General features: G+C 36.9%; 28 protein-coding genes and 1 long non-coding RNA gene across 61 annotated transcripts; 9 read left to right on the forward strand and 20 right to left on the reverse strand.

The window, feature by feature from the left end:
- Positions 1-17,898: 17,898 nt before the first annotated feature.
- On the reverse strand, positions 17,899-22,897 carry zgc:158846 (uncharacterized protein LOC100009654 homolog). The gene is made up of 9 exons (XM_048199319.1): positions 21,846-22,897; positions 20,874-21,082; positions 20,728-20,788; positions 20,517-20,612; positions 20,136-20,300; positions 19,252-19,377; positions 18,786-19,006; positions 18,662-18,705; positions 17,899-18,534 (listed from the first exon to the last, which is right to left on the reverse strand). The coding sequence occupies exons 1-9, from the start codon at positions 22,122-22,124 to the stop codon at positions 18,329-18,331; spliced, it is 1,407 nt and encodes a 468-aa protein (XP_048055276.1). The 5' UTR covers positions 22,125-22,897; the 3' UTR covers positions 17,899-18,328.
- A 10,847-nt stretch (positions 22,898-33,744) lies between these two features.
- Positions 33,745-39,013, forward strand: krt18b (keratin 18b). Of its 2 annotated transcripts, none has more exons than XM_048199321.1 (7): positions 33,745-34,267; positions 35,765-35,847; positions 36,066-36,222; positions 37,713-37,877; positions 37,957-38,082; positions 38,213-38,446; positions 38,525-39,013. In XM_048199321.1, exons 1-6 carry the CDS (start codon positions 33,827-33,829, stop codon positions 38,435-38,437), a joined length of 1,197 nt encoding a protein of 398 aa, XP_048055278.1. In that variant the 5' UTR covers positions 33,745-33,826; the 3' UTR covers positions 38,438-38,446; positions 38,525-39,013. The 2 variants fall into 2 exon arrangements, with proteins under 2 accessions (XP_048055278.1, XP_048055277.1); XM_048199320.1 differs by having other exon boundaries at positions 38,213-38,433.
- Positions 39,014-41,561: 2,548 nt separating this feature from the next.
- On the forward strand, positions 41,562-46,937 carry si:dkey-195m11.8 (fidgetin-like protein 2). Of its 2 annotated transcripts, XM_048199323.1 has the most exons (5): positions 41,562-41,727; positions 42,036-42,136; positions 44,683-45,501; positions 46,029-46,132; positions 46,505-46,937. In XM_048199323.1, the coding sequence occupies exons 3-4, from the start codon at positions 44,691-44,693 to the stop codon at positions 46,097-46,099; spliced, it is 882 nt and encodes a 293-aa protein (XP_048055280.1). In that variant the 5' UTR covers positions 41,562-41,727; positions 42,036-42,136; positions 44,683-44,690; the 3' UTR covers positions 46,100-46,132; positions 46,505-46,937. The 2 variants fall into 2 exon arrangements, with proteins under 2 accessions (XP_048055280.1, XP_048055279.1); XM_048199322.1 differs by having other exon boundaries at positions 46,029-46,937.
- A 5,518-nt stretch (positions 46,938-52,455) lies between these two features.
- Positions 52,456-113,059, reverse strand: scn8ab (sodium channel, voltage gated, type VIII, alpha subunit b). Of its 9 annotated transcripts, none has more exons than XM_048199328.1 (28): positions 112,883-113,059; positions 107,072-107,156; positions 105,814-106,151; positions 100,492-100,610; positions 99,954-100,043; positions 98,465-98,593; positions 94,153-94,244; positions 90,156-90,377; positions 89,861-89,924; positions 89,531-89,672; positions 87,981-88,187; positions 87,577-87,852; positions 83,034-83,360; positions 80,061-80,193; positions 79,536-79,774; positions 78,352-78,525; positions 77,464-77,820; positions 76,653-77,129; positions 72,574-72,691; positions 70,066-70,220; positions 68,476-68,649; positions 66,540-66,662; positions 61,089-61,373; positions 59,722-59,775; positions 59,479-59,616; positions 59,117-59,221; positions 58,067-58,337; positions 52,456-57,980 (listed from the first exon to the last, which is right to left on the reverse strand). In XM_048199328.1, the coding sequence occupies exons 3-28, from the start codon at positions 106,093-106,095 to the stop codon at positions 56,824-56,826; spliced, it is 5,910 nt and encodes a 1,969-aa protein (XP_048055285.1). In that variant the 5' UTR covers positions 106,096-106,151; positions 107,072-107,156; positions 112,883-113,059; the 3' UTR covers positions 52,456-56,823. The 9 variants fall into 9 exon arrangements, with proteins under 9 accessions (XP_048055285.1, XP_048055281.1, XP_048055286.1 ...); XM_048199324.1 differs by lacking the exon at positions 112,883-113,059 and adding an exon at positions 111,899-112,132; XM_048199329.1 differs by lacking the exon at positions 112,883-113,059 and adding an exon at positions 111,899-112,131 and having other exon boundaries at positions 83,067-83,360.
- Positions 113,060-114,061: 1,002 nt separating this feature from the next.
- On the forward strand, positions 114,062-116,001 carry LOC125273718 (putative methyltransferase-like protein 7A). Its single transcript, XM_048199351.1, has 3 exons — positions 114,062-114,609; positions 114,949-115,034; positions 115,507-116,001. The coding sequence occupies exons 1-3, from the start codon at positions 114,115-114,117 to the stop codon at positions 115,652-115,654; spliced, it is 729 nt and encodes a 242-aa protein (XP_048055308.1). The 5' UTR covers positions 114,062-114,114; the 3' UTR covers positions 115,655-116,001.
- Positions 116,002-119,026: 3,025 nt separating this feature from the next.
- Positions 119,027-123,307, forward strand: mettl7a.3 (methyltransferase like 7A, tandem duplicate 3). Its single transcript, XM_048199352.1, has 3 exons — positions 119,027-119,648; positions 121,374-121,459; positions 122,748-123,307. The coding sequence occupies exons 1-3, from the start codon at positions 119,154-119,156 to the stop codon at positions 122,893-122,895; spliced, it is 729 nt and encodes a 242-aa protein (XP_048055309.1). The 5' UTR covers positions 119,027-119,153; the 3' UTR covers positions 122,896-123,307.
- A 495-nt stretch (positions 123,308-123,802) lies between these two features.
- Positions 123,803-130,584, reverse strand: atf1 (activating transcription factor 1). 4 transcript variants are annotated; one of them, XM_048199347.1, is made up of 8 exons: positions 130,414-130,584; positions 127,507-127,610; positions 127,243-127,362; positions 127,036-127,133; positions 125,805-125,938; positions 125,343-125,519; positions 125,094-125,241; positions 123,803-124,936 (listed from the first exon to the last, which is right to left on the reverse strand). In XM_048199347.1, exons 2-8 carry the CDS (start codon positions 127,603-127,605, stop codon positions 124,792-124,794), a joined length of 921 nt encoding a protein of 306 aa, XP_048055304.1. In that variant the 5' UTR covers positions 127,606-127,610; positions 130,414-130,584; the 3' UTR covers positions 123,803-124,791. The 4 variants fall into 4 exon arrangements, with proteins under 4 accessions (XP_048055304.1, XP_048055306.1, XP_048055305.1 ...); XM_048199349.1 differs by lacking the exon at positions 130,414-130,584 and adding an exon at positions 130,187-130,340; XM_048199348.1 differs by lacking the exon at positions 130,414-130,584 and adding an exon at positions 129,872-130,159.
- A 542-nt stretch (positions 130,585-131,126) lies between these two features.
- On the reverse strand, positions 131,127-176,424 carry dip2bb (disco-interacting protein 2 homolog Bb). 7 transcript variants are annotated; one of them, XM_048199334.1, is made up of 42 exons: positions 176,289-176,424; positions 171,762-171,862; positions 171,345-171,660; positions 161,056-161,127; positions 160,483-160,644; positions 159,506-159,631; positions 156,000-156,266; positions 153,703-153,843; positions 153,367-153,384; positions 152,206-152,325; positions 151,917-152,114; positions 151,723-151,814; positions 151,129-151,239; positions 150,929-151,052; positions 150,727-150,836; positions 150,539-150,641; positions 150,347-150,411; positions 150,098-150,191; positions 149,895-150,014; positions 149,663-149,777; positions 149,427-149,566; positions 148,077-148,213; positions 147,902-147,982; positions 145,693-145,820; positions 145,477-145,591; positions 144,412-144,613; positions 144,180-144,292; positions 144,032-144,055; positions 143,828-143,908; positions 143,587-143,710; positions 141,182-141,303; positions 140,933-141,044; positions 140,143-140,252; positions 139,725-139,855; positions 139,399-139,567; positions 138,077-138,247; positions 137,891-137,952; positions 137,537-137,594; positions 137,365-137,439; positions 136,708-136,882; positions 135,055-135,178; positions 131,127-134,977 (listed from the first exon to the last, which is right to left on the reverse strand). In XM_048199334.1, the coding sequence occupies exons 3-42, from the start codon at positions 171,427-171,429 to the stop codon at positions 134,725-134,727; spliced, it is 4,830 nt and encodes a 1,609-aa protein (XP_048055291.1). In that variant the 5' UTR covers positions 171,430-171,660; positions 171,762-171,862; positions 176,289-176,424; the 3' UTR covers positions 131,127-134,724. The 7 variants fall into 7 exon arrangements, with proteins under 7 accessions (XP_048055291.1, XP_048055293.1, XP_048055294.1 ...); XM_048199336.1 differs by lacking the exon at positions 153,367-153,384; XM_048199337.1 differs by lacking the exon at positions 144,032-144,055.
- Positions 176,425-176,435: 11 nt separating this feature from the next.
- On the reverse strand, positions 176,436-186,816 carry atf7b (activating transcription factor 7b). Of its 4 annotated transcripts, none has more exons than XM_048199342.1 (12): positions 186,663-186,816; positions 185,256-185,331; positions 184,715-184,811; positions 183,902-184,032; positions 183,636-183,794; positions 183,378-183,532; positions 181,792-181,885; positions 180,998-181,117; positions 180,718-180,813; positions 180,309-180,497; positions 178,640-178,742; positions 176,436-178,554 (listed from the first exon to the last, which is right to left on the reverse strand). In XM_048199342.1, exons 2-12 carry the CDS (start codon positions 185,301-185,303, stop codon positions 178,367-178,369), a joined length of 1,380 nt encoding a protein of 459 aa, XP_048055299.1. In that variant the 5' UTR covers positions 185,304-185,331; positions 186,663-186,816; the 3' UTR covers positions 176,436-178,366. The 4 variants fall into 4 exon arrangements, with proteins under 4 accessions (XP_048055299.1, XP_048055301.1, XP_048055300.1 ...); XM_048199344.1 differs by lacking the exon at positions 186,663-186,816 and adding an exon at positions 186,624-186,647; XM_048199343.1 differs by lacking the exon at positions 186,663-186,816 and adding an exon at positions 185,681-186,613.
- Positions 186,817-187,435: 619 nt separating this feature from the next.
- larp4ab (La ribonucleoprotein 4Ab) lies at positions 187,436-210,742 on the reverse strand. Of its 3 annotated transcripts, none has more exons than XM_048199359.1 (17): positions 210,277-210,742; positions 205,001-205,142; positions 204,084-204,197; positions 203,906-203,996; positions 201,407-201,543; positions 201,214-201,317; positions 200,719-200,829; positions 199,018-199,071; positions 196,120-196,320; positions 195,112-195,215; positions 194,581-194,622; positions 192,030-192,221; positions 191,616-191,664; positions 191,347-191,523; positions 191,099-191,223; positions 190,734-190,926; positions 187,436-190,631 (listed from the first exon to the last, which is right to left on the reverse strand). In XM_048199359.1, exons 1-17 carry the CDS (start codon positions 210,379-210,381, stop codon positions 190,254-190,256), a joined length of 2,319 nt encoding a protein of 772 aa, XP_048055316.1. In that variant the 5' UTR covers positions 210,382-210,742; the 3' UTR covers positions 187,436-190,253. The 3 variants fall into 3 exon arrangements, with proteins under 3 accessions (XP_048055316.1, XP_048055318.1, XP_048055317.1); XM_048199361.1 differs by lacking the exon at positions 210,277-210,742 and adding an exon at positions 206,951-207,220; XM_048199360.1 differs by lacking the exon at positions 194,581-194,622 and having other exon boundaries at positions 210,277-210,740.
- A 309-nt stretch (positions 210,743-211,051) lies between these two features.
- pfdn5 (prefoldin 5) lies at positions 211,052-213,336 on the reverse strand. Its single transcript, XM_048199362.1, has 6 exons — positions 213,188-213,336; positions 212,578-212,680; positions 212,456-212,487; positions 212,248-212,322; positions 212,053-212,158; positions 211,052-211,694 (listed from the first exon to the last, which is right to left on the reverse strand). Exons 1-6 carry the CDS (start codon positions 213,251-213,253, stop codon positions 211,615-211,617), a joined length of 462 nt encoding a protein of 153 aa, XP_048055319.1. The 5' UTR covers positions 213,254-213,336; the 3' UTR covers positions 211,052-211,614.
- Positions 213,337-213,974: 638 nt separating this feature from the next.
- espl1 (extra spindle pole bodies like 1, separase) lies at positions 213,975-227,725 on the reverse strand. The gene is given in 34 exon segments (XM_048199353.1): positions 213,975-214,587; positions 214,672-214,836; positions 214,927-215,010; positions 215,105-215,220; positions 216,011-216,115; positions 216,235-216,399; positions 216,485-216,628; positions 216,718-216,840; positions 216,997-217,124; positions 217,631-217,824; positions 217,936-218,149; positions 218,483-218,623; positions 218,704-219,103; positions 219,198-219,535; positions 219,538-219,774; positions 219,777-220,415; positions 220,649-220,758; positions 220,892-221,048; positions 221,144-221,272; positions 222,036-222,204; positions 222,338-222,454; positions 222,576-222,710; positions 222,823-222,959; positions 223,113-223,278; positions 223,691-223,835; positions 223,957-224,199; positions 224,285-224,478; positions 224,695-224,822; positions 225,368-225,479; positions 225,569-225,658; positions 225,739-226,467; positions 226,663-226,968; positions 227,107-227,204; positions 227,525-227,725. Coding segments are annotated over 33 exon segments (6,543 nt in total). The 5' UTR covers positions 227,188-227,204; positions 227,525-227,725; the 3' UTR covers positions 213,975-214,385.
- Positions 227,726-227,943: 218 nt separating this feature from the next.
- Positions 227,944-244,753, reverse strand: itgb7 (integrin, beta 7). 5 transcript variants are annotated; one of them, XM_048199355.1, is made up of 16 exons: positions 244,669-244,753; positions 241,657-241,705; positions 241,488-241,567; positions 239,327-239,525; positions 238,873-239,043; positions 236,458-236,699; positions 236,141-236,296; positions 235,908-236,003; positions 235,302-235,391; positions 234,548-234,688; positions 234,241-234,431; positions 231,440-231,666; positions 231,132-231,339; positions 230,138-230,328; positions 229,842-230,002; positions 227,944-228,740 (listed from the first exon to the last, which is right to left on the reverse strand). In XM_048199355.1, the coding sequence occupies exons 1-16, from the start codon at positions 244,672-244,674 to the stop codon at positions 228,642-228,644; spliced, it is 2,307 nt and encodes a 768-aa protein (XP_048055312.1). In that variant the 5' UTR covers positions 244,675-244,753; the 3' UTR covers positions 227,944-228,641. The 5 variants fall into 5 exon arrangements, with proteins under 5 accessions (XP_048055312.1, XP_048055314.1, XP_048055313.1 ...); XM_048199357.1 differs by lacking the exon at positions 244,669-244,753 and adding an exon at positions 243,829-243,979; XM_048199356.1 differs by lacking the exon at positions 244,669-244,753 and adding an exon at positions 243,470-243,786.
- Positions 244,754-247,526: 2,773 nt separating this feature from the next.
- On the forward strand, positions 247,527-249,005 carry LOC125273727. Its single transcript, XR_007186119.1, has 4 exons — positions 247,527-247,726; positions 248,414-248,503; positions 248,608-248,673; positions 248,869-249,005. It is a non-coding gene; the product is annotated as an uncharacterized LOC125273727 (long non-coding RNA).
- Positions 249,006-250,871: 1,866 nt separating this feature from the next.
- On the reverse strand, positions 250,872-263,652 carry LOC125273725 (ATP-dependent 6-phosphofructokinase, muscle type-like). The gene is made up of 22 exons (XM_048199364.1): positions 263,456-263,652; positions 261,361-261,434; positions 261,036-261,113; positions 259,494-259,683; positions 257,913-258,078; positions 257,780-257,824; positions 257,394-257,502; positions 257,212-257,307; positions 257,017-257,109; positions 256,809-256,934; positions 255,011-255,075; positions 254,864-254,927; positions 254,578-254,724; positions 254,423-254,493; positions 254,242-254,329; positions 253,966-254,118; positions 253,711-253,875; positions 253,568-253,629; positions 253,309-253,420; positions 253,081-253,180; positions 251,781-251,886; positions 250,872-251,691 (listed from the first exon to the last, which is right to left on the reverse strand). Exons 1-22 carry the CDS (start codon positions 263,538-263,540, stop codon positions 251,565-251,567), a joined length of 2,322 nt encoding a protein of 773 aa, XP_048055321.1. The 5' UTR covers positions 263,541-263,652; the 3' UTR covers positions 250,872-251,564.
- A 2,839-nt stretch (positions 263,653-266,491) lies between these two features.
- c1ql4b (complement component 1, q subcomponent-like 4b) lies at positions 266,492-310,635 on the forward strand. Of its 2 annotated transcripts, none has more exons than XM_048199366.1 (3): positions 266,492-266,903; positions 301,148-301,794; positions 309,313-310,635. In XM_048199366.1, the coding sequence occupies exons 2-3, from the start codon at positions 301,261-301,263 to the stop codon at positions 309,490-309,492; spliced, it is 714 nt and encodes a 237-aa protein (XP_048055323.1). In that variant the 5' UTR covers positions 266,492-266,903; positions 301,148-301,260; the 3' UTR covers positions 309,493-310,635. The 2 variants fall into 2 exon arrangements, with proteins under 2 accessions (XP_048055323.1, XP_048055322.1); XM_048199365.1 differs by lacking the exon at positions 266,492-266,903 and adding an exon at positions 299,114-299,650 and having other exon boundaries at positions 300,243-301,794.
- Positions 310,636-312,320: 1,685 nt separating this feature from the next.
- Positions 312,321-331,622, forward strand: smarcc2 (SWI/SNF related, matrix associated, actin dependent regulator of chromatin, subfamily c, member 2). Its single transcript, XM_048199367.1, has 26 exons — positions 312,321-312,473; positions 313,806-313,925; positions 314,027-314,112; positions 314,952-315,033; positions 315,187-315,279; positions 317,163-317,232; positions 317,484-317,553; positions 317,671-317,746; positions 317,944-318,188; positions 318,944-319,068; positions 319,150-319,206; positions 319,508-319,545; positions 319,981-320,111; positions 320,255-320,326; positions 321,103-321,216; positions 321,327-321,480; positions 321,704-321,820; positions 321,965-322,027; positions 322,527-322,785; positions 323,008-323,169; positions 323,250-323,317; positions 324,824-324,944; positions 325,216-325,379; positions 325,468-325,602; positions 327,156-327,462; positions 329,349-331,622. The coding sequence occupies exons 1-26, from the start codon at positions 312,363-312,365 to the stop codon at positions 329,411-329,413; spliced, it is 3,105 nt and encodes a 1,034-aa protein (XP_048055324.1). The 5' UTR covers positions 312,321-312,362; the 3' UTR covers positions 329,414-331,622.
- Positions 331,623-334,554: 2,932 nt separating this feature from the next.
- myl6 (myosin, light chain 6, alkali, smooth muscle and non-muscle) lies at positions 334,555-341,471 on the reverse strand. 3 transcript variants are annotated; one of them, XM_048199370.1, is made up of 7 exons: positions 341,327-341,470; positions 341,009-341,036; positions 338,779-338,922; positions 338,144-338,317; positions 336,463-336,540; positions 336,331-336,366; positions 334,555-334,960 (listed from the first exon to the last, which is right to left on the reverse strand). In XM_048199370.1, exons 1-6 carry the CDS (start codon positions 341,327-341,329, stop codon positions 336,338-336,340), a joined length of 456 nt encoding a protein of 151 aa, XP_048055327.1. In that variant the 5' UTR covers positions 341,330-341,470; the 3' UTR covers positions 334,555-334,960; positions 336,331-336,337. The 3 variants fall into 3 exon arrangements, with proteins under 3 accessions (XP_048055327.1, XP_048055328.1, XP_048055326.1); XM_048199371.1 differs by lacking the exon at positions 336,331-336,366 and having other exon boundaries at positions 341,327-341,469; XM_048199369.1 differs by lacking the exons at positions 334,555-334,960; positions 336,331-336,366 and having other exon boundaries at positions 336,410-336,540; positions 341,327-341,471.
- A 2,470-nt stretch (positions 341,472-343,941) lies between these two features.
- tsfm (Ts translation elongation factor, mitochondrial) lies at positions 343,942-348,397 on the reverse strand. Its single transcript, XM_048199368.1, has 6 exons — positions 348,242-348,397; positions 347,860-348,012; positions 347,428-347,556; positions 347,215-347,331; positions 347,044-347,125; positions 343,942-344,668 (listed from the first exon to the last, which is right to left on the reverse strand). The coding sequence occupies exons 1-6, from the start codon at positions 348,287-348,289 to the stop codon at positions 344,277-344,279; spliced, it is 921 nt and encodes a 306-aa protein (XP_048055325.1). The 5' UTR covers positions 348,290-348,397; the 3' UTR covers positions 343,942-344,276.
- Positions 348,398-349,932: 1,535 nt separating this feature from the next.
- Positions 349,933-358,013, forward strand: endou (endonuclease, polyU-specific). The gene is given in 10 exon segments (XM_048199373.1): positions 349,933-350,179; positions 352,892-353,115; positions 353,365-353,379; positions 354,941-355,097; positions 355,170-355,369; positions 357,005-357,054; positions 357,056-357,119; positions 357,199-357,305; positions 357,428-357,570; positions 357,787-358,013. Coding segments are annotated over 9 exon segments (909 nt in total). The 5' UTR covers positions 349,933-350,179; positions 352,892-353,057; the 3' UTR covers positions 357,902-358,013.
- A 231-nt stretch (positions 358,014-358,244) lies between these two features.
- On the reverse strand, positions 358,245-363,423 carry sumf1 (sulfatase modifying factor 1). Its single transcript, XM_048199372.1, has 9 exons — positions 362,936-363,423; positions 361,963-362,136; positions 361,501-361,575; positions 361,111-361,193; positions 360,858-360,980; positions 360,659-360,773; positions 359,124-359,237; positions 358,954-359,013; positions 358,245-358,460 (listed from the first exon to the last, which is right to left on the reverse strand). Exons 1-9 carry the CDS (start codon positions 363,191-363,193, stop codon positions 358,359-358,361), a joined length of 1,104 nt encoding a protein of 367 aa, XP_048055329.1. The 5' UTR covers positions 363,194-363,423; the 3' UTR covers positions 358,245-358,358.
- Positions 363,424-369,030: 5,607 nt separating this feature from the next.
- On the forward strand, positions 369,031-408,080 carry itpr1a (inositol 1,4,5-trisphosphate receptor, type 1a). Of its 2 annotated transcripts, XM_048199375.1 has the most exons (61): positions 369,031-369,184; positions 371,433-371,541; positions 372,411-372,481; positions 374,411-374,526; positions 375,729-375,815; positions 375,970-376,128; positions 376,258-376,356; positions 377,878-377,961; positions 378,070-378,216; positions 378,313-378,408; positions 378,564-378,608; positions 378,806-378,960; positions 379,047-379,146; positions 379,235-379,395; positions 380,311-380,452; positions 380,550-380,708; positions 380,831-381,003; positions 381,314-381,433; positions 382,834-383,028; positions 383,115-383,366; positions 383,457-383,598; positions 384,213-384,360; positions 384,774-384,964; positions 385,114-385,240; positions 385,322-385,376; positions 385,459-385,624; positions 387,772-387,939; positions 388,045-388,122; positions 388,594-388,731; positions 388,830-388,955; positions 389,061-389,261; positions 389,383-389,498; positions 389,845-389,980; positions 390,083-390,208; positions 390,299-390,427; positions 390,518-390,638; positions 391,299-391,483; positions 392,996-393,144; positions 393,325-393,436; positions 394,555-394,590; positions 395,295-395,342; positions 395,581-395,707; positions 395,789-395,961; positions 396,119-396,302; positions 396,514-396,767; positions 397,024-397,224; positions 397,338-397,448; positions 398,221-398,316; positions 398,476-398,604; positions 401,332-401,427; positions 401,530-401,722; positions 402,029-402,151; positions 402,255-402,430; positions 402,565-402,729; positions 403,147-403,336; positions 403,473-403,562; positions 404,027-404,139; positions 404,218-404,383; positions 404,493-404,653; positions 405,035-405,196; positions 406,954-408,080. In XM_048199375.1, exons 2-61 carry the CDS (start codon positions 371,450-371,452, stop codon positions 407,038-407,040), a joined length of 8,148 nt encoding a protein of 2,715 aa, XP_048055332.1. In that variant the 5' UTR covers positions 369,031-369,184; positions 371,433-371,449; the 3' UTR covers positions 407,041-408,080. The 2 variants fall into 2 exon arrangements, with proteins under 2 accessions (XP_048055332.1, XP_048055333.1); XM_048199376.1 differs by lacking the exons at positions 394,555-394,590; positions 395,295-395,342.
- Positions 407,672-418,302, reverse strand: pfkfb4b (6-phosphofructo-2-kinase/fructose-2,6-biphosphatase 4b). Its single transcript, XM_048199378.1, is given in 15 exon segments — positions 407,672-408,864; positions 408,951-409,015; positions 409,412-409,474; positions 409,555-409,684; positions 409,773-409,877; positions 409,955-410,101; positions 410,193-410,400; positions 410,515-410,636; positions 410,828-410,884; positions 410,992-411,066; positions 415,220-415,286; positions 415,403-415,433; positions 415,436-415,498; positions 415,585-415,701; positions 418,055-418,302. Coding segments are annotated over 15 exon segments (1,431 nt in total). The 5' UTR covers positions 418,176-418,302; the 3' UTR covers positions 407,672-408,804.
- A 6,601-nt stretch (positions 418,303-424,903) lies between these two features.
- Positions 424,904-430,634, reverse strand: si:dkey-197j19.6 (proline-rich protein LAS17). The gene is made up of 8 exons (XM_048199379.1): positions 430,417-430,634; positions 429,525-429,665; positions 428,549-428,635; positions 428,179-428,266; positions 427,987-428,086; positions 425,838-426,120; positions 425,699-425,747; positions 424,904-425,610 (listed from the first exon to the last, which is right to left on the reverse strand). The coding sequence occupies exons 1-8, from the start codon at positions 430,492-430,494 to the stop codon at positions 425,570-425,572; spliced, it is 867 nt and encodes a 288-aa protein (XP_048055336.1). The 5' UTR covers positions 430,495-430,634; the 3' UTR covers positions 424,904-425,569.
- Positions 430,635-430,722: 88 nt separating this feature from the next.
- si:dkey-197j19.5 lies at positions 430,723-434,607 on the reverse strand. The gene is made up of 7 exons (XM_048199377.1): positions 433,500-434,607; positions 433,162-433,302; positions 432,906-433,059; positions 432,738-432,805; positions 432,182-432,383; positions 431,902-432,061; positions 430,723-431,277 (listed from the first exon to the last, which is right to left on the reverse strand). The coding sequence occupies exons 1-7, from the start codon at positions 433,995-433,997 to the stop codon at positions 431,058-431,060; spliced, it is 1,443 nt and encodes a 480-aa protein (XP_048055334.1). The 5' UTR covers positions 433,998-434,607; the 3' UTR covers positions 430,723-431,057.
- Positions 434,608-436,384: 1,777 nt separating this feature from the next.
- Positions 436,385-444,572, reverse strand: uroc1 (urocanate hydratase 1). Its single transcript, XM_048199380.1, has 20 exons — positions 444,469-444,572; positions 444,260-444,390; positions 443,167-443,297; positions 442,967-443,060; positions 442,729-442,788; positions 441,395-441,523; positions 441,229-441,290; positions 440,734-440,800; positions 440,509-440,652; positions 439,821-439,909; positions 439,679-439,741; positions 439,417-439,596; positions 439,232-439,329; positions 438,562-438,634; positions 438,293-438,482; positions 437,686-437,784; positions 437,484-437,583; positions 437,075-437,156; positions 436,804-436,903; positions 436,385-436,712 (listed from the first exon to the last, which is right to left on the reverse strand). Exons 2-20 carry the CDS (start codon positions 444,383-444,385, stop codon positions 436,572-436,574), a joined length of 2,028 nt encoding a protein of 675 aa, XP_048055337.1. The 5' UTR covers positions 444,386-444,390; positions 444,469-444,572; the 3' UTR covers positions 436,385-436,571.
- A 592-nt stretch (positions 444,573-445,164) lies between these two features.
- Positions 445,165-447,961, reverse strand: chchd4b (coiled-coil-helix-coiled-coil-helix domain containing 4b). The gene is made up of 3 exons (XM_048199382.1): positions 447,698-447,961; positions 446,088-446,186; positions 445,165-445,979 (listed from the first exon to the last, which is right to left on the reverse strand). Exons 1-3 carry the CDS (start codon positions 447,717-447,719, stop codon positions 445,654-445,656), a joined length of 447 nt encoding a protein of 148 aa, XP_048055339.1. The 5' UTR covers positions 447,720-447,961; the 3' UTR covers positions 445,165-445,653.
- Positions 447,962-448,397: 436 nt separating this feature from the next.
- Positions 448,398-453,705, reverse strand: sec61a1 (SEC61 translocon subunit alpha 1). Its single transcript, XM_048199381.1, has 12 exons — positions 453,553-453,705; positions 452,579-452,646; positions 452,410-452,475; positions 452,205-452,283; positions 451,590-451,721; positions 451,402-451,511; positions 451,100-451,253; positions 450,861-451,021; positions 450,252-450,449; positions 449,883-450,074; positions 449,723-449,799; positions 448,398-449,626 (listed from the first exon to the last, which is right to left on the reverse strand). The coding sequence occupies exons 1-12, from the start codon at positions 453,557-453,559 to the stop codon at positions 449,440-449,442; spliced, it is 1,431 nt and encodes a 476-aa protein (XP_048055338.1). The 5' UTR covers positions 453,560-453,705; the 3' UTR covers positions 448,398-449,439.
- Positions 453,706-460,869: 7,164 nt separating this feature from the next.
- ip6k2b (inositol hexakisphosphate kinase 2b) lies at positions 460,870-466,319 on the reverse strand. The gene is made up of 5 exons (XM_048199383.1): positions 465,801-466,319; positions 463,955-464,171; positions 463,404-463,552; positions 463,087-463,262; positions 460,870-462,316 (listed from the first exon to the last, which is right to left on the reverse strand). The coding sequence occupies exons 1-5, from the start codon at positions 466,021-466,023 to the stop codon at positions 461,789-461,791; spliced, it is 1,293 nt and encodes a 430-aa protein (XP_048055340.1). The 5' UTR covers positions 466,024-466,319; the 3' UTR covers positions 460,870-461,788.
- Between the last annotated feature and the right edge of the window lie 28,269 nt (positions 466,320-494,588).

Raw genomic sequence — 494,588 nt, forward strand, 5'->3', positions numbered from 1 at the left:
GTGAGCAGGGTTTCCGTCAGTATTGGTATTGGAAAATGTGCACACATGCTTCTGCACAGTAGCGCTAGCGGCTAATGCAGCTAATGTATTTTATGGCTCTAAACTCCACCATATGTGTGTACATATGAGTGTGTGTGTTTGAGGTGGAGCGGACTGGTGTGATAGGGCTGGGGAAAAACAACAGCGAGAAAATTTGCCACAAAAGTACAGTACACTCATACTACCGCATCACTCATACTACTAAACGCATAATACGCCCTGCATTGTCAAACCAATTTCTCATTTTCAGTTCAAGTCAACATGATAAGCCAACTTTTATTACACAACTGTCTACAACTATCATGACACTTTGATAGTATAAACCAGGTGTAAAAGGTGTGAGATCATGGTACAGTAATCTTCACTTTGTATGAGTGTTTGTGATGAGTAATAAGCTCTAGCTGTGTCTTTGGCTATGGTGTGCACAAGCTTCTTTAAAGACGTCAGACGGGAAGGAAAGGCAAGAATATGCATGTCCGGGCTGGATCTCCGGTACATTGTGGAGAAAGTTTACTGTAGCAAACCATTACAGTAATCAGATGAGGGTTTGGCCAGGGGTTTGGCTGGAGACTGTATGATATCTGCAGGATTGTGTGCAGACTCATCCATGACTTTATGGAAATTATTCATGTGCACGTATTAGTGTGCAAGCATGTTTGCAAGTTTAGCAGATCTTAAGTTAAGGTGTATAATGCATATTTTCCGATTTGCTTCGGTAAAATAACAGGGCTTGGCACCTTGGAATTATCGCAATGCAGTAAGCACCCACATTTGCATTGCTAGTATTGTGGAAAAAATATATGCAAATATTTCTGTAGCATGGCTGATGACAGTAGATATTTTTATACTAAATAATATGCACATATACACACACATAGGGAAATATATAGAACACAAGTTAGCATTTATCTCTGTATTAAAGTGGCATGTTTGATGAAGACAGATAAAGATCTGAAGCATCTGGCACATTCCTAGTTGAAGAACTAGTGACAAGAAGGGACACACCCTTCATTTGAATCATCAGCTGACTTATTACACTAAAATAAAGCTTTAAAATACTAAAAAAATATATGGATTAACATATGTATATGCATAGATTGGACCCATACTTTTTTTATTCAAAAAGAGCAGTTCAGATGTGTTCATCACACATTCATCATAAAAAGACTGTAAACTATTCATCCAGGCCAGCTGTCAGTCACAAGGGTGGAATCATTTTCATATTTGCTGATCAAACATTGGCAGTACAGAAGAGAATATCTTCTGATATGTATTTTAATGGCACCCAATAGTCTAGATCTGATAAAATGAAGCTGAAATCTTGTTTTTAATCCTATTCAGTCTAGTCGTAGTAGTATCTCTGAAGGAGATTAACAAGAGAAACATACAAAACACCTGCCTGCATTTTAAAAGCGTGCAAAACAAAAGTCAATAGAACACAACTGAACAGCACATTCAGTTATCTGAATTTTTAATAATGCATGTGGGGATGCATGGGGTGTTATTATCTTTTCATTGTCCTATTCATAGATGATACATTCAGTACTTTGAATATCCATTTCAAACCACTCTGAAAGAGTTATTTTAGGTTTTCTTTCACGTTATGCATTTCTGGCTTGTATATCAATAATAGCTACTTTAAAACACCACAGTCAAATCTTTGGAACTGATCACTAAAAAATATCAAGGACAGAAAATTGAGACTGTCTCCTGTTAAATGTTGCACACCAGGAGTTACGGGACTTTTAGAAACATGTTCACTTGCCTAGTTTGCTGTGGTATGCGTAATTTGCATATAAGTCTGCCTTATAGCTACAGGGCCACAATCAGCAGCTGTTTTCTTTCTTTCTTTTCATTTTGTCATCCATGTTCCATTCAGTAAATGGAAAATGTCAAACCTGGGCAAGAGGAGCGTCACTCAGCACTCTATAATATATAGTTTACACAATGTTTTCTAAGTAAATAAAGTTCATGCCAAAACAGCATTGTTTTGTGAAGACTTTTTTTGAAACTTCAAGAGAAACATCATTAAAACTTTTAAAACATTAAAAATTTACTGCCTATAGTGAACCCGCCCAGCTTTGTACCCAATATGCAAAACTACATAAATTTAGATCTCAGGGTTTCTATTCTGAAAGAGTTCAGATAATGAAACCAGTTGGGTCTGTATTTCCAGATTATGGAAGATAGACTGCAACCCACTCCCACGGTTTGCTACTACACTCGTACCAGCATGATTGACCTTTTTAGGAAGCGCTGAATAAAAATGTTTCATTAATCACACACATTCCATCCACCCAAAGCTGCTATTGTCAAACCTATTCTTTTGAAGGTCATCATGATGTGTACCAGATATTTCGTGCACATGTGATAGTTAAAAAAAAAGTTAGACCTAATAATTTAAAGAGCAACACCTACACAAAAGTGCACAGGAAAGCCTTTTCTTGCAACACACACACTGTTAGCGATTTCTGTAAATACCACAGTATTTTACTGTAATATGAACTGTATTTTACTGTAAAACAGATATACAGTATGTTACTGTATTTTAAAGTTGCATCATGGGAAATATCCCATTGGCGCCAATAAAATACAGTATTTTTAATTTACTGTAAACTGAAATACAGTAAAAACAAATGAGCGCGAAAACTGACCAATCACATCATGACTATCAATGTGTTTGCAATCTATCCAGAAAAAAAACCTTAAAACCTTAAAACATAATGAAATCACTTTTATTTTCACACACACACACACACACACACACACACAAAAATAGATGTAGATGTAAATTTTAGTTTGCGGTTGTCATTTAATTTGGTGGGCCTATGTTAGTTTTTTTTTTTTCTTTCCCAGTTATCATGAAGAATTTCATTTATCATGACTATGTGTGCAGCTCTGAGCCAGAATACTTTTGTATCTACTCAGTGTTTATTTTATTTTCTTCCCTATTTGATTTTTTTGTTTGTTTCAAAGGCCAAGGAGTGGAAAAAGGGTATAAACGTCTATGTCTCTACATGCCTTTTTTCTCCTCCCTCTCCCGTATGTCTTCTTATAGTGAATGGGTGTTGGTTTAGAGAACTTAGAGAAACTCATTCTGGAGGATCTCATTACTCACAGTCAGCGAGTTGCCGACTTCTGAAAATGCTGTGAACCAACTTACCTTGAAACAATGAGGGTGATCATATAAACAGCCACAATCATATTAGTCTGCCAGTTCACAGAGCCGCTTTTTATGGGATTCAGGCACACCCATAATCTCAACAGATTTACTACTGAACTCAATAAAGATTAGAAAAAAATATTGCACACACATACAGAAGTTGGGGAGGCCAGGTTCAGATACATTTTGAAGGTGGATTTTAACAAAAACCATGGTTTTGATTAACATAAATATGTTTTATGCTTAAATGTTGCTTAAATGTTGATGAAAATCCAATAATAATATTTGTGAACTTTTTTTTATATTAAAAAAGTATAAAAAAAAGTGGAAATGTTTTTTAGACTTTAGATTTTAAGATATAGCCTAAATCTACCCTTAGAAATGTAAGACTTTTTTGTTTTAAGAGCTTTTCTGACATTTATACACCATTTCAAAAGACCACTGAATTAAAAACAGCTGGAACGGTTAGGCAATGAAATTTGTCCAAAAGACATTACATGACAAGGTTCACTTTTTTCACAATATGTGATTCATTCTATAAAAATGCACAAGACAGACACAGGGAAGAACCGAAATAATAAAAAAGAGAGAGTGGGATGGAGATTTATAAGTGTTTGAATATTATCGCAGCTCCAGGCAGAACATTAAGACTTTATGAATGAATGGATTTGCTTTAATACAGATACATAAGTTCGTTGCCAGTAGCTCATGGCCATTTACTACTCACTTGGATATCATTACTACAGACAGCAATTACCTACTTGTCAAACATTATGTTGAGCAATTATTCATTCATAAAGTTCAAGTTTTCAAATAAAACAGGTTCTGAGCTGCCTATAGACAAGAGACAGTAGACAAGACAAGTTCAAACCTAAAAAGGTGCAGTTACAAATTAATTAATAAAATATAATAATACTTAAACTTATAAGAAGAGAAAAGGCCTTAGACTTGACATCAGGTGTGGTTGGCTGATGTGAAGCAGAGATAAACAGAACACATACAGTAGCTCAAAACAGATGAGATGACCAAAGTTGATTTATATTTTCTCTATCATTTTAATTTGAACCCCCCTGATATTTTAAATAACTTTTCAAGAAACATAATGAATTTCACTATTTTTGGCAATAAATACCTTTTTTTTTTTTTTTTTTTTGTGACCACTGTAAAATTATAATAACATATTTTTGGCCCAATTCATCATGTGCAGATCCTTTTTTTTTTTTTACTTGGTTTTAATAAAAAAAAATCATAAATGTTTCAAAAACCTAATTTTTTATTTAATTTCATTCAGCATTAGCATTTTTATAACAATCTGATTGCAACATTGGGATAAGCTCCAACAGTGAACAAGCAGTTTGGAAAATGGATGGATGGATGGATGAATGTTGCTTGCAAAATAAATAAATAAATGAATAAAATAAAATTGACTTTTCAAAGGCTGTCAATGGAGAAAGAAGCTTTCGGGCCCAGATGGTGTAGATATGGCATACCAGCAGGAGCTATACAGGCTCCCACATGCTACAAGATAATTGGGCCACTTTTAGGCCCAATTCTCCCCTGCCTTTCAAACAATCCTAGGTAAGATCCAGGTCTTGTGTAATATTCAGTTCCTGTGAAAAACTGTTCCAGTGGGTGGAGTATACATGAATATTCATGATATTTCCTCTGTGGTGGGGTGGTCTTGAGACAATGCACAAATGAATGGAACTGATTAATGCACGCTCTCCAATCGCAGCTTGTTTAATGGATTATTTCAAAAGGTAATGAAGTATCAATGTTAAACATTAACTGCAACAGTTCACATTTTCAGACCATTTTCAAAAACTATTTTTTAAAAAACTAAATTTTTCTGTGAAAAGCAGTCCAAACACGCCATCTCCATTTCTTCTTGCTCATCGTCCGCCATGTTTGTTTACGCTAAAGTCATGTTTGATCGCGAGAGATTTTATGGTTCACAGTCGGGACTCTGGATGTTTGTAAATGGAATTTGTTAGTGTGTGTGAGTGCATCCTCACACTATAGAAACAAAACTGTTAAAAATATGATTTTTTTTATCATTATGTTTATGGTCTCTCACTTAAAAACTCTCACAAAAAACTTTTAGTGTGGGCCAGTCTTAACTGGACCATGCTCACCAACTGAACACCGACTGTCTTGGTCTAGGTCGGAGACTCGCTAAACTATTTTGTCTAGTCTTGACAGTCTTTTATGTAGTGATGAAGTCAGAGAGATGAAGTCAGAGAAGGACGGCTGGGTGGTGGACAATTGTTGATTTCTACATCATTAGCGGATACAGTCATATTTTCCCATCATATGGTAATGCTGCTATAATCCAGCAGTTAACACTGACATGACCACAGAATGTTTTTCCCATGGAAGTGCTTCTCTATTCTAAAATTAGTTTTTGATTCCTATTTTGAAGTGTTAGCACAAAGCAGTCAGATCACATTTGTTTACAAAGGATAAAATATCTTAGACTTGACGACTCAACAGTCAGAAGAGGGTATTCCTTTAGCATTTACTATTGTTTTTGTTTTCCGGTGCCTAGCAACCATGGAGTTTATGACGAAGACTTCCCGTCCACAGTAACACAGTGAGCTTTGATTCAGTCCTACTCTCCATTTGGTTCATATCATATGCTCCATTCATAATAAATGCACAGTAATTGTACTGCTGTAGCTTCATTTTACTTTATTAATATGTTTGGCTCTCTTTTGCAATATAGACTCATACTTTTCAAGTGAGTCGTTGTTTTCCTAAGTAATATACACACGGAGATAATGACCACAGCAGACTTCTTATGTAACCCCAGCTTGTGAGTCTTTCTAGCTCCACCTTTTTCTCTTAAAGGAAGTGGGATTCCTGCTACAACTATGCAAAAATCACAAAAGAAAAAAAAAAATCACAGTTTAGCTCACTTGCGGTTTTTTCTGTTAGATATACATTAATGTGGGGGGAAATTATGTGGATTTCTGGATCTAAAACCATTGTTACCAATACTTGTCTGTTTCCATGGCAACATACAACCATAATTCACACACACCCCTGGTAACACATGCCAACCTTAGCCAAGCAGTTTCACCATAGAAACCTCACAGTAGATCATATAAACTCTAGCTTTTCTTTCCCAATGCCACTGAACCATCTGCTGCGTGTTATCTGTTCTACTCCGTCTGATCTGTTGCACTCATATTTGTGCATACACATTGTTCTTATTACTTTTTTGACATTCTCTATCCTTTATTTAAGTCTTTAGTTACCCATTTATTCATAACTCGGCTGAAATCTGATAAGTTGCACAATGGATCTGTCAATCAAAACTAACACAAGAATCCTAAATATGAACTTTTGTCCTTTCATTTTTGTTCATTACTTTTGACTAATAAAGGCTGGTGCAATGACTATATATTAGAATAATGTCATACTAAGATGGATAATTGGGAGCACAAAAATTATTATTTTTTTTTTACAGTACAAGTTATCGGTATGAAAAAAAGAACAATTTTACAGCATTAAAGCTAATTCCTACCTATACTAATACATTATTAACAGACCAAATGATATAAATTAGCTTATATGAAGGAACATGAATAAATGAACAATATTTTTTTAAATCACTGTAATGTTTATTCTGAGAACACTGCAGAATGAGAAGCTTGGATAAGAAACAGTACTTAATGTAATCATTTCGAGCCCATATCAATGAAATTATTGATTTCTTATCCACAAAACAAGCCCTTTAAATGACATAATTACATAATTACAGTGGCAGTAACCTCAAATAGCAACCCACACTAACCAATCACATGCAATTCTTTCAAAATTGATTGTTTGTAGATGTGTATCTAAAAGTGACACGAAGCTTTCTCAAACTTTTTTATCCTGATTGACACAGAGTTTTTACAAAAAGTGACAAGTTAGTGAATGTTCAATCCACAGGGCCTTGAGGGTGTGGATCATACCATGCCGAGGCGTTCCTCAAGCTTATCTCTTTGTGAGTGCAGTCATCCGAACACATAAATGTGGGTGGGGTCGAGGGGGTTACTAGTTTCCCTGTTGTAGTTTGTGGTATTAGAATTTTATGAATCTTTTCGATTAATCACTTTCTCTTATTTTTATTTCTTCAGATATTGTATAGCAAAACAAAAATAATACTATTTATCAAACTCATATGTGCCAATACAATAATCAAAGATTTAACCCCCCTATGACCCCTATGATGAGGGCATGTGTTTGGACAAGTGCACTCTCCCTCCACACACATCTACGCCCATACAGGTTACACTTGCCTTTATGGGACACTGGAAGTTTGATTAGCTGACAGGCCTTGAACAAAGCCACCACTGTCTCAAAGAGAGAAAAGTGAGGATTTACCGCTTCTGACACAGGGAAATGTCACTAAATAAGCTTCTTCAGGTTTCAGTATTGACAACTAAGAAAACTAAGTGAACTTAAGTACACATGTACATACATGCATGAGTGCAAATACTGCATGAAAAAGCCTAGCTGTGACAAGTTGGTGTGTGTATCTTAAAGTGTGACTGCTTAAAAGACCAGGTTGAGATGAGTTATACAAGTCACAGATTAAAGTATTAATTATTTTCTGGGAAACAAAACAAAACAAACAACACATAACGTTACATTCCAAAACTTTATTCTTCCACCCATGAAAAAAAAAAAAGTATAAGGTCATATGACGGTAATATTGAATAGGCGGGGAGTGTCTACATTCTCTGTGTTGTGCACCTTGATCTATACTAATCTGTCAGACTGCACAAGTGCCCACACTATACAATTTAGTATGATTTGTAAAGTTTTCCTCACAGGGACTGCAATTTTCAGCTCACAAGGTCAAAAAAATTCAGGTTTTACTATTCTTGTGGGGACATTTGGTACCTGGACCACACACACATACGTGCATAAAAAGCTCTGGCAGGCTTGCAGCAGCAGTCTTGCGTTGAAAACATACTGACCTCATATACATGTATGTTCAAAGGAATGTTCCATTTACCTTACTATATAGAGTAAACACACACCACTAGCCATAATCATGTTTAATAAACATGATGTTATCTAGAAGTGTTTAAAAAGAGTGACCTTTTGTGCAAAGGAGTTCATATGGCCAATGTCACAAATTTGAATACATTTGATTAATAACCAAAATTAGCACAGAATTGCATCTTCATTGCTTTTTTAACCCTAAAACCTTCTGCTTATTTTATATGCTTAATTTGAATGTTTAAAGTTTTTTTTTATTATTATTAAAAAAGGATCACATTCATGGTTTATTTCAAGGTTTATATGTGATTTGAAACTTTTAGACCCCACTACATGCATTATCTGCCAACAAGTATTCTTAATCACTGCAGTGATTTGCAGTACACCCTTGCAGATTTGTAAATAAATGGGCAGAAGCATTAAATAAAATAAAGCTAATGCAACTGAAACAGCTTTATAACCAAGAAAACTTTGAACCAGTCATTTCAGCTCCTTGTTTGTTGGTTTCTCAAGTTTCTTTCCAGTATCAAGTGGCTCTTAACACCTATAAGGAGCAATTGATTGTGAGAATAGCTGAAATAGCTACTTTCATTGTTTGGCACAGCTTAAGAATGAGACACACCTGTCAGAAATATCCATCAGCTTATGCAAATAAAGAGTATGAGAGTGAGAAAGAAAAAGGGGGTGTGTTTGATGTGCCCCTGCAACCAAAGTAAAAGGAATGCAAGCACAGCAAACCTGTTACTCAAGGCCCTGAAGCAAAACAAGAATCCATAAATTAATCTTCTCAGCTGGGAGAAGCAGAACATTAACAATAGAGGTTTCAAATGTTCATAAAATGTTTTTGTCTATGTGAACTTGCAAGCTACCTGTCCTGCAGACCTCAGTAGTTTTTTCATGAATTCTTCCAAAAGTTTTAAGAATTATGCATTTCCCTTATTAAATCTGTAGACAGAATAGGACAGTAGAGAGTATGTGGCTGAATTCACACCTGCATCAATACAAATATGCTCTGGCCACTGTGCAATGGCTCTAAAAAAATTGCACTGAAAACACTTTCGCATCAAAAAATATTCCCCTGTAATTGCATTCATAATTTTTTATTTAAATATGTACTGTTAAAAGAATGAAGATGTTATCTGTATACATATGGCCAAAGGAGTTAAATACCAGCATGTCACACTGTAAAAAAAATCCCAGTAAAATTTACGGTAAAAAACCGGCAGCTGTGGTTGCCAGAACTTTACTGTAAAAAATACAGTAGCAACGTAAAAAAAAAATCTGTTAAATTTACGGTAAAATAATGTATTTCATTAACTGATATAATGTTAATTTACCAACCTAATGAAGTACTAATATCTGTTTTGTACATTTATAATACACTGACAGTCACCAAACACAGTGGTGATAAGAGTCACATGATGAATCAAAGCTCATCACAAGCAGCTTTTCCACAAGCTGAGGAGGACAATACTAATATATAGAAGGTGCACACAGTGTCATTCACACACACACACTAAACACCATCATGGTAACATGCATGAAATTATAAAAATGCAATAAACATTAATTTAACAACATTAGCTGTAACATAAAACCCTAATGTACATAACTGTTTAGAAAAAAATGAGAAAAACTAAGAAGAAACAGAGTTATTTCAACGAAAATATATAAAATGTGAAGTGTCACGCAGGGAATTGTGGGAATGTCAATTTACGGTTTTTCACTGTAAATTTTACAATGAATTGTTATTTTTCACTTCCAAAAACTGTGAATTTAACGGTATTTTACTGTAAAATTACATTAAATGTACCGTTAGATCTATTACAGTTATTCACCGTATATAGTACAGGAAACTTTCTGTAAACCAATTGACAGTTTTTCACCGCAGCATTTTTCCAGTCTTTTACTGTTAAAATCACGGTCATTTTTTACAGTGCAGTACATTATGCAAATCCATTATGTAAAGAAAATATGTTCGTTTTTTTTTTAAGAATGTTTCGGGGGGAGGTGGAGGTGGGGGGGGTACAATATGTACATTTAACAAAAGGTTCTGTCAAAACTTTGACGAGGGCCCTTCATGCTAAAGAAAACTCCTTGCTCTCTCTCTCAAACACAAACACACACACACACACACACACACAAATGTGTTTACACTGTCAAGCACTCACAGGTCGCACACAATTATGTAACAACAGACAAGATATATAAACATAGTCAAAAAGCAGACTATAAGTGTCCGTTCCTCAGTTTGTTTTCTTTCCACACTGACCTCCTTATTTCGTGTGCATGCTCCAAAAGACACATGTGATGTGTGACCTCAATTAGATGCTGTATCGTGTTTTCTAGGATAGAGAAATGAACAGCTCGACTATATGCAAAAACCTGCAGCATTTGTAAATAAATGTATTTATTTACAAACTGTGAAACTACTACTGTAAAAAGTGATGAGAAAGTATGGCAGATATAGCCAGAACTATGCTGTAAATTAAAGGTGGAAATGCAGTTGTGGAGAGGGATACCGTAAGAATTGTCCAAGGAACGAGGAAAGCCGCTTTCAAATATTGTGATTGGCTGAGATGAAGAGAACATGCTACTATAAAACAGAGATCCAAACAACACACTCCATTTGCGCGTGCTGGTGCAAGTTGCACGTGGATGCATGTCTTTCGCAATTTTATGCAGTTTGTGTGTGTGCATGCAAAAGTGAAGTTAAGGTGTTACTTGAGTTCATTTTGAAAATGTTTTTTTTTTATGTTTTGTAACTCACAAATGTAGGCTACTTGGTATGTGGTATGCATTATGGCCTTTGTTTTTTGCAAACCATTGGAAAAACAAGACTGTTGCGACTGTGGCGACTGTGGCGATATTTCTGCAAACACTATTACCAGGGCAGTCCCGAGCATGGGGTGGGGCCTGTTTCGAGTTAATGGAAGCTACGTTGCTTACGTTACTTCTTGCACATTTAGATACTTGTCCAGTACTGTCCAGTGAGTTATGGAGACATGTTTCCGTCACTGAATATAAAAAATAAAGGTAATTGCAACTTTTTATCTCATAATTCTGCCTTTTTTCACACAATTGCAAGTTTACATCTCACACTTCTTACCTTTTTTCTCAGAATTGCATGATATAAACTTACAATTGCAATGTACAAAGTCAGAATTAAATGCTACATAGTCGCAATTGGGTGTTATAAAGTCAGAATTATGAGATATAAACTCGCAATTCTGACTTTTTTCTCAGAATTCCCAGCAAACATTGGTCCGACAGGTGACGGCAATGTTGTGTCCCTGGCCAAAAATAGTCGTGGTAGGACGGCAAAAATCCGATATGTAACAAAAATATGTAACGCAGTACATTTTCTAAAAATGCGTTCAGATACATTTATACATGTCTACAGTTCTCTGGGGTTGCATGTACAGTTGTTACTTTGACCTTTAGCTGTGTAGTTCAATATATAATTATTGATTGATTGATTGATTGATTGATTGATAAAATAATGTCAAAAGCGGAACTATTTTTCAACCATGACGGGATGTGTCAGATGGACGTCTTTTCAATGGTCATTAAACGTCCAAATGTTTGCTGGGTTGCGAGTTTGTATCTTTCAATTCTGACTTTATAACACGCAATTATGAGTTATAAAGTCAAAATTGTGAGATATAAACTCATAATAGCAAGAAAAAAAGTCAGAATTGTGAAAAAAAAAGTAAGTCTTTTTTCCCTCAGAATTGGACTTTATTACTTGCAAGTTTATATCTCACAATTGTGAGAAAAGAAGTCAGAATTGTGAGATATAAACTCGCAATTGTGAGAAAAAAAGTCAGAATTTCAAGATAAAAAACTAGCAATTGCGAGAAAAGTCAGAATTAAGAGAAAAAGGTCAGAATTGTGAGTTTATATTTCACAGTTCTGACTTTATAACTTAATTGTGAGTTAATATCTGAACTTGCAATTTGAGAATTGTGAGGAAAAAAAAGTCAGAATTGTGAGATATAAAGTCGCTGTTATCTTTTTTTTTTCTATTCTGTGGCAAAAACAAGCTTCCATAGTGAGTGGCACTCAAACTACATTCAGTAATATGAACAATAATCTGGCAACAATTTATTACGTCAGTTGTTTTATCATGGCAGATCGGAAATGAATGTCTGGTGAGTGTCGCTAAATGGTTAAATGGTAATGTTCTGCATTTGCAAATAACTTATCACTTACCCTCCCCTAAACCTATGTTTAAACAAAAGCAAACATGAAATAAAAATGACACCATGCTATTTTAGCTTGTTTTTACAAGTCTTTGAGTTCTTTTATCTTGACTCATTTTTCAAAGGAAACACAAATTAAGTGCTGTACTATGTAAATGACAGAATGAAGTGTTTTTACTATGTCAGAAAAGCTATAGGCTATATGGAGCTGGTATTGTGGTGCAAATATTGGAAACTGCAGTGAATTGTATGTAGATTTTTTTCTTTTTCTTTTCTTTTTTCAAAAATGTAGGTAGAAGAGTATTTTTCCAATGGCCACTAATGATATGTTGCAGCTATTTTTAAATAAACAACCTAGGCCTACTCTGCATGTGTATTCACTGTAAAAAAGAATTGTTGGTTTAACTTAAAAAAGTAAGTTACCTGGTTGCCTCAAAATTTTGAGTTCATTGAATTTAAAAATTTCAGTTAATGCAATGAAGGCAATTGGTTTAATCAACATAAATTATTTAAGATGATTAACCACATACATTATTTAAGATGATTTGACAAAAGAAAAAATGTTCTGATAACAAATCATTATTTAAATCATTTTTTTTTTTTTACAGTGTGCACACATCTTTTGTAAAATGTGCTTACTTACTCAATAGACTGTTGCATAATGTAACTAGAGACCTTGATAACCCCAAAAAATTTAATTAAATTCTTATCCATAAATGGGAAATGAAATTCAGGAGCAATATGTGACAATATGTGCAGATGTATAGGAGGCTTATGGAGAGGCTTGACCAGAGCATCAGCCCTGTAATCCCTTGAGTTTCTGTTGGTATCTGCAAAAAAGTATCAGCCTGTTGAGGCCTGCACAGAAAGAGAGAGAATGTCATAGAGAGAGTGAAAGAAAGAGAGGTTTTTTTAACTCCTTGACAGGAGATTATAGAAAAATACTATGATAAATCAATAAAAGGGAGGAGTGAAAGGTCAAACAAGGAGAAACTTGAACAGATTGCAGTCGTTGATCGCAGAAAGTCAGAGCGAATAAAGGTGTTGCAAGAGGGGGTGGGGGAGGGAAGATATGAATCTTAGGGGACTGGTTTGTTGGGTGTGTTATAGGTGTGGATCAACTCAGGAACAAGGTTAAACACCTGGGGCAAACATGTGTCAACATTTTGTCACCAAAATCACGCATACACTGAGCTGTTGTTATGTGTGGTATTTTCTGCAAGGGTTAAATACATTTTTCTTACCTCACCTTGCAGAAAACAATACCTGCCATAACTGCTTTTAACTCACCGTAGTAATAACTTCTAAATAACTGCACAGCTGGAGTCAATGAGTGCTCATAAAACTGAACATAATAGCTCTGAGCATGTTGCGGCAAGACTTGAGAAATTCCAGTGTACTTACCTATTGTGATTTGTCCCCTCCGCAAGGACCATTTATCACCACAAGGACAGTTTCTATCAATGTCAGTATCTTTAGCTAAATACATGGGTGCATACATAAATACATAATCACTTAATAGATTTGTGGAAGTAATTGGTTATTTGTAAAATAATTACATAGTGCTGAAATGATTGTGAAGGGTTAGGTTAGTCTGGTCTGAGCAGTTTAAGTTTTACACCAGTTCATAGGTGTGGAGTCTAAATTCCCTTACGGCTGCAGCACTTATAGGGCAGTGTTAGCTAAAAAGGAGGAGACGCTGTCATAAATGCAGTTATGACTACTCACAGAGTTGCAGATATCACAAAAAAAGTCAGAATTGTGAGATATAAAGTCGCAGTTATCTTTTCTTTAATTATTATTACTGTGGCGAAAACAAGCTTTCATAGTGAGTGGCACTCAAACTGCGTTCAGTAATATGAACGATAATCTGGCAACAATTTATTACGTCAGTTGTTTTATCATGGCAGATCAGAAATGAATGTCTAGTGAGTGTTGCTAAATGGTTAATGCTCTGCATTTGCAAATAACTTATCACTTAGATATTAAAGCCTGCCCTAAACCTAACCAATAGTTTTAACAAATGCAAACATGAAATAAACATGCAACCATGCTATTTTAGATTGTTTCTACAAGTCTTTGATCTTTTCATCTTGACTCATTTTTCACAGTAATCATAAATTCAGTGTTGTACTTATTATTGCTCACAGTCAGAGTTGCAGATATCACATTCGATTTAAAATAATCACCAACATTAATCTGTGCAAAAGCGTTTTTTTTATTAAAGTTTATGTTAAAAGAGCATTTTCCTGAGATAATCTAAGCATTTTCTCAATCTCTCTCTCTCTCTCTTAAAGGTATTATTAATGTTCTTGTCATTTGAATTTGGGTCTTTTCATTTTTTTTCCCCCCTACTCATTTTTTTTTGTAGCATTATTATTTGTTGCTGCACCAGCCAGGACTCTTGAGTACAAAAATAAAGTTTCTAAATGTACTAAATTTAACAGTAAGAATTTAACAGTATTCTTACTCTAGTTTTTAAGGCTCATCATGGTTTAGCACCTTCCTACCTTTGCGAAATGATTATCCCCTATGTCCCTGCCCATACTCTGAGATCGAGCACTGAAAACTTGCTTGCAGTACCCAAGTTCCGTCTATCTAGTGTGGGTGGTAGGGCTTTCAGCATATCAGCTTCTAAGCTTTGGAACAAGCTAGACCTTCGTGATATCTCTTCTCTTCAGACCTTTAAAACTGCCCTCAAAACACACTTATTCACTTTATGTTTTGTTAATTGATTGTCTGTCTCAATTTTCCAGCACTGTGCTTGTTTTTTGAAAGTAGATTAATGTAGATTAACCTTCTTTGTCTGTTCTATCTGGTTGATTACATGTTGTATACTGACTGTATACTTATATGTATTCATATTATATAGCAACTTACTTACCTGAAAGGCGCTAAATAAATAAAACATTATTATTATTATTACAATTTAAAAGTTAAAAACTCTTGGTTACTTTTTTCTATGAACAACCCCTCCTGTTGGTTTAGAATAGAAGTGCCATCAAGGTTCACCTTCAAACAGGCAAATTCAAAGTAAAATGCTGAACAGCAGAGATGTGAAATGTTTTTTGCATGTTATATATATATATATATATATATATATATATATACAGTACAGTCCAAAAGTTTGGAACCACTAAGATTTTTAATGTTTTTAAAAGAAGTTTTGTCTGCTCACCAAAGCTACATTTATTTAATTAAAAATACAGTAAAAACAGTAATATTGTGAAATATTATTACAATTTAAAATAACTGTTTTCTATTTGAATATATTTCACAAAGTAATTTATTCCTGTGATGGCAAAGCTGAATTTTCAGCATCATTACTCCAGTCTTCAGTGTCACATGATCCTTCAGAAATCATTCTAATATGCTGATCTGCTGCTCAAGAAACATTTAATGTGTACAATTGTACAAAATATTTGTGTACAATATTTTTTTTCAGGATTATTTGATGAATAGAAAGTTCAAAAGAACAGTGTTTATCTGAAATCTAATGTCTTTACTGCCACTTTTGATTGATTTAATGCATCCTTGCTGAATAAAAGTATTAATTTCTTTAATTTCTTTTCAAAAAAATAAAAATAAAAATTCTTACTGACCCCAAACTTTTGAACGGTAGTGTATAATGCTACAGAAGCTTTGTGTTTCAGATAAATGCTGTTCTTTTGAACTTTCTATTCATCAAGGAATCCTGAAAAAAAAAGTACACAACTGTTTTCAACATTGAAAATAATCATAAATGTTTATTGAGCAGCAAATCAGCATATTAGAATGATTTCTGAAGGATCATGTGACACTGAAGACTGGAGTAACGATGCTGAAAATTCAGCTTTGCATCACAGGAATAAATTACTTTGTCAAATATATTTAAGTAGTACACAGTTATTTTAAATTGTAATAATATTTCACAATATTACTGTTTTTTACTGTATTTTTAATTAAATAAATGTACTGAATTGACTGAAGGGATAGATACAATCTAGACCACTTAATTTCACCATAATTTTGCAGAGTAAGACATGTTCCTGGATAAACATATTTTGTTTTTCCTGGAACAACATTACTTTCTGAAAATGTAGTCCTAAACCAATAGAGTGGTGCACGTATATGACGTCAATTTGTAGGCCAATCGGCTGTTAGCATCACACTGGTTCCCTCAATAAAAACCCAATAGGATTTTTTTGTTGTTGTTGTTGTTGTTAATCACAATCACTGTGATTAACAAAAGTTTATGATCCGTACACATTTTGTTCATCAGCATAATTTTCACAGATGTACACAACTTTGATGAATTTTGAAGCCTAAATACATTCGCCAGAAGTAAAAAGCTAAATGTAGGCTATAAATGAACTACACCATGGTTGCTCGACTTCAACGTCACTGTAACTAGGCTTCCGCAAACTTATTCAGTTTTTATTTAAAAACATTTTCCCAGAAAGTTTCAGTCAGAATAGTTTATAAGAACACAATTATAAGCACAACGAGGCTGTAAACGCAGACTGAGTTTACTTGTTCGCCGTGATGATGTTTAATCTGACAGCCTCTGTAATCCCATTTAGCTGCTTGTTATAGCAACACAGACCTTATTTCAGCCAAATTTAACCAAATTGAAATTGAAATCCCATTGAAATGCTAAAATGCTAACTCGTTTCCATGTTTTGGCCTACAAATTGATGTCATACCCGCATCACTCTATTCCTACCCGTAAACATAACTCTACCCATAACTTATCCCTAAAATCAGAGGGAAATGATAGGTGAATAACACTGATGTAGAAGCACCTAACCCTGGTTGTAAGCCTAAATGTGACTAAACTGTAAACTTGTCCCACCAATCAGATTGGTTGATTGGAATGTTGTTCCAGGATCCAGGCATAGATATATAAACACAGATTCCTCAATAGTGTCTGTTCCTGTGGGCCGACATACGTAAGCCGTCCACCATATTGGAACATTCAAAACACCGGTCTGTGAACACTTGAAAGCAAGTTGACTGCATCTGCAACTGACGCATGTATGGATATCTATCTGCAATAGACTTCAGCAGATGATTTTGCTAAACTAACAAGACAAGGAGTCAGCTAACACGACATTAAAAATTTACCATAGTATAAAAACCTGTAATATTGAGTTAATACATATAAAAACACAAACCAACACATTCTCACCTGTGAAATGTTATCCCATTTCTTCGGAAATTTATATCTCGGCAGTTTCACAACCAGAAGCTATGCAATGTTGTCATCATTGATTCTTACTGTGAATAAGATGGCGGGCACGCTAACGCGTCTGGAGCGGTCAAATGTGACATCTACATATACATATCTTTGGATCTAGGAACATGTTTTGCTTGGTAAAATCACGATCACCGTCAAGCAGACCCTATAAAGTCACATATTGCTGATAAATTTTCTTCATATTTGGAACAAAAAGTCTATTTCTGCTGCATCAGTGTTAGGGCTTTCTAGAGCACATAAAACACATAAAAGACTCAAGGTCGAAAAGTATTCATTTATTTTTTGATGCATTCATTTTATTTGAATATAGGCCTTAATAGTAATCAGAAATGTGCACAAAGGATGTTTCTCCTACTTTTTGATTGTGTTCATAGTGATAGACATTAAGTCATTTTTAGTTATAGGGAACAAAATAGAAATAAGAAAATATATGAGTTTGTCGTAGGGCCATAAAAAAATACTACATATTGAATATGATATACTGTATAACTGTAATTCATTTTGATCTGCCACACCTTAGCAACAGATACTAAACTCAACATGCTAATGGAGTTCAGGGAAGGTGGTGGAGGCCAACCTATAAAAGCCTGATCCTGGACCCTGCACAAGACAATCCTTTCATCTGTTCATTCGTCATTCAAAAACATCCTCCTCTAGTTTGCCTGCAGATTTTATTTTATTATCCTATATATCTGCAAGTTTGTTCCCTGTCTCACTGGTGATGATGGTGGTCTTTGTGCTTTTGGTAATGGTGGCAGTGCTGCTGGTGATGCTGCTAGCACTATCACCCTTAGCAATCGTGACTTCCTTCTTAACCAGACCTGTGTTATGAACATCTTTCCCAGCACTTTGGGAGGACAGATGGCTGCTTTCAAGGTCGTAGTTCAACGCTAAGAAAAAAATGACATAAAATTGTCACAAAAGCTGTTCAAATGCAGCATCTTACATATGTGGGTAGCTGATGTGAAATACTTCTAAAAGTATATATGTATATCAAAATTGTCTAAAGAAACTCACAGTTTGGTTTAGAGATGGAGAAAGTCTGGAATGAACTATATAGTCTGTGAAGGAACACACAAAAAGTACATTCCAAGTTTCATAATATTAATAAACAAGCACTGATGTCTCAAGCTGCACCCACCTGCTCTCTTCTCCTTCCAGGAGTTTCCGATAGGTGGCGATCTCAATGTCCAGAGCCAGTTTAATGTTCATCAATGATTGGTATTCGCGCACTTGTCGAGCCATATCTTGTTTAGCTCTCAGAAGAGCTGTTTCCAGCTCCTGCAGACGGAGTTTTGCATCTTTCACAGCTAGTTCACCACGTTCTTCTGCCTCTTTGATCTGCATCTCATGGTTTGAATGCTAAAATAAGTGGAGACAAAAGATTACATCCTTTCCACACCCTAGCATATAAAACTTGAGATCAACTGGGATTAATTGAGATCATATAGGATCAACTCACATATAATACACTTTACCTAGATTTACTAAAAGAATGCTTGCTTTATTCTTGTTAAATGTCACCAAAAATCATGCTGTGAGTTGTTTATTGAAATTTTGAAGTATTATACTTTTTTTTGACAGTTTACTCTGAATAGAGTTCTTACCTGTCCCTTAATAAGTTCCATGTCAGAGTGTATACGTGCAATTCTTCGGTTGTACTCTGCAATTTCAGCCTTTGTGCTTTTCAGGTTATCCCCATGTTTGGTTGCTGTCAACTGCATTTCTTCATACTAACATTTTATAGCACACATGAACATTCATGTACAGACAAAAACACAGAAAAAAAAAAAAATTATAGCATATTTAGAAAAGCTCCTATTTTACAATGCAATAAAATAAGCATGTTTAAAAGTGTGTGATTTCTGACATGCATATACACCATGCAAGAAAGTTAAAGGGGACCTATAATGCCCCTTTTACAATATGTAATATAAGTCTCTGGTGTCCCCAAAATGTGTCTGTGAAGTTTCAGCTCAAAATACCTCACAGATCATTTATGATAGCTTGTCAAATTTGGGGGTGAGGAAATACATTCCGTTTTGTGTGTGTCCCTTTAAATGCAAATGAGCTGCTTTCCAGAAGAGAGCGGAGCTTTAACAGCTCGAGCTTTTGGTGGCTCAACAACAACAACAAAAGGTGGAGAATCTCTCGTAGCCAAAATGACGATTGTCAGTAACGGTGTTCAGCCTTACATTGTTCAATCTGGATTCGGACACTGATGGAGAGACAACTTTTAGATTGCATCTGGACGTTTCTCAATGGTTAGTGTATAAATTTATGTAGTTGTTGTGGAGCTGATTCAGCTCATCGACTAGCATGTGCCCTCATGTTAATCTTTTGTGCAATTCCAGCATTAAAAATATCTCCCTTTGCATTGAACTTTGAGCATCATAACTTTGCAGATGATGTTTATGCTCTAACAGCAACATTACACACTAACTAAAGTAAAAAAAAAGTGAAATTATAATCAACCACCCCTTTAAGTTACCTTCTGTTGGTACCAGCTCTCTGCTTCAGCACGGGTGCGGTTGGCAATGTCCTCGTACTGAGCACGAACTTCAGCCACAATGGCGTCCATGTCCAGATTTCTGCTGTTGTCCATCTCTACAACAACTGACGTGTCCTTGATCTGAGTCTGGAGCTCACGCAATTCCTATACACATGAAACAAGAATTTCTGAAAACACTCATTCTGAATCCTGTTCATGCCTTCATTTATTTATGAATGTTTACATTGCTTATACTCGATAAGAGTTATAAGCTGTAATGAGTTATGTTTTACTATCAGTTAACATAATAAATTCTATCTGCGAAGTGTATTATGTGACTGTGCAAAGATTTATTAGAAATGGGAAGGAAGTGAATTGTACCGCCTCATAAATCTGCCAAAGGAAGTTGATCTCATCTGTTAGGCCATCTAGTTTACTTTCCAGCTCCACTTTATTCAGGTATGCACCATCGGTATCCTAACATAAACATGCACAAAATATATTTCTAATAATAGAATTATGATATTTATAATTAGTTGTCAAAATTTTTGAAAGTATTTGATCTGTGTGCACTTTTACATTATGTGCTGACCTTTTTAAGCAGCACAAATTCATTGTCAGAATCATTGCGTTTGTTGATTTCATCTTCATACCTGAGGAGAAATGTATAAAGTTTGTGTTTAAACGTTTTAACGTACAAACACGCAAGATTCGTGCAAACATTTCCAATGTTCTCACTTGCTTTTGAAGTCTTCTACCAGGCTGCTCATGTCCTGCAGGCCAGACTCCAGACGCAGCTTCTTGTTCCCTAGATCATCCAGCTGTCTACGTAGATTTGCAATGTAAGTCTCAAACATAATATCAATGCTGGATTGGCGGCTGGTTTGTTCCTGTAAGAGACTCCATTTTGTCTCCAGCATCTTGTTCTGCTGTTCTAGGAAGCGCACCTGGGGAAAGATAAGAAGACAGTGGAAAAAAAAGAGCGATTTTACAGTTTTTTATGATAAAATATAATGCATGCATATGGGTAGTTCACAAACAACATGGGCATGAATAAACCTTAGTCAGGGTATGTTGAATTTAACACAAATAAAAACAAGGCTGTGAGTGATAAACTTAGTCATTACAATGGCATGAACCTAGATTAAAATGAAAATGTTCATATCCCATAACTTTAAAAACTGTTTTATGGAGTTTCTATCTGCTATAAGTGGTTTTAGAAAGATGTTTCTTAAGCCGAACAATTGTAATGTTAAACAACAGTAACACACTGTACTTCTCTGTAAACTATGGAATGTAATATGTTTTTAAATGCAGCCTAAGTGCAAATATCTCTCTGTTCTTTACTGAACAGATTATGCGAGTTCAAAGATAGTTGTGTGCACAGGTAAGTGTGTGTGTTTTCAATAAAGGCATGCATGTATAAAGGAGTGGCCGCTGATAGTAAACTGATATTGCCCAAAAAAACGACAAAGGTGTGTTTATGGCAGAGAATGGACATTGCCCCTTCAGGTAAGTCAGTTAAGTGGGGGGGGTCCTGATAAAATATGACACTGATATGACTGGACCTATATTGTTACTGATGCATTATCACATTCACATCACTTCCTCACAACAGGATACAAACCATATGCACATGCATTCGGTTAGATAAATATAAAAGGTCCACACAAAGGTTATAATGAAGACAAGATGAAGAAAGTAACTTACTTTGTCAATGAATGAAGCAAAGCGGTTGTTGAGCGTCTTGATTTGATCTTTCTCCTGAGTCCTAATGGCCTGGATGTTCAGATCAATCTCCAGGTTCAGAGGTGCCAGAAGACTTTTATTGACCTTTACAGCTGTAATTGGAGGGGAGATATCTGGACTGGAGCCCCAACCTTCCCTCGAAACCATCCCTGAACGGGTGAGGGGGTTCCTCCTGTTCCTGCTCACACCTGCTGAGGAGTGGCTGCTGTATGACCTCACGGTTTTCTTCGTGTTCAGCATCTCTGCAGTCAGAATTGGAGAGAACAGAATGTTGAGGGGTTGAATGAGTGGTGGGATGACAGACGTGCCCTCAAACTCTTATATGGAAAGCAGGGAGTGGCTCAAGACCAGCTTATTATTGGTCAAGGAACAATTTTCAAGATATGTTTGGAAAGTTATGGGGTTGAACGTCAAGAGCACAATCACACTGTTATACATTAACTGCTTCACTTCGATCCCTGAGCAAAGGGGAAATGCTTGGAATACTCGAAAACATGAAGCAAATCTACTTTTATTTCGCATTCTTAATTGGCATGAGAGCACAGAAACAGAAGATGCAGAATCAGAGAAAATGAATCAAAGGCCAGCCAAAAATATTATGTCAATAATTAAGAATCAAAAAACATATAATTGCACAAAATAAAGTGTATAATATTTCATGAGTGTGCATAACCACTATATGAGTGTTCATGTATGATATTTGACAACTTTAGTTTTAATTAGGATGAATGATTAATTGATGACTTGAGCTTGTTCCCACTATCTGCAAAAACAATTACCCTTTAAACTCATTACAAGGCCCCTCATAGCCACCTCCACACAAACACTCCTTTGGTTGGTTGTATGTTGTACTTTTCCGGAGACAAAAGCCATCCAACTTGTTGTAAAGATAACAGTCCAAGACTTGTAACTGCTGTATGTATATATCTGTTACAGTCATCCTACTGCAGCCAACCCTTTGAATGTTACCTCCATGCCATAGTATACTACAAAATAAAACACACTTTCTCAATATAGGCTACAAATATACTATATTAGTTTAAAATATTTGAACTACTAACATAACACAATTTAAAGAATTTTTTGTGTTTGTTCCATAAAGATTTGTCATAGAATTTATTTTTAATTGAGTACCTAATGGAATGACATTTTAATTAAGAATGTAATATGTGAAAAATCATTCAGATTTTTTTTTTTTTTTTTTTTTTTTCTAGATGTGTGATCTATAAACTATGAATCAGCAAGAAAGACATGATTAGTCCCTGGATAATAGCACCTATTATAGGATGAATCCACCCAAAAATGAAAAGACTGTCATCATTTACTCATCCTCATGTCATTCTGAATCTTTATGACTATTTTTCTTCTGCTGAACATAAAAGTAGATATTTTGATGAATGTTGGTAACCAAGGAGTTTTGGTTCCTATCAACAATAAACAATATATAATGTAAGTTAACAGAGACCAAAACAGTTTGGCTACCAACGCTCTTTAAAATATCTTCGTGTTCAGCAAATGAAATGAAAGAAATGTATAAACATTTACAATGACATGAGGAATGGATGGACTCTCCCTTTAAATATGACAGCTTGCCCAAGAGGTGCAATAGTGCAAGAAAGACAAGTCTAAATAACGGTAGCCTAGCACTTTATTTTGATGGTCCCCCAACAGACATTCTAATAGCTATAAGTAACTTTACAAGACAAATTTATACAAACCCTAACCCCTTATACTACTAACCCTAAAGTAGTCTTGTGTAGCCAGGCCTTATGACTGACATGTAACACAACCAATCACAGTTTGTTTTGTTCTGCGTCATGTTTAGGGGTGTGAAGTCAATGTCCGTACAATAACAGACCGGCGTGCATCTAAAAAATTATTTATTTAAGAATGTTTACTGCAACAAAGGAGCTGCAAACTTCACATACTTTGAAAATCCAGCATTTAGTTGATCCTGATACACGCTCATTGTCAAAGTTGTAAACATGACGGCGTTCTTCTTCCATGAGGGGGTTTGGCATCACGGCATTTGTTTCCAGGCGGACCGTTAAAGAACACGACACACATGTCTCCCGGACATCCTGTAGAATTCAACCAACTAGATGATGACTTTGAAAATCCTGTAGTGTTTCCAGTTAAGTGTGCCATATTATGCATTAGACGTTCAGCCAACGGTCTGTGGGCGTGACATCTGAGGCTGAGACTAACCCTAACCCTACCCTAACAGTTTACTAATACTCAACTAATACTAATGAGAGAAAGTTGACTATAGGTCAACAGAATGTCTAAAGGGGATCATTAAAATAAAGGGTAATATAAAGGGTATGTAGGTGTATCATGTTAATGTTGTTACCTAGTGAGATTTATAGAGGAGAGATCTATGTACTATTGTCATAAAAATGTTGTGGCATCTTTTGTTCCCCTTTTTCATGAAGGTCATGTGCCACTAAAAACGAATTCCAGTTCTCCTCTACTAATGCTGTTTAATACAGACTAAAGGCAGTTGATTCCTTTTACTTCTTGGTCTTTTCTCTATAGACGAGAGAAATATGACAACGCTGGTATAGTGATTGTGAGTGGCTTGTCATGACATTAGAAAACTATTAAAATCATGCATTTGCGGTGTACCCTAGTGAAAAAAAAGTATACTTTATTGTATTTTAAATATATTCCCTTTTTCTATAGTACACTGCAAATATACTAACAAAAAATTTACTATCATTAAATATATAAAAAGTATATTAGTATCATATTTTCACAATGCAACTTTTAACACACTTTAAAATAATTGTACTTTAGTATATTTTCCAAAAAATATATTTTAGAAAAATATACTTGAAGTGTAAGTTCAGTTTATTTTTTAAAAGTGTATTTATTTGCACTTTATAAAAATATATTGGAGGTATATTTTAACAGTGTGCTGAAAATGATCATTGTAACAATGCACTGAAAGTTTATTTAAAAAATACATGATTTAATATCCTGAAGTTGTAGTGTATCTAATGTTAAATTTGAGTATATTTTTAAGTTTACTTCTTCATCCTTGGAATTCATTATATTACTTGTGCTTATTTATTTCAGTATGAATGCATTACAAGCCCATTTAGTATATGCAGTGTAGCCTATACAATTTCCAAATATGTGTAAATGTTTATTAAGTTTACAGTGGCAGAATCATTTTACAGTCATACACACAAATCTATATTAAACAACACACCAGCAGCACAAGTAATGCGAAAAAATATGTCGAGTGGTTAAACTTATCGGAATTCAAATGTCTCTTCAACTTGGTCTGTGACCAATCAGATTTTGTTGCTCACTGCCTTCAGCCAATCAGAGCTGCTGACGTCACGGTCGTTGTCTGAATCCCCTCGTTCAGTCACTCAGGTGAAGTATAATGTCGCAATGTATAATTTATTTAATAAAACACTGAAAGCGCAATACATCGCTCAATCTTGGGGATTCTGACCAGTTCAATCAAGTGACATCGCAGACTGACCGTGATGGCGACGACAACCGGCTAATCTAATGGCCTACGCGATCCTGAAAGAACCGGAGAAAAGTGCTGCTATTGGGAGGTGAGTTGTAGTCTACCAGTTAACAAACTTTATTTTATTTTCTTTAACAAACGGAGAGCGATATTTCGGCTTGATATCTCCTTTTTGAGTTTGTGTGTGGTGTTTTATGGCACATGTTTGTATGCAGCACCAAAACATTCATATGATTGGTCAAATCGGCCCGTATTCTGTACGATATTAATTCATAAAGTGTTGTATGCTTGACTATGTACCGAAAACAATATCGACATGCCATTCTGATACAGTTCCCTGCTGCTAATCCTCATTTACTGTTCAAAAATAGTATTGGTTCAATGTAGGATTTAGACAGACTATTGTAAACGTGAATAAAGAGTTGAACATGCTGTCTTATATCTTTGGTATATTCTGTCAACAGATGCTGTTCTTCACGAGTCTCTGCGGTCATCATTGTGCCATCAGACACAATGAGAAGCTCATCAGAAAATGGAATATAATGTGTAATTTTTATTTGTGTATAGAGGGTTAGGGTTAGGGTTCTTTAATGAAAAACATGGTAAGTTTTGCTGAATCTAAGTTTAAATAAAAACTATTGGATTTGTCAATGAAATATGTCTCTTCATTAGTGATGTTGTTACATTTTATTTATTTTAATGGCCTTGAAAACAAATGCATTCAACTTTGGGAAAATGTGTTAAACTGTATTTAAATAGTAGCACAACTGTATTGTGTGAGATTATGTAATTCAGAGTATAGTAGTCAACATTTGAAGTGGATCAAAACAGTTAGGACAACTTTGATTAAAGGTTTTGATCTGTTTCAAATGTTGACTATAATATACAAAGTATAAGTAATAACAAAGTGTATTGTTATTGACTGCAAAGTGTGTAATGTTTAATATTTGGAATAAGCCAAAGGTACTGCGCATACAGTATATACTATTACCTGTAAAATAATATATTCATTGTATATTGCTTGTGTTTTCTGAAGACACTCGTAATTATTTTGTAATGTACTTAAATCACAAATAAAGTGTACTTACAACACAAAGTGTACTCATAACAGAAATAAAGTATACTTATAACACAAATAAAAGTATACTTATAACAGAAATAAAGTGTACTTATAACACAAAGTATACTTATAACACAAAGTATTGTTATAACACAAATTAAGTACACTTTAATATCACTAATCAAGCATGTAATTAGTCCCTACACAGACATATACTTAAAGTGTACTAAGTATACTTGAAGTTGTTCCAATTTAGTACACATAAGTATACTAAATATACTTAAAGTTGTATTTTAATACTACTTAATTTCAACTTAAATATACTTAGTACAAAATTAATTGTTTCAAAATAGCACACTTTAAATGAACTAATCATTAACACACTTGAAATATACTAATAATTAGTCTTGCTGCAAGTATACTTAGTATACTTTTTTTTCACTACGGTAGACAGACATTAGTAGACGTGGCGCTCGTTTGTAAGATTAGATATAAAAAGTGCAATGACTGTTACTTCAGTTATTTTGCTAGACAGCAGGATTCAGATAGAATCTGTAGAGGAACTCAAGTTGCAATTCAACAAACAACTTGTATGCATACTGTATGTGATAAGATGTGACAGTCTAGACATATGATACACAAAATGAGAAATTATTTTTAACAAGTTGCATTTTACAGGAATATTGCAAGTTATTGGCATCATTATAATTACTATGCAAGACTATGCATACCAGCAGGGACTAACTGGCAGTTAAACAGACAAATTCTGGCCTCTTTTCTTAGACTACCAAAACCTTCAAATCACCATTAGTACCCGACCTAACATGGGATGAAGAATTTAAAACTGATCTAAGGAGGTGTGCATTGTGACCACATAAATAAATAAATTGCACCCAACATTGTAGGGCCACAACAGTCAACAAAGAAACCTGAAGGGAAAAAATGGAGATAAATCATACTATACGGCTGACTATACATACTATATAGCTATAGCAATATATATATTATTGAACAAAAGTGTTAATGTTTAATGTTTTCAAAGAAAAAAAAGTCTCTTATGCTTACCAAGGCTGCGTTCATTTGATCAAAAATGCAATAAAAACAGTAATGTTGTGTAATATTTTTACAGTTTTCTTTTTGGATATATTTTCAAAATGTAATTCATTCCTGTGATGACAAAGCTGAATATATATGCACATCAAAATTTAAAAAAAGAAGAAATAAATCGAAACTAAAACTCTCTCTGGAATTAATGATTAAACATGATAACACACACACACACACAAAATATCAATAAACGAAGTACAATATAACTTCATATCTGTTCTTGGGAAGACGCCAGTCTAATGAAGTAAATTCTACAGTTCTGACATGTCAGACCCTCAGTCACCTCTCAACAAATACACACAAAGCCTGTAAAACTAATAAATGATTAAAATCATGACATGAATACATGGGTTTAAGTGAGAAGAGTGATTAATTATTTATCAAGAATATATTAATTATTGATGAATAATATAATTATATTAATAACTGTTAGTAAATTCATTCTACTCCTAAATAAACCACATAAAATTAAGTAAAACTGGGATGGACAAGACATGGTGTAATAATAAACACAATTCTCCTTGAAGACTTTCTACCACTTCATGTTGATTCTGACAACTCCTGGAATGCGTGTCATTCACTTTCATTCGAGTTAGAGTGTAACGACCACAAACAAGCCCAAACCAGCAGCTAACCAATGGTGACCTGTTGCTGCTGGCTTAAGACATGAATTTTCAGCAGTATGATTCTGGTAATTCAGCAGTGTACCCTTCATGCACACTGCCTGTATTCCTGTAATATGAAAAAGGGTGTGGTGTCCTGAAGGCAAAAAACAGGTGACTGTCGTTAAAACAGATCTTTAAAAAGGAGAATTGCACCAGAACTGGTTTTCCCTTTTGGGGCATCAGGGGGTTAATCTATGACAACACTAATAAGAAACAATTGGCTCATGAGTGACAGCCATGTCATGGCAGGCACAACATCTGTTTGCTTTTGGATAAATGTTTCACCAAAGGAGAAAGCCTTCTTTGTAATTACAAGGTGCTGAACTGAAGGAGGGAGTTGTTCAGTACTCAGGTAAGAGGGACTGAAAACAGACAATGAGGTGTTGTGCTAATAAACGTAATGGACAAAGACAAATTATAATACAGCCTAGCCTACTACATCCATGTACCTCTATGCCACAGTGGGAACAGTTGCAAAACAGTAATAAAGAGACATTGAGAAATTTCAAGCAATGTAATGTTAGATGACTGCAACATGTTGCATTTCAACCAGCCTTAGCATACTGAAATGCTGAAGTGGAAAAAAGCTGAGTAAAAACATGTGCTAGTGGTAAAATAATGACATTCTGGCAAGTCTGCTTTGTGTTTCCCCAGTTTGTAGCGGATTTTAGCACTCCCTAGTGGCTGAGTTTGGAATTGCATGTTGTCTACAGAACACCAACAGCAGAATGGGTTGAAGGACTTCTGGTTTAGAAAAAGGGGTTAAGGTTTAGCTGGTTAGCAAGGTCTAAATAACCCTTTTAGGTAGATTACGCTATTCTGTGGGCAAAAAGCAACTTCCTACATTGGCAGCCATTCAAATGTAACTGTATAAATAAAAAATATTTTGCAAACAACATAAGAATTCCATGAATTTTAAGAAGCTAGTGAAGGTTTTGGTCTGTGCGCACTCTTGTGGTGGCAATCGTTGTCAGGACGTCATTTTCCTGTAGCTTCACCCTCTTTTGCCTTTTCTCACCAACTGAAGTAGGCCTATTATGAAAATGATTTCTTAATCTGCTGAAAAGATCAATTTAAATGTCACGGGGTGTGTCTGTTCCACTAATCCGTCATAACATCTTACCTCACCCGTACCAATCACACACTTCACAGTCTTCTATCTTTGCTTTAGACACAGACAACTTGATGACTCATGATCTAAAAATCTCAGTGACACATAATTAACATTGCAATGTCTGTATATCAAATGTTGAAATAAAATATTTACTTTTAATTGTGTTTGTGTGTTTTTGAGTGCACATTTATAAACATCATATACTACAGCATCTTTCTTTATGCAAATAGAGATAATGATTAGCCTATAATTAGCATTACCATTGCTCATCATGCCACACATTCCCTCTGCAAAGGGTTGTCATCATATTCAATCCTATTATCATTAAGTATCATTAAGGTGGCCATTGATGTGTATATTTCTGACAGCTTCTGACATGAGAGAACCTTCGTCTTCACTTTCTCATTGTACTCACTTATACAAACTACCGTTAAAAGGTTTGGGGCCGGTGCAATTTTTATTTATTTATTTTTCATTTTTTCTCTTATGCTCTCCAAGACTGCATTTGTCTGATTAAAACTACAGGGGGGGGGAAAAAATCTATTTTAAAGTATTTTTAAAGTGTAATATATTCCTGTGATGGCTGAGCTGAATTTGCAGCAGCCATTTCTGCAGGCTTCAGTGTCACATGATCCTTCAGAAATCATTCTGGAAATCATGATACTTTTTTGCCCTCAGGATTCTTTGGTCAATAGAAAGTTCCAAAGAACAGCATTAATTTGAAATAGATTTTTATTTATATATATGTGTTTATATATACAGTATATGTGTGTATATATATATATATATATATATATATATATATATATATATATATATATATAATTTTGTAATTTTACTGTCACATTTGATCACTTTAATGCATCCTTGGTGAATAAAAGTATCAATTTAAACAATTTTACCGATTTCAGATCTTTGAACAGTGGGTGTACGTACAGCTAAAACACATTCGACAAGCAATGCTGGTTTGGAAGTGAATCAAAAATCTGATTCCAGTTTCCCCTTGCTGAAGGATTCAGCTTTTCCTTTCCTTGTTCTTTCCATTATTCTTTTTTTATTTTCACTTTCCTGAGTACGTCCGAGTTGCAGATAATGAATGGGTAAGCAGAGGGCGACTGCATGGAAACATGAATAAAAAATAAAAAAATACAAACACAAAAGAGTAATAAAAAGTTGAGCTGAATGTGATTGCCAAGGACATTTATTTCATTCCTGCTACATACCGCAGAGCCAATGCAAATGCAAATGCAGTTTCATCTGGAAATGGGTGCAACTAAAAATGTGCTTCCACCCTTTTTGAGTCAGATGAGTTAAAAACGAGACTTTTCGAGTTAAAAAAAAGCTGCAGATTTTCATAAATATAATAAATGTAAATCCAAGCCTATTAAGTAATAAGCCTAAACACTGCATTCATGTAACTGAGAAATAAAACATGCATGTTTGTGCGTGAGAGAGAAAGAAATAAAGGAAAAGAGTTTAGGAGTGGGGGTGGTCACATGTTGTAAAAGGGGGCAGGGTGGTGAAAATTCCTTCACTTGGGAGTGTGACTCACTGTCCCTCTATTTTCCTGCTTTTTGGTGAGTCTTTTCCTCTATAACCCCGTCTGCTCACTATCTGCCAGCTGTGGCTGCCAACTTTTCATTAGACTTTTCATTTGTAAACCATGATGGCTTGTCTGTGCTCTGCAGACGTTATCAACACACGGCAGATCTTTATTCAGACATGTGACATCCACTAAGCTACTGACCGGAAATTATTCAATAATGAAGTGAGGAAAGGCTGTAAACAGAATTTCTTATGATCAGCTTTCTATCCTCCTGATTAAAGTGATGCATCTCAGTATGACTATTGTTGATGTGTACATCGCATTTTTGACGAAGCCACAAAAAGGAACTGAAACTGTTGCTAGGAAACAGATTGGTACAACAAAACACACACATTAGGTTGCCATGTTTATGATTGAAACAAACACTCTTTCAAGCTTTTGAATATGACAATGTACTTCTGTGCATATAGAGAAAAACTCTAGCTAGAGAGCATGCAGGGAACTTAAAGCATAAAGAAGAGAGAAGAAAGAAGAGAGGGTTGAACAAACCATGCACTTTTCCCCTGCAGGGTAGTTTTGTGATTTGTGTTCAGAGCTCTCGGAAATCATGGGATTGATGACTCATCTGGTAACCAAATCTCTCTGGAATCTATGGACATCCCATCCAAACAAAGACACTGCAGATTACACTTTTGACACAGAGAAAGTACTATAGCCACAGAAAAATTCCAGTTAGCATAGATTCTGATCCAACTCAGAGAAACGTTCTATGAGAAATCAATTCAGTCTCATGCTGCCTTTTACATCAGGTATTTTAAACTACGTATTTAATTGAAAAAAGTGAGACAGGTTTTTTTTTTTATGCCCGTTGAAAGTTTGTAATAAGTTTGGATAAGCATGTTAACCTTGCATAAATGCATAAATGTTTCGCCAATCATTATTACATATTCGGGTCTTTCGTGACCCGGATCTATATCAAACACAGATGGATCTCTAACAGCCATGATAGTATAAAACTCTCCTGATACTTTAATATCAATTACAAAAGAATAAAATAAAGCATATTTCATTTCTTTTTGGAAGTAGGAAAGTTTAGATTGGAGCAGATCCCTTTTACCATTATCACTGTCCTTGGCAGAGCTCATTTCTGCAGTACATTCAAAATCTAGCTCATATTTGCGATCTCAACCATATTCTCAAAACTACTGTCAACATCTTCAAAATCAGTATTTTGATTGCTGACAGCTTCTTCTACCAGAACCACCATAAAGTGACCGTGACATTAAATTTGATCGCATACAGTACTTGGCTGTTATATGTTCTTTTGCTTTATGTCTGCAGTAATTATGAGTGAAACATCACATCATCATTGTGTATCAGACATTACCACCTTGAGAAATAAAGATGAACTGCACTTGAGTCATCAGAGATTCAATTACTGTTGCGCAGAAAAAAATACACTATTACAAACCTCGGGTCCCTATTGACCCTATATACTTTTCACAAAAAAAAAAAAATTACAATTTACAATGGTAACTTAATGGTAACTTTAAAAATAAAAGAGGGGGAGGGTAGAAAGAAAGAAAGGAAGAAAGAAAGAAAGAAAGAAAGAAAGAAAGAAAGAAAGAAAGAAAGAAAGAAAGATCACCTTTCAAAAATGCTTTTGTAAACTCCTCAGGTTTCTTTTACCTCCTAGGTGTGTTAGGCATCTGGGTGTCCTTTTCTTTGGATCACAGACATTTCAAAGCAACTTCTTCATCACAACAATTAGCTTTGTGTTATTGTTTTCTTCCATTCTCAGATTTCAAATCCTGTGACACACTGTAGAGTTTTCATTGTCCTTTACATTATTGTCTCCTGTCAGACTGTTCGATATGATCCTAGTGAGATCTTGGGTAAAACCCATGACACACTGCACAGCATCAACAATGTTTTATGTCCACATTGCAACCAAGACTACAGTTTTGCATATTTTCCGAGTTTTGCTGAATTTGGTCTCATATAGCAAAATTGTTACCAAAATAGTAAAGTTTAAACCTGGTAAGTGGAGGTTCACACTGTTTCTCATTCACAGAACTCCAAACATTAAGACATTATCTTGAGCTTTTGCTTTTACCACCATGTTTTTTATACAACTCCCAATTTATTTGGAGTGTTTGGACTTTATCAATGTTTTTTTTTTTTAAACATAGAACATCACATATTTGGACAGTTACGTAATTTTGAGCAGGACCTTAAAAGGCCAAAAGCAAGGCAAACTATTTATAGCACTGCAGTTTGCAGAAACATGAATAAAAATAGTGGTTTTTAGATGTTTTAAAGGGATAGTTCTGCCAAAAAAAGAAAATTCTCATTTTGTTCAATACCTGTATGACTTTATACTGTGAAATATAAAGATGTTTATTGAAATGTGTCAGTGTGTTTTTGTCAATGTCATTGTGGGCCAATGTTGGTTTGAGGGTACATTATAACATTTTGAGGTTATCTACCCCCCAACCCCCACCCTTTCTTCTTCTTTTTTTTTAAACAATTGTTTTCTTTCTCAACCCCTGATTTGTTATTTAAGCTTTCACAAAAGCATTGTGGGACTGAAAGCACAAAATGAGCTGTATCTTGTTGCATCTCATATATGTTCTGGGGCCAGATAAGCTCAGGGATTGGGTTCAGATGGAGGGAGGCAGAGGGGTAAGATTGAGGGAGAAAAGGAGGGAGAGAGGATGTGGGAAGGGCGTTAGAGAACACCAAAAAAAAAAAAAAGTAAGAGAAAAAACGGACCATGTGGGCAGGGTCTTAGCTGGACAGTATGCGTGTGTCTGAGTCAGAGAGAGAAAAGGAGGAACTGAAAGAGTTTAGTGGGGGTATATAAGCTGCACAGTTCTCTTCCTGTGATTCTCAAGGGTTGACATCCCTCAGCGTACACTCATTTTCTCCCGCAGCCAGTACTTCATTCCTCAACCACCATGAGCTTCTACGTACCTCAGGCCTCTCACATGTCCTTCACCCGCTCTGTGCCCGCACACCGTGCTGCCAGTACGTACGGCGGGGCAGGTGGACAAGGCACCAGGATCTCGTCCGTCTCTTCCATGTCTCTACGTTCGGCCCCTAGAAGTGGTGGCATTTCTTCTTCCACAGCCTACAGGGTGAGCTCTGCCGGTATGGGCGCTGGTGCAGGGGGGTCCCTCAGGGCGACTGCTAGCTCCACAGGGCCTGTCATGGGCAATGAGAAAGGCCAGATGCAGAATTTAAATGACCGTTTGGCCGCTTACCTGGACACGGTGCGCCGGCTGGAGCAGGAGAACAGCAAACTGGAGATGCAGATCAGAGAGGCCTTGGAGAAAGGTGGACCAGAAGCACGCGATTACAGCAAGTACAACGCCATCCTGGATGACCTGAGGAGGAAGGTGAGAGACATAGTTGGGTTTATATGCTTTCCATGTGTCTGTCTGTGTTTTCCTTTTGGTGGGGGTGTTCAAGCTGCAAAAGGAAGCATTTGGGAGTTTGAGAAAGAGCAGGCAGTTTATGTTAGGAGGAGGAGAAACCAGAGGTTTTGAACTGAAATGAAAAGCCAAAACTTAGAAGTGATGTAAAAGTTTTTCACAAGCAGAAAAGAGCAATTTTATATATTCATTTCAGCAAAACACCAAGAATTCCTATAGTGTAGTGTACTGTAGACATATTGCAATTTATGTAAAATGCATTGTAAAAAAAATATCTTGAATAAAATCAACAAAGAAATTTTTGAGGTAACTTTTTTCTGTTCCGGAAACTCACAAAAACTATGCCTCTTAAATGTCTTAAGGATATATTAACAAAAAAAAAGTGTTCTTAATTTTTTGTTCATACTGTTCACGAGAAAAAAAGCATGATCAGATTTCTGTTCATCTCAATGGAGGGTGTGGCACACGCCCTGTTCTCTCCCTCTCTTCTTTCTTTTGTGCTTGTTCTGCTTTTCTTTAAATGCATTCTGCTTACTACTGAGGGAATTCCTCAAAACCCTCAAATTTGATTTTAAAATCTGTGCAACCATGACAACGGTCAACACAAATAAAACATTCACAATTGTATCTAAAGCATTAGAAGATTGTTTGACGAACTACAGCCAGCTGAAACTTCCTACAGAGTCTCTAAGTCATAACGCAAAACAGATGTGGGATAAGCAAACGCGCACACACTCATGCATCCACACAGTCACAAAAGCACTCTCTCGCACACAACAAGAATGCAATGAAGAACTGCAGCATTTATAGCACATGTGGCTGAGTCATTACAGAGCATTTTGAGTTCAGAAATGTGTAATCTTTTCCTTAATTGCAGCAATACTGAAAAGCAGAGAACTGAGCTAATACAAAATCCCTAAACTAAGAAGAATCATTGCTATATTCTTCATTTAGGAAAATTAATTTTACTAAAAATACTATGACATTTCAGACAGCCAGGTCTGATAAGCAGAAGCGCGTGATAACGTGTACCAGCTTCCGCTTTCACCAGTGCAGGATGTGGCACATAGACAAACTTAGTCCATTTCAAATGTTCTGCTCTACACACCTAGATAATGCAGTATACATACAGACATACACATCTCTCACATGCACACATTCATAGCAATAAACAAAAAATACCCCGTCAAGTTTGACTGAAAAAAAATTCTGCCTTTTGTCTTGCTCATTCAGACCTTTTCATGCGCCAGAGTTTGATAAAGAAAGATTCAATAAAGCAAAATCTGATTCCAGGTAATCACTTGATTAGATAAGAACTCATTCATCTGAACCTCATTCCAAGAACACTGTAATTAAAACCATCTGACAAATCTCATCTTTCGCTACAGGAAAAAAAAAAAGATGGCTGAATGTCAAAAACAGGTTTTGTTTGGTGAAATATGTGCTTTGTTTTGCCTGTAGGTGTTTGATGCCACTGTGGACAATGCTCGTCTTGTCCTGCAGATTGACAATGCTCGTCTGGCTGTGGATGACTTCAGAGTCAAGTCAGTTTCCATTACTACACCACACCACAAGCATCTTAAAAATGCATCTTGTAATTCGGAATTAAAGGAACATGCTTCTGAGAATGTAGTCATTTTTAGAATCACAAAATAGACAAGCCAGAAATCATCAGCTTGACAGATGCGTGATAGAGGACTGTTGACTTGCACACAGAAACTTTATAGTGCATTACTTGAAAGGCTATGCTTGTGTGTTATAGGTTTGAGAATGAGATGGCCATCAGGCAGTCCGTGGAAGGAGATATTGCAGGTCTGAAGAAGGTCATTGATGACACCAACATTGGACGCCTGAATGTGGAGGGTGAAATTGAGTCTTTGAAAGAAGAGCTTCTCTTCCTCAAGAAAAACCATGAAAATGTAAACAACCATTGCACAAGAGCCACTTAATACACAAAGAAGGAGATTCTCACATCTCTAATTAAGCTTAAAGACCCCATTATATAATTTGATGAGCTCAGTTTTCTTTCCTGTGTTGACGTATTTACTTTTAAAGAAGAAATTTGAGGTGGGACGAATCAAACTAAGCTTTTGCCTATTCATGAATCATGACTTGCAACTTGCAGGGAGCTAATTCTACACTGTAAAAAAGAATTGTTGGTGTAACTTAAAGAAGTTACCTGGTTGCCTTAAAAGAACATTCCACTTTTTTTTTTGAAAATTGGCTCATTTTCCAACTCTCCGAGAGTTAAACAGTTGAGTTTTACCATTTTTGAATCCATTCAGCCGATCTCCGGGTCTGGTGGTACCACTTTTAGCATAGTTCATTGAATCTGATGAGACCATTAGCATCTTGCTAAAAAAAACAAAAACGACCAAAGAGTTTCAATATTTTTCCTATTTAAAACTTGAGTTTTCTGTAGTTACATCGTGTACTAAGACCGACGGAAAATGAAAAGTTGCGTTTTTCTAGGCCAATATACTATAATCTCATTCCGGCGTAATAATCAAGGAACTTTGCTGCCGTACCATGGGTGCAGCAGACGCAATGATATTACGCAGCGCCATGGTACGGCAGCAAAGTTCCTTGATTATTACGCTGGAATGAGAGTATAGTTCCTAGCCAAATTGGCCTAGAAAATTGCAACTTTTCATTTTCCGTCGGTCTTAGTACGCGATGTAACTACAGAAGAGTCAAGTTTTAAATAGGAAATATATTGAAACTCTTTGGTCATTTTTGAGCAAGATGCTAACGGTCTAATCAGACTCAATGATCTATGCTAAGCTATGCTAAAAGTGGCACCGCCAAACCCGGAGATCGGCTGAATGGATTCGAAAACGGTAAAACTCAACTGTTTAACTCTAGGGGAGTTGGAAAATGAGCCTATTTTCCAAAAAAAGTGGAAGTGTTCCTTTAATATTTTGAGTTCATTGAAATTAAAAATTTGAGTTAATAGAAGGAAGGTGATTGGTTTATTCAACAGAAACTCAAAATATTATGTTATCTGAACCACATTAATTATATAATTTGATTTGACAAAAGAAAAATGTTGTGATAAATTATGAAAATAATTGTTTACAGTGTAGAGGGCATTTAACTGTAGAAGAATCTGTGTAGTGCAAAATGAGTCAGATGAATTTTCTCCGAAGGGAAATTCGAAAATTGTAAACAACAACTGTTAAAAGTTCATTTTGTAAGGATTTAGAGGTAAGCCAGCATATAGATAGATTTATAACAAACAGACATAGACTAAAGACACAAAACTTAAAAAAATTTTGGGGCCTTTAAATTGATCACAGTGTGTTTTTACTTCAACGACATATTAACATCATCGAAATGCAGGAAAAACCACCACCATATTGCTGAAAGGCAAAATTTCTCAGATTTCTTTTCTGTTCAAATTTGACAGGAAGTTGGGGAGATGCGGAACCAGATCGCCCAGTCAGGCGTTCAGGTGGATGTTGATGCACCCAAGGGCCAGGATATGTCTCAAGTGATGGAAGAAATGAGGGCTAACTATGAAAAACAAGCTCTCAAAAATGCAGAAGAACTCAAAATGTGGCATGAATCTCAGGTACAGAACCCTTGACCACTACATGACAACAATTTTGCCATGATCTCACCAATCTAACCATCTAACTCTTTCTTCTTAGTTGTCAGAAGTTCAGGTGCAGGTAGCTCAGAACACAGAGGCATTACAAGGTGCTCAGATGGAGATTAATGACCTTCGGCGGCAGATTCAAACACTAGAAATAGAGCTTGCATCCCAACAAAGCCTGGTAACGTGCACATACATGCCACTTTATAAATGTTTTAGATTCCAGATATCATATTTCAGATCTATAAAAGCTGAAGTTTTAATAAAATAAGAAGTTCATGTTAAAAAATATATGATGCCAACCTTTCTAGAAAGCGTCACTCGAGGATACCCTCCGGAACACAGAGATGCGTTCAAACGCAGAGATGGAGAAGTACAATAACATCATAATGCAGTTTGAAGCTGAGCTGGGGCAGCTGAGGTCAAATATCACAGAGCAGGGTCATGAATATGAAGCTCTGCTTAATATGAAGATGAAACTGGAAGCAGAGATCAGCACTTACAAGAAACTTCTGGATGGGGGTGACTTCAAGTAATGAGATAAAGTAAATCTTTATTTATTATATTTTACAGTGTATCATGCACACTTACTTACTTACACTCACTTTTTCTTTGTTGTTTAGACTCCAGGATGCACTAGACGGCCAAGAGTGATATTACAAGCTGCGATGAAGAGCAGACAGAATGTGGGCTTAATGACTCTTCAAAACAAACTTTAGATAGCATTCACATTGAAACCTGTGGCAAATCATTATCATTTGAAAGTCCCTTTCCACTATGTCTAGACAATTTATTCAACAGGACACAACAAAGTTCATCAAGTTGGTTTCTCACCATATTTCATTTCTTCAACATGATATCATTTACAGTGTAATTACTTGCAGTCACCAAAGCCTGTTCCACCCTACAATCTGACTTAACACTGACATGTGAGTTACAGAACAACAGAGGCAGCTTTTTAAACATTAGTTATGTCTTTATAATGCACAATTCCAATGTCACTGCACAATTATACAGCAAACATAACCATTACAATGAAATGTGAAGAGAAATGTAAACTTCTCCACCAAGTCAAAGCAGTAATGAAATAAAAACATGCTTTCTAAGTGAAATTTGGAGTCAAGCAAACATGAACAGACATCTGAATTCTTTTACAATAGTTTCCTATTTGAAGTTTGGACCTTTTGTCCATTTTGGCTCTTAGTGAGCATAAATGGGTGCTATAAGATGGTGTATTTCACACAAAAGTTTAGCTACTGCTCATTATTCAGTCTCCAGTTGTCAGGTGGGTCAAAATGAATGTGTACATACATTCCAAAGTAAACAAACTCTATCAAAAAATGTGACTGGCTCTAAGGCAGGACCTCCATTCCTACTTTTCTGAACATTACAATTTCTCCGGATTTATACAAGTGATCGGTTTAATGTTTGTGGTCTCTGGATATGTTTTCATGTTTTAAGTAAGCTATTGGAATAACACCAAGACAGGATATAAAAAGAAGGCATTTGACAGACAACATTCAAAATCATACAGATGTTTTAGTTGCCAATGCTGTTAACTTCCACTAACAAGATACATAAGCTTGTTATAGCATTTAATGTTAGCCATTTGAAGAGCTGTGAAGGGCCATCTGGTTCCACTCCAAGAAAAACCTCATGCTACAATTCTATTTGAATTCTAGTCTATAAAACATTACATTTTATCAATAAAACATTCATCAGTATTAGTACATGATAGTGTGCCACATGTTAGCTAAGATTAATCAATCTGGAAAAAGCAACTGGGATTTGTTTACTTGACTTTTGCACAATGAGCTAATGCCATGGTAGCTAATTAGCTTGCTAGAGATCCATTGCTTGGGCACTGTAAGCTTCTAACTAAACAGATTAGCTGAAAAGCTTAGGTGGATTGATTTTGTGTGTTCAAAAAAGATTGAGATACTGTGAATAGCACCAAAAGTACCATTTCTAATTCTAATCAATAAGAAATATAATGCAGATGCTTATTCGTTTGTTGCACTGTAGCAGTAAAATTACACGTTGGCTCCACAAAGGAAGTTATTATTGTAATTCTATTTTAATAGAAAGCAATGTAAAATCAGCTGAAATATACAACAACTGTACACAAATAAATGAGAGTAATGCTAACAATGACCTGATGCAATACAGTAAATCATATACTATGTTAATTACAGCAACAACTGAGAGCGTGTTTAAACTTAAAATATATTAATTGATATATTTTGATGGCTAATATGTCATACAGTATTAGAAGTCTACCTGAAGAAAAGTTGTTAGCATTCTCAGGTAGTTCAATGGCAATTGCTTCTACATGTAAGTATACAACCTGGAGGCTGCCATCTTGATACAAGAACATTTGTCATTTGACTGATCACCTGTCAAAGGCAATAGGAAAACATCTTTTAAACTACTTTTGGACAGGAATAATATTGCTGCAAAAACTAATATTGCTATAAATTTACACAGAAAGCAGCAGTGTTAAAAAATACAACAATGATACAGATTTAACAATGAAGTATTTTTTTTTCAAGCTGCCCAATGAAAGTAGCGACATGAAAGACATCCTATTTTTCCAAGTAGTGCTCGCTGCAGAGCATAATGACCTCCAGCTCAAGGGTGGAGCTTAACCTGTTTAATGGGTGGAGAGACAGGGTTATGGGTAGGGTTAGGGTGTGGTTGGGGATGCAGCTCCACCCATCATGCCCACAGTAGGTCAAGAGAGGGGGAGCTGGAGCTCCAGAGAGGGGGAGCTGGAGGTTATGGCTCTGCACTGAGTAGCCTCTCTATTCTTCTGCTTTGGGCAATGATAAAACATCCAAAACATCTATAATACAAGTGTTTCTAATAACAAGAGTATTTCTACCTGTGAAACGTCTTTGTTAATTAAGAGTAATATTCCTTTCATGTTCAATCTTTCTCTGGAGTCAGAGTGACCGTTGGTTATCAAGTCTCCCTTCAGAGACTGACAGCAGCTGTTCAAACATGCACAATGACAAGCACAAGCATATGTTAAGCACACATGTTAAGGTTTTCAGTTTTGTTTCGACTTTTAAATAGTTTGAATAGTTTCTGTGTAATATATTTTCACACAGCAGGGAAACTTTTCCACATAAAATAAATCAATTTTGTAATTAACTATCGCTTTGTGACCAATAATGTGACCAATAACTATCGCGTTGGTTATATGAAAGCTTTAGAACACAGCAGAAAGCTTCTCCGATGCTCATTTATGTGGAAGGATTCCTCTTCGCATTCCAGGGATCTTCAACACCTAAGCAGTAGTATTACAGCCAACAGCACCCTCAGCTGTTAACATGATAGAAGTTTTATTTTGATATCCTGATCATTTTTATGCCCCACAAGAGTTGTTTAACAAAGCCCCCATACAGAAACACACATTTATATTAGACAAATATAAGTTATTACATTGGACTATAATTATATATGTAAAAAAACAAAAACAAATGCCATGTGTGCATGATTTATGTGTGCATATGTGTTGATTTTAAATAAACAGTAACAGTTATTTAACAGTAAAATATCCTGTTGAGATTCCCATTCTCTCTCTCTTTCTGCTTAAATACTTTCAACAAAAAGGGAGGGCAGGGGGAGGGGAGGATTTGTGTGGGGGAGGGGCTGTGCATGTGGGCTGTTGTCACAGGGACAGAGGGAGGTAGTGCAGAGTTGGATAGAAGAAAAAAGAAGAGGCAAGAGACAAAAAAAGAGTGTGAGAGGCATGGCAGCGTAAAGCTTGGAATTTACTTATAACTGCTACAGTGCAATGGAGATTCACAGAGAGAGACTGGTATGTTTCTTAATGCATGTGAAATACAATGACAGCTTTTATCTGTTTACATTTTTAAAACCACTCTGTCTTCATCTCTGCCTCTTATTATCAGCTAATAGCCTTTTGCTTGTAAAGTTAAGGAGAGTGCAAGAGTATTTTTGTTGCACATGCATTCTGTTTATACATTATAAAGTCACATTTTACTGTTTGTTCCTATTGGTTTGTATGGTTAGTGTAGGTATGTGAGATTTTAAAATGGTGCAATTTTAATTTGAGGAAAGTGTGACATGCAAAGTGGAGTAATAATATATCTCTCTTTCTTTCAGGTATCTGTGTTTATGAGCAATGGTGGACAGATTTGTGCACACCGTTAGCATTTACAATCAAAAATAACACGCTGATACTGAATTCTGGTTAAAACAGCATGGTGAGTTTATGCAACAATGCAAAAAATGCATATTTCTTATTTCTATGTGTGTATATGTTGGATAGGATTCTGCTGGAAAGTGTGTGTTCAGCAGTAGCCAGAGAGAGTAATGACTTTACCAGCTGTTTCTTTGCTCTCATCTCATTAGTCTTTTCGCTATCATAGAAAGAATGAGAAGTCTTGAATATTTTTTGTTTTACTGATGAAAAAATGATCTCTGTTTAGATTTAGATTTTGAACTACAGGATGGCCAACATCTAATCAAACTTTATTTGCAGTACATTCTGTAATATAATGACTAATACATTTAGCATCACAGATCTTCAGCCATTTAATTAGTTAAAAAAAACTCAAGATGTCCAACCTAGAGCATGTGTGTATGTGTGTGTGTGTGTAGAGGATGTGCTTTGTAAAAAGATCCCAGGCTGAATTCTTGGCATTCCGGGTGCAGCCATATTTATGGACGGGATCCTGTATCTTCAGTGGAAGCTCGAGGAAGTGTGTGAATTGGAGGGAAGCAACATAAAGAAATAAAGAAACAGGCATTTGACTGTTTTCTGTGTTAAATATTTTTAAATGAACACGAGTATTTGTGTTTAGCAAAGATTTGTTGGGATTAGCGAGGAATCTTAACCCTCTAGAACTCTGGATAATGTGCTAATGTTCATGTATATTTGTTTAAAATGCTCTTAAACTCTTAGTGCGCTGTCAGTCTCCTACCCTCTCTAGAACTTCGCTCTAATCTGTCGATTCTAATCTGCCTTCATCATCCAGAAGGCACACGAAAATAGACACACATGCACAAACGCATACAGTATACAATAACTGGTTGTAAATCCAGCATTCAATCACTCATTTAATTCGTCTTACCCTCATCAAAATGTGTGAGGATGATGTGTGAAAGGTTACTGAGATTACACTCGCACAGATTAAGATGTAAAGAATAGATCTTGTCTAGATTGCTAAGCAGTTCCATATGGTGAATTCTTGTTATAGTCCAGTTGTGAATTTGAAGTGGTTTTGCAAAACCACTACCACATGATTTTCCTGTTATTTTCTATTTCTGGTGAAGAAACATAACACAAGGTAGCTAAAGGAGCTATTTAAAGGGACCGTTTACTCAAAAATGGGTCATCATTTACTCACCCTACAAGTTTGGAATTATGATTTATTTCTCATTGGTAAACTTTACTTTTTCTGTCGTGTGCTTTATTTCTCAGCGATGAATAAAAAAAATTCAGAATTTTTATTTTTGGGTGAAATATCCCTTTAAATGCGTCCTCTAGCTATCGTTTGCAATATTTCTCAACACTGTAAAAAAAATCCCACCTATTTCAACTTAAATTTTTTAAAGGGTTAGTTCACCCAAAATTGAAAATGATGTAATTTATTACTCAGTGAGGCCTCCATTGAGAGCAAAGCCATTCAAACTCTCAAGGTCCATAAAGCTACTAAAAACATATTTGAAACAGTTCATGCAAGTTCAGTGGTTCTATCTTAATATTATAAAGTGACACTTTTGTGCGCCAAAAAAACAAAATAACGACTTTTCAACAATATCTATATGGGCTGATTTCAAAACACTGCTTCGGAGCTTTATGAATCTTTTGTTTCGAATTAGTGATTCGGATCTCCTATCAAACGGCTAATGTGACTTTGGCGCTCCGATTCACTGATTTGATTTGTAAAGCTCTGAATCAGTGTTTTGAAATAGATATTGTTGAAAAATTTTGTTTTTTTGGTGCACAAAAAGTATTCTCGTCACTTACAACATTAAGATAGAACCACTGAACTCACATGATGAACCTTTATGGACCTTGAGAGTTTGAATGGCTTTGCTCTCAATGGAGGCCTCACTGAGCCATCGGATTTCATCAAAAATATCTTAATTTGCTTTCGGAAGATGAATGAAGGTCTTACGGCTGTAGAACGACATGAGGGTGAGTAATAAATGACATTTCATTTTTGGGTGAACTAACCCTTTAAGTATAATCAAATTGGCTTCACAACTCATTTCAACTTAAATTATATTAAACTGACTTTAAAAAATAGAGTTGAATCCTATAAAAAAATGAAATTGCTCAAATTATTAATGTAAAAACATATGCTGCCATGACTTTTTGATCATGTAATTTTTTTTACAGTGAATGCTGAATAAAAATTTAAGTAACATCATGCAGAATTTTCAGAATTTTAATGTTTTTTTGTGAACTATCCATTTAAATACCTCCTCTAGCTATAATGTGCATCATTTCTTAGCAATGAATAAAAAGTAATACCTCCTTCCTCTATCTTTTTCAGTATCTCTCAATGAGGAATAAAAAGTAGATAGTAATACCATACAGAATTTTCTATAAATTTCTAGAATTTTGCATACTATGTAATAGTAACATTGTGTTTTTCGGTGAACTATCCCTTTAACACAGATGCCATCAAATATTCCTTTAGCATGTACAGTATGCAATAATATATATATATATATATATATATATATATATATATAATTTTTTTTTTTTTTCTCCATTATATATTTATCACTTTTCCAGGTGTGGTAATGATGCAGTGGTCATCTGAGTGGGCGGAGCAACACTATGATGTCTCCTCCACCACATCATCTCCAGTTCACCCTAAGCCCCTCCCATTCCCTCAGCCCAGTCGTCCTGCGTTCTCAGGCTACACAGATGACATCAGTGCCCTCAGTGCCTCTAGCTTGCTAAAGCGCTATGCAGAGAGGTATTCCTTCAACTCAGCCTTACCAGAACATGGGAGTTTCCTGAGAAGTGAGCAGCACCAGGAGCCGTGGCCTGGGGGGTACAGCACAGACGGGCCTCCCGGTTTAGACCCACTGAAGGGGAGCGGAAGTGATCTTTCAGAGCAGCAGTACAGCAGCGGTCCCACGTCTCAGGATTACCCTTCATCCTACAGCAGCCAACATCTGCTACCCAAACCATCCTATCTTCCGTCTCCAGCGTTTGCCTTGCCGTCTGCTTACCTGCCCCCCGCACCAGGCTACGCTTATCCCCAGCAATGCGGTCTGACGGCTAGTTACCCTCACAGCACCCCTGCTCTGCTGCCCTCGGGCATACACACCCCCACGCCTCTTCACAGCAGCCACGGTGCTGCTGAACTCCCACGCAACAGGAAGTTTGGCTTCGACCAGTCCAAAACTGCCAGAGTGTCACCTTACACAATCAGGGACAAAAGCGAAAGGCAGAACAGTGACAGTGGTACAAATGTCAATGAAAGCTGTGGGACGGACATCCAGAGCTACAGGCCTGATAGACTTTCCACTCAGTCCGACCTCGAGGCCGATTCTGTGGGCAAGACCAGTCACCTACGACCTCCGGAGACAAGGTCTTATGGAGGTCCGGGACAGTACACATATCCCTGAGTCTGCTTGATGCAGTCAGTCGATACCTTTTTTATACATGATTATAGCAATACTTGAACGTATCAAACATCAGGGCGAATATTATACGGTATGAGACCTGGGGCCAGTTGCATAAACCACTTAGACTAGTGGTAAAAGTTAAGACACTAATGTTTTTCTTGAAGAGTGGTCCTAATTTTTTAAAGTCTGTAACATAAAAAGGTAGATTGGTGTAATTTGCATTGGAAAAATAACATCGATTACCCCTTGGTTAACTGCAAGTTGGTCAAACTAGTTCTTAAGACACAGTCTTAATATAGTGACTAAGTTTATGCAACTGGCCCCAGATTACAGACTGAGAAGATAGATGTCTCTCTTATGCACATTATCATTATTCCTGACTGCAGCTTCAATGTGACCTATAGCACAAACACTCTTTTATATCCCTGAAATCACTCATTCTTTTTTTATACTCTTCCTTTCCTCTTTTACTCTCTCTCTCTCTATAATTATGTTGTGCAGTGAAGCACATTATGGTGGCAAGCACTAATCCACCGCTTCAATCAATGAAATCCAAGCCAAAGAAAGACTGAAAGAGAGGAATGGAAAAGAGAAAGAGAAATATGGTAAATCAAAACACACACCTGAAAGTTTCATATGTCATATGTGTAATATAAGGTTTTCATACATTTTGTTAGTGAGCATGTGAACAATAATTGTCATGGATGTTCTTCAACACTGAAGTCAGTGGGATAAAACACTCTTCTTATTTTAGGAATATTATCCTCTATAAACTTTGAATGTAAATCTAATTTCCCTCAGGAATTGTGAATGAAGCCATACTTAATGTTTAAATTTTGAGTTTGACAGATGTTTTTGTCTTTTATTGTCTAGTTAGTGTAGTTTCTTTGTCATGTCCATCATTAAAGAAAATATTTGTAACCTTACAAACAGTATTTCAATGATTACAGAACACATAATATATCTAGCTTTCGCAGGGCTGCTGCAAAAAAGGCTAAAAGGGTCTTTTCCACTATTCACCTATTGTGACGTTTACTATGGAAACCCACAGAGCTGTCCCAGCCCCCTGAGTTGATCACTGGATGTGTTTTCCTCTGACCCTCTGACCTTTCTCTGTTTTAAATGAGGCGTGTGAAAGAATAGAGAGCTTTTGTTATGGAGAGGCAAACGGGACATCAACTGAAAATGTACAAACCAAAATGAAAATGACAGTGTAGTTAATATTTAAATTAGATTTTTTTTTTTTAACACTCACAAATGCAGTATATGGAACAAAGTCATGTTATTACAATTTTCATCTACCTCACTGTTACATTGCTGTATGTTCAGAGTATGCAATTGTGTATTACATGTCTAAATGTCTACCTCAAGAAAAAAAAAATACACAAAATAAAAACTATTGTACCGATACAGCATTTGCTTTCTTTATTTTTTTGTGCATTTTGCATAAAAACTGAGAAATATCCTATATAGGACTGTAAAGTTGTGAAGGAAAAAAAACTTTCAAAAGTCTGAGGTTCGTAAAATTTTTAAAGGTCCCGTTTTTCGTGTTTTTTTGCAGCTTTGATTGTGTTTATAGTGTGCAATATAACATGTGTTCATGTTTCGCGTGTAAAAAAACACAGTATTTTTCACATAATTTACTTATCTGTATACCGCTGTTTCCACTGTCATAAAAATGGGCTGATGACTTCCTTGTTCTATGAAGTCCCTCCTTCAGAAATACGTAACGAGTTCTGATTGTGTCAGCGGTTCCTGTGTTGTGATTCGACAGCAGCTTAGCGCATCTTGCCCGGAAAGGTCACGCCTCTTACCATAACGTGGAGATGCACGCGCTCAGTGTTATTGTAAACATGTCTTTAATTTTACCCTATCAATTTGAGCCGGAATCAGACCCGGTGATTGGACTGCGGGATGAAAATAACAGCGTTTCGACGACATGGCGACAAACACATAGCCTGGTAATACCAGACTCTGCTACTTCACTTTGCTTCGTAGACAGAGTCTGGAATGGCATAATAGAGAAGTGTTTTCTCTCTCGCTAGGGGACGCTTGTCTGAAGTTTAAAATCATTGGTTACCCGTAAGCCAATCAGATACGTTTAGTTATGACGTATGTTATCTGCCTGTACAGCCGCATCGAAGCACAGACATCATGCATCGAACTCAAATCTATGATTGAACTTCCACTGTAAACCTGTTGTAAACACATGATGATGTGAGCGAAATACCGGAGTGAAAATGGCTGTAAACGACTTTTGCAGATTATGCAAAGTTAATGCATCCCGAAGTTTGCATCCCGTGTCTCGTTTCCCATTTCCGCGGTCGTTTCGGTTTTCGATTTCTCTAACCTACAATGTAAAACTCGGCGCTTAGCATCTACGTCACGGCTCTCAGCCCGCCCTCTGTTCGTTGATTGGCCCGGCTGTTTCCAGACCGGTGGCAAACACAAAGCTCTGACGCTGTATCAGACTGAGTACAGAAGCGAAATGAAATTGAGCGGAAGTAGAAAGTCTGACGTAGTCAGGCTAACAAACACACTCTAGAAACGCAACTCTTGTGTATTCCTGTGGGCGGAGGTTAGTCAAAAAACTGTTTTAGTGATGTCATTAAAGAAGGAAGTAGAGGGATGTAGTCCAAACTGGCCGTTCGATGTAGGCGACTTCTGTTAAATAAAATATCTCGCTTGGCATTGAACTTTGAGCTTTAAAATTTTACAGATTTTTTTTTTTTATTTATACTCTAACAACAACATTACACACTAACTAAAGTTTGAAACATGGGATCACGAAGAATGGGACCTTTAAATGTTATTAAAAGATGTCTAACAAGGTGATTTAAAAGAATTTTAATATATTTGAAAATATACTTTATTACTATAATAGCCAAGCTGATTTTCAGCATCAGTATATATCATATATTCCAGGATTCTTTGATGAATAGAAAGTTCAAAAGAACATAATTTATTTGAAATGACCATTTAAAAGTCATTACTGCACTTTTGAGGAATTTAATGGCTTATTTGCTGAATAAAAGTATTAATTTTTTTTTCAACATAAATGTATCTGATATTGATATAAAAAACAGTAATATATGCAGTCCTTCTCAAATATACAGTGATTTAATTATCCCACAATCTGCAAGTATTAAAGGCATTTACAAGCGTTACAGCAAACAGTATTTATGCTTGAGTATGCTTAAGCACTGTAGTTCCGTAAGAGCCAGATGCACAGCTGGTGCCGTTAGGTCACCTTGTACCGTGTGCAGGTTGACATTCACATGTCATGGTCTTCAACTCCCAACAGAAAATCACAACCTTATGGCTGTGCAGATGTGTCTCTATGTAGCCTTCAATTGCATGATCTTTCAAGGAAAAGGTCAAGGTGATGTTGTGTTCTTTTTTTCTTTTTTAATCAATATTTTTTTTATTGTCCTTTTATGAAAACAGTGTACAGAGGTAATTCAGTGATAAAGTAAAAAATCTTTTCTAAATCACTCTCCCTGCCAACTTGATTCTATAAATGTTTTTTATTAAATTGTATTGTAGTACAATTTTAGGCTCATTTAAATTATTGACATTTTCATACAGTGTATTATTTGCCCTCTAGTGGCCAACCATTTAAATACTCTCACAAACAATTCTGAAAATCATAGAATATTCCTTCTATTATCATTTTTTTCCCCCACACATTCTTCTCATTTTGGATTTCCTCAACACTCTCAAACTAAACACTAAACACAGATGCTGACTTTTGACTCTCCACTTCTCCTTATGGCGACCCCCCACCCAAAACAGCTCCCTGCAGTCACTGTGCAGCAGAGTGTGACAGATGCTCTATTCTCTCCGTCCAACCCCCACCTCCCAGCACACACAGCCCTCAGTGCTTTGTTTTTCAGAAGTTTCAATACTGTTCTCGCTTCACTGTGAGCCATTTAATCTTAGACTGATGAATTGGGTCTTTCATCTTACAGATCAACATCTTTGTGCAGTTTTGAGAATGGTTCTTGGTCTACACATTGATGTGATCCATATATATATATATATATATATATATTTCAAATTCTGATTTAGATCCATCCTTATTGATAACCAACAAATCATTAAAAACATATCTGTGATTAAATCTTTTCCAGCACTGCACTCTCTTTTATACAACATAATGAAAAATATCTAGCATGTATGCATCTACCAGACAATCACTGATAAATGGGACATATGTTAAGGTGAAGATCTAGAGTGACACATTATTTAGTAACTGCAGAAGTTTTGTACATGTTATTGTATTATTTGTCTCCTGAGGATGATATTCCCCCTGCAGCTGCTCTCCTAACACATTTAAAGAGAGAAGTTCACACAGAAACTAAAATTCTGTAACCATTTACTCACCGTCATGTGACCACTTTTCTTTCTTCCGTGGAACACAAAAGGAGATAAACATTTCAAGAGTTCCCATCATCAAATGTTTCCCAACATTTTGGCCTTGTCAGGTTCAAACATCCTTTGATTAAAAGAAATGCTGATCTGCTGATTTTCAGTCACATATTTAAAGTTTAAATATTTACCAGTTAAACACATTTTCCAGTAATTGGGTGTGGCGCTTAGTAAAGTGCACCAGAAACTTGATACAGTGAGTAAAATCTAGACTAGTCCATGTAGTGGTTTGGTATACAGTATATTCGTAATTCAGTCTAACTGAAGACATTTCACCTCAAAGTACCACAAAATTGCACTGCCTGTTCTGTTAGTTAAGCTCTGTCTCACTTTTTTTAACAACCAGTCAGATGTAAGGACATTTGGACTTGTTTTTAGTGATTCTTTGTTTGGCTCAGGGGTGTAGTGGAGGAATGCTCTTCAACAGCCAACACAGAGTTCAATTCATCAAGATAAGAACACAGCAATGGAACATACACAACCCCTTCAATGACAGGAAACAGAAACCTCAGGAAGTGTTTGTCAGCAGTCCTATACAAAGTCAATGTTGCGTGGATCCAGCAACACCATACAACAGTGATTCCCGAACAGAGGATGTATGTGTACTCCAGGGGGTACTTTAATTATTTAGTCACCGTCGCGTCGTTCCAAAACAGCAAGTCCTTCGTTCATTTTCGGAATACAAATCAAGATATTTTTGATTAAAAATCTGTGAGCTTTCTGGTCTCTGATAGACTGCAACATTATTACCACTTTCAAGGCCCAGAAAGGGAGTAAAGACATCCCTAAAATAGCTTCCGGGTTCTGCATCAGAACACCGGCTCAGTATTAGCCGACACTGTAAACGTGAGCACCATAGGGTTGTGACGGTGAGGTTTTCCCATCGGTAAATTGACGTGACAACAACAGTAATACCGGCATCACCGGTTCCCTCTTTTGCACCTTGCTTTTAAATCACTAATTTGAAAGTGAAAGTAAAATGCGCACGACGGGCAGACATAACAGTGCGGAGCAGAGCGAGCGTTTTCAATTCAATTAATCATAGTAATAATGGCCTGAAAATGCTCCGCGCCAGTAGACACGCACTGTTATGAATGTCCGTGCATCGTGCGCATATACTTTCGCTTTCAAATTAGTGGGTTGGTGGGTTCATTATTATTCTTAATGAAAAAATCTTCTGCCATCATCTTGTCAGTCAGCTCCTCACTTGTAATAAATGAAATCTGACTCCTGCTGCTGATCTGTGCTGCGACTCTCGCTTGGTTTACGCTGCATTGAGCAGATGCGTTCAGTTTTTAATTGTAGTGTCTGTTTTCTAACTGAACGAAATGATTTTTATTACTATTAAAGGTGCCATCGAACATTTTTTTACAAGATGTAATATAAGTCTAAGGTGTCCCCTGAATGTGTCTGTGAAGTTTCAGCTCAAAATACCCCATAGATTTTTTTTTATTCATTTTTTTAACGGCCTATTTTGGGGCATAATTAGAAATGCGCCGATTCATGTTGCGGCCCCTTTAAATGCTCACGCTCCCCGCCCACGGAGCTCGCGCTTGACTTAAACAGTGCATAAACAAAGTTTACACAGCTAATATAACCCTCAAAATGGATCTTTACAAAGTGTTCGTCATGCATGCTGCATGCATGCGTCGGATTATGTGAGTATTGCATTTATTTGGATGTTTACATTTGATTCTGAATGAATTTGAGGCTATGCTCCGTGGCTAACGGCTAATGCTACACTGTTGGAGAGATTTATAAAGAATGAAGTTGTGTTTATGAGTTATACAGACTGCAAGTGTTTAAAAATGAAAATGGCAACGGCTCTTGTCTCAGTGAATACAGTAAGAAACGATGGTAACTTTAACCACATTTAACAGTACATTAGCAACATGCTAACGGAGCATTTAGAAAGACAATTTACAAATATCACTAAAAATAACATGATATCATGGATCATGTCAGTTATTATTGCTCCATCTGCCATTTTTCATTATTGTCCTTGCTTGCTTACCTAGTCTGATGATTCAGCTGTGCACAGATCCAGATGTTAATACTGGCTTGTGTAATGTCTTGAATGGCTGGCATATGCAAATATTGGGGGCGTACATATTAATGATCCCGACTGTTACGTAACAGTCGGTGTTATGTTGAGATTCGCCTGTTCTTCAGAGGTCTTTTAAACAAATGAGATTTATATAAGAAGGAGGAAACAACGGTGTTTGAGACTCACTGTATGTCATTTCCATGTACTGAACTCTTGTTATTCAACTATGCCAAGATAAATTCAATTTTTAATTCTAGGGCACCTTTAATGTTATAGTCCAAAATGTCTGTTCGGGAACAGAGAGGAATACAAAAGCCCAACTCAATGTGAGGACCTGGTAATTAAACAGTCTGTGTTCAAACTGCTAATGTTATTGATATGCAAATAAGAATGTTAACTTGAAGTTTTTGAATGTCTAATGTGGAAAGAAAGAAAACAAGCACACGAGCATAACTGGAAGGCTGCTTTATTGTTTGGAAAAGGTTTCGTGCTCAAATGAAGACAATCTTTCACTGATTCTCACTAAGTCAAGTGGTTGTGCAACACACCCTCTCCTCTCCAACATCAGTGGCAAGAGATAAGAACAACTTTATGAACCAAAAACCATTTGAATTATTTTCAGCAAATGAAGGAAATAGCATCTCAGTCATGCTACAAAATAATAGACAGAAATCAGTATTTATAGAAAAATAAAAAGAAGTGGCTGAAAATTAACATAAGCTGAGCACAGAAGGCAAACTGTTTCTCTTTCAACAGACTCAACCTTTAAGAGATTCATCGAGTGACCGACGCACTCCATTTCCCGCCCCATGCTATTTGACAATCTCTGATGATGAAGTCAGGCTGATGCCAGTTAAGTTTTCTTTTTTTTATTTTCTTTTTTTTCCTCTTTTTGTAATTTTTTTGGGGTATTTTGTAATTTTTTTTGTTGTTTATTTTTGTTTATTCTTTTTTTCTTTTTAATAGATGTCACAGACATTCTTTATTTCAGTTCTTTCTCCCAGTGCTCATTTGAAACAAGCTCCACTTGTTTAGGAGAATTTTATGCAACATCATCTACATTTTTGACAAACAAAATTGGCAGCAAAAGGCACCTTAAACAAACATAGAAAGACAAGAAAAGCATAATATAAAGCCTAACCAAACCTAAGACTGCAAATTGCATTGCTGTGTATCTAAGAGATGAAGAACAAGCTAAGCTTAAGTCAAACTGCATCACACACATTTAAAGTGACCAAATCGTCACACACACTTCGTCCCCTCCCCCCTCCCCACCCCACACGCACACAGGCGCGCACACATACTCGCTCTCTCTCAGACTCGGACTGAAAGATCATGGCATTTGCCGATTAAGCCAAGAGATGAAAACGGGGGTTTATGAGGGAAGAACATGTGGCGTCTAGTGCATATGTACGTAGTATGTGAGTTGGAGATGGTAGGATGTATTCACACAGGGTGTAAATGAATTGCTGGTAGTGCATTCCCCTCCCAAAAACGGGCGACATAAGCCATAGCGAGCAGCCAGTACATCGTCGTGCATCGAAAGCTAGACCCGCGCACGCACACAGACATCACTCGCTCAAACCCAAACGTCTCGAACACGCACACAAGCGCACACTGTGTGGGCCAGGTCAGAGTTTTGGTCGTTCACCGAACGTATTGCACGAAAGAAAGAAGAACGCGAGAAAATGACAGCCAGTAGTGCTTCCCCTCAACTCCAAGCAGAGGTCAACACAGAGGAGGACAGTGCTCTCATGTCATATATACATACATATGCATATGTGTGCATATATATACACATATGTACATATACATGTATACATAAATACATATGTTGTATAGCTCTATATATGCCTTGATTTATGTATAGATTTATATATACTTTTTGCATCGAACATATATTGGATTCCCCTCTTTAATGTGAAAAGTGTGTCAAAAAATCTACACCTAACAAATATGTCACAGTCTACCTAGTGAGACCAGGGCAATGAGTGAAGCCATTCTATTAAGGTTATAATTATTTTTCAGTATTAGATTAATAGCAGTAGTTTTTTTAAAGTATTTCTGTATTTACAAAAAACTATGCATGCTGTTAAAATAAAATTATATATTACATTATTTATAGTCTCTTAAAAAGTTCATTCTTAACTTTTCAGCATTTTGTGCTGCTTACAACATAGCCTATACTGTACAATATATTTTTTTAAATTGATTTTTCATTCATTTTTGTTTTTAAATGAATGTATGAACATTTATTTGCTCTTGTTGTTGTTGTTGTTGTTGTTGTTTATACAGTTGAGCCTGCATGGCTGCATAAATGAGAATGGTTGAGCTTTGCTGAGCAGAGGTTTTTTTTGTTTGTTCGTTTGTTTTAGTTCAGGTCAACACCCTCGCATGCAGCAACTGGACCATCGACACCAGATGAAAGGTAAGGGAAAACTGCTGACATCACTAAAAGAAACTGAAAATGTAGTTGCTCTGATGTGTGGAGTTGCCCGGCTCACAGTAAGCTGCTGTGGGACCAGTGCTGAATGGTTATTTGGCATTAGTGTGGTGGACTACTGATGAAAAACAAGGCTGACCAGGGGTCGAATAACTGCACATTTAAAACCAAGTCCCTCTGTAGAGCAGCGGTGAGAACTATCAGCATTCTCAGTCTGGATCTCATCTCATCGTCACTGCCACAGCAACACTTTTATTACGGCCTGAAATCTCTGAAGCTCGGCTCTGTGTCAGATAGCCCTGCTCTTCTCTCTACATGAGAGTTCAATGTGGTGGGAGAGCTCCTGCTTTAGCTCCACCCATAATACAAACATTCTCTGGACCTACTGAAGGCCCTTATTGATCACATCAGAGTTGCATGATACATCTGTGTTGTATCCTGAGAATAATGGGGAAAGTCAACAAGCATCAGTCTGTCTGAAAGCGTTAAGCAAGAGAAGATCGCTCCACTCCTGAGACATTCCAGAAACTTCCAGACACAAAATCGCACACATAATCAGACAAACATCTTTGGCTTCTCCTTAAACAGCTGTGACTGCCCAACCATCCCGCTGTTTTCTCTCTCAAGTCCTGGCTACAATCAAACCATTGCTGAAGATGTGATGGCTTTATACACGGATAAAAACGCCCGGCTGACCCTCGACGGGACCAGCCGGGACGAGACTAGACTTAGACACACTGCAAAACTCTTTAAAGAAACGGCATGTAGAAATCAAATGAAAAAGTATCATAATTCTATTTCTCTAAAGTAAAAAACTGCCACTTTCTCGAAACGGTTATAGCTCATCTCATCTAACCCCTGATGAGGATTAAAAATGCCAACCAACTTGCTACACCCCTAATAATGCCCAAAACTTTGACCCCCACCCTACCCTCTTGCCCCTCCCTGGACCCACCTACCATGTGACCCGCAGCGCGGGCAGTGCCGTAGGTGAGGTAAGCAATATTGCTGCATACAAATAAAATAAGAAGCATTAGGAATTACAGTGTTATTTTTTGTATCATTTTCCTCTCGTCTCCATACACACACACATTCCAACATTTAGTTTTCCCATTCATTATCTCCTGAGCAGCAAAAAAAATGGGATGTCCCTTGTATCCTTCCTCTCCAATAATGTGCCACAATGCTAGTATTTGTTTCAATGTACGTAAGCCACTGATTAGTCACAGGCATTTTGCACCATCTGAAGCCAATCCCAAATGTTTGAGAATCAATTTCATAAAGTTAAGTAGAGGAGAAGGCCCAATTCGGTTTTCTCAGTATCAAATCAAATTAAATTTGATTTCTGGTCATAAATTTAGCCAGTGGACAGCCTAAAACATCGTCAAGCCACTGTGGTGGTCTGTATTAGTGTTTTGTGGACTATGATTACTCATGCAAAATTTCTGATCAAAACATGCCATCATGCAAGTCATTTCTATGCATTGAACAAGCACAATAATTTATTATTCATTTGGAGATGTGTATTGGGGGCCCCTGGTTATTGCCCCCGGTCCTATCGGTGTGAAAGCCCATGTAGAAAAAGCCTTTTGATGCAAGTATAACAAAGTTATCATGACACAGTTACTGAGGGTGACATGGGCAAAATGTTAAATGTTAATTCGTTTTTTTTCCTCCCATTTCTCCTTTTTTGCCGCTCAAATAATGTAAAGACCATGTAAAATATATTCGACGCTAACAAACGCAAAGAGACCGTTGGAATCAGCCAGACTCTTAGTTTTGTTTCACACTCATGTCTATCCTGCTCACTCTCACAGTAACGTTGAGTTCTTACACATATGCAATGAAACGGTGCAGACTCCTTCGCAATCCACCTCGGCAAGCCGATTCTTTCGTGAATGAGTGTTTGTTTTCTGCATGGAAAGTTCGCCGACGCAGTTCAGAAGCATGGGATTCGATCCTAGTTTTCCCTTGGATTATCACATTCCTGCTCGGTGAAGAGTTCCATACTGAAGCGCGATATAGCCCTCTAAAATACACTTGATCAAGTATCTGTCTTTTTGAGTTCGTATTTGATTCTGTTTAAATCAAGTCTTGATGCAACAGTGTCACACAGGAAGCTGATTATGTTTGGTTTAACTTGTAAGAGTTTTCAAGCTTTGAGGAACCCCAACATTTTTCTTCGCCTCGATACACCAGTGACGTTTGTAAACAATTTTTTGTCGTGTTACTTCGGCTTTGTTTTTTCCCCTTAAATGAAATTAATCTGTACATCTGTATAGTTTAATCAGGGTTTCCATTCGCTTGAAATGACAGTTTTTGTTATAATATCGTCATGATCATTATCACTGTCCATGAGTTTTATCGCAGAAGTTTTAACACTTGGATTCCCTGACGTCTTTTTGGTTTCGGCCTTTCTCCTTGCGGCCCTTGCCTTCGTTGTTTTCGTCCTGCTTCTCCTTCTCGGGCTTGGTTACACTGTCATAGGATGGCAGGGATGCAGTGGAAGGTGTGCCCTCTTTCTTCTCCTGATTGGCCCCTCCGTTCTCCAGCTTGTTGTTGGCCGATCTGCGTTTGCAGATGAAGCCTCTGCGCGCCAGGTGGGAACGGTATGCCCTCTGGATCACGACAGCCGACACCTCCTCCTGCTTACGCCGCAGCGTGGTGGTGATGGGCTCGTACGACACCTTGGAGGGATTCGCCGCCACGAAGCGTTCCTCCATTTGCTGTCGCATCATGTCCAGGTCGCCGCTGTCGCCCAGCACGCGCTTAGTAAAGGCAAACAGAATGTCCAAGCAGTGAATGCGGTCGCCACTCACCATGGGCATGTCCATGGCGATCAGCTCGATGATGTTTGGCTTTGGCACACGGAGAGGATGTTCTAATGTATCCGCAAAGTCCGGCAGTTTGGCGAAGGTGATGAACTGCGAAGCGTCGGGGTCGAATTTCTCCCAGATTTCATAGAAGGACTCAAAGTCGTCTTCGCACAGTGGATCAGCACTCTCCTCGGTGGCGACACTGAAGTTCTCCAAGATGATAGCGATGTACATGTTCACCACAATCAGGAAGGACACGATAATGTACATTACAAAGAAGAAGATTCCCACTGAGGGGTTGCCGCAGTCGCCCTTAACAGTGGTTCCTGGGTTCTCCTTCTCTGGGTTGCAATCAGGGGGATAGTTCAAGATAGGAGCCAAGAGGCCATCCCACCCAGCTGATGTGGTGATCATGAATAGACAGATCATGCTGTTGCCAAAGGTTTCAAAGTTATACATGTCATCAATTCCTACTTCTCGTTTCACGTAGGCAAAGTTAGACATGCCAAATATGGAGAAGATGAACATGACAAGGAAAAGCAACAGGCCAATGTTGAACAGTGCAGGAAGTGACATCATCAAAGCAAACAATAATGTCCGGATGCCCTTAGCTCCTTTGATTAGACGGAGGATGCGGCCAATTCGAGCCAGGCGGATGACCCTGAACAAAGTTGGTGACACAAAGTACTTCTCAATAAGGTCAGCCAGGAACATACCTGAAAAACACAGCAAAAACAAATGACAAAATTGTCCATAGCTCTTAAAAAAATATATAAAAATAACATTTGGACACAGCACTCACCCACAATGGACAGAATGACAACAACGCAGTCAAAGATGTTCCAACCATTGGTGAAATAGTAGTGTCGCAGAGCAAAGAGTTTCAGGACAAACTCGCCAGTGAAGGACACAATAAATATGAAGTTTATCCAGTACAAGATGTTCTCTGTCTCATCTGACTGATCATCTGTTTCCACCATCATGGTTACCATGTTAAGACAGATGAGCATCATGATGGAAATGTCAAAGGCCTGCTGAGTGACAAAGTCAAATACCATCCCCTGGATTTGGTTCTGTAAGAAAAGGAAAAGAAGAAGAAATACAGTACAGAAGAGATGGAGATTAGTACGGGGGACTAGGAATGTTACTTAAAATGAAAATGAAAAAGTTAGTTATCAATAACAAATGTAATATGTAAATGTAAAATATTTGAAACTGACAAATAAAAAAAAATATTTTAAACTGGTTATGTTTAAAAAGTGTAGTTAAATGTAACAATAAAACAAATTAATAAAAAATAACAAATAAAAATTAAAAATGTTTAATTTGTATTTTTTATTTATTTTTTTAAAGTTAAATGTAACATTAATTTTAGTTTAGTACATTTTTAAATGCAATGTTTAAACTACATTTTTAAAAACATTTACAAATTGCTTTTCTTTATCCTTTTTCCAAATGCTTTATTTATAGTCTCTCACTGGACAGTTCACATATGGGAGCAGCCAATGAACTTGTTTATTTAAGTTGCACTGACATAGACACAGAGATTCCGGAAAATATGTCCTGAGATTCGTCCCAGATTTTGGTTCTTTCACACTGCCAGTGATTTTGTGGAATCTGTGTGTGCATTCACACATCCCATAAAGATCCCGTAAAGACACGTGACATCAGGATGTGACATGTAATTTCTCTGCAGCGTCTTAAGTTTGCTTATGATCTGCGATTTCCCCATCCCGGGATTGATCCCGGAACATGTTTGCGTTCACACAGAAGGCAATTTTCTGGGATCAACACGCTGTGCGAAAGGGGCTAATGATGGCCAGATAGGCACATCCCAGATCTTAATGCTTACCAGAGGTCTAGGAATAGGTTTCTGTGGCTTCTTTGATCCCAGTTTCTTCATAGCATTGTAGTATTTTTTCTGTTCTTCTGTCATGAAGATATCCTGACCTCCAAAGTATAGGGACAAAAGAAGACTGGTTACAACCTGACAATCTTGCTCAACCATGTTTGCTCAATTGGGGCACATGTCCATACAGACCCACAGCATTACACACTAAGGCTGTTATTCAGGAGTTTTCCCCATTAAGCACTTAACTGAAAGCTCTGACAGAAGAGGAGATAACATGGAATACAGAGAGAAAGAAAGAAAGTGCAAAGAATAGAGAAGAAACAATGCAAAATCTTTGTAGAGGTGAAAAAGAGAACACTTATCTTTTTCTTCTGTTGATTAAAGTTGTCAATGATGACACCAATGAATAGATTTAGAGTGAAGAAGGAGCCGAAGATTATGAAGATGACAAAATAAATATACATGTAGATGTTGTCCTCATAGATGGGCTGGTCCTCAACCTGCAAGAAACAATAAGCAAAAAGTGACTTACTTGAACAAAGCCAGTAGTGTCAAACTATAAAGACAATTAGAGCTGATATAGTGTGTAACTGTATATACTGCACCTTTCTAGAATCCACAGCAGCATACATGATGTCCATCCAGCCTTTGAATGTGGCCTAGGTCATACGGAAAGAAAAAAAAAAAAAAAAAAACTAAAAGCCATGCATAGCAACAGGAATTAATGTTCTATCTGCTTGTTTTATGCTTGGGTACTATGTGTTTATATGGTTACTTGGGTTTATCCTCGTAAGAGTTCATGTACAAGGGTTGGACAATGAAACGGAAACACTAGGTTTTAGACCACAATAATTTATTAGTATAGTGTGAGGCCTCCTTTTGTGGCCAATACAGCATTAATTAGTTTTGGAAATGACGGATACAAGTCCTTCACATTTGCCAAAGGGATTTTGAGCCATTTCATTTTCCAGGACAGTGGCCAGGTCACTACGTAATGCTGATGGAGGAAAATGTTTTCTGACTCGCTCCTCCAAAATACCCAAGAGTGGTTCAAAAATATTTAGATTCGGTGACTGTGCAGACCATGGGAGATGTTCAACTTCACTTTCTTGTTCATCAAACCATTCTCTCACAAGTCTTGCTGTGTGTATTGGTGGATTATCATGCTGACACACGGCACCATCTTTGAACCATTAGGTGCACATGGTCCTCCAGAATGGTTCAGTGGTCCTTGGCAGTGGAAGGGAGTGCCATGATATAGCAGCCCAAACCATCACTGATCCACCCCTGTGCTTCACTCTGGGCAGCAACAGTCCGGGTGTTAAGTTTCTCCACACCGTAACTCCCACAAATGTGGGAAAGACAGTGAAGGTGGACTCATTAGAGAACAATACATGTTTTACATTGTACACAGCCCAAGATCTGCACCGTTGGCATCAGTGAAATGGACATTTAGCATTGGCACGACTAACCAATTGTTTGTCTATAGCAGCCCTGTGGAGCTCCTGACGAACAATTTTATTGGAAACAGGAGAGTCGAGGTGCGCATTTATTTCTGCAGTGAGTTGGGCAGCTGTGGTTTTATGTTTTTTGGATACAATCCAAGTACCCGGACATCCCTTTCAGACAGCTTCCTCTCATGTCGACACTGTTGGATGTGGTTCGTCTTACGTGTGACATTACCCTCAATACCATAGCTCTCTATACACTATTTGTGCATTATGCATTTATGCACAATTATGTCCCATTATGCAATATTTTATGTACAGCTGTGCTATTGCTCTGCTAATTCAACCTTCACACTCTGCTCTTACTGATGTAATGTAAAACCAGTGAAGATTGGCCACCAGGCAAGAAACCTCCAACACTATATTGGCCAGTGTTTCAGTTTCATTGTCTTAAGTTTACTGGGAAAGTACTGGGATCGTTGTATTCAAACAACTGACACACATAAGATGTGAGTGTGACTTACCACTTGCAAGAGTGCCAGGTAACCTGCGCCTACATTATCGAAGTTGATCTTCACGTTCTTCCAGCGAACTTCTGTGTAGTTCGCATTGATGAGAGCAAAGCATTCTGTCCTGTTGTCGACAACGTCGGGTTTAAAATACTCCTCTGAAGTCTCGTTGAAGCAGTAATAGTACTTCCCAGCAAACAGGTTGACACCCATAATACTGAAGATCAGCCAGAAGATCAAACACACCAACAGCACATTCATAATGGAGGGAATGGCACCCACTAAAGCATTCACAACAACCTACAGAGGGGAAAAAATAGATTGGGGGAAGTGGGCAATGAAGGGGGATGGATTTCAGTGTTTGAGAGGGAGAAATTAAAAAAAAGAGAAGGAGAGATAAAGAAAGAGGGTGTTAGAGCAAAACTGAGTTATTCTGATGTTCAGATGTTAAACATAAAATGTGCATATCTCCAAGTTCTTTTTAAAGTAATCCAATTTTCCATCTCAGAAGGCCTCTACACAATTTGTCATCTAATCTCTTTTAGAACAATATCTAGTTTTTGTTGTCAAATGTTTAATAACAACAAATATATAGTAATATATATAGGCATTTGTTTATCAATATTATCAATGCATGTATATACATGCAAATATTAGTATCACTAATATAAGTTTGCAAAAAAGTTGAGGTAGAGGTGATTATACTTAAGATTTACTCTGTTTTTGACCTCTTAATAATGAATTACTCAATAGTCAAATTAATTTTTTGTGCAAGAGCATGGAGATAAATACACTAACATATTGTAAATTAACAAATTCTAAAGATGACAGCACTAAGATGATGTAAAATGGTATGGCTTGATCCCCCAAATATATATATGAATGTGCTTTTTTTAAAGGTTAAAAATGACAGAGGTTAAAAAAAATAACTACAAAGTGATCATTAAAGTGGCAATGGTTATACAGACAAAATGCAATAAAACCATTTCTGTTAATGTTTGATTAAATGTTAAATTTAAGTGAAATTTTAGCAGGGTTTTTTTTTTTTTTTGCAGGATAGCAGCACTGATTTCTCTCAGTCTGCAAGTTGCATGCTGGATATCACATGCTTTGCTTCTATTTGCTTATCAAGACTACCTTATTTGCCAATAAGTCAATATTGTTACCCATTCAGAGATGATTGGATAAAAGTATTATTATAAAATGCTATAAAATCTAAACAATCCAGAATTCTACAATATATGAGTAGTTTGGGTTTTCAAAATTATGAATGGGTAGCAATTTCATGCTTGACAATGGTGTATCAAGTAGTAAGAAACAAGCAGAAGCAAAACAAGGCCGTTATCCAGAGGACATGTGGAATTAAATTTGTAGACCATTGCCACTTCTTATTTATTATTGCTCATATATACATAACAGCCAAACACATTTTTTTTTCTCTTGCCATACCAGTACACTGCTTAGTGTCATTAAGAACCCAGTTATTAAGAGAAAACTACCCATCCCATTTGTGTTTGAAATGAAAAGGTAGACATTGTAGAGCAGTGGTTTTCAGTCCTGGTCCTGTGTCAGATGGGTCAGATAAGAGAGACATACAAAATGTTCAGAGCCCAGGACCAGGACTGAAAACCACTGTTGTAGAGAAAGACTCCCACCCTCCCAATCACCTCTCATTTATGGTACACACAAAAGCTGACATTTATGGTACACACACTATCTGGTTGGGTGATGTCAAAATGGTCAGCCAGTAACAGTGCATGCAGGGCGTCAATACTACCAGCAGCCATGCCCCCCCCCCCCCCCACACCCCTTATACATTTAGAGAGTTAATCATGTCAATGATCTTACTAACTTATTAATTAGTAGGGTTGGGTATCGTTTGAATTTTAGTGATTCCGATTCTGCTTCTGCTTATCGATTCCAACTCTTATCGATTCCCAGTTTCAATTCCAGTAAGGTAAAAACATTTAGTCAAACATTTATATCAAACATATTTAGTCTGTGTCTTTTGGCAAAATGTTTTGTTGCAGTGATTTCCGTGAACAAAAATCAGCAGCCTATAAAAAAATCATCAGCCTAAAGAACACTAACATTTTCCTATGGTTTTGATAAAAAAAATACCACAGCAAAAACAACAGGACTAATATAAATTTCAAACATTATTAAAGACAAGTAAACAGTAATAAAATAAACAAATTAGCAATGGCACAAATAAATACAACTGAACAAAGTTCAGATACAGAAATTGTAATCAAATGTAAAATAACACTGCAAAGTTTTCTTTTTATAAATACAATATAGATTAATCATCATTAAAGTTATTCAGTCAAGATCAGTGAGTGATTTTCTTTTTCTTTGATTAACATTAATGACAAACTGCAGAAGGCTTATTAGCCTGCTGTCACTTTAAGTCCTCATGCAGGATCCAATATACTGTTACACATGCATTTTCTTTCTCAACTACATTCAATTAGGACAAAACCGACTGTTTTTTCGAGGATATTTTGACATGAATTTGTGTGTATTTGAGCGTTCAGGAGCAAAAAGATGAGTACAAGAAATCAATTCAGCATCGCACACTATATGAGAGGCGGGTCTCTGTGCATGAGCTTTGGATGTGTGCACAAAGAAAACAGCGTGCTGCGTGAGTGCAGAATTGAGTTTTCTTTCTAATCTTTCTGCGCTTGAAAATGGTTTGAAATCACATTAAAATGTGCAACCAGGTATCGATAAGCGAATAATCGAAATTTTTATTTCATTACAAGTATCCGATTCCTGACCTTAAGTATCCGATTCTAGAACTGGAATTGATTTTCGATTCCCAAACCTATTAATTAATGATCCTTACACAAATCAGGGTCCTCAAAGTTCAGTTCTGGCCTTCATATATTAGTGCAATTTATATATATTTTTTTCAAAGTGTAGGAAATGTAGCAAAAGGATGCCAATGAGATGGTTATGCAATCTCAGAGATTAGCTACGACAGAACCATGGAGGGGAACATGACTTTCTGCTTACACCTTCAAGAACATGCATTCTACATGATATGCAATGCCAAGGAGATGAAACCAGATTATGAACATTATGAGTGGATAAAAAGACGGTTATTCAGTATCTGAGTAACAAAAAACAAAAAAAATCTAGTTTGAAATCTGATGCAAATTGTAAATTTCACTGATCATGTCTAATTATCTTGCTTTTCTTTGCAAAGTCCTTGCTAAGTTTGACTTGGAGGACTGACAAAATTATTTGACATAAATGAAAAACGGGCCATATTCACAAAACATTTTATCTTACCACTAAGAGTTCTCCTAAATGGCAGTAAAAGTTCTTAGCTAGTCTTAAGCTAAGAGAAAGGGCGGGGCTGAACTCGTTGCTATGGGTGATGCCAACACGCTAACAAACTATGCTCACGGTGATTGGCTGATAGGGGAGGGGTCTCTGCCAGTGATTTATTCATAGAAATATTGTAGAATGAGGTATCATGTTGCCATATTCAAATAAAGATTTTAAAATAAAAATGTTGTCATTTCAAATAAAGATTTTAAAATGTAGGCTAAGTGTCACTAATTAAACAAGTATCTGTTCAGCTAATTGTCAGCCTCTTACATGTCTGCATCTCGAAAGATCACAGACGTGACAAATGATGTTTTATAGACAAAGTTTGGGAGGAGCACGTTCAAATATCTAATCAGCTCGAGAGGAGGCATATACATACACAGCCGACTCACCTTACCTCAACAGTTTTCTGCATCTCTCCGCCACCCCGACTCCTCACTCTCGGCTTGTTCCTATTCCCAGAATATGGGGGAGTAGCTCTAGGTTTGGGCTAAATTCGGAGCTCTGAGCCATTCCTCGGACAGCATGCCAAAATATGCTTATTTTACTCTTTTACTCTATTCGATCATTTGTAACTGTGAACTTGTGAAAACAAATGCCACTAATCTGACTTTATTTTCTTATTTATTGATTTATTTTTGGTGTTTTTGCCTTTTTATTATGATAGGACAGTGAGTAGACAGGAAGAAAAGTGGAGAAGAGAAAAGGTGGGGCGGGATCAGGAAAGGTCCGCGAGCCGGAATTCAAACTCGGGTCACCCGAGCTGCCCACAAGGCTATCGGCGCCAACGATAGGATATTATATTCAACTTGACTGCAATGCTTTATTCTCCATCACTCAACACATTTAGCCTGTACATAAGTGAACCTTTATGTTATGTCATCACAGATTAAAATCTATAAATCACAATATTTATATAATTTATTAAGAAAAGGCTCCGCACTCGAGGCTCTCTTGCCTATTGCCCCAAAGGTGTACAGTGCCTTTGGGTGGACTGCTGAGCCAGACTGCCTGCAACAACCATTTTAGGATGGTTTGTGATTTGGTTGTAGTGACTTAGGAGTCCTCTTGACTACTCCTAACTTTTCACAGATTTAGGACCTAGTTTTAGTGCTAAAATTCTTTGTGAAATACTAAATTTAGGAATGACACGTCCATTATTTTTAAGAGTTTCTCCTCAATTAGCAAGTTAGGAGCTACTTTTAGCCTTAAGATGTTTTGTGAATATGGCCCCAGGTTTGTAACACAAATTGATAAAAACTGATGCATACAAATCCAATAAGATTATTATTAACCATGCTGTCTCACTGTTAAATCAAATTATCTGGCTCACGTTCTTGATATTTAACCCTAAAATATGGTCATCTGAACCTAAAGGCAAAGGTCTTTGCTTAATCAGAATACATTATAAATGACACACCTTAAGAAAAAGGAAAGCTGTGTCTTTTTTCCCCACAGTATTTGCTAATGACTGGAGTAAGGATGCAGGAATTGGTGGATAAGTATTGGGTTGCATAAAAGAGCATGGTGAAGACAGAGCATGGGAACTGGGGTTCAGGCTGGAGGACGACTTGAGCAAATGACAGAGGTACTTTGAGAGAAACAATGAACCATTAAGGCATTTGGATGTTTGAAACATCACAAAAAGGCCTTCGACTAATGTCATTGCATGAATGATAGCGATCTTAACCCAATTAAAAAACAGAACAAAATAAATCAATGGTTGTGATGAGGCAGCTTCATATAATATCCTCTCTCATCTTTATTCTAAAAACCATAAGTTTCCCCAAAAGTTGCTATAAGATTATTTGCGATGTCAGTTGAATGGAAAAGGAATTTCGTTATTCTTCCTGACATCTAACAAATCAATAAAAAGGAAGCTAAATCTTCATATTTCAGCTGCATCATGACGCAATGTTGAAAAGGTTTTCCATGCGGAGAGTTTTCAAATACATGCACTTGAAGGATAGGTTTAGCCAAAACAATGTCATTTGGATTTCCAGAATCCTGATAGGTTTGCTTATTCCTCTGTAGCTGTGGCTTTGCTTTCTGCACAATGGTGGTTTTCGGCATGCAGTCGTGTTCTCACAGAGTGACTGGCATGCATAAGGCAGCCCTGGATCTTACCCTCATGCCCTCAAACCGGGACAAAGCTCTCAGGGGCCTGAGAGCCCTCAAAGTCCTCAGGGACTTTATGGGGCCCAAGTCTGAGTAGCCCAGCGCATTAGCTATAAGGCTGACTATAGACACCTATACAAAGAGAGAAAGAGGAAGGGAGGAAGAGAGAAAGAGACGGGCCAAAGTGTTAGAGTCAAGGAGGACGTCAGGGAGAAAGAGAGAGGACCCTACGTTGACACTGAGCTGGAGAGGCAGTAAACAGATATATACATACATATAGAAGGGTTTGCTCATGTATGTATGCATATATGTGTATTCAACAACAGAGAGAGAAAGAAGGAGAGAGATTCAGGTTAAACATGGGGTTAACCAGTCATAGGTACTGTATATGTTGGGCGACCCAAATGTTTGCACTTTTGATCTTATTGTGCGATTCATTTTTGGTATCGCAGGCAGACGAAGCTTGAAAAGCAGCTTACAGCAAACCTGGAAGGAAACTTGTGGTTGAGAAATACAAAAAACAGAGGTGAAGGGACACATTTAGAGAAGAGATGTGCACAAACTTAGAAGCACATTCACTGTACTTTGTACACACAAAATACACACAATACGAACACACACCAACCGTGTACTGTACACACGAGACCATTCGAGAGTCATTAGGGTAACAGGGCAGTTTGGGAGAGTAAGGAGGCAGAGAGAGAGAGGAACTCCTGTAAAAGAACAAGAGAGTCCTAACAGAGACCTTACCCTGGCCCCTCAATTCCCGGCCCTCTTATGCCCTCTCAGGCCCTCTGTGTCCATCAGCACTATAGAGAGACAAGGTTACAGTGCCTGTCAGGGACAATAACTAGCAATTGGAAATACTTTCGTTAAGGACTTTCATCCACATAGAACACAAATTTGACCCTGCCAAATTGCTGTATACCAAAACAGGCTATGTATATAAACATGGGCAGTCATGTTGATGTCTTCAAGGTTTTGACATCAATACTATGTTGACCATTTACAAATGACCAAGTTTTCCAGCTTTATTTACAAAAATACGACCTTGTATATCTATGTAGTATTTTAAAAATACAAGGAAATTCCTACTTCTGATAAAAATCACCATTTCAAAGTGAAAAGAGCAATGTTTTGCAAGCATTAGTAACCTTCTATGAAGATTATTGATTCATTAAAACATTCATTAAAATTAATTAACAATTGCATGAATTACTAATTATTTAAAACGTCATATTAAATGGTCGTGTGGTTTCAACTAACTGAATTATGTATAACAGATATAAAATGATACATTTAAAAATGTAAAATATTCTTCTATTTACATTTTTCATGATTGCAATTTGCAAGTAGACCAATTCAGGATCAATTAGATCATCTACCTAGAATTTACATTAAGAAGTTTTTTGCTGACGCAAAATAATGTTTATTTTGTGAAAGGGGGAAATAATAATAATACATCATAATATATCTAAAAAATAAATTAAAAGGAGATAACAATGTTACTAATAACAATACTAAGTTTCCGTACCTTTTCTGTTCACCAGTAAACAATTTTTCATAACATTTTTTCAGTACATGTATATCAAGACTACTGCACTACTTCTGCATCACCATATTTTGGAAACATGACCAATAAACAGACTAAAGAGAGTGGCGCAGCACCCGAGCACTCTACCAATAAAGATCAAATCTAATTTTAAGATCAGTCTGAAGATTAAGACTACTGGCCTCAAAGCAGACCACAAGGACCAAAATGAATAGAATAGAATAGAGAAACATATCAATCGCCCAAATGACTAACAATACAACACATAAATAAATCTGCCAAATAATCCATCTGTACTGTGTGAAAATTATGTTCATCGTGAGAGCATCACATGATGAGGCACTGCAAGGGATAACAGCTGTGATTTATGGACATTACTATTAAGTTACTTACATCCACAATGAAGAAGTCCAGCCAGCACCATGCATTGGTGAAGTATTTGACGAATCCATAGGCCACCCATTTCAGCAACATTTCCAGGATGAAGATGTATGTGAAGACTCTGTCTGCATATTCTAGAATGATCTGGATGGTTTTCCTCTGTTCAATGTATACATCCTCAAACGCCTTAGAAACAAAACAGAGAAAAGGATTAGGCCTTTATTTAGGCCATCATTTCTGAATGTTCAATTCATTTCTCTACTTTTAGTAATATTCACTTATTTTAAATTGACATTTGTACAAGAGTCTAATAAAATGATGCATGTTTGTCAAAAAAAAAAAAATCATTTTATTTTTATTTTTTTTAAATAATTGTTTTGTTTGATATATTGATGAAAATTTATAACCTGTGAATTTCACACAATCACTTTCAGTCCCTGATATCACCAAAGTGTGGCACTGCAAGCCCACTTACATTACATCACACTTTCACTTCAGTGGGAGTTTGGCTACAGTCCCTAACAGTAGCTGTGAGAGAGGCATCAGCATCTTCTGCATGTGGGGCCTTTTTTTTTTTTTACAGCATTTGGCTACGCTCCCTAACAGTAGACATGAGATACTGCAGCCCCAAGACAGACTGCTGAGGTGCAGGGGCCGGTTCAGCGCAATATAGTGATAGCCATTAGCTACTTACATAGATCATATACCACACAGTATGCTATGCAGCCTCAATCACAATAAAATCTACCTGAACTAGCGTTCTAGCGCATTCGTTTTGCACATATACATTGTGCAGGGATATTAATATACATTGTGCCCCATGTATCTTCCAAGAGAAACTTTATCTCAGCTTTTGTAAATCTATATCACTGACTTTCGAAAATGCCATAAGCAGTTATGAACTGGCATATTTCTGAGGTCTCCACTGCTTGTTAGACTGGATGAAATGACTCATTTATCTGTAATATGCAAAGTTATTTGCATCACTTTCAATGAATAAGGCCTGGAACTTTTAAGAGCTGAGAGTGCTTTTAAGAGTTTCAGTACCGTTTTTTTTTCTTTTTTCTTTCAACAATGGTAAGTGAAAAAAGGAGCTTAAATTTCAGAAAATGTTGACCTCAGAAGGTCAAACTAAAGATTATATGAATTGTTACCCTGTTATCAAAAGACATCTGAATGCATTTTAAACCCTTATTTATTTGATTTTGTAATTTTATCTAAATATACATTTAACAAACATCAAAAATAATAAAAGTTAAAAATAATTTTAAAAAAAGTAGATAAAGTTCCAAATTTTGCCTAAATTAAGCTGTCACTCAGTAGGGGCTAGCTAGTTTGGGACCAAATGTTGCTTTTTTGCTATCACAAGTATTTGCCAAATATATATATATATATTTTGAGATATTTTTTCAGGTCTTAAAAACATAGGATGTGTGCTTCAAACACTTTACAAAAATGAATGGAACCCCAAAGTGTACAGCAATTATTGGAAATGGTTTACATCTCTGCACTTTTGACAAAATAGTAGCAAATGATATCAGCTTCTACATTAAAAAAATAATAATAATTGTATAGTGTGTGTGTGCATGTGTGTGACCTCACCAGAGCTCCAGAGCTGAGAAGAATCATAAAAATGATGAGTGTCTCAAACCAGTTGTGTTCAACAATGAGGTAGCAAGTTTTCCTCAGAAACCACCAGTACTTCCCCCAGCCCTCAGTAATAGGCACGTCACAACATTTGTACCGTGCAATGCAGGCTGAAAAACATATTACATATATGCTGAATACACATTTAAAACAATGATATATTATATATGTGTATGTATATATATATATATATATATATATATATATATATATATATATATATATATATATATATATATATATATATATATATTTTTTTTTTTTTTTTAGCGATGCACCAATAGGATTTTTTTTTTGGTCGATACCAATACCGATTTTAACAAACAACTATTGGTCCATTCCAGTACCAATATTTGTCACTTGCTCTCTTATTTGAGCTATTCAAATTACGGAACGAACGCGGCGGAATAGGGAAGGTGTTGGACTTACAGTGTAAGCTTTTTGAAGAATACGGAAGGCGGTCTGGCGGTCATTTGTGTTTATAAAGCATATACATTTTTATATTTTTTTAGAAAATGACCAATCGTTTCACTAGATAAGACCCTTATTCCTTGTCTGGTATCATTTAAAGACCTTTGAAGCTGCACTGAAACTGTAATTTTGACCTTAAACCGTTTGGGGTCAATTGAAGTCCACCATAAGGAGAAAAATCCTGGAATTTGGCGCAAATTTTTGCCGCAATGACGTTCTTGAAACGAAACAATAGATTCCTATGGAGCCTTTCACACTGTGCGCGAACATTCGAGGAATTTTTTTCCGACCTGTGTGTCAAATTTTTTCCCCGTCGCTCCGCGATGAAACAGGCCACCTAATTAGATTTGAGTTTTAGATCACGTGCCCGGAGCAGCTGCTGTTGCACAGAAGGGCGAGAGAGGTGGCGCTGTTTCAAAAACTTGTGTAAACAAACACCGAAGAAGAGTATCCAGGAGGAGATTATCATTGGTATCTGAGAACAGATTTATTCTCACATTCTTTATACAGAATATCATTTCTATTAATTTTCCACTGAATTATGTGATCACTGTCCGTTTTCTTCCATGTGTGCAAGTGTTACGATTATGGGAGCGCCGCGCTTTCAATCGGAATTACTTTGTGACATGCGCACTTTAGCTTATGTCCTGTTTGCCTCCTTGTATTCCTGTCAACATGGAGTTCCATCATTTCTTATGCATGCTATTTTTATGTAAAGTGTTGCTCTCAATCAAGCAAAGGCGTTAATTTGTAGTATATTACTGATGGAAGGACTGAGGAAAAGACGGGCACAGGAAGCTGACCTGTTTGGTGGCTGTGCATTTCGGAGCATCTCAATACTACCCCTCCTTCCTCCGAAAAGCAGAAGCGTGTTGATGAAGGTTGTAATGGTAGTAATGACAAACTGAGTTCCTTCAGTGTATTTATTAAATGTGTTGTTTCAGTTTTACTCCAGTTTGATTTTGCCGCCGCAAAATTATGCATTCTGATGACCCCTGGCCTATTGACGTGATGACGTAGATGTAAAGTAATCAGTTTAACGTGTTTACGTGGCAGAGTTTGTATTTTGTTCAGTTTATAGAAAGGTTTATCCCACCCCTCTTAAACCGGTTTGGGCATTTTTATTCCGATTGAGGTGTTTATATGGAGCATTTTCATTCGGATTGGACTTTTAAACCGATTACAATGCTCCATGTAAACGCACCTAGTGTGAAAGGCTTTTAGGCTGCTGTCACTTTAAAGAGCTGGACTGATCCAATATACTGTTACACAAGCATTTTACTTCTCAACTGTTTATGTTTAATTGACATAAATGACAATGTTTACCAAGATACTCGCCGAGACTGGCATTTTAATATAATTTTGTGTGAATTATAAGTAAAAAAAGAACTCAAATCAGTATTTGCACGCTGTCTAAAATGTGACTTTACAGGCACACGCTTTAGATGTGTGCGCACACAAAACTTCTCACACAGTGAGTAGAATTGAGTTCTCTTTCGTGTCTTTTTGCGCTTGAATATTTAAATTCGCAAGCCTTAAAAACACGTGCAAAGGATAAAGTTTCGTGAAGATGCAGCACTGGCCTGATTGTGATTTTGTACAGATTTCATTTTGTTTTAGCGAGTGTTTAATTATTTTACCCAGAGAAAAAATTTGGATTATGCAACAGACATTATACAACTCAATGCCTTCACGGAGTTTATTAATAAATGAAACTGATTAAAAATCAATAAATATTGGCCGCCGATAAATCGGTGCATCTCTAATTATATATATATATATATATATATATATATATATATATATATATATATATATATATATATATATACACATACATACATATATATAATACATTCTATTAATTTATTCATTGTAATTCAAACAATTACTTCAACTGAAAGTCCTACATACTCATACAGACATTGTATATAGTTTTTATCAAAGTCAGAAGTACATTTACTTTCAAACAAACACACATGCATTTCTCACCATCAGTCCAGCAGGCTTCTGGGTCCAAGTATTCCTCTACAACCTCCACTACAGCCATTTCCTCCTCATCAGGCTTTATGTCAATAGTACTTCCCTCGGAAGAGCTGGTGTCATCCAGCTATAGGGAAAAAGGCATGTCAATGTACATTTTGTTCATTTTGATTAATTCTTCCACTTCTATTTTATCTATTTATTTTAACAAGAGCCTTTCCAGATGGTCACAAACAAGGTCAACACAAGGTGCACTCAAATGGAAAAACTTAAAATGTGCTGAATCAACTTAATTCTTTAACTTTTTCGTCACAAATAAATATAATTGTTAAATCCATTTATTATGTTAAATTCACTTTAAAAAGAAAGTTAACAATCATTTTGTGTTGGGACTACATGAATAATTTTTGTTGACATAACTAACTGGACAGTGGATCTACAGTTCCCAGCATGCTTTGATGGGACTGCATTAGGAGAGTAAAATTTTTTAATTAAGTGTTATTTTATGTTTTACAGTAAAGAGAAAGTCATGTTAGTGCTTAATGTTCAGTTATGTTGGAGATTAAGAAGAGATTCTGTTATGTTTTTGAATTTTGAGGTTACCATTGTGCAGAAGAGGGGCACTTGCTTCACTCAATGAACAAAAACTGTGCTAATTGCCAGTAATGAGACCAGTGTCTTCTTATGTGCTCATCCTATATTTTGTGTATAATAATAAGCAAAATTGTCTGTAGAATATTAACATGTGCTATTGCTAGTTAGTATGACACAGGAACTTAAGTTGGTTCAACAATACATTATTTGTTTAAATGAACTTGTTTTATTCTTGTTGTACGGTTGTAATTTAAGTTCATTGAACAAACTATTATTTTATCCTGACCCTGACTAATCAGCTCTCTAATCAATGCTTTCTCTAGTGAAAAACTTCTGCTGTGTTAGTTCACAGAAATCCCTGAAAGCGAGATTCAATATAACTTGATATCAGCACATGAGTAACTGTGAGGCAATAATCTTTCCCACTAGTAAGTTATAAAATGAAGCCAGATGTGTCCTAGCACTGACCTTCACTGTTCTTCTGGGTGTCTAGCTTAATTAGAATTCACTCTACCCAAGACACAATTAACCTTGACTCAACACTAACTGAATTAACAAGGTTAAAAACTATCATCTACATATGCAAATCAGACAGTGATGAATTACTTTTTGCTGTATTTATGCAAATCAGGTGTTGTCTATTGATTTACTTTTTGTTGCATATTATGGTATAGCACATTTGTATTTACGTCTATCTTAAAACAGAAAATAATAATGCTGAGACAAAAAACAACAACAACATATCCTAGTTAATATCTTTATAATATAATATAATATAATATAATATAATATAATATAATATAATATAATATAATATAATATAATATAATATAATATAATATAATATAATATAATATTGCACCGGCTCAAAATTGCATTGTTGAGAAAAAGGAAGGGAAAAAAAAAAAAAAAAAAAGATTAGTTGCATAAATCGGTTCCTCTCTCTCCACAAAAAAATTCTTTAAATTCAATGGCATTCAGAACAGGACAGCAATAAAAAAAGTAAGAATAAAACAAACATAAGTTATAGTGGCATTCATTATAAACAAAATTTATTATAAACACCAAGCCTAAACTAATTTATTTAAAGTCTGAACAAATAGTACATCTAGTAGTAACGTCGCTGTTCTTGAAGCAGTTAAATTTACAGCTTCATTATTTGTAGAGATTAAAAAACGCTGTTGTCGCTGTTGAAAGATCCACAAACTCAGGTAATCCACATGCTTAATCTCTTTCTCTCTCTCTAACTGCTTATCAGTGGCTCAATCTTTCATTACTTGATCTAAAATGACATTTTTGAATTAGTAACAGGCTTGGGATGAGATGCATAAGAAATTAGTCCAACACACAAGAAAAAACCTGACATCTGAACAAATAAAGAATCTTAACAATGTCTTGAGGTGTGGTAACCATAGCGTAAGTGAAATAATTGACTAAAGGCCATTGAATTATTAGAAAAATTATGCACTCCATTTCATGACGTGGCTGCATTACCGCCTCGGGTGTGCATTATTTTTTCTAATTATTCAATGGATTTCAATATATTATATTATAAAAAGGAAGCAACTTAAATGTGTCATATAACTCCATAGCACCTACCATAATTTAATATGAATGCATACACAGGCACATGCATATACCCATACAAACACATTCCAAGACTACTGGAAGAGCCTGACCCTGAGGCCAAGATGACACAGCTGTTTTATAAAACCCTACTAGTTAATACACATACACACAGGCAGTCGGAAACATCAAAAGCATAAAATAACCCTTCCACACTACCACTGCAGTCCTCCCTGACCCAGCCTGGCCAATCAAAAATGAAGACCCACCCAGCACTGCTCTGACTGGCTAACAAAAATGATCTACTGTAATGCCACTGGCTAGATGTTCAGCACATGTAGTTCAGCAGTACTGGATCTGTTACGTCTAAACTGGGTCAAGGTGACCCAGTCTTTGCACAGAGACCAGGACAATGACAGGAGAGTCAGTATAAATGTATGTGCTACATATGTTGAACTACATTTGATTTTGGATGACAAGTGACTGCTGACATTATTGTTTTTGGTTCAATCTGCTCCCTGGTAGAATGCTAATATATACATAGAACAGAAAACTACTGAATACCTTTTAGGGGCTAGCTATGCACTGTGCTCTTGTTTTGAGGGGTATACCACATCTTTAATAACCCAATTTTTATCTAAACATGCACGTGTGCAAGCGCACACACACATACAAAGGAAAAACATTACATCATCTGGTGGACTGCATCTATTCTTTGGCTGAGTGGCTCAGCACTCAGCAGAAGCAGCAAGGCAATAAATCACAGGAATAGCACAACTCAACATTCTTATACTGCCTGCAAAGCCTTAATCCACCCATACTGCTGTAATCTACAGCCCGTAATCAACTACTGAGACTGACTTCATCTAGTCAGGCTCCACAAACACATACTGTCATAATCTGATCACACTCCCTTTAATTAAAGTTTTTCGTCATTTGATTAATTAAAATATACACATTTAAACATAATGCATTTAGCTCCCAAAGGATCAAATGCAAAATAAAAATGACTAGTTTGCTGTACAATTCAATGCAGTCCTGATAGAAGTCATCCTCTACTGACTCAAGCAGCCTTCTTTTGTCATTTTATTATTAAATAAGTCATCTTTAATCAAATAGCCCTATTATGGCCCCAGGAAATATATAAAGTGATGCGAGTGAATGTTACACAGTCATTTTGTACCAGAAAGAGAAAGTCTGACTCTGCCAGCAAACACAAACCAACTGTTTCTGAAGTAAAATGATGCAAAAAGCAACATGGACTCAAAATGATGATTCTTGTGAATTCTGTACAGTAAGCAGTAGTAAGCCATTTTCAATTCCTCAAAGAATACTGTATGGGCTACATACAATTTTCCACTGCTTTACTTCAGCCTAATACTTTTTTTTACAATAACCTCAGCACCTGCTTTAGATTTAATATATGAATCACAAGTCATCAAAGAAGAATCATTTTCTTTTTTTAATTTTTTTTTTAGAATAAGGATATTTACCTCAAAATAATACAGTTTTATTCTGAGATTGTAGAATATTTTAAAGTTGAACAGTTTCCCTTACATTAAATGAAAAATAAGTAATAATTGTATGTCTTTTCATCAGTCTAAAATCTAAAGGAAAGGTAAACTTCGTGATTAAACTGGACTGCATCCATATCCTCTATAGATTCAATACCGCATTAAAAGTTGAATTAAATATGCTAGTATCTGAGGTGCTTCTGATGCTGCTTTGGTGTTATAGAGCTGCCTTAAATGTTGCTATTGTCATAACAAACGTTCGTCATTCACTTTAACCTGTGCTTAATACCAAAGACTGAATATATACCAAAAAGATAGGAGTTGATCTTGCAAACCCAAAATAGCTACCAAGAGGCATTGTAAATATGGCAAAGTGAATTGACTTTCATTGAAAGGAACTTTATTAATACTCACATCTTTGCTATTTTCCACATCCGACTCACTGCTGAAGTCCTCTGTGTTGAGGTTCTCAAAGTCCGACTCTCCCACAGCAATGGGAACCCGTACCGTTAGGTTGGGGTTGTGTATGAAGGACATGGGCTCCTCATCAATCATGTACTTTCCTACGCTGCTACCAATGCCGCTTGTGGTGCCATTACCATTCTTGGGGTAAATCAGATCACCACATTTGATGTCCACACCAGTGTGGTTACCCATGAGGTTGAGTTTTTTGTCATACATGTCATCAAGAGGTTTGTCTTCGTCTTCCAAAGGTTTCTTCTTCAGGATGTGGGCCACCAGGAGACGTACATGAATTTTGAACCAAGCGATACCCTTCTTAATGCGGATCACTGAAATTTGAAGGTTGTTCATCTCACCGTCATCATCTGTGGCTGCCAGATTATCAGCACTGAAAGAGCTGAGCAGCAAGGCCAAGAACAGGTTCAGCACCTGATCGAGAGAAAGATAGCTTTTTCATATGCTGCACTTGATGTAGACCTGAAGTCCACAAGACCATAGGCTGCCCCATTTGTCATTTTTTGGTTCAACCATGCTCAAGACATCACCTTATGTGGCCACAATGCATCCTAAATGCACCCATTTTTTGAAGACTTTAAAATCCACGTGCCATTATTTCAACAATGTGCAAATGCCAATAAGGCCCTTCTGAACCACAAAATGACATAGGATACCCTAGTTGCTTGCAGGATATTTCTTACAATCAAGAAGGAAATACTGACAAAGAAGCAGGAAGAACTGCAACATGGGAAACTTTAAAACTCACCACCAAGTTTCCAATGACCATCACCATCATGAATACAGTGAGACACATTGTTTGTCCAGCCACCTCCATACAGTCCCACATGGTCTCGATCCATTCTCCACAAAGCACCCGGAACACAATAAGAAATGAGTGGAAAAAGTCGTTCATGTGCCAGCGGGGCAGCTCACAGCTTTCTGCGATCTTACACACACAGTCTTTATAGCTCTTCCCAAACAGCTGCATGCCCACCACAGCAAAGATGAAGACGATGATGGCCAGCACCAAGGTCAGGTTTCCCAAAGCTCCCACAGAGTTACCAATGATCTTTATCAGCATGTTCAGAGTGGGCCATGATTTAGCCAGCTTAAACACCCTCAGCTGTATGAGAGAAAAGTTTGGGCTTTGAATTGATTGGAATCAGAAAAATGAGATATTGTACACTACCCAAAAATTTGGGGTTGGAAAGAGTAAAAAAATTTTTTGAAAGTAGTCTCTTATGCTCAACCAAGGCTCAATTTATTTAATAATTGATCAGTTTAATGTGCCCTTGCTGAATAAAAGTATTAATTTCTTGAAAAATTGAAAAAAATCTTACTGACCCCAAACTTTTGAATGGTAGAGTATATACAACTATGGATGGCATACCAAAATGTCAGTAGCTGATACTTACATTACCAGTAAAATATCACTATTGATGATACCAAATCTGATACCACATTTAAAAACTGATATGCTAATGTACAATTAAATATTTACATAAATATTAACAAACAGTACTGTAGTACTGGTACTTTTGACATCCCTGCCTATAACAATAGAGACGGATGAATGCAAAAGGCACTAGTGATGCTTGCGAATCTAATACAACTTGGAAATATCTATCATACAAAAACATGTGCATGGACGCACCAATCTGAAGGATCTGAGGACAGACAATCCCTCTACATCGGCCAGCCCCAGCTCCACCAAACTCAGGCTCACAATGAAGCCATCAAAGATATTCCAGCCCTCCTGGAAGTAGTAGTATGGATCCATGGCTATCAGCTTTGCAAACATTTCAGCTGTGAAGATACCTGTGAACACCTGAGAGAAAAAAGGAGACAAAGAAAAATGTCATTAGGATGACCTCAACAACAATATTGATGGAAAATTTGAGGTTACATTATAGATAAATAGTACCTTGTCCACAGAAACAAGTAAGTTAGATAATACTGGGGTTTATTTTGTGGTAATTACCAGCTAGCATATACTGGAATGCTCTATTGCAAACACCAGATTTGAACTTTCCTTTAATATTTTTCAATAAATATATGCTAAACTGTCAAATAGGACTGTTTCCTAAAAAATGTGAAAATTTCTACCACTGGATATCTTCACCATACCTTTACAGTTTATCACTGTACTAATCCACAGAGCTGCCTGAAATATTAATGTTTTGCTTCCTGTACAAGTGCCCACACATATCTCTCTCAATTCCTCAGTATTGTAAGCAAGAATACTGTGAGACCACTGAATCGGATATGAGAAGGAGGGGTTGGGTTGTGGAAAATACTAGAGAGTGGAGTGATGGCGGAAGTTTGGTTTAATGCAGGCAGCATTTTCAATGTAGGTCCATCATATACTGAGGAGTAGACATGAGTGCTGCACTGCCAGAGACATAACTTAAAATGGAAATGTGGGACAGGGTCCAGTGTTGCAACTCATTACAGAAATGAGAAGATGGTTAGGACTGAGAAAGAACACCACTGAATTTAGGGCTGTCAATTGATTAAAAAATGCAATCAAATTAATTAAATGATATGTCAATCAGTTAAACTTTTATGAGATAAAAGTCCTCATATAAAGACAAACTAAAAAATTAAAATATAATTCAAAAAAAAAAAAAAAAACCTGCATGTGTCCTGTATAAATGCCCCCTTTGGGTTTTTGTGGTTAAAACACAAAACACAGAGCAGTAGGAAAAAAAGGCCTGCATTTTTTTTTTTTTTAAATACAACCTTCTGATAGTGCCATGTTTTTTAGAATGTCATGTCATGCTCAAGGTGTTTCAAAAGACGTAAAACAAACAAAGACATCCGTCTCCATCTTCTTACCAGGTTTCCAACAGAAAGCACCTCCTCGAAGTGTGGTGTCATGGGATAATGCTCCATGGCCATGAAGACTGTGTTCAGCACAATGCATATAGTAATAGCCAGGTCTACAAATGGATCCATCACTATGAGGTTGACAATTTCTTTTAATTTTATCCAGAACGGACAGCAATCCCATATCAAGAATGTGTTGGCAAACTTATACCAGCAGGTCGGACATTTTCTCTGAGACTCCTCCAGCTCTGTGGTGACAAAAGAATAAGGAGAAGAGAGGAAGATAAAAGTATTGACAGACAGACAGACACATAGATAGATAGACAGACAGACAGACAGACAGATAGATAGACAGACAGACAGACAGACAGACAGACAGACAGACAGACAGACAGACAGACAGACAGACAGACAGATAGATAGATAGATAGATAGATAGATAGATAGATAGATAGATAGATAGATAGATAGATAGATAGATAGATAGATAGATAGATAGATAGATAGATAGATAGATAGATAATTACACTATACCTTCCACCAGCGTGTTAGTTACAACAGTCATTGCACTATTGGCTCGCTCTTTCCGGCTAAAGGAAGTATTGAGCTGGTCCACTGACACCATAAGAGAACCTGAGTGTTTTCTCTTCCTCTCCACCTCTGTGGTCTGAGGACAGGAGTGACATGAGGTGAAGAAAGACAAAGATCAATCAGAGATGGGATTTTTATTAAGAACCATGTAACCCATATCAACACACATGCACATGCTGACAAAACACAAGCCCAAACTCATACTCAACTGTACTGTTCCATTTAGCCAGTGCTGAATTGTCTGACATATTCCTAAAGTGGATTCTCTCTCTAAATCACTTACAGTAAATACTTCTCAAATTCAGTTCAAACAAATGACTGGCTTTAATAGAATACAGTTTGATTCTTGCAAGACAACAGCTTATGGACCTACCATAGCTTCCCTTACAGACACCCAACAGTAAGAAGCTACATAATCTACAAAGTCATACATAACCCTCAATTTAAAATAAAGATTTCCATCCTTGACTTTTATACTCTAGAGCAGTGGTTCTCAACCAGGAGGCTGGGGCCCTCTAAGGAAGCCTCAAGGTTTCTTAAATGATTTAAAATAAGACAAAACAAGTAGAAAAATATGCTTTTTTTCTTCCTTTGAAGAACCAGGGTTCCCACTATACGAACTAGTCCACTAGTCTAAGTGTAAAAGTGTGATTTCTTTTGAATACTGTTGTGGAGAGTGGGGGCCTGGAGGTCAAAAATCGAGAACCACTGTCTTAGAGGAATAATTCACCCAAAAAAGGCAATTCAGTCATTGTTACTTTTGTGTAGTTCCATAACTCTTTTTTGGGTGAACTATTCATTTAACTATATGATATCTAAGATTGTGAATGAAAGATACCTAGTTTTTTTTTTTTTTTTACTTAAGTTACAAGACCATTCATTCATCACTGCCAGCTGCTCAAAAGGTTGCCTACTTGTCCTCCAGAGAATATCATCATGCAAGAAGACAGTTTACACAATGTTTAAGGCCCTGTTTTCACTGCCATTAGAAAAATCTCTTGAATATCAATTCACTTTGTTTTATGGGTGTTGGTCAAGACATTAGCCCCTTTCACTCATACAGTCTTTACTGGTAAATTACCAGTAAATTACCATTAAGAGATCATGTGTGAACAGGGCCTTTTCAAAAATACCTGTAAATCAGTTTTGGCAATTTTCCACTATGAGAAGTTATAAAATTACCAGTAAATTACTGGTATGGTACTGTGTGTGAACAAAGAATGAAGAATATCAGTATGAGCATGTACAAGTTCAGAATGCGCCGTGAGAAATTTGCTTTGGGCCAATCACAAATAATAGAAAATCATAATAATAGAAGTGGTCTAAATATGCGGAGCAGTAGACAGACAGTCACAGAGTGCCACAAACAAACAGCAGCCGCTTTTTACTGTTCCTCCTGAACCTAAACACTGCGTTCAAGCCATAACTACCGTAATTAAGAGATGGCAACATGTGACGTTCTACTCGGATTTATGCGTTTTTATGGCAAAACTATCAAATTAATCTGCAACAGTCAGGTGGTACAAGTCAGTGCTCTTTACATTCTTTTCGCTCATTATTACTGGCCATATTCTGGTAATTTAAGACTCTGCGCATTCACGTGTTTTGGAGGAGGCGTGGCTTTGCAGAGTGCTCTGAAGGGAGGGTGGGATCTTATGATTTCAAAGCTAGCTTGCTATTGCTAGCCTATCCGAAATTACCCTACCTTTAATTGTTTTTCTATGCAAACATGCGCTAGACGACCCCTGATCACTGTGCCGTGTTGCGTGCTCGAGAGATCATGCCTTTTATTCATTCATCAGTGCTGTGGTTCTGCAGTTTTTGCATACTATAGTAACGGCAGCACTATAGTAACTATAATGCGTCTTATGTTTTTAAGAGCAAAACAGCGTTCTGTGTCACTCAGAAGAAACATTTTTTTTTTAACTAAAATGAAACTAGGTAGATGAAGAAAACAGCTCGGTGTTTACAGGTCATTTTATGTCATTATTGACATCACAGAGTTTCCTGATATTTTGGTACTGATGTGTGAATGGTATCTTACTGGGCTCGTGTGAACAGCACATTTGTTTATTTACCGGAAAAGTAATTTTGGTAATTTTACAGAATTGCCATGTGAAAGGGGCTAGTGTTTATCAGTTTATCTTTACTGTTCCTTTCAATTTCAAAGCAATTTCATCTAGTTTTACATTGCAATTACTTGGTGAAGGCTGCATGTTCGGTTCAATGTCTGAAACAACATGCTGTACAGCTGGGTGAAAACTGGGCCCGAGATCATGCTTTCCCACACAGGAGGAGAAGGCAAAGAGAGTATAAGGATGTCAATCCACCATGCTAACTAAAATGAGGCAGAATGCAGTTATTGGAAAGGTAAGGATAGGTTTTTCTTGCATTTTTTTTTTTTTTGGAAGGGGACAGAGTGAAATTCTGAGAAATCGAGGTTGAAAAACATGTAGAAAACAATAAAATGACATATTTGAAGTTGTGGCTGACATGAAGGTATGGGTTAAGTGTGACTAGAAAAATATTGTTGGTACCTTATTTAATGTGGTAATGTAATTAGTATATAAATTAGGTTGAGAGGGGAGGGGTTTCATGATAAGTTATTTTAAAGACGGCCATTAATATGCACAAAGGGACCCCTCGAAAACTCTCCCAATTGTTTTTTTGATTGGCCATGCCATTCACAGAGGGAGAGCACTGGCAGGGAGTGTTAGTCAAGACTTGCATAAAATAAGGAAAAAAGAGACAAGAAAGGGAGGAAAAAGGAATCATTTTGAAAGAATAGACAGACTAGAAACTGTCAAAATGCGGTAAACGAAAAGGGAAAGAGAGAGGAAAAATTTGAACTGGAATCATAATCGGCCACTTTTGTCATGCCTATACTCTGAACCTGCCCCCTGTGGACGTCCTTACACTGTCATCAGAAGCTGCCTTATCTATTTTCACCTCAGGCAGTAGCCGGCCGGGCCCAGGCCCGATCAGAGAGACCACGCCATTGCAGTCCACCGTGCTGTTTCTCTTGCAGCCTGGGTGGGGTGCCAGTGGGTTAATGCGTGAGGAACCCTGGCTGTAGCCGCTGTAGCTGCTGCGCCTATATGGGACAAAGAGAGAGCCACGGCGGTCTTCGCTCTCCTCGACCGTGCTGTGCTCATCGTCCGCAAACTCGTTCTCCGAGCCCTTGAAACTGAATATACTGCTGCGGCGGGACATGAAGGGCGAGCCAGGGATACTCAACAGGGACTGTAAAAAAAAAAAGGAGAACGGCACACATTAGAATGAGGAATCTTCAGTGAGTGCAAGAAAACAGTGCAACATATAAACATGAGAAGAAAAAGACATTTGCCTTTTGCTGATTTCCCATTCTTTTTTCTGAGTGGTCTGCCAACTAGTGACTCTCAGAGACTTGAAGAACAATAACTGCTGACCAAAGTCATTAAATTAATTATTTAACAGCTAACCTCAGGTCACTTCTGGCATTCAGAGAACCACTGTTCTCTATTCTTTCATAACTCAGAACCCAGTAAAGCTTACCAATGCAAGTCAGCATGAAATCAAAACAGACCCTGTTTACAGTCTTATATATACTGTATATATGTATATATTTCTTTTATTTTATGCTTTCCCCTTGAAAGACTTAATATCAGTGTTGTTATTGTTAACTAAGGCTGGGCATATACACTATGCGAGTTTAGACGCTCGTGAGCTCTTGCACACATTACAAGTCAGTAATCCTGATAATCGTGTCAAAGCAGTTGGTACACGGCACGACTTACTACATGGTGAGCTGGCAGCAATCACGTGAGCTTTGGCACTAAACACAGAGATTGGGAGTTTTCAATATTGCTGGTTTAGCTTCAGATAGAAAAATAAAGAAAAAGAAAAATAACTAGAGAGTGTATTTGTGCTTGTCAGTGTATGTGCATGCTATGATAGCCCGTACATGTGAACGTGATTTCACCAAATGCAACATGTTCCTGGATCAACATTCCAATCAGATTTGAAAATTTAAACTATTAAAATTTATTTTCATTAATTGAAAAAAGAAAGCTGAAATAAAATATAAATATTAGATGAAAAACTGAGAAATACAGCTATGGCAATTAATAAAATAAATTAACTTCAGGTTGAAGTACTCATAAAAATAAATTAAAACTAAAAAAAAAAAAAAAATGACAAAAGCACACATATAAAAATAAAACCTAATTCAAAACATTAATAAACATTATAAATGTATATGAATAATACCAAAATAACACTGTTTGAAATTACTTAATATAAACAAATAAGTGTTAGTCAGATATTTAGCAATTGCTTTTTTAGCAAACTTGCATTCGGTGACTTCATTCTGAAATACTGTAACACCCAAAACTTCACAATCCAATTATTTCATTCTTTCCACATAGAATATTCTGTTTCACTGGGAAATATGTAATATTACGGTAGCTTAGCATGTTCCCATAAGCACACTCTTGCTCATATACCAAAAAGGAGAAGATATCCTACTGCAGAACACTCGCTTCTTGGCTAAAAATGTCCCATCTTAAATTCACAGATGATCCAAGATGCTAGTTGAGGCCACTAATATTGCAGAGTTCTAACCGTTTGCTGAAATTCACTGATAATGCAGAATGCTAGTTGCTAGCGCAGGCGTTTTCTCTGCGGTGCGGCTGAGAGCCTTCTCCCTAATGGAGCGGTTGACCACTGCAGACTATGTACAGCAGAATGAGGCCCAAATCTCTCAGCAGGGACTATTTTTCTCAGATCACTCACTGAGGAGAAGTGGGTTGATCTGGTAAAGGGTTGAGACCACAGTGCTGCAATGGAAAAGTCCGAAGGAGATCGCATCGTTTTATTTCAATATCCATAACAATCTCTAACAGTGGCTTTCCATTCTAAATCCAGGGGGGGAAACACTACCAGGGGTAAAATGTTGGGTCACGCGTTTATAATTAAAGTCATGTAACCAGGCAGCGATTGCCTAATAAGGTGCTTTTATCCATTATCACAGTGAGGCTGATATGAGTAGAATTTGCAGGGTGGGGCACAGGAGTATAACTTCCTGCCTAAGCACACTATATTACTGCTCTCATCAAATGAAAGATTTATAGCGGGTGGTTAAATAATTCACAGGGCCAGTGAAAGTATGGCGCTCCCGTGCCATTCCTCGCATCTCTCAACAACAAAATACAGATCCCGGCGTTTATCTGAAACAGGTGTTCTTACTGCCCTCGGAATGGCTAAATGTTCTTTGTTAAACCAGCGAGAGGTGACAAAATTAACATATGGAAGAGAGATCAAATAAAAGATCTTAAGAGCACTAGGTTTGACATGGTTTTGAGTTATTTAACAGAGCTTTTAGACATAAAGAAAAGTGTACAATCATAAATCCATAAGCTGCTGCCCAAAGCAAGACAATGAATGAGATGGAAAGAATTACAGCGATAGATAGATGGGCACTGAGCAAGAGCACTTCCTCTTCTTCTGATCTTTGAGTGTAAGGCTGAAGCACTTTGTCTAATCACCCTGGTGATATGGACGATGACTCAGCTGAAAGTGGTAGCGACTGCACAGAGCGGAGAACAGTAGTATCAAGGGCTGGGCTGGGCTCAACTGGGTTGTGATAGCCAATACCAGACGTTATAGCGGCTTGCTATTGCAACGTAACAGATTGTAAAAGAGGTGCATCAGTACAATCAGAAAGCACAGTTGTAGAGATTAGCTTTGATCACTAACGCTACTGATAAAATACCGAACTCTATTGCTAGCTGATGGCATGTGGTATTTATGATTAAGATGGAGGAGATCTTATTCTAGAAGGCATTTTATTGAATAAAACATGCAAAAGCCCTAGTGTGCAAGATGAGTCATTTTTGATGAATATTTTTGGTCCATTTTCCCAGAAGATGCATAACATGTCTATGTAATTAGGTTATTAAGTAAGTAAGTAAAATAAATAAATAAATGTTGTGCATTGTAAATTGTTGTGCATTTAAAAAAATATATGAATTTATATCTTTAAATAGTCAAAATGTTTTACTGATTTGTTTGTTTGATTTAGTTTTTAAATGGTCCTGTGGTGACAATTTTTTTTTAAATGAATATTTCATATTTCAAGTTAATATAAGGTCATAAACGATGCATGCATAATAATAATAATAATAATAATAGTTATAATAAAGAAAAATTTTGTTTAAAATCATTTTAGATGTTCCACCACTGGGCATGTCAACTACCTGTATATCTACTAAAAATTAACTTTTAGGGGTACACTACTGAAAAATCCTCTTAACTATCAGACATGGAATGAAAGCCACAGAAAAATGAATGAGGTCTTAAAGCACTACTTCAATCTTGATATAGTCACACAGATGAAATGGTCTACTTAAAAATGACAAAAAAGATTTCAACAAATAACAACACCTCTTATATCCATTTGCACCTTAGTAAAGTCTGAATGAACATAATAATAATGATTTCCTCTTCAAGAAATTTACTGTACCTATCATTGCCTAGCCAGACATATCATATAACACTTCACGTGAGACATGAAATCATGCGGAATGTGTGTTTATGTAGGCTTTAGGGATGCACCGAAATTTCGGCCGCCGAACATTATCGGCGGAAAATAGATTTTTGGGGTTTTTTTGGCAGAAAGAGAAAAAAGGCAGAAAATATGAGCTGAATATATATGCAGCCCCGCCCCTCAGTGTTCAGCACTGAGGTTTCATTTTCGCACAGAATTTTTTGTAACTTTGCAAGCAGCACAGCTTCCGAAGATGCACAACTTTAGACACTGTCCAAGCAGGTAAGTCTGTACCGGCACCCATTTTGCTCTGCTCAATGTTCCGCTCACGGCCCAAGCAAACGCTCCACTCATGTACCGCTCACACTCAAGGGACTGCTCAAATAACGTGTCAACATGAAATTTCTCTGTAGTAAACTTGTTTCTGTTTGCAATAGCCCTATACTGTGCCGTAACATGGTGTGGTATAGCCGTGCTGGGCAACGATGGTAAAATGACGCTACCCTCTTCTTCACTGATCTGCTCCCCCGTGCTCTGCTCACATGCTCTGATAATAATAGCTTTGTAGGACTACACATTATTTGGATAATTGGTCAAAAAAATAAATCTGTTAAATCTGATTCTATTGCATAGAATATTATTTTAATATATTTTCTGTCCAATTTTGGTGAGTTACTTTAAATAAAATTGTGGTTATTTTATTTTATTGGCTTGTATTTTTTAAATTCAGATTCAATAAAATTATTGAATTTAATTAAAAAGTCTAATATTAATAATTAATTTAAAATAAGAAATTAATAATTATTTTAAAAAGTCATTTTTGGTTTCTGTTTTTGGCCAAGTGCATCTAGAATTTTCGGTTTCTGTTTCGGCCCCGAATTTTCTTTTCAGTGCATCCCTGATGGGCTTCTGTGGAAATAACCCCACTCTCACCTGGTTCATGATTGAGGCCTTCCGCCCAAGCCTGTTGTCTCTAAAACGGAAGCGGCTCCTCTTGCTGCCGTCATCGGATTCTGACTTGACCACCTTCTCGCTGTCACCCTTCTCCTCCTGTTCTTTCCTCCACTTTTTCTTTCTGTTCCTTCGCTCCTTGGCGCTCTTAGAGCTCAGCTTGGACACCTCAGAGGAACTGCGGGACAGATGCCCTCCCCCATCGTCCTCTACTGCATCTTCAGATACTGTACCTGCCGAGGTTGCCATAGCATTGGCCTAGTGATGAGGGACAAATGGACAAGAATGAGAATGAAAATTGAGAAATGGAAGAAAAAAAAAAGCACAGGGAAGACATCACGAAATTGACTAATTCAGCTTGTTATATGTATGTTTTTGTGTACTACCTGTGCCTCCTCCTGTTGTTTCTTCAGCTGTTCCAGCATGGCTTTGAACTCAGCCTCCTTCTGTTCTGCCTCCTCCATTGTGGCTTGGTTTTGTTCTTCATAAGCCATGGCCACCACAGCCAGGATCAGATTCACCAGGTAGAACGATCCAACAAAGATCACAAGTACGAAAAAGATCATGTACGTCTTCCCCGCGGCTCTCAGAGTCTAAGAGAAAGAAGGGCATTGCTCCCATAACTGTGTTTGAGTATGGTAGCATAATACCATACTACTTTTACTGTGTGCGATATCAGAGGTGTATAGGGGGTATGCACATGACGTCACAGTGACTGCGATTATGCCCACTGAATGGCAAAAAGACTGAGTGGCGCAAAACACATCTAAAACGGGAAAGAGCTTTGTGATTGAAGCAGATTTGACAAGAAATGTGAGGTATATTTTTACAGACTGCCTAAAGCTACAGAAAAGAAAAGCACATGGATCGCTGCATTTCACAGAAACAACTGGACCAGGCAGCGAAACGTGGATTTGCAGTTATCATTTTATGTCAATATGTTGAATTTTGGGGTGAAATCATTCACTCTATATTGTATTGTTATATACTGTATTGACAACTCATCTTATATCCTGCATAATTGGGTGTTTTTAAATAAACGCTGACAAAAACTATACAAGTTTTAGGGCTGAACGATGTGTATAACATTGATGGAACACTATTGAGACAAATTTCCTTTAGATTAAACATAATTGTTTGTTTTATTTGCGTTTTCCCAGTTTCCCTTATTAAAGGGATAGTTCACCCAAAAATGAAAATTTACTCACCCTCAAAATGTTCCAAACCTGTATGAATTTCTTCCTTCTGCTGAACACAAAAAACACTAAACAGGGCCAGGGCCCCACTGACTTCCATAGTAATTTTTTTTTCCATACTATGGAAGTCAATGGGGCCCATCAACTGTTTGGTTACCGACATTCTTCAAAATATCTTCTTTTGTGTTCAGCAGAGGAAAGAAATTTATACAGGTTTGGAACAACTTGAGGGTGAGTAAATGATGACAGAATTTTCATTTTTTGGTGTACTCTCTCTTTAAATCCTGTCATGCAGCAGGCTCTTTTGCCACTCAGTCTGGCTGAGGGAGCGTGTTCTGGCGGGAAAGTGAAGTCAATGCATACCCTCTATACAGATGGTGGTCTGATCCACCCCTAAAATCTAATGGGCCACCCCAAACTTCTAAACTATGATTGGTCATCTACCTCAGAGGGCAGACCTTCAATAAAACCTGACATAACTATCTTGGTTTAAATAGAAGTGGGACAGTTATTCGAGTCAATTCAACTAACTTGACTTGAGCAGCTGTTTCTAAATAAATATTAAATTTGTTATACATTTGTTAGCATCTAACTAGCTACCTAATAATTTCAATATTAATCATGCAACACAGTAAAGAAAAATGATCAAGTTCATCATAATAGACTGGTGTGATATGGAACAGAAGTAGTAAATTGAAAAGAAAAAAAAAACAGCAAGAGTGAGAGGAATGAATGCGCACCAGTTGGTACAAATTCTCCCAGAAGTCTTGTGTCATGAGTCGGAAGAGAGCAAGAAAAGCCCAACCAAAGGAGTCAAAGCTAGTGTAGCCATAGTTTGGGTTGCGTCCAGCCTTCATGCAAGTATAGCCCTCCGGACACCGCCTACACAAACACACAAACACAAACACACAAACACACATACTATACTACAAATATTTCTGTGTTTTTTTCTTTAACGGATCATACCTTACAGTGCATCAAGCGTGCTATTATTCATTAATTTTGATTCAAATAACATTAGACCATTTTTGCTAATTTAGTAATGTGTATGTTGTGTGTTTGCTCTTCACCCTGAATCTGAGCTGTTTCCACATAGCAGCGCATCCAGCATGCCTGGCAGGAAGTAGAAGTTTGCTGAAACAAGAAGAGATACTTGTAAAACATGAAAAACATGCTTAAAAATCACCAGAAATTCTTCCACTAATTTTTAGTGGGGTTTTTTAACACAGTTTGCTTGTTTTTTTGTCTCTTATGAAAAGAATGTAAAAACGTGTTTGTAGAAACTGTACTATAGAGACAATCAAACTTATTGCAAAAATATAAAAAAGGCTGAGAGCAGCACTGATATGTAGTTTGCCTACTTACTGTCATTCATGATGTATTCATTGAAGTCAAAGCCCTTGCTCCCATTGGACAGGTAGGTTTCAGTACTGTTGACTGGCCAGATGACACACTTTTGCCGAAGATTACCCATAAACAGCTGTAGACCGATGAGGGCAAATACACTCAGACAGAACACAGTCAGAATCATCACATCTGACAGCTTCTTCACTGACTGGATCAGAGCACCCACAATGGTTTTCAGCCCTGTGAGAAGATGAGGAAACAAACGCAACAAGGAATATACAGTCTGCTACAAATGCTTTTATGTGATAATGCTCATACCTGCACAAAAACACACACACTATGTTAATCTTTAAAAAAAATCTTATGAGAGCACACACACACAGAATATTTACATGTATAATACACATTCTACACTTATATACTGTTACTGAAACAAACAAAAACAGAACAAAATACAAAAAATTCTTGATTCACACACTTGTGATACAAGTCCCACAATATAAATTCATATTTTATGCTGTTTTCACTAATAAAATCACTTATCTAACATACACTTCCGTTCAAAAGTTTGGGGTCTGAAAGATTTTTTGAAAGAATTCTCTTATGTCACCAAGGCTGCATCTATTTACTGAAAAATACAGTAAAACACTAAAATGGTGAAATAACTGTTTTCTATTTTAATGTATTCTAAAAAGTTTTTATTCCTGTGATGCAAAGCTGAATTTTCAGCATCATTACTCCAGTCTTTAGTGTCACATGATTCTTCAGAAATCATTCTAATATGCTGATTTGGTGCTCAAGAAACATTTCTTATTATAATCAATGTTAAAAACAGTTGTGCTGATTAATATTTTTGTGGAAACCGTGATTCATTTTATTTTTCAGGATTCTTTGATGAATAGAAAATTCAAAAGAACAGCATTTATTTAAAAAAGAAAATGTTTGCATAAAAGTCTTTATAGTCACTTTTGATAATTTAATGCATCCTTGCTGAATAAACTCTTTCCTTTCTTGTTTCATTTCTTTCAATAAATAAATAAATAAATAAATCTTACTGTCCCCAAATTTTTGAATGGCAGTGGTGTATGTTAACATATATGAATCAACAAAAAACAATTACTTCAGCTTCACATAATCAGATATCCAAGCAAAAACACTATAACCTACTTGGTTTCCTTAACTTTCTTTCACACATACACACACACACACACATATCGTGAGAAATAATTGTGTGATTTATTCATATAAAACCATGATTTACACTGAACAGGCAGTTTAAAGAGTCTCCCGTCTGCTCAGGGTAGATGCACACAAACTGTGTCTATCTCCATGAATAGAAGTACGTACATTTTGCTATCAGTTAACCATTTTAATTTATGTATAAGACACTGATTTGGTGTACTTTAATACAAGGTAATTATGTCAACTGAAAAAAATAAAATGTTCCTCAAATAAAACATTCCTCATTTTGGTCTGGCAAGAGAAGTCTGATAAGTTGTGGCTGAGATAAGTATTAGTACTTATCCTTAATAAGTCACATTACTCACATGACACATAATGTATCATTCATGTTTCAAAAACCGTGTGAGAAGATTTGTGAACTCTTGAGCACAAAAAGAAAGTTCTAGGAGGTTACCAGTGCATTGCTAGGGGGTTCTGGGTAGTTGTTGCCAGTCTTTACGATACTCGGGTTCATGCTGCAGATATGGCTCAGCCATTCCTTCAGGGTGGGTCTATGGGATATTTTACTCAAATCTCACTGAAAAAAGGCTTGCAAAAATTTGGTGCACACATTGATATGCTCTTTAATGCTTCTTATGTATAGAAGGCCTTTCATCAAATAAAGTGGTAGCCAATATAATGAACAGGATTGCTGTAGATGCTAATGCTAAAAAAGATTTCCAAAAAGTGCACATTTACAGTTTTCCCATAAGCACTTTACTAAGAACAGGCTGTGTAGGGACCTTGAAGAGACACAAGGAATACTCTTTAAACACACATACAATATTCAACACATATCAGCAAAATGGACACTGCTTGAAGAGAGCGGCGCCATACAAACAGTATGCAGAGAGCCAACACAGAGAGAAGAAGAGGAGAGGACAGGCAAGGGGAGGAAGGGCATGCAGGTCATTTAAACGCCAAGGCTGAAGGCAGCAACATCATCATCTTTGCTTTATCATCATGGTGTCAATGTCTGTTTAACCAATCGTTCTTTCCAGAGAATGTGTAACCCTGTCTTCATTTCTCAGCTAATCTCTTAGCTGAGAGAAACCAGGTTAATAAAGAAGTCATTCTCTAATCTAAATACTCACGTGTGGGGTCTACAACAATGTGAGTGTGTTTACCGTAGCTGAGTGTGATTGTGTGTGTCTTTCACAAAATCTGCAAATGAAAACTAGTAGGTTAATCCTGATCTTTCGCCTTCCTGCAACAATACGTGCATACAAACAATCCTTCTTACATCTTCTGATGTCTCTGTTTTACTTTCCACTCCGAGTTCTTCAAAATAAGAATAGGGAGGGAGTTACAAAACAGTAATTTTACCAAAAAAAAAAATTAGGTAAAAAATATATAAATCTACATGTGTGTAAAGGATGCAGAAATTTGAGGAAAGCCACTCGTTTAAAAAAAAATACAAAAACAGAATAAAAGAAAGACAAACTACAAAAGCAGGTGTCTTCGAAAGCATCATGCAGCAGAAATGTGTCAAACTAGGCTTGGCAGTCTCAGTGAGTGCACTACCCATAAACCTATGCTTCATGACACATCACATCAGCTTTTTTTGAGCAAACTCTGATGAGATGTTCATCAAAAGACAGACTAGGATGAAATGCACATATAAATGTTGCTATGCCTTTAAGATGTCATTATGTTGAGTTTTACATTGTCTGCTAAGGGTCCTTTAACTAAAACTCAACACAACAAAGAAAAGACATCTGGCCTATGCTGTGTTAAACTCCGAGGCTGTACATTTTGAATATACAACAAAGGGCAGCAATCTTAAGTTTTTTTTTTTTTCTTTTACATAGTTAATTACCATTTTTAACATGGGTTGGGTGAGTAATAAGAACTGCATTCTGTGTCTGCATGTACCATACTAGAGGCACTCTTAAAAATAAAGGGAGTTTTCACAGTTATACCATAGAAGAACCATTTTGGGTTCCCCAAAGAACCTTTTAGTGTGCATTTTCTTCTTAGTGTGAATAACATTTTAATGATCTAAATAACCCTTTACCACTAGGAAGAATAGAAATGTGCAATAGAAACGTTAAAGGTTCTTCATGGAACCACAGATGCCGATAAAGAACCTTTATTTTTAAGAGTTTAAACTGCAAAACAGGAAATGTGATCTCCCAACTGGAAAATCCAGTTAAATCTTAAAGTGGTTTGAAACATGGTACCTGGCTTCCAAACTGGCCATTAACTGGTCCAAGTTTCTTAAACTGCTCTGGTCGGCCATCTTGGACCAGCAACAAACCAGCCTGACCACCTTTAACCAGCAGGGCCCTTGAAGAAAGGTATACCAAGCCAGTTAGGTCCCCACCATCTGTTAGTCCACCTAAACCAGTTACCATATTACAAACCACAGCTAGGTCCTTAAAATGGATTTTCCAGCAGGGCAAGATGCATATTTCAGGTTTTCCCGCTACTTTTCATCATAACAGCTGACATTTATAACATGTCACTGTTGACATAAATGCAGTTTTTGATAAATAAAGACCTTTTAATCCAAGATTACTGGATGGTCGTGATTTTTCCGCCATCACTGATTTGACTGCAGACTGCAAAGCCTATCAAAAATGTATCGCTACCATTTTTGATCGTTTGGGTATTAAAACATAAATTGAACATAAATGAAAGAATTCTTCCTGCAGCATCCTCTAGAAAAAGTACAGCAAGTCAAGAAAAAAAAACTAAGAAAAATAATAACAGTAATAGTAATACTGGTAATAATAATAGTTTGCATCGGCGTGGGAAGCAGCTCAGCCTTCGTGTTTAAACGCGTTCTCACCTGGTATGACAGAAATAGTTTTGAGAGCTCGTAGAACCCTGAAGGTTCTCAGGGCTGACACATTCCCGAGGTCCACAAACTCTGTTACATATCTGCAACAAGGGAGGATCACACACAGAACAAACACCATGACACAACACACACACAACACCACAACACGTACGGCACACCACTACCACCAGCACCACCACTGAACTGGGAGGAAGACATCACGCAAAGCCTGTCTAACGGGAGAAGAGAGAGAAACGAGCGGAGGAGGAAGGAAGAGACAGGAGTGTGAAAAGAGAGACAGCGAGCGGCGCCCTCTGTTGGCCCTGATTGATGCTGGACTTACCTGGGATCACAGCAACAGTTTTCAAAGCCCTCAGCACCCTGAATGTGCGCAGAGCTGACACATTGCCTAGGTTTACAAACTCTGTAATATACCTGCAGAATGGATCGCAACAAAGTTACCAGAGAGAGAGAAGAGATTGAGAGGATGGAGAGGAGCAGAGGTGATACAGAATGAAAAAGCAGTGAGGGAATATGATGATTCACAAGATAAATTAAGTATAGTAAAAAAAATATATATATATATATATCACATAAAATCAATGTTCCAGGTTCCATGTTTCATCTCAGAATTAGTTTCAGACTAGACACTAACCCTAACCCTAAACATTCACATTTTCGTTGAACTTGCAATTGCAGGTCGGAAACCCTGAAAGATCTCTCACTTGAATTGTCATGCAAAAATAAAATGAAAAATTAAGATTTATTAACATTTTTGAAAGAAGCCTCTTATGCTCACCAAGGCTGCATTTATTTTAGGAAAAATATTGTAAAACAGTAATATTGTGAAATATTGTTACAAAATTGTTAAAATAACATTTCTATTTTAATATATTTTAAGATGTGATATTCATGTGATGGCAAAGCTGAATTTTAAGCAGTTATTACTCCAGTCTTTAGTGTCACATGATCCTTCAGAAATCATTCAAATATGCTGATTTCGTGCTCAAAAAGAAAAAAAAAATTATTTATCAGTGTTGGGGTAAGAAATGTGACAGTAAAAAGTTTTTCTATTGTTCACTGAACTCAAAAAAAAAAATCATGGTTTTCACAAAAATGTTAAGCAGCAAAAACTCTAAATCTAGCACAAAATCAGCATATTAGAATGATTTCTGAAGGATCATGTGACAATCAAGACTGGAGTAATGGCTGCTAAAAATTCAGCTTTGCCTTCACAGGAATAAATGAAATATTTTAAAATATATTGACATAGAAAATGGTTATTTTAAGCTGCAATAATATTTCAAAATATTACTGTTTTTACTGTATTTTGTCAACAACAACAACAAAAAAAAAACTCAACCTTGTTCGGCACAAGAGACTTCTTTTAAAACAGAAAAAAACGTAATTATTACATATAGAGATGGATTAGTGAAACGATTAAATTATTTGCAATGCCACATATGGTTCCATGGCATTATGAGCATTGCCTTAGAAACCAATTATTTCTAAAGTCAAGGACTTGAACGGCTCCAATTACAATCTTAGAGTTGCTATCTCGTAATTACAGTAATTTAGACACGATGTGATCCCAGCCTAACGATTTAAATCTTGTGGCATTTATTCCAGTGTAATGCCTTGCTCCATAGACTTGTAATAGCATTACTGTATACACAGTTTTTCTTTGGTTTTTTACATATTTAACTTGAAATTATTTTCTGTAGTAACTGACAGCATGTCACAGATACTGTCTATAGAGCTTAACTTCTATTGAACCCAGAACATTTCTTTACTGTCAAAGTAAAAGCAATCAAATATGAACAATATTATAAGCAAACAGATTCTCACAACATGTCATATGGAATTCATGACATACATTTTATACCTGGAAAACACATTCTCATTCTCTATTCCATGGGGAAAGAGCTTGTTCACATGTAGTTATTTTACCACATTCTCAATTTAAGAATTTAACTTTTTGGGGGGCAAGGGTTGTCTTTATAAGATGAAAATGACTGCCCTCCAGAGAAATGGATGAATGCAGATAGGGAGAGAAAAGGAGTGATGGACAGACGAATTAAAGTTCAGAAAGAGAGAGAGTTATGATACAGTATATATGTACACACATACACAGAGGTATGAGCACAGACATTGTCATATTTGAGCACTGAACTCCCAAACACCACCTATGAGAGGCAGGACACAAGAGCCTCTGTCTCTCTCACGTACGACCACACACGCACACACACACACTCTTTTGTGCAAGCATGACATCAAGGCTCAAAAGTCATCCTATGACCTAAATGAAGGTCATGGTATTGATTAATCATTCAATTTCAAACTGTTCTCAGACCTCTACTGTGCAAAACTACCATTGCCAGACTCTGTCAGAATGTTCACGCTTCTTAAGCCTGGTTTATACTCGAGAGCGAAGGGAGACCCCATTTTATGTGGCTGTGTGCACGGTATTATTACTTCAGAAGACGCACAACTTTGAGGCAATTCTGGCCGAGCAGGTATGTCTGTACCGCCATCATACCGGATTACCCAGTTTTCGCTCTTCTAAATTAATTGCTTACATTTCCAAAACGAGATTACAATAGTAGAAATAAGCCTTTTTAATGAAAATAAAGGTCCGTGTTTATTAAAAATGTTCATGAAATTTAATTAAAATGTTTAATGAAATTAGAAAATATTTAAGAGATTAATGTTTAATTTCGTTTTATACATATTTTCTCAAATCCATATATATTGTTATAATGTCACAAGTAACAATCTCAAGTTTTACTGGGTTTTACTGGGTTTTACACGATTCTTTGGTTCTTTTGTAGCATTGGTTTGGTGAATTGTAATAAAAACAAACATAGTCACGTGTGTACCTTACTTCTTCTCACCGCTGCTTCCTGATGGTTTAGAGGACAATTACTCCAAGTCGCTCCCTGTCATTTTAAAGAATAGTACAACGTCGAGAGCATGTCAAGTATAAACGTTTGAAGAGGAGCGTGCGCAGTCAGCAGAGGCTCACGGTGCGGAGCGAGGCAAAAGTACAAACAAGGTTTAAATGCTCAAAGAAACAAGTTAACAGTTTACTAAAATAAATCATTTTAATGTTATTGAAAACTTTTAGGGCCCTATTTTAACGATCTAAACGCAAAGTGTAAAGCGCACGGTGCAGGTGCACTCAGGGCGTGTCCAAATCCACTATTGATATTTTAACGACGGAAAAACGGTCCGTGCGCCGGGGCGCATTTTTGAAATGGGTTGTCCCTATTCTCTTAATGAGTAATGGGCGTAACGTTCAATAAACCAATCAGAGTGTCATCTCCCATTCCCTTTAAGAGCGAGATGCGCTCGCGCCATGGCGGATTGCTATTTACATGGCGGAATTTGTTGGCGATGAGTCAGTTAATATATATGTGTGTGTATTGGCACAATTGTTCAATTAATTAGCCAATTTCGTTCATCATTATAAGTAGTAATAGGCTGAATTGAAAATAGGGAGCCTAATTCTAATACACGCAATGACTATTCATCATTACATTTTTATATTTATGTAGCCTACACAATAATATTCTTTTACACTGTAATCCTTTTGTTTTTAATATTTGGCATGTTTGTGTGACACGCATCCCTGTGTGTAATAAGCAAAGTCAACGCGCACTGTGGATGCGCCCAGAGGCGCAGTTTCTACCAACACGCTCTAAAAAAAAAATATCGCGCCATTGACTTTAGACTTTAGACCAGTTTTGAGTTGGTCTATGGCGCAGTCTATTTTCAGCTCCTTAAAATAGCAATGCGCCTGAACACACCTCTTTTTTAGACCAGCACGCCCATGGGCGCACTAACTGGCGCAAATGCATTTACTAATTTAAGGACGTGGCGCTGAATGGGAAAACGCGAACGGTGCCGGACGCAAACTAGCAAACACACTTGCGCTGCGCCTTGCGTCGCATTGCGCCGGGTGTATTATAGGGCCCTTAGACTTTTAAATCGGTCTAAAACTGCCCTATACAATCGGTGGAGAAGCTTGCATTTTTTGGACATGGATGCAAGTGAGAAAGCTCCAAAAATTGCAGGGCCCATTTTAAATAGCTGCAAAGAGTAAAAGGATGGAATGCTAAAGCTGTTATGTTTTTTATTTTTTAATAATTTTACAAATTAATATCACCATATATTCCTTGAATGCAACCAAACGAAGCTCCGCTACAGCCTTAAAGTCAATGCTGCACACAAGAGTGTTATGCACCTGTAATCACTGCATGTAAAAAAGGATTTTAAGTGCATTACAGAAATGTTTCATTAATGTTTGAATTATACTTACGCCATAGAGATGACCATGAAATCCAGCCAGTTCCATGGGTCTCTGAGGAAGGTGAAGTCATCTATACAGAAACCTCGAGCCACAATTTTTGTGAGTGACTCAAAAGTGTAGATTCCTGTGAAGGTGTATCTGACAGAGTGCAAAAAAAATGAATGCATATAAATTAACTGCATGCTTACAATTTAAAGTCTAACTGATAATTTTCATTATTAAATGAAATATAGTTTTGTTTATAATTACTATTTCTCTCACTCTCACAGACAATTTTTTACTGCACATGATGCAATGCATTATGGTATCGGCTACAGCACAAAAGGCACATGCTGATTTCTGGAATTTAACATTTTAGTGTCTTAGGAGGCAGTATAATTAAGAAGGCAGCTCACTAGGTTTTGGAACCGAGCTTACCAATGGTTAAGAACTCCCACAAAACTCCATCACCCCCAGTTACCCCAAAAATAGACCCAGCAATTTTTAGGACTGGCCAAATTTTCAAGTGGAGCTCACACTGTCTTCAGTATTTTCTCCCTCCTAGCCAGTCATTAGCCTGTCACTCGGCTAACAATATAAGCCCTGCTTTTCAAGTACTCACTTTGAAGTAGTTGCTGGTTTGGAGTTTAAATTTATGATCTTTGAACTTCGAACCGTTTTTGCTATAACGCTGTTATTATTAAATCTCTCCACATGAATCACAAATAATATTACAGTTACATTTGATAAAAAACATTTGCATAGAATAGAATAGAATAGAATAGAATAGAATAGAATAGAATAGGGATGTGCACGAGTATTCCAGATGTGACAATGACAGTGACAATCGAGCATGAAAACGATGACTGTGACTTTAAAAAATATATTTCTTTTTTTCTGATTGGGGCATTTTGGGCAGGACCTGAGGTCTGATTGGTTAGTGTTAGGACAGCATGCAGTCCAGACTGGCTATGGATCTGAAAGTGTGCAGTGATGCCTGGAATCACTTTGATCATGAAAATACAGTAAAATGCAAGATGTGCAGTGCCAATTTGCCATATCCATAACATTATAATGAGAACACTGTTGTAATAGAATGTTGTATATTCTTTGTGCTTTAGTTGCCGGCGTTTCAGCATTGTTTTTATGGGAAGAGTGCATCCACAACTGGAGTTACACATTCAGACAAGCATGGTCAAGTTCATGTGTGTATTCGCATCCTTTTGTGCAGATGTAAGCTGTAATATTATTTTTAATGTTGTATATATCTCTCATATAGGATGCGTTAGGTTGAGTTTATTAACCTGCTAGCAAAGCGCTTCAGTTTACCAGTGTTCATTAACTGTTCAGTGTCAGCTCAAACAGCAATGCCCAACATTATTGATTATGATTGGGATATTAGAGACGAGTACTAGTTTTTGAGATCTATCAGTACTCAAAATAAAAACAAAAATGACAAAAATGCCCATCCCTAGAATAGAATAGAATAGAATAGAATAGAATAGAATAGAATACTTACTCTACTTGTTTGGACCATTCTGGAGGATTGCTGAATGTCATGAAGACACAATTTGTCAAAATCGTACACATGATGATCATGCTGAAAACTGTAAGAAGTAGTTAAGGAAATCCTGAGGTGATGTCATAAATATTGATTATATATCAAAACTATGATGGAAAAGAGACATCAATACAAAATCTGAATAATATCATGATATTATGTAGCAAACTCTGGGGTCAGAGGTCAATTGTTGGTTGAAGAGATAGGCAATAACTACTTTCCATGAGGAAGTAGTATGTTGTTAGCCTCCATATGATTAATGGCCTTTAAAATCACTGTCTGTATCACAGCACAATGAGTTTCCATTTGGGACTCTTTTTCTAAGTAACATTTAAGTGAAATAGTTAAACCATGTACTGTGATCCAGAATATAGGGTGTAAATGATGAAACCTATACATCCAATAAAAGCATGGTATGCAGATCTTAGACAGACTAAGCACAGATTAGAAAGCACAATCGTAACATGGACAATGTTTGGAGCACTGAAAAGGATATGAGTGTATCAAAATTTTAATTGCTATTCGCCTGAATAGGTTAAAAGGACTAATGATATATAACGAGGGCGTGGCACTGAAACGGAAGATAGTTTTTCCTTTGTTAAGCACTATAAAGGTCTGGGGAGAAAAAGAGGAAGGGGAGAAAAAGAGAGGAAGAGACATTAGCTACATATGTCAGTCTTTATGGTGAGAGAGCACAATAATTCACAAAAAGAAAGATGCCCAAGATGAGAAATTGCAATAAGCAACATATATGACAGGTTAACATGACAAGAACTTTGACTTTATCCAGCTGCATTTAAAATAACCTTGCAAAATGTATAAAATATCTTAATACACTCACATAACATTTTTACAAAATAAACTAAAAAAAAAAAAAAAAAAAAAAAAAAAAATCACATTAATTCTGAATTACATTCAGGTTTAATGCCATTTCTAAATCAAGCCTATTAAAACCCAACTAGAGATTTGTTTACACGAATGGAGCTAAGACAACCGCAGTGAGCTCTGGCAAAGAGATGGACCTCTTACAGGAACTCAGACTGTAATACTAACGCTAATGCTAACCGCTAACACTGCGATCCATCAGAAGCAGAAGTGCTGACTCCAGATAGTGTGTGTGGGACACGGAAAAGCGAGAAGGAGGGGGGAGGGAGGGAGGGAGGGAAGGAAGGAAGGTGGGTCAAAAGCCCTGCAAAGCTCCTTTGATCCTACATAATGTAAGAAAAAAAAGAGACTGAGAACCTTCATCCAAATCCTCATCACTGAAACCACATGAATCCATGTCATTCCAAGTGTACACAAACACACATACACACACATATACAGACTTCGTGTCAATTAAGTAAATTTGTGTTTTTACATAATTTTAGATTTACAAATAAAATATCTTTTATTATTTATATTTAATTATTTATTAGATGTTTTCTTGTTTTAAGCATGAACCTCAATATAGATTTAGTTATTATTATGATGTTTTTTATTTTATTTTATAAAAATAAAGTTAATGAGATATATTATTGGAAAAGTCTTAATATCCTATGCAATTTTTCTTCAAATAAATTTATCTTGTTTTAAGGATGTTTTGTAAAACAAGACAATATTTCTTTAACCCTGCGATAAACACATAAAATAGTCTTTTTATGTCACACAAAACACAACTACAGTCACAGACACGTTGGGTTTCCATGTTTTATGGGGACATTCCATAAACATAATGATTTTTATACTGTACAAACTGTATATTATGTCCCCTAACCCTAAACCTACCATCACAGAAAACATTCTGCATTTTTAAATTTTCAAAAAACATCACTTAATATAATTTAAGCTGTTTTCCTCATGGGGACCAAAAAATGTTGGATATTGCCATCTTTGTCGGGACCTTAGTTTTGTCCCCATAACATAGGGTATACCTGAACCACACACACACACACACACACACACACTAGGAAACACCACAGAGACGAGTGGATGAGAATCTTCCTGAAATCTAATTAGATTAAAAATAGACAGTTGTGTGAAGGAGGACAAAATGAGCACCCTCAACTCAGAGTATCCCTATCTCTCTCTATTTCTCATCTCCTTTTATTCACTGGATTTGTCTGTGTCTGTCTGAGCATTTAATCATGTCAAATACTACTTAACAAAAGTACTGCTTAACAAAATCATCATTTAAACGATAACGTATGTCAGACAGAAAACGCTGTGTCGTCCTTCTGAAGACAGCTGTCATTTTGAGGCACAGGATCCCAAAGACTGTCACACTAGCAAAAACTGTGAACCGCCCAGAAGACTCCATGTGTTACTGAATACTGAGCACTGGTTTCCCCAGAGTCTCTCTCTCTCTCTCTCACACACACATACACACACACTGCGACAGACTGTGGGCTTCCTCCGCTGGCGGGAGCTCCCACTCATACAATGCTGCACTCTTCGCTGAGGACATAGCAGCAACTCTCAGTATCATGGCCTAAAAATCCAACAGCCTTTTTCTAATCTTTTCTAAATCTTCATATTTATGAGCATCATATTTATCACAATGCTAAAATGAGTGTGACAAGCACATGATTTCCATTTTATTTTCACAGTAAGTGTCTAACAATCAAGCAACACATATAACCTCAACAGTTCTATCCAAATAACCCATGATCATAACACTAGTATAGCGCCAACTGTGACTTCAACCCTTTGCCCTTGTGTCTATAAAAGGCCTTTTGCAGATGATAATGTGGATGCAATATAACCAAAACCAAAACATGCTATGAAAATATGAAGCTCAAAGGTCACATACATGTGATCACACCCTTATGTTAAGACCTGCACACACACAATGCAGCCTATTGGTCTTTTCTTCTGACAGCCTAAGTGATATGCTGCAAAGCTACTGAAAATTTCATCATCTATAGAGAAGAGACATGAAGATGTGGACAAGAGCTGAGGGAACTGCTGCGGGGGAGGAGGATGAAGGAGGGAGGGAGAGAGGGAAAAGGGGGGGGGGTAATAGTGGAAAAACTGGATATAGCATCACTGTTGCACTTAACTCCAAGTACATCCGATCTACTCGACATCACTGAATGCACTTACTGTAAGGACTCAAATGACCAACACCCCCATCCAAACGCTAACCGACACTTCTCAATCTTTATTTACAACTTTCAAGATGCATCAAGATCTATCAATCTATCCAGAGAGTGAATAAAGTTGTAATGGTATAACTGATAACATGCAGTATTGCCAAATAAGGATAAAGATTAATAAAGAATAAAGAAATATAAAGATATAAAAGAAAATAAAGAAATACAAGAAATCGATCGAATCGAAAAATAAAGAAACAAGGTAAAGATAAAAGTAATAAAAAAAAAATGGGGTAATAATATAGATGCAAAATATGGTATAAACAAAATATAATCATCGTAATCAATATTAAACCATCCATTAAACTCTTTACTTATCTAAAATAAAATAAAATATGGTATAAACAAAATATAATCATTCATCTTTCTAATAATAAAAGTAACTCATCTGTAAAATAAAATAAAAAAAATAGTGGAAGAATGTAGATACAAAACGTGATATAATTGCTTATCAAAGTCATAAACCATCCATTAAAGTATCTATCTATTAAGACATATCTCTTTTTTACTTCTGTTTCCAAAGGTCAAATCCTCACACACAGCTGGTGAAAAACTGCCGTCAGAAAACTGCATCCCATTTCCCTCAATCACATACATACAAACAAACACATGTGACTACAGGGCTTCCAGTAGGTTTATATGCCCATGACATTTCTGAATGGCTCTTTCACCCCACTTCTCAAGGGACCAGTAGAACTGCAACTCTGCACTTCTTCCTTGCATTCCTCTCGTCTCTTTATTCACTTTAACCCTTCCCCATAATGCATGAGTGTACCACAGCTGCTGCAGTTATAACCCCCTCACACAAAAACATACCACTGCCAACGGGGACGTAATATGTTGGATAGAACATGCTGGCAACAATTCACAAGATCCCTGTTAATGGAAGGTGGATATAGGTAAAGTGTGCAAAAGATAATGAAAAGGCAGACACGACCAGTTCTGTTTCCTCTACTAATTTTTGCTCTTAAAAAAATCTCCTCAACTCCCACTGTATAACACATGCTACACTGTGCTCAGTTATGTAACACACACCTCTAGTGTGCCAACAAGGAGGTGCTGATGTGGTTGCACCACTTCTTTACCCATGAACATACACAGACTATACTAAGGTTGAGGGTTTAAGAAGTCACTGAAAAAATTCTTACTAAATAAACATATTTAATTTTTTCAAATTATTTGTTAAAGCATTCACACATGTATTCATATAGTCCACATATTGCCCAGATATAAAAAAATATATATATAGGAATGTGTGTAAATGCTTTACAAATAATTAAAAAATTAATTAAAAAATAATTAGTTCAAACTGCCTGTTTAAATTAACTGATTTAAAAATTAAACATAAAATTTGTTTCCATAACCTGTCAAAAATGTGGAATTTTGCATGTTACATTTTTAGTAAAAAATATACCATATGTAAATATTGCTATTTATTACCTTGCATTTTTAAATTGGTGCATATAAAAATTATTTAGTGAAAAATTATCTGATTATTTTTGACAATTTACTGTCTTTTATTTTGACTTTTGACATTTTGAATTTTGACTGTCACCTACAGTAAAAAAACAACAACAACAACTATAAAATAAACACTCAATTCCAGCTCTGTCTGATGATTTGGAATAATATGAAAAAATGTATACATACAAATAATATTTGTACACATCAAAAGTATCATTGCCTTAAATTCAAGATTTATATTGTACATTCTGACACTGGAAGATCATAATTTACCAAACTTTGTTAAAGCCACACACCCTACTGACATGTGTTAATTGCATTTTTATTGCCAATGTGTGAACAGCTTAAAACTAAGCTTAAAAAAAGAGACAGACTTCCTAGGTTGTCTATGAAAGAATGTGAAGGTCTATATTTTTATGTGAAGGACTTGGGAAAGAAAAGGGATTAAGGGACATGTTGCCGGTGAATTGCAGACCTGGTGCAAACATATCCACATAGCTCTGATCAGATGCTTTCTTAACTGCTGTTTTCTCACTTCTGTCATTTTTGTTGTGTGTTTATTTTGTTATTGAGAGAAAAGAGCACAGCACATATTTTATATATTCATCTAAACATCGTTCTCAGCAGCGTGGATGGCGTCAGGATGTTCGTTCACAACTTTTTTTTTACTTCTAAGCAAAAAATGAAAAAGAACTTTGCTGTGAGTATATTGAATCACACTGAATCACGTTCGGTCTCTTGTATGTTATGTGTGCATGAGCACAAGCAATAAGTTGCTGTCTGCAGTTCATTCTGCATATAGCCCCTTTAACTTCTTGCATTTTATCCTAAAATACAGAAAAGAAAATGATATTGTGAACTGTTAGCTGTGAATCACCTTTGCTAAGAAATCTGAATTTCAACAAATCAATCTCAACAAATATCTTTACTAACCACATTTTTAGTGTTTCGTTTTGTTTTTCAGAAATTTGTAAATCAATATTCTTATTTGTTACTATCTCATCTCATCTGTTAATTCATCCAAATATACAAAGTATAAAACATTAGTTTCATTCATTCATCTCCAAACATTTCCACCACCAACCAATCTGGTTCTTTCAGATGCCGGAGAGCGAAGCGTTCTGAACACTTCTTAATTCACCATAATGAACTGTAACTATATTCCACCTGCATGGAGGATGAGTTTTAACAGGGATGATATGGGCTCAAAGTTCACTCACTTTCTTGTTCATATAGAAGGGGTCCAAGTCCTCCAGAGGCACCGCCAGCATTTGGGAGGGGACGTCCCCGTAAATAAAGGGCACGCTCTTCCCCGCTTCCAGGTCAGTGTTGGGCTTCGGTTTGTTGTCGTCATCGTCATCACGGTGACTGCTGTCAGATCTGGGCTTAACAGGTTTCTTTTTCTTTTCCTCAGCGATGCGCTTCTCAATGTTGGCCAAAGACTCTGGGGTGAACTTCTTGAAGCTATCGGGGCCTGGAGGTGCAAGCAGCTGCGCAGCCATATTGTCATCCTGCAGCAGAGTCCTCTTTATTTAGAAGCCATTCAGGACAGCCAGGTCTAGGAAAAGGAGGGGAGAGGGAGGCACCCAGACAGATGCAGAAAGGGAACGAGAAAGAAAAATAGCAGTTCAAAAGTCATAAAAGTTAAACAAGGCAAATAATCACACACAAACAAAACAAACGTAAAACATTTCTATTATGTTTGTGTGTGTGCGAATAATCCATTGATTTCAGTGGCCTGTGTTATTGGTCATCCTCTTTTGCAGCTCTCCCTCTTCTCTTTTTCTCACTCTTATACTCACACACACAAACACACACACATTCATTACATCCATTAAGAAGTAGATGACCAAGCAGAATAATACCAAATGCGCTGCAGCACTGGAGGCTCAACCTGAATGTGTGTGTGTGTGTGTGTGCACACAAGAGAGAGAGAGAGAGACAAGAGACTGTACATTAGAGGCTAAGGTCATAACTGCATTACTGCCCTTATCAACCCTCTGTGATGACCTGGATTATCTAACTAATATTCCAGTCCATGATGTCATCAAGTCTGTTCCAAACAACACCATATTAAATATTCAATCAATTCAGACATATTTAATCTGCCCCTTCCGGATTTATTATGTAATGTCCTTGTTCAGATAGAAATCTCCACAGTTAATCAGGTGTTTGTGGATCACATATCACAAGCTCCCCACTTATTTAATACTAAGGTTAAACGTTAGACACACTATGCAGATTAAACACTTTCTGGCTGTTGTGGTTTTTCTTCTCAGATAATATAAAACTGAGAATTCTGTGCAAGAGTTTCTCTCATCATGCAAACATTTGCTTTAGTCCTTAATCTCATTTGCAGGATGTTTTGCAGTCTTAACAAATTCAAAGATAACATTAATGTCAAGTCATACTTGTCATGTCACATTTGTGATGTATTATGTTCTAACAGGAACTATTTCACCTGATAGTGTATCTTACTTGATTTCTATTGCAAAGATGCATTTGACTGTTAGTGACTTGACTATGAATCTCCAGCACAGGATCCAGTTTCTGACTGAACTTCCTAAAGAATGCAAAAAAACAACAACAACAACACTGTAAGGTTTTGTCAATAAAGACTGTCATAAAAACACTTTAGGACTGAGAATGCTGATGATAAATACAACAAAATTAACTGTGCCCCTTTGCCATTTATGTTTGGAGTAGTGTCAGAACTAATATATTGACCAGACTAATTAATCAGCCGATATTTTGAGATTAACTGTGTCCAAAGTGGTACCTCCATTTGTCTCAATTTCAAAATGTAATTATCAATAGATAAACAATTTCCTTTTACATTGTTTTAAGTTTAAGTATGTTTGTGTAAACGTATATAGCAGTGTATAAAATCTATCTATCTATCTATCTATCTATCTATCTATCTATCTATCTACATGCACACACACATATATATTTTAATGTTTTTGAAAGAAGTTCAAAAAATGTCATTTTATTTTAATATATTTTAAAATGTAACTTAAACTTGCATTTTAATTTTAGCATCTATTTCTCCAGTCTTCCATGTTACATGATCTTTCAGAAATCATTCTAATATGCTGATTTGGCGCAAGTAACATTCGAGTAATCAGTCGTTTGTTTTTAAACACAGTTGCAACAAAAACAACATTGCACATCAAACTCTTTACTCCAATCAACCAGAATTAGTCACAGTTGCACTCATGACATGCTGAGGAATTTGCCCACTAAACTTGCTTCAGCAGTTCTATTGCAGGTTAACAAATTTTCTTCCACCGTAGAGCTTTGTCGGAGAATCCAATTCAAAGAGATTTATCACAAATGTGCAGGAAAAACTCTAAATGACATAAGTAGTACTTAATCACATTCTCCTGTGTTCCAGGTGTGTTGCAGAGTCAGTCCCAGCCTAGTCCCTCAGGATCCACAAAACTGGGCTATTCCTTTTCCAGAATGTCCCTTTACATGCATTGTGTACTGCAAAGCTGACTTGCGTTTACGGTCCTTTCTAGTACATTTAACCTTTTCTAGAAAATTAATTAGACAAGCAAATATAAGAAAACAATTATGAGAGACTCTTTGTATAAACGCACATAACCACTGTTGCCATAATGCCCTCTTCAATTGATTAATGAAGCTGCATGTTTGCAGACCATCACCTCCACACATCCGCATATCTTAACTAATGTAAGTGCTGTATGATGCGATAACAGCTTCTGCCATTCTTTCACATTCACTTTCAAATATATTAAACCCAACAGCCTACACCGACCATTGTCTAATCACTTGTCTTTTCGTGGGATTGTTTATGTCCAATGCTGAATCCCTGTTTTCTATATCCTTAATGACACAGACTGTTAATTATTTATACACCAAAAACTGATTCAGTTAAGTCAGCACCGGCCAAATCAATAGTGAAGTGCCCACGGTCACGTGACATTGCTCTTTATGATGGGTGACTTTATCATCATTAAAACACATGGCTTCCTGATCAACAACAGACCTATGGCAAGTCATTTTAACATTTATTCATTTAAACTAGCATCATTTATTTTAAATTACTATTAAGCAATACAACTTTGAGTAGCATTTAATTTTGTCATTATTCAGTATTCATTAGATACTAGTACTTGTTCGTTAATAGACAATACATACTAGTACTAATTTCTTTGCTACTTCTTGGTTCAGAAATCAAGTATTCACTTCCATCTATGCATTCTTATTATTGCTGGTACCAGTTTTACTATTCATTAGGAAGTAGAAATTATTTCTTAGTTACAAGAAACAATAGAATAACTTAATGAATAGTTAATATCAAAATTCTATTGTACCACTCACTCTTAATGTACTAAGTAAATGTACTAAGGCTACGTTCAGACTATCAGTCGAAATCCGATTTTTATGCATATCCGATTGAAATCCGATTAGATTTAGCAAGTGTGAACAGCAAAAAAAAAAAAAATCATCAAATCCGATGTTTAGTTAATTAGCAATTTTGTTTTTTCTAATCTGTTTCAAGCTTCATTCATATGTGGTTTCAAATCCATTCCAGTCTGACTGTTCTGATTGGATTTTGCGTGGTTTATGTGACTTTCTTATGCCACGTAAAACGTAAACGTCAGACGTTGTTAAAGGAAACATGCTGAAAGTCACTGCAGAAACAAGGTTGTGTTGTTACAAAGTGCCAGATGAGCAGAAAATTACAATATAACGGAGACATGTTTTGAAACCGGTGGAGACGACAGCACAGAATGAAGCCACACATAGCAGTCTCCTACATTTCTGCCGCTGCTACAGAAGACGCAGTAGTCCAGCGTGGCAGCTACACGCTGTCATGTTGTAAAAAAGACAACATCTGTATTGCAAACTTTGCAATACAAAATGCAATCCCCTCCATTTTGCGGTTGTTGTTTTTGGCATATACCCACCAATGCAACGTCACTGCCATAGAAACCAATGCAGATATCCCGGAAAACAAAAGAGCGGCATGGACACACAAATCGGATCTGAACAATTGCGATACACAATGTGGACAGTCAATCATTTTAGATCAGATTCCATTCGGATACACATATAATCGTATTTGGACTGACAGTGTGAACGTAGCTCAAGTATTACAAAAATAGTATTAGAAACACAAAAATAGATAAAAGTTAATGAATAATTGTTAAAACAGCTTGCCATAGATGCATTAGGCACAGCAACAAAGTAGTTTTTTTTTTTTTTTAATGGACTGTTTAGACAAATGAAATGATGTGCGTTTTAAGTTACAAGCGGACTGTGTCCAACCTCCAAGTCTCCTTCCTGGGATAGTGTAGAGACGCCTCAGCTCAAGGTGATACATCAGATAGACAGGCCCTGACAATACACACAATGACCTTAACAAAACTCCTGCATTCTCTTCCATATAGATTACGGTGTTTTGCAGGCACTGGCTACAGAAAAATGATGCTGTTTAATGGTACGCCCTCCACTTTCCGATTGCCCCAAGTTAAACACCTACACGTTAAACCCAAAATAACCGATGCCATTCGACAGGTTATAGGCTACTTACGTGCCTTCAAGCCAAGTCATTGCCTACTCTCATATCTGGTAAAATGTACGTTCCGGTACCATCGCAAAAGGTATTCCTTATCAGGCAAGAATGAGTGTCGTTTTTATTTAGAAAGCAGACACAAATCCACTGCCTTCTGGATGCCCGTCGAATGCAGGTTCTTAGCGGTGCTGTCCGTTCAGCACCGTTCAGCGCGAGCTCACGATTGTCCTCTAGGTTAGATGATGGGGGAAATGATCACATCTGCTGCCTCAAGCCATGATGAAACATCCCGACTAAAGCGACTTTTCCGTATTTGATGTCTTCAACTAAATGATATGGAAAGTGAATGTTCGGCCTCTGGCACTGTACATCGAGGGGAGGGGAGCAGCACAGCTGTCACGAGGACGAACCTCGCCGGCCTATCCCGCGTGGGGAATAAAAGCCTTAAAATCTGACTATAACTCGCTCTTTTATATTTCAACACACATACACACAGATATTTCCTTGCTTGACTAGATTTATCTCATTTTTACCTTTGTCACATTTGTTTGGTTACGCCAACAGTAGCTAACAAACAGCTTATTCAGGGGAACGGTCCTCGTCATTTCAAAGCAAAATATCATTTCCAAAGCATTTGCGTTCGCAAAAAACAATTCAGTTGATTCATAGTTCCGCCCCTGTTGGCCCCTCACACATGTATTATGCAATTTCTCCTCCAAACAAGCTTTGCGCGTCTGAATGCGCTACATGTTATGGGATTTACAGTTTAGTATGCCCAAGTTTGTTTGCGGTAATTATGGTATCTGGACATACACGCGTGGGCCCCACTCTCTCGACTGAAATACTGCAGTGGAGCTGAAGGGAGCTCGTGCGAAGGCACGAGCCAGCGAATCAATCTGTAAAACATCTAAATCTCAACGCCACTGACGTCTCAGACAGTCGTGCCTGCAATGTTTTACACGTCTCGAGTTTCTATCTCAATAGGTTCCGATTTCATTCTCGTCTGAACACTTCAAGAACATTTGGGACTCCTGTCCGCTCCAGCACCACACCCGTGCAGTCAGACCGTCCTATCTGTGATTTAACCCGCAACCGCGCAAACGGCACATCAAGCCGCTAACGCTTTAGGGAGGAGTGAGTGAGAAAACGAGGGTGGTAGTCGCTGTTTTTAATGGCAAAACCGTAAACCCACCGATTCTAGAGAGTCCAGCCCAATGAAGTATGGCGAGGGTGACTCGAAGGGAGGGGGGATGCAGGCGCAGGGGGACTAAAAACTGCCACATTAGTGATTTTGACATGTTACGTTGCAAAATGCTGTCATAAATGTCATCTGAATGCTGAATACTGCGTCTTGCGTCAGTCTGTCCGCACAATATTCCCATGCAATAAAGTTTGCGGCGGTCTTACTTGCCTGTCCCATGGTATGCGTATGTTCTACATTTCGACACAGACACACAGACTAATGTTATGTTTCCAGCGCCAGGCCAACACCCTCATTTACCTCAGTCAGACTTTTTCCCTTTGCACAGCCTCTGTTTGACCAGCACTACAGCTGTTAAGCAGTGCCTGGCGTGTTAATTGGCGTTTCCCTGCGTTTCCTGCAGCAAGCCTATTCACATCTGTGAGCAGAAAAGATGCTGAGCGCGAGAGACCGCTCTGCGGCAGATGAGTCCAGGTATGAGACACGCTCAGAACGGGCTATAAACACCTGAAAAAAACACGACACTTGCGCTGTAGACAAGAGAAAGTCTACTTACTTTTTCCGCATTAAGAGCGATCCATGTAGATCTTGCGTGCCTAAGGATGTTTAAAAGACCCAGGAGAAACTGCGGATGTCGCCATATTGTTGCCGCTATCTTCCTTCCCAGTGCGTACGGCTAGCCTGCATAATTGATGACTCTCAGCAAATTGTTAGGGAGCGTCTACAAGTACCCTACTTCCGACTTCCGTACTGACGGAGGGAACGCTGCAACGTAAGCGAAACAGCGCTAAAAGGGGATATCAATCACAGTGATGCGAGTCTAATTATATTTACCACTTCTCTGTAAAATTCATCTAATCTCCTAGTTTCTGTCTCAACAATTGTCGAATTGCCTCAAATGGAATTGCTAAAATGGAAGTCACAGAGTTAAATAAAATGATTAATTTTATTTTAAAGAACACAAGAATTTAATGGCCTACATATTTTCCTACCAAATGCACAGTATGTACCATTTTAATTATTAATATTATTTTTTTTCAAAATTAGAAAAGTTCAGTTCTATAGAGCATTAAACAATACACACAATATGCATTTATCATCATATGGAACTGATGAATCAGAATGAATTAATGAATCAACTAAATAGTGATATATACTTTGGCACAGTTACATTTCAGTATCTTCACAATGGTTACCTGGAACAATTCTGATTAACACAACATATAAAAGTGTTCCAACAAAAATTTGCTTGGGGTTTTGTATGTTTTTAAAGCAAAAAGTTCCTTACAATCTCTGCATTCTGATTAAATGTGAGGACAAACACAGAGATTCCAATGACAACTCCTGGGAAACGTCAAAATAGTATTTGTTAGGAAAACTAGTCTTTGGTGTTTTGAGAATGTGGCATTGTTTGTATTTGTGGGGTTGGTTCAAGCCCTATGGCAGTGTGGTTGTGGTCAAGAGTTGCAAGCAATAGTTAATCTTCCTCTAATCCTGTTAGGAAGTGAAAGGAAACAACAGCTTAAGACTTTCAGCCTACCTCCAACTCCCCCTTCTGGGCCACCTGAGCATCTTTTCTAGTTCTCACTGATGAGCCCCAAGTGGATGAAGCTTTGCTGTGCAATGCGCCACCAGCCAAGACTGTTCGGTCACTGTCCTTGGTGCTGAAGCCCCACTTCTTTATGTGAGCCGAATGGGACATAAAGACATCTTGACATTACACTGTCTGCAGAACAGATTAATAGAACACATTTTAATGTGGTTGTGATGTAAATATTTTGGGACTGTAGTCCTGCAAGTGTTACATGAGGTTTAAGATGGTGTCTTAAGACAGTGTCTTAAGATATTACTGTAAACCTAATCTTAAGTAAGAAATCCCTAAATCCTAATCTCAGTCACCATGGAGGATCTTAGGGATAAGTGCATTTGACAGGAGGATAGATAGATAGATAGATAGATAGATAGATAGATAGATAGATAGATAGATAGATAGATAGATAGATAGATAGATAGATAGATAGATAGATAGATAGATAGATAGATAGATAGATAGATAGATAGATAGATAGATAGATTCTTGTCATATGGATATTTGAGTAATAGTGGTGAGTAATCAAAGATTTTTATTTAGTAGCTAAGTTTGCTTAAAGGTGCACTCAGTATTATTTTTTTCTTATGACAGATATGATCCGTTTTAGTGTTCTGGCTGATATAGCACTTGCACGTACAAAGTGATGTGGATGGAGCATCTTCTAATACCGAGTGAAAGTGTCCAATAATTGGGTAGTTACCAAGATAAACTGAGCAGTGATCATACTGGCCCTAATGAGATGACCAATCCACGTAGAATAAGCTTTTATTAGGTATAAGCCTTTGATTGAGTCTTCATCTCTTATTTGTGTGTATTGTGTCTTATTTGTGTACATGCTTTTAAACATACAGTATTTCTCAAAATTACTATTCATTTCTTTTATACATATTATTATACATTGCTTTTTAAACGTATTTCGCAAAATTACTATTCATTTAATTGAGTGTTAAAACTTTTAGTGAGGAAAAAAAAAAAATACTAAAACCACTACACTACGTGAAAAAAAAAGAGAGGATCCACTACGATTATTTATACACGGACGCCATCTGCCGACAGGCTGGAGTACTGCTCTGACTGGAGTCTATTACATGCGTCGAACATGCTGATTGGTCAGTTGTCACAAGGTACGCGCAGCTACTCCCTTCTTGTCTATCAAATGTAGGTTAGGTTTGTTGGTAAAAATGACGCTGTTTATGAACGCTTGCGCTTTTTTATTTAAAGTCCTCATTTTACCGCTGCATGTTGCAGAGCTGGTTGGACTTTTGTCTTTCTACAAACGCGTGTTTCCTCTAATAGTCTATAAAGTAACGTTTTCATACAATGACAAAATGAACGAGAAGAAACGGGAACTGTTTCGAAACCTGGCCAAATTCTACCCCCCGAAAGGCTCTCTGCGTATCTTGGAGGTGGGCTGCGGATCCGGGGCGAACTTCGAGCACTATCCGACGGGCTGCAAGATCACATGCATCGACCCCAACCCGCATTTCAAAAACTACCTGGAGAAAAGCATGGCGAAGAACGACCACCTCGTATATGACAGCTTCGTAGTGGCGTCGGGGGAGAATCTACAGGCGGTGGAGGACAACTCAGTGGATGTTGTGGTGTGCACACTGGTTCTGTGTTCAGTCAAAGATACCCCGAAAGTTCTGCAAGAAGCAAAGAGAGTTCTTAGGCCTGTAAGTTTATGACAGTCAGCGCTCAGGTGGAACTTTGTCACATTTCATAAATTGAACTCTTATCACTACCAATCCATCAAAGAGTGCATAAAGATTTCAATAATTACATCTGAGATGAAAGGTAACAACATTAATTGACCATGTAGATGTAGATCGTCGTTTGCTGTGATAATCCCATTAGAAACAACTGTTTGTTTTAGGTCAAATGTCACTATACAGATTAGTAGGATACTATTTCAAGACCTTTTAAATACTAGATCCTTTTAAACTAAACAGCTTGTCTTCAAATACACAATCTTGGCTTGAGTAATATAAATATTGTACTTTTTTGTTCTTCAGGGAGGAGCATTTTTCTTCATTGAACATGTGGTGTCTGACCCCTCAACCTGGACTTATTTTTTTCAACATGTTCTTCAGCCATTCTGGTAATATAACTACACTATTTATAAAATCACCATATTATATTACTTACAGTCTCCAATGAATTTTAATAACTTTTGAAAGTAAAGTCATTAATCTCAAGCTAGAGTACATGAGTAAATGAAGTCCCCTACATTTGTAAAGTGGAAAAATGTATGCATTATAATTGAAATTGACATTGTAATTGGAGGCTTTTGTAAATGTAAAAGCTAAAAGACTATGTTGGAGCTTTGAAAAACACAGGGTTGTTTAAATTCCTGCATAAATATATCAAACATTTTTATTTACTCTCCCACTTCTTATCACCCACATGTAAGTGGAGGTCATTGGTTTATTTGGACAGAGAGAGAGGGAGGAATGGTTTAATTATAAAACCAGAATTTATCCATTTACCATAACAATGGTGGAACACTGGTAACAAAGCATATAACCACAATAGAATAAGAAAGTCTATAACTGTACTTGTATGTTTGTCAGGTACTATTTTGGCGATGGCTGCGAGACAACCCGAGCTACTTGGAAGCACATCGAGGCAGCTGGCTTCTCTGACCTGCAGCTGCGCCACATCCAAGCTCCTCTGTTTTTTATGATCAAACCACACATTGTTGGTTATGCCGTCAAATAATGAGTATAAATTTGGCCCAAACAAACAAAACAAAAAAATCTAAAGGCTTTATCAAGCATGTTTCTTTCAGTAAGCTGATTAATTTCACCATTTACTTTTAAATGTGTTTTTATGAAAGAGCAATTTGTATTAACATGCAAATACTTAATCTCAATTTTTTATATTACTGCACCTTGTTGCATGGGTATACTTACATGTCTGTAAAACACATCACTATCAAGATGGTACAAAAATAGAAGCAGGTAAAACAACACAATACTTTCATCTATATAAAACAGACTTTAGGATATTAATGCAGGCCAGCTTTTGTGAGGTTGTGGTTAATGAATAAAAGCGCCATACTGCCATCTAATGGTCAGGAGGAATGCGTGTCATACAAAGTATGGTTGTCTGGTTTCACAGAAAGGGTTTAGATTGAGCCAGGATTAGGCTTGAGTTCAACTGGACATTTAGCTTTTCTAAACGTGCCCTATATATAAAAAAATAAAATAAATAAATAAAAAACATTAATGGTGGGCATCTTGAAACAAACAAATATTTTAAGATATGTAAGTGCAAGTTGAAACAGCTCAAACAAGCATTTTAGTCTAGGATTAGGCTTAATTCCCGTCTCTGTGAAACCAGGGGTTGATATAATAGGCCTACCATGGGATTACCTAGAAGTAGCCTACATAAATACTTACAAAATCAGCCTACATTCTCCACCTTTCAATTTTGACAGACTGCTTCACGTCATGGTCGCATTACCACCTTGCGCATACATTATTTTTTCTATTAATTCAACTGCCCGTCGTCAATTATTCCTTAATTATATACACCCTTTTCCTAACAAACCTACTGCGTTTTAGATTGTGGGAGACACACTTCCGGTTTGGGGAAGTTCCAATCAAAAACACTGAAACAAATCATTTCAAATCACAAGGTTGCGCTACAAATAATCCTTATCCTTCTGTTTGACTGGGCTGTAAAATGTCCTTCGTGTTCTATTTTCAGACGTTAGGAGAATAATTTTAATGTGATATGGAATAACAAGAACACCTAGGCTATAGCAAGAGCTCTTCAGTCACTTAATTATTTTCCTCCCTTACCCATCCCCCCGTATTGTATTGCGCTGTAACAATATGAAAAAACAACACAGCTACTGAGCATTTGTGGTCAGCCCTCCCGATTTAATTTACGATATAGGCTATATGAATAATTCAATGGAATGCATATATGAACTCGTTTTCTTCCCAAATCCTCACGTCTCTTTCCAGGTTTGTTTTTAAATGGATGCTTTAAAATGTAATTGTCTCTTTCACTTAATCTCTATTAGCAGTGTTTACTGGAATGTTTCTAAAGCAAACATGAAAATGTATGAAAACACTTTTATCACTCAGTGTTCCAGTCAATGAACATTTTTTATTAAGGCAACGTACAATACAGACATAGTGATATTTAACACGTTTGTATTATTGCTGCGTAAATAATCGATCTTTTGGAATTATTCATGTAGGCTATGTTGTAATTTGTTTATACACTTTCATTTCCTTTTAATGTTCGATGGTTAAAGGGTGAATAATGTCATCTCATTTTACCCAGTTTTTTTTTTTTTTTTTTGAAAAATTATTGCCTTCATAGAGCGATCCTGTTTACATTTTACTTCAACGGCAGACTGGAGTAACCTACTGCCCAGGGGTGTGTTTCCCAAGTTCCGTCGTTATCAATAGAGTTCAATGGGACTTAAGACCATAGTTGACTATAACAATGCTTTCGGGAAACGCACCCCTGACTGACATGCGTCCAAGATATTGATTGGTCAGTTGTTAGCAGCTACTTATCAAATGTAGTTAAGCCGCGGTCACGCTAAACTTTGAGCGCGTGAAATTCCCCAAGTGGTGCTCACTGTAGAGCCAAATAAGATCCAGCTCCACCTCTGTGGATCTTCAACCCTGCTCCTGGGGACCCACTATCCTGGAGAGTTTAGCTCCAACCCTAATCAAACACACCTGACGCAGCTAATCAAGCTCTTCAGGATGGCTTGAAACTACACATGCAGGTGTGCTGAAGCAGGTTGGAAATAAACTCTCCAGGACAGTAGGTCCCCAGGAGCAGGGTTGAGTTAGAGTGTTTTTGGACCTTCTAGCTCCACCCATTATGCCCAAATTACACCCAGAGAGGTGGAGCGTGAAGTCAGTCTCTCTGGACGTCCAGCTCCCCCTCTCTGGGTGTAATTTGGGCATAATGGGTGGAGCTAGAAGGTCCAAAAACACTCTAACTCAACCCTGCTCCTGGGGACCTACTGTCCTGGAGAGTTTATTTCCAACCTGCTGGCTCTGAAATCAGCAGCCTCTCAAAATTTCTGCGGACACTAACGGTTGAAGTACTCATCATACTGCTGCGTCCTTTTAAAAAACTAAATTCAACATATAATACATCCAAAATGTAAAACTATGCAATCTACCTCACTTTACTGTAAAGCTGCAATCCTACAGTGCAGATTTAAAGCTTGCGTTAAAAACGTTAAAAGAAGAAGAGGTTACGCCGTGACGTATCACTGTCTTCTGGTCACGTGTCTTCACTTGACACGAATAGGCAGTCATAGGGTGCGTCTCAATCAGCTCCCTAGTTCAGAAGTCAGGGCACTGATCAGGGAATCAGCCACATTCATTTATGATTTACTGTTTCACGACCTAGGGAGCTGATGGAGACGCAGGGATAGACGTAATAAATGGGCGGAGTGACCAAACTTGAACTTCAGAATGAGCTTGCGTTTCCTATGAATGGATTGAAGTCAGTGGAAGGAAAAGTGTACCTAGTAGCGTTTCAGGTAGTAATGGGAAACCGAGGCTTTCTGAAGCATTTGAGGCTTTCATCAAATTGTGCCGAAAAACGGTTTATTACTCGAAGCTTTTAACACAGTGCGCATTAGCGACATCTGGTGGTCAGACCTGTTTTCTCCACCATATCATTGCGGAGCAGATCTACGGTTTGAAAAAGCACGTGACCAAAGCTTCGAAAGTCCGTGACATACGGAATCACTCTTGTCTTGAATCAATTCTATCTAATGTCATCTAAATTAATTTGTGACTATGAGACCACCACTCGTGTCATGTATAACCTGCAACGGATTCACATACTGATCAATAATATAAAATATACAATGATGTGATCATAACTGACATGAGTAGGCTAGTTGAAATATTTTGGATGAGCTGGTTAACCCTTATATTATGTTCAGGGTCTCTTAGACCTATCATAAAACCGATATCATAAAACATGATTAAATACATTTTCCTTTTATGCATCAGGCGAAGCGCCAATTTTTTCAAACTAGCTGTCTCGACTTTCCAAAACTGCATGACGTTCGAAGCTTCAAACGTCATCAATCACGTGGTATTGTCAATTCTATACAACCTTCGGTACAATGTGTGATACAATAGTGCTTTGAAAACTGCGTCGGAGCACCGGAGCCCCGGTATCAACCGTCCCATCACTAGTTTCAGGTGTGTTGATAAAAATGACGCTGATAATGAACGCTTGCGTTTTTTTATTCAAAGTCCTCACTTTACCGCTGCACGTTGCAGAGCTGGTTGGACTTTTGTCTTTATACAAACGCGTTTTTCCTCGAGTCGTGTATAACTTTACGTTAGCGTACAATGAATTAATGAACGATAAGAAAAGCGAACTGTTTCGAAACTTGGCCAAATTCTACCCCCCGAAAGGCTCTCTACGCATCTTAGAGGTGGGCTGCGGATCCGGGGCGAACTTCGAGCACTACCCGACGGGCTGCAAGATCACATGCATCGACCCCAACCCGCATTTCAAAAACTACCTGGAGAAAAGCATGGCGAAGAACGACCACCTCGTATATGACAGCTTCGTAGTGGCGTCGGGGGAGAATCTACAGGCGGTGGAGGACAACTCAGTGGATGTTGTGGTGTGCACACTGGTTCTGTGTTCAGTCAAAGATACCCCGAAAGTTCTGCAAGAAGCAAAGAGAGTTCTTAGGCCTGTAAGTTTATGACAGTCAGCGCTCAGGTGGAACTATTATTACATTTGGTATTATCACATTTCATAATACAGTTGGACTGTTTCCAAGTGCTTTTAAATACAAAAATGATTATATTATATTCACAATTTTGGGTTGAGAAATGTGTATATATATATATATATATATATATATATATATATATATATATATATATATATATATATATATACAGCATAAATGAGTACACCCCATCTGAAACTTCTGAAAGTCAGCAATTACTCACTTACTTAGAAGACATTAGGGTTCTTTAGAGATATGTCTGCTTAATCATTTACCAAAGAAGCATGTCAAAATTATTCAGGAAAATAAGATTTTCTTATCAAGGTGATAAAATGCTGTGTAGCAAAAATGAGTACACCCTCCTAAAAGTTACTAATTAAAACATTTTCTGGTGTAAGTTTAAGGCAATGTTTGATCAACAGGTATGTTGAACCAAAACATTAAAAGAGAAGTAATTTCTTGAAAATTAAAAGTGTTATATAGCCCACTGAATCATTCTCAGACTTAATGCTGACAACAATGAAACCACTTGTGAGAGAACTGTCAGGAGACTTATTTCTGAGCACAAAAGAGGACAGTGGTACAAGAAGATTACCTAATCATTGTTTTAAGTGTGAAAATATAGCAAAGGTAACACGGAAATTCAAAAACAATGGACTTGTGACAAGGCCCCTGAAATAATCAGGCCTTCATTTTAAGCTTTCATTTAGTGATGAGGGATTTTTTTTTTGCTACACAAAGAGCAGGAGAAATACCAAGCGAGTGTCTCAGAGCCAGCAAAAGCTATGAAAAGAGTGACTGTTTATCTCACAGAGCCTGCAGAAATGACATGCGTGGTTGTTGTTCTCACTGGAACTACCTACTGTACCCAAAGCACAATAAAGTCAGTTAGCCATTTCCAAAGCCCATATTCACAAAATATAGACATCCAAAACGTTATGGTGTTGCTAGAGGAGGAGTACAGTGAGAAGTGCCTGGTTCCCACAGTAAAGTTCAGTGGTAGTAAAGCTCTTATATAGGGATGTATGAGTGCTGAAGGTGTGAGGGAGTTGTGCTTTATCAATGCTGTCATGAATTCCCACACCACTGTGTAATTTAATACACAAACTTGAAACAGAAGATGTTACCCTTTCTTCATTCCCTGCATTGTTGGGCATTTTTTCAACATAACGTTGAGGATATGAGGATAATTTTCTGTGGACATGTATTGCACTCAATCTTAACACTCTTAAGCGCCTGTGGGGGATTCTGTAGAGACGAATTGAGCAACACTCCCCATTAAAGATCAGGGCATTTAAGGAGCTCATCATCCAGGAGTTAAACAGGACAGATGTGACAATTTATCATGAACTTGTACATTCCGTGCCAAGAAGGATCAGAGCAGTATATTCAAAATTATGGAGGGCATACTAAGTACTAGAATATTATACATTTGTTGAATTAAATCTAGGGTGTACTCATTTCTGCAATCCTTAATTTAAATTTTATCCTAATTTACTTACTTTATGGCTATTAATGACATATACTTCTCAGTTTTTATTATGTATCTGTTAATACATTTTAGTTTTGCCATCTTTCTATGAATTGTATTAGTGATCATAAAGAAAATACATCTTTTGTATTTGTTCAGAGGGGGTGTACTCCTTTATGCTGTGCACTGTAAATATTGTACTTTGTTTTTTGCAGGGAGGAGCACTTTTCTTCCTTGAACATGTGGTGTCTGACCCCTCAACCTGGACTTACTTTTTTCAACATGTTCTTCAGCCATTCTGGTATTATAAAAACACATTTTCACCATTATATTTTACTTATGGTCTTCATTGAACTTTAATAAGCCTTATAAAGTTATTTATCTGAAGCTAGAGTAAATAAGAACAATTAGGGTAATTTATATAGCAAAATGTAAATATTCTTATTGAAATTACAGCTTTTGTAAATGCAAAAGCTAAAAAGACTTTGATGGAGCTTTGAAAAACATGGGTTTGGTTGTGCCTGCATAAATATATAAAAATATAATTAGCCCCCCACTGCTTATCACCCACCCATAAGGTCATGGGTTATTTTTGACAGAGAAAGAGGAGTAGTATGGAGCCCCTAAAGGGACATGGTGAAAGAAAAAAATATGAGATGGATATGAGATGCGATTGCGAGGAACGCAAAGCTTCTTGGGGAACGCCAAACATTTGTGAGAGAACACAAAAGCATTGACTTATTTTTCCTACAATTTTTTTTCCAACACCATGTCCCTTTGGGGGCTCTGTAGTATGGTTTGATTGTAAAGATTTTTTTTTTTTTGCTATAAAACCAGAATGTATCCATTTAAAGGCACAATACGTAAGATTTCTGGATTAAAATATCCCAAAACCATTAGAAGTGTTATATATTTTGTTGACTTGTGTACTTACTTTATCCCAGATGTTTCCATGAATGTTTAAATCTAGAGAAATAAGCAATTTGAACCAGGACACAGACCATGTCTGTGCGTTGCCTATCAATGACATTTGATGTCGAGGCGTTACCCTCAATTTCCGGTTTTATTTTGTATAAACCATGGAAACACCAAAGATGCTTTAATATTTTCTATCTTTTATTATACAAAGGGAACTACTGTTTGGCTACATTTATAGACAAACTAATCATTGATATATAGTTATATAGGAAGTGGTCGTCTGCGTAATGATAAAAGCTCTGCTGCTCTTGAGCCGTGTGTTGCGCTCATCTCTCATTAGCAATCGCTCCAGCAGCCTCGTTCAGCTCCCACAGCACTCGGCCCTGCTTTGCTTCATACTACAGTAATGTTACTAATCTCATCCATGAACATGATTTCTGTCCAAGTCCCATCCGGATTCTTTTCCACCTGCTGTGAGGTGAAGACGACATCTCCCATGATTCCGCTCTCAATCTTGGCATCATCAAGCTATGCCTTTGTTTTGAATAGGCGACCTATAGTGGCGAAAAATTATATACCGTGCCTTTAACACATCAGTGTTGGAATACTGGTGAAAAAATCATATGACCACATTTGAATAGGAGTCTAACTTTACTTTGTATGTTTGTCAGGTACTATTTAAATGATGGTTGTGATACAACCCGAGCTACTTGGAAGCACATTGAGGCAGCTAGCTTCTCCGACCTGCAGCTACGCCACATCCAAGCTCCTCTGTTTTTTATGCTGAAACCACACATTGTTGGTTATGCCGTCAAATAATGAGTATGAACTTTGCCACACACAAAGGGTGTGTTCACACTTGTAGTAAAGATTTTCTGAAGCATGTTTTTTTTCCCCCAGTAAGCTTATTCACTACACTGTCCACTTTTAAATGTATCTGCATGGATGAGCAATTGGTATTATATCATAAAATAAGTTTGTTTAACATGCAAAGACTCTCATTATATATATCACTGTATCTTGTTTTATGAATATCCTGTCTGTAAAGTACATCACTACCAAGATTATACAAAAATACAAGCAGGTAAATCAAAATTCTTTTATCTATATAAAACAGGCTTTTGAAAATGAATGCATAAAAGAGCCATAAAGCCATCTAGTGGTTGGAAGGAATGAGTGTCATATAAAGTGTGTAACACTTTTAAAATAAATTCAGGAAGCATAAACTTAATTTTGCCTTCATACTTCTATACTTGTAATACCATGGGATTAGCTAAAAGTGTATATATATATATATATATATATATATATATATATATATATATATATATATATATATACATTGTACTCACAAGTCATTTCTAGCTGATGAAACTAAAATATAATGACGTGTTGTCAAAACAGAAATTTCTTTGACTTAAGATTTTGTTCATTTTTATGACTTTTCCTAAACCCTGAAAATAATCTGATATTATGTCCGTGATGGTGTTCTTTATAAATGGTATGAAAAAAAAAATCTGTAATTTTTAAAATGTTAAATGGTTTTCTGGCTATCTTTTTTAATACAACAACCAAGACATTGTTTCCTCAAATACAGACCAACATCATTCGATAAGCTAACCTTGCGTCTCCTATCTGACCATCTGAGTGGAGTTTATCAAGGGCCTTCTTGAGCCACAAAGCAGTCAAGCGAAACAACATTGAAACTGAAAGGGAGGAAAAACAGTCAAAGGGTGGAAAAATATTTATTTAGCTTTTTCACTTTACCAAAAACAAGTGACATCGTTTTTATTTTTTTTCATCGTATGCTCCCTGATTCGATTGTCTTGTAACAGCTTGGCTTATAAACAGTGGTAAGCCTCGGGCCAATTAACTCTGTTAAAACCAACAACGGTCCCAACCCAAGTGTGTATATGGCTTTAAGATCAGTCAGACATATTACAAAGGCTTGGACTAAAAAGGACACAGTTTAAATTCTACATTATTAGTCTATCAATCCAGAATAAGGCTTAAATGAACTTACCACTGTTTCATGTTACTTATAATAATAAAGCTGAAAGTCCTCACCGTAAATTCTGCTGTCTCTGTAGAAAACGTCACACTAAAACTCAGTAAAATAAAATATGGAATGGGGGTAGGAATACCAGAGCTTCCTATAAAGGGGAAAATAGCAAAAATGCAAAGAACACAGCTGCATGACTTCATGAAACACAATCGCGTCACAATTTTCATACATACAAGCGCTTTTGAGAAAGGAGTAAAAATATCACTGTCACTTCTGTACTTCTACCATGGAAAAAAAAAAAAAAAAAAAAAAACAGAATTCAGCTAGCGCTTCAATAAAATTAACATTCAAAATTCCCTGGAAACCAAATGGGTCAAGAATAAAGCAAGATCTCCCAGTGTAGATGTGCCAATGCTTGCACAAGATACATATACAAATATAAACATCTGTTGACTGCAAAGAAAAAATGTTAATGGAAAAATGTATCCCTCTTTCCATCTATTCTTAAAAGCATAATTGATGCTGTTGTTTCTGGTCAATCGTTCTTAGGCTATTAGTTAAAAATGAGTTGTATAAAAACAAGCATTTGACAGGAGGATTAAATGTATTCCCCGTGCCAAAAAAAAGTCCCTGTGTCTGTTTTTGTGTAAGCACATAGGCAGACGGGTCTGCCAGTAAAGTCCCATTAGCATGATTGGAGAGATGTCCCACTAGCCGGTTTTAACGCAGTACAGGTCCTTTAACGTCTTGAGCTCCTCGATAAGAGTCTTGTTCTGATTCTCCAGGACAGCCACACGGTTCTCCAAACACTTCACGTACTCCTTTTTCTTTCTGCGACACTCTCTGGCTGCCTCCCTGGATGCAGAGATTCAGATTAAATGAAAAGCAAAGTTAGGCTAACAATGGCAACAAAAAAAAGTTCCTACGTGAAAATAACCGTAGCATAGTATACATTACCAACAAACTTCATCTGGCTAAACAAATTAATTCTCCTTCGCTCAAATATACCCACCTGTTCTTCGCCAGGCGTATCTCTCGCTTCATTTGCGGGTCATCGCTCTTGCCCTGAGAGCTGATAACGGGTGATGTCATGACAACGGTCTGAGGCATCGAAGAGGAAGAAGAGCGGATCTGATAAGCTTGCATTTCTCCCCCTGCACCTACAACACAGTATCACAGCCAGAGTGTGTTCCATGTGTACTAAAACAACAATATGAGCTGATTGCCACTTGAAAAGGTCATTTTGCCTTTGCTTGCCAACCTTGGAGCACCACCTGGTTACTAGGCAGCAGAATCTGTTGTCCGTCGGCAGTCTGAGCATATTGCAGTATAGTTGGCTGGTTTGGGTTCGAGTTGGTCATGGTGAGAGTCTGCAGGCTTTGCACACCCTCTGAACCAGCACTGGTGAGCTGCAGAGAGCCATTGGATGAAATCGCAACTGCAAAGGAGCAAAAGGAGTGGACGGACGGTTTACAGCATATTATGAATTGCGCATGAAGATAAATGTGATTTTATGCAATTGTGCTCTACTGTATACACTATGAAAATCAAGTTTGTATGGGTAAATTCAAAAACTGCATGGCTTTTGTCTCATTTGTGTCGTTAACCACTTACACAACCATTTGCTTCATTTCTGTTGCAAAATATGTGGGAAATTACCACATGATGTATTCAATACCTCACAAAACCCTTTGTGTTAAAATAGCATGCTGGTGTGGCTTACTATATTGGCCAGTGCTTGTCTGGTAGATTGGGGTGGGGAGCGAGACACTTGTTATGGCAGAGGAGGTTGAGCTTTCCTCTTCTCCCTCGTTCTGAGTTGCCACTTCCTCAGCTGATAGATCATTTAGAATCTTCCTGAAACACAAAAAGGAACAGAAAGTTCACGTAGTGCCTAAACTCTTGGTTTTGTGCCAGAGATGTGTCTGGAATTTAGAGATTGGCAATTTTGTTTTTAACTCTCCTATGTATGTGTTTAAAAACATGTCTGATCCAGAAAGATGATTTTATTTGATTACAACAAAGTACTAAATATGCTCCATATCATCAGAAGAAGCTTCTGAATCTGTGTAAATGAAAAGAAAATCCATGCTCATCCTGCTTTCTGCATGAGAGTCAAAAAATTAACTTCAAGTATGTGATTAAATGTAAATAAATACATTTATGCTTCATTAACAAGATTGCCACCTTCTTTTGTTTTATATCTGTCACACTCCTATTATGAATGATAACATAAATGTCATTTCTCTGTGATACTGACACAAACCTTTCCAAAATAAGAATACAAATTTCACACAAACATAAACAACTGTATAAACTGATTTAAAATGCCCTTAATCAAAGTTTTGTGAACGCTACGAATGTTTGTGATTGGGTATATTGTATGTATTTGGTGCTTGCTGGAGAAAGTGCTTCATCAATGAGAAAAACATTCACATTAATGTCACAATGAAATCAAAATCATTATTGCAGTGTTTATTATAAATTATTTATTATTTATTTATTTAATTAATTATTATTTCTAATAATTAATGTAATGTAATATTTAACTTCCTTTAATTTCCATAACAGGCAGACTTTAACTAAAAATGTCTTTTTACTTTATTAGTCATTAAAGTGCAGGAGAACCATGCTTGGGAGAAAATACTTGGCTACACAATCACCATGAAAAAGAATGGATTTTTGTGAACTGTGCATTTACTGAGGGAATATTTTGGAACAGATCCAGTTCCTCAGTGTAAGAAGCTTGCTGGTCACTGCCTAGGCTGTGAGCGTCCACCCAATCGAATGGCTCTGATCAAGACACTGTCTCATGGTTCAATTCTGCACCAACTCCCTTGATTCTCCAACAACGAAATGAAGGCTAGTAGGATGTCGGCTTTGAAAGTATTAAAAGAATCTGTAATTTTGGGGTGGTATTCATCAGCCATACATTTTTCCCCAAGGCTCTATACCTGTAGGATGGGCGGCGAGCCAAAATCTCTCTTGACTTCTGGTTAGATGCCCCACTGTCGCTTGATTCCTGAGAATCATCACTGTCAGATCCTTGACCCTAATAGGAAACAGTGTTTAAGTTGAGGGAAAACATGTCACTGATTCCAACCTGATATAAAAACAAGGATCAGGAAGTTTAAGATCACACTGCAGTGTGTAATTGTTACCTGCGCATGTGCTGGTGGAGACTGGATAACTGATGACTGTGCTGACTGAATCACACCTTGAACTTGGAACTGACCGCTGGGCAGCTGAACCACAGCCACTGGATTCCCACCCAGAGACATCTTTCCACAATATGATGATGATGATGATGATGAATGAATGACATGAAACAAGCATATTTATTGCTGTTTAACAAATGTTTATCAAACAACATATATATATACACTAATAAAATGTGTGTACATAAGCACATACATTAACAGTACCTGTGCTATCTGTGATATGTGAGAGGCAGTTATAGTTGTGGGGATGGCAACAGTTTGAGACTCAGAGCCATTACTGTTGTTCTGCTGGACCTCCTCCATTGCCACTGCAAATGAACATTCAGACAGATTTTGGTCAATACTTAATGTAGATGTGATGTTTTCCATGGCCAGTACCCATATAAAGGTCTTCCACGATTTTTGAATTTCCAATGTTGTGTCCGAAATCGAATATTTTCCTACTATATATAGTATGCGAAAAACAGTACACCAAAGGAGTGGTATGTCCGAATACATAGTATGGGATTATGAATGGATGTGAAGCGACGCAACTGACACTGATAGGTCACATGACAATAACAACATGGCGGATGTACTAGGTCTGAATTTCATACCCATATTCATACTACATGGAGAATACTTTTTTTAACAGTCATGAAGTAAATTGAAATTCAATTTTTAAAAAAATGCAAATTAGTAGTTATAGAAATATACATATATATAAAAAGAAATGGGGAAAGTGGAGGGTTTCTGAAAGCGTGCTACACTGCTAAGGCAAATGCTACTCATGTATTTGAAGACTGAGCATGCAAGCTCATTGGCTACTAATACAGCAGGAACCAATCATCTGTGTCCTATAGATATAATGATGTGATTACGAGCAGTTGAGTTAAGGACCCATTAGCCTGCCCATTTAGAGTTTCATGACAGAACTTTGTATTTTTCTTTCATTGCATTGCTTTTGTGTCGTTATTTTGGTGGTCGAAAAAATATCAGTTTGATTTGCATTTTTGACCTGTTTTTTAAAGTCAATTTGATCAGTCAAAAAAAAATCAAAAAGTCAAAAACTTGACGTCAATTTGATGTCAAAAACTTGACTTCAGTTTGATGTATAAAAAAAAAAAAAAAAAAAAAATGTCAATTGATGTCAAAATATTGATGTCAATTTGATGTCAAAAACTTGACGTCAGTTTCATGTCAAAAACTTGACGTCAGTTTGATGTAAAAAAAAAAATTATGTCAATTGATGTCAAAATATTGACATCAATTTGATGTCAAAAAATAGATAATTATCTAATTATCTAGATAGATAATTATGTGATTATGAGCAGTTGAGTTAAGGACCTATTAGCCTGCCCATTTAGAGTTTCATGACAGAACTTTGTATTTTTCTTTCATTGCATTGCTTTTGTGTCATTATTTTGGTGGTCGAAAGAATATCAGTTTGATTTGCATTTTTGACCTGTTTTTGGACATCAGTGTGTGGACGTCAAATGGATGTAAAGTTTTTCAAATCAATTTGATGTTTTTTTCTTTCGACATCAATTGGACCAGTGTGTGGCCGTCAAATTGATGTAAAAAAACTGACGCCAATTTGATGTAAAAAAACTGACGTCAATTTGATGTCAAAAAACTGACGCCAATTTGATGTCAAAAAACTGACGTCAACTTGATGTCACAACATCCTTTTATTAATTTCCTCTTAATGTTTTTTTTTTTTTTTTTTTACATTTTTGACCATTTTAAGCCTTGCAAACAACTGTGAATGAAATGTTTAGTAATAAATATTATTTAATAGAATTAAATGAAAAATATTTTTTTTTCCATTTAAAAATATTTAAAAGAAAATGTACATTTAAAATGATATACTTAAAATATAGAAATTTGTAATTAAAAAGTTACATTTAAAATTATAAATGTAAATTAAAATAAATGTATACATATAGACGGGAACTTTCTTTTTCCCAGGACAAATAGAAATCTAAACTACAGGATGAAAAACTGCTGAGCCCCATTACTTTTTGGATGTATTATTTTACAGACTGACAGCAAACATGATAATGCTGAAGAACACAGGCGTGTATCTGTTCTAATATATGTAAACGGATGGCCTGTGTGTGTGTGTGCTCTGTGGTCAACCCAGACTAACAGCAAAAAGCCTTGATTTAGTCAGTGTTTCCATTTTACCCCAGCCCTGAGTCAGTCCCTCTCAAACCTTTAGCTCCACCACATACACTTACACTGTCCCTGTGGGTTGCTCTCTACACATCATTGCTGCAACCATGCTGCAAATGTCCTCATTTATAATTTGGTTCAAGTAAAATCATGTAAGCAGTACAACAAATGAGAAATAAAATAACTAAATTTACAATGTAAGAAGGAGCTACTTAACATGAAAGACACTAACGTTACCGCTTATGTAGCAGTAAATCAGATGGAGCTGCTTTGTGTTGTTATTAACAGCACTCCATGCAGAACCGGATGCTAAATAACGCCCATCAAATACTCACAATCCTCCAAAAAACTAGCAATATCGAATTAGTTTCTATTTTAATTAAGCTAAAATAGCAGTGTAAGATATACTGACCTGTTGATTCAATATTTTCGGTAATATTATCTGTTAAAAGTCCGCATTTAAAACAAACAATCTAAGGCTACAGCAGCTAACAGGCTAAATAAAACTAGACAGATGTCTATGATTTAATTTCATAACTTATCTGTCAAAATACAGAAGATTCCCCCGGTATTTATAAGCGGGTTTGTTTCTACCACAAAAAAGCTCCATCACAAGAGATTGGTAGATTTTTAAGTGATGTTGCAAATATTTAACGAGTGTCAGAGTCTATAAGTCTTATTCCCTCGTGAGATCCTGATCAAAAGCACATCTCTAAATAAAACAAACCGCTGCGGTGTGTTATGAAGCCTGTGGGCGACTTTATGCCGCGCTCTGCAGAAACTTCCAAGCTAGTCACTGGCACGCAAGTGCCCGCGTCAACAGACGTCAGCGATACGGGGAGCCATTAAAACACCTTCCCGTAAGACGAGTGCTACAACCGAGCGGACGGGCGCCATGACTGCAGCGACAGGTCGGCAGAACAGAAAGAGTACAAAACAAAAGCAACGCTTTACCTTTTATCCGTTTGAACCGCTCCTGGAAACAACGACGCCGTCTATATAAATGCTAATATTAGAAATATAATTTGAAAAGTAATTATTTAATAATGCATAGAATAAAGCTGGGCGGTTTCCATTGAAAAATCTAGATGGCTTGAGGGTTTTTTTTTCTAAAGGCCGCAATAAGCGCCGCCCCCTAGAAGGACGTGTTACGTAAATCTGTATTAAGCTCTGTGATTGGCCAATATCACTGAAACGCAAACGCGGTCTGGGGACATGAATGAAACCAATGCAGTTATTTGCAGTATGTTGTGAATTTCTATATTATGCATGGCAAAAACTATATTCAAAAACAAAAAAAATTCAAAGCGTATTCCAAAATGTAACTTATTTTTACTAGAAATGGAGTCACTGCAAGCTTATTATCTCGTAAAAATAAGTTACATTTGGAATAAGCTTTGAACATTTTTGTTTGTGAATAAGCTACATTTTGGAATATGCTTTAAAAATGTATGTTTGTGATTATAGTATCTGCCATGCAGAATATAGAAATACACAACATGACAAATGAAACCAAATTCAATTTTATGGTGAAATTCTTTACAATATAATGATAGATAGATAGATAGATAGATAGATAGATAGATAGATAGATAGATAGATAGATAGATAGATAGATAGATAGATAGATAGATAGATAGAGTTATAAAGAACAAACTTCAAAGATGCAAAATAAAAGCCTTTTATTATTTTTTCATTATTTTTTCATTGGAGTATAAAAGTTACAGTAACCATTGTACAAAAAGAAAGATGTGAACCAACAGGGAAATGCTTGCTTGCATAATCATGACTTTCATTTATATCCATAAATGTGAAATATCACATTCTTATTCATAATATTATGAGAACTGAACAGAATGTTTTTATCAACACAGAAGAGTAAAATGCATTGTCTAAACAAAAAATGTTGCATGTTGCTGTTTTGTTCCACAATTAGCAAGCAAATAATATGGGTGTTTTTTTTTTTTCTTGTATAGTGGTTAAGTGTATATGCTGGATGTGTACTTTAAAATGTAACTGCAGCTGGTTGCATAGTGTGTAAAACATTTCTTCTGGTTCCAGCACTTTGCTGACATGTCAGAGACATTTTCAATGAACTGAACCGATTATGTCTAATTTTCTGTTTTGTTTTTGTATATATATTAAGACGTGGTTAACGCAAATGAGAAATAAATTCTTTTTATTTAAAGAACAAAAATCATTGCAAACATGAAAGTGAATATTTACAAATGAATATCCTCTCCATCCTGGAAAGCACTATTTCCCTGAATGCCCCGTGTAAAAAGCTCATTCACTCGCTTGTGCTTTCATCACATAACTCAGCTCTGGTGCCATTACCGACAGTGAGAATGAGAGAATACATTTCATGACAGTGTCTCTGATTTGGGAAAGGGTATTGTGGAACTTATCAACAAACGAATGACCTTTCAATGCTGTGACCATACATACGCACACATACTCAACCCCGTCGTACAGAATGAGGTTAGGCTAGCATACTGTAGTGATCAGTTGTGTAAGGACTCTTTCAAGCCCCCACAGTGCTTGACTTTATCATGCTTAAGACTTGTACACACTGTAAGATTTCTGAATTCTAAATAGAAATGCATGACAGAAAATCTGAACAGAGACTTCAACCCATTACATTTCTGATCAACCAGAAAAAAAACAAACAGAAACAGAGCAAGCTATTTACAACCAGACTTTAACTTCAGACCCCCGCTTAGCTACGAAGGGATGTCAGTGACAGTAGTTAATATTCATATTAATCCAAAAATTTGACAGAATACAGCAACTAACTTACAGTACAGTAGAATTTCTCATCTGTACACAAGCAATTATTTACAATTATTTGTGGTTTACAAGAAGTTAGTCATTCCTGGTAAAAATGGCTATAGTACAGAAGACAGCAACTGTCCTTTAAAGATCCTTTGCCAAACATGTAAAATCTATGCCTTTGTACAATTAGGTGTTCACGAGGGGTTTGCTTGTACAGAGAGTTGTGTTATTTTACATTTGTTTTATTTTATTGTACAGATGCCTGAATTCTTTTTTTTTTTTTTTTCTCTCTTGCCATTTAGAGGTTTAAATGGCTAGTCCTGATGTGTATAAGCACCTTTAGATGAGAGCAAAAATAGAGCTATACGTATCTCAGTTTGTGTTTGGTTTGGGCTCTGTGTGTTATGAGGTTTGCAGTTGAATGTTCCTTAATGAATCCATACTAAGTGTATATGAGTGTTTCTTACTGTTATATGTGGAGAAGTAAACTGAGAACAGTTTGTAAATGCAAGTATTGAGGTTAGACTGGGCATTTAGTCCCAAAAATGTGTTTTTATGTGCCTGAACGTTCATATGCTACTCAATAATGTAAGTAATCATATAATAAAAACCACACATATGCCCTTATTGAAGGATATTAATAGTCCATGTTACAGAATATATCTGTAATTATCTAATAAAGTGCATAAAGGATAATGAAAAACAATAGGGATGATTATCCTCATGCTAAACTTGAGGGGGCTGAGGGAATAAAGTTTTCACTTTGAGTAATTAATTGAACAAATGTTTGCCTTTGTAGTGTCATGCTGTCTATATATCTATATATCTATATATATATATATAGAGAGAGAGATAGATAGATAGATAGATAGATAGATAGATAGATAGATAGATAGATAGATAGATAGATAGATAGATAGATAGATAGATAGATAGATAGATAGAAGTCCTCTTTTTGAAACATTTTTCATATTTCCATTGAGTAATAAAAAAATAATAAATAAAAGGGTCCGTATCAGATGTATGAAGCATTTAAATAGTCCATGGTTTAAAACATATCTCAATTCAGTTATTCAAGTGATAATAAGAAATTGATTATTAAAATAATGTTTGTGGACAATCCTAAATAACAACCTGTTGAACATGGGTAAAAGAAAAGAAAAGAAAAGAAAAGAAAAGAAAAGAAAAGAAAAGAAAAGAAAAGAAAAGAAAAGAAAAATGTTTTGGGTATTATGTTTCAGTTTTTTCTAGTACAAGTAAAACTGTATATTGTATTTAAATATTGTAGAATTAAAACAAATTAAAAGATGCAGGTTCATCACCTGAATAGCTGCATATCTGAAATAAACTTTGTTAAAGCCCCAGTGGTAAGATTTAAAACACTAAATGGTTTGCTGACAGAAGCAGTCTCAGTAATACATTTGTGTGTTAATCTAAATGATGGTGGATGAAGGTGTGAGTTTTAACCTGGGTAAGGGCATTCTATGAACTGGAGCGTTACAGAAATGTCCTATCATCAATACTGCCCTTAAGAAAGGCACTTAAGCCCAGGTTGCTCAACAGGGACTGTCCCTGTATTAAATATAATGTAATCTGCTCAGGACACAAGCATCTGATGAATGACAAATGGCCCCAATTACCCCAATGCTGTCCAATAAATATTACATTTTAAAGCCCTGTAACACACAGCACCATAGATAAGCTGGGTTTCAGATCAATCCTGACACATTTTAAGCTTTTGGGATTCAGAGTCGTGACATCCTAGTCTGTTAAGACTGTGTTCATTACCTTGGTTACCACACTACTACACAATCCAAAAGAGTCTTAACAACATTAATTCATAATACAGAATTTATATTGCTAAGCCTTCTTAATTACTCCACTGATGTTTTGTAATCAATCCATCCATTATAAGCTCCTCTCATTCATTCTATGAATCATTATAGTTTATATTGCACAGTTTATTTTACAATTTCACTTTGTCTCCCTTTTTTTACTTAGTTAGTCTAAGAATTGACTCCTGGAATCGATTCCATTGATTCCAAAAACTTGGAATCAGAATAAAAAAAACTGAAATCGAACAACCCAGGTGAAAACTTACGAACTGAGGCTTTAAGCTCATTTTAATAAAATAATTTAAAAAAAGTACAAGCCAGCCAGTGCCAGAATAGGAGTGTGTTTGAGTAGAAAAAAAAGAGCTATGTAATTCAAGTAAATTTAAATCATGACCAAGAATTGGACAGACATTATGTGGCATTTTTTTCTGAGAGAGTGGGATTCTGGTGGAGAAGGAAATGAGCAAAAAGGGAAATTCTATTACAGCATCCCTTCTCCAAAACAGTCATCTCACAAATTTGTATTTCGGAAAATAACACCTTATCCCTGAAAAAAATCAGGGCCAAGTCTTTCTGTATATGAACTCAATCCAAGTTCTGAGGCCAGGCTCCATAGCACCGCTCTGGCAGGCCTTTGGCTCGCCCATATCCCAGCTCACATGTTGTACGCTACATATATGGGGTCCAACTGATCTGCCAGGAAGGAGTCTCTCAAGTGCATTCGCTGCTTTTCTCCTCTGGAGTTTATAGGAATGACCCCTGGGTCAACAATAACCACCACACCCACAATCAGATGGTGCTCCTCTAATACAACATTGGTTACCAGCGGAACCAGGTCTAAAGCGTCCTGCTCTGATCCGCAGAGTTCAGCCACCACCACCAGCAGATTTGTCCAGGTGAACACGGCACTGCAGTGGGAGAAAAAAGAGCATGTAAGAGTTAAAGGGTAAAAAATTTAGCAAAGAGCGTGTCTCTGAGATGTTACCTTTCACCGATGCTGCGGTGGGCACGTGATACGCTGGTTTCGATGTCAATTGGATGATATCGCAAACCTCTCAATTCTAAAGTCTCATCCAGAGAGCCCACCACAAACAGGGCGTCGTGGCGATCTAAACATACAAGCAGAGACATTTTTACAAGAACATTTACTTAGTGTGGCGTGACAATGCATCGCATAGTCTGATAATTTAATGTATCTCATGTAGAAGAGTCCAAAAGTCTGAGTTATTTAATAAAATAAAAACATTCCTTAAATTTGATTAGAATCTTAACATACATTAATTAATTTTACATCATCATTTTTGGTTTTAAAGGGGTCCTTGATTTACATAATTTAAAATTTGCATAAACCCTTCCCCCAGGAACATGCAACAAAGGGGGAGAGGTCATGTTGGGCTGCTTTAGAGAAGAGGAAGAGTTGTTGCAGTAGAGTGTTGTTGCCATGCCATCACTTTACGCCAGACTACTTCGCAAAAGAGGGTCAATTCAACACTGGATTTGAACAAAAGATTAACATGGCAGCACATGCTAGTTGATGAGTTGAATCAACTCCACAGCAACTACATAAATATATTAACCAGTGTTGGGGAAAGTTACTTTTAAAAGCAATGCATTACAATATTGCGTTACTCCCTAAAAAAGTAACTAATTGCGTTACTTCGTTACTTTTTATGAAAAGTAATGCGTTACATTACTTTTGCGTTACTTTTTCTCACTGGGGCTGGGCTTGTTTGTTTTTTAATAACAACAAAAAAGTTCTATTTTTGTCAAAAAGGCCCTTTCACACCAAAAGTGAAATGAATAAGCCTCAAGCTGAAGGAAAAGCATATTTACACCTGTACAGTAGAGGGCGCAGCTCAAACAAACCTTTCTAATCTAAAGTATTTTTTGCTTATTAGTATGGTTGAATTAGGTATATTGAAGATCAGCAGCAAAGACATTGGTTAATAATTGAGATTAAATACATAAAGTATATTTGTGTAATTTAATATAGTTAATTATTACAGGTTTGCAAAAATTCTGAGATTGCATTTCACTGTTTTTATTCATTTTGAGGAATACTGAATGTTTTCGTGCAAGTGAGATAAGTAAATGCATGTTCACATTTAGTCTAAAACTACAATAACCCTCATGTTCACACAGCGCACACAACACCTCTGCATTTTATTTCTCTCAACATGGGGACAGGAGAGCTGTCAGTCAATAAATGTGAAAAAGTAACTTGCGTTACTTATTTGAAAAAGTAACTCAGATATTTTGTTGTAAATTGAAAAAGTAATGCGTTACTTTACTAGTTACTTGAAAAAGTAATCTGATTACGTAACTCAAGTTACTTGTAATGCGTTACCCCCAACACTGATATTAACTATTCAGAAACTATTCAGATACAAAGTTGTAACTTCTCTACAGTAAAGTCTCTACATCAGTGTCAGAATCTGATTTGAACAATGTAAGGCTGAACACCGTTACTGACAATCGTCATATTTTTTCTGGGTTTGCATGAAGGGAAAAAAAAAAAAAAACGATTTTCAATGTGGTCTCAGACGTTTGCATCCCACGGTACATTGCCCCCACCAGTATTTCATGAAGCACTGCATCCTTAATTCTTAATTCATTCAATTTTATTTCTCTCTCTCACCTCCACTGGAGTCTGTGAGTTCAGTTCTCTTGACAAAGCCTAGGTATCCAGTTCTGGCCCAGAGTGTCTGAGGATCTCCAAAGCTCAGTTTAGTGTTGAAGTGGTCAGCCTGCAGGTTTTCCTCTCCATATATTGTGTAGTATCCTGTTGCATTGTGGGGACTGTTCACCCAAATCTGGGAAAGAGCGAAGTGTATTATTGGAGAAGCATAGGAATCTATTTTGCCCCTAATAAAGTTCTATCACTTGTTTATCATCATGGAGACAACAGTGTCTGAAAGATGAAATATTAGACAAGGTATCACTTATCTTGTGTAATTTCCAATCAAGCTGTAATTTTGTCAAGTTACGCAAAAAGTGTAAAAATATTATTTAATTGTGTATATTTGAGATACATAATGCTAGCTTTGAAATTTGTCTAAAAATGTTTAAAGCTAATTTTCATCACAAAATTCAATTAAACACAATTCATAATTTGAAATATGTTCAGAAAACATTACAATAATAATAAAAAAATGACAAAAATTACTCTCCTGTGATTGTTAGTATACAAAGAAAATAACTTATTAAGAGTGTTTGAAAGTGTGTTTTAAGATAGTTTCGATGCACAAAGCTGAAGAAACACCCAATTATTATTTACATATATATGTAAACGCACCTCTCCCAGATGAGAGTCCCCTAGCGGTCCTCTAGTTTCTGGATTGACTATGATCACCCTCACACCAGGAAGAATCTGAAAGAGAGAAAAAGAAGAATTAAAGCATTAATAAAATTTTCAAACTCCCTATTTTTTTACATTGATTCTAGATCCAACAGTGGAATGCGCTTACTGTTCCAGACTCCATGAGAGGAAGAGACTGTGGCGCTCCTCGCTCTACTAACCTCACCCTGCAACACAGAAACACCATTATCTATGTTATACAAGAAGAAAGAGTGTTTATGACACCATATAATCACTCAGAGTTGAGAGAAACCAGCAGCTCTGGAGTTTTTTCATAATTGACAAAGCCCAGGATCATAATGGATATAATTCTACATTATTTAAAAACCATGCGATTTCAGCTCTACTAATGGCACCAAATGCAATTACAATTGGTTGAGCCAGAAACTGACACTTTCACACACAAAAAAAAATGTAAGCCTTATTTGTTTTGTGTGTTTATATATGTTTGTCTTTCTCTTACCGGTCATGTCGGAGGGACTTCATGTCCACATACACAGTTGAGGGGTCTGGTCCAGTTGTACCCTGTGAAAAACACAAACCCACACACATACAGATCAGTTGCACATCAAATAACTGAAACAGAAGGACTGACACACATATTGCAAAGGAAAATCAATTTGCAAAGTTCAAACTTCAGATAAAGTACCTGTAGGCAGATGGCTAGGTTAACTCTTGACCCAAAAGCGGTGCTGACAGCCCGCATGGAGAGTCCAAGGTCTTTGAACAGTTTGGAGAAAGAGTGCGTGAGAGCCAAGCGTGGACGCTCCTCAGCAATCACCACACAGCTCCTCACACACGACAGGTTCACACCACGTGCCTGAAGAACATTAGAGGAACATGTGAAGATTTAAAAAAAGACAAGCTATGTTGTATTTTTGTTAGTGGGGAAAATTAGCAGAGTATGTTTTGTGCTTCACATGCAAACTTTTCACAGAGGCACTTTGTTGCATTGATCTTGATGTGAAAAAGCTTAGTTTACCAAAAACAAAAAATGTATGTCCTTTAAAACCTTTATGAATATTTTCTTCTGTGGAACACAAAAGAAGATATTTTGAAAAAAGTCTTGGTGTTTTTCGTCTATACAATGAAACAGTGGGGTCCAGTGACTTTCACTGTATGGACAAAAAAATATTGTCTTTTGTGTTTTGCAGAAGAAAGAATGTCATACAGGTATGGAATGACATGAGGGTGAGAAAATGATGACCATTGTCATTTTTGTGTGAATTAACAATGAAATCAAAATTGATCATTCTTATTTTTTGATGGATTATTGCAGTATTTATTCTAAAATATTTATCCGTGCACATCACTTATTTTCTTTCATGTACCCTCATAATCTTTAATCAAAATAACTTCCTCTCCCTCTTGCCGCAACATCTCTTCTCTGATGACATTTACTGATGCAAATGCGGGACAAACTGTCAGTCACATGAGATCACAGCAATAGCAAACCACAACAATCCATGAATTGATACTGTGGCGACCAGGGCGGGCGAGAGCCGTGAGGGAACGGCGCGAGGCCGGTGGCGCGAGTGTTAATGAGCTTCACCTGGGAGGCGCACCGGCCTTGAGTCTCTCACGGAGGAGCTCCGGGAGCATAAAAGGAGGAGCGACGACAGTGAAGGACGAGAGAGGACCAAGCCTGGACTTTATTTTATGTTTTATTATGTTTGTGTGGCCGGCAGACGTCCGCGAGGGTCTGCCGGCATTACTTTCGTTTTGTTCTTTGTTTATTTTATTAAAGATTATTGTTTGAACGTTCGCTGGTTCCTGCCTCCTTCTTCCCACATTTACGAACCACGTTACAGATACCATCAATTCCCAATAGACAAAATCAATTCCCATCCAACATTTTTTCTGAACGAGAAACCATCACAATATATATACGTCACAGTAGAGAAGAAAAGACTATTGCAACTTACCTTTTATGGCGACTTTAAGTGTGCTAATATGTGCATGTGAGCATACCTTCAGCATCTCCGTTTGTCCGCCTAGGCCCTTGGTGCAGAGCTCCATGACAGAATAGGAGCAGAAGGTGTCTCTGATGCGGTACTGACTGAGCGTGCCCAGCCACAGGGTCAGTGAGCTCTCCAGCTCCATAGGAGGTATCAGGATGGACTGATGGCCTGAGTATACACTGCAGAACATGGGCACATATTAGGTTTATAACCCTTCAAAACACATTCATATCTACTGTGAAGCCATACTAGCGTGAGATGACACAAAGCTGTGAGTCATTTCGATGTTAGTATGAGTCATTTGTATGTGACTGTTTGTGTGTATCCATCTGTTACCTCGCAAGGCACCAGAGCACAAAACCAAGTCCACAGTAGGGGTCGAGGCAGATGGCGATCTGACGGGAGGAGTACAGCTCACACTGTAGCTTTATAGAGCGGCACAGAGCGCTCACCGCCGCGTGAGAGATCTGATAGACAGCCAATCAGAGAGGGGAGTCTCAAATATACAGTTCAACTAACATTTGTTTTAAGTTAGAGGGTAATATTTGCTACAATTAGGTCCATGGCAAGATTGAAAATTGAAAAATAAAAGCATTTTCACAGGTTGTCTCAGACTTTTGGACAGCACTTTATATGAACAAAATCCAATTTGAGTAAAACACCTCTGATTGGTCAGTTATTCATTGACCCTAGAATTAAATTTCACCAAAACTGCCTAAAACAGTGATGAAACACATCCATTGAGATCTCTCACCTTCACTCCTGTCAGCATGCCTGTGGTTGAGACACTGAAGTCCAGATAGGCAATCATCTCAGCATTGGGCGGTTTGTAGATTGTGGGAGGTCGTTTGCGAGGCAAGTCATCTGGGGAAAAATAAGACAAATGAATGTTAAACTTGTACTTATGAATTTATTTCTAAGCTCGCCACCCATTAGAAGTCTGAAGAATTTAAAAAATAGTTTTTTGTTCCTTTTCCTGCTGTTGCAGTTTCTGAAGTCTCATGCAGACACTGTAAATTTCTAAGAGTAACTCATATTTTAATATTCATTTGCCTGTATAATAACTGTGTTTTATTGGTTGTTGACTCCCCTCTTCCCACCCCCTACACAGCCACTTTTATACAGGTTTACACGTCCATTTCAAATCTGAGGTGTGAATGACAAATGCTAAAACGGGGGTTTCATGATACTTTAATTTAAAATTTATCCATTTCATTAAACTAAACTTGTTGCAAGTAGACTTCAATTAGATTTTCACTCAATGAAATTCCATTAAACTGACTAAGCAAAGTATTACTGAGGTTGAGCAAGATATTTTCCTTGCATGCTTTGCGTGTGCTGGATAAGATGTTTATGTTATGTCGAGACTTGTTAGTGCTTAAAGTGACTTTATTGTGGTGATGAGTCTGTTGTAAGACTGTTACACAAAACTAAAAGTTGATCCAATATATATGCTACACTATCATACCATATCAGATGACTTGAACCGATTATTACATGAACAAAGTACAGTATGTTCTGACTGGTTGACTGGTGTGTGTTACCTGTGTCTATTATGATAGGCCATGTTTTTATGTTGACTGTAGCTGCTGCTTCTTTAGATCTGAGAATCTTTGTTAAAACCTGAGTAGTGAGAATGCAAGCAGCCTTGCTGACCTGAGGACACCAGGAGAGAGATACAAGAAAATTGAACAATGTTAGAATTTGGCTGCTGAAAAGCCTTCACTACCAAGCAGTTAAAGGAAAACACACCCAAATAAAGGTGTTTAACAGATGCAAACACAGAGACTTACATCGATAATCATGCGGACAGTGGGCAGAGTGGCTGAGAGGTTCTGCGGGTGTGGAGGCCTCACGGTGACAGGAATACAACCAGCATACAAACAGCCATAAAATGCTGCGATCAGATCTATACCTGCACACAAAGAGAATTTGATTTATTTATTGCATTTGATTATGCAAAAAATTATTTAAATAATGTTTTTATTATTTTATAACAGTCATGAATTAGTTTTTCTTTTTTCTCCTGCATTGACTTTTTAGAATGAAAGTGTAATATATACAGTATATATATGCTGGTCATATAATTAGAATATTGTGAAAAGGTTCATTTTTTTATTGTAAATTATTTTAAAAAATGAAACTTTCATTTATACTAGATTCCCTACATGTAATGTAAAACATTTCAAAAGTTTTATTTTTAAAATTTGTTGATTAGAACGTACAGCTAATTAAAGTCCAAAATCCAGTATCTCAAAATATTAGAATATTTACATTTGAGTTTCATTAAATGACCATCCCTACAGTATAAATTCCGGGTATCTCTTGTTCTTGAAACCACACTAATGGGGAAGACTGCTGACTTGGCAATGGTCCAGGAGACAATCATTGACACCCTCCACAAAGAGAGTAAGTTACAGATGGTCATTACTGAATGTGGTGGCTGTTTACAGAGTGATGTATCAAAGCATATTAAAAGCAAAGTTGACTAGAAGGAAGAAATTGGGTAGGCAAAGGTGCACAAGCAACAGGGATGACCACAAGCTTGAGAATACTGTCAAGTAAAGCCGATTCAAACACTTGGGAGAGCTTCACAATGAGTAGAATGAAGCCGGAGTCAGCGCATCAAGAGTCACCACACTCAGACATCTTTCAGGAAAAGGACTACCAAGCCACTTCTGAAACAGAAACAACGTCAGAAGCATCTTACCTGGGCTAAGGAGAAAAAGAACTGAACAGTGAACAGTGGTCGAAAGTCCTCTTTTCAGATAAAAGTAAATTTTGCATTTCATGTTGAAATCATGGTCCCAGAGTCTGAAGGAAGACTGGAGAGGCACAGAATCCAAGCTGCTTGAAGTCTAGTGGGAAGTTTCTGAAGTCAGTAATGATTTGGGGGCTGTGACATCTGCTGGTGTTGGTCCATTGTGTTTTATCAAGTGCAAAGTCAATGCAGCCATCTTCCAGGAGATTTGAGCACTTTATGCTTCCATCTGCTGACAAGCTTTATGGAGATGCTGATTTCCTTTTCCAGCAGGACTTTAACACCTGCCCACAGTGCAAAAACCACTTCCAAGTGGTTTGCTGACCATGATATTACTGTGCTTTATTGGCCAGCCAACATGCCTGACCCCTGAATCTATGGGATATTTTCAAGAGAAAGATGAGAAACAGTCGATCCAACAATATACAGATGATCTGAAGGCTCAATAGTGCCTCAGCAGTGCCACAGGCTGATCACTTCCATGCCACACTTCACTGATGCTGTAATTTGTGCTAGAGCAAGTCATTTGCTGTAATATGTGCTGCCGACCAAGTATTGAGTGTACAAATGAACATACTTTAAAGAACTTGAACTTTACTGTTTTGAAAATCCATTTTTTGATTGATCTTAGGAAATATTCTAATATTTTGAGATACTGGATTTTGGACTTTCATGAGCTGTACGCTCTAATCATCAAAATTAAAAAAAAAAACTTTTGAAATGTTTTACTTTACATGTAGGGAATCTAGAATATATGAAAGTTTCATTTTTAAAAATAATTTACAATAAAAAAACTTTTTGATGACATTCTAATTATATGACCAGCACCTGTATATATATATAATATTTAAATTTGAGTAATTTTGTCATGTGCTTTTGTAATTTTTAATAGTTTTATTTTTTTATATATATATATATATATATATATATATATATATATATATATATATATATATATATATATATATATATATATATATATATATATATATATATATACATATATATATATATATATATATATATATAAAAAAATTTAATGTATTATTTAATGAAAATCCTTAGCCATTGGCATTCTGTGGACGACTACATGTTCATGAGACTCTATTAGCGCAACAGTTCACTTCGACTTGCCCATAAAGAGCACACAAGAGAAATCAAGATTAATAAAAACACATTAAAGGAACATTCTTTTGTGGTCTGAAAAAGACACAATGGCATACTGCATTAGCACAACACTAGGTTGAGTAAATGATGACTTAATTTTCATTCTAGGGTGAACTAACTCTCTAACCCTCTTATGTTAATACCCTCTTCACATGTGAAATGAAAAAAGCACTTTTCTGTAAATACCCATGACTTTGCTGTTTTTAACTGTCCAGTCCTTAATATCCTTAATAACAGGTCTTAACAGAGGACAAAGTATGTGTGATTTACCTGGTGGATACAAAAGCACCACATTCTCTCCAATGTTAATACCACTTCTCTCCATGAGAGCAGCAGCAATCTTCTCTGCTCTTTTATGAAGCTGAACACATGTAGCTGTACACACTGCCACTCCCTAGATAGAAAGAGAGAGAATGCAATATAGGCCAGCAAATCAGAAATGTTCAATGAGGATTTGATCAAGTTTATTCCTTCCACTATTTGTTTTGGTGTGTATGAGTATTTTTTTTACCTTTGCATTTAAAAGTACATAAAGCGTATGGTCAGGATCGGTTTGTGCTCTCCACTGTAAAGCCTCTGTAAGGAACTGATGCTAAAAAAGACAAGACAGACAGTTCATCATCAATAATGTCAAACATATAACATCAATAAACGCATTAAATGTTTATGGCATGCCTGTGGCATGTGATTGTGCCATAATGATCTCAGTGCTTACCATCATTGTAGGCCACATGCACAGCTGCATCCACACGAAAGCATTAAAATATTACAATGCATTTCAAATGAAAAACTTAAAATAATCTGTCTGCATTATTTACTTCCTGCTCTATGTGCTCACAATACAATGCAAAATCTGAGTTTACCTTCCTGACCAGGTCTTGGTCCTCTATCAGTCCCAGATCTCTGCCTGCAGCCTGTGCAATTCTTTTCCCAGCAACCAAATTACCCACCATGATGGATGCAGGGCCGACACCGACTATGAAAGACATAAAAACAGGAAAGAACATTGTGAGAAAAATATTACACAACATCAGTTTTTTTTTACCTTCAGGCTGCCTCATCTCCAAGATCTCCATTTAATCCCTGCATACACACCTGGTTGTTTTTGACGTGGTTTGGGCATGTTGGTAACGCAGGTGTGAGGACACATGAGGATGTTGCAGGGGTGCAGCGCCCCCTCCAGGAAGAGTTGCTTGGTATCTGAGATGTGAATGCCCCCCAGGGGAGTTTTGGGCAGGGTGTTGGCAGGAACCAGTGCAAGACAATACAATCCCACCTGATGAATACTGTCAATTGCCTGGAGTCAAGAAACAATACACAAATAAATATATAAACAAACAAATAAATAAATAAATAAATAAATAAAGCATACATAAAGAATTATCAAACTTTTAATTATTATATTAAATTATTAAACTAAACAATGAAATAACTGCTGTATATAAACAATAAGCCACTCAATGCTGTGCATTACTGTGATATTACCTTAACCATGGTAAATCACTGACTGCTTTAACATGTACATAAATATCCTGATATTAATGAGAATTTGGTCATATTCAATGTAAATGCTTTAATCTGACTGCCATAACCAGATACAGCCAATTAGACCAGTGTAATTTTAGTATTTTTAATATACTATTATAGTATTTATTAATATTTACTTTAATAAATAATATTATATTATATAATAATCTTTTATTTTTATATTTTCAGTTTTCATTAGTTTAAGTAATTTTGTTATGTGCATTTGGAATTTTTAGTTTTTATTTTATTTATTTATTTTTACTTCAGTTTTAGTTTTAGTAATTTAGTAACAAACTTATTTCTTATTATGTTACTAAAGGTTACATTTTAAATTTGATTTTTATTAGTTTTAGTTAACAATAATAACACTGTTTTAGACAACATATAATTAGCTTTATATAATCCATAAACATTAAATAATCAATAAATATTAAAATAAAAATATTTAATAATAATCCCTACAAACAACTTTTCCACCATGTGATAAAGTCCATAGCACATACTGGCAGTACAATCACAGATGTGTATATATTGGCTAATGTACCAGAGCTTTAAGATGGTACATTCGATCAGATTTTAAAGTATAAAAATCAATTTTATAATTACTCATTACTGCTATAAATATGTCTGTACCTGCAAAACCCGACTCATCCACTGGAAGCTGTCTTCTTCACTGGCATCAGGCCTCTGCTCTGCTACGATTACTATCCTCTCATCATAGAACACAGTCACTGAGAACACAGCAATTCTACAAAACACATACACATCCACATATCAGATTAATATCTATTCTCATTAAAAATGATTAAGACTCAATTTTGCTCTGTATATTCAAAGGGGAACCCTCACCTGCCTCTGTACACAGTTTTGACTGGTTCCACCGCTAGTGCTGTTGCTACTAGATCATCAGCATTGTGACGACGACCACTAACCATTAGCAAGCCCTCATTCTTACCCACCACGAATATCAGACTACCCTGTGGAAGGAGGAGAGATGAAAAAATAGATTTTAACAAGGCTGTCAATAGATTAAATTTTTTAATTGCAATTAATCTTTTATCGTGAAATTAAGCATACACCATTTATCTTGTTTAACACATTCATTTTGTCATAATTTGCTATATCCAGCAAAGTAAACCATCAGACTGAAGGGTGATTCTCACAAAACTGTATTTTCTGCAAGCTTTTTTCAAGGTAAATTTAGGTGTCTTTCCAAAAAAAGTTATAAAAGGTGTCAATTTAATTCATAGATTTATGCACAACAAAGCACATATGAATTCACAAATTTTCAGAATTCACAGTGTATAGTATGTATATAATGCAACAGCATAGATATTGTTTACATTTTAGACAAGTCAAACTGCAATACCGAACAGGACCACGTTTGTGCATCAATATAACGGACTCGTGCATGCTTACTGTAAGACTCCTGTATATCACCGCAATAGTCTTTACATTGATTGCAATCCTCATCCATCAAAACTTTACTAGCAAGATGCTGGTTTGCTTTATCCAACTGAGAAACATAGTTTGCGTATCATCTGGCCATACTGCAATGGGATGTTCTGACGTCCCATTCAGTCTGTATTTCACACAGCGTGAGGGCACACGCTCTTCAGAAACAATCACAGAATATGATAGAGCTCTTGTTTTAAAGGTGCCATCGAACATTTTTTTACAAGATGTAATATAAGTCTAAAGTGTCCCCTGAATGTGTCTGTGAAGTTGCAGCTCAAAATACCCCCTAGATTTTTTTTAATTCATTTTTTTAACTGCCTATTTTGAGGCATAATTAGAAATGCGCCGATTCATGCTGCGGCCCCTTTAATTGCTTGCGCTCTTCGCCCCCTCCCGAGCTCTCGACTCTATCATTGCATAAATAAAGTTCACACAGCTAATATAAACCTCAAAATTGTTCTTTACAAAGTGTTCGTCATGCAGCATGTCTAATCACATAAGTATGGTATTTATTTGGATGTTTACATTTGATTCTGAATGAGTTTGATAGTGCTCTGTGGCTAACAGCTAATGCTACACTGTTGGAGAGATTTATAAAGAATGAAGATGTGTTTATGAATTATACAGACTGCAAGTGTTTAATAATGAAAATAGCGACGGCTCATCTCCGTGAATACAGTAAGAAACGATGGTAACTTTAACCACATTTAACAGTACATTAGCAACATGCTAACGAGACAGTTTACAAATATCACTAAAAATATCATGATATCATGGATCATGTCACTTATTATTGCTCCATCTGCCATTTTTCGCTATTGTTCTTGCTTGCTTACCTAGTCTGATGATTCAGCTGTGCACAGATCCAGCCGTTAATACTGACTGCCCTTGTGTAATGCCTTGAACATGGGCTGGCAAATGCAAATATTGGGGGCGTACACCCCGACTGTTACGTAACAGTCAGTGTTATGTTGGTAATTCGCCTGTTCCTCGGAGGTCTTTTAAACAAATGAGATTTATATAAGAAGGAGGAAACAATGGAGTTTGAGACTCACTGTATGTCATTTCCATGTACTGAACTCTTGTTATTCAACTATGCCGAGGTAAATTCAATTTTCAATTCGATGGCACCTTTAAAGTGAAACACACACCGGAATGAAAATTTCACTGAAAATGCAACATGAGTCTCTATTCTCTCTGCCATTTCTGATGTAATCAGCCTGGCTTTCTTTACATTAGCACAGTTTTGGACTGACTGTTTGAATGAATTCACTTATTGGATTATTGGACTGAAAACTTTCCCGGAGTTCAGTGGCTTAGAATGATCTGACTGCAAACAGAGAAGCAAAATTGGGTTAAAGCGTTTGAATAGAAATTTCCGCCTACCAGGGTTACAGGTGCTTGCGTCATTGTAGACTGTTGATTATGATAAACTTCCGAGTCCTAAGATCATCTAACTGCGTGATGTAAATGACATTAATGATGCAATTTCGTGTGCTTCAGTAATTTATTTGCATTAAATTATTTTAACACGTTAACATTGACAGCCCTAATTTTAACACATGAAAAATGGCACTGTCCCTCTCTTTCACACTCTTACCGGTCCAACAAAACCCAGTAATCCCGACCGCACGAATGGGATTTCACCAATAGGAGCACCACTAGCATTGACTGGGATCACCTGTGAGATTCCATAAAAATATGTTAATGGTGTGCAATTCAGTACAAAGTTTTATCATCGTCTGTGTATGAGAGCGTTAAGTTGATCGCCATACCTCAAAGGTGTTTTTAGTGACTCCAGACAGGCCGTAGTACATGGTTCCACCAGCACGAGAATTCACGACGATCTCTCCGATCTCATCCGTCTTACACAGCATGGGCGGCCCATCCGGTTTCACAATGCACATCAATGCTAAAGCGCACATAAACACACATGCTGACTCCAGGCATGCACATATGACAAACATATTTTAAAGGTGCCCAAGAACGTTCTTTCACAAGATGTAATATAAGTCTAAGGTGTCTCCTGAATATGTCTGTGAAGTTTCAGCTCAAAATACCCCATAGATTTTTTTAAATAAATTTTTTTAACTGCCTATTTTGGGGCATCATTAACAATGCACTGATTTATACTCGGCGCCGCCCCCTTAAATCGCGTGCTCCCTGCCACACCAGCTGTCGACTATAGTACAGCGCATTTACAAAGTTCACACAGCTAATATAACCCACAAATGGATCTTTACAAGATGTTCGTCATGCATGCTGCATGCATGCTTCGAATTATGTGAGTAAAGTATTTATTTGGATGTTAAAGTTTTATTCTGAGTGAATTTGAGGCTGGGCTCCGTGGCTAACGGCTATTGCTACACTGTTGGAGAGATTTATAAAGAATGAAGTTGTGTTTATGCATTATACAGACTGCAAGTGTTTAAAAAATGAAAATAGCGACGGCTCTTGTCTCCGTGAATACAGTAAGAAACGATGGTAACTTTAACCACATTTAACAGTACATTAGCAACATGCTAACGAAACTTTTAGAAAGACAATTTACAAATATCAGTAAAAATATCATGCTATCATGGATTATGTCAGTTATTATTCCTCCATCTGCCATTTTTCGCTGTTGTTCTTGCTTACCTAGTCTGATGATTCGACTGTGTGCAGCTCCAGACGTTAACTGGCTGCCCTTGTCTAATGCCTTTTATAATGCTGGGAACATCGTGGGCTGGCATTATGCAAATATTGGGGCGTACACCCCGACTGTTACGTAACAGTCGGTGTTATGTTGAGATTCGCCTGTTCTTCGGAGGTCGTTTGAGATTTATATAAGAAGGAGGAAACAATGGGGTTTGAGACTCACTGTATGTCTTTTCCATGTACTGAACTCTTGTTATTTAACTATGCCAAGATAAATTCAATTTTTGAATCAAGGGCACCTTTAAATTTTGATAGCATGGTATTATGAACTGGTTTTTTCTCTGAAGAAAATTTGAGTGACAATACCATAGTATTACCATGGTCTATAGACCCACGGTAATACCATGATTCTTTTTTTGTAAGTGTAGACATGTGAATCACATAAGATTCAATTACAAAAAATTGGCATTAGTAGCAGACACACACACCTCCTGGCATGACATGTCCCACATCCTGGACAGTGAGAGCAGAGTTCTTGTCTTCAGTGTTGACCCTGATGACCCCATGACTCAGCCCAGTCATGGACAGGATGGCTCTCGCTGGAAGAGGAGCACCGGGAACCCCAGGCCTGGAGAAAGATCACACAATCAAGAAACAATTACTAATGCAATAAAAAATGGGATCCCTGCATTTTTATTTTTTTTTTTGTCTAAAAACGTTATACCTGCGTATGGCAACCGTCATGGCCTCAGGTGATGTAGCACACGGGCAGATGACCTCTGGCTTCAAACCGTAAGCCTGGAATACGTTCAAAAATGCATCACATGATGAAACCGACCCTAAACCAGAAAAAGATGGAGATACAGAGACAAAAAGAGTTTAATAGTTAAATATAAATATTAAATGAACATCATCTCCTATGAAGTTTCTGCAGGAGGCCTGTTAGCGTAACTCACAAGGGTTGGCTCCGTCAGCAACAATTAGCATGCGCAAGGAGGCCAGACTGGTGTCTCTCTGATCTCTGTGAGCCATCATTGCCCAATGCAGATCACGACACTTCACCAAGGCCACCCGTGCTGTAGAAACACAGACGTTCATCATTTCCAAACAAATGTGTGTAGATGACAGACAGACATTTGGTCTTGTGTGTGTTTTGTACCTTTGTGTATGTGAACTCTCTGAACCCAAGACAGTGGACAGGCCTTCATTACTGCATATGGAACACTGATGGTGTGGATTCGGTTCATCACACTCTGAAACACACACACAGGTGTTATTGGGGGCGAATGCTTCGAAAAGTGCCCAATTCAAATTTCACCCCAAAATTAAAATTGGGGGGGAATAAGCCTATTTTAGGACCATACAATAAGTGTGTGTGTGTGTGTGTGTGTGTGTGCGCGTCACTCACCGTAAGAACTCCATGCCACAAACCCATGTCCTTCTTAAAGTCCAAAACATTCACCAGTGTCTCACCTGCATGTAGACGTATTCCATTACATCTCCAAACAAGCAGTGCAAAAAGCTGCATAGCTAGTTCATAGCTTTTTTTATTGTAGCTGCAACAAAAGGATGGTGCTTCCATAGCAACATCATCACTCACCCTCACAATAGTTACAGGCCTGAGTTAGTGCCTGGCAATGTGTTAACATGGCAACTTTTGAAACCGCAACACCCATCACTGTGCCCTCCTTACTGGCCTTATACTGCATGAGAAAAGGAGAAAGAAGGAGATTTATATGCATTCAACAAACATACACACACAGAATCACATGAAGCACATGGTCTTACCTCTATGTATGCCGTGTCTGTGTTGGCTGTTGGGATATGAGGCTGCCAGTCTTTCGAAGGCTTCGTGAGGTATTTGGAGTCTGTCACAACCCACTTTAACCTGGGCCAGCCTATCAGAAACCCAACAAGTATTAGATCCATCATAAAATTGGCATCATTTAGAAAAGACATGGATGTAATTTGCATATGTGAAGACTCTGACCTTTAAACTGTAATATTTCTCCAGTGGGGGTCTTGGGTAAACCCTTTAAACAGATCTCACTGGTCAAAGCCAGACCCACTCCACAGCTACCTAACAAAAAACCAACTTGGCTGCTACCCGCATCCTGTAAACACATGGAAAACATTTTGACCACAATACCAATATGAATGGTTAGCACTTCATTTAGTTAAGGTGGCTACCTTTCGGGATAATGGAACCTCTATGGGCACAGGAATGACTTCTGCCAACAAACAGCCATAAAAAGCAACCCAGAACATACCAGGGTCACTGTTAGGATACACCAGCGCCACCTGGATCAATAACAAAACATTACTTGCAAGTAATTAAAGAGAAACAGCAGCATTTTTCTAAAATGAAAGTTGCTTCTAACAATATATACTACTTGTAGCAATGTGAAGTAAATGAGTGTTTACATCAGTTGTTGTTATCTAAAATGAAAACTATTCAAAATCATTTTTCTAATTGAAATAAAGCAGAAATAAAATATAAATATTAGATGAAAAACTTAAACTTACTTAATAGAAATGTTAATTAGAAATGTTGCTTTGGCAACTGAAATAAAATAAGTTTAAGCTGAAGAACTAAAATGACATTTTTAAAATTTTAAAATTTAAGCTAAAATTAAAATGAAAACTGAAAATATAAAAAATTAAATAAAAACAGGACATAAATAATAAAATAATACTAAAATAACACTGGTTTATGTATCATGTAAACACCTAAAACAGAGTTATATCATCAGGAAACGATCTTAAATGACTTTTTTTTTTTACCCGGTCTCCTGGTTTGAGGATCTGCTCATTTTTGGTTCCCAGCTTGTTGAGGAGAGTGTAGGCCAGCTTTACACTACGACTCCACAGTTTCCCTGTCAATCACACACCAATCAGCCCATAGACCTTTCCTGCCAATCCCAGCATCTGCTTTCAATCAAGATAAGTGCTTTGCAGGTGACCTAACTCAGTCTTACCATACGTAAGTGTATAGAGTGGTTTTCCTGTGATATCCAGAGCTGTGAGGGCGGGGCTTTTGCCCTGTGTGGCACCCCATCGAGTTAATGCTGCCTGAAGAGCAGGAGGCCAGTTACTGACCACACCCAACGGCTCCCCCTTCACTGGGATTATCTGCCGGCCTTCTGGCCTAGGGGTGTTAGGATCTGCCTGAGGAACTGAGGAGGAATAAACACATTGATTTACATTATTGCACCATTCTTTTAGAGCGTGTCTGAGAAATGGCGAGAACTGAATTTATCCGAATACCTTCCACAATCTCCTCTTGGTCATCCATGAAGAACTCACTGAGTGGTGGGCGTTTGGGTCGTTTTAGCGTGTTTAGCAGCTGCTGGATCTTTGTGGACACACGACTGGACACCGGAACACCTACGCCAGGATTGGGGTCAGGCAGGGTGGGATGAGACAGACGAACAAAGACACACTCGCGCACACTTTCAACTGACCTAGGAATTCGTAAATCATGACTAGAGCATATGTGTAAATGTATAAACATGTATTACACTCTCCTACAGTGGTATTTATCAGTCCTGGTCCAAAGATATACAATGGCTTATATAACAAATTAAACGCAAAATCAGTAAAATTATATATACATTACTATTCAAAAGTTTGGGATAATCAATAGTTTTATTCAGCAGGGATGCATTAAATTGTGGCAGTAAAGACTTTTACAGTGATAAAAAAAAATCTATTTCAAATAAATGAAATAGAAACTGTTTTCAACATTTCAGCATATTAGGATAATGTCTGAAAGGATCATGTGACACTGAAGACTGGAATAATGACTGCTGAAAATGCAGCTTTTCCATCATAGGAATTAATTACAATTTAAAAATATATTAAAATAGAAAACAGTTATTTTAAATTGGAAAAATACCTTAAAAAATTACTGTTTTACTGTATTTTAATCAGATAAATCTTAACGATCACAAACTTTTTAATTGTAGTGTATTTTTACATCTTCGTACTGATATATTATTGTATTTTTTGATATAAATAAATACTAAAAGACTTTGGAATATAGTGCATAAGTCATATTGACTTTTTTATCATAGATTTATGGTGCTTTTGCATCCTTTTTGAATCTTCAGTCCTCATTTATTGTACTGCATAGAAGAGAGTGACATGAAGGTGAGTAAATGATGGAAGAATCTTCAATATCCTTTAAATATCACTAGCTCACCTGTAAAGCAGCCCTGATGTTTTATGAAGGATCAGGACTGAGTAAAAACCACATGTAAGCAGAGATGGAGGGATGAGTGATCTACTATTATTTATTTATTCTCCTAAAGAAGTGCAGGGTTTCACTCTGGTACACACTCTCTCTGTGTAACACATATACAATACACAACACAAACACACAGTTTTAAAGTCGACCTACAGGACATGTCTAAGACCAATCATTACCTCTGCCTACTCTTCTCACTGACAGAGAAAAGCAACATGACACAAGTGGATAAAAGGTGGAAAAGAAAAAAGAAACGGGATGCGATTAATGAGGCAATCAATCACAGCATTCATAAAGACTTACTGAAATGTCCCTACTGAGATGTTAACACAAAGTTCTGAGAGACATGAGAAGAAAGTTATGAAAAGGCGCTTAAAGATTGACATACATTTTCAGAGTATGTATGTCTAATGTAGCACACAACAAATACATGTTTCTCTTTTTATCTCTTTCTTTTACTCTTTTTTTTCCTCTACGCACACACACACACACACACACACACACACACTCAGTACCGTCTGCTGTCTCCATCATGCTGGACCGGCTCTGTCCTCGACTCATGCCTCGCACCACAGCGTTGGCAGGCAGATCCACACGAGAGCCTCTGGCCTGAGCTTGCGATGGCACATCAGGAGGCCCGACTCCTCCTCCTGGATCTGGTCAAAAATAACACATATTACTCACTCACAACCAACCCTCAAAGTTTTAAACTTATTTTACCCTCACTCATAAAGGAATAGCTCATCCAAAAGTGAAAATTCACAATCTTTCTTATATGGAAAACAAAAGGAGAAATATTGTAGAATAGTGTTTGTGGTGCTTTTTTCAATCCAATAGTGAACTATTCCTTTAAGAGTCCATTCAGTACTGTTCAGTATATGCTTCCTTTAATTGCTTAAACTAGTGATAAGCCCAATGATATTTTAAAGATAACATGAAATCAAACTATTTACTTTGTTATTATTATACGGATTTCTAAAATACTTGATTCTGATTGATTAATCATTCTGTGATCAAATAATTCTAAACAATATCATCTAAACTGTATAACTGATTTCCTACATACACTCCCGTTTAAAAGTTTGAGAATGATTTAATAAATTAATAGAATGATTTCTGAAGGATCATGTGACACTGAAGGCTGGAGTAATGATGCTGAAAATTCAGCTTTGCCATCACAGGAATACATTATATTTTATAATATATTAAAATAGAAAACAGATATTTTAAGTTTTAATAATATTTCACAATATTACTATTGTTACTGCATTTTTGATTAAATAAATCCATCCTTGGTGAGCATAAGATACTTCGGTAACACTTTACAATAAGGTTCATTAGTTAACATTAGTTAGCATGAACTAATAATGAACTGCACTTATACAGCATTTATTAATCTTTATTAATGTTAATTTCAACATTTACTAATACATTATTAAAATCTTGTTAACATTAGTTATTGCACTGTGAACTAACATGAACAAACAATGAACAACTGTATTTTCATTAATGTTAACGAAGATTAGTAAATACAGTAACAAATGTATTGCTCATGGTTAGTTCATGTTAGTTAATACATTAACTAATGTTTAACTAATGAACCTTACTGTAAAGCGTTTCAAAAACATTAAAAATCCTACTGACCCCAAACGGTTTTATAGTTTCATGTCTTTCATATCACTCTGCAGTATATTTCTTCTCACATTATAAAGTAACTTGATCTTAAATTAATATTTAATGTTATTTTATTTATTTATTCGCTAAGTAGCTGTGTAATACGTGACATGCAGTCACTCGCTCATTATCCCAAAATAAACCTTTTTAGGGTGATACAATATTGATCAACCTTTCAAGGTGTATTTTGCCTTAATGACTGACTGATTTTTGTTATCTCTTACATAACTGTCTCTGGTTTTATTGTGTCTCATCATCATCGTACATCACTGTTTTCGTCTCATCATCATCGTACATCACTGTTTTCTTAATCTTTCATCAAAATGGAATAACTTTCTCTGCCTCTGTAGACCAAGGCTGTGGGGGCAGAGAAAAATATCATTAACCAAAAATATAATATCATAGCCTACAGAATATTCTGTTTCAAGTCTGATGCAAATAAACAAGGGTTTTTGCAATGGTTCATATGCCATTTCATGTTGTCTTTACATTCACAATCGCTTATTGGAAGTTCCTCTAGGCTAACCCCAGTCTACATGCTGTCAACAGCTATTGTCTACATCTCTTGACATTTCACACACACACACACACACACACACACACACACACACACACACTCAGGGTATGTCATGTGCAGGAAAAGCACACTCTCTGAATAAGTACAATCTGGGATCAAGTGTGTATTAAGTTATGGATGATCAGTCCTGAACCATATAACAAGCTGAACCAGATCTCTGAGAACCTTTATTATTTTTTCATCAGCTCCTATGGACAGACCAATCATTCATGGGCTTTAAACACACAGGCGGGGCAGAGGCTTAAGGGTGGAGTGTGTGGAGGGGTTAGATAATATTCACAACAAATCTTCAACACACAGGGCAAGGTGAAAGATGGCTAACACTTGATTTTACCTCTTCCTATTCTTCTCACTGACAGTCACAAAAGATATAAATGAACAGAAAATAAACATTTGGCAGAAGAAAACATAAAAGACAAACAATTTAGAAATAATGAAAACACTTGCAAAAAATGCCTGGTTAAGCTGCTAAAATTAATACTTAAACCAACTGGTAAAAAAATCGAGGAAAAAAAAAAATCTTTACAATGACAAAAATTGTGTGGGGTAATCGTGACTCACCGATGCGTGTCTGAGCGTAGGCCTCAGCCAGGGCGGAAGGCTGGGAGTGGGAGTGGGGCGGGTGGGCAGGTGCGGGTGGAGGTGGGACCTGCTGAGACTGAGGCTGAGGGGCCTGGGTGGGCCGAGACTCCCCATGTGAGAGAGTGGAGGAGGCAGAGGAGGAGGTGGAGGAGCCATGCACAGAGCTATTAATCCAGGTGTCCGGAGACTGCTGAGGCCCTGTACTTTCACTTGACACGGCCTCATCATCAGAAGAAGATGAGGAGTCTGACAGAGAGATAGAGAGAGAGGGAAGAGTACAAAAAGAAAGAAGAAAGAGAAATTAAAAGACAAAAGAACGATAGAGTAAGTACAAGAAGAATAAAGGTTAGAACAATTGAAGCATTTTTACAATTTTTATAAATGCAGTTGTCACAATACCAAAATGACAATAGTTGATACCAATACCAGTAAAATTTAATGATTTTTGCTACTAATTTTAACACCACACCATAAAAAACAACATCAATTCTAAATACACACACACACATATATATATATATATATATATATATATATATATATATACACACACACACACACACACACACACGCACACACACACACACACACATACATACATAATAAAATGTATATATATATATATATATATATATATATATATATATATATATATATATATATATATATATATATATATATATATATGCTGTATACTTTTTTGTTAATATTTATTTTATATTTTATATTGATATTTATTAAATACAATACATATATAATAAATATATATGAATATTAACACATTAAATTAAAATTACATGTTAAAAATTATTTTATTATTAATTATTAAATTATTAATTATTAAAATCTTATAAATTAGATATAACAATTAGATATAAACTTATTTACAAGATATAAATAATTATATTTAAATGTAGATAAATAAATGTTGAGAAACTGAAAAATACAAAACAAAATAAACATAAAAGATTTTTTTTATTTTATTTAAAACTTAAATAATGTGTGTAATCTTTACTGCATGATTACTATATAAAATACAAAAGGATAAGGATTTGATGCTGTCAGAGTTTCCGTGAGAAGCATTTTGCCATTTTAAACAGGAAAAGTGTAAGATCTAGTTTAAAGGTGCTAAAGAGGATGTTTTGTTTTATAAATTTTTTGCAATATTACTTCAAACTGTCTCTACTAACTGATAAAAGACTATTTATTAGGTGCACTGAAAGGAATAATATTAAAGGTGCTAAAGAGGATGTTTTGTTTTATACATTTTTGCAATATTACTTGAAACTGTCTTTACTAACTGATAAAAGACTATTTATTAGGTGCACTGAAAGTAATAATATTAATATACATCATCTGTGCACGAGGTAGGGCCTTAAAAACATCAGCCAATCGTTTACGCGATCATCGCGTAAACGATTGGCCCTCTGGCTTGTCAATCACTGCCATGACGTTCCTTGTGAGAGACGCGCGGCTGCGCGCTCCAGTAACTTTCCACACTCCACAGGCGCCGCATGCAATGTTTTTGTCAGGAGACAGGAGTAACAACTGCAGATTATGAGTCACCTGCGGTGAGTCCGACATAATGAATCCACGGCTTTAGGTCGCGCACACACTTAACGATTGTAAGGCCGCTTATGAATGTAAATTGATACTTATGACTGATCGCACTCAAACGCGTCCAGTCAGAGCCAGTTGCGTTCAGTCTGCGATTACAGTCGGTGTTCAAATTCCATGTGAAAGTATATAAATCTGCTTCAGGAGCAGGAAACAATCGCTGTATGTTGAGTATAGTCAGAATGTTTTAGCTAGTGTTAAATGTGTGCCCGGCTTAATAACACAGCGAATGCCGGTGGTAAACACTCGTGTTCCGATACTCGTGCACGAGTTTTGGGAGGCGTTCCCTCTAAATGAGCTGTGAAGGATGGGGGTTGTTCTTACCCATGCGCTCATTTCAAAAACTCAGTCGACAAAAAGAACCTCTTTAGCACCTTTAATATACATCATCTGTGCACGAGGTAGGGCCTTAAAAACATCAGCCAATCGTTTACACGATCATCGCATAAACGATTGGCCCTCTGGCTTGTCAATCACTGCCATTACGTTCCTTGTGAGAGACGTGCGCGGATTGGCCCTCTGGCTTGTCAATCACTGCCATGACGTTCCTTGTGAGAGAGGAGCGCGGCTGCGCACTCCAGTAACTTTCCACACTCTACAGGCGCCACATGCGATGTTTTTGTCAAGAGACAGGAGTAACAACTGCAGATTATGAGTTACCTGCGGTGAGTCCAACATAATGAATCCACTAACACAACACAGCGAATGCCGGTGGTAAACACTCGTGTTTCAATACTCGTGCACGAGTTTTGGAAGGCATTCCCTCGAAAGGAGGGGGGGTTGTTCTTACGCATGCACTCATTTCAAAAACTCAGTAACAGTCTTTGGTTTCTCAGTCGACAAAAAGATCCTCTTTATCACCTTTAACTATATTACATATTAAATATAAGATAATATATTTCTTTACTATACAGTACTGTGCAAAAGTTTTAGGCATGTCAGTATTTTCACCCTCCCAAAAATGGTTTTAAGCCAGTTATTTATATCTTTTGTTGTAGTGTCTAAGTAGGAAATATCAGTTCACATTTCCAAACATTCATTTTGCCATTAATTGTAATAATCCAGTGAGATTTTTGAATACACAAGGAGTCTGACAACAGCCGGCGCTCCACACAGTGATCTGATCTCACCATCATCAAATCCGTCTGTGATTACATGAAGAAACAGATGAAACTGAGACAAACTAAATCCAGGAGAACTGTGGCCATGTTTCTAAGATGCTTGAAGAAACCTGCCTGCAAAGATACAGTACTGGGAAGAGTTTTAGGCACTTGTGTAAAAATGCTGTAAAGTGAGGATGTTTTTAAAAAATACTGTTATATATAGATTTTATTTATCAATTAACTTATATTAACTAAATCAAAACAATATTTTGTGTGACCACCCTTTGCATTTAAAACAGCTCTTGTCCAGGTACACTTGGGCATCATTTTTCAGGTAGCTTTGGAGGCAGGTTTCTTAAAATCTCTTGGAGACACGGCCACAGCTCTTCTGAATTTGGTTTGTCTCAGCTTCATCTGTTTCTTCATGTAATCACAGACGGATTTGATGATGGTGAGATCAGATCACTGTGTGGAGCACCGGCTGTTATCAGTCTTATTGTGTATTCAAAAATCTCACTGGATTATTACAATTAATGGCAAAATGAATGTTTGGAAATGTGAACGGATATTTCCTATTGACACACTACAGCAAAAGATATAAATAACTGGCCTAAAACCTTTTTTGGGGGGTGAAAATACTGACATGCCTAAGACTTTTGCACAGTACTGTATGTTGTGTGGTTTTCTACATTTACATGGGACATTTATCTTTAGCTGTCTAGTATGTTAGTGTAATGGTTAATATTTGGTGCTTGAATACATTACCTGGTGGGGTGCAGTTGTCAATTGGTGACTGTACATATGTGGACCGACGTTTGGTCGGCATGGGCAGCGCCATCTTTTCCTCTTTATGCTTGGCCAGTGCTGCCTGAACTGCCTCAGTGTGGATGTCTGAGACAAAAAAAAAGAAAGAAAAAACTTATAACAGGCAGTTTTGTTCCTAGGACCTCTGCACTTAGTGCGATGTTAGCAGATGCCTCGGTAGATGGTTTTATCCAAAGTGACAGATAAAGTCAACCTTGAACATCCTGGGGCTAAATGCTTTGCTCCAGAGAACAAGACTGATTTGTATCTCATTAACTGTCTGCCTTTATCTCGATTCATATCAGTAACTTTTGTATTTTCAGCAAAGCTTCCAACAGGCAGTCACCCTTCAGAGTTGTGGTTATAATTACACAACAAGGTCATGAGCATGCTCTATGACAACAGTAGAATAGTAAAATATATATGGCGAGCAACTGAACAAACAACCTATAATCAAATAAGCAAGGTACTATCTTTCTATTGCAACAAAGCATCAGAAATCCACAGTGACACATTTCATCTAGGCAACCATTTTGTCCAAGTACGACTGCCATGGCAGATGACTAAACAGTTCTTACAGGGATGTGGTCAGAGAACAGGCAAATATTACCATCTGCAGACACTCTGTAAACCTCACACCCCATAAATCTCAAGTAAAGACTAGTCTATATAAAGCTAAATGGAATTCTATGACATTTTATACTCTCTCCCTATCCCAGTTTAATGTGCAGAGACCACTATATGTAAGTAACCCATATAAATATGTTTATAAGTAAGCCTTGGGCTGTATATCATTATTTTTGCTATTTTGTTTAGTGCCACCAGTGGCAAAAAGTCACCTTTGACTTTACATGAGTCAAACTCTGGCTTGGACTATAATGACAGATAAAGAAAATGTAACAGAAAAAAAGTTTTGTATGTTGTCAAGCTGTTCTAACCTGATCTGTAGCGTTCATCTCTAGTCCCGCTGCTTCGGTGTGGTCGCCGTGTGCGCCGGTGGCGAGAAGAGGAGGAGGATGAGTTTGACGGGCCAGGTTCAGGTGCAGAGGCGGAGCTTGGACCAGGGGACTGTGCATCATATGCCGGAGGCGGAGCCAAATCTGTAGAAATAATAAGAGTGAACTTCATTCAAACTGGCAGATGCAGTCAATGACAACAGAACATGGAAGATATGAATGGCAAAGAGATGTGAAGATCTGTGGTTTTCATCTCAAATCTCTCCAGAATAGAAAAAATAAATCAGTCCAACAATTTCTCTCACAATAGCAACTAACAATATAGTAATAATGTTTCATGCTGCAGTCCTATATTTGAGCAGTAGAAGGCAGTGCAGAGGGACTTTGGTTGGAAACCCTTCAACCTCAAGAGGAATAGCCTGAGAAGATGTTTCATAACCACATTATCATATGAGTCAGTGGACAACTGAGTAAAACAGGGAGAGAGAGATAACATGGCAGAAAAGAAGATGGAGGGAGGTGGGTTAATAAGCAGGGATATTTCTGTAGTCTTACTTTGTGTTTGTGTCAAGTAGGGTGCTAAAACTTTGGCCCTCTTCTTCTCGTATCCTTTTTGTGTGATGTCACCTAAAAAAGAGAGATAATGTGATTACCAGTTAAAAAACATGAACAGAATGAATTTCGTTTTGGGGTACATTTTTTGGTCAAATGTCTTTGAACAGCCAGATTTTCAACATACAGAGGCCCCCAAAATGTCAAATTTGAATTACACTGCATTAGATCACAAAACATCCAACCAAGCACATCATGGGGGTACATGGAAATATTTCGATTTTGCATTGTTATAGGAAATTATGACTTAAAATAAAATTATAAATGATTGTGAATATATTAAAATAATTTTGATTCTGTGCACTACAGTTTTTTTAAGAACGTAATACTTTTATTCAGCAAGGACACATTAAATTGATAAAAAGTGACAGTAAAGGCATTTATAATGTTACAAAAGATTTCCATTTTAAATAAATGCTGTTCTTTTGAGATTTCTATTAATCAAAGAACCCCAAAGAAATGTATCACGTTTTCCACATATTAAGCAGCACAACTGTTTTCAACACTGATAATAGAAATGTTTCTTGAGCAGCAAATCAGCATATTAGAATGATTTCTGAAGGATCATGTGACACTGAAGACTGGAGTGATGGATGCTGAAATTTCATCTTAGCCATCATAGGGATAAATTACATTTTAATATATACTCAAATACAATATAATTATTCACAATATTTCAGATTTTACAGTCTAAGCATGAGAAAACATGCTCCGACCCCAAACCAATCTCAAAAAATGATCTCAAACTTACTAATGGTAATGCTAAATAATATCAAGTATAATATGAGTTGAAAGGAACGCATTATTGAAGTTGATGAAGGAGGTTCGGGAACAGCTGTTTAGAAAAACCCAAACACTTAAATCCTAAAAGATCATCACATTCTTACATTCTGACAGCCAAGTTGATTTGTGTGAGTTAATGTTGGATTCATGTGTGTGCTTGTGAGTGTGAAAGAGAGCAGAATGTGTAATCTAGTGGGATTATGCAGGATGGAGAGAGCTTTGGTTATGATACGTGAGCAGCTCAAGCTCATTTCAACACATCCCCTGAAGGGGAAAGATTTCAAAAGAGATAACACGAATATATTTATTATAATCCCATAGAAATCAGATTGGCCCTTACGCTTAATCGTTGACAGCAAACCGCACAGATTCATAAGAAAGGCCACTAAACAAACCGTTCTTTCAAGAGCATTTTCAAAGCATTTTCCACATTAAAAAAGAGGGAAAATATCTAAAGAAGAGTCAACTCCCATAAGTAATGCATGAGGACCAAACCCAGCTGCACCATGGGATATTTTTAGCTTCAACAGACTCTTCTATCACATGTAGCTATGAAGGGGGTTGTGTATATGTGTTCATTTTGTATATGATTCTCTGAGTGTTATTCAGAAAGAATGGTTTTGGACTGCAATAAATGGCACAGTCTCCAAATTTGCTGCAAACTGGAAGGTTTTATTGGTGGCCTAATGTGGTCCAGTCCACACTGAGGCTCAGATGGATTGTGATTGGTTGATGGGAGAGTGATGATAATGTGAAGTGAGTGACAACAGACTAAGGCAGAAATCTACTTTTATCCTTGATCACTCACTCATACACATGGCATGGCCTAAAGTTAGTCGACATCACACACTCTCAGTCCATGCAACAGTAACCTGTAACATTTATGCTATAATATACCCCCTCAAAATCTTACTTCCACAAATCATAATTCTAAATTTGGAATTTTATAACTTTTCCTTTTGAAGTAATATAGACAAATTACCCATTCTAAACCATATAACCTGCATGTACTCTTCACAATAATCTAGACATTATGCCTTAATTCTGAATTTAATTTGCAAACCCTTGTCTTGCAAAACTGTCCTGAAAAAATAAATTATTCCAGGACTACAACCCAAACTGTACTGGCCTGTGATGCAATTCTTATTTTAACTAGAACCAATGCCATAAATCCACTCTGTAATCCAACCTTTATCATAAAGATCTAATCCAAACACTTATTTTACATCTTTTACCCATATTTAGTTTTTTAATAACAGACCCTAAAGGCTGGAATACACTACACGAACAGATCTGTACAAATCTGAACAGATTTTAAAACATTAGGCATCACTGGTGCAGACTTTTGGACACTTATTTTGGACTCATTCAGACTGCAAATCGTAACAGCTCTGTAATCTTGTATTTGCAAGGCATTATGGGCAAAAGTCCTGTGACAAGTGACCTTTTTCAGTAAAGTAGTTTTTTCCTGTCCCTGGCATTTTTTATTTAGTTTATGCATACATAAACAACTACTGGCATGCATGCACACAGACAGAAACATGGGCATTTTTTGGGACCTGAGAGAAAGGAGGTGAAGAAGGATGTCACTCTTTTAAGAGATAAAGCTACATGAGTGTTATTGTTTGACTGTGTGATTATCAAGATCAGTAACCTACAAGTAACCAGTGTAAATGAAAACAACTTTTTTGTCATTCTTGTATAATTATTTTACATGCATTTAATGACCGAATATTAATTGAGAAACTAAATGGAATAATTGTACTTTAAAAAAAAAAAAAAAGTTTTTATATTATCTCTTAAAAGAGTGACGTCCTTCTTCACCTCCTTTCCATTATATATATATATATATATATTCCTGATATTAATGGTTTCACATTATGCATTTGCTGTAAAAAATAAATACAATAGAGACTAGGGATGTAACGATACCCTCATGTCACGATTCGATACATATCACGATACTGAACTCACGATACGGTATTATTGCCATACTTCGAGACATATGGTAAAAGGTTAACAAAAAATTAACTGTTGATTAAAATGCTAAATTTGGTATTACATTGGGGGTGGAAATGAATAGGCATGGACATGGTGCTGGTAACCCAATGCACAGGACAATGTTGATACCAGAATAAAAATATTCATGATTCTGAAGCTGAAAATAGAGAAAAATGCAAATATGCTTGCACTCTGTCATTGACTAGATATATTTAAAATAATGTAGGCCACTTTTTACTGGTAACACAAGACATTTGGCATTATCAGGACCCACAAATATTCCCCCATTGCATTACTATACATTATATTCAACACTACATATAGAAGTTCAATGTAGAACTGACACTAAAACTCTAAAAAAAAAAAGGTAATTTTGGGTGAACTACACCCAATACATATTGTTGCATTTTTTGTATTGCGATATATTGTGACACGATATATTTTTATTACACCCCTAATAGAGACTGAACCTTCTACTCTCTCAGTGACTTTCTGTACAACAGACATGCCCACCAGCTGCTCGGACTGTGGGAAAGTTGGATCTTGGATCTGTGTCTGAGTAGAGCAAAAGAGAGAGATAGAGATTTTTCTTTTTTAATTTATTGACTCAGAGAACTTGTCTTGTTCCTTTGAAAAGCATTAACTACCCATATCCACCCTCCCTCTTGTGTGCTGCATCACTGGCCCTGAAACACTATGACACAACAGAGCTCACACAATGACTTTCACTCAAGACACAATACAGCTATCTCTCCATTGTGTCTATTAACACACACACACAGCCTTGGTTACCCACCACCAGATGGTGACTCACCATTCAGCAACTGCCAACACTGTATCACACTGTACTGAAGTTGAATTTCATTGCCCTTCTTCACTGTTCTTTTGTCCACATCCAACATTCTGTCTCCACACACACACACACACACACACACACACACACACACACACACACACACACACACATTTCCTTTCCCTCTGGATGATGTCATGTTCTCCAGTGCTAAATCTTCTACCCTATGACATGGTTTCCTGTTCTGCTGAGAACATAAAAACAGACTGTGAGAGACAGAGAAAAACACAGACAGACAGAGAGTGACAAAAAAAAAAGACACAACAGGGTGTTCAGTTCATTCTTATCTGTTCATGCTTCTTTCTACATTATACAACCAGATCCACAAACCGGCTTTGAAAACTTGCTCAAGGAAACAGTAAAGTCAGGGTTACCAGGGTGTGTGCATGCAGGTGACAACAAGACTCAAATTACCACTTCACACGCCTGGGAACATGCCTTTTCAGGTGTATCCTTCCTAATTCACTTAGTAGAATGATCTGACCTGTGTTTACAGTGTGGTTTACCGTGTTCAAGGTTAAATAAGGAAAACAAAGTATACTTTTAGGACCCTTATAATTTTTTCACATAATGACATTATTTTTAGGGACAATTAAGCTCATTATAGTAATGTGAAATTCAGATATATCATAACGACTCGACTTGGGCCAATAAGCAACCACCTAGCCACCGCCCAGAACAACCACCTAACAACATGACAAAAAACATTCAACACCTTTTTGCAACCACATAGTAACAACACTCAAAGCAAACAATCACAACCCTTTAGCAAACTGCAGCAAGATTTGTACAGGAAAGCACTATTTCCATTGTCTTCAGCTATTTTTACAATTATGTTGCGACACAAAAATTACACAATTTACCTTTCAGCAGCCCCCTAATAAAGGTCATACTGTGTGGTATGTAATATATTTAAAAGATTTTATGTCATGCTGTTGGGTTTTAGCTATTCTTGTGGCATATGTGCTTCTTTATTCGTTATGAATGAGAATAGCTTAAGGCAAACTCTACTGTTACCATAGCAACTATGACTCTAAATACAACCCACCAAAATACACACATATACATACCAAATCAACACAAAAGCCTACTCAGATAAGAAATTATTTATGCATATTTGGAGAAATCATTTTAACCACAATAAAAGCACAGGAATGCTTAAAATTGCTGTGTTAATGTAAGACCAGAAACAGTTTATGCAAACACACAATGTATGTTCCTGCGTTGCACTTGTGCTAACAAACTTTAGTACTCATGGGGGAAATAGAGTTACCTTAAAAATGTCTGTGCCATTAAACTGTATTTGTCATTACTCAGACAGCTTGCTACCAACATCTTGTTATTAACATCCACTTTACATTTACGTTTAGTCTTTTAGTAGATGCAATGTACAAATCAGATCTTTGATATGCACATGAATGAATACTATATTCATATGTGACCCTGGACCACAAAACCAGTCATAAGGGTCAATTTTTTAAAATTTAGATTTATACATCATCTGAAAGCTGAATAAATATGCTTACCATTGATGTAATGGTTTGTTAGGATAGGACAATATTTGGCCGAGATACAACTATTATATCTGAGGGTGCAAAAAATCTAAATATTGAGAAAATCGTCTTTAAAGTTGTCCAAATGAAGACCTTAGCAATGCATATCCACTCACAAAAATTAATTTTTGATATATTTAGGGTAGAAGATTTACAAAATATCTTCATGGAACATGATCTTTACTTAATATCATAATGATTTTTGGCATAAAAGAAAAATCGATAATTTTGACCCATACAATGTATTGTTACTATTGCTACAAATATACCCATGGCACTTATGATTGGTTTTGTGGTCCAGGGTCACATATATGGTATTTACATACGCACTTCAAAAAATCTAATGGTAAATGTCCAAAAATATGGTACTTTTTGTTACTTAAGACCAGTTTTTGGGGTAACGCATTGCAAGTGACACAAGTTACTTAATCAGGTTACTTTTTCCAAGTAACTAGTAAAGTAATGCATTACTTTTATATTACTTTTTTGAGTTACTTTTTCAAATAAGTAACACAAGTTACTTTGTTTTCCCATTTACTGACTGATACCTCTCCTTTCCCCATGTTGAGAGAAATCAGGAGTAAGTTCAGAGGCGTTGTGTGCGCTCTGTGAACATTATGGTTATTGCAGTTCTGGACTAAATGTGAGCAGGAATTTACTCATCTCACTTGCACAAAAACAGTCAGTATTTTTTTAGGAGTCATTCCACAAAATGAATAAAAACAGCGAAATACACTCTCAGAATACTGCACAAACCTTGTGTGCGCTCTGTAAACATGATAGTTATTCTAGATTAGTTCTAGACTAAATGGGAGCATACATATACTTATCTCACTTGCACTTCAATTCTGAAACTTTCAAACATAATACATTAACATAGCTGAGAATAGGAGAATTATAATATACAAATGAATTATTCATACCTTTTTCAGTCACATGAGCTCTAGTTAAGTGTTACCTGAGTGGCAAGTGTTATAAAAGAGATATTTAAGCTCCAACTGGCAGTTTGGAAAAGCTCTGCTCAGTGACTGAATGTGTCTACTAGTGCGTGTCTACCAAATATAAAGTGTGCATCTCTTCTTTTTCGAGCCTGATGTCCATCACAGACCGGTAAATAATTCAGTTACTGAGGAACCCATATCGCAAGCATTGCAAAAGTTATTAACTATTAACATGTACTGTGTGGTGTGCACTTGAGAGTGAGCTAGCTAGGCAAACCAGGGGAAAAAATAAGCAATAACATGGTGGGAAAGAGGAAAAAAGAGAGAGTAGATAGTGGGAGAGACAGCGCAACATGTTAGAAAGCTTGCTGTGAATCATGGGTAAATGAGTGTATTTGCTTCCCGATGCTCTGTGACCTAGATTAAAGTAATCGCTCTCTTTCTGTTTTGTCCCTAGGTCTCTCTCTCCCACTCTGTCTCTCTCTCTTTTTCTTTACAACTCAGAAAACCTGCCTGTCCTCCTACAGTCACAGTGGGTGCTTAAGCTACTGAGGTTACCTGAACAGATGCACACAATCAGACATTATACAGTCGGTCCAAGCCTCTTTTAAGTATATGCTGACCAGCTATGGAAGAGGATTTCCACACACACAGCTCATTTGATCAGCTTAAGTGCATAAAAGCGTCTGAGTATGTGCTGGGAATTCAAGCAGAGATCACGACTGCTCAGCCCTGATGCTTTCAATGGTGCTCATTGTGTGTGAGTGTGTCACAACCTCCTATCTCCACCCCTCTTCCTCTGTCATGAAGACACACACACAGAGAGAGAGAGAGAGAGAGAGAGAGATAAACTCTTTCATTCACAACACACGTTCATCACAAGTAACTAATATGTGCTGATGGTGCAGTCTCTGTAGAACTCTGTAAATCTTGTTACTGTAAACAATTACATGCATGAAATTTATTGGTTTAATATTTAAACAAATGTATACTTAAGTAGAGTATATGATTTAATTTTGTATTATTTACAGAGCTCTGCTGGCTCAGTAATAAAAATGTAAGGATATTTTTATTAAATATTAAAGCTATTTAAACATTCGAAATTCTTTACTTTACATTTTTTTAATTAAATAATATTTTTACTGCAATTTGTCGTTGAATATCCTATATCTCACTTTGAAATATGACACTTGACAGAAGTAAAATGGGCAGTAAATGCACTTTCCCAGAAAGGGAGAATTATACAGTAAAATTAAATTAATTATTCATAATATTCATAGTCAATTTTGTGGTAAATGGCCAAAAAAGTGTTATTTTAGTTTCATTTATGTACTATTTTAGTTTCTATTAATATTTTAGATTAGACTTTATAATATTTTCCATTTTTTATTTTCATTTTAGTTAAAGTTTTAGTAATTTTGTTGTGTATTTTGTCATTTTTATTAGTTATTATGTCCATGTAGGCCTAGTTCTTATTCATTTTTACTTTAGTTTGTTATTTTAGTACTTCAAGTTAATCTAAAAGAAATTGTCTTAGCGACTAGCTGTAATAAAATAACATTAAAAAAATTATATATATTTTTATATTTTATATCTTATTTCTTCTGTTCACATTTATTTTATTTCAAGTAACGTAAAAAAAAAAAAAAAAAAAAAAAAAATCATTGTTTTAGCTAAAGTTTTAATTAATTATAACCCTGATCCAAAAAGCAATTGCATGGTAACATATCCAATACCATCATATTTTACAGTACAGTAAAACCTGTTACTATTTATGCAAACGTGTTAATATTGTCATAACACATTATTCTGCTATTAAAACAATAAAAAAACCTATGCTATCTCAGCAGGCTAGAAATAACAGCAGCTCTATAAACTATTGTCTATAGCCATAAATACACTTCTACTATGTCTGAACACAAACAAAAAATCATCAGCAGAAGAGAGCTGGAGGCAGCCATTACTAAAGAGCTTTACTACTCCCACTGGTCCTTCAAAGACTGAAATAAAGAGTCTTTCATTGTGACATTTTCTTTGTGTTGTCACCTATACTGTCTTTAGTGCAAAGGACATAAGATATGGGTGTGATGCTAAACAAATGCTCATATACATGACAGACATTTCTCTAAAGCAAACCTCGCTACTTACTGAACAAGTGGGTTTTAACTATATTCTAAGGGCTGCAGCAAGCTTCTCCTGTCTAAGAGCCAAAAAGTGAGGACTGAAGGTGGGGATTGTGAATTGTGCCAGGACTGCATTGTGGGCTTTGAGAAACAGATACGCAGTCTTAGTATAAGCATATATATAATGCGTACGAAACGGTTCAGGCGTGCCAAACCTTTGGGAATATAAAAAACACATAAAAGAAAACCACAGCAAGAAGGAAAAAGGTGGGTGTGTGTTTGCAAAATTGCACCAACAAGGACACAAGATGATGTTCACAACTGCCATGAAATCCAAAAACACACCAATAATAGTAAGTGAAGCCAAAAGCAACTATAGTCCATCATTTGTAATCTGCCTCCAGGTGCTGTCTTGATTTGCTGTGTGGGAGACATACTGAGAATGAATCCGGGCTGCACTGATGGCAGATCAGCTGTTGTACCAAACAATTCTCTGGTGCAGAGATTAATGAGAATCTCTTTTTATATTTGGGTAATGCTGTTTAAGATATTGTTTTGCTCTTCTGAATCTTTCACACACCACTGCTGAAATGCTTATATAACACATAAGGATGACTAAACACACACACACACAAACCGAGCCCCTTCTGCAGTGAATCACAATGACAATAACGGCACACTAAAATGTAAACAACCACACACACATATCTGCGTTATGATTCTTCAATGTATTTCAGATTAGCAGAGGTTTAGAGACACCTTTTATGCTGGAGATCATTTAAAATGCTAAATAAAGAATAATATTTTATTTATATCAATTTTATACTCATGCATATATACTGCATTACATTGATACTATTTATTATATAAGGCCTAAAAAAAGTTTTGCAACACCAGGCCACTCAATGCCAAGTTGCATTGTTTGAGTGAGCGATTTACATGTCCTATGGCAAGCTGTTTAAACATTTATTCCTCAGAACTAGTTTCTATTTTTATGATACTATTAAACTTTAACCTTTTTATGATACTTTACAAGTAATTCAGTAGTGATTAGCATCTTTGTCAAATTTGCAACTGCCTATTCTTAAGACACTAGTACTTACTGGACATAAATTGCAAATTTTTGTTAGTGATTTCGATGGGGGTCTGTGGTTAGGATATTGACAGTCCACTTCTGTTTTACCTGAATAAATATTCATTTATAAATAACATTCTTAACTACATAACCCAATACCATGGAAAAGAACTAATACCTTGTAAGTAAATGTTAAAACTGCTTGCCATACATGACCTCTCATTGAATCATATAGCCTATGGATGTTTTTTGTTTATAGAGGAAAAATGGATTTCGGTTTATTAATAGCACTGTCAGTGTATCAAGCAGTACACTCGTTAATAAAGCATCGACCATTAAAATAAATGTTATTTACCTATAAACCATGTCCATTATAATAACAGCAATATATAGTGTAACTATTACTGAAGCTATTTTTAAATGATTTTACATATTTTGTATATTTTTCCATTGACAGTAAACATCAACTATACAACTAACACCGAATACAACTAGTTGATGAAGTCTGTAAATATGAAGAGGACATATGCCGAATAACCATGGCCTGTAAATAATCACATAAATACGTCCAGCGCTTCACAGACTCGGTGTTTTCGTTTTGCACAGCATAACAGCAAATAAGGAAACATATAAGACCAATGTCAGGACATTTAAAGAGGAAAATAAAGCTGAATAGACGTTTAAACTGCAAATAAATGCGATGTTGAACAAGTGAGATGAAGAAAAGGAGGTCAGTATGTTTCCGCGAGCGGCGGCGACATTGAAGCATCATCAGCACGGAACCTGTGTGTGGATGCTGTTATTGAGGATGCACGACTGAGCCTGTCAAATCAACACATAATATCTATCCAAACGCACGCATTCAAACAAGAAAGGAAGAGCCCTTGTTGTTTAAAGGCTTACCCTCCGACAGCTCCAGGTCCAGCTCAGCGAGCTGCTCCCGGACCTCTTGGGGGAGAGCGGACACATCCACACCGCGCTCCGCCATTATGTCCAGCAACCGGGGGGAAAGAACGGCGTAGAACGGTTAACCGACAACAAAAACACCCGTGTCCTCCTCACAGTGAATAACAAATGGTATTAAACAGCAGACCAAGCTCCATCATCTCCGCCATGCCGAGAGAGAAATCCCAGCCGATGGGAAGAGTCACATGACCAGGGCTCGGGATGAGGAGTCTGAGCCTGTGGTCAGAAAGCCGTGGCGATTTTGCTCCCTCTGCTGTGGTGAGAGAGAATCTTTATCTCATGTAATATCTTGAACAGCAATGGTTAAAAGGAATAATTCTCACTAAAATGAAAATTCTGTCGTTATTTACTCACTTTTGTGTCTTTCTAAATCCGTAGGTTGCATTTTCTTTTGTGAAACAGAAAACATTTGGCTTCACGCAGTTATTTTCCATATGAGTGCATAGCAACCATTTCTATAAAAAAAAAATTATATAGAGTATAAACGACATAGGCTACAGTTGAATAAATAATAGCTCCATTTGATTTCTGGGTTAACTATTCCTTTAACGTGATTTACATAGCCTATTACTGGATCTTTTTATTTACTTTTACTCATTTAACATAGACTGTAAGAAAAATCTGTGAAATTTATGGTAAAAACTTTACCTTAAAAATACAGTAGCAACATTTTAAGTTCTACGGATTGAAATTTAGAGTACAAAATAAGGATTTCTTTAACTGGTATAATGTTAACATACCAAAGTAGTACTAAAATCGGTTTTGTATCTTTATAACAGTGACAACCACCATAAAAAAAAAAAAACACTACTGGTAAAAAGAAAGCCATATGATGAATTAAAGTTCATCACAAGAATCTTTTCCACAAGCAGAGGAAAATAATAATATATAGAAGAAGGTGCACAGTGTTGTACACACAAATAATAATAAAAAAAAAAATACATCATACACGCAACACTAATATAATAAATAAACAATCATTTAACAACATAAGATGTAAAATAAAACCCCAAAGGTCCGTGTACGTTTTGATAGTTTGTTTTCCAATTTGAAATGAAATACGCAGAAACGAGAAAACAGTCGTTTCCCGTTTTTTTCGTTTGTTAAAAAAACGGAAAAACAAGATTTTGACTCGATTTTCGTTTTTTCGGGTCATGGATAGAATACGGAAACACGACTTCAAAACTCGTTTTCCACATGTGGGCGGTCATTACACGCCCCTTTCAGCCGATTGGTCAATCAAATCTGAGCCAGTGACGTCATCTTCAGTTCGTTCAACAAAATAACAGTCTCTCCTGCTATATCAGTAGATGTCATAAATCGGCTTTCTTCTGTGCAACCTAACGGGTATTTCACAGAAATATTTATTTCAGAAATGTTAATCAGCACACAGACTGTTGTAATGCGGTTTGTAGTTTAATATGCATGCTGAAACTGCGCTACCCACACAGAGGAGCGGGTAAAGCACAGATTTAAAAAAAACAAACAAACAAACAAAAAAACTAGTTTTTATTTTATTCTATTTTGAATAAATAGAATAAATCACAATAAATAAGTAGTGTAAGCAGTTTTGAAAAACGAACAATAGCTCATCTCTCTATTTATTTTATATAGCCTAACATTGCCTGCTGAATATATAGGCTAATGTTAATAACCCTTTGGTTAAAAGATTGAGGGAATATGTAAAGATCAAACATTAAAGATTAAAATTACAGCTACATAGCTATTTTAGTTATTACAAAAATAATATATATAAAACGAATTAATTTAAAGCTGAACTGAAACAGAAACCGGCGTTATAACTACCTCTCTAATTTGACACAAATCCAAATGTTTCAATATTCACGATTTGGAGGCTAAACTATATTTATTATTTGAACGCTTTTATTGTATAGCCTACAGACTACTTAAAATGAGCTATGAGCAGTATAACTTTTTATATATTTGGTTGAATAGGCTATGTTATTTTGACAGTTAACAGGCTGTGATGTCAAGTTACTAAAACTGATGTGTGTGCGCGTTAGGCGCCGACGCGTTCACTTGAATTTTCTTATAAAAGCGGAAACAACTTAAAATACTCAGACATTTATGGTCAAATATATGTAACACCATTCGAATCTGCGAAGGGTTAAATAGGCCTATTATTTTTGTACACTCACAATAAAAACAAAACATTGCTCGTAAAATAAACAAAGAAATTTTCTGCCGTCTCGGTTTCCTTTCTGTGAATGTCTCAAAAATGAACCGACACTCATATTGTCGCATTTTTTCCCCCTTTCATTTTGGTAATATGTTAATTATTTAAGTGAAATAAATTTCGCGCATAGGCTATTTATTCGTTTTATATAATTGAATCCTTTTTTTCTCCGTTCACAGAAGCGCGGCAGGTGCGTGATGATGATGAATCCTCATGTTCTGTTGTTTATTCTGCTATTTGTTCATGTAGGCTAAAACTAACCCCCTGGGATTTTTTTAATGATTCACAGACATTTATCATATATGCATACAGTAAATTTTCCCGCTGTTTAAGCCACGAATATTTACAAAATAAAATAATTACAAAGATAATAAAAGATAATAAAATAATTACAAAGATAATAAAAGTTCTATGTTCAATATTCAAGAGTTTTTGTTTTGCTGTTGTCCACTAAAGCAGCTGACGCAGAATCGCCAATTGCCGTTAAATCGAAATTGAAAGTAAAATGTTCAGGGCCATTTAATTCATTCAAAAGCGAAGGAAAGACAGAAAAAGTGAGGATAGCAAGTAAACTGTGACGTATAATAATGTTCACTGTGTTCATAAAAGTGTTTAATTTAAGAGATAAAATCTGCATGGCCATTTATAAGTAAGGAAAACTAAAAAGGCCCCCGATGGTGTTACCGTTATTAGGTGTTGCCACACAGTGGATAGCCTATTTTCTAATATGACTTCATAGTCTACTATATAGCCATGCAAGGAATGCGTCTGCTAAATGATTGAATTTAAATGTATAAAATGTAAACAAAACATTAAAATAAGAAAAAAAAATGAGTCCAGTAGCCACTGATCTATAGAGAATCTATCATTATGTACTATAGCCTATTGATCGGTGGTAGTATCCCAAAGGATGTCATGCGCTTGGTAACAGATGTAGAGGCATTTACATTTTACATTTAAAAAAAAACAATGACAGCTTAAAAACAGACTAGGTTTTTTAAACTTTTTTATCTGTGCAAACATATTTCTGTGAAATACGCGTTAGGTTGCACAGAAGAAAGCCGATTTATGACATCTGATATAGCGGCAGAGGACTATTATTTTGTTGAACGAACTGAAGATGACGTCACTGGCTCAGATTTGATTGACCAATCGGCTGAAAGGGGCGTGTAATGACCGCCCACATGTGGAAAACGAGTTTTGAAGTCGTGTTCCCGTTTTCTATCCGTGACCCGAAAAAAACGAAAATCGAGTCAAAATCTCCTTTTTCCGTTTTTTTTAACAAACGAAAAAACGGGAAACGACCGTTTTCTCGTTTCTGCGTATTTCATTTCAAATTGGAAAACAAACTATCAAAACGTACACGGACCGTAGACTGTCTCGAGCGATTTTCGACATATATTCATGACATAAAGCTCATTTAATCCAATCACTGCGTTGTAGTATGCATAAGATTATAATTGCGGTATTATGAATGAGGAAGTATCACTTCTCTCGCTTCAGTCTGTTGTCATTCAGAGACATATCGTTGGTGTTCGTATCCTCAGTGCTACAACACAATGTGTTTTCCTGCGATGCGACCAGAGCAGAGGCTTGTGTGCATGTGGATTGTTTTGCTGTAATCTACCAGCACAAATGGAAAATATGTTCGCATGAGATCGCATTACAGCGGAGAATTCAAATGTCACAAAAGTGCGGCTCATTCACCTCTGCCTGCTCTAGCTGCGTTCAAACACGCGAGCCATGGGCTATGTTTCCTTCAGCACAGCAGCATGTGTGGTGTTTGTATTTTGCCTGCGATGCGGTCAGAACTGGAGTTTGAATACGAACACATGAAAAATACAATTGTACACGCGGAGCGTGCATATGATCGGTTTCAGCGCGGAGCTCCGCGATGAGTTTAATAACACTAGCCACGTGGCTCATAGCTCATACAGAGTAAAGTATCCGTGTTTAAAGTTTTTATTTCACACATTCTCCTGCACCAAACATTAACCAGCACGGTGTAGTTATGCACACATATTTCATCAAGTCTTCTTCAAATGAATTATATGTGCAAACTGGACACTGATACAGTGGTGTAGCCTATCTGAACGCGACGACACGAAATAGACAAAAGACTGCAGTTCTCGTAAACGTAATCAAAGTAGCCTATTATTAGCCCTATTAAATATTCTTTTGCATTTCTCCCTTGTACTTGAGAGTTTGTTGTCATTTTCTCTGTGCTCATATATTAATATTCATTATTCTGTATAATGAGTGTGTTTTATGTCTGTGCTTCATTGGTTGTTCTCTTCCCTCTTCCCCCCTCTACACTCCCACTTTTCCAGAGCTTTACACGCCCATTTTAACAGAGTTTTTGCAGCTCAGAGGTGTGAACGACCAGGCTAAAACAGGGGGGGTTTCATGACCCTTTAAAATTACATTTAATGTTTTTATACGGTTTTCTGGAAAAACAATCCAGTTGACCAACCAGTGTCCTCTAATTTTATAGTTTAAGGTAGATTTTGATGAAAGAGGTAAGGGTGGGGTTAGGATAGGGATGTACTGAAGGGGTGATGGACAAAATGTTAATTCAAAAACATGTCCTACATGAAATGTCACATCATTTAGACATTTCAACTTAAAGGCATTACACACAGTTTATAATACACTGCTCACACTGATAAACAATGCATACACACCTCATCCAAGCTATTCCATGTACACAGAGAAGTCACGCACACAAGTCCCATCGTACCACTTCTATATACACAGAGGAATATAACGCCTTGAAAACAAGATAATAAAAATCAGCACAAAACCAGCATCTCATTAAATGTACAAGAGGCTAGAGTTCTATCAATGTTTAATTATAACATATCTTAAGGACCGTATCAGTTAGTCAATATCATACAGTAAGCAATGTTTGTATGCTGACACTAATTTCATATTTACAGCTCTTGTTTAAGGGCTTCACCGACACATTACACAATTTGGGATCAGCGAGTAATACACACTGTGGAAAGCAGTACGTTCTACATCCAAATATGATAAATCCAGATGCAAAAAAAATGTCAATGACAGAAACTGATATGGCTGGTTGGATCATTAAAATAATATGTAAATAGTCTACATACCATCTAATCAAAACACATTATGAGAGGAAAACATATGCATTTGTCCAAAACCTATCGAAGCCCGATTCCTCAACATAAGAAAAAAAGTCATGCTTCAGTAAATCATAATTATAAGATTAAAAAGTCAAAATTATGAGATAAAGTCATTTATGACAGGTTTTTTGTCAATTTTAATTGTGTCATAATTTAGAATTATGAGTTAAGTAATATTTAAGTAATACTTTTTATCTCAAAATTATGACTTTGTATATCATAATTTCAACTTTTATGTCATAATTGTCACAATAATGATAGCAATTTATGATTTTTTTCTTATGTACATAAATGAGCTTCCATATTTTTTTTTTAAAAATCTAAAAAAAAAAAAAAAAAAAAAAAAGTTATTCCAAGTTGGTTTAAAAAAAATAAAAATTGCAATGGTTTTGATTTAAAAAAAAAAGCCATGTTTAAACTAATGCAGATTCTCCTACTGAAAAAGTGATCAGGCGTGAACGGTTCAATAAAATACAACTTAAGATACATGTTAGTTATGCGCACCAGATGAAATTCATTCAGGGTGGCTTTCAGTCTTTCAGGCCCCAAAAAAGAAATAATGTTTTATTTCTATAACACCTTTCTAAAACTCAACTTTGCTCAAAAGCATTTCAACCATTTTGAAACAAGACTTCACATTCATAGCTGGGTTAGTTAACTACTGTACATTCACAAAAGGCAAGCACAAGAGTCACTACGTGTGAGTTTTTGTGTGCGCGTGTTCCCTGTTATGAGACCAGATGCACTTAAACTTTGGGGTCTAACCTCTAATGTAAAAGGATTTATGCATTTTGGTTAAAGATACCTATAATTCAGCAGAGCATATCATAATCGCACTGATCTAAAACATGTCCACGTGGTTACGCTACCCGTTACATCCATATTATATTGCAAAATGCAGACAAACCGATAATCATGATATTCAAATATAAAAATATATTTTCTCTCCATTCTTAAGCTTTTGCGAGTCCATTCTGCGGTGCCAGGTTACGCTAATGTGAGACACGATCTTCACCAAAACAGCCACAGAAGCACAGACCTGAGAGAAATTACTTTAGATACGACAATAAATTTAAGACAGAGTGGAAGAGAGAGAAAAGGAAATGGTGAGAGTGAGTAAGTGTGAGAAAGCGTCACCAAGAGAGACTGAGAAAGAAGGTGTTAAACTTATCTGCATAGTGTAATAATCATCTTTCTAATGTGGCCAGAATCATGCAACGAATCATTATATTAGAAAAACCATTGAATAAAATGCAAAATAATTAGAAATATCTGCAAACGAGACAAATATCAATTGAATGCATTAGTGAGAATATCTATACAAGTTCAGGTAAAGGTGTATTTTATAGAGATGACAGAAGAGAATTCATTTCCACTGCGGTGCTTCCTAGTCTGTGCAGTCTGACAGGGGCGTTCTATGATGTCGCCACGATCGCCCGGGGAGAGTCTGTGATAGGCTACGGGTGAGCAGGATAACATTGGTTCCCATTTGTCACATGAGAGAATTTACAAACACACCGTGACTGAGAGTTTTGAAGGGGAAAATGGGGATTCGCTCCTTTGAAAGCCTCAAAGTATATTTAGTTCTTATTGGCTGATAGACATGCTCATCATCTGGATGTGGGCTGTGATTGGGAGGAAGCATCTCCAGACGTGCTACTCCACTGACCCGAGCCCATTCCCGCTAAAACAGCAACTGCCTCCGCCGCACGCACGCTTAGACCGTTAACAGACACCGGAGCCGGGACTGACACGGGCATCACCAACGCCGACACCGAACTCTCATCTACTCCTGCAGCTAAAGAGAGAGAAATGGAGGAAGGATGAATGCTACGGATGAAGGATTTATGACATGTAAAGAAAATTATGTGGGCGGATCTTACCGAGATATGCTTTTTTCTGCATGGCAGTAACAGGGCAGTCCTTATGGGCCAACAGCAGCTCCTTCAGGCGGGTCACCTCAGTCCTCAAATGGGACACTTCACCCTGTCGAGTACATGTATACAACAGCAACATTGGCTCAACCAATGGCATGATCAAAAATATAACTATACCATTCAAAAAAAAGTTAATGTTTCTTTAAAAGAGATCTTTCTTATGCTCTCCAAGTCTGCAAAAAACAGTGATGTTGTGAAATATTATCAGTGTTGGGGAAAGTTACTTTTAAAAGTAATGCATTGCAATATTGCGTTACTCCCTAAAAAAGTAATTAATTGCGTTACTTAGTTACTTTTTATGAAAAGTAATGTTTTACATTACTTTTGCGTTACTTTTTCTCACCTAGGCTGGGCTTGCTTGCAAATGTTACGGCCCTTTCACTCCAAAAGTGAAATAAATAAGCTTCAGGCTGAAGGAAATGCAAATGTTATGGCTATACAGAAGAGGGTGCAGCTCAAACAAACCTTTCAGCTGTGCTGCCATTCTGGATTAAAGAAGAATAGGATACAGGAGAAGGAAGTTCAACACTCTTATATGGTTGAATTGGATAACTGAAGGTCAGCAGCAAAGACATTGTATTTAATCTCACTTTATTAACCAAAGTATATTTGTGTAATTTAATATAGTTAATTATTACAGGTTTGCATAAAATTCTGAGATTACACTTCTCTGTTTTTATTCCTTTTGAGGAATACTGAATGCTTTCGTGCAAGTGAGATGAGTAAATGCATGTTCACATTTAGTCTAGAACTACAATAATCATGTTTACACAGCACACACACAACACCTCTGCACTTTATTTCTCTCAACATGCAGACAGGAGAGGTGTCAGTCAATAAATGCGAAAAAGTAACTCAAATATTTTGTTGTAAATTGAAAAAGTAATGCGCTACTTTACTAGTTACTTGGAAAAGTAATCTGATTACATAACTCAAGTTACTTGTAATGCGTTACCCCCAACACTGAAAATTATATTATTAAAAAGTTTAATTTTAATTTATTTGAAAATGTAATGTATTCCTGTGATGGCAAAGCTGAATTTTTAGCATCATAACTCCAGTCTTCAGTGTCACATGACCCTTCAGAAATCATTCTAATATGCTGATTTGCTGCTCAAGAAACATTTCATAATATTATCACAGTTGAAATTTGTTGTTTAATATCTTTGTGGAAACTGTGCAACATTTTTGTCAGGATTCTTTTCAAGAACAGCATTTATTTGGAATAGAAATTTTGTTAACAGTACAAAATTAGGTTATACTTTATTTTAAGGTGATGTAGTTACATTGTAATTACTCTGATAAGTACTGAGTAATACTAACTAACTACATGTACTTACTATAGAGTGATGGTTAGGTTTAAGATTAGTTACTGGTAATTATGCATAATTTACTGCTATTAATATATTATGTACAAGTAGTAACATGTAACTACGTCACCTTAAAATAAAGTGTTACCCAAAAGTCTTTGTCGCTTTTGATCAATATAACATATCCTTTTCTAGATAAAAGTATTGCTTTTTCAACTATAGTGTACATTTCAACAACATCATTCATAATGAATCAAAAATCATCTTATTTCCTATATCTTTTTCACTCTGTCTGTATGACTCACAGTGAGCGTGACGTTAGCAGTAGCTAACTCCTCGGCGCGTTTCTCCAGGGCACTAACCCACACTTTCCGTTTTTGCCGGCAACGGGAAGCAGCGGCTCTGTTCCGTTCAAGAAAACGGCGCCTGCGCTCGTCCGGTTCAATATCTGCCCCCCGTCGTCTACGGCCACCTTTTGGGGGAGCAGGGGATACCTACAAAATATTGCTTGGGCTGTCAGATACATTCAGAACTTAAGCATATGTCAGCTGTTATAGTGTATACTGACATAATGCTTTAGTTGAGCTTATTTACTATAATATATCCCATTTTAACCCATTAATTGAACTATTTTTATACGTCACAAACGCTACTCAATAAGAACAGGCAAATACTAGCATATATGTAACACAGGTATGAGGTGTCTGTGAGCACCTGTGGTTGAGCAGGTGATGGTGTCTCAGTGTGATCTGTTTTTTGTATTGGTGCTGGTCCACTAGGACTCTGCTGAGATAGTGCTGCTTTTAGCCTCTAGATGGAGACAGATCCCATACACAAACACAAGGAAACACCACAGCGTGTAAATTAACGCTCAAAACCTGTGTGTTACATTTGTGTAGTAAGTTAATCGTTACATAATAAGCCCGTTGTTAAGCACTTATACCTATGTAAACACTACATGTGCTAGCGTAGGTGTACATGTGCTCATTCTCACCGTCTTGGCATCAGAGTGTGTACTGTATCCAGACGGAGAGGAGGAGCCACTGCTGCTTCCACCAATAGGAGGGCCTGGAATCCCTGGGATATTGGGCACTGTGTTTGATGATCTGGCAAGCTATATATACACACACACACATAGCAACACAAGTTTACAAAAAAGATACGTACTTGTTTTGAGGGTCATATTGCTGAAAATGTTCTCATATACAGTCAAATCAATTATTATTTTCACAAGTAGATATGTATATATTTTCATAATTGACAAGTCAGTGGTATAAAAAAGATTGTATAATTAAAATGACTGATTTAGGGTCAACAAAATGACTGATTTAATTCACATGGGATGTATTCTTGCATTCAAAAACAGCTGGACAGAGTGCAACAGAATGCATAAATGTTGAACTTATTTTTAACATGCTGATGGTGCAAGAAGCTGCTAAAAAAATAGCGCAGAGTGCAAGAACATACATTCCTTCACAAGAGTAACATATTCCACAAATATTAGCTAAATAACTACAACTTTATTGAAAAAAGAAGACAAAAAATATATAAAAATTGTATTTTATATTTCATATTTTTATATTTCACACAAAACACAGAACTACAGGTTATGTAAAAAACATGAACATTGCTTACAGAAGGTAGTATTTGAAGGCAATTATCTTGAAGTAGTTGTCTTGAAATTTATCGAAGGTTATATTTATTGAAGATATTGAAACAAAGTGCATAATAACTAGCTGACTAATTCAATAACGGATTAATAATCATACGTATGTGAGATGGCCATACCGATATGACTGAAGTCTGCCCTGGACTGGGCAGCAGAGGAACAGTCTGACCATTTGGAAGCTGCATCAGCATAGGAAAAGAACCAGACGGTGAGCTGAAAAGAGAGTTATAGAGGTACTATTTTAGGACATTTTTCCCCACACACAGGGTGAGGAATCAGAGGTGTGAACAACACTGAAATGACTCATGCAAATTAAAAAAAAAAAGTTTCAGCTCAAAGAAGTAAATCTGCTCCACTGCTGAGGACCAACACAACCTATCAAAAACTCAGGCTTGCTATTTATTTGAGTGGATGAACACCCAAAATACATGAAAAGAAGACACAACCAGTGCAGCCATAAACGATTATTTTGGTAAACCAGTAATCAGTTGATTATTTTGATGATCAATCGAGTAACTGGATTTTTTTTTTTTTTTTTTGCAGTAATAAAAATAGACCTAAGTGAACAATAACCATTAAAATTACTTAAAATACATAGGTATGATAACAATGAGGCAATAATAATTGGTTCAAATAAAGTATCAAAAGCAAATAATCATACAGTTTTATTGAACAACACTGTTCAATAACACTATTTTGTTTATCTGCATAAATTACATTGTGAAATTAAAATTTCACCAGATGACTTAAATAGCTCTATTTGGACAGAATTAATCATTCTAGAATGATTGGTATGATTTTGTAGGGGAGTGAATCTGTACAAGCATAGATAAATATAAAAGAACAAAGATACAAATTAAATAAACAGTGCTTTATGTTTTAGTAAGTCCAACAGTATTCAAGTACAGAAATTGAATCAAATGTAACACTGAATAGTCTTCACTGTATATATTAAATATAATTAATCTTTGCTAAAGATTATTTTTGTTATTTGATTAACATTAAATGACAGACAGCAGCAGGAATATTAGGCTGCTGTCACTTTAAGCATCACTATAAGTAACTGTGTTAATAAGAATACTCACAGAGACGGCATTTTTACATAATTTTGCGTGTATGTGTTCGTTCAAGCACAAATAGATGTGAAAGAGAACGGAATTCGGTGTTTGCACGCTGCTCTGTGTGTGCGTGTCTTCTTTCACTCAAACCATGGTGCTTGGTCCATACAGATCAAACGATCCCTATACTTGATTTGCACATCATGATATCGATGCTAAAACAATATATCATGCAGCCCTACGGTCGCTTCATAAAATTAAAGTTGAACCACTGTAGTCACATAGACTATTTTAATGATGTCTTTACTACCTTTCTGGGCCTTAAAAGTTGTAATTAAATTGCTGTCTTTGGAGGGGTCAGAGAGCTCTTGGATTTAATCAAAAATATCTTAATTTGTGTTCCAAAGATGAACAAAGGTCTTACAGGTTTGGAATGACATGAGGGTGAGCAATTAATGACAGAATTTTCATTTTTGGGTGAACGAACCCTTTATTGGATTCTCGTCCATGGAATTCACCACTTCCGGTATTTTGCCATTAATCGACACGGGCAAATTGCAATCGAGGATTTTTTAAAATTGAGTACTCAAATTTAATCAGGGAATCTTGACAGCAACCTTTTAAACATGAGGTGAACTAGTATGTACCTGAGTCTGTTTGACGGAGGGGTCCTGGTGATAACAGAGGTGGGAGAAGGCTGAGTTGGGTTCATGGAGTCGAATCCTTGGTGAAGTGGGAGCGAGCCTGGGCGCACTATGGTTGGTGTAGGGGTGGAACTTGCTGCAGTTCGTGGAGGAACATCCTGTAAAAGTGAGTTACATGACAATATTATATGCTGCACTAGAAAAAACCCAAACCTTGCACTGTAAATACTATAATCCGTCTTGTCGCAAATTCAAATTCACCTTAGCTTTCCTCAAGGCAATAGGCTCCTTTGCCATGGCAACTGCATCTTTGCTGTTTGTCATGCTGGAGGTGGAGTCAGGGCTGTCTGGAGGGGAGGAGTCAATTTCAAGAGGCCCCTCCCTCTCTTTAACCTCTGTAGGCGTCTGTAGAGCTGGAAGCTTTGAGAGCAAGATTCAAGATATCAAGCTCATTCAGAAAATTGTCATACAAAGCATATAAGTTGATAACCTTTAATACTTAAAACATTCCTTATTTGAAATCTTACCGTGCCCTTAATTCTTCTCTCCTCCTCCTCCTGTGTTTTGCGAAGATCTTGCTCAAAGGAGCCAGCCAGCTCACTAAACAAACCCACCTCCTCACAATTCTTAAGAAATCGGGTGGGAGTGGGTGTCTGATCTGCACACACACACACACACACACACACACACACACACACACACACACACACACACAGTATTAGCACCAAATACTAACAATGCCAACAAATGCTAATTGCTGTGTTGTTGGCGGAGAAGAAATATACATCAAATTTTGTTGGAAACGCAAGTTTCTTTAAAATTTAACAACCAAATCACAACCAGACTCAAATTTAGTACAACAGCATGATTGATTGTGCGATACTGCTTAATTACTATTATTTTGTAATCAAAATCAAGTGTATTACGTTATATACAAAAGCATATACACAGCTTAACAAGCGAATAATGATTTATAGAAAAAATAAGGCCCATTGTTTAGCTATGTTTCCATCCACCAATTTTTATGTGAATTTTGGGATATCTCATAGAAAAAATGCTGGATTGAAACATCAAGATGCCAGTAAATTCTAAAAAAGGACACAATTGGAATCACTTTCATAATGTTTTCCAGTGGATTAATGATTAAAACCATTGACAGCCAATCAGAATCCACCTGAATAATAATATAATAAACACAATGTTATTGTGCGTTGGTGTGGGCACACTTATCTTTATAGTTATCATTCTTGGTGTGAACAGGCCTTAACACAACTTACTCTAACCACAACACACACTGAACAAACAGAATGACAGAAATTCATATTTGTGGGGACACAAACCTGCTATAATAACTGTATCTGTTCTGGCTTGTCCAAACTTCAGCGTCATCTCATGCTTATGTTTGTGCACTGCCAAATGGTCCTCATTGGTGAACCTCTGACGTGAAAGAAACATTGACAAAGACACATGCATAAACCCACAGCAATTTTTTCAGTCAATTTGTATCTCATTCAAGGTCCTAATTCAAATCAGATTGACGCTAGAGACAGAGAAGCAGAGGATGATAACAGGCCATCTGTTGTTTTGATGACGGCTTATGTTATCCAGTTATGCAGTGCTATGGGAGCCTCTTACAGTTGCCCAGTGGAAGCAGGGATTAAAACAGCTGGTGTGATTTCAGAATAAAAGTTTTGGGCAACAATCTGCTTCTGTCACCAAGATTAGTGGGCGTAAAAGAAACTGAAGAACCCTTCATATTTGGGCTCCCAAAATCTTAAACGCTTGAACTAAAGGATCCGGACTGCACATATGCTGTACACAGTGGGACAAGAAAGACATGAAAATGAGAATTTAAGAGTATCAAAGGAAAATAGCTCTTACCTGTCCACAGCCTGGGGCAGTGCAGACAAAAGGTCGATCGTCTCCCATTTTAGATCAACTACTTCCTGTGTTACTTCTAAAGACCATCCAGAGAGAACAGATATGATTTTTCTATGAGATCCAGACTTTATAAAAGAGTAATTTCTATTAATTTCATCTCAATTTGCAGATAAAACCCCTTTTTAAAATATGAATTCCTCCTAAACTTTCGATTTGAAATGTTGTACAGTCTTGACAGATGACAGGAATCCATACTTCATTGCTGCACAGAGGCCTGCTGGGTTCAACTGATTGCATAATGTGCATGATGATTACATGATAAGACGCTTTCATTTGACTATTGTCTGAGATCATCTCTGTTTAAAGAACATTTCCGCTAAATTAACCCAGCATCAACACAGTATCTTTGTAACACTCACACATACCGCTAGCTAGCATGCGTTTCCTCTCTAAGCATTTTCAGAAAGGTCTCCACAGTAAAATTAATCCCCATTAGTATTTAATAAAGCCACAACAACCATGTTAACCACTCGATAACATGTCGGAGGGTTTGTCGCAACTCCTAGCGCGCCTTGTGTTTCGTTTAAATGGTTCTTAGCGATGTTCAATTTGTGAACGAATCGTTCTTTTGAATCGGATCTTTTCAATACACAAATACAAAAAAAAAAAAACAGACCGAGCGATTCATCCACAAATCGGACTGAATCAGTCAGCCGATGAGTGAGCTGACATTAAGAGCAATGTCAATTACTTTAATAGCTGAATAGCAGAAATGTCACGATTAAAATGTACTGCAAATATGTTTATGACTTGACAGCTTAAAAAGAAGGTTTTTTTTACTGCAGTAGCAAATTAAAGTTATAAATGGCTTTGTTTTTAAACACCAACTGAAATAAGACACATTACATAACAATAAACTTATTAATAATTATTAATATGATCAAAATTGACAAAATTAGTGACTACGGGATGACGCAATTACATGATGGCGAACAGAATAGCTGAATCCCTTTAATCGGTTCTTTGAAACGAACTGTTCAAAAGAACCGATTCGCAAAAACCAGTCGGACTTCCCATCACTAAAGCTAACTGGCTAATGCTAATCACACATGAGCCAACAGGCTGTAACACCCCATTTACACTGCAAGCGATCGACGCGAAGGGACAAAACAAGAACACTCATTATATTAAACGAAGCTACAATGCGAGCGCGCGAAGATGTCGTTGATTCTAATGGGAGTGTTCTAATTGTGTCGCGTCTCGTGCACACGGTGCTCATGACACCTCCACCATTCGCGAGACCAGCGCCGCTACACTTGAAATCACTAATTGTAATGCATAAGGTAATCCGAATGTGTTGCGTGTCACCTGTTCCTCAGCCAAGGATTTCAGTGTTTACAAACTTACCCTGCTCCTCCCTCTCTCGCTCGTTCCCTCTCTCTCCGCGTTCCCACCTTTGGAACTCCTTCATCCAGCTAGCTCACAAGATGTAAATCTCGCGATATGTTGAGGTAATACTCAAACCAGATTAAAGTCGTTACGTAACAGATTTGGAGCGGTGATGAAAAATCCAGTGCTCTAGTTTACGCATGTCTGTGCTGCACAACCAGCACGTCAAATGACGCAATAAATAAATAAAAACAGGGCATTACCGATGTAATAAAGCTCTTAATATAGCTCTTTTTAAGCAGATCATGGAATGATAACCATTACTTGTAGATTTATATTTAAATCATTTCCCCAAAGAATTGCAATCAAATGTTCACTCACATATTCTAAACCCAATTCAATACCGTCAATTTATGTACGGCGATTTATTATTATAAAATGAACCAGTGTAAATACACCAAAATGAATGTGTAGATGATTTCTATTCGGTTATCATAATTTGGAACCAAATCAAACAAAATCCTACTGGAAATGCTACAAGAGTTTCTTTTCTTAGAGTTCTGTTGGCTATTACTTAATGATCTTAATATTTGTATTTAATTAAAACACTTTGCAACAGGACAAATATAGAGTGTTTAATACAAACGGTTTTAAATGACTCTTTATATATTTTTATGTTCTATAAAGTCTACTTTGTGTGTGATGTGGCAATACTTTAATATATGAGAATTTGAGAACCATTAAAAATTATAAAAGAAATACTAGGGTGCTCAAAAATAGCCAAACACAGATTAAAATCATTTTTTCATTTATTTTTTTCTTCCATTTCCTTAAGCATATTCATTGAACATCTACAATATCATCCAAAACACTTCACTCAACAGTTGCTATGCCTCTCTCCTGGGACAGAGCCTATCCCCCCTATAAAATTAAAAAGAAAGAATGAATACTTTTTTTTCCTCTTTTGTTTTTTCAGGCTAAAGACTTGCTACTTGTAACCGCGCCATTTCATGGTGTCTAAAAAGCTTACAGCCTACACAGGATATAAGATTAGAAACAAAATCCATTTCATTTCACCAACCAGTTATGAATCAAATCCATTAATTCAGTTAAAAGAATAAAAAAAATAAAACCAGGTCCACTGATTTTACTCATTTTAGTGGCACAGTCTCTACATAAGATAATATTGCCAAACATGGAAAATAAAAATCTAAAACTAATAACACATATGTTTGGGCAAGAAAGCCACTCTAGTGAAAGTTGAACAGAGAAACAGACAAATTTAAAACAAAATAAATTAAAACTAAACTGATGCATGAAATTTCCCTCCAATGTTTCTTCTAAAATTATCAAATAAAAAGTAGGGGATTTTGCAATATTATTCATTAGAACTCCTTTATAAAGGTTCCACACGCACACAATTTTCATAAAACTAAAACATACATAGTTCAACTCACTAATCAACAATCATGATTATAAGCACGCACTCAAACAGTGGCAGAATAAGAGAGGAGTGAGGGAGGAGCTACTGCATTTAAACAGCACTTCCTGAGATTGTCTCTCTGCTGATTTGACTTTGGTCTGGATCTGTGCACAACCCATCCACACGTGTGAACGAGACAAAGGGAGGGAAAACGAATTGAGGAGAGAATCATGCATTACAGTGTCATTGATAAAACAATTTTTTTAACATTCAAATATACATTATTAACTGAAACTTAAGACCCCTAAAAAGTTCAATGTGATTACTGAATTCAAAAGGCTACAATAATAATAATAATAATAATAATAAAAAAATCCTGCAATAAGTATTGGACAAAAATTAGCAGTCATACACATCACCAATTTCCTCTGAGGTCCTGAGTTCCCTCTTTTACCAAAGTCGACATGAGACTGGTTGACGCAGGTAAATTGAGCACTGTAGCAGGTATATTTTATGTAATCGCACCTGAAATGTACAGGCATAAACACAAACGTCACATACAGATTATCATCATCATTAAACAAACGAACAGAAAGAAAACACACAGACTGACTCAATATCACAGACTAGGACATGAACAGCAATTCTGAAGCAGCACACTAACTCAGAGCATATAAAATCCAACCTGATTATTGTCACCAGCATCTACAGCAGACAAACAAAAGACAGAAATTCAGTCAAAGGCTGATAGTTTGCTAAAATACTAATAATTTCACTCCAAAAGGAAAAGGAAGACAAACAGTGGCTTTGCTCATTTACACAAATGATTTCCATTCATCCTTTCAGCATCAAAGCAGCTTGATCTTCCCGTTACTGACAGACCCAGCATTCAAAAACACCGTACATCACAGATGACACCGTACGACATTATACAGCACGACACACCAACTCAAAAATCACCTTAAATATACACCGCAATTATATTTGTCTGGATCTTTTTTTCTATGGATGTCTAGTACTATTCCATCCATTCGTCATTCTTGTTCAGTCTCACTGCCGTGTCCTACATATTTTCTTCTTTCTTGGTCTGAACAACATACACACAAACACTTGTCTTCCAGTTTTAGACCAGGGGTGGGAATCAATAAGCACCTCATGATTCAATTTTAAATTCAGTCACCAAGTGCTTTGAGCTTTCTGAATCGGGCCAAACCCTTAATACCTGCTTGAGAGTTCTGTTTGAAACCGCACGGCGGATCTTGTGCACTGCATGCCACATATCGACAGGGTTCCCACCTTGATTTTCCAGACATTTTAAATGTCTACATAAGGATTTTTTTTTAGAAATCATCTTAAAGAGAGATTGGACTCATATTAGTCATTTCTAGCTGTAGAAATAACTGATATTAATTACATTAGTCATTTTATGACTTTTCCAAAGCCTGGAAATCCCACTTTTGAAATTCCATTTTTCAGGACAGTGGGAACCTTGTATCGATATATGTAATGTTTAATCTTGTGCATGTTTCCAATAAATTAAAGAACAAACAACTATGAATCGCAAATAATTCTGTCGATTAGAATTATTTGGGAGAGCATCACATCTGAATCAAATTTTTCCCCAGCCCCTTTTAGGACTGATGCAAACATAGGAAGTAGTGCACAAACACACAAAGGTGACTTATGGACCGGTGGGGGCGTTGTCATTCTTTTTTGTGTGATCTGTTGCATACAAACAACATGTGCTGGCTTGATTTCTCACCAACAGTACTGTCATTTATAGATAATTATAAAAATATGTTTTTTTAAATTACAACATTGTACACTAGTGCCAGGACCTTAAACACTCCAAATAAAATCAAAACTCATTCACGAGCTAATTAATCGCTGTAAATCAGACAACACGGGAAGCATGGCCTCCATTTCTCCTTTCAAGTGTAAGAGGTTTTTCATCTTCCTTAAATTCCTTGTTTTCTTCTGTATTTTTAAGAATCAACTTCCCAGTCATCAAGTCATTTGGGAGGCAGAGGATTCTTCAACACCACAGTGCGACAGTCCAGTTTTCATATGTAGATTTATATAGATATATATAGATATATATATAGATTTATATACTCTTGCTTTATGTATAAGATGTGTATTTAAGTACACACGCAAGTGCGTATGTGTCGTGGGCATACGAGGCATTACTTTGGCGATCTGGGTGGGATGTTTTGTTCTTTTCCACTGCGTCTGTTGTACCCCGACTGTGGAGAGGAGCGTCGACCCTGTGGAGGCCGTCTCTGTTGCTCTCTGAGCTTAAAACCTGACCCTCTGGGGCCGTTACCACGTTGGTAGCCAGTCTGCTCTCTGGACGTCCGACTCTCACTTCCTTTCTCCATTTTCTCACCGGGGCTGCAGCGGGATGCAGCTGGGCCTTCTGCTTTGTTGACCCGAAGTTCACGTAGTGGTTGGTTTGTGGTGGGAGAAGGGGTGGGACTGGGGCTGGGTGGGGCTACTGGTGCAGGGGGCGGGTCTTTGGGTGGCCTCTGACACACCTCCGCATAGCTCAGCTTCCGAGGCTCCTGAGGGGAGTCAATAAAACCTTAACAGTTAATGTAAATCTTTTTAACTTTCGTATGCAAATAAGCACCAGGAGCATTAATTTAGCAAATGAAGGCTTTTACCTGTACAGTTGTGCTTGATGGGAGAGGTGGAGTAGATGCAGATGCAGAAGATGCAGTGCTTGAAGTTGATTGGCTGCGCAAAGGTTTGGGGGCGGAAATGGGCTGGACGTGGTTTGTGGTCACTGATGCAGGCTCTGGAGGCGTGTCAGAGGTCTGAACATCTTTCTCTGGTTTCTTCACTTGATGTGACGTACTGTACAGATAAATGTCCAGATTTTAATCAACCTGCTTGTTTTTGAACAACCTTAATAATAATAATAATAATAATAATAAATAATAATGTTCACTAGTAGTTTATTTATGATGCCTAATCCATTAACAAATTCTTCAGAGCATAGGATGCTATTGCACATGCATGTGTATACCTAGTGGTAGGTGTGTCCTGTTTTGTGGTGGGAAGCTTTGGCGCTGGAGCAGAGGGTCTGGTCAACTGGGATTCCGCTTGACATGTTCTGGGATCTTGACTGACATCTTGCTTATTTGTTTCAGGCTAAAGCACACAGAAAAAGTGCAACTTTACTTAAGTGATATATATATATATATGAGATTCTTGGTAAACAAGCAAAACAAATGTAACTGAGAATTCACTGCTACAGGAAGTAGTTCTTAATACCTTGTCTCTGCTGATGCCCTTAACTACATCTGCCATGCGATTCTCCAACACAGACTCCGTTTGCATGGTCACACAAGGCAGACAACTCGGCACACCTCCTGGCAATGGCGGGAAGTTAGTGGTCGCAAGGTCAAACTTTGGAGGTGGAGCTTTCACCTCTGATTCAGGATTCTGCCTCTGTGTAAAATTTAAAAATTGTAATGAAACAACAGACAAAAAAAAGTATTTGACCATTTCAGAGAACCATGCAATAAATTTTTAGGACTTACCGTCCTTTCATCTTCTCTTCTCCTCCTCATGCCACGATAGCTTCCTCTCCTGGACACATCACACAAGTCGTTAAACACACTCCTATCATCAAACCTGTCACCATTCAGAGAACGCATTTGACAGATGACCCTCAGATCTCATAATCTTACCGCTCACTGGGACAGGAGTGACAGAGACTTTAAGGAGGATGACAGAGAGAGATAAAGGAAGAAACGAAAGTAGAAGATTAGAAAAAAGTGATCAGAGAGAAAAAGAGCTCCTGAAGTCTTCCCATCACTCCCTGCTTCCCTCTATGCGCTTAGTTGATCATCACTGGGTCAAAACAATCAAATCTGCTGCTTATACAGTTAAATTATTTATATTATACATGTAAAAGAAAAATGCCGCTACACATCCTATCTGTGTGTACTGACCTGGCACGGCTGCTAACGCCGAGTTCTAAGTGGTTGTTCTCTCTGGGGGAAACTGGCGGTTCAGAGAGCGGGGTGAAGGTGGAGGCAGTGGTGTCTGAAGTAGGGGTGCATGGGGGCTGAGGACTACCGGCACCAGACGAAGTCTCTGTCAGCTGACTCGCATCAGCACGAGGCTGTGGCTTTACATGATTCCTGCACAGAACACAGAAAAATCAGACATTTCTCAGAAGTGATAGCATGTAACTATAACCGATGCTCAAAAGCCAGAGCAAAGCTGAGTAAACATCTGTAGAACAGATAGTTTATCCAGCTGGGCTTTAAGGGTGGTCTCTCTCACTGTGAAGAACAAGCATCACAAATGGAGATGTTATGCATGAGAGATGTAGTGAGAAAAAAAAAAGTGTTTTGCTGAGAAATTCCTGAAGTGACACCATTTTCATTTCTTTTGTAGCAGGCTTGCTGCAGTAGTCAGTTACCTGTGCTACACAGTGTTCGATTATATTAATTGGCTGCCACAGCACCACTCACACTTTTTTTTTTTTTTATAGAAATAAAAACCATTTAGTTCAGTTGGACAATGGACACTACAATTATAATCTGAAAGCATCTGCTCCATACAACACGAGATGCAAAGTCAGATTTCACTTATCACGTGAAGGAGAGATAACTGACAAGACGATGGCGGAGGATTTGGTGCGCAACAGATCCTGAGCATCACTGACATGTATTATCTTGTAAGATATGTGATATCAGTACCACCATTCCCTATACACAATACACGATCAAAATTGGAAAGAAAGCGAGTGCGTGTTCAAAAGCGATTTCAGTACCAAGCGTATAGATAGCAGCTCCCTGATGCCCCAAATAATAGGCCTATATAATTGATTTGTTCTTGAAATCATGATAACGAGTACTATACGTGCAAACATTTAAAACATTTAATACGATGCACTTGTGTACATACATGTTTTTACATTGTACTTATCTTTAAAAAATACTAAATAAATCTATAATTACACTGTTGACCCTTCCCTTAAACCTTCACAGTGGTTCAAGAGATGACAAAACTCGAACACAATAGAACACAAAATCACTCACACTTGTAATTTTTTTTTTTGTTCCTCTTTATTTTTTTTACTACTTGTGTTTCGAAGCTATATTAGTTTACATTCAAATTCTTAACATACAATTTAATTCGTCATTATCTTAAAAAGTACTTATAATTACATGTAATTAAATAAAAATATATATATTTTAAGATTTAAATAAGAAAAACAAGTAGATAAAGAATCGTTTTGGAATTGGACCACGACTCCCACAACCGTGAGGCGCCTAAAGATTCCCACCCTTACTAACTAATAAAGTTCAAACATTAAAGACAAGTGAAACGTCAGTAACAAATTACACGCATAGATGAATACTATAAACAAAGATACAATTAATATACGGTCTAACTGTATTATTCAGGTACAGAAATTTAATGAGGACTAAATGTAAAATAACACTATATTGTTCACTGTATAAATAAAATAGATAAGTTTTGTTGTTTGATGAATATTAATGACAGGTATTAATAGGCTGCTGTCATTTCAAGAGAGAATGCACAGATCCAATTTAATGATATGTATCCAATTTCTTTCTCAATTGTTTGCATTCACTTAATGCATAACCGACTGCGCTTACGAGAATACTTGCCGAGACGATTATTTTGACAATTTTGTGTATGTGTCCTTTCAAACATAAGGAGATTCGAAAAAGAAATCAATTCAATGTTCGCATGTCTGAAATGTGCACCTGTGTATGTGTGCGGCTGTGAACAGATAACGCGAGTACTGAATCAAGTTATCTTTTGCCTCTTTTTGTGCTGGAATGGTTTAAAATCACTTAAATATGTAAATTGGCAAGACAAAACACGTGCAAATGATAAACCACGAATCAACTATGATCCATTTAACCCCTAAACCTTAATTCACCCTTGAACCTAATCATATTTCTAAACCCGTTTATAACCTTACACACATCCCACCTCAATCGCTGCAAAAGTGTTTTGCAATACAACATGAACAAAAATACATTGTACGTAACAATTACTTTTTTTCAACGCAAGTACATAGTAGTTAAAGACAACTAATAGAAAGTGACCAAATATTGTTTGTCCTTTCAGTCAATATCACAGATCTCATTTGCCATTAAATTGTATTAAGCAATATTGGCAATATATAGGCCATTGGTTAACCTGTCCTCATTTAACACCTACGCAGATTTTATTTATAATGCATGTACTTCAAGACACCATCAGGAAATTCTCGTACACGCAGAGCAAAGATGATACATGCAGGACAGGACAAGGTTACATGACAGATCTAATAACAATGCACTGACAATTCATTCACTGTGAAAGCCAACATGCATCAAGATGCATCTTTTAGCTGAGTCATGATGATCATTCACTATGGAGCGCTTACTCTTGGTTAAATAGCACTATGATGAACGTGCATAAAATTATGATTCAAGATGAAGAAATGCTCCAGTAAAAGCAGTCCAAATTTACCTGAAGGCATTGATTACATTCTTTCTGGAATAAAGAGGAAGTCTATAAAGTAAAAGTAACAAAAAAAAAAAACAGTCTGACTCCAGTGCCTCAAACACAGAGCTCTGCCTCACTTTCTGCACATGACAAGGAAATCAACGTAGTTAAACTTCAACAATATTTTCACACAGACAAAAACTACAGCCACTTTAATTGGAACTGATGCATAGTAACTGAGGGATAATTGTAAGTTTAGTATAAATCATTCATACAATATCAAATTTCTGATTTTGATAGATAAACATCTGCCAAGTGAATAAATGTAATAACCTTTATAAAAAAAAATATTTGAAAAGTAGTAAGGCAAGGTAAAGTCTACAAGATGGTCTTAATGTGACCTTCATAAAACAAGTCAGTTTTTATTAAAAACCAACCCCTGGGATATAAAGTTCCCACGGTAGACGAAACAACCTATTATGTTTTTGGCAAAGAGGGAAAGGGATAGGCTAAGAAAGAGGTTCTTAAAACAACAAGCAGATTTCGGGATCTTACCGGTTGCGGGGGTAGTTGCGTGTAAGGCTGATTGGAGACGAGCCAGTTTTGTAGTTTCCTGCTGTGCCAAAGCCATTAACAAATGTGCTGTTGGGAAATGGAGCCTGCAAGATGAAACAACAGCTGAGATTAACCCCACACATCCTCAAACCGCTACAAATTAACATTTTTGTGACGCATGCCCAAGCACCTCTTTACATTAATGTGATACGCTAAATGAACCAAACAACTGTTGGCATGGTAACCATTTAGAAAGCAGTCAACTGCCCTGACTCTTCATACTGCACTTCACTCCAGTAACTCCCCTGGAGCTCGGCCTACAATCACAAACCTGATTACAAACTCAGAGACCCACTGAGACTCCATCAGCTTATACCTTCAGCCTTCATGACTGCAATACGAATTTAACAAAACGAAAGGCTAACAAAAAGGGTAGCTCATTGGATGAGTCATGTTCAAATCTGCTGAAAAATGACTTGCTACAATGCTTGGCCATAGAAAAGTAATTTGGTCATCATTCTACAAGTGACCCTCAGATCTCATAATCTTTACGCTCACTGGGACAGGAGTGACACAGACTTTAAGGAGAGAGAGAGTGAGCGAGAGAGAGTGAGTGAGTGAGTGAGTGAGAGAGACTGAGAGAGAGAGATAGGAGATGAAACAAAGCAAGGAAAGGAAAAGAAAAACTCCCCAAAACTTCTGATCACTCCCTGCTTCCCTCTATGCGCTTAGTTGATCATCACTGGGTCAAAACAACCAAATCTGCTGAGATCATCCTTCATATACAGCTACATTTGTGTTTCTGAACATGCAGCACCATGGCAGAATAAATCAATTATTCAATTCAATTATTTGTGAAAATGACAAGAACCAACTGACAAGATAAATGTAAAATAATCTAAAAGTATTATTTCAATAAATAAAATCACTTAAAAAAAAAAAAAAAAAAAAAAAAAAAATCTCTTAATTTATCTGTAAAACACTTCACAATATATTTCAAGTTCTCACCAGTGGCGTTTCAAAATAAGGGGTGGGTGAGGGGGTCCACGTCTGTGGCAGAAGGCTGTAGAGAGGGTACTGCTGTGGAGGCTGGTACACCTGCTGAAGGTAAACTGGAGACGAGTACTGTGATGGAGCGGAGTACACCCCAGAGTCAACGGCCCCATAACCGTTCTTAGCAAAGAACGTGTTAATGGCCTTGATGCGAGCCTACCATGAAGAAAAATAAATAAATAAATAAAAACAAGACCTGTATTAAAATTAGGGCCAAGTTGTTCAAAAGTAATCTGATTGAGTTCAGCTATCAGATTGGATCAAATCTTGAAAATGGGTTGATCAAAAGAAAAGAGTGAAATTGGATTAGATCACAAAATCCAATCTTGGTATTGATCTGGTTCAAATCATCAGTTTCTGTTCAAAACTTTTCAGCAAGTTGGGATACATTTGCTCTTTAAAAAAAAAAAGAAAGAAAGAAAAAAAAGATTATCCTGAAGGGTGGATTTCAGGAACAAAAATGTAATAAAATGTTAAAACTGGTAAAAAAAAAAAAAAAAAAAAAATACAACATTTGTTTCACGTAAAATATATGCACTTCTTTTATTTTGCTCTTGATTGGTTTAACTGTTAAAGTAGTAAATTAAAAGAAAACATTAGGCAACCTATTAAGCCTTTCAGTACAGTTAAGTAAAAAAAAAAAAAAAAAAAAAGATTTTGGCACTATAAAATAATCCCTCAAACAGCTGTCAGTATCAAACAAAAATAATATTTAATTTCAAGTGATTTTTAATCACTGTATATAAACTACAATTGCCTCCCTTATTGCATGTTTGTTTATTTTCATTGTTGGTTACATGAGAAGCTATGGAAACCCTAAAGGAGCATGGCAATGGGAGGAAATGTTTTAATTTTAATGTTTTAGTAGGGCTGGACGATTAATCAAAAAGTAATCGAAACCGAAATTCAGAACCTCTAACCGACGTAATTTTCCCATTTCGGTTATTTCGTTTTTTTAATCCTGTTAATACCCCTTAAAAACTACTGCGTGACTCCGCCCCGTCCAGTCAGTGGCATAAAAGCAAAACAACGGAGCCTCCGTGACGGAGGTGAACGCTGGTTCAACACATAGTGATGGCGCGCGAGTGGTGAGCTTTGCGTCTTCACTAAACTTTGTCAGTTGTGTTTGTTTTATGGTTTGGACAATAAAGCAATTAGACGATCGGATGTGTATTATTATATCGAGCTACCACACTCACGCAGCTGCAGTGTGGCACGAACACTCATACAAGCTGCGCAAAACGTGAAGATCGTGCTCACTGAGAGGAACACAGAAACTAGTTGTCAGCGCTGTCCTGTGATTTATCACTAAAGTAGCTTAGAAACTCAAAACTTATTATAGCATATATTTTTCTACATTTGAAGGAACTATTTACAACCCACAGCTTCACAATAAATAGAGACTGTATGACTAATTCACACATGCAATCACTCGTACTGGTATACTAATGTATCTTTATCTGATTTACAACGAGCAGAAATATGTAAGAAATGTTACGAACCATAGATAAAATAACTGCTCTGATGTCAGATCGCTCTTTCAATAGAAAAAAATATCCCACCTTTAATAGTCAATCATATTTACAGTACAAACCTTGTCAGTGAGCTATGAGGGCAAAAAAAGAAAAAGAAACAAACAAACAAAAAAAAAATCATTCATTAATTGTAATCGAGGTAAAATGTTAAATTAATCGAGGTTTTGATTTTAGGCCATAATCGTTCAGCCCTATGTTTTAGTGTTCTCACAAATGTTCTGCATTCACCCAAGAAACTTTGTTCATACTCTCAAAACTGTTGAGTTCTTTGCGAAGCAACGCAAAGTTTCTTGGGGGAAAGCAAAAGCATTAAAATACATAATTTTTCTCCCATTTCATTTTTTTCCCCCCCATCACCATGTCTCTTTAGTGCCTCCATAGGGGTTTGATTGTTTAAAGGAAATTGAAAATGGAAGGGGATGTTTATGTTGTGTTCTCTCATTAAATAAAAGCACTTGACTATTCTACGTGTTTTTCTTAGCTTCTAGCCATTGTGAAAAGTATAACCCAATTTGGAGCAACAAACCATGATTAAACTTTTTGAACAACTGGGCCCAGAACATCCAAGATCATCATTATATGTGATGCACTCAATTTTGAAACTAGATAGAAACCACAAATGACAAATCAGTATCTACACATCAATCTGCCCTCAGATCTTAAAGTAGGCATGAGGGCAGAACTTTGTGAACAGTGCTGAGAGGAAGAGAGAGACAGAAGAATCTCATAAACACTAAACATAGAAGATAGTACATGCAACATCCAGAAATTACTTATAAATGTGAACCAGTGTCTCAGCAGGGCACTTCAGAGCAGATTCCCTTCAAGCAGCACAGACACATCTCGTGCATTACTCATAAGGATGCCTTTAGTTTGACTATTTAAGGATGTGGGCTGCACAAGATAAAATGTATTTTGTTGTACAAGTTAATGCAGATAGACTTTGAACAGAACGAAAATAGTATGGATTGTGGATTACATAATCCCATACACTGTCTACAGGGGTCTTTCCTATTGGTTGCATGATAGTATCACTGATTGGTTGACAACAAGGGTCAAAGTTGAGTACTTCAAAGAGTCCTGTTAATTATCACAGCATTCTTGAAAACAATGCAGCCATACTTATAGAACAGAAAATGAGTGCATTCACACATCAATTCACTAACACACAAGCATGTGCACATGAATCATCAGTCTGGTCAAACTATAAGACACAGAACAAATGATCAAGGTGACACTGGTTGTATTTGAAGTGTCAGCCAGGTACGCACACATCCAGGGTGCTTACAACAAAGATGGCAACACAATGTACACTCACCATAATTGGTTTGCCCTGAAAGGTTTTGACTTCCTCACGCAAGTATCTGTAAGCCTGTGAAACAATGTGACCAGATAAATATCGTTTGCATTTATTAAATCAGCAGACAAAATGCAAAAACACTTTAAGCCTTATCCATGCAACAGCAGAGCAAAAGTGCATATTTGTTATCATATAATCTAATTACTGTGGCTGTTAAAATAACTTTTCAGTTTTAAGGAGGGGTGGGCAATATGGCAAAAATACATCACGATTTTTTTTTCCAGGAAAATCTTTATGCTCGCATGGCAGATACAAGCTTTGTTTCTAATTGGCCTAAGTAAAGATATGCTGTCAATTTTATAAACTTTTGTAAATCCAGCCAGTATAATCTCAATGAAAGCATTCAAACTGCAATATTTAACATAAGTAACAACTGCAAAGAGTGCAACGTGTAAACGATATGATTTGCGCACAGAACCTGCATATTTTTATTCATTGTGTCAATCCCACAATGCAGCTTCACTTAAGCCATAACCGACTGTGTTTATGTAGAAACCTTGTATTTTTACAGTTTAAGCACAATAAGACGCAAATGATAAATTAGTTTAGTACTCTCACGCCATTTGACAGGCTTTTAGTGCGCTTTGAGGTTCTACGACAGAACGCTCAGTATTGGCCGACGCTGTTCACATGAGCAGCACGACGCATGCATGATGCTGACACAGGAGCCGGCCAATAATGACTGACGTAGAACCCAAAAGTGCTGAACATAAACAACGTAGGAGGATGACAGGGAAGAGAAGATATTGTTGAATAAAGTTATTTTTGTTTTTTGCGCACAAATGTATTCGTCGCTTTATAAAATTAAGGTAAAATTAAGGTTGAACCACTGCAGTCACATGGACTATTTTAACGATGTCTTTAGTACCAATTTGGACCTTGAAAGTGGTAATTAATTTGCTGTCTATGGAGGAGTGAGAGAGCTTTCATCAAAAATATCTTAATTTGTGTTCTGAAAATGAGGTCTTACAGGTTTGGATGGACATGAGGATGAGTAATTAATGACAGAAATTTCATTTTTGGGTGAACTAACCCTTTAAAACACAAGCAAATAATAAACTTATGTGATTGTGAATAACAGCAATGACACGCGAGCATAACCCTACTTCTGTGTTAACGTGATGTAAATGCATGTTGCGTTGTACAGCATGTTGGGACGGAGGCGCCAGAACTGCAACTGATAGAATGCACTGTTGCATGATACTACAATACTTCTGCAGATCATGGAGACATTTTAATTATTAACAATCAATTTGTAATATCACACCCCCCAAGTTTTAATCCTTTCAAAAGGGAGCAGCTAGTTGATCAGCAGCTAACGTATAATATATGTATACAAAACCTGATGCAGTTAGGAGTTTAGACCAAGCCTTTACTGCTTTTTAGATCTCATTATGGCCATTTCATGAATTACAATAACAGAAAATTACACACAATACAGATTAAATAGTCATGAACCATATCACAGGAAAATGGCATCATACCATTTCTGAGAGAAAAAAAAAATAAATAAATTTACTTAACATGATTAAATTAAAATGAGCTTAAACTCAATATGGTGGCACAGATCTTGATACACATGTAAAAATTATTTTACCAATTATCAATAGACATTTTTTTCTACGAGTAAGCCCATTTGTGAATGCGTGTCAAAAATACCTGTTGAGCATCCGTGTCAGACTGGAATGTGATGTACCAGTTGTTATTGTGCGCAAACTCCACGCTGATGACCTGCGGACACTTCTCGCTTTTAAAAAGTGCCTCCACCTCCTGACAGAGAGACAAAAGCATTAGTCAGCAAATCAAAAGAATGAGTGAAAACTACTGAGAAACAGAATGACAGATATCCCTCAGATCTCATAATCTCACGGTCATTAGGGCAAAATCCACTGTACTGAGAGAGAGAGAGAGAGAGAGAGAGAGAGAGAGAGAGAGAGAGAGAGAGAGAGAGAGAGAGAGAGAGAGAGAGAGAGAGAGAGAGAGAATAAGGACAGAGTTAAGAGGAGTTAGAAAGAGGTAGGCAATGAAATCTCAACAGCAGCAATGGTTCTGGATCCTTCCAAGCGCGATACTGATCATCATTGGGGTAACCACAGTAATAACCAATCTCTACAATATACAGCCTCAAGAGATGAACATACAGCATGATCTCACCTCGACAGGCGTGGTCTCAGGGACTTCTCTAAGGATGATAATGCATCTCTTGTGGTTTGGCCGTACCTTCTCACCCTTCTCATCCACCTGCACCATCGGAGAGGCTGAGAAGGACAGAAAAGCACAGTTAAGAATGAACAACAAACTCTGAAACTGTGGCCAGGGTTTTTTTTGTTTTGTTTTGTTTTTTTACCTCGTAGCACCTCAAGTATCAGGTCCATATCAGTAGTCAGCAGTTTGACCCCCTCCATGCTTGCAATGGTCCAAATAGGGACAAACTGATCACTGTCCATCTGAGATATCAGGTAAAGGTCCTTGGAGAGATTCTCCCTGTAGAAAAAAAAAGATGTAATGAACAGATGAACACTTGAAATGATATTAATAGCACTCAAAATGTAAGAGTTTAAACTTGATAAAACCTTTGAATACAGATTAAGCGTATATAGTGGATAATTTAAATGTCTGCTTTGCTAACTACAAGCTTCCACTGCATGATTTACATATTTCATTGATTGAAACCCATTATTCTGAACAGTGCTGTTTTATCATACCACTGGACTTGTTTGCTTAAGTTTACACATGCAAATGAAAATCAGACCAGATAACTTTTTTTCCCCACATAAGTGTAGAAGTACTTCTATATACTATTTTACTTCAATACACCATATGTCCAAAACTACATTTTCAAACTAGACAAGTCAGTAGGTTTCCTTAACTAGTCAACTAATTGGTCCTAAAGAAGCCGTTTAATTAAGCTGGTTTCAGTTCATCTGAAGGTTATTACTGGACATCCATGGCACACTTCAATGCACTTTCGGTCTTGTGTACTTACAATGGCTGCCGCGTATGCACGTTCATTAAGTCCACGAGACCGTAGGGTGTCCCATTCATCATTTTAGGTTTCAGAAGGGTGCCTGCGAGCACCCCCTTTGCGGCCGCTATGCGCCCTCGGTGCACACTTCAGCTGAGCCCTTAAAGGGATAGTTCACCCAAAAATGAAAATTTTATGTTTATCTGCTTACCCCCAGAGCATCCAAGATGTAGGTGTCTTGGTTTCTTCAGTAGAACACAAATGATGATTTTTAACTCCAACCGTTGCTGTCTGTCAGTCAAATAATGCTAGTGAATGGGAGCTTCTACAATAACAGTAAATAAAACTTGCTTAGACAAGTCCAAATTAAACCCTGCAGCTCGTGACGACACATTGATGTCCTAAGACAAGAAACGATCGGTTTGTGCGAGAAACCGAACAGTATTTATATCATTTTTTACCTCTAATACACCACTATGTCCAACGGCATTCATCACTCGATTCGTTTGGTCTGATCGCGCTCTGACAGCGGCAGTGATGTCTCGCGCATTTACTTCAATGAGAGCGAGACATCACTGCCGTTGTCAGAGCACGATCAGACCAAACGAATCGAGTGATGAATGCCGTTGGACATAGTGGTGTATTAGAGGTAAAAAATTATATAAATACTGTTCGGTTTCTCGCACAAACCGATCGTTTCGTGTCTTAAGACATCAATGGGTTGTCACGAGCCGCAGGGTTTAATTTGGATTTGTCTGTCGTGTTTTATTTACTCTTATAGTCCAAGTTCCCGCTGACTTGCATTATACCATTGACAGACGGCAGCGGTTGCAGTTAAAAATCATCATTTGTGTTCTACTGAAGAAACAAAGACACCTACATCTTGGATGCGCTGGGGGTAAGCAGATAAACATCAAATTTTCATTTTTGGGTGAACTATCCCTTTAAGTTTGCGAGCTACGCATATGACTTTACCTGGCAGTCAAAGCGGCATTACGTCACGAAGGTGCGGACTCAGATGAAGACCGTGAGGCTTTAGGTTGCCATTTGGGATCCAGCCAAAGTGGGGCGAGAAATGTGTCTTGAAACATTTTGAAAAGCTGGACTTTTTTTTTTTTTTAAATGCAACACTTAAAGCAGAATGCATAAAACAGTGTAAGGCATTACGCAACGGCCAAAGACGCATGTCTGAATGCACATGGATGTAACTGTTTTAAAGGGCATAATTAAAAAAAAATAATAATAATAATTCTTTCAATACTCAAAACCACTGCTGTTAAAAATACCAAAACTAGTGGTGGATCAAAATATGTAAATGGCCAATGTGTGTCAGCAGCGCCCAAGCGCAGACTCACAGAAGTCTTTAAATATCAAATTATAAATCAGCCATAAAAAAAATAAATAAATCCATATGGTGGACTATTAACCAAAACTAAAAAAAAAAATTAAGAAAATCTAGATAAACTAGTCAAACTAGTCAAAAGAACACAAAAACTAAACTTTTGGCATCCAATAGCCATACTGCATTGGAATGGCATCAGGGTGATTAAAAGATGGTCATTTTAATAACTGGGTGATCCATTCTTTTCATTTCTAATTAAATAATAAAAAGATTGCAACTGTGCATACTTGGCAACCAGAAAAATTACAACACTGCTGAATCAGAGCATTTACAAAATCACTTCATAAATCATTGGTCCATTACGACATTGCATTTAATTACCGAATGAGATTTTTTTCAAGCAGGAGTAGAATAAGCATTGCTTTATTGTTCAGGTGATTATGAATTTCCATTCATCCCTGAAGGTATTATGTAAAAAATATAATTACGTAATATGGGGGAGCAGGTATGAGCATGTCTGGGAGTAGAGTGGGTGTTACCTTGAGAAGCAAAATTCTAGCTGTTTCTTCAATGATTCCTTCAGACTCTCTTCGGACAGTGGAGGCTGCTCCTCGACGGTCTCACCCTCCACTGAGTGACAAAACATACAGTCCTCAATGACAATCAGCCATTAAGCATCACTGATGGAATTAAAGTGTGACAGTGGGTGTGACAGACCTGGTTCATAGAGTGGGTAAGCCAGTTCTGCTGACTCCATGCCATTCAACATGCTGCTCTCCATAGGAGGGGCTGACTCAGAGTCACTGTAGCCAACAACATACTCCTTGATACCTTTAGAAGAGGAACAACAGTTGTAGTTAATGAGTTTGGAAGCTTACTGTACCGTAAAACAGTAGCAATAGGCCATGCAACCCTCAGATCTCATAATCTCACGGTCATTAGGGCAGACCCAATCCACTGTGAGAAAGGGCAAGAAATTTAGTTTGAGAATTAGAGAAAGAAATGAGAAAGAACAGAATGCAGGGAGTGAGAGGAGAAATGAGGGTGAAAGATCTCTACAGTGAGAATGGTTCTGGGTCCTTCCAAGCGCGATACTGATCATCACTGGGTTTTAGGAAACTTTAACATGATGTCTGAAACGATCTTAGTTGCTATTGTATATGGATCCCCCGCAGAGTAATTTCATTAATTCCAAAACACCTCCTGCCAAGAATCTAGCCACGTCCAACCAGACAAACTGCATCAACATACCCATAAAGCAGGTTCTCTCAAACACCTGGGGGTTTGTGTGGGAACTTCAGGGTGTTCATGAGTTGATGAAAAGTTAAATCATAAAAATGTTAAATAAACCAACGTTCTAATAAACAAATCAAAATAAAACACTAACAAAAGAAAAGATATTTTATTAATTTACCTGCATGTCCTTAACCAAACATGTTAAATTTATAATGGCTTAATGAGGTGTGTAGAAATGCACAAAGAAAGTTTCGTTTCACACATAAAACACAGAATATGGGTTTTTATGAGAGTAAATATTTGACAATTTTCTTTCCAAGTGAACAATTCTAGAGAAGATAAAGTCCATTTTTACTCATTACTTACAGCACTAAACAACTTCCAATAAATATACGTACCCTCTGACTCCTCAGTAGAGACAGCTTCTGCTTGTGGCCAATGGCACGTCTCTGTGGCCGCCTCTGGAGCCTGGGTGGTTGGTGCAGACACTTCCTGCCACACTTTAGCATTGGGATTCAGACCGGCCCCCTTGGTGGTCACCTTGAAGACAAGGTTAAAAAAACTGAGTTAATGAGCTTCACAAACAACAAAATTCAGATTAAGATTTCAGATCAAAGTAGAATAAAACCAGGAGAAATCTGACAACGTTTTCCAACTGTAGCTTCAGTTAACAGAATCGAGACTTAACTACAACATTACTGGTCATTTAACTACCCATTATCGTAGTCTAAAACTGACAGCCATCTATCATGGCACAACCTTATCAGAGTTAATGTGGAGTAACTGTACAATAACATTTAAGGCATCCAGGATATCTGTAAAATAAGCATTAGAATTAGTCATTTTACAAGCACCGGACTGTATTTCTAAATTCCCAACATGTTAAGTGAATAAAAAATGACTACATACAATATCAACTTGCATAAGAGAGACATTTTCTAAGTGCAAAAAAAAAGAAAAGTGGGCTAGAAAGGTCAATATGTCATTCTAAATGCTTTTTGGCAGCTTTATGAAACTTACAGTGCCAGACAAACAAACTGAAATTTCAGCATTCTAGCTTACTGGGTAGGCTTTAATTCAAAAGGTCAAAGCAACTTTATTTTAGGCCTCTAAATATGCATCTGCATGTACTTTACAGGTGGTCAGTAAGATGTAGAAATAACCCAGATCTTGAAACTTTAACAGTGTAAGAGATTTGATCTGAACCACAAATCAAAAGCCTCCTAACACCATTTTTTCAAGGCTTCAAGAAAGTATTTGCATGCCTCATTATAAAAGGGATGAACTTTTGCAGCCCTGAAATCAAAGCATTGCAATTTTGCAAAGTTTTTTCCAAACATTCATCCAAAATATGATTAGCAAAGACTTTTCATATCACTTTCAATGGAGAGAAAAGAAAATATCAATGTCAGTGCTTGGGTCTTTTAATGGTTAGCTAACAGATACGACGCTATCAAAGTTTCACATGACACGCAGAGGAACAAATTACAACACTGCTTCAACCTTGCAGTAAAGTCTCAATTTGAATTCAATTGAATATAACTTGTATCTGCCATCTCAAATGAAATTGTGCGTAACAGCCACAACCTTGGTGAAGGACGTCTGAAGAGCACGGTGAAGGAACACAAACACCACAGGACAAGCAATGACCCCAACTATTAACACAATCCACGAGTTTGAAAACCACAACTGTGCACAACTTCTCTATAATTTATTCTACTGGGCCCGATCATGGATGAGTCTCATTCATAAGATCTATTACTAGCCCGACGCAACACAGGCAGGAGGTTTTAAATAGTCGGCCTTTCACCCATTTAATCTGATTAGCCACTCCGATAAACCAGAGCGGGAGTTGAGGGCAAAGAGCTACAAACCTGCACTTGAAACGCAGCCTGGTTAACCTGACTAGCGCTTTATCGGATTTGAACGGGCTAAAGTTATTTTTAAACGAGGAGTTAAACTAAAAGCTGATGCAATTTGTAGATACTGGCAGTATTTATTGTGGTTATTACTTTAGTTGTGAATTTCACCAATAAAAGTTACGCGTCTTACGCGAATAAAAGGGGGCTGGCTAAATAGCTAGCATTTGTTGCACGCACGTGGATCTTTCGCAATCGACGGTCAGTTCGCGTCCACATAAACAAGGTATTACTCAGCTACTCAACTAATCTTGCTCATCTTTAGCTACTCATTTTTAATCTAGAAAACACATAATAGCAGTGACAGCACTACAAAACCACGACAATGTCTCCTCCTTGTTGAACTCATGGCAGGCGCCATCGAGCTGAATGCATGCCGCAGCTGTGAAGAGAACCTTCGCGGTCGCCAAAATGACCTCATTAACTCACCTCCACAAACAACAGCATGGTCTTCTCCCCCGACAACGTTATCACTCGCTAGATACCTTGTAGGCGAATTAATCTAGCTCACAATAACGCAGCAACAGATTCCACGTATTTCCGTTTAAAGCAAAAGTGCAAGTTCACTGCCAAAGAGTTTCGCGGCCACTCATCATCTGCATCAATCCCTTTGCTCTGCGTAAGCGTCGACACGGCGCTTGACGAGTCTGATTGGCCGTGCGCTCGTCTTCCCTTCGCCTCCTTTGTGATCACATGCAGCAGCACATTTTGAAAAGCTCCCGCCCACCGTTGCCGGATTGGTTCGTGCTGGAATACGTCATAAGGAATCTCGCTATGATTGGAGCGGGCTTACGTCTGTCGAATTTATGTTCAAGTTACCGGAACTGTAACCTCTGCCACCAAGATCACTGCTGAGCACGTGGCGACAGATGAGACAAATGCTGTAAAGGCCTGACAAAAAAAATGAATGAATGTATTTAAAATATAAGGAATTTACCAATAACACTACATTTGGAAGCAATAAAACGGCATTTAAGGACGAAATGGTGTATTGCGTGTTACTATATAACACAGTGTCTAATATGGTAATGTCACGAGGCATCGAATAGTACTAGGAACGCCCAATCATAGACAATCTGGTGGCTGGATCTCACCACTCTGGAGACACTAATGCAGAATATCAAGACTTGACAAAAGTTGAGATCCCCATAAAAAGAATTCCAGAACTGTCTAATAAAAATGTGGTTTGACACAAAATTAAATCTATGCCGTTTTACTCAAAACAATATTAAACATACAATACTTAATGTTTATTCATTTATTATTTAGTAAAGTCCTTAGTTTGCCTAAAATTATATTTTCTACTGCTGGAACTGTAATTTCAGAAATCTTAATCTATACTAGCTTGTCAGAAACCAAGTAAATTGTATTTTATCCTGTATACATTCAGAGAAAAAATAAAAAACACTGGTTCTTAACCAGAGGGCTGAGACCTCAGCAGACATCCAAGGGGGCCTCAAATTTTTTTAAATATTTAAAATAAGACAAAACTAGCATTTAAAATAATCTAAAACAACTAAAAACCAAGTTATTTCTTACTTTAATTCACCCCCACAACAACTGGCTTTAAAAATCTCAAATATGTAAATTAATAAATAAATGTATACTAATACATTCTTAAAACTCCATGAGCATTTTTCTAATGAATATACATTTTTTTAGTTATGCAAATTTGAAATATTTTATGAGGTAGAAATGTTGAGTACACACACACACACACACACAAAAATCCTTATTCTTAATCCTTTACCCATTACCTCATGAACAACTGGAAATGTCATTGTGTTCATTTTTTTGTTTAATTTATTGGGTTAAAAGATGAGATTAACATGATGTTAATAATAATGTTCAAAAAACACATTATTTTTCACATAATGTACATTATTGCAGCTTCACTATTCACAGTCTGTCTGAAACATGCATTTCTACAATGCCCCTCCTTCCGAAAAGCTCAAAATGCTCTGATTAGCCAGCAGACCCAGTGTATTGTGATTGGCCAAACACCTTAAGCACATGTTGGAAATGTGCAATAAATGCTCAAGAACAGCTGTATAAATAAATCATAATTCCTTGCTGCATCCAAATGTGCCTACTTATACTATGCCCTAAAAGTGTGTACTGTTTTTGTAAAGAAAAAAGTACTTACTTTTGAGTATGTAGCAGAAGAGTAGGCAAGCTTTGGGACTTACTACTTAGTCAATTGCAACTTTAACAGACAGCTCTGTCACTTAGTTATGTGCATCCTGTCACCACTTAAACTGCCCTGCCAATCATCTCGTCACTTAAAATTCTCCAGATTCAATTTAATTTAATTTCCTACCACATCGGAGAGCAATGTATGTTTTATTCGGATTCTAACTGGAAAATGTAGACCATCCGGGTATCTTTGGAATACTCATTTCAACATACTATGATTTGAGACACACTAATTCTAATTTCAGGACGGATAGTACGCGAATTGGGATGCAGAACCTGATTCCTAATTTCATGTATTTTCAAAGTGATTTTGCTTTCGCATTCAAACACACAGTGTCTCCGCAACATGACGACAACACTACAATTCACTGAAGCCTAGTTTTCTCTCCTTGCGTATGCCTTTGGTGGGAATTATGCTAATTTTTCTCAATGTGATGTACACATTTGAGGAAGTAATGTCTAGACTTTGATCGATGTGTTTTAGGCAGGTCTGGATTAGTGTTCTCTGTTTGAAATGAAAAAATCCCTTTGTGGGAGACTATGAGCTTTGCAAATCGTATACAACATGTACAAACAGATACATTACACACTAAAGGAAAAAAAACATTAAAAAGCATCATATGACCCCTTTGAAGTTGACCTTCCTCACCATGTTAAAAATTCATTACAGTGACCAAGCATCTCAAGCCTCTTTAAAATTCAACTCAATCAAAAAAAAAAAAAAAAACATCAATATGTGCCTGATAAATGTATAATGTACCTGTTATCCAAACTAGAAATTAAACCATAGTTACTAAGTGGACAATGTCATGTATCTTTATTTGTTAGACTAGAATATCATCGACATTGGTTGTATGAGAAAAACCATTTATTTAGTTTTAATAATTAAGTTTCAATAATTTCAATATATTAAAATGAAGTGTTTTTGACAATTGCACTCAGTAATATTACTTTGAATTATTCTCAAACTAGAAAAATATCTCGAAAACTAGTTAATTGTAACCTAATGTAAGCGATCAGGTGGTCGTGAGGTATTTTCATTTCCAAACGACCTTAACCCGCTTGTAATAGAAAACTTATAAAACCTTAGCTTGTGTCACGCGTCCTAGAGTCAAGAAAACATTGCTCAATTACAGTGGAGAGCTTCGCTGAACAAGATACAAACACGTGCTATGTAATTTATGCGCAGACGAAGCCTTGGTGTCAATATATTTAGTTTATGTTGCCTAGTAATGTCGTCTTACCGGTGTCCGACTTAAAGCCGCCTAGCCAGGCGTTGCTAATACTCAACTAAGCGGTTATTAAGCTCAACAATTTCAGTGGATCGATAAAAGGGAACGAACTGACAATCTGGGTAGCGCGCAAAGACACAGGTCAGCATATTGCAAGTACATACTGGTGTTTCACAGTTCGATAAACAGTCCCTATGTGGTCTAAACACGTTTGTTCTCAATATGGAAGTGCTACACTCTAAACGAAAAGTTAACACACAGTAACGCCGTGTTTAGGGGGAGGGTTAAGTGGGTTGTGCAGATTCAGCACCACAGGCCTGAGCTCACCATGCCGTCGTGGTCCTCGCCGGTTTTCTGCTCTTGATCTGGGGCGACTGATCCCGACTCGACCTCCTCCTTCTGTTGCGCTTGGCTGCTACTCTCCGAAGTCATCGGCCGCCTTTGCCTCTGCACCGGCCGGCCACTCTCGACCCCGATCCGCGATCAAGCGCCGTGCGCCTCCTCGCCCGATCCGCCACTCCTCACCTCCTCACCGGCTGAATGCAACAAGCACTTGCTCTAGCTAGTTAGGGTCGGTTTGTCTTACCGTTTCAGAAGCTAAACGAAGAAAGAAAAAGGAGCTGCGCTAACACTAACGCTTGCGAATCTATCTCCAGTAGGGGTGTACTTCATACCCTAATAATAAGCTTTAATGGGGACCAGCGAGCGTTTCTGACAGACGGCAGAAATTCTCACACCGCCACCGTCCCGACAGACAATGCGACCACCCCCTCCATCTCGCTCGCTCTTCCCTGGCAACAGAGCGCAACACGCTCTGCGCCGCATAGCAACCAGCAGGCGCTCTCGCCGCATAACGACAGACGCTCAGCGAAACTGCAGCCGGGCAACTGCGAACCATGACACAGCGAATAATACACATATAATTACCGCAGTCTTCGCACACAAACTAATGATAGATAGATAGATAGATAGATAGATAGATAGATAGATAGATAGATAGATAGATAGATAGATAGATAGATAGATAGATAGATAGATAGATAGATAGATAGATAGATAGATAGGATTTTTTACGAATGTAACAAGATGTAAGAAGATATAGTCAGATTTTAAATGTCAATTTTTATTATTTGTTTCAGCATGGGTGGAAAATTGTACATAAACATTTTACAGTAGTCATAAAGTTGCTGCTCTCTGTAACATGGACCAGTAACTGGCTGGGACAATAAATCAAGTCCTGGTTTTTGACATTGTTTTGCTTGTAAATTTCCATAAATTCACTTTTAGCCAAGCAAGAAGATTTTCTTTAGCCGATTTAAGATGTAAATATTTGCTGTATTAAAAAATCCATGCCAAGTGTTTGCTACAGTAAATCTCCTCCAAAGACATTAATCCCAATCGAGGGAGGCTTTGCGGATACAGCCGCAGGCCGTGCCCGATGCTTCATTTGTTCGCTAAACATGACAATGAAAACAGAACAGAAAAAAATGAATAGTTGTTTAATACAGGCAAAGTGCTGGACTTCATTCTCCCCTAAGGAGATGTGAACGACATGTTGACATCAGAGCAGTGGTTCTCCGTTTCCAGGGTTCAGAATGGATCCATCTGACAGGTGAATGCTCAGGATCTGCCCTAAATTTTCTGCCATGCTTCTTGTGACCGTTTTTAGGCTTTGGTGGTGCCAGACTGTGATGCCTGTTGGCTGTGCAGTTGCTGAAGCTTCATATTCATGACTTCCACCACAGCTGTTAGGAGGCAGATGAAACGTATTTAATGCATTTACCATTTTGTGCAGGTTTTCCTATCATTATTGGAAAAAGTGAAAGCATGCAACAGTCGATCAGGGGTCTTGTATGATTCTGAAGGCGTTTCTTTTGAGATAATGATAAAGACTGTATATTATCCTGCTTATTACATGACTAATTGCCAAATAAATAGACATGAAATACTGATATGAGCTGAAAGTAACCAAAACTAATAACCCATTACCAGAAGTACAGAATAACAGTTACCGGTATTCTAGATAACCAAGTGATTAGTAATAGTAATAGTGAAAAAAACAATATATACATATGTAAAAAAATAAAATAAAATAAAAATCACCTTGTTTCATAGCATGTTTTTCTTGAAGGGCAGGCTGAATTTTCTCAATTTGTTTTGTAAGGAAGTCAATTTTGCGCTTAAAGAACTCTTTGCCATCTTCTACATTCTGAAAAGATAGAAAAGCAGTGAGACTTATTTTGACTTATTTACTTGTAAGTTCAAACTATTAAACAGATCCGCAAAATCCTGGCTCACCTTCTCCACGAAATAACCTGTTCCGACATCCACTAAGACATGATCCACATCATGAAGCTTTCCAGGCACATACATCTGCAATACAGTAGTTAAGGCAAACAACTTATCTGAGATTGATGCAAATTATTTAATAAACATCAGACTGCCCATGTGTCTTTGTTGAGGGTCAAAGAAACACTAATTTATCACTCAGCTGTTGAGAGGATACAGAACTGGTGAGAGGGACAAGTAGTTCTTTTCCTAAAAGAAAAAATTGCAAAAAGAAGCCAGTGAACAGAATAACCATTTATATTAAAGAAGCATCATATAAAGTTTAGCAGTAATACTCACCTTCATTGTTTTTGTTAAGGACATTCAAACTGTCTTTGGCCTCCACATATTTTGTTTGGACGACTTTTAACTGACCTATGGATGATGACAGGAACTCTGTTTCCTAGAAAACAAATTTGATTTGTTATAACATTGCTCTGCTAAACTGCTGCTTACTAAAAAATAAATAAAATACAAAAACTCGTTTTCCTCATTATATACTCGTTAAAATAATTCTTAAAAAAAAAAAAAAATAATAATAATCCGAAAATTAAATGTCATAATTTATGTTTTGAGAACTGAATTACTCCCCCTTCACTTTATTTCTATACAATGAAAGTGAATGGTGAGTGAGGCTGTCATTCTGCATCGCCTTTTGTGTTTCAACATGACACAAATGATTTTAAAGAACAAGAAGGTTGGTAAATAATTACAGAATATTCAAGTGCGGCTTAAGTAACCGTTTAATGGTGAATTAAAGATGGTTACTCTCAGCACTACCAGCAGCACGCGCACAGACATGACAACCGCTGCGTGCATGTCTGTAAACCACTGATTGAAAAATAACAGCGTTTGTTGCAATTTAGGGATCTGAAATAAAAAGTATTCTTATATTTACTGCACAAATTACCTGATCAAGCTGAGTTTTCAAGCCTTCTAATTGTGGAAGAGACAATTCAGTCAGATTCACCGCCATGTTGACAATTGAATAGGGTGAGGAAAGCTTCCGGGTCAACCGGACTCAACTGGAAGGACTTTTAGCAATGATTTTGTATTTCGATATTAACTATATAGAGATACAAATGAATAGAGAAGCATACTACAAAAACAGTACATAAATAAATTAAATACTTCGTAAGGCTCACAAATATTCCTTGGTGACTTTAATAATGTCAATTCAATTAGATTTAATCTGTAATACCGTACAATGCAACAAGTATTTTACTTTCATGCATATAGTATTTTTCAAAGTATATTTTCCAACATAAGTAAAGTGGGTCTCAAACTTTTGATTTATGGAAGCCCAAAATGTTTTGAGAAACCAAAAAGGACCAGTTTAAAAAAATGGAAAGGACCAGTTTAAAAAAATAAATAAAATTTATTGTTAGGTTAAATTTGAATAATTTAACTTTTGTCAGGTCCATCATTGAGCCTGTCCTTGCACACATATCAGATACATATCAGAAATTAAATCCCCCCCTGTCCTCGGCCACTGCCCTTGACATTCTTAAGACTTATGGGGACACGGTCTTCTGTTTATGGTCCTTGCCGCTGGAACAGCCCATCAGTTTATCCATCACAGTTTGACACATGGCCTAGTCATGTTTTTCTACCATCTGAACTCTTTAATTCTCATATGCATTTCCCTCATTCCCACTACACAGTATGAAGTTGAAATAACCATCATTATCAAGGAGTACATTATAAAAATCATTTTATTTTAAAGTGGTTTGGCATTTGATATAATTTAAAAAACAGGAAATAAAATGTGATACAAAAAATGTACAAGAAAGGACTTATACATCAAAATTGACAAAGGCTTTAGTAAAACATCTTGAGGTATGAGCAAACTAAATCAGCAATTACAACCACAAAACACGGCAAATCATTATGGGAGGACTTTAAAATGGCAAAACACTTCAAGCTCCTAAGCACAGGTTAGATTTAGTCCTAGATTTCCTAGATTCGTTTTCATAAAGGTAGATCTTATTCTTTGCATTGTAAACAAGCCCTGAGAATTATATTTGACCTTTAAGAGATATCTGCATTTTTACATTTAAAAAAAACACTATATTAGCTGTGAATAATAAAAGTTTAAAAAATCTGGGCTAGTGAATATGCACAGGCAAGCCATATGCAATGGGCGCAGCACCAATTATATGTTTTAAATGTGTGGCATTACGTGATTGGGCTAAATGCTGAAGAAGGGAGGAGCCAGACCCAGAAGAGAGCCAGGACTGGAGCAGAGCTGACGTGAAGCGATCTAAATCACGATCGGTGACATCCCACAGGTTACCGAGCACTAACGGGCTGGTGAAGAGACAAAGAAACATTTAATAAAGCAGTTCATATGTATATACGCTATATATTTTTGTACATGGATATGTACATTACCATCCTGCAGTCAGATAGCTGAGGATGATCCCTGTTCCCTCCTGATGGCCAAGAACACTGAGAGCAGCACTACTGCAGCCAAACAGAAGAGCTGCTGCCCGCACAGGCCCTTTCAAAACCCTCTGAGCATCCAGAAAACGGGCACCTGCACCATGTCCTATGTAACTACAAAGGTACACATACATACTGTCAAGCACAATTTGCCACATCTTTATATTTCACCCATTCTTAATAAATAACAGCAGTTTCACTCACATGTAGAGGTCTTTGGTGGTCACAGCCTCATGTAGTTTATCTGGATCAGGAGCAGTTCCACAAACCCCCTGCCATCCTCGCTCACTGGCCAATCACAGACAGAAATGCAAGATTGGAAACAGGACCAGTTAACACAACTGTGGCTGCCAGTGTGTTAATGCATATTTTGTGAACTTACCCAGTAAACCAGTCTTTAAAGCGATTCTCAGTGTCAGGTAGGTTTCCATCTGGGTTTAGCACATAGTAAACTTTCTTAGGGTTCACACCAGAGGACAGAACACAACTCGAATCCATCTGAGAAAAGAAAAACAGAATTCTCAGGAAAACAGTTCACCCTAAAATGACGAAAATCAATAATAAAGGTTCAGAATGACACACGAGTGAATAAATTAGGACCAAATGCAATTAATTTTCCTTTCAGTTGAACTGAATGGAGACATGCTGTTGAGCTTCAAAAATAATAAAAAAAGATCATCAAAAGTGATCCATAGTGCTTTATTCCACGTCTTTTGCGGCCATATACACGAGTGTTACAGGGATGATGTAAATAGGCCAATCAGGAAGTTAATATCACCCTAGATTCACTTAATTAAAAGTCAATAAGGTTTTTCCATTGGCTTTTAGATTACTGCCGTAATTTTTTTCACCAAGATCATTTTTTTAAATAACTTATGAATTTAGAAGAATTTTTTTTTTGTTGTAGAATAAAATGTGAAAATACCTTGAGTCTGTATTTGTGTGGTGACCTTATTTCAGGCATTTAACCAAAAACCCATGCAAAATAAATTTCTTTCAGGACAAAAATGCCAACTCGTTTTCAGGTTTTAGCACTCATTCCTGAGCACCGTTTAGAAATAGACCAAAATTTGAATGGTAATTTGATGTAAATATCGACTTTTGCCATAGCTCTTAATTGTGTCCAGCCATGTTTTCGACAAACGTCATTGGTTCTTACCAACAGAAAAGAACAGCCAGGACATTTTGCCATTGAAAAGGTGAATGATGGATGAACTAACTTTAAGCTAGAGCTTTACTGTGTGTAGTAAACACTGCACGTGTTTTGCTTGCAATAAGTAGCATATACCTCTTTCAGATGACCGTGTCCAAGTACTGCATGTAATGAGGGCATACGAGTGACAGAACGAGTCTTCAGACAAGCAATGTTCTCCCACGGCAACCTTTGCATGTACTGTAAAAAGACAAAACTTTTAGTAAGATCAAAACATGCATATGGAATCGGCTCAAAATTCAAATGGTCTAGAAAATAGTTGTGTCTGTATTTCACACCAGTGGATATTATGAGTGTACCTTGTCTAAGATCAGAACTGTATGTCCCTGTGGTTCCTCCCTTCCTCTCAGTTTAGTAATACCGCACTGCAGAAGCCTCAGGAAGTCTTTGTCCTGCTGACCCATCCCCTCCACAAGACACTGCAGGTCTGGCAGGGACAGGAGTGGAGATGCTGAGAGAACCACCTTCAGGGAGAAAGAAGAATAGAGAAAGTGCTACAGGTGGGAACATGTGATCAAACTAATGAAGGTGCAAATATATGCCACATACCCTGAGAATGTCCTGTGTGATCTTTGTTCCTTTTAGTGCCTTTTGGAAGCACTTCACCTGAACTTCAAGCTCAGGGTCAGAGGATAAAGGTAGGAGTAAAGCTCGCCACACCCCTAAAGCCTCTTCCATCTCCTCGAGCATTTTCTGATGGAAAAAGAAAGAGCATTCAGTATAACCAATATCCTCCCTTTCTTATGAATCATTTTCTAACTGTTGTAGATCTTGTGTCTCACCTCCACGCGGGCATCCAATGCCTTTCTTCCTTCCCACCACTGTGATTTCTCAGCCACCATGCTCACTTCTTTTTGTCCCTTCAAGACTCCATCCATTTCTTCCAGCAGCATGGCAACAGAGCGCTAAATAAAGGTCAAATAAAAACCAGATCTGTGCAAACATCTCTCCATTTCCTTTTCATTGTGAAAAGATTATTTTAAAGTTTAAAAACTCTTAGCTGTATTGCATTAAGTTATATACAGTACTTAGTACTAAGTACATCAGCACACAATGTGTACCTCTCCGTTTGCAGTAGGGATTCGAACAGTGATTGGGGTAGAGCCGCGCTCCAGTCGTGTCAGAAGAATAGTGCTGCCAATTTCATCAGGATACACCCCCGCAAGTGACAGCATGCACACTGTTATTCCTAGAGCAAATATACATCACATTTATACAAATATACATCATTCTGTATTATTCTCATAATACATACCAACAAGGCCCAACATGATGTTACATTTTCTTACCACCAAGAAACTTTTTTCATATTTCATTAAAATGTTTTATTGTCTCTATGACGTTACGCTTGCATACTTTCAGCAAACAGTGCCAGTCATTAGGTCACTTTCAGCACCATAGACAATTCACTATTCTAATGATTTGGGTTAGGGTATTACATCTTACTCAAAGGGAAAGTCCACCCAAAAATGAAAATTGTCATTTACTCCCCTTCAAGTCATTCCAAACTTGCATGACTGACTTTTTTGCAGAACACGAAAGATGATATTTTGAAGAATGTTGATAAATTCGATTCCCACTGATTTCCATTGTATTGATAAAAGATTACAATGGAAGTCAATGGGAACTGAAACGATGTCTTCCTTTGTGTTCTTTTGGGAGGACTATCCCTTTAATTTCAGATGAAGTAATTACCTGCTGGCAGATCTTTCATCTGCTGTGTGAACTGCTGACAGTGTGTCTGTGGGAACTGTGTTGGGTGTGATGAGGCGAAGGAAAAGATCTGCTCCAGCGCAGAGAGTTTCTGAGACTGCGTCGCCCCGGACGTTTCCTCCAGACTCAGAGCGCCAAGACCTTCCGCTACATCATTACAAGATTTCTTTAGCTTCCTACAGAGAGAGACAGGAAGAGGTTCTGTTCCTTATCCAAATATTTTAGAATAAAGGTTCACTTTTTGATTTTTCTGCTAAAAAGTTTGCATTTCAAACTAACTGACATACCTGAACTGACTAACCACATGACGGGTCATATGGTGGCGAGTGGACACACCCAGCGACTGTGCATGTAGCATTGCTGTGGTGATGGGATCAGTCTGGCCGAGTGACTGAGCAAGAAGTGAGCAGATGTGGGGATAAAGTGAGGGAGGTGGGAAGTGATGGAGAAGAAGCCAAGAGGAACGCAGGTACGACTGGACCACCTCTATGGACAGGTCAGCTAAATATGAAATAAATACACTGATTATATTCATGACATTCAACAATTTCAACAAAGTCAAATTACAAAAAAAAAAAAAAAAAACTAGGATCCTGTAAGAATTTTTTTTTGCAAGTCTTATACTATACCATGGCTACATTATCAAAAATTCTATAAAAACCTAAATATTGTGAAATTTGATTAATTATTTCTATACATTTTTTTAATTATTAGCAATGTTGAAAACTTACTGTTAAACATACTGAATAAAAGTATTCATTTCTTTAAAACAAACAAAATAAAATTTCTGACCCAAAACTTTTGAATGGTAGTGTACATGCCACACAGTATTACCTAGAGGTGTAGATGCATGTTGTAGAGTTGTGTGAGATCCAGAGCCATTTTGTCCAGTTCTTCTGAGCTCACTGAAACACTCTCGCCCAACATCTGCAGCCAGATCTCTCCTCAAGACCTCACAATCAGCATCTGGGCTGCCTAGAACCACACACATAAAATGAATTTAGTCCAACAAGATATAAGCAATAAAACATCAGTTTTGTTCCACACACACACACCTGTGTCATTTATCTCTGAGTCGGACCCTCTGAGCTCCTCCAAACTGACATCCAAAAGAACCTCATCTTCATCCTCTTTAATCATCCTCATCTTCTCTGGCTCTTCTGTGACCTCTGAACTTTGACTCTTTTTTGATCGTCCTCTGCGTGTGCGTGTCTGGGACGATACAGCAGTTTCTTCCTCAGAAGAGAGACAGCTGGTAGAGGGGAGTGCTGTGCTTTGCTTAGCGGTCCGTGACCGTCGGGGAGGTTCTGGTTCTACAGTGGGGTTCACAACTTTGGCGTCACTTGGTTTCAGGGTGCGAGATGTTTTAGAGTTGCAGGCGTTTCGCTTTTTCTCAGACTTTTCCACTACAGGAGGAGGTGCGGCTTCAGCGTCACTTTCATCACTGAACTCGACCTGAGACAGAACAGATGTATTTTTATTAACTGATGATTTATGAAGATCTCTTACCATAATCTCAAGTAGTCTGAAACCAATCAATGGGCCAAACCTTAAAGCGAGAACGCATGTTTCGTTTAGGCGCAGCTGGCACGACCACGTGTTTCTCTTCTGCAGGAGAAGAATCTTTGTAAACTTCGAATGATCCCTTTGAAGCAACTTTTGACTTTGTAATCCCACGATGGCTGGCAGATGTGTTTAGTGACGGGGTGAAGTTGACAGAAATTTCAGGCACCTCATTAGTGAAGTCAAACGCTCTTAAGTCACTAACACCAGTGCTTGTGGAGACAGATTTGGACCGGGATGTCCTTGTTGCTTTGGGAGTTTTGAAAATCATGGAGGATTTTGTGATAGTAATTTTGGGTGCCAAGTCTTTAGCTTTCTTTGAACCACAGAGGTATCTTTGGTTTTCCTGCTTTCATGGTCTGCAGATCCACTCTTAATGTCAGGGTGGTGTTTAACACCTGCCTCTGGAGGAGTTATTACAGAAACTGGGCTCTTGGATCGATGCTTTGATTCAGATTTAAGTTTTAATTGTGGTTTACTTTTCGGTGGATTCCAGTCCCATACAGAATAAAATAGTTCTTCAGGTGTACACTGTTTCTTCATGGCTAATGCCAAGCAGCAGCCACCGCTTTAGCCCCCAGTAGAGCAGCTCTGATGGGCCCAAGCTCTGGTTTCAGTGCCACTTTGTTCGTCACTGCCTCCAATCCTGCCTCTATTTCCTCCCAAAGGACTGTATCTTTCCCTTTGTTTCCTGTTCTGAGGAGCTGAAGTACAGCACCCAAATGCATTTTGCCCCGTTCCACCTGGAGCTGCGACAGACATAGTCCAGCTGCCTTTTTAGAGCACACAAGAGCTGCCAAACTGCTTTGGAGCTTAGCTGTGACACTGCGGCAGCGTTTTCTGGCAGATTGGCGTAGTCGGCGGGAGTGCTCAGGGTCTGTCTGGAGCTCGGCCTGTAATAGCGCCCAGTGGATGCTGACTCGAGCCACACTAAGCTCACTGCAGCAGGGACAGGAGCAGCTCTCTGCGTGGGTCAGGCAGGAAAGCCCACGCTGGCGTTTGGGCTTCAGAGGGGGAGATGCTCCTTGGCTTCCTAATCTAGACATGGCCTCCACAGGTTCCTTAAGAAGGGCACGAGAGCTAAGAATTCCACTCAGATCATCATCTTCCTCAAGGGTTTGTCCAGAGGAAGAAGGGGCAGCTGGCCGACCTTTGCGTGGTTTAATTTTCACGTCAGACTTCTGCTGTTGCCCCTGGCCAAAATCTACATGCAAGTGAGATAAAACCAAAATATATACCTTGTTTTTAAACAATAAATACATTGTTTCTGTTTATCTAGCTTGCGCTGAGCAGTAGTAAAATAATACCAAAAAAAAAGCTCCTAAATACCTTTTGGGCACCTTCACCTGTACATATAACTCACAAATAATGGCTAAAGAGGGTTCATGTTGTCTTGACTTAGTAATTCTGGGAGAATCAGAGTGATTACATCTTTACCTGTACAGAGATCAAGTAAGTTTCTAACTTGCTCCAGGTCCAAACTGCTAGCTTCAGTTGCGCCCTTCATCAACTCCAGTTCTGCTTTCAACACCAACAACTCAGCACAGCTACAAAAAAAAAAAAAACATGCAAAGCATTAGTTTGTCATGTCGCCTCTCAATGTCAGAAACACACGCTTGGACCTGAACTGTCACACACATTCTGAACTCTCACACTCAAAGATATGGAGCATCCACTCACTGGCTGAGTGTCTGCAGTTTGGTGGCCAGTTTGAGAGCCTCTAGACATTGAGCTTTAGCTTCATGAATGGCTCCACTGCTGCTCCTCACGATCACCATTCTCTCTGAGGACACCAGCACCTCACTCAGCAACAGCCATTTAAAAACAACACTGTCTCCTACAGCGAGAAAACACACCAAGTTGAAAATAACAAATAAAGAAGATTCCTTTAAGTAGCAAAGACTGTTCAGAAATGGTAATAGCTTGTTGTACCTTGGTCTACAAAGCGAGTGTCTGTGTTTTGTCCAGGGGCTCCGTAAAACCCATTGCCCAGCAACATCATCACCAGGCTGCACAACAGCTTCAACGCTTCATATTGAGCCGTGTCAGGAGTCTTCAGACCTACAACATGCACAATTCACATTAAATCACACATAATATATGGGGAAGTGATGTCACTAATTTTCTGTTCATTTTTCCATTAAGTTAGTAAAAAATACATTCAATACCATTCAAAAGTTTTGGGTCAGTAAGATTTTTTTTTTAAATAATACTTTTATTCAGCATTATAAAAGATTCCCATTTCAAATAAATGCTGTTGTTTTGAAAATTTTATTCAAAGAATCCTGCAAAAAAAAAAAAATTCCACAAAAAGATTAAGCACAACTGTTTTCAACAATGATAAGAAATGTCACCTGAGCACTAAATCAGCATATTAGAATGATTTTTGAAGGATCATGTGACCCTAAAGGCTGGAGGAATGGCTGCTGAAAATTCAGCTTTGCCACCACTGCAATAAGTTAATTTTAATATATAACAAAATAGAAAAAAGTTATTTGAAATTGAAATAGTATAATATTACTATTTTACTGATAATTATAATTTTTGAAAAAATACATGTATGATAAAAAAAAAAATAGATGGCAAACAATGTTTTTACCATATTCTTCTGATTTGTAATTAATTCTAAAAACAATTTAAGGCTTTACATCATAAAAAGGCTGAAAATTCTATATTCTTGAAGCAACTTTTTCCCCCTAGCTCTAATGAAAGTCCCACATGACAAATGCCTTCATCTGTACATTTATCTGAGCTTATGCATAGGATATAACTGTTCTGTTTGTGGTACCTAAATGTGTAATGTGTGTATTGGATGAGAGCTGACCATGCTGAGTGATGCTCTGACGTAACTGTGAGTCCAAAGCCTGTGTGTCCAGACTCAAGTATTCACTGGCTGTCTGCAGTGCTCGTGCCCTGAGCAGGTACCAGCTCTTAGAATGATGCTGAGCGGACTCCTTAATCACCTCCATCAGACAGCACACACCACGCTCCAGCTGAGAAGGAGAGCAGGGACAGATCAGTGGTTTTGTCAGCAAGTATACAGTTACAATTTAATGAACAGTTCCCAGGAGTCTAGTGCTGGACAAACTTCACTGGTCCACAAACAGTTATATGAACAAGTATTACCTGTCCTAAAGCATAGTGTATCTGTGCTTTCTGCAGCATAGCCAGCATGGATATAACAGATGAGCCCTCAGAGCTCAGGACAGAAGTCAAACTCTGTTCTGCTTTTTGTAATTCCACCTGAAACATGCAAACAATGTTCTGGTGTAAACAACTTGCTTGAGTTTAATGTAATGTACAGTATAATATAAGGCTATTAATTCAGTCAAATGAAAGCTTGTCCTGGTTAAAATTAATTCACCTGTGCAAGCTGAGGGGAGCCCAGATACAGCAAGATCCTGGTAGAGTGGCAGAAGGCATTCGCACTATTCTGGGCATCACCGAGGCTACGGAAAAGGGCCGCAGCGAGCTGATATGCCTCCAGAGCTTGCAGGTGCTAACAGAGACATATTCATTTTTCAACATAAGTACAAATCTCAAATGGCAATGAGTTTCAGGAGACTTGTGTTACACAGAACACAGTGAGTGATGTGGGTGCGTGGTCTTACTTTGCCCATAAGTGTGTAGAGGGCAGCCATCAGTGTCATGGAATAAGCAGTGTGTTTAGGGTCTCTAACTGCAGGCACAGACCCCCTGAGCAGACTCCGCCATAAAGACAAACCTCTATCCAAAGGCTCACTTAACTCTGACACACACATGAATCAACAGTATTAGTAGATTATCCTAAAATCCAGTGCTTCTCAAACCTGTTCTGGAGCCCCACCACTGCACATTCTGCATGTAATACATTTTAATGCAATATGCAAGTATGTATTTTGTGTTTGAGTGTGTGGCTTACTGCTGTGAGCAAGTAGATTGAAGCGTAGTCCATCATAGACTAACTGGCTCTCTTGTGATTTCTGTTTGTCCTCATACTCTAAATCATTAGTGGGAACGGGGTCCATATTCAGCTCTGTTTTATTCTCTTCCTGCACTGCACGCAATCGCTTCTCTGTGTCCACAGCCTGTTACACACACAAAGGAAAATAAAGTGAAGCACAAGTGTATAATGTTTTTTGGGGAAATGTTTTCTGACGTTTTTTTTAATGTTAGTGAAAAGTCTCTTATGCTCAGAACAGCTGCATTAATTTGATTAAAAAAAATAAATAAATAAAATAAAACAGTAATACTGTGAAAAAGTATTCATTTCTTTCTTTCTTTCAAACAAAAAAAATCTTACCGACCCAAAACTTTTGAACAGCAATGTATACTAGTAACCAAATGTTTGGACACACCTAGTCATTCTTCATTAGTATCATTTTCAAATTTTAGAACAAAAGTAAAGTGTCTTTATAATTTATATCGAATAATTTCAGGCAGATTAGAATGTTAAGATCGTGAGAAATACAGTCAAATGTCAGTGTGAAAGGCACGGACCTCCTGCAGGTTGGACTCAAGAGTGCAGATGTAGAGCCACAAGCAGGCATGTGCCTTCTCATCCTTCAACCTATCAGCATTCTCTGCTGTCTCTGGCTCTGCCTCCAGCAAACGCAAAGCCTCATGGGTAAAGTCAACTGCTGAGCTGTTTACCAAGAACAAAAAAAGATTTTAAGTCCTCCATATTTTCAATCTTCTATCTCTCATTCAAATGAGTCAAAAGCAGAAAAAGTATATAAAATGAATATGGTCCTATGTTCACCCACCAGTCAGTCTGTTGGCTGAAGTCCTGGTAGCACACAACCTGTGCCATCTCACACAGATAAGTAGCCCGTCTCAGTGTGTGTGGTGTTTCTTCATGGCAGATATCCAAGAGGTCACAGAGTGTGTTGTAGCGCTCCTGCGCTGTGTCTCCAGTCTGCTCCTTATACACGCGCAACTCCTCTTCTAACAAACACATCAGCACCTCCTCATCCTTAAATGCTTCTCCCAACCCATCCCTCAGAGTCCTGACAAAGAAAAGAAAAGAAAGATTTATATCACATTCACTCCTAAGTGGCAAACAACAGAACCCTTTTCAAAAGTGCAGCTTACCTCAGGCGTGTGTCATCCTCTCCTGCTCGGGCAGCATCACACTTTGTTTTGACCCACAGCGACACAGGTTCTGCAAGATGATCAAAAATCTGCGTGCCCAAAATCCGAATCCAGCGCACTATCCAGTCTAGAGCTCGCTCCAGCTGACCTCCACGCCGGCTACACTGCACCGTCAGCATGAAACAGCGATTTACCTGAAACATTCACATAACAAACAGTCATGCTTTGAATGTACAGCTTGAAAGAGTCATATATTATTCAAAACAAATAGAGCAGACAATACAAACACAAGGTACTTGACTTGACCACAAAACACCACAATTTTATGTTGCTCCATTTTATTCTCTTTTAATGTCAACAAAAGCTAAAAAAAAAAAAAAAAAAAAAAATTAAAAATCTGCAGTTCTTACCCTATCCAGAGGAAGAGAGGGTGGGCAGTCCTTACACAGCTCCTGACACACAATCACAGCCAAACCAAAGGCTCCCTCATACAGCTTCCTGTTAAACAGCTCATACACCACATTATTCACCGCACACACTAGAAGGAAAAACAAAGATAAATTAATATAGAATTCAATTTATGTGCACTCACTGGTAAAGTATACTACAGTTCAGTACAGTTTTTATTTTCTCTAAGAAATGTATTTTATGCAGTAAGGACACATTAAATCGATCAAAAGTGACAGACTTTTTACATCATAACAATAAATTTACACATGCAGTTCTTTTGAACTTTCTATTCATCAAATAACCTGAAAAAATGTTAAGCAGCATTTTAACAACTGTTTTCAACATTGATTAAAAAAAATTAATGTTTCTAAATCAGCATACTAGAATGATTTCTAATAACATTTGACACTGAATGGCTGCTGAAATGCTTGAATTCAGCTTTGCCATCACAGAAATAAATTACATTTAATATTTCATAATATTACTTTTTTTTTTACTTTCTGATCATTTAGCCTTAGTGAGCATGATACATCTTTCAAAAACATTAAACTTTTGACTGGTAGCATATATCTATTCTACAATGGATTCAAATATCCAATCAGATTTCAGCAAGCAGAGTTCAAGATGATGTACCTCCTTTAAGTAAGAAATTGTCATTGTTGAGTGTTCGCAGTTCAGCAAGCATGCGTCCCACAGTCGCCTGGCAGTACAACAGCACCCTGTCCAGACAATCGCCCACTGACACCTTTGGACATAAACGTTAAATGAAGGATATAAATGTGAAACACCTAGACAATCACTTTATCATGGTCTAAAGAGGGTTTAGTATATTACCTGGGATGCGTGAAGACTATCGTATGTGCTAATAAAGCCCTGGTAAAAGCTGAAACAAAGGGAGTACTGCACCTGCTGCGAAAACGAGTCCTGGAACAAACAAAAGCTTTTACAAATTCACATTCCAAATATAAATCAATGAGTACCAATGAATTATTATACAATCTTACCTTTTGCTGGGCAAGCAGAAGTTCCTGATATTCTTCCAAAAAGGAAAAGCAAGCCAACAATGTGGTTAAATCCATCCCTTTACACTGACCAGCTTCCAACGACCAAACCACTAGCTGACAAGCCTCTAATAGGGCATGAAATTCTGGAGCCGACACGGCACGGGGCAGCACCCTGAGTGCACGTGCACATTCGGTGAAAGCCTTACTGCATTCGCCTCCTGAGCTTAACGCACACTGCAGCTGCACTGTGCAATCTGCAAGACTCAGAGCCGAACGCAAACCCACATGATCATCAACCCCTTCCAGGGTGCCACGCAACAGTCCAACAGCCTCGGCTGAAAATCGACTCTTACAGAGCAGTTTACACACTTTAAACACCACCTCACACCGCACAGCCAGCGAGTTACAGGTCAGCGCAGAGTCTTGTGGATTGATGAAAGGGCCAAAGAACAGTTCTCGTAATTCAGAGGTCAGAAAACTCACATCGTCATAAGTAAAACACCCACACGATCGTTCAAACTCCACTACTGCTTCCTCTACAAACAGAGGGACTTTGGATGGGAAACAGGCTGAGCTGGACCCTTGTTCTAGGAGTTTGAAGGTTAAAGCTTGCAGTTGACAGTGAAGTCTGTCCCGTGGAGGGAGGGTGGACCCACTCGCTCTGTTAGACAGGAGACTGTTCCACAGCACTGCAAAGCAATTCCGCACCAGAACATGGAAGTCATCAGTCTGTTGACAAAAAACAAAAACATGAGGTCTACATTGAAATATTGATACTTATATTACAATAATAAAAAATAAAAAAACACTTTTTATGTCCACGTTTTTTCCCAGATTAGTGGATATTTAAAAAATGAAAGGATACTCATTTTACTGAGATAGCTATTTTTATGATTTTTTTTCCAAGGCTCAAGCATACTGTACCTCTGCAGACAAACGCTTCAGTCTTCTATACATGAGTTGGCCTAATCGACAAGCAGGGCCATGAGCTCCAAGGCTAGAGACCTTCTGTAGGATGTGGAAGACTATTTTCTCGAGATAAAATGGGTTGCTCTGCATTCCGGACTCTTCGAGCAATTCAAACCCTAGAATGGCCAGTTCCACCAACTCCACTATCCGCTCTTGATGGGCAGGGTCCAGATTCCCACTGGCCAGACGTTGGTTGCATGCCCGAATGATACGATCGCACATTGTGCGACCATAAGGACCAAGCCCATCATCCACTTGTTTCTGCAGCAAAAGAAAAAAGAACTTCAGCAGTGTGCATCAAATATTAAATAATCGTTATAACTCAGTGGAAAGATGTTACCACTCACACATGTACACATACAAAACAAATCTTTTTTTTTTTTTTTCTTTTTTTTTTACCTTAAGCTCGTTGTGAAGGACTACAGTGTCTTTCACACAAGATAACTGCTGGACATAGTCCTCTGTTCTCAGGCACTTCATTGTTATCACTGTTGTGTCTGCAATGTAAAACAAACTGCTTTTTAGGGACAAGAATTTTTGATACTGAGATGACTTACTAAAATATTTAGTATACGTGTGTGTGTATAAAAACAAATATAAGTTTATCGCTATTGCAGAGTGATCTGGGCTGAATGACAACTACATTTATCTACAATGAGCTAAAGTTACTGCATTAAAAAGTATGTTTTATGATCATCTGCTATGCTTTCTTGTACTCTTTGATATACAACGGCAAACTAGCATGTTAGTTAGCTGGCTAACTAGCGTTAATCCACAAACCGTGTAACGTAAACAAACCTGTTAGCCTGTTACTTACCATGCTCGGTTAAAACGTCAAATATGGAGGAATAGCGACACTATTTGAGTGTTGGGAAATGTGACATTCATATGAATCTTCAATAAATATATATGTACAACCATTTGTTATGTCCAGTCGCGCGTTGCCGTTATCAGAATGACAGCAGCGGAAAGTCGCCCTGCTCGCGCACTTGTTTAAAATACCGCAAAGCTTATCGGGAAACTGCAGACACGAAGTGACGCTAATGAACTATGGGTATTGTAGTTTTTAGAAATCTTACCTCTCAACCTGCTATCAACCAAGTCTTTACTGATTTCCTTAGTTAGTAGTAGTAATATACTTAAGTATTAAACTTTCGGAAACGGACAATGGAAGGTGATCTATTTATTCAATTGATTTAAATTAACTGAAATTAAAAGATGAAAGACAACATACAATTTGTTTTACTCTTTTTTAATGGTATCTTTATTATTATTATTATTACCCATATCAAGTAAAATACAAAAAACAACACTATTAAACGTTTTGCAGTAAAGCTAATCAGACATGAATTGTATGACATGAATTGCCGACATGTATGACTAATTCATCATCATCATATTCCCTCTAGAATTTCCTATGGGAATTCTATTCTATATACTGAAAAGTTATTTTGGATTCGTGAGTAAAATAAACTCTGGTTAACTTTCATGTTTTCTTCAACAACATAAATAACACAAAGTCATACCTCAAACATAAATTTTGAAGCCATCATTTAAAAAAAGAAAAGTAAACTATAATGTAAACTGTAAAGTTGCTTTAGTTGCTTTATATGGACTACGGATTTCCCAGCTTAAAAATCCAAGTTCTCTTAGATAGAGTTGTTCAGTTTCACAACAAGCTGAACAGCTCAATTTAACCATAAGAGAAAGAGAAAATCAAGGCTTCGTGGTCAACATACATATTAATATGCATAAAATACATCACCATATTTATAACAGTCCTGTTCTCCTATATTGCAATGTTTTTATTGCTAGCTTAGAATATACATTTAAAGAGGTTTAAATTTGCACAGTGTGATGTACAATCGAAAACATGGGGAAAAATAAAACAAGATATTACAATAGCAAAGTTTGAGAGATCCTCTCTCAGAATGTTAAATAATCTCAGAACGTTGCTTTACATTCTCGTCGTTTTGCATATGCAAAGGGTTAACCACCGTTGTTGTGGCACCTTTGAAAAGAGGATTCTGGACCTGCATTGAACAGAGAAACATTGGATTGTTAGATCATCAATCTGTAAATTCTTTCATTTCACACTGAAGCACTTAAACATCATTTTGTATATGGGTCAATGACGTGACGGGTCTTTTTTTTTTTTTTTTTGTCCAAAGGGCTTAATAATAATAAAAAACAAAGGTATGACATCCAAAGTATGTAAGGTAGTACAAACTAGATCCTTTTTATTGAATCCAAAAGGTTTTAATTATATTTTGGTACATATAAAGGTGTTTCAAAGATTTTGAAGTGTCAAAAGGACATTCGGTTTGATCGTCCAAAGGCCAATACAGCCATTTCATTTGGGATTAAAATATCTTAAAATGTAATAAATGTATATATTTTTTATTCTGGCATGATTTTATAACATTGTATATCAACATAGTGCAAAATGATATTAAAAATATGTGTAGAAGTCGTTGCTTTGTTATGAGAAAGAATATCCGAAAAAATGAATTTCATTGATGTCATTCGGAGTAACCAATATAAAGGGACCATTTTGGATCAAGTCATGCGGTAAATATCATGTGACATCATTCAGACACCTGCAAAGGACCACATGGTCATGAAGCAAAGTAACTAACTCTCTTTTAACTATTTGAAAAATGTATGTTTTCACTTGCTCATACATATGTCCTGAAACAACAGGTCATTCGGTACAACCGCTATAAAACATGGAAAATGTTGTAATATTTATAAAAAATAATAATAAATAAATAAAAAAAACTTGTACTAAACATAAAATGTTTGGTTGTTCTTTTGCTAGATATTAGCCTGTTAGCATTGTTTGAAAATATCGTCATTCGGTATAACTAAAAGTGTCATTCGTTAAAACTTTTTTGGTGATAAATTTTGTCCATCTTGTAAAAAATGACAAAAGCAGTGTTAATTAATTAAGAAAACAACATAATCTCATTGTTAACACTTAATAAAGCTTCAAAATTAATTATATCTCCATTATGTTTTTTAACACTTTTAAAAACCTTATTCGTCAATGACCCATACACGTTATAATTTGCAAGATATATATAGCCTAAACTTTTAAATGTGTGTAAGAAGAGTGTGTGCGTGCACGTCACCTCGTTCCATTCGGTCTGTTTCTGTGCTTTGACAAAGTTCTGATATTCTCTAATGTCATACAGTTCCAGCAAGACACGGTATATAATGATTATTATAATGCCAATTAAAATGATGCCTGACACAGAGCTGCCAATTATAACTGTAGTCTTATCAATGTAACCTTGAGAAAAAAGAAAAAAAAACATTTTAACTTTTAACATTCACAGTTAAAACAATTCTGTGTCATACAGGTATATGTGTGGTCTAATCAAAGGAATGATTTTTAATACATAAAAAATTTGATTTTAATTCTTACGAGGCAGGTCTGCATATTGAAGTATAATTTTTCCATTAGCACCAAGGTCCACTTTGTATGAAACGGTATCTTGATATGTGCAATTCAGCTCATGAGTGCCATCAAGACGAGATATTTTAGCATCCGAACAACTCGCAGCACAATTAGTGGCATCAGGAGTACCAGCTTCCACATGACATGCCACACAATCCCTACAGACAAATTAAAACAGAGAAAGGCATTTGTCGGACACTTTTATCCAGTGACTTTACATTTGCAGTACATTGGATTCAAGGTATTTGATCAGTTCATGCAGTCTCTGGGAATCAAACCCATGTTGCTAGTACTATACGCTCTACTTGGCTGGAGTTACACAGTTTCAGAGCCTAAAGCAATTAGGTTTTTTTTTTTTTTATTATTATTCCACCTGGAAAATGTTTTATCATTTTATCATGGTACTGGTTTTATACAATGAGCATTGCCAACGTTTGCAATATTCCATATTTTATTTGAGGCACTTAGTAGCAAGTACATATCAAAAGCAAAACTGCATATTTAGCTTTTTTGTTTTACATAATCATCATAATTTACTACTTTTGAATAGCAAGAGTACACATTTTCTGATATTTTTTCTTTGTTCTTTTTTTTTTTTGTACATCCTTTCACAGAGACTGCCATACTACTATCTGAATTCATTTTTTCTCACGCTAGTATATTATTCTGGTGTAATCTATTTCAGATCAATGTGACCCTAAAAAGCACCGACTGTGGTTGGGTCTCTTCCAGTCTAAGCGGGTGGCCAGAATAAGCTTTAATGAGGACAGGCATTGTGTCATACTTCAAATGTCTTGCTATGCAACACTATGATCATTACGTTTATGACAAATAGAACAAACAGGCAGAGGAAACCGAAATTGTGGTCTAAAGAAGAAACAAACCCACACACAATGGCACATCTCACTAAAAATAATCTTGAAAAACAGATATCAGATCACAAGAAGAGACAGATACTCACTTAAACACCATGCAAGCGTTGATTAATGTAGAGCAGTGATCTCCCATGAAGCCTGGGTTACACTCACAACGGTTGCAAGTGCATTTGCCTTGACCGCTGCAAAGCCCCATGGCATTCGTACACTTGTCCTCGCTAGGCGAGCACTCGCATGCAGACCCTGTGTAGTCTTCTTTACATTTACATTGTCCACAGTCGCATATTCCTTTCCCTATGATAATCACACAGAGGAGTAGATAGTGAGTTTTGAAGACAAAACTTAGAAACAAACATATTAAGGCCGAATCTTTGTGCCACTCCACTGTACTTACCATTACAGGGCTTGCCATTATGGTGTTCACAACTATTGGCATCACACTGGCAGTAATCACCACTGTATTGGCCTTGACACACACACTTGCCACACTCACAGGTGCCATGCCCACTGCACACCAGCGAACTGTTGTCAGGCCGACAGGAGGCCAGCATTTTGAAGGTAGAGTCCACATCACTCTGTTGCACACACTCGCACTGCTGACCCAAATACCCTTCGTCACAGCTACAGTAATACACACATTGAAATTTAGTGAAATTCCAGTGAGACACATAAACAATTGTACATAGAACATTTACATTTGTTTAAAAAAAATCAGTTATTCAATTAAAATATGATTTAAATATTTCGATGTGTATGGTGGCATGATGTCACTTGTCACTCTAGCCCTGTATTATTTTCTTTCTTCTGTGAAAAGCAAAAGGAGATGCTGATTTCACTGAAAAAACAATGATTTCTCTCTTTCAAGTTTTTGCACACGTTTTAAGTAAATTTCACATGTACAGAATTAAGTAAAATCTATTGAACTAAGTTAAGAAAAATTAACAAAGGGAACAGGTTCATTTAACTTGGCCACTGGCCAATTAGATTTTTGTTGAGTAATTTCTTACTTTGCAATACTCTGTTAAAGGATTAGTTCACTTTCAAAGGAAAATTAGCCCAAGCTTTACTCACCCTCAAGCCTAGGTGTATATGACTCTCTGATTTCTGATGAAAACAATCGGAGAAATATTAATAAATATCCTGACGCATCCAAGCTTTATAATGGCAGTGAATGGGGGTCACTAGTATGAGCTGAAGAAAGTGCCTCCATCCACATCCATCCATCATAAATATGTGCTCCACATGGCTCCGGGGGGTTAATAAAGGCCTTCTGAAGCAAAACGATGCATAAAAAAAATATCCATATTTAAACAAGTTATGAAGTCAAATATCGAGCTTCCGCCAGACCGCCTTTCGTATTCAAGTTACAAAGACTGTGTAAACCGGTGTAAATAGGGAAGGCATAGGACGTAGCGTCAGGTTTGAGAACTGAAGAGTTTTACACTTTTTTTGTACATTGAATACGGAAGGTGGCTTGTGCGGAAGCTCGATATTTGACTTCATCACTTGTTTAAATATGGATTTTTTTTAACACAAACACATCATTTTGCTTCAGAAGGCCTTTATTAACCCCCCGGAGCCGTGTGGAGCACATATTTATGATTGATGGATGTGGATGGATGCACTTTCTTCAGCTCATTCTAGTGACCCCCATTCACTGCCATTATAAAGCTCGGATGCGTCATGATATTTATTAATATTTCTCCAAATGTTTTCATCAGAAAGAAGAGTGTCATATACACTTAGGATGGCTTGAGGGTGAGTAAAGCTTGGGCTAATTTTCATTTGAAAGTTAACTAATCCTTTAAAGGGATAGTTCACACAAAAATGAAAATTTGATGTTTATCTGCTTACCCCCAGCGCATCCAAGATGTAGGTGACTTTGTTTCTTCAGTAGAACATAAATGATGATTTTTAACTCCAACCGTTGCCGTCTGTCAGTCAAATAATGCTAGTGGATGGGAACTTCTACTATAAGAGTAAATAAACTTGCATAGACAAGTCCAAATTAAACCCTGCGGATCACGAAACAATCGGTTTGTGCGAGAAACCGAACAGTATTTATATCATTTTTTAACTCCAATACACCACTATGTCCAACCGCGTTCAGCATTCGTTAGTAAGGTCTGATCGTGCTCTGACAGCGGCAGTGATGTCTCGCTCTCATTGAAGTATATGCGCGAGACATCACTGCCGCTGTCAGAGCGCGATCAGACCTCACTAAACGAATGCTGAACGCGGTTGGACATAGTGGTGTATTAGAGTTAAAAAATGATATAAATACTGTTCGGTTTATCGCACAAACCGATCGTTTCGTGTCTTAGGACATCAATGTGTCGTCACGATCCGCAGGGTTTAATTTGGACTTGTTTATGCAAGTTTTATTTACTCTTATAGTAGAAGTTCCCATCCACTAGCATTATTTGACTGACAGACGGCAACGGTTGGAGTTAAAAATCATCATTTGTGTTCTACTGAAGAAACAAAGTCACCTACATCTTGGATGCCCTGGGGGTAAGCAGATAAACATCAAATTTTCATTTTTGGGTAAACTATCCCTTTAAGTACATTTTACTCACTCTTGTTTGTAAATTTTACTCAAAAAAAATAGCACTGAATTAAGCCATGCATATGATTTACTTAAAAACATTTAAGTAAACAACACAGCAGATTTCTTGTCACACAAGACAATTTACATTTAAAAAAAAAAAAATAATCTTACCTGAATTAACTTATTCAATGTGGAAATTACATTTGTTTTTTCTATAGTATTTACTTAACCACAGAATCGTTTTTTATCATGCAATCGCTTTAATTTAGAGGATTAGACTGTAATTGAAGTTGTTACTTAATAAAAAATTTCCATTCACACTCATATTCAAACCCCATTATTTCTTCTATGTTATTAATTTACTGACAGCAAATTAGATTTGTGAGCTGACACTTCTGGTGCTTCTTTTTTTGGAGCTTGGTAGAATAAATCACTATCCAACTTTTGTTGTATGGAAAACACCTTGGACAACCTGTCTAAAATCTCCTTGTGTTTCATGGAAGAATAGAATACAGAAAGAATAATTCAGAATTGGGTCCATTTTTAGGTTTAGGCAATTTAAATCGCCTTTAATCATGGTATCTTCACATATGATATATCTGTCAGCTGATGTAGTTCTCTGCTGAAACGCTAGGGGGCTCTACCTGCACATGCCGCATGAGAGCGTTCCTGTACCATTACAGTGATTGGAAGCCTTCTCTGGAGCACCACAGTCACAGTCACACTCTGTATGCACTGTGATCTTCACTTCCTCACTGATACCTTGCATTTTGATCCGAAATGTCTGAGGCTCCTTCAGACACGCAGATGCATTCAAACGTACTTGGAACGTAATCTATACAAATAATAAATCACAAGAAAAAACAAAACATCCTCATTCTTATCAGGCACAACAACAAATGTTTCCTGGTTTCTGATAATTATGAGGAAAGCACTGATGGTGGCGCTCACCATCTCATGCTTGATGCCTTGACATTCTCCTTTCTCCTTCCATTCAGTATCGATCTGATTCCCTTTACATGCAGACCTGTAGGACACATCCAGTTCTTTTGGAGCTCCCTCCTGCTCTAACACCAGCGTGGACGACAAATTCTGGCCCACAAAAAACATGTATATTCAATATGTATATAATAATGTACAGTAATATGTGAATTAAATAAGGTAAAACCATAAATATTTATGTCTTTGCCTGTTATATGTAGACGTGCTTTCATAGTTATGTTTTTTTAATTATAGTTAAAGAGTTTAAAGTGTTAAAATGGCAAAATTCTGATTCTGAGCGATTAATTCTTTCATTCTGTGGTCAAAAATATTTGCATAATGACCACTACTGTATAATTAACCGTTATCCTTTGCAAGCAGCTTCTTACGCTGTGCTACTTTAATGTCTCTCATGTGACTCTGTCTCATATGACATAATGTCTCTTTCTTATCACGTAATAAATCACTTAAACTTAAATCATTCAGTTTATGGCAATTTATGTATTGATTTGGAAAGTAGGCCGTGTGATCGGCACAAACACACCCACACAGTTCATTTAGCAAATGATTTAACCATTAAGCAGAAGTAGAAAACAGCAGAGAAATGATGACTATTTTGTTTTTACAACCACTTGTAAATACTGTTAGTTCAAGTGGGAAGTAGGGCCAGTGCACAAGCCACTAAATATAGTCAAAACATAGGATAGCAAATGATAAAACTCACCCTATAGGCTTCAGAGATGAGATCAACGACATTACTAGAGTCATTCTTTAATACACCAACCACTGACTGAGGAATCAATGCACTCAATGCCTGTGAATATATATATGTGTGTGTGTGTGTGAGAAAGATGGAAAAAGAGAGATTAATTATATTTTAATAATACATTTAAATTATTAGTAGTAATATATGACTTTAAATATCTAAATGCATATACAATGCTGTCCAAAAGTTTGGGGTCGGTAAGATTTTTTATGATTTTGAAAGAAGTCTCTTATGCTCACCGAGGCTGAGTTTGATCATAAATACAGTAAAACAGTAATACTATAATGGTGAAGCTCAATTTTCAACATCATTACTCCAGTCTTCACATGATCCTTCAAAAATCATCCTATTATGCTGATTTGGTGCTCAATAAATATTTCTTTTTATTATCAATGTTGAAAACAGTTGTGCCGCTTAAGATTTGTGTGAAAACCATAATTCTTTACTGTCACTTATGTTCAATTTAATGCATCCTTGCTGAATAAAAGTATTCATTTCTTTAAAAAAAATCTTACCCCAAACCTTTGAACAGTATTATACAGTATATATATATTTCCCTCAAACCTTATATGCTGGATAGATGTCCTCAGTCACGGCAAATATGAGCTGTATATTGTTATCCTGCAGAACTTTAGATACATGGCCCACTGATGGGTAATCCTGTAGGACAAATTAATTCATTCATATGCAAACTATCCCACTTATATTCCTCTTAAAGTTCAAATTTTATTCTTTTGTCATCCATCTACAACAGGAAACGCATGAAGAATGTTCATTATTAAATGTGAAATACTCACAAAGGCTCTTCCATTATAGGAACCGTTATCATTAAGATGACACTGTCCATTATGTGGCTGAAAGACACCACCTAATCGTCCATCTCCTGCCATGTGGAAAGTATCATCAGATGTGTAAACCAGAATCCGTGTCACATCGTGCCATCGGATTTTCTCCTGTGGTGAGAAATAGAAAAATAAGCCTTTTTATGTACAGTAGCTATTATTTTTTAGCTTTTCACAAACACTGATACATCTTTTACACAAAAACAGCAAGATGTAGCTGAAATCTTTACATGTATAGTACATTCCTTCATTCATGGCAACTCAGCTCTCACCTTACAAACTGCTGCCTGCATTATGGCATCCAGACCAGCCTCAGGAGAGTCCAGGTTACCAGAGATTTTCTGTTTGCTAACTTCTCGTTCAAACTCCTTAGCATCGCTAGTCAGTGGCAGGACATTCTGAAAACTGAAAGCAGGTTGGCAGGTATCTATACGATTGGGGCAGGGGTTCTGACGTCTTGCCTTCACCAGACTGACATATGGTAACATCTCCTTATCAACAAAAGACCCAAAACCTGAAAGATGCAGAAAAGGCTTAGGATAAATTACAGAAATAAAGCTCTAATTAAACCACTGCCTATTTTTTAATTTGCAGTCAATTTTAATTGCAAAATACATTTTTCATTACAGTTTTTTTTTTTTTTTTTAATTAAGCAATAAGATAACTCAGAACAGCATTACATTTTTGGGGTCAGTAAGATTTTTTTAATGCTTTTGAAAGAAGTATACTCACCAATGCTACATTCACTTATCTGATCAAAAATACAGTAAAAATAGTAATATTGTAAAATATTATTACCATTTAAAATACCTGATTTCTATTTTAATATCTTTTAAAATGTAATTTATTCATATGATGGCAAAGCTGAATACTCCAGTCTTCAGTGTCACATGATCCTTCAGAAATCATTCTAATATACTATTGGTGCTCAAGAAACATTTCTTATTATTATCAATGTTGAAAACAATGCAGAACATTTTTGTGGAATCCATGACACATTTTTTTAGGATTCTTTAATTAATAGAAAGTTCAAAAAGGTTATTTACTTTTATTTGAAATAGAAATCTTTTATAAAATGTATTTACTGTCACTTTTGATTAATTTAATGCATACTTCCTAAATAAAAGAATAAAATAAAAAAAAACTTGTACTGACCCCAAACTTTTGAACAGTAGTGCACTTCATAAAATAAAATATTAACACAAATTTTTATTTTAAAGAAAGTTTGATAACTAGTGAATTTTTTTTCATGCAGAGTATAACTAGAAATAAATACAAAGTTCTGTCATGAAACTCTAGATGGCACAGGCTAATAGGTCCTTTATGCTGCGTTCACGCCTCCTCGTATTTACCGGAATCTTGAGATGACAATACGTGACGTTAAATATTATGCGTTTCTATGGCACCAGATGATTGGTTCCTGGAGTATCAGTAGCCAATGAGCTTGCATGCTCAACCTTCAAATACATGGGTAGCATTTGCCTTAGCAGTGCAGCGTGCTTCCAGAAACCCTACCCCAGGGGTCAGCAAGTAAGACTGCCATCGGGCCAGAACATTTTTTCGCCACTAGATAGTGGGCCAGAACATAGTCAAAGAATAATTTAAGAAATTAATTGATGAAAAATGCCACTAGAATTGCCTGTGACAGACTCTTACAGTGTCTTTTGTAACTGGTACTCAGTGCACTGTTACTCTGTGTTAAATCTTTTAGTAGAACAGTCATTTACAAAAAGACACATTTGTGTGGCAGCGTCCAGGTTTTACACTGGATAAATTAATAAAGCAGAGTAGTGACACGTAACCTGGCAAGTATCTTCATTCACCAACTTGCAAGAGTCTAAAGAGGAAAGTTGACAGCGAAAATAGGGTATACAAAGAAGAATGGAAAGACAACTATGCGTTCACCTACCTAGTTTTGTGAATGCAAAGCCGGTGTGTCTTATCAGTTGTCACGGTTTTCAAAGAATATAACACTGTGTCTACACCGGTCGCGAGCGGTGCGATGCAGCACAATACACTCCAGACAGTAAACAGATTCCCCATTCTAATTCTGACGTAGGTCCAAGTGCTTTGCAATGGTCGGTTTGTTGCGTTCAGTGTAGACAGCTTTTAGCTGTTGCGTGTCGCGTGTAGTGCTAATATTAGACGGCACTACGAGACGAATATATGTTTCAGAACCAGCCACTATCAAAATAATCTGGCTGCGGGCGCGGGCCAGATTTTATTCTTGGCGAGCCGACCACTGCCATACACCTTCCCCAGCTTCACTTGTATAGACCTGCTATGGGTAATTCATGTATGCTATATTGTACAGCAGCATGTCTTATTTGCTCACAGCAGCGTATTGTGTATGTATTGACAGTAGCAAGTCCCTTACTTGCACTGCAGAAGCAGCAATAGCCTACAGCAGCAGCAGTAATAAAAGCAGCAGCAGCGTAGCAGATTTATTCCGCCAAGACCAAAAGTATCAACATTGTCATACCCATTACCATGCCAAACACTCTGAGAATTGTCATGACAGAAATATATTTATATAGAAATTTCTTCTTCAGTCCTGGAATTGCTAATAATGTGCAGCAATTTTTAGAATTAACTGTCTGTAATCCAGAAGTACACATTATTTTACACTTTCAAAAAATTGTGATTTGTGTTAAAATGATGTTAGTATTTCAGTTAGTGAGTCTCACCGATCCGGACGGTCTTTGTGATGTCCTTCAGCTTCTTGAGGATTTTCTGCCCCAGAGTTTTAATTTGCTCCAGATCATCTTTCATGGAAAAGCTCAGATCCATCAGGTAGTACAGATCTATAGGGTAACCCTCAGCCCTCTTAAAATCAATTGTGAATTCAAATGGAACTCCTGTGCAAAAAAAAAAAAAAAGTGATTTAGGGAGTGCATTCCCAATATACTATTGACTAACAATGGTAAGGAGCGTCAGAAAATATGGTTGTTTTTGTACCACTTGTTATATATGGCGAATTGTATGTGTAAGATACATAAGTCTGTATATCTTTGCTGCATAAATATTACATCTACATACTAAATCGAACAACTACTCTGAAGTGTAAATACTCTGTATACGGCTTCAAGCTTATGTTTCAACATGTTACAGCACGGCTGCTGTATGTCTGAGTAAACTCACCAACTCGGAGTGTAATGTTGATATTCTGAGGTTTCAGCTGGACCACATTTTCAGGGTCATTGCTGAGCTCACTTCTCTTCACATCGATCAAGGGATGTTTTACAGGATTGATCACATGATCCTCTTTACAACTCCTGGCCTTCAGAGACTCGGGAGAATCACAGCGTCGTTCATTAGACTCACCTGATTTCAAAAAGTCCTGAATCACAAGGAAATTTGCATTACAAGTACAATTAGTTATTTTGCATTACAAGTACAATTAGTTATGAAATGTACAATTATTAAAATAATAATAATAAAAATATACAAAATAAAAAAAACTTTTGTTCTTTAAAAATGTGCTTCATATGGTAACATCTAAATTAACTGTTTTTTATTAAGTGAAAAACAATATTTTAAATATTATTATAGCATTTATTTTAAGTGAAATCAACCTACACCAGATCATGTTAAGGGTCAAATCAGGGTAGAAATAACAATTTAATCTGAGAATTTTTTTCTCAATTTGTTTTGATAAAGCTGAATCATTTTTAAAATAATGGTTCTTTATCCCATTGTACACATTTACAAATTGTATAAATGTTTATTTAATTGATTTACTGACTTATTGGTTTTAAAAATGCACAAATGATTATGGTAAATATATGCAATATAAACTATACATAATATAATTGCAAAATTGTTTAACAATCCATTTTCTTCTGATGACTTGAATGAACTATAGAAATGAACTATATTAACTTTAAGCATACTCTACTTTAAATATAATTTAGAGTTAAAGGGTTAAAGGGTTAGTTCACCCAAAACATTAAAGTTCTGTCATTAATTACTCCCCCCTCATGTCATTCCAAATGCATCTTCAGAAGACAAAGATCTTTTTTAATGAAATCTGAGATCCTGTCATTGACACCCAATGCATTGTCTCATGCATGTTAGAGATTAATATTTTGTAAATAAAGCGGCATGTTATGTTTTTGTGCAAACAAAGCACTCACGTCGCTTCGTAAAATTAAGGTTAAACCACTGAAGTCACATGGATTACTTTTATGATGTCTTAACTACCCTTCTGTGGCTCGAAAAAGGTAGTTGCGTAGGCTGTCAATATAGGGACAGAATGCTCTCAAGATTTTATCAAAAAGATCTTTGAGTTCCGAAGATGAATGAATGTCTTACGGGTTTGGAATGACATGAGGGTGAGTAAAGTGACAGAATGTTCATATTTTGGGGAACTAACCTTTTAAAAAGCAGGAAATAATAGGTCATACTTTCACAAGCAAAAGATAAGCTACAAAAGATTGCATATAGTGTTGTGACACTGCTGCTTAGGTTAGGAAATAGGCAACTCCAAGTGTAAAATGTATCATGGTATGAGCATGAATCGCTGAAAAACACTAAAACCAAACAGTTTAAATTAATGAAATGAAATGAGTTTATTTCACTCAAATATTACTGAAATTTCATTGTACTTCATGGAAAAAAGTTACGTGAACTCAATAACTGATTGTATAAGGCTGTTATGTTGAAATTTACAGGGGTTTCTGTTATGTTGAAGTTCTATAGGGTTACCATTGTGGTGAAAAGTTGAGTCTGCGGTTAGGTCGAGTCTGGGCTGCATAACTTTAAGGCTATATATTTGTTGCTTATGTACATGTAAGTAGATAGTCTCTAATAGTTACATTAGCATATGCTAGCGTGCTGTTATTAACTAGGACTTAACCATAAAGAGTTGATGTAATATTTATGCAAACAAACTGTATGAATTTATTTAATATTTCAATTAAATTGTAATTAACATACTTATGTACAAAAAGTAGTAAAAAAAAAAAGGCTCTACTAACTTAATCTGAGTTAGTTAACTTTAAAATAATAATAGTTTACTTAAATGTTTTGAGGTAATCGTTTTCCACACATGTTGAGTATTCTGAGTTTAACAGGTTTTACAGTGAAGCAGCTGTTTAGTTTACACAGAAAAACATGCTAAACCACAGGTACCACAGCAGGAAAAGAGCCTCCGAAAGGGCACAAAAAGTTAAATGTGAATGCTTTGTTTCTCAGCAATCTCTTCTCTCAGTTCTCCCCAGCTCTGACAAAGGCTGACATCTTCTCCATTCTGATCATTGGAACCTGTGACTCTTGTGGCAGGTTCAATTACACTACATACCGTCTGTGTGCACCACGCACATCCAGGACTCCTTATGCATTCGGAACATGAAGGCTGAGATTGACAAAGTGGTTCCTGCCCTAAAATGCACATACACTTTAATAAAATCAAATACCAAAAACATATTGTTTTACTTTTCTAAAAAGGCATGGATGACGATGTGCATTACCTTGTATACAGTGAAAGAGAACTGTCACAGCTATCACAACAGACTTCATCTGCAGAGAAGGAGATACTTGTGAGTTTACAATGACAAAAAGTTCATTTTGAGCTCATATATTCTAATATAACATATACATTACTAATACTCTATTTCAAAGATATATATTTCAGAATAATAGAGAATAAAAGTTCTTACTAAACACAGATGTTTTCATATTTACCTGATTTTTAATCAAAACAAACTGCCTTTTAAACTTTCTTTTTCTTTTTACACAACTAAATATATATATAAATATTGAAGTGTCTGTATTTTGGGACCAGAAAAACAAATCACGTCTGATGTGCTCTTTTTACACTATGCAATTGCTCTTTTGTTATAAAAAAAAAACAAGATTTCTACACTTACGTGACATACTACACCATATGACATGCAGGCACATGAAAAACGAAAAACAGAACTAAATGCTAAACATATTAAAAAACATAACTGCACTTCCACCAGGCTGTATAGCTTACTTCTCATTCATGAGAACATACTCAACATCAGACATCTGACTATGAGTCAGGCGTTACAAGATGTCGTGTACAAGCATCCGATAATCAAGGCGGCAGACATACAAAACCACAGCATGTCACTGTTCCTTTTTTTTCTATTGCTCAGAATTAACTAGCACAGGGACATAGACTGGGTGAGAAACATATCATCAAGGGTGAAAATACACCTTCTTGCATCTTTCTTCCTAAGTAATGAACTGAAATGATTGTGTGTGCAACTGTCAGCTGCTCTTTCTTTTTTTTTTTTTGTAAAAAGAACACTCTCACATTTTTAGGTGTGGGTTGGCCCTGCTTCAGTAACGGAAACATCCAGAGAAACAGAGAGTAAGAGTTTTTTAAGCACCCTTTTTTCTCCATTTTATACTTTAGTAAATCAAGCAGTATATATTCTAATCTAACAGACACTGGGCTAAAAAAATTAGTTTTTTTATATACATTCCATATTGTAGTAGACAACACACATAGCTAAAATAATTAAGAAACTAAGAAGGCAAATATTCTAGAACAAAATAAAGTTTGTTACAATAACCTAATAATCCATAAATAAATACAGAAAGAATAGTTTAGGTAAAAGTTTCAGAAACTTCAATCAATGTAGGAAACAGGAAGAAAGATGACCCAGATATCTACAGACAATATAAAAATGAGAAACAGAAGCTACAAAATATGTAGCACCTTTTTAACAATATGATAGTTTGTATGTATTTTGTTGTGTTTTTCTAATCAGAACACCTTTAAACTGTTTGGAGTGCAAGTGTGAGGAAAATAAAAGTTCAATCCACTTTTATTCACATTTATTTTCGACGTATTGCTTATTGGTAGTATAATTAATTAGACTAATGTGGAGTTACAAGAACACTCAAGTAATGGCAATTTAGTTCATGTAAATATTGGGTTCATATATTACATGGTAGAGTTAATATGTCATTACTTGTCGTGTAAACACAAACTATTTTTAACCCTTTGAAAAATCGAACATGCCAAATTTCATATTAACTATATAGGCTAAAATGTGTATAGATTATTTATTTAGGTCTACCACTTATTTATTGGCTACCATTATCCTATTTATTGTGTTACTTCATTTCTTTCAGGAAAAAAGTGGGACACCAAAAAGTGTTTTTCTCCAAATTCAAATGGTACTTCACAAACTGTTATAAACTAAAAATGTTAAGTCTTAACAAAACCAAGACATTTGTATGGAGTTAAAATCCAACACAATAAAATCTATTAAAATTTGAAATCATTTTAATAAAATCTCTTACCGTAAATGTGAGATGTCGTGCGGAGCGTGTGAATGCGAATTCAAAGCGTCACTAAAGGCGTCATCATCATTCTCATCAGCATGTATGGTTGTGTCTCAAGATCTAGTGAACTTCCTACAGCCTACTTTGCTACCTTTGGCCGTTACAGACAGGTGCAGCTTGCAGCAGGGAACGCGACTATGATGCTCAAAAAATTCTGCGCGTGTATGTGATTCTTAAAAATGTCACGCGCGCCTATGATGTTTAAACATGCTGTCTAGATAGGCAGCTCACTAGGATTTGGGACACAACAGCATATCGATCACATCACAGAGGTACCATGCAAGAGCTACAAGAATAATGTGGTCACTTTAGTTTACCTCTTCCTCTTCCTGTGTAGATTTTGGTTGTCTGCTGCGTATATACTTCTGTAACTTTTTCCCCACAAGCCAAATTCAACAGGCTTCAAAATATTCAAATAAGACGAGGATAGTATTCGCTCTATACAGTTTTATAAGATTTGAGTATTGATATTTGCAAAGCAAATGTTAATAACGTTATGACAAACATTTTAACGAACATTGACTCGAGACACCTGTTTAGTTTTACAAGATTATCACTGTTACAAGGGCATTGTCACCACATGGCGGTGCTCTTCAGCCAGTGAACTATACCGTGGACTTTGGGGGAGCCCACTTTTTTTATAACGGGGGTGGTGGGGGCCTTGCTTGCGCAGTAAGTTACAAAAATACATAACAGCTACGACTGTTGTAGCATGGAAACTGTGCCATTATGCTCATTGTTTCTCTTTGGTTCAATGAATAAAAAAACTGACTAAATTGACCAAAATATTCTTCTTTAAAATCTTTTATTTATTGGAAAATTTGTTAAGTTGTTTACAAAAAAAAGTCACCAAAATACGATGAATACACTTTGAGCAAAACCCAACACGCAACAGTATATCTTAGCCTTATTACAGTTCACACTTATGCTATCACAATGTTAGTTGTTGTTGGTGTGGGTGAACGTTAGTATCCAACAAGCTTTCATAAACAAGCTAGCAAACAATCTAGGTAACATTATAATCGCATAGCGGAATCATGGAAAAAATCTGTTATTTGACTAACTTAGTTACTCAGTATCGTCAGTATTAAAGAGAAAATAATCACTTCATCCTAAGTTTTTTTTTTTTAATAAAATAGCCTTGACAGCCTACTTACTTGCATTCTCAAGTGAAACTAGTCAAGGCTTGGACCCGGAAACGGCGTTCCTTACGTCATGACTTAACAAGCGGGTAGAACTGGTACAGGATCCGTTCCACCTGCACGATCCGTTCTACGCATGCGTAGTAGACTCTTTAGAAAACGCACATGCGCAAATGATAATTCTGTTAGTAGGGGGGAGAATGTATAATTGGATACTAGATTTCCTGTTTGAACGCACTTTTCAAGTAAGAATAGGGGAAGAAATGTCTACATCTTATGATATTTTGAATGGGACCCCACAAGGAAGTGTAATCAGTCCAATTTTGTTTAATTTAATGATTAATGATATATTTGGAAAAATAAATCCTAACATTGGAAAGGCATTGTATGCAGATGATGGAGCAGTATGGAAAAGAGGTAGGAATCTAAGGAGTATAGTAAAAGGAATACAGGAAGCAATACATGAAGTTGAAAGATGGTCAGTAGACTGGGGATTAAAGTTTTCAGTATCAAAGACTCAATATATGATTTTTACAAAGAAGAAGAAGATAGAACAAATTACACTGAAATTATATGATCAACCATTAGAAAGAGTTTCAGAATTCAAATATCTTGGACTAATCTTTGATGAAAAATTAACATGGAAGAGACATATTAAGAAAATTGAAAATAAATGTAAAGGTATAATAAATTGCATGGTAGCAATATCCAAGTATGAATGGGGAGCAAGCAAGAGATCATTATTGCATGTATATCAAGCATTAATTCGCTCTAGTATAGATTATGGATGTATAGTGTATGGGGCTGGATCTAAATTAGAGATGAAGAAATTGGAAAATATTCAATCTAAAGCACTTAGAATCTGTTGTGGGGCAATAAGATCAACCCCTTTAGATGCCATCAGGGTCGAAATGGGGGAGATGCCATTAGATTTGAGAAGAGAGAAAATTTCTTTGATGTATTGGGTTAATCTACAGGGAAGTGAAAGAAATCACCATACACGAACAGTTTTAAAAGATTGCTGGGAATATAAAAAAAATGGAGGAAATAGTTTTGGATGGAAATATGAGCAATGGGTCAAGGAGTGTGACCTGAAGGGTGAAGTTATCTGTCCTAATATACCACTACATGGTGTAGCAGTATGGAATATTACTGAACCTGTTGTTGAAATGAGATTATTAGATGCCCGGGAAAAAGAAGAAGGGTATAGTAATAGTTTTGAAATCAGTGGTTTTATGAGAGAAACATTTTATTCTTTTATACAGATTTATACAGATGGATCTAAGGACCCAGTGAGTCAGAAAGTGGGTATAGGAGTGTATATTCCCAGATTTAAGTCACAAATAATCTTAAGATTAAGTGATAAATTATCTGTATATTCCACAAAATTAAGTGCTATAATAGTAGGATTGCAGTGGGTTGAACAGGTTAAGCCAAATAGGGTTGTAATTTGCTCAGATTCTTCATCAGCTCTCAAAAGTATAATGTCAACAAGAACTGATAGAGAAGACCTGTTGGTGGAAATTTATACATTATTATACAGACTGAAAGCAGAGGGTATAGTAGTATATTTCTGTTGGGTACCAGCACACATAGGGATAGTAGGGAATGAAAAGGCTGATCAATTAGCAAAAGAAGCATTAAAGAAAAACTTGGTGGATATTAAGGTACCCCTGGGAAGAAGTGAGGTAAAATCAGTGATAAATAAGGAAATAATAAAACTGTGGCAACAAAGGTGGGAAAATAGTAGTACAGGCAGATGGTATTATAATATTGAAAAATCAGTAAGAAAAAATGGACAGTTTTATGGAAGACATAGAAAGGAAGAAGTTATGATATCAAGATTAAGGTTTGGACATACAGGATTAAAGTCAACACTTGCAATAATGGGGAAGCATGAAAGTGGTATGTGTGATGTATTAGAAACAATAGAGCATGTGTTTTTTAAGTGTAATAAATATCATGATGAGCGTAATAGTCTTTTCAGTAACATAAAGAATAAACCAGTGAGTGTAGCTGACCTATTGGGAAAGGGTTTGAGAGATAATCAGGTATATATGGCGGTTGTAATCTTTTTAAAGTGTACAGGATTAGAGCATAGGATATAGATGTAGTAATGCTCTCACCCATCTCAGAGAGTGAGGAGCCTACTGTGGAAGCTGGAGGAGCTGAACACGCAGCGCCAGTTAAAGCATGGGATCTGATCCTTTGGGGGTGGGTGGGGCAATTAAATAAAAATTATACAGATACATCACCCATGCAAGTAAATAAGTTATACAGTAGGTGGCGGTAATACTCCAAAGGAGTGAATGGCCATATAACAAGAAGAAGAAGAAGAAGAAGAAGAAGATAATTCTGTTTTGCATGACCTGCACGATCCGTTCTGTGTGTGTGTGTGTGTGTGTGTGTGTGTGTGTGTGTGTGTGTGTGTGTGTGTGTGTGAGAGTTAGAGAGAGAGAGAGAGAGAGAGAGAGAGATCATTTTTAGTCTTAAATAAAACTTCTGTGTGCACACATGCTTCTTTCAAGTCATTTCCATTGTCAGTTTGAAATACTCTATAACGTTTCTCCACACTTGTTTGTAGGGCTGGGCGATATATCGCATGCGATTCTCACGCGCATTTCGTCAGTAAAGCCGGTTCCCTGATTACCGCTAAATCGCCATCACCTGCTTTCAAATGAAGCGCCATTTAACAGACAGAGCCGTAGTTCACTGATAAGCCACGCAAATATCGCGTTCATTATCGAAGGCGATTCATCTGCGATATGAACGTGATATTGCGTGGCTTATCAGTGAACTACGGCTCTGTCTGTTAAATGGCGCTTCATTTGAAAGCAGGTGATGGCGATTTAGCGGTAATCAGGGAACCGGCTTTACTGACGAAATGCGCGTGAGAATCGCATGCGATATATCGCCCAGCCCGAGAAGGGTATTCCTGCACAACCGGAGGCTGCAGTTTCAGGACCGCAGTTCTAGGACCGCAGTTCCAGGACCCTAGTTTTTCGTGACAGCGCCACCTACCGTACTGGATCAACACTAATTAAAGATGGACAACGTGGACAGCAATCAGACGGTGAGTACCGATATTTAATTAAGTTTTATTTTATAACGTTTAAACGGTGCGAAGCTTACATATTGAGAACTGCTAACTATGAATTAATAATTAATTCCCACCAAATTAAGAATTTGTGAGCTAGTTTTATTAATTACTACGATGTTAATTCGTGGCCATGATTTCATAAATCCTTGTTGAGTTTTAATGACGAAGTATTATAAGTGAATCTAGCCAGCACATTAATTAAACTTATCAGATGACAAGAGCATGGTTGATGTAAGGTTTGTAAGATTTACCTGCAGCTTAATGTATTAGTGTGAATAGTGGCTTAATATTCGTTGTTTTACCATATTTAAGTATAAAATATCTTTCATAATTAAACTGCCTAGTTGCACTGTGTTTTAGCCTGTTGTTTTGGCATTGTTTTGCAATGATGAATGAGGCGTTTGGCCTAATCTGCAGGCCTACTCCACATACAGTCCATTGTTATCATGTGTTAGTTTCTGTCATGTTCTGCATGGCCAATATGAAGTGATTTTATGGATTTGGTTAGGCTCATTGTAGGACAGATGATTAAAAAAGGCACTAGGGATATTTTCATGATCTTAAAATATTCTAACAAGTAGGCTCTCTCTTTTTCAAGATGCATATAACAATCCAAAAAGGGAGATCCCTGTCCCATATTTATATTAATGTTTTTCATAGGCCATCATATATGCCCTGGGCTGCCCTCCGGAATTTGTCCTTGCAGGAGGCTGAGGAGGTCTTCCTTTCTGGTCCAGATTATCATTTCAGGTCAGAGTACAATATGAATTATTTTTGCACAATGCCTAGTGCACCATTTTGCTACTGATATTTCTGTTATCACAAAAGTGATTGTTTTCTGATAACTATTTCAGTGAAGTGGAAGAATTTAATAGAAAGATTGACAAACAATTGAGGAAAGAAGGGAGACCATTCAATTGGTGGGTATTGCTCTTATGTACTTAGACATTTGAAGTTTGTAATTTGATGTCAGTAACGTGAATATTCTGTTTGGCTCTCTCTCTAAAACTCCAACAGTGCATAAGTGTTAAATCATATATATTCCAGTTGAATATGTTAAACAAACGTTTCTTATTTATCTCTCTCTCTCTGTCTCTCGCTCTATCTTTCTCTAGAGTTGAAGCCTACAGCCATTCTATCCATGCAGCAACTGATGGAAAAAGGGTTCGCTTTGGTGCTGTTGTCGCAAAAATGACATTATATATATATATATATATATATATATATATATATATATATATATATATATATATATATATATATATATAATACAAACAAACATTCTTGAATCATTCTTGTGTCTTGTCTTGCCTCTCAACAACCTTTAAAATATCGGCTGTAATTTAGTGACTGCATACGCTGATTCCAACTTTAACTTACCTGATAATGAGCTAATTCACTTTAAGGAGGTTAATCAATATACTTTATAATTCAAGAGACTAAGACTTTTAAAGTTCTCAATTTTTTACAATTGTTTTAAAATTGATATACAATTTTCATTTATATTTTGTGTAAATTCATGTTTAAATTTAAAATTGTGACTCAAAGCACACTTAGTAATTAACCTCTGCTGCATTTTGAATCAAAAATCACATTTAAAAACAAATACTACTGAGATTAATATATTGATGATATATACAAACATGACTACAAACAACCAACAGGGCCCTAGAACTGCGGTCCTGAAACTGCAGCCATCGCTATATCATCCAGTACGGTAGGTGGCGCTGTCACGAAAAACTAGGGTCCTAGAACTGCGGTCCTAGATCTGCGGTCCTCCGGTTGTGCAGGAACATACTATTGGGGGGGGGCCCAGCCCTACTTGTTTGTAGTTCTTTTTTCATGTAAGTGCAGATAGTCTTGGCAGAAATGCATATTATGTTCCTTATTGTCTTCTGTAAACAACATTGAAGGGGTTATTTTCCTCATTTAGATGATATAGATATATATTAGCCTATATAGACCCATACTAATACAAATTAGTCAACTTAAAAGTTAACTATTAGCAGCTTTTAATAAAAAAACGACACAAACCGACTTTGTCAATACTACTGACCTCAGACCAAAACACGGCAAATTAAGTAAGTTAGGCCTTATACCAGCAATGAATCGCAAAGGAGAGTATGGAGGAAACTGATCATGTATGTTCATGTAACGACTCACAACTCCTTTATTATTTTGGATTGGCAACCACGTAAACACATCGTTATGCACAGTCTAAGCTACATTTAAAAGCATCAAAATAGACCCGCTGTTAAATGTTAAACACAATACAACTAACGTAACACAAATGTGCCGCCTTACCGTCAAGTGTTTCATTAGTAGGTACCAATAGTGTAGGAAAACCGTGACGTTTTCTACTACGTAATTACGCGCATGCGTGAAACGGATCGTGCAGGTGGCACGGATCGTGTACCCACCTTACAGTCTATGGTACCCACACTGTGCTCTCCCGCCGGCGCCGCCGGACACACAAGTGTGACGTGCGCGGTGGACCAAACCACTGTGAGGCAAGGGAGGAGTGACTCAAAATGTTTCTAAACTTAAAACGCCCGTTTGCGTTTGTATTCCTTTACTACTTACACAATTATTTTAAGTATATATAATTTATTTACAATACTTAGCGTGATTTTTAATTATATGTCACTGTCACTGTCTTTGAGTTCACGTTTCCTTTGCTGTTCGAGTTAACGTACTAAACATGAGTGGAATTTGCACCGCAGCGCCCCCACACCTTGATGCTCATGACAAGAATAGCATGTATAGTTGTCTTTATTGAAGTGAATTAGGTTTAAATCGCCGTCATGCACGAAAGAATGATATTTTTACAATTTTACACATAATAATCCACGATGATCACACTACACAAAACTGGATTTGCACGTCAAAATAACACATTGTCAATATTTTTTGAGACGCCCCAAAATTTCACAAATCACGTTTCCAGGGGAGCCTATGTCTTATTAAGGGGAGCCGAGCTCCCCCTAGCTCCCCCGTAGTTCGCGCACCCTGTCTTCAGCATCAAGTTTTCAGCTATTGGACATGTTGAGTAACTCCTGAAGTATTTGAATCAAACATTTGTTCGTAATATGAAAATTATGATACAACAAAAAAACAGTTTTGGACAAGCATCTTTATTTTGCCACCACATAAATGTGATGATGCATTAGATTAGACATATCTCTCTTCAGGATGGAAGGTTTTGGAAAATATTGGGTGGTAAGATAAGAGTACTTGATTTTATTTTAATTTTGATATTTAAATATTATACAGATTTTTTGGGGGGGTGGGGGATATACACAAGAAAAATTGGGCACTCGATGTCTCACAATTTATAAAATGAAGCTGAATAATATATTGGCCTTTCAGAAAAAAAAAAAAAAAAAAAAAAAAAATCAACAAAGCACTGAAAATATGCAATGCCATAAATTGGATTTCTCTGGCAATGTTATTGATATTTATGTGACTGTTCAAATAGTACTTTTCTGTGTTCAGTGAATGCATCTAAACAGGTTTCATTTAGTCTGACAGTTTAATTTATTGTGGGCCAGATATGATCCAAAATTGAGAAATCTAGTGGTGAAATGGTAAAAATACATCTGAGAGTGAAAATTTGTGGGTTTTGTACTTAGTTCCCCCCCAAAATGTAAATTCTGTTATTATTTAGTCACTCATGTAACCCGTATTTCCTTTTGTGTTCACGTGGTTTTGGAAGAACATTAGGGTGATTATTCTTGTGAACATTAGGGTTATTCTTTTATACTAAGATATTTTTTTCATCCCATTGTAATTCAGTGTGTGTCTAGAATGCTCATCTCTTCTTAATAACATGCTCCATCGTAGCTGTTTCTGAGGTGTCCAAATTGATCTTGTATTTGGCCAGAATCTTGAGAATGGGCCTAAGCTTCAGCCACCACTGTGTCTTCGGTATACGATGTCTGGAACAGAAACGGGTGGGATTCACTCAGTGAATGACAATGTGTACGATGCACTGAAACAACGGTAAAATGAAACAGGGATCACTTACTCAAAGTCAGTGTCCTCTTTGAGATCAGCGAGTGGCTGGAAGATCATGGCTCTCTTCCTCATTCCCAGAACACAGGCAGAGTCTGGTGTGTTAGCAAAGATACGGCCTGCTCATACGAGAGTGAAAGATGTTTATGGAAAGACAGAAAGAGAACATTATTCACACACAGTTACAGTCAGGTTTTATGTAAGGCACTTTCAATGAATGTAGTACATTTTGGTGTTTCATTGTTTTTTTTATGCATTAGATAATCTCAAGATTGTGAAAATTATTAGATATATTAAATCAACTAATATCTAAGATAAAATCAACCTAGCATTAAAGGATTAGTTCACTTTCAAATTAAAAATTTCCTGATAATTTACTCACCCCCATGTCATCCAAGATGTCCATGTCCTTCTTTCTTTAGTCGAAAAGAAATTAAGGTTTTTGATGAAAACATTCCAGGATTTTTCTCCATATAGTGGACTTCAGTGGACTTCAGTTTCATTGCAGCTTCAAAGGGCTTTAAACGATACCAGACGAGGAATAAGGGTCTTATCTAGAGAAACGATCGCTCATTTTCCTAAAAAATTCTATACGTTTTAACCATAAATGCTCATCTTGAACTAGCTCTCTTCTTCTTCTCTATTAGAATTCGTAGACACTGCTAAGTGTATTACTGCCCTCCTCAGATCAAAGTTTGAACTAATTGTTATATACTTACACTAGCATATTGTATATGACAATTTAGTTCAAACTTTGACCTGAGGAGGGCAGTAATACACTTAGCAGTGTCTACACTGCTGGAATTCAAATAGAGAAGAAGAAGAGAGCTAAATTTTTATTTTATTTTATTATTTTTTTTGAAAATGAACAATGGTTTCTCTAGATAAGGCCCTTATTTCTCGTGTGGGATCACGTAGTAGGCATTGAAGCTGCACTGAAACTAATTTTGACCTTCAACCATTTAGGCTCCATTGAAGTCCACTATATGGAGAAAAATCCTGGAATGTTTTCATCAAAAACCTTAATTTCTTTTTGACATCTTGGATGACATGGGTTTGAGTAAATTATCAGGAAATTTTTATTTGAAAGTGAACTAATCCTTTAAAGTATACTGATATTCAATTTATTGCAGTAAAATATGTTGTGTAATTATTCTTATTATTTATTAAATAATATTTAAATATTTAATATTATTACACACACACACGTGTGTAAAACTTCAGTCACTATTTTGTAACCCATTCATGGAAAGTGCTGTAAATTTAAACAATTCAAACCTATTTCTCAGTCATTTAAATTATTGTTCACTCACCATGTCTGTAACACTCCTTCAGTTTATCAGTCAACCACAACACCGCTTTAGCACCCATCTTTGTGCCAAAGTTCCTGTCAAACGGCGTAGGCGTTCCACCCTGAAAACACCATGAGAAAAGTTAGCAATTGAGCCCAGAGACGATAACAAGGGAAATCCCAGCTCAGCAATAATGTTCAAAAACACAGGCCAAAAACACAGAATAATATGATTATTGTACACACAGACCTGTTGCATGTGCCCAAGCACATTCTTACGGCAGTCAAAAACTCCTTTGCCCTCTTCTGAGTACAAGCTGAAGAGAAAATCTGTAGTGTAGTTTGCATTACATTTCTCATTCCTAAGGGAAAACAGTGATTTTATTAGAGTGCTGGCACAAGAATCACATAAGACTTGAGTCATTTGTCTAGATTACCACAGAAGTTGACTGAATGAGAAAGAAAGAGCGAAAAGATTCAGTAACAGATAGTGTGACAAATTGACCAACCTGAGGATGAGGCCTCTTTTCACTGTGGTCTTCATCTTTTCCAATAAGTGCTCCACATTTGTCTATTTCCCAACCAAAAATTTAAGTTAAAAACAAACAAAATGACACATATCCTAGCATCAACCCAACCAAACATTCCTCACCTCCAGGTCGTGAATGCCAAATGGATCTTCATAGATATAAGCAGCATCAGCCCCCGCAGCCAGTCCTGCCATGGTTGCCAGATATCCACAAAATCCCCCCATTGTTTCAATGATGAAAACCCTGCGCTTTGTTCCAGCGGCGGATTGCTTGATCCTATCGCATGTCTTAAAAGACACAAAACAGATGATTAAACATATAGTTGGGGACACGTCTGTGAATTGTATATTACAATTTTATAGTGTGTTGTTTCTCACAGTCGTTATAGTATTTAGCGCAGTATCAGCACCGATGCTGAAGTCTGATCCAGGAACGTTATTAGACACAGTAGCTGGAATAACAACCAGGGGAATACACAACTCCTCATATTTTTCTCTGGCAGTCACTAATTCCAAACCTCCAACAAAGGCCTAAACAAGCGAGAGAGAGTGTGTGTAAGAAGGAAACGGCAAGGTGAGGTAGTAGCCAGTGGACAAATAAAAGGATTTCAAATATTTTATTTCATTTGGCAGTAGTATTTGAGATTTTCTCACCTCAAAACCTCCGATGATAACCAGGGCATGAATGTTAAACTTGGCTATATTCAGACTGATGTCTTCAATCATACTAGCCGGCAGTGACCTCCAGGGAGAGAGGGAGAAAGAAAGAGATACAAAAATAACAACTAAATGCTGTCGCACACACTACATACACAAGTTTGGGGTAGTTTTATACCTTTTGGTTCCTAAAATAGAACCGCCTTTGCCTGTCCAGCCTCCCACATAGCCCCAATCTATTGGTTCAATCTGCAGGAGATAAGAGTTTAAAATAAAGAGAAGCCATTTCTTCATATGGGCTCATGGATTCCTCATGTATGTTAAATACTTTACAGTTCCATGTGCAAGTCCATCGAAGCCGTCATGTACAGCTAGCATGCTGTGTCCTTGAAGGATACCGATTCTGACTGTTGAACGAACTGCTGCGTTCATTCCTGCACACGGAGCTCCCACGTTCAGTATAGCTATGTTTATATTACTCTAAAGGAAAGATGGAAAGAAGAAGATGATGACATCAAAAATAAATCAATACATAGAAGAGAAATTCATACATATCAGGAGTAAAGGCTAACAAATAGGATAAACTGAATGATTAAATTATTCATATGTTGTTACGCACCTTCACGGCTGGGGCAGACACATGGGCCAAGAGTTTATATGTGTTCCAATTGTTTTCAAAACTCCTGCAGAAGAGAAACAGCAAATCAGTCACAAGTTTAATTAGCAAAAAGAAAGAAAGAAAGTAAAACAAGGATAAAGAACTCACTTTCCCCTGAGCTTAACAGCTTCCTCAAACCTGCCCTCTGCCATAGCTTTGGTCACTTCTTTTGTCTAAAAAAAAGAGAGAACAAGAAGTATTACAAATTAAATCGCTTAATGAGTGTACAAATGAATAAACCAAACATCTGCATCAAATTGAGTCAGAAAATAAAATAAAATATAAAATAATATATTAAATGTTATATAAAATTACACTACCATTCAAAAGTTTAGGGTCAGTAAGATTCTTTTTTTTAATAAAATAATGCTTTTATTCAGCAAAGATTCATTAAATTAGATTAAAAAGAAACCGTAAATAATTTTATATTGTATCAAAATGTTCTATTTTAAATAAATGCTGTTCTTTTCAACTTTCTATTCATCAAAGAATCCTGAAAAAAAAGGGTATCATGATTTCCACAAGAATATTAAACAGCACAACTTAAAGAGTTAGTTCACCCAAAAATGAAAATTCTGTCATTTATTACTTACCCTCATGCCATTCCACACCCGTAAGACCTTCGTTAATCTTTGGAACACAAATTAAGATATTTTAGTTGAAATCCGATGGCTCAGTGAGGCCTCCATAGCCAGCAATGACATTTCCTCTCTCAAGATCCATAAAGGTACTAAAAACATATTTAAATCGGTTCATGTGAGTACAGTGGTTCAATATTAATATTATAAAGCGACGAGAATATTTTTGGTGCGCCAAAAAAAACAAAATAACGACTTATAAAGTGATGGTCGATTTCAAAACAATGCTTCAGGAAGCTTAGGAGCACAGATTCATGATTCAGATCGTGTGTCAAACTGCCAACGGCTGAAATCACGTGACTTTGGTGCTCCGAACAGCAGATTCGATACACTGATTCATTTGTGCTCCGATGCTTCCTGAAGCAGTGTTTTGAAATCGGCCATCACTAAATAAGTCGTTATTTTGTTTTTTTGGCGCGCCAAAAATATTCTCGTCGCTTTATAATATTAATATTGAACCACTGTACTCACATGAACTGATTTAAATATGTTTTTAGTACCTTTATGGATCTTGAGAGAGGAAATGTCATTGCTCCCTATGAAGGCCTCACGGAGCCATCGGATTTCAACTAAAATATCTTAATTTGTGTTCCGAAGATTAACGAAGGTCTTGCGGGTGTGGAACGGCATGAGGGTAAATAATAAATGACAGAATTTTCATTTTTGGGTTAATATTAATAAATGTTTCTTGAGCACCAAATCAGCATATTAGAATGATTTCTGTAGAATCAGGAATCTTAATGAAAGATGTGACACTAAAGACTGTTACTAAATAACTGTTCTCTTTTTTAGTATATTGTGAAATTACATTTTAAAATATACTTAAATAGAGTACAGTTATTTTAAATTGAAAAAAGACTTTTTACAATATTACCGTTTTTACTGTATTTTTGAACAAAGCAACGTAAAGCAACATAATTACCATCATTTAAGGTCCAGAAAAGTAGTAAATACATAATAAAAATAGTCCATGTGACTACAGTGGTTCAACCTTAATGTTATGAAGAGACATGAATACTTTTTGTGCACATAAACAAAACAAAAATAACAACTTTATTGAACAATTTCTTCTTTACCCTGTCAGTCTCCTCCTATGACACGAGAGTGAGTACTTAATGACAGAAATTTCATTTTTGGGTGAACTAACCCTTTAATAACTGGTTTGGGAAAACAGTTATTTGTATTTGATTTGGACTACCGCATCTAAATACATCAAACATAAAATAACTATGCAGCCAGGAAGTCAGGATGTGTCTATGGCTGCTTACCACTTGAACACACTCCATGAGGGGCAGTCGAACAGCCATGTTTCCAGACAGACTGACCACACATGCAGGGGTGTCAGGAGTGGCCTCCAGCAATGCCATCACAGCCTCCACCCCCATTCTACTGCCCTGAGAACAAGAAAGAAATGCGTGTTACATATGCATCAAATAAAAAAATGCTATCAGAACATAATCTGAATTCTGATCATACCAAGATTCTGTCAAAGGCTGAAGGTGTTCCTCCTCTCTGCACATGACCCAGAATAGTGGCCCGTGTGTCAAAGCCAAGTTTCTTAGTGACCAGCTAAACAAACACAAACATACATGAAGAATTAGTCCTGTCAAGTACCAGCTGATAAAAAAAAAATCACTATGATCATATTTTATGAGGCAGTGTGCAGCTTACGTTCTTGATAATGTCACAGGTGATGGGTTTGCCGTGACGATCCAAAGCCCCTTCTGCCACAATGATGACATTCAAACGATGGCCAATGCTTCTTTGCTGCACAATTAAGACAGATAATCGCAATTAATGATTATGATGCTGACTATGATGATAAGTAAGGCAGTTATGTTTATAGATGTTACATAAGTAAGTCTTCTGCACAGGTGGTCCTCCCATCCTTCATCTGGAGGCATCTCAGGGATAAAAACCCAGTCAGCACCACAAGACAGGGCAGTGACTAATGCCAAATACCTATATTTACACATAAACATGAACATATACTCTTGGTTAGAGGAAGAACATTAGAGAAACACTGCATTATGGTAACCAGGGCTATTATAGTTAGCTATGTTCATTATAGCTAAAACTATTTTTGTTTTGCTAAATTTTCATTACTTGAAACAAAATAAATAACTGAAATAAAATAAAATATAAAAATATATATTATTTATATTATATACGCCCAGTTATTTTAGAACAAATAATATGGGAACAGAATGATATATCATGCATCCATACTGCAACATACCCACAATGCCTCCCCATCACTTCCAGAATAAAGGTTCTTTGATGACTGCAAATGAGAGACAAACCAATGTGTTGTCAGGCTCAGAATGCAACTGTGTAGTACCATATGTACACACACGTATGTTTGGATATACCTCTGAGCTGTTGTTGTGATGGCATCTACTACTTCCATGATTCTGTGAAGAGCTGAATCTGTGCCAATGGTCATGTCTGTACCACAGAAATCATTATCTATGGATCCAACCATCCCAACGATGTTCAGATAAGAAGAACGTTTAGCCTCCTCTGCTGTGATCTTGCCTTTGAGCACAAACAGACAGACGTGTGGTTCTCTCTGAAATCTTTCTAATAACTGACACATTGAATCTTCTCAGCAGTCTCTCTATTTATATAAAGTTACAGTGTCTTACATTGTGCAAAATATTATATACATATTTAATATATTTACAAAGCCAAAACATGTTATGAAAGATTACCATACACTACTGTTCAAATGTTTGCGGTCTGTAAAATTTTTTAACTGAAAGAAGTCTCTTAGGCAGCATTTATGTGATCAAAAATACAGTAAAAACTGTAATATTGTGAAATATTATTACAATTTAAATTTAAACTGTTTTCTATTGAATACATTTTAATATGTAATTTATTCCTGTGATGGCAAAGCTGAATGTTTTCAGCCATTACTCCAGTCTACAGATCCTTAAAGGGTTAGTTCACCCAAAAATGAAAATAATGTCATTTATTACTCACCCTCATGTCATTCCACACCCGTAAGGACTTCATTCATCTTCGGAACACAAATATAAGATATTTTTGATTAAACCCGATGGCTCTGTGAGGCCTGCATTCAAAGCAATGACATTTCCTCTCTCAAGATCCATAAAGGTACTAAGAACATATTTAAAACAGTTCATGCGAGTTCAGTAATTCTACGTTAATATTATAAAGCAATGAGAACACTTTTTGAGCACCAAAAAAACTAAATAATGACTTTTTAACAATATAGTGATGGGCTGATATCAGAACACTGCTTCGGAGCTTTACGAATCGAATCAGTGACTTGGATCTCCAATCAAACTTCTAAACTGCTGAAATCACTTCGTAAAGCTCCGAAGCAGTGTTTTAAAATCGGCCCATCACTATATTGTTGAAAAGTCGTTATTTTGTTTTTTTGCTGCACAATATATGTCCCGTTATAATATTAAGGTAGAACTACTTAACAAGCACAAACTGTTTAAAATATGTTTTTAGTACCTTTATGGATCTTGAGAGAGGAAATGTCATTACTGTCTATAGAGGCCTCGCTGAGCTATCGGATTTAGTCAAAAAATATCTTAATTTGTGTTCCGAAGATGAATGAAGGCCTTACAGGTGTAGAATGACATGAGGGTGAGTAATAAATGATATTCTATTCATTTTTGGGTGAACTAACCCTTTAAGAAATCATTGTAATATGCTGATTTGGTGCTCATGAAACATTTCTTGTTATTATAAATGTTGAAAACTGCTGCCTAATGTTTTTTATGTAAATTGTGATACATTTTTTCAGGAATCATTGATGAATAGAAAGTTTAAGAGAACGGCATTTATTTGAAGTAAAACAAAATGTGTTATGGCCTTGCAGAGTAAAAGTGAATGAATTAATGAATGAATGATGGGGGACATAAAGTTTGAAAACATCAGATGTAATAGATTACTGTGTGGTGTAGTCCTACCAGCTTTCAGCAAGATTTGGAGCAGTTCACTCCACTCATTGCGGAATTCATTGGCACCTGTCAGGCTGCCATCTCCACCAATTACACACAGATTAGTGATGCCCAACTTCACCAGGTTGCATGCTGCTTTAGCTCTACCCTCCTTAGTGCGGAAGTCCTGACAGCGGGCACTGCCAATGACTGTGCCCCCCTGACAAAATAGACAGATAAATAATCAGAAATCAGACACTTCAGCAAAAATGGCAAATATTTAACATGACTTGAGATGTGGGCAGAGGAAGATACTAAAGTGCAGTGGATGGTTATTGACTACATAAAATGCAGGGTGCCAAGGTGTTAAGGTTTGGCTTGATACCAAGGCTTTGAAACTGTCTGCGATTTTGTGGTGCCATCAGCCAATCAGCATTATTACTCACATGGTAATGTGTGGTGTGGGCATTAGTGTGTGTATAATATTACCCTAAGTCTCAAAAGCAGAAATCTCTGGGTGAACTCTGGCATTTTGTTCTAGACCACAGTGGTTATAGCCTACCATGCAATATGATCTCTTACACACATACAAAAATAACTTGATGCACTCATCCTTTAGTTTCTTTTATGGTTTGATTGTGTTGAAGTGTGCACAAGACAAGAGTAAATGCAATGAGAACATATGTTGAAGGCAAGAGCATTTGTAGCATTTCATAAGTACTAGGGCACAGGAACCCATCAAAAAGCATCCCCATATTTTAATACTCTTTTTTTGATACTGTTTTGGATATATGGATAGTACAAAGTGTGCTGCTTGTTTACAATAAAAAGCAGCTTCATTGCTGACACACATATCAATAGAAGAGATATGCGATTTTGTGTCATACAATGGACTAGGTAAATATCACTTCATCCAGTGCTGTTTTTGTTTTCCGTCTTATAAAATATCCCTTTAAACCACTTCAAACAATTCAGTGTGTAAGTGAACTGTTTGAATTTACATTTACAGGTACACTTTTATCCAAAGCAACATATATTGCATTGAAGATATCCACCTTATTTTTAACATAAAAGTGGGAGCAGCCATTTGTAAATTGAATATGTCTGGCTTCCGGTGTCATCCGCTTCCAGTTATTTTTAGCTGTACAAAACAGCTTGTTATGCTGCTTGATGTTGCAAACTGTTTTTTTTTTACCATATCATTTTAATGTATCGTCTACTGGTTTGTATCACAAATAATTTTACCATTTACTGCACTTTGTTATTCTTCTAGTTATTTATCTATAGCGGCTAATGAACTGGAAGTCTCGCACCTTTACTTCCGTGTTGCAAAATAAGATGGACCATGACCTTGGCATTACTAGCTCCATGCTCTACTGTCTGAGCTACAGAACACAACTTTAATGAATCAAACTGAATCGCAAACTATTTCAGACCTTTCAGGAAACCCATTTGACCAATTAGATAAATAGTGATTCATTCACAGATCATTAGTTTGGATTCTAAACAGCTGATAGGAAACACACATGATATGATTACCAAAATATTACAGTGAAAAGATTATCAGATTACCAGCTGCAGCATCATTGACACGCTCTCCCAAGTTGCTTGTCGAATGTTATCTCCTCCATCGACTAGGCCCTGATAACCCTAGACGCACACAGAAATTGGAGGATGCATAATTTAATGCACACATACACATTACATAATGCATAGACTTTAAAAAGATTGAGTGGACTTAGAATTGAGCAAGAGCTGAGTGAATTAGGAAGTGAATTTCTCCTGCATAAATGAATAACAGTGAATTAGAATTACAAATTCTCAATTTTTGTGTGCAGTGAACGTCAGTCTTTCACTTTTAATTCTTTATTTCTTATGTGTGTTTAGATGTACAAACCTCATGCACAAAATAGACTTTCGCACCAGTGTAGATCCCAACTCTCACTGTGGCTCGGACAGCAGCATTCATGCCTGAGATATAATAATTAGTGAGTCATAATTATTGCACATATTTTATAGTATTTTGACTTGCTAGACATTGATATGCAGAAGTATAGGTCTAAGGTTTTCTTTAATCTGTCATAAGCATTGCATTTAATAAGTTTTGGTGACTGCTCGTGAAACATATCCTACCCACTAATTAACTGGAAAGTGTGTGATTGGAAACTGCTTTTGGTTTTATTCCAAACCTGTTATCTTGTCATCTGGTCACACAAACACACATGGTGGTTAGGTCCCATTGAAAAGGGCAATCTAAGTGGCTCAAGTTTCATTTAAGATTGAACCAGAGAGGACAACAGGCAAGCTTCATTGCCCAGCTCTCCAAAGCAACCACATTTCCCCAAAGGTCACCGGCTAAATATAACACCCCCCAAACAGAGAGAGAGACAGAGAGATCATGGGGAGGAATTGAGTAAGAGGGAGAGAGAAGGATGGGACGGCCATAGTTAAGGTTCTTCTAGGACTAGTTGACATTACACAGTTATTTGACTTATTCTACAGCTGGTACCAGATAAGGTTAAAGGTCGGTTCTTTTTCCTACTGCTAAAGGTTGGATAAAAGGTCAGTGTGAAAGCTTTAGCACCTTTCATGACCTCTCTGATATATGATTCCTGTTGCTCATTCAACAAGGCTGCTATAGTAAATGAGGAGGTGGTAGTTCAATCAGGTAATCAAGGATCCAACACAACCACTTTAAATTACCATCTATCAAGTTATGCCCAAATTCAATACCACACACATTTGACTTTATACCTTGCATTTTAATGCAAAATAGGAAACTGCAAATTGATTTTGCAGTTGAAAAACCTTCCTACATTCCTAGTTTTCCCAAAACTGGAAATGATGTCATCATTTGCTCACTCTCATGTCATTCCAAACTGCTATTCATGTAGTTCATGAAACACAAGAGACGTTTAGCAGAATATCCTTGCTGCTCTTTTCCCATATAACAAAAGGATTGTGATTTATATGGTCAAAATCTACGCAACGACAAAAAGGAGGAGAACAAATTGCACACAATTTGAATGCACAGAAGCATGAACAAAGTTTGTACCATGAACACTGAAGAAAAATACATAGGTTTTGAATGACAAGATGGTGAAAAATGATAAAGGATTTTCATTTTAAACTTAACTGATACTAGCTGAAGTTAAAATAAATATTTTTCCTTATGCATTCATATAAATTTTAACCTAAAATCTTGATGTATTTTGAATATACTAATAATAAAGGTAGTGGTTATGCTCAACTACCCAAAAACATCTACACTCATGTTCAAAAGTTTGGGGTCTGTAAGTTTTTTCGTAAAAAGAAATTAATATTTTAATTCAGCAGGGACACATTAAATTTTTCAAAAGTGACAGTAAAGACATTTATAATGTCATAAAAATTCTAGTTCAAACAAATGCTGCTTTTGAATTTTATATTCATCACAAAAAATACTGTGATAATAATAAGAAATGTTTTTTTGTGAGCACCAAATCAGCATATTAGAATAATATCTGAAGGGTCATGTGACACTGAAGGCTGAAGTAATGGCTGCTGAAAATTCAGCTTTCATTACAGGAATAAATTTAAACAATTATTTTAAATTGTAATAACATTTCACAATATTACTGTTTTTCTATCAAATAAATACAGCCTTGGTAGCATAAGAGAATTTATAAAAAAAAAATATAAATAAATAAATAAAATAAAAAACACACCGACCCCAGAGTTTTAGTAGTACACAGAAACTTAATGAGCAAATCATCTATTAACTACAAGAACAATGGCATATTAAGTGTTTTGTTGTATGAAGTTGTCACAGAATAAAATGAGGAGAGGTTATATTTTAAAGCACTCATTTGCTAGATTCAGTATGTGAGAACTTAAAGAAGTTTAAGTTGGACCCCAAAACTGTTTAAAGGAATCAGCAAAATTTTTCTGTACCCACATCCACAGAGTTAGTCTCCATAAATGCCTGTACACACAAATACACACTTCCTCACCCTGTGCATCTCCTCCAGAGGTGAGGACAGCAATGGCCCTTCCAACACCCATCTTTGTGGGGTCCACAGGTGCTGAACGCTGCATATTGACGAGATGGCCTGAGGACGACAAGAGAAATTGTGAAGTGAATTGTCAACCTTTCTCTCGCTATCAGACCACTCTCTTCCCGACTGAATGAGTGGGAGCGTGACAGCAGTATAAACACCCCCTACACTGGTATGCAGTGTCACACACAGTATCCACCCACGTCATAACTAAATTTAAAATTATCTGCAGTTGCACCACGTGCTTCTAGTGTTCTGTTTAAAACACATACAGTTTACAGTCACTTTAATCCCATGCCATGTGAACTTTATGCAGAAACACAATCAGATACAAACACAAAACACTTACACAGACAAACAAAAGTGCACACACATGGTTGGACAAGCACCAACATACAGCAACGTGACCTTTATGCTATCTTTTCCCATAGGTCATACTGTGAATATGCAGTGCAAAAATACTCTCTCTCACACACACACACACACACACACACAGACTTACAGCCATTGTGTATGGAGGTAGAACAGCTGAGATCTCCCAGGGTTCTATCATAATACTCTGTAGAAATGGTCTTTCCATCTGTAACACAAGGGCATTGAAAAAAAAAAATCATTTCTTTTTTTTTATCCTAGAATAATGAACAAATTTCTGTCATGGCTAAATTATTAATAGCACATTAATCTGATATTTCTGAGAAAACACTCAATGTTATGAACACAATATCATGACTATATGTTGAGGAGGTGTGTGTGTGTCTTTGTATGTTTGCTGTAACTATCACATATGATCATTATTATAAAGAGCACGAGGAGAGACTCATCTATGGCTTTTCACACTGTGCTTAACCCCGGGTTATCGTCGTTCTGAACGCCGCTTTTAACCCCGGGTAAAGGAACTTGTAATTTAGACACACTTGTTTCACAATTGTAATTTAGAAGCAGGGTTAGCACTGTGTTGGACAACATTGGTGTTTGATGCAGCGTCCAGACTCCAGTATGTTGCTGTACACTGATCGTATGCTGTTGTGGATCAGGGTCAGGCAGACTAATCAGTTTTGCTGGTGTTTTTGCTTACACCCAGCCAGTCATGTCTCAATTAGTTGTTACGAGTTAGAGAAGCAGACCGCTATGAACTTGCCAATCCTGTTTTGCGATTTAAACAAGTTATTTACAGTGCTGAGTTAAACCTCTTTAATGCCAGATAATTCTCTTCAGCAACATCGACCAGGGGCCAGTTGCATAAACTTAACCTCTATGTACTGAGTCTTAATAACTAGTTTGACCAACTAGCAGTTAAGAGGTTATCACTCTTACTTTCAGATTAGACAAAACTAAATTTTTATGTAACTCACTTCAAAAAGTTAGGACCAATCTTGATGAAAAAAAACGAGATTACTAACTTTTAAAACTAGTCTAGGATGTTTATGCAACCGGCAACTGTTCTATATAGTCCTGGAAAGTTGTTCTGGAAACAAATTCCTGTGAAAATAATCAGATTTAAACCCACTATATGCTGTAAGATTTTTTTGAATCCTTTAAGATAATGTAATGATACATTTGTACAGTCTGTCTGCCTTTGAGATAAATGTGATCGCACAAAGCATTGTACAAAGTGTACAGTGTTTCATGCCAACAGAAATCCTTTATGATCCCAGAAATTTGTCTCGGATGGCAAAGATTGTGGTCAAATCCGAACAGTGTGTGCTGGCCTTCAGTCAGAATAATAATTTGCTTCATATTTTTACAGAAATAAATAAATAAATAATATTGACATTTAATATTAGTTTTTAATACTAAAACTGTACTAATGGGGTCATGACATTAGAAATCAAACGTGCCTTTATCTTTTGACATACAGTACAGTCCAAAAGTTTGGAACCACTAAGATTTTTAATGTTTTTAAAAGAAGTTTCGTCTGCTCACCAAGGCTACATTTATTTAATTAAAAATACAGTAAAAACAGTAATATTGTGAAATATTATTACAATTTAAAATAACTGTTTTCTATTTGAATATATTTCACAAAGTAATTTATTCCTGTGATGGCAAAGCTGAATTTTCACCATCATTACTCCAGTCTTCAGTATCACATGATCCTTCAGAAATCATTCTAATATGCTGATCTGCTGCTCAAGAAACATTTAATGTGTACAATTGTACAAAATATTTGTGTACAATTTTTTTTTTTTCAGGATTATTTGATGAATAGAAAGTTCAAAAGAACAGTGTTTATCTGAAATCTAATCTTTTGTAACATTATAAATGTCTTTACTGCCACTTTTGATTGATTTAATGCATCCTTGCTGAATAAAAGTATTCATTTCTTTAATTTCTTTTCAAAAAAATTTTAAAAAAAATTCTTACTGACCTCAAACTTTTGAACGGTAGTGTATAATGCTACAGAAGCTTTGTATTTCAGATAAATGCTGTTCTTTTGAACTTTCTATTCATCAAGGAATAATGAAAAAAAAAGTACACAACTGTTTTCAACATTGAAAATAATCATACATGTTTATTGAGCAGCAAATCAGCATATTAGAATGATTTCTGAAGGATCATGTGACACTGAAGACTGGAGTAACGATGCTGAAAATTCAGCTTTGCATCACAGGAATAAATTACTTTGTCAAATATATTTAAATAGTACACAGTTATTTTAAATTGTAATAATATTTCACAATATTACTGTTTTTTACTGTATTTTTAATTAAATAAATGTAGCCTTGGTGAGCAGACGAAACTTCTTTTAAAAACATTAAAAATCTTAGTGGTTCCAAACTTTTGGACTGTACTGTATCTTTAAGAGGTCTTTGTACCATTAAAACATTCTGCAAGTTTCATAGCTTACAATGTCCTCCTCATTATAAACAAAACATTTATTTAATAAAGCTCCAGAAACGACTTTGATTTCGCAGGATCTGTGGCATCACACAGGCATAGATATTGCATAGCAACATAGGCCACGCCCACTGGCATTCAGTCAGCTGACTTTTGCCTACACTGGATGTGAGCATTGCATCAAAACCAAAAAGACCCCATTATAATTATTGACGCTGTCTACACTGGATTAAGTATACAGATGCGTGTTCAGTTTCTGACATACTCCACACATTTGAATCTGTCAACAACAGGACAAATAAGAGAGAGGAAGAACGTTGGCTTTGACGCGTTCAGTTTAAACGGCTCGTTTGCGTCAGAAGGATCCCAGCATCAGGAACAAGTGGATGGTTTACTTTTAATGGCCACCAAGATTGCGTCGGAGGATTATATGTTTGTTAGGAGCATTTGACTGCAGATTGATTTGTAAACCAAGCACAGTGTAATGGAGAGTTCACAAAGAAACTTTTGTTGAATGATGAAGCACCCAACTGTATTGGATCCGACAGTAGCTGCATCACAAACCGTAAGTAAATGATTCCATAATGATTTGTCTGTAAATGAGATTTTATACAAGTGTGGGTATCTGCAGGGGCGAGTAATGGACATGCTGAAAGATCATTGCAATTGGTCACAAAATCTGCCTGTGTGGGGTTAGAGATTAGAGATAGTTTACATTGTAGCATTTCTCCTTTCGGCATGCTCATTACTCCATTACTCCGACATGTATTTGTGTGTGTGTGTGTGTGTGTGTGTGTTTGTAAAAAAACTTTATTAACATTGTAAGTAAACCTCAAGGAACCTATTAAAATGATTATAAAAAAAAACATGTCATGACCTCTTTAACTACAGTATGTTAAAGGGTTAGTTCACCCAAAAATTTTGTCATTTATTACTCACGCTCATGCGGTTCCACACCCATAAGACCTTTGTTAATCTTCGGAACGCAAATTGAGAGATTTTTGTTGAAATCCGATGGCTCCGTGAGGCCTGCATAGGGGGCAATGACATTTCCTCCCTCAAGATCCATAAAGGTACTAAAAACATATTTAAATCAGTTCATGTGAGTATAACGAATTATATAGTGATAGCCGATTTCAAAACACACATCTTCAGGAAGCTTAGGAGCATAAATCAGTGTGTCGAATCTGCAGTTCGGAGCGCCAAAGTCACGTGATTTCAGCAGTTTGGCGGTTTGACAGGCGATCCGAATCATGATTCGATACGCTGATTCATAACGCTCCAAATCTTCCTGAAGCAGTGTTTTGAAATCGGCCATCACTATATAAGTCGTTATTTTTTTAATTTTTTTTGGCGCACCAAAAATATTCTTGTCGCTATATAATATTAATATTGAACCACTGTACTCACATGAACCGATTTAAATATGTTTTTAGTACCTTTATGGATCTTGAGAGAGGAAATGTCATTGCTGGCTAAGGAGGCCTCACTGAGCCATCGGATTTCAACCAAAATATCTTAATTCGTGTTCCGAAGATTAACGGATGGGTAAGGACTTACGGGTGTAAAACGGCACGAAGGTGAGTAATTAATGACAGATTTTTCATTTTTGGCTGAACTAACCCTTTAATTAACTTGATTGCGAAACTACTTCTACTTCAGTTTTCAGAAGAGCCTTACCAGCACATAGTTTGGAGTTTGATTCATCGCAGCAATTCAAATCTTTTGATCCTGTTTACAAAAAAGAAATAAAAAAAGTCTCTGTGTTACATCATTAGACCAGTAGGTGGCAACAATTCTTTTTTAGTATTATGAGTTAGTTTTTTGAATAATTTTTACTAGGGGTGTAATGGTACAAAAGCATGACAGTTCGGTACCTTACCTCAGTTTTGAAGTCACGGTTCAGTACGGGTTCGGTACAGCAAGGGGGAGAAAACTAAACTTTTTTTTTTTTTTTTTCATTATATTTTTTATATATTTTTTTAATTTTAATTATATATATATATATATATATATATATATATATGATGTAAACTATATAGGGAGCCCTTACTTACACATTACTATAATAAAGGTTACAATTAACAACAAAATTATTAAATTATTAATTTAATAATAATTATTAAATTAATTTGCTATTTATTTTTAGATATAGTAATCAACGCTCAAATAAAAAAAAAACAAATTGCACATAAAACATAAGGTTTTGCATTAACTTCTAAAAAATAATGATAAAGTTAATTTTCATTTGAAATATAATCATTTACACAGTGGCTGTCATAACTTGTTTTCATGACAAAGTTATTTAAACATCCATTAAATAATCAAGTCATTACTAACAAGTTATGTAATGAATAGGCTAATATAGTGAATACATAGGAAATGCTCCTCTCTAGAGTTCATTTCTCTAGCGAACTAACAGGCTGTACATTAAAAAGCCAGGGGTAAATGTAATGCTTCATTAGATATTATTCTCAAGCTGTTTATCTTTCTGCAGTTGACACACTGACTGAGAGATTACATGTAAACATACCGGTCGAGCGTCTCTTGTTATACTGCGCTTTTTACTAGTAGCAAACAGTGTTGCATTACCGTGCGCACCCCCTTCTGGATCGTGACTGTTCAGGACAAATACATGTACCGTTACACCCCTAATTTTTTCTCAACAGATTCGTTCATTTCAGCAGGCAAACGATAGAATCATTAAATGCAATAAAAGAGGTAAAGACAGGTTTATTCTTTTCAAATTGACTGTAAATGCTTTAATACAGAGGCTTCCAACTCAGGCAGTCTTTTCAGATTTAGTTAAGCTAAGCTACAGTGTGTTTACAAAGAATATGCTTATTTAATTTTAATAGGAAATGTCAAGATATTGTGCCATTTACACTATCAATCATGTTAGTCAATATACTAGCCTGAATACATCAGACAGTTTATTGTAAGAACTCACTTTCCATCTCCACTTTTTTAAAGAAACAAGTAAATACAGTAGGGTACTTCTGGAACTGATTTATGGAATTCTAGAATTAAAAAGCCAATGAAAAAAGTTTAATAAGGCCACTCGTGTTTTATAAATATCAAGCCCCATATGAGGATCATGACATCGGAATATTAAAGTGCTGTGTCATTTGGTCATCTGCCTGCTTGACCGCTGAAACATGCCATCTCGTAGGCTACTCAACACACAGATACGCAATCAAACACACACATGCACAAACACATGAGTATTTTCTGATGTATGTAATATTAATAAACTTGACTACATAAACCCACAACAATGTATAGATATAAAAGATGCACAGCTTTTTTATTTTTACAAACACACACACACACACTATGCGTACCGTAAACATGATTAGCATCAAAATGAATCTTCCTGTGCTTGTACTGCCAGATCAGCACCACCAGTCCAATATGAGGGATCCAGTGGAACAGGAGAAAAGACAGTTGCAGAAAGCACACAAACAACTCTAACAAACAAACACTAATCTGACACACGCATACAAACACATTCCAAAGGCATACACACACCTGGCAAACACACACACAGTTGTCCCACACTGCCTCCATTCTTCCCAGTAGAATGAGATGGTGTGGTGGCCATGACAAGGTCTTATCAGTATTATTAGAACTGACCTCACGTTCCTACTCACGTTTTTTTCGCTCCTTACCTTGCTTTCTCTCCTTCTATACGCTATCCTCATTTCTTTGCCATTTTCCAGCAAATATCTCTAACTCTCTGGTGTTTTTAAATAGGCATTTGTTTGTTGGTCTGTTTTCACTGGATTTTTCTTAAATGAATGAATAGTATTTTAGTTCTGCCTCAATACTTCAAAATCTGCTGGACTAACAGCAGTAGAGGCAGTCTAATACTGTAATAGGATTGCACGCAACTCAGTTCACGTGTAGATTTTACTGGATCAAAGCAGGAGTTAATACAGGTAATGTTAGTGTATACTAAGGTAAAACACACACACAGATACACTTTTCACAAACTGTGTTTTTCTTACAAGGCTCAGCATTATGGTGGCCTGATGGCCCAGGGCCAGTTTGAGAGAGTTTCGTGCCAGTTTACTGTCACTTGACAAATCAGGCCAGTGCTGCATTGTCACTAAGTCTTGTTAGTAGCATCATGTGCATGTTTTATGCCTTGCAAACTTAGTTATTTTTTTGTGATGTATTGAACATTAACATTCATCATAAGGAAGGTAACAAGAGTGGATACAAGCTGTACTTTATCCCTTTTAACATATGTATACAGGGAGTGCAGAATTATTAGGCAAGTTGATTTTCTGATCATATTTTTTTTCCAAGCACATTTTACCATTTCCAATCCACATCAATCTTAATAACTCCTATTAATATTGTTTTTAATCATTTATAAGTGATATTTAATTGTTCATGAAGGCTGGAAATGAAAAATGCCTTATATTCAGGTGTGCAGAATTATTAGGCAAGTTTTCTTTTACAGGCAAAATGAGCCAAAAAAGAGATTTAACTCAGACTGAAAAGTCAAAAATTATTAAATACTCATGAGAAGGACACAATACTAATGCAATACTAGAAATTGCAAAGTTAAAGCATGACCAAAGGACAGCAAAATGCTCATTGGGTCAGCGGGGTCATACAAAAACAGGTGGAAAAGAAAAGACACGTTAACAGCAAAATAATTAAGAATTAAGGTGAAGAATTAAGTGTGAAACCATCAGGAACCCTTTAGTCTCCAGTGACACCATTTTCCAGAACTGCAACCTACCTGGAGTCTCCAGAAGTGCAAGGTGTCAGGATCTCAGAGACTTAGGTTAGCTAAAGAATCCTAAAAAATGACCCGCTCTTAATAAGAATCACAAGCTGAAGTGTTATAAAATACATGAAGACTGGGTTTTTATAGGCCTTATAGACACACAGATTGAGAGTGACTCCTGAAGGACCAGCACCACATCCTCTTGTACCACTGTTTGAAGAATTTATCTTCCAGAATCTGGCAGTAAGGTGTGGGAGTTCACCTTTAGTCCATCTCTTATCCTGAAATGTCCATCTTGCAGAGATGGACTAAAAATGATCTTCCAAAACTTACTGCCAGATTCTGGAAGATAAATTCTTCAAACAGTGGTATAAGAGGATGTGGTGCTGGTCCTTCAGGAGTCACTCTCAATCTGTGTGTCTATAAGGCCTATAAAAACCCAGTCTTCATGTATTTTATAACACTTCAGCTTGTGATTCTTATTAAGAGCGGGTCATTTTTTAGGATTCTTTAGCTAACCTAAGTCTCTGAGATCCTGACACCTTGCACTTCTGGAGACTCCAGGTAGGTTGCAGTTCTGGAAAATGGTGTCACTGGAGACTAAAGGGTTCCTGATGGTTTCACACTTAATTCTTCACCTTAATTCTTAATTATTTTGCTGTTAACGTGTCTTTTCTTTTCCACCTGTTTTTGTATGACCCCGCTGACCCAATGAGCATTTTGCTGACCCTTGGTCATGCTTTAACTTTGCAATTTCTAGTATTGCATTAGTATTGCGTCCTTCTCAAGAGTATTTAATAATTTTGTACTTTTCAGTCTGAGTTAAATCTCTTTTTTGGCTCATTTTGCCTGTAAAAGAAAACCTGCCTAATAATTCTGCACACCTGAATATAAGGCATTTTTCATTTCCAGCCTTCATGAACAATTAAATATCACTTATAAATGATTACAAACAATATTAATAGGAGTTATTAAGATTGATGTGGATTGGAATTGGTAAAATGTGCTTGGAAAAAAAATATGATCAGAAAATAAACTTGCCTAATAATACTGCACTCCCTGTACATAAATATTGAATATTCACTCTATTAAATTGTATTAAATAATAATAAATGTAATAAATATGAATATTTGAACAAACATTAACATTTAGATGAATAATTAATTAATTTATTTATTTATTTATTTATTTTTAGAGGGAAAAACATAATAAATCTCTCATAAAATATATCTCTTACTGACACACAAAAATATGCTGCCAATCATCAAATAATCTGTTAATGGGGCCTGTGAAAAGTACAAATCTTAGCTAATGGCTCAACAGGTCCAGCAAAAACTATCCTTTATTGAGCCATACCTTTATGTTAAAAACTTATTTCTGATTTTCATTTATTTATTACAGTTTTTGGACATTTATACTCATATTTTTATTATTAATTTCAGTTTTGACCTGGAAATATAAAAATACTTTACTACAGGCAGGATCACCATCTCATATATAGAATAGTAACAGATTATGCTAATTTGTTTCTGATTAATCTAATTAATATTCATGAGTTATGGCTCAATTTTGTGACGTCACAACCATATTATATCAAGGACATAATAAAAACAAAAATTCCAGTTTCTTTCTCTTTTTCTGTCTGTCTTCATTCAATAAACTGCAATACCATTTCTTACCAGTGGGTGGAAATATATATTCACCTGCTACTTCCCACCAAAAATAAAAAGACAGCTACACTGTAATAATGGACTGCAGTAAGTTTTATAGGAATATCTGAGAATCTTTAAATCCATTTTTTATTTTCCAGTCTTTCTCTCTCTCTTTCTCTCTGAGGTGTATACGTCATATTTCTATTTTCTCTTCCAGCCACTATTTATTCATCGTGTCTGGTATTCTCACTTGATTCATTCCCCCATATTTAATTTCTCTTTAGCCTTTTCACCATCTCTCCTTTTCTCCATTTATCTTCTCAATAAATATTTCTGATTGTCCTCCTCCACCACCACCCACCTTTATTTTAGTAAACTGCCCTCTCCTAACTTCCCTTCTTTCGTGATCTTTCTCTCTTTACCCCCTCTTCCTATTTTTAATTGTATGCTAAATGAAATGCTAAACCTACACACCCTTGACATTTAAAGCACACACGCTTGAGAATGATCACGCATAAACACGCACTCACACTTTGTGTTGCATATCAAATGAATGTGTGTGTGTGGCCATGTAGGAAATGGAATGGAGAGAATTTATGTAGTGGGGCTGTGTACACAATTTTTTAAACACTGAAACATGTGAACATAAGTTATACAATACAAACAAAGAAACATTTTATTGTTGTTTATACTTGAGGTTCAGGGTTAGCTATTATTTTCAAATGATCCGACTAGTGATTTTTTTTTAGATGATGAAACGGGCAAAAAAATAGCTGGAAAAATAAACCTGAAGGACCTGATTAATATTAAAGGCACAATATGTAAGAATTTTGCAGTACAATATCCAAAAACCACTAGGCCAGTGCTATATATTTTGTTCACTTGAGTACTTATCCCAAATGTTTCCAACTGGACGTGGGACATGTGAGGAGTTGCCTGTCAATTGCGTCATACCCACGTTACCTTCGGTTTTCTACTTTTATTTTGTAGAAACCATGGAAACACCAAAGACGCTTTAATATATAGTGCCCTCCACAAATATTGGCACCCTTAGTAAATATGAGCAAGGGTGGCTGTGAAAATAAATCTGCATTGTTTATCCTTTTGGTCTTTCATTCAAAAAATTCACAAAATTCTAACCTTTCATTTAAGTAAAACAATTGAAAGTGGGGGGAAACTCACATTATGAAATAAATGTTTTTCTCTAGTTCACATTGGTCACTATTATTGGCACCCAATTAATGCAACATCCCTTTCCCAAGATAACAGCTCTGAGTCTTCCTCTATAATGCCTGATGAGTTTGGAGAACACCTGACAAGAGATTAGAGACCATTCATTCAAGCAGAATCTCTCCAGATCCTTCGGATTCCAGCTCCATGCTGGTGCTTCTCTTCAGTTCACTCCACTCATTTTCTTTAGGGTTCAGGTCAGGGGACTGGGATGGCAATGGCAGAAGCTTCATTTTGTGCTCAGTGACACATTTTTGTGTTGATTTTGATGTTTGTTTTGGATCATTGTCTTAATGGAAGATCCAACCACAGCCCATTATAGGATTTCTAGCAGAAGCAATCAGGTTTAGTTTTTTTATCTGTTGGTATTTGCTAGAATCCATAATGCCATGTATCTGAACAAGATGTCCAGGACCTCTGGCAGAAAAACAGGCCCACAACATTAAAGATCCAGCAGTAGATTTAACCGTGGGCATGGGGTACTTTTTATCCATGTGTGCACCAAACCCATCTGGTGGGTTTGCTGCCAAAAAGCTTTTTTTTTTAGTTTCACCTGACCATAGAAGCCAATCTCATTTGAAGTTCCAGTCGTGTCTGATAACTGAATATGCTGGAGATTGTTTCTGGATGAGAGCAGAGAATTTTTCTTGAAGCCCTCCCGAACAACTTGTTGGGATGTAGGTGCTGTTTGATAATTTTTTTAGGCTTTCTGAGACTCAAGACTCAACTAATCTCTGCAGTTCTCCAGCTGTGATCCTTGGAGAGTCTTTGGCCACTCAAACTTTCCTCCTCACCGTACATTAGGATGATTTAGACACAAGTCCTCTTCCAGGCAGATTTGTAACATCTTTATGTGATTGGAACTTCTAAAGCTTAGCTTTTTTCTTAGCCACTTTCTATTTTGTGAAGCTCAACAATCTCTTGCTGCACATCAGAACTATATTCTTTGGTTTTTCTCATTGTGATGAATGATTAAGGGAATTTGGCCTTTGTGTTTCCTCATGTTTATACTCCTGTGGAACAGGAAGTCATGGCTGGACAATTTCATGCTCCTAGTCACCCTGGTGTGCTAAAAAATGTAAATATGAATGGGAATATACTTCAGATATATTTTACCAATAATTGTGGCCAACATGTATTGGAGAAAAACATTTATTTCATAATATGAGTTTCCCCCCACTTTCAATTGAATTACTTCGATGAAAGGTTAGATTTTTGTGAATTTTTTTGAATGAAAGATCAAAAGGATAAACAATGCAGATTAATTTTCACAGCCGCCTTTGCTCATATTTACTAAGGGTGCCAATATTTGTGGAGGGCACTGTATTACATGTTTTAATAGACAAGGGAACAACTGTTTGATTACATTTATAGACAGAAAACTAATTGTTGCTATATAGCTCAACACGTTTAGTCTTATTGTTTAAATCTAATTTTCTTGATTTTTTTTTTTGTGAGTACCATGCTTTTCCATGCCTCAGAGAAAAACACTATTTTGTCAAGTAGCTAACATAGCATAATCAGATGCAGCTTTATTTTTAGTAACAGTAATACAGAATTTTCTCCATCATACAGTGTTTTAAAATTAATTGCATGCCATTTATCAACACAAGCCATCCAGCATTTAATATATTTTAAAATCAATCTAGTTTACTGCAGTGTGCAACAAGTGTCTCACAGCAGCCGCCGAACGAACAGAGTAACGTTATAACATCATTTTCAACACACTCAAATGTATCTAATATGATAAACAGAGCTGCGTTAACTCATACTCGCGGCGCCGGCGACTGTGGCATAATAAAAGTTCTGCTGCTGTTGAGGAGTGTGTTGCACAATCGCTCCAGTGGCCTCATTCAGCTCCCACAACACTCGGTCCTGCTCTGCTTCATACTACAGTAACGTTAATAATCGCATCCATAAACATGATTTCTTCCTGAGTCCTATCCCGATTATTTCCACCGGCTGATGTGAAGACCACATGTCCCAAGATTCAGCACTCAAACTTGGCATCATCAAGTTATGCTTTTGTTTTGAATATCCCTCTAGCGACCTCTAGCGGACATAAAATTTTACATATTGCACCTTTATTGTCTAATAGCTGTCCAAACACAGCCCTGACGTCTAGGCTTAAACGAGCTCTCGACTATAAAACAGTGCATAAACAAAGTTCACAGAGCTAATATAACCCTCAAATGGACCTTTACAAGATGCTGCATGCATGCTTCGGATCATGCGAGTATAGTATTTATTTGGATGTTTACATTTGATTCTGAATGAGTTTGATGGTGCTCCGTGGCTAAAGCTAACATTACACACTGTTGGAGAGATTTATAAAGAATGAAGTTGTGTTTATGAATTATACAGACTGCAAGTGTTTAAAAATGAAAATAGCGACGGCTCTCGTCTCCATGAATACAGTAAGAAACGATGGTAACTTTAACCTCATTTAACAGTACATTAGCAACATGCTAACGAAACATTTAGAAAGACAATTTACAAATATCATTAAAAATATCATGTTATCATGGATCATGTCAGTTATTATTGCTCCATCTGCCATTTTTCGCTAATGTTCTTGCTTGCTTACCTAGTCTGTTGATTCAGCTGTGCACATCCAGACATTAATACTGGCTGCTCTTGTGTAATGCCTTGAACATGGGCTGACATATTTAAATATTGGGTTCATACATATTAATGATCCCAACTGTTACGTAACAGTCGGTGTTATGTTGAGATTCGCCTGTTTTCCGGAGGTCTTTTAAACAAATGAGATTTACATAAGAAGGAGGAAGCAATGGAGTTTGAAACTCAATGTATGTCTTTTCCATGTACTGAACTCTTGTTATTCAACTATGCCAAGATAAATTCAATTTTTGATTCTAGGGCACCTTTAAAAGAAAATGCCCTGACAAAGAGAGTATAACAGTTTTTTTTTAAAGGAACATGGTAAAGGTGACATGATTCATTACATCATTTTCCTCCAACTTGATTGGTTCTATTTATGTATAATTCTTTGTTACTACGTAGGAGAAAATCTGGATATCTCAATCATAAGGTTGGACACACATAACAAAACTGGATTTCTCCTTTTGTTATTTTCAGACACACAGTAACTCTGGCCCAAGTGTTAGAGACATTCAGTTTTCAAAAGCATATAAATGTTATCCATGTAAGTAAAAGTAATGTTAGTTATGATTAGTTAATTTTAGAAATTCAAAATTAAAGTTAAAATAAAATTTCTTCCACAGTACTAAAAAGACAGTCAATGGTAACGCTCATGAGTCATCTCAATTACATCACATTGATCAGGTCTGGTGGAAATGTGTACAATAAATACCTCAGTGTAGTTCACCTTCAACCTTTTTCTTTTTGGAAAAACATAACCTATTAATGATACTTGCTGAGAAGGACGCACTGTATGGTCAGAACAGGGAAAAAAAATAATAATCAGCATGAGCTTTTTCAGGTTCCCATTCATAGAGACAGTGCGCACACACACACACCTACAAACACACACACACACACACACACACACACACACACACACACACACACACACACACACACACAAACATTCATGCCACTTTATCCATAAGAATATGTGCCGAACCTTTATGCTAACACACACAAACACACACACACAATGTTTCTCAGTTTGACACCTAACAACAGTGTGGTAACAAACCAAATCTATTCAATTACAGCAACAAATTCCCTCACTCCTCCATTTTTTTCCCCCCATCTTTCCATTCTTTTTATCTTGCCACTAACAAGCATGCATTTAGCCTACACCCAATTCAGTTCTGGGGTTTCAGTGTGGTGCTAGCTGTTACATTTTGTAAAACTTTGTTTGTACTTCTTTTTTTTATATATACATGTCTTTTGTTTTTTAGTGTCAAACTCAGATGACCCAACGTACAAGTATGTTTTTCTGTCTTTCAGAAGGCTCATAAGTATTGCTAATATTCCATAAAACAGCAACTATATAGTTTTGAAAAGGTAAAGAACATTATTATACTCTGCAAAATATATAAGCATCATTTACGGTGGATATATCTCCACCCCTTTATGCCATAAAGTGGTCCTTGGTTTGTCAATGGAAAAGAAATTATAGTATTACCTAATTAATATTCATGAGCTAAGCCTTCATCATGTCATGACATTCCCCCTAAAACTTGTTCAGTCCAGGCAAAATGTGATGCCAATGCATGTGAACATGTTCTCAGCATCAAAGATTTCAAAATGTAATCCGAAGGAGCAAATAAACTTGGTAAGAGTAATATACCTTAGCTAATAAAGAGTATCGGGTTATCTGTCCTGGCTTGAACTGGCTGCTAGCATTATGCTTTCAACTCCCCATGTCTCAATCCACCCCAGTGGGTATTGACTGCAACTTGACAGACAAACATTCAAGAGCATATTTCAAATACCATAGCCTGCATGGTTCCGGAGTGTAAAGAGATTCAGTTGTGCTGCTCTATTTTTTAATAAAACACAGAATATTTCAGTGATGATATTGATTGTTAACAGCAAAGGAGTAATTAATTGACAACATATCTCTTAAAGGCAAAAAAGCTTGGTTTAAAACATGAAGATCTAACAGTATCTGAAGATCTTGTTGTATCCCTAATCCCCATAACAATTCTAAGGCTCAGTGCTGTACTGTAAAAGCGTAACTGTTCACCAAACTGCTGCTATTTCATGATGGAAAGCAAACTTTTTAATGGCCATCATTTCTTCTCATAAACAAGCGGTGCGTGCGGATGCAAGTGCGTGAGATGCAGTTTATTCTGGTATTTGGTGTTGTCATTGATAAAAGATGAGCAAGATTATGTGCAAGAGAGTTATGGAAAGCGATTAACTTTTGAATTATCTGATCGTGAGTTCATCTACTGAACCATAAATCCTAACCATCCCTTGAGTCTCTTTGGCGCTCCTCTTCTCCCTCGCTTTATTTTTTCTCTCTCCCTGGTAGACTATTTGTTTTCTTCTTACACTCAATTTATGTTTCAGACTAAAGAGAGAAGGACAGTTTTGCAGTTGCTTTAAGTTTACCTGTGACAGATCAATTTGGTATGACTGTGATGAACATATATTCATTATGTGTTTTTAAATGTAATAGTTAAATATATGTCGATTAACCTGTGCATTACCTCTCTCCATACTGTACTCACTTGTGCCTTTATTCTCAAATATAAGTTGATTGGTTTATTCTCTGCATCAAACTATGATCAATTGCTTGTTTGCATTTATGCCTTTAAAACTTTCCTCTGCATTTCTTTTTAATTCCAAATCTTTGGTCATTTTTACATCAACTTTAATTCTACGCTATTAAAAAGTTTAATTTTCATCAATCCATCCATCCAAGAAAGAGTCTGTATGCCCGCAGACGTTCAGGAGAATCGCTTGTGTCTCCTATAAGCCAATTACAGAAGTGCTGAAGTGTGTATTTGTCTGTTTGTCTACTCAGGAGCAATTGGTAAAAGAGAAATACGGCTAAATAATACATGCAGCTGTGTGTGTGAGTGTGAGTGTGTGTTTGTGTGTCTGGCCCTGGGTCTGCTTTAGTCAGCTAAGCTATGAATGATTAAGTATGTGTTATTAAAATTTGAGTCTTAATTATCCCCGAGTCTTTATCATATCACTATGATTACAGTCTCTATAATGTCTGAGATCAGCCTATTCCTTATACTGTAGGTCTATAGTAGTAATAATAGTACAGAATTAACAGTTTTCTTCAGTACATTTTCACACAATAAACACTGATTTATTGTGATTAAATGATGTTCACTAAATTCTAATGTTAATTAGTACCAAAATAACACCACTTAACACACATTAGTCTAATATCATGTAAAGTCTAATTAGTCACATTAGTCTAATATCAAATGTAAAGGCCCTTTCGCACCAAACGTTAAATGAATAAGCCTCAGGCTAAAGGAAATGCAAATTCAGATATTTTGTTGTAAATTTAAATGTAATGCATTACTAGTTACTTGAAAAAAAGTAATCTGATTACATAACTCGCATTACTTGTAATGCGTTACCCCCAACAGGTGTGACGTATAACCGAGTGAAACGTCTTTACGAATAAGAAAAAAAAAAGTAGAGTGGGACTTGATTTTGTCCAGTGGGAATTGATTGGGTCATTGTCTTTTGCTACTGCTGTGATCTCATGTGCACTGTAAAAAATGACCGTGATTTTATCAGTAAAAGACTGTAAAAATGCTGTGGTGAAAAACTGTCAATTGGTTTACAGAAAGTTTCCGTACTATATATGGTGAATAACTGTAATAGATCTAATGGTACATTTAATGTAATTTTACGGTAAAATACCGTTATGTTAGTGTTGTCCTTCTCAGCTTGTGGAAAATCTGCTTGTGATGAACTTTGATTCATCATGTGACTCTTATCACCACCGTGTTTGGTGACTGTCAATGTATTATAAAGGTATAAAACAGATATTAGTACTTCATTAGATTGGTAAATTAACATTATATCAGTTAATGAAATATGTTATTTTACCGTAAATGTAAAAACAATTTTTTACGTTGCTACTGTATTTTTTACAGTAAAGTTCTGGCAACCACAGCTGCCATTTTTTTACCGTAAATTTTACTGGGAATTTTTTTACAGTGTGAGTGACAGGTCCCGCTCTCGCGCCAGTAAACACGTCATCAAAGAAGAGAAGAGATGTCACTGCATGTGGGAGAGTAAGTCATTTTGATTAAAGCACAAGGACACACTGATTTAAAAAAAAAAATATGTACAAATAAATATTTTACAATGAATACTGCAATATTACATTAAAAAGAAAAAGAAACAATAATTGTCAATTTTGATTTCATGGTGACTTTAAAGACAGTCACTTGTTGCGTCCTGCTGGTGAAAAGATGTAATCTGCGGAAAGATTCAAACTGTTCAACATTATCAGCCTAATGTCAAACAAATTCAAGAACCAGAACTAATTATAATAATTTTATAATAGACTTCAACCAACCCCAAAACCAAATCTTAAATTAAATTTTTTTCTGTAACATTTGAATTGATTTTGTTTTGATGAAGAAAAAACCTTAAAAGTCCTTGCATCAACAGGTTTAAAGACTTAAAAGAATCAATGAGTGTGGGTCAAAAGAGCAAACATTCAGATGTTGCATTTTATGAAACTGACAGCATCAGTTATGAACCAGAAATTACCTACTCCTGTAGCCGACCAATCCCGGTCTCCCTGACAGCCTATATCCTTATTCAGTGCTTGATTTAAATCTACTGTGACGGCGATGTTAATGATATTGCATCTACACACCTTACTACATAATATGCAGGCCTTCATTTGGGCAGGGTGTACATGTAGGGCGCTGGGAATACGTGTATTAGTGTCAATGTAAACACTGTGTGCATGTGAGTGTTTGTGTGTGTGTGTAATTGCCGTGACGGGACAAGATGTTGGAAGTTCGTTAGTGCGTGGCGGTGGACCGCTTGAACGCACCACAGCAGGTCCAGGGAGAGGGATCACACAGAGACAGACGGAGAGAAAAGAATAAAAAAAATAGTAAAAGTATCAAACAATAGAAAAACTAATAAAGAAAGCTGAGAGATGCCTGATGTGCATTGAAAATGAAATTCTTTACTCAGTATAGTAAGCTAAAAAAAAAAACACATCAACTTTTAAAAGGGAAGAGAAAACCTTTTTTCCATAGTATTTTGGTTCAAACTGACAGCATTTTGGCGTAAAATCATGTCACTGTTCATCTGACGCTGCCAAATAAGGCAGACGGCAATATGAACAGGTTGCACGACAAGCATTCCACCTCAAAAACCAGAAACAAAATTACACAAGGTAAAATAAAATATGACCCAGATTATGGATTTAAACATGGTTTGTGCCAACCACATTGGGTTTTGTGCTATGAATTACTGGCTACTTAGAAAATGAAACCATCAAGAGGCATTTTCAAAAATGAAAATTCTGTCATTAATTCACCCTCATGTCGTTCCACACCCGTAAGACTTTCATTCATATTCAGATCGAAAGCTAATCCATATGAATTGAGCGGTTTAGTCCAAATTTTCTGAAGAGAATCAATCGCTTGTTATGATGAACAGATTTAATTTAGGCTTTTACTCGCATGTAAACATCGATCAGCGAACATAAACGGAACATTATGGTCTGTTATTTGGATTCTGCTTAAGTATTTTGGATATTGTTTAAATCAATGAACATCAGGGAAGTTCTGTGTCAAAAATTTGAGGTAAAAGTCTCTTTGACATGAGAAACTGGAGCAATGCATAGATCACAGAGAGACCACAGACTGAGAACAACCTTTATAATTCATACAGAATTATTTTAATGCATGGCTGCAGTTTAGCTGTTGGCACTCTTATATGACACACAAAATGACACACACAGACAAACGTACATTTACTCAAGCATGATGTTGTATGGACTGATGTGACAGGAATTCTGACTGAATGATGGTAAATATTGTGACGTTTCTGTCATTGTTCCCTTTCTTCTGTCTGATTCTATTCCTTCTCTTTTTTCCCTTTACTCAGTCTTTCTTTTTTCTCTTTCTTTCAAAGGCGTTTTTGAAATGGCTGACAGAGGGCCAGAGAGAGATGGGGGAGGGTAGAGGTGGAAAGAGAAACAGTGAGAAAGAAAGAGAGAAATGGAGTGACAGTCAGTGACGGTGGGTACAAACCGTGACCTTAAGAGCAGAAGCAAGGGAGCATGACAGAGTAGGAGAGAGAGAGACTCTATAGCTCTTCTTAAAACAAACATTTTCCCTTGTGTTGCCAGAAAAGGCCACTTCCTTCCATGAAATCAGCATCAGTGGAAGACTTTAAGCAGCTGCTGCCAAATTAACTGATGAAGATAAAGGGCACACCAAGTCTTACTGACTTTGCAAATGCAAGTAAATACTTGCCTTTTCACAAGTCCTTTTTGCAACAATGTCTAACGCTACTCAAAAAATAGTTTTGTTGCATGTTCACTTTATTCATTTAAAATGAACTAGTACAAAACAATTTTTTGCCACAGCTGCATTTAACTGTGTTCAGCTCACCTACATTTGTAATAGAAGTTTATTTAAAGTTAACCCAAAAATGAAATTTCTATCATTAAAGGTGTTCTAAGCGATGTCATGCGTTTTTAGGCCAAAACATTTTTTGTCACATACAGCAAACATCTCCTCACTATCCGCTAGCTGCCTGTCCCCTGAACACACTGTAAAAAAACGCGGTCTCTGTAGTCGCCACAAGCTCCAAAAACGGCAACAAAAACTACCTGGTGCAGCCTGGACCACGAAACATAATAAACATGCTCCAGCCAATAACCGACAAGAGTGATTTTAAATGCGCGTTCATGACTGTTTCAGGAAGCATGGAGGGAAGGGGGAGGAGGAGGGAGGGTCTAGCTAGCCTCTGTTTTGTTTGACAACACGTCGAATGTCAACAGGAAGTTACTCCACCCAGGATCACTTCGAGCACCTTTAAGTACATGCGTCGTGGTGCTCACATGAAGTCGAAATCACATGAGTCGACCAATACTGAGCCAGCGTTCGGACATAAACACGGAAGCGCTGCACTGCGTTCACTGTGTCAACAGGGTAGGAGACTGACATTGAAGAGGAAATTTGTTGAATAAAGTCGCTATTTTTGTTTTGTTTTTGCACACAAAATGTATTCTCGTCGCTTCATAACATTAAGGTTGAACCACTGTAGTCACGTTCACTATTTTAACGATGTCTTTACTACTTCTCTGGACCTCGGATGTGGTAATTTCTTTGCTTTCTATGAGAGATAAAAAACCTCTCGGATTTCATCAAAAATATCTTAATTTGTGTACCGAAGATGAACAAAGGTCTTTCAGGTTTGGAACGACATGAGGGTGAGTAATTAATGACAGAAATTTCATTTTTGGGTGAACTAACACTTTAAAGGTGCCCTAGAATTAAAAATAGAATTAAAAAAAGTTCAGTACATGGAAATGACATACAGTGAGTCTCAAACACCATTGTTTCCTCCTTCATATATAAATCTCATTTGTTTAAAAGATCTCCGACGAACAGGCGAATCTCAACATAACACAGACTGTTACAGAACAGTTGGGGTGTACGCCCCCAATATTTGCATATGCCAGCCCATGTTCAAGGCATTAGACAAGGGCAGCCAGTATTAACGTCTGGATGTGCACAGCTGAATCAACAGACTAGGTAAGCAAGCAAGGACAACAGTGAAAAATGGCAGATGGAGCAATAATAACTGACATGATCCATGATATCATGATATTTTTAGTGATATTTTTAAATTGTCTTTCTAAATGTTCCGTTAGCATGTTGCTAATGTACTGTTAAATGTGGTTAAAGTTACCATCGTTTATTACTGTATTCACGGAGACAAGAGCCGTCGCTATTTTCATTTTTAAACACTTGCAGTCTGTATAATTCATAAACACAACTTCATTCTTTATAAATCTCTCCAACAGTTTGTAATGTTAGCTTTAGCCACAGAGCACTATCAAACTCATTCAGAATCAAATGTAAACATCCAAATAAATACAATACTTACGCGATTAGACATGCTGCATTACGAACACTTTGTAAAGATCCATTTTGAGATTTATATTAGCTGTGTGAACTTTGTTTATGCTGTTTAAGGCAAGCGCAAGCTCCGTGGGCGGGTAGCGTGAGCATTTAAAGGGGCTGCGGCCTAAATTGGCTCATATTTAATGATGCCCCAAAAATTCATAAAAAAAAAAATCTATGGGGTATTTTGAGCTGAAACTTCACAGACACATTCAGGGGACACCTTAGACTTATATTACATCTTTTAAAAAGACGTTCTACGGCACCTTTAACCATTTGTTTCCAATAGTTTTTGTTGCATTAACTGAAACAGTGCAGAGGATCTCTAGTGTTTCTGCAGGGGGTTCATGTGAAGTTTATAAAAATTTCCAAAATACACATACAGTATATGAAATTTAAAATATTTTTTCCCCCTAATAACTAAATAAAATAACTAAAATTCCTTTGATGGCAAGCTGAATTTTCAGCATCATTACTCCAGTCTTCAGTGTCACATGATCCTTCAGAAATCATTTAATATGCTGATTTAGTGCTCAGAAAAACATTTCTTCTCATTATCAATGTTGAAAACTCAGTTGTGCTGCATTTTTGTGGAAACCATGGTATACTTTAAGATTCTTGATGAATAGAAAGAACTGCATTTATTTGAAACAGAAAACTTTTGCAACATAATAAATGTCTTTACTGTCGCTTCTTAATATATGTAATGCAATGCTAGACATTACAAATGATAAAATCATCTATAAAATCAAACCTTGGCTTTTTTTTTTTAAATGCTGTAAATATCAGCAACAGAAAAAAACCTTGACTCATGTCGTCTTGAGTGTGATTAGTGTGAATCTAGGTCTTATTAATTAATCTGAATGTCTGATGTTCCTGCTACTTATAATTAAAGCACCACATGTTGTCAAGTTAAGAGAACTGTCATGCTTACACACACACACACACGCACACAATAGTACAATCCTCAGTGATATTTCATCTTGTCATTGTGGACAAGGGCAGACCCATGTGTTGAAATGTCCGCTGTATTACTTTTAGGCAGTGATTTCTGTCAATACCATCAGGCTTTGTAAGATACCCTGTCAACAGTGTCTGATTCTCACATGCATGCAAACGCGCCACAAACGCAGTATGACAGATCCTCCTGTTAAGTGAAGGCTCCTGCATGCATTCACATTCAAGGGGTAAAGCTCCTGACACAATCTGCTCCTTTCTTCCTCACTATCTTTCTCTTTTTACTCCTTTCATCCTGATCCTTCTTCCCAGTCTGCAGAGACTGTCTATCCAACAGAGCGTTTCACTTCTTTCTTTCTCTTGCACGGTCAGTCTTTCCATTCCCAACCAGTACTTTCTATACTTTACTATTAAAGGAAGACGAAAAAAGGGAAAATCATAAAGACAGACTTTGATTTTGGCTTAACAAAGCCTTACCTTTTGTGTGTGTGTGTGTGTGTGTGTGTGTGTGTGTGTGTGTGTGTGTGTGTGTGTGTGTGTGTGTGTGTTGCAAAAGTTCTCTGGTTATTTATTGTATTTACAAAGATGCTGCTCTGGCAGATGCAAAAGGTGATTTCAAAGTCTGGTGGATTCTAGATGGTAGCTTCGGTGTTCATTTTAACAGTTGATATGCCAGTATCAGCTCTATTTGTAACTCTGAGCATTCTTTCTTTATGGGATTATTTGGGATGATCATTTAAGAAAAAAATAAACCTTGTATGGAGTTTTATGAACATAACCTGAATGCTCTAAGATGAGTTAGTCAGAAGTAGAAGTCTATGGGAATTTTGATTTTATACACTCTGGGGAAAATATCTGTAATATATAACAGTTAGAAAAAAAAATGTAGCAGCCCAAAGCAGACAGAACATGTTGACTACTTTTGCACTACGTTTATTGGATCTAGTCTATAGGAGGAATTACGGTCACCCTCTTCATTGTAAGTTTATGAGTTTTGGGAAATACACGACTTTTAAAATCTGAACAGAAACACAAGGCATCGTACACTTGCCGACTTTGTAAACAGTTACAGAAAACTGAACATCATACAATAAACATTTGAGGATCACACACTACCAGACTTTCAGCTTGAACTCACTCATAAAAACATTGCCTGTGCCCATCATACACTATGCAATTTTCTTTTAAATCCATCAACTCAAATCTGCAGACAGGCTCTGACTTTTGGCAACTAGAATTGACTCTTTCAGACTGTGAATCGGGGGGAAAAAAATGGGCAAAAGCTGTAGTGTATTCCAGCCTTAATGGAAAACCAATCAGTAAGAAAACTTCTAGCACAAAAGAAGCTTAAGAACTGTGCAGAATTTGGTGGCTGTATCTTTAAGGTGCCCTAGAACCAGTTTTTACAAAATGTAATATAAGTCTAAGGTGTCCCCTGAATGTGTCTGTGAAGTTTCAGCTCAAAATACCCCATAGATTTTTTTTTTTAATTAATTTTTTTTAACTGCCTATTTTGGGGCATCATTAACTATGCACCGATTCAGGCTGCGGCCCCTTTAAATCGCACGCTCCCTGCCCCCCCGAACTCTTGACTATAATACAATGTATTAACAAAGTTCACACAGCTAATTTAACCCTCAAATGGATCTTTACAAGATGTTCGTCATGCATACTGCATGTATGCGTCGGATCATGTGAGTATAGTATTTATTTGGATGTTTACATTTGATTCTGAATGAGTTTGAGTTTGATGGTGCTCCGTGGCTAAAGCTAACATTACACACTGTTGGAGAGATTTATAAAGAATGAAGTTGTGTTTGTGCATTATACAGACTGCAAGTGTTTAAAAATGAAAATAGCGACCGCTCTCTTGTCTCCGTGAATATAAGAAACGGTGGTAACTTTAACCACATTTAACAGTACATTAGCAACATGCTAACGAAACATTTAGAAAGACAATTCACAAATGTCATTAAAAATATCATGTAATCATGGATCATGTCAGTTATTATTGCTCCATCTGCCATTTTTCGCTATTGTTCTTGCTTGCTTACCTAGTCTGATGATTCAGCTGTGCACATCCAGATGTTGATACTGGCTGCCCTTGTGTAATGCCTCAATCATAGGCTGGCATATGCAAATATTGGGGGCGTACATATTAATGATCCCGACTGATACGTAACAGTCGGTGTTATGTTGAGATTCGCCTGTTTTTCGGAGGTCTTTTAAACAAATGAGTGTAACACAGTTCGTAAATATGGGAAGAAGGAGGCGGGAACCGGCGAACATTCAACGTAACTTTAATTCAAAATAAACAAAGAACAAAACGAAAGTAATGCCGGCAGACCCTCGCGGACATCTGCCGGCCACACAAACATAATAAAACGTAAAATAAAGTCCAGGCCTGGTCCTCTATCGTCCTCCACGGTCGTCGCTCCTCCTTTTATGCTCCCGGAGCTCCTCCGTGAGAGACTCAAGGCCGGTGCGCCTCCCAGGTGTAGCTCATTAACTCTCGCGCCACCGGCCTCGCGCCGTTCCCTCACGGCTCTCGCCCGCCCTGGTCGCCACAATGAGATTTACAGAAGGAGGAAGCAATGGAGTTTGAAACTCAATGTCTTTTCCATGTACTGAACTCTTGTTATTCAACTATGCCAAGGTAAATTCAATTTTTGATTCTAGGGCACCTTTAAAAGCCCTAGTAGAAGTTTCATTTAGAAATGTTTGTCTTGGGTTAGGGATTATTTTTAAAACAACATGATGACTTCAACTACAGTACAGTAGTACTACTACAATAGTTCTACAGTCTTTCCTAACCACAGAGATGTTCATATGATGGATTTTCAAATCTAACATTATTATAGTAGTATGTTAGATTTGAAAAGCCACCATAACTATGAACATCTCTGTGTTAGGAAAGACTGTTAAGAGGAAATGGGACAGGAACTGGAAATGCATGAAGCCAGAGAGTGAAAGAGAGAGACATGAGTAAGGATTAATTGGCTCTGAAAGATGTTCCTTAACAACACACGGAAGACTGTGTAGAATTTCAATGAGAGTCAGCGGGAGGGAAATGCGTGTTTGCGAGAGAACGGTTTCCTGTAGGACCCAGGAGCTGTTTGCCCTTTTACATTTATTTTCTATTTACCAAGGCAGTATCATTGCAAAAGAGGGCAATTATCTCAACAGCCAGAGTCCTCAACCACACTTGTTTAACTAGCTCACAAACAGCACCCTTAGCTATCGGGAGCCTGCACACTTACAGAGGAGATACCCTCTTTTATTTTTTTATTTTATTTTTTTTTTTCATTTTTTACTTAATTATTGGTTTCTTCATTTATTTGCATTGTTACTCTTTACTCTGTCAAATGAAATACTTGCATCTGGGAGATGCCAAAAAACGTGTTTTTGAATAAAAGTAATTAATAATAAAAATTACAATAAAATACATAAATAAATGCATACAAAAACAACATTTAACAGTACAGTGATATAACGATTTTCTCATTATATCACTGTACAGTTAAATGTTTTTGTATGCATTTAAAAAATTGTAATAATAAACTAACTTAAAAATATTATATATTTTCCATTTTTTACTTATTTTTTTAAAATAATAATAATCATATATTATTAATTAAATTGTATTATAATAATAATAATTTTTCACAGTATAAATTGGGTCTTTATACCAGAAACTATATATGTCTTGTAATGATCACAGGATGATCACATACAAGGATGATCATATTTGGATCATATCCTTGGCATTTAAAAGATTGACAAGTCCTGCTGGACTAGTCAGTCTTCTTTTAGTTTTTAAGTGCAGATGTAACAAACTAAAGTCTACAGCGTTCTAAGACAACGTCGTCATCAACTTCCAAAAATGCTGCATATAAACACATTACTTTCGCATATTCAAACCAATAGCACCACTATGAGTATTTGTATATTTTGTGTGTGTGTAATTGCTTTTATACAACGGTTCAATAAACAAGAAGTTAATATTGAGTAACTTACATTTTAGGCTCAACATTGACAGCTACTTTGTCTCATTTTCCTCCACCAACGAAAATAGTTCCAAACAAAGCCATAATAGAAATGTTCCGCATCTCCTACACAGCAGTTGGAGTTGAACGAATCAGATGAGTGCAGTGAATTATTTAATGACTCGCTTGTTTTGTTCCTGAATGAATCATTGCGTTTGAACGAATCGAATGAATTATTCAATTACTAATTTATACAGTAAGTTGTCGCCACCTACTGGCGTATGCATGTAGCCTAACCTTTAGAAAGCGACACTGAAAATCCCCACTACTAATACACAGACTGACAGGCTATTAAAGTAATTAGCTTAGACATGCTATTAAAGTAATTAGCTTAGCAACATACTCGTGTCAGACTCTATTGTAATCAATTCTGAATCCAAACAAGAGTCAAAACTTGCCTCTGCCAAGCGGGGCGCTATTTCTGTGGCACACGGAGTTGCAGCCCATTAATTATTGGATGGATACATACGCATGCTGGGGTAAGAAACAGGCAAGTTATGATCACTGTAGTTGGTTAACAATGAAAGCTGAAGTGCAGGTGTCAGCAGAACAATGGAGAGAAAGAGAATGGGGGAATGCAGAAAGAAAGAGAAAGACGGCAATTATCTGAGGTTAGCCTGGTGCGTCTGGTTTTGTTTCGTGTTTACAGTGCTGTGTTCTGAACACTAACGAGACAGACAACACTCGTTAATAATAAATTGGGCAGGAGGTGACAGAGAGGGACAGAAAGAGAGTGGAAGAACAGAAAGTGAAGGTGGGAGATTTTTGAATGACCTCGTAAATTAGATGCATTAATTAAAACACCTTAGACACCCACATACATCAACCAGGACCAGAGAGTTCAGAAGATGATAACTAAATTATCATATTTAGATCAAATGCATCCTAACAGTGCTGATCCGGTTTAGATTATGATGGTCATACCAGTAATTGCATCTGCTTGACATGACCCTTTCAGACATGCATTTTGATTAACCACCATAAACAATCTAAAACTACACATCAATTTTTACAAACTTTTGACTTCCATTAAAAAACGCTTTATGGTTTACTCAAAAACATTCTCTTCCTTCAAAATCAATATAAGGCTTCAAATGAAACACAAAACCCAGCAAATGCACAGACTATTGCACTGCCCATTACACACCGGTGAGATCACTGATAGACACAATCATAAAACAGCTCAGATTTGGCTGGACTCTCTGCCTGGCTTTCCTCATTGTCATTTATCTTGAAATTCTGGATGTTTTGCTGCTGCTTAGTGTTTGTGCATGGCAAGAAATGTTATCACGAGGACATTTTTGTGTAGAACTTTTGAACATTTGACTAGTTGGAATGTATGAAAACAGGCTAATAATATTTAAAAATACTGTCTCTTTTTCAAAATGGAAAAAAAAAACCTATTGTCTAATGCCTATAATCTAAATTGTTTACATAAGATATGTGTGTGTGTGTGTGTGTGTGTGTGTGTGTGTGAGAGAGAGAGAGAGAGAGAGAGAGTTTACAAGTGAAGAAATTTAAGGGCAAAGAATCATTGTTTAGTCTCTCTTATTCTTGTCAGTCCTGCTGAATGTTCCCTCATTTTCTCTTCTCTCCTGCTGTCTTTCTATCCCTTGTCATGCTTTGGAGATTCCTCTTTTATCTTTTTACTTCTGCAGCAATGATATTTTTTGTCTTTTTTTCTCAAAAAGTTCAGTGTCATCATTTTTGTGTGCATTTTGTATTTTGTACAAGGTCTTTACCTCTTTGACAATCACATATTGTCATAAGAATTAGACAATCAATAATTAGACAGACAGATGATGGATGGATGGATGGATGGATGGATAGATAGATAGATAGATAGATAGATAGATAGATAGATAGATAGATAGATAGATAGATAGATAGATAGATAGATAGATAGATACTTCAACTGAGGAGGTGGGTGTGTGTGTGTGTGTGTGTGTGTGTGTGTGTCCTATGGGGCAATTATAATTCTGGGTTCAGAGAGTGGGATGAAAGTCACTTTCTGCACATACACATTAAAGTCTTGTCCTCAAAAAAAAATCTTCTAAACATTTCCACCATTATTGTCAGGCAGGAAAAAAGATACAATTCATTGAACACGTTGACCTTTTGTGACAACACAGTGGGAGATATCGTCTCACTATTTTTTAGTTGTAAAATGTAAAATTACAAATTATAATGTAAATTATAAACAATAATGTACAACAATATCAAACCATTGTTTTTGACATTTAACAGGTTGACCTATTGTAATTAAATTGTCTAAACATAAAAAAACATGACATTCATGAAATATCCTTGTCTGAATGTATGATAATGTGATTTTACTGTGTTTACTTCTTTTCCACAAGAAACAGCTAAAGCAAACATATTATGGTATTGGAATGTAGAGTTTTGCGGTCAAATTTAATTAAAAAGAGTTTTGAACTGTCTTAAACCAAGACCACACATTATAGTTGCAAACTAATTTAATTTGCTCATTATTTTCATAATGTTAATTTTTGTAGTTAAAGTGGTGAAAATCAAGTTTTTAATGTTGTATATGTGGTGTTTTTAATATAGGCCTACTTTCAATAAAATCAGTCAATAAATAAGTCAACACCATTGCTTTAGTATTTTCTCCTTAAAACTGCAGTATAGCTACCAAAGACAGTCTAAAAAGCGTGGTTTGAAACCACCCGTTTCCTACATCACAAACGGGACGGGACGGGGCGGGGCATTTCCACAGTGAGCACAAGAACACAGAAGAGAGTGGGACAGGAAAAGTCAGGTACATGTAACAATATAGCAAGTGAATTACATGTATATGATTTATATGGTTTCCGGTTCAAACAGATATGGCTAAATTATACCAATATTTCTACTGCCATTGTGTAGCGTTTACTAGTTGACCGAGTGGATCAGGTAGTCCAAGCTAGTGCCACTGAGTGGAGGCGGAGACCAATTTGCATATCCAATGATATTCCTTCATGTAAGCTTCAATTTATGAAGAACTAAACAAATGAATAAATATGAACTAATAGACCTGCTTCAAAAGTAAAAGTCTGCAATATGATTATTTACCTATCCTGCTTTCATCACATATTCAAAGTAACATTTGTAGATTAAAATCTGATGCGTTTCTGACTGTGATGTCGTCTTCTTTAAGATGCCTCTTTGGTGTGTGACTCTAACTTGCAGTGCTATAAGTAATAAATACTAGCACGAATGGAAGGCGTACAATAGCAGTTCGTCCCTGCCCATTAAAAAGAAGAAATAAAAAACATTTTCACGTAAACAGCAAGGATGAATTTCAATAAATGGAGTTCTAAATGTAATGCAAGTGTTGTGTGGTCTTTATCTCCCTCAAGATCATATGAAAATGTGAACTTATGAAATTTTATAACAGGTATTTTTTGACGCATGCTTCTGACTGAGCATTTGAATTGGATAATTTAATAATTTCCAAGTATGAATGCCAGTTCTGTTTACTGAAGTGCAACAGTTTATCTAACCTTCATATTTCAATAGAATTAGGATGTGGGAATGCTGGCCTTCTCAATCTTAATGCTGACAAGGACACGAGAGGCAGGTGGAATGGACAGATTTGGAATAGGAGAGGAGGCCGGTGAATCGGACGTGATGCAGAAGATGATGGGAGAAAGAGAGAGAGAGGGGTGGGCAGAGGTGTTTAGGGGGAGAAATACTGAAAGAGAAGGGGAGAGAGAGAGAGAGAGAGGGGGGGAGAGAGAGCAGATGACAAATTGAGATGAATAGATGTAGTCCGGTGCAACAGTGGGAAGCTGCGGCTTATTAATAGAGAGAATTAGAAAAGCAGGCTGAGTCAATCTGCACCATGTCACCCTGTATCAGCAAGCAATCAGAGACACACACACACACACACACACACTACAAATTCAGTCTCTTTTGCCCTACCTCTTCCTTATTCTCTCTCAAACACCCATACACTGCCAACATGCATGCTTGTATACATACATACAAAAATGCATCAATATTTACATTACCTTAACATTATACATTATAGAATACATACAGTCCAGCTTCATTGATCTAATGTGGTCTTTATGTTTCTGCAATAACAGACTGAAATGTGAGTTTATATTCATTCATCACTATGACAATATAAATATCAACATCATCCAAACTTGAATTGTTCTTAAATTAACACAATAATTAGGACTGTCAAACAACTACGAATTTTGATTGAATTAATTAATTTATATTTGCTAAGTAAAGCACCTATACAATTTAAAGACATTACAATATTGTGACAAACGAAAGCACCAAATAGAAATTACAAAAGTTGTTTTAGAAGTAATTGTTTGTTTTAAACCAATTTAATCCATAGTTTACATAATCCAATTTTTATAGTTATACAATCGCCTTTGGCTGTTGTTTTTCGGATAGTGTATATAATATTTAATGATTTATGTACAGCAAGTTGAGTTGCTCTAAAAGTTTTCACGAGTTTGTTATGCTAATGTGACCTCAGACACATCAAGCAGTTGCCAATGTGAGAAGTTGACAAGGTGCATCATGGGAGGTGCTCTATTGATCAAGAGGCAAAATGGCGAAAAGTCCTCCTTGGACCTGCCCCAATGAGCTTTAAGCAGGAGGAAACATGGACAGGCATTCACAGAAACAGGCAGACACACACAATTGTAAATAGGTCTTACAATAGTAGCACTCAATAGATTCACCAAAATCAATTATTTGAGACTAAAACACAGAAGCAGCCTTATCAAACCTAAAGAGATGGTGTAGAAAAGCTACAACGTTACTCAATAACACTCACATAGGGTGACACACTCAGCAGAGGGAGGATGGAGGGAGTCTTTTCTTTTCCAAGGCTTTAGGTTGGCCTTCTTCCTCTGTACTCCAGATAACTATCAATAGAAATAAAATGAGTGCCATTTTTCTGTCAAGATTTGAAGGGTAGTTTCTTTTAATTGCAAGGATGCAACTAGAACTCTATATTCTGTCCCTCAAACTAAATCTGCAATAGTAACATATTCCGTTTTGACATGACTCATGCTATTTTCCAATTGTTTTGAAGCCATTATAGATTTTTGGAATTACTTTACTGACTTTAAAGGGATAGTTTACCCAAAAAATTCTGTCATCAATTAATATAATTAAATATGAACTCTGATCAGTGCACATAGCAAGCACATCAAATTGTCACATTTTGAGTTTGCTTTTGATCTGTTTCCCTGTTCTGTTCATGTATGAGTTTTCTTTGGTCACATGTTCTCCTTTGTTCTCAGTTTCCCACCACTTGTTTGTATCCTTGGTTACTCATTTGATTAGTGTTTGAGTTCAGCTGTTTCTTGTTAATTAGTCTGGTTCAGTCCTTTGTTCACCTTGTATATAAGCTCTCAGTTTCTGTCTAGTCCTTGTTTAGCTTTGTTTATGTTAACTGGTGTTTGTAGTTTAAGTTCCTGGTGATTTTCCCTTGTTCAGATTTCTCCATTAAATGTTCTTGAAGATATCTCCTTTGTTGTGCTTTTGAATACTGCAACACCAACCGTGACACAAATATGGTAAAGGGAAGCTCAACCGTTAATTGCTTGATGCGTGTCCAAACCTCATTGGTTCTTGCACATCAAGCAGCATGTGTAAACTTCTTTTTACCATATTTGATGTACTCTTGATGCGTGTTGATTCATGTGAAAAAGCCTAAATTAAATCTGTTCTACATATAAAGCAACTTGAATTAACAGCTTGATTCATATGGGTTTCTTTTCTACTATTGCTTTACAAACTTTTTGAACTATTATAGTTTTGGTAGAATGGACTTTCAATAGGTGTATTTATCAAAAATATCTTGATTTGTGTTTTGAAGATGAACGAAAGTCATGTATTTGGAACACGAGGGTGAGTAATTCGACAAAAATGACATTTTTGGGTGAACTAACCCTTAGTTAACCCACCCTTAGGTTGTTTTTCATTGAAAATTATTTTCCACTGACATCTCATTTGCGCTTCTTCAAACTTCTATCTATCTATCTATCTATCTGAAAACAACAACTTACGCTGTATGTCCTACGCCTTCCCTATTCTACTTACGGAACGAATGCAGCGGCAGTTAAATTTTTTCCATAAGTAAAATAGGGAAGGCGTAGGACATACAGCTAAGTTTTCAGGCGATCATTTGTTTATATGAAGCATAAACATTTACATTTTTAAAAAAAATGACCAATCGTTTCGCTAGATAAGACCCTTATTCCTCGTCTGGTATCGTTTAAAGCCCTTTGAAGCTGCACTGAAACTGTAATTTTGACCTTCAACCGTTTGGAGACCATTGAAGTCCATTATAAGGAGAATAATCCTGGAATGTTTTCATCAAAAACCTTCATTTCTTTTCGACTGAAGAAAGAAAGACATGAACATTTTGGATGACATGGGGGTGAGTAAATTATCAGGAAAATTTTATTTGAAAGTGGACTAATCCTTTAAGGATGGTACAATCATCAGTAATCAGCACACATTAAACTGACAATGACAAAAACACAGAACTTAAATGGTAATCAATGATCAAGCATTCAAGACCCTTTAACCACCTATTCCTAATAATTAAAAACAATTCCACTTTTGACAAAGACCTTACATTATCAAGGATGTACATAACAGTAGAGGAAACACAACCATGACTGATTCTCCAGCAGTGTGAGAGATAAAACTAAAAAAGTATGATGAAAGAGAGGAGAAGTGCTTTAGTAAAATAGATAATAGCGACTGGCACACGGAGATGGTGATGGAGATATAAATGATGGTGAAAGTGGGATGATAGGGAAAGAGTAAGGTGAGAGCTATAAAGTGTGTGGGGGAGGTTGTCAGTAGCAATGTGTCTATCGTTGCTAATGAGCTCTGAAGGCTAAAGAAACAGAGACACTGACAACAGACACAGCTAAACTGTCTTTCACCCTACACACTGTTATTCTCTCCCTCTGTCAGGCTTTCTCATCCTTTTCTCCTCCCTCTCCCCCTTTTAACATCACCACAGATAAATGCAAAGAGGATTTCCAAATTTTTTTTTACCAGCCGTATAATGAACACATCTCATGCTACTTTAATTATGTAAGTGTACAGATGCCTAAGCAAGCAGCCATTATTAGGTAAGGTGATATACTGTAGAAGGGTGTACGCTATGGCAAGTGTGTTCTGTACTCAGGGCAGTCGATTCCTGAAGGACATGCAGTGACGTGAGAGAGGGCTTAAAGGTCCCGTTTTTCGTGTTTTTTTGAAGCTTTGATTGTGTTTATAGTGTGCAATATAACATGTGTTCATGTTTTGCGTGTAAAAAAACAGTATTTTTCACATAATTTACTTATGTGCATACCGCTGTTTCCACTGTCATAAAAACGGGCTGATGACTTCCTTGTTCTATGAAGTCCCTCCTTCAGAAATACGTAACGAGTTCTGATTGTGCCAGCGGTTCCTGTGTTGTGATTCGACAGCAGCTTAGCGAACCTTGCCCGGAAAGGTCACGCCTCTTACCATAACGTGTTATTGTAAACATGTCTTTAATTTTACTCTATCGATTTGAGCCGGAATCAGACCCGGTGATTGGACTGCGGGATGAAAATAACAGCGTTTCAACGACATGGTGACAAACACACTCTACAAACGCAACTCTTGTGTATTCCTGTGGGCGGAGGTTAGTCCAAACTGGCCGTTCGATGTAGGCAACTTCTGTTAAATAAAATATCTCACTTGGCATTGAACTTTGAGCTTTAAAATTTTACAGATTTTATTTATACTCTAACAACAACATTACACACTAACTAAAGTTTGAAACATGGGATCACGAAGAACGGGACCTTTAAAATGGGATTGAAATTTACAGTTTTTCATAGTCAGATCACAACAACATTCTCAAAACTACTTTGGTTCAACCTCCACATCATCTAGTCACTTGTGCACATCATGAAAGTAATTTCTCGTTCTTTTGAATTGCAATTGATTATGTTCAGTTGTCTGCTGTTACATTAACATCTCTAGGCCTTAGTTAAATGTGTCCTGAATTGATGAATAGTACAAGTGAATCTTGAATTTCACAAATGAAGGGGAATGTAAATCATTAGATCAACCAATAATCAACTAGTTCTCTAAAACAGCTCAGAGATGCGTGTCATGAATCTTTAACTGGAAAGCATATATACAGGGTTACAATTTCTTATAATGAAAGAACAACAAGAAAACAAACAGGGTCAGCAGCTGGGAAGAAGAGGAATAAGGTTGTGTGGTGGAAGGGTGGAGGCAAAACAGATGAAGAGGTAGATAAGGCAAAGGATGTAGGCACGTTTCTGATTAAATAAGGACCACTATTGTCAAATGTTCTCAATCATGACCTTACAATGGCTGAGGCGGGTCGAAAGGTGCAGCCAAATGTTGGGAGAACAACCGTTTCTTCAATCATTCAAGCATTTTGTAGACAGAACAGTTATGTATTTCAACAATGTGCACTGTCTAATACTCTATACTTGGTGTAATGCTTCATATTACAGTAGTATTTATATACTTATTCTACTTGAATTTTACAATAAATACACTTTATACATATCACACAAACACATACATGTGTATACATAAATACAGTGTATCTATATAGTTTTGTCTTTTTCTTTTAAATATCACAATGACATTATACTTTAATTTGTTGACACACCAGTCCGATATATAGTATTTTGTATTTATGCCATACAGAAAAAGTGCAGTCTTGTGCATTTTCAATCATTGTCATCAAAATCATAGCCATCTGAAAATACTGACAGAGTACACGGTTATATTGACAACATGGCTAAACATTTTGACTGTCTTGTTTATGAAAAATGACACAAGGACTTGTCATTTGATGGCACTGATATCTTAATTGATATAAATATTTTTGAGAGATGAACTAAGGGTTTGAGCAAGTTACAGCCTTTTGCAGGTAGTCAGTTGTGTGGTGCTGTTTGTACGAACTGTTTTGAGAAATTAACTTACTGGTTTGTAAATGTTAAGGCCATTTGAGAAATATACCAAAGCGGAAAAAAAAAGTGTAGGCCTACAAGTAGGCGATTATGACACAACGTGCTATATCTGTTTATCTCTTATAAACTTTACATTTGTGTATAATATTTAGCCTGCTTAAATTAGAATGAAAATGTAAAGCATGTAAACTATGTATTTATTTGTACATATAGCCTAGGCTACATATTATTGCTCTCAATTAGGCTACCACGCGTTTAACATTTGCTGCTACAAATGATGTTTAAGATTTGTGTTGGGTAAGATTACACATTGGGTAAGGTCACTCTTGCAAAACTTTTGGATGATACATCATCCTGCTAAACTAATTTCTAAATATGTTACAATTTAGCAGCAAATAATATACATTTTACATTGGGCATTTGATTTCCTCCATCCCCGGCCCCTATGGGCTAGTTGCCTAGTTAAACAGCTAATTTACAGTGGGTCCTATATGACTAGCTGCGATCACCTCTCAGTTCTCCTACTGCTAGTGACAGCATACCAGTACAACCTGGCTTATTTTATAAGTACTAATTGGGTAGACAGCAACCCTATTAGGATGCACATCTCCTCGGGAAATCGATTTCTTGATCTGCGGAGACTGGTGCGAGTGAGCGCGAGCGCGTAATTGTATGGAGGGCGGGGGGAGCGCGAGACAGACATCCCGCGGGTGGAAGCGCCTTTTCCTCACAGAAATCGAACAAGTGAGAAACTGTTGCTTCTTGATGATATCTTAACAAAGAAATTGCCATTTTCGACTTTTAAATAATAATTTGGCTACTAAATAATATATTACAAGTAACAGTAGTAGTTTAATGATTCCCAAAGATACAGAAGTAGGCGTGTTTAAAGTGAACTGACTTGAAGACGCAGAAAAGGCTGCAAAGAAGCAGCAAAAGGAGAAGACAAGAGATATTGCAAGCTGACAACAGTCAGAGCAGAGTGACCGATAAAGAAAAACCCGAAGGCGCGAGATTCTCTGACATATTCTGAGCTGTTCGCTCACGCGAGAGGAGCTGCTCTGTCGTGCGGAGTTACTCATCAATTTTCATATTCTCTGGGAACTTATAAGGTAGGCAGAATTGTTTTACCGTTGACATTTGTTCTTCAGAAATATTTTACAAACTTTTAGTGTACTATTCTATAGAATTCTCAGTTATTTGTCTTTTAATTGACAAAAAATTATTGATTTCATCATTAAATATTTGATAGTGGTTTAATTAGCAGCCTACATAGTACCATACAGAATTTTAAAGTGACATTTAAGTGTAAATGGGCAAAACCTGGAAACAAGTAGCTGACACAACATTGGTTTTGTTATCTGATTATTTAACTTAAGAAATCTGATATTATTGATAGGCTAAGGTTTGTAGTTTTGGAGAGATAATGTGTCTGTGATGTAATAATGTCTCTTCAAACTCTATGGCATGATTCAGTTAAATTCAATTACATGGTAATGACTATTAAAATTATTCATGTAAGTCGCCAGGAGGTCTTATGCACAAATTGTGCCTGTTTTTACTGCAAAATGCTCAGTATTGAACAGAAATAAATAACCTTATTGGACAATCGTAATAAGCATCAGGGGACCTTCTGGGAGCTCTTAAATTATTTCATAGGTTTTCTAGTTCATCTAATTTAGCTCTTTTTATGTTTCAACTCAGTGAGAAACATGTCAAGATGCCAGAGGAGGTTGATCTTGGGACCTGAATGTTACTCAGCTGAAGTTTGATGAAGACCAGCAGGAATTGAAAATCAACACGAGTGCTGTGAGCCTGATTTAAAATTGTATCTCACAATCCATTTACCCTCAGGCTTACAAGACGTTTGCAAGCGAAGCACTTAAACCTAAGCATTTGAAGGTTTAAGATTGTCACAAAAAGACAAAGTAATATATAACGTGGATTGTTTTTGATAAATTTGAATCACAGCTTTCTTCTATGAGAGGAGGGGCAGAGTTTGTTTATATGCTGCAGTGGATATGGACTTTACTGGGAATTCCTCAGAACGCTTCTTGAACTTCTCATGGAAAAATGAGCCACACCGCTGTCACTCCACCAATCTATAAGAAGACGTAACCGCCACACAGCAACCCCTGAGAAATACACATCCACATCACCTGATAGAATCTCCATCCACGGACAAAAATTCAGAGACACCAAATCCCTCATGCTGCTTATATCAGACAAGCAATATACATTTATATGACAGTATAAACCCACTGGATCATCCAGAATTGCTGTTCATCGTGATAACTGGATCCAGTGTGTTTCACTCAAAAGAGCGGGTACTGGTTAGAGGGCTGGCTGTTATGATTTTAATGTTGTAGATACAAGCAGAAAGGTAAAACGGCAGAAACTGAAACTTGAGGGGAAAAAAGGAATGAACACAAACATCCTTTAAGACATTGTTCCATATAGGACATTTGATTTGTTTGTTGCTGGAGGTGGATTTTTCATATCGAAAAAACTGTTTCTTTTCATTTATTTCTGAGACACAAGCCACGTTTCATCGTATCTGACTCCCTCGTTAACTTTTCTATCTTACCTTAGTCCTTTTTCCTTCCCAGAGTTCATTCTGGCCGGGCCTGTTTCTTCTAAAGGGGAGGAGGACTTCCTCTCTATTGCTGCCTCACGCCTCAGCCGCAGGAAGCGCGTTATTGGCGCGGCAGTGGGCGTGGCCATGGTACTGGTGCTACTGGTCGCTATTCCGCTATTGGTCCACAGCACCAAACTGGGTGGGTCTGGAGGTGGAGGTACGCATTATGAGATGCTTGGAAGCTGTAAGATGGTTTGTGACTCTCTAACGCCCACCAATGAACTAACACCTGTTTCGCCTCCTCCTCACGATATCCCTGGACGCAGAGGGGGAGGCAAGTCAGGTTTTCGCGGAAACCAAGGCCCACCAGGCCCACGTGGGCCACCTGGAGAACCAGGAAAACCAGGTCCACCTGGACCTCCAGGTCCAGGCCCAGGGGGATACATCCCATCGTTCTACAGCCCCAAAATAGCCTTCTATGCTGGTCTGCGTAAGCAGCATGAGGGGAGCGAAGTACTCAAGTTTGATGATGTGGTGACAAATGTAGGGAATTACTATGAGCCTACCACAGGCAAGTTCACCTGCCCTCTTCCTGGAATCTACTTCTTCACCTATCACGTGCTCATGAGGGGCGGAGATGGAACTAGCATGTGGGCCGACCTCAAGAAGAATGGACAGGTAGGAGATGTGCGCAAATGACTTTGTTTGAGCTAAATGTTTAACTAGAAAAGCAAAGTTTGTCAAAACAAACTTTGGTTCGACAAATCCATGTTTCAAAGTTTTTTTTTAAAAAAAATGTCTACAGAGAGATAGAATGATAGATAGTTATAATGATAGATAGAATGACAGAATTATATACTGACAGATGTATTCCCATAAACAGAAATAGATAGATGCAACTTATAGATTTTTTTTTTTTTTTTTTAGATTTTACATTTAATATATCTGCTTATCTTTATATTAGTTAGTTCACCCAAAAATTTCTGTCATTAATTACTCATACTCATGTCGGTCCAGACCCGTAAGACCTTCGTTCATCTTCGGAACACAAATTAAGATATCGAGAGCTCTCTGACCCCTCCATAGACAGCAATTTAATTACCACTTTCAAGGCCTAGAAAGGTAGAAAAGACATCATTAAAATAGTCCATGTGACTACAGTGGTTCAACATTAATTTTATGAAGCGTCAAGACGTTTTGTTGCGCAAAAACAAAACAAAAATAACGACTTTATTCAACAATTTCTTCTCTTCCCTGTCATTCTCCTATGCTGTTTACATTGTAGACACAGTGCAGTGAAGAAATTGTTGAATAACAAGAAGAAACTGTTGAATAAATTGTGGTAATTAAATTGCTGTCCATGGAGGGGTCAGAGAGCTCTCGAATTTCATCAAAAATATCTTAATTTGTGTTCTGAAGATTAACAAAGATCTTACGGGTTTGGCACAACATGAGGGTGAGTAATTAATGACAGAATTTTCATTTTTGGGTGAAATAATCTATTAGGTTTTGTGTACCAGTGTAAATTAAACAAGTCTTCCTTTCCCAGAATCCCTGTGTTGAATTACAATCCATTAGATTCCTCTTCCTGTCATTCCAATTTAAGTTTCTGTGGGCCGTGACCAATTCAATTCAAGTTCCAACTCATGTATTGAAAGAAAGCAAATTCTTCAATTCTTAGTTTTGCATATCCCTGGTGAAAACAGCCTTTGGATTGACTCTCCACAAAAGGTAGAGTTTGCTAACTAAGTTTTTAGAGGTACTTTAACTAGACAAAAGGTCAGACGTGAATGAACTGTATTAAAAACAAGAGTCTGATTTGACTGAAATATCAAACAAATATTAGATTCACAGAGGTAGGATTAAGGAATACGTTTAACATTCAAATAGGATCCAGTAAGGCATGCTGCTCAATTATTCAGCAGTCATTTTGTCTGCCTATCACTCGAAGCCTTACTGAAGATACCTACAGTGGGAAAAAGGACAATGGGAACATATATCAAATAATTAAAATGAATGTGCAGATTTAGAAGAAAATGAAGACTTACAACAACCATATAACATATCAAAGCATATCAAAGGGCTTCAAATGTGATTTGAAATGTGCCTTGTTTTGACCAATCCATTTGGGTCTGGTGACAGGTGACATTTGTTGTTTTCAGAATAAACTTTGCCGAGTCAAAAACAGCAATAGGTTAACAGTTTTCAATGAAAAAAAGGACATTCGTAACACACAAACAAGCAAAAGCTGTCTCTTTGTCTCTCTCTGGAGTGGAACGAAATGCAACAGCTGGAGACAGTCCTCCCAGGACCCGTGGATTTAGAATAAATGAAAAAGTAAGGAGAGAAAAAACCTCTCCATCTGGTGAAACATGACACGGATCTGGGATTCAGGCGCTCTCAACTCAACCGCTCAGTTTTGATTTTTAGTAGTGGAACAAAAAGCGGGGATTATCCAAAGAGATATAAAAATTCCCCTGGCAACATATGTTTACATACACACTGTGTCTCTGTCTTTTTCTCGCACACACACACATGGTTTCCTAGAGCTTTTAGCTCTTTGTGACAGATATATCTGACAGGAAGTGATGAAAACCCTTTAATGAGTCTGTAGCAACCTGTCAGCTTCTCTTCATCACACTGCCATTAACATGACATAACACCTGCCATTAATGCCCCATGTCTGTTCATCATACCTGACCCAGCACAAAAGAAAATGAATCCACAGCTTTGTGATCCAAAGAGAGTATCTGTGAAATAGGTGGAACTGGTTATTTTCAAAAGCATATGAACCATCTCAGCTAAAATTATTGATTCAAATACACAAACTCTGCATGCAAAACCAATCTCAGTAGATTCACATTTTAAGCCAGTGCATGCATCTTTGAAAAAAAACAAGTCAATTTTACATTGGTCACATATCATAGAATCAACAGTAAAAAAGAAAAAACACCTCTGCACTAAACATCAGATTAGTGTTTGTCATACTGTAAAAATGTTTTGTTAGATAACCTTAAAAATGCATTCCAGGTAACATCTAAATTAACTGGTTTTATTTACATCTAAAATATTACATTAGAATTATAATACGATTAAGTTAACCAATGAAAATATTTTTTAAAGTTCTGTTCAGACATTCTGTTCTCATTGGAGAAACTGATGTAACTTGTTGCATTTAGTTTATGGTAAATTGGGACACTTTTTGACTGTTATAGCAGATCAAGTACCTGAATTGACTTTACTGAACAATAACAACATTAATAACAATATTGAATTTGTTCATTCTGTTATGGACTGATAAAACAGTGTATCTATTACTTAACTTGTCTCAGAAGAGCAGATTGTCTCTGCTACTCACTTACTAAAAACATTTTATTGCTAAATGTACAATAGCTGATGCGCTGTGGTCCATAACCAGGCTTGGGGATTCAACACAGCCTCCATTAAGTGAAGGACAAGATGCAGAAAGTGAGAAGATGAGGAGAGTAAGCTTAGGCAGTGTATGGCATGCATGTTGTATCGCATATATTGTCATTCCAGTGATCTCCTCTTGTGTTAAATCATTCATGTCTTTAAGATGAGATTCCCTCTTTTCCACCTGGGCCACACACACACACACAAACAACCACACACACACACAGAGCCACACTCTGCCACTCAGCCAATCTCTGCCCTGTGATTAATTATCTCTCCCCTTAGCTAAATTATTTAACCCATCTCAAGGTCCTCTTAAAGCATTCTCACAAACATAACCGAGTTTGGGTTGCTCTTAAAGGGATAGTTTACTCAAAAATGAATTTTATAGTTGTAAATTAGCTAGAATAGTATTTTAAATATTGTTTCTCACCTAAAACAACATTGACATGGGCAAGTTTTTTAACACTTCCGCTTCAAAATTAATATAGTGTCATCATTTAGTAACCCTTATGTCATTACTAACTTACTTCCTCCTGTGGAACACCAAAGAAGATATAAGTGTTTTTTGTCCACACAATTGACAATCAGTGGGGTTCAGTGTTGTTTTGGACCCCACTGACTTTGACAAAAACAGATCTTGAATATATGTTCCACAGAGGAAAGAAAGCCATATAGGTTTTTTTGAATGACATAAGGGTGAGTATAAAGGATGACAGAATTTTTAGAGTGGTAACTGTTGGAAAACCTGCCCATGTCACTGTTGTTTTAGGTGAAAAGCAATATTTACACTATTATAACCATTTTAAATTGAAATAGCAAAGGAGAAATCTAAAAGTGTGAGCCCACCCAGATGAGGAGGGCATGCGATGGGAGGCAGTAAGATGGTGTGGGATGATAGAGAGATGAACGGAGGAGAGGAAGATGGATGGCTAATCAGAGGAGAGCCGACAGAGAGGTCGGGAGAAAGTGTTACTGCGAGGCCAGAGACACAGACAGCATCAGATCAGTGTAAGTAAGATAGATGAGCAAAACGACATAAAGTGTGAGCGCATGTGAGAGAGAGAATGAGAAAGGACTACTGACCTCATTGCAGGTCATAGACTTGCACAAGCTGTTTCTACAAACATAGTCTATGATCTTCTATCTAATAGATTCCAACACACTTTGAGACAAGCAAAAATCTGCAGCCTGTAAATGCTACAAGATCATGGCAGTCAGTTTTATTTTTAGAGAACTCTGAATATTAATGTATTTATGAAATGACACTTATTAGTTGAAGTTTGGCTCCTCGTGGCAGGAATAGATTACATGGGGCTGAATAAGAAACAAAAACAGCATCATGAGGGGTGCAGCAGCGAGCTCAACATCCACAAATTAATGTCACTCAAGCAGAATACCCAGCCAATTTGCTTCTCATTACAAATCCAATTAATTAATTCAGTAATTGATTCTTGGCTATGTAAACATGTCTCTTCTCATCCCTCTGTATGACTATCCTTTTACTTTAGGTTCATCTTTAGCACTTCACCTCCCTGCTTCTTTCAAAAATCTCTCCCTCTCTGTGGTCTCGTCAGAGTAGCACAGCACTAATTACAGTGTGATGCAGAGAAATTGTTAGAAAAGCCTCAAACATCCTGTCAATTACACAGCAGCTAATGAGTTTACATCCTCCAATTAATTAATTAATATAGTTAATGAGGTAATCCCACAGTACCTTGACAGGCTTTTGCAGCTGTTGCAATAGACACGTACACCGCTTTTCCCTGTATATTTGCGCTTTCTCCCCTGTTTTCTTCTTTCATATCTCTATCTCTCATTCCCTGTGCTTTCACTGCCCTTTGAATGGCCAAAAGGTCGATCTAAAACAAACTCTGAGATTACCATCAGTGTGTGTTTGTAAGAGGCCCATTCATGAGAGGACATACGGTACAAAACACACATATACGTGAACCTGCTGCTGCAAGGCATTATTCTCAAGCACAGCCCTTTTTACCAGTTAAAGGATATGCTGAGAAACACACCTGAAACCTTTAACCTTGAAGCAGGACGGGAAAAAGGAATGCTGCTTGGAAATGGTTGTAAATTTGTTTGGACTGTTTAGGAATAAAAATTCTATACTAGATTTGGCACATTAAATTCATTCTTTTCATTCACTCTTGGTTTATCTCATGGATAGCAGTGTCACCCATTGCTTTCATTGCCCACCTTTGCTCACACTGCAATCCAACAAAGATTGTTTGCACAAACACATGGTATGGATGTATGTATATATATGTGTGTATATATATATATATATATATATATATATATATATATGTGTGTGTGTGTGTGTGTGTATATATATATATAGGCTATGTATAGTTTGAAAAACTTGAAAGAGAGAAAGGAATAAAAAAGATAGAAAAGAAGAAAGACCGTTAAATTCTTCATATCCACTTTTGATTACGTCACAAAACTCTTTCTCAGTTCCCATTTCTTTCTTTCCAGTCTTGTTTCTGACCTAGACAAATTTGTAAAGTGAAAAACACTTGCATCAGATAGGCCTAAGTGAAGCGCAACTTCAAGCTGAATCAGTCATAGGGAGCCCTGCAGTCATATAACCAATTAGCCTATTAAATGTTACTCAGAAACGGGGGATTTGTATGAATACAAAATTACAGGAGATAAATGGTTCATTCATGAATTCATAAATCACAATGTTAACCTTTAGCAATAGAGAACATGATGTATTCTGAGGTTACACACTGTTAAGCTACATGCCCTCTATTTGTGAGGACTGACATTCTAAAATATTTATTATTATTGTAATTATTATCATTATCATTATTACTTGATGATAAAAATTACTTAAGCACGAAACTTTATGAATATTATACAGCACAGCAGGGGTTTTTTTTAGATTTTTTTTGCTTTTATGAATTGCCAAACAAAATCCAAAATAACATTATTTTAAAACAAATAGACTTGAAAAAGGAAAATAAATTTAAAAGCTGTAGCCGTCATGTTTATTTTATTTTATTGGCTTTCATAAAAGTCAAATAAAATAAATTATGTTCACAACCAAACAAACTAAATTAAGTTCACAGTCAATAATTTGTGTTTATTTCTGTGTATTACTTTCACTTCATGCAGTTGGGTGTTTTATTTGGCTCTTGAATTTATTTAACGAATATGTTTACATTATCATCACGCTTTTCTGTCAGAAACTGTCTGTATAGTTTAAACCGAAGACCTCCAATTTAATCTGATAACGGGTCGTTGAAATCACTGGGGGAAAACAACACAATGCACATTCAATAAAACACAACGTCCATATCGTTTAGACAGCTTGCTATATCTTTGTATTTCACACACACACACACACACTAGTGCGCGCGCACACTCAGTTAATACATGGTGACTCCATTTGACCGGTGGTCGGTGCGAAGCTCCGTTTATTGTGATACAGTGGAGTTATTGAGGAGTGGGCCCCATTAGGAGGAACAGCCGAGCCACAGCGCTGGGCAATTACCGAGCTAGCGAGGCCCCGACGCAGCCCCCGGCCTCCCGCGGGAGCTGCCACCTCGCGCCGTTAATCAATCCGATTTAGACTGGACAGGGACACGCGCCAACACGAGACGCGCAGTGGAGACACGCGCGTGACCTGCATTTTATTACGATTCCCGCAGAAAAAGATGGATAGATGGTGCAAGGAATGAACAGATACGGGGGAAGAGGTGGTGGGAAAAGAAAGATGAGGGGAAGACAGGGATAATTAATGAGTAGATGTGAGAAGAATTAAGCACAACTCAAGAAAATGTCGATCATTTGAAGACGCGCCTGAAATACATTTGAAAAACAATTTTTCAAAAGTACAAGATAAAGTGTATCATGAATAATCTACAATTAAAATGATTCATATTTTACAGATTCTTTTATGGTAGCAGACTTTGATGGTAAGCAGTGAGAAGTAGGCTAAATTAATGTGAATTACTACTCATTAATTATACATATGACTGGAAACATTAATTAAGCTCTGGTTCTTGTACTAAGATCATGCATTAATTAGCAGTGCAAAAATTAGGCTTTTGGTTGAAGCTTCATAGTGTTTTGACCTGAATGGTTCAAGACAGATGTGTTGATTTTAATGCTGATGTTCAAAAAATAATTACCTGTTAGTGTTTTTTTTACTCCTCCCTGCTTTCCCTTCAACCACTTGTGTTTTTTTCTCTTATGTAGGGGAAAAATAAATTCAAATTTACTGTTAATGATTTATTATTGCCAAAGCACAAAAAATATTATTACATGAGTTTAACAAATGTGTACATCTGTGAAGACCCCGAGTGTTTAACAGCCTTTCCAATAAATTACACACCACATACATGCAACACACAGATCAATAAGCCTTATTCCCTTGGACCTTGGTCTGTCTTGGTCTTTTGTTCTCTCTGTCTGTCCTGTATCCCACAGGATACATAGGGAGGAGACGAGAAATCATAAGACAGGAGGGAAAAACTGTTATTATGAGAGAGAGAGAGAGACATGTTTCCAGTGAGATTAAAGGATTTAAAGGCAACTGCATACTGGGAAGCTGTAGACTGTTGTGATAGGCTATTATAAAGTCAAAGCTTTCAAACTTTAATGCAAAAGTTACATAAATGCAACATATGTAACATATGACTCGTGTATTGCAAGTATTTTAAAGCCGTATACAATAGGTGTGTATGATGAAAAGACGAAATTCTTGTATGCACTTTATCTTCCTGATTAAAAAAAATTCTTTCTCTCTTTCTCTCTAAGGTGAGGGCCAGTGCGATCGCTCAGGACGCAGATCAGAATTATGACTACGCCTCTAACAGTGTGATCCTGCATTTAGATGTGGGAGATGAGGTCTGTGTGCAGCTGGATGGCGGAAAAGTGCATGGAGGAAACACCAACAAATACAGCACATTCAGCGGATTTCTCATCTACCCTGACTAACAAATACAGAAACACATATACAGTATCACATATTTAACACCATCACACCAGACTGATTGATAAACAACAACATTTGATTCAAGTGATACAACACTTGATAAAACATCAAGAGGAAACATTGTAAAATTAACTTTAAAATGAAAGTATACTTTCCGATTATAGCTATAAAGTCAGCATTGACAACCTATTTTACTCTTAAAATATGATTTAATTCTAAGGAAAACAGTATTTTAAGTGAGAAAAAAGTAGGTGCCCAATCTAAACTTGATTAATAAATTGAATTTAAAGCAGAAAAAACTGCCAATGAATTATGACAACATGCAAAAAAATGGTCCTGGTAAGAAAAGATGACTTTTCTCACTTCGCAAGCAGAGTAAGATGTTTCCTGTTCAGTGTTGTATTTAACACTTTTTAAGGCATTAACTTGAAATATAGACTGGAGCCCACCAGTGGTGAACAGTATGTTTATTATTATTAAGTTTATTATTTTTATTTCAAATTGCCTAAAATCAAAATGTCAAGCTACAATATGCCTTTTAAATCTTATGTGCAATGCTCATCCAGATCCATATATCATTAGGCTAAAAAAAAGAAAACTATCTTTAAGGATTACCTAATTATTTTGTTGCATTTTACTTGATCTCCATCCTCTGCATCATGTGTATGTGTGTGCAAAACTTGGAAAAGGATGTATGCATTCCATGGCATGGAAACTGTATGTTTTTAACCTCTATGTCTACTAAGTATGTACACAGTGTTTATACTGGAGAAATTTTGAGAATATTGTGAAATTATAGATTATAATTATAAATTATTCACTCTCTGTATAATGGCACAAAACATCAGTTAGTAGACTAAACATTTAAAAGTGACCTGATCCATCTGTAATCGGAAAACATCCAGTTTCTCTCTCTCTCTCTCTGTGTGTGTGTGTGTGTATATATGTGTGTGTGCATGTATCAGAAATTTAAGTTTTTAAGTGTGTGTCCATATCAATAAAAAGTGTTTGAAATTTGCTTCTAAATATTTGACTTGTATATTGATTGCTGTTGTAAAGTCTTGCTGTTGTGTAATTAATCATTATTAGAGACTTTTATTCTGGCATGTTAAAGAGTACATGCTGTAAATAAAAAATGAACACTTTTGCGTCAATCTTTCTTTCTGAGTATAACACATATTAAATTGCCAACTAATTGCCTTCATTTTTAATTAAATCTGGACATTTGATGACCGAGGTGGTTTATTTCAGTTCAATGTATGTGTTTGTTCTGAATGCCGGGAAAGCCACTTAACTAACCAACAACAAATAATCAATAAACGCCTCCCCCAATTTGAAACTGAGCTCCTACAAAAAGAACATGTAAGGTAGAAATACAGTTAAAACTGATTTAAACAAAATTAGCTGTTAAAAACACTTTCTCTTTCCATCTCTCACACACAAACACACCACTAATTAGTGAGGAAGCCATTGACAGTGTTGATTACTGCCTCACATAAACACCCAGACACTTTTCCTTGGTAATGAGGGGAGATAGATGGCTGGGCATCCTTTGAAGGACAATAGTAAAAAGGTCAAAGAGATGTTGGCTAGACAGCAGCACCAACACTCTCTGAAATTATGATGACTTGGACAGAAACATGGTTAGAAAGGAGAAAATTTCACTATTTGTCAATCTACACTGACAATCTACACGATCTTCTTGTGTACGCAAAGCCTCACAATCACAGTTTAAGATATCATTTGAAAAAGCACCGACGGACAAACTCACAAACTCATCCCCTATAGACATGAAAACTTATCTATATTTGCACATAGACAGAGAGAGAGGATGGATGGATGGATGGATGGATAGATAGATAGATAGATAGATAGATAGATAGATAGATAGATAGATAGATAGATAGATAGATAGATAGATAGATAGATAGATAGATAGATAGATAGATAGATAGATAGATAGATAGATAGATAGTCTAATTCCACATTTCCACATTGAAATGAAACACTGTCCTTCTTTCTGACAATCTTCACATACATATGGCCATCAGAAATGCCCACAATAATTTGCTGTCACTTTCTGACTAAATAAAAAAACACCTATGAACACTTTTTTAATCCGTTTTATCATAAAGTAGACACTTTTCATAAAGGTGGTGCAGTAGGAAAAGTCACTTAAATGGGCAGAACATGAGAGTAAACTATGTTGCCACATGTTTATTAGTGAGTCTACTTAACGAACAACCAGACTAAGCAGACGCAAAATGGACAACTTTACTTTAGACAACAGCAACACCTATTGGATATTTTAGGTATAGCTATTTGCTGCGAAGACTGGACTTGAACTTGAAAAGTTCGAGATGGTCAAGAGCATCCAGTTCAACAACACATTGAGTTATACATTTATGGGGTGTTGACAGACACATTTGGTTCCTGCTCATAATCACTAGCCATTCAAATTACTTACCGTTTGCTGGTGCGTGGTAAACAGCCTTTTATTAAGCGTTCAAAGATCAAGTGATTTGGATAAACTGTCTTTACATTTATACAGCTTGAGGCTATTTTAAACGAGGTGCTAGATAGCCATTTAAGGTACTAAAATATGAGGACTACAACAATCTATTGTGCAAAGCTCAGTGTGGAGATGTGATTTGACTATTTGGGGAGGGGGATGGGATACCGGGAAGTCACTGGCCCCCCTTGTCCGCCATTTTGGCTCAAGTTTTCATAAGGCTCCAAGAGAAGCGCAAGCCTAGCATTTGAGCCAGAATGGGGGTCGTTTCATAGGCATCGACTATTACTTTCGACTTTTCGAGCAAAAACAAATGAACGCCAGGGGGCGGTGGGTGGCAAAACTTTCGAGCAGACAAAGATGGCGGTACGGAAGAAAGACGGCGGCCCGAATGTAAAATATTTCGAAGCGTCTGATACCGTCTCGCAGTTCGACAATGTCCGGGTTTGGCTGGGCAAGAATTATAAAAAGGTACCATTCGTTTATTTGTAACCAGCACGAACGGTCATTGAGTTATGTGTGCAGGAAAGGACAGACTCGATGCGGGTAGGCAGAAAGGAGAGGGGAGGGCAGGAAAGGAGATGGAGAGAAATCCAGCTGTTTAAAATCCACAGTCTGATGCGTCTCAGACAATAGAAGATGCTGCATGCGCGTCTTGAGAAAAGTCTTAAGACGTACCCAAGAATCGGCTTCATCTTCACTATCTGATGTCGTTTCTAAATCTCTGAATGGTCATTAGACCTTATCTAATAGGTTTTTATGAATGGCCTTTCTCTTTTATTCAAGAAAAGGCCAGCTCATGTAACGAGTCTGCGGTATTGGCAGCGCAAGTGCGTGAATCCAGATGTGTAGCCAAACCTCGCGCGCTGTGCATATAAAAAGCAGCAATGTGATATAGACAATGGGGAATTCACACTCGGATGTGAAGAGTATTTTTTCTCTATACAATTTACACTTGGAAATTACTTGATACAATAAAACAATGTGTGGATTTCGACTATAGTATGCAACGAAATCTAATTTCCTGTTAATAAACACCTCAGTTGCATGAAATTGTCAAATTGTGATTTCATATATGAGGTAAAGAAAGGAATTCCTTGCATATAAAACGTCTTTTCATATAATCCAGTTCAAAGCTAACCTAATTTATATGCATTTACACCGGAATTAGCATTGCATAAATAATATTGTCAAATTAAGGTTACAATATAGAAACATTAAATGAATGAAACACTGAAATTGCAAATAGAAATATGAAACTTATTTATAAAAGATGTGCACTGTCATGACAGCGTTTGAGGATGCATTGATGTTCTGTTATAGTACTTATGACTATTATATTGCTCAGAGCATCCTTCACTTTTATGTCATTTAAAGGTACTGATTTTAACTTTTAAATAGTCATGTAATGCAGATTATGTAGATGTTCCATTTATGTATAAGGAAAGCTGACAGACCAAGCATGTCCATATGCTTTAGATCAATGACTTGGTGAAGTCTAAGAGAAAGTGTATTTATTTTTCATGTTTCTAATTTAATATTTTCATTTCATGAATTATATAATCAACATCAATTTCTAGTGAAAGTTTGAATTAACATGAATTCGAACCCCACAGTATATGTAATAAAGTATAATGATTTTGCAATTGTCTCAACATGTACACAGTATAATTCTAATATATCGGAATGGCCAAATATTGAAGATTAATCTGCCTCGTTGATGTATTTCTCTGTGACTAATCAACATATATGTTCCTCTTATTATATTGTCTAGATCATAAAACGTTGTGTGGTTCTTTCTAGTATATTCAAGCAGAGCCCCCCACCAATAAATCTTTATCGAGTCTGGTGGTTCAGCTGCTTCAGTTTCAGGAGGAAGTGTTTGGCCGACATGTCAGCAACCCTCCCCTCACTAAACTACCGGTACTCACACAAGCCTTCTTTCATAATAGTATTGAATTGAATGCATTACAGTAATCATTGCACCATGTAGAGTGCTGATGATGCTCTCCTCTCACCCTTAGATGAAGTGTTTTTTGGATTTCAAATCTGGAGGATCTCTGTGTCATATTCTGGCTGCTGCCTACAAGTTCAAGAGTGATCAAGGATGGTAATGGTCTTTCATTCACTTCTCTTTATTTAATTGACGCTATAATCACGGCAATTAAATGTAAATTAATAATGAGAATTAAAAATAACAATATTTTTGGTTTATATGTATATATACGTAGTAGGCTATAATTACAACAAAATATATGTATATAGACAGGGTGTCATGTAAAATATATACATCATGTGGACTACTTAAAAGTGCTCTAAGCGATGTCACACGTTTTTAGGCCAAAACATTTTTTGTCACATACAGCAAACATCTCCTCACTATCCACTAGCTGCCTGTCCCCTGAACACACTGTAAAAAAACGTGGTCTCTGTAGTCGCCACAAGCTCCAAAAACGGCAACAAAAACTACCTGGTGCAGCCTGGACCACGAATCATAATAAACATGCTCCAGCCAATAACCGACAAGAATGATTTTAAATGCGCGTTCATGACTAGCCTCTGTTTTGTTTGACAACACTTCGAACGTCAACAGGAAGTTACTCCACCCAGGATCGCTTAGAGCACCTTTAAGTATCTATTCATTTAACATGTATGTTTGCCACTTATTTGAGTGGCTTAATCAGTTGTTGTATAATTTCTCTGACACTTAACCTTATGACACACTCACCAAGAGAGTCGTGATTCACCTCCCTCGTGGTGTGAATTGGTCCTTATGCTCCTGAATAGATTCTGAATGACATTTTTATGTTGCTGCCTTTGAACTTTCTATTAGTGTAATAGTCCTGTTGTGTTAAAGTACTTACCAGTGATACATGAAGTGGCACTTCAATGATTATGGATCAAAAACCTAATTAATACTCATTAGCTGTTCACTTTTGTATCCATCAGGAGGAGATTTGACTTTCAGAACCCTTCTAGAATGGACCGCAATGTTGAAATGTTCATGACTATAGAAAAGTCTTTGGTACAGGTGTGTATCAAACGCACAATTTCACACACACAGTCATCCAGTCAAATGAACGTTTATTTAAGACATCACTTGCAGCCATCATATGGTTTGATGTATTAGTATATGCATATATGAGATGAAGTGTTGAATAATGATGTGTTTTTTCCTTTGTAGAATAACTGTTTGTCCCGACCTGTGATTTACCTGAGCTCAGAGATAGAGCCTAAGCTACTGGGAAAACTGAAGGACATTATCAAACGACACCAGGTACTTGCAAAAAACAATAGTTTTAGTTGTTTCAAAGGTCATCATGGCTGGATAATGTATTTTTATTTTAAAAAGTTTTTTTTTTAGTATTTTTATTTATTTAGTAAATTTAGTTGTTGTTTTTTTTTAGCTATTTATAATATTGTTTATGTATCTCATATCAATAAGTTACATATTGATATCACATCAGAGAGAGAGAGAGATGTGCGATTACCTGCGTCTGCGTCTGTCTCTCTACTAACATAGAAACTGTGAGTTTAATTACTTCAAAAACAGTGACGATACATCCTCCTTGTTGAGTAATAAAATGTAGCAATTCAGTTAATTTATTAATAAAAGTTGCAGGGCAGAGTTGACAACAAGTTTCTGTGCTCCTGTTTTCATGTGCGCGCTTCACTGAGAGCAGCTTTAATGAGAACAGCGCATTACCTGTGCATTAAACGGTTTTATTGCACATGTTCCAGCCAATCAGAATCAAGTATATTTAGAGAGACCATAATATATATATATATATATATATATATATATATACACTACCGTTCAAAAGTTTGGGGTCAGTAAGATTTTTTAATGTTTTAAAAGAAGTATCTTCTGCTCACCAAGCCTGCATTTATTTGACAGTAATATTGTGAAATATTATTCCAATTTAAAACAGCTGTTTTCTATGTCAATATACAGTAAAGTGTAATTTATTCCTGTGATCAAAGCTGAATTTTCAGCATCATTACTTCAGTCTTCAGTGTCACATGATCCTTCAGAAATCAATTTAATATGATGATTTGATGCTCAAGAAACATTTATGATTATTATCAATGTTGAAAACAGTTATTTACATTTTTATTTCATGATGCTATGATGAATAGAAAGTTCAAAAGAACAGCATTTGTCTGAAATCTAAATCTTTTGTAACATTAAACACTAACGTTCAAAAGTTTGGGGTCAGTAAGAATTTTAATTTTATTTTTGGGGGATAGAAATCAAATTAATCAATACTTTTATTCATCAAGGATCAGTTAAACTGATCAAAAGTTACAGTAAAGACAATTATAATGTTAGAAAATATTCTATTTTAAATAAATGCTGTTCTTTTGAACTTTCTATTCATCGAAGAATTTTGAAAAAAAATTGTACACAACTGTTTTCAACATTGATAATAATAATGAATGTTTCTTGAGCATCAAATCATCATATTAGATTGATTTCTGAAAGATCATGTGACACTGAAGACTGAAGTAATGATGCTGAAAATTCAGCTTTGATCACAGGAATAAATTACACTTTACTGTATATTGACATAGAAAACAGCTGTTTTAAATTGGAATAATATTTCACAATATTACTGTTTTTGTTTGTATTTTTATCAAATAAATGCAGGCTTGGTGAGCAGAAGATACTTCTTTTAAAGCATTAAAAAATCTTACTGACCCCAAACTTTTGAACGGTAATGTGTGTGTGTGTGTGTGTGTATATATATATATATATATATATATATATATATATATATATATATATATATAATATGCCCTGAAACACCTTAAAAGTTAAGGTATAAAACTAACCTACTTTCCTAGTTTTTTTACAATGTTGCTTAATTTTAATTAATAAAAATCATTGTACTTGATTTTCTCACAAAGGTAATATTTCAAGCACGCAGAGTACATTAAAAGTTTTGCATTTTTGGAGCCTTGGTGTGGTGACTTTTTTCTGTTTTTTATTGTTTCCTTTGTCAAGCACCCAACTTGAGCATTTTTGTGCATGCTTTGTTCCCGTTTTTGCTTATTTTATATATCACCCAGTCCATATTTCAGTACCATATTTCTTTGAAGTCAATCAGGATCAAGAAATGACCCCGTCTTATTAGATATGTATGTGTGTGTTTGTAGGGGTCTGTGACTGAAGATAAGCTTTCTAGCTCTCATGTAGTGGTGCCTATTCCTGCTAGTCTGGAGGATGGTATGTTCTGCTGTGTGTTGTTTATTGTGTAAAAATATATATTCACACACATGTGTAGGGTACAACGGGGCTAAACACCCCCCCACGGTAAAATGCTCTTCTTATTTTCTCCCAAAATGAATTAAAAAGGCTTGTTTGTCAAGGCTTTTAGCCCCTTTGTACCCCTCCATTAATTTTTTTAAAGAAAAAATTAAAAAGAAGAATGTTTCTCTGTAGTAATATTGTAATTGGTATGTGTGTGTGGTTTTCAGAAGAGTGGGTCCGTCCTGTAATGAAGAGGGACAAGCAGATGCTGCTACACTGGGGCTACTGGCCTGATAGGTGAACACTCACACACACACAACACACAGACACACACACACACACACACACACACACATATACATAGTTCAGGTGTGTATGTGAATGCAGGATTAATGTGCTGTGTTCATGATGCAGTTATGACACATGGATCTCAGCCAGTGAGGTGGAGGCTGCTGTGGAGGATCCGCCCACTGCTGAGAAACCCAGGAAGGTTAGAAACCCCCCCTTACCTCTCTCCATCTGTCTCCAATCCTTTACCTCTCTTTTTCTTTGTCTCTTTTGTCCTGCACATGTTCTCTCTGTCTTTCATGTTTTTATAATACCATTGATTAGCTGATGGTCATCTGAGAAATCCATCCATTTGCCATCTGACTGCAAGTTTATGTGTGTGTGTGTGTGTGTGTGTAGGTCCATGCCAAGTGGATTCTGGACCTGGATCAGTTTAATGAGTGGATGAATGAGGAAGACTATGAGGTGGGAGAGGGCGGACCGAGGAGGAAGAGGATTTCAGCGAAGACTCTCACAGATGAAGTGAGCACTCCAGATGAAAGGAGGGATAAAAAACCCAGCAGTGCCAAAAAGAGGAAACGCTCCCCGTCTCCATCTCCTACACCTCCACCACAGGAGAGCAAGAAGAAAAACACCAAGAAAGGGTATTTTTATTACTGAATCTTAAACTATTGCTTCTCAGGAAGCAGTGATATTTGTTTCAGACAATTTCTGAAATGTATTTAAAATGTATTATTTATTTCCTTTATTTATTACAGCCCACGGTACCAGGGCCATATCCACCATAGCAGGAAGTGTCACCCCCAAAATTCAGATAGTGGCTAACAAATATGGGGATTTCAATGAATTCCTTAAAGGGATAGTTCACCCAAAAATGAAAATGCTGTCAACATTTACTCACCCTCAAGATGTTCCAAACCTGTATGAATTTCTTTCTTCTGTTGAACACAAAAGAAGATATTCTATGGAAGTCAATGGGGTCCATCGACTGTTTGGTTACAGACATTCTTTAAAATATCTTCTTTTGTGTTCGATACATACAGTATACAGGTTTGAAACAACTTGAGGGTGAGTAATTGATGACAGAATTTTCATTTTTGGGTATCCCTTTAACTCTTACCCCTAATCTTAAATATGTAGTTATTGCCTTGCAAAGTATTTAACATATTATTATTGTTAAAATTATACTTTGCATTTGAATAGATAACTGATCATTCTGGTAGTCATTCTGATTCAATGTGGAAAAAAAAAAATTGGCATTACACACAAAACTGATTTAAATCTATCAAAAATGTATATAAGATTTGGCTTATTATTTCTTGAAATCAATGTATGCATTGGAAATGTATAGATGACACTCTCTCTGGGTCTTTGTACGGACCTGTGTGTGTGTTTTCAGGCCCACTACTCCCTACACTAAGTCCAAAAGAGGACAGAGAGAGGAAGAACAGGAAGATCTTACTAAAGATTTAGATGAACCCTCACCTGTGCCTGCAGTGGAGGAAGCTACACTACCTAAAACAGGTAAATTCACACATCTAATGTTTTTTTTTTACCTAACAATTTAGTCTATATTGTGTGTAATCTTGATATTTGTGTGTGTAGTGACTAAGAAGGACTCAGATTCGACTCCAGTGAAAGGAGGCACTATGACTGACCTGGGTATGTCTCTACACTCCTGCCACTCAAACTAACCGAAAGGTGAAGTGTGTCTTTTCTGTGCCAATAATGGCACCATGTGGAATTGCAAAAATTAAGGATGCCGCCCAACAGAGTTCTGCTTAAAGTTTTCTTCACAGATTGAGCTGGGATTGCAGGAGGCATTTTAACATGAAAAGCACACAATTAAGCTTTCTGTGCTAATTAACAGGGTTTTTTTGTACCATAAAGTAAAAGTGTATGTGCAAAATTAATTCAACTCTTGAGTTTTTTTCCTTCTGCTGTCACACCTGCTATCACACAGATGAGCAAGAGGATGAATCAATGGAGACTGTAGGAAAGGTATAGCAGGAATTATATGAACCACATTTAACATTTCACAGTTTCAGTTCAGTTTCACAAACCTGCGTTAATTTTTATATATACTGATGGATCTGAGACCAAATAATAAACATGCTTCTATTTTGCAGTTTTTTGTGTTCATTAATTATTAATTTACATTTTTATATTTAAATTAAAGTATCATAACAATTTGAGAGAAAATATGAAATTAAAAATGAAGAATTTCTTAGTATTTCAAGTTGTATGAACTCCACAAGTTAATAAAACAGGATTTGTAAATAGTACAGAATTTGAAATATATAAATTTATCAAAATCTTAACACTTTGCTAATTCCCAGATTTAAACTAGACTAGTTTATCAATATGGTGTCAGATGTTTAAATCCCACTGTATTTCATGAGCAGCATTCATGGTTAGCTTACTTTGTGTTTCTAGGAGGAAGAAGAAGGTTCCCCGAGTGTGAAAGGAGAACCAGTGAAGGGATCAGATCTTCATGAGGATAATGTCACTGAACAGACCCATCATATCATTATCCCTAGCTATGCTGCTTGGTTTGACTACAACAGGTACTGTGACTACACACAACATTTGAAACATATTCTCATCAAGAATCACCTGTTTAGATAGGAAGTATTCTGTTTTGTCATGATAGAGAAATCAAGAGTCACAACAAAGTTCGAATGTAACAGTCTATTTTTGTCTCTTTTAGTGTCCATGCCATAGAGCGCAGAGCACTGCCTGAGTTTTTCAATGGGAAGAACAAGTCGAAGACTCCTGAAATGTAAGAATATGTGTTTGTGAACATATACACAAAGATTGATTTGAACTTGAATAAAGTGCCTTTATTAAAGTCTCCTACAAAAGGTTAACATGCATCCAAGATCAAAATATACTTAAATTTTCTTATAATATACATTGCACATCACCTCTTTTCTCACATTACCTGAAATGGCTCGATAAAGGACTCTCTAAAACACTTCTTTCCGAGAGCTTCCTCTGCTCTGATTGGTCAGATGGCGTTGTGTCTGTTGTGATTGGTCTACCGCTTACAGTGTGTGTCGGAAATGAAACAGCCATTACCATATCTTCAGCTCCAGTGGCTTCCTCAGCAGTAGTATACATGAACATTAACAATGGCGTAGGTTTTACAGTATCAATTCCAGCTCGAGTTCTCATTCTTTGGAAGTTGGAAGCTCTGCAAACAGCGTCTTCTTGACATATCGACAACACGACATGTTGCTACAACTATGGTGTTTGAGGGAGGGTCAGAGTACTAAGAAGACATTGTTCATGGGCAGCCAATGAAGACCATAGGCAGGCATTATGCAAATATGTAGATATGTTACAGAAGCGAGACTGGAATTGTTGACAACTCGTATCAGCTGTTCAGAATAGATTTTTTTCATTTAGGAGAAAATAACTTTATTTGTTGTGTACTTTGATCTTTAAAACTTTTCAGACCTTTTGCATTCATAAACATATTACATAAAGTATAATAGGGGCACTTTAATTAGCTTTATCCACCCCATTTCATCTTCACACTTTGCTGTGTTACAGTTATCTGGCATACCGTAACTTCATGATCGACACGTACAGGCTGAACCCACAGGAGTATTTGACCTCCACAGCTTGCCGTAGAAACCTGGCTGGAGATGTTTGTGCCATTATGAGGTCTGGGAAAAGAATTACACCTCTAAAATTCCTATATGTTTATATTGTATATGCATGGTTCTTTTTGACTTTGATTAATTTTAACTGTAAGTGTGTGTGTGTGTAAACAGAGTCCATGCGTTTCTGGAACAGTGGGGCTTGATTAACTATCAGGTGGATTCAGAAAGTCGGCCCACTCCCATGGGGCCTCCACCCACCTCACACTTTCACGTACTGGCAGATACTCCATCAAGTCTGGTACCACTACAGCCTAAAGCATCCCAGGTAAAATAAAGTACACATGCATACTCACTAGAGGTGTCATCCACACAAATTTTTGAATTATTATTTCTTTGATCACTTATTTTTCTTTTCTTTAAAAGGAACTAAAAACATTAACATATCTAGAATTTTCTTTATGTTTTATTTGATCGAAACACACTTTCAATGTAAATTGCTATCAATATTCATTTTATGTAAGGTCTTTTTTTCTCTTTGTTTCCTTTAGACTTCATCTTCTCAACAGATGCTCTCATTCCCAGACAAAGTGAAGGACAAACCTGCCGACTTACAGAACTTTGGGTTGAGGACAGATGTGTACAGTAAGAAGAGCGGCCCAGTTAAAGTAAGAGCCGCCCATCAAATATCACACATGGTGCAGAGAGAGTGTGAGAATGTGTGAGGTTGAAAAGAGTTTTCCAATATGAAATATGGAATTGATTCTGATCACTGTGAGAAAGATAAAGGACCTTCTTTTGTCGTTGCACAGAATAAAAATGCTGCTAGTGCCACTCGGGAATGGACGGACCAGGAGACGTTGCTACTTCTGGAGGTACTGTATATACATATTAAAAACTCTGAGGCCACTATAGTCAAAATGCTTGAGTTTTGCTTTTTTCTTATTTAATATGATTTTTTTTTCATTACAAATTACACTACCGTTCAAAGGTCTCTTATGCTCATCAAGGCTGCATTTAATTGTTCAAAAATACAGTAAATACAGACATATTGTGAAATATTATTACAATTTTAAATAACTGATTTCTATGTTATTATATTTTAACATATTTTTTTCCTTTGATTGCAAAGCTGAATTTTTAGCAGCCATTACTCTAGTCTTCGGTGTCACATGATCCTTCAGAAATCATTCTAATATGATGATTTGGTGCTCAAGAAACATTTATTATTATTATCATTTGAATTAAAATGATTTGAAATAGATTTACTGCCACTTTTGACCAATTTAATGCAAATCTTATTGACCCCAAACTTTTGTGTGATGTTGACTTCTGCTCTTTTACACACACATAACAATTCCTGTTTGTTCTCAGGGTCTAGAGATGTATAAAGATGACTGGAATAAAGTATCGGAACACGTGGGCAGCCGCACACAGGATGAGTGCATTCTCCACTTCCTGCGTCTACCGATTGAAGACCCCTACCTGGAGGATAGCTCCTCCTCCCTGGGCCCATTAGCCTATCAGCCGATTCCATTCAGTCAAGCAGGGAACCCTGTCATGAGCACTGTGGCATTCCTAGCCTCTGTGGTCGACCCTCGAGTGGCTTCAGCTGCAGCTAAATCTGCACTTGGTGAGAAGTTAAACTATTTAAGTGATTGTTCAAACAAAAATGAAAACCGTCATATACTTACCCTTGAAATGACTGTTTGATTTTATTTATTTTTCTTTTCTTGTTTTTGTATACAACAATAGTAATATGAACTGAGCTCAAGCTCCAAATATGGCGAAATGTATTATAAAAGTAGTCTTGTATTTTTCTACATGAACATCATGTTTCTATTCTCTTTCTTAGAGGAGTTCTCTCGAATGAAAGAGGAGGTACCAGCTGCGTTGGTGGAGGCTCATGTGCGTCGAGTGGAGGAGGCGGCCAGAGCAAGTGGAAGGCCAGACCCTCTCTACGGCCTGGAGGGCAGCGGCATCGCAGGAACTGGTCTTGAAGATGCTGATAAACCCGGTAAGTGAACAAACACATTTTCACTTGTTTTCCCTAAAGTAAATAGTGAGAGAAATTAACTGTGTATGTTTAATTTTCAGCTGAGGATGGAAATGAGGAGAATAAAAGCAGTGATGGTCAATCCAGCCAAGATAAGAGAGACAATAAGGTGTGTACATGCAAAATATGTACAGTGGAGTCCAAAAGTCTGAGACTGCATTGAAAATGTTGGATTAAAAATCGAGAAGTAAAAAAAAAAAACTTTAGGATTTTGGAATATATATATATTTTTTTTAAGATCCCGTTCTTCGTGATCCCATGTTTCAAACTTTAGTTAGTGTGTAATGTTGTTGTTAGAGTATAAATAAAATCTGTAAAATTTTAAAGCTCAAAGTTCAATGCCAAGCGAGATATTTTATTTAACAGAAGTCGCCTACATCGAACGACCAGTTTGGACTACATCCCTCTATTTCCTTCTTTAATGACGTCACTAAAACAGTTTTTTGACTAACCTCCGCCCACAGGAATACACAAGAGTTGCGTTTGTAGAGTGTGTTTGTCGCCATGTCGTCGAAACGCTGTTATTTTCATCCCGCAGTCCAATCACCGGGTCTGATTCCGGCTCAAATTGATAGGGTAAAATTAAAGACATGTTTACAATAACACTGAGCGCGTGCATCTCCACGTTATGGTAAGAGGCGTGACTTTTCCGGGCACGGTGCGCTCAGAGCTGTCGAATCACAACACAGGAACCGCTGGCACAATCAGAACTCGTTACGTATTTCTGAAGGAGGGACTTCATAGAACAAGGAAGTCATCAGCCCGTTTTTATGACAGTGGAAACAGCGGTATACAGATAAGTAAATTATGTGAAAAATACTGTTTTTTTTTTACACGTGAAACATGAACACATGTTATATTGCACACTATAAACACAATCAAAGCTTCAAAAAAACCACGAAAAACGGGACCTTTAAAAATATATTGTAAAATTTTGAAATGTTTTCGAAAGTTTGTTATTCTTACCAAGGGTGCATCTATTTGTTAACAAAAAAACAGTAATATAGAAATATTTTGAAATATTGTTAGAATTTAAATAACTACTTTTTAATGTGTTTTAAAAAGTAATTATTATTAGTAGAAACAACTCAAGTTAAATTAAGTTCATGTAGTTACATGAGTTTTTAAGTAATGTGAACAAGGATGGTTTGAGTGAAACTAACAACAGTGAAAGTTCTTTTTTTGTGTGTAATTATTACATTATTCAAGTAATGGCAATACAGATTTTTCAGCTGCCTTTACTCCAGTCTTCAGTGTCACATGATCCTTCAGAAATCATTCTAATATGCTGATTTGGTGATCAAGAAACCCTTGTGTTTCTTAATATTTTTGTGGAAACAGTGATGAATATTTCTCTCAGGATTCTTTGATTAATAGAAAGTTCATTAGAACAGCATTTATTTGAAATAGAAATCCTTTGTAAATGATAGATATCTGTCACTTTTGATCAGCTTACTGCATCCTTGTAATAATGAGTATAATTTATAATGAAAAATATCTGGATTAAATTAGACAAATGAAATAGCGTTCTCAGATTTGTCAGCTTTTAGTTCATATGAGATTTATCATATTTTCTTAATGTTAACACATTCATCTTGTGTCTGTTACATTTTAGGAGAGCAAAGATGGACCCAGTGAGGAGGAAGAGAAACAAGGAGAGAACGGCAAAAAAGAGGAAGAGAGAGTGAGAGAAGGGGAGACAGAGAGAGAGACGGAGAAAACAGACTCAGAAATGGGTGTGTTTACAGCAATAAAATATATTTGTAAAATAAAAGTCCAGTACTAGAATAAAAAAAAAAAACAGGAGTAAAGTACAGAAGTAAACATAAAAGGTTGAGATATGCAGATGTGTAGTGTGATGCAGATACACTAATGCATTATTTGCCTGTCTAGCAAGATGTAAATGCACTAGAATGAAAAACTAATCAGTTGCAGAAGGCATGTACAAAACTGCCACTGTATGAAGTTGATGAAGTTACTTACCTGAACTCTTTTGGATCCCTGCAGCGGATGGAGAGAAGGAGAAAGAACGGAAGGAGGGATCAGAAGAGGGTCAGAGGGATGGAGAGAGTGAGGGAGAGAAGAAGGCAAAGGTGGAGAGAGATGTAGGAGAGGGAAACCTGGCCACTGCTGCTGCTTCCGCGCTTGCTGCTGCTGCCGTGAAAGCTAAGGTGCGTGAAAAAGTGACATCATAGTGAGAAAACAAACAGCTTTCCTGCAAATTAAACACTTAATGCTCTTTGATTCCTTTCCTTTCAGCACTTGGCTGCAGTGGAGGAGAGGAAGATCAAGTCTCTGGTGGCTCTGCTGGTGGAGACCCAGATGAAGAAACTGGAGATCAAACTCAGACACTTTGAAGAGTTGGAAACCATCATGGACAGAGAGAGAGAGGCGGTAAGGCCACTTGGGTAATGTAGTTTTTGTTTAATAATGAAGTATATTTTTATTTTCAGTGGTTTGTCAGGTTCATTAAATCATAGCAAATGTTTTGTAGATTTCTTGCCTGAAAGAACAATCACAGTCATTTTTATAAAACCTGTATGATTTTATTTCTTCCATGCACTTTTTTAAACAAGTATAAGAATTTTAATAACTATTATAATTTAATAATTGTTAATTACATTTATTTTTATTTTAAATTTTCTATTAGGGTTTTTGTTAACACTTCATTTAAAGCCTTTATGTATAATGCATTATAAATGCATTCATAATGTACATTATAATGCATTATATCTTTTCATAAATAATTATAACCAAAGTTAAAATGCATTATAATATTTGCAAACTCCTTGTTACATCTAAAATTGGTTGTTTGTCATGTGTTGTAATGGATTATACTTTCTAAAGGCTTGAAATGCTCAAAGGTTAGACATATTTAGGAAAAATAAATGGAACAAATTATCTGAAGAAAAAAAAAGTTTAATTTAATTTAATTGTAATTTTTAAATGAAATGTGTCTTCTTTTAATTATGATTTTGCTGCCCGAAAATAAGAAAAATTGTGATAAGGGAAATTATTTGTATGCATTGTGTAGCACAAAATGCAGAAATGTTCAGGTTGATCTTGCAAAAAAAAAACATACAAAATAAATAATACAGTGACTAGGGGCTGTCAAGCTCCAGTTCAAATTATTTTTGCACTATATTACAAGTTTTCAAAAAAACTTTATGTGAGGAACAGACAGAAATCAAAGTCTTTTTTATCAGATTACTTTTTTTCAAGTAACTAGTAAAGTAACGCATTACTTTTACATTTACAAAAAAGTATCTGAGTTACTTTTTCCCATTATTGACTGACTCCTCTCCTGTCCTCATGTTGAGAGAAATAGAGGGTAAGTGGTTATTGTAGTTCAAGACTAAATTTGAACATGCATTTACTCATCTCACTTGCACAAAATTGATTCAGTATTCCTCAAATTGAATAAAAACAGTGAAATGCAAACACAGAATATTACGCAAACCTTCAATAATTATGTTAAATTACACAAATATACTTTATCCAATTCAAACAGAATAATAAGCAAAAATGACTTTAGATAAACATTTTTTTTTTCTTAAGTAAGAGTGTTGAACTTTCTTTTCCTGCATCCTATTCTTCTGTAATTCAGCATAGCAGCACAGTTGAAAGGTTTGATTGAGCTGCACCCTCTACTGTACATGCATGATTTTGCATTTTCTTGAGCCTGAGGCTTATTTGTTTTATTGTTATTAAAAGCAAACAAGCAAGCCCAGCCCAGATGAGAAAAAGTAATGCAAAAGTAATGCATTACTTTCCATAAAAAGTATCTAAGTAACGCAATTAGTTTCTTTTTTAAGGAGTAATGCAATATTTAATGCATTACTTTTAAAAGTAACTTTCCCCAACACTAATCATTATTCTTCATATTTTTAGGAAAACTGTTCCTTTAATTAGAAATGAATATGCATATATGTATATTATGTTTTTAGTTGGAGTATCAGAGGCAGCAGCTTCTTGCTGATCGTCAGTCGTTTCATATGGAACAGTTGAAGTATGCAGAGATGAGAGCTCGACAGCAACACTTCCAGCAGATCCAACACCAGCACCATAGCAACCAGCCTGGCAATCAGTCTGGCAGTACTCCAGCTGTACCCCACCAACCTGTCGCTAACGCCTCTGCCACGCCCCCAACACCAAGCCCCGCCCCTGTGGTTGCCTCTAATGTCCACAATGAAGCTCCTCCACCTGCCTCTCACAGTTCTCCTCCGACCAATGCACAGGCTGGAGCAGCGCACGGTAATGACATAGATACATACACATGTACACACTTTATGAAGGTGATATACTGTTTATTTATACAGTACCTGTCCAGTAATGGTGTACATACACCACCCTTCAAAAGTCTGGGGTCGATATGATTTTTTTAAAGGTTTTTGAAAAAAGTCTCTTATGCTCACCAAGGCTGCATTTGTTTGAACAAAAATACAATAAAAACAGTAGTATTGTGAAATATTATTACAATTTAAAATAACTGTTTTCTATTTTAATATAATTTAAAATACATATTATTCCTGTGGTTGCAAAGCTGAATTTTCAGCATATAATGGTGTTTACTGCAGTTTTCAGTGTCTCATGATCCTTCTAATATGAAATCATTCTAATATGCTGATTTGCTGCACAAAAAACATTTCTTATTTTTATCAATGTTGAAAACAGCTCCTTAATATTTTGTGGAAACCGTGATGTTTTTAGGTATTCTTTAATGAATATAAATAGAACTGCATTTATTCGATTTAGAACTTTTTTTGTAACAATGTAAAACTCTTTGCTGTCACTTTTGATCAATTTAATGTGTTCTTGCTGAATTAAAGCATTATTTTCTTAAAAAAAAAAAAAAACAACTCCAAACTTTTGAACAGTAGTGTATTTGCTCTTACAATGATTTGATTCAAATATTTACTGAATGATCGTCATGCAATCTGAAATTTGGTCACAATTCAGTTTGATTAGATTATTTTGACATGATTCGTAATTTTACTGTTTTACAATTGAAATATTTTCCATTTTTGTCAGGCTTAAATGTACTTTTTAATATTTATATTTTTATTTTATTTTTATATATTTTATATTTATATTATTATTTATTATAATGCTTATTATATGTCCATTTAATATAATTCAATAAAAATAATAATACTTATAAGGGGCCAAGCACCAAAGTTCTGTAGGCACCTATTGTATACGTTAGTGTCTTCTTCCTTTTCTTCTTCTTCTTCTTCTTCTTCCGCTCTTGAAGTTTATGGCAGCCCATAGAACTGTATTGTAAAAAGTTGTGAAATTTGGCACACAGATAGAGGACAGTCCCAACATTAACCACAGCAAATGTAGAGTCTCTAACTCAATCCTTCTAGTGCCACCAACTGTTCAAAGTTGCACTTACGTCTGTGCTAATAACTTTTGAACCGTAAGGCCTAGAAAGAAAATTCCTTTTCCTCCGATTCCTTGGCTCAAGTCTTTTCCATCATGAAAAATTTTCCACCATTTAGAATTTTCTGAAAAACCTACATTTTCGAACTCATCCTTGATGATTCGTCTGATTTTCACCAAAATTAGCTCAGATCATCTTTAGACCATGCTGACAAAATATTTTTAAAAGCTTTTTGATAAACCAAATCATTCTCGAATAACGTGTGAACGACTTTGACGAAGAGCATGTCAAAGTGGATATAAGGCTGTAAATCTCTACAACAGTTTAGAATATATTCAGACCAAACTTGGTACATCACAAGCATGACCCGAGGCTACAAAATGTATTATTAAAAGGTTTTTGACTGACCAAACTGTTCTTGCATAATGCATCAACAAATTTGATTGCATGGTGCCAAGCTGATTCTGAGGCTGTAACTCCTGAATGCTTTTGCATATTGACACTAAACTCCGTATGTGTCACAACCTCACACTGACCACACCATTATTATTTGATAACAGTGCCACTATTAGTCAAAACTGATAAGCAATTAAATATATTACTAGTGATTGTATTAATTATTTTTCAGTAATTTTTGTGCTTTTTTTGTGCTTAGCCCTGATAATTGCTGCTTGCAGCCATATTTATAATTATATTTATGCTAATTGTTGCATAATTGTCTAATAGCTTATTTTGTTTTTTGTTTTTCCTCCAGATTCCAGCACTCCACTACCAGGGGATTCTCTCTATCCAAACGCCCCTGTGCCTCCACCACAGTAAAAGAGAGGGTGAGATTTAAAGGGGATCAGTGATTCCAGAGAAGAAAATGAAGGAGATGAGATAGAAAGCAAAAGATATAGAGATAAAGGGAGCGATATCTTCTTTTTTGTCACTTTCATCATTTTTGGGAGAAAATGATATAAATGAATTCTTGCCAGCATCTTGAACATGACATGATTCAAAATAAATAGCTAAATCTAAACAAAGATAACCTTGAAAAAGACTGACAAAACCCCCCAGAAAAAAAAAAAAAAAAAACCTTTGTTTGGACTTTTGGAAAGGTCTTAAACCCAACAAAAGCACTCCTGACCCTAACAGCCTGCATCTAAGTACCAGACACAGGCTTAATATTTCCTTGTCTGTCCTCCATTTTGAGTAACATCACTTAACTGTGAGTCGAACTACAGGATCCAAGGTACCTGTGATCTGCACTCCAGAAGCATCTCAATGTACATTAGGTACTCACATGGAAACAAAACAAAAGAAAAACCAAGAACAAATTGCACTTTCAGAATGTTTCCCAAATCGTACTTTTTGGAGGGATGAAGCATAAAGTCAAAATTAGTCCTGACTTAATGTTTTCTTTTATCAATGTTCTTTTTATCACTTTGTATTTGTTCAATAGAAGCACTCGATTTGGAGTAAGTCCGAAGAGAAACTTGACTTTGTAATTGTTACTTTGTATGTGTGCGCGTGAATGTCGGTTTTGCTTTTGGGACAATGTGAAAGCTTCAGTGGTTTGGCCTGGTTTTTTTTTTTTTTTTTTTTTTTTTTTTTTAATGTACAATTCGATTTTAGCATGTGATGAAAAAAGAGATGACAAATTAGTATTAAATCTGTTTACTTTATATGAAGCACCTCTTGACAACATGTACTGTAAACCTGGAAGTCATGTCATCAATAATTGATGTTTGCATGTTATTTTTTGTGTATCTGCCACAAAATATCATAAGTTACTCTGCCTTTCTAACAGGTGAAGGTATTCTTGGTTCATTCACATCTCATTGCCATGCTTATGAGAATACTTAATTATGGGAGTGTATGATTAATCGACAATGAAAAAATAATGGGAAACACAGCAGGGAATCACACTGGTTTCTTTCCAGGACAACAATACGCTGATTATGTGTGTTGTATTTTTGAAGAATACAAATGGAGTTGAATTAATCTTTTTAGTGAGATCACATCACACATTTTAGTATCCAGTGTTCATGCCAGAACTGATATTTCAGTTCAGAATGTGTTATGTGTGTGTGTATGGGTATTTTAGTATCAGGCCAAACCCACAGAAAGTATTTACGACATGAAGGAAAACCGTTTTGTTTTGTTACAAATTAGTGGCAACTACCTGATGAGTAGAGACAAGGGATTTTAAAGTTACGTTTGCAGCTGTGGTCTGTGTATCTCATATCTTCATATTGTAACCGTCCTATTTTTGTATTTTTATATGTTTCTTTACACTATTACGAATGACGTTATCATATACATGTCTGTAATTTTTCCTTCTCTTTCTGATTGTGGATGTTGTTGTATTATTGACATGTTCATGTGAAAGTGTCAGTCGTTTTATACGATGAAGCTGGACTGTGTGTGTGTGTGTGTGTGTGTGTGTGTGTGTGTGTGTGTGTGCATGCACTCTATTATTTGCCACACATATTGTTGTTTGTATGTATGTATGTTTTTTTTTTTCTTTTACATTCATCTGCCATGTTTCCAGACTACAAATGCAAATGGTGATGGACATCAATTCTACCAATATCAGAATCAGCAAACACATACACTCCCGCTGTAATCGTATCTGCAGTTTACATCCTCACACATGTATGTGAATGCACATGTATGCAGTTGTCCAACATGCAGTATTACTGACCGAACAGATTCACATCAACCTCACAGTTTTGCACGCCTCAACCAGTGTTGAATATCTCATTTGATCAATTAGCTCAGCTCTTTGGTCTTTGTCTTTTACATTTGTAGTGGTAAAAGTAGTTGTCGGTTTTTTTAATTTTTACATTTTGTTTATACTTTTTTAATGGTGAAAGCTGGTAACCATTGAATTGAGATGTGTGTGAATGTTTGGCGACGTTCAGTTTGTCCTTTGAGGAGATGTAGCTGGAGCTGTCTAGCACCTGTTTGACTAAGAATGGATTAATTTTGGTATCATAAATACTGAACGGTTCTGCACAATAAAAGGCGTCATCAGTGATAATAGCTGTGTGAAGTGTAATTGTGTACTTGTGTGCAAACTATAAGGGCTTTAAGGGCATTACCACCAACACTGCTATTACAATAACTATTCAGTTTTAATAATTGTTCAAATTCTATGAGAATAGGGAAATCCACACCACAAATATACCGATAATCGTCACACTTTAGTTTAGGGTCCAATTCTCACTATTAACTATGACTAAATACTGCTTATTAATAGTTCTTAAAGGTGCCCTCGAATGAAAAATTGAATTTATCTTGGCATAGTCAAATAACAAGAGTTCAGTACATGGAAAAGACATACAGTGAGTCTCAAACTCCATTGTTTCCTCCTTCTTATATAAATCTCATTTGTTTAAAAGACCTCCGAAGAACAGGCGAATCTCAACATAACACCGACTGTTACGTAACAGTCGGGGTGTACGCCCCCAATATTTGCATATGCCAACCCATGTTCAGAACATTATGAAAGGCATTAGACAAGGGCAGGCAGTAACGTCTGGATCTGCACAGGTGAATCAACAGACTAGGTAAGCAAGCAAGAACAATAGTGAAAAATGGCAGATGGAGCAATAATTACTGACATGATCCATGATATGATATTTTTAGTGATATTTGTAAACTGTCTTTCTAAATGTTTCGTTAGCATGTTGCTAATGTACTGTTAAATGTGGTTAAAGTTACCATCGTTTCTTACTGTATTCACGGAGACAAGAGCCGTCGCTATTTTCATTTTTAAACACTTGCAGTCTGTATAATTCATAAACACAACTTCATTCTTTATAAATCTCTCCAAAAGTGTAGCATTAGCCGTTAGCCACGGAGCACAGCCTCAAATTTATTCAGAATCAAATGTAAACAACAGTATACAATACTCACATAATCCGACGCATACATGCCGCATGCATGACGAACACTTTGTAAAGATCCATTTGAGGGTTATATTAGCTGTGTAAACTTTGTTTATGCACTGTTAAAGGCAAGCGCGAGCTCCGTGGGCGTGGAGCACGAGAATTAAAGGGCCAGTAGCCCTGAATCGGCTCATTTATAATGATGCCCCAAAATAGGCAGTTACAAAAAATGAATTAAAAAAAATCTATGGGGTATTTTGAGCTGAAACTTCACAGACACATTCAGGGGACACCTTAGACTTATATTACATCTTTTTAAAAAAAGTTCTAGGGCACCTTAAGTTTAGGTATTGGGTAGGATTAAGGGATGTAAAACATGGTCATGCAGAATAAGGCATTAATATGTGCTTTATAAGTACTAATAAACAGCCAATATCCTAGTAATATGCATGCTAATAAGCATCTAGTTCATAGTGAGACCTAAAGTGTTACCACGATAACAACTCAGGATATAACAACAATATCACTGGAATCACTCAGAATGTTTTTTTCCTGCTGACAAGTGTTAAAAAACACTGACAGCCAATCAGAATCCACACAAGTATTTAAAGGATTAGCCCATTTTCAAATACAATTTTCCTGATAATTTACTCACCCCCATGTCATCCAAGATGTTCATGTCTTTCATTCTTCAGTTGAAAAGAAATGAAGGTTTTTGATGAAAACATTCCAGGATTATTCTCCTTATAGTGGACTTCAATGGCCTCCAAACAGTTGAAGGTCAAAATTACAGTTTCAGTGCAGCTTCAAAGAGCTTTAAACGATACCAGACGAGGAATAAAAATCTTATCTAGCAAAACGATCGGTCATTTAAAAAAAAAAAACAACTGTATGCTTTAGAAACACAAATGTTCGCCTTGCACGTGCATCCGCTTTCTGTATTCTTCAAAAAGTTTACGCTGTATGTCCTACGCTTCCCTATTCTACTTACGAAAAAAACGGAACTTGTGCCGTGTTCGTTCCGTAAATTGAATAGGGAAAACATAGGACATACAGCATAAGCTTTTTGACCTGGCGCAAGGCGAACATTTGTGTTTATAAAGCATATAGTACATTGTATTTTTTTCAAAAATGAGCGATCGTTTCTCTAGATAAGACTCTTATTCCTCGTCTGGTATCGTTTAAAGCTCTTTGAAGCTGCACTGAAACTGTAATTTTGACCTTCATCCGTTTGGAAGCCATTGAAGTCCACTATAAGGAGAATAATCCTGGAATGTTTTCATCAAAAACCTTCATTTCTTTTCGACTGAAGAAAGACATGAACATCTAAGATGACATGGGGGTGAGTAAATTATCAGGAAGATTTTATTTGAAAGTGGACTAATCCTTTAAAACAGCAGATGACATAACTGAATAGTTTATTTTCTCATAGAATTAGAACAATTATTAACTTCATATAATTATAATTATCGTCCATGGTGTGAACAGGCATTATAATGATAACGACATAGAAAAAAACTATCATTACATTCTTGGCGATGGGCATATGACTTTAAAAAATAATATGCACAGATAAATTATTTATGATAAACACTGCAATAGTCCATAAAAAATAAGAACCGATTTCATGTTGACTAGTGATCCATAGTGACGCAACACTATGGATCACACAACAGCCAATCAGAACATTCTTTTTTCCGTTTGCGCGTTCCCTCACACTCACAACACACTGCAGCTGAACAACGCAGAGTGTTTAAGTGTTATTATACGTGCCATAAAAGTCTAAACAGTCCTTTTCTTTAGGTTTTGTTTAGTAAGTCAAATTATCTCTTAAGGTAAACACAGCACCACTAAAACACGTAGGCATTTATATGTTCCCAGCGAGCACATTCAAGCACCCTCACATACTCCTAATTTGGTATTGTCTTGTATCATGTTTATTGGGAGAGAGAAGTCAGTGCTACTTTAGTTAATATCTATACTAAAATGGAGTGGTTGGTGCAACAATGCCTTACAAGGCAACCCACACATACACCCCCACTCACAACTCTGACATGAAGAGAAATTCAACAAAACCAAAGATGATTCTGAATATTTATTATGATGAACATCAGACAATAAAGAGGGATTTTAAATTACTTACAAACATTTAGATAACAGGTTCATTAAAAAAAAAAATGCAATAAGAGCCAATCAAAATGTCCCTCACAGTTTAAGACAAACAGATGCTGAATACACTGACCAGTGGTAAGAACGCAATGGATGAATGGAAGGTATTCAAGCAAACCAATGAACATCAATGGAAGTTTTTGGAATGAAATGAGCCATAATTTTCCAGAAACATGATAAAAGGCACTTAAGGAACAAAATAAAGAACAAATAATTAAAAAGCTAATATGGAAATGAAGAATCACATAAATTGGGGGCCTGACTGACAAAAATAAACGTGTTTGTATTCTTCAACCGCTCATGACCATCCTTACGAGTTCTGTAGAAGAGAGAAAAAAAGAAGAAGAAGAAATATGAAGCAGTGATCCAACAATATTCAACCCACTAGTTCAGCAAATGTTGCCATGGACATCACACATGAGGTTCAATTTACTTCTAGACCCATATACAGTCAAAGGTCGCACAGTATGTGTAGTTCAGTGACTGGCAGTCAAACTACATTTCCCTGCAACAACTATGGGTGAAATGCAGAAGCCCCAGGATGATTTGACAGAAAGGAGAGGAAGAGAGATTGTCCAGGCCTAAAAGAAATTAAAATGAGTTAGCATACCTTACAAAGGCATGAGGAGAATAGATAAATACACAAGTAGAGAAGAGAGAGAAAGCAGGAACAGTAATGTGACAGGACTGAATGCTAGAATCAACAATACATGTCCTTGCAAAGCCTCCTACGGTAACATCAGATATTCATACCAGAATGTAGGAGATTCTATAAAGGACCCATCCGAATCCACTACCCGGGCACCGTTTTAGCCTTTAAATAAGATGCTGATAAGAATTTTTTTTCTTTCACAATTACCATCAGCTTCTATATACACTGTATGCCTGCGTACTCACTGCAGAGATTTAGAAGTGACAATCACATTTAAAAACAGTTCACAAAAGTTTGGAATAATAAATACTTTAATTGTTTTTCAAATAAGTTTCTTATGCTCACCAAGGCTGCATTTATTTGATTAAAAATACAGTAAAAAAAATTTAAAATGCAATTTATTCCTGTGATGGCAAAACTGAATTTTAATCACTCCAGTCTTCAGTGTCACATGATTCTTCAGAAATCCTTCTAATATGCTGATTTGGTGCTCAAGAAACAGTTTTTGCTGCTTCATATTTTTATGGAAACTGTAACTACTATTCAAAAAAAAATTTTTTTCATTATTCATTTTGCATTTCACAATATTATTTTTGTTTTTACTGTAGTTTTGATCAAGTAAATGCAGCCTTGGTGAGCATTCTTGCAAATACAATAAGAATTATTCAACATTTTTGACCGGCACTGAAAATAACCAACCTCAGCAGTGCGCTCAGAAATTGAAATTACATCTGTATTTAGCTGCAGTGTGTATGTGACCTATTAGAAGTAGTGCAAGCAAAAGAGATTTTAATAGGCTATACATTTAAGAATAAAGAATAAAGGGGAATGACTGGTTTGGAGGAGATGGGCATAAAGGTGACCAGCAAACTCTGTTAGCGCCGGCACAGCATCACCATGGCAACAGTGGGAGTCAGGAGACGCCTACAGTATGCACATGCAGAAATGCTACATGCTAGGCTACAGCCAAGGTACACAGTAGAGAGGGAGCTGCAGGAGAGAAGAATGAGTAAAAACAAACAGAGGACAATCCGTACCCTCTCCTCAACCAGCCATAATGTGGCGCACAAGTGCTGTCGGAAGGAAAAGCAAATGGATTAAACATTGACACTTACACTATAGTCTTGATGTTCAGAGAACCAATAAAGAGCCATATGTGATTGTTGTACCTTCATAATTGATGCAGCCATTAGCATCCTCATGTCCTGCCAAGAGCGTCTCCACTTCCTCTTCTGTCATCTTCTCACCTATCATAAAACACGGGCAAGAAGATGCATCAAATTCTCCTCAAAAATATATTTCAACTTATGTTTTGCAGAATGTCATTCTGTACAGCTGCAAGGTGCTTCTAGTGCTTTGTTGGCAGTCAGTCTCTTTGATTGGAAGGACTGATATTATATCCAACAAAAAGTACAATTTTATTTTTCAAAATATCTATGTATTTTATTTCAAAATATTTTACTCTTGTGAAAAGGAGTGTGCTTAATTGTATTGAATGTGCCCTTGAAATGTATATCTTAAAAGTATATATATTTTTTAAAATAAATTAATGTAATTAAAGGTGCCCTAGATTATGTTTTTAAAAGATGTAATATAAGTCTAAGGTGTCCCCTGAATGTGTCTGTGAAGTTTCAGATCAAAATACCCCATAGATTTTTTTTTATTAATTTTTTTAACTGCCTATTTTGGGGCATCATTATAAACGCGCCGATTTTATGCTGCGGCCCCTTTAAATCCCGTGGTCCACGCCCACAGAGCTCGCGCTTGCCTTGAACAGTGCCTTAACAAAGTTTACACAGCTAATATAACCCTCAAAATGGAACTTTACAAAGTCTTCGTCATGCATGCGGCATGCATGCGTCGGATTATGTGAGTATTGTATACTGTTATATTGTTTACTTCTGATTTTGAATGAGTTTGATAGTGCTCCGTGGCTAACGGCTAATGCTACACTGTTGGAGAGATTTATAAAGAATGAAGTTGTGTTTATGAATTATACAGACTGCAAGTGTTTAAAAATGAAAATAGCGACGGCTCTCTTGTCTCCGTGAATACAGTAATAACCGATGGTAACTTTAACCACATTTAACAGTACATTAGCAACATGCAAACGAAATATTTAGAAAGACAGTTTACAAATATCACTAAAAATATCATGTTATCATGGATCATGTCAGTTATTATTGCTCCATCTGCCATTTTTCGCTATTGTTCTTGCTTGCTTACATAGTCTGATGATTTGGTTGTGCACATCCAGACGTTAATACTGGCTGCCCTTGTCTAATGCCTTTTATAATTTTGGAAACGTGGGCTGGCATATGCAAATATTGGGAGCGTACACCCCGACTGTTACGTAACAGTCGGTGTTATGTTGAGATTCGCCTGTTCTTCGGAGGTCTTTTAAACAAATGAGATTTATATAAAAACGAGGAAACAATGGAGTTTGACACTCACTGTATGTCATTTCCATGTACTGAACTCTTGTTATTTAAGAATGCCAAGATAAATTCAATTTTTCATTTGAGGGCACCTTTAAATAAGGCCACTAAGTCTACTTAAAGTCAATGAAAGACCTCTATTCCTGAATGATCGCTACCAATATCTCTTAATCATTGGATCCCAACCTGAACTCTCTCTCTATACAATGCACACAGTTCTTATCAAACCTTCTTAAGTACTATATTTTAGTTCTGGTTTTCAAAATAAATATCAATAGAAATCTCAGTGAATTGTTGAAAGGAGCAGAGAAAAACACCCTAAGATGTTTCCTAAGAGAAAGAAACCTTGTGAGTAATCAAAGAAAGATTGTAATATTGAAATATAATTCTAAAAGAGGCCGCAAATCTTTACCCAGTGTTGTGAGGACATGTCGCAGCTCAGCGCCCATCACCGTTCCATTTCCCTCTTTGTCAAACACCCGCAGCCCCTCCACAAAGTCCTCAAATGAACCCTGATCCTTGTTCTTAGCGATGGCCTGCAGCATGGGCAGGAACTGCTCAAAGTCCAGCATTTTCATGTTCATATCTGAGAAAAAACGCATTACAATCACTCATATTTTTATTCAAACGAACATTATTCAAACTAACACACTGAGAATTAGGCCAGAAAATCATCACTTTATAATTTTATTATAATAACAGAGGATAAAGACACAACTAGATTAATTCAGTGGGATTGTTTGAAGTTGTCCTGATTGCATTTTAGACTGATTAAAGGAGATGAATTGCTTTTGTCTGACAGAATAAGGAAAAGTATAGCTTATTGATCAGGGGAAGTGAAAGAGTCATCTGGGTTTGGAACAACATGAGGGTGAGTAAATGATGAGTGAACTATCCCTTTAAATGGGTTTTTAAACATTGTTTAGCCAATAAAATTGACATGATTCAACCTTGCTTATACCAACATCCTTTAACATAATTTCCTGTACTAAAAGAAATGCACTTTAACAAATAACACAGGACAATGCAGCAAAAGAAGGGTCTGACCTTCATTACTGGGGTTGCCCAGGACTTTGAGGACCTCAGCATTGACAGGGTTCTGCCCCAGAGCACGCATCACATCCCCACACTGATTGTACATGATCTTCCCATCTCCTGTTCGGTCAAACAGGAGGAAGGCCTCCTTAAACTCTTTTAGCGAGAGAAAGAGAGCAAGAAAATGCATTAGTCAGGTGATGCAGACAATTATGTGTAGTTATGTGGACTGAAAAAAAGAAAACGACAATGACCCCCAGTTTCACAGACAAGGTTTAAAGGGATAGTTCACCCAAAAAATGAAAATTTTGTCATCACTTACTCACCCTCTCAAGTGGTTCCAAACCTGTATGAGTTTCTTTCTTCTGTTGAACACAAAAGAAGATAATTTGACGAATGTTGGTAATTAAACAGCTGAAAGTAGCCATCGACTTCCATAGTAGGAAAAAAAAATACTATGGATGTCAATGCTACCATCAACTGTCTGGTTACCTACATTCTTCAAAACATCTTCTTTTGTGTTCAACAGAAGTAAGAAACTTATACAGGTTTGGAACAACATAACAGTCAGTAAATTATGGCAAAATCTATCCCTTTAAGCCTAGTCCCAGATGAAATGCATGTTTAAGCGGTCTTAACTGAAAGCAACTTGCACTGACATATCCTAAAATGATGCACACCAGTAATATTTTTTCTAAGGCATGTTTATAAAAGCTACTTAAATGTCCTAATTGAACTAAGGCCTAATCCTGATTTAATCTAAACCCTGTCTGTGAAACCAGGCCTACGTGATTTATTCTAATCTAAAGCAACAAGCAAATTCTGATCTAAAATGTTTAGGCTTCTTGTTCTTGCTTGAGGCTTTGAGATCACTATCATAGCGCTCGGCAGAGCAGCTTACAGGAATGCGACACTTCCCGGGCCGGCCTGAGTCAAACTTCACACACACTCACTGTGATTATCCATATATGGACATAAGAGAGATCACAGCACTACATCAACAGGAATATTAGTTTTGTCTCAAATGACACTGACACTATGTACTCTACCATCTAATGTGTGAGGATTTTTCATAAACAAGGTAACATACAACATGATAGACCAACACTAACTGTGTTAAAATGACTAAAGATTGACATAAGAATGTTATTAAATCTCTTCATTTATTTAGGCTATTGCTGTAATTTTTCAATAGCTTGATAAAATTCATGCACATCAGTTTATAATGAAGTCAGCATAAAATGTAATTTTATCCTATTTTTTAAATGTTAGTGATCTTATTGTGAACGATGCATGCATGTTTTTTTTTTACCTAGCAATCAAAATATCATAACTCTGTTTTTTTTTTTAATTGAACGCTAAACACACACCATAACCTTTACAGATATAACAAGACATCCAAGTCCCCGCCCTACATTTTTTTTTAATTTTTCGATAATCTTTTACATTTGGATGCACGTCACATTACAGAATAAAAAGTTCGTTCACCATTTCATCTTAATCGCGATTTACGAATCGTTGGGTTAATGATTAAATGACTCATTCATAACACAAAAGACACTTGTCGACCTACCAAAGATAACATAATGTAACATATCTCTTTTTTATGTAACATATCTACGGGCGTAACGATGTAACCTGCAAACGGGTCACTGAACGAGTCAGTGGATGAATCTTTTCATTGACCTGATTCAAATGATTCGAGTCACTGAGATGAATCAAATCCGCAGCACTCGCCCGTGATCACTAAACGTTTAAACTGGAGCTTTGTGCTGCAGCTACGACCTAATAATAATAACAACAATAAAAACAGCTCACGATATCACGCCACCTCAGCTCGACGAAATTCAGCAATCACATGACTATTATTTTCTTGAATTCACAACTAATCCATTGTGATGTTGTTCATACGTAGCGTCTCCAGCTACACATTCCACAGCAGCAGCTTCCGGTACTTCAAAAGCGCCGCATCTGAAAACTGTCTGCACTGTAACCTCAGCAATTTAGCACCAGAAATTGATTTTAAAAAGAAGCCTCCTGTCGATGTTTCTGTTACACTGGACATTAGGTACTGCACAACAGTTTGTACATCATATAATGTGTCCAAGTGCTAAGCATTGACTGCACATCTGTATGCTGATGTGCAGGCCTACGTTTATTTTGCATTATTCGGCAACACAAACGCAACTATATAACCTCGAAAAATTACAATATATTCAAATAGCCAACATTTATTACTCACCACAAATCTGGTCCTCTGTGAACTCAGACTGTCCATGACAGGATGAGGAGGGCAATAGAGAAGATCAGCATTAAAACAGAAGATACATTGATTTGATCTTATAATAAAAGATAATGAGATTCTCCCTCAAAATACAACATTCAGAGCAAACCAAGACACATGTGAGTATTAAATGCGTGTGATATTGGTCTGACAGGTGGCTTTAAAAACCTTATGAGATGAACATTGTTTAACGGTCACCTACCGACTGTGTGACTAACAGGCGTTACCTGCATTATAGTGAAAATGAGAGATGGCTGGCTAAGATAATGGACTTACCATGACTGCAGTGCTTGAGGATGGAGAGGAGGGAGCGTCAGTATGAACGCTGTGTGAATTACAGTATGGGCGCACACACTGTGTGACACCGCTATATTCACGATGATGTCATGTCAACTCGATTCAAGCTGAATCGGCCAATCAAATAGTGCGGGCGCTGGTTCTCTACTCTCATTACCGGCATGTCAGTATTATATGCGCAGCAGAAAAGCATTGAGTAGGCTACCGTAATGCTGTTTGCGTTTCCCAAAAGGGGGTTCGCGAGGGAACTACAGGAGTTGATGGAAAAGCTAATTTAATTTTATTAAATCGAATGTAAAGTAAAAACACACAAATAAATAAATGGGTCTGCACAATGAATTGAAATAAAACTGAAATCGCGATATAGGTTAGTCATTGTGATTATCAAACCATATACGAGTTTAAAATGGGCATTTGTGAACACAATATGCGCTAGGTTCGCTTTATTCACACATTTGGATTATTTCCAACGTATTTGGACACAAGTTAACAGTATTTCGCAAAAAGCTCTAGTTTGAAAATTACTAATTCAAAGTCACCATGAAAATTGACAATTCTTATTTTTTTATGGAACACTGACATATTACAAATGATTTCTCTGTGCACATCTTGTTTTTTAATTAATGTATCCTTTGAATCTTTATTCAAAATAAATTCCCCTCCTTTTTTTAAATTATTATTATTATGCATCAAACAATGGACAGATACAAAGATAAAAAAAACAGAACCTCTACAGGAATTAAATTACATAAAATCTTCATGTAAAGTTCCACAAACAAATAAGAGAAAGGAAAAATAATAATAATAATAATAAAAATAACATCCTAAATACAGAGGAAGCATTATGCATCAGAGGCATTACCAAACAAATCATCATAAGATTTCAAAAATCTGTCACTTTTCTTGTTTTTAATCAATCTAAGAGATTTGAGAAATGCACCAATTTCAATTAAGAAATGTGAAAAGGTAGGCTGTGAGTTAGAGAATTTTTGCTTATGGATAAAAAATTTCCAAACCAAAACAAAAATTAACAATATTATTTATTGGAGTATTAGTTGTACCTTTATAGTAACAAATTATATCTTTTAATTGAAAGGATTTGGAAGAATCAAGATGCTTACCTATATGAAGATATAAACTATTCCAAAAGTTTTGAGTTTTTTCACATTGGAAAAATAAATGGATCAGTGTTTCCTCATTATTCCCACAAAAAAGAGCAAGAATTGTTAATCTCCATACATTTTGCCACAGTTTCATTCACAGGATATATTTTATGTAATATCTTAAAATGAACTTATTTGGGATGCAGTATTTATGCGATAACAGCCAGGTTTCCTTCCAGTCTATAGAATCAATAAGAGATGCAATAAAATTTGCATAAAAGGAATGTGGAGCTTTGAAAATTCCAATAAAATTTTCCTTTAGGAATGTTACATGTTTTATTTTGAAGGATTTGTCAAATATGCTTCTTATTACATTTTTTGTTAAATATACTTATTCCATCTAAGATCAAATCAGGTTCTTTTGTGTCACTCTTACTAAAAGTTAGATGACATTTAACATGTTGAGTTAGACCGGAAGGAACCGCTTTAAGCACTGAAATATATTCTTTAAACGGTAAGGGGAAATTATAAATTCCCCTCCTTGCATCGACATCTCTGATGATGACATTTACTGGGGCAAGGGCAGGACAAACTGTCATTCACATGAGATCACAGCAATAGCAACCACAACGAGCCAATCAATTCCTGATGGATAAAATCAAGTCCCTCCCAACATTTTTTCTTGTTTGAGAAGTCATTTCACTTGGATTTACATCATAATAGGGAGAAAAAAAAACTATGGCAACTTCAGTTTCATGCTGACTTTAAGACAATAAATATTAGTTTTGTAACTTTTAATGTAAAATAAATCATCAAATATTCATTTGCGTACAATTGCGTAGAAGTTCACAATAATAAAAATATTATCATTCTGCCTATTATAATATATTTAATTCGATTTGGCTCCTGAAACACCAGTGTGACCATAAACCAACATCAAAGAACTGAGAAAATGTGTTTGTGTCATTAAATCACTGAAATATTCACTCAAAATCTCAGTGGGTACTTCAAGTAAATATTTTAAATCTAAGGGGTTCTACTGACACAAGTTGGGAACCTCTGCCATGATGTTATGTCAGCTTTCTCTCAGACAATGACATTGTGTGGAAATCATTTACATGCACAGCTCTACTATGAAGAAGGCTCAGCACATATAGAAATGTTTTCTTCCACATTTTCTTTAGACCTACCACACTATATATTTCATTTATACTTTAAATTTTTAATCAGTGCATTCACATGCACATTCTAAAACATAACAAATATGAAATATTCAAATTCTTCTTGCACTCCGTTAGATGGCACTAAAGATTCAGTCAGGGTGGACAATAGCACATAAGGATGTTTAATTATCCTAGCGAAATAAACTCAGAAGGTGGCAGTAAAGCATTTGATCAACCACACAGATGCTGCCCAAGTCAACTGCTTAACTATAGGTGCTCATACTAAAAAATGTTGTATATAATTAAATTAAAATCTATGACATCAGTATTTCAGATTGTAAAATGTTTATTTTTTTGTGGTGTCACAGTTGCTTAGATTAACTCATCTGAGTCAGAGTTCTTACCAGTAACATATCAGTGTCAAAACAGCAATGTCTATTAGACCACTTTGCATTTCATATTTTTTCCATTCATGAATAAACTAAAATTGTTGTAGGGACTAACGCAGCAGTTATATCATGAATAGGGCATGGAAAAAAGAATGAGTTTTTTGATACATTTTGCTGAAAATATGGCTTTTCGACATACATTGAAGTTTATCCTTCAAGGAAATATAATTCATATTTTTACAAGCCTTTTATTTTCTCATTCAAATGGCTCTGTTCACTCCTCTTGACTGGTGCTCTCTCCACACTTGTAACGTATGAAGTCTAGCACACGTGCATCCTGTGAAATCAGGTACTGTCCCACGGTGTATTTGGGATCTGGGAGGAAGGTCTGGGGCAAAAGTCTCGTCTCAGATTCACCGCATGGTATATCGTCCATGTTGCCTAGAGAAACAGGTGCTTCACCCACTACATGTTGCCCCAGCTTCCTTCCCAGAGTGTCTGTCCCTTCCTTAGGTCCACCTTGAAAAACAACTAGCGATCCATAGCGCCCCATATCAATGCCAACCTGCCCAGGAACCATCCCATGAACGTATGAGCCAATATGCCAATCAGAGGGCACGACAAGTGATATGGCTCGCCGCATGCCAATGTTCTCACCCAATCGCCCTGAAGGAGGAAAAAAAAGATCATTATTATTTTAATTATTGTATTGTATTTAATTATTATAAGGTGTTGAAAATGTTAACATGTTGTCTAAATCATGTTGTGAAGATAACACCATGTAAATACAGAATTTCTTGTACTGTACAGATAAATATACTATCATTTAAAAGTTTGGAATCAGTAAGATTTTTAAAAATGTTATTTGAAAGAAGTTTCTTATGCACACCAACTGCTGCATTTATTTGATCAAAAATACATTAAAAACAGTACTATTGTGAAATAATATTGCATTAAAAAAAAAACTTCTCTGTCTTAAAGGTCCCGTTTTTCATGGTTTTTTGAAGCTTTGATTGTGTTTATAGTGTGCAATATAACATGTGTTCATGTTTCGCGTGTAAAAAAACACAGTATTTTTCACATAATTTACTTATCTGTATACCGCTGTTTCCACTGTCATAAAAACGGGCTGATGACTTCCTTGTTCTATGAAGTCCCTCCTTCAGAAATACGTAATGAGTTCTGATTGTGCCAGCGGTTCCTGTGTTGTGATTCGACAGCAGTTTAGCGCTCCTTGCCCGGAAAAGTCATGCCTCTTACCATAACGTGGAGATGCATGCGCTCAGTGTTATTGTAAACATGTCTTTAATTTTACCCTATCAATTTGAGCCGGAATCAGACCCGGTGATTGGACTGCGGGATGAAAATAACAGCGTTTCGACGACATGGCGACAAACACACTCTACAAACTAGGGCTGCACGATTAATCGCATGCGATTGTCATGCGTGTCTCGTCAGTAAAGCCAGTTCTGTGATTAGCGGTAAATGTCCATCACCTGCTTTCAAATGGAGCGGCACTTAATATACAGAGCCGTAGTTCGCGGACAAGCTACGCAATATCGCGTTCATAATCGAAGGCGATTCATCTGCGATATGAACGCGATATTGCGTAGCTTGTCCGCGAACTACGGCTCTGTATATTAAGTGCCACTCCATTTGAAAGCAGGTGATGGACATTTACCGCTAATCACAGAACTGGCTTTACTGACGAGACACGCATGACAATCGCATGCGATTAATCGTGCAGCCCTACTACAAACGCAACTCTTGTGTATTCCTGTGGGCGGAGGTTAGTCAAAAAACTGTTTTAGTGACGTCATTAAAGAAGGAAGTAGAGGGATGTAGTCCAAACTGGCCGTTCGATGTAGGCAACTTCTGTTAAATAAAATATCTCGCTTGGCATTGAACTTTGAGCTTTAAAATTTTACAGATTTTATTTATACTCTAACAACAACATTACACACTAACTAAAGTTTGAAACATGGGATCACGAAGAACGGGACCTTTAACATTTTAAAATGTAATTTATTCCTATGATGGCAAAGATGAATTTTCAGCAGCCATTAATCCTGTCTTCAGTGTCACATGATCAGAAATCATTCTAATATGCTGATTTGGTGCTCAATATTTTTTTTTATTATTATCACAGCTGAAAACAGCTGTTTAATATTTAAGGACTTTTTCAGGATTCTTTGAACATAAAGAACAGCATTTATTTTAAACAGATTTTTTTGTAATATATTAAATGTCTTTATGGTAACTTTGATTAATTTAGTTCACCCCAAAATAAAAATTCTGTCATTAATTACTCACCCTCATGTCGTTCCACAACCGTAAGACTTTCGTTCTTCTTTGGAAGACACATTAAGATATTTTTGATGACAGAATGCTGTCAGATTTCCTTCCATAGATTGCCTTTACAGCTGACACGTTTACACTTCAAAAAGTTCATAAAGAGATAGGAAAACGAATCCATATGAATCAAGGGGTTTTATTCAAATTTTCTGAAGCGAATTGATCACTTTTTATTATGAACAGATTTAATTTAGGCTTTTACTCACATGTAAAAATTGATCAGCGAACAAAAAAAGAAGCTCAACCTAATCTGAATAACGCACAAGAACAAACCCCTGGAAGCTCGAATGTGCAGCGTAATCAATGAGGTTCATCTCGTGTGTTACACAGTATGTTTGTGTTTGAGCTTCCGGAAAAGGTTTGTTCTTGTGCGTTATTCAGGTTCAGTCGAGCTTCTGCTCATGTTTGATGAACAAAAGTCTTACAGGTTTGGAACGACATGAGGGTGAATAATTAATGAAAGAATTTTCATTTTGGGGTGAACTAACCCTTTATTGCATCCTTGCTGAATAAAAGCAAAAAACTTACTGACCGTTAAAACTTTAAAAACAGTAGTGTACATTTATACATTTTTAACTGTGGCTTAAGTGTCTGAATATTTTAAAGGGTCACTCTAAGGAATCACAGATAAACCTGGTTTTCGAAGGTTATGCTAAAGGTAATGTAATGTAAAAAATTATTCTCACCTATAGTCAAGGCTACCTGATCTGCCAGTGAGGGTCCGTCAGGAATGTGGAGCTTTGAAATGTCCTCAGAAGACAGCTCACTCTGAATGAGAGAATAGATCATCATTCGTAGATTACAAAAGGTGTGGAAGAAATGCACATTTTCTGAAAACATGAATGAAGGGCTTGTACCTTAAAATACCCTGTCTGCTTTTTGCTGCAGTGATGAGCCATTATTGACAAAGCAACATCCTTCACCAACTGCTGAAATTTCTCATTCCTTGCCACAAAATCTGTCTCACAGTTCACCTAAACATAAAAACATAGATTAGTTCATTCATACACCACATAGTTTTGGGAACCAAATTATACATTGTGTGGCAAGATTGGCATGTTAATGTCTACCTCAACCATGACAGCTGCATTGCCACCCTTAATGAGACCAATCAGCCCCTCCTTGGCTTTCCGACCTTCCAGTTTGTTTGCTTTACTCCAGCCCTCCTTTTGTGCATGTTCATGCAGCCAGCTTTCTGCCTGAAAACATCAAATTTTACAAGTCATAATTAGCTTGCCATGTACTTGTGGCTGCATGCCCTATGAAACAGTATAGGGCAGACCCTTATGTCACACACATTTAAATCATTTACAGTATACATATAAACAAGGATGTGAGTTTATGTGCTTGACACATCAGATGACTGTTGCATTTCATATTTAGCAACTTAAGTTCAAATACAATACAGAGAATTTAAAATTAAAACTGGATTTGATGGAATCATCCTCCTTTCTATTCACAGCCAGCTTTGCTTATAGGCCTTTATGACCGTTCTGTCGCACCTGTGTAATGTCATTGTTGAATTTCTCCAGTGCCTTTTTGCAGTTGATGAAGGTGTAGCCCGTAGATTTGCGTAATTTCAAGAGAAGTGCTTTATCCGCTGCTAAACTCGGGCAGCTGGTGTAGAGAGACTGAACATGCTGCGTGAGGCATCCCTATGAACAACATATTAATATGGCACGTGATTTAATGATGCTACAGGACATTACAGAGACGAATGGAAACCGTTTTACAAATACTGTCAAGTAAAAGATAAAAAAAACCAAGACAAATATGTCATATTATACTAGACTGTCATGCAAAGATCATCATAACTTCTAAAGCATCAAGTCAGAGGCATTAAAAGTTTAGAATGCTGAATATGGGAAATGAGTCGAAGCCCACCTTGACTACTTCAGACCTGACAGATCGAAATAAAGAATATAAAGCCATTTCTATATCTTCCTCAGAACCAACACAAACCCCCTTACATCAGTAACTGGAATGTCATTGAAGCACGCTTTCTACAGAGAGAGAGAAAGGTCATATTGAAGAGAAGTCAGGCACACGTGTGGCGCCATCTACTGCACAGGAGTTCAAAATGCATCTACAACTGAATAAAACTAAACTGGAATACTAAATAAATGTGATTGTTTTGTGATTGTATACAAAATTGATTTGTATAACTGTACATTTATGTGTAATTTCTGTTATATACAGTATACACACACACACACAGGCTATAGGACCAGCACTTGACCAGCATAAACCAGCTCAAACCAGCATGCCAGCTTCAAAACCTACCTTTTTCAACAGGGAAATGTGTTCCAAATGACACTTATTTTCGAGCACCGCACTTTTTTGTGCTCCAGAGCTCTAACATTGGATAGTTTGGACAAAAAGAATTAAATGCAACTCTTGAGTTCTTATATCGAACAATTAGTGGTTCAGGCTTTGTTAGCTGTGTCTTGAATGGAAGGTTCATGCAGTTTTAAACTGAACAGAGCCCATAGTTTTTTATTAAATAAAATAAATAAACACACATACATGAAGCTAACATAGCCTATATGCATGTGTGCATTATCACCTCGGTGATGACATTCACTGTCAATAATTCACCTTTACAATGATCCCTTAGGGCAACAATACTGCATGTTCGTTATTCGTTCTAATGTGTCAGGGGAATGTTCTTAAAACGCTAATCAAAGTATTATCATACCTTCTTTTTAAAGAACATCAAAAGATTCTAATATATATATAATAGGCTCATTCTCACACTTCCCGATGGCTTTGTGGACAGTTTGCTGACCTCTGGTGCAGTCGTGTACAAAGAATCCTAGGTTTGAGTCCAGGCTTGAGGAATTTTCTGGATCCTCAAAAAGAATCACTACATTTTTCAAAAATATTAGCTACTTTCATAAAAAGATGAACTACTTTCATAAAAAGATTTGCTACTTTCATAAAAAGAATCGCTACTTTCTTAAAAAAGAATTGCTACATTTTTAATAAGAATTGTTACTTTTCCCAAAAAAGAATCGCTACTTTTGTAAAAAAGAATCACTACATTTCCAAAAAGAATTGCTACATTTAAAAAAAAAAAATTGCTTTCTCCCAAAAGAATCACTACTTTTTCAAAAAAGAATCACTACTTTTGTAAAACAGAATCGCTACATTTCCAAAAAGAATCACTACATTTTCAAAAGAATCACTACATTTCCAAAACGAATCGCTACATTTTCAAAAAAAAAAAATGCTACTTTCTCCCAAAAGAATTGCTACTTTTCCCAAAAAGAATCACTACTTTTGTAAAAAAAGAATCGCTACATTTCCAAAAAGAATCACTAAATTTTCAAAAGAATCGCTACATTTTCAAAAAGAAGCATGAAAGGCAAAAAAAATAAGATTTAAACTGATGCTGGTTAAAGTCCAGCCACACACAGGATAGAATCAGCATCTTTTAAGTCAGTGCATTAACATCTCTCATTATATGAGCGGCAGCTCCCCCTGCCATGCAAAGATTTTAGTCCCTCTCTAAATTCTACTAAATGTGGTCTTCATGATCTTAAAAAGCTTGCAGGATGATGTTTTCCCCTCTTTTCATCAGACATTTTAATGGCTGTTTTAGGTCATGTTCAACTTTCTCTGTAGCGTTTTACAATTCTCAATTAGGGCTGCAACAACTATTCGATAAAATCGATCATGAAATTCATCGACAACGATTCTCATGATCGATTAGTTGGCTCCGCCCACCGTCGTGTCAAATTACAGCACTGAATAACGCATTTCTATGGACCAAAATGCATCTAAAAATAGTGGAGGAAACAGTGAGCTGCTGCGGGAAAGGTACGAGATCAAAACATGAGAATTATTTATGTTAAGATTCAAGCTAATATATTAGCGTAATGGCTTGCCCTGTCAGGCGCTTTGATAGATGCATGTGCGTCCTCATTCTACGGCTATATCCGTTATCTGTAAATGTTTCACGCGAGCATTTACATTTTGCATAAAGGCTCGAGAGCGGCGCGGCACGAGAGCGTCGAGGAGAGTTGAAGTCAGGTCAACTATTATGGTAATGAGCTATGACGCGGTTCGGCGGCAACCAATCGGAATGTAGAGGTCCTCGCTTGATAGGATTCCGATTGGTTACCACGACTTGTCATTTACTTTGACCCAGAGATATGTGGCTATTTGGCTCTGCTTTGACCCAGAGCCGTTGAAATACCATTTTTAGTTTCAAACAAGTTTTTGATAGATTCCTAAAATATTTGTGTCTCTCTTTATTATGACAGGTGGTCTAATAAATGACTGTATGTTTTCATAGCATTCAGTTTTGTTTTTTTTTTTTTGTCAATAAAATAAAAATGAATAAAATTTTAAAATGAATAAAAGGGTTTTTATCCGATTAATCGGAAAAATAATCAGCCAACTAATCGATTACCAAAATGAATCGTTATTAGTTGCAGCCCTGTTCTCAATAGAATTCAACTGGGTCGCACATTTTATCATCAGCGTCACATAGGAACGGCTCGTGCAAATATTAACAATTTTGGAGTGCGCTGGTGAGCACTCTTACAGTGATTCGTGCCCCACTCATACAAAATTAAACAACTGGGCTTCAGTTGTTTAGTAATATTGTGCAGACAATTGATCCGTTCAGTTCGTAAAGCTTATAAAAGCTCCAAATGCGCAATGTACAATTAATTAATAGTCTGATGATTCTATGTTTTGGTGCGGGTGTTCAGAGGAGAGTACCGGCAACATGTGACAAGTGTTACTACTAATAAAACTCTGGGGGCCCCCAAAAGTGCATGGGCCCTTAGAATCGTCCTAACTTTCCCCCCCTTAGTGGCGCCCCTGCATGTATACCCTTTTCTGGGGTTTTTTCTTTCTTTCTCTTTAATTTGTGAAAATATTTTCTTTGATATAAATGTTTTCCTTTATGTTCATCATATAATACCTAGGGTTAAAAATGTTATTAATGTTTCATGATGCTATTAAAAACTAGTATTAGTATTATTTGTGAAACATTTATATCTGTTGAATATTTTTATGAATAATTGTATAATTTTGGAAATAAATAAAAAACAAAAAAAGCTGCTATAGATCAACTAACCCGGATGTCTCCGTAACTGGCAGCCTGCCAGTGACAGATTTACAGAAAATTACCATTGTTTGGCAAATAAATAAATTACAGACAGTTACATACGGATTACCAACATTTTATCATGTAGGCTTTATGGTACACCTCAAACAAGGAATTTAATAGTAATTTATAGTGTTAATATTAATTGCATAGTCCACGAATAGCTTGGGTATGCATTGCAGAGCATTCGCAGCTTATATGGACCGCATGCCACTGATATATACACCATATTGCCAAAAGTATTGGGACACCCCTCCAAATCATTGAATTCAGGTGTTCCATTCACTTCCATGAGCAGCTACATCCAAGCCTTATATCACCAAGTGCGATGCAAAGCGTCGGATGCAGTGGTGTAAAGCACACCGCCACAGGACTCTAGAGTAGTGGAGACGTGTTCTCTGGAGTGACGCTTCTCTGTCTGGCAATCCGATGGATGAGTCTGGGTTTGGTGGTTGCCAGGAGAACGGTACTAGATTGACTGCATTGTGCCAAGTGTAAAGTTTATTATGGTGTGGGGTTGTTTTTCAGGGGTTGGGCTTGGCCCCTTAGTTCCAGTGAAAGGAACTCTTAATGCTTCAGCATACCAAGACATTTTGGACAATTTCACACTCCCAACTTTGTGGGAACAGTTTAGGGATGGCCCCTTCCTGTTCCAACACGACTGCGCACCAGTGCACAAAGCAAGGTCCATAAAGACGTGGATGAGCGAGTTTGGTGTGGAGGAACTTGACTGGCCTGCACAGAGTCCTGACCTCAACCCGATAGAACACCTTTGGGATGAATTAGAGCGGAGACTGCGAGCCAGGCCTTCTTGTCCAACATCAGTGCTTGACCTCACAAATGCGCGGTCAAAAATTCCCATAAACACACTCCTAAACCTTGTGGAAAGCCTTTCCAGAATAGTTGAAGCTGTTATAGCTGCAAAGGGTGGGCCAACTCCATATTAAACCCTAGGGATTAAGAATGGGATGTCAATAAAGTTCATGTGCACATAAAGGCAGGCGTCCCAAAACTTTTGGCAATATAGTGTATAAGAAAGAAAGCAAGATCTTGATTCTAGTGGGAATGGAACCACCTGGTCTTTCTGGCTGTTTGCCCACTCATCAGTTCATGGAAACATATTATGGAACACATTCTTGTCAAGAACACTTTCTTGCCAAATGGAGGTAGACCATGATTTCAAGAAAGTTTAGCAAAATTTGTGTTAATTGCTATAGTACCGTATATTTTATATAAATATATTTATCATTTTCACTAGATGTCTGCAGTTCCTTGAACCTGACAACTAACATTTCTGTTGTTCTCATTGATTTTGAACCAACTGAAAAAAGAGGAACGGAGATTCGTTCAGTTATTTATTTATTTTCTTTTTTATCATCTCACTACTCCCAATATTACCTTTTTGCTCATAGGAAATTTTTGGAACTGAGTCATCTGGTCCTATCGTAGTGATTATTATCACAACGAGTATTTTGGTGCATGGGAGGAGTTCCTACGGATTTATTTATCTGAGATGGTATAAAAACCAAATTGGGTCTTAATCTTCAGTTCGTGCATCTGGATCGTCTAACATCTATCATGAAGGTCATCCTCATCCTCTTTCTCACCATCACCCTGACCTCTCAGGGCTACAGTGGTAAGTCGCAATGCCTACAATTTCCATCCTGATTGTACATTCATATTAAACTAAACATGTTCATGTGTCTTTTGTTTGTTCTTTAATAGCATAGCAATTATCCCAATGAAAATGCACTTCCATCTCTCTCTGTCTCTCTCTTTCTCTCTCAGATGTTTTTGAGGAATGTTTTAAAATTTTTGTAATTTGTAAAAAAGAGTTTGTAATCAAATAAGTCTCTCTCTCTCTCTCTCTCTCTCTCTCTCTCAGATTCTCTGGAATTCTGTAAGTGTGATACTGAATTTTACACAGACTTTTTCTATTTTATTTTTTTCTCCTAATGATTCATGCCCAAATCTCCTTAATCAAATGATGTGCCTTATGTCTAATTGTATTTTACACTGTTCTAATACCTACTAGTACAAATAATAGGTTTAGAAAAATGCCTCCGAGTGGTATCTATTCCTTCACATAAAATTTAACTCAATAAAAGTCAGATTAAACATTTTAATAATACAGTCAGCATGTGAAATATATCTCACCTCCTTCAAGGCTCACTTTCCTGTAAAGTCGTTTAAGCCATCGTAGGGTGAGATATATTTAACATGCTAACATGCTGCGATGACTTTAAAAAGCAGCGTGGTCGTCGAGGTGAGCTTTAACATTTGTAATTCTGTAAAACATTGGTAACACTTTACAATAAGGTTCATTAGTTAACATGAACTAATAATGAATGCACTTTACAGCATTTATTGATCTTAATGTTAATTTCAACATTTACTAAAGCATTATTAAAAACAAAAGTTGTGTTTGATAGCATTAGTTAATGCACTGTGAACTAACAATGAACAGTTGGATTTGTATACTAACATTTACAAAGATTAATAAATACTGCAACAAATGTATTGCTCATTGTTAGTAATGAAACCTTATTGTAAGTGTTACCAAAACATACAGTACATATTTGTAGTGCCAAATAGTTTTGATATAGGATGAAAAAAAGCTATTCGAAAGTACAGAAAAAGGTTGTTAGTAGCTGGCATTTTATGTTGTAAAGCTAAATAATCCTTGTCTATGTTCAATTAGACAAAAGGCACAACTAAATCACAAATCAGACGAATCACGCACACTCAAAGTAATTCTAAACAAACACAGACAGCTTTTATTCATCTCTTATATTACAATGCTCAAAGTCTGTTGAGTCACATGCATGGGCAAATCAGCTTTTTTAACAGGCACAAAAATAAGAGTTTAGTTCTAAATATTAGGGGTTTATCTGTGATAAGATACTCAGTGTGACCCTGAGTCCTGTTTATTTTGGATCCCAAAAGTGGCATAAAACTCAGCTGTGTCTACTGCTATATTTCACACACTTAGTTCATCTCAGAATTCATTCTAAAGTACTAAACACCACAGCCGTAAAAGCCAAAATATATTTCCTACTGTGTAATGATTCATAGTTTCAGTTTGGTTATTTGTAACGAAGAGCAGTTACAATTACATTCAGACAAAAGGAATTTGTTTATTCATTTTCATAAAACAAGTCTAGTTTTAGAAGTTACATTTGAATTCACAAATCTACACCACACCCAGCATTGTGTGATATGGAAGTATAATAACAAAAAAAAACCCCAAAAAACATATAATAAACTCAAATCCAGTTTGATTTAAAGTGATGAACACTAAACATGTTTTTGAGTGATGATTAACTGATTAACACTGTCACATGACAAAACATTTTTTTTTAATTTCAGTAATTATGTTAATTCTTCCCTTAATTCTATCAGTTTGCTCAGGGTTTGTCAGGCACTAATGCTTTCTTTATGTATCCATTTCACATCCCAAGCATTAGCCAGTGTCACTGATGCTGAGATCAAGTCTCTATCTGAGACGCTGTACAAGTTAGACTATAACAGGGCCACAGCCTCAGAGCTGGTTATTGATCCTCAGACACTGATCTCTTCTTCTGAGACCGGCTCCAAGAATGACCTCTCATCACGCCCGTAAGACACACATAAGCACATATATACCCATGCATGTTATATTATGTATTATAATGCTCTCTTTCTCTCTAGATTGTTCAAGCAAGTTAGTAGTACCTTGCTCTCCAAACCCACATATAAAGCTCTGCTGAATCTACTGGACAACTATAAAAGGATGACAGGAGAAGTGGAGGATGTGCCGTCGCAAGAAGTGCAGGAACAGGACACTTTCCTCCAGCAGACCATGAACACTGACCTGGGCAAGGAGCTCTACAAATTCCTCAACTCTAAAGGTATGTTACACCAAAATGCTTTTTGTTTTGGACCTTGTGAATTTTTTGTGTTCTCAATGTGATAAAATGTTGCAATCACAATAATGGTGAATAAATATTTTTGCATATATTCATATTTATTAAATAATTTACATTATCATTTAAAAGTTTGGGGTCAGTAAAATTAAAGAAAAGAAGAAGAAAGTAATACTTTTATTCAGCAAGGATGCAGTAATTTTATCAAGAGTATAGTAAAGTCAAAAGACAGTGACAGTAAAGACATTTTAATAACAAAAGATTTCTACTTCATTGATGTTCTTTTGAACTTTCTATTCACCATAGTTTTCACAGGAATATTAAGCAGCACAACTGTTTTCAACATTGATAATAATAAGAAATGTTTCCTGAACACTTAATCAGCATATTAGAATGATTTCTGAAGGATCATGTGACACTGAAGACTGGAGTAATGATGCTGAAAATTCAGCTTTGCCATCACAGTAATAAATTATACTTTAAAATATATTAAAATAGAAAACAGCTTTGTGTCAAAAGCATCATACAGCTCAGATAATCATGTTATATGTCATTTAAAAGGTCTCATGGAGTAGATTACAACAAGCATAATTGTTTTGGGCTTTGACTAAACTTGAGCGAGTTTTTGTACATAAAGCCCCGCAAGACCCATAAATAATAAACCGATGCAGCATTGATGTCACGTTTTCGCTTGTAACATCAAGAAACATGCTCTGATTGTGGAAAATTGGATTGTGTAATATCAGATTGTGTAAATATCATTATTTACAGCAGATTCTCATGATTAAAATGAATCCAACATCAGCATAATCCAATAAGCCGATCACGAGTTGCTCAAGCAATTACAACACATAAAACCCCACAGGCACACAGATGTTAACTAAAACTAAAATGTAGCTATCACTTGGCATTTCTGCTCATAACTTCATGAAACATGCATATATTTAAAAAAAAAAAAAAAAAAAAAAAAAACATTACTTACAGTGGATTCTCCCGACTGAAATGAGTCCAACATCAACATAAACTAATAAGCCAATCACGAGTTACTCCAGGTGAAAAACGATTTTAGAAATGCCCATCAGGGGGCGCCAATGGATAAACAAACCTTGGTTACCTTGGTTCCAAATGCTGTAACTTATTTCTTTATGGAATCACCAAGAAATTTGAACCAGATACAGCAAACAAACAAACAAAATAAATAAATAAATAAATAAATGAATTGTCCTCCTACCTTATTTCCACTCTGAGTTATTGCATGTCAAATATGAATTATATTTAAAAATGTTCCTTGAGCAAACGTTTATTTTTTTTGTCTTTATCAGCAGTTTCTCAGGGGTTAAACTGTAGTAATATTTCAGACAATATTACAATTTTTACTGTATTTTTGGTGAGCATAAGATGCTGATATAAACTTTTGAACAGTAGTATAAAATTTTTAGATTTATATATAGTATTATTATTTTACTTCTTTACTAGAAGAAATAGCAATAAACTGTGGTGCAAAATGTGAAATTATGGTAGTCATCAAATGTAATGTAAATAGATTATGCAAAATATTTTAATACTGCCGATTTTGATTGTCAAATGACTGTACACATACATTATTGTGTTATGGACCAGGTGCATACTCATCACAGAGCGAGTTTATCCAGGATCTGAAGATGATGTGGTTTCGGCCTTTACTCTCGATCTAGTGGAAAGCTGGACTCCAGCGGGTTTGAGCACATCTTTGTGGGTCAGTCTGTGTGTGACCACGTGATTAGCTACCAAACTGCATTTTGTATATCTTTGGCTGATATGTTGTGCATCAACAGGAGAAATTAAGAGTGGTAAGGTGTCTGGTTTCCACAACTGGCTGCAGTTTTATCAGTTGGAGAAACAGGGACTCCTGAATTACTACAGCCATAGTTTTGATGGCCCTGTGAGTATTTCTTCCTAACGTGAATCAAAACAAACCAGTGCTACAACATTTATTTTAAAAGTGTGGATGTCTACTTGTAGCTATTAGAAGTTTTGATCAAGTAAGTTTCTTCTCTCTCTCAGTGGACCACATATCCTGACGTATTGGGAATGCAGTTTAATTGGGATGGCTATTTCAAAGAGGTTGGTTCTGCCTTTATTGGCTGTAGTCCTGAATTTGATCTGGCTATCTACAGTCTCTGCTACATTACCCGCCCTGGCAAAAGGTGAATTGTTGTTCTCTCTCTATTCACTTTTATTCGTCCACACAGCCAGCTATTCATCAAATAAAACTAATTTTTGTTTATATTATCCATTCCATATAGCCTATGACATATCCATCAAACCATAATGATAACTAGGCCTATATTTGAACGGGCCTTTATTCTAAAATTATAATGTGTTATTAATGCTTGAATTATAAATGCTTGACTGCTTCTCAGGTGTTATGTGAGTTTAGGAGGACAGACTCTGGGCATTCAGACCTACACATGGGACAATAGCAGCTACGGGGATGGAAAGAAGTACATTGCCTCTGCTTACCCTGCCACACCTTGATCAGTATCAACAAACACACAACCAACACAACTCATCTGCAATCTTAATTCTTAACTTAATTATTTGAAGTTGATGTTGGATCAAATAAAATAACATGAACAGAAAAACCTTACTTTTACTTGTCTAATACATTCTTCTTACACATGCACTAGCTGCAACTGTTAAAACTGTACACATCTTTTAGCCTGTTAAGAAATGATTGTGGGTCACATAGTTTTTTTTCTATTTGATATCGAAACAGGAATTCCAATTGATAATTTATGATAATGTAAGCATATCTTTACATTTCCATACCTTCTGTAATTACACAAAGAAAAAAGAACAGAAATAAATAACACAAAACTCTTACAAATGGTTTTATTTACATAAAATACAGTATCTCTTTTCAAGATACTGTATCTCTTCAAAATACAGTATCTCTTTCAAGTGTATGACATTGAGAGAACTGATGATGAGGTTATGGATCAGCATCAGAGACGCAGCGGAAGCCCAGGTTAGACGCAGAACTATCCGGGGTATTCTGACTACGGGCTGCACACCTGTATCTGTAACAGTAAGACTACAGAGAGAGAAAATGTGTTTACATGCATGTAAGCAAATTGTATAAAAGGTTGTTTTTACAGATGAAGGTTGTGTTTTCCACTTAGGTGCATATATGTGCAGACTAAATATATAGAGACCAGCTTTACAACACTGTTCAAAATTTTGGGGTCAGTAAAAGGAGTCTCTTACGCACACCAAGGCTGATTTTATTTGATTAAAAATACAGTAATATTTAATCTTAATGTAATTTATTTGTGATGTCAAAGCTGAATGAACAAAGCTGAAAAGAGCAGCATTTATTTGAAATAAATGTCTTTACTGTCACTTTTAAACAACCAAATCTGTCAAAAGTATTAAATTCTTTAATAAAAAATAAATAATTTTTACTGACCCCAAACATTTGAATGGTAGCGTACTTTCAGTAGTATTTTAGCTGTCATAAAATAACCCAGCGGCTCAAAAACCTTTATGTATATGTATGTCAGTCATACATTTTATGTCCATTTTACCTTGTGGCACATGTAGGACCCTCCTTTCTTGACTCTGTCTGTCCCTGATTCTGGTCCTTTCTGTGGGAAAAAAGAAGGCATTAGTATAAGGGGTTACCATTCCCTTTTTAGTATAAAGAAAAACCTTTTAAGTGTGGATGTGTGTGCATCTTCTTGCAAATGAGCCTTACAGGATTATATCTGTCTTCTATAGTGTGATGTACACTCCACCAGTCTGCCGTCCACTCCCACGCATTCCCCACCATGTCATACAGACCAAAGCCATTAGCAGGAAATGACATCACCTGCCCAAGACATCACTTAAAATGTATTCTCAGTGGATGTAAAATGTCTACACAACCCCTGTTAAAGGTGCCCTAGATTCAAAAATTGAATTTACCTCGGCATAGTTGAATAACAAGAGTTCAGTACATGGAAATGACATACAGTGAGTCTCAAACTCCATTGTTTCCTCCTCCTTATATAAATCTCATTTGTTTAAAAGACCTCCGAAGAACAGGCGAATCTCAACATAACACCGACTGTTACGTAACAGTCGGGGTGTACGCCCCCAATATTTGCATATGCCAACCCACGTTCCCAACATTATCATTATGAAAGGCATTAGACAAGGGCAGGATGGAACTGCGCAGAGCTGAATCAACATAAGCAAGCAAGGACAATAGCAAAAAATGGCAGATGGAGCAATAATAACTAAAATGATTCATGATAACATGATATTTTTAGTGATATTTGTAAATTGTCTTTCTAAATGTTTCGTTAGCATGTTGCTAATGTATTGTTAAATGTGGTTAAAGTTACCATCGTTTCTTACTGTATTCACAGAGACAAGAGAGCCGTCGCTATTTTCATTTTTAAACACTTGCAGTCTGTATAATGCATAAACACAACTTCATTCTTTATAAATCTCTCCAACAGTGTGTAATGTTAGATTTAGCCATGCAGCATAGCCTCAAACTCATTCAGAATCAAATGTAAACATCAAAATAAACACTGTACTTAAGCGATTAGACATGCTGCATGACGAACACTTTGTAAAGATCCATTTTGAGGGTTATATTAGCTGTGTGAACTTTTTTTTATGTTGTTTAAGGCAAGCGCGAGCTCTTGGGGTGTGGAGCACGAGAATTAAAGGGCCACACACCCTGAATCGGCTCATTTCTAATTATGCCCCAAAATAGGCAGTTAAAAAATTAATTAAAAAAAATCTATGGGGTATTTTGAGCTGAAACTTCACAGACACATTCAGGGGACACCTTAGACTTATATTACATCTTTTAAAAAAAGTTCTAGGGCACCTTTAAAACAGCTGTTTTTTGTGTTGATTTTTTTTTTTTACATTTAATGTAAAATATCAGCATATGGAATGCCACTGAAAACTTGTAAGTGTAAGTAGATTGTAGAACCATTGCCACCTATGGTCCACAATGCTTTCGAGAATCGCAGCTTTAGACCGTTTTTGCAAAGAAGAGTGGGAAAATATTCCCAAGGAAAGATGAGTTAAGCTGATAGACTCCTATCCAAACAGACTCAGTGTTGTCACTTTAGTTTTCAGTGGCATTGCATAGGTTGTAATTTTTACATAAAAGCTGCAACATTTCTGATATCGTTTATCTTTGTTTTATGTTTTACATCACAAAAAACAGCTGTATAAGTATCAAAAGTACAATAATACAAAATATAAAATATTCATGCTTTGTGTTACCGGTGATGTGTTAGCATAGCCGTCCTCTGCTGTGTTGTGATTAGGGAAATCTCCCTGCCACAGGTTAGCATAGTGCTGCCCTTTAGGCATTAGTTTATTTCCCCATGGGTACAGCCTAACAAGAGCGATAGAGAGAGAATGTTAAAAAATACATTAAAAATGGACAAAAAATATGAACAAAACACAGACAGAATTGCACCTATTCTGAAGTCCTCCCCTACAGGCCAACTCCCACTCAGCTTCAGTAGGAAGTCTGCGTTTGGCCCAGTGACAGTATGCCTGTGCATCAGCCCATGACACATGCAGAACAGGGTGATTCATCCTAGATAGAAACACAGAGATTTTTTTTAATGACTTATACACAGGTTTACGCTAAGCATATTATCTGTTTATACCGTATAATTGGTGTTGTATTGCAATCATTTACTGCTTGTTCATATGATATTGCTTACCTGTGCTCTATGGTTGAATCTGGTCCTTCTGGGTGTCTCCAGTCTGCACCTTTCACTGGTGACCACCAAGGAGCAGCAGCCACCTACTGACCATGAATATACATATACAAACTATAGTGCACCCAGTCATCTATAAATGCACATACTGTGTATTCTTGGCTATATTTGGAGATCTTTTGTTGCTGTTCAAACACATTCAACCACATGAGCATCTACACTACAAAAGCAATCTGGATGAATGCATTTTCGACTACCTCTGGAAGTGGTTTAAAGCTCAAACCATTTCGTTTACACCTGTATTTAGCATCTCCCACTTGTGATCTGATCTACCAAAGCGCATCTTAATACCCGGTGCCAACAGGGCCAAAGAATCAAGTGTAAGTTTCTCACCGCATGTGACAGAGTGCTCTTCACCTCCTCACTCAGCAGGCCCTCAAAAACAAAAGAGTCTCCAAAACGCTCAGCCTGTAAATACAGATAGTCAATTGAGCGAGCATGTGTATTGATTATTTGTCTTATGTCCCTTGTAAATGATTGTTACTTACAACCAAATTTATAGAAAAGTTGGGACATTTTTTAAAATGCTATAAATTCAAGAATCTGTGATTTGTTAATTTTCTTGAACTTTAATTTAACTGACAAAAGTACAAAAAAAATCCAACTTAACTGTATTTTGTAAATATAAACAAATTTTGATTTTGATGACTGCATTACACTCCAAAAAAAATTGGGACAGAGGCAAAATAAAACTGAAAGGATTATAGAATATCCACAATAAGTAAGTGAATTGGTAATAGGTGAGAGTATTGTATTGTGGGTAAAAAAGGAGCATTTCTGCAATTGGGGTTGTACCTCTGTGATGTATCCTGTCTGGTTGGCGAAGCGTTGGAACTGCTGGTTTGTGACTTCATGCTCTTCAATGTAAAAAGGGTCCAGCTTCACTCTTCTCTGTGGCCCTTCTCCATCCTGTGGTATTCCTGGGTCATCCGTTCCCATCATAAACCAACCTCCCTGCAGAAGCACCATCTACACACACATACACACAACATTCAGTTCGTTCTGCGGCTGTTTTGTTTAATGCAATAGTTTATGAAAATACTTTTGAAAAGTGAATGGTAACCATAGCTGTTATATGTTATATGGCTTTAGAAGATTTTTGCCCGGGTTCACAGAAAAGGCTTGAACTGTCCCAGACTACAATGCATGTTTGAGCTGTATTCACTGAAAGCAACTTGGAATGACACTTCTTAAAATATGTTAGTGCCATTGTTTTGTCTCAAGATGCACACTAGTGAAAATATATTTATGGCCAGGGCTTAGATTAAGCCAGGACTAGGCCTTGCTTCAATTAGGACATTTATGGTGGTTTTATAAACATGCCTTAGAAAAAAACATTACTGGTGTGCATCTTGAGACAACAATGGCACTGACATGTTTTAAGATATGTAAGTGCAAGTTGCTTTCAGTTAAAACAGCTCAAACATGCACTTTAGTCTAGGACTAGGCTTAAGCCTTGACTGTGAAACCGGGGGTAAATGTCCTAATTTAAGTAAGGTCTACTCCTATCTTAATCTAAGCCCTATCTGGGAAACCGGACCTTAGATTATTGCATTCAAATATAAAGGACTACTTTTATAATACTTTTATTGTATAATTTTGTATTGTATTGTATACTTTTTGGAGATTGACAGCCACTGGTCCCTCCCCACCCACTTTCAATTTATCCAAAAATAAAATCTTTTGTTTTTCACACATGAAAGACAGCCAATGAACTAAACAATACTTTACTTGTCTAGACTATGATAAATGATGATAACAAACCTACCTTAGTACGTACATCAGGCTCTGTCGTGTGTGGACTTTCGTTTGCTGTTTTGGAGTATATATTTGTATCATCTTGATGTTCCAGTTTGTTTTCATCACTTACATCAACAGCAATCTCCCTTTTCAGTCCCTGACAACCACAATCCGTATCCTGCGACTCTAAAGACTGTGTCCTCTGTTCGAGCACGATGTCGCCTATATCACAATGCGCTGCCAAAATTAATAGAAATAAAACAGAGCTGTTCAATAGTGATGCCATAGCCAGTTTAATGCTGCCTTCACGTGCTCTCGGAATTATCGTAAATACGAGTTTCCTAGGTAAAAACTGTACATGAAAGCCCTTCCATTTCGAAACTTGAAAACGACTTCAGAACTAGGAATTAACAAACTTCCGATATCAATTGAAAGCGGCATTAACTCTGCTCATGTTGAACTGCACGTCCGGCTATGGTCATGTGATCAGTCAGCTGACATGTGTCTGTCTGAAATGCTTGAGTTCACTAACCTGAGCTTATCTAACACTTCTAAAGTTGTCTGTTCACGTTCCCATTCATCTCAATGGCAATGTAACATAACATTTGCTTTAGTCACCCAGTTCCACTGCTGTACTGAAATCGGTAACTACAGATATCTGTGACTAGAGGTCGCTGTTCATTCATGTTCGCGCAAGAACCATAGGCAAGAACGTGCCAGGCGTCATTGATGTTTAACGCGCATGCGCTGAATCATGTGCGCTGCCATTGAATGTATTAAGAATGTAATGTTGACTGTAACGCCGAGTTAAAGATAGAAATAAAGAGCCTAGATAAAAACTGTTGTTTCATTAGACAAATTCTTTATTTTAAATGATTTTAAATCAGTAGCTATAGCATATTTAAACTTTATTTAAGCAACGAGGGCGTTTTGATTAGCCTATGTATTATTTATTATTATTATTATTACAACCAGGCCATAGCAATGCTACATGTCAGCCAAGAGCAAAGAAATAAACCAGAACTGGACCTTATCTGAGCCACAAAATCCTTATATATATTATTTATAGAGTCATCTTAGCATAACAAGCCTGTTAACAAGCAGAATCACTGAAGGAAAGAAGAAAAGACAAAGAGAAACACAAGAGCTACAACTTACTTCAGCCACAACCTTAGACGAAATCAACTGAAATTAAAAGACATTAAATCTCTTTAGAGATTTAGCAGAGAAGAATTAAACGACTCCACAAACAGCATTACAGCTTCGCATATTACTAACCAGATTGACTTTATTTCTGTCACTCATCTACAAAAGTTCTTATTGAGAATTAACAGAAGTTTAATGCTCATGTTTGTTTCATTTGAAGTCACCATAATGGTGATTGGTGTTTCCATTAGTTGGGCTCTTTACTCTTATATATTTGGCTTCTTTGGCTGCCGTGACGGTGTGTTTGTCAAACACATTTAATCTTCTGATAGGTTCTTTTCCATTATAAGATTTCAGTGACGGTTGGTTTGTTCCTTTGCAAGATTTCAAAGATGGTCGGTTTTGTTCCTTTTTGAGATCTCAATGACTGTCAGTTTTGTTTCAATACAAGATTTCAATGACGGTCGGTTTTGTTCCTTTGCGAGATTTCATTCACAGTCTGTTTTGTTCCATTACGACAATTTGACGTCCACACACTGATGTAGAAAAAAAACCCCATCAAATTGACGTCCACACACTGATGTCCAATTGATGTTGAAAAAAAACGTCAAATTGACGTTAAAAACTTGACATCCATTTCACATCCACACACTGATGTCCAACTGATGTTGAAAAAAAAATCTAATTGACATCAAAAAACAGGTCAAAAATGCAAATCAAACTGACGTCAAAAATTTGACATCCATTTGACATCCACACACATATATTCTTTTGACCACCAAAATAACGACACAAAAGCAATCCAATGAAAGAAAAATACAAATTTCTGTCATGAAACTCTAAATGCGCAGGCTCATAGGTCCTTAACTCAACTGCTCATAATCACATCATTATCTATAGGACACAGATGATTGGTTCCTGCTGTATTAGTAGCCAATGAGCTTGCATGCTCAGTCTTCAAATACATGAGTAGCATTTGACTTAGCAGTGCAGCGTGCTTTCAGAAACCCTCCACCCACCCCAGCTCCACCTGTATAGATCTGTTCCGGGTAATTCATGTACGTTATATTGTACAGCAGCAGCATGTCTTACTTACTCACAGCAGCGTGTCGTGTATGTATTGGCAGTAGCAAATCCCATACTTGCTCTGCAGAAGCAGCAGCAATAAAAGCAGCAGCTGCAAAACAGATGTATTCTGCCAAGACCAAACATATCAACATTGTCATACCCATTACCATGCCAAACACTCAGAGAGTTGTCATGACAGAACTTTTATTCAGCAAACTTCAAATCAATAATACAAATGTAAATAAAAACAAAATTGCACCTATTCTGATTGAGAACAAATATCAATGGCTGTCTTCATACCCCCATATCTGTCGGGAGGTGATCGGAGATAGTTCTTTATGTATTTGATGATGTCAGCCTCAGAAGATCTTGGATTTGACTGTTGTATGAAGATGGAACAACTTGTATCACTCATTTTAAGACATTATAAACTACAGCATTAATTACAAGATTTTCAGCCCCCATCACTCATACTAACATACTGTAGCAATCTCTAAACAAGCTTCTCTAAACAAGCATGGATAACCACGTAGATCAGTAATCTCACTATTTCATCCAAGTAAGCTACACCAGCAGGATAAAGTCAACAACCAAGTCTCCACAATAAAAAACACACACAGAAATACACATCTGCCTACAATATGCAATGCATTTAGCCACTGCTATTCTAATAATACAAAACTGTTAAGGTGTACAAGTTGCTTTAAAGGTGGGGTGAGTAGATTTTCAAAATCGCTGTTGGACATTGTTGGTTCCATTCACTGATGTCCAATTGACGTTGAAAAAACATCAAATTGAAAATGGCAGAAAAGAGATCGGAAAACTAATCCTTATGACTCAAGCGATTTAGTCCAAATTTTCTGAAGAGAATCGATCGCTTGTTATGATGAACAGATTTAATTTAGAACAGAAGCTCAACCTAACCTGAATAGAGACAGAGCACATTTAGGCCACGCCCACAGGGGGGGGGGGGGGGGGCGGGTACAGGCAATAAGACATGAAGCATCAGCAGGAAGAATGGGTAAATTGTGGGATCCTGACACTCAGTATGGCTCAGTATGCAGTAAACATGATGTCACTGGTAAGTCAAATATCCAAATGTCAGTTTTATATTAAATTTCCTGTGGCCGATTACATTCCCTCCCATGGTGTAGTTCTCAGAGTAATATGACACGTTGCGCTCTGTCTCAATTACCTGTATCCACTTTTCTCTGGCCCAAACAAACTTATACATAAACAAATGCACTTTGCATTGAGACCCCACTAGAAATTTTACGTTCCCAGAACATTCTCAGAACGTCCCCACTGCTGTTAAGGACATTGCCTAGTAATGTTCCCAGTATGTTCAGAGATGGTCATGCTGTAGAGTTCTTTTAAGGGTTGGGGGACGTTATTTGGCGGAACTTCAGAACATTCAGGACGTTCTCTGAACATTTACAGAACCATAATTTATTTGTGATGTTTCCAGAGCGTTCCTGCTGCCCTTGTCAAAATTTTTTATTGAAAATTAGAGCTAAATTGATTAACAAAAGTGGCTGTTCATCATTGTTTCTGGCTCATCACTGACTGAAGCATAGGCGCTACTCTTCAGCACAATGGTAATCTCACAAAACTCAGATAACAGAAACAGAACATTAAACACTAACAGATCTCTCTAGATCTCAGCATCTTCACTTATTACAAACCACTCTGGCTTTATTTCTTTCATTCAAAACTTCTTAATGAGGTGTTGATGTTTCATTGAAAGTAATAAAGTTTGAAGTCGCCATTAATTTTTCTCCAATTGTTGTGACTGTGTGTTTTTAAAGCACATTTGTTACAACAAACTTGTGAAAAAAAAATTCTGATCAGATGAACTTGGTTGCCTATTTTTGAGGATTTCATCATCGTGAAACAGTGTATTTATTCACTGATCTTTAAATGCTGTGTTCCTTTCATGTTACTGTAGCCCTATAATACTGCATAAAATCCTGTCCTGCATTAATATTTTATATTTAATATTTTACTCCTGGTAATGTTCTCTGAACGTTCAGAGACGGTCACGATGTGGAGTTCTTTTAAGCTTTGGGGGACGTTATTTGGTGGACCTTCAGGAAACATTCAGGATGTTCTGGGAATGTTTAGGGGACTATTACTATAGTACGGTCTGTTAACTTTCCAAATGTCTTCCTTGTAATGTTCTCGCATGACCATAAAATAACCAAAATAGAACCCCCCGCCCCCCCCCCAAACTAATATCGGGAACGTTATTAAATGACCAACAGAGTTCTGTGTGGGAATGTTCTGTTAATTTCCCAAATATCCTCTTTTTAACGTTCTTATGTGACCATAAAATAACCAAAATGGAATGTCCCCCTAAAGTCATATAAGGAACCTTGAACTGCAGCACTTTCATTACTAAAAGAGGACGTTTTAAGAACGTCCCTAATGTTCTGTAAAGGTTCGGAATTTTCGTCACCTTTAGAGAACTTTTAGGGAACATTGCGCAAGGTCACGAGAACGTCGCCTTCTACGTGGGTTATTATCTAGTCTGTGATATTAGAGAAGGTTTCCTTCAACGATAAAGGATGAAGCAAGAAGGAGTCTTTATCAGGTTGCAATTTTCCATGGGGGCCATTGTGGCCTAATGGTTAGTGAGTCTGATTGGTCACCCAGAGGTTTGTGAGGTGCCCTAATCACTGCAGCATAATGGCTTGCTCTCCACTGCTGTGTGTTTGTGTGTGTGTGTGTTCACTACTCACAATGTGTGTTCACTAATTTGGATGGGTTAAATGCAGAGTATGGGTTACCATACTTGCCTTCACATGTCGCTTTCCCCTTTTAGTTTCAGTGTTATGTTCTTTGAATATCTCTGAACCGAATGGGAAAAAAGGGTACAGTGAAGCATCAAGCAGCAGTTCAGACCATGAAGGAGGTCCAAGACTTTTGTGAAAAGGCCCACATTCGCATAAGGCCTTTACAGCATGACGTGAAGAAGCTTGAAGACCTTGTAGGAAAATGGGAGGACGTGAAGAAGAACAAGAGAAGGAGTGAAGCACAACAGAAGAACGAAGAAGAATGTTGGATCGTCATAAATATCTAGATCAGATCTCAATTTTGTTAACTTTAGTTCACCAATACAGTAATTTCACTTTTTAACATATCGCTTTTATATCTGCAAGAACATAAGGATGGATATGTCGGACTGTCATGATCTAGATCAGATTACAATTTTTCAAAGATCAGTTCTCATCAGCAGCGTTGTAATTTAACATTTTAAGACTAGCAACACTGCTCTGTGTTCTCATTTTTAACCTAATTCACCTTGTACTAATGGTCTTGTTTAATTATTAATTACGTGCTGTTATGGTCATTAAGATGGAATTTAAATTTTGTTGAGCACACCCTAAATGTAGCTAAATTTGGTTTGTTTCCAATTCTCTTGAAGGGGAGTTTATTGGGCTGGTGAGAGCAGAAGATTTCCAAAGTCCAAAAAAAAAGAAGAAAAAAAAGGGCCATCCTATTGTACATTGGACTATTATGAACATTTAAATTATATTGTACTTATATTTAATAAATATCACATTTACCTCTAAATAATTACACTAGGTAAATTTGATTACCACAAATAAATTAATGCATAATTTTAAAATGCCAGTGGGGCAAGTTGTAACAACAGCATTAGGAAACAAATATATCAAAATTTGTCACTTTTTTTTTTTTTTTTTTTTGCATTATTTGGCTAAAAATAAATGCAGTTTCTCTTTATGGTAGCTATAGACTGTTTTCAACAAGAACGAAATTATTTTAGACAAATGAAAGTAAATTTCTGGGTCTTGTAGTTCACAAATGCCGCATATTATTGAAATAACCGTGGCGTGGCACCCTTGAAACACAATTTCCCAGAAACCCATCGTTCTCCATTGGTTACATAGTCACTCGGAAAACCGAAAAGACACGAACATCGGGGCGATGGACCGCTGCTGGACTCTATGAAGAGTCGGGATAATAACTTTCTCAAACAGAGGACGAAACGTTTGAGAAAATACAGCGGACAAGTTTGCTCTAACTTCGTCGGAGAGAGGTGAGATCTAGGCTACACAAGAATAAATGGACTACTAAGAGTTTTGTTCAGGAATGATGCTTTATTAAATATTTATCTTTTCTGCGGGAGAGCATCGCGCGCCCAACTGAACCCGCCCCTAGGTTAGAAAAACTGCCATGAGAAACTCACGTATAGAAAGATGAAGAAGCAGAAAAAAAAGATACAAACTCAGCGAGGAAGACACAAATGTGTCAGTTGAGTCGGCGTTGATGTTTTGTTTATAATGTTTAACGCTAAACACTCTAAAACAATGTTATGAAGAGGTCAAGAAAAGGTCTGGTGCCGTTAAGCGCATTTCGGGCACGCATTTCATAAAATAACTGCATTTCATAAGTGCGTTTGCTGGATATAGTTAGTGTATCAATGCTTAGTCTAAATTTCTGTCCTTTTTTTCGTTTGATAGTGTTGACATTGGTAGAAAATTGAGTTAGTTTCTGTTTTCAAGACATACGATCTGACGATGTTCAACAGAACAGAATCTGCATAACGTTTTCAACAGCACCAGATGAAGGTGCAATTAGCCCAATAAGTACTACATAGTTTTATTGAAAAACAAGAAACGGTTTTTGCTTTGCAGTTAGAGCGAAAATTATACATATGCAAATCCTTCCTCCGCACTTCTCTCTCTCTCTCATTCTCTCTGCATATTCACGGTTTGGTTGGCTAATCATTTGCTAATCAAATCTAGTAGTAACAGGAAGAATCTGGTGATGATACAGGCGTCAAATGAGTTACATGGAACTGTTAGTATGCTCACAAACCCAGTTTTTCATTGCCATACAGTAGATTCATTTCTTATCAAATGAGTTATTTCTGTTATGCAGTACATTTCCATGTCCCCATATCTTAATATGTTGGATAAACCACAATTTTTAAACTGAGTATAGGGATGATAGGATAGTATAGTATTTAAAGTCACCATGAAATCAAAATTGACCGTTCTTGTTTTTTAATGGAATATTGCAGTATTTATTACCATGTGCCCTCGTAATCTTTAATCAAAATAAGGTCTCCTCCTTCTTGCATCGACATCTCTGATGATCATTCTCTGATGACGTGTTTAGTGGCGTGAGGGCGGAACAACCTGTCATTCACATGAGATCGCAACAATAGCAAACCACAATCCAATCAATTCCTGATGGACAAAATCAAGTCTTGTCCTACATTTTTTCTTGCTCAAGACGCTGATTCACTCACAAATATGTCACAATAAGGAAAAAAAGATGATCACAACATATGTTTCATGCTTACTTTAATTCTGAAAGTCTGCAGTATCCTTTCAAGAAATGCTTTCTTAAATTAGTATTTGGTGCACTGTGTAACAGGAATGACCCCAGAGTACTGTGAAGAGACCTGCTTGAAGCAAATCAAAGAATGGTCAAAAAAAAAAAAAGTTTATTTTTTTATTCTGGCCACTATTTGTGAAGTATTATTTTATAAAAACAAAAAACAAAAGTACTTTTAGACAATAATTTCAGCTAATTTTTATTTTAATGTAGTCTCTTTATTTATGTCTTCCTATTCATTCCTATTCAAATTTAACTTGCCATGTTTTGTCAGTTGTAAATTTGACACTGAATGTGTGTTTTTAGTATTCCAGTGCACTGGACTTGGGATAGATGTCCAGTCAGTTAAGTTAATAAATAACTTGCCAACTTGAAATTTTCCAGCTTCTTGTTATCGAAACTCAGTGGAGGAATGAGATTTTGTGATTAACTGAATTTTGTACTGAGAATGTGAAAAGGCCCATGCATTATGTAATAATATATATTTATTATGGATTCAGCTTAAAACGTTATTACAAATGAATAAAAGTCCAGCAATCAGTTTTAGAGTCCTCAGCTTTTTTACCTTTCTTCATATCATGGGTTACCAATGAATGAATATTTGATATTTTCAATCACATGTTGTTATTTAGTTCATGCAGTGGGACACTTGTGGTTTTAAGCCAATTATGTTGTCTTTGAAGACATCAGATTGGTTTAGACATCGTTTTTGTGGAAACATTCTGTTTAAAGAGCTCTGCAGAGCTATAAGTGTTCTATTTGAAACTGTTTTGTTTTTGTATTATGTGCTGTTGGGAATGACACTTCTAACCACACATCATATATGCGTTGAATCTACAGTAGATGTCTTTTTATGGTTAGAGCCCCTGTTAGGCTTGTTTGATTAATGATAAACCTGCTAACAGACCCAGTCATGACTCTTTGACCTCTGACCTCTGCAGGTGGTGGAGTGGTTGCCATGGTGGATAAAATGTCAAGTTTTCTACACATTGGGGACGTGTGCTCCCTTTATGCTGAAGGCTCTACCAGTGGCTTCATAAGCACTCTGGGGTGAGTTGATTGACACGGCACATTATGATATAATGGAATGCTTTAAAATCACGTTCATTAAATTTAATGAAAGCACTTTAGCGGATATTATGAGCAGGACATTTTAAATGCATTTGTTCCAAGAGTGATTATTACAGCAAATAAATGATTAACAAGCTGAAGCAGCTGATTTGTTAGAGACCTTTTTCCATTTCCGTTTTTTCCATTAATTCTTCAACATTAAACTCTCTCTGTTTTCCACTGAAAAAAAATCTTAATTTACTGTGGAAGACAAAAGATGTTTAGCCTATTGTACAAGCTTTTCAAAGCATTGTTTTTTTTAGTGAAAAACTACTTAAGGTCATAAGACTTCTAATATAGTCACATGGACCACTTTTATGATACCTTAAAACTTGTTTTTGCATTCTTTTTTTTAAAGCATCTGTTAATTGTAATTGCATGGAAAAACCAATTAATACTAAAATTCCTCCTTTTGTGTTCCTCTGAAGAAACAAACGTAAAACAGGTTTGAAATAACAAGAGGATGAGTTAAAGATGACAGATTTTTCATATTTGGGTGATCTAACCTTTTGAAGATCAAGACGGCGTGAAGTTTGCTGTAGTTGAATGCTAATCTTTGATGTGTAGATAAGAATAACCAGCTGTCAGCAGTTTAACCCTGTTTATGTATGTGTGTGTGTCTGTGTTTTTGGCTGACTGGTCTTGGAATTTGGATTATGTCCAGTAAGCCGCTGCTTTGGGCCAAAAAAGGCTAAATACAGACGGACACTTACAAATGCACACCGTTATTTACTCACTCAAATGCACACAGATGTTCAGACTTATCAAAAGTAAAAACTTCTACAGAATAACACTCTCGTTCGTTTCAGGTTGGTTGATGACCGATGTGTTGTTCAACCAGATGCAGGGGACTTGAACAACCCACCCAAGAAGTTCCGGGGTGAGTTTGTGCGTGCGTGTGTGTGTGGATGTTACGCTGGTTTATTTTCAGCTGAGACAGGAAGTTCAGTTACTTAAGCTTGACTTTGAAATCAAAGGTCACATGATGTACCCTAGAGAAAAGTTTCATGAAAACCACTTAATTTAGCATGTCATTCTGAGGAATAATTATGTATTCCAAAACTTTATTATTGTCAATCAAATCTTTGACCACATAAATCAGTGTAGAACAGTCTGATCTAATTTCCATCGACTTTACTTTGCTGTGGAAATTGTTACCAATACAGAAAGCACAGATCTACTTAGTTAAAGGACTTTATAAATGATTGTACTTCAAAGGCTGCACACAAGATTGTGTGGTTGAGGCTGACTGCCCTTTAAACTCACTCACTCTAAACTCTAATCGCTCAAAATGCATCTGCTGGTGACACTGAGAAGCTACGTCAAGAGTAGGGGTGTGTGTATGTTGAGTACATTTTAACATCGGTGTGTGTACTGGTTTCCATCACTAGTTGGCCACTTAATGTTAAAGGAATAGTTTGTCCTAAAATGTAATTCCTGTCATGATTTACTCATCTTTATGTTTATCAAAAGCCATATGATTTTACATTTTATGTGAAACCTTTGCTTTAAAGGAAGTTCACACAACTCTTCCATACAACAACACCATAATTACTATAAAAATGACATATATATTGCATTAATAAAAATCTTCTGTAACATTTTTTTATTTTTTTTACTGTCACTTATTGACCGCATACTTTTGAACAGCAGTATATTTATAACATGAGGAACTATCCCTATTTATCTACTTCTCTATCAAGCACATGTCTCAATATCACAACCCTGCTGATAAATAATCCGTGCACAGTGTGCTTGAGTCTGTGATGAAGGGAGGAAGAGAAGGAGAGATAATTGTCTGATGGTCAGTGGGCCCCAGTAGAGAGGAATGCGTACTATTTCCTTCAAATATAAACACACACTAAAGCATAATGGAAGCATGTGAAGAGTTCATTTTCTATTGCTATTATTTTTTCATTAATATGTTTGTTTTGTTTGGGTATGCATTGATTTCAAAATTATTAAACTTATGATTTTTCTTCTAGCAGATGATAAATAAGCAAAATAGTATAATTGACTGGGACTGTAGGATGGATCCGAGCAATATCATAGAGGATTTGGTGTATGGAATCTTTAAGCTTAGGACCAGTAAGCAACACCCTGGCAACCACCCATAATACCTTATCATAGTAGCATCAACTTTTCTCTCAGGAAAAATCTAGAAATCTAGAAATCTCCTTTTTTGTAATGGGACACTCTTAAACAACTTGTTTTTATATGAGTGTATGTTCTACATTCCTCAAATGACCCTAGAGCTTTTTGGTGTTTTATCAGCCCAATCTCCAGAAACTAGAAACAGAGACCAGATTCTCTCTCTCTTTCTCTCTCTGTCAGTCTGTCTCTCTCTATCTCTGACTCCCCCTCTCTCCTTATTTGGTAAGACTGGAGTTCTGCTGAAAAAAGAAGTGCATTTTCACTTTTATGTTTAGCACTTTTCTTATCACATTTGAAAGGCAGTCTGTTTTCTGTCTTATTAGGTGCTTCTGAATTTACCCTTATTATTTAATCAAGTCCTGTTAAAAATATTAAAAGGTTTTATGCATCTGATATGATGGACTAGTCCTGTTTTAGCAGTTATGCACATATAAACCACACAGACACTCCATTTACATAATGATTTTCATACTGATTTTCTTCCTTACCATTTATGATCACCTTGTCATCCTCATCAGCAGGTTTTGAAAGCTTTGTGTGCGTCTAAACACAATGTGTTTGTCTGTGTATGTGCTTACAGAAGTAATGAGTGATGCTTGTGTTCTGTTTGTCTGTGCTGGGATGAAATGTGCGTTCCCTCTTTCTCTCTTTGTAGACTGTCTGTTCAGACTGTGTCCCATGAACAGATACTCGGCACAGAAACAGTTCTGGAAAGCTGCCAAACCTGGAGGAAACAGTACCACAGATACTGTTCTGCTCAACAAACTCCATGTGAGTGTGAAGCTTGGCCACGGACATGATCTGTTTGTTTATATCAATTTAGGGAATTCCAATCGCTGCTTTGGAATAACGCTGTTCGTAATTGCTGGTCTAGAATTAGTATCCACACCTCAAATGATTGGCTGATGGCACCACAAGAACTTAAACAATTGCAAACCCTTCAATAATCCTGAGCAGTGGTGTTACAGTCACGATTTTGATTGGATGGAGGCAAATCATCTGAATGCAAGTTTGCAGTCGATTGTAAGAAAGGGGAGGGATTTAAGCAGGCAAAATGATTGGAGAAGCCTGGCATACGTCACCAGAGAGAAATAAAGGGCTGGGGAAAAGTCAATTCCAAAAATGGTAAACTGGTAAACATCTGCTAAAATATCATTAAATTATAAACTAAAATTTGAGCTCTAATCCTTATTAAGAAATAAAAAAACTGATTAAAGATCAGTGGCAACTTCATCATTGTTTGCTATGAGGATGCTCAAAGACAATGTATTAATTTCATTAATGATTTTACATTTTTAAACCAAATTTATCGGATTAATTCATTTTTCGTAGATTACGGTAGCATTAGAAACAAGTTTATCCAAGAATGTAAAACATTCCTTTACAAATAATTTCAAAATCTAATTTGAATTAATGTGCAACCTTCCAGTAGTATTAGGTATATTACTTGCCTATGATACAGATAAAAATAAATCATGCATTTATACTTGCTCTTGAATAACTTAATTGTCAAAATGCTGTGAGCAGTGGAATGTGATTGCATGTGTGAATAAATAACACATAAAATATGTTTTTTATTAAAAGAAAAGAAGGCCTGGAGGGACACACCTCAACCTCCTAGACATCATAGCTTCAGCCTGCAGTTAGTTCATACTCTGCTTATGACCTTATGTAGAAAAGTTGCTAACGAAAGATGTGCTTGTAAATGAAACAGATTGTGAAGAATGCTCTGTGGGCCATCTGAACAATGTTACAAGACATGCCATTAAAAAGTGCACAGTTTGTTTACTACCCAGCAGCTTTTTTTTTGGAGGACAGCTCAGCATGATCACTATATATTTATCAACTTCTCTGAAGCTCCCTCAAATGTTCTGAAGAGCAGTAGAAACTGAATGTGCTCTTGTCACATGGTCCTTTGCAGTTCATGTGTATATTCCTTCTCATTCTTTTTTCTCTCTCACTGTTTTGTTTAGCATGCTGCTGATTTAGAGAAGAAACAAAATGAATCAGAGAACAAAAAGCTTCTAGGAACTGTCATTCAGTATGGCAATGTCATTCAGGTAAATCTCTTACAAACACATGAGTGCAAATATTACTTCAGGTAATATTTAAATTATATATATTATACAGAACATTTATAAGCACTTTAATGTTGCTGTATGCTGAATATTTAGCTGTCAAGTTAATTGTGTATCTGTTCACATATATTTGCAGCTTCTCCATCTGAAGAGTAATAAGTATCTGACGGTAAATAAGCGCTTACCGGCTCTTCTTGAGAAGAATGCCATGCGTGTGACACTGGACGCTGCAGGGAATGAAGGCTCATGGTTCTATATCCAGCCCTTCTATAAGCTCCGCTCTATAGGAGACAATGTATGTCATCAACCTCTGATTTTTTGATTTGTTGTGTAATTTGTTGTGTAATTCCTAATTCTCGCACTTACATAAACACACATTAGAGTTCCACTTATTATGTTTTGTGTGTGTTAATGTGTGATATAGGTGGTCATTGGAGATAAGGTTGTGTTAAACCCTGTCAACGCCGGACAGCCCCTGCATGCCAGTAGCCATCAGCTTGTGGATAATCCAGGATGCAATGAAGTAAAATACACACACACACACACGTTGATGCACCTGTCATTATAACATTCCATAGGGGTAATGATTTTTATACTGTACAAACTGTATATTCTATCCCCTTACACTAAAACCTACCCATCACAGAAAAGTTTCTGCATTTTTACATTTTTAATAAAACATTGTTTAGTATGTTTTTGAACCTTTTTAATTACAAGGACTCAGGAAATGTCCCCATAAACCACTTTTACATTGTAATACCAGTGTAATACCCGTGTCATTATACAAATGTGTGTCCTCATAATCAAAATTGTATCATCATATAAACAAGCACATGCACTCACACAAATTGACAAATGTGGTTAACTGGGACTCTCCATAGGCGTAATGGTTTTTATACAGCACAAACTGTATATTCTATCCCCCTACACTAACCCTACACCTACCAATCACAAAAAACTTTCTGCACTTTATGAATAAAAAAGCACAGTTTAGTATGTTTTTAAGCCATTTGGTTTATGAGGACACAGGAAGTGTCCTCATAAACATTGTAATACCTATGTCATCATTATACACATGTGTGACTTTACATTTGTAAAGTCTTTACATTGTAATACCCTTTACATTGTAATACCTATGTCATCATTATACACATGTGTGACCTCATAATCCACATATGACAGATCTCTCTCTCACACACACAGACTTCAGATATTACTGAATTTGCCATATCTTTTGTTTCTTTTTTTCTCTCTGGCTATTTTAAGAATGGAATACCAGTGTACTGCGTACTGCCTACAGTTTTCTAAAAGTAGTATGCAAATGATAAACATTTCAAACAGTATTTAGACAGCATCACATAAACAGTTGTCACATGACCTCATTCGGTTTCAGGTTTGTGTTTAATTCAGTCAGTGACATCAGGTCATCTAAAAAATAAAACAAATATTTCATAACTTTTGATAGTTTGGGTTAAGATTTTTTTTTAATTGTGGCTGGTATTCTGCACAGTATACTTAGTGCATACTACAGAAATTGTACGTACTGTAGTTGTATCATAGCATGTTATTCCAAACATAACCTCTCTTCCAGGGTTATTATAGTTAACTATATAGACATATAGTAAAAAAAACTAATAAAATTTACAAATACAAATAAAATCTAACTATATAACTATAATATAATAGTAACTATAATAGTATCTCAATTATACTAAAATAACACTGCTCTATTCCAGTGGTTCTCAACCTTTTCAACTCCAAGGCACCAACAACAATATCCAGAAATAACACTTTCAAAATTAGGCTACTCATATAAGACATTGGGAACCCTGGTTCTTCAAAGAAAAAAACAGTTGATGAGGGGGTGAATTAAAATAAAAATATCTTGAGTTTTAGTTGTTTTAGTTTATTTTGATGCTTTATTGTTTTATATACATTTTTTTAAAGTTATTCTTAGGCCTCTTTGGAAGTTGAGGCTCCATAGTGGGCCCCAGTTACCAGGTTGAGAACCACTACTCTATTCCATTATCTTTTTCTCTCTCAGGTGAATTCAGTAAACTGCACCACCAGTTGGAAAATCGTTCTCTTCATGAAATGGAGTGACAACCAGGAGGTTGTCTTGAAAGGAGTATGTTTTATACACATAACTGTAACCTTCACATTTACATACTTTTTTAGGACCTATAATTTACTTTCTTGTCTTTTAATGGCCTTTTAATGAAGTACATGTTATCAGGGTGACGTGGTGAGGCTTTTTCATGCGGAGCAGGAGAAGTTTCTGACGTGCGATGAACACAGAAAAAAGCAGTATGTCTTTTTGCGTACCACTGGACGCCAGTCTGCAACTTCTGCCACTAGTAGCAAAGCACTCTGGGAGGTAGAGGTAAGTTTAGGACTTAGCTTTGTGAATTTGACCAGTTGTTTTTGTGAGTGTTATTGTTGGTTTGGGAACCTGAACAGATGTTTGCATACTTTTCAGGTGGTTCAGCATGATCCCTGTAGAGGCGGAGCCGGTTACTGGAACAGCCTCTTTAGGTTCAAACACTTGGCCACCGGCCATTACCTTGCTGCAGAGGTTAGTCAGAAATATTTCCCAGAATATAAGTTCACACACATACACACATGCAAATAAATCAAACTAGAGTGTCTAGTTAGAAAGCTTGATGTAAGAAAGAGAAGAGAATGTGATTTGCGACATTTATCTAATTGATCTCACCTTATTGTGATCAGGTAAACCCAGACTATGAAGAAGAATGCCTGGAGTCCCGTTCCTCTGTGAGTGTGTGCTTGAGAGTGTGTGTGACTGTGTGTGTCTGTGTTTTTCCCCTTTCATCTTCTGAGCTTCTTCTGAATTGATAGTATGAGCAATTTGAGGGTCTCTTTACCGTATTTCACTCATTTCAACACACATTAGTTGAGCCAAAGCAGTCATCTTGAATGCAGTCACAGTTGATCGATTGTTTCTTTCGCAGCTGGATTCGGAGCAGGAAATGATGCGGGCACGTGCACGTAACCCTCAGGATAAAGTAATATACACACTGGTGTCCGTTCCTGATGGAAATGACATTTCGTCAATCTTTGAGCTTGACCCCACCACTCTGAGAGGCGGAGACTCGCTTGTGCCGAGGTACAGCGAGATTGTGACTTATTGTGACATCTTCTGATTAAGAGCACTTATATTAAACATGTTGTATTTTGGATTGTGTCTGTCAGAAACTCGTATGTAAGGCTCAGGCATCTATGCACCAACACGTGGGTCCACAGCACCAACCAACCAATAGATAAAGAGGAAGAGAAACCAGTCATGCTCAGAGTGAGTGAGCTTCTTTCTATGTATGACTGTAGCATTGGTTTATGGATTCTCTGAAGTGTGTTTCCTCCACTCTATATTTGTGTTTCAGATAGGAACGTCTCCTCTGAAAGAAGATAAAGAGGCTTTTGCTATAGTGCCAGTGTCTCCGGCTGAGGTTCGGGATCTGGATTTTGCTAATGATGCTAGTAAAGTGTTAGCTTCCATCGCAGCCAAACTGGAGAAGGGCACCATCACCCAAAATGAGAGGAGGTAGAGGTTACATTCATCTATTCATCCGTGCATCCAAATCCATCTTCAACCATTTATTCATCTTTTCATTCATTCATCCATCCATCTGTCCATTTGCCCTTATTCTACCCACCCATCCATTTGCCCTTTTTTTGTTCTTTCTTCCTTCATCCATCCGTCTGTCTGTCTGTCTGTCCTTCCTTCCTTCAACCATCCAGTCATCCATACATTCATTCATCCATCTGTCTTTCTCTGTCCTTCCATCATTTCTTCAACCATTTCTTCATCTTTTCATTCATCCTTTTATCCATGTGATGTTTCCATCCATCAGTTCCCATCTTTTTGTTCTTTCTTCCTTCATCCATTCATCCGCCGTCTGTTTGTCCATTAATTTATTCATTCATCCATCTGTTTGTCCATCTGTCCTTCCTTCCTTCGACTATTTTATTTTTCAATCATCCATCCATCCGTCCATCCCATTTGTCTGTCTGTCCATCTGTCTGTCCTTCATTCCTTCAACCATGCAGTCATCCAATAGGTCATCCATTCATTCATCCATCCATCTGTGCTCTTTTCCATCCATCCATCCATCCATCCATCCATCCATCCACCTTTCTTTAGTTTTCTTTTTCATTTGTTTTTTCTTTCTTCCTCTATCCATGTATCCATTAGTCCATCCATCAATCAGTCCATCCACCCATCCATCCATCCATCCATCCATCCATCCATCCATCCATCCATCTCACCTTTCTTTCCATTTCATTCCTTCCTTCTTTTCTTCATTCATCTATCAATACCTTCACCCACCTACCCATCTGAGCATCTTTCTGACCATCTTATGTTTTTTTTTTTTATCCAATTCATTTTTATGCTCTTTTTTTAACCTGGTCACACATACAAAAACACATTGTCTGCCAATCACTCTCTCACACACAGGTCAGTGACAAAGCTACTTGAGGATCTGGTGTATTTTGTGGTGGACATTCCCAGTTGTGCTCAGGATGTGCTGGAGATCACAGTCAACAAACCCAATAGAGAGCGGCAGAAACTCATGAGAGAGCAGAACATACTCAAACAGGTACATACTGTCTCACTTGTAGGGTTTAGTTTTAAAACATCTCACTAACATTCCTTTTTAATGACCTTTCAATTCATCTTGTGCTGTGATTGGCCAGATATTCAAGCTGCTGCAGGCCCCATTCACTGACAGTGGGGATGGCCCTATGCTGCGACTTGAGGAGCTTGCAGACCAACGGCACGCACCCTTTCGTCACATATGTCGGCTCTGCTACAGGGTCCTACGTCACTCACAGCAGGACTATCGCAAAAATCAGGTAAAACTGCTGTGAAACAAAATAAATGCAAACTAAATTACACTAATATAGCTAAAATTCACTCACAACCCCTTGTACTATATATTGTACTATGTATTCTCTCTCTCACTATTTGTCTTTAGGAGTACATAGCAAAGCAGTTCCGCTTCATGCAGAAGCAGATAGGATATGATGTGCTTGCTGAAGACACTATCACAGCCCTGCTGCACAACAATAGGAAGCTTCTAGAGAAACACATCACTGCAGCTGAGATAGACACCTTCGTCAGCCTGGTCCGCAAGAACAGAGAGCCCAGGTGTGCAAAAATAGATCTGCATAAATGTTCTTGGTCATTTACATGTATTCATTTAGCAGACCCTTTCATCTATAGCTACAAACAAATGAGAAATGTTATGATGTAAGTGATTCATCTTAATACAATCCAGTACGGAGATGTTGGCGAGACTAAGTGAAAGTGAAATAGATGTTTTAAAGTAGGTTTAGGAGTAGAGTAGAAGTGTAGTGAGTTGTGTCTTCAGATGTTTCTTAATGAATGATTTGAACTACATTTGTAATAGTTTTGTGTCTTATCCTGAATCACTGAGTTGTGTCCCTTGTGTCTCTAGATTTCTGGACTACTTGTCAGATCTATGTGTGTCGATGAATAAATCCATCCCTGTCACTCAAGAACTCATCTGTAATGCTGTGCTGGACCCAGCCAATGCAGACATCCTTATCGAAACCAAGTACAACACCTACACTGACTATTATTCTATGTGCATGTTTAGGACAAAATACACTGTTGTTTAAATGTTTGGGGTCAGTAAGATTTTTTTTAAAATCAGAAATGAAGACTTTTATTATTATTATTATTATTATTATTATTATTGATTGTTACGAAAACATTCTATTTCAAATAAATAGTGTGGTTACACTTTGTTTGAAGGTGACATAGTTACATTGTAATTACTCAAATAAGTACTAAGTAATATTAATTAACTATATGTACTTACTATTGAGTTATAGTTAGGGTTATGGTTTGGTTTAGGGTAAGTTACTTGTTATTACTATAGTAAGTACATGTAGTAACGTGTAACTACATCACTTTAAAATAAAGTGTTACCAATACTGTTCTTTTGAATTTTCTATTTATCAAAGAATTATGAAAAAATATATCACAGTTTCCACAAAAATATTAAGCAGTGCAATGTTTTCAACATTGATAAAAATAAGAAACATTTTTGAGCACCGATTCAGAATATTAGATTGATTTCTGAAGGATCATGTGACACTTAAAGGTGCCCTAGAACTTTTTTTTAAAAGAATTATATGTCTAAGGTGTCCCCTGAATGTGTCTGTGAAGTTTCAGCTCAAAATACCCCATAGATTTTTTTAATTCATTTTTTTAACTGCCTATTTTTGGGCATCATTATAAATGAGCCGATTCAGGGCTAACGGCTAATGCTACACTGCTGGAGAGATTTATAAAGAAAGTTGTGTTTATGCATTATACAGACTGCAAGTGTTTAATAATGAAAATAGCGACGACTCTTTTGTCTCCGTGAATACAGTAAGAAACGATGGTAACTTTAACCACATTTAACAGTACATTAGCAACATGCTAACGAAACATTTAGAAAGACAATTTACAAATATCACTACAAATAGCATGGATCATGTCAGTTATTATTGTTCCATCTGCCATTTTTCGCTGTTGTTCTTGCTTGCTTACCTAGTCTGTTGATTCACCTGTGCAGATCCAGACGTTACTGGCTGCCCTTGTCTAATGCCTTTCATAATGTTGGGAACATGGGCTGGCATATGCAAATATTGGGGCGTACACCCTGACTGTTATGTAACTGAACTCTTGTTATTTGACTATGCCAAGATAAATTGAATTTTTCATTCGAGGGCACCTTTAAAAAAGACTTGAACAGTAGTGTAGAAGAACAGTTAAAAGACTGGTAAAATTTAGCAAGCGCTTTATCAAACAGGCAGTTCTATTATTGAGTGCAAATAAAAACATCTAGACTGAATCAAACCAGAAAATGTAATGAAATTTATGAGGAGAAAAAATAGTTAATGTGGTCAATAAGTATGACGATCTGTGGGTGTGATATTGAATGAATGTGTGTTTGTGTGTCAGGCTTGTGTTATCACGGTTTGAGGTGGCAGGAACAGTGCTCGGTGAGAGCACAGAAGAGGAAGAGGAGGATGAAGAAGAGGTATGGTTGTTCTGGAAGGACAGTAGAGGAGAGGTGAAGAGTAAGAGCATCAGAGAGCTTGCACAGGACGCCAAAGAGGGACATACAGAGGACCAGGAAGTTATCAATTATTACAGGCATGCACACAAACACCTACATTTACATGAACATTTGATGAAAGAAAAAAATACATAGAAATAAAATGATAGCATCTCTCTTTCAGGTATCAGCTGAATTTGTTTGCACGGATGTGTCTGGATCGGCAGTACCTGGCCATTAACAAGATATCAGCACAACTGGATGTGGATCTGATTCTGCGTTGTATGTCAGACGAAGACTTGCCCTTTGACCTCAGAGCCTCATTCTGCCGCATGATGCTGCACATGCATGTAGACCGTGACCCTCAGGAGCAGGTCACCCCTGTCAAATATGCTCGACTGTGGTCGGAAATCCCTTCACAAATTGCCATTGATGAGTAAGTGGTTCACTTTAGAAACAGTAAACGGTGAAGCCCTTTTGGTTAGTGGTTTGTTTATTAGCCAGTCGTTTTCCTGTTTATGACCAGTTATGATAATGATGGGACATCACGTGATGAGGTGAAGGAGCGCTTCTCTCAGACAATGGAGTTTGTGGAGAATTACCTGCGGGATGTTGTGTGCCAGAGTTTCCCATTCTCAGACAAGGAGAAAAACAAGCTCACTTTTGAGGTGTGCCATTTATCAAACAGTTACACCACTGTATCTTATTCACTATGCACTCACAATCTAGATGCCAAATAACGCAGTACTGTGAGAATTTGAATTAAAATGAAAATTCTGTCACCATTTACTCACCCTCAAGTAGTTCCAAACCTGTATGAATTTTTTTGTTCTGCTGAACACAAACCAAACAGATCTCACCCCCCCCATTGACTACCATAGTATTTATTTTTCCTACTATGGTAGTCAATGGGGGGGCGAGATCTGTTTGGTTACTGACATTCTTCCAAATATCTTCCTTTGTGTTCAGCAGAACAAAGAATTTCATACAGGTTTGGAACTACTTGAGGGTGTGGTAAATGATGACAGAATTTTCATTTTTGAATGAACTATCCCTTTAAATAAATGCCATTGTTTTAGGCTCATTATAGCTTGCACCATAAAACGTTTTCCTGGTACAATTAACATTGTTTCTAGCTGCAGAACGCAGCATTTAAAAAAAAAAAAGAGATGTTATACAATAAAAATAAAATAAAAAAAGTTTTATATTTATAAAAATCAGTTCTTAGTAGAAGTTTTGCTTAAGGACACTTATTTTCTGACATACATTTCACTTTCTATAGGTGGTGAACCTGGCGAGAAACCTGATCTATTTTGGTTTCTATAACTTCAGTGATCTGCTGAGGTTGACCAAAATCCTGTTGGCAATCCTGGACTGTGTCCATATCAGCACCCCCTTCCCCATGAAGCTTGATAGAGATCCCGGTAAAGGTTAGAAACACCACAAGCTATGGGCTCTAAAGAAAATGCCTATAAATTAGCCTATAAATGTGCTTCACATGGTAACATCTCAATTAATTGATTTATTCAAGTCAAATATATTATTTATAATATTAAAATATTATTTAAAATATGTATTTATAATAATAATAATAATAATATAATAATACATATTTATCACTGAATCAACCTAAATACATTCAATTACACCAACAAAAATATCAAGGAGAAATAGCTCCTTAAGGTAACATTTACAGGTTACTTATTTTTAAAGTGTAGTTCAGAAAATAGCTTTCACTTCACGCAAAAACTAATGGAATAAAAACTAAAAACTCATGTTAAAATGGACAAAAATGTCAGTAACAGAAGCTCTAGTGTGAAAGTTGTCCTGTTTGTGTCTGTAGGAAGTAATGTGATGAGGTCCATCCATGGGGTGGGGGAGCTGATGACACAGGTGGTGTTGAGGGGTGGGGGATTTCTGCCAGTCACCCCCCACAACCCTCCCGACAGAGATGATGTTAAAGCCCAAAGTGAACCTCAGAAACAGGACATACTGGTGATGGACACCAAACTCAAGATCATTGAGATCCTGCAGGTATTAAAACACATCCTAGCGAATAAATGGATTGTAATGTTCCATATCATTTAATATTTGAGAAGTTCATGTCCTAAATGCCTAGGTAATGCAAAATTAGTTTTGTACAAGTACAAATACATGTTTTCAGTCTCTCATCTTCTGTGTAGTTCATTCTGAATGTGCGGTTGGACTACCGGATCTCCTGCCTGCTTTGTATCTTTAAGACAGAGTTTGATGAGAGCAACTCTCAAACAGAGCCGTCTGTAAGCCAGGACTCTACTGCCAGTGTTCAAGGTGAGATGAGCAAGTGTGTGTTTGTGTCAGTATCAGCTGGTATTGATAATATGGTGTGTGAATAACTCCTGTCTTTGTTAGGTGCGCTGGACTTTGAGCACATTGAAGAGCAGGCGGAGGGTATTTTTGGAGGGAGGTAAGAAGGCTGTGCTCATTGATAGTCTGTCTTATGTTTGTGTTATGTATGTGTGTAAATCTGTGTGTGTTTGTGTATGTAGTGAAGAGAACACCCCACTGGATCTTGATGATCATGGTGGCCGGACATTTCTGAGGGTCCTACTGCACCTGACCATGCATGACTATCCTCCACTGGTGTCACGAGCCCTTCACCTCCTCTTCCGACACTTTAGCCAACGCCAGGAGGTTTTACAAGCCTTTAAGCAGGTATTCATTCATTCATTCAATTATCCTTATAAAATGTGTATTTATACATTTTTAAATAAAGTTAAAAGGCCATCTTTTTATGTTATTCATATCGTATCTTTAGTCTTCTTCCCATTAATGGCAATAAACATGAATTTATTAGATAAATGTACAAACCCGATTCCAAAAAAGTTGGGACACTATACAAATTGTGAATAAAAACAGAATGCAATGATGTGGAAGTTTCAAATTTCAATATTTTATTCAGAATACAACATAGATGACATATCAAATGTTTAAACTGAGAAAATATATCATTTTAAGGGAAAAATAAGTTGATTTTAAATTTCATGGCATCAACACATCTCAAAAAAGTTGGGACAAGGCCATGTTTACCACTGTGTGGCATCCCCTCTTCTTTTTATAACAGTCTGCAAACATCTGGGGACTGAGGAGACAAGTTGCTCAAGTTTAGGAATAGGAATGTTGTCCCATTCTTGTCTAATACAGGCTTCTAGTTGCTCAACTGTCTTAGGTCTTCTTTGTCGCATCTTCCTCTTTATGATGCGCCAAATGTTTTCTATGGGTGAAAAATCTGGACTGGAGGCTGGCCATTTCAGTACCCGGATCCTTCTTCTACGCAGCCATGATGTTGTAATTGATGCAGTATGTGGTCTGGCATTGTCATGTTGGAAAATGCAAGGTCTTCCCTGAAAGAGCCGACGTCTGGATGGGAGCATATGTTGTTCTAGAACTTGGATATACCTTTCAGCATTGATGGTGCCTTTCCAGATGTGTAAGCTGCCCATGCCACACGCACTCAAGCAACCCCATACCATCAGATATGCAGGCTTCTGAACTGAGCGCTGATAACAACTTGTCTGTCCGGATGACATGACGTCCCAGTTTTCCAAAAAGAACTTCAAATTTTGATTCGTCTGACCACAGAACAGTTTTCCACTTTGCCACAGTCCATTTTAAATGAGCCTTGGCCCAGAGAAAACGCCTGCGCTTCTGGATCATGTTTTGATATGGCTTCTTTTTTGACCTATAGAGTTTTAGCCGGCAACGGCGAATGGTACGGTGGATTGTGTTCACCGGCAGTGTTTTCTGGAAGTATTCCTGAGCCCATGTTGTGATTTCCATTACAGTAGCATTCCTGTATGTCAGGGATGGGCAACTCCGGTCCTGGAGGGCCAGTGTCCTGCAGAGTTTAGCTCCAACCCTAATCAAACATACCTGAACCAGCTAATCAAGGTCTTCAGGATTAGTAGAAAGCTATAGGCAAGTGAGTTTTTATCAGGGATGGAGATAAACTCTGCAGGACACTGGCCCTCCAGGACCGGAGTTGCCCATCCCTGCTGTATGTGATGCAGTGCCGTCTAAGGGCCCGAAGATCACGGGCATCCAGTATGGTTTTCTGGCCTTGACCCTTACGCACAGAGATTGTTCCAGATTCTCTGAATCTTTGGATGATATTATGCACTGTAGATCATGATAACTTCAAACTCTTTGCAATTTTTCTCTGAGAAACTCCTTTCTGATATTGCTCCACTATTTTTCGCCGCAGCATTGGGGAAATTGGTAATCCTCTGCCCATCTTGACTTCTGAGAGACACTGCCACTCTGAGAGGCTCTTTTTATACCCAATCATGTTGCCAACTGACCTAATAAGTTGCAAATTGGTCCTCCTGCTGTTCCTTATATGTACATTTAACTTTTCTGGCCTCTTATTGCTACCTGTCCCAACTTTTTTGGAATGTATAGCTCTCATGAAATCCAAAATGAGCCAATATTTGGCATGACATTTCAAAATGTCTCACTTTCAACATTTGATATGTTATCTATATTCTATTGTGAATAAAATATTTAAGTTTATGAGATTTGTAAATTATTGCATTCCTTTTTTATTCACTATTTGTACAGTGTCCCAACTATTTTGGAATTGGGTTTGTACTATTTTTGTTCAGTTTAATAAATATTATAAATATTAATGGTTATTTCACTCTTTGATTATTCATATTTGTTAAAAAAATAACTTAAAAATATTTTATTTTTATAGAAAAATAAACCCTTGGATATAGTGCCCAAAGCTGAAGAAAGCACCCAGTAATTCACATGAATAATACCATTATAATAGATGAACATTTTCTATTGTATCTGTCCAGGTTCAGCTTCTGGTGACCAGTCAGGATGTGGACAATTACAAACAGATCAAGTCAGATCTGGACCAGCTGAGGTCTATAGTAGAGAAATCAGAGCTGTGGGTGTATAAGAGACAGGGATCAGACTCAGGACTGGACCCTGGAGAGGTCAACACTGAAGCTCACCACAAGGTTAGGACTTGCTCCCGATATGATCTGTCGGAAGAAAATGAAGAAGCAACATAATGTATCTTTTTCAAAGCCTACTGAATTATATGATGAATTCTGCTCCAACAGGGGGTCATCAACTCAAGTAGATCAGAGAAACCCAAAGTGGAGAGTACAAGCAGCTCAAACTACAGAGTCGTAAAAGAGGTGCACTTTGTTTTTCTTTTAATGGAGTTTGTAGGTTTTGACAAGAAAGCAGGATGTTTGGCAAAGTAGGGTTGTCAAAAGTACAAATTTTCGATACCAAGTCGGTACTGAAATTTAAAAAATGTGACAATACCAGCATTTCCCCCTAGCATTTTGAGCACTGTTGAGCAGGTTCTGAAACATCTCTAATTGGCCATTGTGTTCATGTGCTCAACAGATATGTCTGTTATCAGTTATCAACGCACTGTTGTAAATAGACATTGTTTGAAAGCAGGCGTTTATCAGCGGATCCGTCTATCAGCAGATATATTAGGGATCCTAATGTAAGCGCTTGATGAAGAGAGTCAAAGATGTCTATCGTCACATTTTTAAAAAATTTTTTACCGACTTGGTACCGAAATCGATACTTTTGACAATCCTACTGTGAAGTAATTCTTATGTTTGAAAGTATTGTTATGTTTGTGTGTGTAGATCCTGCTGAGGCTGAGCAAATTGTGTGTCTTGGAGGGCATCTCTGGCAAGAAGAATAAGAAACAACAGCAGCGGCTCCTCAGGAACATGGGAGCTCACAGTGTGGTCCTGGAACTCTTGCAGATCCCTTACGAGAAGGTGCGTGACAGCCTTTGTGTTAGTGAATGGGTTAGCATTCACCATTAAGCACTTGATAGAGATTTAAATGTTTTCATGTGTGTTTGTTGAAATTTTAGGGAGAGGATATTCAGATGCAGGAGATTATGACTTTAGCCCATCAGTTCCTTCAGAACTTCTGTGCTGGAAATCAACAGAATCAGGCACTTCTACACAAACACATTAATCTGTTCCTCAACCCTGGGGTGAGAGCAATCACAAATAAACACATTTTTATATGTGCATTTCAGCTGTTCTTCGTTTAATTCTCTGTCCCTCTCCTTATCTTTCTTTCTCTTTCCGTTTTCTAGATTCTTGAGGCAGTGACCATGCAACATATCTTCATGAATAATTTCCAGTTGTGTAGTGAGATTAACGAGCGGGTGGTGCAGCACTTTGTGCACTGCATCGAAACACATGGCCGCAGTGTCCACTACCTCAAGTTCCTGCAAACCATCGTCAAGGCTGAGAACAAGTTCATCAAGAAATGTCAAGACATTGTCATGGCTGAGGTCTGTGGGCCAGTCACATTTTTGAGATTACAAGCCCCATTTTACCACTTTTCTGCACTGTTTTTCTCAAAATAGCGAAGACTGTTCTTACTGAAATAATTTGTGTGTAATTTTTGTGTAGTTGGTGACAGCAGGTGAGGATGTGCTGGTGTTTTATAATGACCGGGCATCTTTTCAATCATTGGTCCAAATGATGCGTCTTGAGAGGGAACGACTTGACGAGAGCAGTGCACTCAGGTACGGAGGTGCTTTTTTTATGTCCCTGTCTCCACTCTAATAATACTTCTAAATGTAAACACTATATAAAAAATGGAAATGCTGTACAAATATACAAATGTTAGTATGCTAATATAATGTAATATGATATAATATAATTTGTACTTTAACTAGTATTTTTTTTACAATCTCTCTCTCTATATATATATGTAATTATATGTTATGTATCTATATGTTATTTATCTCTGCACTGGGGAGCAGAAAGCATGTCATTTATGTTTTACAAAATCATACAAAGTTTGTAAGCTTTTTCCTGCTAAATATTTGCCATCATAGGTATCAGATTTGTTTTCACTGGCTCTTGCAGGTATCATATTCACTTAGTGGAGTTGCTGGCTGTGTGCACTGAAGGGAAGAACGTCTACACTGAGATCAAATGCAACTCCCTGCTCCCCCTCGATGATATTGTACGTGTGGTCACACATGAGGACTGCATCCCTGAGGTGTGTGTGGCAGGGCTAGAAGTGTTCTTTTATTGCATTATAACAGAATTCATTTGTAGATCTGTGTGACTATAAGATGTGAATATATTACTTTATATGTAGGTGAAGATGGCCTATGTGAACTTCCTGAATCACTGCTATGTTGATACAGAGGTTGAGATGAAGGAGATCTACACCAGCAATCACATGTGGAAACTTTTTGATGATTTCCTGGTGGACATCTGCAGAGTAAGTCTAAACACTCACTGATATAATATATACTTATATAGACTTATAATGTGGTCTTGATGATCACACATTCAACAATACTTCTTGTAGGTGTGCAATAACACGAGTGACCGTAAGCACGCCGACACAGTTCTAGAGCGCTACGTTACTGAGACCATCATGAGCATCGTCACCACCTTTTTCAGCTCACCGTTCTCAGACCAGAGCACAAGTTTGCAGGTAACACACAGTGTCTTCCAGCAGCCCAGTACATCTCAGCATCATTTAGACCATCTGTAAGAGTGACATCAATCTCTGTTTGTGTCTCAGACCCGACAGCCAGTGTTTGTGCAGCTACTGCAGGGAGTTTTCCGTGTGTATCACTGCAACTGGCTGCTCCCAGGTCAGAAGGGGAATGTGGAAGCCTGCATCAAAGTGCTGAGTGACGTGGGTAAGAGCATCAGATCCACCAGCTTTTTGTAACTTTCTTAATATTAACTTCAATTGTATTATTGTGTCGTATCATAAGATTATAATCTTAAAAGTAGTGCCAAAAACATTTGTAGAACTGTGAATCTCAACCTTTTTGACCTTGTTTCCTATTTCTATTGTAATTATGACAAAGCTGCTTGTTTTAAAAAAAAACTTGGAATATTAATATATATAATTAATTAACCACAGCTGTTTTTCAATTTAAATGTTACATTTTTACATTCATATTTTATTTTTTTATTGAATTTCAGTTTACATCTTTTAATCTTTTTAATCTTTAATTTTTTTTATTGTTTAGCATTTTAATTTAGATTACATTTTGATTATTTTAACATATTAATAATAATTTATTAATTTTAATACCTTTTTAATCATCTTGAGGCCTCCTTGGAAGTTTGCTGAGGCCCCTAGTGGGCCCTGGCCCCCTGATTGAGTACCACTGTTCTAGAAAGTTGTATGGTGCCGAACTAGTGGCACCAAACAGAATAGCCAAAAAAAGAAAAAAAAAATTAGATACAAATATATTTGTGTTGGAGCTCCTTCTTGTTTGTTTTCCATGCATTTTGCATAAATGTATGTCCCTTAATGTGCGTGTCTTTTACTGTTTTGAACTGTGTAGCCAAAGGCAGAGCCATAGCCATTCCTGTGGATCTGGACTGTCAGGTGAATAATCTGTTCATGAAGTCCAACAACATAGTGCAGAAAACAGCCCTCAGCTGGAGACTCTCCGTCCGCAATGCTACACGAAGAGATTCCGTTCTGACCACCTCCCGAGACTATCGCAACATCATTGAAAGACTCCAGGTAAATGAGTGATATTGCAGATGTTTTCAACACCTAGTTAGCTGCCTGTGAAGACAGCTTAATTTTAGTCAAATTCTAAGGTAGTGTCACATGTATTCTTTTAGTCCCAGAATGCATTCCAATGAGGTACAGAGATAATAAATTATTAAAGCTGCAGTCCGTAACTTTTTTTGGTTAAAATGATCCAAAATCAATTTTGAGCAAGTACATAACCAGCCAGTGTTCAAAACTATCTCATGATCTTATCTTGACTCACAACGGTAAGCTTGTAATAATATTTTATAATAAGAGCGACATGGTGGATTTCCGCGGGAAATTCGAGCATGCAGCAGTTCGTCTGTGCATCATGTCACGTCCGTAAACAGAAAGGAAGGAGTCCAGGCTAGTCGGTTTTATCACGTGAGGATGCTGCTTGTAGCGGAGCATTTATAGCCTATTCTCATAGCACCTGAAATAATTAAACATCATTTTGATGGCGGATTGTAATCCAGAAAGATCCAAATGACAATCATCAGTGACAACTGGAGATTCACCCGTAGTCATAAAGCAAAAGACTTTGAACTGTTGAGTGGCTACAGAAATTGAAATCTACAGGTAATGCTAATACACACTAAATACACAGTCACGCACTGCTGATGTTGTTAACATTAACGATTTGAGAACAAAGTATAACAGTAATAATAATTTGCACGGTTTGACGTAATCCGAGCTAAGCGATCGTTAGATTTAATAATCATTGGCAGCGTGATTTACTGTAGGCCTAATACTTTTTTCCTCAGTTGGTCAGAACAAAAGTGGCAGAAATGTTACTTACTTGTTCAGTTGATATTTTCCAGTGAAAATTCTTATATTGGTCATACTTTCAAGATGTAGAATCTGTGATTCTGAAGTACAGTATCCACCGGTGACTGACAGCAAGCATAAGATTCATCCGCGCTGACGAGCTGTGCCGTTGCACAATGCACGTACAGATTGTACGTGTATGTGCAGTATGACTGCAATTGCAGGTTTCAAACAGAGATGGCGACAAAGAGGAAAAATGGCGGACTGCAGCTTTAATAAACATATATTTTATTCAATACTAAAATTAATTGATAATCCATTAAACATAGATTTTTTTTAATATATGTGTGCTATGTATTTTATGCTTATTAGAATATTGTGCAGCTATCTTAAATACATGTTTAGTTTAGTCTCCCATAGGCAAGTGCTATTTGTGTGGAGTTATTATCTTTGTAAGACATTCCAAATTGTTTACTTGTGAGTTTCAGTGATGGTTACGATGCTCCATCAGAAAAATGCTGCCTAGGTAGACAGTGACGCAGCTTATTATGTTTCAGAACAGAGCTATGATGTCTGTTTGTCTTGTCAATGATCACCTGTGTCTCTCGTTTAATTCCTATTAAACCTGCATTCCATTGTTTTGCCTCAGTGCCTTACTTTGGTAGTGTGTGTGGTGAATGTGTGCTTTTGTGTGTGTTTGTGTATTTGTGTGTGCATGTGTGTCTCTAGGATATTGTGTCTGCCTTGGAGGAGCGGTTGAGGCCTCTGGTTCAGGCTGAGTTGTCTGTATTGGTGGATGTTCTCCATCGTCCAGAACTACTGTTCCCAGAGCACACTGAAGCCCACCGCAAGTGTGAGAGTGGAGGCTTTATTTGCAAGTATGATAAGTTCTTGTTGCCTAAAAAATAATGTGATACTTCATATAACATAAATAATAAAATACTATATTATATTATAGGTTAATATACGGATTAATTGTAAATTATATTACTATTTTATTATACGTCATTGCTTATGTTTTAATTACATTGGCAAACTTTTATCTCCTTTTTGTATAGATTGATAAAACATACCAAGCAACTTCTAGAGGAAAATGAGGAGAGGCTTTGTATCAAAGTTCTGCAGACACTCAGAGAGATGATGACCAAAGACAGAGGATATGGAGAGAAGGTATTTAACACAACAAACAGTAATAAAAGGACTAAGAGAAGAGTTTAAAAAAACTATGATCTTAAGGTATAATACAGATGTGATAGCAAAACATCTTAAAGGATTAGTTCGCTTTCAAATGAAAATTACCCCAAGTTTTACTCACCCTCAAGCCGTCCTAGGTGTATATGACTTTCTTCTTTCTGATGAACACAATCAGAAAGAAATATTAATAAATATCCTGATGCATCTGAGCTTCATAATGGCAGTGAGCGATACCAATGAGCTGAAGAAAGTGCCTCCATCCACATCCATCCATCCATCATAAACGTGTACTCCACATGGCTCCGGGTGGTTAATAAAGGCCTTCTGAAGTGAAGCGATGCGTTTGTGTAAAAAAAAAAATTTAACGAGTTATGAAGTAAAATATTTAGACCGCCTTCTGTATTCAAGTTACGAAGAAAGTGTAAACTGGCGTCATGTCGATTTTTACACTTTTTTTGAGTTTTACAGAGTTTTACACTTTCTTTGTAAGTAGAATATGGAAGGCGGTCTGGCGGAAGCTAGATATTTTACTTCATAACTTGTTAAATATAGATTTTTTTTTTTTTTTTACACAAACGTATCACTTTGCTTCAGACGGCCTTTATTAACCCCCCGGAGCCGTGTGAAGTACGTTAATGATGGATAGATGTGGATGGAGACACTTTCTTCAGTTTATACTCATTGGTATCACTCACTTCCATTATAAAGCTCGGATGCGTCAGGATATTTATTAATATATCTCCGATTATGTTCATGAGAAAGAAAAAAGTCATATACAACTAGGATGGCTTGAGGATGAGTAAAGCTTGGGGTAATTTTCATTTGAAAGTGAACTAATCCTTTAAGTGTTGTGATAAGTTGATGGTATTGTCCTCTACACGTACTGTCTTCATTTGTAGTGTCTGCATGTGTGATCTTAATCACAAATGCAAGTCCTGTAAGAGCATGTTTACTTAACTTAGAGTTGATGATCACATCTCCTCTGTTATGTCTTTCTGTTGCCACTCGCTGTTGTCACTAATACAGTAGTTACTGGCTTAATTTGAAGAATGTCCACTCTTTCATTAACCCCGTCCTTCACTCCTCTTTTTCAGCTACTGGGATTTGATGATGAGATGGATGTCACTGAGGTTGTCCTCTTTTTGTCATTCATCCCATCTTCCCCTTGTTTATTTATCATCTGTTTATCTTCATTCTTTTTCCATCCTTGAGAGTATACACATATTTTGTTAGATGGTGTGTCCCCTAAAACCCTTTGTTACCAATAAACAAAAGCAAATCATGATTTTGCCAAGACATTGTGTGAAAGAAAGAGTATTTATAAGAAGAGCAAGCCCTTTAATGTGCATAACTTCCTTTTTCAATAAAAAAAAAAAAAAAATGTTTTTCAAACCATTTTGTGGTGCTTTAATAGTGCTGCTTATACAGTATGGTTATAATAAAATTAGTATTCGTTCTTAAATATTTAAAAAAATCTTTGTGAGCTTACCTTAATATTTACAAACTATTTGGTTAATAACTGAATATTTGGACAGTTGGGATATTAAGTGTTATGTAACAGACATTTTATTCTGACCGTAACATTCACATCTTGTACTTAAACTCTCCACTGACATTTCTGCTCTACTCTTCTATATCCCATTCTATATTATCCTAATGTTATTTATAAATCTCTTGCACATCACTAGCTAGATCACTATGAGCTGACCATATAATTTTGGTCATTATTATAACACACAAGCATGCTGCTAGGATAGATTTGGAGATTGCTGCATGATGATACTCTACTAACTCTGTGTTAGTGTTCTGTTGTCCACTCTGCTCACTCACTCAGGTGGTGGATGTCAGTCTGCCACCCAAACAGCTGGAGGATCGGAGGAGGGTAGGTCACTAACATCACCTAACCCTGCTCTTTAACTACACACCTGTACCTCTCAGCTGCCCCGGTTCAACAACTATTATTCCTTTAATATTAATCCTATTTATTTGTATAGCGCTTATAATACATATTGTTCTAAGAAATAATGTTTTACAGCCTTGCGGGGAGCAAGCTAAAGCTACAATGGCAAAGAAAAAAATCCCCCAAAAATCTGAAACACACACTCTCACACTCATCACAGGGGGAGGCCCTTCGGCAGCTGCTCGTCAATCGTTACTATGGCTTCAGGAGTGGTGGGAGGAGAGAGAGTCTGACCTCCTTCAGTAACTCTGCCCTAACACCAGTCGGACCAATCAAGAGCCAGTCAGGTGAGTTAATTTTTCATTGTACCTTCTGGGAACATTTGTGATATGTTTGTGATATGTTTTTGTGTGTTTGTATGACTTCAGGGGGTTTGAGTAGGGCTGAGATGTCACTGATGGAGGTGCAGTGCCATCTGGACCGCGAAGGCGCTTCTGACCTTGTCATTGATCTCATCATGAATACTACCAGTGACCGTGTCTTCCACGAAAGCATCCTATTGGCCATCGCACTGTTGGAGGGTGGGAACACCATCATACAGGTCAGATAAGCCTGTCAGTAAAGTGAGAAAGTGATATAATCGAATGTTATGGTATTATGCTATGTTAGGTCAGTTCTGAAATACATTTAAGTTTTCCATAGAACATTACATATTAATATAATGATGGATTTATGTTTGTATTTTTATCTCGTTGCAGCATTCCTTCTTCAAACGGTTAACAGACGACAAGAATTCCGAAAAGTTTTTCAGGGTGTTTTATGACAGAATGAAAGCGGCTCAGCTTGAGATAAAAGCCACGGTTACTGTCAACACCAGTGACCTGGGCAACAAGCGCCGTGATGACAACACTCCAGACAAAGATACCCCACAACGCCGGAGAGGTCTGGCCTGTCAATACTTTTTTATACAAGTTCATATGCTATCTGTCTTTAAAATAATTGCCATTTGGTTTCATATTTTGTTTTCTAAAGCAATGATATTTATCGTTTAGTGTCCAAATACTTAAGTATGTTGCTATTAAATTTGATATAGCACTTAATGAAAAGATCTGTCATTATGATGAGATTCAAAGCCTCTTTTTTTTCTCTCCAGGAAAAGATTCAGGTGTTGTGGTGACTGATGATGCTCGTGAGCAGTTGCTGGAGGCATCTGCTGTGACTAAGAAGGCCTTCGGTTCGTATCGACGAGATGCTGATCCTGAGGAGGTTTATGGCGCTGCTGATGGAGACAAAGGGGGCGGAGATAAAGGAACGGAGCAGGGAGAGATGAGCCCTGTCATTCTCATCATGCAACCAATCCTACGCTTCCTACAGCTGCTGTGCGAGAATCACAATCGAGACCTGCAGGTATGTGTGTGATTGTCTGCTTCTCCTTCTGTCACATTTATATCTCTTTTTATTGTTCTGGGCTGATTAGAGGTCCACTACCTGACCTGAGCCTGAATTAATTCAACACACTGTTTTTGGGTTCAAACTTTCTACCAATATTGTGTTGGGTCATAGGGTCTTGTTTATGGACTGTGTGCTGTTTTTCGATATATTGGTTTGGTCTGGTTCTGTACATCATATATGTTTAAAACTTCTTATATCTTTTTTCCTGCAGAATTTTCTGCGCTGTCAGAACAACAAGAACAATTATAACCTGGTGTGTGAGACCCTGCAATTCCTCGACTGTATCTGTGGAAGCACCACAGGAGGCCTGGGGCTGTTAGGACTCTATATCAACCAGCATAATGTGGCTCTCATTAATCAGACTGTAGAGAGCCTCACTGAATACTGTCAAGGGCCCTGCCATGATAACCAGGCATGTACACAAACATTAACACAATCATAATTTTTTGCATTTATTACCTTTCCATCACTCATAAACATACTTCCCATATTGAATGTGTCCTGTTATATGCATTTTTTTTGCAGAATTGCATCGCCACCCATGAATCTAATGGCATAGACATAATTATTGCGTTGATTCTGAATGATATTAATCCACTGGGCAGAAAGAGGATGGATCTGGTTCTAGAATTAAAGGTACATCACTTGAATCTTAAAGGGTTAGTTCACCCAAAAATGAAAATTCCAAACCCGTACGACCTTTGTTCATCTTCGGAACACAAATCAAGATATTTTTGATGAAATTCGAGAGTTCTCTGACCCCTGCATAGACAGCAATTTAATTACCACTTTCAAGGCCCAGAAAAGTACTAAATACATCGTTAAAAAGTACACACAAAAGTATTCTTGTCGCTTCATAAAATTAAGGTTGAACCACTGTAGTCACATGGACTATTAATTGACAAAATAACAACATTCTCATCTCTTGGTAACATCAAATTTAACAATGCAAATTGGTCAGGCCTCAAGTCCTATAAAGCAGTTCTTCTCAACCCTTCAAAAGACAATTTTTGAAGGCCCCCAAGATATTTTTGGTACTTCTTCTGTGAGTACTCTTAATTGCTTTTTATTTACAAAAAACTAGGAGTGGTAATATATTAAAGGTGCTCTAAGCGATCCTGGGTCGAGTAACTTCCTGTTGACGTTCGAAGTGTTGTCAAACAAAACAGAGGCTAGCTAGACCCTCCCTCCTCCTCCTCCTCCCCCTGCCCTCCGTGCTTCCTGAAACAAAAATCATTCTTGTCGGTTATTGGCTGGAGACCGCGTTTTTTACAGTGTGTTCAGGGGACAGTCAGCTATCGGATAGTGAGGAGATGTTTGCTGTATGTGACAAAAAATGTTTAATCTTTTAAAAAAAGGTTTAATCTTTTTATTACCAATACATTTACATTATTGTACTTTTTCTTAGAATAATGCATCTAAGCTACTGCTGGCCATCATGGAGAGCCGTCACGACAGCGAGAACGCAGAAAGAATCCTGTACAACATGAGACCAAAAGAACTAGTGAGTATGTTAGTTATTATGCCAGAATATCCTGCTTCACTCATTGCTTTAACTATACCTTGGAGTCATTCTATGTAGACAGATAGTAAACCATCAACATTAACATTCTTTGGATACAACATTTGCACAACCCTAGCTGTGTGTGTGTTCCTGTTCAAGGTGGAGGTGATGAAAATGGCCTACCAGCAGGGGGAGACAGAATATGAGGATGAGGAACAGGAGAATGGAGAGGACCATGCTGCTTCGCCACGCAATGTTGGACACAACATCTATATCCTTGCACATCAGGTACACCCACACACTCCAGCACATATGATCAAACTTAACTTTTGTCACATCTGCAAGTGTAGGATATAAGGAAAACATTTGCCGGCTATAAATATTTCCAGCTGTGAAACTGTATTTTGCAATATATGATAAATTTTAAACTATGGCAAAAGATGCAAATAGATTTCCTGATTTACAAATGTGCATTGTAAGACATTTAAAGGCCAACAAATGGATAACAATAGCTTTAAAATCATGTCAGTGGGCAAAAGCATGAAATATTTGTTAAGCTAATGGATTTTTAAACATGAGAATCAGGTTAAATGTTGGAATGAAAGATCAACGCTACAAACTGGAAAAATATTAGAGGCTAGTTTATGTTTATTGTTGACAATGCACATAGTCCAAACAGGAATGGCCTTAAATAAGAAAAGTTTCAATACCTGCTCTTCCTCTCTCATCTCTATCACCTTCTCTTTCTTTTTCTCTCAGTCTCCTTATCCTGTGCTGTATTTCTTCCCCTCCCAAAACTGAGCTACAGTCTTTTTATTTTCGTCTGTGTCAGTGAAAAAAATAAACATAGTGTCAACTGATATTTATGTTTTATGAATCATTTTCTTAGACAAGTGAATTTACTGAAGGATGCCAGGAAAGCTAGGTAACTTAAATTAATTCACAAGATGTGCATATTCTTTCATTATTAATCTTATGTCTATAATAAAAATGGCTTTGTTAATGTTTATTTTTTCATAACATTGACAGTTACAAATTATATTAAATGAATCATGTAAATTGAAATTCAAAATGGCGAAATTAGACAAAAGTTTTAGTTTGCATATCTTATTATTTCTGTCGGTCGTTTAACATTTCTATTGTTAAACAGCTGCCAAATATTAAATGTTTAGTTTAGGGCTGCAACAACGAATCGATAAAATCGATAAAATTCGATTATTAAAAGAGTTGGCAACGAATTTCATTATCGATTCGTTGTGTCGCGCGACTATTACGCCTCTCAATAAGACGCGGAGATGTTTGAGTATAAAAAAGCGCGGTTGAGCGCGAAGCAGAGAGGAGCAAAAATAATTAAATAAACAGCAGAGCGGAGGTAGAGGAAAGACCATCGGAGAGTAAGCAAGTTTGTGAATATTTTTAATAAACAAGGAAAAACAAAATAATAGCGATCCATCTGTCATTCAGTGTTATTGTGGCTGCGTTCACATGCAAGACGCGTCGCTATGGAAACATTAAAGGCAAACGTTCTAAAATAACGGTCGCCTTAAAACTCACTCTGGGGGGACAGTTAGAATATTTTAAACTCACGCTCGAAAGGGTTAATATTAATCAAACAACAAAAGACAGAGAAAATCACTCACTGCTCTTTAGCTTTAATAAGGATTTATTATATATTAATTATATTTAATCCATAAGGAATGTTGTATGCAAGTTGTTATAAAGAATGCATATATCATTCATTGAAAAGAAGACATTGTGTTCTTCTTTAGAAGGAGTGGTTTTATTTAATTATAAGATAATATTTTTTTTATGTCCCAGCAGTTAAATCTGTGTCTGTATTGCATGTTCAAATTTTAATATTATTCATATTAATAGGTTAATACAGTAGATGTTTTCTCCAGGAGTATATATAATGGGTTTGGAAATTTTAGAGAAATTCTTAATGCATTACAATTTAACTAAACCCATTAGATTTAGTCAACTAAAATCTTGTGATATTTAGTCAACTACTAAAACAATTCAAATGACTAAAACATGATTAAAACTGAATGGCATTTTAGTCAAAAGACTATGAATAAAACTAAATAAAAATTTGCTGTCATAATTAACACTGATCTGTTGTCATGTATTTATTCTGTGCTTTATCCCATATCAGTTATTGTTGACAAATATATTTGGGAGTGAGTGAGTGTAGTGTAGAGAAGAAGTTCTACCGTTCAAAAAAATCCTGTTAAGTTTACTGATTTTTATTTTTATTTATTTAAAAAAAAAAAAGATGTATTGTTCTGACAGCTCAGGTCCCTTTAAACAAAAATATACATCTTTTTGTGCACTTTATTTTTTTTTAAAAAAAAAAAAAAAACTATATATTTGGCAGATGTAAAGCATACATGTGTATGTTTTTTTGTGTTAGTTCATTTGTTTTTTGTTTTTTATTACTTTAACAGCTCAGGGATGTTAAAAGAGCAATCTGTTTTTGCACGTTCTGAGGATTTTTTGCACTGTCAGTTCTGTTTTTGAATAAAAGGTTGGAAATTAATGTTTTTTCCCCGATTCATCGATTAATCGTAAAAATAATCGACAGATTAATCGATTATTTAAATAATCGTTAGTTGCAGCCCTAGTTTAGTTTAGCTACTTACTTACATCTTATCTCCCACTTTATGACCGTTAACTGAAATGTTGTTGCTGGAATTCGTCCTCAGCATCATCTGTGAACATAAAGCCTGCCTACTTTGATTTGATTGGTCATCTCAAACATTTTGACATTGATGATCTTATGCATCTCAGACGAGAAATCAGTAATCTTGGCATTGTGCAATATCCTTACACCACCAATGCAGAGTTAATATTAGGCAATTATCTCACAACCTTTATTATATACACCTCAAAAAATACTGATGTCTGGACCCCAATGGTGGGTACTGCCCTGACCATAATGCCAAACGGCATATCTCTTTATCTAAGAGCACTTCATTAGATCATTGTTGTGATCTGATTAACCTGCCATTTCAGCTGTCGCGTCACAATAAGGAGTTACAAATACTGCTAAAACCAGGCGGGGAGGACCAGGCCCTGGAGTATTACACAAAACACACCGCACAGATAGAGGTAAAACACTCAAATGCTTTTAACATCAAATCTTGATATACATGTTGTTTGTTTTTAAAATCTCATCTTTGCATGTGCTCTTTTATGTGTTTATATACACAGATAGTCCGCCAGGATCGCACTATGGAACAGATTGTGTTTCCTGTACCGAATATCTGCTCTTTTCTGACAAATGAATCCAAGCTGCGTGTCTACTATGGTACAGAGAGAGACGAACAGGGCAGTAAAATAAATGACTTCTTCCTGCACGCAGACGACCTCTTCAATGAAATGAGGTGGCAGAAAAAACTAAGAGGTAAATGTGTGTTTGCTTGGTTTTGTTTGCATGTTCATTCTCTAGTGTTTCATTTTAGTGTTTGAAAATGGTTTAATTCAGCCCCTTCTTCTCTATTTATATGTTAGATGTACATTCACTTTAACCATTCTTATTAGTTGCAAAATTGGTACTACTAATGTTTTTTCAATGTTTTATATTGTCTTTTTTATTGTAAAAATGATATGCTATACACTGAGCCATTCTAAGCAACTAGTTGTTTAATTGTACATGAGGAGCTTTCTATATCATAATTTCTGAAATATATCCCTTTCATTTTGTTTTTAGCACAGCCAGTACTGTACTGGTGTAGCCGGAACATGTCGTTCTGGAGTAATGTGTCTTTTAACCTGGCTGTTCTCATTAATCTTTTGGTGGCGTTCTTCTACCCTCTGGATGGAATGAGCGAAAGTGAGCTCCCTCTATAGTGTCCTCACGATTCAGCCTTTCTTTCCACAATATCCCTGACCTGTGTTTGAACATTTACACTGTACATGTGGTGTGCATGTTTCAGGTTCACTGGATCCTTCTCTTTCTCTGTTGCTGTGGGTGTGTTTGTTGGGGTCATTGAGTTTTGTGTTAATGTCACCGAGGCCGAACGCAGTGCGAGTCCTGGTCATCTCCACTGTTCTGCAGCTGGGGTTTTCAGTGGGGCTGCAGCATATGTTGACACTCCTGGGAGCTTTTAATGTAAGATCACAAACACACATGGGAGAGCTTTATTTTGAGTGCATATAAGTTCTTACACTGTACACACAGTGTAAGAACTTCTTACATGGTGTCAGTCTTTATTGACGCTCTGACCTCATTTGGTGTCTGCACAGGTTTGTAATAAGATAGTGTTCATGCTGAGCTTTGTGGGTAACCGTGGGACGTTTACCCGTGGTTACCGGGTGATGGTGATGGATAAAGAGTTCCTGTTTCATCTGTTGTACCTTCTCATCTGCACTCTCGGCCTTTTTGGACACGTCTTCTTTTACAGTCTACTGGTCTGTCTGAAAACCTTATTACATTGTTTACTATTAACAAAATGTTTGGTCCCACTTTATATTAAGTGTCTTTAACTACTATGTTTACGTTTATCTTAATTTCTAACCTTACCCAAAAGTGATTTTCAATACAACATACATCATGCAAGTACACAGTAGTTAAAGACACCTAATATAAAATAAGGTGATAAAATAAAATAAGATAACGAATGAATAAATACATAATAATATTATGTTTTTTAATAATATGTTTTTTAGTAATAAATAATTAATAACTTAATTTTTTAAACAAAATAATTATTATATATATATATATAACCAAATAGTGACATATTTTTATGATGCATTTAATAATTTAGTATAGAATTAAATAATTGTCAGAGCAAATGTTAATTTATTGTACTTCTGTGTGTGTAGTTGTTTGACCTGGTGAACAGGGAAGAGACTCTTTTGAACGTAATCAAGAGTGTGACACGAAACGGCCGATCTATTGTCCTGACAGCTGTTCTGGGTCTGATCCTGGTCTACCTCTTCTCCATTGTTGGATATATGTTCTTTAAGGATGACTTCATCCTGGAGGTGAACCGCATCCCCAACGGCACTCTGGGTAACACATTCTCACACACACACACACACACACACACACACACACACACACACACACACAAAGCAAATCACAAAGTAATGTTCATATTGGTGGTTTTGAAAATCTTTTCTGTGGTGTATGAATGTGTGTGTGTCAGAGGAGGGAGTAAATTTGGCTGCTGGTTTCCTGTCTGAGGGGGTCTGTAATGTAAAAAATGGGTCCTGTCTCCCTGCGGATGTGGAGGAAGGTGAGCAATGAAATTCATTCTAACTAGGGCTGTCAATTGGTTAAAATTCAATTGTCAATTGGTTATTTGCATGGTATGCTTATTAATTAATCAAATTAATTACATATATCAATATTTTCCTGCAAATTTAAATATGAGCATAATTTGAAGACATTATCATTTTAGACATGTAAAATATGTTTTTAGTAAAAAAAAATGTTTGTAATAGCATTCAGATCAGGGGTATGATTATAATAATATATAATAATGATTATAATTTATAATAATAATATTTATTATTTACTAAAATAACAGTAATTATTATTAATGTATTAAAATTACACTTAAAATTGACAGCTCTATTGCAGTTATTTCAAATATGTTATCCAATCATTTAAATATTAAATTATCCTTTTTAGGCAATATTTTGTGGATCAGTCGTACACTGACAGTGAGTGGAAACATTGAGTATTTTGTGTTTATAGATGATGTAGAGCGAGCGTGTGATTCTCTGTGGATGTGTATGATCACTGTACTGAGTCACGGCCTCAGGAGTGGTGGTGGAGTTGGAGATGTTCTGCGCAAGCCATCCAAAGAGGTATGCACAAATATATATTTACAATAATAGTTGTTTTTCTTAATAACAACCTCAATCGAAACCTGTGTGTGCTTCCAGGAGCGTCTGTTCGCTGCACGTGTCGTGTATGATCTTCTGTTCTTTTTCTTGGTGATCATCATTGTGTTGAATCTCATCTTTGGTGTCATCATTGACACATTTGCCGACCTGAGAAGTGAGAAGCAGAGAAAAGAGGAGATCCTCAAGACCACATGTTTCATCTGCGGTGAGATGAGATGCACATCCTCTCAACAATCAGTTATCCTTAACCATATATGTGCCTTGACATGCGATTGGGTTTTTATTTTTTGGGTAATTTTCTTGTTCACCCACAGGTTTGGAGAGAGATAAGTTTGATAATAAAACAGTGACGTTTGAGGAGCACATCAAGGAAGAGCATAACCTATGGCATTACCTGTTCTTCATTGTGCTGGTGCGGGTCAAGGACTCCACTGAATACACAGGCCCTGAGAGCTACGTAGCTCAGATGATCAAGGTGAGAGCATCCATGGTGAACGACTGTCTACTTTTAAATTATCATGAGGCTTTTACGAGAAAAAATATATTTTTGTGTGTGATCTGATACTAATCAAGCTCATTGACCTTAGAAGGTCAGTAGTTTTTTTTTGTTTTGTTTTTTGAGGGAAATATTTATTTTCACATTATAGAAATAGGGGCAGGAAGATGAAGCAAGTTTATAGAATCATCAAAATTTTTTGTAATAAAAATTATAATAACTTAAAATCTAATATAATGTATATTTTTTGCATTTTAATTTTTTTGTTTGTATAAAACAAAACATTTAAAATGCGAAAGCAGCTTAATAAAACCATAAATTGTTTTATCGTTTAGCATGACCTCTTTAACCTTTATCCAGGAACACAATTTGGACTGGTTTCCTCGTATGAGGGCCATGTCACTGGTCAGCAGTGATGGAGAGGGTGAACAGAATGAACTACGCAGTCTGCAGGAGAAACTAGAGTCCACAATGAGGTTGGTCTCCAACCTGACCAATCAGCTCACAGAGCTCAAAGAGCAGGTGCGTGTGCAACTTGTTTATTAAAAGTGTGTGAGTACACTATAAATTCTTCCAAAGTTTAAAAAAAAAAAAAAAAAAAAAGCCTGTTCTACACTAAAATTGCATAAGCTGTCAAATTGTGGTATGAGGTGTGTATATCTAACTTAAAAGTGCCCTAGAACCCTTTTTCAAAAGATGTAATATAAGTCTAAGGTGTCCCCTGAATGTGTCTGTGAAGTTTCAGCTCAAAATACCCCATAGATTTTTTATTCTTCAATTTTTTAACTGCCTATTTTGGGGCATAATTAGAAATGCACCCATTCAGCGCACGTCCCATTTAAATGCTTGCGATCCCCGCCCCCAAGCTCGCAACTCTATAATACATTGCATAAACAAAGTTCACACAGCTAATATAACCCTCAAAATGGATCTTTACAAAGTGTTCATCATGCAGCATATCAGATCATGTAAGTAATGTATTTATTTGGATGTTTACATGTGATTCTGAATGAGTTTGATAGTAGCCTGTGGTGGGGCTAACAGGGCTAAAGCTAACATTACACACTGTTGGAGAGATTTATAAAGAATGAAGTTGTGTTTATGAATAATACAGACTGCAAGTGTTTAATAATGATATGACTCTGATCTCAGTGAATACAGTAAGAAACAATGGTAACTTTAACCACATTTAACAGTACATTAGCAACATGCTAACGAAACATTTGAAAGACAGTTTACAAATATCACTAAAAATACCATGATATCATGGATCATGTCAGTTATTATTGCTCCATCTGCCATTTTTCGCTATTGTTCTTGCTTGCTTACCTGCATAAAGTCTGTTGATTCGGCCGTGCAGCTCCAGATGTTAATACTGGCTTGTCTAATGCCTTGAACATGGGCTGGCATATGCAAATATTGGGGTCATACATATTAATGATCCCGACTGTTGCGTCACAGTCGGTGTTATTTTGAGATTCGCCTGTTCTTCAGAGGTCTTTTGCAAGAATCAAATTTACATAAGAAGGAGGAAACAATGGTGTTTGAGACTCACTGTATGTCATTTCCATGTACTGAACTGTAATTATTTAAAGGTGCAGTAAGCTATTTCTGGTAAACACTGTTGATATTTTAAATCACCAAAACAAACACGCCCCTACCCAAAAGGATCATACCCCTATCTCGATGCCCCTCCCCCACATTCACGTACACGCTATACAACACAGGCAACGACTATGGCGGAATCCGCTGTGCCTGCCGCCCGAGGGTATGATGTCATCAATAAGTGAAAGCAATTTGTGTTACTATGATAATTCAGGTTGAATGTTTAATTGTTATTTAGCTCCTCTACTCATTCATTGGCAAATTCATCCCTTCAATCCCAAAAAACAAACATAATTTTCATGAACAGCTCCCTAGCTACATAACATAAATTACAAATGTGACAACATTAAGAAGTTACAGTGATCACTAAAGGGGAACCAAAAGAAAAAACATGTATTAAAGAGTATGTTCTCACTTTTCGGACACACTTTGGGAGATGCTGTTTGAAATGAGCAGTGGAGGAGGTTTAGATGTTCCACACATCTCTCTTTTTCTGTAGTCATTCTGCTAATGTCTTCACTGAGCTCTCTCTCCTCCCCCATCCTGAATGTATACGCCCCTTACTGTTGATTGGATATTAGTGTGCAGCACTATTATCAGCAGCATTTTTCAAAAATCGTTTACTACACCTTTAATTGTTTTCTTTGAACTCATCCTTGTGTGTCAATCTTCAGATGACTGAGCAGAGGAAACACAAGCAGCGGATTGGTCTGCTGGGAAACCCCGCCCACCTTAATATCAACCCGCAGCAGCCGGCATGAAAGGCGGGGCCTGAGGTCTGACTGACATCATGGGAGCACCAGGCAAGCATATATGTGCTCATACTGTTGCAGCCTTAAAAGCATGTTGTTGTCTTATTATGGACTCTAACATGGTCATGTGTAGCCACTTGGATCTGTACGCTCACTCGAAAGGCCTTGAATCATGATATTTTGACCCTCATTGCTGTATGAGGTGCTATATTCATTTTTTTAAGCACTGACATGATCACAAGAATCTTTGCACTGTGTATGAGTATAGTATTATAGGATGCTTTCACAGAGTGGTTCTCAGAATTGTGTCCCTCTGGTTTTCTTTGCACCTTTTTATCAAAATGGATTCAGTTTGAGATTAATATAATGTGTGAAATTTTTGTATATTTTTTTCTGTTTATTTATTTTGATATTTCTCTCTTTTAGAATTTCTGTTACTGTGATTGACAACCATATGGAAGGTTTAATAAACATCTACACTGACTTTATAAAAAAATGTTTATAGATCATTTTCTAGTAAGTATCAGCTAACAATGAATGAGACTAAATTGGCTTTAAAATTTGGGTTCGCTTCATAGAAAAATGTCTGCTATAAAGATGCAAAAATGTGTAAATATTTCATCAGAACTTGGAGACAATATTACATGGCAGATTGATTTAATGAGAAAATGTGACATTGTGCGTCAAATTTGAGAACCATGAGCTTCAAACACATTAGCATTCAGCCCTACCGATCACAGCGACCTGCAGGACAGATTAAATAACAGATTCACAGAGCTCTTCACATTCGGTTCTCAGAAATTCTCTTTAAACAATAGAAAGAAAAAAAACAGTACTGGTTATAAGCATGACAATAATTGAGATGAAAACATTTCAATCACCTTATCTCCATAAACACTATAGACTGTAGAGTAAAAAAAAAATTAAGCACAAATCAATTTCAAATATATATAGCTGAGATTTAAGAAATTGTTTTTAGTCAAAATAGTTATTAAAGAAAATAAGTATGCTTAATGTGCAAAAAAAAAAGAAAAAAAGAAAAGAAAAGAGCCTATATTGTACCAAGGCTTTAAAAATGTAAACATTATATTTTGCAGGAAACATAACAGAGGTAATATTTGAAAATTCCTTGCTACATTTTGAGCATTTTTAAAACGCTCAGGTGTCACAAGTCTGATAGGAGCTGCAACATCCCGGTGGTTTCAACACTGTACAAAGTAAAGTTTATGTGCGCTTATAAATCTGGAGTCATTTTTTAAAACCAAGTTGTGTACTCTGTTTTTATGAATATCATTTAGTGTTAAACTCCACTGTGTGAATGACTGAGATGTAAATTATTGCCTAAAGAAATGTGAAGCCAGAAAGCAAATCAAACATTAAACAGTCATTATGTGAAGACACACACCTGCACCAATTATTTAGTCCCACATACAAAACATAACGTTAATAATTCCAGCAAAAATCTTAAGAATACTTGCATCTCATTCAAACCTGTTCTGAGCCAGTCTCAAATGCAAGCACAGACCTACACGGGTGAACGCACACTCGCACCCCAACACTAGGGTTATTAAATCAATAACTGGATTCCAGTCACCTATGTGGCAATTGAGAAGAGAGAAAATACAAATCTGAGGCCTAAAATTGCTCAATCTTCAGGACTCATAACTGACTTTCCGCCTAATGTTTTCAAAACACGTAGAAACCAATTAGAGGAGTCACATAAAAGGATGGAACAGCCTGATGGAGTGTTGCTGATGAACAGGATGTCACAGGTCAATAGTGGGCCGGAACAGTGAGAAGAGCCTCTTCTGCCAGACGGGAGATGTCCACATTCTGTCAAAGAACGGATTTTTAATTTAAGTTCAAAAACCAACAGAATTACTATTTATATATGTAAAATGACTATCTGGTTTTCTTACCTCAGGTTTGTCTCTGTGAGTGTTCACTGCTTCTACATTAAGATAGATTGACTCCACTTTACATCCTAGTACAGGAGAGAATCTAGGTTACATTAAAGTACAGTTCAAGAGGTCATGTTTCCAGGTAATTAAATGAGCTCTTCAACATATAAAACGCCAGGGAGAAATGCTCCCTCAAGGATTCTGCTAATTTCTCAGTTTGTCTTTGAAGTGCTTTCATAAATCACTGCAGTAACAGAGTAAAATAATTTCCAATTCATTTTTGGCTACATCAAACTACTTAATTGAGTCGGCTTTCCTCGTTCTGTTCGTAGTGTTAAAATGCTCAATAGTTTCTGCTGTTCATATGAGATATTGAGATCATAACTGATCCCAAATTTCATTTTTGGGTGAAGTTACAAGAATGATGTGCACTTGCACAGCAAATGTCTACGTGTATGAGAGAGAGATTAGTTTCTTACCATAAGCCACAGGAGTAAGCTTCAGAACTGTGTGTAGAGGACATTTCAAATACGGAAGCTCTTCTGGAGGGCAAAAAAAAGGTTAAAGATCATAACAATTATGTAAATATTTCATTTACCATGACATGTTCCCATCTACACACCTGCACTCTTGTCCAGGAAGTAAGCAAGCAGACAACGCATAACAGCCTGGTGACAAATAACCAAAACATTCTCCTGACGTTCAAGCTCCATAATGACGGGCTCCAACCGCTGGACCAGATCCTCATAAGACTGTAAAGAGAGAGAGAATGATACATTTTCTCAGATTTAATGAGAATTTTTTCTAACTGATTGTAAATAATCTAGCTTTTCAACACACCTCTCCTTTAGGGTAGCGGTACCGATATTTATCCTGGTCTCTGAGTGCAAACTCCAGAGGAAAATGTTCCTGGATCTCCTCATACATCATCTCCTCACACACACCCTACACACACACTGAAAGTCACTGACTTGGTACTGTTAAATGCAATTAGAAAGAAAACCTCATTGTATAACACTTACAGCATCAATCTCATTGAGCGCTTTCCATTGTTCATACGGTACACCTAACGCCTCAGCGGTCTGAATGGTCCGCTTCATCTGACTCGTCCATACCTTGAGATCCTTTATATTCTGATCCTGAATAAATCTCCCAAGACCCTGAGCAAACTGACACACACACAAGAAACAGAAAGAGAGATTGTGAATCCAACTGACCAATTCTGTAGACAGTCTTTCACAGACATATACCATAACGCACCTCTTTACCACGGGGCGACAGGCCTGAATCCCCTCCGATGCGACCTCTGACGTTAAGGTCGCTCTCTCCGTGACGACAGAGGTAGATGGAGCGTGGTGTGATGTGGATGTTCATTAGGTAATAAACGATTCTGCTCTGAATATGGTCGAGGACGCGGTTCACCAAATACCGCTGACCAACGTCCATTATCTTAATGTATGACAACTCTCTGTAAGAAAATACACAACATTAAGAAACTAAATACAAAGTGCATAAATAATATGAAGTGGTATTTACTCTCAGGTGGAACACATTGGGGAACAAATGAAATTGGATTTCTAACCTGTCTAGGTTTTCATCCAGTGGCTGGTAACTGTTCTCATAGCATTTGATCCTCTTCATAAAGTCCTGGATGGCTTCTTCAGTGTTACAGTCAGTGTAGTCAGGACTTCCCAACTTCACCTGCTGCTCTCCAACACACAAAAAGATAAATAAATGCTGGGATAATTTAATAAAAACTACTAATGTATTGAGGATAAATGCTGGAGATTCATCATTCAATCACTGGTTAGAATCACCGATTAAAACTAAGAAATTAGAAATCACTGAAATATTACAACTTTGAATCATTTGTGGGTATTTATTCACTGCCTTACCACAATGTTCTCTGCAATAACTTTGGGGTCTTCACACAAAGACTCCACAAAAAACACCTAAGACAAAAATAGAAACATGAAGATAAAAATAGAGTAAAAGCGTGAAGAAACTACAATGCTAAAAGTTTATGAATGTCACATGACTGCATAACATGGTGTTTTACCTTATAGCCATTTTGTTCTGCAAATCTCATGATGGTGGCCCTCCGTTCTCTGGTTGTGTTTGTGGCATCAAACACCTGAAAAATCAGCACACTTATATAAAAGATTTGTTTTAATGTTCTTGAAAAATGCTTATCTTATGCTCACCATGGCTGCAAAAACCATAATACCATAACACTTTGAAATAGAATTACAATTCAAAATAACTGTTCTATTTTAATATATTTTAGAAGATCATTTATTCCTTTGTTGGAAAAGCTGAATTTTCAGCAGTTATTACTCCAGTATTCTAGCCTGACGTGGTCATACTCAATTCTAGTTCGAATATGAGTCTGATACTGCTCCATTGGGCTTTGATTATGGGGGCGTATTTCAACCGATCCAGGAAAGACCTCAATTGGATAGACCTACAACCAATCAGAGCTACAGAGTAAGTGACGTATGTTGAGCGACGCATAGTTGTCAACAGAACTCTTCTTAGCGACCATCGGGGCCAGCTGATAAATCAAACTTTTGCCGAGTCCCGTAGGAAGGACGGCAAAGACATCTTTCCCATCGACAAATGCCTTGATCGCGGTCCTCTGTTCCTTTTTTAAAATTAATGCGCTGTCGATATCTTCTATAACGGACGCGATGGCGGAATCTACACATCTCAGTTCTTCAACAGCCATCATTGTTGTAAACTAATTGACCTTTCGCAAAGACCCGCCCCCCTTAGTTACTGTTGCTTTGTCCGAAAAGCAGTGGCGCTGTCACGCCACACAGAGTGGAAAATACATCGCGGAGCAAAGAGGAAACTGACAACACATCGACAGATGAGACAGAGCAGGTTACTTATGATATTAAACAAAGTCCCAGCTTTCAAACTGTGTAGTTATTTAAAAAATTCAAACAATAAAACCGTTTTGTGGCTCTTTAATGGGTTGTGACCATGACCGTGACAGATTGCTGTAGCGCCTCAGCCCAAGAGGCTCGTGGACCGATCATCTCTTCCTACTAGTCCATTTATAGCATCAAATAAACATGAATGAACATGAGAATGAATGTTGTTTCAAACGCGGAAAGACGTCAATATGCACAATTTTTCAAGTTTAACTCCACCGAGGTTAATCTTCTAACTCCTGACTGCTTTGTCGGACAAAATGGCGGATGCGGCGTTCTGATTGGTTAGATCAATCAAACTCCCCAAGCGCTCTTTGATGACGTGGCTAATTACGTTTCTGGTGATAATAGGCTTTTTTGAGATGAGCAAATTCTGCGCAGAACCGATCACCGGTGATGACCGCAAGATGCATGCCGGTTAGAAATGTGTCCGAGGGTGGGCCGCCTTGCTCTGATGTCATGCCGACGTGTGTCAAAAACCTCTCGCGAGGGTGAGGCGGACGTGTCGGATTCTGCAGTCGAGCGCAGTTGCTCTCATAGACAGTAAAAGAAATGGACACAGCGACCCCATTGGAACTCAATTGAGACAAGTGAAGCCCATTTTTAGCGATTTTTAGCACTTCCGTTTCTGACGCGCAGACTCAAACTAAGCTTGATGACGTCAGCAACCTGTCTGACAGATGTAAATCTTCTAGTAGCTGTGCGTGCAAACTGCCATCGTTAATCTTGCAGAGACGGCGAGCTTGAGCGGGGAGTTCTTTGGCGTGAGTGAGCAGGAGTAAGTATTCTGATTAATTATTTTGTATAGTATTTTAAAATGTAACGCCAGTACGCCATATTAAGTTAATGCATACTATTGCCTGCGAGCTTCTCCTCCTGTCTGTACGGTAATTTCTCTACTGTGCGACAGAGAGTCGAGTGGTTATGACGCAATCGTTAGCCTATTTTTACAAAAACTGTTTCTACGGGGCCATAATGTAACATAGAAGGTAATGGAGCCCTTTATACATTGTCGTGTATCTTTAGAAATAAATAATGGACAAATGGAGTCTTTAAACGCCTCAGATGTAAAGTTATCGCTGTCAAAGTGACGCCAAAATGAATGGGAGTCAATGGGATGCTAACGCAAGTGAAGTTCTGCTACAAGATGGCGGCACGCGGCCGACTTCAACTTCCGGTCGACTTCCTTGGGCACTGTTGCTCTCCACCGACTGCGCTGACCAAAAGCACGATGGGAAACGACTTGCTGACGACACATCTTTATGCTTATTGGTTTAAACAACAGTGATGTATTGATCTGATTTAAAATGTTTGATTTTAAAACTCTAATATCATGTTTTTGTGTGTAAAAGTAATGTGTAAATATTCCCAAACTCTCTGACACTGCGATCTCTCTATGGGTTATGATTGTTGTCATTTATAAAAAAAAAAAAAAAAAAAAAAAAAATATATATATATATATATATATATATATATATATATATATATATATATATATATAAAAATGTCTATAATTAAAGTTAAAATGAGTGATACACACATCTTTTGAATGGAAATAAATAACAAGTACTTTGGGTATCTTGTTCATTAGGTTTATTTTCATATAAAAGCAACAGAATTTAAATTACATCCAGTTTATCAGCAACACAGCGCACGAGTATGAATCCCGCGATATCCGCCTTTGATCTCGTAGGATCTGATCCACTACGAGAACGGAGAACTGTCCGTCTTGCCTGCACTTTTTTTCAATCCTCCCCTCACTGCAGCCGCCTACTCTCGGCTGAACTTCAGGCGAGGCTAGGCGCATCTCAAACAAGCCTAATCTGTCAATCATCGCCCTGACAATGTGATTGGTCCGAACAGTTTCTGTTCGGGCATAATTACTCCTCTACGGATCGAGTCCAGACAAAGCGGCAACCTCCCCCTGTTTCTCGTGAAGCCAATACGGAAGTGAATTAAACTGCAATTCATCGACTGGCCGCTAGGGACAAGGCTGCAGAAGTGAGCAGAATCTCATTGACCATCATGTTAAATTAGCCAAGTTTACAGCAGAAAAAAACATGTTTACAGTCTGGTTCATATTGTGGTTTTGGTCTATACTGCGAATTTTTGCCCTTCATGACAACTCTGAGGGGGGTGAATTTTTTTTATAGCTCATCTGTTTAAATTATATTAAGCCTTCAAGTTCTGCATAATTAAGGGTGTGGTCACTTGAGTGACAGGTATGCCGCTGCTGTCTGTGAGCCGTCATGTTACCTCAGCAGCTCATTTCAGCCGCTGAATTTGGCATCTCAGTCGTATTTGTGCTTTTTTCTGTATTATTTTATACAATATATGGCTTGCTGCATACTCGAGACAGATGTCAGTCTGTGTACATGTGCTCGCATGCGGAACACACGTTGTTGGATCGTCGTGGCATTGGCTAAAAGTTTTGTTCCTGAGATTTACTACAATGACAATACCAGGAGGATATACAACTCCGACAGCACTGCTTGGATATAACTAAAACTGCTGCACTATTTTGAAAATTATACTTTGGATACGTGCTCATTAGTTTGAGAGAACATTTGAGAGATATACATCTTGTACATATATTTTACCCAAGTGCCACAGATTGGATTCATCTCGCGATCTCTATTTCTTTATAAAGGTATGATATCCCATTTGATTTGTGTTATTTGCACACCCCACACAAATTAATTAGCCTACTGGTGTTGGAGCATCTATAACGTTATCATAAAAAAAATTACTGTAGATTGACAGTAATCCTTTAGTACTTTCTAATGATATTGCTATCTTTATTAATATTTTAGATAGTATCTAAGATAGATGGCTAGGGCGGGCGTGGTTTCAGCAACAAGTCGCATGGGCTTAAACTTCGTCACGCCTCTTTGCCCATTTTCAGTTATCCGTGAGTGACGTGCGGTCACGTGCAGCTAAGATGGCCGCGGCCTCATTTACGCGTCAAAACTGCTGTTCAGAACTCTATGGGTGACGTCACGGACACTACGTCCATATTTTTTTACAGTCTATGGTCCAGACCGAACTCCCCGACCTCAAAATGTTGTGGGCGGGGCTAAGTTCAGCTGGCATCCAGGCTACCAGTATTCAGTGACCCTTCAGAAATCATACTAATATGCTGATTTGGTGCACAAGTAACATTTCTAATTATTATCAATGTTGTGATACATATTATTTGATTAATAAGAAAACTCAAAATAACAGCATTTATTTGAAATGGAAATCTTAAAACATTATAAATGTTTTATGGTCACTTTTGATCAAATTGAATATGTCCTTGCTGAATAAATGTATTAATTTCTTTAAAAAAAAAAAAAAAATACTCACAGCAACCTGGCCGCCCTCAACACTGAGGTACTGTCTGACATCATTAAGTGCTGCCAAAGCACAGTGCCTGAAAACCAACCCCCCAAAAAAACAAAAATCATATGATAACCCAAAATGCACATCAACAGCAAAAAAAAAAAAAGCATCCACAAACAAAACATACTAAAACATGCTGAATCTTACTTTCTTATCTTCAGCCCTTCCTCATTATCAGACGAAAGAATTCAAAGCTCTTGTAGATTTTCACACACTCCCTCCTATACTGTCCCACATTGAATTCTGCAAAAAACAAAACAGATTTACTGGCTGCAGAATTAATCTTTAATTGTTCATATGTATGTGAGCATTATGCATCATTTCCATACCTTTTGTTGGTACACCAATCCAGTTGAGGTAGCGTGTGAGTTTTTTAGAGATGTAGGTTTTTCCTCTCGCTGGCAAGCCCACCGTCACAATGAGAGTGGGACAGTTGGTCATGCAAACTGCCAAGAGACAGAGAGACAGAGAATAAAAATGCATCTGTAAATATCAATTGTTCTTTGTACAGCAGAAAGGACAGTGAATACGGTCTTTGTTTCATTTTCAGTTAGTATAAGTCCACATGGTTAGCTCTGTCAGATTTTCTTATACTAACGGTGGTCTGGGTAATGGACGTGCAGCGTCTGAGGCTTCTGAAAGAATTTATTTGTTTATGGTTTGATGTTAATAAATGTATTCTGTTTATTGTGAAATATTATGAAATAGCCTTTGGAAACATTGGTTCAATTCCCTTAATACTCTTTACATTAACCAAAGTCAACCAAAAACACTGACATAAGAAATGATTTCTGCAGAATTATATCAATTTATGGCTGAGACTAATCTTTTGATATATATACACACAATGTAACAAACTCAGATTATACCTCTTTTTAATACATTCAGTCCTTCTGATACTTATATTTACTGCACTAAACAAAAATTAATTTCTCATGGTTATCAAGCTCTTCTCAATTTCTGCTGATTCCTCAGATACTGAGAGATCATGTGCAAGGTGTACTTTATTATTATCTGCTGACTAGTTAAATAGGAACCCTACTGAGACAGTTCAGCATCAGATTGTGTTGCAAGTACAGCTCATTCGACTTTAAGTTCATGGAGTTCAAAACAAATCTGCCAATTAGATGAAAATCAGCATATAATTAAGTGAATCCATACAAGTGTAAAGCATCTTTGATGAACGGCATCGCTCAGCAAACCTGCTCTTTAAAAGGCTATAAACCTCCTCTTAAAACCCTGTATGGCAGCAGTTTTGGAGCTTACAGTGAGCTGGAAAAACACTCAACTGTTGCACGCTTACTTTTTGCCCATTTAAACGCAACAGGCCCCAAGGAATTTATAGGACATCCCTAAAGTTAAACCACAATCCTTATATCCCACCCACAGCCACACTTTGCTTCACAAAGTCAATGCAACCACAAAGATAAACCACTTTCACCAAAATAGAAAAGGAAAGCACAGGATGGTATTTTTTAACCCCCTCCAGAACATTAAATCAGCTTTCATTCTAGACAGCTGCAAACCAGACTGCACAATTTCCACTAAGGAATCATTTCAAAAATACTTCCAAAAAGATGATTATCAATGTCACAAGCTTATTTGTTTCGAGACTTGGAAACAGTGTAGAACCTTAAATATTACAAAATATACAATTGCATCCCAGATTTTTAGTGTGGAATTTTCTGTAGCCAATAAAACTAACCAGAATGTAGCTAATGAATTGTTTCATTCTGTATATCAAAACATGAAGCAAACGACAAACACTAGATCATGTTCTCTCGTGTTGTTTATCATCAGAGAGGACAATGAGCTGATCAGCATGAGCTTTAGAGCATCCGAGATCCTGCAGTTCAGTGTTCACACGCTGAGCACATGGGCCGCGAATGTTGATGCGCCATTGACCAATCAGAGGCCGTCTACAGTTAGGGTTCAGCCAATAGAAGACCAGCGACGCAACACAATGCACACAACTACTGTACAGTACCGGTGCTGAAAAAAAAAAAAAAAAAAAAAAAAAAAAAAGTAAAACATGCTCGCGTTGTGCTTGCCTTATCTCAGATTACAGGATGTTCAGATGATATGCTCGTGATGCTGAGTTGATAATGATAGTAAATACGCAGAGGGCGGGCTGCGGAGATAATAGTGATACAGCACTTTAGACCTGTGACGCTTTGGACATATGCTATTCCCAAACACTCAGTGTTTACTTTTGTCTTGTCAGACATTGGGAGGAAATTACTGTTGCTAATACTATAGAGCGAGCTTCAATGTAGCTTACTGTACTTTATCTACCCGGCAGGTTGATGCATGCGGTCCTGGTTGCATCATTCCCGTCTTACTATGCGGCGCCTATTTGGGTTCACTAGGTTTACTTACAGTATAGTGCCTTATCTTTAAATGCAAGGCTACAAAGTGCACTCGGAATATTATCCGAAGAAATTACATAATTAAATCAATGATAACAAACAGACACATATGGTGAGAATTTTCCTAAAAACAGAGCATACACCATTACTTCCGCACCCGGGAGCATTTTATTACTCAACTCCAGATGCTAACTTTAACATACTCCCCCTCAAACCTAAAAGATACAACACACTAACACTGATACATTTGTACCTAAACCGAAGGTAAAAATGTAACAGATGCGCGTTTAAGCATGCAAATTACGCGGGGATTTGTAATAAAAAAAAATAAGGGCGTTTGGGATAATAACACATAAAGCGAACACATACACATAAGCACATTGTCTCTGATCGTTTAGTCGTGAAACGCTGGTATTTGCCGAAAGCATACCTCTCTTTTGAGAAATGTGTTTTTCCGGTAGTCCGTTCTTGCATGGCATCCATATTTTCCGCAGTGGGTTTTGTGTGAGCTCTCTGGGAATCGCCATGATAATATCTTCGGTTGAACTCATCCTGGCTGTATTATCATGACCCAGTTCTTCGGAGTTCTACGCCTGACCTCTGTTACCGAGCAAACTGACTGAGCTGCTCACGGTGGGATGTATGTCATATCGGCTGAGCGTTATCAATGACCGACTTTACCGTAATACCAACAAAAAACGCGCACATGCTACAAAAAAAAAAAAAAAAAAAAAAAAAGTTATCTGACTTTTAAAGAGATATTAAAAAATTAGATGACTTGCAAGAATAGTCTACGCAGTTTATGCAACTGGCCACTAATATATGAATAAAACGGATTATTTTGATTACTGAATAATCAGTTTTTTTTGAGACGACAACGTCTAATATTATTTTTTAATTACTTTTTTTCGCATGCAAAAAAAAAAAAAAAAAATGTAATAACTCGCTGAATATTTTAAACTCGTTTACAAGAGACGTTGGTTATAATATTAGTACTGGGTTAGAGAGCACACATGCGCTGAAAATGACAGTAATACCAAACACTCGTATGTTAGAATATACCGTAAATCTACTTAATGATGTGGCCAAACAAACAAAAAACTGACCAGGAAGGCAAAGAAGAAGTTACGAAGCGATGGGATAAGTTTGAGGGGGAAAAAAACAGCTCTGCTGCTGTTCACATGAATTGCACATGGGTCGTGAATGTTGATGTGTCTTTGTCCAATCAAAGCCCCTCGACAGAAATGAGTCGACCAATAGAATACCAAAAACACTGCACGAGGAGGCGTGCGCTGAGAGGGGCGCATGGTAAATATCTTACAGGACTTGAACATTCTGTTCTTTTTCGTCACCAAACCCGTAAATAACATTACTAAGAACTTTGCCCTACAAATATATAAACAGAATGTATAGGTTCATCATTGGAAGCAGAAATGTTTTGGTTTCAACAACAATAACGCTTTGCATGGTCTTCCCTGCTGAAAGAAACAACAGCTGAAGCCAAGTGTTTCAGCCTGGTCATAGCTGGTTCAGCAGCTGGTTTTAGAGAGGTTTTCACCACTTCTTTGCTGGTCTGGCTGGTCAGACACCAGTTAAGCAACCAGGCTGGGAGACCATTTTAAACCAGCTAAGACCAGGCAACCAGCATAGGCTGGTTTTAGCTGTTTTTTTTTTTTTTTTTTTTTGCAGGGTTAAAACTCAACAATGGTTTAACCATTATAGTTTGAGGTGTCTGCACATCTGAATTTCCGAACATCTGTTTATTTTTTGATATTTGAATATAAGAGCACTTTCCTCTCTTTAAAAGCTTTTTTTTTTTTCATAGTTTTGAGAAATATTGTAGTTTCAAGTACGGAAACTGATCTTAGACCATCGTAAGCAATATTTCTGGCTGTACATTAGCTAAATCAGTTTACTAGAAATAATAATACATATAGGCCTATACATACTGAAATATTAGCTAATATGCATGAGAATTTATGATACAATGAAATTAGCAAATGTACACTACCAGTCAAAGTCAAAATTCAAAAAATAGTCTAGTAGGCCTAAGTCATCAAAATAATGCAGAAACATTAATGAAAGTATTTAGTGACCAAAAATGTTAAACAAATCAAAACTTTCTTAGTTTAGCCAGCCAATCAACCAGCTTTTGCTTTTTATACGTTTCGTGTGTGCTGGTCACTTGTTGGCTGCTTTTCCTATATTATCCAGTCCAATCCTTTAAAAAATTGTTTCAGCCATTATAAGCATGTACATCAAAATGTAAGATAGCAGTGTATTTATTTTAAGTGGGTTTGTTTTGCAGATGCTACAGAGGGATTTCCCGCAGATATACTCAACAGAAAATGGTTCAACAAAACAGCAGGATAATAGAGCCATCTTGTGGTTCAATGGTGAATCACACTTCTGTAAAAGATGCATGTGAATAATTCAAGATTTTTCTAAAATATATACAGGCTATAATTTGTCTTAATTATTCTTAAAACATTTTCCACAGTTCAGACACAAAATAGATGATGATGAGGGAGGGGAAAAAAGGTGAGTGTCCAGTCAGCGGGTCAGGAGGACTAATCTCCTTAGACAGGTGGGACAACAGCAAGCTGCTCAGGTACTCAACCACTTATATATTTTCCACCTGAGATCTGTGTGGTTATCAAAGACTATTCTTTAGAATTAGTAGGAATCAGGTCTACAGTCAAATAATAGATGAACAAGATAAAGAAATACAGACAAAGAGTTTTTAAAATAATATTTTAATTATTATAGAATAATGATATGTATGAAAGTATTTCCACCTTTATAGACCTACTTGGTAATGATAACTTTGATTAGTAAACTAAAACATAATTACATTGTATAAGTATACTATATACATTACTTGAACGAGTTGTATTCAACCAAGTATCATCTTTATTTTCTCAGAGTAACCAGTTGGACAAAAAAACAATCAGGATTTAAAAGCATCCATTCAATGTCCAAAGCATATCATTTGGTCACAGGAGTTCCTCAGGGATCAGTCCCTTGGACCTCTCCTCATCTCCATATACACTACATCGCTGGGACACATTATACAGCCACATGGTTTGTCCTACCATTTCAATGCTGATGACAAACAACTCTACTTTTCATTTCAACCAGATGATAGCTGCACAGATCTTAGACAGCTTGGCGGAAATCTTGGCATGGATGAAAGAACATCACCAGCTCAACCTGGCAAAGAAGACAGAGCTTCTCATCTTCCCTGTCCTTCCCTTCACCATCCAGCTAGGTTCATCAACAATAATCCCATCAAGTTCGGTCAGAAATCTTGGGGTAATCTTTGATAATCAGCTAACCTTCAAAGACCACATTGCAAGGACAGCATGATTATGCAGGTTTGCACTGCACAACATCAGGAAGATCATGCCCTTTCGAACTGAGCATGCAAATAATCCAGAATGCAGCTGCACGACTGGTCTTCAATGAGGCCAAGAGAGCCCACATCACACCTCTGCTGATCTCTCTGCACCTGCACTGGCTACCAGTTACAGCTCGCATCAAGTTCAAGGTATTGATGCTTGCATATAAGATCAGCCACGGGCTTTACACCCTCCCACCTCCGCCCGCTCTTGCGAGTCTACATTCCCTCCAGAGATCGGTGAGTGAGCGACGCCTTGTGGTACCTTTGCTGAGAGGCACAAAATCACTTTCCAGAACATTTACGTTCCCTGTTCCTTGTTGGTGGAATGATTCTTTTGGAGGGAAAAATCTGTCTTTGTTCAGTCTTCATTTAGCATGATATCAGCAGATATCATTATCAAGTTCAGAAGGAGCAAGTATATCTTTTAACAGAACATCTTTTAATTAAATAGAATCATTAATAATCTACAGGAAAATAAGCAGTGCTGTTATTAAATATTATGATCTGATGGTTTTGAAAAAAAGAGACATCACTATTCTCTAGTTTGAGAAAATGTTTTGTTTCCTTAAAATTTTAAAACAACATATAATATCACAGTGCCTGGCGGTTAAAGGATTAGTCCACTTTTAAATAAACTTTTCCTGATAATTTACTCACCCCCATGTCATCCAAGATGTCCTTGTCTTTTTATTACTGCCCTCCACAGGCCAAAGTTTGAACTAATTTTTATATGCAATACGCTAGTTCAATAGTATTTTAGTATTTCCAATTAGTTCAAACTTTGACCTGTGGAGGGCAGTAATACGCTTAGCAGTGTCTACACTGCTGGAATTCAAATAGAGAAGAAGAAGAGAGCTAGTTCAAGATGAGCATTTCTGGTTAAAACATATATAATTTTCAATTTTTTTCAGAAAATGAGCGATGGTTACACTAGATAAGACCCTTATTTCTCATCTGGGATCGTGTTGAACAATTTGAAGCTGCAGTGAAACTAACAGAGTGCCTCAGGGATGACGCATTTTTGTAGGCAAAACCCGGAAGCTAGTTAGCATTTTAGGACTTCCGGTTCCAACGCCGTAAAGTCTATGGGTTTTTTGAATGGGTTTTTGCTAAATCGCCTGAAATAAGGTCTGTGGTTAACAAAGCCTCTAAATACTTTAACGTTTTGATCTATGACATAAAACACACCAGTTATAACCCACTTGTGATTTTTTAAACTTTTACTGTGTCTTAAAATCGGCGGTTGCTAACAAATTGCTAAAAGGGACTACTTCCTTTGGCGGGGACTTTAAACTGGACATTTGGACAGCATTTCTCATGAAAAAGTGGATAAGTATTCATAACAGCACAGATCGTAATCAGCGAGCATGTTTATAAATAAAGTTATTTTTTAAATACAGTTTGAGGAAGCTTGGCGGTGACGACGTTGATCCGCGACCATGGTGTGCTGTAGTCCGTTTATAGCCTACTGTTAGCCTTTTATATCTGACGACTTTATTTAGGCTTCAAAATCTATAAATGTTGTGTTAACTTGTAAAGATTATCTTGATAGACAAAATGTGTAAGTGTCATAACCCTTTGTTAAACACAGAGCTTATTTTCTGCGATTTTCCAAAAGTCTATGGGAAAAATGCATAGGCTTTCAATCGAGGGAACTTCTGGGTTGGCCTACAAAAACACGTCATCCCTGGGGTACTCTATTATGACCTTCAACTGTTTGGTGCCCATTGAAGTCTACTATAAGGAGAATAATCCTGGAATGTTTTCATCAAAAACTTTAATTTCTTTTCGACTGAAGAAAGAAAGACATGGACATCTTGGATGACATGGGAGTGAGTAAATTATCAGGAAAAGTTTATTTAAAAGTGGACTAATCCTTTAATGAACTTGAGTTTATTAACTGAGCATTATTTGTTTTTCAAAAATAGATGTCTTTTCCTTTCCCTTTTCCTCAACCGCCCACATAGCAGCCTGTGACATCAGAGCCTTTTAAACTCACAAACAGATGAGAGCATGAGAGCGTTCTGTGTATCTGAGTGGGCTGAAACTGCATTAGGTACGTATACAGTCAGTGATTCAGCAAACCTTGCACATATACCATACAAATTCAATAGACATGGAAAAAAGACATATACACAAACGCAGACACAAAACGCAGACACAGAGTTAGGCCTGAATCCTTAAATAGGATTGGAGGAATAGAGTTGAACTTTCACACAGATAACCAGAAAGGGAGAGGGAGCAAGACAAAGATGGAAAGTGTGCCACACATGCGCAAGAAATAAACAACATAAGGAGGAAGAATGGGAAAGCACAGAAGGAAGAACTCTCTCTGGATGTAGAGGACAAAAAAGATATAGAAGGAAAAAGAGAACTGATTGGAGGAAGTAGATATCTCAGGAAAGAAAAGATAAACAAAGAAAGAGATAAATTTTAACATGGGTCACGGACACAGAAAGATTTATTAGCTCTTACACAAAGGCCTGAAATATTTTGCCAGGGTGTGTTACTATAATAATCCACCCACCAATAGGGCTCGCTGATGACACACCCTAATAAGATCTGCTCTGAAAACCCCTGTCCACCTCTTTATCTCAATCCAGCACACTAACACATTATATTGGACAGTACAATTGCACAGTACAAAGTAACATCTGTATCATGGTTCAGTTTTATTTTGGATGATATCTTGGATGATAGTGCAGCTCTAAGTCAGAATTGAGGCATATGCAATTTGATTTAAGTACACACACACAAAAAGCCCCCAAAATTAGGCTCTAACATCCATCACTCTGACCGAATCTTGAATGCATGCCAGCCGTCTTATAGTAACACTAGGAGTGTCTGCCTTTCATCATTACAAATTCTTATTTAACCCATGCTGCCATACAAAATCTTATATAAACAATCTATAAAAAAAAAAAAACCGCAAACATAACACAATATATAGAGATAAAAACCCATTTTCACATAATATCTACCTGCATACTATTACCATTTCAAGATAGATAGATAGATGTCGTAGGAAAGCTAGAAGTAGGCTACTTCTTTCGTCCATATAATAAGCATTAGTTCACTTAACACATTCACTGCGAGCTCACAGTTCCAAGAGTTTTATATGGTCCTGATGCCAAACACAAATGACCCGCAAACACGGTTGCTGAAGATTTCGTGTCTTACCTGTCCCGTCACGGTTTTGTCCGTCTCGAATGCGGCTAGAATTCCTCATCATCCAGGTTATAATAAAGAGCAGCGAGCGGCAAACGTGTTCAGGCAAGGGCTTTGGTGGAAGAGCTTGAGCTTGTCCCCATTGGTTCGCGGAATCATTGTTTAGAAGCGCACCGCAACACGGTGCTTTTAAATACAGGATTTGTGTGCGCGTTTAGATTACAGACGCGCGTCTAAAAACAGCCACATGGGAGTCCCAGACTTCAGAGAAACAGATTGAGGCCAGAGTAACGCCTATAACACTCACACTCATTATGTAATGCCAGATGAGTTGCTTTTCAAGGGTAGATTAATTAAAATGAGATGTAGATAATGGATAAATACAGTGACAACATGTCTCTCTCTTTTTCTACACCCTCCTATTCTAATCCACTTAGAGAAATTGTACTGTACATACTGTTCACCTTTTAAATACACATTCATTAGCAGTACTGCACACATGCAGTGGGTCAACTTAAAATCAAGAACCCAAGAATGAGATGATATTGCTGTGCTTTATCTATCTATCACTGAGGGAAGTGATCTGAAAGCTGTTAATTTATCAGTTATTAGAACATTGTACATTTTGTCCTGTCATTAATTAATGCTGTCATCATAGCTCTAACAAAACACTTAATTGACTGTGTTTACGTAAATGAAGTACAGTCATGATAAAATAGTATCCAAAAAGTATTTAGATGGTTAAGCTACACCTAAAAATGTATGAATGTCATAAACTAAACCCCAAAATTAAAATTCTGTCATCATTTATTCCTCCTCATGTCACTCCAAACCTGCATGACTCTCTTCAGTGAAACACACACAAAAAATATTTCGAAGAACATTGGGAACCAGACAACTTTAGAGCACACTGAATGGACAAAAACACTGAGACATTTCCTAAATTATCGTTTTAATGTTTACAGACAAAAGTAAGTCATGGTTTTGGAACGACACCATAAATGGTGACAGAATTTTAATTTTTTGGGTGGAGTAGGCCTATCCCTTTACAACATATATAACACACAAGTACACTTTTCAATAAAAATGAATTTATTTTGGTTTTAAATTCTAAAACAATAGACAAACTTAAGACAAAGTATTTAGACACTTTATAGTTGTCTTTAGTCCAGAAACTGTTTGCCACTTTTGTTTTCATTAGATTTGATTACTTCATTGCATCATTGTTATAAAAAAACACAGTTGTGCTGCAGAGAATATATTAATAAAGATATATATTCAATGTGTAAGTGTTTGTAGGGAATAGTGGGATAACATGACCAGATCCTAATTTTTGCTGTCATAAAGTCCCATATGATGGAGAGGGTGGTGGTTTTAAAGGTAATCATCATAGCCAGATTCATCCTCGATGCCAACTGCAAATATAGAAACATGTCTGTCATATTTAGTTGTTCTTAAGGAGAAAACTGAGTTGAACAAATTAGATTTAGACAGAGGAGTTACCATTATAATGTAAAGTTTTCTTCATTCCAGCTGAGGAGCGATCTTTAATCTACAACAAACACGTTTTGATATAAAAATGATATGAAACGGATATTTACAAACATTCTGGTATTTCAAAGCAATATGAGCACACACTTACAGCTGATTTTAGAGGGGTTGTGGGGGCACGGTAAGATGGAGGGGGTGGAACATGCATGGTGGAGTTTTGCATGCTAGCACTGCGATTCAACTTCAGCATGGCTGCCCTGGCATGAAGGGGAAGAGGTGGGAGAGGCCCTTTCCTCTGGGCGAGCGAGATAGACTCTTCATTAACGCTGGAGAGAGTCTGAGATGAGTCATTTCTTTCACTGGACTTACTCGCTGGAAATGTTTCATCTGAATCAAGATGGTGTGGAACTCTGGATGCACTTCTAAAAGAAAGCCTATACAACCAGGATTAAACCCATATTGGAAAAACACAAATAATTAGAACCCAAATATTTTACACTTAAAATAATTAATTCTCAGAAATTGCTAATACGTTTCACAATTACAAATAAACAGCAAGTAATGTATTGAATTAAACATGAACTTTTGAAGTAGAAAGACAGATATAGTATTTTCTTGCAAAAAGTATTCCAATAATCTTTTTTTATGACATCAGGAAAATAATTTTTTACAGTGTATATGATGTACAAACCCAATTTCAAAAAAGTTGGGACACTGTACAAATTGCGAATAAAAAAGGAATGCAATAATTTACAAATCTCATAAACTTTTATTTTATTCACAATAGAATATAGATAACATATCAAATGTTGAAAGTGAGACCTTTTGAAATGTCATGCCAAATATTGGCTCATTTTGGATTTCATGAGAGCTACACATTCCAAAAAAGTTGGGACAGGTAACAATAAGAGGCCGGAAAAGTTAAATGTACATATAAGGAACAGCTGGAGGACCAATTTGCAACTTATTAGGTCAATTAGCAACATGATTGGGTATAAAAAGAGCCTCTCAGAGTGGCAGTGTCTCTCAGAAGTCAAGATGGGCAGAGGATCACCAATTCCCCCAATGCTGCGGTGAAAAGTTTCTCAGAGAAAAATTGCAAAGAGTTTGAAGTTATCATCATCTACAGTGCATAATATCATCCAAAGATTCAGAGAATCTGGAACAATCTCTGTGTGTAAGGGTCAAGCCCGGAAAACCATACTGGATGCCCGTGATCCTTAGACGGCACTGCATCACATACAGGAATGCTACTGTAATGGAAATCACAACATGGGCTCAGGAATACTTCCAGAAAACATTGTCGGTGAACACAATCCACCGTGCCATTCGCCGTTGCCGGCTAAAACTCTATAGGTCAAAAAAGAAGCCATATCGAAACATGATCCAGAAGCGCAGGCGTTTTCTCTGGGCCAAGGCTCATTTAAAATGGACTGTGGCAAAGTGGAAAACTGTTCTGTGGTCAGACGAATCAAAATTTGAAGTTCTTTTTGGAAAACTGGGACGCCATGTCATCCGGACTAGGAGGACAAGGACAGCCCAAGTTGTTATCAGCACTCAGTTCAGAAGCCTGCATCTCTGATGGTATGGGGTTGCATGAGTGCGTGTGGCATGGGCAGCTTACACATCTGGAAAGGCACCATCAATGCTGAAAGGTATATCCAAGTTCTAGAACAACATATGCTCCCATCCAGACGTCGGCTCTTTCAGGGAAGACCTTGCATTTTCCAACATGACAATGCCAGACCACATACTGCATCAATTACAATATCATGGCTGCGTAGAAGAAGGATCTGGGTACTGAAATGGCCAGCCTGCAGTCCAGATCTTTCACCCATAGAAAACATTTGGCGCATCATAAAGAGGAAGATGCGACAAAGAAGACCTAAGACAGTTGAGCAACTAGAAGCCTGGATTAGACAAGAATGGGGCAACATTCCTATTCCTAAACTTGAGCAACTTGTCTCCTCAGTCCCCAGACATTTGCAGACTGTTATAAAAATAAGAGGGGATGCCACACAGTGGTAAACATGGCCTTGTCCCAACTTTTTTGAGATGTGTTGATGCCATGAAATTTAAAAACAACTTATTTTTCCATTAAAATGATACATTTTCTCAGTTTAAACATTTGATATGTCATCTATGTTGTATTCTGAATAAAATATTGAAATTTGAAACACATCATTGCATTCTGTTTTTAATCACAATTTGTACAGTGTCCTAACTTTTTTGGAATCGGGTTTGTAGATTTCAGCACAGACTGTCCCAGGTTGCCTGTCTGTGTTTGTTTTGTTCCTCACCTCTTTTGCAGTTCATGTCCTCTAAGACAATTGTCAAGCTTGTCTTTCCAATCAGAAACAGCCCCCACACTGTATCTGCGTGTAAGCCCTGAGTGAAATGCTGGAGAAGAGAGAAACAGCTGGTGTAATGGGACTCGGATACACACTGTTCTTATTTTATGTGATTTGTGAGGAGTGTTCCGAGTGTCAGACCTTTGTTGTCAGTGATCTGCTTCTGCACAGCAGTGTAGAACTGCTTGGCCTCATCTTCGTCTGCAAAGTTTATTCCTGTCTGACACTCCTGCATTAACACACATTTTCCATCATAGTAAAGACTTTCCATTGACTCCTATTGCTTTTCTATTGGTGATTTAATGATATTTTAAAATCTAAAATCTAAAATCTGAATCGTACTCAAAATCACTTTTTATTGTCATTAAGACATTTAGTTTGCTTGGTTGGTCTTGTCAACCTGATCCAAACACACACACAAACACACATATTGATGCATGGATGCATATAAACACGCTACTGTATATACAGAGATACTCTGAACAGTCTTAGAATTAGAATTGTCACTCACATCACCAGGAAAGGTGTGGAAATAAGGACAAGTTTCTGAGTACTCAAATGGTGTATACAGTTCCTGTTCCCATTGCACCTTGGCCTTCTGCAGAGAGAAAGAGAAAAACCACAGACAGACGGAACCTGAGAGACAAGGTACCAAAATACTAGTAACATCCCAATAAGATATGGGCTAAACATCTAATGTAGAACCATTCTCAAAAAAAGTGCAGAATGAATAAATAAATAAATAATGAAAGCAAGCAAGCCTGTAGAGCAGAATCAGTATAAGCCTATTCCATAAAAATTTCTTTATAGTGGAGTTCCTCTTCCCTGTCAGTCTCCTACGCAGTTGACTCAGTGCAGCGCTTCCGTTTTCTACATCAGAACACTGACTCGGTATTGGCCAGCTCCTGCGTCAGCATCACACGCATGCATCGTGGTGCCGTACGTGAACAGCGTCAGCCAATACTTAGCCGACGTTCGGACATAAACAAAGTAGCTCTGCACTGCGTTCACTGCATCAACTGTGTAGGAAACTGACAGGGAAGAGGAAAAATAGTTGAATAAAGTAGTTTTTTTTTTTGCACACAAAAAGTATTCCCGTCACTTCATAACATTAAGGTTGAACTACTGTAGTCACGTTCACTATTTTAACAATGTCTTAACTACTTCTCTGGACCTTGAATGTGGTCATTTCTTTGCTTTCTTTGGAAGATAAAAAAACCCTCTCGGATTTTATCAAAAAATATCAGAATTTGTGTTCCTTTTTTTTAAATAATTTGAGGGTAATGACATTTGTGAGAATGATGTGATGCAACATATTCAGTGTGCAATTTATAAAAACATTCTGTGGCATTTGTAAAAAATATACAGAAAAATTTACACAAAATAATTTTTAATGCCATAATTTTCTTTAGAAGGAAATATTTTACTGTTTGAGATAAACACATTGAGTGTGTGAACGCTCTCTCTGTAATATCTGTTAGCCTCACCTTAAGACAGTAGAGTCTCATGAATGTTGAATGCATGGATTTATCTTGCACCAGACATAAAACTCCAAAACTGTGACTTTTCCACTCCCTTTTCTTCGGAGGGGCTGCAATTACCAGCTGTACAATACCACATGCTAAAACCTGTAATGTACACAAAGAAACACACATATACATAAATAAATATAGAGCGTGCCTCTGAATGTGCACGTTGAGTGTATATTCACATAATATCATGTTTTTAAAAATACACATTCAACCACAAATATCCAGAAAGATTCAGTGCCACCACAGACAGTGTAGTCAGCGGTGTAGTTGTACCATGTCTTTTTGTCTGTACAAATACGCAGTTTTGTCAAGATATGCTGTTTGCATAAGTTTGCATAGTTGAAAAACAATAGTACGTATGTCCTGGCTTCTATGGCTAAACTTGTGAATCATTAAAGTAACCACCATATGTTCTGTCTACAAACCAGAAAAACCAGTGGTTAGGATCAGGTTGTGTAAGGACAGCAGTAAAACATTATGAGCATTGCATTAAAAAGTTCCACATTAAGTGAAACAAATGCATGAAAAGAGCATGAAACACCAGCCAAGTGTTTGGATGTCCCAGTGGGTACTGTGGAGTTGGAATTAGACTCTTTAGATTAAGAAACACTCTCTAGAAAACATGGGAAGGGACATATAGAACCATTTCTTATATATTCTGAATTATTTGTCATGACTTACATTTCAAACAACATACACTATAACAGTGAATTATGGGAATGCAATGACAGCAATTCCTGTACACGGTATGGTTTCTTTTAGAAATATACTATGGTATTTTGATCAATTGATTTATAACAAAATTACTATGCAAAAAATGGATGAGGAAACAAAAAAGTGAACTCACACTGCAGTCATGACTTAGTAAACTGTAGAGAAGGCCATTCTCACGAGGCGTCAGGAGCGGACTCAAAATTCGTGACATCTCTTCGTCCTCTGTCTTTGACGTCTGTCTTCTACAGTGTGCTGTTTCTGTATTCTAAATTCACAGGTGTCCTGATCGATATCATCAAACAAATCACTCTGCTTTATACTTCCTAATGCAAATATCCTAGCATCAGGAAAAACAACAGAGCTCTATTCACACAACACACACACAAGTTATTTTTATGTTCATAATCCATACTGTACATGAAAAAAAAAAAAAACAGTATGAAGAGAAAATTTTACATTTTAGTATTTATTAAATCAAACATAATGCTTGAGCTCACTTTTCATCACATATGAGAATATGTTGAGTGACAAAAAGAACTGTGTAGCTAAAAAGAGCAGCACATTTACATATTTGAGCTTTTGCGTGCCGCCATCTAATGATAGAAATTAGCATTTTAGAAAGTCAAAACAACAATGTCTGTTTTTAAGTCACCGTGAAATCAAAATTGACAATTCTTATGCAATATTGCAGTATTTATTATAAATGATTTATCCTGTCGTAACTTCCGTTTCATGCCGACTTTAATATAGACGTTTGATAGAGTCAGAAATGTTCTAGAGAGTGTACATCTTGCGAGCTTCTATATCTCCAGAGGTTGAGTATCCTAAATGATTTACAGGCCAGTGTCCAGGACTTGGCGCAACAGTACGATCAATATGCTGAAATAAAACCATCGCAGGAGAGCTTGTCATTACAGGCAGAAACAAGCGCACATGATCTTCCTTTCCAGGCCAGAAAGCATTAGGGTCCGCCCAGCGAATTGACTGCTTCTTCCTACAACACATATACAGACATTACTAAATACAAACACTCCATTTTAAAACATACACTACTGTTCAAAAGTTTGGGGTCTGTAAGATTTTTTAATGTTTTTAAAAGTAGTTTCTTATGCTCAACAAGGGCTGCATTTATTCAATAAAAAACTGTAAAAACAGTAATAAATGTGAAATATTTTAACAATTTAAAATACCTGTTTTCTATTTTAATATCTTATAAAATGTATTCCTGTGAATTTTCAGAATCATTACTCCAGTCTTCAGTATCACATTATTATTATTATCAATGTTTGAAAATAGTGCTGCTTAAAATTTTTATGGAATATGTTTTCAGGTTCCTTTGATGAATATCAAAAGAACATCATTTATATGAAATAGAAATATTTGTAATAATGCAAAAGTCTTTACTATCACTTTTGATCAATTTAATGCATCTTTTTTGAAAAAAAGTACTAATTTTGTTTAAAAAAAAAAAAAAAAAACTAATTGACCCCAAAATTTTGAATGGTAGTTTATATCACAAAGGAGCAAACTGAAAAATTAAACCAATCATAACATATAAACATCATCATCCTTTTCCCGATTAGTATATATATTTTTTTTCTCACATAGAGTGACTTACATCGCTTTGTGGCCCTTATTTGCACCACTTTCAACTCTGTGTGTTTTGGATGTCCTGAGGGATGTCAGGCCTTGTTCTCGTCCACCACAGCCTGACAAGTGACCTTTCCCTCCAAATTTGGAGCTGCTGAATATACTCATGTCACCAGGATGCAACAGGACTTAGAGAAAGAGACACTGTCAGGTTGCATTTGCAAGCTTTTTACAATGCTTTAATATGCCATCTCTATATGTGCTTGAGTGTATGTGCAATATCTATATATTATATTAAAAAAACATACCTTTCTGTAGAGTGGTCTGGCTCACATTAAGCCCCTGTCGTTGACACTGCTCCGTAGATTTTAGGTATTCTCTGAAACAACGTATCCTGAAACGATCCACTTCTCTGCCCATTGTGCCACTCAGAGAAGAAGGGCAAGAGATCTTGGTGGCTGCCAAAACTTTCCTCATGATCGCTAGCACCTCCATGTCCTCCATGCTCATCTAGAAACATTAACATTCAAAGAGCACTATTGCAGACGTAACATAAACTGACATAATTCAATAATAATGTTGTAATTAATATTCATTTGAATACAAAAACTATTAGTAACTATAAATTTGTGATCATAATTATAGTTTTAATTGCTTTGGTGGGAACATGGTACTTGATATTTACCATAGTATTACATAATTACCACATAGTCATACATTTACCTTATCTTTTGCATGTACTCCAAAAAAAAAAAGGGTGTCAAAAAAAATACTTAGAAATTATCATCTTTTTGTTATATGATAAAAACTTTTTTTCAGTCATAATCTTAACTGTTTTTGTTTTATATAGTTGTGTTGCTGTACCTCTTTTTTCTCCTCTAGTGGAAGGTGTCTTGTCCCAATCACTTTATCACGGTCTACGTTCCAATAACCTAAACATAAATACACAATACCTTATGCTGCTAAACACTGAAAGAAATAATATTCATAGACCCATTTTGTTCCTCCCTTTTCCCCTAGACCAAGATATACCAGCGTTTGATTTTTGTTCTTCCCTTTCCTGATGCTTTCCGCTCCAGGCCTGGATACCTGCAGTCAGGTCTTCCACAGTTACCGAGTTTCCATCTTTGCTATTTAAATAGGACATCAGCACGTTCATCCGCTCAGGCTGTATACGGAAGCCTTCCTACAAACCAAAACACACACCTTTTTTACTACTATGTTCTTAAATTTGAGCAAAAGAAAAAAGAAAAATAATAAATGTATTGCCAATGCTTTATACGCACACCTTCTTAAAGAGAGCACAGAGGTCTACACGATTTAATTTACCACTCCCATACCAGTCCAAGAATTTGGAGAGACTGCAGGCTTCGCAAGAGCTCAGAAAGCTCTTCACTTCTTCAACTTCACCTCTGAGCGCGCGCGGAGACTGTGATGTAAACACAAATTAAACACTACAGTGAAATCCTGGGGTGTTGTTCTTCAAATAAACAGTGCCCACAAACACATTTAGACAAAATATTTACTCATTTGTTTCTAATGAAATTAAAATTAAACTTTTTATTTAAAAAAAAAGCGTGGCCTTTCACTATTCTAGTTTGTATCAGTGTCAAATTGTGTTCCTACAGTTGTAACATCTGGTGGTGGTGGTGGTGGGAAAATGCTTGTTTTTGAAGGGGGTGATGACATCCGCTTATCTTTTCTGTCTCGTTCCGTGACGAGAACCTCCAGGTCGGTGAGAATCGGTTTATTATGGAGCCATCTGCGCAGATCTCCCATACCGTCAAGCGCGTCTCTGAACGCTTTCCTGTCCATGATCCAGTCCGGGTGTTCCGCGGGCTTGTCTCCAGGGAAACGCGTGTAGAACTCAGCAGCGCCTCTGAGGTCTGATTTTGGTATAGCAGGTCGAACGTCAAGGTGTTTCGGCTGTGGACGAGTTGCGGGAAAGGTTTTTACCTTATCCATCATATGCTTCCTAAAGGCACTACCACTGCATTTTTGAGGTGTAAACGAACCACATGCCATTTTAAATAGGTACGTCTCTGTCAAATCACGTTTTTTTAACCGCCTGAATTCCTCTTCCAGCGTCGGATCACCCAGTAAACACTCCGTCCCCAGGGCCATTATTGGAGTTTTGGCACCGTTTAAAAAAATCCTAAAACTATTAAAATAAAGAGGAAGCTAAATTGTAACATGTCATGATTTTTATTCAACGCCGCTCATTCCTGTAGGTAAATGTAGCTGTGAAGCAACTGAAGTCTATTGGTGGCATGTTTACATTTGTATCCTTGACTCCCATTCTTCTTACTCAAAGGTCAAACCTTCTCTTCTTTTTGACCCAAGACAGCCAAAGACTTTACTGAAGCATCTTTTAGTTTCATTATATTATATTTAATAATTACACAGAGAAAATTTGTCAGTTTTGCATCTGAAATTCTTTTACCGTTTGTAGCATGATAGTGCCATTTAACTAGCTGACATATGTACTAGCTATTGCAACACTGGTGCAAAAAATTAAATTAAAATATATGGCCCCTTGAGATTGATTTTCAAGAGCCTTTATGAGAGCTTATTATTTTATAACTGCAGTAAATACACATCAGGTACCTCATGCTTAAAGGTGCTAAAGAGGATCTTTTCGTCGACTGAGAAACCAAAGACAGTTAGTGAGTTTTTGAAATGAGATGAGTAAGAACAACCCCCCTCCTTCACAGCTCATTTCGAGGGAACGCCTCCTAAAACTCGTGCACGAGTATTGGAACATGAGTGTTTACCACCGGCATTCGCTGTGTCGTGTTAGTGGATTCATTACAGACATCCCAAGTCTCCCGGAAGTTCCGGGAGTCTCCCGCATATTGATAGCGGCTCCCTGATGCCCGCAAATTAGTTAAAATCTCCCGGAATCTAGAGCGAGCAAGCAAGAGCGCGCATAGAGACTGTGTTTCAAACCAGCGCGCGCACGGCAGAGAGGGAGAGGGAGCGAGAGAGAGACCTTGCGTGTGTGTGCGAAGCGCATGTATGACAGAGAGCATCCCGAATGGCCTTTTTCTGCAAATCAACCAATCAATTATCAGTGAGGTGAGTTGACAAGTTTCATTTCATGTGCATATTATTCAGGCAAGTTGCCAAGGCTACATGAAAACAGCAAACTCCTTAGACCTGTTTAAAGTTGCAATGGAAAATAAATAAAAGCAGTTTACATAAATAGTATAAGCAGCTTATATAAATAGTAAAAGTAATCTACATATTTAAACAATTAACAAATAATTGCATATGCCTATAGCTTATAGCTCCTTCCTCTTTTTTTTTTTTTTTTTTTTGGGGGGGGGTACCTCCCTGAAATGACTTTTTGCAGGTTGGGATGTCTGTCATTATGTCGGACTCACCGCAGGTAACTGATATTCTGCAGTTGTTACTCCTGTCTCCTGACAAAAACATTGCATGCGACGCCTGTAGAATGTGGAAAGTTACTGGAGCGCGCAACCGCGCACGTCTCGCACAAGGAACGTCATGGCAGTGATTGACAAGCCAGAGGGCCAATCGTTTACGCGATGATCGCGTAAACGATTGGCTGATGTTTTTAAGGCCCTACCTCGTGCACAGATGATGTATATTAATATTATTCCTTTCAGTGCACCTAATAAATAGTCTTTTATCAGTTAGTAAAGACATTCTATTGCAAAAATTTAAAACAAAACATTCTCTTTAGCACCTTTAAAGGTCCCGTTCTTCGTGATCCCATGTTTCAAACTTTAGTTAGTGTGTAATGTTGTTGTTAGAGTATAAATAAAATCTGTAAAATTTTAAAGCTCAAGTTCAATGCCAAGCGAGATATTTTATTTAACAGAAGTCGCCTACATCGAACGGCCAGTTTGGACTACATCCCTCTACTTCCTTCTTTAATGACGTCACTAAAACAGTTTTTTGACTAACCTTCGCCCACAGCAATACACAAGAGTTGCGTTTGTAGAGTGTGTTTGTCGCCATGTCGTCGAAACGCTGTTATTTTCATCCCCCAGTCCAATCACCGGGTCTGATTCTGGCTCAAATTGATAGGGTAAAATTAAAGACATGTTTACAATAACACTGAGCGTGTGCATCTCCACGTTATGGTAAGAGGCGTGACCTTTCCGGGCAAGATGCGCTAAACTGCTGTCGAATCACAACACAGGAACCGCTGGCACAATCAGAACTCGTTACGTATTTCTGAAGGAGGGACTTCATAGAACAAGGAAGTCATCAGCCCGTTTTAATGACAGTGGAAACAGCGGTATACAGATAAGTAAATTATGTGAAAAATATTGTGTTTTTTTACACGCGAAACATGAACACATGTTATATTGCACACTATAAACACAATCAAAGCTTCAAAAAACCACGAAAAACGGGACCTTTAATTTAAAATCAATTAACTGAAATAGATTTTCAAAACTGAACAATTATGGCTTTTGATTGTTTTCATTTATGACATCAAATACAAAAGTAGCTGTAAATAATGGACTAGTTCAGGGTAATCTTCACTGTGTAGGATTTTAATGTTACAGTCTATATAAGCATCCCATTGTCCCTTTTTCCTGAGTGAATAGAACAGTACTTGTGAACTGATTTTTTTCTTGTAAGACAGGACAAAAGCATATAGACATTCTGTTGCACATTAATGCATAATTTAGTGCATAATGCATAATTGTAGAGTTTAGTCTATCCCTGCAATGCATGGTCCAGAATGTGTTCTTCCTGTACTGGGTTGGGCATTGTGACTCTCAGCTGACGCTGATTTTCCATGGTACGTTGAATCGTCTCATAAGCATTAGTATTGCCTGACCAGCATCTCCGTGCCACCTAGTGATATAAACATTAGTATTTATATATAACAGTATAATCAGTATGCATCATATATATATATATATTAGATAGATAGATAGATACTCACCCCATTAGAGACATCCCAGTTCAACATTAGTCTAGCTCTCTGCCCTGCCTCTTCAGAACCATCCAGAACCAATCCAAAACCACCATTTATCACTTCACCCCTAAAAAAATCAATACTGAGTCAATAATTAAAAACTAATATCTTTTAATGATCCATTTTTATTTTTGCTCAATCAATAATATGAAATAGCAAGCAATTAGTAACACTTTTAAACTAGAACTAGAATTAATGAAATAAATTTTCATCAATAAATAGTCAAATCCCTCCTTACCATCCAACTCCGCCTCCATTGTGCAAAGCAACCCATGTGGCTCCACGGAATGCATCACCAACAAAATTCTGCACTGCCATGTCTATAATAAATGCATAGACATAAATCTATTAAATAGGCTTTCTGGAAAACTTGATTCTGATTGGTCAATCACAGCATTCTATAGTCAGATATTTTGTATAATGACAGCTATAAATAGATATTTCAACTTAAATCTTGGTCATTTTTTCCCTCTAAGTAGCCATGCAATAAGCAAGATGATATATATTCAGCAATTCATTATCGCCCAATAAACCCCTCTCAGGATGACACAACACCCCTTCTGATAACCTGTACATTATCCCTTACTTATATTATAGTTAGTATAGGGAGTATGAGTTCACTTGCATGTGTAGATGTGTCTGTGTACCTGCGCAGAAGGCAGAGCCATCATAAACATTCGAGGTCTCCCTGAAGGGACTGTCTGTCCCACTGACATCATGATGGTCTCTACTGATGATTACTGGAGCCTGAGGGGGGGAAAGGAGACAGTTGCACTGATATGTTGCAAAGTGTGTATTAATGAACCATAATTAAATGAGTTCAGGTTGAGTTCACTTAAATAGCTTTACCGAGACTTTGCCTTTAGCAATTGCTTGGTTTATTGCCAAGGCAATGGCTACTCTTCCTTTCTGGTCTGAATAGAGAATACGGGCCTGTGAACCCACAACCTAAACACAAAAGAGAGCAGATCAAGCACAAATTGCAAACTGAACACAAAAAAAAACATTATTTTAAAACACAACCTTAAAGATACACTAATTTTTTAAAGTTTAGTACTTTTGAAACATATGTTTACAATGATCCTAATAAACACTGTTTTATTTTACATGGAGCAGGTTACCTCATGGCAGTGTTAGTTTAGGGTTTCGGTTTTAGTTAACTATAATAACCCTGCCTCATGGTGGCCGATATGTTGAGATCACATGGCCAGTTGAATAATACTTGCTGTATAGCCTGCCTATTATTGGACACTTTTGTGGACTGAATAAATGAATTTTGGCTGAATAGCATTCTACAATGGCATTAGTAAATGTTTGCTTTTGTGTTATGCTGCATCCACACCACTAGCTGTCAGTATAAGTTCAAAATCGATGCGTAATTAAATTAATATTATAAACATTTTTTTATTTATTTAGAGTTGTAAACTTTACATAAATGGGTGTCTGTGAGCTATACCATATTATGTTTCCCAGCTTCACGGATCCAGCGGATGTTGTCACTGTATTGCTGTCGGACACGTTCAGTTACTGTGGAACTTATCTCTTCTAGTACAGCAGTGGCGATTGCATCAGTCTCAGCCAGGTCAGCAGGGTCACCAGAGGTACAGACCCAACGAAATGGCCCAAAACCCAGTGAAAAAATATCCCTAAATAAATTGGCAAAGATTAAAACTAGTTTGTGAGTGAGTGTACTTTTATATGTTTGGCCTGCAGATGGTCACTTACCCCATTATGTGTTGGACATATGAGGGATATTTAAACTCAGTAGCCCCTCCCCCTTTCTTCTCTACCTCCGCACCTTGAAGAGACAGAAAAACACTTGTTAATACTTTATTTTAGTGTCCTTCTAACACGTTACATGTAGTTACTATAGTAAAAACAATAAAGTATGCATAATTACATGCAACTAACACTAAACTAAATCCTAACACTATAGTAAGTAAGTGAATTAATATTACTATTAATTCATTATTAGTAACAATATTATTATTAATAATAATAATTAATTAGTAACAACAGTGTAACCGAACACTTTTATTATGTATACTTTGATGTTAGTCTCACTGCATTGCATTCTTTGGAATACTTGATTCTGGCTGGCTAATCTTGGCATTTTGTGGTCAAATTTCTTTGTATTATGACATTTAAAATTTAATTGACCTTTTTTTCCTTTTGCTACATAGCTATAGTTTCACATCTCTCAAATCACTTGGTGATATCTTTCTTCTCACTGAACAAAATAATTCATTATTTAATGCTCTTTCATTTATTTATTTGGTATGTATTTGGAAAATATACAGTCTGATGGTTTTATCTAAAAAAAATATAAACCCAGTCAGAGTAACAGCTGATCGCTGTGTCATGCTTTATTTTTTGATAATGACTCTTTACTTGCCTGCTCTCTGGGCCTCTAAGAGAAAAGCGTTGCCATAGTCCCAGAAGAACATCCCTGCATATGACAGTTTATTGATGGCCTCCACCTGCCTGCAAAGACTTCACAAGGGAGTTTGGTGCTTATGTAGTTTTAAATTACTTTTATTTATTTGTGGAATTAATATTTTTGTGCATTTTTGTGTATACCTCTCATGTACTAGGGTTTTGAAGCGCTGGGGGTCAGTTTTCATGAGCTGATTGGCTTGTCTGAAGCTAAGCTGCACTGGATAATATCCTCCACTGAATGGATTGTGAAGTGATGTCTGATCAGAACCCAAATCAACCAACAACTCTCCTGTCTTCTTATATTCCTGGTACAGGCACTCCCTGAAACATACTGCACTTATAATTTACAAAAAAAAACTAGCAAACAACAGCAAATAGAACATGTACGAAGTACACAACTTACCAGAGATCCACAATGTTGCCATGGTAGCCTAAACTCAAGGCCAATTTTGCTTTTCTGGCCTCCCTATAAGATTAAGTATGAGAAGTTTAAGATATGTCTGTATGTCTCAATGTGCTTCTGTAGGTTTTCTTGCATACTTTACCTGATGCGTTGGATGCAGTGGCTCAAATCACTAGTGACCTCCATCAGCCAGCCCTGCTCATGCCTTTTCTTTAGAGGAGTTTCATCAACCTGCAGAGGTCAGTTATGGGTGTGAGGGTGGTTTGCAATTTGGATTTAAATGTGAAGATTTTTTATTAAGTAATTTATTACAACTAATGTGGATCTGTGCTCACTTCTATGGCCAGGAAAAGTGTGAATGCAAAAACTACTGGACTCACATTTTGATCCATTGAGTTCTTAAAAATACTGAAAACACCCTTAAACGTATTGTTCGACCAAAAAGGAAAATTTTGTCATCATTTACTCTCATGTCGTACCAAATCTGTATGACATTCTTTCTACAGTGGAACACAAAAGAAGATATTTTGAAGAAACCAAACAAACAGATGGTAACCTGCTTGGTTACCAACATTCTTCAGAATATCTTCTTTTGTATTCCACAGAAGATAGAAATTCATACAGGTTTGAAATAAAATGAGTTAAACGGGTTTGAAATAAATGGTAAACTATCCCTTCAAATTAAGAGTATTTTCTCTTTGAATCTAAGCTGTAACATTTTTTTGGTGAGGAAATTGGCTTTTAACTATAAACTGAATGTAATGATTGGCTAGAGGTATTCAATGAGATGGTTAGGTAATAGTAAGCATAAACTTCAACCATCATCTAACCTCAGCAATGACCCCAACACAGCCAGCAATGACCGCTGCCTTTGCTTGTGCTCCACTCATGCCACCCAGACCAGATGTCACAAACACACGACCCCTCAGGTCACCTGAGCCCAAGTATCTCCTGCCTGCATTAAGCACTGTTAACTAAGAAGAAAGAGGGGATTACTCTTTTAGATCATCTTTGAAAAGCATTGCATTTTTATTAGTTCTGTATGTTTTTCTTACCATGGTGCCATGAACGATGCCCTGAGGGCCAATGTAACAGTAACTTCCAGCGGTCATCTGTCCATACCTGACCATACACACACAGAAACATACACTCTTATCCTATCGCCCTTTTCTACAATGCTAAATGTGGACTGTAAGGTTATTTAAATGATGGTAAAATCACAACCACATTTATTTTTATCAACTTTACACTACCACTCAAAAGATAAGTGAGATAAGTAAGATTTTGTCATGTATCATGGTTTCCACAAAAATATTAAGCAGCACAACTGTTTTCAACTGTGATAATACTAAGAATCTCGAGCACCAAATCAGCACAAATGATTTCTGAAGGATCATGTGACACTGAAGACTGGAGTAATGGCTGCTGTAAATTCAACTCTTTCAAAAATCTTACTGACCCCAAACATTTGAATGGTAATGTACATATTTTATATGCATTTTTGTACAAAAGCCTAGTTAGATTGTTATTAGGTGTTGGTGAAATCTCACATGGTAATGCCCAGAGCAAACATCTTCTCATATTCCTCTCTGGAAGAATAGTTTGGAATGACCTGAAACCACACATGAAGAAAAAGGGAAGAAAAAGTTATTTCCCTTCCCTTACTTAAATAAGGGACATATTCAATGAATGCAGAATGGCCTGTGTGTATCTTACCATGCCATTCGTGATAACACAGCGTGGAGAAGAGGGGAGGCTGGGAAAGAGACCTAATGGATGACCACTGTACATCACAAGGGTCTGCTCTTCAGTCATGGTGCTCAGATAGTGAAATACCAACCAGAACTACGTATACAAACACACACATAAACACAATGGACATAAATTGCCAATTGAATTGACGATCCTAACACTTTCACTTGGTTTTCTCTGTTAAAAAAGAAACTAAATGTATTTAATACATATCAGCTACAATATATTACAAGTCCCAAGGCATAGGACGTGAGGACAGATTAAAAGTCCTGAATAAACAGGAGAAACGGAGACTTGACACATGTTAGTGGTTTCTTTAGCGTCACTTGTCAGCATCTGATAGCTGAGAGCTCACACTCTATTAATACCCTTAGGGTTTGTTCACCCAAAAATGAAAATAATGTCATTTATTACTCACCCTCATGCCGTTCCACACCCGTGAGACCTACGTTCAACTTCGGAACACAAATAAAGATATTTTTGTTGAAATCCTATGGTGAGGCCTGCATAGCCAGCAATGACACTTCCTCTCTCAATATCCATAAAGGTACTAAAAACATATTTAAATCAGTTCATGTGAGTACAGTGGTTCAATATTAATATTATAAAGCGACGAGAATATTTTTGGTGTGTCAAAAAAAAACCAAAATAACGACTTATATAGTGATGGCCGATTTCAAAACACTGCTTCAGGAAGCTTCGGAGCGTTATGAATCTTTTGTGTCATATCAGCGGTTCAGAGCGCCAAAGTCACATGATTTCAGCAGTTTGCTGGTTTGACACACGAATCATGATTTGACACAAAAGATTCATAACGCTCCGAATCTTCCTGAAGCAGTGTTTTGAAATCAGCCATCACTAAATAAGTCGTTATTTTGTTTTTTGTTTTGACGCACCAAAAATATTCTTGTCGCTTTATAATATTAATATTGAACCACTGTACTCACATGAACTGATTTAAATATGTTTTTAGTACATGAATGGATATTGAGAGAGGAAATGTCATTGCTGGCTATGCAGGCCTCACCGAGCCATCGGATTTCAACAAAAATATCTTAATTTGTGTTCCGAAGATGAACGAAGGTCTTAAGGGTGTGGAATGGCATGAGGGTGAGTAATAATAAATGACATTATTTTCATTTTTGGGTGAACTAACACTTTAAAAACAAACCTTACATCAACTTAATAACAATTAAGCTTAATTTGATATACTTTAATACAACACAAAAGGTTATAACTGATATAACTGTAACATTAAGGAATATATAAATACATATAAAAAAAATCTCACACTTTACCTGCGCCCAGTTGCTGAACACCTGTCCGTTTCCTCCATATGTTACAAGCTCTTGAGGGAACTGAGAGTATTAAAATGAGTATTAAAATGAGAGCATAATGCAAATATTTATATGCAAAATATTACCTTGAAGTCAACATAAAGGAATAGACCCCCTTGCCGATACTGCATTGAACCTGCAGCAATTTCTTGACTATTATATATTACATAAAAACCTATTACAAAATGTGAAATTGTACCTGGGCTACAGCGGGATCCAGATTGTTCATAATCATAAGCATGATGGAAGCAGCTTGTCTTGTTCTGCATGGGTACTGATCAATAGGATAGGCTCTATAACACACATGTAGTCATGGATATGGTGTGAACTGCCAGTGTCAAGACATATACCATATTAATACAATTGTCTAATTATGCTGTGCAATTGCATATGTTGTACCTCATACGCAGTGCAGGACAGAAGCGGTACATGTATATGTGTCCGTACTGCCTGAGCTCCTGCGCAAACTCTGCAGCCAGAGTCGCATGCAGATTAGGAGGAAAGTATCTCAAAGCATTCCTCAAAGCCAGCTATAGAGAGACAGAGACCCACAACAGGTGAGTTCAGTAAAGATTAACTGAAGAGAGAGAATGAGTGATCATGATGCAATCAATTTACAAAATGTTTTGGTCTCTGTCCCTCACCCCCTCTTTTACCGAGCATTCTTCCCTTTCTCTGTTCAAAATTCAGACTCTTATCTTTAATGATTGACAGAACTCACAGTGTGGAAAGATATGGGAGATTCTGTTTTTATTTTTTTTTTAACTGTTGCTGACCACTGAATGGACCTGAAGCATTTAAAACATCCTAATTCAATTAAATTCATCAACAGTTCAAAAATTCGGGGTTGGCAAGTCTCTTTTGCTCACCAAAGCTGCATTTATTTAATTTAAATTACAGTAAAAATTGTAATATTGTTATAAATTAAAATAACTGTTTACTATTTTTATATTGCAAAATGTAATTTATTCCTGAGGTGAATTTTCAGCATCATTACTCCAGGCTACAGTGTCACATGATCCTCCAGAAATCATTCTAATATATTGATTTGGGGCTCAAAAAAAAAAAAAAAAAAAACATTTATTATTATTATGTTGAAAACAGTTGTGCTGATTAATATTGTTTTGAAACTGTAAAATGTTTTCTGAATTCTTTAAGTAATTATATAGAACTGTTTTGTAACAACATAATGTTTACTGTCACTTTTGATCAATTTAAAGACTCCATACTGTAAGTATTAATTTTTAAAAAGTATTAATAACCCCAAACTTCTGAACTTTTGTACTGTATATTACAACTATGTAAAATTATAAAGAAACTTTGAAAAAAAAAATACTGTAGTTATAATAGTAATGTGTTATATGCACTATATATTTATGATGCTTTACGATTTTTGTCCTTTTGCTCATTTTTATTTATTTATTTATTATAAATGTTCATTTATAATGAATGACCAAATAACCAAGCATAGGTGTGAGATATGTTGACCCACCCGTTCTTCTGCTGGGGTGAGGTTTGGAGTTCGGACAGGTGCATGAGGTACATTGGGGTCTCTGCCACGGTTTGGGGGAAGAGGATCAAGAGGCAGTCCCGCACAGATCTCCTTTAGACTGGACATCACTCCTGCATTCAGAGAGGAGATATAGAAAACAGCAGAAATACATTTAAAAGATATCTCTGTAAGCTGAGGCTTATACTTACACGTTCTCACTGGATTAGACTGAAATTCTTAGAAGAATTAGAGATGGTTCATATGAACACTGCCCTGCTGACCCTCTAACCTCCTCCCCATCACGCCATTGGTCAGTTTACTAGGTTTTCTATCTAGTCATATCCAATAAGAAACTTCAGATATCTCTTTCAGGTAATCATTGAACAAGCCAGACATGATGTGGCACTCTCCCAAAAACATAAAAACAAACCCAAGCTGAGAAACATGACGAATTTCATTTTACTAACCTTGGATGACTGATTTAAGGTCGTTGAAAAATTTAAAACCTTTCTTCTACCATATACAATGCTGAAGTCAAAATATATATTTCAAGAAGTCTCATTCTTGTTTATTCTTCATTCCTCTTTTTTTTTTAACTATCATTCAAATATGTCAGTAGGCTGACAGAATTTGCTAGAACCCTTAAAGGGTTCATTCATGCAAAAAAGGCAATTCTGTTATCATTTCTCACCCTCGCGTCATTCCAAACCTGTATGGCTCTCCTTACTCTGTCATGTGGAACACAAAACATGTTAGGCAATGTGTTTTGAGTCTCATCTTTTTTATATAATCTCAAACTTTTGGTCCCTCTATGAATGTTGTCTAACTTTTCTTGATATTACTTTGATACCATTTGACTAAAGCACAGTTACATACATATATTCTTAAATGGACAAACCATATAATTGATGTGTCTATAATCTTTAATCAAAATATGATTTCACATTTTACACGCAAATGCTTGTAATCATTCAAGCACCATGTTTGACACACCGTCTCAGTAGATTTAAAATCACACACGTAATACATGTCAATATGTAACAAAGTTACACTTTAAGATGTTTGTTTGAACAAAATAGAAAAAAATGAAAAAGAATAAAAAATAAAAGAAATAACACAGAATTCAAACCATGATGGGTTTATAAAAATCATATCTCCCAGAAGACAAAGTTTTTCAAACATACTTTACATGCTTTATTTCTCACCATTTTTTTAATATCAGGATATTATTTAACCTGATCTAAAATATATTGTCCATGTAATGTTACTTTCTACATTTATGTAAACATTGTCCCCTTCTCCCTTTTAATGTCTCATCTTAAAAATAGATATAAATAAATTTTTTGTAAAAATAATATGTGGAATAAGTGATGGAGTTTGGTTGCTCTACAGTTTTAAGTAGTTATTGGCAACTGTGAAGGCAGAGGATCTGACTCTTCACTTGTGCTGAAGTCAGAGATAGAAGGGGAATCTTTCTGCTCTGAATCTGGCCCAGGATTTGCAGTTTGTAGATCATCTTCCTGAGGGAACAGTTCAGGATGTTGACGAAAACACTCCTGCATGCTTCTAAACTCCTCCAGACAGTCTGAGCCCTTCAACTCTTCTTGACTTAAGTGGAAGCAGGTGAACGCTGACTTAAACTGCTCTCCACATACTCCACTTGCCATCCCTCCTAAACACGGACAGTCCCAGTTTATCTCACCACTCGGCAAGATGAGACCTGAATACAAAGAGATAGTGAGGTAGATATAAAGTTAATACATTTTTAAACTGAATCTAAAGAAGAATTTCTTTCGATCCAATATAATTTACAGATTAGCTAACTAACCTTTTTCTGCATGATCCTCATCTGCATCCTCATCAACTAGTTTTACAGTGCTAGGAATTTCATGCTCTTCCTTGGTAACAAATATAACTTGGTCCTTCCCTGTAAAGAGTTAATGAAGACAATTAATATTTAGTTATTGTGTAAATAGGTAATAAATAATAATTTAATAAAAATAAAAAATAAAATAAGTAATAAGTAATATACAGTACAGTCCAAAAGTTTGGAACCACTAAGATTTTTAATGTTTTTAAAAGAAGTTTCATCTGCTCACCAAGGCTACATTTATTTAATTAAAAATACAGTAAAAAACAGTAATATTGTGAAATATTATTACAATTTAAAATAACTGTTTTCTATTTGAATATATTTCACAAAGTAATTTATTCCTGTGATGGCAAAGCTGAATTTCCAGCATCATTACTCCAGTCTTCAGTGTCACATGATCCTTCAGAAATCATTCTAATATGCTGATCTGCTGCTCAAGAAACATTTAATGTGTACAATTGTACAAAATATTTGTGTACAATATTTTTTTTCAGGATTATTTGATGAATAGAAAGTTCAAAAGAACAGTGTTTATCTGAAATCTAATCTTTTGTAACATTATAAATGTCTTTACTGCCACTTTTGATTGATTTAATGCATCCTTGCTGAAGAAAAGTATTCATTTCTTTAATTTCTTTTCAAAAAAATAAAAATAAAAATTCTTACTGACCTCAAACTTTTGAACGGTAGTCTATAATGCTACAGAAGCTTTGTATTTCAGATAAATGCTGTTATTTTGAACTTTCTATTCATCTTAGGAATCCTGAAAAAAAAAAGAACACAACTGTTTTCAACATTGAAAATAATCATAAATGTTTATTGAGCAGCAAATCAGCATATTAGAATGATTTCTGAAGGATCATGTGACACTGAAGACTGGAGTAATGATGCTGAAAATTCAGCTTTGCATCACAGGAATAAATTACTTTGTCAAATATATTTAAATAGTACACAGTTATTTTAAATTGTAATAATATTTCACAATATTACTGTTTTTTACTGTATTTTTAATTAAATAAATTTAGCCTTGGTGAGCAGACGAAACTTCTTTTAAAAACATTAAAAATCTTAGTGGTTCCAAACTTTTGGACTGTACTGTATATTTCATATCGCTGGTTAATAATAATGTTTAAAACACTTTTTTAAATAAATAAGTTGTGGTAAACTACTTCCAAGGTGAATATTCAGATGTACACATGGTGATTTCCCCATCACGCAATTTTTTTTTTTTTTTTTTTACATTTAATTGTTAAATTTATTTTGGTGTGGTCAATAATGTGTGTTGTGAGCTGCTATTACTAGCATAGATGCCCTTTTAGAAAATCTTTCAATTTATATATTATATTCTTGAAATAAAAATAAAACAATAATAAAACATTTTTTAGTGTAGCACCAGTAGGTAAAAATAAAATAATCGAGAAGGTCATTGCTATCACTTTCGTCTTATAGCTAGATTTATGTTTCACAGATATTACTTAAACTAAATGAACAAAGAGACAATCATGTAGATAAACAGTTTTGCTCCGCGTGAAAATGTAAAAATATTAAAAATTACTCTGTATTACCTTCCCCGTTGATTGCAGTCATTTTTTTACATATAAATTGTAAAGTAAATTTAGTAGAAAAATGCAGCACTTGCGCTGATTTTACGGCGCTTTGTTATCAATATTTTGCAGTATCAAAGTGCCCGGTTCACCAGCATCGATCAACCGCTATCTATTCTAAAGACTTGAAGGAACTTTGATCTGTCCTATCCTTCCTCCTGTCAATCTTATCCCACATGCCGCTTTCAACCAACCCAGGTCATCGAATCAAATATCATGACGTCATAAACAGTAGACGAGGGCCCCAAATGTTTGCCTCTCAGAATGCCTGCAAAAAAAATAAACCCTTTTTCTTTCTTTTTTAAAAACAAAAAAACATTTTACTGTAATTGTTGTGAAACTTACAGGGAGCCTATGAAATGAACAGTACTCTTAAATATGAATAAACAACAAAGTCATTAACACTTAAACTCTGAAAACCCATCAGCTCTTGGCCTAACTTCAGAAAAGGAAAAAGCCATAAACAATATTGTACTTGAGTTTCCTGAAATATGGCATTTCTCTTTCAGTTAAATATAGCGAACACAATCCAGAGGGTGTATGAGGTACTTTAAAAAATTTTACAGAAACCTGCTTATTTTAATATGTCAAATGCCAAAAGTCATGTTTAATCATTAAAGGTCTATTTAGACATTCTCATAGTTACAAAGGAAACACAATCTTATCTCCCAAAAATGAGTTTTTATTGAGAATGATCAGTCTTTGCTGAATATATTTGTTCGGAACATTTCTTTTTACATAGTCCAAAAAGAAAAAAACAAAACAGAAAATGGGTCTATTTTACATTGTTGCACACTGCATTAAATGTCATATATACAGACACCCAATGATACAGTAAAAAGGGCTTAATTGTGAAAGTAAACAGACTTTAGGTGTAACCAGTTGTTTGCCAATGAAGCTCTCAGTGATGTATTCTGAACAAAAGGATTCCAGCGTTGATGAGTACACACACAAAACAAACAAAACACCATTGGTGCCACAATGTGTATTGCATTTCCTCGGTTGCGATGCTGCCTTGTTTAGAATTGACAAACTATTCTGCTGACTGGAAACCAAGTACCTCTGTTTGGTTCTCAGATCTCTAGTCATAACTAACCATCACAATTTATGATTAATTATGGTATGAAGAGTTATAAAGATCTTTACACTAAACAATAGCTATTATGGACGAAAAAATGCCTGTTAGCTTTGCATACAAGACCGATATGACTGACAAACAGACGTAACAGAGATAGTTTGTGTGTGGAGACAAAATTGGCAGTGTTGAGTAAATCACTCACCCAACATTAGCAATACTTTCTGAAAAATCCTTTTACCAGGCATAACTTGGATCAGACAGGAAATAAAGAAAAGGGCGAATGAAGGGATACATGGAGACGGAGGAAGGACAGACTGAGGAGAAGGGAACATTTCTGATTATTCCTAGTCAGAGCTCACAGAGTCCATCTTTACTGTCCCATCCATGAAGTTCAGTTTCGTCACTGAATTTTAGAAACGCGTTGCCACTCCTGACAAATAGGAGAACACACTCGGCCTGAACTAAAGCCTAAGAACACATTCTCCCAAAACAGCACTCGTGACAGACCATTTTGAATGCTCAAATCACACCAAAATAAAAATAAAATGACAACAACAATCATAAAATAATAAAAGTGTTTTGTAAGATGTCAGCAAGTATGTGTGTGATTTGTGAGTGTCATTGTTTAGAATAGTAGCGCTCCCATGCTGCCGACTTCACTCTGTTCCTTAACAAATATCTCAAAGTACTGATAGATGATGGTAACGGCCAATAGGATTCCTGTTCCAGAGCCGATGGCACCCAGGAAGTCAGCCATTACCGAAAGGCCTCCGATACATAGTCCACCAAATGCAGCGGCTGTGGGGATGTACCTGAATAACAGAAAGAAAAAGCGTGAGGTTAATGAAGGTCCTGATAATCAAGTATTTACAAGCTGAGCTTACAGAGCAAGTGTGTTTACAGCTCACCTGTTGAGTTCATGAACCATGGAGGTCTCTCTGTGTCCCCTCATTACCATCTGCTGTTCTTTCAGCTGCTTGGCCACCTAAAACACACATACACACATTACAACTTCATATCAAATGATCAAATACAGTGTTGATAAATAAACAAGAGCTAATGTCTCACATCTTTGGCAGATGATCCAGAAACTTCAATCCAGGTCTTAGAAAAGAAGGCACAGGATCCCAGCATGAATACAATGTAGATCACTGCATGGACTGGGTCATCAAGCACAGAACCAAACGACTCCGGAGGAGACAGATAGTAACACAGACCGCCTACAGGGTAAGCACGAGCCGGACCACCAGATGATGTATCCTACAAAAAAAAAAAAAAAAAAAAAAAAAAAAAAAAGATTATAGGAAGGTTCTCTCTTCTATATCTGTTTCTGGACTGTATCCTATAAAACATGCCCTGAATTAGCAATATACATTTAGTCTCAAGTGCAATACATGGTACACTACAAAAAAAAAAAAAAGCATTGGTGACACTTACAGACCAAGTTCCCAGGAGGTTGACCAGGAAGTTGCCGCTAAAGCGGGTGGAGAGCATCTGAGAGATGACGTAAAGGTTAGAAACCAGAGCAGACTGCAGGATGATGGGAATATTGGAGGTGTAGAACAGCTTGATGGGATATGTGTTGTACTGGCCACGGTAACGTGCAGACTTGATGGGCAGGTCGACTCTGAAGCCCTGTACAAAACAATTTGAATAAATTTTAAAGTACTTCATGGGCATGACTGTGTTTATGTACAATTTTGCCAAAGCATTATACAAAACAAGTAATGACAAGAAATATACAATATTAAAGTAACATAATATTGTTAAAATAAGGAGCTAAAATAAGGTTAAGATAATATACAAACACATACACACAAGTACTTAAACATTTATCAAGATATTATGAAAAAAAAAAAAAGAGACATATGTATAGTCATATTTATCAAGAAATTGATTCTAAGAGTGTGCAGCTAAAAACAAATTTTACTGCAATTAAATATAAACTCACTTCATTATTAAATAAAAAGTCTTACATGTTTTGGATCTAATCACTTTGCAACAAAAAAATAAATAAATAAATAAAATCATAATAAAAAACCTTACCTGGAAGTATATGACAACAGCAAAGACGAAGACTGTTGCAATGAGGTTCATGAGGTTGGGCAGGTTCTGTCTGTAGAAGGCCTCTCTCAGGGCTCGTACTTTATCAGTACGAGTGGCCAACAGGTGGAACAGCGCAATAATGGCTCCTTCAAACTCAGTACCTGAATATGCACAAATGAAAATCAGTCTACATCACCAAAGAATGATTTAAAACATGATGCTGTGTCCTGAACTCATACCTCTGCCTGTGTTGACTGTGGTTGGGCTGAATGCCTTCCACACGATTGTCTCACAGATGTTTGTGGCGATGAAGAGTGAGATACCAGAGCCCAAACCGTAACCTTTCTGCAGCAACTCATCCAGCAGCAACACGATCAGACCGGCCACAAACAACTACAGGAACGATACACAGATTTAATCAAGTCTCTTATTCATTTACAAACTCTCCAATTACAAATCACATAGATAAATGACTCAAGAAAAGCCTCTCCATTTGACATAAAATACACATTTTTCATGCTTTTTTATTTTTTATTTTTACCTGAATGATGATCAGCAGACAGATGCCAGCACCCATCTCTGAAGGGTCTCCATACATTCCAGTCATGACGTACACAATAGCCTGGCCAATGGTGATGATCATACCAAACACTGAAAAAACATTTTAAAAAATGTCATTACTGTCATTATAATCATAATGATAACTGTAATCCTTAAAACAAATCTTACATTTCTGAGCTCCATTGAAAAGCGCTCTGTCTTTAGGTGTGTCTCCAACTTCAATGATTTTAGCTCCAGCCAGCAGCTGCATGATCAGACCAGAGGTCACAATGGGAGAGATACCCAACTCCATCAAAGTACCTGAAAGGCACAGTCATTAATAAAATGTACAATCCCCAATACCTTACATCATGAGGACACCACAGAACCTACAAAACATTGTTGAGCATTGATGAAAATAGACAAAACTGCTTTTACTCAAGCTTGGTAAAAGTTACACTACAGTCAATGTTTGGGCACATTTTAAATGAATTTGAAAGAATTCTCTTCTATTCCCATGATGGCAAAGCTAAATTTTCAGCAGCCATTACCCCAGTCTTCAGTGTCACATTCTAATTTGCCGATTTTCCACTCAAGAAACATTTCTTTCAATTTAATGCATCCTTGCTTAATTTAAAAAGTATTAATTTCTCTCTTGACCCCAAACTTTTGAACAGCAGTATATATTACATGCTTTAATAAACTAGCTATAAATATGGTTATTGTATAGCAATAATATCAACTGTGAACTGAACACTGCAAACTACAATACAATCATAATCATAAGTACAGAAACAGACTTACCTCTGTTGGAGGCCAAGATGACTCTCATCCAGTAGAATGGATCTGCAGAGTCTGAAGACATGATCCCAAAGAGCGGGATCTGAGAGAGGGAGAACAACAGTACATTTCATGAGCTCTAAACCTTTTGTACACTTAACATATCTCATCACTAAAGCATGAGCAAGTGCTTATGTGGATTTTTCATACCTTGACAAATCCAACTTACCTGGCAGCAAACAAGAAAGATGAACAATGTGATGGCAGTCCATAGCACCTTTTCTCTGAACTGGATCTGATAGACAAGCATAAGAATAGGTTTAAAATGCAGATTTTTAACATGTATTATCTAATAAAAACATAACACCACATGATATATGTTGTGTACAATGTTATACCTTTCTTTCTGGTTTCTGGATTTCCGGTAAAACCGCACAAAATGGTTTTATTACCTCCAAGAACTTAACTAGAAATGGAAGAACATGAGAAATGTTACACAATAAAACATGTATTTGGTACCACACAATTAAATTTCACTAAATGCAACATAACTTCTAGACCATATTCCTGCCTTTCATTTCAACACCTCAATATGAGGCAAGAATTGTTGAAATGTTTAGAGGCTGTAATATGAGCTATGTAATGTATGTAATCTATGTAATGTTAAGCTACATAGAACAACATAGGGAGATGCTGTCTAATCTAAAGCGTCGTCATCGTTACACTGTAAAGCTAAAACTCACATTTTCGACCTTTTATACAATATAATACTTAAAGTACATCTCTCACAGGAGATAAGACTTAATAACACAACGATTTCTTTGAATTTGTGTAATGCGTATTTATGAAGTGACGTTTAATTATCAAATTAAACACAATTAGATTCATGACTGTTAGCTAGCCTAGGTAATATCTGACCGCTTCCCTCTGGTTTGGCAATCCAACAAAACTCTAAACAAGTTGTTGTGCCAATATTTGCCATTAAATATCTTCTAATAGATATTTGATGGAGTCCTTTACAATTTTGTTGCAATACAAAACCACGGAGATGTGTAAAGAAAGTAGCTAACAGGCTAACGCTAGCTGTCCGCAACCATTCAATCACCAGAATAGCAATTTGAATGATAATTTACATACGAATCACAACCAAACAAAGATGATCGAGAAGCATTTTACTTGCAGTAAAAGACAGATACAAATAAATATAAAAAAAGTAAACGAATGGGATACCAATCTCTCAGGTCCCAATCAAAGGAAGCGGTCTGGCTAGCATGCTAATGATGCTAACAGAACTAGAGTGTGATATAACAGCAGAATTACATTAATTAACTCTATTAAACATACGAGAAACGCTTCAAAACCCTTTACTTACTCGCCATGGTGACGGTGCCCTGAAATCACGGTCACTATCTTAAGTCCCAGTGAGCTGTAAACGGATAGTCCAGCGCTGCCGGTGCGCTTCGCCGCCCGGTTAAGAGAGAAAGACAGAAGCGAGAGAACTGAAGGGAGGAGTGCGCGTTAGAGACACGTCAACACTACACAGACGCTACTACACGTCAGATAAACAGCGAGACGCGGTTGATCTTCTGTTTCACATCTTGTGATTTGATCAAGTGGCCGCTGTGTGTGTGTGTGTGTCTTTGTAGAAGAATTTCACTTCTATTTTTCACTTCTATGTTATGTTCCCCTACAAAGTAAAGAAAATATAATAATGTTCAAAGTTAACTTAACTAACTGTTAAAGTGGTTAAATTAGCATTTAAAGTGTTTGTTTTTTATTTAATGTTAATTAATTTAAATAAAATGAGTTTAGTTTAAATAGAATAGCAGTATTTAAATCATTATTATCTCATTAAGAATTTACATTATTGTGACAAAAAAGGACTGTATTTTTTATGAAGAAGAAAGTTGAAAAGGAGGAACGCTAAACAATAAATTAAACTACCATAAACTTCCGGGTAAAAAGGCTTGAGCCTCAATGTATCCAAAGCAAATGAATTGCCACTTGGAATATGTTAATTATTTGTATTTTTATAGATACACGAGTTTCCACTTTAGTATTTGTAAAATCAAATTCTGCTCTTATACAATTGATTATATTGAAGCTGCGAGGCCAAATCGAGAGGCTGTCATTAACGTTATTCACTGTTTTAGGTCTTGTTTTCAGCTTACTTTGTGACATGATATAGTGGAAGCTATGAATAAATTAAATTTAGTCAAATCCAATAAAATTAGAGGAGCAGTTTTCGCTTTCGATCAGTGGGTGTCATAGAACCATTAGTTTAAAGTTAAAATAAATTAATAATTCTCTGTTCCACAGTTTATTTCTCTAACCACCAGAGGGCTCCATGTACTCAGCAAAATAGATGCTTGTCTATGGCTAGTATTTTCTGACATTTTTTCAGGCGTATATACACTCACTGAGCATCACATTGCAAGAGATGAGTATGTTTTAGTAAGAGGTAATATCTGCCGCTTGGAATTCATTTCAGATGCATTTTTACTCTTATATCACTGATTATACAGCTACAGTCTACCATCAAAGTAGTTAATGTCTACAGAGGAGCTAAACTCATGCTAAATGTGCAGTTATTATTAATTGAATATTACAAATATATTTCTATAAAATATTACATAATATAAAACAGGAATTCACTATGGTACTTTTCTGCCACCACATTTTAAAATTCTCCAGTATTTTTTGTCCATTCTGTGGCATATTTGGTCAATTCTGACCATGGTTATTTCAAAAATATTACCTGTTGTGGATATTTTTGCCTTTACTGTGCTTGTGTGTGAATGGTGATGGTGTTTTGATGTTGAAGTGATCCTAATACAATACAAATACATGCTACATAGTACTTTAGCGCAGATATTTTACCCTCTCAAACAGATGCACAGGGTTTTGTCTATTTTTAGAAACAGCCATGAGGATTTCATCCACTGCAATTCTGCTCTGCTTTGGCTGCATTTTGCAAGTAACGCAGAGCTGTTGCTGTCCGAACACACACACAATGAATGCTGAACAGTGGACAGTTTTGTCCATTGCTGTTACGTAACAAAATTTGCCCTTAGAGGACAACATCACAAGGTATCTCTGTCATTTCTGTATGCCTTTTCTCTCTGTTTCTTCTTTCATACAGACTCAGACTATCACATTCCAGATATTGACACATTAAATCACGATTTAATTAACCTGCCAGACAATATCAAACTTTATTTGGTCAGAGACCTACTGTCTTAAAATGTCAAAGGTCACTGACTGATGTTGTCAACAGTATAGTCTCAGTCTTAACATCTCCATGGCAGACAGCCATTTGTGGTTTCTATAACCTGTTTACGTGTTACATGCATTTGTGAATATGAGTGTCATTTTCAATAGGAGAGACTACAGATGATAAAATGTTATAAGAAACAAACTTGGAGAGACAGTCTGAGTACTGAGAAGTGTTAATATCAGGTCACTCTCAGCCTTTGCAACAATAGCGAGAATTCTTATGATAAGAGGTTATCTCTTAACCTGTAACTGACTTTCTTATCCATAATACATTACAATAAGAGCATGGCATGTGTGAGACACAATAAACTGTCAAAACTTATGTAAGACGTTGATTTGGATCCAGACAGGATGAATACTTTGAGTTTTATTATTATCATTTTATTCCAGTCATAATTCAGTTTTGATATCTGATATTTTTCTGTCAGTGTAAGTCATTCTTATGAATAGGACAATTTCCAAATGAATCATGGATTTATGAATGATTTTACATACGATTTACACAAATTTCCATATACAAGTCTCACTTTCTCCTTAAGGAATGTGTGGCGTGTGGTGGTCACACCCTTTCCTTTTCCACGGTGTGTGTGTTTTACAGAGGGGGAAAGGGTGTAACTGCCGCACGCCGCATGCTAACACAGCCATGCTATTCTCAGAAGGATTTCCAGTATGGATTTCATCATACTCCATGTCTCCTCTGATAAGTGGGAAGGTTGTGATGTCACGGGGGTTTTGATGTCATCTGATGTCATGTGTGTCACATCAGTGTCATGTGAGAGGCAGTTGGGTAATAGGATCCTGTAAACACCTACACACCTATACATACATTCATGTATAAACACAAAAGTGGTCAATACAATCTGTCAGTTTCTTCGAAAGCCTCTACAGTTCTGTTTTAAAGTGAAAAACATATCAGATAAAAATTCAGAAGTAATGCGGAGACCCTAATTGTCTTTCGCCACCAGTTCTACTGGGAAAATCAGTAGTAAACCGTTTTGGATTATACCAGATTATTCCAGATTATAGGCCGCCATAGCCTCTGTTGTTTTACATGACACACACACAGCAGTCAGCTCTCTGTGGGACTTGCTGTGTGTGATGATTCACTAGTGAAACATTTGGACGTCATTTAGCCTTTGTCAATTGTGTTAGTCATAAAACAAAACTATAAGTCACTGTTTCATGTAAATAGTGAGGAACCTTAGTTATGGAAAAAAGGAAGAGAATCAGTTCTGGACATTATGAAAGTTATCATACACAGCACTAATAACCTCAATCTCAGACTAATTGGGGTCATTAGATTAAATTAAATTAAATTAAATTAAATTTGCTATAGTCATCTGAAACATCAGGGATCAGCCCAACAACAATAACAAAACATACTAATATATATGAATGTGTGTTCTCTGCTCTGTTGGTGATGTTGTATACTTTGCCCATAATGTTTGTCAGCAGTTTAATGAACTTTGCCCTGTAGAACTGAATGTTCTTCATCACAGTTAGATTAAATAACTCTCTCTTCTGCTCTATTCTCCCATTCTCTTTACCCCAAATAATATACATCTATGTCTCCCTCCCATTTTTATGTCACTCTCATGCTATCATTCTGTCTTTATGCATCTTTATTATTTTATTCACATTAGTGGAACGGGTATAGGCAATAAACACCTGTCTGCTGTTCTGTGTTCTGTTTAATCATTATCTCAGAGTGTCCAGCTAAATGTACTATGAATAAAGGGCTTACATACATTCTTAAAGTCTTAGTACGAAAGTACATAAAAGGAACAAGTTAAAAATACAACCTTATCTGGGACACAGATAATGGGAGTATGTAGGAAAGAAGTCTAGCTTAAAGTTAAAGTGCTTCACTATTCCTGTGGCCTTTGTTGATAAGGATGGACAAGCCAATTAATTAGATAATCAGATAATGAACATGTTATGTAAGTGTCGTGATAGCACATAACATAGCCCCAAAAGAATGAGAGGAAACGACTGCATGTCTGACTCCACGTACATCTCATCATTCAGCCTAATGAGGTTTCATTATGTAACTTAAAGGAATAGTACACCCAAAATTAATGTCATTATTTACTTATTCCAGACCTGTGGTATGTGATTTTTATTCTATGACATACAAGTCTTATAGACTTGCCTTTATGGTGTTTATACATATACACTAGAAGATAGAGGCCATATCTTCCGTTATGTAATACTAATACACACACACACACACACACACACACACACATATATATATATATATATATATATATATATATATATATATATATATATATATATATATATATGTATGTATGTATGTGTGTGTGTGGGTGTGTGTGTGTGTATACAGTATCTCACAGAAGTGAGTACACCCCTCACATTTTTGTAAATATTTTATTATATCTTTTCATGTGACAACACTGAAGAAATGAAATTTTGCTACAATGTAAAATAGTGTGTGTACAGCTTGTATAACAGTGTAAAATTGCTGTCCCCTCAAAATAAACACACAGCCATTAATGTCTAAACCGCTGGCCACAAAAGTGAGTACACCCCTAAGTAAAAATGTCAAAATTGGGCCCAATTAGCCATTTTCTCTCCCCGGTGTCATGCGACTCATTAGTGTTACAAGGTCTCAGGTGTGAATGGGGAGCAGGTGTGTTAAATTTGGTGTTGTCCCTCTCACTCTCTCATACTGGTCACTGGAAGTTCAACATGGCACCTCATGGCAAAGAACTCTCTGAGGATCTGAAAAAAAGAATTGTTGCTCTTCATAAAGATGGTGTAGGCTATAAGAAGATTGCCAAGACCCTGAAACTGAGCTGCAGTACGGTGGCCAACACCTAACAGCGGTTTAACAGGACAGGTTCCACTCAGAACAGGCCTCGCCATGGTCGAACAAAGAAGTTGAGTGCACATGCTCAGCGTCATATCCAGCGGTTGTGTTTGGGAAATAGACGTATGAGTGCTGCCTTCCAGCATTGCTGCAGAGGTTGAAGGGGTGGGGGGTCAGCCTGTCAGTGCTAAGACCATACACCGCACACTGCATCAAATTGGTCTGTCCTCAAAGTCCTCTTCTAAAGATGGTGCACAAGAAAGCCCGCAAACAGTTTGCTGAAGACGAGCAGACTAAGGACATGGATTACTGGAACCATGTCTTGTGGTCTGATGAGACCAAGATAGACTTATTTGGTTTAGATGGTGTCAAACAGGCGGAAACCAGGTGAGGAGTACAAAGACAAATGTGTCTTGCCTACAGTCAGGCATGGTGGTAGGAGTGTCATGGTCTGGGGCTGCATGAGTGCTGCCGGCACTGGGGAGCTACAGTTCATTGAGGGAACCATGAATGAGCAGAGCATGATCCCCTCCCTTCGGAGACTGGGCCACAGGGCAGTATTCCAACATGATAACGACCCCAAACACACCTCCAAGACGACCACTGCCTTGCTAAAGAAGCTGAGGGTAAAGATGATGGACTGGCCAAGCATGTCTCCAGACCTAAACCCTATTGAGCATCTGTGGGGCATCCTCAAATGGAAGGTGGAGGAGCGCAAGGTCTCTAACATCTGCCGGCTCCGTGATGTCATCATGGAGGAGTGGAAGAGGACTGCACTGGCAACCTGTGAAGCTCTGGTGAACTCCATGCCCAAGAGGGTTAAGGCAGTGCTGGAAAATAATGGTGGTCACACAAAATATTGACACTTTGGACATTTTCACTTAGGGGTATACTCACTTTTGTGGCCAGCAGTTTAGACATTAATGGCTGTGTGTTGAGTTATTTTGAGGGGACAGCAAATTTACACTGTTATACAAGCTGTACACTCACTATTTTACATTATAGCAAAAAGTTATTTCTTCAGTGTCGTCACATGAAAAGATATAATAAAATATTTACAAAAATGTGAGGGGTGTACTCACTTCTGTGAGATACTGTATATATACTGTATACACACACACACAGTATTACATAACAGGGAAGATATGGCCTCTATCTTCTAGTCTGTTTGTGCTCATTTTCAGCTTATGCCCCAAAACCTTTCTGGGTTTTTGGGCCAAATACAATCACATTATGCATCTAGCTAAAAATACAGAGATGGTTGCCATAGTAATCCATCATTATTACAAAAACCCATGCTCAAAGCAACAGATGAGGAGAAGGGATGTCACTGGAGCTGTAAAAAGATAATATTCATGCAGAAAGCACACAAATGTTCAAAAAAAATCCAACCACTTTAGTCACAGCCAACATAACATTACACTCTAATGTCAGCAATTACAACTAGACTAAATTATACTGAAAGTACTTAATTCCCGTAACTCAAGACTTTAAAGACATCTAGAAGTTTTCAATTACATTTCTGTGGAGAATGTATATATAAATGTGAAGAAAAGTGGATAGTACTATTTAAGGCATTCAAAGTAATTTGAGTAATCAGACGTTTCCTGTTTCGAGGGAAAATGTAGCAATCATATGACGTTCTGCTATTTGGCATTTTCCGTCTACACTCTCTTTGGGTGACTCTTGTACAGCGTTCCATGTATATTTTCCACTTAGTGTTTATTACCTGGCAATATTTTTACGTTTCAAACCAACCGCTCTCTTTCAGACGGCATTCACATAATGACCTGATTCGAAACGTGGCAATAGTGTTTCCCATTTACAAGTACTTTTCCGTCATTTAGAATGTAATCCAGAGCTTTACTCAGGAATGTGAGAGCTAGAACAGCTGAGACAGTCACAGACTGCGCCAAGGCCACTAGAGGACAAACATATATGGTGAATGACCCACAAAACATGACATCTACTAACATATTCCATGGCCTTACTCAAGAGAGGTTACATAAGTGTTACTGTTTGTAACACACAAACAGTCTTCATGTACGTAGTTCTAACATACAATCCAGCCCAAATCCCCCCACACTCCTGCGCAAATACATCCACAAATAACAGGCTTAGAGAGTGCTTGCAGAAAGCTTTTAGTGAAAGGTTTAGCAAATCGGTAATATGCCTATAAAGCAACAGCGAGTTGTACATCTGGTGACTGAATCCAGTCAGATGAAAGCGATGCTGCTTATTTATAATTTAGAAAGCCTTTCACTGTGCTATATCTCATATCAAGACCTGCATTTGAACCATGTTCTCTGACCAGGGTCTGAACCTACTGCACAAGTACATTGTTGTTTACACATTAGTAGCCACAGTCTTCGACCAAATTTAATCTGCCTTTGGAGGACTTGCTGCTTGGCTATTTGTATCAAGTAAACAAACATTTGCGCTAACCAGAGAGCTAATATTATTTGGCTTTTGGTACTTTGTAGTTGTTTAATTGAGTCTAATGTCAAAGAGGACATGCTGTAATCTTATTTTGTACAAAAACAAACACACAGACAAATAACAGACTTCAAAATATACCACAACAAAACAGATTTCTCTTTATTTTGTTTCATCATGTCAAAAACAGAGAAAACCATGACATAAAAATCATTTCTCTACCTATATCACTTACAACATACGGTAGAACTAAAGGATGGAATGTCACATTTCCATTCACGCCTGATAGAAATATTCTTATAAATAAATAGGGTTCTCTTTAAAGTCTCTGGAGTGAGGATGCTAATCTTCAACACATGGCTATGGAATGAAGAGGATCCAAGACACTGAAATATATTTAAATGTCCAAGAGAAAAAGTCTTTTATGATAAGGAATGTGAAAAGGACTATGCAAATTCCCTTTTCCACAAACCCATCATTCCCTACAAGTACAGAGTAAGTCTCTTCCCTTGAGTCCTGCAGGGTCCTGCTTAGTATTTCTAAAGCACCTTTGTGTATGTTGCTAAGTTGCTTGTCATATCAGTTTATGATTGTGCTACGGTTGCTACAAATCCACCTCTCTTCAAAGGTGTGTAGAACATCAGTTTTTGCTAACGTCTTTGTATAAAATGTCTCTTTTAATGCAAGCGACAGCTTATTTCTTTTATCTTTTATAGATGATGGAACAAAAGATACAGGAGCAGATGAGATGTCACAGAAACTCATCTACTGCCGCCCATCTGCGATTCAGGGCAAGCAGAAACAACAGGCGTGGAGAAGGACCGCACTCCATCACCTCAGCGAGAAATTACAAAACAGTTCAGTCCATTCAGCTCCTGAAGGATTCTAGGAATTCAGGATTTTCCTTTGACCCTTGCCTACATAACTGCTCCCCGCTAGGGCTTTGAAAAAGCAGAGCGGGGCGAGCTAAGCGTGAACTTTAACCCCTGATGGCATGTTCAGGGTGCCCACGGTAAGCCTGGCACGGCAGATGCGCGGTAAGATGTCGCACAAGCGTTTAGTCGTTGCTGTGCTCCTCAAGCTGAGACAGAATGCTGATGAGATTCTGTAGGCCGAAGATGTAGCCGCTGTCTCCACCCTCGTGAACGATGCCATCCTCTCCGTAATCGCGGCACGTTGTGTGGGCGAAATCGATCATTCGAACATCCACCATCGGCGAAACGCTGCTGGAGTGATCGTGACGCCCTCCGTAGGCTCCCTCTTCGTCATCGTCCTCATCTTCATCGTCATCCTCCTCATCTTCCTCCTCTCCTCCACGTGAGGGCCGCGATCGAGATGGGGCAGGGGGTGGAGCCCCGTCGTAGATGACGAGAAGAGAGGAAGAGAAGAAACGATAGCTCTCGCAGGCCTCCAGCACCGCTCTCATTTCTCTTAGTCTTTGCAGTACTGGGGTCAGAAGTTCCCTGCGCAGAACTCGGCCGTCGCTGAAGAACTGGCACAGAGCCTCTTTGAACCCGGCCAGACTCAGCTTACGCCCGTGATACTTATTCATGAATATCAGCTGCCCGGTAGCGTTGTGATACACCTATGAGGAGAAATACAGATCGGAATCAGAATTAGGGTTGTGCTAATCACTAAAATATTAAAAAGAACACATTGAATAAATAAGATAGACTTTTTTATATATATAATTTAGGTTTTGTATAAACCTGAAAATGTTTACTTGGTGATAATGACATTTTCATTCTCATTACACAGCTGACTTAAATCATTTTATTATGTGGGGAAAAAGAGAAAACAGAGTGATACTATAAACTAGGGATGCAACAATATATAAATAATAGAAAATGTAATAGAAAAAAAATAGAATAAAAATTATTTACAATTTTCGGAAGATATGAAAATTTTGGACTGTTTTGTATAATTAAAAAACAAAAAACATTATCAGTCATTTTAAAAGCTAAAAATAATGAATTTAGGCACAACATTATAATGTACAGTACTAATAAATAAATATCAATATTCATTTTGAGATTTAATAAAGATTTAATTTACCAGTGTTAAATTATTAGTTTTATTATTTATTTATTTTTAACTTTAAATGAGCATTAGATAACGTCAAAGGTAATGTAAAAATATGGGAAATGAGTATTTTACAATTCAAAATCTGACAAGATACTGTATATCCAATGTAGGCCAAAAATCAATAAGGTATTTCAATAATTTGCATCCCTACTACAACCATTAAACCAGCATGGCTATATACAAAATCAGTTGCCTGAACAACAGTGAACAATATTTTGTGTATACCGCAAAACATTTTTGGTGTGCACATGTATGTAGATGCGTAATTACCTGCATGCCACAGAGGCGTACACCAATAGAAGAGGAAGTGCTTTGTTGGCATTTACGAATCTGATTTGCTTTCTTCTCTTCAGAGGCATCGTCCCCATGCTGACGTGTTCCCATTTTCAGATCGAGAACGCACGGAACCCGGTACCGCCACGTTAGATTCTCCAGCAGAATAAATTCTAAGAGGGGTCTTGAGTCAAGGAGGAAATACTACAGGGTTGAATATGTTTGCATGTCGTATAATAAGATTTTGTGCTGGTATTCTTATCTAATCATTATACAGTGGTTATTTGCATGCGTCCACTCGTTAAAAAGGATACTGTGCTGGTTTCTGTGTTTGGAGTTCTCCTTCATCCTCTGTAGGTGTTGCTGGTGACACTGCAGACTCCAAGGGTTGTGTTTGATCTGAGGAACCACATTTCCTTTTTCCAGGCTGTAGTACAAAACCTCGGCCTTATCATCCCGATTACTGCAGAGATCAGAGGAGAAAGGGTTAACATCATGTGTGTATTTGTGTGTGCTAAACATTGAATTACATGATAAGGATCACAAACACAATTGTTTAGAAGTCTCTTTTGTTCACCAAGGTTGTATTTATTTAATCAAAAACTTTAAAACAGTAATATTGTGAAACAGTATTACAATTTAAAATAACTGTTTTCTATTTCAATATATGTTAAAATGTCATTTATTTCTGTGATGGATGATCGTTCAGTGTCACATGATCCTAATATGCTAATATTTGGTACTTAAGAAACATTTCTTATTATGAATGTTGAAAACATTTGTACTGCTTAATTATTTTTTTTTTGAATAAGTGATACATTTTTTCTTTAAAGAATAGAAAATTCAATCATGTGCCCTCCCTCACCTTTTGCCCTTCTCCTCTTTGCGGCTCTGTCTGGCTCTTTCGTTTTCCGGAAGCAGGCCTGATGGCTTCTTCTTCCCCCACTTAACAAGCTTATTCTTGGGCTCGCCGTCAACAGAGGGCTCCTTGTTTTCCAAATCAGCTGGATCACTGAGAATCGGGTATGCTATCAAACACAGATTCCCCTCCTCATCTTCCTCAAAACTCACCGACACCACACCTGAAGAAAGCACGAGGGAAAGAAAGAGATAAACAGAGACGATGAGTACACTGGACTTTGTGCTGACGCATAAACAACATATGATTCAAATACGATGAATCATATGATGATTAAAAAATGTAGCTCTTACCCAATCCGGCTTAAACTGTACTTTAATATGCATAAAACAAAATAAAAGCAGGGGTTTGAGAAGGGAATGTAATTGTGTACATAGTGAATATTCAGCACTGTCATGAAAATGTAAGAGTGTGGGAGAGTGTTTTGCATGCCTTCTAGTGCTAAGCAGAAAAAGACACACGAAAAACACAGGAGGCGAGAAGGTACAATTCAATGAGCTCTTTTATTACTACTCATTGGACAAACCATCTGCAAGATTCCCACATACAGATAAGAAGCATATGACAACTTCAGATTCTGAGTTTTACAGAAAATGTATCAAATGTATGAAATTTACAAACAGCAACAAATTGGAAAACTGCTTCGATACATTTGGAATACAGAGCAATACATAAAATACAAAGCAAAAAGATACATATACACAAGTAGCATGTGGCCCAATACATGATATATGCTAGTATCTCATTATAACCATAGATGGAACTAAGCATCACAGGGGGATTATGGGTAATTGAGTGGGGTAGGGGGTACAGACAGAAAAAGAAAGAGAACAGCAAAACCCTTTTCAACATTGAAGGGCATGATAAGCATTAAAACAAATACTTTTAATCACAAAACACAAGCTTTAACTACTGAAAGCTGTCTGTGGTGTTTGTGTGCAAGTATATGTGAAGGAGACCGCCAGGCACTAGGACCCTGCAGCCGCTCAACCTCTGCAGTCATGAAAGAAGGATGACATCAGTAGCACTGATGTCACGTCTCTGCACCAACGCTCATACACACTTTGCCTTACACTTGCTGAGTCAGAGGACATGTGTGGTTAGTCTCTCTTTGTGAGTTAGGCTTTATGGTAAGAAGTCAATATTTGTGCCCACGAGATGAGCATGTTAGAATGTAAGTATTGTAAGTATGCTCAAGCATGTGAGTGTGTGTGCGCACATTCTTTCCTATATGTCATCTTCTCTCTGCCTGACAGCTTTTTTTAGTCCTACACTGCTGCCCAGTCAAAGACACCGCCAAATACACTGTGAGAGATGCCAGAGTGTCTGTGCGTGAGTATGTTTAAATATATCAGACTAAAAGAACTGAACATGATATTCTATCTGATGCCATGAGCATAAATCCGAGTGTCAAAAAGTGTTATGAGAGTGTTCTTGTGTCATATCTCAATCCATCAATCCATTTTGTACCAATTAGTACATGTTTTTAAATCTATCAACATGTCTGACTATCTATGGCCACTTAAATGTCATTTTAAAAAAACTCAAGGGCCATCCAATCAGTTACCGCATATGAAAGTCTGTGTGGCCTTGTTATAGGAGTCACGCCGCACTGTTGGAAGTAAGTCAGTGTAACTTATTCATTCAAATTCATTAAAATGATGATTTAAAGCCCGTGTCAGAGTGAAAAAGAAAGCAAGATAGAGGAAGGAAGACTATGGCACACAATAGCACATAAACAAGATGTGCCTGATTGGTTGTAATGATCATATTCTGTTAAGTGTCCACTTACCTTTGTACTGTGGCGTGAATTTGCGGATCTCTGGTGGCAGGCTCTTGTAAAATTGGTGTTCTCTAGGTATTAGTGGTTTACAGATGGTCTGTTCCCCAAATCGCAGTACACAAGAGTGACCGCCGACTTGATGGACAAACGGTTCCAACATTACTCCTCCCTTCATCGCTCCTTTCCCTGGGTATCTACACCCCTCCATCAGCGCTTCTAAAGCCGGACTCATCTTCCGTACACATCCGTCTCTCTCAGGCTGATCTATCGCTGTCTATCTGTTTTGCTTTCTTTCTTCTCCGTCGTTCCCGTTTCCCTGGTGGCAGTTCAGGCACAAAAGGCTGAGAAAACCAAAAGAAGACAGAGAAAAAGAAAAATATTCCTGTTTTTTCTTCCTGTTAAAGGAATATGAAAATGGTAATCCAGAAGGAGATACGTTACAATAATGTTTTTTAATAAGCGTAGCAGTGTTGTTTGACACTGAGGACAGAATGTGAGAGTGCGTCTGTCCCTGTCTCTTCTGTAACTGAGCGATCTGTTCTAAGCAGGCAGGAAAATATCACAACAAGTCACATGGTTCCACCCCCCTCCTGAAACTCAGCCAATCAGAGCACAGCAGCTGTTGTCGGGTGGGAAGTGAGAAAGGGGAAACTGAACAAACAAAGGGAAAGGAAAGAGAGAGTGTGTGTGTGAGAGAGATATAGGTGGGGGGTTGTTGGTGTTAAAGACCAAAACAAAGAGATGAGAAACAAGGAAAGGAAAGGGAAAGCAATTTTATCCAGCTTGGCCAGGAAGCTGAGAAACTGTAGAAACTTGGAAAATGAAAATATAACCAGAAACTCCCAGTCTGTATTTACAACGGACATTGATGAGGATGCATTCCACTAGTCTTCAGAATAGTGGTTAATCAATACAGTTTTCTCAATGAATGATTCATAAAATTTTACATTTAGTCACCTTAGTATTTTGGTTACATCCTTGGAATTCACAATGTTTTAAAGCTTAAAGCCCACAGCATACTTCAGCTTTTTAAGAGTGCAGTAAGGTCTGCTTACAGGGTGTGTGAAAAATATTGATAAATATTGTCAAATATAGTGTATATAAATATAAATAATATATAAATTATTATGGAGAAAAACAGGAAAATTATTAATCTCCTTTTTACTGCATGTGTTCTTTTACACTATCAAATGGAGTATATTTTGAAAGGCTAGTTCATATGTATGCATATGCAAAGTGACTGAAGTAGACAAAAAAAACTGAAGTATACTTAGGGCATAAGTGCACAAAAATAGAGACTTTTTCAAAAATTCCCTGAATACCGCTTCTAGATAGTTCCGCCCCAAACTCACATTGGTTGATTCAACGAATATGTTAACGCGCAGTTAAAAAACTTGAGCTACAGAATAGACAAATTGCAATACGCAGGTTGAGTCTTCATTTCTATGTCCAGGTATACGTGACACAACACAAAATCAAACATTTGAAAGATAAAATACATGTTGCGCATGTCTTTTATCTCTCGGGTCAAGCGCACAAAGCTGAGGCCAACTGTAGTGTAATTAACGTATACTGCTGGACAAAGCTGCATTATTCTCATATAACCTAGTTCTGTTAGTCTGGCTTCGCAAAAACAAACTGGTACGAATTCAGTAAGACATTACAAATGAATGTTTTAGTCTGACTGAAATTTTTAGTGAAATACACTTAATGTTGCTGTTGGTTTCATGTAATGTTTTGATAGCACCACAGTGTTTAATGTACATCTCGTTCAGTGGCGTGTTTAGGTTATTGGGGGCCCTAAGCAAATCTCCGGGAGGGGACCCCAGTGAGCGTGTTCCGGGACAAATCCAAATGAAAACCTGCGGCTCGTGACGGCACATTGATGTTCTTAGACACGAAACGATCGGTTTGTGCGAGAAAACGAACAGTATTTATATCACAACGGCAGTGATGTCTCACGCATATACTTCAATGAGTGCTAGACATCACTTCCGCTGTCAGACCTCACTAAGCGAATGCTGAACGCAGTTGGACATAGTGGTGTATTAGAGGTAAAAAATGATATAAATACTGTTCGTTTTCTCGCACAAACCTATCGTTTCGTGTCTTAGGACATCAATGTGCCGTCACGAGCCGCAGGGTTTCATTTGGATTTGTCTGTGCAAGTTTATTGACTCTTATAAATTGTGTTACCATTGACTCGCATTATAAGACTGACAGACGGCAACGGTTGGAGTTAAAAATCATCATTTGTGTTCTACTGAAGAAACAAAGTCACCTACATCTTGGATGCCCTGGGGGTAAGCAGATAAACATCAAATTTTCATTTTTGGGTGAACTATCCCTTTAAAGAGCGCCAAATCAGTATTCTCACGCATTTTTAAGTGGAAATACGGAAATCCTTGACCTTTCCTAGTGGGTATAAGGCATATACCTGCGTATCATGTAGACTACAGCACTAAGGGAGAACTCGCGGGGGACCCCCAGGGCTCCGCCCAATTGCGTGCTTTGCGTGGTGGGTAAACGCTACTGATCTCATTGCCTCACTGCATTTTAAACTGAAAAAAGTATTGTAACTTTGAAAAACTACTGGGTACACACACACACACACACACTCAATACAATTCTCAATAAAGTCGCTCGATAATAAATCTAAGCCTAGCAGTGAGCAATACTGTAATTCAGTTTAAAAAGGAGACAGCAGGCAAGGCTGACGCACATGGTTACATAAACACGCACACATACCAACACATTAAATCATCCCTGAGGCCCTGGGACAACGAGATGACCAGACAACAAGACAACCATGCCTTTGCACACAAACCTCTGTGTACACAAATAAAGTAATTTTCCCTGTGCTACTTCCCCAGACTGGGATTAGTGTGTGTGATCAATGAGCACTGGGTGAGGACTCAATCCTAATCCAGAGCCATAAACACAGATTATAATGTTCATCTAGAAGCAATTGTTGGGTGATACACAATCATAAATGTAGCAGATCTAGACTTTTAGAGAAAATCATTTTTAATTGCATGCTTCACTTTAGTTTCACAAACTTTAAACCCTGACCCAAAAAGCCCTCACATAATCTGGGGCATATATTAAAACATAGAGATTATATATTGTTATTTTTCTATATATAACCTCAATGCATTAAAAATACATAACTGCCATCAATGATTACTTAAAATAATCCTCTTTGATTCACAAAGTTCGTCCAGTGTCTTTCAATGTAATGAGCTACTAGTGGTCTGTTGCCAGACCTGAACCCAACAGGATTGGACAAACTACTGGGTTTCGTTCGAGGCTTGATTTGGTTTTCTTCTTATAATGAATTAAAAACAAATACTAAAAATGACCATTCCGAAAATTACGAGCATCAAGCTTTGCATTTTGACAAGCACTTCTTACACAGCAACCTGTTTGAGTTGAGCGACAAGACCACCATTTCCCCACTCCACTAAAAATGCTTTGTAATCACTATGGTACTTCCAGCTCCACTCCATATTTTCCTTTTTCCATTCCCATTTAGCTGTTGAGAGAAACCTCCCTTGGAGCGATCCTGAAGCGAGAGAAAACACAGATGCGCGCCTATCTCTGTTACGGTCACGCCTGTCCCGGACTCCGTTCCTCCCTGTTCCACACCTGATCTCACTTCCCTCATCATCTCTCCCGCTCTCCCTGGATTCCCTGCACCTGTTCCTTGTCATCAGCACACCCTTTATGTTGGACTCATGCCCTGCACTCCTTGTCCGTTCTTGTTGTTCTATATGGTTTTGTCTAATGTGTTCTGCTCCTTCGTTGAATAAACCCGTGATCTGTAGAAGTCTGATTCCGACTCATCCCTGCTGCAGCTAGCTACACAATTGTAACAATCTCCAGGCAAAATTCACAAAGCTCATATACTTCTGGACTTCTGGTCTGGAAAGCCGTGAGCACAGGCGACTAGAGTGATACAAACTGTGAAATGTCCCAGAAAATATCAGCACTTTTGGAACGCGGCTTGAGATTAGACTACACATGCAGACCTCTATGAGCTGCAGGAATGGCAACCATTCAACCAGTGGATGGAGGGAGACTGTTTAATTGTGTGGTTGATGTTAAATATGGCGATTATAATCTTGGATCCAAATATAAGAATGTGACGCATCTGATAATGATGCATTCGAATAATTATGATTATGTGAGCGAGCTGCTATATCTAAAAGTGATTATGAAATATGTTGACACAAGGTCTTTGGTGTTCTTTACTTCGGCCAAACTATAATCCACAGACAATGAGAAACTAGGCCATTGAGCATGAGCCAGTGGGCATGGGGCTTTTTGGTAGAGGTCATGGTGTATGTGTGTAATGTTACTGGATATTAGCCTGGCACCCACAGAGGGTTCACACACTATTGTGGGTCCAGACAATACAAGCTGGCGCTTATGGAAACCAGCTTATGCAACCAGGAAAGGTCAACATGGACAAAGCCTCCAGATCTTCTTACGCCACCTATTCCTGCACTCCATTCATCCATGAATCTGTCTGAAACATTAAAGTAAAATGATAAATAAGTCACTCAGTCTTGATGACTAGGTTTGTGCATTTGAACGATAAAGAGACACCTTATGTAACATCGACAGACTGTTATAGAAAACCTGAGATCATTGAGAGAAGACACCCACATACAAATAAAGCAGCTCATTATAAACAGTCATTCTCATAATTTGCAGTTACAAAGGAAGAAGATTATGAAGAAAATATGAGTGGTACATGCCCCAAGCAAATTATGTCATCATGATGTTGTGGTTAGTTGCCAGGTCATTAAAATGAAATTGCTTCTGATGTTCAGAGTTTCTAGCTCATTGCTATGTGGTTGCTAAGGTGTTTGGGTTTTTACTAGGTAACTGTTGTTTTACCACATACTATGGTAATATGAAAATTTTAAGTACCATGGTCATTTGATACCATTAGTGTACCATGGTACTTCAAAAGTACTTTTTGTATAGTAACAGTCAAAAAAAAAAGTGATTGACATTTCTTTAAAACTATCTAACTCTCTAATTTAATTAAGTTATTTCATGAAATTAAAAAAAAAGGTAAAAAAAAAAAATGAAAACATACATCATGTTTGAAAAAAAAAAACATACTGATGCTGCTGTTCTAATAAGCCTATAATTATTTTAATGTTATGGCTGATATTTGATAAACGGCTTATATAAACAGCATTTTAAAATGAAAACGATCCTCGTCTATACTGGCGTTTCCACAGTATTTCATGAAACGATCTCCATCTACACTACATGACCGAAAACGTCACATTCATGCACACTGGGCATGCGCGTACAAGTGTAAACAGTTGCCTTTTGAGTTGCTTTTTGCACGTGTAGTATTAAAAAAGTATTAAAAAAAAAGTTTAACTGCACAATGGCAGCTAAAAATGACAACTAAGCTAGCAAAGATTGTAGTTTAGTCATTACACAGTCATCAATGATATGCACAGCGAACGTGGGCAGCCACGCCATCATTTTCAAAAGTCTCAGTTTTGGTCCGTTTACGCTGAAAGGCAACACAGACGTTTTCAAACTTAAACGGGCTTTGCAGCGTTTTTGAAAATCTCCATTTTCGAGGGTCGAAAATGCTGGAGTAGTGTAAACGACAGGCATAACGTAGCAAAAGTTATGCGTTTTATAAAGAAAACGCACTAGTGTATATACATATTTCTAGTTATGCAAGCTCTAAAATATTTGTTGAGTAGAAATTGTGAGTAAAACTATTTAAAAAAAATCCTTATTCAGTAAATCATGAACTGGACAAATCATGGGACCTTCAAATATTGTGGAGAATTGGGGGGTGGGGGCTTAGAATCAAAATGTAAAAATTGGAAAAAATGAGTATGCATAATTAAATATCCAACATCGACAGACACTAATAACCAAATATGATGCTGATACATCATGCATCCCTAGTTGCAATATCAAATTAGGTATGAGAAACTGCTGTTCTCTCACCGCAAGCTTGTAATACTGAGATTGGCCAAGCGTGACAGTGAGCGACACAAACACCTATCATTGTGTGTGTGTATGTGCCAGATTGTATGACCCAGTTGGTGCTAAAATTATTAATGTGGATGATGGCCTACATTTCCTGCCAAAGGTATTTGCAATAAATGTTAGTGTCAATATGAGAGAAAGAAGGATGTGAGATTCACACCTCTTCTGTGGTAAAATATAGACATGTTGATTGTGAGATGAAATGAGAGGAGGGTACTGATGTTACCCACATGCTCTCACATTGACACAGACCTCTTTCCCAAGCCACTGCAACCAGTGTTTACTTCCTCTTTCTTTACACTCAGACACCTTTAAGAGCCAAAGTTCTCTTTTTATTTACGGTTAGAGCCTCATTCATCCTAAAAGTAACTTGTGGTTAATGTAGATAAACATTTTACATCAAACAACTTAAAATGTTTTACACCAAAAGTAATGAATAGTACTTTTGACATGTTTGACAAGCTAAATGCTTTTTTCTTTTTGGTAACTCCCTATTATGGGACACTTTTGATTGTGATACAAGACATGTGGTATCTCTACAAAGTATTCACTGGTATTTATACAAAGGTATTTCAGTTTAAAGGTGACTAATGCAAACAAGAAAAATGACTGACAGGTGCACTTTTAATCCAGACCAGATAAAAAAAATCTGCCTTTAAGATTAAGTCCAAACCTAACAGAAAATACAAGACAAGCAAAATTCACTATCCATAGACACCTGCACACACAGACTGATATTTGAAAATTTGAAGTAAACATAAGCAGAAAAAAAGTTGTCAAAATACAGACAATTTACGTCATGGAAACAGATTTCAATGATAAAAGAAATGCGTCATACACATTTATTGAGTTACACACTGCAATGAATTGCTGTAAAAACACACAACGACACGTTACGGTTAGGTTTTGACAAAAACATCAATATTTTCCATAGAAAGTCATCTTTCTTTGTAATGCAATATTTCTTGCTTCTGTTCCTGAAAGGCATATGAGCACAAAAACGTTTGAATGCTGTTTGTTGCTTTTGCAATGGACTGTAAAACACCTTATTTACACTCATCATGTCCAGTATTTACATACAACACAGCGTACAAGCATGTGCTTCTTTTGGACAAAAACAAAGTATCCTATTTCAACATAAAAGGTAGGAAAGAGTGTAAGGGAGAAACACAGAGATAGTGAAACACAGACAGACAAACATAAGGGTTATTTTGTGTCAAATCAACCAAATTTCAGAAAACTCCCCAGATATTCCTCTTTAAAAGAAAAAAGTATCAGCTGTATGCAAAGTGACCCACATTTGGTTTTTGACCACTGCAAATGTGTACAATTTACCAATTTACTCATGGAGCCACAATAAGATCTCCATATCTCTGGGATTGAACCATAAAGGGCCTTTAAAATGAAGATATCAAAAGGAAAGTTTTTTTAGAACCAGAATCTAAAAGGATATTAAGATATCTTCTTGGGTTAGAGGCATGCAAACTTGAGGCAAAAAACACAATAAGTGCTTTTTGCCATTTTTGAACTGTCACCGTTGGCATAATGAAACAAATATTACTAAAGTCAACTGACTTTACTAATAGACCTACCAATCTCTGTGGAAAAATAAAATAATGATGCTGCCATCTTTCTAAAGTCATTTTTACACCCCTATAAATTGGCTTCAAATCTTGGGTGAAAATTGTCATTTTGATCCCCCTCTACAAAATAGTGGATTACTCAGTAAATATACATCAGTAAGATTTAATATTTTGGCTTTCGCTATTTATGTTTGTCTTTCTACAGAAAAAAATGTAACAAAATCAAAAAATTGAGCCAGGGACCTCTGGTTGAGTTGACATGGAATGACCCAGAAAAATTTTGTTTTCAAATTCATTATGAGGATTTGAGACAATATGGGATTTAAGAACTGGACACAGAGGTGGACAGATTATAATGGACTTTACAATAAAAAGGTCAAGTCAGGCTGGATCAGACACACACATCTGCCAAACATATAAACATTCAGTGAACATAAGTACTTTTTAAGCACAAAATTTCAATGCATTCATGACATTAAACCCAGAAGCCTGAGCACTGTGTGTGTGGCCTACTTTTAAACATTATTAAGGAAGAATCATAACTAGTGCATAGTTTAATCATTGAACTTTGTTCCTAACTTTGTGATTTAAAAAAAAAAAAAAAAAAACAGGGAGTGGCATCATAGTTTCTATTTCTGTTTATCACACACATATCCTTCACTCACTCTGCTACAGCTCTAAGAAAAAGAACCATTATATTACCATTAGTTTGTACATGTATCAAGGTATTCCTTGAAGTAATAGTTTCCTCTTGAAATTTGGTATCGCGGCACTGCTAGTGTTACTGATCAATTTTTACATTGTGGATAAGAAAACATCTGCCAACTGAAAAAAAAATGTTACCTTAGAGTACCATGGTATATGAATAAGGTAATTATTCATTGCCATCATAAATATGAGTAATATCAGGTACATACACTGAATACACAAAATACTTTTTAGTAAGAGAGAGAAATCTCAAATAGTCCCTTGTGAAACTGTTATATAGTATTATAAATAAGCAGTAACATGTGATGAAATATAACTGATTTAACAGTTCACACTATGGACACAAAGCCATGGACTGCATATGTATTGCACAGAACCAAGTTGCCCAAATCAGAATAAAAAACAAACAAATAAAAACAAATGTATAACACAGTGAATTTGATTTTTCCACCAAGTGTGCACATACAGCAGCTCATCTCCTGAGTTACATGCTGTTTTCGATCTGTGTTGATGCACAACAAAGCAATGTGCGTGTGTTATTGTGTCTGGGCTCTGACCCATTTTCAAGTCCTTTTGCATCAATAGCTTTAGCTCTATCCTTAAAAATTACTGCAGAGACACCAATGATAGAGTTGGAGGCAGATTTTGACCTGTTTCACAGTGACGTGTGTCTGCAGGGAAACTGTGTTCATGTGTTCCAATGCTTGTGAACTGTGCGCAGTGCTGTGGGTAGATGGTGCAAAGTCAATGCTCTGCGGTGACATTTCTGACAAGGTTCTATAAATACACCCCCAACCCATTTATCCCCCAGACACTGTTGACATACTTTCCCACACACATACACAAACAAACCCATCAACTTGCTCTGCACAATGTCAGACTTTCTCTTGTTCACACACACACACACACACACTTTTGTTTTTCTATCATAGAGATTACCATTGACTTCTATTGTTCTAAAACTAAGCTAATGATATTTTCTATCCCTTAACCCTAACTTTAAACATAACCCATTAATATAATTATATTAATTATTTTTAAGGCATTATCTGTATGGGGACTGTTGGCTGGGCTCCACAATAGCTGGTACCCAAGGAATTGCTTGATAAACTTAAATTCTGCTTTGAAGTTCAGACCTTTTTAAGGTCTGGAAAAGGTTCAGTACTGTCCAAAATGAGATCCCTGATACTTTTAATCCTGGACTTCATCCATCAGCACCCTTAAACACACCCCTGCATTCCTGCCCCACTTCCAGTGAAGTTGCAGGTTACGACCATAGTTTCAGTTACAGCGGAGATTTCACACAGACCCCCCTGTGACCCCCTGCCTCCGTGTATGTAATGTGCTCTGACGTATCGTAGTACTGACGTGTATATGTGTATGTGAATGACACTGGCCCTTCAATTCACTAGAAACTTGTAGAACTCTTTTCACTCTGTCTCCCGGGAGACTTTTCAGCCGTAGCTCTACAGTGCATATAGTGTGTATTCGGATTTTAGTAAACAAGAGCTGTTTTAGAGACCTTGATGGTATATGGTATATGCTTAAACTGATGGACCTTTATTCCATTGAGTATAAGCTACTGGTTCGAGACTGGAGCTTGACTATTGTGCTTAGGTTTTGTGGTAATTATTGTAGTTCTAGTTAAACTAGTTAAACTAGTTAAACTAAACTAGTTAAATACTTAAGATAATAAATCCACAGTTTCCACAAATCCTTAGTAGTATAATACAATGAATTTTTAAAAAACTATTATAAAACTAATATATATGGAGCCCCGCACATAAATTGTGTGCGCGATTTACTAATTTGTTCCCTCGATTTACTAAATCATGCACATGATTTAGCCTACAATTTTTTTCCTGCATGTCATGTCTGGGGCTCCATAAATATAATATAATATAATATAATATAATATAATATAATATAACCTTTAAAAAAAAAATAGTAAATGGAAACTAAAAAGTGAAAAAAAATGTGGTAAATGGTAAATTGAATGAACTACATGAAAACAATCACTGTAAAACTTTATAATTTAGTAAATTTAATGGGACTTTTAGTATGTGTCAGCTTATAATTTACAATTATTTAGAAATTTGATTTCTCAATTTAATAGTACACTGTAAAAAATTACCGTGATTTTAACAGTAAAAGACTGTAAAAATGCTGCGGTGAAAAACTGTCAATTGGTTTACAGAAAGTTTCCGTACTATATACAGTGAATAACTGTAATAGATCTAACGGTACATTTAATGTAATTTTACGGTAAAATACTGTTAAATTCACAGTTTTTGGAAGTGAAAAATAACAATTCATTGTAAAATTTACAGTGAAAAACTGTAAATTGACATTCCCACAATTCCCTGCGTGACACTTCACATTTGATATATTTTCGTTGAAATAACTTCTTTGTTTCTTCTTAGTTTTTCTCATTTTTTTCTAATCAGTTATGTACATTAGGGTTTTATGTTACATCTAATGTTGTTAAATTAATGTTTATTGCATTTTTAAAATTTCATGCATGTTACCATGATGGTGTTTAGTGTGTGTGTGAAAGACACTGTGTGCACCTTCTATATATTAGCATTGTCCTCCTCAGCTTGTGGAAAAGCTACTTGTGATGAACTTTGATTCATCATGTGACTCTTATCACCACTGTGTTTGGTGACTGTCAGTGTATTATAAAGGTACAAAACAGATATTAGTACTTCATTAGGTTGGTAAATTAACATTATATCAGTTAATGAAATACATTATTTTACCGTAAATTTAAAAGATTTTTTTTTACGTTGCTACTGTATTTTTTACGGTAAAGTTCTGGCAACCACAGCTGCTGGTTTTTTACCGTAAATTTTACTGGGATTTTTTTTACAGTGTACCATTAAAACTGTACTTCAGTTTTAAAATTGAGTAATCTACTTTTGCTACTGTCAACAAAATATGACCTCTAAAATATGAATATTGAATAATTGAATAAATCAGTCATAAAATATTTGAAAAAAATTATCACAAGAATTATCACATAGCGAAAGAAATTTTCCAGAAGTTAGTTGAAGTGTACTGTGCCACAGAGTTCAAGTTTTATAGACATATTGCAAAGAGTAAAGGCTTTTCACATTAATATAAAACAACAAAATTCAAAAGCTTGATGTTTACAGAAAAAAAACAGGTAATAGCAAAACTATGGTTACAGTAAAAGAAACTGTGCAGAATAAAAGCTAATTGCATTGTACCATATTATGCATCATTAAACACAAACACTAATATAGACCAAAGTCCATTTCAGATTAGGGGTTATGAAGGACAAATCACTCTGCCTTCATTTTCTATCTGCATCTCTACAATGAGGAGACTCTCTGTTCATGCACTCTGTCTTAAAGTTCAAGTTCACAAACTGTTTTCTGGCATTTACTCTGTAACATTTTCAGGCTTACTGTATCCAATTCATTTCTCTCGGACTCAAAAACTCTCCCTCTGGCCATACCACCCTCCCACTCTCTCTATGGAACTGTACTTTAATTGAATCCATACGGCCTGAAGGTACCAAAGCAAAATAAGCACGTGGATCAGAAGGGCTCACGTGGACCCTCTACAGAGGATCCAGCCTGCCAAAAAAACAGATCACATTCGCAGACACTAACACACACATACTATATACACTGACGCACACAATCACACACCAATAATAACAGATAGAGACATATAACCAAAGCACCCAAAAGAATAAGAGGTTTATTCTTTACTTAAAGGCTTTACTTAATGCCTTCATGAATAATGCATTATAAAGGTATTCATATGTTATAAAGCATTATATCTTTTCATAAATAATTGAAACTAAAGTGATTATATTTATAATATTTGCAGATTCCTTGTTACATCTGAATTCTAAAGTTTGTTATTTGCCATGTGTTTAAATGCATTATACTTTATAATATATTATAATTGTGGTTACAGTTATTCATGAGATCATGCAATGCAGGTGCATTTCAAGACATAATTAATTCATTAAAATACTTTTATAATAATTTACATATGGCCTTACTTTAAGTAAAGTGTTACAGAATATGATTTAACCTTTAGGAAATGGCCCATGATACAGGGATTTATCCTAGACATCACAAAAGAAACAGAAAATATAACAATTTTATAAAGTTATATTGTATATATATATATATATATATATATATATATATATATATATCTTTGTGTCGGAAGGAGGAGTAAGGAGAAGCACCAGACCAAGAGAAACAGCAAGGCCCTTCTCCCCCAACCAGGAATGGAATATGAGAGTCGACCTGGAAAGGCAGCTCCGGTTCCCAACGGAGATAACCATCACCACATCTCTCAGGCCAGATATAGTGGTGTGGTCAATTAAGACAAGGTCTATACACCTCATTGAGCTTACTGTACCGATGGAGGAGGGAATCGAGGCCGCCTTCGAACGGAAGAAGGCTAGGTACTCAGAACTCGCTGCCGAGTGCCGGGAGGCTGGCTGGAAGACGAACATCTACCCAGTGGAGGTCGGATGCCGAGGCTTCATTGGGTTGTCAACCATACGCCTCTTGAGGGAAGTAGGAGTGACTGGAGGGAGGTTAAGGAGGGCAACAAAGGATCTGGCAGAGGAGGCAGAGAAAGGTAGCTTTTGGCTCTGGCTGAGGAGGAATGATATGTGTTGGGGGAAGAACACCTAACCCCAGACAACAGCTGCAGGGAGAACAGCGACCAGCTGCAGGGGGTGACAGGGAGACGTCCCTGTCACTGCTCCGCCACCAGGAGACGTTCCAGAATTAAAGGAGCGAAACGTTGGTGAATGGTGGTTTCTGGCTGATGACCCTGCAGCTGACCCATGGGCACTGGAGGAGGTGCGACAGGCAGCAATGCCCAGCAGGTGGTAACATCTTCCTGTGCAATTACTGAAGTTCTGGCGAACCCAGTGACTACTGTGAATAGGGCAGTTGGAGTCCAGGGAAGACTGGAGGACAGCCAGGAAAGACTGGATGGCAGCAGGGAAAGACCGCACCGGGAGTGGGTGGTTAGTTACCTAACCCACTAGTCTTCTGCGAGAGAGACACCCAACGCTAACTACAAAGGGACATAATGAGAAACAACCCGCGGGCCCTCCGAGAGGTGGGATGAAAGATGGGCCCAACAGGACAGACTACACGGTGACGACGGCAACGAATACGGATAACGAGAATACCAGAACTCCAGTAAATGAGGAGAAGATCCTCCGAAAGTGTGCATGCGGATGGGAGAAAGTGACCACGTTTAGAGGCTTACGGATCCACCAGGGGAAAGCAAAGTGTGGACAGAAAGGCCAACAGCAACCTTGCACTGCTTCGGCAGGTGAGACAAGAAGGACCAAAAGCCAGGGAAAAAACCACAGAGCCGAAGGACCTAACGTTGCTGAAGGCACAAGAATCACAGAGGAAGGTCCCCTGGTGGAGGCTGAGCCCCTACGTGAGCACGAAGTCCCAGTCCTCAACACGTCAGACAGAACAGAGCCCAATAAAGAGACCAAAGAACCAACCAGAAGGAGTAAGCTGAAGTGGCCAAAGTCAAATGAAGCAGAGGCATGGCGCAATTTGGACTTGGACCTGACCAAGACCCTAGAGGGATCACTGCGTGGAGGGGCCGAGACAAAGCTCAACCTGATTGGAGACATAATATACCAGACCTGTAAAGACAGGTTCGGCGAAATTGTCCCCAAACAGAGGACAGCCAGGAGAGAGAATGGAAGGAGGGAAAGGGAAATCCTCCAACTCGTGCAAAGGCGTCGGCAACTCCGGAAGAACTGGAGGAAGGCAACCCACGCAGAGAGAGAGGGTCTGAAAGTCCTGTGGGAGGAGGTCCGGAAAAGGCTAGCCGGGCTTCGCAGAGCAGAACGCATCCGCAAGCGCAGCCAGAGGAAGCAGAAAGAGCGTGCCAATTTCTTCAAGGATCCCTTCAAGCATGCCAGACAGCTACTGGAGGAAAAGAAGAGCGGCAAGCTAGAAACTACCAGGGAGGAATTGGAACAGTATGTCAAAGAGCAGTACAGCGATCCACAAAGGAGCGTCCCTTTAGGAACTCCAGGATACGTACCCCAGCCGGCAAAGCCGACAGTTGAGTTCAACATCATGCCCCTCAAGCTCAGCGAAGTCAGGCAAGTCGTGAAAAAGGCAAGGTCCTCTTCTGCACCTGGGCCCAATGGGGTTCCCTACAAGCTCTATAAGAACTGCCCCAAGGTACTAGAGCTGCTATGGTATCTGATGAGAACTGCCTGGAAAAAGCAAATCATTCCATTGGAGTGGCAAAGAGCGGTAGCAGTCTTCATCCCTAAGGAAGCGAACTCCAAAGACATTAGCCAATTCCGAAACATTGCACTACTGAACGTAGAAGGAAAGATCTTCTTCTCAGTGCTAGCCAGGAGGATGACCAACTATCTGATCGAGAATGGCTATGTTGACACCAACTGCCAGAAGGCAGGAGTTCCAGGTTTCCCAGGATGTGTAGAGCACTCCACTATGATCTGGGACCAAATCCAGAAGGCTAAGCGGGAAAGAACTGACCTGCATGTCATCTGGCTCGACCTTGCCAATGCGTACGGGTCAGTCCCGCATCAGCTGGTCAACTATGCCATGGAATTTTTCCATATGCCCACCTGCGTTAAGAACTTGGTAGCTCAGTACTTTAGCAACTTGCAGATGTGTTTCTCCCTCCAGGACTTTACCACCGGGTGGCAGCAGCTCGAAGTAGGAATCGCGATGGGGTGTTCCATATCTCCAATACTGTTTGTAGCAGCATTTGAGATAATCCTCATCGGGGCAAGGCAAATGGTTGGGGGGATCAAACTTCCAACTGGTAAGAGGCTTCCTCCACTGAGGAGTTACATGGATGATGTCACCAGCCTCCTTCAAACTGCAGCATGTACATCAAGACTGCTGAAGAGGATGGACGAATTGATATCATGGGCAAGAATGAAGATCAAGCCCTCCAAGTCCCGGAGCTTGTCCCTCAGAAGAGGAGTCAGAAATGACAATACCACCTTCGTCGTTGGAGGGGAAAAAATTCCACTCCTATCAGAGCAACCCATCAAAAGCCTGGGGAGGCAGTACACCGCAGACCTATCTGACAAACAGATGGGGAAAATCGTCATGAAGCAGCTCTCTGACGGATTGGCAAGGATCGATCAAAGCCAACTCCCTGGGAAGTATAAGGTCTGGTGCTACCAGTTTACACTCTACAGGAGGGTAATGTGGCCCCTGAAAATGAGTGAGATTCCCTCATCAACCGTAAGTAAGATGGATGGAAAAGCCAACTCATTCATCCGAAAGTGGTTGGGGTTGCCACGGTGCCTATCCGAAACCGGTCTCTTTGGGAAAAATATGCTGCAGCTGCCACTACAGTCCATACAGTTGGGCTACATGCAGGAAAAGACCAGGTTGGTCCTCGAGCTGAGGGAGTCCACAGACGAGTCAGTGAGGAATGCAAATGTCAAGGTTCCCACCGGCCGCAAGTGGAATGCCCAAACTGAGGTCGATCAAGCTGTCGGTCGGCTACAACACCGGGAGATCATGGGCAGAGTTCAGGCAGGAAGAGCAGGGATAGGATGGGGAGAGACGCCATGCTTTTGGTCCAAGGCCAACCGCAAGCAAAGGAAGGAGATGGTGGTAGCAGAGGTGACGAAGATGGAGGAAGATCGCTACAAAATCAAGGCCGTGTCGCAAGGTCGACAAGGAAGCTGGACAACCTGGGAGGGAATAATGAACCGGAACATCAGTTGGTCAGACATGTGGAAGATCCCACAGGCAAGGCTTAGCTTCCTTATCCGTTCAACCTACGACACGCTTCCCTGCCCTCGGAACCTCCAACAGTGGTTTGGGAATGAAGAATCCTGTGTACTCTGCAATGCCCCCAACGCAAGTCTCCAGCACATTTTGTCAGGCTGTAAGATCGCTCTCTCACAGGGACGCTACAGATGGCGCCACGATCAGGTCCTGAGAAAGCTTGCCGAAGTACTGGAGGAGTGTCGACAGGGTAGTAAACAACCACCACCAGCAGAGGACCCCACCATCTTTGTGTCGGAAGGAGGAGTAAGGAGAAGCACCAGACCAAGAGAAACAGCAAGGCCCTTCTCCCCAACCAGGAATGGAATATGAGAGTCGACCTGGAAAGGCAGCTCCGGTTCCCAACGGAGATAACCATCACCACATCTCTCAGGCCAGATATAGTGGTGTGGTCAATTAAGACAAGGTCTATACACCTCATTGAGCTTACTGTACCGATGGAGGAGGGAATCGAGGCCGCCTTCGAACGGAAGAAGGCTAGGTACTCAGAACTCGCTGCCGAGTGCCGGGAGGCTGGCTGGAAGACGAACATCTACCCAGTGGAGGTCGGATGCCGAGGCTTCATTGGGTTGTCAACCATACGCCTCTTGAGGGAAGTAGGAGTGACTGGAGGGAGGTTAAGGAGGGCAACAAAGGATCTGGCAGAGGAGGCAGAGAAAGGTAGCTTTTGGCTCTGGCTGAGGAGGAATGATATGTGTTGGGGGAAGAACACCTAACCCCAGACAACAGCTGCAGGGAGAACAGCGACCAGCTGCAGGGGGTGACAGGGAGACGTCCCTGTCACTGCTCCGCCACCAGGAGACGTTCCAGAATTAAAGGAGCGAAACGTTGGTGAATGGTGGTTTCTGGCTGATGACCCTGCAGCTGACCCATGGGCACTGGAGGAGGTGCGACAGGCAGCAATGCCCAGCAGGTGGTAACATCTTCCTGTGCAATTACTATATATATATAATTTTTTTGTTTTTGTTTATTTTTTTCCCCCTGTATTTGAGAACTCAAATAGTTTTGCTTAGTGCACATGCTCTTACATCAGATTTATCATAGGTGCCACATGGAAAATAATTGAATTATAAACTTTATTTAGAAAAATTAAGTTTAAATGCCAAAAATGCCATGTATAAAAATATGCACTTATATAAACATATGCAAGTTTGTTTAGTTAATAAACAAAGAGATACATTTATGAAACGGACAAACTCAAACAAACAACAAAGCACACAATGATCTTGAACAAATTCAACTACATACAGAAACCAAGCAAGATTTTCTTGAAAAAGGGAAAAGAAAAAAGAAAAAAAAACTGTCAAATACAATATATCAGTTCTAGAGAACATAATGAAGTGAGCCAAAGTTTACAAACACACACTCACACATAGACACCCTCTATTTGGCTGCAAGTTCAGCAAGTATATTTTCAGCAGATGTTTGAAGTTCATAATGTTCCTGGATTTCTAGGAGTTCCCAAGATAAAGGCATGTCTACACTTGTGGCTTTGCTTGTACATATGTTTGTGTTATCATGCAGCTGTGAATGCCAAAAGCAAGACATTATTTATGTGAGTGTTCCCATGCTATGCAAGTTTTCTTGTTCACATTCAACCACAAGGGTTCAGGGAGTACAAAACATTTGGGCCAAAGGTCAGTGGCCACATTCAAAACATACAAATTTGCAGAGATCAGCAAACAACAGAAATGCAGGACAAATACAGGCCATCTTAACAGACATTTACAAGAAAAATAAATTAAAAAATCAGCACATTTATGCTGATAAATAAATAAATCTTCAACATTTGAAGTAAAAGGTAAAAATATTAAACATTTTAATTTTGAACAACTTGAGCATCGGATTTCATAATCAAAACGGTTTTGCCTATCCGCTTGTTAAGTCGTGATGTAAGGAACGCCGTTACTGTGTCCAAGCCTCGACTCGTTTCACTTGAGAATGCCATCTCCACAGACGTTTATGAGCGCTATTTATTCATAATAAATGTTTAACATTTTAAAGTTAAAAAGCGTCATAGACATTAAAGGTGCCCTCGAATGAAAAATTTAATTTATCTTGGCATAGTTAAATAACAAGAGTTCAGTACATGGAAATGACATACAGTGAGTCTCAAACTCCATTGTTTCCTCCTTCTTATATAAATCTCATTTGTTTAAAAGACCTCCGGTAAACAGGCGAATCTCAACATAACACCGACTGTTACGTAACAGCCGGGGTGTACGCCCCCAATATTTGCATATGCCAGCCCATGTTCCCAACATTATCATTATGAAAGGCATTAGACAAGGGCAGAACGTCTGGATGTGCACAGCTGAATCAACAAACTAGGTAAGCAAGCAAGAACAACAGCGAAAAATGGCACATGGAGCGATAATAACTGACATGATCCATGATATCATGATATTTTTAGTGATATTTGTAAATTGTCTTTCTAAATGTTTCGTTAGCATGTTGCTAATGTACTGTTAAATGTGGTTAAAGTTACCATCGTTTATTACTGTATTCACGGAGACAAGAGCCGTCGCTATTTTCATTTTTAAACACTTGCAGTCTGTATAATTCATAAACACAACTTCATTCTTTATAAATCTCTCCAACAGTGTGTAATGTTAGCTTTAGCCACACAGCATAGCCTCAAACTCATTCAGAATCAATGTAAACAATATAACAGTACAATACTCACATAATCCGACGCATGCATGCCGCATGCATGAGGAACACTTTGTAAAGATCCATTTTGAGGGTTATATTAGCTGTGTAAACTTTGTTACGGCACTGTTTAAGGCAAGCGCGAGCTCTGTGGGTGGAGAGCACGGGATTTAAAGGGGCCACAGCATAAATCGGCACGTTTATAATGATGCCCCAAAATAGGCAGTTAAAAAATTAATAAAAAAAAATCTATGGGGTATTTTGAGCTGAAACTTTACAGACACATTCAGGGGACACCTTAGACTTATATTACATCTTTTAAAAACATAATCTAGGGCGCCTTTAATATTTTAACAATTTATAAAAGATTAATCACTGTCTGGCCATCTGGGATTTTGGTATGGACGTAAAGATTATGATTATAATTTTTTCGAAGTATTACACCACATCATGTGTGTGTATTAGCACCATTTGTTGTTTTCTTGTGGTATGAGATTTCTTGTCGTTTGGACCCGGAAGCGCTGCAGCGTGACGTCAGACTTAACAACCGAATAATTATATTTATCATTATAATGACTTTAATTATTTAGCTGCAGATGTAGCTTTATTATTTTTGTTTGCAGCATATTTGAGACAACCAATAAAAATAAAAAATGTATAATGCATATAGTACATTTTGAACTTTTTATGAAAAATGGAATACACTAACATGGTCATAACCACATGGGCCAAACTACTGCCGAGTCATTTAGCAGCACTCACACTCTTGGCATTTCAGATCACCTAATACATTTAAAGACCTGAAGTTATATGCCATATTATTATTACTCATTAGTGTCATATATAAGTTGTAAACTATATAGAGCACGTTTTTAACCAGAAGCCAGTTATATGAGAAGCAGTCATGGCCATATTTGGAGAGTCCGGTTTGAGCCCACTGGAGCAAAGATAGCATGACTGACTGGGGCTTTGGATTACAGTCCAAAGAAAGTTCAAATCAGGAGAGTCTTCAACTACAGAGAGCTGCTTTCCAAGTAACCAAAGCGAACACAAGAGTCTTAGATCTCAAGAGATTTACAAATTGCAGCAACCTCAATGTAAGAGGAAAGAGTGTGCGATAGGATCTCATGATCCAAACAAACAGTTGCCATACATTGTAACTTATGAATGAGCAGCAAGTACAACAAAGCTCTGTGACTAAGCACATCTCCTGTACCAATGAGGAGCTTAGGAAAACAGGAGACAACACTCTTATTGTGGGCTTTGTTGATTGTAATTGATTGAAAGAAACATCTTTCATTATACATATCATTCACATTATACATATCTTTTGTATAACCATCTTTCAGGTATGGATACTAAAATGCTGTTTTTTTTTTGTTTGTTGAAAATTAACAAAATTCATCAATATATCATCAATCCTTGTTATAAAATGTGTTTTTGTCTTATCGTGATTCACTATGGCAAGCCTTTTCTAAGAGTTTATATTTTAGACCTATCGAGATGTTTCGGGGGAATCACCAATTTAAAAAAAAAAATGCAGAACAGAGGAGAGTCTGCGTGCAAAAAGAGAATGCAACAAAACTTGTAATAAAACAAGAATCAACATTGGCTTGCCTTTTTGGAGATGCCTTTTATATTACTCAACAGGTGAGTATGCTATTTTATTGAACAGACAATTTGCAATAGCTCTCTAAGGGAGTTCACTGTAAAGCATTATCTATTGTGAAGGGTTATGTTCATCCGCACAGTCACGCAGAGTCGAAGCACGACCAAAAAAATTTTCTTCCACTAAATGTCTACAGTTTTATTTAACAGCTGCTAGAGGGCCAAAAGTTACACAGTGTACCTTTAAGCAATATTATATTCACACTTGTGCTGTTGTATTGAATATCAGCATGGATGTGATTCAGCTGCAGTTCTACAAAAGTTTAATATTGCATAACTTATGTTTTAGACAAAATTTGGCCACTTAGTTCATGAATTTTATGAATTTTTTAATAAGCCAATTCATCAGACTTTGCGTGTCACCAACAAACGCACAGGATAAAAGCTGTTTGAAACAGCGTACACTACCGTTCAAAGGTTTGGCTTTGGAAATACTTTTTCAATGTTTTTTAAAAACCAATTTGATAAAAAATAAAGTAAAACTGTAACACTTTGCAATAAGACCACATTGGTTAACTTTAGTTAATGCATTAAATAACATTATGAGCAATACATTTGTTACAGAATTTATTGATCATACAAATTCTATTTAAAAACTATATTTAACCTTTGACAAAATCACAGCAGAACATTCAAATCTACATTTGCACTGCCTTTTCAAAGTAACCTGGCATGTCAAATAACATTTGTATCATTATAGTATTTAATTTTTTTCTCCATTCTTAATTAAATTTAAAGTATTTGGAGTGAGGGGAAGTAAAATGCATGATGTTTTATAATAATGTTTATTAATGTTTTAAACGGGGTCCTTGGAAAATTTTCTCCTGTGTAAGGGGTCCCTGGCTCCAAAAAGTTTGAAAACCCCGGTTTAAATCACATAGCAATGATTTTTAAGGAAATAATACTTTTAAAGATAGACTATTAGGAAAGCTGAGAGCCTCTGACACCCAACAGAAGTTCAGACCATTTGAGCCAGAAGTTTTCTTAGCACATGCCATTTCCATCACATTCTACTGATTCCACTACTCAGAACCACCCAATCACAGCAGTAATGTCAAGGAGAAAGCAGGGATGATGACTCAGCAAACACATGCTCAGGCGTGAGCACACACACAAGTGCTCGGATGGTAAATAGGGAGCCAAAAATAACTTCAGTAAACTTCAGTCACCCCACAGCTTTACAGCTCGCTCAGTAAATATATCTTTCACCCCTTCTTGGTTTTTTGGTCTTTCCACCTCCACTGTCTCTCACATACAAACTATCAGACATCCTTTTGGCCACCAACTGATGAATTGTGTTCATCAACATGTCCAAGAAAACTACAAGCTTGGAGCTAAAACACTGGAGCCACAGTAAGCTTATGTTTTTATTTTTTAACAGTTAAAGTATATTGCAGCAACAATAACTACAAACTAGGAAATTTTTATCCCCCATCCAATAATCACAGAGCTTTGTGCTTTGTTATTTGTGATAAGAAACAAAGTCTCAGCTTTCAAATTCTGTCCATTTTATCATGAACTTCAAACAATAAATGGCATTTTGATGCTCTTAAATGTGACATGATCTCTTCCACTTTAATACAAGTTATAGCACAAAAAAACATGAATGAACATCAGAAGGTATGTTGAAAGATACAGTACAACTTACCAAAATAAATCATGTCTCATTTAATCGCTTAATCAGTGTTTTAACTGCGAAAAGATGTCAACAAATCAGCTTGTGAAAAATGTGTCACTTAATGTTGCATTTAACTCAGGAAAGTTATCCAAAGTTCAACGTTTGTTAGTTAGCTATAAAAATACACTAGGAGTTTATTTACTATTAATTATACATGTATGCTTGAATAAATTATCATGAAGACAAGAGTTTATGAAAAGTACCTTATGTGCAACCGAGTTGCATACAAACATGGTAAAATAAAGAAAACATGTTTACAAAGGCACTAATGCCAGAAAACAGAAATAAATAATCAGTGAGTACATAAGAAGCCCACCAAAGAATACAAAAGAATGCTTACATAAACAGTAAAATAACAGGACATAACAGGAAATGACAGCATAACAGGGGGAAAAAGCAAATACAAAAACTGTAACCATCGATTTCGCCATAATTATTAACATCTGTTTGTGGACAGTCCTAAATACAGGTGTAAATGTGGCCCATAACATTATGCGACAAAATAACATCTATTTACGTACATGTAAAATCTCCTATCTAATGGAAAAACAGAAATCTATGTAACATATTTAAAATTATAATGGTATCATATATTGTGCTACTAAAAAGCTAATTAAGATAAAATGATGGCAGAGCCAGCTAATGCACATGCACATTCTACAGTAAGCAAACACACAATTGGTTCTTTTAATTGTAAGGTAGGACTATAGCCATCATTTAAAGCATTACAATTTCTCCCTTATTTCTGGCACACGTTAGTAAATATGGAAGGAACTGTGTGAGACACTGTAGAGTCCCTGCAGTTGCTGGTAATAAGTGTAAGACAAAAACATGCGAGTAAGACTGTGAGTAATAGTATCTGCAGACGTTTCTAGAAGTGTCCAGTCTCACGGTTGGCTAGTTTGCCCTCACTTACATTCTCTCTCACTTTCATTTAATTTCTGAGTAACACTATCCGGTTGTTAAGTCTGACGTCACGCGGCAGCGCTTCCGGGTCCAAACGCTCTATCTCATTCCACAAGAAAACAACAAATGGTGCTAATATACACACACGATGTGGTGTAATAGTACAAAAAATATATAATTATAACCTTTATCTCCATACCAAAATCCCAGATGGCCAGACAATGATTCATCTTTTATAAATCGTTAAAATATTAATGTCTGTGACGCTGTGAGCACGGAGACTGTTGTGTAGACTGTAAGTATTTAAAATGTTTAACTTTTTAAAATGATTGATGTTTAATATGAATAAATAGCGCTCATAAACGGCCGTCGATGGCATTCTCAAGTGAAATGAGTCGAGGCTTGGACCCGGAAACGGCGTTCCTTACGTCATGACTTAACAAGCGGATACAATAAATTCCCATTAATCAAGGGTAGTTAATGCATTAACATTGACTAATACTTAATACATTTGCTACAGTTCTTATTAATTTGCAAGTTAATAAAAATACAGCTGTTCAATGTTAGTTCATGTTAGCTTAGGTCCATATATAATAATAACAGATACAACTTTTGTTTTTAATAATGTATTAGTAAATGTTGAAATTAACATTACCAAAAATTAACAAATGCTTTAAAAGCATTTTTTGTTGATATTTCATGTTAACATGTACTTAAATAAGAGTTAACAAATGGAATCTTATTGTAAAGTGTTACCAATTTCTGTCTCTCTCACTTTATAATTCCTTAAAGCCTATCTTGCTGTGTATAGAAAAAGAGAAGATAGCAATGATGAACTATTTTTCAGTACAGTTGCTGCCTTTGGCATGTGTTTCTCCTGCACATGGACACCCACATCCACCCAAAAAACTGCAATGTATTGGAACAGTGTAAAAATACGCACAAGTGCTGTGATGGGTTGATCAATTTCATTTTCTAATTAACAGCATCCATGGCAGTGTGAGGGGGGAGTACCAGGTGTGTATGTGCGGAGCACTACAGTTTTGTGTGTGCAGCTGTTTTAAAGTAATTGCCAGGTTGTGTGTCTTTATGTGTGTGTTTCACAGTGTTCTAATATCTACCACTATGCCAGTCTCTCTGCTCCACAAATTGGCCACTTTGTTAAATGAGTGTAATGTAGGTCTGCCGGGCTCTTATGTGGGTCACTGGAGGCTAGGAATGAAGGATATGAAGTTCCTCTCAGATACTGATTGGGCAAAAGCTGCAACATGCCAGATCACATCAACAAAATGAAAAGTCCATTTTTTTTAATCCTTCTAAAATTAGTTAAAAGTAGATACACTCTTTATAATACATTCTTTATTCCATTAGGCTGTCGTGGCATAATGGTTAGAGAGTCAGACTTGGGTTTGATTCTCAATACCGGCAGGAAAATGTAGGTGGGGGAGTGAATGAACAGTGCTCTCTTCCACCGTCAATACTGAGGTGCCCTTCAGCAAGGTACCAAACCCCCAATCACTCCACAGGTGCCGCAGTAAATGGCTGCTCTGGGTGTGTATCCACGGTTTTCAAGTGTGTGTTCACTACTCCTAATGTGTGTGCACTAACTTGGATGGGTTAAATGCAGAGGACAAATTCAGAGTATGGGTTCTGAATGATTCCGCATTTTGAACGAACCAATTGGGTGAACCAAAGAATCAATGGCCCATTCATAAAGAGAGCCATTTACTTAATTCCTGAATGAATCAGCTGTTTGAATTAATCGAATGACTGAATGACTCAAGGACTTACTCATTAAGACATTTACCACCATCTACTTGCAGTTTTATTTTCTTATTTAGAGTATCAATTCATTTAAAAAATAATTTCATATTTCCATATTAATAAAAAACCCATTAAAGGTATAGTTCCCCCAAATCAAAAATTCTGTCATCATTTACTCATGGCTTCATGGTTGTTGTGGCCTAAAAGTTTATGTAATAAATTATATGCTGAATCAAATAAAACATTTCTTTCTAAAGCTACTTTTTGTAATGTCTATTTAATGCTTTTCTCATTTAACACAATAATGACTTTAAATTATCTTTTGGGGATGTGCAATTAATTTGCGATTAATTAGATTAATTAATGGCTAAATTGTGTAATTAATTACATTAAAAAAAAAAAAATTCTTGACAGCCCTAGTAATTTGTGTCATAATGTTTAAGTTAAATTTAATGCAAAAATTAGGTCAAAAACAATCAACAAAAATGCCTGGTAAACATAGTTAACATAGCTGCAATACAAACATTTTTGGTAAAATGAACAAAAATCCAATGAGCGAAATGTCAGCACTCTTTCTTACTCCAATTCACGACAGTACGCCTGAAAAAAATTCTTTATCTATTTTAAGTGTTTGAGTCAGATTTGACAGGAAATTTCAAGTTTCGATACTAACTCTACAATTTTGTGTTTCAACCACAGATGGCGATAAGGAGGCCAAACTTAGGGAGTGTAGCTTTTTGCAGTCAAGTGGAGGTGCAAATGCACACTGGTAAATGACCCAGTTCTGATAAAACCTATTAGGATATCATTTTTATTCATTCTATTTTAGGGCAGCTCCAGCTGCTTCCAACCAAAAACTCTATATTTCTGTCCATTTTTTTGTCCTCCACCCAAACACTTAACAATCAGACATTAGTGATTGGCAGCAAAAAAATATCCATGAAGCATGCGCCTCATCTTTTACGCATGTTGATGACACGACAGATAACTAGTTATTGACTGTAGTTCCATTCATATAGCACACATCAATCAAAGTCACTCTCAAAATTCAATTTTGAGTCCTCTTCGCTTATAAAATAAGATAGAATGTCAATCTCTTTCAAAACTGATCTTTGTATGAACAAACCACACGAGTGCTCCAAACGTGACTGACAACAGCGCTCTGTCCCTGTGTGACGGCTCATTAGAAAAATTCTCTGGAGAAATGCTGATAAAACGGCACAGAAAATTACAATCCTGCAGGCTCTCAGTGTGTCTTCTTCAAGAATACAGTTTGATATGGGTTGGTACCAGAGGGATGAGTGAGTCAAGATTGATATTAGAGGGGTACTGCAGAATTTTTGTAATCACTGCTGCATGTGAGCAGAGCAGCACGTGTTTCTGCAGAGACCACACACACATTTACTTCTGGTAAAAAAAGTAGCAGTTCCCCTCTATCCTCTTATTATGTACTCTATCCGCCTCTCTCCATCCTGTAACTACCTCTCTCTTTGGGGCCAAACACATCCATCTCCTTAACATGTTCAATTTTGTTCCCTCTCTGCATCCACTTCTATACAATAAATGACATCTCCAATGACCAAACTGTAAAATGTTCACTGAAATTGGTTTTTGATATTAGTTCCAATATCTAGACAACATATTGCCCACTGGCTTATACATAATGCATTTCCATTATGAGACTTTTGCAAAAGTGCTGAAATTAAATGCACTAATTTTACACAATATTTACTCAAAATTCACAAAATAGATGATATTTTACTAGTATATGAACTGACATGTGGGGAGGTACAATTTAATCAACCACGCAGACACAGATAGGCTCAAAATTGACAAAATTGACACTAACCCAAATAAAATGTTCTCAAATAATCCTCCATTAATTGGTGGTAAAATCGAAAACATCTGAATCAGAATTTTAATGCCAACCAATTTTTTCAATATTACATGGTAAAATAAACATCAGCTACATTTTTTATCAACAAAATGATCAAGAACAAAAATATACTGAAGCATACTAAATGCAATAATTGTGAATTTAAAATCCAAACCATCTTTGCTATTTAATGATTAGTTAAATAGATTCACCTGGTTGATTTTATGGGGTGAGAAGAGAAAAAAAAAAGCCTGGATCTAATCTTTGGACAGTAAATCAAAGAGCAAACATGGTGTTCAACCTGGCACAGATATAGATTACTCAGACTACCAATGAAAGTTACAAAAGCCAACAATGGGCCAAAATGTTTCAACAGATTTTTACTGAGAATGCTGTAGGAACAGATGAGAATCTATGGCGACCAGAACCTCATAAATATATTCTTAATCGACCTTAAAATGTTTTTTATTGGTTTGGCTGTTACTGCATGGATGTTTAACAAATTATCTTTGGCTGCTCTGGCAAAGCAGCACACTGCAAATGAACTAAAAAGCTGTTAAGCAATGTGAAGAGATTCTGCAGAATTTGACAAGAAATTTGACAAGGGTCAAGTTATGAAGATGAAGGGAAACTTGAAAATTAATCTTTTAACTTCTTTAGGTAACTTTTTTACATTTGATCTAATTGGACCATTGTAACAACATACAAGAGGAAGGCAGATAACATAACAAATGTAAAAAATTAAAAATGTTAATCTTTAATTTGCAAAAATTATCATAGGTTACAAAAACCTGTGAATAACATTTTCATACAACAAGCAACTTTCCCAGTAATTCATGATTACGGAGTAAGGACTTTCATCATCATTTTATAGAGACAGAATACAATCCCATAAGATTTTTCTGACTTTTCTATGGGGGAAAAAAAATCCATTCTAAATCCATTCCCTGATACTTCCAGCTCTCCCATGCCTGTTGGAACACTGTTCTATAGGCCTACAGCAAAGGGGAAAATGCTTTTAAGGCAATTTAAAGCTCTGCTAACGAATGGTTTGAAGAGACACTTTCCCTGTGACATTCATTCTCTGTGTGGTTGCTCTTGTTTCCAGAGCTTTCCGTTCACATTATGTTCAATAGATTAGATATACGGGTCGATATGGTCCTCTTCACACCAAAGCATGATCTAATCTCATCTCATTACACTCCTCCTGTCCTTCTCACACTTTTTCTCGAACACTCTCTCCATCCTGTCCACTCATCTCTCATTTTCACTCTCCCAGCCTACTGCTCTCTCTCCTCTTCAAGGATGCAGCATGGAATTTTCCAAGCAGAAAGCAGCAATATATGTGATCGGTTACCTGATAAAAGAGCTCAGGACACAAAGAGGACACAGGAGTGGAAAAATACCGGCTGACACAGAGGCACACACACACAAACTTCAACACCTGCATTGTCAATAGAACAAGAGGCACGTTTCACACAGACAACACGTAACCGTTTGCCCGTATTTACTGTCAAGTCGTTTCGTTTCATACACAGTCCTCCTTTATATCACAACATGTTTATTCAAAGCAGACTCACACAACCATGACACAACAATAACGTAGAGCACATAAAATCTGACCCCATCTGCCCCTAATGTGAAATCAGATGCTTGGTGTTTTTGTTGAGATGAAAGTCTCCTATGTCAGTTTATTATGCAGAAACAACTAAGGTGTTCATTCATTTTATATAAATTAGATGCTTACAATTTAAATTCACTCATTTGTAAGCTTTACTGATCATTCTATTCAAAATGTTATCAGCGGAGCATCTATATTCTCCTCAAGTTCCACATGGTCTCTGTTGGCTACATTTGGTATGGAAGTAAGAGTCACGACTCTGTCAGCATCAGTCAGAGTGTGAGAATGTTTAGAGGTCAAAGTAGGTTTGAATGAGTGAATGATTCAAAATATGCTCACATATACACACACCTACAGTACATACATTATATAGGTATATCTAAATAGACATACAGTCATGTGAAAAAGAAAGGACACACTATTGAATTCTATAGTTTTAGGTATCAGGACATAATAAAAAAAACATCTGGTCT

Source organism: Megalobrama amblycephala, linkage group LG8 (genome assembly GCF_018812025.1).
Source record: "Megalobrama amblycephala isolate DHTTF-2021 linkage group LG8, ASM1881202v1, whole genome shotgun sequence".
Lineage (NCBI taxonomy): Eukaryota > Metazoa > Chordata > Actinopteri > Cypriniformes > Xenocyprididae > Megalobrama > Megalobrama amblycephala.

Excerpts from the sequence above, each read along its gene's own strand:
- zgc:158846 (XM_048199319.1), bottom strand. The coding sequence starts at position 22,124 with ATGCTGAACACGAAGAAAACCGTGAGGTCATACAGCAGCCACTCCTCA. Across the intron at positions 19,007-19,251 it reads TGGAACTTATTAAGGGACAG|CATTCAAACCATGAGATGCA; the intron begins GTAAGAACTCTA and ends CACTTATTTTAG. Across the intron at positions 18,535-18,661 it reads CTCCATCTCTAAACCAAACT|CGTTGAACTACGACCTTGAA; the intron begins GTGAGTTTCTTT and ends TTTTTTTCTTAG.
- krt18b (XM_048199320.1), top strand. The coding sequence starts at position 33,827 with ATGAGCTTCTACGTACCTCAGGCCTCTCACATGTCCTTCACCCGCTCT. Across the intron at positions 34,268-35,764 it reads TGGATGACCTGAGGAGGAAG|GTGTTTGATGCCACTGTGGA; the intron begins GTGAGAGACATA and ends TTTTGCCTGTAG. Across the intron at positions 38,434-38,524 it reads CTGGATGGGGGTGACTTCAA|ACTCCAGGATGCACTAGACG; the intron begins GTAATGAGATAA and ends TTTGTTGTTTAG.
- si:dkey-195m11.8 (XM_048199322.1), top strand. The coding sequence starts at position 44,691 with ATGATGCAGTGGTCATCTGAGTGGGCGGAGCAACACTATGATGTCTCC. Across the intron at positions 45,502-46,028 it reads GGAGACAAGGTCTTATGGAG|TGAAGCACATTATGGTGGCA; the intron begins GTCCGGGACAGT and ends TATGTTGTGCAG.
- scn8ab (XM_048199328.1), bottom strand. The coding sequence starts at position 106,095 with ATGGCTGCGCAGCTGCTTGCACCTCCAGGCCCCGATAGCTTCAAGAAG. Across the intron at positions 89,925-90,155 it reads TGAATACATCATGAATGACA|CAAACTTCTACTTCCTGCCA; the intron begins GTAAGTAGGCAA and ends TTCTTGTTTCAG. Across the intron at positions 89,673-89,860 it reads GGAAACAGCTCAGATTCAGG|GCGGTGTCCGGAGGGCTATA; the intron begins GTGAAGAGCAAA and ends GTGTTTGTGTAG.
- LOC125273718 (XM_048199351.1), top strand. The coding sequence starts at position 114,115 with ATGACGCTGTTTATGAACGCTTGCGCTTTTTTATTTAAAGTCCTCATT. Across the intron at positions 114,610-114,948 it reads CAAAGAGAGTTCTTAGGCCT|GGAGGAGCATTTTTCTTCAT; the intron begins GTAAGTTTATGA and ends TTTGTTCTTCAG. Across the intron at positions 115,035-115,506 it reads CATGTTCTTCAGCCATTCTG|GTACTATTTTGGCGATGGCT; the intron begins GTAATATAACTA and ends TATGTTTGTCAG.
- mettl7a.3 (XM_048199352.1), top strand. The coding sequence starts at position 119,154 with ATGACGCTGATAATGAACGCTTGCGTTTTTTTATTCAAAGTCCTCACT. Across the intron at positions 119,649-121,373 it reads CAAAGAGAGTTCTTAGGCCT|GGAGGAGCACTTTTCTTCCT; the intron begins GTAAGTTTATGA and ends TGTTTTTTGCAG. Across the intron at positions 121,460-122,747 it reads CATGTTCTTCAGCCATTCTG|GTACTATTTAAATGATGGTT; the intron begins GTATTATAAAAA and ends TATGTTTGTCAG.
- atf1 (XM_048199346.1), bottom strand. Across the intron at positions 127,363-127,506 it reads ACATATCACAGATAGCACAG|ATGTCTCTGGGTGGGAATCC; the intron begins GTACTGTTAATG and ends TATTGTGGAAAG. Across the intron at positions 124,937-125,093 it reads ATACGCCTGGCGAAGAACAG|GGAGGCAGCCAGAGAGTGTC; the intron begins GTGGGTATATTT and ends CTCTGCATCCAG.
- dip2bb (XM_048199334.1), bottom strand. The coding sequence starts at position 171,429 with ATGGCGGAGCGCGGTGTGGATGTGTCCGCTCTCCCCCAAGAGGTCCGG. Across the intron at positions 151,053-151,128 it reads AGGTTCCATTATCCCGAAAG|GATGCGGGTAGCAGCCAAGT; the intron begins GTAGCCACCTTA and ends ATGTGTTTACAG. Across the intron at positions 144,293-144,411 it reads ACCACGTCAAAAACAACCAG|TCGGTGTCGGCCCTGCATCC; the intron begins GTGTGTATGCAG and ends TGTCTTTCATAG.
- atf7b (XM_048199342.1), bottom strand. The coding sequence starts at position 185,303 with ATGGGAGACGATCGACCTTTTGTCTGCACTGCCCCAGGCTGTGGACAG. Across the intron at positions 183,795-183,901 it reads AGAGAAGAATTAAGGGCACG|CTTCCAGCTCTACAGACGCC; the intron begins GTAAGATTTCAA and ends TTGCTCTCAAAG. Across the intron at positions 178,555-178,639 it reads GCAGAAAAAAGCATATCTCG|CTGCAGGAGTAGATGAGAGT; the intron begins GTAAGATCCGCC and ends CTCTCTCTTTAG.
- larp4ab (XM_048199359.1), bottom strand. The coding sequence starts at position 210,381 with ATGACTTCGGAGAGTAGCAGCCAAGCGCAACAGAAGGAGGAGGTCGAG. Across the intron at positions 204,198-205,000 it reads CTCTACTGAGGAGTCAGAGG|GTATCAAGGAGTATGTTGTT; the intron begins GTACGTATATTT and ends CCTCTTCTAAAG. Across the intron at positions 200,830-201,213 it reads CTGAGACCACGCCTGTCGAG|GAGGTGGAGGCACTTTTTAA; the intron begins GTGAGATCATGC and ends TCTCTCTGTCAG.
- pfdn5 (XM_048199362.1), bottom strand. The coding sequence starts at position 213,253 with ATGGCGGTGAATCTGACTGAATTGTCTCTTCCACAATTAGAAGGCTTG. Across the intron at positions 212,488-212,577 it reads CCTTAACAAAAACAATGAAG|GAAAAGAACTACTTGTCCCT; the intron begins GTGAGTATTACT and ends TTTTTCTTTTAG. Across the intron at positions 212,323-212,455 it reads TTGTCCCTCTCACCAGTTCT|ATGTATGTGCCTGGAAAGCT; the intron begins GTATCCTCTCAA and ends ACTGTATTGCAG.
- itgb7 (XM_048199354.1), bottom strand. The coding sequence starts at position 242,079 with ATGTCATATGGTGTAGTATGTCAC. Across the intron at positions 234,432-234,547 it reads AAGGCATCAAGCATGAGATG|ATTACGTTCCAAGTACGTTT; the intron begins GTGAGCGCCACC and ends TTATTTGTATAG. Across the intron at positions 230,329-231,131 it reads AACGCTTGCATGGTGTTTAA|GGATTGTGTGGCATGTCATG; the intron begins GTGAGTATCTGT and ends ATTTGTCTGTAG.
- LOC125273725 (XM_048199364.1), bottom strand. The coding sequence starts at position 263,540 with ATGCAGCGTTCAGCACCTGTGGACCCCACAAAGATGGGTGTTGGAAGG. Across the intron at positions 258,079-259,493 it reads CCAAATCTTGCTGAAAGCTG|GCAAGATCACAGCAGAGGAG; the intron begins GTAGGACTACAC and ends TTGTGCTCAAAG. Across the intron at positions 251,692-251,780 it reads AAAGAGGACACTGACTTTGA|ACATCGTATACCGAAGACAC; the intron begins GTAAGTGATCCC and ends TTTCTGTTCCAG.
- c1ql4b (XM_048199366.1), top strand. The coding sequence starts at position 301,261 with ATGGTACTGGTGCTACTGGTCGCTATTCCGCTATTGGTCCACAGCACC. Across the intron at positions 301,795-309,312 it reads ACCTCAAGAAGAATGGACAG|GTGAGGGCCAGTGCGATCGC; the intron begins GTAGGAGATGTG and ends TTTCTCTCTAAG.
- smarcc2 (XM_048199367.1), top strand. The coding sequence starts at position 312,363 with ATGGCGGTACGGAAGAAAGACGGCGGCCCGAATGTAAAATATTTCGAA. Across the intron at positions 314,113-314,951 it reads TTCAAGAGTGATCAAGGATG|GAGGAGATTTGACTTTCAGA; the intron begins GTAATGGTCTTT and ends TGTATCCATCAG. Across the intron at positions 322,786-323,007 it reads TGCAGCTAAATCTGCACTTG|AGGAGTTCTCTCGAATGAAA; the intron begins GTGAGAAGTTAA and ends TCTCTTTCTTAG.
- myl6 (XM_048199369.1), bottom strand. Across the intron at positions 338,923-341,008 it reads CACAGAGGACCAGATTTGTG|AGTTTAAGGAGGCCTTCCTC; the intron begins GTGAGTAATAAA and ends TCTCGCTAAAAG. Across the intron at positions 338,318-338,778 it reads GGGCAACCCCAGTAATGAAG|ATATGAACATGAAAATGCTG; the intron begins GTCAGACCCTTC and ends GTTTTTTCTCAG.
- tsfm (XM_048199368.1), bottom strand. The coding sequence starts at position 348,289 with ATGGCTTTATATTCTTTATTTCGATCTGTCAGGTCTGAAGTAGTCAAG. Across the intron at positions 347,557-347,859 it reads TCAACAATGACATTACACAG|GCAGAAAGCTGGCTGCATGA; the intron begins GTGCGACAGAAC and ends TGATGTTTTCAG. Across the intron at positions 347,332-347,427 it reads ATGCAGCTGTCATGGTTGAG|GTGAACTGTGAGACAGATTT; the intron begins GTAGACATTAAC and ends TTTTATGTTTAG.
- sumf1 (XM_048199372.1), bottom strand. The coding sequence starts at position 363,193 with ATGGCATCACTATTGAACAGCTCTGTTTTATTTCTATTAATTTTGGCA. Across the intron at positions 359,238-360,658 it reads GCTATGCTAACACATCACCG|GTGATGTCATTTCCTGCTAA; the intron begins GTAACACAAAGC and ends TGTCTTGGGCAG. Across the intron at positions 359,014-359,123 it reads TAGAAGACAGATATAATCCT|AAAGGACCAGAATCAGGGAC; the intron begins GTAAGGCTCATT and ends TTTTTCCCACAG.
- itpr1a (XM_048199375.1), top strand. The coding sequence starts at position 371,450 with ATGGTGGATAAAATGTCAAGTTTTCTACACATTGGGGACGTGTGCTCC. Across the intron at positions 378,217-378,312 it reads AAGCACTCTGGGAGGTAGAG|GTGGTTCAGCATGATCCCTG; the intron begins GTAAGTTTAGGA and ends CATACTTTTCAG. Across the intron at positions 385,625-387,771 it reads TTTTACAAGCCTTTAAGCAG|GTTCAGCTTCTGGTGACCAG; the intron begins GTATTCATTCAT and ends GTATCTGTCCAG.
- si:dkey-197j19.6 (XM_048199379.1), bottom strand. The coding sequence starts at position 430,494 with ATGTCACGAATTTTGAGTCCGCTCCTGACGCCTCGTGAGAATGGCCTT. Across the intron at positions 425,748-425,837 it reads CAACCCCTCTAAAATCAGCT|ATTAAAGATCGCTCCTCAGC; the intron begins GTAAGTGTGTGC and ends TGTTTGTTGTAG. Across the intron at positions 425,611-425,698 it reads GAAAACTTTACATTATAATG|TTGGCATCGAGGATGAATCT; the intron begins GTAACTCCTCTG and ends CTATATTTGCAG.
- si:dkey-197j19.5 (XM_048199377.1), bottom strand. The coding sequence starts at position 433,997 with ATGGCCCTGGGGACGGAGTGTTTACTGGGTGATCCGACGCTGGAAGAG. Across the intron at positions 432,062-432,181 it reads CCAGACCACTCTACAGAAAG|TCCTGTTGCATCCTGGTGAC; the intron begins GTATGTTTTTTT and ends TCTTTCTCTAAG. Across the intron at positions 431,278-431,901 it reads AATAAGGGCCACAAAGCGAT|GAAGAAGCAGTCAATTCGCT; the intron begins GTAAGTCACTCT and ends TATGTGTTGTAG.
- uroc1 (XM_048199380.1), bottom strand. The coding sequence starts at position 444,385 with ATGTCCAGTCTAAAGGAGATCTGTGCGGGACTGCCTCTTGATCCTCTT. Across the intron at positions 443,061-443,166 it reads TGTCCTGCACTGCGTATGAG|AGCCTATCCTATTGATCAGT; the intron begins GTACAACATATG and ends TGTGTGTTATAG. Across the intron at positions 439,910-440,508 it reads GTGTTGGGGTCATTGCTGAG|GTTGATGAAACTCCTCTAAA; the intron begins GTTAGATGATGG and ends TGACCTCTGCAG.
- chchd4b (XM_048199382.1), bottom strand. The coding sequence starts at position 447,719 with ATGACTGCAATCAACGGGGAAG. Across the intron at positions 446,187-447,697 it reads GACTGCAATCAACGGGGAAG|GGAAGGACCAAGTTATATTT; the intron begins GTAATACAGAGT and ends AACTCTTTACAG. Across the intron at positions 445,980-446,087 it reads TGAGGATCATGCAGAAAAAG|GTCTCATCTTGCCGAGTGGT; the intron begins GTTAGTTAGCTA and ends CTTTGTATTCAG.
- sec61a1 (XM_048199381.1), bottom strand. Across the intron at positions 452,284-452,409 it reads TCTTTCTTGTTTGCTGCCAG|ATCCCGCTCTTTGGGATCAT; the intron begins GTAAGTTGGATT and ends TCCCTCTCTCAG. Across the intron at positions 449,800-449,882 it reads CTGGATCATCTGCCAAAGAT|GTGGCCAAGCAGCTGAAAGA; the intron begins GTGAGACATTAG and ends TGTGTGTTTTAG.
- ip6k2b (XM_048199383.1), bottom strand. The coding sequence starts at position 466,023 with ATGAGTCCGGCTTTAGAAGCGCTGATGGAGGGGTGTAGATACCCAGGG. Across the intron at positions 464,172-465,800 it reads ATTCACGCCACAGTACAAAG|GTGTGGTGTCGGTGAGTTTT; the intron begins GTAAGTGGACAC and ends TGCTTTCTTCAG. Across the intron at positions 463,263-463,403 it reads CAAACACAGAAACCAGCACA|AATTTATTCTGCTGGAGAAT; the intron begins GTATCCTTTTTA and ends GACCCCTCTTAG.